The 576,716-nt window shown below is 48.5% G+C and overlaps 6 protein-coding genes and 1 long non-coding RNA gene across 12 annotated transcripts in view; 3 read left to right on the top strand and 4 right to left on the bottom strand.

Moving 5' to 3' along the window:
• LOC133342493 (forkhead box protein P1-like) overlaps window positions 1–7,793 on the top strand; it is an 84,592-nt gene extending 76,799 nt beyond the window's left edge. Inside the window, exon 13 of the mRNA XM_061551647.1 lies at window positions 2,680–7,793. Coding sequence (XP_061407631.1) covers window positions 2,680–2,830 — 151 coding nt within the window. The 3' untranslated portion in view covers window positions 2,831–7,793. The remainder of the gene's footprint in view (window positions 1–2,679) is intronic.
• Window positions 7,794–29,140: 21,347 nt separating this feature from the next.
• LOC133342573 (myoD family inhibitor-like) lies at window positions 29,141–67,834 on the top strand. 3 transcript variants are annotated; one of them, XM_061551758.1, is made up of 5 exons: window positions 29,141–29,849; window positions 38,914–39,010; window positions 44,620–44,817; window positions 53,748–54,083; window positions 58,278–60,565. In XM_061551758.1, the coding sequence occupies exons 2-5, from the start codon at window positions 38,914–38,916 to the stop codon at window positions 58,646–58,648; spliced, it is 1,002 nt and encodes a 333-aa protein (XP_061407742.1). In that variant the 5' UTR covers window positions 29,141–29,849; the 3' UTR covers window positions 58,649–60,565. The 3 variants fall into 3 exon arrangements, with proteins under 3 accessions (XP_061407742.1, XP_061407743.1, XP_061407744.1); XM_061551759.1 differs by lacking the exon at window positions 58,278–60,565 and adding an exon at window positions 63,288–67,834 and having other exon boundaries at window positions 29,159–29,849; XM_061551760.1 differs by lacking the exons at window positions 29,141–29,849; window positions 38,914–39,010 and having other exon boundaries at window positions 44,625–44,733; window positions 53,816–54,083.
• A 79,242-nt stretch (window positions 67,835–147,076) lies between these two features.
• On the bottom strand, window positions 147,077–296,530 carry LOC133342571 (protein bassoon-like). The gene is given in 15 exon segments (XM_061551757.1): window positions 147,077–153,455; window positions 153,944–154,062; window positions 176,866–177,113; window positions 179,240–179,347; window positions 183,090–183,153; window positions 214,523–214,661; window positions 215,497–215,629; window positions 218,708–218,889; window positions 220,823–223,328; window positions 224,266–230,430; window positions 230,432–230,926; window positions 231,695–232,162; window positions 284,373–285,653; window positions 288,247–289,315; window positions 296,135–296,530. Coding segments are annotated over 12 exon segments (12,807 nt in total). The 5' UTR covers window positions 296,389–296,530; the 3' UTR covers window positions 147,077–153,455; window positions 153,944–154,062; window positions 176,866–177,113; window positions 179,240–179,296.
• LOC133342572 (uncharacterized) lies at window positions 278,828–282,781 on the top strand. The gene is made up of 3 exons (XR_009755165.1): window positions 278,828–278,906; window positions 280,265–280,319; window positions 282,766–282,781. It is a non-coding gene; the product is annotated as an uncharacterized LOC133342572 (long non-coding RNA).
• A 14,389-nt stretch (window positions 296,531–310,919) lies between the features above and the next one.
• On the bottom strand, window positions 310,920–389,518 carry DNAH12 (dynein axonemal heavy chain 12). Its single transcript, XM_061551756.1, has 75 exons — window positions 389,384–389,518; window positions 389,060–389,243; window positions 387,881–387,971; window positions 387,052–387,078; window positions 385,616–385,793; window positions 384,259–384,334; window positions 383,559–383,620; window positions 382,183–382,279; window positions 381,303–381,492; window positions 380,235–380,423; window positions 379,289–379,445; window positions 378,955–379,046; window positions 377,893–378,071; window positions 376,976–377,111; window positions 376,498–376,623; window positions 375,514–375,648; window positions 374,935–375,128; window positions 374,067–374,322; window positions 373,456–373,641; window positions 372,628–372,828; window positions 371,398–371,592; window positions 370,109–370,230; window positions 368,994–369,276; window positions 367,749–367,868; window positions 366,295–366,451; window positions 365,947–366,119; window positions 365,404–365,556; window positions 364,510–364,749; window positions 363,535–363,780; window positions 362,923–363,042; window positions 361,570–361,679; window positions 360,403–360,586; window positions 359,523–359,663; window positions 357,884–357,967; window positions 356,786–356,974; window positions 356,525–356,644; window positions 355,463–355,651; window positions 354,660–354,811; window positions 353,359–353,497; window positions 352,698–352,864; window positions 351,977–352,232; window positions 350,442–350,741; window positions 349,962–350,140; window positions 347,391–347,583; window positions 346,469–346,630; window positions 345,219–345,413; window positions 344,502–344,635; window positions 344,063–344,225; window positions 342,916–342,996; window positions 341,792–341,968; window positions 340,836–340,967; window positions 340,287–340,376; window positions 338,657–338,797; window positions 337,858–338,099; window positions 337,198–337,345; window positions 336,399–336,544; window positions 335,359–335,573; window positions 334,909–335,101; window positions 333,952–334,144; window positions 333,197–333,369; window positions 332,617–332,757; window positions 332,068–332,226; window positions 331,558–331,702; window positions 330,753–330,903; window positions 329,941–330,194; window positions 327,273–327,413; window positions 326,543–326,680; window positions 326,207–326,440; window positions 325,097–325,285; window positions 324,118–324,221; window positions 322,460–322,664; window positions 321,876–322,013; window positions 321,303–321,394; window positions 317,875–317,942; window positions 310,920–311,571 (listed from the first exon to the last, which is right to left on the bottom strand). The coding sequence occupies exons 2-75, from the start codon at window positions 389,239–389,241 to the stop codon at window positions 311,381–311,383; spliced, it is 11,901 nt and encodes a 3,966-aa protein (XP_061407740.1). The 5' UTR covers window positions 389,242–389,243; window positions 389,384–389,518; the 3' UTR covers window positions 310,920–311,380.
• A 15,379-nt stretch (window positions 389,519–404,897) lies between these two features.
• LOC133342492 (uncharacterized) lies at window positions 404,898–437,731 on the bottom strand. The gene is made up of 10 exons (XM_061551646.1): window positions 437,621–437,731; window positions 437,435–437,480; window positions 425,331–425,578; window positions 424,692–424,821; window positions 416,539–416,595; window positions 415,898–416,082; window positions 414,462–414,530; window positions 413,354–413,411; window positions 411,802–411,969; window positions 404,898–410,181 (listed from the first exon to the last, which is right to left on the bottom strand). The coding sequence occupies exons 1-10, from the start codon at window positions 437,729–437,731 to the stop codon at window positions 410,066–410,068; spliced, it is 1,188 nt and encodes a 395-aa protein (XP_061407630.1). The 3' UTR covers window positions 404,898–410,065.
• Window positions 437,732–472,699: 34,968 nt separating this feature from the next.
• On the bottom strand, window positions 472,700–576,148 carry LOC133342568 (FERM domain-containing protein 4A-like). Of its 4 annotated transcripts, XM_061551754.1 has the most exons (24): window positions 576,065–576,148; window positions 551,959–552,024; window positions 544,381–544,475; window positions 540,454–540,549; window positions 532,444–532,528; window positions 524,294–524,350; window positions 519,367–519,389; window positions 509,226–509,309; window positions 505,896–505,961; window positions 504,694–504,751; window positions 503,933–504,019; window positions 489,203–489,279; window positions 482,991–483,162; window positions 482,266–482,410; window positions 481,931–482,064; window positions 481,356–481,478; window positions 480,711–480,939; window positions 480,492–480,548; window positions 479,465–479,663; window positions 477,296–477,388; window positions 475,765–476,651; window positions 474,518–474,638; window positions 473,748–473,826; window positions 472,700–472,964 (listed from the first exon to the last, which is right to left on the bottom strand). In XM_061551754.1, exons 1-23 carry the CDS (start codon window positions 576,083–576,085, stop codon window positions 473,760–473,762), a joined length of 3,042 nt encoding a protein of 1,013 aa, XP_061407738.1. In that variant the 5' UTR covers window positions 576,086–576,148; the 3' UTR covers window positions 472,700–472,964; window positions 473,748–473,759. The 4 variants fall into 4 exon arrangements, with proteins under 4 accessions (XP_061407738.1, XP_061407736.1, XP_061407737.1 ...); XM_061551752.1 differs by lacking the exon at window positions 473,748–473,826; XM_061551753.1 differs by lacking the exons at window positions 473,748–473,826; window positions 576,065–576,148 and adding an exon at window positions 552,164–552,395.
• Between the last annotated feature and the right edge of the window lie 568 nt (window positions 576,149–576,716).

The following is a 576,716-nucleotide window of genomic DNA, read 5'->3' as shown; positions in this document are numbered from 1 at the left end:
CATTGTTGTTTTAAACACCGCCTATGGGGATTGAACCCGGTGACCTGCGGATTGCAAGTCCAATGGGCTGACCATTTACATCGTGACAGAATCCCAACGCAAACACATCCTCGATCGAGACGCGTGAGCAGAGAAGTACTTGTTTGTTGCAAAACAGACCCTTGCCTGTGCATTGTTCAAATTGCCCCATACGGCACTCAGATTGACCGAGGGTAGACTTATGATAGACACAGAGTGCATACATAGGTAGATTAGAGACAGCCAGATAGATAGATTATACTGTGTACAGAAAGATAGATAAACTACTGATCGCGTGCTGCTAAGCGCTGCAGTTACTCTCCGATGACGGGCACACACTCGCGGCTCCGCGTGGATCCCTTTGCTAAATTCATGGGCGAAGACAAGATTCATAAATGTAGGGAGCGTATGGCCTGGCTTGTTTATTGATATGCGTGTTTGTGTGTGCGTATTTACGAGGGGACTGAATATTAAATGCATGCGCAGTCACACACGCGCCGATTTACATTTCGGGAAAGTGACCTCCAATATCATTGCACTTATTATTTTATATATACAGTATCAGGGTTAATATATAAACAGGAATTGTATCGAAATATATTAATCGCTTGTCATACTGTACATACAGTTGTATGTGAGGGTTATGGATGGGTGCCCTCATTTCAGATTACGGAAATAAAAATAATCAGAAGTAAGGCCTTAACGCAAAATTTGAGATGGCAACGATCAGAAAGTACATCTGAAAATGTCCTTAAACATCTCAAAATTCGAAATGTGTTTTTTATTTGAAGCTCATCACTTGTAGGCATGTGCATATGCGCGTGTGGGCATGTGTGTATGGGGGAGTGGTGGTGTCGTCTCGTGGTTATCGCACTGCGTTACGAACCTGGTGACCCGACTTCAAGTCCTGCTCACGGTCAACATCATCGATGATTTTTTTAACCAGTCAAGGGCCTCCCCTAAGTCGACTCAGCCTCAAATGAGTACCTGGTGCGGTGTGTAAACATCGCCACTAGGGAGACAAAGGCAGCCAGACGTGGCGCTGGTCACCCATTCCCTCGTGTGCCTTGCTGGCATTTATAGGTGCTCGCTAACAGCACTTGCCCCAACAGTCTGTTAAGGCCGCACAGGGGATCTTTGTCTTTTATATATGGACTCGCCTTTTGCCCGTCCAAGGACGGGTGTCTCGCAGTAAATCTGAAACTTGCAAGCGAAAAGCAGACCGCGACGTGATATTCATTGCATCAATTCGTGTGCAATTTGTAAGGGCGCGGTGACACAGACCTATTTAATGCTAAGATTATAATCCCTTGTTCATCATGACGTCCTTTTTACTTCTATGTCTCAATAGCGTTAGGGAGATCACGTGACGTGGGGGTTCTGCCTTTGTAGTGAGGGTTGTGAGTTGACGCCGAGGAGGGGGGAGGAGGCACCTCGCCCCCCCATGTGGAGTGACGTCAGCCGCTAATTATTATTAATGGCGGTGTGGGTGTCCATTTGGAGGACGTCATCTGTTAATGATTATTAATGAGGGGGGCTGTTCGATGTGGAGTGACGTCACCTGCTCATGAATATTAATGAGGGGGGAGGGTGCTCCATGTGGATTGACGTCACCTGCTCATGATTATTAATGAGGGGGGGTCCATGTGGAGGACGTAACCTGTTCATGATTATTGAGGGGGGCTGGTCGACGTGGAGTGACGTCACTTTCGCATGATTATTAGTGAGGGCTGGGGGGGTGTCCATTTGGAGACGTCACCTGCTCATGAATATTAATTAGGGGGGCTGGTCGATGTGTAGTGACGTCACGAGCGTTAAGGACAGACATTCCTGGGTGATTATAGTAGGTATGTGTCTATTCATATATATGTACAGGTGTGTACACTTTATAATGCGTATGCATTGGTAACGTTACATAGGTGATGTCTGCTAACGTCATATCTGTGACTGTACACAAAAGCAGCAGTCCACTGCCAAAAATATGTTCGCACAATTCCACATTACCACGTGGCCAAGACATTTTTACTGCAACAGTGGTATTACTAAATGTGAACGACCTTGCAAAAGCAGTGGCCACCTTTTAACTCGTCTTCAAGACACATTATTAATAGAGGCCACGTGAAATATTTTGGGCTTGCTTGTTGTGTTGGCAAATGTTTATTTTAGTCTGATAATTGTTGCCAAAAATGGAACGATATCTCCTCTACTGGTCCCCTAACAGCCCTGCTCGGGTGTGCTGGACAGATACCACGTGGTTCTATCTCTCCTCGATTCACAAACCCCACCGATTTATTCCCAGCCCGTGTTGTTTGGCTGACTGAGCAGTGCATATTTACCACGATGTATTTAATGTTCCTTCGTCTCACTCTGTCTCTCTCTCTCTGTACCTCTGTCTGTCTCCTTTGTCTCTGTCTCTCTCACGGTATCTTCCTCCATATCTCTATGACTTCCTCATCTCTCTGCCTCACGCTGTGTCTCCGTCTCTCTCTGCCTCTCCACGTGTTTCCTTCTGTTACTTTCTGCCGACGCTCTCTCCGTCTTTACATCGACTTCTTCCTCTTTCTCTTCCGTCTGGCTGGCTACCTCTCTGTCTACGCACATCTCCATCTCTCTCCGTCCCTCGCTCCCTCCGGGCCGCATGCCGCGCCCCTCCGACCACAGACATCCCTTCCACGTGAAGGAGGAGCCGCTGGAGATGGACGACAACAACGTCCCCATTTCTCTGATGGCGTCGGCCCCGCACAGCCCCGAGCTGGAGGATGACAAGGACACGGAGGAGGAGGAGCCGCTGATGAACGACGAGCTGGAGTGAGAGGGGGGCCGCCGGCGCCGACTCGGCGACGGCGCGAGGGGGCACGCGTCCACGTCCGCCGGCTCGGAGAACGGCGGACGGGCGGAAGGGCGACTCGTCGCTCGTGCGTTCTCGCCCCCCCCCCCTTCCCCAGCGACGCGATCCTCAAAAGTCCAACCGCCACCACCTCCACCGCCGCCCACGGCGCTTACTACGCAAGGTGGCGGCAGTGCTTGCTTTTCCGGACCGAAAAACGACGAGAACAACAAGAAGTCAGAATACGTGACGTATGAAAACAAGTGACAAACTGCCGTGAGCAGCGTACGCACCCTGCGCGCCGATGATGTCTTTTGTAAAGGATCGGATGGTCCCACGTGAACATTGTGAGGTGGTTTGACATCGCCGTGGTCACAACGGCGGTGGTGCAACAATGGTGGCGACGGCAGCGACGGCGTGAAGAGCATCTTCTTCTCGGTGATGCTGCATTCAAAACTCCACGAGACTGAAATCTTCCATTTTGCTTTGCGCCCCTGCGGACGGGAAGCCAGCATCGAAGACAAACGCACGAACGGAGCGGGCGTTTAACCCAACCTGAGGAGGGTTTTAATCAAAAACGACATTTGCCAGTATTAACTCGACGTGAAGTGTACATTCTGCGGCCGTCTTGTTTACGGTCCAAAGGCATCCGGCGTCATCTCCTCGTTTTAACCACGGGCTGTAGCACTTACCGGAGCGCAACTCCCTCTCGCCGTGTTGGAAGCCGTACCGGCTGGGGGCCAACCTGCCGGCCGGTTAAACCGTGCCGCCAATTTTACACGGAACTGGTCAAGCTGAAGTTGCTTCTCGAAAAGTTGACACCGACTCACGACGCACGCGTGGTGCGCGCATTGACTAAACGTGCAGTTGTAGAATACGGTTATTAACGTTATTTGTCGTTTTTACTTTTGCATTTTCTTTACAAAAAAAAACACACACACTTTCGAAAAAACTAAAAATTAATTGTCGTGTATAAATGTTTTAACGTGCCAAGTTTGCGTTGGGGTAGGTGCATTGCCCAGCTGGTGAAGTGTTGACATCCTGGCTCTGGCTTGGTGTGTGTGTGGCACACTGCCAGTGAAACGTGTGGCTTCACAATACACAGAGGAGCCACTCAAATGAATATGAGGAGGATGAGCGGTAGTGGCGACTGGGCAACTCAACTGTAACGCTACGCCGAAAAAGCCCTCTGCACAACCTGCGGTGTGTAGTCTGTCTGCATAATCCGATCTCTTAAGTACCTCTTTACCTCTGTTCACCTCCGATGTTAGAAAAATACAAAAGTCCTCATTTCTTTTGTTACCGGTGCAAACCAAAGGTTTACCGCGGCGTTCCAAAATGCTCAAAAAACAAAATGCTTTATCTTACACCGTCTACCTGCCCTGTGAGTGGCACGTCTACCAAATTGCTTCACGGACGTCTCTGTAGGATTGCAGAGAGAGAGAGAGGGGGGGAGTGAGGGGGGGGGGGCTCTTGGCCACCTTTGACACTGACCCCGCCACGACAAGACACGACAGAGAAACACGAGGATTGGTGTCCAGCGACCGCGCGTTTGCTGATGTGCTCGCCGGAGTGTGTCGCCCGCTTCTGGGACGGACGGCGCTGAGAAGAATACGCACGTCGCGTAGCAGAGCGAAACGAAACAAACACACGAGACTCGGTCTTGCGGGGATTTACCGCGCGGTGGCAAACGTCGCGTTCGAAATGTCGAAAGCGCTCAACGATCCCTCAAGCGTGTTTCTCTCTCGCCGCCTGTGCACTGCCATCGTCTTCGTCTCCTTGATCACCCTACAAGAGGGATTTGAAAACTGATTTTTTGTTTCCGTTAAAAAATATCGCAAGGTGTGAGGAATTTCACGGAGCAAGGTGGCATGATCATAAAGGAGAGAAAGATGAATTGGCAATGCTAAAATAATTTCTTGTTTTTTTTTAGCTAAGTTTGAACCCAACGGGAAAGGAGATAGAGTTAAGTGGAGGATGGTCTTATTAAATAATAATATAAATACAGGTATACATTTTGTCACTGGTATGTCAAATTAAAGCACTTGTGTTACACTCAACAGACCTCTACAGTTACTTGCTACTAATAAAATCGCTACCTGATTACCAATGCTTCCTAGAGACCAAAAAATGTATCCCAACTACAATCCCTCTAATTTTCAACAGACCTCAAGTACACTCGTTTCACTCTGTGTCATGTCGCCAGGTGCTGTCGCTTGCTCATGTTTGCGCACGTGTGGTGTTTGTGGCGGTTGGATTGGATTCGTGGTGATGCTGAGAGCTTAAAGCCTGGTTTCCTTTAGTCTAAATGTCAATCACCGATCCAAACGCGCATTTAAATATATTTAAACAACTAACGACGACATTTAACAATATTCAAGCCGTTCTCTTGAATTACAAAACAAAAAAATAACAACAGTATTTAACTCCAGAATTCTGGACACGTGATTTGTTTTCAAAAGTATGTTTTGTGATTTTTTTAAATATATACGTTCACTGTTAAATTAAATATTTTATGGTAAATATTAACGCCCCCTTTTGTGATGGTTGACCTTAAATTAAAAAGTTTCAGTAAAGTTGTTTTTGTTTAAGTCGATATATGTTTGAATTAACACTGCGCACCCCTATTTAAATGGTCTTGACTGTGGAAGTCAGTCGCTGGTAATTTATAAAATGTTGTCTTTTGAATACACTCATGTTGAATGCTTTCCACAGGCAGCATAGGACCCACATGCTTGGAAATTTGGCTTTGATTCACCTTCGGTCATTTGTGCTGTTTGCCCGTATTTTAAAGACACACCATTTGCTGTTATCCATATTTATTTCGCTCGCTCTTTTTTGCCAAGTGTAATCTCTGAGATTGCCAAAGATGGTTCGGATATACAGTACCTTCTTTAAGTAACAACCAAATAGCAAGACGCGGGCCCCTTTTAAGGAGGTGGCAAAGAAACTATTCTGTTGACCAAAATGCATTGCATCCAAAAGGCAAGCATTCCCTTCACGTCAGGCGAAGTGTAATGAACCAAAGTTTTCTCTCTGCGACCGTCGTTTAAAAAAATAGCGGTAAATGTTGACACTTAGCACCCCACCCACCCACCCGCCATCCCTGCCTCATACTACCGCGCTCAAGTCTCTGCTATGAAATCTCCGCGGCTCGAGGCACGCCGCCAGATCCGTTTCTGTTCCAATTCACGGAGCGCGTTGCGTCGACGCAGAGGCCCGCGACCTCCTTTTCAGGGCCCTGTCGAAGGCGACAAACGGACATTGCGAGCAAAAAACAAACAGACAGACGTTGAGTTCTTGAAGCGAGAGACGTTGTCGAAACCGAGAAATATACCTTTTAAAACAAACAAAAAAGCATCGATCGTGACACTAAGATGTACGCGTCGAGTTATCCGTAGCGCACGTGTGATGTTGACGGTTTAACATTTAATTTTGAGGAAACCGTTTTTGAAAAAAAATGTTTGTCTGATATCCATGCATGATGTAACATTGTGTGATTGTTGTGGATTTAAAATCGGGTTTAACGCTTTCGCCGGAAGCGGAAAACCGTGAAGATGTTTATGACGTGGGGAAGAAGAAGAAGAATTACAAAGAAGTTCATGCATTTACTGCCCTCCAAGCTCTCCGTCGACTCAGCACTAAATGAGCAAAGCTTTACAAAGGATAATACCTACTCTAGAGCATAGGGTGGCTTGTCACAGTTACAGTATTTGGGAAATTTTACGACAGAAAAAATTCTGAAGTGAATAACGTAGTGTAGTGATATTAACTCAAATGCGACCCTATATCTTTAAACAAACAACACACACACACAGGTGTTCTGTTAGCGAGTAGGCGGTAGCTTAAAGCTCGAATATAAGTCGCATATTATTGTAAATAAGGTTAATGTGTAATTATGACAACATAACACACAAGCGTGACATCTTTAGAATGCATACCTCAACTAGATTAAACCTCTTTGAAATAAAGTACAGTTTGCACTTAGCTGTAAAAATAAATTTGCATGATTTTAGCAGATACACGTTAGTTTGTATATTCTTAGCCTTTGAGGTGGATGTTTGAAAACAGTGAACACTTCACTTGTGTGTTGGTGATCTTTACGATGTGGCGTTTTGCTCAAAGCAAAAACTGTTTTCTGCTTCTTCTTTACAAAGAATTCCTTTGTAGTCTATATAATTTTGTTTTTATTTCATCGCAAGAAGTAAATGTAATATCCCTCTTACCAACCTGTTAACGACATGGTATTGAGATTATACTGAAATACATGGAAAAGATGTGTTTTGATGTACTATTATCGTTCCCGTTGGAATTGTTTTCCACTTTCGTTTTAATTATTTCTTGTTGTTATCATTGCATAGGTCGTTTTTTGTTTCGTTTGTTTGTTTTTTTACAAAATTGCTTCTTCTGTATACTGTAGTAGATATGACTTAGTAAAACGAAATGGCTTGGTATTTGTGACAATGCTTTGTATTTAACTGTCATGCTCGTAGCTGGAGAAGAAGCCCTGAATGCATCATATGTACTTTAGCTTAACATGAAATCAGCTGTACCATTTTACATTTGCTTTGAACTGAATAACACATTGAGAGCTCTTAGTTATTAATGCTTGGACACACCTTTGTCTTTACATGTGACGGTGTAATCACGTGCAGGAGGCTCTAAGGCTCCACTCACGCAGCTCTGGCGGAGTGACACACCACGTGATCCGAGCTTGCCGAGAGATGAGTCGATCCATTCCGATGTTTTTTTTTACTTTTACGGTTTATTTTCTGTGACTTAATAAAAATTCAAGATTGGACCAAAACGCCAAACGGAGTATCTGATACAGTAACGTGTAATTCGCAGCTTAAAGGTCTTATGATTTTTATTCGTTAAACTTACCTTTTTAAGTGCCAAGGATAAAAAAAAATGATAAAGTTTAAAAAAAATAAAGTGGTTGAACTTGGTTCGATATTCGGTGTGTTTCAATGCGCAGCTGGACTCACACCTCCGAGATCTGTAGAGCCGCGTTCACACGAAGCGGCCTGCTGTGAACCCACTCCCCGACTCGCTAACGCTCACGCACTTCTACAGGAGATGTGGGCAGCGATCTTCGAAGAGTTGGGAGCACCCACGCCTTGCCCCATTACACGTGACCTGTCGGATCAATAAGCTGTGGTTGTTGCCATTCAAACCGCAGGACACATTTAGCAACTTGCAACATCATCATTTCCAACCTGTGGAGGATTGCAAGTCCAGTGTGCTGACCATTACACCTCCGATTGCCACAGTTGGCTACGCACGGCGCGAAACGTGCGTACGCCGTGGCAGAATCCCACAAAAGTAATGCGAACGTGACGCCTTCTCGCACCACACGATAAGCCGCTTCGTTGAGTTATTCATTTGTGGCCAGGTCGCTTCTGAAAAATTAGTTAATACGTCAGCGGGCTTTACCTGGTAAGATAACGATAGTGTTAGTGATCTGCTTACCGTTTCCTATACGTTGCACCCCGGTCGTGTTTACGTATCGTTTGTTGTAACTTTCTGACCCACCCCTCCTGGACATCTGTGAAAACGAGCGTTATAGCTCATGGAATTCCTTCAGTATTTATAAAGAATGTGATGACGGTAGACACGCACACTTGTTGACGACGTCTCCCGCTGAGGTGTCGCGATGTCAGGGCCATGCTTTTAATTTTAAAAAGGCAAAAAACGACAGGAAATTACTAAATTAATTGCTATTAGTTTTGGATCTCAGGGCTCCACCTTTACCTTTTAGCTTGAGATATCACCATCTGACCTAAGCCTGCGTTCATCCTTGTTAAGATAATATAGGATGGATTCCCTCAACTCGCTTTAGAAAGGGGGATATCAATTCCAAAATCCGCACGGATGAACAGCCCTGCTTGCCGTGGTCATCTCGCAGCACCGCAGACTGGATCCTGCTCACGGACGTTGATCTCTGCGCGATCCACAAACCCCACCTCCAGAGCAGCGAATTCCAGGCGTGTTGCCACAACGGGTTTGTGTTCAACGCGTAGTAGGAGGCTTTCGCGACCAGTATCATCCATAATAGAGGTTTTTTGGGGTTAGATCGCGTAAGTATATACTTGTGTCGTTAAACCCGCCACCACCCGACACAGCCAATTAGTAAGGTTTGTCAAGTAAACAGAACGTGCCAATTTGTTACTAGTACAGCACACCGCTTGTGTGTTGGAGAGCAAAGTCACAACATTTACAATCTGAGCAATTACCTCCGAAAGATAGCCGGTTTCATAACCAGCTAAGGACGGCGCTGCGTCGACTGTTAGACTGAGGCAATGTGGCTTAAGATGAAGACACGCTGTGTTCGCACGCTTCGGGCGTCAGGGTGAGCGGGATAGATCGCTGCTGTGATGAAACCTTCACAGCCAACACGGGCATCGCATACTTACCGCCACTTTGTGACTGTGCGGCAATGCTTGCAAAGCTGTGATACGAAGCCAGGGCCTGGGGTAATGTCAGCGGTAGACAACAAATGAAGTCTAAGACTCAGAAATGTTCTTTTCCTAGCTGTCTGTGTTTATTAAGGAGCAGCGGTGCGTTGGTTACTGGGCCGCTTGCTGCTGAGATAATTCCCACGGCGGCAATGAACGTTTTGCTTTAAACAATTTCACGACAGTTACCTTTCGGAGGTAATTGCGAAAGCATTTTGCCAGCGTGAAATAAAATGTAACGGCCGGTGTTGGCCGAGCTTCACAAACAAATATCTGGGGTGGAAGCCACCTGGTTCCTACCTCCCTGTACTTTGACAGAATTGTACAACACGAGGAAGCATTGTTGACAACACTTGCAGGAACAACGTGAGGAATCTCTGCCCGCACGTGGCGAGATGTTAACTTCCTCGCCTGGTCTACAGGAGGTCGTGGGTTCCATCCCGACCCTGACGCCTGCTGCTGTATATTTGGAGTTTGCGTGTCTCTCTCCCCGTGATCGCGTGGATTGTATCCGGGTCCTCCGGTTTTATACTTCCACGTTTAGAAACACGCGGTCAGAGTATTTGGCTGCTATGAATGTCCACGTGATAAGCCACTTCGTTGAGCTACCATTTGTTGCCAGGTCGCTTCTGAAAAAGAGCTACACAGCTTAGTGGGCCTTACCTGGTAAAGATTTAAAAAAACAAGTGAAACACACTATCGACAAACGCGCCATCCATGCACATCCTGGCGGTGCCGGTGCGATCCGTAACAAGCATGTACTGCTGCTTCTTCTCGAGGAGCCCATTCTAAACTGTTGTGTTTCCTTCCTGCCATACGAAAGAATAAGAAGATCATTCAACGTAAAACAGTGCAAGAGCAATTGCTAATCCATCACTCGACGATTCATTCCAGCCACTCTCTCACCGGCATATCCTCGCCTCCTTATCACTCTTCTTTCGCTAATACTACGATGTTTGCTGTCCCTGTGATCTCACGCATTGATTCCTCTCGCCATGTTGAGAACTCCGTGTACAAGAATGGCTGTGGTCGCCTAATCCATACTTCGTTCAACCACCGTACAGCAGGTCAAAACACGTCCCCTTGTGGCCAAAATACCCTCGAGATGAGCTGTCTCTCGCCGAGGCCTACCTCCAGCAAGCAGCATGAGCGGGTAATTTCAGGGCTGCACCTTTACCTCCTGAAGATACAAAATAAATGTGAGGTGGCTGCGTGGCTTATGGGGCGAGTGTCACGGGCAGAGCGGTAATTCAGCACCACATGTCCTGGTTTCCAATTAGGGGTTTGCAGCCGACTGCAATTAAACTGTTCTCAAAAAACCTTAGCGAGTTGATGGTCTCATCCCAGTCATCAGTGACCACACAAAAAAAGCTATCCTGTCCACCACCGCGACATTCACGGTTTCAGAATTAACACGTTTGGGTTTTTTTTTATTCGACAAAACCCTTCGCCACAAAATAAAAAATGTGTCCTGGCGAGTGTGGATCAGCACCCTGTTCTGCAATTGACTTCAGAAGTAGCTCTCTGACGTAGTTATCCTGGAGCGATTCTCTAAGAGTTCGATGCTGTCCCTGGTTGCTGTGAAAAATAAAAATGGGAGTAATGGTCATCTCATGATGCTGCTGAAACAAATTGACTATAAATACTCACGCCACTGCTGCCGGAAGGGCCTCTACTGGAGGGAGTTCTAGACGGCCCCTCTAGAGCGGGTCTTTTGCCTACTCTTCCACACCGGTCAGACGTCTTGAAAAAAGTGCGAGTACCCCCACTTTACCCCACGACACGTGACTTTGCCGATTGCCTCACTGCGGTTGATAAGAGAGGGGGGGGGGGTAATAAACGCGCCGATCATTTCAACTGCCGGTGGAATAAGCGAAACAACTGCAATGAAAATATCCAAAAATGCACTTGCGCCAAATGAAGTCAAACCTATGAAGCTGTTTCAAGTAAATCGGGAGAAGCATTCCAAGCCAGCCTCCACAGCTGCCTTGTTTGTTTGTTTGATTTTCTAACGAGAGACATTTACAAGGATTTCCGTCGTAAAGAAATAGAAATGCAGATCAAGGAGCACATTATTGTAATAGCGAAACGTGTCAGTGGCTCATGACAGCTGGATATGCTGCAAAAGAGAAAAGTGAAAAAAGACAAGCGTGTGAGCTTCCCGAGATGGTTTCTAAGCTCTAACATTTGCAATTCCAAATTGAAGCATTCAATATAAAGGAAAATGATTCTAAAGGCAGTATTAATAGAATATTGTATGGTTGGCGGAGCGTTTTCAAGGTCATTGGCGCAGCCCCACTGATGTGTTTCAAATGGCTCATGACTTAAAGCCACTGCTGCTTATCACAAAGCCATAACGTGTTTATCCTCAAAGTGGGAATGCTGCCGTGGTATAACGGCTGGCAGACTGGACTCGCCTTGACCCCGAGGTTCGCTCCTTCAATTCAATCTCCCGGCGTGGCAGTATCTGTAACAATGGACACGTTTTTATTAAATCCCCATTCCCGTCTGTCGATCCAGCAGCTATGTATGTACGTGGAACTTATTTTGCATCGTACGTAGCCAACCGTGCTAATCGGAGGTGTGTACACCACAGAGTCAAATGGCAGGACACGCGCAGTGGGGTGAAGTGTGGTTACTCCCATCTTCTCCAAGACGTCTGGCCAGTGTGGACGAGTAGGACAAATACCTCCTGAAACTCCTTCCCCATGGGTGTCGAGGTAAAACAGCCTGGCTCACCAGCACACAACGAAGACTAATCACCATCTGTTTCCCATCTGTACGGGGATAGAGCGTTCCTACCTTGCACGCCTGGGGTATCTCCAGGTGCTCCGGGCTCCTCCCCACGTGTATCACCACTCGTCATTAAATGGCTAAACTTTTTTTTTTACATACAGGACCCGCCTGAAAAAAATACTCCTAAGACCCAGTGTCGCTTTCCTGGATAAATAAGTAAACACATTTCATTTTTATTTCATTCTCTATTGACCTTCCTCTCGTGGAAGCCCTTCTGCCTGCAGTGGCGTGAACAAGCGATTGCAGGGCCGCGCCTTTACCGTGACCACCTTTCTGCTCCGAGTAAATACGCGGCTGCAGGGAGAAGAGCCAAATTCTTTCTGTTATTGTTGATAATGTTGACGATGATGATGAGAACGGTGTGATTTGTGTTTGTTCTTCGCCGCCGAAATTATCTAATGCCTTTTGAACTACTTTACAAGCAGAATTGTAAAAGGACGTGACTTTATTTAAGATTCCGTCACCGTGGTAGAGAGCGCTCCAGTCGCGATCAGGAACTCACGAGCGCTGTTCCACATTTGGGCCGGAGGTCAACTCAGCAGCCCATCATCATCTTGATACAATAAGTACCACTTTGTGAAAAAGCCAGCTGTGTTTGTGCTGTCTAAGACTTGCCCACCCACCCAATATAACATGGCATTGACATCAATGTCCATCTCGGGGTTCACACCCCTGATATTGTTTGTAAATAATAACATTCGTAATTTACAACGTTTAAAAAAATTCAGTGCTGAATGAAGCCCCCCTCCCCACACCCCAATGCCATGTTCGCCGTGGGGGTTCTTTGACCATACTTTACCACAATGGCTCTCGTGGGTTGGCGAAGTGGGTAGAGGCCAACTCAAACATCGTGGCAGGGAATGTAACCCACCCAGGTCTACCGGGTGTCATACCGTAGTGCTCTAATAACCACGAGTGCCACTGCTCCATCCGCGGTATCTGAACCGTTCGCAGTATCTCCCAGCGATACGAAATAAACTCAACAACAACATTTTGATCGAGAATCACCATGTTTAACGAAGGCGCCCCGCTTCATACGGGAGACGATTTGTACGCGGAATACGGTAATCGGAGCGGGTCGTGGCATTCATTCATTCACTGCGCGGAGTCGGTCAGTGAATTGATGTTAAGCCCTCGGCCCTGGGTCTCGACAGAGTAACTCTGCCCTCCACTGGCTGCGTCTGCCATGCAACCGGCCTCCACGCGCCTCCACGTGCCAGTTCAATCCATTAAGCGACAACAATGCGGACGGGCTCCTCGAGGAAGCCGACGACGGAGCAATTCAACGTCGCTCTTTCCTTTCCGAGTGAGAGGATGGCTGTGGGTTTTTTTTTCGTGATTCGTTTTGGGTGTGCGCGCGTTTTCTTCTTGGTCGGCAGTTGCATTGTCAGAAATGCACGAAAGTGATTCCTGCTTTTGCAAGAGCATTGAGGCGGATCCCACCTCCTGTTTACAGACTCAGGGACAGCCGCAGGAAATTCCACGTGTCCTGTGCTCACTTCCCCACAACGCGGTGTAAATGTTATCGACGCCCTCTCCCCCCCCCCCCCCCCCCCCCGAGAGGAATCATGGGCTGAGTCAACCCCAAAACCTCGATTTGAATTGCAAACTTCCGATCGCGGGCAGCTCTCTGGCCAGGTTACGTTATATACACGTAGCCAGTTTTGCATGACGTCTCTCTTACACGTGTGCACGCGCTTGCGATGATTCATTCCTCACCGAATATATCACGAATCGCGTGTCGGCCTGAGTCGGCGGCACCTGGCGAGCAGTCGCCACAGCTACAGCGAGATGTGCACTGCCCGTGGTGCGTCGGGTGAGGACGATGTTCTCCAGGTTGCCTTAGTCCCGGATTATATTATCGTAGTAGCAAAAGAATTCACACCGCAGTGTTAATTCGTTTTTTTTTATGTTACCAGGTCAGACCCACTGAACTATATAGCGCCTTTGCAAAAGCGACCTGGTTATCGCAAATGATAGCTCAACGAAGTGGCTTATCACGCGGAAATGTATAGCAGACAAACATTCTAAACACGTGTTGATTGTAAATGTGGAGGGAATAACCAGAGGAGCCAGAGAAAAATCCACGCGACCACGGGGAGAGAGACATGAAAACTCCAAATACAGAGCAGGCATTAGGGTCGGGATCGAGCCCACGACCTCCTGTATACTAGGCGAGGTAGTTGGAATCGAACCGTGAACCTCTACAACAAGCGGGAACTGCGCCACCGCTGGGCCAGTGGCATCTCTAACACCACGGCTAGCGACAAGCCCTTAGAATTGAGATCTATTTAATAAACACACTGCAACCAATCCGGTCAAACGAGTAAACTCATGAAAAATGCAGGAAGCAATTTCCCTCCGGTTCAAAGCGCTCGTGATCACCACTCGCTCGCTTGCGCGCTCTCTCTCTCTCTTCAGCAGTGAAAAGTGAATTTGCACGTAAAAAAATGTTTAAGTCGAGATTTAAAATTCCGACCGAACACACAGATACAGAGACGCAGCTTCGCGTTCAGATTCTAAACAGCCGGTCATCATGTAATAATACTAATGTAGTACATTTATTTTGTGCGCCAGTCCGCTCGGCTCAAGAAAGTAGTGTGTCGTCGATTGACGCTAAGAAACCGCGGTAGAACGGTGCTCATGCCGCGTTACAACGGGCGCCTTGTGCGAAAAGTGTTTCTGAATAGTCGAACTACCGCGTTATTAGCGAAAACGCGTTATGTGAACTCCACGCGTTAAGCGAGGACTTAACGTCGAATGGATCCTGCTGCACTGCCCCCTAGGGCCCGCCACAGGTGCTGTTAGCAGGCACACGTTAAGGGCCGGAATGGCGCACGAAGGATTGAAGAGGGCCGCTTTTGTCTCCCAATTCCTAATATTCCTGCGTCACGCCAGGTACTCACTTGATGCTGAGTCGATCTCGGGGAGGCCCATGAATGGTTTGGACATCACTCGCCACTCGTGTTGGCATGGATTGGAATCGAAGTCACGAGGGGCCGGTGTGGCCAGAACCACGCACGGCTGCTTTTGTCTCCCCAGTGGCGATGTTTACACACCGCACCCGGTGATCCGTAGCTTTCGTATAAATTGGAATTCGATACAAAATCTGGAAAATCACCGAGAAATGTCTATTTTACCATAATTTAGAAGCATAAATTAGACTTACATTTCGTCTCAAATACTGAAGAAATGAATATAGAAACACAAAACCACTTTGTTTGCTGCGTATAATTATTTATTAGATTAACTTTCAATAAAGAAACGTCAAACTTAAAGCGAATTTGCGAAAAAAAATATTTCCGCTTGACTTGCGTGAGTGTAAAAATCCACCCGCTCATGAATATTAATGACGGGGAGGGGGGGGGGGCGGCATGTGGAGTGACGTCACGCGCGTTACACACACACAGACATTCTTGGCTCATTATAGTCATAATTAGATTACAATTTAGATTTACAAGTACATATAACTCCAGCGGCTTTCTCATACCGGAAGGTAAGCACACTTTACCCCACCGTACTCGGCTCTCCGCCCAGCTGCTCTGTACCCCTTAGCGCTGCCTCAGGGGACAGAGGCGGAGGGAGGGTCTAAGAAGCATGCCCGATGTTCTGACTGCCACGCCAGGAGATCGAGCCGGCGACCTCTGGGTTGCAAGACCAGTGTGCTCACCGTCACACCACGGCAGCGTGGTCGATACACGTTAGTGCCAGTGCCAGATTATCCGAGTAGCAAAAGTAGCTACACATGTAGTAGCTCCACATGTAGTAGCTCCACATGTAGTAGCTCCACATGTAGTAGCTACACATGTAGTAGCTCCACATGTAGTAGCTCCACATGTAGTAGCTATCCACATGTAGTAGCTACACATGTAGTAGCTACACATGTAGTAGCTATCCACATGTAGTAGCTACACATGTAGTAGCTATCCACATGTAGTAGCTACACATGTAGTAGCTCCACATGTAGTAGCTATCCACATGTAGTAGCTACACATGTAGTAGCTACACATGTAGTAGCTACACATGTAGTAGCTACTACATATAGTAGCTACACATGTAGTAGCTACGGTTCCCGCACTTTCAAGGGCCCTGCGCTAAATGCTTTCACCTACCAATTCCGATTAAGTGATTCTGCACTTGCTCTATTACTATAGTACTAGACTGCCTTCGACTTTTATGAACGACTGGGTGTTTAAGGCTAGCGATTTGTAGTATTATCTGGCTGTATAGCAAATAAAAAAATGCAATTACTTTACTATGCTAGTAAAAAATGTGTCTTTTAATATTTGTGTTTTTTATGGTCCCTTTATAACATATGCTACAGGCCCCGCACTAGCTTAATCGGGCACTGGTGAGTACTCTCACCGAATTGTCGGATGTCAAGTGGTTGCCTAAACATTTTTAATTCCAACCACGGAGGTGTTTCCCCCTTTCCCCTTGTACGTTCGACTGCACGACGACGTTGACGGCGATTTTAATCGAGCACCTCCCCGTTTCACATCTATCCACAAATATCGGCGCGTGCATCAAACGCACATCAGCGGCATCAGTTTCAGTTTTCAGTTTCAGTTTCATTTATTTGGTATAGCCCTGTGAGCCATTCGGTTCTTGAATTGGGTGCACCCGCAACAAACAAAAACATGAACAAGAAAACACCTTAAAGTGACTATGCGCACACAGATAAATCCAGAAAAAAACAGCAAAAAATCTTCCAGAAAAAGCACCGTACACCAACGCTGTGTGCAAAAATCCCAGTGGGATGCAAGTCAAATAACAACAACCAGAAGACAACTTAGATTAAGGCCATCAGTCTAACTCCGTACTACAACAAACAAACATGGCCAAACCAAAAAAACGTTTCTAAATCACCAAAATAAAGCCATAAAAGCAATGAAACAGTGATCATAGGAACTGTGATCGAAATTTAACAATAAACGACATAAACAACATGTACCACCAAAACCCTGTAGCCATAGCTGACTGCATGAGTCACTCAAAAACAGCAGGAGCATCAATGTCTCTAAACGCGCCCATAATTATCCACAAATTCAGCGTCAATGCCCCTGGGCTCACTGGCAAGGAGCGTGGCCGTTGTGCCCCTTGCCACCTGACCCAACTCTGCTGCCGTTGACACCACGTGGCCACAGGAGCACGCGCGCGTCTCTGCGCCACGTGGACCTGGACGATGATCCGTCTCTGTGGAGGAGTCGGGCGGGTAGGCGGGTGGGCTCGTCTCGACGGCGGTAGCGACACTCCCCTGCCTCCCGCGGCAGGGGCGCTGATACATTTTGCATCGACGCGTGCTGATGTCTCAATGATGTGACAAACACTCCCTCGAGTGTCAACACGGTGCCTGGCACCTGAACAGCAAGGATCTTGTGTGCAGAGTCAAACGCGTGTCACTTGTGAACGGCATCGTGTATGCATGTGTTATGAATGTATGTATGGATGTGCCTTGTTATCATGGATGTATAATATATGTGTGTGTGGAGAGAGTTGTGGGGTAGTGATTTGGGCAGCAGTGGTGCAGCGGTTAGCGCATTGCACTACGAACCCGGCGACCTGGCTTCGATTCCCGCTCACTCTAAACCGGTACTGGGTCTCCCCTAGGTCGACTCAGCCTCAAATGAGTACCTGGTGCGATGTGTAAATATCGGCACGAGGGAGACTTTTCAATCAGTGCATGAGGCAAAATTATTTTTAAAAATGATCAAAAATACTGTAACGACATTGACCGAGAAAATGGAAGAACATTTTAAGATATTCAAGGAAGTATGTATATGCATATTTTAATTACGCCGAACGACAGATGAAGACGAGGAATTAGAAAACAAACCAGACACGTCATGAACTGGTGCTGGCCACATCACGCACCTAACCCGCTCTTAATAGGTGCTCACTAACAGCCCATGTCCAAATAGTCCGTTAAATGCTCTATGGGGCATGTTTGTATTTGCCTTAAATGAATGTCATCGATTAACATCGATTCTTAAGCTCACTAGAACAGGTATCGAATTGCGTATGTAAGAATCCACATTGTTCAATGCGCGTCTGTCATTTGTAACGGAATCACATGACCCGTTGAAGCCACTAGAGGCCGCTCCATTCACCACATCCTTAAACAGAACGAAAAACACCGTTCGCAGGATTGGGCCGCGGGCCGCAGGTCACGACCATTAATCATTGAATGGCGATGAGGCTGGACATCGTGACAGCCTCAGTGGCGATGATACCCCCCCTCCCAATGGTTAAGATCATCGATATTATTTGGCTCACAAGTGACGACATCGCATTTATCCCTCGACAACGTTTAAGACCGAAATAGGGAGGATTTCTACACAAATCTGCATAGACCTGATGATGCTAGTTGTAATTATACTGGCGAAACGTCGTACTCGAATTGTAAATGTTGTGGATTAACTCTCCAACACTCCGGTGTGCTGTACTAGTAACGAATTGGCACGTTCTGTTTATGCGACAAACCTTACTAATTGGCTGTGTCGGGTGGCGGCGGGTTTAACGACACATTTATATTTTCGCGATCTAACCCAGCAACATCTATTGTGGATAATGTTGGTCGCGAAAGCCTCCTGCGTGTTCCACTCTAAACGCACTGTCCTGGATCTCCCCTGGGTCCACCCAGCCTTAAATGATTACCTGGCGCAGGTGTGCAAACACCAGCACTGGGGTGACACCGATCGTTGATTGGCTGTGATGCTGCTGGCCACACCGAATACGTGTGTATGTTGAACTTCTTTCGCACCGTACGTAGCCAACCGTGCTAATCGGAGGTGCGGGGGAAGGCCAACAAACGAAACGCAGTCTTAGTGTGCTGTGCAGTCCTCGACTTAATTTGCTCAAATCACATTCCCCAACAGTCTATTCGGATAGACGGGTCATGTGCGTACAGTCTGTGTAATGTGTACGTTAAACGTGCATGTCAACGTGTCCGTTATGTACTCATACAACAGATACGCCCACCCAATGCACTCGTGTGAAAGTTTTACTTTGAAGGGTCTGACCTACATCTCATTTAATCTGCATCACATTAGAGAGAAATATGCACACGCATTCTTTCCTCTCCACTCAACTCTATTAGGCAATCGTTCCGTACTCCTCGCTGTGTATCTTTGGGGGAGGGAGCAGGAGGGGGGGTGGATCATCTCCCACTATTTTCAAACAAGCTGCCACCATCCACTCATGACAAATGAGATCCTATCTCTCTTCATTATTAATAATCCCTTAGTAGCAACGATTGCATTGCACAGCACCGGGGCAATTTTTGTTCTATTGCAGTTGCACGCTTGCTTGCTTGCTTGCGCGCTCTGTAAAACGGTCAAATTCACAATTGCATGTGGCATGCGGCATGGCACGTGCATACGAACGCCGTGTTGCCTACCCAAGGATCTTCTTCCCATATATTACCGCGTATACATTCTTACACGTTCTTAATAGCGCAGTCTATCTTCGCATGTTATTAATATATATGCTAATGGACTAATGCAATGCCTCACCCTTCAACTTATAAATTGCAATGAATTCTCAGCATATCGGGAAAGAAGTGCCAAAAAAAAGTGATGCGAGATTACGATTTTTTTGGGGTTAGAATTAATCTCCCATACATAATTTTGAAATGTATCTGTGTGCATTGCACCATTATAATTCCTTTCGAGTTTAAACTGCAGTTAGTGTTGCATAGCCATGGGTCTCAGTTTATTTTAAATGAACCGTATAGTATTTATGCCCAAGGCATACGTTATCTGGATGATGCCTGCTATTATCGCGCCTTCTCTTAGGCTGTGCACACTGTAATTCATGTTAATAGCTTATTTCTGCTTTTTAAATATCTAATATGTATAAATTGTGAACGGGTGAGAAATTCTAATGGCGCGGTGATAAATTATGAAACGCAAAGTACTTGTAGTGAGGAAGCTGCCTATTTAATTACCATTTTATACCTAAATGCTGCTTCTCTGCCACGTTTCAACAAGTTATAGATCACATCGCAATAATATTTGTCTGATGTGCTTTACCTCAGCGAGATATATGGAAGTAACTACCTTCTGAGTACCCATTAATATTTAATACAAATTGATTAAGTCCAGTGCATTGAAGTAAAAGCCTCTGTTTGCAGATATACTAGCCAGTTGGCACAATTAATGGCAAAATAAAATGAGTTTTAAGAGGCGGCTCAATGGCTCAAGGGCTATGGTGAGACAATTACAATATTTATTTGGACTGCAGGAGGAATCCGATGAGCTATAAAGCTCTTTCACACAGATGTCCAATAGGGGCGGGTGAGCTCGGCTGACATTGCCACGGTTCTTGGGTTTGAATCGAGGCTCGTGATTAAAGCCGGATCTCACGTGTAGATCGAGCAATGTCTCCATATATGTCTCTCCATATCAAAATATATCAAGTATGTTTTTATACACGCAGTTTCATCCACTAGTGCACCAGAAATTCATGAAAGCGAGGTGGAGTCTGCAGATGAGACATCGTTTGTGGAAGCCAGTTCACGATTTGCTTGCACTGAATCAATGCTGCTGACGGACATGAAGCACAGCCAGTTGGCTATCCGGCCGATGGGGTTGTGTAAATAATAATTGTATTCATTTATTCTATGTGGAGAGACACATATTTAAAAAAGGCATTGGCTTATGTATTTTGTTATTTATATTCTCCACAACAACGCAAATGAATATCGTGTATGTTGTCACTGAGGTGAGGGGCGTTAAGAGAAATCACTGTTGTGTGAACAATGCCTATTGAAAAATGTTGGGAATGGCTCTGTAGAAACACAGTGGAAGATGAGGAGGCGATTTGGAATGGGGGGGGGGGGAAACTGGTCCTGGTAACCGTGAGAAATTGGCCCTCGTAGATACAGAGAGAGATACACGGAGATGAGACACACAGAGACACGGGGATAGACACACACAGAGACACGGGGATAGACACAGAGACAAGAGGATAGACACACACAGGGACACGGGGATAGGCATGCACAGAGACGGAGATGACACACAGGGACACGTAGATACACACAGATAAGGAGACATGCAGAGTCCCACAAAAGAAACGCTGTGTGTTTTCCTTTATTACTTTTCTTAAATGCCATATGTGGGGGCGGTGGGGGGGTGTGACCTTTCCGTGAATTTCACAAAAAATGACAATCACAAAATTGTCGCCTGACCAATGACTGCACAAACAAAATACTTTATACTCATTGGCTATTGTGGAAGAGTAGGCCAAATGCCCTCTAGAGAGTATCTATTGAGCTCTCCTTAGCCGAGGCCCTTCGGCCAGCGACGGCATGGACAAGCAACAGCAAAGCTCCAGCTCCACCTCCATGATGTTACTGTGTTAACGTGCAAGGCAACGTCTCAACGCATGACCACAACACGTCACGTCATGTTGACATTTAAGGACGTTAAGCCCTATGGGGGCCCCAATTCAAAATCTGGCACACGTGTCTTTTAATACAGAATGTTGTCGAAACACTTGCAGATTTCTTTGTTACCAAAAATAGTGCAAAATTGACATGGGGATGTCGTGTTTGTTCCATTTTTGTCAAAACGTGAAATTTGACCGCAAAAGCGGTTGCGTGGTGTCACGTGAACAGGCCCTGTCTCCAGCCCATCACAGGCCTTGTTCTCAACTCTGAAATCAGTTTAAATCGGCTTTAAATGGCCTCTTTTATACAACGGGACTTTATTGTTCGGCAATCAACGTTTTTATCCTTAATTTCATGAAGTGTTGTGGATCATTTAAAACACGACGACGCTGACATGCACAAATGCCGTGCCGCGTTCACTTGAGAGTAGCCGGCCCACCGATTACTCTCCGCAGTGCAGCGCCTTCTGAGACAACGGCTGTATCACATTAGCCGGGTGGTGGTCGGCTATGCACGTGGCAGCCCGCAATCCAGCACCGTGGATCACCGGCACAGATGTTGGCTAACTTCCTCCCCGCCGGCGTCGCGGTTGTCATCCCCTGGCTCGCCAGGAGAAGGCAATACAGCAAAACACGTTGACTCCACCTTCTCCCTCTGTGTGGGATAGAGTGTTTCCCCCTTGCATGCGTGTGTTTTCTCCAGGTGCCCTGGTTTCCGTTCACGTGTAAACACTCGTCAATTGGCTGATAACACCTTAATATATAGAGAACTGCAGAGCTTGGGCAATTATTGGCGCCTGCTCATCACTGGGGTATGGCAACCCCGACGCCCACAGGAAGAGAGTTTCACAACATGTGTGCGGTGAGCCACCAGCCCCGAGCGGCCTCCACGAGCGTGCTCCACCGCCGTCCGGCTAAATCACGCAGATGATCGCGATCTCGTCAGATCTCAGACGATAAGGAGGGTTCAGCCAGGATTGTATTGCTCAAACTATAAACTACCATAAAACGATTAACTATTTTTGTTTATTGTTACCAGGCAGGGCCCACTGAACTATACAGCTCTTTATCAGAAGCGACCTGACCACAAATGATAGCGCAACGAATTGGCTTATCATCACGTGAGGAGAACACTCAAACTACAAATATGCAGGCGTGAGAGCCGGGATCGATCCCACGACCCCCTGCATACCAGGCGATGGCGTTAACATCTCGCCACCGCGGCGCCCTCCAATGGGTGGCCACCATGTACAGAGAACAGGTGCTATTGGCACTGTGGGAAGGGTATAGAGGCAGTCCCGCATAGCCGAGCATCGGTGTGCACCCTCCCCCCCACAGCCGTTACCACCCCCGCGCTGGCTAGCGTGGTACAGGGTGGTCAAACATCTGCAGGCTGCTGGGAGGTGCTTATCCAGCAGTGGATTGACAACAGCGGACCGTACGTGTACGTTGGCCAGATATGTTGTATCTGTGGGGGGGTGGGGGGCTCCGTCGTGCCTCCTCCACTGCTGCACGGCGCGATTGGAGCACGCGGAGAGGGGGGGGATGCACACTGCGGCATCCCTGGCCGTGGCATCCGATGTGGAGAATGCAGTGCGCATGCGTGGATGTGGCACTTCTTTCGCGCCGTACGTAGCCGACCGTGCTGATCGGAGGTGCGGGGCAAGGACGAGAAGGGCAGACGAAAACGGAGTCACCATTTGTGTTGACGACTTCTTTCTGGATGTGTAAAGTCGTCCATGGACACGTTTAGATCGAGAGCTGTATTATGTAGCGCTGTTTGTGTGTATTACACTCTTGATTTGTAATATTTCGCTGTTGTGCTTCAATGTATGTCATTTTATTTTGAATCTCTATGTACCATGCTGTTTATGCATTTTCTGGGTGGAGCGGTGGTGCATTGGTGAAGGCACTACGCTAAGAACCAGGAGACCCGAGTTGGATTCCCAGCCACAGCTAACAGCAGCGATGAGGATATTGGAGCTGGTTTCTGGATCGAACCCACACTGAACCATCATGGTCAAGTATGGTCAAGCAACCCCCCTGACTGACACAGCATGTCGCGAGGCTATTATCCAGCAGTAAATTGAACATTATTATTATTACATACTTGCATGGCCCATCTACATGTATTGTGCTGACTTTATTATGTGTCCACTACCATCACGAGTCTGTATGGCTGTAGTGGGATATGTGTGTATATATTTACATGGCTAAGCATGTGTGTATGCCCTTGTACTGTAGTTATGTGTACGTTGTAGGTGTCTGTGTGTGTTTACATGTTATCTTATGTTACATTAAAGAGCGCCTAATCTCATCGCGATCTTATAACAACGTTGAAAAGCGTGACAACTGGAGCGATTTAGATAGCAGGAGCGTGCAAGGGTCGAGGAATGAGTGACCGTGATAGAGGGCACACGGGGTCACGAAAGGGCTACAGGGGAGGGACGGGACGGAGTGGAGGGGCGAGTGGGAGAGGAAGAGAATGGTCGATTGAGACGGGGCAAGGCTTTGAGAGAGGAACGGAAGGGAGGTTAAGGAGGGGGGGTGCTCAATGTACAGTGGGAAGTGCTGCGTCTATGGGCAGTGTTGAGTCTATGGGCAGTGCTGAGTCTGTAGGCAGTGTTGAGTCTATAGGCCATATTGAGTCTATGGGCGGTGTTGAGTCTATGGGCAGTGTTGAGTCTGTGGGCAGTGCTGAGTCTATGGGCAGTATTGAGTCTATGGGCAGTGCTGAGTCTATAGGCAGTGCTGAATCTATATGCCATATTGAGTCTATGGGCAGTATTGAGTCTATGGGCGGTGTTGAGTCTATGGGCAGTGTTGAGTCTATGGTGCAGTGTTGAGTCTATGGGCAGTGGTGAGTCTGTGGGCAGTGCTGAGTCAATTGTGCAGTGTTGAGTCTATGGTGCAGTGTTGAGTCTATGGGCAGTGTTGAGTCTTGGTGCAGTGTTGAGTCTATGGGCAATGTTGAGTCATTGGTGCAGTGTTGAATCTATGGGCAGTGTTGAGTCTATTGTGCAGTGTTGAGTCTATGGGCAGTGTTGAGTCTATGGGCAGTGTTGAGTCTATGGTGCAGTGTTGGGTCCATGGGCAGTGTTGAGTCTATGGTGCAGTGTTGAGTCTATGGGCAGTGTTGAGTCTATGGTGCAGTGTTGAGTCTATGGGCAGTGTTGAGTCTATGGTGCAGTGTTGGGTCCATGGGCAGTGTTGAGTCTATGGTGCAGTGTTGGGTCCATGGGCAGTGTTGAGTCTATGGTGCAGTGTTGAGTCTATGGGCAGTGTTGAGTCTATGGTGCAGTGTTGGGTCCATGGGCAGTGTTGAGTCTATGGTGCAGTGTTGGGTCCATGGGCAGTGTTGAGTCTATGGTGCAGTGTTGAGTCTATGGGCAGTGTTGAGTCTATGGTGCAGTGTTGGGTCCATGGGCAGTGTTGAGTCTATGGTGCAGTGTTGGGTCCATGGGCAGTGTTGAGTCTATGGTGCAGTGTTGAGTCTATGGGCAGTGTTGAGTCTATGGTGCAGTGTTGGGTCCATGGGCAGTGTTGAGTCTATGGTGCAGTGTTGGGTCCATGGGCAGTGTTGAGTCTATGGTGCAGTGTTGAGTCTATGGGCAGTGTTGAGTCTATGGTGCAGTGTTGGGTCCATGGGCAGTGTTGAGTCTATGGTGCAGTGTTGGGTCCATGGGCAGTGTTGAGTCTATGGTGCAGTGTTGAGTCTATGGGCAGTGTTGAGTCTATGGTGCAGTGTTGGGTCCATGGGCAGTGTTGAGTCTATGGTGCAGTGTTTGGTCCATGGGCAGTGTTGAGTCTATGGTGCAGTGTTGAGTCTATGGGCAGTGTTGAGTCTATGGTGCAGTGTTGGGTCCATGGGCAGTGTTGAGTCTATGGTGCAGTGTTGGGTCCATGGGCAGTGTTGAGTCTATGGTGCAGTGTTGAGTCTATGGGCAGTGTTGAGTCTATGGTGCAGTGTTGGGTCCATGGGCAGTGTTGAGTCTATGGTGCAGTGTTGGGTCCATGGGCAGTGTTGAGTCTATGGTGCAGTGTTGAGTCTATGGGCAGTGTTGAGTCTATGGTGCAGTGTTGGGTCCATGGGCAGTGTTGAGTCTATGGTGCAGTGTTGGGTCCATGGGCAGTGTTGAGTCTATGGTGCAGTGTTGGGTCCATGGGCAGTGTTGAGTCTATGGTGCAGTGTTGGGTCCATGGGCAGTGTTGAGTCTATGGTGCAGTGTTGGGTCCATGGGCAGTGTTGAGTCTATGGTGCAGTGTTGGGTCCATGGGCAGTGCTGCTTAATGTACGGGGGAAGTTTATTCCAGTTGTAGGGTGCAAGGAGTGAGAAAGTTCGGAAACGAGACTGTGCACACAGAGAAGGAAGGAGAGAGAGAGAGAGAGAATGAATGTATCTACTCATGCGACCATATAAGTACCGCATATACTCGTACGACAATATTCATCATGTTTAAGTAGTGACAATATATTTAAGAAATAACTGACAATTGTTACGCCGAGCAATCTCCCCTCTGCAACTTCATAAAACAGTTTGCCACCAATTTGCAGGATACGACTAACCAAATAAGACACGCTATTATCCTCCGCCATTGATAGCTAAATCAACCACGGCGTGAAACCTAATGCTCGCATTCTGAAAGCAACAGCTTGCAACGCTCGTGCGTTTTATACACCAGGGACTACACACAGAGTCAACGCGCCTCTGGAAGCTTTAACAAGCTGTTGGGTCTCATTCATTCATTCATAAAGACAGACGTTCAGGCAGTCACAGCTGTCTCCATTAAAGTAAACACGGACAGCCCTGGCAATCCGTCAATTCGCTGCATCAATCATATATGACGTGGGGTGACAAGAGACGTTCTTACCCACCGTGTTCCCCTCGGCACCCTTCACTGGCACCATTGCCTCCTCAGCCACCCTCCTTCCATTCTACTCCGAGCACCCAATCACAACAAATCTCTGAATCACACACACGCGCCCACACTTTGACCGTGCATAGCAAAATCTTCTTGAACATTTGGCCACGCTTTTCTGCAGGTAGAAGTTTGGCTTGCAAGTTATTCGTGAAATGCCGCTTATGACGGATATGATGACCGTTTTCGGATTAATTAGGCCTACGATGGTCTGAAGGAAATATCATTTCGGGTTGATCCTAAAACATGATGTTCAAGGAAGTGACATCACGTATGCGTTTTGTTCCTCCAAAAGTGCCATTAAGTGACGGTGCTTTTCGTGCCCAATTACCCGCGCACCATCCAGCCAGGCAGGAATCCAGGCAGAAAATCAGCCAGCAAAACTTTCCCCCCATAATATCGTTTAATTTAGGGCCAGTAATTACGTAACTACAAGAAGAGAAAAATCACGTTTTTTTGTTTTACAAAAACAGTGTTTAGGGCATGTTATTTACGTGTCTCCCACGCAGGCTGCAACGATTGAAGCCCCCTCGACAAAGTTGGCAAAACTCGCGTTAACGTCCTTGTGGTTTGCGGCAAAAACTACACGACCAAATTTCATAAGACATCGTGGGGGGGCCTCGTCTCCAGAGAGACAACATAGCTGCCAAATGGAATCGAGATTCGACTGTTCTCATTTACGCTATTTGTTCGGTAAAAAAACGATCGTCTTTTTGCTTAAATTGCCGACGCACCAATAACTATACTGCAACATAATGGCCGTCCAACAATCGCACTTATATAAACATGCAAATAATTTGCAGTCATTTTGTCAGTTCACTGCCAGTCATATCGTGGGGGTTGTTTGACCCTACTTCACCATGCCACTCAGTGGGGCCGGTTGGTGAAAAGGGGGCCCAAAAATGGGTCAGATATCACTCGCCACAGATGTTAACTTGTGGCCGGAAATTAATCTCATGTTGCAATGTTCATAGGGCCACCCGCATCCCGTATCGTGACAGCCACGTGTAGTCAGATTCCTCTTACAAAGCGTGCACTTACTCATGCATTACGTTTTGTGTTTAAATTTAAGAATACATTCACAAAGGAGGAATCGATGGTGTCATCCGTTTTCGGTTCATGTGAACAAAGGCGTGTCTCGACTCGTCTCAATGGGGGAGGGATGGAGGAGGAGTTAATTTGTTTACATAGGACCTTACACACATACACAGTCATTCATTGTAAGATTGCATTGTTACATCTACCGTATTACGCTGATTAATTAAAAGACGCACATTTCACCCCTCCCTGTATTTTAAAGGAGCTTTGGCGGTGCGTCTTATAATCCGGTAGCTGTACGCGTGTGTGTGTGGACCGGCACGGGTTTGTGCGTCTGATTATCCTGAGAATACGGTCTCAGTCATCGCATTACTTCTGCAGTTCTGAAAAGTAACTCTGCTCTCTCGCCGCGTGGTGCGTGTCAGTGTGTGTGTGTGTGTCAGTGTGCACGCGAGGCCACCCAGTGCGGTGTGTAAACACAAAGACGGCCGGGCGTGGGGCTGGCTACCCACCCCCTTGTGGGCCCTGCCGATTTTACTAAGCACTTGCCCCAACAGTTTGTTAAAGGCCATATTATGGGGGGTTAGGTGGGGGTCTTTGTGTGAGTCACGTGTAAGTAGGATGTGACACACATTAGGCACCTGATTTAAAAAAATCGGACTGCATCTCCCTGAGCGTAACCCTGCGATGCTGTTTCGGAAGAAAAAAAAACACCAATTATGTGGCCCCTTCACATTTTAGAAATTAAAAAAAGAGCATTGGATTAATGATCATGACCCTTCTTCTCTGCGATCACTGTGCGAGGCAGGCAGTGATGGAGCGGCCGCAACACACGGCTGCTTGCTGTGCGTTGCGAGCGTTGTGGGTTTTTTTTCGCTGGCCCGGGCTAATTGATCCCACGCGTGTGCGGATCGCAAGGCGGTGGTGGAGGGTTCATGGGTACAGTGCGCACACATTCCTGCACACAGCCGTTCAGCTCGTTGCATCACAGACGCTCTCAGTCACCGCCGACCACTTGCAGTGGTGTGTGGGGCGTAACATTAAGGGCTCGGAAGGTAGACGCATTGGTGAAAGAGGGTAAAATAAACAGTGTACCCAGCGGGTCACACACACGAGACAAAGACCCCCGTGTGGCATTAACAGACTGTTGGGGCAAGTGCTGTTAGCGAGCACCTATGGAGCCCGGCACGACACACGGCGGGGTGGGTGGCCAACACCACGCCCGGCCGCCTTTGTCTCCCCAGTGGCAATGTTTAAACACGGCGTACTAATTTTAGGCTGAGTATACCTTAGGGAGGCCCGGGACCGGTTCAGGTAATCGTCATTGGTGTTGGCCGTGAGCTGGAATTGAGTTCGTAACGCGGCATAGCGGTGACCGCTACATTACCGCCCACGTGTACACACGCCCACGTGTACACACACACGCACACGTGTACACGCCCACGTGTACACACACACGCCCACGTGTACACACACACGCCCACGTGTACACACACACATACACACGTGTACACACACACGCCCACGTGTACACACACACACACGTGTACACATGAGTTGCTCTGTCTGACTAAGCACATACGTGTACACACACATGCCCACGTGTACGCACACGTGTACACACACATACACACGTGTACACACACGCCCACGTGTACACATACACACGTGTACACACGAGTTGCTCTGCCAGACTAAGCACAAACACACACGCGTGTACACACACACGCACACGTGTACACACACACGTGTACACGCACACGCGGTGCTCCGGATGTGACGGCAGTGGCCGGGCTGGGTCTCGAGAGGGGAATGGACTGGGGCGAGCCCCGACCACGACGATGCCCCCCCCCCCCCCCCCAGACGCAGCCTCAGCGCCGTGAGTTGTGCAGTGGGGGGGCGAGAGACGCAGAGAATTCGCGAGGCTGCTGCTGCTGCTACGGCTCCCCTCCACTGCGGCTCTTCAACTCCAGTATCATCAACAACAACAGCAGCAGCAGCAGCTTGCCAACACAAAGGTCCCAACCTCTTCGTTCACAAGTGTTTTGTTAGCGAGCTCCTGTTAAGGCGAGCGGGGTCCACAAACCCCGGAGTCGGGCTGGGTGGGAGCAGCAGCATCAGCATCAGCACGCCCAGAGGAGGAGGCACACGGGGGGGGGGGGGGGGGCAGACAGGGACACGCCAGGCAGACAGGGGCGGTGAGAGAGACCAGTGGCAAGACGAGACGGAAGCGAAGCAAAGTTTAAGATCGGGAGTTGTTGTCATCGCTCTGAGTCACACAGCAAGAGGCGGTCACGGAATGAACGCGGCTCGGGTTCACGCTTGAGACGACGTCGTAGAAGTCTCGAAGCTCTGTCCGAAGTGTGACTTGGGAGAGCCCTGCCTTGATTGATGTACAGGTGAGTCGTCTCCTACCTGAAGTTTATCTACGTCGAAGTTATTTGTCGTCACTGTTGTTATTTAATGGAACGTGCTCAATGCTGCTGTGTTGCTGCGTTAAAGGTTTGGATGCTCTTCTGTTGTGCCGTGTGTGTGTCATGCCGTGTGTGTGTCATGCCGTGTGTTGTGTGTGTGTCATGCCGTGTGTGTGTGTTGTGTGTGTCATGCCGTGTGTGTGTGTTGTGTGTGTGTCATGCCGTGTGTGTTGTGTGTGTGTGTATCACGCCGTGTGTGTTGTGTGTGTCATGCCGTGTGTGTCATGCCGTGTGTGTGTGTTGTGCGTGTCATGCCATGTGCTGTGTGTGTTATGCACAGGCGAGTTACATCTTGTGTCCAGAATGCGCCAGGTTGTATGGCCAGGCTGTGTGTCGTACACCCTCCTCCACCCGACACACACACACATGTTCATACACGCTGGTGCTGACGTGACTCAACACGCCCCCCCACCCACACAACACTCCTCCCCACACAACACGCACCACCCCCCCACACACAACACGCACCACCCCCCCACACACAACACGCACCACCCCCCCACACAATACGCACCACCCCCCCACACACAACACGCACCACCCCCCCACACACAACACGCACCACCCACACACACAACACGCACCACCCCCCCACACAATACGCACCACCCCCCCACACACAACACGCACCACCCCCCCACACACAACACGCACCACCCACACACAACACGCGCACGTGTGGACCGCTGTCCCAGCGTGACCGCTGTGCCCAGCTCGTCACGCAGCTCACTCGGCAATGTGACAGCACGTGTGTGTCTGGCCGTGTCGGGTGGAGGAGGGTGGACGACACACACACACATTTCACTCCGAGACCCAGAAAAAATCTATGTAAATTATGAATCTTACATAGTATTTGTCGCTAAGAGTCTTATCGTACTTTATGTACGTGTGTGTGTGGTATTATTATTATTTGTCAATTATGTACAGCACAAGGTGGATAATGCTGCCAGTTTCTGTAAGTACATAATGGGTGTGTCATTGTAAGGGCAGTTATGTTTGCGTTTGATGTAAATGAGTGTTGTTGTTTAAGTACAGAACTGTACAAGTTCACGTGTTATATATTACATACGCTCTGATTTACGTGTTATTTTATTTATGTATATCTGCGTGTTGGGTTTCATGTTATGGTGCACCTCCGATTAGCGCGGTTGGCTGACGTACGGTGCGAAAGAGGTCCAGCACACACGTTATGGTACACTGCGTCAGAGCGGTCAACCCATGCGGATTACTCGCATTCTTGTCCAGGGAAATTGAGTTTTGAGGTCCATACGGCGTACAACTGTTTCAATAGGGCAACAACAACAACTGTTGTTTGTCTATTTGTTTGTATTTTTCCTTTGTGATGGGACGCTGGAGGATGGACGGCGTGATCAATACGGTCTAATATTTGTCTGTAATAGGGTAGAGACTGATAAGGGGTTGACAGGTTTGGTGTGTATACACAAGCACCGTGTCATAGTATTGTGTTGGTGTCTTATTCGGGGTTATTGATGAGTGTGTTGTGATCTTGTACAGGCATGCACGGGGATGTTGTCTTACAGGTGTGCTACGCGTTCGAGGAAGGCACGTCGCTTGTTGTATCCTGCGTTGGGGTCTTTTCTGCATGGTGCTGAGCATGTTGTGTGTTGAATTGGGATGCATTTTCCCATAAACTCCTCTTATCCGTGAGTTAAACTGCAGATAGTAGAGCCAATGAAGTATTGTCAAGCGGTGTCTGTAGGGGGTTGGGGTGGAGTCTCTAGCACGAGCTTATTTTGGTGTTTTCACCACGGTACGGGAGGATGTGGAGCTGAGTGGACTTGATCGGCCTCTGTGGAGGAGGCTCGTGAAGGACGCTGCTACTGGGCAGCTGGAGGCAGTCGCCCTCTAGCAACAACGGAGGACAGAAGAGCGACGCTCACAACAACGAGCGGAGCGCTGGGTGGATAAAATACAGAAGTTGGCACAGTAGGGGGCACAGCTGCTGCATCTCCCAGTCATCTCAGTCGGCCAACCCATGGCACCCGGGTCTGTCCCGAGACCTGCTGCCAGCGAGTCTTCGACACTTTACGTGGCCTCAAAGTGCACCTAGCCTGGCACAGGCGCCGTGGTGACGTCACCGCCACTTGGTGGCGAAAGGCGGGGTATTGGTATTAGGGGTGGAGTGAAAAAAGGGGACCAATCAGAAGTGAGGACCAACGCGGATTATGGGATGAGATTATGGGATGAAATTGTATCTGGGATCAAAACAATTTGTGAATAATGATCGGAGGAAACTGGAATGCTGCGATTCTGCTATCTACAGGTGAACATTCTATGCATACGGACATCCGTGTCCTGTCCCTGGGGTCGTGTGCACTGCACAGGCCGATGACATAACTAAAATAATAACAAAAACATTTTTTACACCGCTATTTTTGTCCAAAAATGTGGTCGTCTCTAACAATGTTGGCAGTGTCCAGACAGCCACAACGCACCCACGGTGGCTGCGCCCCTCCCTTGTGAGTCACCACATGTCGTCACGTGTGCGTCATCACATGTCGTCACGTGTGGCTGTGTTTTATACAGCGGCACGTGGTCATCACATGTCGTCACGTGTGGCTGTGTTTTATACAGCTGCACTGCCATTCGTTGCGCACAGTCCCGCACCGAGGTGTCCCTTGAACAGGAGTTGCATGACACACCGGTGATTGTGCACGTTGCAGAAATTGAGCTTCTAAGTTGCACGTTTGTGGATCTCGACAGCGAGTGGCATTAACGCTTGACCACTCATCAGGTTCTTCATTGTTGCTGCCCCCACAATGCAAGTGGGTAGGGATTGTTGTCCAGATCACTCCGCGTGAATGCCACCGACAGTATGCCACTGCACATGGAGATGTCTGTAACTGCATATTAAGGACATTAAACACATCTTCATAATTTTAACACGTGTCAATGACAAATCTTCAAAGACCTTTAGTATTTTTGTTATGAACTGTTATATATCATCATTTATGTGACGTGGCCCAGCAGTAGCGCATTCTCTGCTTGTCGCAGAGCTTGGCGGTTCGAGCCAACCGGCCACCCTGGTTAATACCAGGGCAGGTACAAACCATTAAATACTACGTGAAGTCCACTTCACAGTGGACGTTAAAGATCCCCTGACGTAATTCGAAACTCCGGTAAATCTCCAATAATTATCTGCGGCAATATTGGGGGTGGGGTGGAACCGTATCGCAAAACCCGCGGCACGCTGCGGGAGATCCATCATCCATTAAAAGTCACACCGCCACGGTGTGCTCGGATTAGGGGAGGGATTTGCCGACTCCATCAGCAAAAATATTGTAGCATGGGCACGGAACTAGCAGCTAAATTAATTCGCGATAAACTTGTGGATTCCGAGGTTATGCATTTTTCTGAGACCCAAATGGCATGAATCTGCCATATGGGTTTGTGTTAGGTCATAAGTTACAGGAGTTCACGGATTATAAAAGCTCAGACTATTGTAGTTCTGCTGTCGTAAGCCATTGTGTGATAGCGTCATCGTCCAAATATTGACAAATTCGAAACATTACCCACAAATTAATGAATTGGAATTACGTACAGCAATCATTGACCCCTACTGGCAGACGACGAATGCCAGTTTGCAGGCCAGGTGCCAAGTCACTTTGTACCCACAGGGACAGCTGCCACTAGGGGTGCCCTTCCACATATGAGAAATGATGCAAGTCGCTTATCTTGTGTAAAGCACTCTGCGACATCCCGATGTTTCAGGCGCTATATAATTTTTTTCATCAAATTACTTTGAGAAAACATACATGGAGGAGTTTGAGTCACCTTTTGACTGGCTGCATAGTCAAAAGGTGAAGGTGAAGTGTCTGTATATTGGTGGGAGCAATGGAGCAGCAATCTTGAGCCAGTGATGACAATTCCACATTCCCATGGTGGGGTGTTGTTGAATCTCCATGGGCCAGTGACTTGATTAGAAGATTTACCACAACGGGGTACGCATTTTATTGACCTGGACAGATAATTAACGAACTGAATGAATTCAAAACCTTGTTTGTGAGGCCAGGACTCTTAACTGCAGAGCTACCAACTAGATGAGTGTATGCTATATACTCATAATAATGAATGGAATGGAGCAGCGTCACATAGCGTGCTGCGCGATGAACATGGTGACCTGAGATCAATTTGTGACCAATGCTAATCAGAGATGAGTGATTTCTGAGCCAGTCCCACACTGATCCAATAATGGCGAGGTTTGATAAGTCAAAATAAAACAACCCATGACCAACACAACAAGGCTTTCATTGCGCAGTGGATTTTGCTAAAGGGCTGTAAATAATTTTATACTCCTATTCATTATAAAAAGTGGCAAATATTTCCTCTTGGCAAATTGGCCCCGGGAATGTGCCCAGTTTTTAATGCAGGTACAATTACTCAATTTATTGCAAGGGACTGAGGAGGGGAGGCTTTGCTATTTTATTACAACCGCTGTCACATAATGGGGCTGCTCTTGTGAACATGGTGAACGTGCGGTATTTTATGTCAACACTCGCTAAGCAGATGGGGCCACGCGGTTGATAACTCTGCACCGTAATTACGAATTACACGTTGTCAGGACGTTAGAGGGGGCGGGGGGGGCCACAGCGTAATGAGGCATCCGTATTAACGCTGCAGTCAAGAGCTGCCTTGGCCCACGGGCAAAACCAGCAGCTGCATAGAATGTAATGGATTGGGCAGCACCTGAGTGGTGCAGAGGAACACTGATGCATAATTATTAGGTGAACCACTTAATGATGGGCCCAGTCAAATCCCTGGCAATGGGTTTGAATATTGACTTGAGTTTATTATTATTATGGGTTTACATACCGATCACTATGGTGGTGTACAAAGGATGATTAAGGAATTCCATGGCCTGACTTGCAGGAGTGGTTCTAACAACACAATCTATATGTTATGTAAAAGTACGTAATTGTTTTCAAAGTTCACCGGGTCGTTTTTAAGGATAACCAACTGTATTGGTGATGAAGTTAATGTAATGTTTTGCAAGCAGTTTAAATCACTTCCCAGTGTTGGTGTGAGAGTTGAGGAATTCAGACAGCTTGAAAAATGCAGACAAATCTGATGAAAAATATTTGGAAAATGTATCCTCACTAGACATGGCTTTTCCACAGTTAATGTATGTCTTAAAGATAAACCAGTGTCTTAATTGGCATGTTAATTATTTCTGCTGGGAATGAGTGGTCTGAGGAAAATACACATCTGATGAGTAACCTAAATTATTCTGGGCAGGGGTTCGAGCCTTGGAACAATTATGAAAAGAGTGATTTAGACTACGGAGGTACAATGTAGACATAAATCCAGTTTCATCAGGACAGTCATTGATTTATATGTCAGGCATGGACTTGTTGATGATATCTCATGAAGTGGCTACACACATCGCTGCCGATTGTAGTATTTTACGGAAAATGTATTTGTATCAAAGTGCACCGAGCCTGGCACAAGCACTATGGTAACATCACCACCACTGAGTAGGAAATGTCTACTGTTGTGTCTGTGCGTGGTTTGGAAAGTAGGTCACACTCTGCACTACAATCGTGATGACGTGGGTTTAATTCCTGGCTACAATTAACAACACTCGTGCCATAAAATGTGGCATCTAAATCTGGTTGGACCCTCCCTCTGTAGGTTGACTCATTCTAACGTGAGTACCAGGTGCACTGGGGAGTTGAAGGCAGATGGGCTGACGTGGTGCCAACTGCACCACCTGCTCGTGATGTGCCGTGCCATCCTTAATAAGTGCTCGGCTGAGGCATTCCCGACTAAACAAAGAACTATATTGACTAAAAAGAGAAATTTCAAGAGACTGAAATTTAGAGTGGTGTAAATCATTACCAGCATATTATCATTACCTCATCCTAAAACCAACGTTCGTCTTTGTTTATGCAGCAGCTCAGTTTTTCCACAGTGCCTCACCGTTTGACTCGTTCTCTGGCTCAAACACTTGCACATACAGTACTTGGGATTTGTTCCCACCGTCCAAATCCTGAATTAGCACGTAACCCGCACAAGCGGTAATGCCATTTGCAGTTGTCCCTTACCTGTTATCAAAGTGCCTTCACGCTCAGACGAGCCGGCTCAATCACTGCTCAACCGTCTCCGTTCCCACCCAGTTAAACAAAATAAAGACACTTGGAAACCCCCATTGGTGCTCTTCAGGCAGTGTGGGAAATTACGTAGCCTTTGTGCACATGCCAGTCGCTTCATGAGGCAATCACGGTTGACCTCCCACAAGATGATACGCGGTTTACCACCCCTGGAGGAATGATATGCTGAGTTCACTCCCCCACCACCACAACCACAGCACCCCCCCCCCCACCCGCACCAGATGGAAATTGAACTCGAAGCATTCCGCTCGTGAGCTGAGCGCTCGTTCCACAGAACTACAGGAGAACCTCTCTTATCCGCGGAATTGTGTGCAACCAGTGTCGCCGATCCGATCATTCGCACAGTTTCCCGTGAATTTACTCCTCATCCGTGGGGGGGGGGATGTGGATAATATAAAGAATGGGGCCAAGGGCAATCGGAGATTTTGTGGACCCTTCAGCTGATTGAGGATGGAAATCACACAAAAATTCCAAGTAAGTTCCTTCCTCTAAGTAGCATCGAGTCGGTACTCATCGCCTGTATGCAGCTCTTAGCCAGTGGTGCAAATTCCACATTTCCTATGGCAGGCGGTTGACTCTTAGGAAAAGAACCGTTGACAAGTTGGTGCTCGTTTTATTGACCCCAAGAGCGTTGATGGGCCGAGTCGACCGCCAACCAGGATTTGAACTCGCCGACCTCCCGATTTGCGAGCGTTGAATATAATAATGATAACACAACCACCGTGATTATTTCGTCTGGACAGGCCTCCTTAATACGTTTCGCATCCGTTGGCCCGTTACTCGGGGCAGCTCCGAGTGGCAGCGCGCACGTTCTCAGCGTCCAGCAGACTCTGTCAGCGAAGACTTTGCCTCGGGGCTCTTTCCACTGGAGCTGTCTCAACCACTCATTACTCAGCCGGTGTGAAATGTTAACCCCTCTGAAAAGCATTTCTTCAAGGTGGATTAATTGCAAAGATATAATATAATAAGTCTTGCCCATCCACGGAGTTCAAACCGGGTCATGAAATGTAGGATTTAAAAAAAAAACCTGTCAAAAGTGTCTCCTCATGCATAGGCAAACACGTTGGGCAGTTTGCTCTCTCCATTGTGGAAAGTGTGGCCTGCAAATGTCTTGTTCGCTGCTTTAGTGGGTTCAGGGTAATAATAAATTATTATTATTATTACACAGACAAGGGCTTGTTTCGTTGCCAAAAAGGAATCCCACACATTTACGTATCTCAGACCAAGATGCATGAATATTCCACATGATTGCTTTGCAGCAGCATTTGTGCAGGAGACGTGTGAGCCGGCTTCAACTTTCTGAGTCTCATCAGCAGTGTGAGGCCTGATACACACAGGCCCGACACGGTGGGGCCCATTTTCACGCAGAGAGCTAAACTGGAGTCTTTTACTGGTAGGAACCTCCTGGTTACACCAGCCCACAGGGGATTATTGTATCCGTCGTGCAGGGAGAGGCTGGGTGGGGAGGGAGAGGCTGGGTGGGGAGGGGAGGGTGGGGAGGGGCTGGGAGGGGCTGGGTGGGGAGGGGCTGGTCACCCCGTGGTGCCCTTATTATAAAACTCAACATTTAACCTACTCACGCCGGCTTGTGCCCGCCCTCACAGTCGGCCATATTTGCGGAATACACCACGCCGCCGTTGACCCTGGCCATTGACCGAGCAACCCAACGTTCCTACCAGCTCCCTCCGCAGGAATGTGTTTTCTATCACTCATTTGTTGGGTTGCCTATTTTTATCGGCAAAACCCTTTTGCAAACAAGGTTTGGGGCCCGTTTCAAAGGATCAGGAAACGTTGGCCCAGAGAGGCAGCGAGGTGGTAGGTTTGAAAGCGATTTTAAGTTCGTTGTTGGTGAGACGGGCATGTTGATTTGTGCATTACTACCCTTGACACGCCCGTTTCACAAACACGGAGGAGGAGGCATCGTCATCGGAGCGATGATTCACCACTCGGCTACTGCCTCAACCGCCTCCAATGTAAAAGTATAGCCGTTGCTGTACACGAACATCAGCCGTCTGAAGAAGAAGAAGCCTTAACATGGCATAATAAAACTACTGGGTGTACACTTGTTTCTGTCCCGTTGCGTATGACCAACACTGCCATGTGTGGCCTCCTTTAGTGCACCTGGCCTGGCACACACAACTCCCGTGGGGACATCACTGCCGCTTTTGGAGTGGAATGGCAGCTGATACTGTTGTTGTTTGTGTTTGTGCATTCAAATTAAATGCATCTTGGATCGTGTTCTCTCCGATGCAGTAAACGATAATGGGGCCATTGACAATAGGAACGGTAACAAGCAAGGTCTCCTGCATCTAATTGCCTTTTAAATATCCCTAGAACGAGAATTGGAAAAGGTGACAAAAGCCTCCTTTGCTGTTGCGGCACCAACGTTGTGGAACGACGTGGTTCCTTCCCTCAACATCGTAAATCCTCCTCCAAAAAATACCTCGAAGCAGAAGAATAGTGCAGGATACAGCAGTCACATTTGCAAATGTGATTTGTAACTTTCATCTTTGCCTGTGTATCGTTGGTTAAATGTCATTGTGCCATTACATTGAGGGACTGCTGCTGTGTGGCGTTACCTTGGTGTGATCTGGGACTGTTTTGTTGGTTTCTGCTCCCTTGCTCAAGCTTTAACGAATCGCTCTTAGTGTTTCTTGAGTGACTTGCTTACAATGTTTTCTATGCGTACACTCCTATGGTGTGTGTTGTATTGTTTGCTGTTGCAGCTTGCTGACCCGCCCATACTGGGCATCTGTGTGACGGAGCTTCATAGCTCATCGGATTCCTCCTGCAGTCTCAATACAGATTCTGATTCTGGTGCCGCCGCCGCTGCTCCGTTCTGTTTGTTGGGTCTGTAGATGTCAGGCTCGAGAGCTTGTCCAGACACACAGCCCGGCGACTGTTCAGAGCGCGACGACCGTGAGACGCAAGAGAAGAGGCCACTTCTTCTGAATGGCGAGTACACGGCGCGATTCGCTCACTCGTTCGCTCGCTCGCTCCCTTGCCCGGGTTACTCGTCAACGTACGCACTTCTTCTGAATGGCGAGCACACGACGCGATTCGCTCACTCGCTCGCTCGCTCGCTCGCTCGCTCCCTTGCCCGGGTTACTCGTCAACGTACGCACTTCTTCTGAATGGCGAGCACACGGCGCGATTCGCTCACTCGCTGGCTCGCTCCCTTGCCCGGGTTGCTCGTCAACGTCAGCACTTCGCTCCGTCTCGTATTTCGATAGTCCACTGGACAGCAATTCGAGGCGTTTCAGAGCGCTGTACACAAACTAAACTTGACATGCATGCCCAACAGTTAGGATACAGTGTACGGAATACATGACATTTCGTTTAAGAATAACAAAGCCTTGTACCATAGGCGATGTAATGTATCGGTATTTTATTTCGTTAGAAGTTGGGATTGGTAAAGGTGCAGCCCTGCAATTGCGTGCACTGGCCACTGCTGGCTAAAGTTGAATAATTTGTCAATAATAATAGACTGCCCTTTAAAGAGCTCCCCTGCCGTGCGGATCATGGAGCAATGCTTGACTATACTTCGCTATGCTGGTCAGTGCGAGTTCATGAAGAGGGGGTTGATATCACTTGCCATCAGGAATCTGTCCCAAGTCTCCCAGTTCACAGTGGGGTAAGATAACCACTGCGCCACCACTCCCTCCTCCCAGAGGTACAAAATGTAGTATAATGTCTGACTGCCCAAAGTGTCCCTCTGGTTAATTAGCACTGTGCTGACCTTCCTCGGATACATGTGGAAATTCAACATTCCTATGGCGAGGGATATTTTGTGATAATGAGCTTCACTGATCCAAACCAAACGAACTCGCACGATCTAAAATGCAAAAACGGCAGCTCCTCCAAACTGATTTGAATTGTTATTGCAATGTGCTTTATCATTACTACCACTACTACAGTATTATTATTGTTGTTGTTGAAATTATTAGCCATTTAATTTTAGAGTCACCAGTGTCTAGCACATAAAAAAAAAGTATTTTTTGTGCCGTCGCGTTTTGTTGCCACATTGGGGTTTTCTTTCTTCACTCCTTGCCTTTTATTCTGCGCTTAACGTTTGAGTCGTGAGACGCACCACCGCCTCGCGTGCCGCGCCCGTCTCCCTCACACACAAGACGTTGGTCTCAGTGGGCCCCCAGTTTGCTTCAAGGTAACGATCGTTGGCGAATTCATTGAATCGTGGAGAGGTTCTCCCCGCGAATGGAAACACGGTTTCCGCGTGGCAGATGAGATCATGGGAAATGAATCTCGATTTTAAAATACGATTCAGATGTAATGCTGCAAATAGAAAAATGTATTTAACACTGTAATAGTATGTAATGAACCAGATAATTTATAGCTACATCAATCCTAAATTAAAAGGAAAAAGACATTTACAAACGGTGTTCCCTCAGCCGAACTGATCTTATCTTCGTATCTAGATTTATATGGTATCACAAGGTAGGCTTCAGGTCAACATTTTATTACTCGGGAGAGCCCAACTCGGGGAATCTATCGAGAATTCTAAAACTAGTGGGAGAACCACCACAAGCCGGCTTTGTTTTATTTTCCTGCGAAGCCAAAGGAAATGACGCAAAGCCAATCAACAACAGCTCTCGGGAAATGTTTATCCCAACATTGTTTTTTATCGTACTTGCCTGCAGTAAATTGAACGCTGAGCAAATGGTTGTTTCTAAAACCCACGTACTGATGCTACTTACTTGCTGCACAATGAAGCCCGCACTGGCCAGCAAGGGGAAGTATTGCCAAACAAGCCCCTTCGCTGATGTGGCATAGTCGAGAGTCGTCCATCCCACAGTGTGTTGGCTGAAAGGGGCTACACGTGATTATTATTGTTGTTGAGTGATTATTGTTTATCATAGTATCCGACTGGGTGGCTCAACTCGCAATCAGAAGGTCACGAGATGATATCCTGGTCAAGGGTCAACTCATCATCATCATCATCATCATCCATACATGGTCACTAAAATGACTACCACATTGCGATAAATTATGAAGCAATTATCCTACGGAGAAAAAACTGGCCCCCGTCATAGGAATATTGAATTTGTACCAATGCCTGAGGACTGTTACACGGAGGAGACAAGGGCGCACTCCCACGTTGACGTTATTTGTTTTGGCGAGAGATTGACTACTTAATGGTCAATTGCTGGAGTGCAGGTTGGAGCTGGTAAGTCATTAGCGATTCAGGGGTTAAGCATGCATGAAAGGCTTTGCATTGATTCCTTAATGAAGGCTTTGATGATGATGCCGGCCTCCTGTCTGTACCACTGCCAAGGCACTTCCGCAGCTAGCTTAGTGGGCTATTGATGCTCCCAAACAAGATGAGCTGTTGTCATTTGAGTGGAGTCTTACGGTTGTAAGCATTAGACTCTCAAGACGAAATCAATGTGCATTTCAACTTGCAAAAACACACGAGTTGACTGGGTGAATTGAAAGACTTTCTGAATGTTGTTGCCGAGGGATTGGACCAGCAATGCTGGGATTCTGTCTTTAAATGGGGGGGGGGGGGGTGCTTGGTTGTGGGGTGTTACCAGCCCACCTGTGGTCGAACCGGGTTCTCCTGTGTCGCGAGTCGATGATCTCAGCCCCCCCGCGCAGGAATGACGACAGACAAACACATCCCATCCACACCAGAGTTTCAAAACAAGTCAAATCGTCTTCCTGCACCAACGAGCGATGGGGCAATGTTTATTATCTGCGTTGCTGGCCTTGAGCCCAGTGGTGGAAATACCGCATACCTCTTCGTGTTCGACTGTGCCCATCATTTCCCTGGGTAGAATAAAATATGAACACCAGAAACACAAGTCCGTAGACTTACAACTAAAGTAGTGATTGTGCTTGTATAAGAAATTGCCTTACCCCGATCAGTGTAATGTAACCATGTGTTGCTTGTGTCAAAACTGAGCTTCATATGAAGCCCAGATGCTCTAAACCAGGCCAGAGTTTGCATGCTGAAACAAATGCTGCTTGATCACAGTGGTCTGAAAAGCCATAAAGCCAAAGGATTACCATAGGAATGTGGAGTGTCCACCACTGGTTCATAGTTGGCGGTGGAAATGACCGTGGCTGCATAGCTGAACATGGGGCCATTTGGACTGACGGCCTATGCCCTTCTGGTGATGTGTGGTTTGCAGCTGCTGTGTGGAGAAGGAATTTCGTAGGGTTTTAAATATTTCACCCGGCACCTGTTTTTCATTTCATTGGCTTTGAGGTTGCTGCTCGCTCAAAAAGTTAACGATTTACTTTGAAACGAAATGTATTTTCACGCAATAAAATCTTCCTTTATGAAAAATACAAGTAGAACAAAGAAAAAGCCCTCGCTTGTGAAACACAATGAGGGGTGCAGCGCCCAACGAGTTTGACACGCGAATACAAGAAGAATGAACCCAACAAGTTAAAATGCCATTCCCATTCAGACTAAAGATTTATTTGAACTTGAGGTCAGAAACCTGCCACCTGTAATGGATCATCACGGCGCTGTACATGCTTGTAAACGCTGTGCATCTTTGATTGAACAAGGCAGATGTTACCGAGGCAGGCGTCTGAGTGGCACCAGGAGTTTGGCGACACAACGAAGGGGAGAGACCTAGGGCAAGGGTCGGCAGACCAAGTAACAAGAAGTGGTTTAAAGCTTTCGTGACTGCAGGGATTCATCTTCTTGGTTGTTTCGGTAAAGTCACGTAGAAGGAAAGTAATAAAATAATAAAAATAAAACATAATAAAATAAAATAATTCTCACGACGTTTCGGCTACAACGCAAGCAGCCGTCTTCACCTGAAGACGGCTGCTTGCGTTGTAGCCGAAACGTCGTGAGCCGTCTTCACCTGAAGACGGCTGCTTGCGTTGTAGCCGAAACGTCGTGAGAATTATTTTATTTTATTATGTTTTATTTTTATTATTTTATTATTTTCCTTCTACGTGACTTTACCGAAAGAACCAAGAAAATAACAAGAAGTGGATTATTTTTTTGTCAAATTCGGTGAAAAATATTTCATAGAGCCACAATGCAACGTGAATGTGAGACGGGGTGGTCCTTAATAAATAACGTCAGAATCGGTCATTAAGGAGCTGTAGGTTGCCGACACCTGACCTAGAGCCTCTGATGGTAGGATCCTATAAGAGCGTAGTTTGTGGTTAGGTGTCAACGTTAGAGCAACTCTGAGGTCTCAGAGCAGGAACTTAGCAACGACATCAACAACATTTGCCGTGATGGCGACGTGACCTCGACTGCCTCACAGTTGGAATATCGTGAGTTGAACTTGTGGCTGGGAGTCAACTCGGCTCATCATCCCCCTGAGATCATTACATTGAGGACTACTTTTTGGTAAGTCAACAGTGCTGTAGAGAGACTGACTCACACCATAGGATTGTGAACTGTTCGTCATTGTCTCTGGATTGATTACCTGAATATTTGAGCAGGTAGCCACACTGACTTGGACGGTATACAACTTTATTCGAGATGAGTTAAATTTTCTTCTGATAATGGATTGTGAGATATCTATTTACTTTTTTGCGTTTTTTTGTATTTAAAATATAATACATTTAAATAAAATTTCATTAAATTAATTAAACATTTAATCAAATGTTTAGCATCATTCCATCACCAAAAATAATGCATTTAATGTAAACAAAGCATATATATAATTTTGCTTAACAAACTTAGGAATACATTCCCAAACTATTTATGTGCTTAAAACGTGCATATAAAAAACAACACAAAGATCCCCCATATAGCCTTCACAATAGACTGTTGGGTCAAGTTAGTGAGCACCTATGAAGACCGGCATGGCACACGAGGAGGTTATTTGGCCAGCATTACGCCTGGCCGCCTTCATCTCCCCAATTGTGACGATGTTAACACACATCGCCAGAACTGGTTTAGATTTCGCCAATTTTGTCTGTGAGCGGGAATCAAGCTCAGTTCATTGGGTTCACAGTGCAGCACGCTAACCACTGCCACACTGCTGCTCACGTATACCACAGACGCACGCACGCATATATGCTGTGAACTGTACTTGCAATTGTATTTGACATACATATATCCTTATTAGTTTAGATCTTTAACAACTAATTTGTCAACAAACATTGGCCTTAAATGGAAAATAATAGAAATTGGTAATGTTTTTGGCCCTTCTTGGTTGCACACCGTTCGTGCAATAATCACCACGTATTCGTATAAACGAAATTGTGATACAATTTCAAAGTATTTTTTCCAAGCCAACGTGTTACAGGACATTTATTTCCTTGATTATATCGATGCACGGTCGTGGGGTATTTTCAGTTCCTCCTGCAAGCGCGGTTCTTTCTGCTCCTATATCTATTTGCTTCGTTGCTGTTCTTCTATGACAGAGATATATATTTATGAAAGAGATATTTATTTATTAAAGAGATATATATTTATTTAAACGATATATATATTCTTTTTGCTTTTCTCATTTTCAGCGAGCCAGGTCACTCTTGCAAACGAGACTCGTCATCATCCGCTCACCTCGAGCACCTCGCCCGGCTCAACAGAATCAAACGTGAGCGTGATGTTTGGGTTGCAGCGGGGGACGGAGCGCGCCTGCCGTCGGAGCGAGCCGACGATGGCGCGGACGAGGCCGGCTCTCCGGGAGGGGAGAGCTCTGCGCTCGTGCGCACGCCCGGTGAGGAGCAGGGGCAGCGCGCCGCCACCGCCGCCGCCGCTGACGATGAGCGGGGAGGAGAGCGCAAGTCGGAACCCGCTCACGAGCTCAACGGAGAAGGTACAGCCACCTTGCCTCCGTCCGTGAGATCCTTCACCGCAAGCATGATGCGTGGGTAATGCGGACCTGATGATGCCAGCCAATAGGCGTCTATTTGGTGTTTGAGCATTTGAAACAACACCTGCTGTATTGGTGCCAGAAAGGGTAGAGGCTTTCTTTTTCCATCACCTTGGCTCTGTTCGCTTTGCGACGCAGCTCACCGTAGTGGTTATGCGCATGCACGGCCTCGGGAATCGAATTCGGATTGCCGGGTTCGTAGCACAAATGGACTTGCGTATGCACACACACGCGATGGCAAAGTTGCTTATGCACCACTGTTGTGTTTCAAGTGCAGAAGGTAACCTTGCAAAGGCACGCATGCACAGCAGCCTGATGCAGTGATAACAAAGTTAACAAAAGCACTGACACTGAACGCCGACTGGCTGGCGTGCGTGTGTGTGTGTGCGCCATGTCACAAAATGAATGTAGCGTGAAGGAGCAATGAGGTGGGAACAGGTTGACAAGTTGTGCAGCAAGTTTGTCCGTACAATATAGTCGCGCTTGCACAAGGGAATGTTTATTTTGATTTATTTATAAAAACATGCCACCTGTAAACTCGCTTGGGATGGAACGATTCGATTGCAAGGCCGTCCAGGGTATTCTCATCGTCGGCCCGTTCGTCACAAAGCAAGCAATGCACAATTGATTTAAGCTCACGCAGATTCTTATCTGTCTCAGTGTTCCAGAGAGTATCGTGTAGGGTACGCGTAGACCTCTTTTTCACCGCACAAGCGATCCGGGCCGTGTGGAGTCAGCCCAGCGCAGCTCGGGAGGAGCGCGAGACGCGACGCGGGCACGCCGCTGACGTCGCACGCGGTGACCGCACGCAAGTCGGTGACGCGGCGACGCTGTGGCCTCACGGAGTCCCGGCTGGCGGTCACGCACAAACACCTGCCACCGGCCCCGCTTGGGCCCACGAGGCAGATCGGGACGTCTTTGAGAGGCCGGCGTGTTGCGGTTTGGTTCTGGCTCGGTTCTACGAGTAGTACCGTGATGGCCCATGCTGACTCAGCTCAGATTTGCCAGTGGTACTATTTACTCGGCAATTTTTAGTCTTGCTTGGAAGACATCATTGTCCGTTGTGAGAATGCGTGTTGTCAGCACCAGCTTTTGTTTATATACTCCGACCTTATTTTACATTTGTAGAGCGTCTTTGCTCAAGGTGCCTGACGTATTTTAATACAGGTTAACATAATATAATGATTTAGCTGGCGTAGGCATGCAAGGGCTGAATAATGGGTGATCACGATAGAGGTAGGGGAGGGATGGAAAGAAGTTAGAGAGGCGAGGGGAGGGAAGAGGAAGAGAATGGGGAATAGAGAAGAGGTGGGACATTAAGAGAGGAACGGTTCAGGAGGGGGACTGCTTAATGTACAGGGGCAGTGGTGAGTCTATGGGCAGTGGTGAGTCTGTGGGCAGTGTTGAGTCTATGGGCAGTGTTGAGTCTATGGGCAGTGGGGAGTCTATGGGCAGTGGTGAGTCTATGGGCAGTGGTGAGTCTATGGGCAGTGTTGAGCCTATGGGCAGTGTTGAGCCTATGGGCAGTGTTGAGTCTATGGGAAGTGGTGAGTCTATGGGCAGTGGTGAGTCTATGGGCAGTGGTGAGTCTATGGGCAGTGTTGAGTCTATGGGCAGTGTTGAGTCTATGGGCAGTGTTGAGTATATGGGCAGTGTTAGTTTATGGGCAGTGCTGCTCAATGCACAGGGCAAGTTTATTCCAGTGGAGTGCTGCAAGGAGGGAGAAGGGCCGAAAAGAAGATTTGGCACAGGGAGAAAGAGGGACAGAGAAGATTGGGAATGAAGAGGAGGGGACGTGACAGGAGATGTGAGAGGCGAGTTGAGGTGGGGTGGGGCCATGGAGACATCTCCCAGAGCCACGCTCTAGGAGGGCTCTCTGCGGCGCCCCCTCGTGGAGGTCCTCCTGCCACCAGCAGTGGCATGAGCAAGACATTTCAGGGCTGCACCTTTGCCCCTTTTATCTTTTACCTTAATGGGGCAACTGATCTCTGCCATAGGAATGTGGAATTTTCACCACCGATTCAGAGCCACGAGAAAGCCCTCCCTGGGACTCATTTTAACCACGGGACGCTTTGCATTACTATGAGAGAGGACTGAGATGCGGTCCCCCTGCACGACAGGCAACCGGGGAGTGTTGTGCTGTCGGCGGTGGGACTCAGAATCCCATTTAATTTCCCAACAACGACAAGAAAAGGTCTCCACGTGCGCGGAGGGTGGTGTGAGCAGCAGGAATGTTAATCTGCGTCGGATCCACCCACCTGGACCGGCGATTCTTCATCCGTGAGACTTTGTTCCTTTGCTTTGAAATATTTTCCGATGTCAAGTCCAAACACGGGATTGAGCCAAGTTATTTTAAGTGGCCGTGTGAATTCCTGTCTCTTGTTTTTTCTCTTCGGCGAAAAGATAAATGCGTTTTCTCGTGAGATTGTTAACGCCTCAGGTGCTTTGCCTTAAAACACTCACAACATTATAATCAGTTTTCCGTTGGTGAAGTATCCCCAGCAACAGTTATGTTTTTCTCGAAATGCTATACGTCGTATTTTGTTTAGTTTTTTTCCACTTGTAACGTACTCCAGGCTATTCTTGCAAACCAGACATGCCTCGTCTGGTTATAAATGAAGTGCATCTGTTTCATATATATATGCTATCTTGCTGATCATTAGAGCTGCTGCCATTGTGTGATGGTTTAGCGCACTGGACTTGGCTGATTCAATCTCCCGGCGCGGCAGCTGAAGTAGGAAAGTTTCTTAAATCACTTCCCCTCTGCCCCTACCCCCTGACCCCCTCTGTGCACCCAGCAGCATGAATGAGCTACGCCATGATGAGTCGCGCTTGTGGTGGGTGGGGTGACGTGTGGGTACCCACCTCCTCAGAGATGTCTTGCCAGCTAGAGGGCCTGTGTAGAGCTCCCTCTCCTTGAGACCCATCCACCGGCGGTGGCGAGAGCAAGCACTTGCAGGGCTGCACCTTTACCGTCTGTGGCTGTGCTGTGACTGCAGGCTGTTGTGGTGAGGTCTCCATGGATTCGTTGCCCACTGCCCTGACTCAGGCACTATGTAAATCTGTATAAGATTAAGCCAAGCTGTTACCACTATCATTGCTTCTTCTTGCTTTTTTTAGTCAAGTCTTTTTTTTTACATCAGATTAATCACAACATGCACGTGGCCAGTCCACGCTAGGTTATTATAATGCCATTTCTTGCTGAATACTCACTCGGTGGCAACGCAGTGCGAGATTACCGGCAGCTATTTTTGCTCATCCGATTACAACATCGAATTGTTTGGCGATGCTGCCCGCTGCTGCATTGGGCAGTGGTGCACACACAAGCACGGATAACGAATAAAGGCTGAACACACACGGATAACGGATAACGAAGCGCACCTTCTCATCAGCACGGTTGGCTACGTACGGCGTGTGAACAAAGTTCACCCTCCGTACGTACAGCAACACTGTGGCCTTCAAGTGGAAAATATAATAAAATATGATAAAAGGCATCGTTTCCTACAATGGCCCCCTCTTCATAGGTGTGAAGAAGGAGCGTGTTGCTATGTGCTTTGTTATCACATTACGTCTTACACAATACTCGCCAACACATTTCGCCCTTGAAAAAGAGGCTTCTGGTCTCAATTGGCTCTCAACGGGTGTGTGCGTACAGCCCTTTTGTCAATCCACTGCTGGATGAGGGCCTCCCCACGTGGCATAGGTCATGGGGTCTGCTTTTGCTACGTAATAATATTGTAAAGCGCCTTTCATATTGATTACATCTCAAAGCACTTTACAACAAAACAACGGTTATGAGTATGGATGCAATCCAATCGAAATACGGTAACATTTTAATAATAATACTGCAAGGACATTTATGACTGCTGCACCCACAATATCGATAGAATGAAGAACCAACGAGGATAAAAGCCAACAACAATAATTCATTACATTCACAGTGTAGGTAACATCTAATCATGCGTCACCACTGGTCAATGAGGGTTTGCTATGAGCATAGACAGGGAAACATAGCATTGCATTAGTCCCGCAGCAGCCTATAACAACCCAGTTTAACATGCAGGCTTTCGCGACCAATATTTTTCATAACAAAGGTTAGATCGCGACACGTTTATACTTACGTGATCAAACCCAAAAAACTTTTATTACGTATTTACAACCCGGTTTACGCATGGTGTCCGCCCATTCATGGACTGTCCAGGCTCAATGCCCGCTTAGCTTCTGAGAATTGACGAGGTCTGACACAGCCCTCGTCATTTGGTCTCTTACCTCGTTATGGATACAACTCATTGGCGATGCGTAGAGCAGTGGTGGTGCGCAAGCGAAATCTAACAAATACAGACCCCAACACATCTCGGACTTCTTTGCCTCAGGAATGCAGAGCGGTTAAATTCCTTGGAAAATGTTTTATTGGGTCCACAAATGCATTCCGACGGTGGATTGTGCTTTGAACAAACCTTCCCACAATGCACTGTGCCGGGAACATTTAATAATTTTACCGTGAAGAATGTCCATTTATTTTTAAGGCCACAGTGTTATTGACGATTTTGTTTGAGTTTGTGTTGTTCTAAGAGTAAAGTACGGTATTGTCACTCGGGCATGTTAAGAAATCCACGGCTATGGTGTTTTCGCTGGTTGCCTGGTATCGTGGTAACGAGCTGTGAAGCCGTGTGAGCCGTAGCGCCGCGTGGGCTGGGTGGCTGCGTGGCCCTGTCTGAATTGGGTCATTTAGCAGCGCAACTGTAGCCGGCATCAAGGCTTCTCGGCCCCCCACACACACGCGCACGCAGACATCTTGTGCAACGTGGAGGAATGTGTGGGGCTGTGATGGGTCCCGGCCAGGAGTCCAATAGAGGAACGCTGTTCCCAAAGCAAGGCCCTCTTAGATTACTTTGAATAGCGCTTTGTCTTAACACAGTCGTTAACTGATAGCTTCTGCATAGCTGCCTCTCCTGTGGCTACATGTCTACTTGCCAAACCGATACACCGTACAATACCCCACCACAGTGAAGTGCAGTTTGGTTTATAGTCTCGTCTGCACGTGTCTGTAGAGGCAGGGAGCAGTGGTGCCGCAGTGAACATGCTGCGCTACGAACCCGGCGACCCGAGTTCGAATCCCGCTCGAGGCCAACACCAGTTTACAATTGTCTGAACCGGCCCGGGGCCTCCCCGAGGTGCGGTGTGTAAACATCGCGACGAGGGAGACAAAGACGGCCGCGCGTGATGTTGGCCGCCCACCCACTTGTGTGCCATGCCAGCCTTAATAGGAGCTCGCTAACCGCACTTGCCACAACAGTCTGTTCAGGCTATATCGGGAGGGTTTTTGTCAATATACAATAGTTAAAGCTCTACTGCTGGATGAAGGCTTCTCCACTTGTACGTTTGGTCGCGTGTGTTGGTCAACCATACTTCACCATGCTGGCCATCTTGGGTTTGTAAAGACAGGCGGGAGAGGGGGGAGGGGCAACACTCGTTTCAATTTTTCCCCAATGCCAATGTTAGCCATGGTCATGAATCGAGCTCAAGTTGTTTATAGTACAGCGCGTTCACTACTCGGTGTGCCAACGTGTTTGAAGATCGAATCTGGTTGCAAGTGCAGTGCGCTGCTAATTCTTAAACAGCGATGTGGCAGCGTCTCACGGCCAGTTTAACTCCGGCCAAAAATAAACACGAGTACCTGGGGCGGTAATGGAGGACAATTACATAAGAGCGCGGTGACGAGTGTGGCTGTGCATGCGTGGAGGAGCTGGCCACCCCACCGCCACCTCCAGCCCGCAACCTTGGCAGCCTTAGTTGGCGTTCAAGCAACACCAGACAGGGGATTTCTTTGTGCGACTACCTCCGTACGGACAAAGCAGCGTGCCCCGAAATCTCAACAATTGCCAAAGTGTATATTGTAAGCTAATGATTCGGAAATTTGCTCAAGAGTTATAATTTGTTTGAAAAACGTTTTGTTATGGGGCGGCTTGCTGCCTCGAATGTAGAGTGGAGAGGAATATAGAGGGAGGGAAGGATGGAGAGGTGGAAGAGGAGATAGAGGAAGAGACAAATGGAGATGGAGCGATAAATCGAGATACATTGGGACATCCAGCACAGAGAAGGCAAGAGAAAGTTGCGGAGAGACCGGGCTCGATATCAGAATAAAAGTTTTGCTGGCTGGCTGGGAGAGACGGGTGGAGGGACGATCACATCCAAAGCACGTGCGAGTTACTCGTCATAATAAAAAGCAATGGGGCGAATTTGTGCGGTGTTAGCTGTGCCAGGCTGTACCGTGGACCGTGCTGTACCAAGGTACGATGTGTCCGTGCCTGTAGAAGGACGTCTGCTATTTACTTTGATTATCCGGCATTAGGGAATGCTGGGAGCTGCACACGGCTGGAGAGTGAATCCCCTTTGCAGCGTCGACAATCCCCATTGGAGCCACGCGTCTTGTGAGGGGCTCGTCAGAGAGGGGAGGAGGCATCATTCGTGTGTGGTCTCATGGATAAGATTCCGGTTTCTTCCACCCGTTTAAAGTTAACATTGGAAGACTGATTGTATTCGTGAAAGCGGTGTGTGCATGCCTGTGTGTGTGTATTGATGGGGAGCGGTAGCGTAGCCATCAGCGCACTGCGCTATAAACCCGGCAGCCCGAATTCGATTCCTACGCACGGCCAATACCAGGTTGACGATTATCTGAACCGGTCCTGGGCCTCCCCTAGATCGACTCAAATGAGTACCTGGTGCGGTGTGTAAACATCACCACTGGGAGACAAAGGTGGCCGGGCGTAGTGTTGGCCACCCACCCCCTCGTGTGCTGTGCCGGCCTTCATAGGTGCTCGCTAACAGCACTTGCCCCAATAGTCTGGTGAAGGCTATATGGGGAATCTTTGTGTTTGTGTTCATCCATGCATGGCTGGGTTTGAGTGTGGGCATATGTAAAACGTTCCTGTGTGCGTTCACGTGCATACGTCTGCATATTTTGTGTGCGTGTGGGCCTGCGTGCAAGCATGCGTGTGGGTAGTGTGAAGGGCGGCCGTGCGGCGGTTAGCGTGCTGGCACTACGAACCCGTTGACCTGAATTTAATATCCCGCCTGTGGCACACATAAGTGGCAAATATCTGAACCGTTCGTGGACCTCCCCGAGGTCAACCGAGGCTTGAATGAGTACCTGTTGTGGTGTATAAACACCCAACATTGGAGATACAAAGGCGGACGGGCGTGATTGCTTGGAACACCACCCGCTCATGCTCGATAAGCACCACTTGCTCCAACGGTCTGTGAAATGGTCCATGGTGAATCTTTGCGTGCGTGGGTGCGGTGGTGTAGCGCTTAGCAGGCTGAGCTATGCACCTGGCGACCCGGGTTCGATTCCTGCTCACGGCCAACACCAGTGGCGATTAGCTGAACCAGTCCTGGGCCTCCCCTAGGTCGACTCAGCCTCAAATTAGTACCTGGTGCGGTGTGTAAACATCGTCACTGGGGAGACAAAGGCGGTCGGGCGTTGTGCTGGCCACCCACCCCCTTGTGTACCGTTCCAGCCTTCATAGGTGCTCGCTAACAGCACTTTCCCCAACAGTCTGTTCAGGCTACACGGGGGATCTTTGTCTTTGTTGATTGAGGTTGACGCACTGCGTGACAAACCCGGCGACCCGTCGAGTTCGATTCCCGCTCACGGTCAACATCGGTGATGATTTATCTAAATCGGTCCTTGCGGCCTATGAGACACAGAAGGTCAAACGTAGTCTAGTTTGGATAATATTGGTCTGTAAATCCAACAGGCCGATGGACTAATCACATTTGTACAGAGTTATACTTTTTTCCGCATCAATGCCACCGTCACACAGGAGCGTTCCTTTTTCTACAAGTTTAGCAACTTCCTGCAGGGCCACGGAATGGAGTCCTGCTTTTTATTGCCCTGCCTAAGAGGCTAAAACACAGACCCATGTCTCTGATACGCATGCGTGGCCGCGCTTTTCGGTGGAATGCGTGCGTCCGCAGCCGCAGCTGTGTCCGATTTTTGCATTATCTCTAATCTTAACAGATTCTTTGACGTAAATTCAAAACACGACCGCTTCCTTTAAGAGCCGTGCCAAGGAAACAGCGCCACCGCAGTAAAATATTCCATCCGTCGTTTGATTAATGTTTCCATCAAAGAGTTTGGATTGGCTCTTGAATACTTTTGTGTTGCAAGCATTCGCTGTGTAACTTCTGGAATAGACAAATGAGTCATTGGCCAGGAAAAAAAACATGAGCAAAGCCCTTCATCAATATTAGTTGGAAGTTTATTTGACACGAGCAAATACTGCAAGTTAAACATTGTTGAAGCGTGTGTGTTCATGCTGTACGGCCCGGGTTTTGGGAAGTGCGCTGTTCTTCAGAAATTTATTTGAGCTTATTTTTTTATTCGGAATTGAGCTGCTCATCTCAGTTCCTGAAGAAGCTGCCTGCACGTAGAGCGAAACGTCGGACACCGTGCCGAACAACGCTCAGTACAACTCAAAGAAAACACATGACAGGGGCTTTTTTTTACAGCAGCACAACCGCGAAATGAGCAAGTGATCGAAATTATTCTTTAACCTTGAGGGCTTCGCTCTCGTTAGGTAACAACCACTGAAAGGACCGAGTTAATCCCTGACTGGGAATTGAACTGCCGTTAAACCGCAGCAACACCCAGAAAGAGGTGCCACACGCGTACCACGTACGGTGAGTCCTAGCGAAGCGCGTGGGCTTCACGCAACGCGTTTTCGCGACTTTTAGTTTTCCTCACAGCACACTCGGCAGCCTCGTTCATCGCTGGACACTTGTGCGCGTGCGGCACCCGTGGGCCTTGCCCGAGATGACCGCTTGACTTTGGACCTGTGACAAGACGTCGATCGACTCTGTCTTGTCAGTCGCAGTCGGCGACGGAGGGGCCTTGCCGGCGAGCCTGGGGAGCGAGGAGTGCGGCGGCGGCGGTGGCGGCGACGGGACGGTGGTGACCGTTCCCCCGAGAGCGTCGGGACGGCCGAATCCGTGCGGAGGGGGGGCGCACGACGGAGCGGGGGGGAGTGAGGCGGAGGCGCCGTCCGCCCCCACGGAGGAGCGCATCGCCGGCGAGCAGCGCGGCGCCGGCCGGCCGAGTGGCCGCAAGAAGACGACGGCGATGGCGGCGGCCAACGGCAAGAAGAGGAAGCCGAGCGGCAAGAGCATCGCCTCGGCCTCGCAGATCCCGGTGGAGGCGGCTGACGGTGAGTGGGAGCTCGGCAGCGGCGGTGGTGGGGAGCGGTGGTGCAGCGGTTAGCGCGCCGAGATACGAACCGGGCGACCCGAGTTCGATTCCCGGACGCGGCCACCAACACCGGTGACGATTAATCTGAACCGTTCCTGGGCCTCGCCCTAGGTCGACTTGACCTCAACCTGGAGCGACGTGCAGTGAACATCGCCACTGGGGAGACAAATGCGGCTGGGCGTGGTGCTGGCCACCCACCCACCCCGTCGTGTTCTGTGCCGGCCTTCATAGCTGATCGCTAATGGCACTTGCCAAAAAGGTATCTTAAGGCTATCCGGGGATCTTTGCCATTGGCGGTGGTACTTGACACGCTCACGCACAATGCAAATGTTCACGCACGCGTTTTGCCGTCTGCTCGATGAGGACGTTGGTCATACGGACGCCTCGATAGGTGAATTGTTAACGTTCTTCAAGTGACCGTGATATACACAGACATACCGCAGCACTTTGCGCCAAACCTTAGCGTTGATTGGTTCATGAAGGTACACACGAATGGTGAATGAGGTTCGTAAATTCAGTGTCATGGGCGAGCGTTGGGCGTGGGTACAGGAAGAGGATTGGAGATGGGGATTTTGTGTTGAGGTGAAATTTTTAAATTAAGAATGTACACACACACAGTTTGTTGCCATCTGGGCCAGGTATGACTGTGATTAGAGCGCGTGGCTCAACATCTGAAATTAGCATGTACGTATGTGTGTTGAACTTCATTCGCACCGTACGTAGCCAACCGTGCCAATTGGGGGAGCCCATTAAGCGCCGAAAAGAGGCGCGTTTGGGCTGCCGTGATTGCGCGCGGCAAACCTTCGGTCTGACCGTGCTACGGCACCGGAGATTGAGGCTTCTCCACCCCACACGCTTGTGATGCCACGTGCAGGGATCAAGTGGTGCGGTGCCTCCGGATGTGTCACAGGAAGTGTCACAGGAAGTGACACGGTTGTGGCTGTTGCTGGGGTTGTTGGGTAGGCGCGGGTGGGGAGCGGATGGCACGCTGCAGTTTCATAACCACCATTGTTATTCACGCTGCCGTGCGAGTGAGTGAGGTACAAAAGGGCATCACCTCTGCCAGTGTTATCCTTTCCTGCGGAGCGGAGGGGAAAGGCAGACTGGTGACTCGGGGCTGGACAGTGGTTGACAATGGGGAGGTGGGGGGTGCTTTTAAAAACAATTTGAGACTCTATAATAATTAATTATAATAAGTCCTATTTGTAGCTTGTGCATAATTAGTGGAGTGAGTCCCTCACGCAAGTCACACTCTATTGTATGTGAACGGTTTATTTTAAATAACATAGCCAACACGTCTTCAGGACCCATTGTAAATATAATAAAAATGGTCATTTATAAGGCAGTAAAATCAGAGCATTGTAAATCAGACAGATTAATTATGGGACGGCAACAAAAAATCTTTATGGGGTCAATATATGTACTGATTTGTAAGAAATCATCCACGCTTTTCTGATTGTGAGACTGTCCCCAGCCGTAGAAATGTCGAATTCCCGCCACTGGCTCGCGGCCATCAAACGAACCGTGCAGAAACTGCCCGCGTGCACGTGAACGCAGTCGGAGTTTGGCTCTCTTGCTATGATCAGGTGCGAGAGCAATTTCCAGGCAAGGTATAATCATTATCGTGTCCCAGTGTCAACCATGAACATGTTAAGCCAATCAGAAGAAAACAGAGAGAAATTGCTTCGATGGGCAATTTCTATTCTCTAAACTTTTTCCTGCCCATTGTAATGTAGTTACTTTTCCCCCGTCGTAGAACAGGCAGGTTTCTTGACATTCATACCGGAACTTTATTCGTGCATGACTCTGTGACTGGTTGTGACTTTTGTCCTCTACTTGAACAACTTAAACAATAACACACACACTCACGGTCGTGCACGAATACAATTAGAATATTAATTGTAATCAAGGCCGCAGAACCTTCAATCTGAAACACAAGGACACCGTAAGTACACACACAATCGAGTGTACGTACTGTACATTGTGTACAGTATTTTCTTGCCATTGTTGAGACTTTTGGTGTCGTTGGTAGGGACCGCAATGCGATTCACAAAATCTTCCTCGGCCAAAGATTGCCACAATTGTGGGGCAAACGCTTCTCTGTTATCGGAATGCCCTGAAATCTGGCAGTTTAATTTTACGAAAGCCCGGCTTGATCACACCGAGAAAGGAACCGTTGCCAAATCAACGTATCACTTGATATGTCGCTTGTAAGAGCAACGGCGCTAAGCACGTATCGTGAAGGTGGACGTCTAAAAAAAATTGTAGTTTAATTTCATTTTCAAGTACTTTCCTTTTTACAAATGACAAGCGCGTAGTGCCACCGAAATGAATGTTTAATGCTGGTGTCAGCCTTTAAATGTATTCTTTATAAATTATTATACCCAACATATTAAAGGAATATTTTTTATTTTTACAAGTTAGATCGCAATATCTTACGTTAGCAACGAAGGAGCGGCCAGCCCTTCTTCCGCAAGTTAAATATTCTCTCGTTTTCAGATAAAAAGGAAATCGTATTCAGATAATTTCAGAAACAAACACGATGACATTTTTTTTTGTCAAGACTCCTAATACAGATACATTTCCTGTCTTTACAAAACATTATACGTATTAAATTAGCCTGTGGAGTATTGTATTCTCGAATGTATTGAGTCAAGTTCATCTTAGGATATTGAAAGCTTTCCTAGTAGATATAAAGAAAACTGACATTTTACCTCGCCTAATGGAGTTTGGAATATAATGGCACCTGCTTGAAATTACCATCGCATAGTTATTGCTACAAAAGAATATATATATACATATATAAAATAAGCTATGACATATAAGCACATTACCAGGACTTGCTCCACTTACAGATACAATGTCTCTTTCTTTTCTCCACATTGATCTCTTGCGCTCTTAAAATTGCACAAAATGAAATATATTTGACACGCTGTCATTGCCGAAATGGCTTCAGGCAACCCGGACTGGAGCCGCAGAAACTCGCGGCCGATTTTAGCGCTCGAAGCTTCCCCCCGTTGTCCTCGCGGGCTCGTGAAGTCGTGCCGGTGTTTGTCACGCCGGGCCTGAACTGCGTCCTCTCAAACTACGGGGGCCTTGTTAGTCGCCTCCTTGATCAGCTCCCCGCACTGTTGGCGTGTCGCCACCCGCCCGGTATTGCTTTACTGCGTCGGCACGGGGGTCCCACAGTTTACTCGGAGTGCTCTTGCCAATGACGCCTGAAAATCCAACGGCATTTATCTCACAAGCCCGACTCTACTGATGACGCCCGCAAGTGCAAACCCGGTCTCCAGATGGCCCATAAGGTGAAACGAAAAATATACAAATACACTTGTATGAATGCGTACGTTTGTCATTTGTTCAGTATTTATTTGTTAGCAATAATCTTGAGCCGCTTTCTCCATAATACTTGAGTCCAGTCAGAGTATTTCCGTGCTCAAAATGAGCATGGGGTGTTGGGATTTCCCCGTTCCTGTACGAGTACGTGTACAGCCCTTTTTGTGTCGAATCACTGCTGAATGAGGGGCTCCTCATGCCGTGTGGGTCTTGGGGGTTATTTGACCATACTTCACCGCATCAGTCACTGTGGGTCGACGAAGGCAGGTACTGTAGTATAAAAGTAGGAGCATAGAAGTACAGCACGACAAATGATTTTGCTGCACCGCCCTATGATGTCCGACACGTGTCTGTTGTCCTTAAGGCCTGTTTTGCACAGAACCCCAGCTGAACTTCTGAGAGGTGATGAGACCAGGGATCAGGTGCATTCTGGGTGCATTGGAGAGTTGTCATCCATAAGATGACCACTTTTGACCTTCCACCTCATCAGGTGTTACTGGACACATCACTCACAACGATTGATCCTTACGTCACGGGGCTTACGAATAAACCCAAATAATAATTTTGCACTGCGGTGGGTATAAGTCATGACACAAGACCAGACGCCTCCTTTCCATATCTGTCCATCCACGTAAACAAATGTGTCGCACATCCCATCAGCAGCATTGGTTCAAGACAATCGAATAAGCTGGCTTTCGTGGTACTAATGCGATCGCAGCCTGAACTACTAACACTTCTTCCTCTGCTCGTTTCCCCACTAACAACTCTCCACTCTCCCCTGCTGCTGCTACGCAGGCGGAGGGCACGCTCCCCCCAGAATGCTGCGTGTCCGTGCTGCTGGCTTGCCTCTTCTGCCACTGCTCGACGAACGCGCTGGCGTGCGTGACCACCGCCCTCTCACTCTGCCTCTCCGGCCTCGACCGCCTCTGCCTCCTCTGTCGCTGCGTCTGCTGCTGCTGCTGCGGCGCCGGAGCCGCCGGCGGTGGCGCCGGAGGAGCCGCGGCGGCTGCCCTCGTGCTGGAGGGGCCGCTCCTCTCGAGCGGCGTCGACGGCGCCGACGGGGCCGACGGCTCGTGCTGCGGACACCCGGAGGACGCTTCCTGCGACTCGTGCGGGGAGTCGTGCGGGGAGGTGGCGGACTGCCTGGAGATCTGCTTCGAGCTCTCCGAAATGTGTCACCACAATTAGCCGCTGTGCGCGCGCTCGCATTGCGCAACGTGGGGCCGGCACCGAGCGGGCAGGCGGGCTGGCGGTGGGGCGGTCACTGCTCGTCGTGCAGGTTCGGGCTTCGAACCCCGTCGGCCGCCCCCAGGTTAATACTGCCGGATGTGTTAACCGTGAGTATGCAAGGGGGGGGGTTAACGTTTACTTAGGAGAACGTTGTCCCAGCCCCCCGCCCCGTGGCGTTATTTCTAACAGTGCCGGAGTCACGGTACAAATTTGCGAAGTTTTACAAATTATTCGCAAAGTACTTAATCTGGTAAAACCACATAGCAACATCACCCCCTACAGTGAAACTGCTGCACTTTGTGTCTGTGAAACATTGCGCCTTCATGATAGCCCCTGCGTGGATACCAAATGTTCGGGTGATTTGATTTTCCCGGTACAGCGATGGTATGCCACCACACTTGGCCAATTTAAGCGGCGATTGTTTGAATGCATAATATATGGTATAAGGCAAAAAAAAACATTCAGTGCCGTATTTGACAAAAATATGCAATCATCGTGTATGTAACATCAATACGGTGGAAATCTGTATCACAAATCGAAATTGACGCTGGCAAAATGACCCCGTGGCGAGCACCTCCGGCCGTACGCTGCACACCCAACCCGTCCTGATGCAGCCCGCCACTCATCCTCTCTCCGATGTGTCCCTGGCGCCGTACCGCTTGGCGTTCGGCTCGATGAAATGATGATGAAACAATTCCTGGAGAGGCTCCCCAAGCGGGTGGAGCAAAACGTCGGACACCGTGCCGAACGTCACGCGGTCCGACCCGAGCGCGCGTCGGGATATTGCTCGCTCTGTTAAACCGCTTTCTCTTGTTAGCGTTTGCGTCCCTTTGTTACCGAGCCAGCAGCCGTGGGGGTGAGCTGTCAGGTTGCATTTGAAATGCCCTCTTGGCTTCCTCGCTGCCGTATCGGCAGGACTTTTGCAGAATTTTCACAAACCACCGCGCCGTTGAGTTGACTCGCGCGTTTCAAGTTCCGCGCTAAAGTCTCCCGACTGAGATCCGCGGCCGCTTTGAACGCCCGCAATGATTCATGCCTTTTCCCGTAATGAGATTTGCAACTTTTAATAACGAGTCCTCCTGCACGGGGGCGCCTGCAACCGACTCGTGTTTCGCGGCTTCACTTCCGATCGCTTTCGTGCTTTCACTGTTTTCCGTGCGTTTACTTACAAAGGAAGCATTGCCAAGCGCGGTCGCCCACCCAAACACCCACGTGGCGTCCAATTATAGAAAGGATGCTGTCGAGGCGCGTGCGTGCGCGCGTGCATGCGCGTGTGTGAGTGTGTGTGAGTTAGCCAGTGCCTATTAATGTCAGCACAGCACGTGAGGTGATGGTGTGCCTGGCACCAAAGTCAGAGTTCCCCCGTGTTGCCTTAACAGACTGTTGGAGCAAGTGCTGTTAGCGAGTAGCTCCTACGAAGGCCGGCACGGCACATGAGGGGGTGGGTGGCCAACACCACGCCCAACAGCCTTCGTGTCCCCGAGTAGTGATGTTTATTACACACCGCGCAAAGGTGCTCATTTGAGGCTGAGTCGACCTAGGGCGAGGCCCAGGACCGGTTCAGATAATCGATATTGGCCGTGAGCGGGAATCGAACTCGGGTAGCCGGGGTCGTAGCGCAGCGCGCTAGCCACTACGCCGACGCTCTCCACAAACAACACACAAACACAACACACACACACAACACACACACCACATACACAACACCACATACTCAACACACACACAAACGCAGAGAGTGAGTTTGTGTTTCTTCATCTGATGCTGCCGTCCACGGGGACTCTTCTCTGTAATTCTTCACGTGAGCGATTCCCGGCTTTGAGACGGTCCCCAAGGGATGGAGCGAGCATGTGTGTGTGCGTGTGTGTATATGTGTGTGTGTGTATGTGTATATGTGTGTGTGTATATGTGTGTGTATATGTGTGTATGTGTGTGTGTATATGTGTGTGTGTATATGTATGTGTGTATGTGTGTGTGTGGTGTGTGTATATGTGTGTGTTTTTAAATCCGTCGGTATGAACAATGAAAACTCTCCGTGAGGATGTCGCTTTGTTAAGTGTTGGGCTAGCGTCGTTACGCTGTGTGTGTGTGTGTGTCCTAAACTAAGCTGTATTTTAGCAGGTAAGGCCCACCGAGCTATGTAGCTCTTTTTCAGAAGCGACCTGGCCACAAATGATAGCTCAACGAAGTGGCTTATTATCACGTGGACATTTCTAGCAGCCAAATACTCTAAAGGCGGGTCCGTCTCTAAATGTGGAGGGAAAAAACGGAGGACCCGGAGAAAAAGTCCACACGACCACGGGGAGAGAGACACAGCAGCAGGCGTCAGGGTCGGTATCGTACCCACGACCTCCTGCATACCAGGCGAGGTAGTTAACATCTCCTAGCCACCGTGGCTGCGTGTGTGTAGAGACGCCCGCCCGGCATGTGCACGCACGACGGTGACAATGTGAACTGCGCGCCCGCAGAAGAGAAACGTCTCGCGAAAGCCGCAATGTTTTCAAATCGCAAACCGCCCTGAGACTTGACCAGAGTAAAGTGTGTTTACACTCCAATGTCGAGTCGCTTGAGTTCGTGAGCAGTGTCACATCCATACTTACTCCTGCTTCGGGGTCGGGGGGGAGGGGTGGTTGGGGGAGGAGTGGTTGGGGGAGGGGTGGTTGGGGGGGGGGTTCGGGGTGGGGGGTGGTTGGGGGGGGTGGTTGGGGGGGGTGGTTGGGGGTGGTGGTTGAGGGAGGGGTGGTTGGGGGGGGGGGTTGGGGGGGGGGTTGGGGGGGGTTGGGGGGGGGTTGGGGGTGGTGGTTGAGGGAGGGGTGGTTGAGGGAGGGGTGGTTGGGGGGGGTGGTTGGGTGGTTGGGGGGGGGGTGGTTAGGGGGGGGTGGTTGGGGGGGGTGTTTGGGGGAGGGATGGTTGGGGGGGTGATTGGGGGGGGTGGGGGGTGGTTGGGGGGGCGGTTGGGGTGGTGGTGGTTGGGGGGGTGGTTGGGGGGAGGGTTGGGGTGGTTGGGGGGGTGGTTGGGGGGGTGGTTGGGGGGGGTGGTTGGGGGGGGCTCCACCACAGGCGGTGGTCACGGCTCAACCCAACGAGTCGTTGTCGTCATCGTCTCGGGGTTGACGAGGTCGCCACCGACTCGCGCGAAGGCAACGGACCCGCCGTGCTGCTGCTGGAGAGAGACGAGGCCCCACTCCGCTGCTGGCCCAGGCCCAGCGGGTGGTGAGCGCTCGCCAACGTGACTTCACGTGGCGCCCTTCACAGTAACGGCGTCACGGAGCGCTTCGCGGGCAAACATGATCGTTACGTGATAAAAAATTGATGTGCGCGATCGTTAAAAATATACGAAGTTCACAATATAGAACGGATTATGAAATACGTCTTCGGCCAAATTTTTCAAACCGCAATCAATTCCTCGTATCAGTCGGTGTCCATCGTGCACTCCACTTGAACACTACGTCGACCCAGCACCCTGCACCATGAACACCCTACACCATGAACACCCTACACACTGCACCATGAACACCTCTGCATTCAGAAACCGGACTGAGAATCCTGATCCTCGGACTATGAACCCAGAACCTGAATTGGCAACCCAACAAACCCGGACCACAAGACCACAAACCTGGACTAGAAACCCACAATCCCACAAACATTTTGACTTTCATTTGTCGGGATGATGATGATCGATCATGGCTGTATTTTCCACCGATCCGTGCTCGCCATTTGGCCGTTGCAAGCAGAGACAACATTGTCTTTGCGTCATCACACGACGAACGCGTGCACTCCGAACACTCGCGCTGAGATCCACCCAGACGGCGCGTCAAGTCAACCGCGAGCTGCGCCACCGCCTGTAACGCTGCCACCACCAACTCCTCCATCACGATCCAAATCTCCACAGCAACCTGCACCAATATCACCACGACCATCACCACCACATTAGCCATCGCCACCATTACCGTCACTTCCAACCTTCGATTCGCAGGGTTGGCTACGTACGGTGTGGAAGAAGGAGTCAAGATACATCATTACGTACACTGCTATCACCACCATTACTATCACGTCCACTGCCATCATCATCATCACCTCCAACCACCACTACCATTGCTTCCAATCGGCATTACATTCACTGTTACCTCCACCATCATTTTCAGCACGAACATCGATGCCAACCACCATCACCATCTTGTCCACTCATCATCATTCCCGTCAACTTCACCGACATGTCTGTCCCTGTGTCTCACTGCCATCTCTGTCTGTCTCACCCTCGGTCTCACCTACTGGTCGCGTTTCTGTCTGTCCCAACCCATCTCTCGATGACACAAATTCGTGAAGCGTCTCTCACTGTCCCACTCTCTCCATCCCACTCCATCTCCACTCTCTCCATCTCACTCCATCTCCACTCCCTCGTCATCTCACTCTGCCCTCTCCCCCCCGCCCGTTTCTGTCTGTCCCAACCCATCTCTCGATGACACAAATTCGTGAAGCGTCTCTCACCGTCCCACTCTCTCCATCCCACTCCATCTCCACTCTCTCCATCTCACTCCATCTCCACTCCCTCGTCATCTCACTCTGCCCTCTCCCCACTGCCCGTCACGCCCCACAGGCTGCTGCATCAGCTGCGTGCTCGCATGCCTCTTCTGCGAGTTCCTCAGCATGTGCAACGCGCTGCTCAGCTGCGGCGAGTGCGAGGAGTGCTGCTGCTGCTGCTGCGCGCAGGCGTGCGGCGCGGACGCCTGCTGCGCCGGCGAGGACGGCCAAGCGTGCTGCTGCTGCGACTGCGAGCTGGCGGCCGCCTGCTGCGAGAACGACGAGTGCCTGGAGGTCTGCTGCGGGTTCTGCGCCGGCTGAGACACAGACATCAACCCCCCCCCCTACACCCCCGTGGACGGCGCTCACGACGGAACGAACGGAACGCGACCGCTAGCCACATCATGGCTCCATCGCTGCACCGCACCATCATCGCTGCATCATCACTCCATCATCACTCCATCTTCACATCATCTTCACTCCATCATCGCTCCATCGCTGCATCGCCCACATGGGCGCCCTTAAAATTCAGATCCAGCCGCAAAACGAAACAAACGCGTATGCCAGAGGAGATTTGTTGTCTTGCGTTGTGTCTCCCTTTAAAATCATCTCACGAAGAGCTTTCATGGGGGCTCGTGATCTCAGTGACAGCTCTGTTGGTGCAGTAGTGCCAGTGAGCTCTATTGAAAGCACGATTTCAATGAGAGCTCTATCAAGGCAGGATTCTCTATGTGCTGTGTTGAGACAATCTCAATTTAGAGCTCTTGAAACCACAATCTCAACGAGGGCTCTATTGAGGCCACAGCCTCCATTGCTCTTCGATCCGTGGGCAGGCTCACAGGTCGCACTGCCCACCTCGTCGTCGTCGTTGCGCACGAAAGGCCCCAAGTTTTCCTCCGCGGCCTCGGCCGCTGCTTCGGTCGCGAAACGTCGGACACGACGACGAACCGCACGCGGCACGGCTCGCGAGCACGGTGGGAGAGCCGTGCCGCAGCACCGCCGGTGGCGTCGCCTCCGCCGCCCGCTCGCCCTTCCTCGCACCAGACACTGGGGGACTGATGCGACGATGACTGGAAGAACCCCCGTGTCTGTCGAGGGCCCGGCCCTGGAACGCCGCTGCGCGTGCCCAGGTGTTTAACGTCGATGTTCTGCTTTCGTTTTTGACTCCGCTCGCTCGCTCGCTCGGGGGGCTGCCTTGCCACGCGCTCGCGCAGTGCCGGTGTCGTGGACGCAGGCTTGGTGGACCGTGTAGAGATGGAGACTCTGTGAGGCGTCCGTCTGCAGGGTGACGAGGTCGGGCCTGCTCGAGGCAGTGCAGCAAGTCGGTCGCTCACCCGACCTTCTGATCTCCGAGTCGCGTCCATGCGCGTGCATTATTGAGAGCTCATTTAACGTTTTATAATTTTAAGGATTACATTTTAGTTTGTACTTTGCACTCGCGATTTCTACATTAAAAAGGCGTTTTTACATAGGAAGGCCTTGCTGAGTCTTAAGACTCAATTTCAGGAGGGTCCTGCCCAGGGCTTATTTATGGCCAATTCTGCAGGACTTCTCACCCATGTATGGCTATGAGATGACCAGCAGGTGGTAGTACAGCAAGTAGGCTGATGGTCATCCTGGACTGGTTCTGAGCAGTGCTGCTGAGACTAGGGTGTTCTCAAGGTACTGTTTATTCACGGTAACGTTTTTTGGGTTAGATCGCGTAAATGTGACTGCGTCGTACACCCAACACCACCCGGCACGGCCTATCGGTAAGGTTTGTCACGTGAACAAAACGTGCCAATTGGTTACTACTTCAGCACACCACACGGCTGTGCGTTAACAAACCCACAACATCTACAAACGAGTTCGACGTTTCGCCGGTGATCACAACAACGGCATCATCAGGCGATGGCCAGAATTAATCGTGAATAATTGGCCGCGAAAGCCGACGTGTTGAAAAGGTTTTGGTTTAATTAAACACGTTGAGTCTTGATCCAAAACAAGTCCTTGTGCGGTTGAACCTCAGGACTATTTCCCAAGGCAGGCCACGCTTTGTCACGCCTGTCGGCTCTCCGTTTGGTTGGCCATGTGGGAAGGAGCCAGACCAACCGCCGGACATCCTGAGTCTACACTGATAGGGTGACCTGCTTTCTGTACTACCGCCTTACACGTGTATTCCACCAAAGATGTCTCTTTTAAATCAATATATAAATAGGTATTTTTAGGACTCGTTCCAAATGATATTGCAGCAGCAAGTTTAGAGGCTATATTAATAAATATTAGAGTTAGTGTTCCTGAATGGCAATCATCTGCATACGGAGATGTGTTTTTACATACCTAAATATCTGTGCATACCTGTACTCACCGGTAACGCCTGCCATGCTGAGTCGTTGGTGTTTTGGGTCGGGTTGCGTCAGTAGAATGTGTGTTGTACACCCCTCCTCCGCCCAACACGGCCCCAACACTGGACGACATTTTTGCAATTCTGGCAACTGCGTGATGGTACCGGCTGTAACTACCAGCGAAACGTCCGCACACAAATCGCTCAATGTGTGTGGCTCACTCTCCAACAACACATCGCGTGACAACTTTACGAATTGTCTGTGTCCCGTGGAGGAGGGTGCGCTCACTTAACACAATGCTGCTTATTCGCACCGTATGTCACAGTTGGTGACATACGGTGGGAAAGAAGTTAACCATGCAAACATACGACACAAAATGTATTACGAATCATTGTACTGGTGGAGACAGCCAAGGCGTTAATCCCACAATCCCACTCCTGGTTTGGTGTTTGCCTCTGCTGTCTCCTGAGTCCGCGTGGAAGCAGCAACCGGTGATGAAGGTGTTCACGCGCAGTGACACCCGATTACGCGGTTGAAATATTAATTTTGATCAAGGCTGCGATAACCTCAAATGTAAATATATTAATGTCCGATAAATTACCCTCATCCTTATAAACCAAGAGATGCCTTTGAATGCTGGTGCCAAATAAATAAGCATCGCTTTGTGTTGTAGGGGGAGGCAGCTTTATGAAAATGAAGCAATAACAGTTGTGTTCCATTTAAATACGAATCAGAAACAATCAACACGTGCAACGAACTTGGAACAAAAGCTGACGGTTGCACAGAGAAGCGTGGAGAGGAGATTCGCGCTTGGGATATTACGCTGAGCCTCAGACAAAAGGGACACGTGGATCGCGGAACGAACAGAAATCGTGAGACGTCACATTGGCAATCAAACGGGGCTTGGGCCAGACGCATCGCTGGGTGGGATGAGGGCCGGTGGGAGAGACTGGTGACGGAACGACAGCCAAAGGAGGGAGCGTGACCAAGGGGACGATCCCCTGCGGAGATCGGTTCACTTGGAGGATCCTTGTCCCCAGGGCCTTGTCTGGCGCCTTGTTGTTTGGCCCTGAGCAGGGCCGCTGGCGTGGCTTCGTGTTGCTGTTGCTGTGGAGGCCGGGAGATCGAAGATCGATGTTCGGTCGCCGCGTCGGAGGTATTCGTCGCGGCGTCTCGCGCGACAACGGAGCGGGGCCACGCGGAGGCCGCTGACGTCTTCCACGCCCCGCTGCGGAGATGGAGCGATGAGATGAGTTTGCGTGCAGGAGCGAGATGGGTGGTGATGATGTGGGGAGGCCTTCATCCAGCAGTGGATAGACAATGGGTGGTGGTGAATGGTTCTTAAGGTCACAAATTAGCGTGCCTAGGCAAGGGATGGTTTGAATACTGGTGCCAAATAAAAACCATTGTCTTGTGTGGTGAAGACGGTGATAGTCGAACAGTGCTAATTTCCAGAATAGTCATCGAATTGTTATACAATCATCTATTGCGTGATGAAGATAACGGTAGGAGTTTAACTTTTTATTTGTGATTTTTAATCTCTATGCAAATACAACTTTGAGTCTCGTTATTTTTCGCTTTACCAACCTGTTCATTGCCATCACAGTATACGTTTATCACTACAGACTCTGTATATGGTATATACCAAAGTATATTTTCAAGGTTACATTGATGATGTACTAGTATTATTGTTAATGTACCAATGTTAACTGTTTCAAATGTGGACCATTTTGTAAGCTACATTACTGACCAATTAGCTACATTGCAATCGTGATGGATATTTGTGCAGCTTAAACGGTTTGCGTTGTGTCATATGTGCGTTTTCTTATGCTTTTGATCGTTTATAATCTAAAGCTTCGCATTAATAACGGTGTAGTATGTTAACAGCCATATCGCTTTAAATGTGGATCAATTAAAGGCTGCAGTTAACACTACTGAGCGTACTGATGTAAAATATAGTTCAATAAATTTGAGGATGATGGCATTGCTGTGTGTGTGTGTAGAGGCTGATATCATAAATCGTTGGCTCCAACTGTGAATTTGCCATTCCAGCCGGCACATTATAGGTGTAACAAAGACAACGTGGGCTCCCTTGCCTGCTTGACACCGCGTTGTCCTATTATGTGTGGGTTTTTTTTCGCTTCTGTGCTGTTATCAAGCTCTCTGATGTGTGTGTGTGTTTGGGTTGTACACACTCTGAGCCATTGATGGACATTGCACGTTCGTATGACAGTGGCCAGACTTTCCATGGGAAAATCACTGTTGATGTCCTCCATAATAAAAGGCCTTATTTACCCTGGCAGAACTTTTGCTCCCGATGTTGATGTAGGGAAACGGTTATCATTTTTACTTTGAGGCGGTTGAGGCGGGTTATTGAGTCGGCAGTAGGCGGAGTGGTGAATCATCGCTGCTGCGACGACGACGAAGATGCCTCCTCCTTCGCGTTTGTGAATCGGGCACCAAGTTGATACGGGTTGTGGGTGACCACGGTCGTACACCGGTGATTTTAATATTCATTTGTTTTCATTTAAAGAATGGAGAGTGCGTTGAGACAAGTCCCGGACTTGCACTCGCAAACCTTCTGGTTGTACGTGACACGTGCTGAGTTTACCCCAAAGAGAGAGAAAGAGCGAGAGAGCGAAGACGCATGTGTAAACAGTTTTCAGTTGGTAAATGGCACAGAAGAACGTTGTATTATGCAGAAGCATAATCCGATCAGCGCCAGTCAACGACGACTGTGTAAACCACCTATTGTGATTTGTGGTTTGCCAAAACGGAGCCGATAACAAACAATAATCCCGTCAATTAAAACGACGTGGACTCGACGGGTTTCCGAGCAGAGGGAAATATTTAATAACAAAAAGACAGCGTGCTCGAAATGGATTTTGTTAATAAACATTGCTCGGGAATTAACTTTTTGTTGGCAGATTAGCAAAAAAACCCATGCCAAGTGTGTGTGTGTGTTTAAACGACTACACCCATGTTGCATTAGAGGATGGATTAGCCTCACGTGTGATAATTACGCATTGTGGAGACCGATTTAATTTATTCATCTAATCGTCCTCGCGGTGCATCTGGTCAGAGAATTGAGTTCTTGTGAAATCTGGCAGCTCTCCATTTAATTATAGCACGAACAACAAGCGAGCAGGCCAGTCTGTTAACGTCGCCTCAACATTGCGTTGGGCTGTTCAACACCGGCGCACTCTCTCGTACACCGGTGCCTCTACTGTTACGGAAATTCCGCAACCCTCGGCGTCGTTTCGTCGTCGCCGCAATGTTCGAGCGCGGCGTTCGTCACCTTCGCCAACTCGAACGTGCCGGCCACAGAGTGAAGTGCGAGATCGCACGCGCAGCGCTTCTGCGCATCCCACAAGCGGCTTCCTCTATTCTTCTTGGAAAAGTGGTTTGCATGGAGAATTCCAAATGTCCGTTTCTTAGAAGCCATTAGTGCCTCGTGATTTGAGTTAATAGGACGCGCCAGCCAGACTTTATCAGCGCCCATTTGTTGCCACTTATAGCACTGAGCCTTTTTTAGTCGAGCAAACCGCGTCGAGGCATCACTGATGCTTCGGGTGTTTGTGCCTGGTTGAGAGTGGCTGAGAGAATGATGTAAACTCTTAAGGACGCTCTCGAAATGTCGACAACTTATATTTCAGTCTAAAATCTTGATATAAAAAAATACAATATTGATGCTAAAACATTAGATGTTGGGCTCTCCAAGATGTAGCTGTTGCTTTTGTACCTTTTGGTTTATGAACCCTAACCTCCAAAAGTTTGTGCCTAGAGAGTTTTTCTAATAAATATCGAATTACAAATGTGACTACAATTTAATGAAAATGGGAACATTTGTATAAATTTTGGGCCCTTCAAATGTTGGGGAAAATAATGTTAACAATGACATTTTCAACCCAGCCATCGCTGTGATTATCACTAGAATTGTAGTGTCTCCACACACACACTCAACTGTGTTGTAGTCTATCGGCCTTTCGGCTTTTGCATTACCACTATTACCTAAGAGCATTCATTTAAGTGAGCGAACTCCGGAACGGTTTTCACCTTCTGGGTCCCATCAGCAGAGTCAGCTGGTTTAAACAAATCTGCTGGATCACCTGATGTCGTGGACAAGATCACTCCGTCTAAACTGTGGGACCCCGTTCGAATGGATAAAAGCCCAAAACGAAAAGCAATGAGTTTGTGGAGGGGCTTGAAGAGTGCTGAATCAAAACATGACATCAGATTTTCAAGTCCAAAAAACCCACATTTCTGTATTCAGGACCCCAACAATGTGGAGGCGAATGTGTCCGAAGCTATTATATTTAAACGTATATGTCTGTGGGTTTTAACCATGTTGAATAAATATGTAGCATCACATGTTTTGGGGTACCTTTTGGAAAAGTACGGCACGAAAGCTGGTATGTAGAGCTGTAGGCCTTGTGGAGTTTCAAGTTCCCCAACAGGAAGGACACGTATATTTAAATACATATATACGATATATATTCATCTCTATGGTCACTGAGCAATCCCAAATGTGTTGGGCTAAGAGACCATGACGAATTGGAGAACCACCTTCACTCTCCACCCGGCACAACTTGCGATGTTTCATCCACCAGATAGGCTTTTCGTTGTTTTAAGCGTCACTCAACCTTGTGTTCAGCTCCCTTCTGTCCAGCCGAACAAGAGCTGCCAGGGCATGAAATATCTGGGTTGGCCTCCCTGCTGCACACTGAGATACCACATTGAGGAGCGTTATCTGCAGTCGTGTTTATGAGATGAGTAATTTGGCTCAAATATTTAAGCAGTTTGAGGAAACACAGACCACCAGCCCATGCATTTTTGGAATGCATTTCATACAGATAAAGGCAGTTCGCCTTAGCAACCGGGGCAGTGATTGTAGAAACAAGCCACGTGTTACAAGGTTACTTATGCCACCTTGTCAACTGTTGCTTAGGGCTTGTCATAAGAATCAAAGCCACGCAATGGTAAGAATAAAACAAACGCAAGCAGCTGCTCCCAGGCCTGGCAAGGAACGTCCCACCCATTACTCTGAGAATTATCACCACTTCGATCGAGCACGGGAAGCACTCGTTCCGTCATTGTTAGCGTCGCGGTGGACGTAAGGATGCGTGTGCAGGCCCCGTTTGTCATTCCACTGCTGGATGAGGGCCCCTCCACAACCGAGTGGGCCCTGGGGGTTATTTGGCCACGCTTCACTCGTGTGCGCATTGGTGAAGGCACGGGGCATCGATGCGTGATCGTAGAAGTACAATACAACTGACTTTAGGAGTCAACGGTGCCGTTCTATTGAGCGACGTTCTTCATCGCAAGGCCCGCGGGCCCCTGATGGCCCCTGGTGGCCTTTAGTGCGGCCCCCGACACTACACACAGAGTGACAACACCCCCCATCATCATCGTCGTCGTCGTGCTGCTGTCAAACCCACAATGTTTCAAATGTGTCGCGGCCCTCACACTGATGACGTCTTATCGCGATAGTGGCCCTCTCTGAAAATAAGTGGAGAACACTGTGCTCAAGAGGGATCTTCTCCTGATGTGAACAGTTCATGCGCAGATGCTGGATTGATTGTGTATTAAGTTATTTTTATGCTTGTTTACCCAGGAAAGCATTGGGCTTTCCTGGGTAAACAAGACTCAAAACAGCGTTGTTGTCGAGAAACTACTTCAACGTGTGATCAATGCGCACTCGTGGTGGGTACTGGACTCTTTAAGAGTACGCAATAACAAATGTTCCTACACACCGATTGGCCGCCACGAGTCACATCGTTGTACACATGGATTGTTGCATCTTCGGGCCGTGCAAGCTGCCACCTCCAGCATGGGGACGGCCTTCACCCAGCAGTGGATTGATCATGGCCGATGACGCTGATAATCCCGAATTGGTACCGTATTGCACACGTGCGCGCACACTCGCACATCTCAGTAGGGCTGAACGATTAATCGATTTCAAATCGAAATCGCAATTTGAAACAATTGCGATTCGCAAATCGCAAAGGCATTGTTTTCGCAAAATCGTTTTATTTATTATTATTATATGTATTTTACTTAACAATTGTTCTATGTTTGATTGTTCTATTTCAATTAAAACATTTTAATAAATACAGGTTGGAAGCAATTCAAATCTTTTAAGTTCTCATCCTTGCATGAGCATATGTAGGTCAGTTCATATTTTGATGATATCATGTGGTAATGCTCCATCACAAGTTTTAAATCTATAACACAGTGAAAATTTAATTGAAGCTTGACTTTAAATAATGTAATCGCAAATCAGATCGCAATCGTAATCTGTCAGAAAAATCGCAATTAGATATTTTCCCCAAATCGCTCAGCCCTCCATCCCAGGCCACACGTGGCGGCAGCAGCGGCAGGGCAAGAGGACCCTCAAGACGCGGGTATCGATCACTCGCAAATCTCCCGCTACGTCCGGGGGACTTAGCGATGCCACGCAGTTGTAGAGCCTCCCGTGCTCATGCGGCTGCCATCAGCGAGCTCTCGCACCGCTGACTCGATGTGCGACGATAGATGCAGCTAATTCCTCCTAAAGCCCCCTGTGTGGCTTCTTGTCGTGGTGTTTCCCACTATTCCGCCTCCTGGCGTGGGCCCTCTGCCTCGGCACGCTGCGAGCCCGTGGCCCCGGCCGTCGACTGCGCGCCGCTGTGGCCGCGTCCCACGGCGCTCCCGGGCGCTCATTCCGCCTCTCTCGCTGCGGTCAGCGCGAAGGTGAAGGCGCAGCTCTGAGAACTCTCCCTCGTGCCGCTTGCCGGCGGAAGGGGCCTCCGCTAGAGGGCGCCATAGACAGCCCCTCTTCCACGCTGACCAGACGCCGTAGGACTGTGTATGTTGGACTTCGTTCGCACCGTACGTAGCCAACGGTGCTAATCGGAGGCGCAGGGGAAGGACAACAAAATAAGTACACGCGCGGCAGAGCGGTGTATTTGGCCAACTCTTCCACGCTTGTAAGTGCTGGGGAGTACCCCCACTTTACCCAACGCACGTGACCTGCTGATTGATCTTCTGGCATGTGCGGGTTGCTGTTCGAAGCTCTTGCCCCCGTTGTTGGGACTGCCGCGCCGGGAGATCGAACGGGCGCCCAGCTGCGACGCAAGCTCAGTGTTAGCTGGCCCCTGCACCGCTGTGGCAGCCTCCCGCACTCGGCATGCCTCCAGTGGAATCGAGCGAGAGCCATCGAGCGAGGATTCAACTTCGGTTGTGCTTCAGAGAGGCTGCCCTCCGCTGACGCTACACACAGTGCCGGATTCAGCTAGTGCGGTGCCTGTAGCATCTGTTATAAATGGGTCTTAAATGTACTAAAACACATTAAAACACAATTTTTTTATTTGCACAGTAAAGTAATTGTATTTTTTTCATTTGCTATACAGCCAGATAATACGACAAATCGCTAACCTTAAACACCCAGTCGTTCATAAAAGTTGATGGCGGTATAGTACTATAGTAATAGAGCAAGTGCAGAATCACTGAACCGGAATTGATAGCTTGAAAGCATTTAGTGCGGGGCCCGTAGCATATGTAAGCTACTGCATGTGAAGCTACTACATGTGTAGCTACTACATGTGTAGCTACTTGTGCTACTCGGATAATCGCCACACCACCGATGCAGATGAACCGGAGGTTCGTGTTTGTAATATTTGGCCAATTTTTTGTTGTTAAATATATGTCCTAACAAAGTATGTATTAACACGTGAATATAGTATTAAAAACAAATATGCGTGAGGTAAGCGTGGCGCCCGGAGAAAACCCGATCCATTTCACTTGCAAACCGCCAATTAATAGCTTTTGTCTCCATCAATTACGATTTAAATTTGATAATAATCTTGCTCACTTAGAGAACAATATAAATATTCCTCGTTTTTTGTATTTCCAGCAAGCACCGGGTTGTCTGGAACAACTGTGTTCGCAGCACAGCCAACACTGGAGACGCCTCCTCCCGTGTTAATGATGAACACCTCAGAAGGCACTGCGCGTCGCGATGTTCATGCGGACAAGACAATGCCGTAATCAAAGCTGAACATCTCAATTGCCCCCTAATTAATCCGAGTACTGATCCTAATCACCGTTGTCATAGTGCACGGCGGAGGCTGCGCGCAATAAAGTCGAACAAGCCTTCGTCCGCGCCCAGACACATGCGATGTGATGCATTCTCACGGGCAACCCTGAGTCAGTTGTGGAAATTCCACGTTCCTATGGCAGCGGTCAGTGTTTGTATAGGGGGACCAAGTCCGTTAGCAAACCACCCTCTAATCACTCAGAAGGCCATCGCAGGACTGTTATGAAAACGTGACCACATCACTTCATCAGATCCCTCCACTGGCTGCATGTCCAGTCGTAGATCTCCTCCTCCAAGATGTCTCTCAACCTCTTCAACATCCTCCATGGACGTCTCTCCCCTCCTGCCGCCCTTCCCATCTCCCTCCACAGTCTCGACTCTCGCCTCTATGGCCCTCTGCTTTCCCTCAAATGCCTCTGTCAACCACTGCTCAATGGGAGGTCTCTCCTTCTCCTCTGCTGTCCTATGGGGTCTAGAATCATCTCCATTTTGCCCAGCTGACGGTCCTAGTTGTGTTTAAGGCGACAGAAAGAAGAGGTGGCAGGTGGGGCCACTACCAGACGGAGGCTGCCGCTGTCTCCCAACCAGTGGGCCACACGGAGTCCGCACTCCTTCAACAGAGGAGGAGGAAAAGCAAAACTGCACGAAGTCTCTCCTGAGGTCCTCTCGTGGCTAGCAGACCTCGACACCGTCACCTAGCGACTGCACGTAGTGTACACACGCAAGCAAAGCATGCCACCGCTGATGGGCAGTTGACACGTAACCTTCAAGAGTCCAGAGTCTGGTTCTACACAAGGCGCCTCCCACCTGCCTCGAGATCACTCGATTGGTCGCTAACTCCTGGGTGTCACTCCGATGCCTGCTTCGGTAGCCTACGTATCGAGAACTTCTTTCACACCATACGCAGTCAACCGCGCTAATCAACGCGAATAGAACAACGCTCCTCCACCTGCCTGGTACTGAAGCTAAAAAGGTAAAGGTGCAGCCCTGCAATGCCTTGCTCACTCCACTGCTGGTAGAAGGGTCCCCGCGAGCCGAAGCTCCATACAACCCCTCTATCGAGGGTATGTTGGCCTACTCTTCCACGCTGGCCGGACGTCTTGGAAGAGGCTGCAATAGCCACGGGTGTATTCGTCAATCGACTAACTGCGGTCGTGCCCATTTAGGCTGCCGGGAGGACAGAGAGGTGGGGAGGGATTTCGTTTCAACTGCCGCACCGGGCGATCGAACTGGCCGCCTCTGGATTGCGAGATGTCCGGCGTGATAACCGCTACACCACGGCGGGGTCCCCTACCTGGTACGACAGGACGGCGAATATCGACTTCTCTGCAAAGTCGAAGTTGATGTCTGTATTTATTCTGTAGGGATAATGGGCTGATTTCAGCCCAACCAGGATTTGAGCCATCCAACTGGTGACTAAACTAAACTATATATTTGTTTAGCAGGTAAGGCCCGCTGAGCGGTACAGCTCTTTGTCAGCAGCGACCTGCCCACCATGCATAGCTCGACGAAGTGGCTCGTCACGTGGAAATGTTTATCAGCCAAATACTCGGAACGAATGTTTCTAAATGTGGATTGAAAGACCGGAGGACCCAGAGATCAAATCCACGCGACCACGGGGAGAGAGAGACACGCAAACTCCGAACATACAGGCTTCAGTGTCGGGATCGAACTCACGACGTCCTGTATACCAGGCGAGGCAGTTCACATCTCGCTTCCGTGGTGCCCAAGCACTTTTCTCCCGGTCAAGTGCAGTGAGTCGTGATGTACATCTCATAACGTGGAGCTGCAGTTTTCGCTCGGATAGTTTTGTTTGACAACGAACACGCACCATTTATTTTTCCCCTACTCCAGAAAGAAAAATGTTGTTTTCCTTACATTTATTTCACGTCTCCAGTGCAAAAGGGACATATGCTGTCTCGATTGATTCTCATTGGGTTGCTGCACATCAATCAGAGTTCATGTCAAACTGTTAGCGTTGTGCGCTAGGCGTTAGGAGACTGGGTTAAGGGCGAAAGGTGAAGGGTTAAGATCAGGGTTGGACAATTATTTGACAATTGCCCGGTGATTACCCCAACGGAAAACCCCACAAATTGGTAATTGCGGTTGCAATAAAAGTAACCAACGGTCTGTGAATTGTTCCGTCCTTAGCCCGCTACATCTAATTACCTGATAATTACCCGCGAACGATTACGTAATTAAGTGTCGCCGTTGCCAAAGTGTTTGCCGAAACGGTCGATGAGGTTGAGCCAGGAACTGAACGCCGGTATAATTATTTTCTGCACTTTTTTTCTTCCAATGTTGGCAACGTTTTTTGGAGAGCGAGAGAGAGAGAAAATGAATTCGATGTGTGTGTGTGCGTGTGTACCTCTTCCTTCCTAAGGGGGAGCGGTAGTGTAAGCGGTTAGCGTGCTGCGCTACGAACCTGGCGACCCGAGTTCGATTCCAGCTCACGGCAAACACCAGTGACGATTATCTGAACCGGTCCTGGGCCTCCCCTAGGTCGATTTAACCTCAAATGAGTACCTGGTGCGGTGTGTAAACATCGCCGCGAGGGAGACAAAGGCGGTCGGGCGTGGTGCTGGCCACCCACCCCCTCGTGTACTGTTCCGGCCTTCATAGGTGCTCGCTAACAGCACTTTCCCCTACAGTCTGTTAAGGCTATACGGGGGGATCTTTGTCTTTGTGTGCCTCTTCATCGGCTGTTTGTTTGCCAGCGTCCAGCAGCGCTCCTGGTGCCTGTGGCGGCTGGAGGCTGGCGCCGATGTCGAGGTGTTCGGCGGCAGACTGCTAACTTCTTAACGTCAGGCCACTTCACGTCAATAAAGGCATATGGGAGCTTCACATTACATCAAATATACATGAAGGCCCCAACACTTTTAATTTAAAATAACAAAACCAAAATTTCCCGTGGCAATCTAATTTAGAACGAATTAAAGCTCACGTCATAATTAAGACCAATTACGAAAATTAAGGATTACACTTCATCCTTCCAATGGTGTTTCACCACGCTCCTGTTTGCCTCTTCATTTAATGCCATCGCTTTTATCCCGATTCATCTTCAGTACTTGCCCTAGGCACAGAAGCGTGGCAATATGCTTGGGATTATACCGAGACAGAGAGATGAGCAAACAGAGCAGGGAACAGATGCCAATTAGAGACGTCGTGTTGACTGCTAAGGAAAGCGAGTGGGCTTGGGTGAAGAACGTCCAGAGAAGCGGCGACGGCTGATGGACAAGACCAGAGGGTCCACCATGAGTCAAAGATGTGACCACTGTATGTTGATGAAGCAATGAGATGAGTTCACTAGCAGGGTTGGGATGGATTGGTCCATTGTAGTCCTGGACTGTGAGGGACAGCACAATGGCGGCCTGCATCCATTGGTTCAGCAGTTGATATACAATGATGATGACGATGATACAGATGACACCTAACGCGACTATTTTCGTGTTTTCCCGCTCGAGCCGGAGTGCTCGCTGCTGCTGCTGCACTGCAAGGCGCGGCAGCAGTCAGTGCTGAGCTACGGCGGGGTGAACCTGTGCCGTGCATCGCCGCAGCTCGCTCACACCCTGCTGGTGGAAGGGCCTCCTCTAGAGGGAGCTCTAGAGGGCACGGTACTCGGCCTACTCTTCCACGTGGGAGTCGCCACGCTTGACTCCACCACACGCGACCTGCAATGTCATGCTAACAAAAAGCATTTTAAATATGTAGAATTTCTGAAAATATATATAGTTCATTGTTATCTTCTTGGTTCTTTCGGTAAGAAAGAACCAAGAAGATAACAATTAAGAAGATGAATCCCTGCAGTCACGAAAGCTTTAAATCGAAAGTTAATTGTTAATCCACTTCTGCATGAAGGAATTCCCACACTGTGTCAGTAGTGTAGGTTGTTTGACCATACTTCACCCCGCTGGTCAGTTGTGGATTGGTGAAGTATGGGGGACGGGGGGTTCAAGGATTGGTTCGGATATCACTTGCCAATGATTTTAGCTAGTACGCAGTACGGGATATAAATAATGAGGATCACATCCGTCTTTGTTTGTTTGTTGTAGTACGGAGTTAGACTGATGGCCTTAATCTAAGTTGTCTTGTGGTTGTTGTTGTATTACTTGCATTCCACTGGGATTTTTGCACACAGCGTTGGTGTGCGGTGCTTTTTCTGGATTTTTTGCCGGTTTTTTCCCTGGATTTTCGGTTTCCACTTAGTCACATAGTCACTTTAAGATGTTTTTTTGGTCATGTTTTTGTTTTTTGTTTGTTGCGGTTACACCCGATTCAATAGCCGAATGGCTCACAGGGCTATGCCTAATAAATGAACTTGAACTTGTCTGGGTAGTACAATAGCTAATGAGGATCATATCCGTCTGAGTAGTACAATAGCTAGAGCCCAACGCCTTCCAATCCTGCTTCGGGGATAACGCAGCTCATCATCCCACTTGGATGCATACAAATTGGCACCACATTTGGGGAAATCAACACCGTGCTGGTTTCTGCCATGAAACGTGGACACTTCCAACACTGACCGAGGGCCACCAAGCGCTCGTGTCAGGGTGAGGGCACGGAACGTTGTACACGGACGAGGCTTGCTCCGATGATGTCTCCTCTCCACGTCGAGTCCCGTCTGTGCCGCTTCTGTCGTCACATCGACTCTCCTGCCCACGGCATCTCTTCCATGTCGCCCAGTCGCCCTCCACTCCTTCTACCCGGTAGCACGAGGCAACGGTCATCTCCGTTCGCAGTCTGTGTTCCAGCAGCAATGCACATTCCACGTTCCTATGCCATGGTCAGACCATCCACGGGCCACCCACCATTTACTCCCGACAAAGTTGTCCTCTCTCTGAGTTTATACACACGCACGCATCATTCGTCACCAGAGAAGCTTGCCAACATTTTAGTTTGAAAAGCGATCTGCAGCTCGTGTGCTGACCCCTAGCGTAGACAGACGTAGCCCGTCCCGGTGCTCGCGCGTTCATGTATTTGTTGCTGTCCCTGTAATCAACTACTCTAATGCGTTAATGTAGCCCCATTAGAAATGCATGAGGCTGAGTGCGTAACACGTAAAGAGTGGGAATCAATGCAGAGGCAATGAAAGCACTTTATGTGTAATCCCTTTGCCGATAGGCGCATTCCCCCCTGACTGATTAAGTCAATAAAGCTGCCCCCCCCCCCACAATTTTTACGGCTCTCGACACTAAAACACCCGCAGGGTCTCGCTGCAGCTCATCCCAGCCTCCAAGAGTGTTTTGTTATCGAGCTGAGCGGGGAAACACGTTGTTCGCGTATCGATTTTGTCCATGCGGCGGGGCCGGTCGTGCCGAGCTCACGGGATGACGATTATACGAGATTCGGCGCGGGGCTGCGGGCTTTGCTGACGGGATGCGAGTGATGCCGGCGATGTGAGGATGTTGAGGTTTTCGCAGCAAAGGCGCGCGATGGAGCCGTGCGGTTTCCTGTCACGCTCCGCATCGACGCAATTGGACATCTCTGTTCCAATTCGCGCCGGTGTCTCTAGCCGCAGAGAGGACTTCTTTAAAGTTGCGTGCGCCAAGACGCACAATGTCATCGTGTCGACCGCCACCCGCGATCACGCACGTTACTCGTTATCGACAACGCCATTTGTTTTGCGGACTTCTATCGCTTCGTCTTCTCCACTGCTGGACGGAACTCGCCTAACCCGAGCCCGTGTGGTGAGGAAGTCCGATGCATCGCGACACGTGACACACACGCCAAGCATAATAACGGGCAGCAGCCCTTTGTCAATGCACTGCTGGACGAAGGCCTCCCCACCACGTGTCGTGGCAGTCGTTTGGCCATACTTCACCACGCTGATCAGTGCGCGTTGGCGAAGAGGGAAGAACCCAGAATCGGTTCAATTATATCGCTCGTCACTCATGTTCACCGTGCCTTGGGAATCGGACTCAGCATGCCGGGCTCATAACGCAGTGCCCTAACCACTCCGCCACTGCTCCCCTGAGCCAGTCAATGGTTGGATATTCCACATTCCCATGGCAGGTAGGGTCATGCCAATAGGAAAACAAATTACGATGGACTTTTCTCGCAGCAGCACACTCATTGCATCGAGCCCACGGAGATGAAGGGCTGAGACAGCCTCGGACTGGGGATTGAACTTAGTTCTTGATTGCTTGTATACATTTATATACATTTGTAGTGGTGTGCTGTAGATTGAAAACCATCACGGATCACTCAGCAGCGTTCTCATTGGCTGAGTGCGTGGGGGGGGGGACGCATGCGCGAGGAGGAGGCGCTCTAGTGGGTGGGGCCAAGGGAGAGAGTGGGCGGGCTTGTGGGGGTGGGGAGGCTCCTGGTGATTGTGACGTACAAAATGTCACGTGTAGTCATTAAAAAAACAATCCAGCCACGTGGCAGTGCGGTTGGAGGATTCTCGCATCACATATAGAAGGTTAGAAGAGGTTTCATCCCAGGGCGAGGATCAATTAAGAGCATCGTCCCTTTAGGGTCGATACATCGAGAAGAAGTTTGTGAAAAGTAAACACATGTTATCCATCAGTTAGACACCGCCATATGAATGTAGAATTTTCAAAGCTGAAAACATGCAGCAACGTGGATAGATAACCACTGGTCCCAGTGCTCATGCAGTGGAACTCGTGAATCTGTTTGCAAATTGTTTCAGTGTAGCCTAATTATTTATTGCTTTGCATTGTTTGAAACGTTGACAGATTTTAACTTACCATTAACAAACTCATTAGCCCGTTTGTTTTCAGTTCACTTAACACTTGGCATGCGTGCTCCTACGGCTACGAGTGCAAGGTAATGTGTTGTGGTGCAGCAGAGACTTAGCGTGATTAATGAACGTCCACCTCTGCTCACAGTCCGCAGGGGAAGCTATTTATTTCACTCAAGACGGACTCTTTGGCTTTACGCTCGTGTGGGTTTTGGCGTCTGAGCTATCGAACTGCTGGCGTTAAAACAACGTGCACATTTACACTCGGAGTAATTAGTGAAATAAATGTCAAATGTTAGCAAATATGTCCTCTACGAAAAGCAGACAGAAGAGTGAACCGTGACAACGCCAAGGTAACAATGAAATGCACGGATGATACAAAGCTCTCGTGTACGTTGAAATAACACCTCAATAACAAGATTGCCAAAGGCAGTATAAGTGATTTTCGGCAATCGGCAGCTGTAGGTTTGATTATGTTATGAGGTGTCACGTGCAGGGATTGGTGCAAATTTGAACACATGTAAGTCAACAGCGACAGGCGACGTCATCATCCGCATCGTCGCGGAGGAGATGAGTAGCCACACTGCCATAACTGCTCGTTCAGCACAACATTATTTCACACATAACACGAAATAAACCATTGGTCAACGGTGGTCAGGCGTGCCTGGAGAAGGCAGTAGGCTAAAATGTGGACTCCGCGTGTCCCGGTTTGCAAGTGGCAACACATTCAGCAGCCAATAGTCAGTGTCGATGTCTGCTGGCCACGAGAGGGTTCAGGAGAGAGTTTGTTTCGTTTTGCTTCCCCCCCACTTATCCTGTGTTGAAGGAGCGCAGACCACCCACAGTGGTTCTCGGCGTGGTCCATCGGGTGCGAGACGGCGGCCTTCTCGCGGTGTCTCTTACCCTCTTGTCCATAAGAGGGGTTTTTTTTGGGGGGGGGAGGGGGTTAGATCGCGTAAATATAAATGTTTCGTTCAACCCGCCGCCACCCGACACAGCCACTCCGTAAGGTTTGTCACGTAAGCAAAACATGCCGTACTCGGATTGTGAATGTTGTGGTGGGTCGACTCTCCGACACACCGGTTAGTGCTGCACTAGTAACGCACTGGCACGCTCTGGTGACGTGACAACCCTTGCTGATTAGCTGTGTCGGGTGCTGGCGGGTTAAACGAGACATTTATATTTTTACGCGACCTAAACCAACAAACCTCATGGATAATATTGGACGCGTAAGCCTCCTACTACGTGGTAGGCTGTGCTCCTCTTGTTTTCGTGTCGCCCTAAACACAACTAATGCTGTCATCTGGGCTAAATAGACGTCGTGAGGTCCAGGTACGATTGTTTGCAATGCCAGCGCGTTAGCAAATAAACACGTCAATTCCTCCTACTTCCTCGTACGGGATATCCAGTGCCTTCATCATCATCGCTGCCACCGCCACCACCGCGACCAGGCAATGAGCCACACGCACTTTGTTCACTCTCCAGGCAAGTGTGCATTTAATTGCGTGCATTCAGGAATAGAATGTGCGACTTCCTGAAGCCGCCTTGGTTCCACCATCGCTGAGCCTTGCCGAGGCACCCATGCGGGTAATTTACATCGCCTCGTGGCAATGTCAGGAGAATGGCCGGCCCCACGGGTCAACAGAGCCCTCATTAGCGGGTTGCTGGGTGGGTTGGTGACTGGGTGGGTTGGTGGGTGTGTGGCTGGGTTGGTGGGTGGCAGGGTTGGTGGGTGGCAGGGTTGGTGGGTGGCAGGGTTGGTGGGTGGCAGGGTTGGTGGGTGGGTGACTGGGTAAGAGGGTGGCTGGGTGGCAGGCCGGTGTGACTGGGTTGGTGGGTGGGTGGCCAAGTGGGTTGGTGGGTGGTTGGGTGTATTAGTGGATGGCAGGGTTGGTGGGTGGCAGGGTTGGTGGGTGGGTGGATGGATTACTGGGTGACACGGTTGCAGGCTCCCTGCCGCTTGAGACTCGTCGAGCCCCTTTGCAGCCAGGAGATTATTTAAAGTTCACAGCTGACACCTGCGCGCGGACATTCCCTTCGCGCAATTACCATGGGACTCTCGCCAAACGTGAGCGTCGCGAGGAGAGGGGGGGGGGCGGTGATGGTAGGGGGGGAATGATGGGCTCGGAGGGGGGGGGACAAGCACGAGGTCCGCGGAGCCCTAATTTAATTTCTACCTCCTCATGCGGGGGGGGGGGGGGGGGAGAGTTTCGGGTGGGGGAGGTGCGGGGTTAACGGGCCAGAGAAGTGAGTGGAGAAGAGATGGGTTGGATGTGCGAGAGGGAGAGAGGAAGAGAAAGTGAAAGAACAAAGGATGAAATGTCAGTCTATGAAAGGTTCTGCCAAATCTCATTAGGACCATCAATTTAATGATTCCGTCGTTCCGCTCAGGTTTACTGACCTGCTGCATACAGCGCGTTGGCTGTCATTAGGCTGTTCTCCTTGCGTCCACGTTGTATATATATACAGTATATATACACACACACACATATATATAGAGACGCAAGCTGACTCCGTAAGAAACAGCGCCGAGTGTATGAAAGGCATGATTGTCCAGCAGCCTCATTCATCGCATCTCGTGCCTCTGCTTGACACGCGGTTTAACCCTTTCAGTGGCAATTTTCCTAAAATGTGGATGTCACGTAAAATTATGACAAATTAAAGGTGTCCTGGACCTTTTTTTTTATATAAAAAAACGTGCCAAGTCTTTAACGCATGGACGCTTCGTGACATGCAGAGGTGTCATGAATAAAAAATAAATCTCAGGAACGGTACATCCGTATGAACTCACTTTTACGGTCCAGAGACTTTGGATAATAGCCGTTGCACAGTTAATTATGATTATCATTACAATTATGGCTGCAAGTAATTAGATACATCGTTTTTTGAGTGATTGCAATTGTGAGTGTAATTGCAGTGGGACTGCACTTTAAATTGTTGAGGTGTTTGTAATGGTGATGAGCCGTTGAGTGGTCTGTAATGGATTTCATATTCGCACGTGATCGCGTCTGGAATGATGTTGGAGAGTGGGAAACCCGTCTTTTGCAATCCAGGGTTGTTGAGGTTTTATTCCCGTTCACAGCTCTTGGAACGTTGAGAAATGTATTTGTGCTGCAAGTTACATCTTTGGCATTCATTGCGTTGCTACGATCCGCATTTCAAAGAATTGTCATTCGATCCAAGATAAATTTTCTCCATGGTTTTTGTTTACCCCCTTGCCTTACGTGTAGAACATACATAGAGAGACATGACTGGACAAATCAGTGTACACGCCCAGCCAAACTTTAAATCCACTGCTGGATGAGGGCTTCCTTTTGCCATGCGGGTCTTGGGGGTTATTTGACCATACTTCACCATATATGTTAAACTTCTTTCCCACCGTACGTAGCCAACCGCGGTAATCGGAGATGCACCTCGCACCTCATTGGAGGCTGAGTCGACCTAGGGGAGGCCCACGCCACGCAGACACGGCCGCCACCACGACCCCCAGGTGCCATGAAATCCTGGAGACGGGGGCCTGTGCGTGTTTCCTGACATCCGCGCATTGTCGCACAACCGGCTTCGTGGCGGCAGCGGAGCAGCGTTTAGCCATCGCTGGGTGTTTGTCTTGGTGAACGCCTCCCTCGGCCCCGTCGTTTCTTCACAAGCCCCCCCCCCCCCAGTAGCCAAGCGCTTCGAGAGCTCACCATCCCGGGAGGAAGTTTGCGCGCAAGCTCGTGGGGTTGGTTCCCGGTGCAGGCGACTGGGAGGGGATTTTTCGCAGGGAGTTTCTCAAGCAAGGCAGGCTGCCTGCCGTCAGCTGCGAGGGAAGATCACGCGAATGGGGTGGTGCTGCTCTTCCGCGAAAACTCAGCCATCCCTGTCTCTCTCTCTCAATTACTGATGCTGACCGCACGCGGCACCATTGAAAGGGAGATTTTAGACCAGGTGTATATTCCAATGGATTGCCACTGGTGCTCTGCGTCATGGGCACGCGTTGAAACTCAAGTACGGGGAGTGGAGTGAAACAACCATCACTGAATTAAATGTTCATTATAAAGGGCGCTTCCTCTATGCCTTATTTGTGTAATAGACCATTGTATCTCGTAATATTATATATACAGACAGAGATACAAAAAGGTTATCGACCCACCAAAATAGTCAGTTTGAGACAAGTGCTGTTATGAAGCTCTCGTTAAGATCAGAAGGACGCCGGGTTGATGTCTTGTTTCTGGCGCGAGGAGATTCCATCCTGGACGTTTGCAGTAAGAATTTGCTATTCTGCTATGGATGATTCCCATTTCAAATTCTCTATTTGTTTAATAAGAATTATAACTGAGTGTCTGCCATGGAAATATTTTGAAATAGGATGGGATTATATTATCCTTTTGTGAATCTAGCTTAATTAAGCATCACTAATCCTAGAAGGCAAGAATGGCAATTCAAACCAATTCCACGTGGGCAGAATCACCATCGAAATGCATTGCTGCTGCCTGGATTGTAGAATCTTTCTCGATTGTACCCCGATTCCGGTGAACTGGTCCGACAAAAATGGATGGCCAAAGGAGCCTAGATGGCCGAGTGGAGGCCAGTAGCAGACACGGTCCTTACCCACATAGCCAAGTGTATTGTATATACTTTTTTAAATCCACTGCTGGATGAATGAAGGTATGCCCGTGTTGTGCCGGCCATGGGAGTTGTTTAACCATACTTCACCCTGCCAGTCAGTGTGCGTCAGTTGAGGAAAGGCTTGGGACCGATTCAAAAATCACTCACCGCTGATATGAATGCAGTGCCCTAACCACTTTGCCACTACTCCACCGAAATAATAAACACTGGTATTTATATAACCACTCTAAACAGAGTGATATAATTTGAATCATAAAAAAAACATTGCCCCTATGAACATCGACAATGCTACTTTCTCAAACAACAAAATGTGTGCTGACAGAATGATGCAGCCTCACCGGCGGCGAGCCACCGTTGGCGAGCGTGCACTGAGGGTGCAGTACACGTGGCCGTGCTGCCATTCGGCGTCATGGAAAGTGGGTCCCCGAACAGCCTTGATTGACCCTGTGCCCGTTAAAGCCGCGTGTTATCGTTAAAGCGCCGTAAACACGCAGGGCAAAGCGTGGCACCTTCGTGGCCCCGACTCGAGCGGAATTGTTCCGACGGGGTAAGACGCCGACGCCTCTTAGGTGAGCTCCTGTTGTCGTTATCCTGACGGTAAGTGATTTGCATTCAGATGCTTGTGAATGAAGGGCGTCGTGGTGGGCTGTAAATGTTTGTTTTCATATGTCCACTCTCGCAAGAAGCAAATAAATCCCTTAATAGCAAGCCAGCACTGATAGAACAGAAGCAGAAAATGAAGAACACACGCTCTTCCATTAATCTAAATTGATTCTCCTACAAATGTATGTTATTCCTATAAGCTCTCAGGCTGATCAATTAATTATATAACCTTTATGTCCTATAATCTTAGACACTATAATTGTTATCATCATCAGCAGCTAATATCAATCCACTGCTGGATTAAGATCTCACCCATGGTGTTGAAATCTCTCACTATCATACCTTGTAAAGGATCCACCTAACTCACACCTGTGCACAAGCTGACTCCGTCTCCCCTATAGGGCGTGCTGGCTCTGAGCCAACTTGACTCAGCTGTGAGCTCGGTCCCCAACCACACTCACTCAGGGTTCCTGTGAGCTCGGTCCCCAGCCACACTCACTCAGGGTTCCTGTGAGCTTGGTCCCCAGCCACACTCACTCAGGGTTCCTGTGAGCTTGGTCCCCAGCCACACTCACTCAGGGTTCCTGTGAGCCTGGTCCCCAACCACACTCACTCAGGGTTCCTTGAGCTTGGTCCTCAACCACACTCACTCAGGGTTCCTGTGAGCTTGGTCCCCAGCCACACTCACTCAGGGTTCCTGTGAGCTTGGTCCCCAACCACACTCACTCAGGGTTCCTGTGAGCTTGGTCCTCAACCACACTCACTCAGGGTTCCTGTGAGCCTGGTCCCCAACCACACTCACTCAGGGTTCCTTGAGCTTGGTCCCCAACCACACTCACTCAGGGTTCCTGTGAGCCTGGTCCCCAACCACACTCACTCAGGGTTCCTTGAGCTTGGTCCCCAGCCACACTCACTCAGGGTTCCTGTGAGCTGGGCCGCGGCTTAGCCCCTGGTTCTTGGTACCACGGATGGACATTTACAGATCTTTGGCATTAACCACAAATTAAAACAAACTATTTATTTAACAAACATTTTTATTTAAAATTGTTTCGCAAACGTAAGGAGAATATGCCAAAAAACTGGGATAATTATGGCGAGAGTGTTGCGAGATACAGGATGCAATGCTTACCCATCCCTCAATCAAGCAGTGACTTAATCTCTCCCCTATCTTAGTTGAGTCTATACAAATGGATCCGCCTGCATAGTGTTTCATAAGTGTGTTATAACCTATCAAATAACAAAATATATTTAAAAAATACATATATATATATGAAAACATTATGAATATTATGTTTTGTTTACAAAATGTTTCTATACACAACGGTAACACAAAGGCGACACGTGTTTTGTGATGAGAGGCTGCATACAAACATCATCATCATTGTTGTTGCCAGTCTGTGGCGGTAACGTCGCTCCGATTTGTATCGGCATCACGTTCGTCAAAAACCTCTCGTTATGTTTCCATTAATCAATACAGCAGCACGTGCATGGCAATTTACCATGCTTCATTACGTGTCCCGAAATGAGATAATATGCGGGCTGTAATGAGATCCACAATTAATCCATTTGTCCTTAGAAACTGTGCAACACCTGTACATGCGGCAGATGGTTCATTGTAACGTCACAATCAAGCTTTTATTCCGGCAAAGTGTAACAATTACGGAGGATTAGTCAAATTATTGATATTGGAATGAGACGTGCTAGCATTAGGCAAACACAAGCTGGTGGAATTTCCGTCCCTTGGTTAATTACATCATAGTCCGCATACTGATCAGCTGTTGGTGGCTCCACGCACACGATTGCGTTGGGTATTGTTTTAGTGCGCACGCCATTTCCTGTGTTGTGATTCCACGGTGGCATACAGGTGGCTCGTGGGTTCCACCCCGACCTGGACGGCGTCTGCGTGCTCTCGCCCGATTGTGGTGGTCGCGTGGATATCTCGCCTAGTTTTGCCCCCCTCCACATTTAGAATCAACACGTGACTAGTTGAGATTATTTGGCCGCTGCTGTACATTGCTACGTGTGCCGATGAGCCACTTCCATGAGCTCTATCTCTCGCTCTCCACGTGTCTCGTTGTTTCCTCCCTCTCTGTGTCTTGTCTCCCCGGAAGAGCACTTCCGAAATAAAGCATTGACCCACTGATTTTCTCACTTATTGAAATTGTTCAGTCATCATCTCAACCATCTTTGTGGGAGAGAAGAGGTCTGGAACACAGCGCAACTTTACATCAATCATCCCCGAATGTTTGTGTTTTTTTGCTTTGCCGTATGTATGTATAGATGTTGAACGTCTTTCGCACCGTACGTAGCCAACCGTGCGAATATCTTGTTACAATCACGGCAGTAGAGAGATCGCACTGGCAGTCTACACAAGATGATGTGTCCAGCGGTGTTGGTAAAAAGGTTGACTCGCAATCAGAATGGAATAGGTTACGAACTCAATCGGTGATAGACTTGCTCCATCGGCCCTCTGGGGTGACACAATAGGTAACACTGTGTAACAATTATTTGTTGTTCCTGGGTAGTAAGTGTTATTTCCCAATTGCTTATGCCTCAAAAGTATAGGAAGTGGCTATTATTCCCCACAAACTTTGCTTTTGTGACCAGGACATTGATATTTTGAAATGTACCTATTTTCAATGAGAAAACGGGCGAATTTGTGTCTTTTCGTTCAAATAAAGTCAGAAAAAAACTACATATGAATCAAAATGAACATGTATTTATACTAAAGTAATACAAATTTACTACAAAATATTTAGACACTAAGGCGCACTACCACAGGTGGGACTGGCCACAGCGGACCGAGTTCTCTGTGGAGAGGAACAATCTCGACAAATTACTCACTTCTAAATATTTTTTTGTAATTTGTTTTATTACTTTAGTATAAATACATGATCATTTTGATTCATATGTTGTTTTTTCTGACTTTATGTGAAGGAAAACACACAAATTCGCCCGTTTTCTCATTGAAAATAGGTAAATTTCAAAATATCACTGTCCTGGTCACAAAAGCAAAGTTTGTGGGGAATAATAGCCATTTTCGACACTTTTAGGCATACGCAATTACGAAATAACACTTACTACCCAGGAACAAAAATTGTGTCACATCGTGTAATCACTTCAGTCTATAAAGTCCATCGAAGTCATCGTTATGGACAAGACTGGCCCCTGACATGAGAATGAGGAGTTCGTGCCTGTAATCCCGACAACACCATGCTTGCCTTATTGCCCCATCCGACCAATAATGACACCCGTCTATCATTTGATAACCAAAAGCATTGCATAGCAGCAGAGATACCTGCACTACGCCAAGACCGGAACATACCTCGTTCTGCCGTGCTGGCAATAATTGTGCCTCTTTGAATACCCGCATTACAGTTTTGCTTTGTATTATACAACCAATAAAAACACACACACACACTCTTCCTCTTTTAAGCACCGTGTAAGAGAAAAAAACATCGCCAGTCTTGGGTGCGCGTTAATTACCGGTTCATACAAGTGTAGCGAACACAGCAATTTGTGTGTATTGTGTCCCTGGGTAGAACAGGTGTTGGGGCAGCTGCTTTGTGTAAATGGTAGCAGATTGCCGACGGCATCCTGGAACGATTCCAGCGCCGCCGATGGTGCGGGAATGGTGACTGCCTCCCATCGCAGGCGATTGCTCGCACCAGAGGCTCCTCTGGTTATAAATTAATTAAGGCTTTCAAACTCGCCGATCAAAGCACGACGCGACGTACTTTGATTGGCCCCGCGGAAACTTGGCCACGGAATGGCCGCGCAGAGCGGCGTGCCCACGTGGGTACGCGCGCGGCTCGGAGGGGAGCGGTGGTGTCAGCGGTCAGCGCGCTGCGCTACGAACCTGACGACCCGAGTTCGATTCCTGTGCACGGCCAACAACACCAGCGACGATTATCTCGACCGGTCCTGTGCCTCCCCTACGTCGACTCAGCCTCAAATGAGTACCTGGGCTGGGTGTGGTGCTGGTCATCCACCCCCTCGTGTTCCGTTCTGGCCTTGATAGGTGCTCGCTAACAGCACTTGCCCCAACAGTCTGTTAAGGCTACACGGGGGATATTTGTCTTTGTAAACAGCTCAAGGGAGCATCGCGTATCGTGCCACGCTGACTGCTGCTTGTGCCTGTTGCCACAGCAATGAGATGACAAACGCGAGCATAACTGCGTTTGTGTGTCTCGACACATCAATCTACAAGGTCCATCATTTCGAAACACCCTGTATTCTGGTGATGATGTTGCTGCTTTGAATTGGATTCTGGTCAGTGTGAAGCCACCAAGCCCCTACCTCCCACCACTACCTACCTACTGCTGTCCATGCACTCTCAACTAAACCATTCTTTTTCGATTTAAAGCTTTCGTGACTGCAGGGATTCATCTTCTTGGTTCTTTCGGTAAAGTCACGTAGAAGGGAAATAATAAAATAATAAAAAATAAAAAATAATAAAATACAATTATATTATGTGAAATTTATTTTATTTTATTATGTCCCTTCTACGTGACTTTACCAAAAGAACCAAAAAGATAAAACATTCTTGTTTTACCAGGTAAGGCCCGCTGAGCTGTGTGGCTCTTTTTCAGAAGCAACCTGTCCACAACAACAAACTCAATAAGCGTATTTTTCAACGGCACTTATGGAGTGCTCTTCCCAACACCGTATGTGCATAGGAATAGTTAACCCTACCAACTCATCATTGCTTGGAGATTGCCCATCGCTTGCGGTGATTAAGGACAACCCTGCTTAACTTCAGAGGTCCATTGCTAAAAAAGACCGACTTTGCTACAGAACCCCAGTAAGTATCGGGGTTTGTGTTGTACACGTATGTGTGTGTGTCGTTTGATTGCTCTTATCTTTTACAGTTCAGACGCATTCGAGACAAGACTTGACAAGATTGTCTCGCAATATATGATACCCTTTATGAATTTAATATTGCATTCTTCACGATGGTGTTTTGTCACATTTGGACTTCAAACAACTAGTGCCAACAAGAGGTGATTCCTTTGAAAAGCAATCGGAGCACAGACAACAGCCCTGCACGAGCGAGCGAGCGATCCGTCACGACATCAGTCTGTGAATACGCGTCGTTGGCTGTCACAGCGCTCAGTCAGAACCTTCCAAGCAGACGAGTTACATTTTATATGCTCGAAGAAAACCAACAAATTTACCCTCATTTACCAATTATTTTGCCTTTCCCAAACGCTCAAACCAAAAGCCTGACCCAAATTTCATACCGTGTTGCAATTGTTAATTTCATTCCAAAAGCCAGTTTCTCCATTATCAAATAAGCATTGGGGAAATCTTCATCTCTGGCGAGTGTTTGCTGAATGTCACTCCGCATGCGCCATCGGCATCGTGTCATTAAAGAACCCGTTCAGATCTGTCACAGAGCAGTATGACTCAGGTCACTCTTGCAAATACGTCTATCCTGGTCTGCTCAGTTTTTTCCTGGTTAGACCAATAGACTTGAACATGTGTTGAGAATGGCCCGCAGAAGCAGATATCACAGCACTACCTCTAAAGTTGCTTCAAGTAACGTCTGGTCCACACGGCAGGGGAGCAGCACTTTCCCACCCGCTCTAAAATAAAATTAACCTTAAGTCAGTCGCCCAATTGACTTTCTAAAACGCATTGTTTTCCAACGTCATTTGTTTAAATAACGCAAATTCTGGATTCGATTTAGCTACAATTCTCCAAGCCTTAAAAAGAGGCAATTAATATATTTGGGCCCGCATCTGAATACATGTCTGTGAGCGATGGTGAGCACCTGTAAGCCAGCAACTTGGAGAGTAATATGTTAATTACTCACGAGATGGAGCATGATGGGGTCTTCCTGACTTTAAGGGCCAATGAGGTGCCTATAGGAGGTAGTTCAGCAAGTGGGTATTCCCTGGCTTGGTGGCACACCCCTATAATCTATTCCCTTGGAGACAATAGTTGGTGGATCATGGACATGTCTGTGTGGACCTTGGGGTATTATTTTCTCAGAAAAAAATTATATTTTCCCAGGTACTATTCTTCAGTTTCCTTTCCAAACGCAAGGCACTCACTAAAAAGGGGATTGGCCAAACAGCCCAACACTGGAACCTCCTGACGACCATTCAGGAGATTCAAATGAAGCTTTCCTTTAATACGTAGTAGTTGTAGTAGGCTTTCGCAACCAATGTTATCCACAATAAAGGTTTCTTGGTTTAGATCGCAGAAATATAAATGCGTCGTTAAACCCACCACCACTCGACACAGCCAATTAGTAAGGTGTGTCACGTAAACAAAAGTGCCAATTAGTTACTCGACTTCAGCACACCGGTGTGTTGGAGAGTAAAGCCATAACATTTACAATTTGAGCTCCGTGACGTTTCGCTGGTGATGACAACCAGCCTCATCAGGCCATTCACCAGAAATGGCGGCGGCGTCGGTTCGGATTGAAGCTCGAAGGCCTCCAAGGGGCCGAGGAGACGAGAGCTCGCAGGGCCCGAAACATTCTCGTTAAATTAACAGGCCATACACCTCCCCAATGAAGATAATTGTGTTCTCACGAATGCCCCGTCAACTCACAACAACAACTCACAACAGCAACAACAACCCATTATTGGAAGGAGTAATAATGAAGTCAAAGAGTTGAGAGGTTTTTTGTTTGTTCTCGCCGGTGTTGTTAGTAAGAACCAACTCCCTTAACGCACAGACCGAGTTTGTCGTTCAAATGTTGAATTCACTGAGCTCTGGCCTATAGGATTTGCATCAAAGGCGGTGTGCCAGTCCAGTGGGTGTTTTCTCAGAAGCGAGAAGCAAAGTCCCCGCTGACTTCACTTTAAGATCTCCACCAAACGCGTGCAGATGTCGGCATCGCGCGGAGCTGCCTCTGTGGTGGGATGCTCTGTAAGGTCACGCTACATTTTGTGGTAATCGCGTACGGATAAACTCCAAATTTGACTTGAAGCTTTCCTGACGTACGCTTTGGTTCTTTCGGTAAAGTCACGTAGGAAGAAAAGAAATAATAGAATACGACGTTTCTATTGCAACACAAGCAATCGTCATCAGGTACACACAGACACACAGAGAGAGAGACACACAACATAGACACACAGAGGTGTTACATTAATCGGCGTGTCTATGTTGTGTGTCTCTCTCTGTGTGTCTCTATGTTGTCTCTCTCTCTGCTTGTGTCTGACTGTGTACATGATGACGATTACTTGTGTTGCAATCGAAACGCCGTATTCTATTATTTAATTTATTTTCGTTCTACGTGACTACCGAAAGAACCAAAGATAAACTCCCAATTGTTTTATTTTATATATCGGCCAACACGGCCGAAATTCAAACGAAGCAGCATCAACCTTTCATTTGTATTTATTATTTAACAAAAACTCGACACGCTCCTCAATAATGCCGTCTTAAAGGGGAATAAAAAAAATGATGGCAGGCAGGCAACGTGTCAGGTAACGCAGAGAGATTGCGAAACACTTTGGCTCTTACATGAGTCCCTTTCAAGGCAGTGATGTTGACGCATGAGTGCTATACGTCTTTGTGTGCACCCCTGCCAACGTGATGTAATTAACAAAATATGTTTTCAGATGATCTTACCGCAACTTGAAATTCCACGACGCGATAGGCCGCGAAAGAAGGATTAGCGGAGGGTTAAGACACTGGGCATTTTTTCGCTACTCTGATTAAAAGTCAAGTAATTATGCGCCATCAAGATTAAGGCTTTAAAGAATAATTTCGAACCATATCTTCTATTCAACGTATAAGACTGGCAAGCATCCTGAGGGGAAAAAAAGTCACGTTAATGAATGATCCTAAATGAATTAACACTGTAGATATCAATTAAGGGCTGATAAACTTTACGCATATAAAGTTGAGTACGACTCACACTCGGTATTTTACTTGCATTCACAAGCCGCAGATGTTCATTAACTTCACAGTTGTATGTATGTGGACGAGCAGTTATTCTTTGGGAAGTGACACATTGTTAAAAAGTCTTTTAAATCATATATTTTTCACATTTAGTTAACCCAAAGGCTAAAAGTGTTGACGTCATCTGCCGAGAGACAGCATCACACACCACACATTTTAATATCCGAGCCCCGTAGCCAATTCTCCAAATAATAAGTGCCTTTTTCACCTTAAGAATTTTTTTTGTACTCATTAATTTTTGTTCTGCATCCGTCCATCACGATGATGAACCGTGGTCCAATCTCTACTGGGCTGTGCTTGGAAATTGCCCTCAAACTGTTGACAACGGATATCCATCATCAAGTCGATCTGGAGCAGGAGTCCCAATGGCTGGGGCAGTGGGCATCCAACCCAGAGGCCGCCGGCTCGATCTTCCGGAGCGGCCGTTGAAACGAGGGAGCGAGTTTCTTAACTGCCCCGCAACATCATCAATGGGTCACGCCACAATTAGTCGCAGGTCGCGTGCGAAGCGTTAAAGTGTGGGGTACTCCCACCTCTCCAAAGACCCGCGAGATGGACTCTCTCGAGGTCTCTCTGGTGGAGGCCAATCCGCTGCAGTGGAGTTACCAAGTAGCCCTGCACCCTGAGCTTTTACACCTTGAACAGACGGGGGTGGGGGTGGTGGACATCCTGGTGGTGAAGATAACTACCTCACAGTGATCGCAATCACAACAGGTGCGCTCCCATATGTTAGGAATGTGGCCATGTGATTGGCAACACTGAATACGAACATTTTTTAAATAAACAATAGTCTCACTATATAGTGTGCCACCAGTGTTCCAATAAAATCTGGAATTTCATCAGCATTTGTCCAAGCAAGCCTGGCTCTGCTAACGAGACGCTAATGCCCAGATGTGATGTGTAAAACACAAACAATGGCATCGTTTATGTGCAGGTTGGAAAGAAGGTGTATAGTCTGCTTCTTTATTGACTGTATTTGCTCAGCTCATATCATCTCTTGCTCTGGATTCACACTCGCGTATTGGAGCAGAGGCAGCTACCCACTTTGTCCCTTGACTCGAATACCAAGCACAGCGTTAACCTAGCACTCGTTTCACCAACACACCTCTCTGGGACACACACACACACCAACAGTCTGACCACGGGAGTTCATTCTACCAATTGAAACAGCTTTGCCCCAGAACCAACCCTCGGTTTAACAATCCTCTCCTGCGCCACTCACACGTTCCTACTACGGAGCACATAACGCATCGAGTGCCCCGTGTTTAATATCCCACTCACCCACTCACCACCCAAATATCGCCGCGAGTCTCTTGTTTAATAATCCTCCTCAAGGCTCCTATAGCACTGCGGTGCACATTACAACATCGCCGGCAGGCCGTGTGATATACCACTGCGCTTTCGCAGGCGATCACTACGGCTTGATTGCCACTAAGCTACGCGATGCTCGCGGGAGACCTACGGGCACCGGGTTCACGTGAAGACTGTTGTAAAAGTCAACAACCACGGTACGTTCATGGGGAAATCTCCATCTAGATGGCTTAAAAAAACAAAGACAAAGGTGTAGCCCTGGAGGGCCTTTCTCACGCCACTGCTGGTGGCAAAGCACTCCGTGAGAAGGACCTCCAAGAGGGCTCTTGGTCTACTTTTCCATGCGAGCCAGATGTCTTTGAAAAGGTGGGAGTACACACATTTGACCTCACCGCACGCGACCTGCCGATCGACCCGCCGCGGTTTCTGGCACTGCCGCGTGGACAGATGCCAGCAGGGATGTAACCACAGATGGGCTTCATTTTATTTGCGAGCGAATAAAAAAACTCCGTGATGAACTCTTAAAGAGGGGCAGTCGGGTCCCTTAAGGGTGACAGCACTGAACTCACTCCACTCACGTGCTGAGGTCAGATCCATTCAGCCACTGAAAGCTACAAACTCCGAGCCATAGACCATTTTACTTTGCACTGCCCCAAATATTAACGTGAAGGCACTGGGGGTGTTTACAATTCACCACGTCTAGCAGCAACCAAATGACCACACCACTTACCACTGACTCTCCAATAGTTCCTCTTTATAATGAAGCCATCATTAAACCACGTTCAGATGCATGTTACGCGCGGTATAAATTACACATTGTTTATTTTCCGTCATCAATTAATGCATACAATCTAAAATAGAATAGAACATTAAATTTGTTTTTGTCACCTAATTTGTCAAATATCCATAACTGAAAATTAAAACAAATGAAATTATTGCTTTGACTGAAATGTGATGAACGCCTCTATCAGCCGGGCATGTGGAAAAGTGCAGCGCTTGTAAGAAGTCTCTGGAACAGCAATCGGGGGTACTTCCGTGGTGTATCCTTCCACGAGCCACTCTCTATCTGGGAGGAATGCATTGCCGTTGGTGTAATGATGTCTGTAGAAAAACACTAAAATGAAACGTGTGGCTAAATAAGTCAAACTGGATAATATAGGTGGGGCGACATGCAACATGCAACCCAGCCTCGACCCTCCCTCACCACCTCCACCCTCTGCTTATTTCTGATGTCCCCCATTGACAAGCGTCGTAAGCACCACGGGCTGTGCGGGAAGCCTTCATCCAGCAGTGGATTGACAAAAAGGATGTATTTGTGATCGTCCGGTTCCAAGGCGATTGTGCGTCGACCGGGTGGGAGCTCAAGAGGCCAGGGATTCGTGTCATCTGCGAGGGTGACTCTGGGGCGTTGTTCTGCTCGTAGCGGGCAATGATTGCCACTGTGTCAAACCCAAATTGAGGAATTTGCGATGTGATTTTTGAATTTGGCTAAATTTGGACCCTCGTGTGTGTGTGTGTGCTATGACGTATTTTTAAATACTTTTCTTTAAAGGGGGCTATTTGCATCCCGTTTCAAAAACGATGTGCACATGGAGAAGTGCGCGAGACCTGTTTAGTGCACTGTAGCGACATTAGAAATGCACACAAACTGGCCGAATGCATAAATATCGCATCAGTCAATGCTCAAAACAACTTAACGTGGCACGTTCCGCACACACTGAATTATAACAATGATCGTCTCCTATGGAGGGAGCATCCCACTGATTAACGCGACAATGTATCGCCACCCATTGGCACGTCATTTGTATAGCGAATAAAATCCTCGTGAAGTAGTGGAAAATGTGTGGAGGATTTCATCGGTGTGCCCAGGGTGGCAGCAATACCCACAGTGCCTGGCGCATACTCATCAACAAGACCGCTTAGAAGGAAACGCAAATATAATCGGCGACGTTTCAGGCAATGGCCCTTCGTCATGGCTTTACTTGAAGTGAGAGCGTTGTTGGCGAGTGTGTTGAGCTGCTGATGTTGTTATTGGCTGTGCTGGTGCATCACGGCCGACGCAGCAGCATCGCCAAACAATGTTTACTCAGCGCGAAATGATCGTGAGTGGCGTTGTAGAGAATAAACATGACAAAAGATGAATGAGCAGAGACATTAACGTCTCCTTCGCCACATCTCCACTTGAAAATTTCGTTTTGTTTTTACGCAACCGATCAGCCACGCAGCCTTCTGAGAGCATTTGCTTGTGACTGATATGGTGTGAAAACATGTCATGTTATCTGTTGTTGTATGTGGCGAGACAAACATGGAATGGAGGAGCATGTGTGATCCGATTATTTATTTTAATGCTTATTTAGATTGAATTTATCAACATTAGTTCACGATTACTACCAAATTATTAGTTCATTCGATAGTTATTTAACCCCTCGTTAAATGGACTCACGAAGTGTACGCTTCTATGAGGACGAACCGTAGCGAGGGTTGTTGTTAGAAGTGTGATGGGAGCACGCTGGAGATACCACTCGATCCGTGACGCTCTTACCAAAGCAACATCGGAACTGGCTACACGTGGACAGCAGTGGAACTGCTGAACTGCTGCTGGATTATTTTTTTGCCGCCCGAGGACGACCGCTTGTGTTGCGATCGAAACGTCGTGATCTTTTATTTTATTTTTTATACCCACGTGACTTTACCGAAAGAACCAACGAGTACGTCAATTTGTTTTTTTTTGCCGTTTCAGTCCTCCCAGCTTGAGTTTAGCCCCGAGCCGCTCAGCCGTCCTACTCGGGCTCGAGTTGATGATGGGGATGATTTTTGACCGCCCTTTGCTTCATTACACGCGGTTGTGAGAACACAACTGGGGGGTTGCCAGCCCGAGCAACGTGCTCATTATCGGAATCGCTGATGACACCTTCTCACTCGCGGTAATCCCAATGCTCAGAGGACCCCTCTCTCTCTCTCGCCACAATTCACGCGCAGCCAAGCCGGGCCTGATAATGATGCAAGTCTCGAAATGCGTGCTGGGGCAATGAAAATAACACGCAAGTCAGATAGGGTCGGCAGTGTTTAACGTCAATGCATTAGTATCATCATCATCAGCAGCAGCAGCAGCTTTGGTCATGCCACGGTTGTGGCACTACACAAACAACTCCCGCACCTTGCCGATGGCTGCCCACCGACTCAGTCCAGCGCAGGGCCACGAGAGCCACGCACCCCCCACCACCGCATGTCTCGACGGTTACGCACGGGCGCTGTATATAAAAAAGAAACTCCACTGCTGGATGAAGGCTTTCCCGAGCCGCCGCCGCCGCTCACGCCCCTGCGGCGTAACGAAGCCACCCGGAGCCCGCACGCGGCCTTTTGTAATTGGTGACAAATGTTTTTGTTCGTGTTGGGTTGTACCAGTGACATAAGTAAGTTGTACAAGTGCGGCATTGGACGTATAGGTCGTGGGTTACAGCGAGCGAGTGACATGTGAACACCCACGCGCGCCGGTTCACGTGGACGCGAGATATCGGGCGAGACCGTTCACACGCGCCAGCGGCGGCGCGCAAGGCACGGCGCATCATTATTAGATGACAGTAGACGTTTAGTGGACTTTCAGATAAGACTTTCCAAGGAACACACATTTTGCTTTGAAAATAAAAACGGGCCGAGATGAAGGCACGATTCATTTGTGTACGAGACGACAGACACGACTGTGTTATTGTCCAATGAGTATCGTGGGAGCTTTGACACTTGAAGGCAGATGTGGCAGCTGTTTAACGCATGCTCTGGCTGCGGACACTACAAAGCCTATAAAATGTTGGTGGCTCGCAGATGAAATTTGCCGACGAGCAACCCACCCGGGGGTCTATTTGAACTTCAAATGCAGAACGAATAATCTTGGTGCCCCCCCTACCGCTCGCAGTCCGGGTATTGCTGAACTATCGGGCGCCCGCGCGCGTGTCAGTGTGTGTGAGTCAGTGTGTGTGAGTGTGTGAGTGAGTGAGGGTGAGTGTGTGTGTGAGTGTGTGTAAGTGAGTGAGTGTGAGTGAGTGTGTGTGAGTCAGTGTGTGTGAGTGTGAGTCAGTGTGTGTGAGTGAGTGAGTGAGTGTGAGTGAGTGTGAGTGAGTGAGTGAGAGTGAGTGTGTGTGTGAGTGAGTGATTGTGAGTGAGTGTGTGAGTGAGTGTGTGTGTGAGTGAGTGTGTGAGTGCGTGAGTGTAGGTGAGTGAGTGTGTGAGTGAGTGAGAGTGTGTGTGTGAGTGAGTGTGTGTGAGTGAGTGTGAGTGAGTGTGTGTGAGTATGTGTGAGTATGAGCATCATGTTCAAGTGATGGGAGTTAACCTCTCTGGAGAGTGTATTTGGCCTATTCTTCCATACTGGGCCAGACATGTTGGATGAGGTGGAAGTGCCCACGCTTTGCCTCACCACTCGCATGTGACCTGCCGAACAACCCGTTCACACCTGTGGGTGGACAGAGACGGAAACGGGGGGGGGGGGGGGTGGGACGGGGAGGGGGGTAATAAGCCTGCCGCGCCGCGAGGTCGGACCAGTGACTTCTGGATTGCAAGTTCCTGGGAACATCCCTGATAATGACGACGATGACGATAATGTTATGATAATGGTAATTTATGATGTACTGGGAAGCCCACCGTATTTGCTTGCTCATATCCCAGTACAAATGTGTGCCCTCCTGTGCTTGTTCTAATTATAGAGACACCTCTTTGTTACTTAAAAGTTAGAAAATAAGCAGCTACAATTGTTGACAATATAAGCAGATGTGTGTATGTTGAACTTCTTTCGCACCGTACGTAGACAACCGTGCTCGTCGGAGGGGCGTGGGAATGACAACAAGCTGAGCACAAGCAGCAGTTCTGAAGAAACGACTTTTCAACCCAGATGATTTAAGAGTGCACAGCTCCAGTGGCTCCCGAATATTGGAAGGAAGAGCGTTCCAGACGGCCGCAAAAGGGCGTCGTCTCAGTTGAACACGTAGGCTTTCGCGACCAGTATTAGTAGTCACAATAAAGGACGTCGTCTAGATGCCTTACAAATTGGTGGTTTGAAGTTGCTGGCTGGGAAAATGAAACGAGAGCTCCTTGTTGGTCTCTGCAAGTCGGGGCGATTATTTGTGGTGCATCTCCATAGCCGCGAATTCACTGCAACATTGAACATCCTCATGAAATATAAGGGCGCGAAAAGCGCTGCACGATACGGTTTAATATTTACGGATGGGGCCGCTACACATCACCTTGTCATTTTATATTCCGGTAATGTGACGCGAGCCCTCCCCGTATTTACCCAGACGTGTTTCACCGTGATGTATGAAAGGAACAGGTGGAGGACGTGATTTGACATCCAACAAAGGTATGAGTTGTGCATATTTTATAGACTCCATTGCAAATTGAGAGCATTACGATAATACGGCTGGAGCTTAGCGCTGTAATTTTGTTCTCGGTTAAGAAATAATTTGGAATGTAATGTTTCTCTGACTTTGTAAAGTGTGTGTGTGTGTGGAGTGGGTGTGAGTATGTGTGTGAATGTGTGCGTATATGGGGCGTATGTCAGTGGCGAAACGTAGACCCCCGTAATGGAACATCTTTGCCGGTTAGAAACATTTAGGCTGGCCTGCCTACGATCAATCCTGGGTTTAACCTGCAGGCTGGATTGCGTGAGGAGCTCCCACAATCCAGCCTGGACAAAGTCCCATCGGTGAGCTCCTCCGGCAGGCGTTGCCTGGGTCATGTAGCCCGCATAGCCCAGCCATCGCATGCCCAAACAGTTTTTTTTCGGCCGGATCGAGAGGGCTAAATGGGCGCGGCACAGGCTAGAGAAGAGATGGAGTGATGTGGTACAGGAGGACGTGGAGCTGAATGGACTTGTCGATGACTGGTACCAACGGTGTCAAGATCGGCCTCTGTGGAGGAGGCTCTTGAAGGACGCTACTGGGTAGTTGGAGGCAGTCGCCCTCCAACAACAACGGAGGGCGGAGGAGCGGCGCTAAAAACAACGAGCGGAGCGCCGGGTGGCTAAAGCACAGCAAGTTGGCACAGTAGGGGGCACAGGTGGTGCATCAGCCAGTCATCTCAGTCAGTCGACCCGTGGCAACTGGGTCTACCCCGTGACCTCCTGCCAGCAGGCGTTCGACACTTCACGTGGCCTCAACGTACACATAGCCTGGGCACAACCGCCGTGGTGACGTCACCGTCACTTAGTGGCGAATGGCGGTTGTTATTGTTGTGTATTGAGTGGGAGTGAGTGTGTTTGTATGTATGTATGAAGAGAGTGATTGCGCAGTGGTTAACACACTGCGTTCCGAACCCAGCCATCCGAGTTAATTTCCCACTCACAGCCAACATCGGCGACGATTATGTGAACCGGTCCTGGGCCTCCCCTAAGTCGACTCAGCCTCAAATGAGTACCTGGTGCAGTGCGTGTAATGAAGAGCACTGGGGAGACAAAGGCGCTCGAGGGGTGATGCTAACCACAACCACCCACTCGTGTGCCGTGATGACCTTCATATGTGCTGGCTAACAGCTCTTCTCCCAATAGTCTGGATGACTATTACTAGGAGGAGGGTCTTTGTCCGTGTGTGATGCTCATCACTATATAATATAATATTATCTGAATCTGGCCTGTCTCCTCGTTTGATTAAACATGCAACGTTGGGCTAACGTTGGCATTCGGGCGGAACTGCTGGACCAAAGTTCCAAGTTGACTTGGGATGTGCCAACATCAATGGGGGAGACAAAGGTGGCTGACATACGTGGTGGCAGCCATGCCACCCCACTTGTGTTCATGCTGGCCCTAACAGCTGCTTGCGAACAGCAACTTACACCGTGGTCTAATGTACAAAAATGGCTTAATGCGAGATCTTTGTCTGTGTCTGTGTGTGTGCAGGCGACTGTGTGTATGCATTAAAAATAAAATGCATGCAGTCAGAGACGCAGAGATTACCTCGTGTTTATTCCCGCTGCTGCACATTTGTCAGGATTGATGGCGTTTCCTTGGGCTGGTTATTAGCTCCGCCGTTGAAAGGGCAACAGCCACCACTTTTCGCAGCGATTTGCGTCGTAATGAATCGCATCATTACAGAGGGCAAGCGATCCCCAACAAACTCATTCCTCCTCCCTTCATTTTATTCACACACACACACAGAGAGAGAAAAACAGCTCGCCAAAACAAAGATGCGCACAGAAGTAAGAGTTCAACCGCTCTCGCTCTCCCCCTCTACCCATTTCCCCGGATAGATAATTTCTCGGTATTAACTCGGCGCTCTGCTCGCGTATTGCGTCAACATGCCATATTGGTGAGGTCTTTGGTCACCCAATCAAAGAGTTCAGAGATTGATTCCTGAACCAGAGCAGATGGAAGCTTTGATTTTTTTTCTTCATCTGTTAATGTGCAATGTCAACATTCGGCCAGTTGCGGGACGAGTCCTTCCTCACGCCTTGCGGGCGGTGAGAGATGTTTGGCCATACTTCGCCGTGCTGGTCAGTGTGGTTTGGCGCTTGGCGGTCACCCTCACCCAAGCCGCCTTAGCTTGCGAGGTCTGGCCGGGTAGGAGACATTCTGAGAGATCCGGTGACATGTGTTCGTGCCTTACTCCACTCATATTCTCAACAACGAATATAGGAGAGAACAGAAGCAGTGTGCGGTGTTTTTTGTTTACGTTCTGTACACAAAACAAATGTAGTTTAGTTTTTGACAGAATTTGGGCTCGGTTTCTTGTTACATTGAGTTTATTTTGCTTCACGTGTTGGATTCCCCCTGCCGACGTACCTGTCCATCTGCTCACCAACCTGCTCACCGAGCCACCCACCCACGTCCACAAGCTGCCTCCCCGTCTGGCGCCTCTGTGCACTCACACTACTAATGTGCTAAGCCACACAATGCTGGGTTTGAGACCTGGCCTTCGGCCACCTGTGCCGAGGTTCGTCTCTTGTCGGTCGCAAGTTTATTCGTCCAAGTCGGGTCAAATACTCCAACGTAAAACAATTCGTGACTTTCGTGTGTTTTTTTCTGCCCTCAAATCAGCTCCCAGGGGTTCAAGCAGTCGTAGCCAGTCCACCGAGCGCTGTGATGCGTTTTGGTGGATGTCAACGGGCTCTGCGGTGATCCACCACAAGGCCATGGCCAACAAGGGAGGTATCGCCACCTGAGAGTAGAGACAGACCCAATGTACTACCGCCATCTGTTGGTAGAAATTGAGTTTTGTGTTCACTCGCTTCTCAACACCGCCAGCGTGTTGAGTGGTGGCGGTCCACACCTCCCTTTCCCCAGACTCCAGCACTACTCTATACACTACCATACACTACTACACTACTATACACTACCATACACTATTACACTACTATACATTACTATACACTACTATACACTATTACACTACTATACAATACTTTACACTTCTAAACACTATTACACTACTATACAATACTTTACACTACTACACTATACACCACCATACACTATTACACTACTATACAATACACTACTACACTATACACTACTATACACTATTACACTACTATACATTAATATACACTATTACACTATACACTACTACACTATACACTACACTATACACTACTACACTATACACTACTATACACTGACTCTAGCTCTTCCTGGGTAATTCCCAGGCGTTCCCAGGCCAGCCGAGCGACGTCGTCCCACCACCAGCAGCAGCAGCAGCATTGTGGTCCTGGGCCGGCCCCGGGGTCTTCGCCCAGTGGGACGTTGCTGCTGCTGCTGCTGCCCGGTGGAGTTCCAATAGGAGTCTACCGGGGGGCATCCTTACCAGGTGCCCGAACCACCTCAACTGTAACGTATGCATTCTTAGTCACGGCTTTGTATTTGCCATCAGCCGTAAAGACAATTGTTGTGAGAGGTGATCGTTCTGATTTGTCCTGAGATCCACAACAAAAGTTTAGCGATCCAGCCGTGGCTCGCGAACCAAGCGTACCAGTGCCCCATAAACGGTCCGCACATCAGAATTCCCTACCCACTACACGCTCACTCCATCCGTGCACCGAGTAGACCGGGAGTAGTGGCCCCGAGGTGTGAAGAAGACAGGGATGATGGGAGGGGGTGAAAACGGAAGAGGGGGCCGTGGGAATAAGATGGAGACATCGGCAAGAATAATGGGCGAGAGCTGTGGATGGAGGATGCTGTAGATGAAGGAGAGAGCTGTGGATGAAGGAGAGTGCTGTGGATGAAGGAGGGAGCCGCGTGTGATGGAGAAGGTTGAGTAGAAGCACTGGAACCCTTACCTGTCTCTGCCTGTTGGTGAGGAAAGCGCTCGCCACACGTATTGACCATCATGTGCACGCTCAACATTGTGAATGAGCGCCATCTAAATGTCGAGCGACTGAGACCTACTGAATTTAAGTAACTCCAAAGCAGAGTTTTTGAGCTGCCGTCTTCAAAATTTGCTGCCAAATCTTTAAGCTGGAAATCAGTCTGGTGGAAAGCCAGCACAAACAATTGCCCAAGCTCTGCAGTTCTCTATACATTGATATGTTTTCAGCCAATTAATGAGTGTTTATAGGTATGGGAGGAAACTTGAGCATCTGGAGAAACCCCACGTATGTCACGAGACCACGTATCAACGGGGATCTCCCGGAGAGCAGTGCAGCCCGTCGTGTTAGAGAAGAGCCCACAGAAGCGGCTATCACAGAGCTAATTCTGAGGTCATTTAAAGTGGCCCCTCGTCCACAAATTAAAGGGCAGCACGTTCCTACTCACTTTGCACGTGACAGTAGAGTTTTCCGCATGACATTCAAACCAATATTTTAGTTCTCAGATTTGGAATGTAGCCAAATGAAGTGCAGAATCAATTGAATGCGATGATTTCTTTTGTACGGTTATTGGTGACTCGGCTCAGGATATACTCTCCATGAGAACCTGTTTTATTCACAGGCCTGGATTCGGACCCAGGAACTCAGCGGTGACCAGCTCAGGACTCTGACCTCTGAGCTGCCCTATTGTTTTTCACTGCTTGTTAAAATACTTCCACCACCTGGAATTTGAGATGGCTGAAACTGTCTTCATTTACGTGACCAAAGACCACATTTTCTGAGGATATCCTCTAATGTTGCTGTACATAACGTCGGTGAGAGCGTATCAACTTACCTGATTGCTCTGATTTGACTCTATCCTTGCTCTCTGCATGCAAACTCAACGTGGAAGTTCCTTGTTTGTGAATAGTTGTAATTATGACTGTAGTTGAATGTTGACTTAAAGCTTTCGTGACTGCAGGAATTAATATTCTTTGGGTCTTTCGGTAGAGTCACGTAGATAGAACAATAAAATAATACAAATGAAAATAAAGTGAATAAAAATGTATACAAATATCACGACTTTTGACAAAACGTCGTGATATACAACATCGTGATATTTTTTCTTATTTTTTATTCACTTTATTTTTATTTTTATCATTTTATTGTTCTCTCTATGTCACTTTCCCGAAAGACCCAAAGAATATGTATATGAATGGTTGTAACAATGACTGTATATGCTTGATGAATACCTTGATTTGTGAGAGCGTCGATTCAGCCATGCTAGAGTGTGATGAAGCAGGCCCATTGCCCGAAACGTCGTCTATTATATATAATTTTAAGGCCACAGTCTTATTGACGAACGTGTTTGAGTGTGTCATTGATGATTATGCTGGTGAACCATTGCCAATGCAACAGCAGCAGCATCACCAAACAATTCGTTTCATCAGAGTATAACTTTTGCTTTCATGGAAGAGACAATATTTCCACCCCACTGACTGCACGACCATCGCCAACCCAATCAACTCCTTTCCTTCAACTTATTCATGCCGTTAGCACTGCTGACACAGGTACAACTGTGTAGGGAAATACACCGTCGATGCAGGATGCTAAGAGCTCAGATTTCGAAATTGCCTACATTTGAATCTACATCACGGGGCATGTGATCATCAGCACGCGGGGATGAAGTGATGTCAAAAGTCCCAGAGATGTAGATTCAAATTGGACAAGCCTGAAAAATGCCAATGGAGATATGACAACTGCATTTTTTCTCCTGCCTAACCCGTAGCCAGCCAATTGGCACTGCGGCAAGAGCACACACGGCTCAATAACGAGAGGCTGCAAGTTCCAATCCCGGTCGTGGTTTAATGCACCCTTTCAGGAGTGACCATGGTAATGTTAATCATCCCTTAACCACCTTCTTTTACAGAGTAAACTCCCTCTTGAATGAAACACGAGATGCCCCCCTTATTGCTGTTGGTCGCCTTGATTATTCTATTGGCCCTGGATGGCTGATGGGCTTAATTGATAAATTGTTGGATTACACTTCCATTGTGAATTAAGCAGTCAACCACAATGCCACCTAGCAGGTAAATTCTGTTCCAGAGCACCTGTTAGGGCCGGAGTTGCGCATATGAGGGCGGTGTCGTCAGTACCACACCCAAGGTTATTAGCGAGCACCTATACAGCACGGCAGCACATTCACACAATGCACCGGGTATTAATTTAAGGCAAACGATAAAGACCCTCCGTATAGCCTTAACAGACTGTTGGGGTAAGTGCTGTAAGCGAGCACCTATGAAGGTCGGCACAGCACACGAGGAGGTGGGTGGCCAACTCCACACTCGGCTGCTTTTGTCTCCCGAGTGGTGACGTTTACACATCGCACCAAGCACTTATTTGAGGCTGAGTCGACCTAAGGGAAGCCCAGGACCGATTCAAATAATCGTCAGCTACGTTGGCCGTTAGCAGGAATCGAACTCGGGTCGCCTGATTCTTAGAGCAGCACGCGAACCGCTCGACTACAGCTACTTACTCTGTAAACTCCACATGCGAGCGCGGATAATACACTTGTACAAAGAGACATTCCCGGAATGTTCTGAAACAACTTTTTTGTTGTTGTCTACAAGGCGTCGGTACCCTTTTACTTGACATCTGAATGCACCGAGATCAATCTGTCCCTCCATTAAAGTCATTACGCCTGACGTAGCTCACATGTCTAATTCCAATTTGCTATTTCCTTTTTCTCGCCCCGTTTAAAACCACTTTCAGTGTGTGAAAAGGGATTTATATTTTTAAAACAGATTTACATCGTAGACATATTCCATTTAAGCAATAATGATATTTCTAAAGTTTTCAAACAAGACCCAGGTCTGGTATGAATGAACCTAAGTGCTAATCATTTTGAAATTAAAATTCAAAGGCTCTCTTGGCAATTTCTCCCTTCTATCAATATTTAACTTAAAAATAGTCCATCATCAATGATTAATGTAAAGAATGTGCCTAATATCTGTTTTGTGAAATTACAGGAAAGGTAATACATTCTAAGCTTTTCTCATTTATTGAGGCGAGATTGGCATCCATTCTTCAATGAGAAATATTCTAAGGACGTGATAACCTGGAGCAAGGTGGGAAATTTTATTCCGATAATGAAAGTCCTGAAATGCCTTTGCGTGAGAAAAATCAAACCTTCCCCTCCTTGTAACATGAATTACCATAAAGAAGAGTTGGGAGCAAAAATAATTTCACAGATATGATGACACCAAGCATAGACCTGAAATTCAAAAAGCGAATAATATAAAAAAAGGTGAAGCCGGAAAAATGAATCCTTAATTTCTTTGGAAATTCTGCGTTCATTTATTTATTTGCGTTTATTCCTTTACTTTTTAACCCATTGCATATTGAACTTGATTAGGGGACTAAATGCCCCTAAGTGTCCCCCAGTAGGTTACGCATGCCGGTTCAGTGGGCCTATTGCTATCATTGGGTATGTTTTTTTGTCATCAGGGAATTAACTTGAGCAGTCACTGGTCACCCTAAGTCTAAGACTACACACGCGGTAATTATTGCAGAAATTAATATCTCAGAGTTCAATTTTGATTTAAAGCTTTTGTGACTGCAGGAATTCATATTCTTGGTTCTTTCGGTAAAGTCACGTAGAAGGGATTTCACACCTGATAATGACTGCTTGTGTTGCAGTCGAAACGTCGTCAGAATTTTATTGTTTTATATTTTTATTATTTTATTATTTCCCTTCTACGTGACTTTACCGAACGAACCAAGAATATATATCAGAGTTCGTTAAATGCATGACTATGATCGGAGTTTTGTGAGTTTCTGTTGTCATGACATGACCTTTCACGAGATTCCCTTCCCATCCTAGCGCATGCCGCCTGTCAAAGATTTACACACAGGGAAGGTTTGTAATTTTCCTGGCGTTAAAATAAAGTAAAAAATTAAGTGTCTCCCTGCGAAATTGAATGCGGGGCATTGCTAATCTCTACTGCCAGTCCTGAGCAATAGCGATGTGGAAATTCCACATCGCTATTGCAGGAGGTCAGTATATTTTATTAGAACAACCACTTTTGACTTTCCACAGTGGTGCAAAATCTTTAGACTTTTCGTGGGACGATGGGCCTAGGTCAGTCTTTTGCGAGATTTAATTTCGCATTCTTAAGATCAAGAGATGATCATTCTAACTGTCGCACGCGACTTGGCCTGATATAATGAGCACCGTCTCACGCTCACGTTAGCAGGGAGACACGTTCAGTATTTGTCTCTCTGTGTGCACACATCAATGGTGCATTGATTAGCGCATTGCATTGCTATGAACTCTGCCACCTGAGTTCGATTCCCGGCATTGGCGAACAGCAGTGGCGAGCAATATGTGAACCGACCCTGTCCACTCCCCCTCTTACCAACAGCCCAGACCGCCTTCACCAACCCCACGACAGCAGCAGGGTGACGTCTGACCAAACAACCCCGAACCGACACGAGGTGGCAGGGCCTTCATCCCGCAAGACAAGAGTATGTATGTGTATTCATATACATACATGTGTCTACGTTTATTGGTATTTATAAATGTTTCTTTTTATCTATATCTGCTTGTGTATCATAATAATATTTCAGCCTAAATAGCCTCAACGAGTCTCTAAACATTTTAGGAGGGCCATGCATGTCGTCGCTTGGCCAATTCCTACTGAGGCCAGTCTAGGGCCACATATCCCACCGTCACTTATCCGCCCGGACCAAGTAGCTACCCACGCGCAGTGCACAAATGCTGCACTGCGTGTCACCGTTACTTTACATGTCCACACCATCACAAAATCCGACCTTTTCACACACAGAGACGCACACATCCGCCGATATCTCGGTCCCTATAAGCGCGAGTCGGATAAGGGGAACGTCGCACTCCGGTTTGGCACGCGTGAGACAAGACCGTCGACTAGCGCGTCTCTCTCTCTGCCTCTGTCTCTCTCTGCCTCGTGTCGATGTCGCAGCACCTGGCTGCCACTCTCCCGCACGTGGACACGCGGCCACACAGACACGACGCGCAGCCTCGACCGGCGTGGGTGAAAAGATGCCTCGCCCCCCCTCCCCCTTCCCTTTTTTTTCAGGCGGTCTAATTGAATTTGGCACTTTTGGGTCCGTAACAATGGAAGTTTCATCTGTCATTGGCTCCCCAGACGCGTGCCTTGTATAATGACAGCGCGGTGCACGGCTGCTTCATTTATTTTCATGTCTGGGCGATAATGACGGCCGGGCAGGTTGTGTGTTCGCGTTAACCCTTTCGCCGATCGACGCGACGAGTTGATACTTTGTGACGAGTTTATACTTTGTGACGAGTTTGAACTTTGTGACGAGTTTATACTTTGTCACTTCACGGCAGTCACCGTCAGAGCACCCCCAGTGGGGAGGAGGGTGGTAGTGGTGGTGGTGGTAGTGGTGGTAGTGGTGGTAGTGGTGGTGGTTGGTAGTGGTGGTAGTGGTGGTGGTAGTGGTGGTAATGGTGGTGGTGGTAGTGGTGGTGGTGGTAGTGGTGGTGGTAGTGGTGGTTGGTAGTGTTGGTAGTAGTGGTGGTGGTAGTGGTAGTGGTGGTAGTAGTGGTGGTAGTAGTGGTGGTAGTAGTGGTGGTGGTAGTGGTGGTAGTAGTAGTAGTAGTGGTGGTAGTGATGGTGGTAGTGGTGGTGGTGGTAGTGGTGGTGGTGGTAGTGGTGGTGGTAGTGGTGGTGGTAGTGGTGGTGGTGGAAGTGCTGATAGTGGTGGTGGAGGTAGTGGTGGTGGTAGCGGTGGTGGTAGTGATGGTGGTAGTGGTGGTGGTGGTAGTGGTGGTGTTAGTGGTGGTAGCGGTGGTAGTAGCGGTGGTGTTAGTGGTGGTAGTGGTGGTGGTGGTGGCAGTGGTCGTAGTAGTGGTGGTAGTAGTGGTGGTGGTAGTGGTGGTAGTAGTAGTAGTGGTGGTAGTGATGGTGGTAGTGGTGGTAGTGGTGGTGGTGGTGGTAGTGGTGGTGGTGGTAGTGGTGGTGGTAGTGGTGTGCTAATGGTAGTGGTGGTGGTAGTGGTGGTGGTGGTAGTGGTGGTGGTAGTGGTGGTAGTGGTAGTGGTGTAGTGGTAGTGGTGGTGTAGTGGTAGTGGTGGTGGTAGTGGTGGTAGGTGGTGGTAATGGTAGTGGTGGTGGTAGTGGTGGTGGTAGTGGTGGTGGTAGTGGTACTGGTGGTAGTGGTGGTAGTGGTGGTGGTAGTGGTGGTAGTGGTGGTGGTTGGTAGTGGTGCTAATGGTGGTGGTGGTGCTAGTGGTGGTGGTAGTGGTGGTAGTGGTGGTAGTGGTAGTTCGCCGGGCGCCAATCGACACGCACGTGCTGAGCAAGGCGCGGCTCCTCCGTCTGGACGCGTGGAAGAGGCGAGTCCCGGGGGACGGTACCGCGCCACAGCGACACGGCCGTCGCGGGAACAAGCACAACAACAGCACAACAACAACAGCACAACAACAACAGCACAACAACAGCACAACAACAACACAACAACAACAAGCACAACAACATCAAGCACCAAGCGCACGGCGCTCGGGTTGCCGGGAGCGCGCGAGCGAGCGGAGCGGGTGACCTTCCCCCAAGGTGGATCTCGCTCCGGCGCCCGGTGATGGTTCTCACTCGATGGCGCGGCGATGTCGCTGCTGCTGCTGCTGCTTGACACTGCCGCAGCGTTCCGCGCACGGGGGGGGCAGTGACAAGAAGCCTCGACATCTCCTCCTGCACGAACCCCTCTCCTCCCATACCCCCACCCATTGCCCCCCTCTTGGCATTTCAAATCAGAATATGTTGATTAAATGAAAAACAACGCTGTTTCCCCACCTCCTTATCCCGAACCAGCCCCCCCCCCCCCCCGCTGTTGATTTCGTGACTATCACTCATTGTTATCGTTGTGTGCTAATTTGTTGTTGACACATCTGGGCAGGGTTGGCTGTAAACGACAGCAAGTGCGGGAGCGTACGGGGTGGGATTCACCGCCGCGCCACCCCCCGAACCCTGCGGATGTCCGGTCGAGTGAGCCGCTGTTTGGCGCCCTCGTTTAGCACGGGGGGGGGGGGGGTCACATCTCGGGGGTGATGTAAAAGGGAGGCTGGGGGGGGGCAAGGGGGTGTGAGTCCATCTCTCGTGACGCCGCTTTCACCTCGCCGCTGGCAGAACGTCACCCCCACGGACGCCGCCTGCGTCTCGTGGCGAGTCCGTGGCGGCGTGGGGCTCCAGCGGCTACCCCTGCGGGGTCTTCTCCAAGCTCGTGCCGTGTTCAGTGGGTGCGTTGCCGCGTGCCGGTCGGTAAACGACGTCCGACGTTTCGCTCCACGTTACCAGCGGTGGGATTTCTGCAATGTTCACGGCAGGGGCCCGATCTCTCGCTCGCTCGCTCTCTTTGAACGACTTCTCACTGTGAGCGGTGCAGTCTCGCCCGGAGGAGGTGGTGGTGGTGGTGGTGGTAATTTTGCCAGCATTGTAGGGAAGATGATCATGATGATGATGCCTAAATGATACCTTATTTTACTATGAAATCGATTCAATACCTAAATATTTTTCTGCTGAAATGAGCATTTGAGCAGTGCTCGATTGGCAGCTGTGAACGACTTTGTCAACATGAACAACATCCATCGACTTCAAAGTGGTACTAATTTTAATGGCCCTTGAGAAATGATTGGCTGAATTGACCCCCGAGATTTGAACGCACATTCATGCAATCATATTGGAGAGTAAGAAAAAACGTGTAAGGCCCATTGGTGCACCTTAAACCTCCGATTACATTTCACTGCATTTGTTCACGGTGAGATTGTGGGCCACAAAGTCAGATTTTAATTAAGATAGGTGTGTACTGTTGTGCATTACTTAATTCTACCTACATTTCCTTACCTCATACATAAATAAAGTTTGGTAAAATGGGTATGGGAGCTTCAATATTTATTTAACATCTCATGTTTCTTAAGTAAGGGTATGTATTTTTTTAATGAGTTCTGCCTTTGGTCTGGCCCTTGTTGACACAGCTCTAGCACAATTATTTCCTTTATAACTTTACCCAGTAACATCAATGATGGCCACTTCATAGGAATACTTAATCATGTGCTCCACTGGCAAGGAGCCATTGTCACAACTAGAATTAATGTTTGACAAGTGGTCGGTTTGTATATAGCTGTGGGTCGGCCGAGAGCCATCTCACGTGGTGTGAGGATTTTAGGATCTTGAGAGCGTTTGACCACCCAACTCCCCAACAATACACAGGAGTTTCGATTTAAAGCTTTCGTGACTGCAGGGATTCATCTTCTTGGTTCTTTCGGTAAAGTCACGTAGAAGGGAAGTAATAAAATAATAAAACTAATAAATGTGAGAATTGTTTTATTATGTTTTATTTTTATTATTTTATTACTTCCCTTCTACGTGACTTTACCGAAAGAACCAAGAAGATGAATACACAGGAGCGCACAGCAATCACACAACAATCACATGTGTCACAACAACACCCTTTGCAAATACAGGAGGAATAACGTTTCACAGAGATTCTACTAAAGAGACGGTCCGGTTTTCTCACAGTAGCACATTCGCGGAGTGTGTGATTGTTACAGGACCACCGTCTGATCAGTTGTACACCGTCGCACATTGAACAGGGGACTTGACGACGCATCCGGGAGGACTTCTTCGCGCGAACGAGCCTCGCCCGCACAGCGGCGACTTGGATTGCGCTTCCCACGCGCGGACTCATTACCGTAGGCCCGCTCGGCTCGAACCGAGAGGTCTTGTCCAACAGACATGGACCGTCGTTGATGCCGGACTCCTTAAAGGCTAAAATAATACCTCGTCTAATTATCCTCGCTCGCTGCACTCTGAGATGTAAGTGCACTGCGGTGAGTCAACACTCCGTCTGATATCTGCTTGTTCAGCCCCTTGCTTGATGAGACTCAACTAACCTCACTATTTTTTTTATTTTACCAGCTAAGGCCCACTGAGCTATACAGCTCTCTTCCAGAAGCGACCTGGCAACAAATGTTCGCTCAATGAAGTGGCTCATCGGGTGAAAATACATATCGCAACCAAATACTGTGAACGCGTGATGTTGATTCTAAATGTGGAGGGAAAAACCGGAGGACCTGGAGAAAAATCCACGCGACCACGGGGAGAACATGAACTTTAACGGGTAAAAAAAAGATAGATAGATATTTACCCTGTCTCCTCTGAACGAAGCTTGGGCAACTTCTGACCTCTTGTGTTCCATTACCTCTCCCCACTATACATAATTCCATGGTGAATTTGCAGATTAACTTGTGTTGTTTTATGATCACAGCTCTTGGGTATGGATGTCGTGGTGTATAATGGCGAGCACGCTGGGCTCGTGACGCAGAGATCGCCGGTGCGACCTCTCAAGCGGTATCTATGGGCAGTGGGCGCAGCGAATCAGTCGGTAGATCCCTCCTCTAGTCGGATATTTGGCCATTGTGGAAGAGGAGGCCAAGTGACTCTCTAACTAGAGGGTCTCTCCAGAACTGGCTCGAGTGGAGCCCCTTCCCAAGCAGTGGGTGTGAGGAAACAATTGCAGGCCTGCAACTTTGCCGTTTTACGTGGTCGGTGTGTAGATACGTGATTTATGTATGCACATCTGTAATGTTTTTTAACTTGCTTGTCTAAAATTGTTCAGAATGAAAAAGTATGAAAGTGGAAGATTAATGCTTCACTCAACACACATTTGCATCGAGTTTGTAAAAGACATCATCTTTCAGTTCAAACTGAAAAGTGAAAAAACATAGGAATCTATTAAATTTTATAACATTGTCACTTTTTTATCACAAAATAATTTCACTGTGGTAATTTTATTTATAGAGTATTTTTTGTTTACATCTTTGGAACGACTGGCCTCGTACATGAAAACGTGTAATTGCCACCGCTTGCCAAGGGCCACCGCACAACGACAAGGACCACCAGCCCGCGACGTTTCAGCGTAGGGGCACTTTGACTCGACTAGATTCATTATTTAACCACGCGAGACCCCCATTGGGATTCTTTATTCATAAAAAAAATCTACAGAGGAATTGAAATTGCACTGAGAAAGTGAAATATAAGTTAATAAAGTTACACACCTAGCAAACGATACATCTTCATCAGCCCCTGCTATGGGCAATTGCCTGTGCTCTTAATTAAACTGGCATTTTCACCTCTTAACTCCACTTTAGTGTTGATGTGTTAGCCATTAACATTACACAAGGCTTGTTAAAATTAAGGTTTCATAAGCTGTGTGGAAAGTAAAACACAAAAAAGGATAACATTTATTTTACCATTGTTCAAATTAATAATATTTTGATATTTATCGTCAACGGCCATGATCAATCCAACGCTGGATGTGTCCGTCTCTCGCGAGCCTGCGATCTCAATTATCCCCTTCGTGGCTGCTCATGGACTGATCGGTTTTGGCATCAAAATTATAAAAATTTACATTTTTACTGAGCCTCAAATCTGAAACCAGTTGCACTGGTACATATTGGTTAAGATGTGGAATTGTAAAATACAATATGATATCTTTAATTATTTTAAATGCACAATTTTAAACAAGTAATGATTTCCACAACAATTAAACGTAGAGAAGAGATGTAAATAAAGTTAATTTGTTAAAAACTAGCAACCAACAAAGGTGAAATTCCGAGGACTGATTCGTATTCGTATTTAAATGGATTAATAAAATATATATTTTTATTACATTTTAAGGTAAATTAGTCTGCTATGCATGCATGAGTGTTCTGCTGCACATTAATTTTATTGCTTTCCCCCCCATAATACTGAGCTCGATGTTCACGAATCTGTGACCTTTTTCTCGGCATGGCAATGGAGCAGTCTTCATCTGGCGCACATTCGCTCACTTCTTAAGTACAGTCGAGCATTTCCCCACCTTTAAAGTTCTGCTCTTCATGTCTGCCCAGTAACCTCGACGTTAGCGTGACGATAATAATAATACAAATAAAACCACGCTGCCTAGAGAAGGAAATGTACCGACATTCGAGAGCATCCCAGCCTCCACGTTACCCGGAGCTCGGTGCTTGACACACGCGGTGATCTCGGCGCGATCCACCAATCCCGTGTGCACGTTGGAGAGACACATGTGCACATAAGATTAAAGGAAATGAGTAATAACGTCAAGTGGAACAGCTTTATTACTGAACGCCGTTTTATTTTGTTCGTCATTCGTTCAGCCGTCGGTTTTGTCGATCGGGACAGCCATACGAGCCGCATTGCGCGCGACGATTGTAATAGCTCACGCGAATTTCATTACATTCCTTGGGCGCATACGGATTTATTATAAATTCCAATGCTTAATTTTGAGCCTTAAATAAAGGCGCTAAATTCAGTGTTGTAATAATAATACACACAGAAACGCTTTGGTTCAAGCACCATTATGTATAAATCTATGAATGCATTCAGTAATGGGCTTATAATTAACATACTAAATCCCATAATGCATGTGCCACCACCTTTTAGGCTGGCCCAGTAATTATAGTCCAGAGTGTTAATTCTTAAACGTTTTAGCTTATGTAAAAATTATCTTGGACCGCGATGCGATGTCAACGTGTTAATTAAATGACTTCAATTTAATACCAATTTTTCCCCTTGTTGGGCTGTTTATAGTCTCATCATATGAGATGTTAATTTATTTTAAAATGAGTGAATGGTAATTAGTGTGGCGCACGGAATATGGACGATAATCGTGTGTAGACGTTTCCAGTTTGTGTTCTCATATTTTAAAGGATACGTATTTGTATATTTAAGATGTGCTTGAACCATAAGTGATAGATTACACGTTAACTCGACTGGTTATAAAGTATACATCTGAATTTATACATCTATAATTGGGGCTCTAAAGGTAGGCAAAGCTGCTGGAAAGTATAAAAGTGCTTCAGAAGCAAAAACCGTTGGAGTTGTGCTGATGCTCAAAAGTCCAAACCAATCGAAAGAGTAAAACCCCAGCGAATTGCCTTCATGATAAATATATAAAGAAAAAGAAATCAGAATATGTAGAAGCCAAATCAGGCTGAAAAATGGTTGGGAGATGAGTTCTTTGAGGTCCTATTTTTGCATTCAGATGAGACGAAATTTAATGTCTGATTTGAATAATGAGAAGCCTTGCTTGTTTAAAAAAAATTCTCGCACCTCACCAGCACAGAGGCCTTCCGGGACCTTCCAATTCATGCTTCTCTAGACCGTACGATAATTTTTCACCTGAAGCAACGTCTCATTATGACTGTCCTTGCGGTCCGCTGTAAGCATCCATTATAATGCGCTCGTGATTAGTCTCCCTGCCTTGTGAAATTTGAACCCCCCTCGCGCGGAGCGCACTGAGACCCCTTTGCGTGCCCACAGCTCCGGGTGGCCTGCAATCCCTCATCCCCTCCCAAGTTCCTGCCCACCCGCTTTTGATGCTAACCCTGATCATCCTGATAATTGTCATGGGTATCCCCTGATGGAGCCAAGCCTCAAGACACAACCGCGAGCTTCCCAATTACTCAGAAGGGGCTGCGGAGACTAAGCAGAGTGCCGTGATTTATTCTGCTAATGGCTTGAGACCGGCCACACTTTTTTCTCTTTCTCTCCCCTCTCGCCGTTAACATCCGCTAAAAAAAAGTGCGGCATCCTCAGTCAAGTGCCGCGATATTGTTGAGCAACAGTGTCGGTTAGCCACCGGGAGCAGCGGGGGGGAAATTGAGTAAAGTCAACCATGAAATTATTAATTTTGAGCTCTGCCAATAAATTAAATTCCTGGCATTTCCAGCCTTGGCGGTGGTTAACCTTCTTGCAGATGCCTATTTTAGGTGGCTTGCAAGAGCAGGTTTCATGCTAATTTGAAGCATACCAAATAAATTGCGATTATATTACTGTCAGCGCTAAAGTGCCATCGTCTTGTTCATTTGCCCTTGATGTCATATTGTCATAAGTTTACAGCATGCACTCGCACAGGCAACACCGTGTGTTGTGTGTTCTATTAAGTGAGGGCGTCAGATGGAAGATACAAGTCTGTGTCTATATCGTTGACTATTCACTACATTATAGTTGGAGGAAATGTGTACCACAGTTATACGCAAGAGTCATAAAACACCCAATTAAAATGTGTAATTATTCTTGATATAACTCAGCAAGTTTGGGTAATACAGCAACATTGCCTGCATGTGTGTAAACGTATGTATGTGTCTGTATGTCTGTATGTCTGTATGTGGGTGGAGAGTGGTGGCATAGGGACGAGCATAATGCACTATGAACCCAGCCATTCGGGTTCGATTCCTGACCACGGCAACGTCAGTGGTGATAAATATACTGAACTGGTCCTGGTGTGTTATGTAAACCTCAGCAATGAGGACAACGGGAGTCGTTTTGGCCACCCCATCACCCGTTTGAGGGCTGTCCCGGCCTTAATAGGTGCTCGCAAACAGCACTTGCCCCAACAGTCTGTGAAAGTCCCAAGAGGATGTGAAGGCTACATGGGGGATCTTTGCTTTATTTTTTTTGAGGGCCACTCACTCGCTCCACCGTGAGGCCACCTGACTGATTAATGTTTAAATGAGTTAACACGTTTACATTTTACCTCTCAAACAATAGGAGTTATTGAAGTGTAATTAATTTAAAGAGGAAATGAAATTCGAAATTGTCAAAAAATCCAATGTCGAGGAAAAACGAAATCCAAAAATGTACCCCTAATACTGTCCATCTGAATAAACATAACTCGTGAAGAGACCAGTATCGGATGAAATAATTGTAAACAAATATGCAGTGACTTCCCGTGGTACATATCACATACACTATTAATGGTATAACAATAGCTACTGAGATTAATTACAAATGTTATGGAGCTTTTTTATACCAGGGAGGAATCTGTGAGGTAATATGCGAATAAGATTTTAAAATTGCATTTTATTCTTAGAAAGTGCACGTCACCTTGGCATACCATCGTATTCCCTTCAGGAGTGACAAACGCAGTCTCTCAGCAATCATCTCTCGTCACTCAGAATTGAACATTCCACGTTTCCATGGCGGGGGCAGGTCTATACATATGATCTCTGCTGTGTTTATGAGGTGGCATGTGCGTAATGGTATATATGCTAAATATACTATAGCATACATGGTTACAAAGGTGGCGTGATGGTTATACCATGGTGACTATACTCTACAGTATTGATGAGTCCCTAATCAGCAGGAACCAGTGCACAGTGTCTGCAGACATTGATATCAAATCACATTCAGCTGGGGGCATGAGAACTGTGGATGTCATCTCGACATGCACAGCAATGCTGCAATTCAAAATTGTCAATGTACAAGACTACTTGGGACATTGCTTCAAGTGACCTTTTATTAATACACCGGGGGAGAGCGCTTTCCAATCCTGTACGTCGCATGACATCCAAACCGCAATTTTTAATTCTCAGAGTTGGAATGTATCCACGTAAAGCGAAGAACCAAGTTTAATGCGATCTGTCTTTGTTCGTTCATGAGTAACTGGCATGGGACAATCAACCCACCACACTGGATAACCCAGTTTAACCCCAGACAGCTGCCTGGATTCGAACCCAGGTTGTCAGCGGGAGCCGGCTCAGCGCCCTGACCTCTGAGCCACTCGGCCACCACTTAAAAGTGATACTTGTTTTAGTGACCCCAGAGTGGCAATTATCTCTGTTGTTTCCAGACTGAAAATACCACTTCTGATTTTGACCGCTTGCGTTGCGATCGAAACGTCGTAGTTTGTTTCTTAGAACCTATCTACGTGACTTTAACGACAGACCCAAAGAATATGAATTCCTGCAGTCACGAAAGCTTTCAGTCAAGATTTAATGTATTCCTTCCCTCGAGACAGAAAACAGCATCGCCATAAGCACGGCTTCTGACCCAGCTCGGTTTCCTAGAAGCACAACACGGCCACACAGAGAGAGAGAGAGCGAGACACATGTTGAGTCACAATGTGGCTTCTCACACAATTCCCCACGGTCACACAAGGGGCAACTCGAGTTACCAGAGCGGTGCTGTTCAACTCGCTGGATGGGACATTCGACAACAACTGTGCAAGTTCCTTACATCCAGACAACCCCTTGGCACACTGGTCCACAACAATTACCGCGTGATTAGTGCACCGTCAGTGGTGATGGCCTCCCTTGAGAACAGGGCTGGCTGTGTTGTTAGCGAGCATCGCGTCTGGATGAGGAACGCAATCATTGCCCTTTGACGTCAACATACGACGAGTCAAGCTGGCCGGTTCAACACAACGCTGCATTTGTGTTCTTGTTGCAGACAATTTGGGGAATTGTTCACAGGATTTTCGTATTCCTTAATGTCAGTTCGAACTTTAGGTTGTTAATGTGATTTGACTTTATTGAGGTCAGAGTGATATATATTTGTTTCTTCTTTGTGCCTTCAAGAAATACGTACACCACGGCGAATAAGCATTTCACCAATGTCAATAAACAGGGTAGCACATTGTTAGAGGTCACCAATGAATCCTGCCATAGGTGTGTGGACTACAATCATTATAAACAAATATTAGTCAAACTAACAATTCAATGGAGATGTCAGAATCAGAATTAGTATTTATCCTGGAGGCATCAGAAATGGTGTGCGGCATTGCAACAACATGGTTATGGAGGCATTCGTTCCACCATGGGTAGGTAAGGGCTGGTGAAGATTATTATTTTAAAGTGTACATAATTATTCTTCGATTACAATGCAATTATTTAATGAAATAAACTCAAAGACATGCTTTAAGTATTATTATTTAGTATTTCACAGGTTATGGGTGTGAAATTGTACATTACAGTCTGAGTTTAAAAAAGAAAAAGCTTTGTCTGCTATGGTTTCTGTTTTATTTTAACTTGTTCTGATCAAGCCATCACTGCAGTTTTCAACAAATAGTATCTAGATTAAATAGTAGGGTGTTCATTTACACAACACATCTGCTCAACAGTTCTGGCAACAGTAAGATTGCCTTTCAGTGCAAATTGTAGTCATTAGCGTTTAAGCAACTCCTTTGTATATAATCTGTACGTCTGGTTGGGACTTTGTTACTGGAGTTAAAATAAACATTGCCAGTTTATTAACCGGGCCACGTGACGGTGGCAATGATTCCGCTGTTTGCAGGTTCGCGTCTTAGGCCCGGCTGCCCATGTGCTTCATAATGACCAACACGAATTAAATTCTGGCTTTTAAATTGAGTTGCCTCCTTGAATTATACTGGGATGCCGAGTGCATAGAGTTGATGGCCACGTCCATGGGCAGATAGCTACAAGCAAACGACCGTACGGTGTTTGGTTTTACAGACACGGGTGGCCTTTGTTCAGGGAGCAAACACACATCGGAGACATCGAGGTCAATGAGGAACGACGGATGAGGCTGGTGATGGAATAGCAGCCAAAGGGTAGAAACCGCAACCTCGAGAACGATCGAAGAGTTGGAGCAATGAGATCCAGTTTCTGTGCAGGACTCAGATGAAATTGTGGAATCGCAGGACCGTGAAAGACGGCATCGTCGTGGGGAGGAGGCCTTCATCCAGCAGTAGATAGGCAATGGATGATGATGATGATGGTTATACAGGGTGGCCCAAACGTCATCACACATGGTTATTTCATTTATTTTGACACTGGAATTCCAACATTTTAATTGTTTATTCGTTGAATAGATGATTTTTATGTTATCATTTTTTAATCATCTATTTTCTTCTTAGTTTTAGATGACATTTAAAAATTGAAAGAAAATTTACTAAAGACTAACGAGTTCAATTAGTTTTTATGTATGCTAAATATTACACCTGTAATCTTTAAAACGTCCCACACTCATTTTGTAATAGAATTCATGCATGTATTAATGTTAATGGGAGTCAGTTTGAACATGTTAAAAATTATTAAATAACCCTATGTGATTTGTTAAAATAAATATCAGAATCCTTCATGTGTCCTAACTTCGGGCCACCCTGTACATACGTACACATGTGCCTTTGGACTGTCACACTTGGCGAGTGGTGGTGGTGAGCGCAGCTCTGAGTCTAGGTTCAATGAAGGAGTTTTTGCAGCATGCGGCGTGCTCATTAACACAGATCATTAATACATGCTCCATTGATGCAAATGACGGACGGAGTCTTGGTTTCCCTGAAACATGTCGTGCTATTGTTGAGATCTGAAAAGGGAAGATTATGTGAAAATCATTTACAGAAACATGAGGTTTAAAAACACACATCTTTGATGTCTCGTATTCTGTCACATCATAGAGTGAATGATTCAAGAGGTCCCACAGCTCCTTGTGATGTTATTATAACCCTAAGTGTAATTATTTTAATGAATGCACTGGGATTGTTTTGCTGTTGTCTCTTCGATGCATGCATGTATCTCAATGCTCTTGAGCATAATAAGCCAAACGCTTCAATGCAAGCCATTAAAATGTTACAAACATTTACAGAATAATTGAGCGGGTCGCAAATTACGAGGCCTTTCGGGAATATTTAAAATGTATTTGAGCCACCTCGACGGGAAGAACAAAACAAAATGTGAACAAGTCAGAGAAGCGATGGGGAAGGCGGCGGCGTTGGCAGTCGGAGTGGAACTCGCGAAATCTATCATCAGCAAGTGGGGTTCTTGAACATTTATACAGAGCGGGCGATAGAGTTGCATCAACTCAGCACATCATTCAACATGGGTCTATAAAATGAGGACAACGTTGTGCAATTGCGCAGCGTCTGTCGAACAGAGAGACTGACCTCCGCAGTAGCAATGTGCGAAGTGTCCACTTGCGTCGACCGCCGCCAACGCAGCAGAGCCCTCCCGCTGTGCCCGCTCGCTGATGAAGACGGCGACGTCTGAATGTTTACAGGAGTGGAGATGCTGGCCATGGTCAGCAAGCTCGACTTGCAAATCCAGAGGTGGCCTGTTCGATCTCCCCATGTGGCGCTTGGAACACTGCTGCCAGTTTGTTAAATCTCCCACCACCACCATCACCACCCACCCCCCAGTAGTGTTAACGAGTCAGCCAGAGTTAATCAAGCGGTGGAGTTAATCAAAGTGTGGTGGGGTAAAGTGTGGGCACCTCCACCTCTTACAAGACTCGCGTGGAAGAGTAGGCAAAAAGAGACTGCTAGAGCTCCCTCTAGCGCAGACTCTTCTGCCAACAGTGGCTTGTGTGAGAACTTTCAGGGCTGCACCTTAATATATATTTTTCCTTTCGTACACAAATACGAGAAAGCGTATTTTGTATTTTAAACAGGGTTAATTATTCATTTTTGGACTAATTATTGGGCATAAGCCTTTACATTTTCAAATGTAAAAAATAAAAAATAAATTGCAATATCCAAAAAAAATATTTAAAAATATCAAGAAAGTGAGACGCGATGGGGTAAACGATCAAAAATACAGTGGGGAAGACAGCGAGACAAGATAGGTCACAGACAGGCAAATAAAGAGAGACAGAGATAGCCGCGGAGAGACGGGAGGGAGGGAGAACAAGTGTGTGCGTGTGTGAGAGAGATATTTTTTTTTGTATAAATGAATAGACAGCAGCATCAGCGGCATTAATGGCATTCACAGCTGCGGCACGGATATCAGCCGCGCCGCTCGGAGGCAGCAGACAGCCGCACGTGACATCGCCGTGACCCCGTAGGTCAGCCGTGTAAACAACAACATCATCGGCTCGCGGGATGATGAACGGGTTACTGAGCACCCCCCACCCCACCATCATCATCCCCCATAGGCGAGACACCGCCAATGCACAGAGGTGTGGACTCGAGTCATGTGACTTGGACTCGAGTCAGACTCGAGTCATGAATTTGATGACTTCAGACTCGACTTGGACTTGCATAACAATGACTTTGTCCCACCTCTGAGGTGTGGACTCGAGTCATGTGACTTGGACTCGAGTCAGACTCGAGTCATGAATTTGATGACTTCAGACTCGACTTGGACTTGCATAACAATGACTTTGTCCCACCTCTGAGGTGTGGACTCGAGTCATGTGACTTGGACTCGAGTCAGACTCGAGTCATGAATTTGATGACTTCAGACTCGACTTGGACTTGCATAACAATGACTTTGTCCCACCTCTGAGGTGTGGACTCGAGTCATGTGACTTGGACTCGAGTCAGACTCGAGTCATGAATTTGATGACTTCAGACTCGACTTGGACTTGCATAACAATGACTTTGTCCCACCTCTGAGGTGTGGACTCGAGTCATGTGACTTGGACTCGAGTCAGACTCGAGTCATGAATTTGATGACTTCAGACTCGACTTGGACTTGCATAACAATGACTTTGTCCCACCTCTGAGGTGTGGACTCGAGTCATGTGACTTGGACTCGAGTCAGACTCGAGTCATGAATTTGATGACTTCAGACTCGACTTGGACTTGCATAACAATGACTTTGTCCCACCTCTGAGCTGGTGTGGACTCGAGTCATGTGACTTGGACTCGAGTCAGACTCGAGTCATGAATTTGATGACTTCAGACTCGACTTGGACTTGCATAACAATGACTTTGTCCCACCTCTGAGCTGGTGTGGACTCGAGTCATGTGACTTGGACTCGAGTCAGACTCGAGTCATGAATTTGATGACTTCAGACTCGACTTGGACTTGCATAACAATGACTTTGTCCCACCTCTGCCAATGCATGACCCAAACTATGTGGACGCTGCTGCCGCTGCTGCTGCTGCCGCTGCTGCTGCGTGTTTTGGGACCCCTTGCCTCTGTGCCACCGCTGCAACATTTGTTTGAGCGTGCTATGGACAATCGGAGTGCCCCGTTGCTCCTGAACGGCCTCTGGGGAAGGATTGTTTAGGGGCTACTGGATCTCTGGATCAGCAGCCACTCGGAGAGAGAAATCGACGCGCGTGGCGGGAATCACGCAACAGATTTTGGAAGCAAGAGACAATGAAAAATTAAATAGAGAACAAGAGCTGAAGCGTACACAACGAAGCATGCAGAGATTGCATGCTGGAATTTACACACAGAGGCAGAAAGAGGAACACATGGATCACAGGACAAACACAAATTATATATATACATATTATATTAATCGTTACAATGCTAATTAGCAATCTACAGGCAACTACGTAGGTAAAAGTGCCCATAATGTATTAAAACATATATAAAGAAATAAAACTAAATATGAAATACATTTGATAACCAAAAAACATATTTGAATGATCGAATCCATTAAAAAATATATAACAGCCGTACGAAGATTTCGCGAATGAAGTAGCATTTAAAAACAAAAAATGAGTCTCGCATGGAGAAATGCCCCCGCCAAGACTCTGCACAACAATGCCAGTGCAGTAAATCTTCCCACACACGTGGTTTGGAGATGTAAAAACATGAGCATAATGAGTCATGTAGGTCATCGGATTCCTCCAGTCTCAATACAAATTATGATCCTAAAGCCACAACTGGCAAAATAAGCCTCCACGAGAAGGAGCTCTAAAGAGCCCATCTCGAGGGTGTTTGGCCTACTCTTCCATGCTGACCGAAAGTCCTGGATGAGGTGGAGCACCCACACATTATCCCACCACACGAGGCCTGCTGCGACTTGGTGCCCCGGTCTAAATAGGCGACAACGAATAGCAAACGGCCCCTGCAGTCTAAGTGGATAATTGGAGAGGCATTCGCTTCATTGGGCACTCTGTACGCTTCTCAAAAAGTAAGATTTATTAAAGTTTTTTTTTTTTAAAGGGACCGGCTATTTATTTCATTTTTTTGCCCGGCACCAATTTAAACGGAATGCCAGGAAATAACGCGGCATTTTTCAAGTGAAAAATGATTTATTATTGTGATGCATTGCGCCGTTAATATTGAATGTGACTTCATTTATTGCACGCAATGTACTGTGTTTAGCCTTGATAGATTGCAGCGTTGTTAGCGAGCACCTGATAACGTTGGCATGACTGGTACGCGAGGAGAAGGTGGCATGGCCAACCACGTGTCTCGCCACCTTAATAGCCACGAGGCCACCTCAGTCGACGCCAACCAGGTGATTCGACCTGGGCAAGTCAGAGGACAGCTTCAGATACCACTTGCCACGGATGTTGAACACAGTCGGGACCGCAACTCTGGTGTCAAAAAGACAAAAGCAAAGATCACCCTTATAGGCATACAGACTTATGGGACAAGTGCTGTTAGCGAACAACTACACCCCTCCAGACCTGTATCCCCAGGTACTGATGTGTATACTCATTGCACCAGCCACTCGTTTGAGACGAAATTGACTCGAGAAGGCCACTGATGAGAGGCCCGGTCCAGTAGTCGGTTTTCAGCACAGTGTGCTTGCCACTCCACCAAACAAGACAAAGGCCCTCTGTGCAGCCTGTTAGCGAGCACCTATTACGTCCGGCACTGCACACGAGGGGGTGTTTGGGCAGCACCACGCCCGGCCGCCTTTGTCTCTCTAACGGCGAGTGGTATCTGAGCCAGTATGCTGGGCACTTCGCTTTCACCAACCTGTGTGGTCAACCAACGTCACCACCAACGCGGCCTTCACGCAGCAGTGGAATGACAAGGGCTCACGTGTTTGTGCGACCGAATTGTAAATGTATGAGCGTTTCGCGAACATCATTCGAGTAAAGCTATGGCGAACCCGAAATAAATGCAGGGTGCGTTCACAGAATTCCAATCGCAAGACTGACATTCTATTTTCCTAGCTTAATGACCGTTCTTCAGAGATGAAGTAATTTTAATTGGCCCATCATTATTATCGAAATAATGAGGATAACGATACGGACTAATTTTCATTATTAATTATTGAGCATACGTGTCTGGGCACATACAGTTTGTGTGTATTGGTGTGCATATCCTACATGATTAAATATATTTTCTTAGACTTATATGCAAATGTTATTTATTTAACTCTGGGAGAATACAGTATGCTGTATTATAAGTGCCAAAGTAGGATACTATTCAACAATGATAACGATAATAATAATCATCATAAGAGCAATCTCTAACGTTGGGTGTCAACTTTGCAACCAGTCTGGCATCTAGCAGATTGGGGAATTGCTGCTGCTGCTGCTGCTCCTGCTGAGCCCCAAGCTTCCGATCGCGAGAACTGTGAGGTCGGTGGACTTGGATCTCCTCTGCATCCCCAGAACGAAGCTCAAGTCCATGGGTAGCGATCTGTGGGCCTTCTCTCCCATGACACCCGCACTGTGGAACTCTCTGGGCCTTCTCACCCGTGGTTACCCGCACTGTGCAACGTTTTGCTGAAGGCTGTCAGGGAGTCTGGTTTGGTTGTGATCTTCAAGGGAATCCTCCTAAAAGCATGTCTCTCTCACCAGGCGTTTCCTATTTTAACTCAAGAGCCACCCCCGCAGTTGTCATTGATTGAAAGCACCTCGATATTTTATGAAAGGCGCTAAATACGCTGTCATTATTTGTTATACATCCAGCAGTGGATGGATCATGACTGTTGATAATGAACTTGTAAGCAGGACTCTCCTGAATAAATCTTGAGGCAAAGTAAGGGTAATATAGGCAAATAAAGAATTTTAAATTAATAATAGTACTATCATTATATATTTAGATTTGAGTAATTGTAATATTTTGGCTATAACACTTGGACAGAATGATCTGCCGACGTGAATGATATCACTGGGGCCTTGAACGTTCGTCAAACATATTTATCGTTTAATATGCCTCTATTTATTTATTATAACCATACATAAATGACTTAACAATAAAGTTGGCAAGTTATGGGGAGAACCCAGTAGCCATAATAATATAACAGTTCAATATGTATTTAATGCATTTGATAGTGAGAAGCAGAGGCATTGGAGGGGCAAGAAGGGATGAGAAATCATTATCATTTAACTTTTAGATTGCCTCTCCCCCGCTGTGCGTGCCATTGATTCATGCCCGTAAAAATAATTTAATCCCAGCCGAGAAGAGGAAAAAAACCGCCATCGCAGGCGATGAGACTCCAATAAATATCGTGTCACGATTGTTACAGCTCTTTTTTATGGAACACTGGCGGTTTATTAGAGGGTGCAAGCTAAGCGGAGAACTAATGGCGACCGTTAATGGCCTGTGTCTGTGCCTAATGAGGCTGCACAGCAATGTGAAATGAACGGTTGCATTTAGAATTCAGAAATGGCCAAGGGGGCCAGGCCTGGCGACGACGGTGACGGCTCTGGCCTCGTCCGCGTCGCGAATCCTTTGCTGCCACCTATTGCGATGTTTGAGCAACTGCAAAGGGGCGTGCCTCGTGACAAATGCCACGTTGCAAAGCAACTGAAGCAACAACGGCCGCACTTGAGGCCACGTTGTCCAAATGTCTGGACCGGGGAGTGGTTCGTGTTGGCCGTGTCAAAGAGCTCTCGCTTGCCTTTCTAATCGCACAGCTTTGTGTGAAACGCTGTGATTGTGGTCACGACAGCCGCGTTATCGACGGGTTAAGGCAACAGAAGCCTCCGAGCGAGGACGTATTTGGTTTACCGAATGCAAAAATGTTCATCCCAGAATTTTAGGTGTGGCTCTTCGGTAATTTAAAAGTTAATGCACATTGAATAATGTTCAAAGTGAATTACAATTACATTTTCACGTATACTTATTTATTATAAATTTAAATGACGTCATTCGCCTTGCTACACATTAAGGCGCCGTGGTGGTGAGATGTTAACTCCCTCGCCTGGTATGCAGGAGGTCGTGGCTTTGATCCCGACCCTGACACCTACTGTATATTTGGAGTTTGGGTGTCTCTCTCCCCGTGGTTACGTGGATTTTTCTCCGGGTTCTCCTGGTTTTTTTTTCCCTCCACATTTATAAACACGCGTTTAGAGAATGTGGGTGCTATGACTTTCCACGTGATAAGCCAACTTCGTTGAGCTGTAATTTGTGGCCAGGTCGCTTCTAAAGAAAAGCTGCGTAGCTCAGTGGGCCTCGCTGGGTGTGGTCGCACACACAGCAGCCACCACAAGCAGCCAGGCCACCAAGCGTTGTACTTCCCTTGAATCCCAAAGTGTACTTTAATCCAGGACATTGTGATTCTTACATGTCCACTGATACACGTCACGGAGGAGAGGGTGACAGCCTGCACGTGACCCACTCCGCCATCGACCCAGCCACCACTGGACATCGATCATCAACGATCTACAGCTCAACTATTACTCATGACTCGCGTACATTGTTTTAACTTGGAACGAACCACGTGTTGTGACACTCCTAATGTCGTGTGCCCCATAGATAGAAGTACAGCAAATACTTTCTGGTCTGATAATCGCACAAGTTTACGAGTGTATCCCCTTATACAGTATGTGGTTGAGCTTCTCTGGGTAATGCAGTTTGACTCCACATGTAAGACAAGGGCACTCAGCTCAGTCACTAATGACTGCACACAAAAATAATGAAATTTGGTTTTGCACTTAATTTTCGATAAATCCTAGTTCTGCGAATGCAAAATAATGAGATTGATTGGCATGTAATGAATAAGTAGCCTGTAGCAGGGTGGAGGAGATTGTGCTCTCGCCCGGTGTGGATGAGAGGTCACTTTAAGATGTGTGTCAGAAGTGGTTCTTGTGATATTTATTTCCACAGCCCAAGCTCTTTGATTGTGGTGATGTGCTACGCTGGATGGATAAAAAATATTGTTTAATGGAATTAACACATACATATAACGTTTACAAATAAACACACTTATACAATTTCATTAAGTATAAAGTAAAAGTGTCTCTCTGCTGGAACAATGACTTGTCAGTTTGACAATGATCCCCCAGGAGCCTTGAACAGACTATTGAGGCAAGGGCTGTTGGTAAGCACCTATTTAGAATGGACCATGCCTGAATAACGTTGTCTCCCCAATGCTGATGTTTTCATACTACACCAGATACTCACTTAAGGCTGAGCCGACCTAAGGGAGGCCCAAGGCCATAATTGTCAGCTGCGTGCCGAGATTCGATCTCAGGCCACCAAGTTCATAGCACTGTGTGCTAACCGCAGCGCCACCATTCCACCCATCTCCAATCGAAGCCCTGAGCCAGTGGGGAAGGGTTTCACATTTCTATAGCAGCTGTCGCGCTCTCTGCAGAACACAACACAAATAAAAAAACCCCACTGTCTCTGTTTTTCTTATTTTCTTTCTCGATTGTAGTAAAAAAAAAACGCGATTGGAGCTGCCGTGAGATGGAGACGGTTTGTAACTCGCAGAATTTGAGAGGAATGCCTCGAAAAAAATCTGACATCACAGAACTGCTTCTGAGACCTCTTGAATTCCCGATTATCCACACGTGGTGGTGTGGCTTCTCCATTGCCCTGACGTTGTTACCTGCGTGGTAAATGAGACTTGCATTGTTTGATCGCATCACAAGGTTATCGTGATTGTTTATTTTTGCTGTCCGTGATGACTGGCACGAAAACCATCAACTCAATGCACTTGAGATGCCAGAGTTTAATCACGGGAAGCTTCCCAGAATTTAAACCAGGATCTCAGCCAGTGCTGGCTCAGTGATCTGACATTACATTGCTTTTCGTAGCCACCCAAGCCAACCTCAAAGTCCAATCACTCTTGAGCCGACTTCCACACAAAAAAGAGGACATCTCTCAATCAGCCCCGGAGTGTTCATGAGCTGAGCACGGATTCGCATCGGCATGGTCTCCTTGCTAGCGGCAAATCATTTTTGCAGCTGTCGATGCTGGGCACCGAGGAAGGCGGTCGGTGTAGGAGGATGGTTCGTGAGGGCAGGCAGGCAAGGCTGTTCGTGGTGAGATCTTCATCGCAGCACAACAGAACAAACGCTCTATATGCGTATCTATCTCCATCGGCTCCATTCCTCGCCGTAGTGTATCAGGGAGTCTATTAGTTCTGACAGCTTATTCATGCTCCATCCTCATGCTGCAGCACGGGTCACCGTGAGCTTGACCTCGTTGGCTCTTCAATTGCGTTCGTTGACACCGCGGTGAGTGCGCCGTGGGTCAATGTCATGTACATCACCCCCTCCTCCCACCTCCTAATAGACCTGTCAGCACGCCCTTTTCAATTCTCCCCCAGCCAGCACGAGCATTTTCGCCGGCCAAGTTTTGCCCATGCGTCTTCAATGGATGAGAACCTTCACGGACAGTTCCCACAGATGCTGCTCATGCATCATCGTCCTTGGCAATTACCCACTTTAACCCTTCTCGTACGGACGATCTCACCGACGGGCATAAATAAAGGCGCGATGGTGATAAAAAAAAGTCGTAGTAATAATAATAATAAAATAATAACGCCGCGTCTTTCGCTGACATTCTCAAAGGTTGGGCCACGATCGGCAGCCGTGAAGGGCGGAAACGCGCGCTTGCGATGCCGAAAAAAATGTTAATGCGCAGATTTTAATAAAGATAGAACGTTCAGGGCGTGGGGGGGGGGGCGCTCGCTTCCGTGGTGGTAACGGTCGGCGCACCTCCGTATTTGCAATCCAGAGGTTCGACGGTTCGACTCCATCTCCTGGCGCGGCGGGCAAGAAGCAGCGAGTTTGCCGGGTCCGGTCCTCCCACGCGACCTTTGTTTGGACACCGCACTTAGTCGACCGCAGGTTCGCGAGCGGTGGGTTCCAGTGTCGGGTGACTCCCCCTTCTTCCAAGACGTCCGGCCAGCGTGGAAGAGTAGGCCAAGTGATCTGAACCAGTGGTTCTTCTTAACCTGAGGTGCACGCACCCCCTGGGGGTGCGAGATGTCCTTTCTGGAGGTGCGAAACACCGACAGATTTTGTTTAGAAGGTAAATCATAGAAAACACGCATCAAGCACGGCCACGTTAAGTTACAACCACTTTTTGATTTAAAACTTTCGTGACTGCAGGGATCCAAGCCTGGGGTGTGTCATTCAGACGCTGTCGATAGTCCTGTTCTTCACCTGAGGACGGCTGCTTGCGTTGTGGCCGAAACGTCGTGATAATAATTTAATTACGTAATATTTTTATTATTTTATTATTTCCATTCTACGTGACTTTACCGAAAGAACCAAGAAGATTACAATCACTTTGTTTCATCACACCTATATGTTTATTAACATGATGCATGTTTAACAATTGAGAACCAACGAGGTGCAAGATAAGAACCAGTGGCCACTGTCTCTCTCTCTCGCTCCCTCTGGTGGAGGCCCCTACGCCAGCAGTGGAGGGGAGCGAGACATTGCGGGGCTGCTCCTTTACCCCCAGGCACGCAGGGCAGTGACTTGTCATCGTGTTGTCTCAAGACGCCATCGTATGCATCACTTAAACATCAGCAGACTGCCAAGAGGCCCACTTGCGTTCTGCTGTCGCGTCTACCACAAGCCTCGTAACGACCTCTTCAGCGCGTGCTCTCACGAGCGAGGCCAAGGCTGGGGAAAATTAAGTACGCGTGTGTGTGTGTTTTTAATTCCAAAGTATCTGTCTGCAAAGTTGCGATTGAAATGCGCCGTCGACTTCGTTGCAGCAGCTTGCCGGCTCGCGAGCCCTCCTCCTCCTCCTCTCGAGATGTTTCATTTCCCCGCAGTGTTTACGGGCGCACATCCATCAGAGCGGGGGACCCCCATCCAGCACGGGTTACAAACGACCTGTGTACGTGGCAAGAGGGGAAAGCGATAATCTCCTAAATAGAGATTTGATTTATTTCAGTTAGCACTATTTTAAAACCCCACGACCGTTCAATGTCATGGAGAAAATGCGAGGCTTTGAAGGAAGCCGTAGATCACGTGACATTAGAAGCGAGCGCGCAATGCGAGTGGGCTGCGCATTGGGTTTGTGTGCGCGCATTGAGGTGTGTGGGGTGGTTTTTTTATATAGATATATAAATATAACTTGTAGATGGCGAGACTCCACATCTGTGAAGCGATCACTTCAAACTCTGGCCAGGGTTAATTCATGATGATGATCATCATCATCATCATGGTCCCATTATCATAATCAGAATCATCTTATAAACATGTTATTTTTTTTACTATCATCATAATCGGAATATTTATTGTAATCATTATTATTGCTATATCATCATTGTCATCGTCAACAGCATTGACAGGGTCATTGTTTGGCTGGGTTTGTTAAAATAAATTAACGCCACCGGTTTGAGGCTGCATCCTTTAGCGTGAAGACAGTGGTGGTGTTCGTACTATATGTACCTATCCCTGCCATATGAATGTGGAATTTCAAGCAATGGCTCGGGTCTTGATAGCAGAAATTAGCACCGACCAATGGCTTCTTTGAGCAGATGGGGCTTCGTCTCTTTGATGTTTTACATTTCCCAATACAAATCGAGACAAGTTACGCGTGCTTTTGCTGATCGCTCAAACGAAGGCCACGTGTGTGTCCAACTGCCCAGATGAGCGTGGGCTATTGCGCGTATCTTTTGGCAATCCCGAGCCAGCGGTGGAAATTCCACATTACCATGGCAAGAGTAATTCTGTCCATGAGCCGCCGACTGCTGAATCTCACGAAATGTTGACCCTTAACCCATGATGAGATTACGATTGAGACGGTGAAGTACTAAGTCTATTGGCCTCAGAGGGATTATTTGTCAAATGGCAACATTAGGAACAAATGGTTCATTATTTCCTATCATAATTTGCAATCTTTCGTGTAATCCACTGCTGGATGAAGGCGTGGGGGTTATTTGACCATACTTCCCCACGCCGGTCAGCGCGAGTTGGATAAGATTCAGATTTCACTCTTTGCATTTGGTCGGGAATCGAATTCAGGTTTGCCAGATCAATGCAGAGGCAGCGATGAGTACAGAACTTCAAGAAAACACGAAATGACTATTTTAGACCCGTAGCAACTGAATGGCGTGATTGGAGTGACATTGTATTTTCTGAGTCTTGCTCGTTTTAACTTTTATTCGTGTTTTTTATATTAATCGTTAAGTCGTTCCACAAAAGGGGAACCTCATTTCTTTTTGCTACAAAAGTCGAGACTACTGTCGATAATCCGCCTAACGAGCATTTTGCATTTTTTTGTAGGCGTAATTAAATTAAGACGCGTTTACGTCAATTGCCAAGCACTGTTTATTATGTTAATAATTATACATCGTAAAATTCGCTATTGGACGCAGCATTGGGTGTGAAATTAAGTATTACTTCATTAAATATGATACATTTACAGTTGACTCAGTCGCACTCTGCAACGTGGTTGACGATCGCTGGCCGTTGATGTCCGCGTCCCCGTATCCGTCGCTTCTGCGCGCTGACGAAGCGGTGTCTGTTGAACACGTCGGAGGCTTTCTGCGACCAATATCATCCACCATAGAAGTTTTGTTGGGGTTAGATCGGTGTCTGTCATCAGTCAGGCGTCGTGGGACACTCATCACATCTCCATTGGTGGCACTGGCCCAGCGGTGGAAGGTCCACATGTGCATGGCGAGGACCGGTCGATCTTTCCTAACGATGACCTGCCTTGGACTTCCTTACTAAAACCAACTTTAATGGGTATAGCAAGGGCCTTGTGACAGAGGCCACCATCACCCAGAATGCGTCCGAAATCTCCACATCTTGGAGCTTGGGTCATGCGGTAATGGGCGACGGCCGTGCATAACAAGGTGCTATAGGCTGCGACGGGGCGCTGTACTTCTGTGTCGTGCTCTACTTCTGTGCTCCCCCACCTCGGCGAACCGTCGCTGACCGGCGTGGTGAAGTATGGTCAAGTTACACAGGGAGCCCCTTCACCCGGCAGTGGATGGACTAAAGGACTTGAGGCACACAAACTCACTGTACCAAGTGTAATGTTTACAAAGTAGTGGACACGCGCGCATCTCTATATTGCTGCCTCCTGTTCACCCGTGTTCGAATGTAATTAATACATACGATTGTTATTAGTCATGATGACGATATTGTTGTTGTAGGTGTTGTGTATGATGACTGTTGTTGTGATCATAATAAAGGTTTTTGGGTTAGATCGCGTTTTTTATAAATGTGTCGCAACCCTCCACCACCCGACACGGCCAATCAGTAAAAAATGTGTCACGTTGACAAAAGACAAATAGTTCACTACTTTAGCCCACCGGTGTGTTAAAGATCGAGCAAATTTCCCGATGATGCTGGATGTAATTACCAGCGAAACGTCGTACTCACAAATTGTAAATGTTGTGGATTCACTCTTCAACGCACCGGTGGGCTAAAGTAGTGAACTATTTGTCTTTTGTCAACGTGACACTTATTTTTTACTGATTGGCCGTGTCGGGTGGTGGAGGGTTGCGACACATTTATAAATAACGCGATCGAACCCAAAAACCTTTATTATGAATAATTTGGTCGCGAAACCCTACGTGTTAAGCTGTTGTCGTGATGTTGACAATGCTTCTGCGATGACGAAGGTGGCATTGACAACGATGACTCCGATGAAGATGACGACGATCATTCTACTAATGATCATCATCATCCTGTAATCAGTGACCAATGTCAAGGATTTTAACTCACAACCCCACAACTGTGAGCCCTCCTGCCCCATCAACTGAGCTGTATTCAAAACGTTCTGTAAAGCAGGCGTGCGTTAAATAAAAGGGTTATCACACATAAAATGTAATGATGCCACGCACTCCTAGTTTTGACATACATCCCACTTTGCAGTGTTGCCAGCTCAGGGATTTTCTTTATAGATTTAACAGTTTTGCTTTCACATTCAGAGAAATATGGCTTTGAGAGCAAAGCAATTTTTTTTAGCTACAGTTGAGATTTAGTAGAGGCTTTGTACCCAGATAAAGAACATTCAGGAGCACTTTGTGGGAAGTCAACAGCGGTTTGCCTTGTGCTGAAACTGGTAAAAACAAAGCGATGTGAAATCTCCAGCACTGGCCCCGAGCTGCCATCAGAGATGATCTGTGCTTGACGCTACGCTTGGAGCAAGGGAGACGTCAAGACTTCAAATTAGCGCCGCTCATTCTCTCCGCTGCTTCATATTTGAGGCTCCAACTTAAGAATTGCAGATTAAGGTCTGGCAGGTAGCGAGCACTCTCCAGACATTCTTGTCGGTGAAAGCAAAAACGATGTTTGCATTTTAACTTGAGCCTCTTATTTATTGTGAAAGATCGCTGAAGCGGCAACAATTTTACACCTCATAAAGCACGTGATATATACATATATATACGCGCATATATATTGGTCAAATATGTGTGTGGGGGGTGTATGTGCAAGCTTCTACTGAACATTAACAAATGCGGGCCTCACTGGAACAACAATGACCGTTGGAAGGTTACAGAGGACAACGTGAAATGTGTTGGCTGACTTGGGCACAATGACACACTGTGTGAGAATGTGCGAAGCCAACTAACTAATATCACAGATTACGCTTCAATGTCGTCGTCCACTGCATCGGAATTGGAAGGTAAATTGACAGCCTCACGTTTAAATTTCATGATGCCTTCGGGTTCAACCACAGCTGACTTTTCTTTACGATGGCGGAATATCTCCCTGCTCTTGTTTGCTGGTGGCCCTGAGATATTAAGCGGCAATTTCACATTCTTATGGCGGGGATTAGTATCTCCACAGGAAGAAAAAAAATGCCCTCTGTCACCTCCAATAGCGCTCACTGCACAGCTTCTCTCAGCCATACCACAGCTAATGAATTGACTTACCGGCAACTCTTATTTAATAAACATCGTCTGAATCTCGTGGCTATTAACGATTTCCATGTTCCTCCTCGAGGTCAGTGTTCTTACCGTTAATGTTACCGTCTGAAGAAAAAAATGAAAATTGTATACAGCAGGAATTTCTGGAAATCCGGAGATCTCCTTCCGTGAGTCCAGAGGGGTTTCCCTTTCCTGACTTGGCAGCGCCTGCACGTTTTTTTTTCGCTTCTCACAAACTTCTCTTTCGCTGATGTCGGCACTTGCGGAGAGCGCAGCGAGCATCCTGCAGGTGCGACGCTCCTCGCCGTCAGCGGATCGCGCCGAGTGCCCACGGCCGAGGGGCTCTTGTCGACACGCAGCTGGGGGTGGGGGTCCGGGTACTCGCAGGTATCACCCAGAGAGGCTCTTGTCTGCTGGGCATCTCGTCAGCAGGCCATCGTCACCCCCCCCCCCTTCCCCACCTCCTAGCTGGCGGGAATTAACGTGGGCGTTTAATTACGACGATTAATTAGTAAATTAGAGCGTGCATATACGATGCAGAGAGGGGGTGACGGCTTCCTCAAAGATGAGACTCTGTCTTTGGAATCAAGGGGAATGATTTTGGATCGGACGTGGAAATAAAATTGGGGGCTGGGCGGTGAAGTGGAATGATGGGGGGAACAAGAAGACGAAGAATAAGAGGAGCTGCCTTCATGGTGCGGCTGCACTTGCGAGCGTGGCATTTAGGGGCGACGGACTTGCTCCAATCTTTTCCGACGACGTCTCTGTCGTCCTCACCGATCTGCGAGGCGAGCGCGACTCCGCTTGAGGGCCGCTTCAGTCTCGCCGTGAAGATCGCGCTCGCTCGCTCGCTCACTCGCTGTCGCAAGCCAATTCCTGACTCGGTGCGTTGGAAACGCGGGGCGCTCGAAAGTGACCGGATCACGATTCGCCCTGCGACTAATTGCCTGTAGAGCACAGAGACATAGTGTCATACAAGGAATAGTTTGGTGATGACATTCGGTGTTTTTTTGCGTTAAGTGTGCGGATTTTAGTAAAAAATCATCTTAATTCCTTATTCATTTAAAGCTCGCCGATTCATAATTATATCCCCGGCGGGATTATTTGCATAATACATGGGTAATAATTACTAAATATTCGTACGCGGTTAAGTTGCAGAGTTATGCTCAGAGTTGAGATGCAGAGCGCTAAACTGCGAAATTGTGAACATGTTTTAGTGGAGGGGTTTCTTTTTTATTTATTTCACATTTAAATGAAAGATAAAAAAAACACATATTTGAGGCTTACATCAAAATTTGGAGAGTTTTTTTTTGTTAAGCACGGTAAGAGAAAAATTACATCTGGCTTAATTGCATATACATTGTGGGTGAATAAACGTATTCATTTAAAGCATTAAAAGATGGGATATATTTTGAAGCACGTCACAGCATGACCTTCAGTTCTACGAAACATTTTACAGTTAATGTACTTATAAAAGCTTTGCTTCATGTTTTTTCCCCCCAAAACTTTATTTTAATTCCACCATCCATTAAAGTCGATCATTAATTCTGCACCATTAGATTTTTTAAGTTATTTTCCAAGATTGCAGGAATAAGTGCAAAACGTAACTTATTTTTCAGAGAGAAGCACATTAATTTCCTTAAAAGCTGACTTCAATTAAAAACAATGTAAGACTCTGAATTAATTAATCAATTTTCTTGGACAAAAAAAGAAAAACCCATTTGGTTATGCAGGTATCTATTCCAAAGCAGTAATCACATCTTGTTGCAATATAATTTATTTTTTGCTCTCCCTGAAGCAAATTGGAACTTTAAACTCATGTACATGGATTTTTAAAATCTAGGACAAACGTTAGCCTGGGGTAGAGAGCACTTAAGCCAAGTGATTCTCTTCACTGTTAAAGTGCATAAATAATTGCAAAAATAAATTGGACTCTCAAAATGCGCAGAGGTCCTCACCATCACAAAGCATAACTCAGAGTGAACCCGTTACTTCATGGGAGGAAAAAAGTCGTAACAGATGGCAGACACTTAGTGTGATGGGGTAAAGCTATTTTACAAATCTTAGCCTCTTTATTAAACTATAAATCAGAAATGTTTGACACTAAAAATCGCTGACTGTCATTACCCGCATTGTGAAGTGAGTGTGTGTGTGCCTGAGATAAGTGGCGCGGCGCGGTTAGCACGCTGCGCTCCGAACCCGGCACCCCAAGTTCGACTCCAGCTCACGGCCACCCACACCAGTGATGACTATCTGAAACAGTCCTGGGCCTCCGCTAGGTTGACTAAGCCTCAAATGAGTACTTAGTGCGATGTGTTAACGTCGCCACTAGGGGAGACAAAGGCAGCCGGGCGTGGTGCTGGCCACCCACCCCGTCGTGTGCTGTGCCGGCCTTCATAGGTGCTACTCGCGAACAGCACTTGCCCCAACAGTCTGTTAAGGCTACACGGGGGATCTTTGTCGTTTGCCCTAAATAAATACCTGGTGCAGTGTATGAATGTCCTGCCGGGCTGTTTAGGTGCTCGCTTACGGAACTTTCACCCGCAGACCTGCCAGCACGTTCGTGTATGTGTGTGCGAGTGCACACATAATTGAATCATTGTGCACAAGACAAAGTCAAACTTAGCATCACTGTGCATAATGCACGCGTGAACTGTAATGTGTAATCATCCTTCAAGATAGATATTGCACCAGCGCGTTGTAATCGAAAATTTGGACAAAAGTTGCCAGGCAATTAAATACCTCTCTTTGCATGTAAAGCGTGCACATCTCTTGACACGATTCATGTGAAACTAGCACATTATGAAATATTTCCAAGTTGACGCGTATTTAACCGATGAGGGTGAATTGATGAAATGTAAAAAATGAATTCAGCAAATGAAGATTTTCATTTCGGCACACCAAAACATCGCGTGCATTAAAGAGTCAGGGCAGTTTGTACAACCGATATTGATCTCTGGCATGAACTGTTTTATTTTGTGCTAACATAATTATGACAGCTAAATGTTACAACATATTAACGGAACAAAGCATGACGGTCTCAGAGCACAGAGCCATCGATTCTCACATCCTGGGTTCGAATCCCAGTTTCGGCCACCGTTGAATAGACCTACCATCTCAAGCGCAATAATAATAATACAATCTATAACGCGTGCAATGTTGCCGACCGAAGACGCAATTCTGATGCGCTGAGCCGGGCTCAGTGTCAGATCGCGTCGCGCGGTTCCAGGGAGACTCGGTGGTTAAACGTCGAGCCGAAGAGATGCGCCTCTTCGATGGTTTTTGAACGAAAAAAACAATTGATCATCGCAGATGTGAATATGGGGGGGAGGGTGGCGTTCCAAACGACCGTGTGGGCTGTGACGGAGAAACGACGAGAAGCAATGACGGCCCTCGTCCTGCGAGTTTCAAGGAGGTTCTGCGTCGTGCCACGAAGTTGCCTTACGATTCGGTGAGGTGTGTAAGGCTTCAGCGGAGGACTTGGCAGGTACCGTGGGTGAGCCGGATTTTAGAGCGCGGTAGCAGAGGCAATCGATCTTGAAGGTCGCGCTGGTCGAAATGGGCAGAAAAATGAAGGGCACGACAGATGGACAGGGAGTCAGGGCGAGGGCTGCGTGGGCCGTGGACAACTCGGGGCAACGTGATTTTGTGAGCGCTGCAGATCATTCTGGTCGCTGAGAGTGGAGCGGACGAGGACTGAGTTACAGAAGTCGAGCCGCGACCCAATGACGCTGCAGGCGAGAGCGTTTGCGATGTTGGAGGCGATGTGCGGACGCAGCGCGTTCGTGATCTCTCCCTGCAGGGTGCCCTCTGTGGATGACGCTGAGACAATGCAAGGCATCCCAGCTGACAACGCGTTGCGCCTGTCAGAGGGATTAAGGAGAGAAGATCGATGCGACGCTTGAGTGCTGAATGGGTTATCTCTGGGCACTCGAGATTCCTCTGGCATCTCAAGACAAAAAAAGTTTAGCAAATGGTTAGACATCATCTCGGGCAAGGGTCCTCCTCAAAATGAGTTTGAAGGCTTTCAACTTGGGTGCCTTCCACGAGAAATTGGATCTTCATCCTTCCGTTCGCTCACACCGTCCACGTGGCTTGCTTCCCACATGGGAAGTTGCGAGTTAAAATCCATGCAAAAAAGATTTAACTACACTTATTTGGCCAATCTTATTTGACAGACAACTATTACAGGTTATTGATAGACAGCCAGGCTTGTTTTACCATGTTTAGTTGTTTCTTCTTTTTTCACACTATTGTTATGTAGGCCAGGCCTTGTCACAAACCGTACCTCGCCATTACAAAGGCTCACCCTCTTAAGCCTCACCTTACCATATGAATAAAAAGTGTGCCGTACTTGGCCCTTCCCCCCTCTCCAACCATTATATATACGGAGTGGTAGCTCTTGCAATCTCTCATTTACTTGATACAGCTGTCGTGGCTGTGACGGTTCCACCTGAAAACGGAAGCTTGTGTTGCCTCCGAAACGTCGTGATTTGTATTTTATTTTACTTTTATTAATTTTAATGTTTTACCTACGTGACTTTACCGAAAAAACCTAGGAATATGAATCCTTGCAGTCACGAAAGCTTCAAATCTAGAATTAAAATCCAAGTCTGGTATCAATTCAAACCGTCATTGTAATGACTCCCATTCTATGGCAGCAAACAAGGGACTGTCCACTGGCTAGATTGGCCCTCACCATAGGACCCTATAAATATGAACCACGATCTCAGGGTCGTCAATGTAAATGCGTAACTGCCCCGTGGCTCTTTTAAACACGGAGACTCTTAATTAACCGAGCGAAGGGCCCTAATGAAGCATCTGTCTTCGTCTCCTGAGCAATGTCCCCTGACTGGCGTGGCTCACTCGGCGGTCGTCCGTTTCTTTTCCCCGTGGTGTCATCGCGATTAAGCACCAAGGAGGCTTAGAAGCTGCGCTCCAGGGAGGGGAGCGTCCTTCAAAAGCAGATGCCAGCATCACGATGGAAATCTCGAGCGAAGCCTAATTCTGGTGTGAGTGGGCCCACGGTAGAAGCCGCTCACCACGTGGCAAGGCCCCCGCACCACGTGCTTGGGGAGTCCGGCAGCCTCTGCAGACGTCTCGTAGCGCTGCCCCCTCCCAGGAGTGACCTTTGAAGGAAGCCCTCGCAATGAACGCTGTGGTGCACAATCCTCCCGCCAACGTTGGCGGTGAATATCCAGGACATCTCGCGGAGAGATGCTGGCCCAATGGGGAACTCATGTCCTAATTAAACACCGATTTAATTTGCATCGTTATGAAGCACTGCTGCTGAAGTGACCCAGGTGGCTCGTGGGGGCTTCTAACAGCGATGCAGAAGCCCTGGTGACATCCTGGTTTCAATTTGGGTTCAAGAATGCATAAAGGTTAGATAGCTCTTGCAAATGCTAGCTATAGAGCTCCCTCCCACTGGAGGGAACTCTAAAGCCCCATCCAGAGTGTATTTGGTCTACTCTTCTATGCTAGCCAGCCATCTTGGGGAGAAGTGGGGAGTACACGCACTTTACCCCACCAAACGTGACCTAACAATCGACTGTGATAATAAGCATCCCATAATTAAGACACGTTCCCAAGTCTTAAAGCTTTCGTGACTGCAGGAATTCATATTCTTGGGTCTTTCGGTAAAGTCACGTAGATAGGTTCAAATAACCTATCGACTGCGCCAAGTCCTCTTCAGGAAGACGACCGCTTGCTTTGCGATCGAAACGTCGTAGTTTTCTGTTTTATTTTATTTATTTTCTTTGAACCTATCTACGTGACTTTACCGAAAGACCCAAGAATACGTTCCCAAGTGTTGAGTTGACAGTCTGAACTGAACAATCATCAATGACCATGGCTGGTGACGATGCCCTAGACTCGCTCCTGGCCATGGGAATATGGTGATAAGCACCACCCCAACCCTCATTTAAACAGGACCACACTTGACGATTCTAATGAGGCAAGCTCTTCTTTAAGCAAAAACCGGGTTAAACATCAAATCCTGAGCAAACAACTCTGATGCCATCTGCTGGCCAAAAACATTAACTGTTCCAAGTCCTTCAAATACAGTGTTGTATGTATAATTGGCGAAAACGCGGTTCTTCCATTCGGGAACACTTTTCGCACAACGCGGATCCCGCCCGTTATAACGCGACACGTGCTCCCCGTGACAAGGCGGTCTAACTCGTCGTATATGTGGTGGTCCGTGAGATGTCTGGAGGTTGAGAAGGAGTCCTCCGCACACTCGAAAAGGTCGGGAACCGCTGCAACTCAAGAAATACCGGCCACGTCCATCACAGGGTGGACGAACAACCTGGGGACACAACCCCGAGGACAACGGACGGTATCTGGAAACACTGACCAGTTTGGAATTTTCGAAAGAACCCATCTCGGCCAAATGAGCTGTCTCGTTCTGGTGTGACAGCTCCCCGCTGGCTTCGCTACTGCTAATTAAATATTTGGTCGACCAACGCATGATGGGAAACGTCACAGAAGCCGGCGCGTATGCACGACATTTTTTTTTCTCCCAATAAGTTCAATCACAGGAACGCGAATCATCGCGATGCACAGTTGTATCGCGTGGCCGTGGTGCTCATGTTGTTCTCGCCTGTAGTGACACCTGGTGGAAGACAACACGCACTGCTCTGAGCCGAGATCGCTCCGAGCCGAGAAACTTGAGTCAACAAGTCGAGCGCACTCGGGTCATATAACTCATATGACTGAAGTTATCCATCATCTCAGTTGACTCAATTGAAGCAAATAGAGTATGTATATGTGTGTGGATGAGGTGACATCGCCCCAAGCACCAGCGCCGTGCCGGTGCGCTTGTGAACAGAGGCGCGCGGTTTGAGCCGGCAGGCTGCCCTGCATAATACTAATACCGGCGGATGAACCGTGACGTGCCACGCGCCGTCTGATTCACGGTGGACTTTCAAAACCGCCTGACGTCGTTCGAAACGAGGTGACCGTTGCGTGTCGATGTCACGCGGTTCAAATTGGTCAACAAAATAAATAAATAAATTCTACATTTGAAGCTTTCGTGACTGCAAGGATTCCTATTCTTAGGTTTTTTCGGTAAAGTCACGTAGGTACAAAATAAAAATTTAATTAATAAAAGTAAAATAAAGAATTAAATAAAAATCACGACGTTTCGGAGGCAACACAAGCCTCCGTCTTCAGGTGGAACCGTCACAGCACGATAGCTGTATCAAGTAAGAGAAATTCCAAGAAAACAGTCCTTGTATATATACTGGTTGAGGGTGGGAGGAGCCAAGGTAGGCCCTGGATATTATTATTGTGAGGCTGAAGCACGCTGTTAGGAATGAGGCTGAAGCACGCTGTTAGGAATGAGCCTTTGTTGTGTAGACTGGTTGAAAAAAGTTGTTCAGGTGAGGCTGATGTAAAGGTGCGTGTAAATTGGACTGAGCCTTTTGTTATGTAGAGGTGGTGAGGCTGAAACCGCTGCCAGGAATGAGTCTTTGTTGTGTAGACTGGTTGAACTGGGAGGTTCTAAGAGTTGTTTAAAGCTAGCCTATCACTGACCTCGTGGCGTGACCCCGGGGTCCCGCCACGAGGTTCACACGACGAAATGGGGCCACGTGACCCCTTGACTGCGAACCCACTGCAGACTTTGCGAAGCGCAGTGCCTCGCCACTGCCACAAGTAAATGATTGTGTCCGTCGACTTTAGTGATGCTCAGCATTGCGTGTGCCGCCCTCGTCATCAGCGTCGTCACGATCCATGGCACGGAGAGCCCCTGAGTAACCCACTGCCATCTTCGTCATTTGTTGTTTCCACTTTCCTCTGCCCTGTGCCAATATGCTCGAGTAGTTGCCACATCTCTGTGGCACCAAATGTCTTCATGTCGCCAGGGCATTCCCTGTTAGGTCTTCCCCGCTTAATAATCCATTCAATAATTAATTACCGTCATCATTCATTCGCAGGTTTACAGCCATGTGTCAACCCACTGCTGGCTGAAGGCCTCCCTATGGGGTGTCAGTTATGGGGGATCGTTTAGCCATACTTCACCACGCCTGCTATACACGAGGTCGTGGGTTCGATCCCGACCCTGACGTCCGTCTACTGTATTTAGAGTTTGCGTAGATGTTTTTTTTCTCCGGGTCCTCCAGTTTTTCCCTCCACATTTACAATCAACACGCGTTTGGCCGATTTGGCTGCTTTAAATGTCCACGTGATGATAATGTTACGTCGTAGAACTATCATTTGTGATGACCAGCTCGCTTCGGCAAAAAGAGCCACGTAGCTCACCTGCGAAAGTAAAACGTTTGGTTGAGTTTTTAGCTCGTAAAATCACTCGCCACTGATGTTAGCCGTGGCCGGGAATCGACGCCGTCGTGATGAAATGTTGCATGCACGGCACGGAGCAGCACTGCGATGAGGGTCTACACGCACGCGTCTCAAATGCAACTCTAAACTCTCCACGAGCGCGGCATTCTTGAGCAGCAGGGGGCGGAATGCGACCAGGATGCTACGACTCGCATTGCGATACAATTCCTGTCGGCTGCAGGAACCCATTTCAAACGAGTGAACGATGACATCTGACTTTCGGGAAATATTGAGGCGTTACAGAAGCGAGAGCCGTCAGCTATGTTGGAGGATAGGGGGGGGGGAATGATTGAGGTGAGGGTGATGTTGATAAAGAAGCGGTAGGTAGATATTAGGGCTTAATGATTTGGGGGAAATATCTAATTGCGATTTTTCTGACAGATATTGCGATTGCGATTTGAGATTAAATGTTATTAAGTCAATCTTCAGTTCAATAATCACTGTGTAATAGATTTAAAACATGCGATAGAGCTTTACCACGTGATACCATCAAAATGTGAACTGCTATATATTGTAATGCAAAAATGAGAACTTAAAAGGTTTGAAATGCCTACAACATGTATTTATTAAAATAGTTTTAATTGAAATAGAACAATCAAACATAGAACAGTTGTGAAGTTAAATAAATACAATTATTATAGTAATAATAAATTAAACAATTCCAATGACAAAGTAATGGCACTTTCCAAATCGCAGCCTTTGCTATTTGCTAATAGCATTGTTTCAAATTGCGATTTCGATTTGAAATCGATTCATCGTTCAGCCCGAGTAGATATCCAGACGATGGCGCTGGGTGGTTTGTCGGCTCGGCTGGAGAAGACGGTTCGAGGGAGCCCTCGAGAGAGAGAATCCGCGGGGTGAAGAAATTATTCGGAATAATTCTGAAGGCATCGCCGCACTTATCGCAACCAAATGGCCTCACTGATGTCCGCGGGCGGTCAGGGGGGGGGGGGGTCTCAGAGGGGTTGGGGATTCCCAAGGGAATATTGTCCCCGGTAGGCTGCAAAAAAAGTCTCCGGAGTGAAGAATTCAAAAGAAATTGCGGAACGACTGAAGTTGAACGGGCAGTTTAGTTGGTGATTGCTTGAGCCATGAAGAAGGGTCGTTGTCTGAAACGTCCCCTATGTTTTCCTTTAAATTCCGCAGTGTTTTTGACGATTGTGTGAAATTACAAAGTGTAACAACATCTTCAGAGTGGCGTATTCTAAAAGGCAATCATGGAGTTTATGATGGATCGCTATTCAGACCATTCATAACCCTGGAAATGCATTTAGACTTCAATTCAGCGAGACTGATATCGCTTCTTATGCAAAGCCGGGCTGGCTGTCTGCTTAAAATACAGGGTGCTTAAAACAATCTTTACACTTATATGGGACTATCGTTTTGAATGGAAAAATTACGGATAATAAAACACTGTAACACGATAAAAAGAAATGTGATGTTAATAGCTTCAAAAAGTCAAAGAATCTCCACGTGTTCGCCATCGTTGTCAACGCGTGCCTGGAATCTTCTCCAGGTGGTCTCCAGAGCCCGGAGGCAGCACATTTCTCGTGGTGTTGTTGCAAATTCTCAGAAGTGTCAACATTTCTTTGAAGCATCCCCTGTATATTTAGCGTTACTCGGTTTCATTTTGTAAGTCGGAGAAATGACTCCGGTAGACACATTTTACAAACTCCACCAAAAAACGTGTTCATTAATCATATCATACTCGTACTACTGTACTAGAAAAATTAATTGTCTAACTAAACTCGTTAGTCTTCGTAGATCCGACGATATTAATCACCAAAGATTAAAACAATATGTATAGAAACAGACAACAGGGCAAGTTCAATAAAAGTGTGTCAAAATTGTCTCCTGCCTGGATTCCTGTCCGTCTGGCTGGCGCGTGCGAATCCGTGGTAGTGACGTCGCCGCGTGCATCTGCGTTGAATGCATCAGCCGCAACCCATGTGGTTGAGCCGGGTTCGTCACGCGTACCAACACACCCACCCCACCCTCCAACCCCGAGTAGAGAGAGAGGAGGGTGGTGACCGAGGGATGTGGAGGAGGCAGGAGAGGGGGCGGGGAGAGAATGAACGGTCGCATGCGACTGGCAGGAGAGAACAGTGGTGCTTATTCTATTGACCCCCGTATAGTTCGATAGGCCGCATTGCTACTTGACAGAACATTGCGCCTGCTAATTTCTGGGCCCGAACAGCTGAGCTGAGGAATCACCTTCAAGTGTTGTTCCAGCCTCGTACAGCCGGACTCACTCCCTCCCAATCACAACTCTTGGGGCTCTGCATACCTAAAGTTGCCAGACTTTGTCCCTTGTATACATTTGAAAAACGTAACTAAGCAGTGAAAACAGATAAATGACAACTTACATTTTATTCGCATAACATTTGTTTATTTCCATAACATTTATCACAACACAGGAAATAATTAAAATTCTTTATAATGAGTCACAAATATAGCTAACATTATTTTTAGTATTGTTTTTTTTTCATTTTTACACATAATTGCAAGCCTCAGATAAATTGAATTGTAAGGGCATTGTAGTGTGATTTCTCCACATAAAATATTTAATATGCATTTAATCCAAAAAACATCAATTATGTCACTGGAGCAGATACATTTATGGATACATAAAATTACTAATATGATTCACAAAGTTAAAATGTACAGTTAAAAAATTACATACATGATGGGTTGATTCTCATGGGTTTTTCATGCTCTAATGAATACAAATCTCTTCTCAGTGACGTTTAATAACCAAAGCTGCACGTGTGAATGTGTATTTTGAGGAAATATTTTGTTTTAGCAAAGAGTTTCATGACAACACAATACACATTATTTTGGCTGTACTCACGTAATAATAATAATAATCCCACACACTGTTTTGTAACTTCATAATTCAACACAGCCGTACAAAACGACACTGACTCGCAAATGTGATGCCTACAATGCCCTTACATTAATTAACACATGCACATTCATTTCTGCACCCATTCCGTGCGCGGTCACAGGAAAATGCCGCTTTCTTCAAAGGCCGAGCTACAGAGGCAATCACAGTCAATGCTGTAAAAAGCCACTGCACCTCGCCAGCACTCCCTTCCTTCTGCTAGGCCTCTCTCAGCCGTTGCACGGTTGACAACAAACCTCATGGTCACCACCACCAATGACTTTAACGTCTTCTGCTTAGTCGCTGGTCTCAGCGAAAGCTTTTTAAAGCATTTAACAACAACGGTAAATATTCTCGCTGGAAATGCAAAGCCTTCCATGCTTTAGGCAGGACTGCAGACGCATGTACGGATTTCCCCAAACTCGACAGCACTCACGGACATTTAAGGGACATGGCGACACGTTCGAGACACAACATTGGACTCCAAAGCAATGGGGGGGGGGGGGACACAGCGGAGAAGAATCTCGTGACCTCTCCTGCACTCCAATGCATTGTGACATTCAAGGGGGGATATTTACAGGAACACCAGGCAGACAGACGCACATGCACGTGATCTTCTGTGGAATGCTCGTATTGGGGTTTTGTTGTTGTTGAGAAATATCAACTCCCACCCGTTATGTACACACACACTATCGTTATTTACACGATGTACATGGCAAGTGCGTCTTAGTAGTAGATTAACAGGTTTAACAGTCACGTCACAGCACTATTCTCCAAAGATGCTGCTACTTCATTCATATAGCAGGGCAACTGAGGGGCGTTGTGGCAACAATCTTTCGAATCGTTGCCACTCTCTTCCCTTAGAAATGTGCTTTTTTTTTAAAGAGTAATTATTTTTTTTTGGTTGGCTCCACTAATCACTTCGATGCTGCGATGTGTTCATACACCGACATTGACAACATGGTTCTGTGTAAATCAATGACACTGATTCGTGACTTCTCCACTATTTGAGCTGCACAAACGTTCGACCTTATACTTTTTCAAATCGATGCGAAGATTGAAATCACCCAACGCTGTCAGTTGAAATGTGGCTCATTGTAAAACATGTTAATGGCTGATGGGTTTCTTCAAAGTTAAGCACAACTTCTTAACGACCTACAAGCTAGCTGTGGTTTAAATGTTTATATATATATATACATTCTTGCGGGAAATACGCATTTTCTCGCATGTGACCTGAAACGTATGACCTGTGGATTGTACCGATACCATTGAACTCATAGGCTTTTGCGACCAATATCATCCATAATAGAGGTTTTGGGGTTAAATCGCGTAAATTAATAACCCAAAAACCTCTAGTATGTACAATTTAACTGTTAACGCAGAGCAGAAGTCGGAACAACACTAAGCCCGCAAGCAATTACCGTGTCGCTCAAACAGCGTGTGTTGTTTGATTGGCGGCAATGAAACAACACGTGACATTGTTGGGAGGGGAATCACAAAGAGTAGCTCATGAAATATTTCCTAAATGGAATTCCATTGCCCACGATGGCATCGGTCGTTCAACATAAACCAACACAAGAGGACGTCACAATTAAATAAGCAATCATCCCAAGCAAATAGTAAAGCCCTGATGGGCAAGACAGCATTTCTTACAATGTTCTTTCCAGGCCAGCTATTATGTGATACTATAGTAGTGACAGATTCCATGTTTCATGGGAATTTTCCCCACGAGATTGTTGCCATTGCTGTGCATAGACTGTTACGGTCCTACGTTTTGCATATTATCTGGAAGCTCTGATGGCTCACTGGCTCGATCGCTCACGGCTCCTTATGCACATTCGCAAGCTGTCATCCATCCATCACGGTTGGGAACGAGACGTTGGTAACACGAAAGGGTTAACTATTTACACCACCACCACCACCACCCCTGCGTCGATGCCCTCATCACGTGGGAGCTCCGTTGTAAGAGGCTCACCACATTCGCTGGACACGCACACATTCATAACCCCTTGCGGGAACAAATTAACACAAGCATCGGGGGATATTAACAAACGCAGGCGCATTGGATGGCTGACCATGATGCCACCATAAATAAGGCAAAATTATTTAAAACGATAAATCAAATCCGTGTTACACAACCTCGCGCATCACTGAGTATTAGCGATTCAACTGTAGCCAGAGTAGACATGTCAGATTCTTTACAAAGGCATTTTGAAAGAGAAAGTACAACGCCGCCTGGACTAATGTTGGCTTTTGCTAAGCGAATTATCATTGCCCTTTAATGTAACAATTCGCCCGAAGGGCATTGTCAAGTTGACTCATTCAAGCCCATTCATTGCCATGTAAACGGAGTTTTGCATCACTGGAACAAACTATGCACGATCATACCTTGTTCTTTTGGTCGAAACGTTTAGAATGAATGTTGATGTGTGGGCTGAATAACATTTGAAGTGTCAAACAATTCAAAACGCATGCAAAAGTACACGTGCTATATACTTAAGTGCTCAATTGAGCAAAGGGTAGTTGCTCATCTCTTGTGGGGGGGGGGGGGGGAGAAACCAGTAGGAACAACAAAAAAACAGTAGTAACAAAAAAATAAACCAGTAGGAACAACAAAAATAAACCAGTATGGACGAACAAACTCCACATTTCTGTGGGCCCTGCCACAGAAATGTGAAATGAAAACATTGGTTTAGAATGTACCAACATAGTTGAGATCTGCTGCACCACACTCTATTGAGCAAGTCGGTCAGCGAGCCTCAATTTAATTTCGTGTCATTATCCACCACGATGGGCGAGTTTCAAATGAGTGCAGGTGAAACACATTTCCGATTTGCATCTATGTATGTATGTTGCACTCCTTTCGCACCGTACGTAGCCAACCGCGCTAATCCATCGGCAGTAATGAGCCGAGTTCCTGCAAGAGTGACGCAAAGTTAACACACACACAGACGTGTCCACACATCCACACACGTCCGTAGCAAACCGTGTAATTCCTGCGCCTTGAGCCTCAATGCGATCCCTACAAATCATTTTGTTTGAGAAGCCGAGTGACAACGGCTGAAGCTCCGATTCATTTCCTTTCTAAAGTCACTTTAATTACGTACAATACATTAGTCCATTCAAGCAATGCAGTGTTTATTCTAAATGAGCATGGAGGGTTTTGTATTGAACACAAATGTACATATAAGTATATTAGTCTATTATTATACATATCAAATAACAGCCAAGAGGGTTTCAGACAAATAAATTAAATTTTAAATAAATTAGTCACGCTAAATATAACTTTACATTTTTTTATATAAAATAGTTAAGTGTTTCCTTCCTTAAGCGAGGAAGAGACTGCCCTCCCTCATTCCCATCTCCAGCCTTAGTCCGATGATGGAAATTCCATATTCCTATGTCACGGTCAGTATATCCATAGGATAACCACTGCTGAGTTAATACAAAGTGGTAGCTGTGTTTTGCAGTCATTGACCACCGAGGAGTTGATGGATCACCTTACCTTGGTGAGTCGTGTAATCAAACCGCTGTACCACCTACCCAGCTTTAAATATAAAAGAGGCACGGTATTGAGTACATCTGTGCACACCTATAATGCGTTATTCTCTTGCCTAGCTTCTTCGCCGACTTCACATGTGCGACGATGCTTCACTTACAGACTACAGGCGTAAGCGCCGTTAGTAAGTCCCTATTGTGATCGGCATGGCAAACGAAGGGATTGGTGTGTGCAGCGCTGCCCACGCCTGACCGCCTTTGTATCCCTCTGTGCAGATGTTGGCACACCACCACACCAGGTGCTCATTTTGGGCTGAGTTAAACTTGGAGAGACCTGGGCCAGTTTTCAGACACGCAATGTGCTAAATACTCCACCACTGCTTCTCATTAAGCACACGCACACACACGCGTCAATATTGCAATCAAATGTTTCATACTTTGCGTGAAAATTAAAACTAAAAAATTGGCAAAACAATATTGCACATTTAGGCATCTTCAATTGACACAATATTGAACACAAACACAAAATACACAAATCGCACCTCCATCCTCATTTCGAAATGCAAAGCGAACTGGCACGCACGGCACACGAGTAGAGTCTCCCTGCTCCAGCGAGCACTGGGCGAGGGTGGCACTAATCTCCACCAGCCGTCAACATTTCACATTCCTATGACAGAGCCACTTGCAACGTCGGACGAGATCGCGAATAACGTTCTGAAAAGCTGTGCTCATTGTACATAGCCCGGAGCGGTGATGTGCCAAGTCAACCCTGGGGCAAAGAGTCAAGCGCGCAAAATCATCATCGCAAGTCAAGTGCGATATTCCGCACCTTAATATTAATGTACATTATTACACATCAATGGAAAACCCTGCGAAGAAAGGAGCCCTCGTCGAAGCCGGATACTCGAACCCGCGACGATCTCGGATTCTTCACGCACCGCAACGACGCTTGCAAGCGAGGCCACGCAAGTCACCACACAGCGTCTCGAGACGACGGCGCACCACAGCGACCGGCGCACGCGCGGGATCTTTGCTTTGCTGTCTTGTCTCGTGTGTGCCCGTGTGAAGAGGCCCTCGCAAAGCCACAAGTGTGGCGCTGTGACTCCCCTGACACTGGCTGGCAGTCGCTGCTGCACACACAAGATAAGACAACAAGCAAAGATCCACGTATCGGCCGAGCAGACTGTTGGGGCAATTGCTGTTTGCACACACGCACGCACACATGCACACACGCATGCACACATGCGCAATGTACCATGTGGATTTGTATCTTGGCTCTGTTGAAGGATTCTTTATGTTGTTCATTGGTAGAGGTAATTGGCGGAGGAGCTGTAGCCTTTATAATGTATCGCTATGTATTTTACCCAGGAATGCCTCACTGAGTCCACAGGATGTGTCGGTGTTTGATTACGGGTCGTAGATGGAGTACCTGGAGAAGACCCACACGGCAAGTTTAAGTCAGGAACCCATTTGCTGTCCTGACATCTTCCGGCCACCTTGCACACTGCCATGTGTTGGACAGTGGGAGCACACCACGATCCATCGCTGTGTGATCCACAAATCCCACCTCCCAAAGCGTGCGCTACCTCGCCAGGCTTGATGTTAAGTAGGTGGTCATCCACTCCCGTGGGTTATAAATCTGTACATCTCACATCCCCCGTATCTGGAGGGGTAAACAGATTCTGATCAGTGGCGCTTACCCGCATTCCAGCAAAAGGCAAAGGTGCAGCCCTGCAATGCCATGACCTCGCCCCATCTCTACCACCGCCCAGAGGTGCAGTGGCGTGCGTGTTCCCTGTTCTTGCACATGCACCAGGGGCGAGAGTGCCCGCGATATACCCCACCACGCACGACTCTCCGTCACTTTACTCAGAGTGCTGGGGGTGCACAGACGCAGTGGGGGTGGGGGGGTTAAGAACCCAGCCTGGCCGGTTTCAACCACTCCCTGGACAACACCACAGCAGCATCCGTACCAGTATACAGCACCTCACCTAGCCACGCTTTCCTGGGTAAAATTGGTGTTAAGAGTAATAATTATATTATAATTGTAGATGTGCCCTTGCTCGCTATAATATTATTATAATATAACATGTAAATGATTATTATTAATATCTGCAATGTCCGCACGTGATAAGTGACCACCTTTTGTACGTATAACTTCATGAAGCAAGGTTCTGCTGCGTGATGGGCCGTTGTTGGCCTGTCGTGGGGAGTGAAGCGTAGAGCTTTGGATGAAATTGATTTGAGGCAAAAGAGGCGAGCCAGAGGGCAGAATGTAGAAAGAAAATGGATCGCGATATGTTACGTAAGGTACGCTCCAAAACGACGATAAATCATGCAGGAGATATTTTGAGATGCGTGGACGCTGAACATTGAAAATCGTACAAGTGGGGAAGAGAGGCTTGGGAAATGGCGCTGGTAAGAAGTGTGCTCTTGCTTGCGAAAGAAAGTCGAAGGCAAAACATCTTGAGATTTCGCAAGGACGAATATTGTGGACTTTTTTTAAAGTCGAGGACACGTTGCCAACGATGGGTGATGGACTAAAGAAGAATGTGAGCAGGACGCAGCACTTTGGAGAACTGAGTTTGTCAATGAACTGAGTTTGTCAATGAACTGAGTTTGTCAATGAACTGAGTTTGTCAATGAAAAGCAAAGTGCAAATGTGTTTAAATGAATAGTTGCCAATCAGTGCATATTACCTAAAATGATATATGGATCCGAAATATGGAAAATTACTAAGAAAATGGAACAAATGTTGAATTGTGCACAAAGAAAGCATGAAGAGATGTATGTTGTGAATTACACTGAGATACGTGGAGAGGAACAAACACGAATTACATGTGTTGTATGGACTGTTAAGGAATGTGGATTTGGGCAAGACGCACCACAAGAATAGATGCTGACTGATGAATGAGACTGGTCATGAAATGGGAGCCAAAAGATGTGTCACGGTGCAGATTAAGCAATTCGGTCAGTTTGTGTGCACACTAGAGATAGCTTGTGGCATTTTAGAACTGTGGCGTTATTGTGGAGATGCCTTCATCCAGCAGTAAGTAGGCCACAGCTGATGATGCAGGTTTAAAGGCTTCGTTCCATGAGATCGAGGGACAGATCCATTCCCCATGAGGTCACCAGAAGACTTGCGTATTTCAGCCATTCCACAACGTGTAATCGTGCTGCCGTCCTGCAAAAGCGATGGAATAAAACGGTGTCAACATGTTTAGTGTGAACCATGAACTTTTAAATAAAATATTGAAACAATTGAAGATATAGTTCATACAGCAGCTCCAAGCACGTGAAGAAAAAAAAGTACGTTAGCCGATTTGACTAAAATGTTTTATCAATTACCTTGGTTGTCAATTACTAGGGCCCCATAAAAAAATGGCAATCGCCCCGACATCCTGCCTCCTGAAGGTGGGAAAACCCCTACAAGCCACGCCCACCATGACTCAGATGATGATGCCGATGGCCTCACCAAGCCCTGCCCATCACCTCCAGTCCAGCGGCACACGTGGGAACAGAGGTGAGCCTTTTTCCCCACAACAATTTTTGTGGATTCGTCGAATAATCAAACTAATAATCGGTAGAGTAATCAATTACTTGATTAATCTGATAGCCCAGCTCTAGAAAATGCGTGAATATAAATAAAAAACATGCAAATGAAATCCTTACCTTTGATTGGCTGGCATGGCACCACAAGTCTGCGCGAGTGTTCACGGGCAACAGTCTGAACCCCGGTCTCACTGAACCAGTTTCGAGCGGCAAAGTGGCTCCGTGTTCTTTAAACTTTGCTGGAAACAATGAAACAGACGCACAATGGAGAATGTTTAATCGAGTCTGTGAATGACGAGAGAGAGAAACGCATCCTCCCAGAAATATAGTCCAAGCTAGAAAACCACAAGTTTAAAACAACACACGACAATGTGTGAAAAGCTCCCCTCTGTGCATTATGCAAACATAGGTCACCATGAAAATACATTTGAGCAAATGTGACCGATACAAGGGAGAGACAACTGTAGATCGGTGTCAGCCTTATTAGGACTCATCAGCACAGGGTGATCACCAATGTTTAGGGGCTCTGGGAACCATCTATTAATCATACAAATGATGCAATTCATAATGCGCACAATATATTACAGAAATAAATAATCGAGCCTCTGAGGTTTGGAGCCAAGCTCAGTGTCCCTTGGATAGAAATGTGGGGCCTTGAAGTGTCTCCTCTTATAAGTTGGTGTGGATTGAACGCTGCTGCTGCTGCTGCTGCGAATGTGCAGCGGGAGGATGTTGATGATGGTGGTGGTGGCTGCTACAGAGAAATGACGCCCGGCAGTGATGGTCCCAGTCCTTTGTGCAGACAGGAGGAGGCGTGCGAGTGGCGCTGCTGCGGAGAGTTCCACCGTGAGCTGTGGTGCCAGGAGACAGGTACTAGGGGGAAGACGGTGGTTGAACACAACAAGGACTGTCAGAGGCACAGGCAGAAGGCGATGTTGTCGCTGTCCCTGCTGGCGACGTGACGCCAGCGGAGGGAGTGTCAGGGCGTCTCGCCGGGGACGGCAGGCGCCGGAGACGATGCGGCCGAGTTGGTTTTGCGACCATTGGAGTTCCTGGAGGTCACTCGACGAAGGTCGGACAGGAAGGGAGTCGAGGCGAGATCCAACGACGCTGCCGACGAGAGTGGTGGCGACTTCAGCGGCGACGAGCGGCCACGAATGGCGCAAGGCCCTGGGGTGGTCGTCGCCAGAGTTGCTGGTGGTGCGGTCGGTGTAGCGGTCGAAGGGTGAAAGGAGGCCCAGTCCAGGGTGGCGCCGAGGAGCTCGAAGTGCTCGGAGCATCGGGACGTGGACTTGAACCCAGCCACTCGGCATTGCTGGCTCAGCGCTTGATCACAGTCGTTGCACTTTCTATGAGCCACTAAACCAGCGGTCCCCAACTTTTTTAGCACCAGGGTCCGGTTTCGTGGAAGACAATTTTTTCATGGACCGGGGGGGGGGGGGGGGCGGGGTTCATCATTGGGTATTTCCCCCTTTTCAAAGAAGCTCTCCAGCTACGTTTGTTTTTTACTCATTCTGGCTAGGGGGTTAGCAGCTTGTGGGCTCACCAACACTCTGACTGAGACAAGTGCGCAGTGCGGGAAAGAGGCGCGGATGTAAGTGGTAAATAAAACAATGGGGGCGGGCCACGCGCGGACCCACCACTCACCTTCTGCTGCTGTGCGGCCCGGCTCCTAACAGGCCATGGGCCGGTGCCGGTCCGCGGCCCGGGGGTTGGGGACCCCTGCCCTAAACCACCTCCCCATCCTAGTACGCACTTATACAAATACATCGATGCAAACCCGCCCGTTGTACATTCATCAATGCGAATTCCGTTAAGTATTTTAAAAACGGCATACATTTGGGACACGACTGCACTCTGTGATAGCTGGCGCCGAACTCTGCCACACGCCTTCTCGCGTGGCCCTTTCCTTCCGACTCCGTTCCGTCAAAACTGATGACGTACGCGCACGCATATGTCATCGCGTATGCGTGCGTCGTTCCTTGTCACGGTCAAATCCCCTCTTTGTCCTGCCCACGTTAACGTGGCACAGTATGTCCAGTTGCCGAGTGTTCTATACCCCCCATTACTAAGTGGGTGTTTTTGCAAGCGTTTGGGAAGGGTATAATACTTGCACATTAGGCGATTGCTTTAATGTAATTCAGGCGCGCCTTATCCATTATTAGAAGGAAATGCAAACAAATTATTGGCCATTTTGTGTTTCCTTATAAATATCATGATTACCATTAACATAACTCCTGAACCCGAGCTATAAATGCTTTGGTATTTGCATTTTCCTTGTACTGCTCGCTTTTTGGGGGTCTTTTGGCTAGCACTGGTGAGACAATGCCAGGAGGCTGTCTCTGGTGCACGCCAAGCGGTGGGATTTTACACAAAGTAGTATCTTTTTTATCGACCTCAGAGGGATAACAATGGGCCGAGCACTGGCTATGGTGGTGCATGCCTGGAACCCAGTTGACGCGGTGGCAGGGTTGATGGATCATGCAGAGATCATCATCAGCCATGATCTATCCACTGCTGGATAAACGCCTGCCCAAACCGTCATCACCGTGGCAGGAGGAGCGTGCCAACCAGTGACCTGCTGCCACAGTGATTGCTTATTTTGAACACGCGCTGTTTATGCTAATCATGAGCAACGTCGCGTTCCAAGCCGCCAATCCTGCACCACCACCACTGCCCCCACCTTGGCGACGTCAATGTGCGCCGTGCACCTGATCCGGGAACGCAAATTGGCCGTCTCTGGGCCGAGAGCCAAGAGTCATGGAAACGCAGCATTACTGTATCCTACCATCTGGTATGAGAGGTACTGTATTTTGTTTGGTAGATGATGTATTATTATGATGCTTGTTTGCCTACCAAAGCCTCAAACTCAAGAGTCTCAAGAGTTTTTGCAGTAGGGGGATGGAGGAGGGGTGGGGGGCGACGATTGTAACGCGTTTCCCAACAAAGTAATTTGCGGTGTCATTTAGAAAAAAAATGGCAAATTCCATCCACGACGCCGGCACGCACGCGCACAAAATGGCTACTCTTCTCCACATGACGTCACGAGATCCTTTGCTTCTGCCCATTCCCCGGCACCTCCGATTGGTAACGATTGGCTACGTACGGTGCGATAGAAGTTCAACATACAGTGCATAGTCTCCCGCGAAACATGCGGCGCATAGTTCACGATGAATGCATCCGCAGTGTTAACCAGGGCAACCGGCTGAGTCCGAGCGGCCAACCTCAGCCACAGGCGGGGAACGTTTTAATTCTCTGGGTGTCAATGCAGCACCGTGGTTTACTGGTGACACGTGTCCCACCCATCACGTGTCCCACCCATCACAACCCCCTGTGCCCTCCCCCCAGTACATTTTAGAAGTTCACGAATAAATGGCAAGTGACGTGACACGTTCTTATCTGAGATAAGTCCGTCTCAAGGAACGGCGACACACCGGTGCCACGGTGGGGAAAGGCCCCACGGTGGCGAGACGTTAACTACCTCGCCTGGTATGCAGGAAGTCGTGGGATCAATCCCAATCCTTCATGCCTGTATATTTGGAGTTTGCATGTCTCTCTCTCTCTCTCCTCGTGGTCGCATGGATTTTTCTCCGGGTCCTCCGGCTTTTCCCTCCACATTTAGAACCACGCGTTTAGATTATTTGGCTGCGATACATTTCCACACGATAAGCCACTTCGTGGGGCTATCATTTGTGGCCAGGTCACTTCTGATAAAAGAGCTATTTAGCTCAGTGGGCCTTACTTGGTAAAATACAAAATAGTTTCGTTTACAGTCATTTTATTACGGAGAAAAGATTGCAAACGGGTGGGACCGATGATAACGGCGACGCCTGCTATAATAATATACATTTATAAAGCACCACCTTACAGCCACGTCGCGGTGCAATCGACCCATCGATTGAAATCGATTCCCACGCTCACGATACGCGCGTAGAATTGTGCGAGCAGGAGTACATTTTGTGTTCGAGTGCACTGTAGCTAATTGCTTCCCGTGACCCCCTGCAGCCACTGGATTTACCAAACAAATGTTGATTCTCGAATGCAATTGCGACCACCGAATTGTAAAAACCAAAACAATTATCGAATCGTGATGAGAGCGAATCAGATGGTGAGATTTCGTCGGGCAACAACGGTTGCGCTGGGCGCGACACGAATGAGGAGGGCCGGTTACGGAGACCGCCACTGGGGAGATGTCCACGAGAGTCCAGGGAGCAAGGGGAAGCGACGACTCCCAGGGCACATTCTGTGGGTCACGTGTCGACCTTACAGCAGCCGTGGGATCTGGCGGAGGGTAGAGAGCACTGGCGAGGCGCGGTGACATCAACGGCTTTGGCCACGACGACATCTGTAAATGTTACAGAGATCCTCAGTCCGAGCCCTTGGTTAGACGTTCAGCCATTTTGTCCATCCATTGCTGGATGAGGGCCTCCCCACGCCATATGAGTCACGGGGATTATTTGACATCCACTTGCACTGGCCTCGACTGACAATCGCCACGCCACCAATAACTGCAGAACATATTTCACTAAAAATATTTTTCATGGGCCCATGGCTATTTGTCTACAAGTTTAATTACTGTGTATGTTATTTCTCACGTAATTTTGCCAGGAAGTAAAATAGGAAGAAAAAAAATCCGACTATGTTTAGCAAATCGTACGATATGATCATTATCGCGGGCCCTGTATGGTACAGTGTAGCACAGTGCCGCCACATCGTGGTGACCATGCATGGCTATGTAAAACAGATCCTTGAGGGGAAATGCGCAAAGCCCTCTGATGGCTTATTCTCTGTGCCGTCAATGGGAGATCCAAAACAAATATTAACTCTGTGCATTTGCTCAGTGCATACATTATTCGAGGGGGATGTAATTAGTGACATTTAGTTATTTATAAATAAATATCGAAAGACAGCCCTGTGCACAATTACACACACACACATCTGGTGCCACAATATTGCAATATCTGAATCATAAGGTAAAAACCGACAGGCAAACTGCATTACAGGAGGCCGAGCAAAGCCCACGAACGACAAGGCTGATCTACTCCGCCAAGTTATTGTCCTAGAGGGCAGCAGAGTCGCTGTTTATCCGCACCTATGATTCATTAGCACGGTTGAACACGTACGGTGCGAAAGAAATTGACCACAGACATTCATCGGGGTCATAACTGAATCAAACACATGAAATGTGCCCAAAGGTACAAGCATTAATTCATCATAATAATGGCCATTTTCTATCCACTGCTGGATGAAGGTCTCCCCACACCGACGCCATCTCTCATGGTCCTGCGATGGCTCGATCCATCTCTAACTCCTGCTCACGAACTCATCTCATTTGCTCCATCTGCACGGAGGTCGTTCTCTTGGGCGGATTCCCTCCTCTTGTTGCCATTCAGTTACCTGTCTTGCCCATCTGACCACCCACTGATGAAGCCCTGTCCAAGTCCGCTTATACCACCCTTTGCGACAGACAGTTTAGGGTGTCTCTGATGTGTGTTTGTTCCCCGATCCACATGCGTTTTTCCGTCTCTCCGTGTGCGATTCCACAAATGCACCTGGGCTCGTGTGTGCATCAATCACAATGCACCGCACACAAGCGTCGAACGCAGGCCTGTCCGCAGTAAATGTTAACTTAATAGTGCCCGCCGCTGGCTCGCGCGGCCAAACCGCCAGTCCCCTGCCAAGGTTGTAGTGCCAGATGTAAGCGTCAAGGTTACGCCCGGTTGGTCACAACGAACGCGCACCATTGATAGAAACACATGCAGCTTGTTAAGACGTAAACGCGCGCAGCTGTCAGGCCCCACACGCCACCGGCACGCACCACGCGGAGCTAAACAAAGGGCCACTGGGGTTGCCTCGTCGCCAGAGTTTGCGCGGACGCAATGGTTCCAGCTATGGATGTTTACAGCTCACGCAGTAGCTTCTAGAGGGGATTATCAGAGCGAACATGCCGTCCGTAATTGCGTAAATTGTTAAATACATATTGTGGGGGGGGGGGGGGGGGGGTGTTGGGTTAGCGCTCGCGAACCTGGTGGGGCTAAGTTTGATTCCGGCTCAAGGCCAACATGAGTGGTGTACATCTGAACCGGTTCAACGAAGGGGCAAAGCTGCGCCTTTACCTGGTTGAGAAATATTGTGTCACGTGATGTTCCCGAGCGGCCCCACAAGAAATTGCAATGTGGGAAATACACCTCACTCATTTAATAAGCTGCACCACCGCATTTACAATCCCACGGCAGCAGCAGCAGCAACCGCATCGGCAGCGGAGATGCAATCACCCCTTCTTCTCGCTCGGCATTAATGACCCCACTGCACACTGCGAATAAAACGTAATTTATTCGAACGTGCAACAGCTACATCAATATAAATGGTCATATCAATGGGACACTCAGCGCCGCCTGGTGTTGCAATTCTTCACACAACATTTGTGATTCCCGACTCGAGATGAAATTGTAATTCGTGACGTGGGGGAAATGGGGCCCTAGGTGTTCCCGCGGATTAAAGAATAGCAAATGAACATCGACAACACTGCACGAGATATACAGCGCGTCTCTCAGTGCAGCACAAGTAGGTTGAGCAGATGAGGGAGCACTGAGCTACACACAGACATCGTCGTCATCATCCGCTGTGATGTCTGCTGGGCTGCGAGGTGGTTAGGAAATAGCAGTACGGAAATTGGGTCCATGACGCATCCATGCAGCCTTAGTGCACCTTGAAAGTACCCTCTTCACTAATAGCACTCAATCTTGACTTAAAGCTTTCGTGACTGCAGGAATACATAGTCTATGGGTCTTTCGGTAAAGCCACGTAGATATAAAAATAAAAAAATATCGTCACCTGAAGACGATTGCTTGTGTTGCGATCGAAACGTCGTGATATTTTTTTGTATTTTTATATCTACGTGGCTTTACCAAAAGACCCATAGAATGTGATAGCACTCGTATGTCAGCTGAACGTCTTTAACACAGTACACAACCAACTGCGCCAATCGGAGGTGCTGGAGCAGCGGTGCAGTGATTAGCGCACTGCGCTCTGAACCCGACAACCCTGGGTTTGATTCCCAGCCACGGCTACCGTCAGTCGAGTGCGAGATCTAAACCGGTCCTGCGCCACCCTCTCTGCACAAACCTGCACTGACCAGCACGGAGAAATATGGTCAAACAAACCCCACGTGACCGGCGTGAGAGTGATCGGCAAGGATTTCATCCAGCGGTGGATTAACAGAGGGTCGCAACTCACTACTATGAACAAGGCTGATTCGGACAGTCTGCAACAGTTGATTGTCTCCGTACATTCGTATACCGCGGCACATTTACATTTAAACCCGCGCCCTTTATTTATTGAATGGCGAGCTATCGGGATGCATTTCACGTGCGCTTTTGCCCGTCTCTTTAAAATTACAAATCTGTGAAACGAGGCTTGCTGATAAGTGCCATTAATCGTGAACGTATGGCCCACAGAGGTTGCTATTAACGGGGCGCGGCGGCGGCTGGGGAGAGAGGGGGCTAATGCTGAAGGACGTGAAATGGGCCTCTGGAATGACAGCTTGTTAACTGCTGCACCCATCATCTGAGCCATCGCTGCACGGTCGACCCTGCAGCCTCGCAAGGACACGCGGCCGGCAACGAACTATGATCTCGCATTAGCCAAATAAGAGTACGGTGGTGGGTGGGAGGTGTCAGTGGCACGGGCGATTGGACGAAGAGACAGGCAGGGAGACAATAGGCAGGCAAGAGATATGAACGGAGAGATGGGCAGACGAGTGAACAGACGGATGTGAAGATATACGGGTAGGAAGGCAGGCAGAAAGGTGGACAGATGGATAGACAGATTGACAAGAAGACAGATGGACAGTTGGACCAATGGAGAAAGACACAATAACAGACACACATATGAACCAAGACGTACATTTGAAAACCCTGTACAGTACTGTCAGATGGAAAGATGCAAAAAGGGATAGGTAGGACGTCGACATAAACACAAAGCTTGTCACACGGATAAAGAAACCTCCATTCGGGACGCTTGCAGTGAGCAGTGCACCACACTGTGTCACACTTTGTCTGCAACTCTGTATCCACACTCGGGATACACCGTTTGCATACCTCGAAAAAAAAATCGGTTGCATGTTAAATACGATAATCCATCTCAGAGCTGAAATACGCCGATTTGTACTTAAGTTTAACTTCTTTCAGGGGAACGACAACAAATTGAACAGAAAAAGTAATTCAACAGAAACGAGTTTTTCAATATAGATGTACAAGTGCGTATCTCCAGTGTGTTTTACATATCGGAAGGAAGAGCGTTCCAGACGGCCACCTGAGCGTGCACAATACGGTGGAGCATCTTCAGATCGATGGCTCGCCAAGAGCCGCTTAGAAGATGACCGGAAATTTGACGGATTTGAGGTAAAACACAAACGGGATGTGGTCGAGTTTTTGTGCGCGCGGTCATTGGCGAGTGGCCGAACCTCTCCAGCACAGCTGGTGGCTGCCTGCCCCAGGCCCAGCGCTCAACGGAGCCAGCGCTGCGTTGGCGCCCACAGCCGAGCGGACTCACAGCCAACAGACGCCGCCGCCTTAGCGACAAACGACAACTCGCTGGCCAACTCTCGACTCTTCAACGGGTCCGTTAAATCTTCTTGGTTGATGAATCCCTGCAGTCACGAAAGCTTTCAATCGAAATTTAGGGTCCGTTAAAACTAACAACGACAATAATAAAAAGACATCAGGCGGGTGAGAAATGGCTCGGTGCAAAAGTGTCCAATTGTACGAATCGGCGGTGCACCGGTGCAGCCTGAGACACCGGTCCTCGTAGAACCGTCTCACATCTACTACAGGGGAATTGACATTCGTCTTGCGACCGATTCGACATCACGAGAAGCGATTTCGACGCGCCGCCACCGCCACGCAAGATTTTCTGAACGGAAGGTTGCGAACCGCGAGAAAGTCACTAAGTATTGCGAAAAATTTGGTAGTTTGTGTGTGTGTGTGTGTACCGAGCACCAGCGGTGTTGCACCGACGATACGTTCGTTGACGAGTGGGGTCAGAGCCGGCCCTAGACCTTTGGGGGCCCTAAGCAAAATTTGGTTGGAGGCCCCTTTGATGTATGATTTTTTTCACCCACTAGCTCGCAGTGACTCTAGGGGGCCCTCTGCTGGCCACGGGGCCCTTTGCAATTGCAAGGGTCGCTTAGTGGCTGGGCCGGCTCTGAGTGGGGTTTAGCGGTTGCTGACATCGCCGTCACGACGTGCAGATTGCACAACTGCCCGTTGCGAATTCGCACCTCTCCCTTGAACGAGCGAGCTCAAGTGAGAAGGTGACTCTCGGCTGGGGAAGGCTTGGAAGTCTCGCGGGAAGCAATTCACAACTTAATGAGGGATCGCGGCGAAATGTATCGTGGGCGACAAATGTCCAAATGTCCAGTCTTCTAAAAGCTGCGTGTTTGTAGAACTGTACGTAACGAACCAGACTAATCAGAGCTGTACATTTTGTATTAATATAATCATCATTATTATAATGATATAATCGTTTTTATATTATAGAAAAGCTATGTAATTATATAGTTTTATAATTGCATAATTATTATATAACATATACTTTTTATTTAGTGATTATTGTGTGGCAATTTGACTTTACATTAAGGCTACAATTACACTCAAGCGACTTTTTTTTTGTAGCTCATTCTTAAAACAAATCAATAGCCATGCAATCACAAACATGTGTGTGAATTTATTAAATAACGGCATTAATTTCAAGAGGGAGACACTGAACATGTTTAACTGCTGTACATATTGGCAACAGAATGCTACATTGATTGCTGTAGCCTCGGGCAACAGAAGCTGTTAATTACAATCAGGGCGATGTAACATTGCATTGAAATTAGCCACAGGCACGGCTGTGGAATTATGGTCGATCCAAGCCGTGCTTTTTTGAGAAGCAGTTCAACAAAAGGCCGCTATAGTACTTGAGAGACATTTTCCGTTCACAGCCTGGGCGAGTCTGCTGCGCGCGTGAAGCTGGAGCCCTGAGTGAGGCACGCACATTCAGAGGAGTGGGCAGTTTTCATCAATGGGTGTCTGCGTGATTCGGTGGTCTGCTGGGCGCCGCGGCGGGCGGGTGGCTGGCGTGTACAGGAGGCTCGCGGTCGCGTTGCGCTTTCTTGGCTGGACAGGAGCACGGCTGGATTTGTTGGACGGCTGGGATTTTGTGGGTAGTTAGGTGGCCGTGTTGTTACGTTAGCCACATGGCTGTGTGGCTTTGTAGCTGGGTGGTTAAGTAAATAGGTGGCTGAAGGTAAAAAGAAAAGGTGGCAAGTCTGAGTGACTGGACGACTGAGAGACTTGGCAGCTTGGTATTGCGGTAGATGGATGTCTGGCTAGTTCGGTGACTGCGTAGACTGACTGTACAGACAGCTGAGTGGCTTGGTGGCTGAGATGACTTACGTTTGAACGGCAATGTGGCTGGATGGCAGGGTGAACATAGCTTTACATGTATTGCTCGTTTATATATCTCTCTATAAAACGCCCATAAGGTAGGTAGGTATGCTGCACAGCAGTTAACAAGGCCTTCTGGACATGTTTGTAGTTGTGCTATCATGTACGTAACATTCAACACCACTTACGAAAACAGACGTGTTGTTTTCTGCACTGCATGACAAATAATACCAGCTACCCGAGTGACCTGCTAGGCTTGCTCAGATATAGTCGTCGACAATGTAACATAACAGAGATACATTCCCTCGCATGGCGTTCGTAGAATAATTACAGGTGGACAGTGAAGTGTGAGTCAGCTCGTGTGCAGGCACTTGGTGGATCACGAAATCGCGTTGACCGCTGAGGAATTGGGGTGGCCTTCATCCAGGAGTGGATTGATCGTGGCTGACAGCACATAATCCTTCTAGGGCTGTTAAAACGAGTACCACTTTGTGAAGTGTTAATAATCGTCGTCCCGCAGACAAACGGGGCTCGTTGCATAGGGCGTTGCGATTTCTGCCACTGGGTCAGCGCTGCCAATTGACCTGAAAACCACCCCATCCCACGCTCATCACTTAATCATTACCCACTTAGCCCCGGCACCACTATCCATGACCATTACTGGAGAACTCCTCGTATCCACGTTGATATTGCCCGGGGATAAATAGCTCGGGTCCTACTATCTGTGTGGGTTATCTCCTTATCTGTCGGGTAAAATATGGCGGACAACCCCTCCGAGCGCGCCATGCGACGTCCCTGCCGCCACCGTTCCGTTTTGAACATTCCCATCACGCTCCAAAAAATGCGCGGCTTCTTCCATGCAGATCTGTCCTCAGAGGTGACGGCCTTCTTGTTTAGTCGCTTTGGAAAAGGTTCACTTTGGACGCCCACAAATGATGGAGGCAATGGGAGAGATTGCGTGCGGTGATTTCCACGGGACTACTTTGGCCGTCACTTTTTAACACATTACGAATCTTCAGTCACCAACAGGCAAGGATCGAACTCAGCCTGCACGAGGACAGCGACGCAGTAACGCGCAGACCGCGCCGCTCTCTCCCACTGCCTCCGAGTCTTCTAAGACCCGAGGGCCAAGGCGTCTCCTGCCCTGTGAGCGGTGTTCTTCATTGCAAGTTCGGCGGGCCACTGGCAGCACCTGTTGGCCTTTAGCACGGACCCTGACGTGTGGCCCCGGACAATACACACACAGTGACAACACTCCCCACCACCATCATCATCGTGCTGCTGTCACAAATCCCACGGTTGTTTCAAATGTGTGGTTCCCTCACACTGATGATGTCTTATCGGCGAAAGTATCCCCCCCCCCCCCCCCTGCAAATGAGTGAAGACCACTGCCTTAGAGACACACGCGGGGTGCTGCTCGACTCTGTCAGCAGCCACGAAGCGGGCGGGGGGGGGGGGGCGTGCCAGCAGCCGGCCTCAGGAGAGAACAAGTGGCAGCGGTGAGTCACGTGGTTAGTATCTGTAATAGAGGTAAATATATAAATGTGTCGTTAAAACCCGCCACCACCCGAGACAGCCGACTAGTGAGGGTTGTCACGTAAACAAAACATGCCAAATCGTCACTAGTACAGCACACCGGTGTGTTGGAGAGCCAAGCCACAACATTTACAATCTGAGTACGACGTTTCGCCTGTAATTACAACTAGCTTCATCAGGCGACAGCCAGATTTGTGGAGAAGTCCACCTGTTTCGTTCCTTATATAGAGGCATAGATGTGATGACAACGCTTCTGCGCTCTTGCACAATGTGGTGGGGGGAGGATTAATGAGTCAACGCACATTATGCATGCGCATTATGCGAGCCTTTTGATCTTGTCCTTCCTGTCCATCGTGTATTAAAATAGCCGTACCAACGGTAATCTCTATTGATTGAAGTATGGTGGCCTGTATAGGCATGCATTTAAAGATCATATTATTTGATTATTCGCTTCTACGCAGCACTAAGGCGCTAGCTATCCGAACGGTAAAAAAAAAAATCTTTCTTTCAATTTCGATAGATTCTCTAATTAGTCTTGGCCAGTAGTAGCTAGTTTTGCACAAAACTTCAACATTATCAAAATCAATTGAGTGTCCTTGTTGGCACGCATGTTCTGCTACTGCTGACAGTTGCATTTGGGAGTATTTAATATTTATTTGATGTTCCTTTAGTCTTGTGCTGATCCATCGTCCTGTTTGCCCAACATATAATTTGCCACAAGTGCAGTGAATCCTGTATACACCTTCTGTGTGATAGCTTCGGTGACACATCTTTCGTACCAGATATTAATTTCTGTCTTTTATGTACCGTACCAAATCTGACTCGGATGTTTTGTTTCTTCCAAACATCTGGCTAGTTTATCAGTTACTCCCGCAATGTACGGCATTTTTTAACGTTATATTTACTTAGGCAGTTTCATTGCTCGTGTTATATGATTTGGTTTTGGCATTCAATGCCCTGTTGAATTGTGCATCATTGTAATCGTTCATTTGCAGCGCTTCTTTAACATGTTGAATTTCACGTATTAAACTGTCACCATCTGACACTTTCTTAGCTCGATGAATGCCGATGAAGCTGCCACACAGCCGTGCAGCGAATGTAACAACATGGCCACATAACTACCCACAAAATTCCGAGCCATCCAACAATCAGCCGTCCTTCTGTCCAGCCACAAACTCGACGAGCCGGTTGAACCTCGGATGACCAAAGTTTTGGTTCAATCCCAGGCTCTCCACAATGCCGACCAATGTTCGTTTTGAGCAACGCGGCCACCTGATGGGGGGGCGTTCGTTCAGCGGGGTCCTCGCCCCGGGGCGATTCACGGATCCCTGGTCCGGCGATCACACAGAAGAGGCGCGGGGGGTGTCGCGGGGGGTGTCGCGGGGGGGGTCGCGGGGGGGGTCGCGGGGGGTGTCGCGGGGGGTGTCGCGGGGGGTGTCGCGGGGGGTGTCGCGGGGGGTGTCGCGGGGGGTGTCGCGGGGGGTGTCGCGGGGGGTGTCGCGGGGGGTGTCGCGGGGGGTGTCGCGGGGGGTGTCGCGGGTGTGTGGACCGCGCAGACCTCGCAATCTTTGCCACCTTCGTCGCATGAGAGCCGTGCCGGATCGCCCGGCCTCTCACTTCTTGCGCGGGGAGGGCCGAGGCGGCGGCGATAAGAAGAGGTGCGAGGTTTATCAACTGTTATTTAATGAGACATTGATGTGCCTTTGAAAGAGATGACTAAAACCTTGACAGTGTAGTACTTTACAGCTCACTTCAAAGGCTGGCAGGGACAAGGGCAGGATATCTCATGAATGACTTATGACCAGATGGAGGCATATTTACACTCCTCCTGATAGCAGTATTTCTCGCACACAGAGAAACCACGCCGGGGCAAAAGCCACATTTTTGAAGAGAACACTTCAAAGATATTATGACGAAGAAGCTAAATTGAGCTGCCAGTGTGATGATCTCTTAGTCTATGGCCGCATGATGTGTTTGTTAGAAAGCGTAATCGTGTGCGTGTTATGTGCGAGTGTGTTTGGAGTTCAGTTGGCAGCATAGTTAAATATAAACTGGTTTTGAAAGTGTATTGGATTGCATTCATACGAAACATTTCAGCACTTCCAATGTGTAATTAATTTTGCTCAACGATGGAATTTTTAATATTGATAAGGGTTCAAGGATTAACTTCCGTATTTCATATTTTATTATTAGTAGTATTACACTTGTTTGCACCCAGGAAAGAAAGCCTCACCGAGTCTTACAATTCTAAATATAAAGTTGCATCACGTAATAGAGTCTTGGAAAATAAGAATATTTGTGGAAATTTCTAGAGACCATAGTTTATGCTTTATTATTAATTGGCAACAACATTTATTTCTTCATCGTGATAATGCTGGTGTAATACTAATTTTATAAAAACAATTGAATATGTTTTATTATTATTTTACATCAGATGTTAAATTATTATTTAAGAATTGCTGTTGAATTATATTTAATAATCTTAACTTAAAGCTTTACTTAATAATTCTTATTAATTCATAACTTAATAATAATTAGTAATAATAATTTGTAACGCGAACAATCCATAACAGGTCTTTTTTGGGGAGTTAGATCGCGTGAATATAAATGTGTCGTTAAACCCGCCACCACCTGACAACTAGTAAGGTGTGTCACGTAAACAGAGCATGTCAATTCGTTACTAGTACAGCACACCGGTGTGTTGGAGAGTGAATCCACAATAATTACAATGAGTACGACGTTTCCCGAGTAATTACAACCGGCATCATCAGGCGACAGCCAGATTTGTTGAGAAACCCTCCTCCTGTTTCGTTCCTTAAATAGAGGCGTAGATGTGATGACGTCACTTGAGCTCTACGTATGCGAAGTGGTGGGGGGGGGGGTTAATTAATGCATCTAAATAGCAATGGGTATCATTACCGCTTGGGTTATTCACATGGTAATCAACGTACATCATGCATGCACATTGCTCTTGTACCTCCTGTCTTTTGCGTGCAATAAAATAGCAGAACCTGTTCTTGCCTACGTACACGTAATCCCTCTTTATGTACGGTGACCTGTATAGGAATGCATTTAAACAATGACACATTTATATTTACTCGATCTAACCCAAACAAACCTACGTGATGGATGGAACTGTTCGCAAAATCTTCCTCCGCATTAAACGCGCACAATGTCCACTTGCCCGAAGGCAGCGCCCCTTAGGCGCGGAGTCCCAGCTCAGAGACCCACTCAGTAAAAGTCAAATATAAAATGTGTTTTCTTGAGAAGGGCGCTTAAAGGTCAGTAAAGAGTCAGCGCTGCGAGTGTGGAGGAGGAGGCCGCCGGCAAGCGAGAGAGAATGCAGTGGCGATCGTCGTGGTCCAAACTCCCGGTGTCACGAGCAGCTCCCGGCTCGAGCTGCGGAGGGTAAAGCCGCAGCCTCGCAATGCCTCGCTGCAGCCACTGCTGGCAGAAGAGGCCTCGGCTAGAGGGGGCTCGGGAGAACCCCCCCCCCCTAGAAATCCCCCTCCCCAGAGCCCCCCCACCCCTAAAGAGCCCCCCCCCCCCCCAAGAGGGTAATTGGCCTCCTCTTCCACGCCGGCCAGACACATTGTGACACCACGGTGGCTAGGAGATGTTAACTACCTCGCCTGGTATACAGGAGGTCGTGGGTTCGAACCCGACCCTGACACCTGCTGTGTATTTGGAGTTTGCGTGTCTCTCTCTCTCTCTCCCCATGGTCGGGTGGGTTTTTCCCTCCACATTTAGAAACAACACGCGTTCAGAGTATTTGGCTGCTATAAATTTCCACACGATGATGAGCGACTTCGTTGAGCTATCATTTGTGGCCAGGTCTTTTCTGGAAAAGAGCTATACAGCTCAGTGAGCCTTACCTGGCAAAATAAAGCATCGTCTTATAGTGCATTGGAAGAGGTGGGAGTGCCCACACTTGTCCCCACACCATACGACCTGCAGAACAACCGTGCTCTGCCAATTTTTATCGCTGGGTGGATCGAGGCTGGGGAATAATTCCACTCGTTTACCCAGGAAAACCTCAGCGAGTCTCACGACTCCGTTTCACGAGGCAACGGCTCGGGGTTTAAGAGACTTGCACTTCTTTCGCTTTCACAGCCTTGCCCAGGAGATCGAACCGGCGACCTCTGAATGTGAAGCCAAATGTGCGAACCCATCACACCACCACTGTGGCCCCTTCCCAAAAACGTGAATATCAACTGACACATTACGAGTAAGGCAAACTGATCACACACACTGAAAAACAGTCATTTGGCATTATTGCTACCTGCCTTGGGAAGTCTGTTTAATCCACAGCATCAGAAGTAATTAAGCTTGTGGATCAAAAGGCAGAATCGTAAAAACCCAATTTGTTATCTAAGTTGACACACGGTATAGTACTTGCCGCACCAGCTATGAATGTTCCGTGTGATGTAGTGAATAACATAGTTGGAAACGCGGGTATAGCACCGCTGACCAAAAACACCAAATGCACATGCCTAATTACATGATGGCTTTATGAGCGTGTGTCACATGGACACCAAAAACACTGAGTCATTCCAGATACGGATTGAACTTTCACGCCATGAATCACCGTGGAATCAAACAGAACCAGTAATGACGCCAGATTAGCCAAGTCAAATTAAAAGCAGCTTTCTTCGAAGGTTATTTTGGAATATTTCACGTAAATCTGATCCGATGTGAGTGCATGCAATTTGAAATTAAAACATTGTCGCCTAATTAAAAATGGTCATTATCGCTGCAACACAAGGTGAGAATGGGAAGATCTATAAATAAAAATAAATATATATTTAGCGTGCAAGTGTCCATCCATGATGCTCTGCTGTAGAGTGTTAAGAAATAAAGATGCAGAAACAAACACGTGGTTCATTTGGTGAGGACGTTCCCACAAAATTGTCACCGTTCCAAATTCACAAGACTTTGCTCCAGGAAATGTTGATTAAAATAACCCTCCAATACAAACCGATACACCTTCATTAAAATAACCCTCCCAACTCATTGACTGGTGGGTGGCAGCACTGGGGTAACGACCGCGCACGTGTTCACGCTTGGGCTGTATCGCATCACGTCTGACGTTTCGCTCCGCCTGCCCAGGGAGCTTCCAGCAGGTGAGGATCTTCGGTGGCGTCAGCTTGGTTCTGGGCCAAGGATCGGCAATCAAAATAACAAGAAGAGCCATTTTGTTCGAATTTGGCAAGAAGAAAAAAAAATCTCGATATTTCAAGAGCCACAATCCAGTCCTTAAAGAGCCGCATGCGTCTCTGCAGCCGCAGGATGCCGAGCCACCAATAATATCAAAGATGCCACTGTGGCCAAAGCCGTTGAAGTCACCGCGCCTCGCCAGTGCCCTCTACCCTCCGCCAGATCCCATGGCTTGTGACATGCAAGATCTGGCCCGAGGTCTGCTCTTCCCTTGCTCTCTGGACTCTCATGGACACCACCCCAATGGCTGTCTTCTGTAACCGGCCCTCCTCCATCCTGCATTCGTGACCCATCCAGCGCAACCGTTTTTTGTGCGATTAAATCTACAGCGCTCACCCGCAATGTTTCCTTCCCGACTACTGAATTGCTCATACTGTCACACCACGGATTTAGTTTTAATATCTTCCAGCCTTTCCTTTGTGTTGAGTTAAAAATACACAAATGCGTCATCCGAGCACAATATTCAAAAGCATCCAATAATCGAAACTCACCAGGCACCATGGTGAGCGTCAAATCTAACATCTACCCTCTGTTGCCATCAAGCAAAATTTCAAGCTGTTAAAATTACTAGGCGAGTGGCTCCCGTGCTGCAGTTTGGATTAATGCCACAGATGTGTGTCTTAAGTGGTCTATCCTCATGGCTGGGATAAGGCATTATGTAACTGTGATGCATGTCTGCACTCTGGGGGGTAGAGCAAAGGAGGTTATTTGAAAAATATAACGGCACAACACGTAAGCTGGAAACTAAACAGTCTTGGTAACAATAGCACGAGTGTCATAGTAAGAGATAGCAGCATATTAAAGGAATACTCCTAGGGCATAAATAATTTATTCTCGGGGCTAATTCCGGTATATTGTACGAGTACTGCATAGGTTGTCTTGCTGGTAGCGAGTGTTCGACATTTGATGTCCGACATTTCGCCCCACGTGCTGGGAGATTTTTCAGGAGCTGAACGACACGTGGTACGCGTGTCATAGTGTGTTCATGCGTATTTCTTCACAATAAAAAATATGCATAGACCGATGCTCAGAAGTCAGAGCATCTCCCTGCTCATCGTCAAACGCTGGTGGGGTAAATTCCACACTCGCATGGCGGGGGCAAGATACTGCATAAGATAGCCACTGTTGACTGCCCACTTGGCAGCGATTATTTTGATCGAATCTCTCTCCCTTCATTCGTCTCTCCGGCCTCACAAAACCAGCTCCCCCTGTTGCTTCCCACTTTGCGGTCCATGCCTTAGAGCCTTGGCTTAGCAAAATCTGAAATACTCTTCATGGGATAAAAGGTAACATGCTTTCCAATGCCTTGCTCACGCCACTGCTGACAGAAGCCCCCCCCCCCCCCCCCCCCCCACACTCGAGGGAGTGCTAAAGCCATTTAGGTGGGTGCTGGCTTGCCAGATGTCTTCTTAGAGGCGGGAGTCGCTCGCACTATGCCCCACCGCAAGCAGCCTGCCAATGGACCAAGGTGAACCCATTCGCACTGCCGCTGGGTGGGCGGAGGTGGTGGAGCGGCATGGGCTGTGGCCCATTGTTGAAGCTGCCGCACCGCGAGATAGAACTGGGGACCTCCAGATTGCTCGTCCTGTTTGCCAACCCTTAGACACCACGGCAGGCATCTCTTCTGACACACACGTACTTTCCGCAAGGCTGTCCGAGAATTTAACTCTTCTGTTCGAATTCGCTGAACGCGAATAAATGATTCATTGCCGTGCAGATGTCTCTCGTCCGCCGAAATAGCCATTAAAGGGGCTCCCATCCTGCGTGCCCCCCCCCCCCCCCCCCACCGATCCATCCATCCCCTTCCCTTCCCTCGGTCAGAAATCTCGAGATCTGCGGAGACGCGAGCGAAGGGGGGGGGGGGGGGGCGTGCGGAGCCGGCAGCAGGCGGCGCGCGTTTTAATCGCGCTGCGGCGTGCCGCGCGCTCCGGGGAGCGAGGCGGCCTGATTGTTATTCTGCACCAGGCTCACGGGCTCGCGAGCTCACGGGCCCACGATCTCACGGGCTCGCGGACTCACGAGCCCCCTGGCTCACTCCGCTCCGCTCCGCTCGTGCGGCCCGGTGAGCCGGCCCGGCCGCGAATGTCGAGTGGCGCAAACAGCGGCAGCGGCAGGCCAAGTGGACGCTTCGCATTGGCAAGCCCCCCCCCCTCCCCCCACATTCACCGCGTTAACAAAACGGTGGCGATGATTAAGAGGGTTGGTTTATTTGTCCTGGAGAGCCTCGTTGATGCCTGGAGACTTTCCTTTTAGGCAGGGTCCTGTATTGGGAGTCGGTTTATCGTGGTTTTGGGTGTGGGATGAAATCAAACATGGGAGGTTATTTTAAGCGTATATTTTGGCGCTTACCAGGCACCTTGGAAAGAGGTGGTGTTACCCACACTTTACCCCACCACACACAACCTGACCATTGATTAGCTCTGCTGCGCCGAGTTATCCTGTAGGATGGACTGGCATGCTCGCAGATCGAACCTACAACTTCTAGATTGCTATGCCAGTGTGTTGGCCCTTACAGCACGGGCACAGCAGCCCTGCAAACGTAGTAAGCGGGTCACATTTTGATTGATTCGTGCAACCAGGAACAAAAAAGTCAGCACAAAATTGGGATGAAATCATCACCAAAATCTACCGATGGCTGCTGTCCACGCATGCTTACAACAGAGCAGAGTGTGATGATGGTTCTTCTCCATTCCCCATTCTCTTCCTCATCCCTCCCCTCGCCCCTCCACTCCGTCACATCCCTCCCCAACCCTTTCACGATCCTTGAGCGTTCCCTCGATCGCGGTCACTCGTTTCTCATCACTTGTATCACGCCCCTCCGCCATCTGACTCATTCTATTCCGTCCCCGCTTGTTTTTAAACGATGTCAAGCATCTTGAGTGAAGGCGCTCTGTAAATGGATCAGATGTTCGCAATAAGCCCTGGCGTGTGCATTTGTGAGAACGGTGAGGCACGTGCTGTGTGTGATGTGAAATTATCCGATAGCTATGGGAACAGGGGCAGCAAAGTACTGACTGCAATCAAAACCAAAAGTCGGGTCCCTGGCTAGAGTCACGTTGTTGCTCTCGCTGGCAGAGTGGAACGAAGCGATACAAACAAAAAACACACACACACACCACTCGAACTTTCACGCGAGCAAATTCAGGGCACGTGAACGCATCAACCGCATCCCTTCCAGCAAAGAGACGAAGCTGTTCTGTGATGTGAATATTTTCAATGGCTCAGGTAGACCGAAGAAAAACAACAATAAAATAAGTCCAACTTTTAATGGGAAACGGGGCCAAACAACGACACAAGGATGGCACTGTAATGAGAAAAGGTGCCGTGGTGATCCTGCGGAATTGTGAACATTGATTTTAAGCGAGCTGTAAGGTCACTTCCTGCTGTGCCGGGAAAGTGTTCGTGCATTTGCTCGTCCCTTGGAGAATACTCGACTTGATTCCATGAAAACTACAAATCCGCTAAACTAATCGCTACAGAGCTTGCCAGCACTAGTGCTCAGATCTGCGTTGTTTACATTCACGACGGAATACTTTCGGAATGCAGTTTTAACTTTTAAAATTATCGTAACGTAATGCTTTGTACACGTGCCAACGAATGCACACGTGCGTTAGAATGTACCCACAGCTTTCACACATGCACCTACACTCAAAAGCTATTAGCGACTTTGCTAGTTGCTCTTAAGTCAATTTCTGTGACCCGGAGAGTAACACAGAATCTAAATCGCATTCACAGAGAAATGAGCGGAAAGGCTCGCTAACCAACAACGCACACCCTCTGGAACCAATGAAAGTCATTCTCATCGCTCGGACAAAAAAGTAAACTCGCACGGTTGGAAAGAAAATATTTGTTTTTAAATGATACCTGCGGAATTTGTTTTCATTTCAGTCGCCAACTTTTACCCGTGGCAAATTCCCTCCGTTCCGCGAGGGTTTCACGAGCGGCCAGAGCCTCGTTTGTGTATCGGCGTCCCACCCCTCCTCCCGTAGCGACCGGAGCGCGATTAACATTCACGCGGCGCCGCGTGCGAACCCAGCTCATCAGGCACGCCAAGCTCCACGCGCGCGGACGTTCCAAGCGCGCAGGACCGTACATCCTATATTTGGCAGGCTGCAGTGATTGATTTATACTTTAATTATTCAGCCATCCGTTCGTTCATCTCGTTTATGCAACCCAGTGGCTGGCGAGCGGTTCCGTGCCGTCCGGTCCGTTTGACGATTACCTCTCTGAGCGCACTCGGTGCCAGTGTCGGGACATTGGGCCGAGCTAGGCCACAGAAGTGCCTCTGCCATGTGACTAGAATTCATACTCACGACAGCAAGTTGGCCTTTTGTTTTGTACGCACATACATGCGAACAAAACACAAAGATAGAGACCCCCACCCCCTAGAGCCTTAACAGACTGTTGGGTCAAGCGCTGTTCAGCGAGCGCCCGTGAAGGGCGGAACAGCACACGAGGAAGCGGGGGGGGGGGGCACCACCGCGCCCGGCCGCCTTTGTTTAAAACGAACCAGAAGATAAAGTGGGCCATCTGGTTCGTTTTAAACAAATATTCATGGACTGCCAGTTCAGACATTAAAATCAGCAAATACGAAGGGAAATCCACCCAACATCTCCTTCTCCTGCCAGAGGCTCGTGGTGGAAGGGAGGTTATGAGAAAAGTGCTCTTGAGTCACAGCCTCTATGGCCTCCCCAGGTCTCTCATCTCCCGACTCCAGGTGATCACAAACGCTGTTCGCAAGCTTCTCACCCACACCCACAAATGAGACCACATCGCCCGAATACTCAAATCCCTCCGCTGTCTCCCAATGCAATTATAGTTCAATTTCAAGATCACACTCATCATCTTTAATAGACTCCATGGACTTGCCCCTGCCTACATTCTCTCCTCTAATCTCACTCTGCTCCCCACCCCGCACTCTCCACTCCAACAACCAAGGCTTTCTGTAGAAAATAATCACTGCCGGGTTCGGAGCGCAGCACGCTAACCGCCGTGCCACCGCTCCACCAATCGGAGTGCCAGAGAAATCCAATGTATTTATTGTAGATCATTTATTTCTCAGTGTTTAGATGAATTGTTGTTTTGAATGTACCATTTTCACTACATTTTGACTCTCATCATAGAGAAAAATATTTATCCCAAAAACAATTAAAAGGAAACGATTTCAGTGTGAGATTGGGTTTCGGCGAAACTGAGAGCAGTCAGCGCATGCACATCACAGATTCTACAATCACAGCGCCGCTCTTTCTCAAGTTGAATCAACCCACTTCACAATGTACACTTCAACAATTGTTCACGTGAATATGGAGAAAGTTGTCACCAAAAAGAAAATAAGCAATCGCACCATACTAATTTGAAAATAGGTTACTCAGAAACCTCAACGAGTAACCCAGAGTGCAATGCACGTTTCCAGTGTCGCCCTGCAAGCCCCGTGATGTTTGTAAGATCCATTCACTTACGCATCAGTCCAGAAATCCGGTCAGTAGACAGCCTGTAGGCTGATGAACTCGACCGGTAATTTATTTCATAAAGTAAAACGCACACTTGTCTATTTATTGCTGCATTTCCCACAATCCACCACGATGGCACAGAACACAATTTTGTAGAACCAAATACAGTGGCAGCAAAAGGAAGGAATATGCGGAAATGAAACGATGAAAATCGACTCGTGTTCAGGACTTTAGACGGATCGTTTCATTGCGAGACTGAGAGCGATGAAAACCGATTGTGGAGGAGCTCATTCAAAAGTGGATAGATCGTGACCGTTGATGATCACGATGACGGTAAAGGGCCGACACGTCCGCCCATCAGTCCCCGTGTTGTGGTCTGCGCTCGTGTGAGAGGCCATGGGGACGGTACCTGGCTGCAGGTGAAGTCACGTGCTGGGTTTCCACTCTTGCGTTGCTCCCAGGGTCTCCACAGGGTGAGCGAGCGTGTGAGCGAGCGTGTGAGCGAGCGTGTGTGTGAGCGTGCGTGTGAGCGAGCGTGCGTGTGAGCGAGCGTGCGTGTGAGCGAGCGTGCGTGTGAGCGAGCGTGCGTGTGAGCGAGCGTGCGTGTGAGCGTGCGTGCGTGTGCTCAGATGGCCTTGCATATGCAGCAGCTGGGTGCTGTAACCACACAGGAAGAATGAAGAGCAACTTGTTATGCACATACGCGAGTATCATCACTGGGATTGCCACCTATCCTGGTATCTAAAGGTGGTTTTGCTGCCCCGGAATATTCGTCAAATATTCTCGTGGATATGAAAGTTCGAGTTGTTTTGTCGTTTGTGTAACAAGGCGATATTTTAGTCCTCGCGCTCAGTCTGGTCTACATAGGTGGTGACTGAAATGCTCCGGTTAGGGTGCAGATGTGGAGTGTGACGTGGCCACACCGTACCATTTAACACCACTCAAGGCAATGGAATTAGAGTCCTTCCCTCTTGCGATATTGCGAGACATTATTCTTCTGCTTCCCATATGTCCCTGCTTTTTGGTACCACAGACGTGACAGCTCTTATATCACACACACGACACACACACGACACATCATAGAATAAAATCCACCTGTGTGGTGCGGGCGTTGTGGCAATCGACTCGGCAATTAAACTTGGCCCATCATCCCTCAAGGTTCAATAAAATGAAGACTAATTTGTACAAAGTGATCAGAAATGTGGAATTAACACCTGTGAGATTAAGGGCCAACAGAGAGATGGTATGTATGTCAAACTGCTTTCGCACCATACGTAGCCAACCGTGCTAATCGGAGGTGCAGGGGAAGGACAACAAACATAGAGAAAGCGCTTCGTTTGGCATCTAGAGTTGCTTGACTTTTTGTGTTAATATTATTTACGACCACGAGCATTCACTACCTAAAGGGGGCTTTTCATGACCTCGCCTTTGCTAAAACACCCAGTTCCAGTGGGCGTCACCAGTGATTTGTACACCGTGATGAACCGAGCCCCGTGGTGTTCACGGAGAGGGCTCTTGTTTACAGCAGCGTGACACCACGCTGATGGACAGCAGCGTGGTGTCACAGGTCACACACTCTGCTGACGACTCCGAAAACCAAAACTGGCCACGCGCTCGCTGCTTAAACAATCACTGCTCACGGGCATTGTCCCAAAGGCCTTTTTATCCGATTGGAAACAATTTGTTATTTTGTTTCTCTGTACCAAATGGCAGCCTCTTGCGCTGTTTGGGTTCGCAATTGAGGATGCCTTTTCATTTATCGCTTTCCGAGCAAGGTTGAATGCATTTGTGCATTAGCTCTGTCCATCTGCCTGTAACACGGCCTTACAACAAACACTCTCGTAAAGTGGGTCCAACATGAACATGGCATAAAGGTTTGTCGCTATTAGGGACTTGTCCTGTTCAAAACCGGCTACAATGATAAGTGGATTTCCCACAACACAGAACAGCAAAAAAAAATACTCTTTGAAAATATGCCAACGCATTTGGCCCTGACAGCTTCCAGTCGGCTTCTGTTCTCTAAGTACTCAGGAAGACAAACTCACTTTGCCTAAGCATTACAGAATCAACGGGGGTGCACGATTTTCCCCACCATGTACAGTTACTGGCCCCCACTCATTACTCAATATCACGAGAGCGTGTAAGGGCTCGCCCCGGTAGGCTGCCTCAATGCATTCATTTAATATTCCCTGCTGTCGCGGGACAGATGTCAAGGGGACGGATAACGGGGGGGGACATCGGCTGAGGGATTCAACGTCGCGGGAAAAGGGGGATAAGGGAGCGGAGGATGCGTTCGAGATGGGTAAGGAAGAAGGGACAAAATTGGTGAGGAGGGAGGAGGAGGACCTTCCAGGTTCGAGGAGAAACACGCAGAGAGATTAGGGAGTGGGGGATTGCGAGCGAGGGCGCTTTTTGGCCGCGTCTGCCTAGGAGAGGATGTGCGGTGGAGACTCCCTCGCCAACGTTATCGTGCGTCCAGGAGGCACCACGCACTCCTCCTTCTTGCTCAAGCGAGAGGCCTTCACTTCTGTGGCCATGAGCCAGCTGTGAGAATTCCACATTAACATGGTGGAGGCCATTTACTCCGCAGCGTGGCCGTCGTCAACTTCCCACACGGCGATGCCGGTTGTATCGACCACACAAGAGGAGGATGCTGGGCTGAGAATTTACTCCCGACTGGGATGTCACCTCGGAAGCGCACATGCTGTCTCTTACGCTCTGCTCTATGAAATAAAGTCGCGAAAAAAATTGTCAAATAATTGACAAACAAAGTGCACACTTACTGTGTGTGTTGAGACGCCAAGCTAAGGGTTGCATTTCTTCACGGGTTTTCCATTGTTTCAGGTGGTCCGAAGTAAAATAATCCACTGATATGCACATACTCTTGCATTCTGTAGAGCAAAGGACATTCAGCACACACATTCAAAAGGTGATTATCATGGACACAGGACCGATATCTACAACCGTCATTCTAACTCGTACCGCGCTGCACAGGATTCTAACTGGTAACGCGCCGCTGCACAGTATTCGGTCTCTCCCCAAGAGAGAGGCGACGACTCAGCAGGCGCAACGAACCGCAGACAAGCGGGAAGGCAGTGGCCAGGAGGTGAGACGGTGCCAACATTTGCCCGAGATCTGCGGTCCTCTATGTGTGAAGGTGTTATCGGCCTAGTAATGAGTGCTTGCATGTGGGAGGAAACCGGAGCACCCGGAGAAACCGCACGTGTGCGAAGGGGGAAACGCTCTATCCCATACAGATGGAACAGGTGAAGGCCACATGTTTGCTCCACTGCCTTCTCCTGACAAGCCAGAGTATGGCACCTCACCGCCCACGGCGAGAGAGTTTCACAACATCTGTGCGGTGATCCGCCAACCCTCGACACTGCCTCCACGGTGCTGGATTACAGGCAGCCAGCCACGTGCCTAGTCGCCACCACCGCCCGGCATTGCTATCGCTCTTTCAGCCCAGCGGAACCCTCTTGCTGAAAGCGTCTTGGGAATCAGTGACACTCTCCTTGAGAAAGCCAATTTATTGATTTCATAAAATCGGCCCTGCGGATGCTGCCGTGGCATAGCGCTGAGCACGCTGGGCCTGCGACCCAAAAGTCACCGGTTCGATCTCCCTGCGCGGGAGTTGGAGCAGCGGAGTGAGTTCCTTCACTTCCCCCCACGCCTCTGTCCAGCCAGCAGTCTGCATGGGGACGACCACGGTCAGTCGATCGTGTGTGGTGGCCAGCGTGGAAGAGTAGGCCAAATACAACTCGATAGAGTTTCTCTAAGAGCCCACTCTAGGGGGAGCCCCTTCTGTCAGCAGTGGTGCGGGCAAGAAACATGCAGGGCTGCGCCTTTGGCTTTACCTCACGGCGGGCATCTCAAGTGTGTGCTTGAGCAGTGGAATGCAGAGTCTCACTGCTATCTGCTCGGGCGCTCCCTGTGTCTGCGTAGCAACGCCGCGCGTGGAAGGGTTGGCCGTGGGGGGAATTCTTATTTGCCATTATAGAGCAGAGAGGCAGTGCCGCACACATTAATCACCATCATTCATTCTGCAGGGGCAGCACAGTGTTCGTGTTGTGGTCAAACGGAGCGTGGCGCAGCGGGCAGGGAAATGCAATGTTATATTGCCTCCCTGAAAAGCATTTCTTAAAGACAAAGAAATAAATACGGCGCAGAAGGTGACGATAAATTTCCTTCGCAGAAATAAACCGGCTGCTGATTTTGCTTCCACGACCCTAGGAGCAGTTTGCTGCGAGAAACGAATGTTCCTCGCAGCGGAGAGAGAGGAGGGCGCGCAGATGAAATGGGCAAATTAGACATCAGCAGGTACACAAATGGAAATTCAGAGGCGCGGCCGGCGATTTCTAAAATAAATATCCGACGAACGCCGCCGGGGGCACGAATGGAGCTCTTTTGAGGATATTCGTGCGGAGCAAAGCGCGTGTGTGTTAGTCTCGTGTGTGTGTGTGTGTTAGTGTCGTGTGTGCGTGTGTGCTGTGCTGATAAGAAATTCTGCCCACGCGTTGCGCGCGCGAGCGAGTGCCAGAGTATTGCCCCCCGGTGTCGTCTCCCAACATAACGGGCTCGCAAACAATTCTCCACACTTTTGAAAATAGAATGCATGCACATGTATTCAAAGACAAAAATCCCCCGTATTGCCTTAATAGACTTTCGGGGCAAGTGCTGTTAGCGAGCACCTATGAAGGGCCGGCACGGCACACGAGTAGGTGGGTGGCCAACACCACGCCCGGCCGCCTTTGTCTCCCTAGTGGCGATGTTTACGCACTGCACCAGGTACTCATTTGAAGCTGAGTCGACCTAGGGGAGGTTCAGAACCGGTTCAGATAGTCGTCACCGGTGTCGGCCGTGAGCGGGAATCGAACTCGGGTCGCCTGGCTCATAGCGCAGTGCAGTAACCGCTACACTACCGCTCCCCACATGCATACACACATACACACACATACACACACATACACACAAATACACACACATGCACACACATACTCGTTGGTTCTTTCGGTAAAGTCACATAGGTAGAAAAATACAATCAAAAATTAAAATGCTGGATTATTTTTTCCGCCTGAGGACGACCGCTTGTGTTGCGATCGATGAGTGTCAGGTGCGTGGTGAATGTCTGGTCAGTTGATGGCTGGTGAGTGTCCGGTGAATGGTGAACATCTGACGAGGGTCAGATGTCATGCGAGTGTCACATGACATCTGTAGGACGGGCTGCCCTCGAGTCTCTTACGTTATCATCCATTAGAGAATTCCGCTTGGCATGCTGAGGCTAAACTACAGTAGAGAGTTTGTTTTCTCCATAGTGCTCAAATAACGGATAACTATTGACATGCCCAAAAGTATATCAACATTCTCCAGTTGATGTTCCGATGTGACCTATTCATCATGAAATAGGTAAAGGTGCAGCCCTGCAATGCCTTGCTCATGAAACTGCTGGATATAGAGCCTCAATTACAAGGAGCCCCTGGACAGCCCCTCCAGAGGATATTTTGGACAACTCTCCTACGCTGGCCAAACAATCCTCGAAGAGGCGGGAGGACCTCACCTGCTGGACATCTGTTAAAAAGAGCTTCATAGCTCATCGGATTTCTCCAGTATGAATAACTATTCTGATTTACCCCACCACACGCAACCCGTGTGCTGATGACTGGGAATGCCACGGCAGCGGTGCCGTGGTGAGCGTGGTGCACGAGACACGCGCCGCAGTGTCCCCCTGCGGTGCCGTGGTGAGTGTGGTGCACGAGACACACACCGCAGTGTCCCCCTGCGGTGCCGTGGTGAGTGCGGTGCACGAGACACGCACCGCAGTGTCCCCCTGCGGTGCCGTGGTGAGTGCGGTGCACGAGACACGCGCCGCAGTGTCCCCCTGCGGTGCCGTGGTGAGTGCGGTGCACGAGACACACACCGCAGTGTCCCCCTGCGGTGCCGTGGTGAGTGTGGTGCACGAGACACGCGCCGCAGTGACCCCCTGCGGTGCCGTGGTGAGTGTGGTGCACGAGACACGCGCCGCAGTGTCCCCCTGCGGTGCCGTAGTGAGTGTGGTGCACGAGACACGCACCGCAGTGTCCCCCTGCGGTGCCGTGGTGAGTGCGGTGCACGAGACACGCGCCGCAGTGTCCCCCTGCGGTGCCGTGGTGAGTGTGGTGCACCGAGACACGCGCCGCAGTGTCCCCCTGCGGTGCCGTGGTGAGTGTGGTGCACGAGACACGCGCCGCAGTGTCCCCCTGCGGTGCCGTGGTGAGTGTGGTGCACGAGACACGCACCGCAGTGTCCCCCTGCGGTGCCGTGGTGAGTGCGGTGCACGAGACACGCGCCGCAGTGTCCCCCTGCGGTGCCGTGGTGAGTGTGGTGCACCGAGACACGCGCCGCAGTGTCCCCCTGCGGTGCCGTGGTGAGTGTGGTGCACGAGACACGCGCCGCAGTGTCCCCCTGCGGTGCCGTGGTGAGCGTGGTGCACGAGACACGCGCCGCAGTGTCCCCCTGCGGTGCCGTGGTGAGTGTGGTGCACGAGACACGCGCCGCAGTGTCCCCCTGCGGTGCCGTGGTGAGTGCGGTGCACGAGACACGCGCCGCAGTGTCCCCCTGCGGTGCCGTGGTGAGTGCGGTGCACGAGACACGTACCGCAGTGTTCACCTGCGATGCCATCACCACAGGGATGCAAATTTGCGGCCAAAGGCGGACACAGCTGTAGGGACAGAGACAGAGAAAACATCACAAAATGGATTAGCATAGACAGAGGTACCGGCATAACTGGCGCGGACGAAGATGTATTAGAGCTCGCAAGCATCCCAAGAAGCTGGCAAGCTTGGTGTTGTTGTGGCCGTAGCTGTGCTCAGCCACCGTTGTCTTCCCATTTCCTCAGAGCTAAGCATATGCTTATAAATAAGCGTACGTGGTCGATAGGGTTGACCCAGCATAAATAAAGATTTCACGAAATCAATTGCTTGCAGTGGAGACGGGAATGCTGGCTGCATTTAAACGTCGATCAGTTTCCCAGGATTCCGGAACGGCGACAATGTCCCTCGATGGAAGTGTGGGGTTCAAAAGGCAAAGGGAACCCAGCCCCGGCTAAGCCATCGTCCAGAGCCAGAGATCGCTTCGGAAACAGATGCAGCAATGCAATCGACGAGCAGGGCATTTAGTAACTCGGCCCTACGCTGCCGCAGCGAGCAAAGGAGACTCATCTATCCGATGACACCCAGTGGATACTGCGCGAAACTCGCAATAATTTGAGTGCGTGGAATGCAAACATGGATAGATTTAAGCGAGGTGAAGGTTTCTTCATTTTCATTAAGAGCAATGGGGTATTGTGCATCTCTATTGGCAGTCCTGAACCAGCGGTGAACATTCCACATTCTCAGAGTAGGGCCCAGGTTTTTCCACGAAATAACCACCACCCTTTTGACAAAGTGGTGGCACGATAGGCTGCAGTGATTTGAACTCCGACCCTCGGATCGAGAGTCCAAAGCCTACCGCTATCCCTTCCCATAATACGACCAGACAAGCTCAGCACTCAAGATTCAAGATCTCTTGTTTGGAGAACACTGTACTTTAATCCAGAAGCGTGCTAACGAGGATGATATAATGATATAATGATATTGTAAAAATACACAAAGCACATTACTCGCAGAAATTCGGTGCGAAAATCGATCTTTTTCACTGAAAATATTGTGAAAGAAAAATAAATAAACAAATAACCTTCAGAAACATGCACCTGCTCTATCGATACATTATTTAACATTTGCATTGACTAAAGAGCCTTGCGGTTTAAATGTCGAGCCCTTTATTTGTGGATACTGCGCTCAAAATTAAACTCCGAAACACCCCGTTCTCCAGCAAACGTCACCGCAGCAGAACGAAGAGTAAACAATGAACATTGAATGCTTGTTCCGCGACCTATGCAGTGATGCGTGGCGTTCACTGCACGGATCACACACGTCGCCTCGAATGAAACGTGCCGACAACTTGCACAGTGCCACCTTACGTCAGGGGCACATTTAATCCGGCAGCCCGGAGGTAGAGTTGGCAGATCGTTCTGAGCTCACACGCGTGATACTATACACTGAAACTATAAACTATTTTCATTTTACCAGGTAAGACCTACAGAACTGTCCAACTCTTTTTTAAAAGCGACCTGGCCACAAATGATAGCTCAACGAAGTGGCTTATCACGTGGACATTGCTCGCAGCCAAATACTCTAAACGCGTATGGCGATTCTAAATGTAGGAGGGAAAAACCAAAGGACCCGGAGAAAAATGCACACGATCACAGGGAGAACGTGCAAACTCAAAATATGCAGGTGTCCTCTCGGGATCGAACCCACGACCTCCTGTCTACCAGGCGAGGTAGTTAACATCTCGCCATCGTGGCGATACACCTGATTGAGCAGGATAGCATGCCTGCATGAGGCAGTAGAGCAAGTAAGCTGCCGAAATATTCTCTTAGAGGTGGAATGTTGTCCTCTCGCATGTGTGGCTTTTCTCCTGACACCTGGATTTTCTCCCCCATCAGCATAATTACTCAACAAGGAATTAACCAAACGACTCCATTGCGGAACCCATCAAAAAAATTGTCTTGAGAATAACACTCATGAAAAAGTGATGGAAGAAACTCTGGTGAAAGTATTAAATCTGCGATTGGAAGGTCGCAAGATCAAACCCAAAATAACGCATCGATCATCCCCCTGGGGTTGCCAACAGTGGTAGTTTTATCGATAGAGTATCGTTGCTGCAAGAGTTAGGATTCCCCCCCCCCCCACCCCGAGCCATGGTCTCCAGCTGCGTGTTTAAGCAGTGAGAAACACCAGGACTCACTTCAAAGTTATTACCGTCTTCATAATCTTAGCAACCAGAATTCAAACTAAATATATCACCCGTAAGCTGTTCCAAGAAGTGTAACTCCTTGGAATTCTCAGCAGTTGTTTTTTTTTTTCTTCTTAAATGTAATCATTTACACGAAGTTAACCCAATTGCGCCATCAGCGTCAAGGCATGAGATGAAGTATCCCATTGGATCCCTGAGACAGCAGTGCCACCATGCGTGCCGGACAGCCGCCCAGATGATGCCGACGTCACAGAGCCACCTCTGAGGTCCCGTCAAGTGGCATCTGGTTGCCCACAAGAGTGGGGGCAGCACTTGCCCACTGGCTCTGCATACGAGGGTAGCAATGTTCGTCGCACAAAAGTCGAAGCAACATTCGCATTCTCAGAGCTGGAATTTATTCAAATTAAGTGCGGAATAAAATTGTATGCGATGGATTTTAGTTTTGTTTTTGTTGCGATGCTGTCATTGGAGACCAGGCTGAGGCCATCAAGTGGCCACACTTGAGAACCCGGTTTAACGACTGGCAGCTGCCTGGGATCGAACCCGGGCTGTCAGCGGTGTCAGCCCAGGGACACTCTGACCTCTGAGCAGCGTCGTCATTCCTTGCCAATTTGTTTTACGCATATCTACACAACGCAAATCCAATTTGAAAATGCTATTGAGTGGATGTATGTGGTTTCACTTTTGCTACCCTGCAGCCTTTAAATAGTTAAAATTCATCATAATAAATGGCTTCTAATTTTGCACAGTGTTTTTTTATGTCACTTGATTAATGCATTGTCTGAAGGGTCACGTATACTTTCCAGCGGTATCTGGAATTTAAATTGATTCATAATGACCTTGGTGATAGTCAAAGCAATTCCTGCTTGCTGCCAGAGAAGAAGGGCCTGAACAATGAGTAGTTTTTTTACCCACATAATAATAATGTGAAAAAGTATCGATATATTTAAGCTACTCGTGGTATTAGATCGCGAGTGATTCATAGATTTGATAAAGTCTTCGTCGTTTTATTCCTCCTCAACCTTTGACTCAGAGACCGCCACTGGTCTTAATATACACAAGTAAACGTACAACCACGCGTCCTCAGAATTATAGGACGCTCCGTGAGGTAAGAAGCACGCCACACTGTTCTAGCATTAGGAGAATGCATTGCTTTAAAGAACCGTCTTCCAGGAGATGACTCGTATGCACCTTGATTGAAACACGTCTGCAGGGAAAAACTAACTTATTCCCCGGATTATAAACGGCGCACTTCAAACTTTTACTCTAAAATACAGGACTTATATTGGACGTGTGTGAGCGATTCACTGCACAAATCAGTGCACTCTATAAATCAAACGTATTAATGATGAGGGGAAAACAGTAAGTCATTATCTGGAGAATACAGTATATGTAAGGAGAACGGATAGAATGATTTACCCCTTGGAGAAAAATAATAATTTCAACTTATAACGTGAACAGTATTCACTCACTGTCGAAGAAAGGGAACCACTCAGAGATGTGAAGAGGATCCACAGACGAGCGGGAAGGCAGCCACGCGGTGAGCCCGTGCCAACAATTGCCCAAGTTCTGCGGCCCTCTATATATTAAGGCATGATCAGCCAATTAATGAGTGCGTACACACGGCAGGAAACTGGAGCACCCACAGAAAACGTACGCGTGTGAGGGGGAAACACTCTATCCCATACAGATAGAACAGGTGGAGTCCATAGTTTTGCTGTACCGCATTCGCCTGGCAAGCCAGGGTACACGGCTCCTCGACACCCAGGAAAAGGGAGTTTCACAACATTTGTGCGGTGATTCACCAACACTCGCCTCTACCAGTTCTTGCCTACAGGCGTGCATCGCCACCACCGCCTGGCCGATGCGAGAATTCGTCTCAAATTAAAGTGACACCCTCCAGAGCATTGCTTCTCAAACTGTTTCACTACACAGCACTCCCTTTCGAGATTGCTCAATCTTTGCAGCACAACGAACCAAAGCCCTCACTATGGGCCCGGGTGAGACGCACGCCGCTCATAGCGGCTGTCTGCTCAACTGCGCACGTGCGGCCGAGGGAGCTAAGAGGGCCGGGGGTGAGGGCTGACGGCTGTCTCCAGTGCCGTGCTGCGCACGTACAACCAATGGAGAGGTGGGAGGCTGCTGGATCGCCCACTGAACGCCACGGAGGAGAGCCCGCCTGTCCCAGCTCGCGAACAAGCGAGGTCTCGGTCCTTTATTATTCAACAAAAACACCGCGGAACCGCCGGTTGCGAAGCCCTGCTCTAGAGGGACTCGCTTGAGGTCTCTCTCTGTCTCGTGGAGGCAGTTCCGCACTCGGTGGTGCGAGCAATTGCGCGGCTGCGCCTTTACCTTTGCGTTTATGAAAACACAAGTACAATACCCAAATGTGTTCGCGATGGGTCTCCCATTCAGGACCTACCACCCGTTGCATTACCACTTTGACAGTTCGCGCCATTACCCGGACGGAGGGCTCGGGAAATCGGTGTCACTTTTCCAAGCAGAGTGGGCTGTGCACTATTGACTGATATCGACCGAACGCATCGGCGCTTGCATCTAGGACCCAGGCAAACAGGCACTTAATTAATCATTGACACAGGTGGTGGCGGCACATTCATTTTCACATTCACTCACGATCCCGAGAGCGCAGATTCAGGGCCACGGCCACATCCATCAGTGCTGCCACTTAGAAACGTGGCGCAGCCACAATCAGCCCTCTCGTTCATCACAGCAATCGCGGCGTAAATACCACTGTGTAATGTTGAGATGCACACACACACACACGAATAATGACAACGGCACGCAGAAACGACAGCGGTTGTGCACACCTGTAAAATCCAGTATTCTGGAGGCAAGCATTCGTGTATTGGATATTTGTGAGACTTGGGCTGTGAGGTGCACAGGAAATGGCACATGACAGATACTCACTCGTGGAAATAGCCACACATCCCAATCAACGGCCCTCCTGAAAACGTATCGTGTAGAGCATTGAGGTTTTCCTATTTAAATGAAATAATTATATTATTTAATTTGAACTCGTAGGACATGGAGTCTCAGCGTCATGGTCCAAGTTGGCCCCAATCTTTATATTATCTGCGATTAAACGCCGTTTTGTTTTATCCAGCGAAGAAGTGCAGGTAACAGATCCTGTTACCCGCGGATAACCCCGCGGGTAACAGAATCTGTGGCATTCATCTCACACGTCGCCGGAGATGGGGAAAGATTCTGCGTCTCAATCTCAATAATCATGGAGACTTGTATGGCATCCAGAATATTAATTAGAGCAGGTACATTTAAAATAGCCACTAAATAGCGTGTGTGGGCATGTGACACCAAGGTCACGTGATCGCACCTCCCAGGCTTGCATTGCAGCAAATGTGTGGCTTATTTATTTATTTATACGTCAAAAAACTCATCACTTTCACACCACCAGCTCATGAACGACTGCTTAAAATTAAAAAACATTTAATGTGCAATACTTATTACTCTGGATTTATGGACATTCTGACAAGCAGGGCTCGAGTTTGTATTTTAAACTATGATTATAGAGGTAGGCCTTGTTCCTGTCAGTCAATATACAGCAGTAGCAACTCTGCAGTCCAATGCAGTGGTTAGTTAGCACGCTGTGCTATGCACTCAGCGACCTGAGTTTTCCAGCCACAGCGATGTTTTTTTCCACGAAAATATCCTGCATATTAAAATGTGTGCTGGGCTATTTTTGGCATATTCATGAGAAAGGGCAGCACCTGGGTTGCCAAACTACCAGTACATATCATGGGAAGAATAATATCTCACAATACTGAGAGAGGAGAGAACCACCTTATAAATAATATATCGCCTTCTGTGGTGCCCCGGTTAATGTTCTGAGAAGACTCACAGATTTCCCAGAGGCTACCTAAAAAAGTAGGACGATCCTAGCAAAACCAGGACAGGTGGCAACCCTGAGCCACAGCCAGCAGCTGTTGATGAACGAAATCTCAACTAGTCCTGGGCCTGTCGTTCATCAACCTCCCTGCACGTGGTAGACGATGAGGGCAAGTTAACATCTCTGCAAGAGAAAATAAACATCGTGTGCAGGCCCCGTGCTTATGTAGACTCAGCGAAGCTTTTTTGAAGGCGAAGCTTTTTTGAAGGCCTTCCCCAACCCATATTGGCTCATGCCATAATCATGCACTTGTCAACACGATCTCGAGTCGCGTTACACCCCGCAACCCTCTAGCTCCCAAACGCAAAACCCCGGAGCCAACTGTTAGCACAACATCAGAGTGGTGTGAGGGGGGTGGTGGTGAGCACTGAGGGCCCAGGTTTCGTCTCGTTTGCCCAACAGGCTGCAAGGTTACAACCCTCGCCCACAAATGCATTCCAAGCCCTTGGAGGTCAAACACTGGGGGGAAACTCTGTCTGTCAAACGCTGTGGAAATGGCTTAAGTAGATCACCTTGGAAGGGAGGGTGCCTTCAAGAACCCAGCTACCACAAGGCAGTGCTATTTGTTCCAATATTTAAGCCAGACAGGGGTTTCCACACATGGGTAATGTATGTATGTAGACCTTCTTTCGCACCGTACATAGACAAATGTGGTAATTGGAGTAGCGGATATGTAATTAAAAGAAAAAAAATATGCAGCAAATAGGACAAGGATGCCATTCAACCCCACTTGAGGCATCTCTTCCGCTGCTACCACTGCGTAGGCGTTTGCGGTTAAGCCGTATCACACTCCGGTGTGTTTTAACCGAGGGAGATAGTGATCCTATCAGTTCAGTTCTGAAAAAGCTCCTGAAAGATCTTAATAACTCCTGAAATATATTGATTTGTCCTGTTAGTGTGTTCATGAAGTCGGAATATACATCTCTGGAGCTAGTTCTCTGCTGATTCCGTTGGAACCTACAAGATCGTTTTAGTTGCTAAGGGTGCCTCCACGGAAACTTGGATTCCATTGCTTTGAACAATCACTGCTTATCCAAGAGGAAGTCCTGATGCTCATCAAATCACCGGTCGCTTCGCGATTGGTGCTCTGCAGCCCCCATGTTGCATTGCGTGTCAAAGCCAGCGCTACAAACTTACGGACGGAATCAAATCAAAAGCTGTTTGCCTTATTGATGACCCAGCGATGTTGGCCTTTCATGCCTCTGTCTCACCACCATCGCTCTGTCGCTTCTATTTGCCTCTTCTACCACTGCTACTGCGATCAGTGGCTCTGTTCATGTGTCACGTCATTCCCACTTTTTATGCCTGTCGAATCGCTCCTGCTAATCTCCTCCCTTCGACTCGTTGCGTGCAATCTCCTTCGCGACGACCCGGCCGTACAAAGTACTTCGCTTCACCTTTTATATCCTGCACTGGAACTCATTACCCGCCTCTGAAACCATAACCTTTATTTACAATTGGGCAATTTGTTCAGTGTAATGTCAGTCGCATAGCGAGTGTGCCCCAGCAGTGCTGAAGGTGATAGGATCACAATCGGGACCTTCAGTCAGCAACTTTAAAATGTTAAAAACCTCAATAAGTATATTTGACTTGGGCAGATTGCAACAGCCTATGGCTCTTATTATAAGCAACAGATAACAAAAGGTGTTTGTGTTATTTTATTACTTTTAAATATGAACAATGTGCTCACATTCCAATTGCACGACTCCCGCAGACAATAATCTTGTCCTCCTGACCACCACGCTGCGTGGAGGATTTCAACGGCAAGTCACTCATCTGTTAAAATTCTGCCCGGGGTTTGATTAGGCTCCTCGATCCATCTAAGGGTCAATATGATTAGTATTTTGTAGGAAATCAACTTGAGTTGCCCTATGGATAGACTGGCCTTGGCCAGGTGAATGTGGAATTATCGACATTTGGTTCTAAGACCACCAATGGGGACACTATAAACCTTATATCTCGAGTATGGAAACAGTTTTGCTAATTTCATTTAAACCAAAGATGCCATCATGGCCGATTATTGTTCTGCTTCCCTACATCTGCCAGATCCCCACAACTGTTATGCTACCAACATTTAACGTCCAAGCTTTGTGCTCCATTGTTTACATTCTCTGTGAGGCTTTAAAGTAGTCGGTGGGAGCGGTAGTGCAGTGATTGAAGCATTGCGCTGTGATCCCGGGGACCTGAGTTCAATTCACAGCCTCGGCTAACACCAGTGGCAAGCAATCGGTAGCGGGGGTGTAAATTGTTATTAACGTCGCACAATGATATAGCCGCGTAATATAATTCACATTTTCCAACAATATTTATTGGACACTTAATATAGAATAAGTTTGGGAATAAGAGATCACCGGGCATTTTATGTCATGTATGGGAGTGGATAATTTTATGAGGTTCTATTATTAATTTCAGATTATAGGAATCCATGGTTTCAAGTCTATTCCACCTTGATCTCATCGGAGCTTTTTAAAATATAGTTTTTGTGGCAAAGGGCAATCAGAGTTCATTATAGTCCAATTCCCTATGAAGCCAAGACCATGAACCTGTCAAACAAAACGTTTTCAGAACACACACAGAACGCAAAACACACACAGAACACACAATACACAGAGAACACAGACCACACACCGAATGCAGAACACACACAGAACACGCAATACACAGAGAACACGCAATACACAGAGAACACAGAACACACACAGCAACGAGTATGTGCACAGCAAAATCCCATGAAACCATCTATCGTATGTGTTACGACTTTCAAGTCTCTGGTGCGTATATATTAAACACCAACATAACTCTGCTGAATGAAGCACCAAAACTAACATCAATTTCGTGATAAAGATCCATTTACATTGGCTAAACAAAATAGAAAAACATTGCAGTTTTTTTTTTCGACCGAGATAATAAAATTTGTATTGGATTTTCCAGTGGTGTGGGAAAGTCTTTTAAACAGCTTGCTGCAAATAACCTTAAAATGTCCAACGAATGCTGAATCAGACCAGGTTCACTCCTGGCGGGGGTATCCTCTTATTTGTATGGCCAATGTTGATGTCGAGCAACGACGTTTTACACCGAGGTGGGTGAGCCAAACCCAGGAACCTCAGAGGTTCTGGGTCCATGCCCAGACCTTGGGCATTCGGCTCCTAAGAGAAACCAAGCCACGTTAATAGGGCACAACCAGAGATGTTATACAAACTCTGAGCAATGGAAGTATTTGTGAAACAATTTAATATCCCAAAAAAATCAACATGAAAGTAATTTGGGAAGCGTGCAAAAGGAGGGTGAGACTTTGCACCTAAAATTAGGTCCCGTGCCTCTTGCTTTCTTTTTTCTTTCACAAAACTGTATTTCAAATCAAGATTAAAACTGTATTGATAATGCGTGAGGGTCCCTTGAGATACGACTTTGCTTTTTCAGAGAGTACCTGGGAATAACAAATTATACACATATATATAAATATAGCAAATTATACACATATATATAAACACCCACACACAGACTCTGCACTGTTGATATTCTACACGGGATAGTTCTCCCACAGAGCAAACCTTTGGACATTAAAAGCGCCAATATATGGACATGCTGCCTTTACTACACACGCTGCATTCACCAAGCCAACTGCAATGCAACAACTGACCCTCAACCCTAACACACAACCATAGACAAAGATCCCCCATTTATTTATATAGGCTATAAGGCTAAAGGCTTTAAGTGAGCATTTATTTATGCCAGCACCACATATCGGGGGGGCGGGAGACAAGTGTCACTAATACCATATTTTTCTTCACAGTTCTAATTTCAGGCTGAGTTGACCTAAGGGAGACCCAGAACAGTTTAATATGACATCAAGCTGGACCGTCCACTGTGATGCTCTCTAACTCAGTCAGCAAGGGCAAGGATCCTCTGGCTGTAGAAGTAACATCTGGCCTCCGATGTAGGCGGTCTGGAACACGGTTCTCTTAACACGCTGCACCAGAGCAAACGGACCCAACGCCTAACAAACCCTTCACAAATACACATGAATATACAAACTAAAGAGTAAAATCCTGCACAAAAGGCACAACAAAACCTGCGCAGACAGATATGGAAGTGACCACAGATACAGATCCTAAGAGGTTAAGGCGGCCCCTGGCTGCTGCTGCTGAAAGCTCGATCAAACCACGGTTCACAGGTTTTTAGATCAAACCATGGTTCACAGGTTTTTAGATCAAACCACGGTTCACAGGTCTTTAGATCAAACCACGGTTCACAGGTTTTTTAGATCAAACCACGGTTCACAGGTCTTTAGATCAAACCACGGTTCACATGTTTTTAGATCAAACCACGGTTCACAGGTTTTTAGATCAAACCACGGTTCACAGGTTTTTAGATCAAACCACGGTTCACAGGTATTTAGATCAAACCACGGTTCACAGGTCTTTAGATTAAACCACGGTTCTCAGGTTTTTAGAGCAAACCATGGTTCACAGGTTTTTAGATCAAACCACGGTTCGCAGGTGTTTAGATCAAACTACGGTTCACAGGTCTTTAGATCAAACCACGGTCCACAGGTCTTTAGATCAAACAACGGTTCACAGGTCTTTAGATCAAACAACGGTTCACAGGTCTTTAGATCAAACCACGGTTCTCAGGTTTTTAGATCAAACCACAGTTCACATGTCTTTAGATCAAACCACGGTTCACATGTTTTTAGATCAAACTATGGTTCACAGGTCTTTAGATCAAACCACGGTCCGCAGGTCTTCAGATAAAACCACGGTTCGCAGGTTTTTAGATCAAACCACAGTTCACAGGTCTTTAGATCAAACCACAGTTCACAGGTTTTTAGATCAAACCACAGTTCACAGGTTTTTAGATCAAACCACAGTTCACAGGTTTTTAGATCAAACCACAGTTCACAGGTTTTTAGATCAAACCACAGTTCACAGGTTTTTAGATCAAACCACGGTCCGCAGGTCTTTAGATAAAACCACGGTCCGCAGGTTTTTAGATTAAACCACGGTTCGCAGATCTTTAGATCAAACCACCCTTCTCAGGTGTTTAGATCAAACCATGGTCCGCAGGTTTTGAGATCGAATCATGGTTCGCAGGTCTTTAGATCAAACCACGGTTGGCAAGTTTTGAGATCGAATCACGAACTGCAGGTTTTTAGTCCGAGGGACTCGCGCAGGTGCCCGGAGGGGCGTAAAGGTTTCTGCGTGGGTTGGAGGGTTGGAGGGTTGGAGGGTTGGAGGGTTGGAGGGATGTTCTCCAGGACTGGACATTCCACTGTGCGTGTGTGCATGTAATACAATGCCGAATGGTAATGCTGGATTGCGTTTTGCCAAGTATACGATGCTGTCATCACAGTTGAAACACGAATGCGATATTCTTACAAGAAAGTTCTTCATTATTGAAGGAAGGGATCGTAGGGCTATGCAAAATAGGTCATGTTGCATGATGTATTATTTCAGAGGTCGGCTATGTTAAATGCTACAAATTCATGTCATGTTTATGTAAATTGACAAGAAATAAAGGCTACGGGACTGTAACCCTTTTTGTTACCCTTGTAATGGGTTCCCATCCGAAGAGTTAAGCATTTTAAACCATTCCCATTCAGCAGCAAAAACGTACACAATTCATCTACATCTCTGGCGCCCTTATCACACGCCAAATGCATCTCTCGTGTCATGCGGCCCTCAGCCGCCGTATTGTACGGGCATAAAGGGCAATCCGCGGTGACCTATCGCTGCCAACGGTTATTGTTGTTGAAAGAGAGAGGGGGAGATAGGGGGCGAGTGGTGGTGGGGGGGGGGCACCATCAGGTCGCAGGGCGGCGACGGCGGTGTCGCGTGTGGTGAAGGCAAAACGGTCCTCCCTGTGTTCTACACGCGGACAGCGGCACTCCGAGGGACGGGGCCGCGGTGCAGAATAATCTCCCCCCCCCCCTGCACCCCCCGGCTCTGCCACTATAAATCAGGTAGCGTCAAGCCCGAGAGCCTCTCTGGGTGAACGTGGTGGGGGGGGGGAGTGGGTAATGCTGCCATCCATTAAACGTGATGCCGGCCGCCACGGCTAACCTTTGGGAGAGACCGTCGCAATGGCCGTGCGTGCCGAGCGCGAAGGGTTGGCCGCGCTGTTTATTTACCGCAATCGAAATGATCGCCGCCGGAAAGCGATCCCATTAAATTAATAGCAACTCGCGCGGCGACGAGCGAGAGCGCCCACTGAGGTGCAAGTGGTAAGGGAGACAGACTGCCACGATTAGAATTTGCAAATGGGCTCTCATGTAGCCACCTACCACGACCTTCCTTCCTTCATCCCCACCAACAAAAGGTGTCGAGAGTCTGGAGATGACCTACAACATGAAATGCAAGGATCTGGGTGGTGGTATTTTTATAAAAATAAGGAACAAGTAGTAGAGGAATGAAATATGCTCTTGTTGGCACAGCTGTGTGTGAACACTCGTTTGTGCTTCCGTGAGTGGCAGTGCTGCGGTCTTCAACCATCGACGATGACCTTTGCTTTTAATTCGAGGCTCACGAATGACGATCGTGGAGTGCCGGACACGCACCACCGCTACTCGGCCACGCGAACATCAGATTTGGAAACCTGTCCAGAAGCAGTGCATTGTGGGCACAGACGTCGCCCCCCCCCCCCCCCCTTGCCCGAGGATGCCCTAAAAAATATGAGAAATCACGGCATACGCGCGGAGTTGCTTGACGTTAATCTCCAACGACTGCCGCGGGAGGAGGACTGGCGTGCCAGGCTAGTGACAGCAGCCACCGCATGCCCCGGTCCGGTGAAAAAACGAGGGGCCGGATTAATGACGCCTCACTTGCGCAGCGTCCCCGTGAATGTCGAGTGCATCGCCGGCTAAACTCCAACGCGAGGTCAACCACCCGAGGCAAAATAAGGCCGTTTTTAATTATTCTTTTTCTATACATTTAAACTTTAAGAAAGAGCTGGAGGATAGAATGACAACTAATCTCCTGGGAAAGCCAGTTAGATAAGTAAGCCTTGCTGTCAGTTGGTAAAATTAACTTGAACAGATGTCCAGCTCTATTATTCTGCATAAAAATTACACTCGGAAGTATGTGGGTGGCTCAAGAGGCTCGTAACAGCAAACCTGTCAACCCATTACCATTGCCTATCTTATTACAGACCAATTCAGACCTTATTGGTAACCCCGTGCCTTTATAAATCTCAACGCCCAGCCTATAAAGCCCTATTTAAACGGCTGTACGTATGGACCTGAAAACTTAATTTTCCTGTACAAGAATACAGGGTAAACTGTATGGGTTGACAGCTATGTAATAGCCACATGTAAGTGTCGTCGAATAGGAATACCCTATTGTTTTATTATATAACACCGAAAGATATATCAGTTTTAAGACTCGCCGTTTGGATGTGGGGTATTCCTCCACTCATTGGCCAGCTATCACATGTTCACAATATGAGTCGACCACCTTTGGTCCGAGCCGATTGGCTGCTCAGCGATATTTTTTGACCCGATTGGCGGAGAGCGACGGCGCTTGCATCCGATTGGACGGGGAGTCTAAAAGGTATAACAAACCGGGATATTTGAAAAGCTAATTGAGGGTCGATATGAGCCCCCTTATTTTGGGATGGATGTGGGATTGCTCAAGAGAGGGGAGTCGGTTGGGAACATCCGAGAAGGACCAGGAAGAGAGGATGACCGGGCCGACTCGAGGCGTGAAGTTAAATTGACATTACAAAGGAGTCTTTCCAGCACTTACTTTTGCCAACACTCCTTTACACATGTAACAACAACGAGGCAGTGCTGTTGAGGACCTAGGTTCAACATAGGGTTTTAACCACCCGTGATTCAACCGGCTTCTCACGTGCAGCGCATTGTTGGTCTCAGCGAAGTTACGAATGATTTTACAAGAAAATTTGAATTTAGTATCGTGCTTAATTGAAGATACAACTCAAGAAACACCTGGCTACATTGTTATGACTTTAAACGGGAGCCTTTTTCAAACTGCATTTACATGCTACAGTATTCGTTTGAAGGGCTTACTCGGCAGGCAAGGCACATACTTAACTGCTCACTCATTGACCATCTGAAGCACACAGAGTCGAGGTAGTGGTGGTGCTGAGATAGATCCTCGATGGATACCGTTCTAAATCCTGCCGTCTCTGCTTTCATTCTCCATAGGGGATGTCGTGACCCTGCTGTCCGCGGGAAGTAAATCAAGTAAACAGGTCATCATGGCCAATGTTCCTGATGCCACCAAACCTTGCCATTACTTGCTTCCTTCTGCCAGATTGCTCACATATGTCGTTGTCAATAACCAACCTCCAACGCCTGCTCTTAGAGTCTACCACCATTTTCTCTCAGGGGTTATGAAGAGCAAACTGCACTGCACTCTCTATAGATACTGGTAGCACGATGGGAATTCATGCGAAGACTGCAATAGTAAAACTACAAGGGTAATCTTTGTTTAATGAGACTGTGGATAAGGAACATTCATTACATGCTGTCAAAGGAACCCCTGGTCCTCTCTATGTGCTGAACACATCCGTATATACTAAATTCGGTTTAATTTGAAATGAACACACGGCTAATAATGCAAATATACAGTATGCAGTATCGTGAACAAGAAGTACTTCAAATACATTTGACTCAAGCCAAAGCTAAAGCCGTGTCCATATGTAAAACGTCCACTTAAATGTTTCACCGGCCGACTGGGCGATGTGCGGCAGAGATGGATGATGGGAGTCAGCGAGAGATGGCGCCGGTTATTGGTGCCGAGGGAATGATGAGAGATAGAGAGCGTGAGCAATGAGATCATGGGGGTGAATTGTAGAGAGAGATCGTGAAAGGATTGTGAGTTTCCAGTTGATGCAACGGATGGGTCAAAAAGGTCAAATCAAATGTCTCCCCACCTCAGACTAATGTCGCAGCTGCGCTCATTTCCATTGTGGGACCTGAATCGCTGACAATTACAACTCCACGTTTCCAAGGCAAGGAGCCAGATCTCTATAAGGGCAACAGCTGTTGAAGTCTCACAAAGCGGTGCATCATTTAGCAACCTTGGAAGGGATGATGAGGCGAGTTCGAGGCCCAGCTGAAATTTGAACTCGAAACCTCCCGCCTGGCTGCATTCGAAGCTACTTTCAGCTGCCAGTGCACAGAATATAAATACAATTTGATGTTATACCGTACGCGACGCTAAAGAATATTTTATATCACCACAACGGCCAACGCCTGATGAAATATTGATCTCAAAACTTAACGTCACCAAAGTGAACAGCGCACAAAAAATTTGGCGTACGCACAAAGACGTTCGTTTTCCCCCGAACAAACCGAGGAGGCAACGATTGAAACGTTGCAGCACGCCAACGTAGAGGTGAGAGGCGTACTGCTCATGGAAGCGCTTGCACAATGCAGGCGCTGTGCAGAGGCTTTGACGGGGAGAAACGCTACAGCGCAGGACGCCGCGGGAAAGCGCGTGCGCACGCAAGTTGAAGCACCGATCGATATGTGGATCCATTTAGGGCCGTGCATGAGGAAGGACGGTGTGGGTAGAGCACAGAAGAGGGGCAACGAATGTGGCCTGGAATGTCCTTGCCGCCATTAACGGATTCATAGTGCCGTGATCTCTTCAGCCCGTGTTCAACCTGCTTTACCACTGCATCTAAATGTAACCGTGGCCATTTCCAAAAATGTTGATGATTTATTTTGCATTCGCAACTGTCGTTATTACATATTTCGACCACAATTAGAGAGATATAAAAAAAACGAGTTGAAAAAAACAAAAAGGCCTTATCCATTGTTAACTACAAAGTATATTCATCATAACAGCTATGGGCAATCCCCTGCTGATAGGGACAGGGTTATTCGTTTGACAAGTCCCTATATTTGTTCAGCAAAATATGCATTGCTTTCAAAATTAATGGTTTCGTCGAGTTCTGCTTCGGAAGTTTGGCCAGTTGTTAGTGAGTGCTTTTTTCTTTGTACATGTGAAAGGAAACCAAATACCCTGAGAAAATATACGCATTACAAGGGATGGCAGACATTTGTACAGACAGCCCAGCATCCCACTTGCTGTGCTGCCATTTCCTGGCCACCCAATAGCCCTACAGGTCGGTCTCGCATGCAATCTTCCAATGATCCACCAACCATACCTCGATAGCGCTGGATCACACGTTCCTTCGGAGTGGGCAGGTAGGAACTTGGTTGGACAGCGCATTCGTGCACGACAAACAGACAAATCATCCATGGTGGGCATTGTGGAAGCTGTTGTTCCTACCTGTATAAGTGTAGTGTATCGTGTCGTGTATAGTGTAGTGTGCAGGTTAAACGTTGAGTTTTATAAGGGCACCACGTGGTGACCAGCCCCACCCCACCCAGCCCCACCCCCCACCCATACCCACCCTCCCCACCCAGCCCATACCCACCCTCCCCACCCAGCCCCTCCCCACCCAGCCTCTCCCCACCCTCCACCCCCAACTGAATCACCTTAAGGCTGGGAATGTTGAAAGAAACACAAGGCAAAAAGATCCGCTTTTTTCTTTTCAAGGCTTCCATTTTATGAATGGAGCCACCCTCCCCCAGTTCCATTTTGTGAATGAAACATCGCCCGTCTCCTCATTGGCTCGAGTCGCGACAGTTCCCCCCCTCCCACTACTAACTCCTCCCTCTACCAACCCCAACTCACCGCTCCCATTGGTCGGTGCCCCCGAGCCAATGGGAGGGCTCTGGTGGGGCGGGGCCATGCACGACAGACAAATAATCCCTGGTGGGCAATGTGGAACTGTTGTTTCTATCTGTAATAGACGGGTGTGATCACCATCATCATCAGCATCAAATAACCATGAGCTATGGTCAATCCACTGCTGGATAAAGGCCTCCCCCCTTTCGCCCCAAGCCGCCACACCATCTCTCTCGCGAGCCGCACACGAGCTCAAATCATCGCTCAACCTCCTCGCTGGACGTCCACTCGGACGCGTTCCATCCCTTGGCTCCCAATCTGTCAATACTCTCTGACCATCAGCCACCACTCCTCACTCGCGACGTGCTCTGCCTGAGCCCCCACTTTGCTTTCATTTAACCGTCTCCAACGATGTCTCCAGCCCGAGCGCAGTACAGGCGCGCCACAGACAAAGAACAAAAACCTGGAAGGCGTCTAGTTGAGGGTAAATATACGCTCCAAGCGTGGTCGTGTTTCATTCAGACGCTGTCTCCCCGACAGACCTGGTCTTCACCTGAGGACGGCTGCTTGCGTTGTGGCCGAAACGTCGTGAGAATTATTTTATTATGTTTTATTTTTATTATTTCATTATTTCCCTTCTACGTGACTTTACCAAAAGAACCAAGAAGATGAATCCCTGCAGTCACGAAAGCTTTAAATCGAAAGGTAACGGAAGTGTTCAGCTAAATGAGAAAATGCGAAGACACCGCATGCCTCTCCCCTTTGTCCGTGGTCTCCTCTCAAACAAATCCAGAGCCCCCGCCACCCCTAAAACTGACAAACAAACTGCCTTGGAGCAGGCGTGCAGGCTGTTTCTCATCACGGCACACCAGCCATCGTGAATGTTGCATCGACTACAAAAGCTGCACACTATAGTTGAGAACATTTTCGAAAATCGTTGTCAGCTGTAGGTCCCCCAGAGGGGCCTTGCCTCCGTGACAGCAGGGACACAAATCATTACGGGCTCGGCAATAATAATGTACACTGCTGGCGATAAGTCAACAGTGCACACTGGATGAACACGTGCACAGATGAAAACATACGTTTTAATGATGAGTTTATACACCACGACCCGCGCATGAAATTGGCAATCGACAGCGATGGGGAGGTTTAAGGAAAGGCCTGACAGGAATGATTCTTTTAAGGCTTTTTTATGTCTTCAGTTGCCCATTCTTCAAAGCCTCTACATTAACCGTATATTAAACACACTGTGGTCATTTTATGCAAGGACTGATGTGGCCATATGAATGTGGAATTTCCTAACCCGACTCAGGGCCAATCCCAGTCCTCCTTTTCATAAAGGAGGGAATGGCCTTTTATGTATTAATATTTTCATGTGATAATTGCTGTGCGAGGTAGTGCGTGCATGAGTGAGGCATTCAATAGATGGCAGCACAGCAAACAGTTCGCGTAGCCTACAAAAAGTGTATTAATTTTCGAGTGTTATTCCCTCATGTGCAGGTTTTCTCCAAACAATGTTGTGTCCTTGGACGTGCAAAAATCCTCAGAGGAATTGTGTATAAATCAGAATGCAGCACTGTACTCTCCTGATCAAGCGCCTGGAAGCCTTCCGGAGTAAAGAAATAAAATGGTTAACAGAGTGACGACACTGCACGTGAACGCGACGTGAAGTAAAGGGGACATAACACAGCGAGACGACATTACCAGAAGAGTTAAGAACTACAAGTCGACGCATCGTCTTGAGTGGTTTATTATTATGTTTAAGCAACTGAAGAAAAAACAGGACTTTAATGTCCTCTGAAGATTTAGAGATATCCAAGAGCAGCTTGCTTAAAAAAATTGATGATTCTAGAAAAACCAGGAGAGTTGGCAACAAAAATTAATCTTGCTGCCTTCTCTCTTCTCTCAGGAAGGCCCAATGGCTAAAGCATTTAATAGATTAAAATTGTCTGCTGTACATGGCTGTTAATAATGAAGATAGTGATGGTGTTCAGTGCGTGTAGTTAACACGTGTAAATAAATCAATGCTACCTTTCCAACAGTGGCTGCGTAGAGAAGGAATATCTGGCTAAGGGTGGGCTCGCTCGCTAGTTCGCGAGCTGGCTGGTTGATTAACTCGCTCACTCGCTGGCTGGCTGACCCGCTCGCTGGCTGGCTGGTTGACCCGCTCGCTGGCTGGCTGGCTGGTTGCCCCGCTCGCTGGCTGGCTGGTTGACCCGTTCGCTGGCTGGCTGGCTGGTTGCCCCGCTCGCTGGCTGGCTAGCTGGTTGCCCCGCTCGCTGGCTGGCTGGCTGGTTGCCCCGCTGGCTGGCTGGCTGGCTGGTTGCCCCGCTCGCTGGCTGGCTGGCTGGTTGACCCGCTCGCTGGCTGGCTGGCTGGCTGACCCGCTCGCTGGCTGGCTGGCTGGCTGACCCGCTCGCTGGCTGGCTGGCTGGTTGACCCGCTGGCTGGCTGGCTGGTTCGCTCACTCTCTGGCTGGCTGGTTGACCCGCTGGCTGGCTGGCTGGCTGACTCGCTTGCTGGCTATTTTTAAAACACAGCCGATGGGCTCAGAACCACCATTGCCCTCTCGGCTTCCCAAGTGGAGTTTAAACCAGTCCAGTTGTCAGGCCCCATGAGAGAAACTGGGTGATCGAATGAATTAACTTAGGGCAAACCCGGAGAGGACCTTCTGAGATCCAATATCTCGTTTGCCCAAGAGGCCCGTGTGAAGAATACATTAAAGTAAATGTTGCTATTCTGACAAATTACTGAAAATTGTAAGGAGAAAATGTTAATGTTGAATAAATGAAATTCAATAGTGGCATTCCATTTATTGTGTTTTTTAATAACTTGTGAATTAATTCATTCACTTTATATTGGGTGAGAGCCCATTAAGACAAAATTCTCTTCTGTACAGGACACCTGAGATGCAAAATGATATGGAAATATTTCACGTTGTATATAATATATTAATAATGTCAGTTATATATCCAGGATAGCCTCACCGAGTCTCCAGAAATCTTTTATTTTGCTGATAGTCAATTAGTCGCTCATGGATTGGCCAAACTCCCCCGACTGTTTTCGGGTTGTACCCCATATTGTAGCCCTTGCTCTATGCTCTACAACGAACGGCGGACCACTCTAGCAGCCACGAGGAAACCACACACAACCAAAAGCACGATGGCCAAGGGCCCCTGCAGCGTAAACATACAGCACACGGCACTTTGCGTTGTGACCCTCGTGCGCCACGTGGGTACAAGAAAGGATACAATGGCAATTTCTGCACGACGGCCTCACAATGAACGAGAATATGTATAGGAAACTAATGTGTCAGGTCGTGCGGCCGCGCGCTGGGTTTAAGCCATAATTGCCGTCTTCGCCAAATGCGCCCAAGGGGGGGAGGCACCTGAAGCCACGTCGACTGTTTGCGGAGTGTGACGGAAATACGCCCCGAAGATTTAGTTTGTTTATTTAATTGTCGAATCGCTCCGTCATGCAGAAAAATGCGTCTCTACGGGCAGGGAGAGATAAATACATCAATTGTGTGCTGGCTGTAGTATCGCGCAATTCATTTGCCGCACACCGCAACGATGCCTTCCGCTTACAGGGTACAGCACAGTACTTGTCCAGAATTTCACATCCAACGCACAAGTTACCGACTGCAGGTAAAGAGGACACACATGTTGGCGACAACACGGCGTGGCATTGCAATGCACCGCATGTGATATAGAAAGCATTTTGTATTCCGCAAACACGCAGCCACGCGTGTGAACTCGCCCGAGGGTGCGACCGCTGGAGATGGAGCGACAATATCAGATGTCACTCGGGAGCTCGATAGATTGGTGCATCATCGCGAGAGCTCGAAGGATGACTGTCACTTGGAGAGACGTTCGTCCATCAGTGGATGAGATTATCGTTGTTACTACTTCATTCGTTTGGCCGAACTTCTTCACGCCCTGGAAATGCTTCACCAAGCCGTACGGCTATCTTTGAAGAGGGTCCTGCAAGGTTTTTGCAGTCGGGGCGATGCTTGCTATGTTTATTCCAAATTTGAGGTGTAATCCACGTGGAGCTCACAGACGTATGCAAAAACACAGAGAATAGAGCACTGCGAACGCAAATAGGCGGTGTGCTTTTTGTCTAATTACAGTTGAGCACAAAGCCAACTAATTAGACTGGAGGGTCAGCGTGACGCGCTTCTTGACACGTGTTCAGTTCTCCGCTCTGCGTGTCCCGAGGACTGTCGCCGAGTCATTCAAGTGTCACTGCGCCCATTCCTGCCTTTTCAGCGGCGGCGGAGCGTGAATGTGCGAGCGCAAGCATCGCCAATTATCACCGCTCTCAACCGTTTCCAATTAATGCTTTCCGTCCATTCTGTGGAATGAGGGCACTTATCACTGCACCTGTGTGCTCCACAGAAAGGCGCCTTTCTCTCGGCCGCGATGGCACACGCAAGGGACAGGGCCCACGGTGCAACCACGCACTCCACCGCTGCTAAGGAGAGAACAAAAACACTCCAAATGGGCTCGTCGATAACGCCGTGGTGGCCTTCAAAGGAGGAGTGGGCGAGAGTATGAGCAATGGGGCCTCCGTCACAGCGCACAACGTGGAGAGGCCATGCAGACAGCAGTGGATGACGGTTGTGTCAGTAAGAGCTCTGTTTCTGTGCTATGAATCAATGTGCTACGAATGCTAGCCTTACATTTCACCAGTTATATAAGATTCATTTTAAGGCCATAGTGTTATCGATTAATGTGTTGGCTGTTTTGATTTTGTTATTTGCGCTTGTGCACCGCTGCCAATGCAGCAGCTGCAGCAGCTGCAGCAGCAGCACCACACAATTTGTTGAATGTAATGTCCAGTGAGGTGGCACTGTGGCTAGCGTGTCTGGTGCAAATGTAATGACAGGGTGACACCTGCCGGCCTGTAAGGGTAATTACGGTTATAGCTGCATTACATAATGCCTTATTATGAAGGGGCATATCTGGGGTAAAGGTCAAGGGCGGAGTCATTCGAGAAGCTCCAGGAACCAACCCGAAGGTTCTGGAATGGAGGCGTGGCCAGAGGTGGAGCTTGGCCGCACCAGGCAGATCTAAGGCTGGTTCGGGGCTGTTAGCGTAGGGTCTGGGTCCTGGCTGCCATCATCATCTTTTCGTCTTCGACCACGTGGCTGTTCTTCTGCCAAGACCAGCTGCGTCTTCGCCGCTACGCTCGTCGACCAGCCAGCGTAGCGCACGACAAAGATGGGCTGCGTGTTTAGACAGCCTGGGGTGCAGACGCGTTACGAAGTATATCGCCCTGCGTGCTCTTAATACAAGACGTGTGTCGGAAATCGCTCACTACGCAAACTTGGAAGGGTTTCGAGATTAAAACTTGGCCCCTGCTTTTAGAGGCCGCCAATGGAGATGGTCACTATAGAATGCGTTTTGGAGTGATTAAATGAGTTCACTGTGTATTTAAATATGTAAAAACGCAATTGTATTAAATATCGAAATACGTACTCATTGGAGGCTGTGTCGACCTAGGGGAGGCCCAAGACCAGTTCAAATAATCGTCCCTGGTGGTGGCTGCGAGCGGGAATCGAATTCGGGTCACTGGGTTTGTAGTGCAGCGCGCTAACCGCTACACTACACACACGTGTTAGTATATATGTATATCGTGTACAGGGCAAGTACACGATCACGTGATGCATTCTTGAGCAGACACAGTGATAACGTTATTTGCCGCTCGGGCAGCACCATTGACCATGTGAGACACGTGGTGACCTCAATCCTACAGGCTGCCAGTCTAATCTCGCACGCACGACCGCTACTGCCTTGTTCAGCAATCCCAAACACAGCAGCAGCAGCAACAAGAAAAGTCAGTGTTTATACACTGAGTATAGAGAAAATAATGCAAATCTGATATCTTTACAGCCAGGAAGCAATTGATACCCTATACAGTCAATTGTTGCACAATTGACAATAAATATTGATCATGCCCGATTGAGTGTGATACATTTTGGACACGAGTTACACTGTTCTTCTTTCACATGGAAGTGATCGAGCCAGACGTTTGAGTCTGGTGTAGTGGAGTGGTACTTCATCGCAGTGGTGATGACGACGCTACCTGCTCCATGTTTGTGAATTGGGCACTGAGTCGCTACGTGTCCCGGGGTCTGTTCTGGGGGGTGACCACGGTCACACACTGCCAGAGATGTCTACAGTGGAAGAGGAGTATGCATAATCAAGAGTGACGTCTTATTCAGGTGAGTGTGAGGTACAATAGTTAGCGTTGCTGCAAATAATTTGATATTTATCGGGCAAATAATTCAACGTAACAAAAAACGAAAGGTAAATATTAAACCTGAAAAAGTAATTTGACGCATTCAGAAACATCGGATGATGCAGAGGCAGCGGCCAAGGAAACAATGATCCCGAGGGTACGTCCACCTGGGAGATGGAGCGATGGAATCGGCCCGGGTGCTGGGTGGATTGTTACATTCCAGGTTCGAAAGAGATGTGCTGACGGCATGGGGAGGCCTTCATTTCACAGTATATTATTGACCAGATGCGTCAGAGACACACGAATCCTTCGTCATACTCAACAAGATTCTAAGGGCTTCTATTTGACCCGAGGAACTTTCTTGACTGAAGGTGCGTTCTAGAATTCTGGTCAAAATCAGTGAGGAAATGGAAGAAGATCATGATCATCATCTTTCCACCAGTCTCACGAAATCCATACTTGGCCGCCTTCATGCACTCGAAATATGTGATGCGATATGTAGGATGGCGACAATACTGCTGCAGTTCAATTGGGCAGCTGCCTATCGCAGTAACCCGGAGACCAAGTTTGACGTAAGAGATTTCGGCCATGGAAACGCGCGTGCGATTGATTGTAAGTAAATGGTCTTGTGGAGAAATAAATGTCACCCATTTTCATTTTTCAACGGGATTTTGTTGATGCCGAAATTGGGCTGCTGAAGCAATTTGGCCACGCGTGCATACAGCCAGCGCTGAGGGAATTCATGTTGCAGTCAGCCAATTATAACACTTGAGTGTCAGTGCATCTCATAAGCTGACCTGAATACCAAACACCCAGACTGCTGTCGAATTTGGAACACTCATTAAACCTGTTAATCAATACCGAAATTGAGACAAATACATGTTGTACTTTTACGCAATTTCACACTGCGTGCAATTTCAGCGATGCAATTAAGTGACTCCATTTGAATCACTTCTTCATCGGTCACTTGCTACCTGGTAACACTGCACTGCGGCTGAAGTGAGGGAGCGTTGAACTGTCACGGTGACCCGTGTCAACGGTAACTGGCTACGTCGTGAGCTATGAGTAGGGCACGATTTGGACTGTCACGGTTTTAATAGACTGTTTGATGGTCAGCGTCCGCCAGGTACCCATAACACACTCCGTGCTTATACCACAACCACGCCTAAAAGAGGTGCAATCGAAAGGCGATAAGCACCTTAAATTGTAACACTCGCGTCTATCCTTAATTGAACTGCATGTCCGTGTACAAAGTGTATCTACATACACACAGTCAAAGCTAGCAAACATCCTCATTTGGCCAGAACAGCGCTGGTTTGCGAAAGACAGTCCCTGGTACCGGGAATAATTTGTGAAAATCTGAATTTTGCCGGGATTAAAAATCTTATGGCCTGTTGTTGGATTATTTTCCAACAAGATATACGCAACTGTTACCGTATGCGTTTTGGAAGAAAGGTAAAGTTGCAGCCCTGCAATTAGTTGCTCGTGCCACTCCTAGCAACAGGCCCTCGACTAGATGGTATTCGGCCTACTTATCCACACCGGTCAGACGCCTTAGAAGAGGTCAGAAGAACCCATAGGCTTTACACCTCCACACGCGACCGGCTGACCGACTGCCTCTGGTGAAGAACCTGTTGACACCGCTGGGTGGACAGAGACGTGGGGAGTCAAGAAACTCGCAGCGTTGTTTCAACCGCCGCGCCGGAAGATCGAAACGATAACCTCCGGATCGCGAGTGCAGTGTGCCGACCGTTTACCCAGCAGCATTGTCCCTGCCATTAGAATACAAAATTAGAAATACTGACGCAGGGGCCAGAAACATAATTGAACACAGATCCTGATTCATTTGGGGGGGGGGAGATATTTCCACTTTTATCTTTGTCCACTAAATAACAGTGCTTTAGCAATGACGAATCTTTCCACCTTTGAGGTCCAGTGAATGGAAAACCAATTTACAACGATGCGGCTCCATTTTGTGACAGCGAGTGAATGCCGCGCAAAATTGCACAAATCATTTCTGCAATCCAAAAAAATAAATAACACATTACAAAGCCATAAATGGCGCAACGCGTCACACAGGATACATCAGCCTCGGCAGAAGGAGGCATTCGTGGAAACATTATTGGATGGGTTTCCAAGCCTAAATAAAAATGTCAGCGCTTCCAATCCCCGAGGGCTCTGGAGACCAGTGACCTGACAAAGTGAATACCGGGAGGTGCCTGGAGAGGCCAGGCCAGGACGTCTCGCCACGCGTCCTCCCCAAGCACGGTAATGCCCTCGCCCGTGAAGCGTGAATACTGCCGCGACGGTCTGCGGCGCAGCCCAATGGGATCGGCGTTGTTCGGAGCATCGTCCTAATCAACGTGTGCAACGCTAACATACATCGAGTCTCGCGCGAATCGAGCTGGAGTGGCAGCAGCGCCAGTGGTTCAGCCCCGCTGCGCGACGAACCCGGGCCGGTGTCCGGAGTTTGATGCCACGCCTCGGCTAGCGTCAGCGGTGGAGGATGTCTGCAGCTGCTCTTGGGTCCCCACTGCATCAGCCCATAGGGAACTCGTGCAATTAAATGTGGTCAAGCAACCCACAAGACTGACACACCACAACAAGCAGGGCTTGGTCCAGCAGTGGAACTGAGAGCAGCTGTAAAGTATTATTCGTAAAAGTAAAATTTTCATGAATTCCAGCCACTCTCAATCCACCAATGGATCGTGGCCTCCCAACGACACGTCAGTCGTGGCAATTGTTTAGACCATACTTCACCACGCTCGTCAAAAGAGGGAGGGTTCCGATGTCACTCACTCCCGGCCAGTGATCGAACTGGGGTGTTGCCGGGTTCACAACTCAGCGCGCGAGCCACCATTAAAGCATGAAGAGCCGCTTCCTATCCCAACTTCGTCGCACAGAGCTTCTCGTAGGTGCCTCGCACAAGCAGCCGTGCGCCTGATCCGCCAACCCCCCTCCCGCCTTTTAAAGGCACCTCTGCTGCAGGCGCGCGCCTTAGCGAACACGCCCCGTACGCAAGAAAAGGTGCCGGCATGCATCACATTCTAATGGTTGTTCCGCACTCATTGTGCCGTCAACATGCCAAGATGAAAGTGGAGTGTGCGTGCCGTGCGTGGAATACCGAGGGTGCGAGCGTAGTAGACTCTCGACGTCTCGCCACTTAGTGAAGGCGTCTTTTTACACGAGTATCACGGAAAGCAGATTTGCATTTTAATTATTCATTCCATAAAATCAACATTTGTATTCATAGCTAGACGCATTACAGCTCCCCGTCCAATTCCCCGATCGCTGTTGTTGGGAGCGCGCCCACTGTGTTTATTTGCACTGTTGAATATTCACACTGAACGTTATTAGCAAAGGCTGCAATTTTACAGCTACGTTTTAAATTTGGCCAAGTGGTGCAACAGTTAGAGCATTACACTTAGGTTGTATGTTGAACTTCTTTCGCACCGTACGTAGCCAACCATGCTAATCGGAGGTGCGGGGAGTTAACTTAACCCATCATCCCTCTGAGGTCAATAATATGAGCACCACTTTGCGGGAAGGCAGCAAATGCTGCAGATTACATACAGTGGATCGACTGGTTTATACCATGGGAATGTAGAATTTCAAACGCGAATTCAGAGGCTTGCACCAACTCATTACTGATTCTCCATGCAGACCCAACCCAATATTGTGGCTGCGAGTTTCATTAAAAAAATGATTTGCGGCACAATTGTATATAGCTACAATATTAGACCGCATTAAGGAATACAAGCATTCATTATGGGTTTTGGAGAATCACACAAAGCACTTGTTAAAAATGTAATTGCCACTTAAAGTAAAATGCTGAAGCTAAGCAGTGGAATAATGTACAAACTTAAAACATGGATGGCACAATCTTGTAATCATTAAAACTCTCAGGTCAAAGTCCAGCAGATCAATCAGAAATTGCAGGACATCTATGAGCAGAGGTGTCACCTTTTACAGTGGGTAGTACAGCAGCTGGCTCGATGAGTTCTGAGATGACAAGAGGATGTTCACATCATGGGACCTCCTCTGCCAGTACCAAAATATGAGAATAGGTTTTCCCCTTTTACTGGTAGGAACCTCCTGGTTACACCAGCCCACAGGGGATTATTGTGTCCGTCGTGCAGGGAGGGGCTGGGTGGGGAGGGTGGGGAGGGGCTGGTGGGGAGGGTGGGGCTGGGTGGGGGGTGGGAGGGGTAGGGCTGGGTGGGGAGGGCTGGTCACCCCGTGGTGCCCTTATAAAACTCAACGTTTAACCTACTCACGCCGGCTTGTGCCCGCCCTCACAGTCGGGCATATTTGCGGAATACACCACGCCGCCGTTGACCCTGGCCATTGACCGAGCAACCCAACGTTCCTACCAGCTCCCTCCGCAGGAATGTGTTTTCTGGCGAGGTAAATTAACATCTCACCACTATGGTGGTAGTCCACCAACATTTTCTGTGTTGTATTTTCCATCGTCACTGGACATTGATTCATTCTGACCACAAGTATCGTGGTTAATGCAGACATGATTCCTTGTAAAAAGGTTTCAGTTTGGTGTTTTAGCATCTTTACACCTGTTTTGTTGCCAGAAAAAAGGGGAAAACCTATTCTCAGGATGTTTATGATACAGGTTTTGTATGTCAGTCGGCATGCTGTTCTGCACAATAAAGCCCAAGCCAAACATCCAATGTCCAGTGGCGATGGAAAATACAACACAAAAAATGTTGGTGGACTACCACCGTAGTGGTGAGATGTTAACTACCTCGCCTAGTATACAAGAGGTCGTGGATGCAATTCTGACCCTAACGCCTGTAAATATGGAGTGTGCATGTTTCCTCGACATTTAGAATCAACATCACGCGTTTAGAGTATTTGGCTTGCGATACATTTCCACATAAGCCACTCCATTGAGCTATCGTTTGTGGCCAGGTCGCTTCAGAAAGCGAGTTTAGCGACACAGAGATGGTTCATGTCTCAGCAGCACAGAGATGGTTCATGTCTCAGCAGCACAGAGATGGTTCATGTCTCAGCAGCACACGAACACTGTCCTGGCCAAGCGCCATATTTCCAGGGCTGCTCCAGTCATTGTAGAATTGCATCCCACTCACACAAAAGACAAAGATCCCCCGTATAGCCTTAACAGACTGTTGAGGTAAGTGCTGTTCGCGATCACCTATGAAGGCGATAACGGCACACAAGGGGGTGGGTGGCCAGCACCACGCCCAGCCGCCTTTGTCTCTCCATTGGCGATATTTTTACGCACCGCACCAGGTACTAATTTGAGGCCGAGTCAACCTAGGGGTGGCCCAGGACCGGTTCAGATAATCGTCACTGGTGTTGGCCAAATCCATGCACACATACCGCAGCAGCTCGTCCACCACCACTTTTCAGAGACAGCTGAGGATCCTCCCGTTTGCCTCATCTCCCTGTCCCCCTAAAAATACCAAGATCCCAAACGTTGCCCCTACGTGAGTAGGAGGGTAGCGAGCCCAACCACCTTCCCTTTCCCTGCCCCGTGGCCACCTGGCTTTGTATCGGCCTCTTGTTTAATAAGAAAAAATATATAATCATAAAAAAGACAGTTGCAGACCGCTCATCTGTTCAAGTCGGGCGTGGTGGAGACGACACCCTGAGCCTGGCTCCGCGGAGCCTCCGGAGTTGCGACTGAAAATGCCTTGTCGTGACAAAGGGCACGTTATAAATTGTTCTGATATTATTATCGTTATAACAGCTCGAATGAAGCTGCGATGTGCCTCGATCACAAGATTAAAATTGTTCAATGACTTTCAGAACAAATATCGAAGCCTAAAAAACAAACGGCGCATAACGAAACGAGCGCGAGCCCGCATCACATCCACGAGAGAGACCCGAGAGCGAGAACGACAAGCCCCTGGACCGAGTGATGGGATTGGTTCATGGCAAAGGCTTTCATCCAGCAGTGTGTAGACAACGCCAAGCGATAACGGTGATTTAAACGTGACGCATTTTCCTCCGCTCTCATAACCAGACGTAAAACCACAGAAGTGCATCTGCACGAGAGGCGCAAAATCAGAGCCGGGACTCATCACTAATGGCCCAGGAGCCTGCTGCATTATTAACAAGCGCGCTGCAGATGGCAGCTTGTTAGAGCATTATCTCGTTACGGAGCAGGGACAAGATTGAAGATACTGGACGGGGGGGGGGGGGGTGAGACTTAAGAGCGACGCTAAGAACGTGAATTGTGAGCGCAAGTGGCAGGGTGAGGAGGAAGGATCGGGAGAATGGCAGCAGTGGCTATTTTGAGATGCTCTGTCGTGCGTAAGAAATCACGAGTGTTTGTCCCTGGGGTTCTGTGATTGCATTCGTTTCTATGCTTTGAAAAATAAATATATATTGTTTTCATGCTTGCGCGAGATGTCTGCATTTTGAAACCGGGCTCGCTACATAAATGGATATGCAATATAAAAACGACCAAGGGTGGCTTAAGATGTGCCAGGAGAGAAGGCGCTACCTACATGTATTATTTAAGATGATCTTGGGGGCACGCTTATGAAATAAAACCGCTTTTATTTTTCTAACAAAGATTCACCGTGTCCCGAGACTCTTTCCTAAAGGAATGTAGTCGATTAATGAAGATGCTGTCTGTACTGCATCAAAGAGGGCACACACTGGACTTGCAATCCAAGAGGTCGCCGGTTTGATCGATTTCCCAGTGAGGTAGTTGAAAGCAATGAGGAAAAGTCTTAAATGCTCGGAGCCCAGCAGATTGGAAGGCATGCACGAAATCCCAGCGTTAGCCATCAACACCCCGTTCTCCAAAACAATGTGAGATGTAAATTTCGATGTAAAGCTTTCGTGACTGCAGGAATTCATATTCTTGGTTCTTTCGGTAAAGTCACGTAGAAGGGAAATAATAAAATAATAAAAATAAAACATAATCAAATGAAATTCTCACGACGTTTCGGCCACAACGCAAGCAGCCGTCCTCAGGTGAAGCAACAGAGCTGTCGGAAAGACAGCGTCTTAATGAACACTGCAAAGCTTGGCAGCGTATTTTAAGCTGGGTGGGAGGAGGAGAGAGCCTTGACAAAGGAATTTACATATCAGAGGAATTTTGCATGTTGATGACATATCTGCCTTTGTCATCACTTTCTCCTGTCACACCTGACCTTGAATGTATGTTCTTAAGAGTCTCCCACCATCTGGTTTTAGGCCTTCCACCTTGGTCACCCATCTCTGGGTGCCATGTCATGCCTCATCCGTGCCACCCCACGCCTCTCGTTGTAACCAGCCCTCATCTGTGTTGCACACATTCCTCACCCACGACAACCTACTCTCCTACAAACCAGCATTACTTTTCGACCAAATGCTTTTCCAGACAAATGTTTCTTCCTCATTATATTCCAAGCTATCCGATCCGAGTTTCCTACTCTATCCCAGCATGTACTTTCCAGAATTCTCCACATGCACTGGATATCTTAGAGGTCAATGTGCAAGATATCAAATACATTGGAATTACCACAACATTCACCAACACTTCACTAAATATGAATCAACTCCTGGCTTGCTGCCTAGTGACAGAGCTTATGCATATTGTATATGTACGATTGAAATGTAAATACATCATTCATATTTCTCCTGCCAGTGGAGTGAATCATTGCCAATTATTTGTGTTGGCAGTTTCCACACCGAGAGCATGTGCATAGTTTTGAAAATTGTGGACTCGCTGTCAAACGCGACATGAAAGGAATGACAAAACGCATTCGCTGTGTACAATGTGCATACGTGCAATGTTCTAAAGCATTTCTCACCGGATGTATGATTGACTGTTGGACCCTGTTATGAATGACACTCTACCAAAAGTAATGCAATATGTGGAGTGATTGAGAATCGGATGTCAGATATGGATTCAGCACATTTAAAAAGCTCCAGATAGTAATTTCAGAAAGTCCTAAGCTACAAAACCCCCCATAATGTATGCTGGCACTCACTGCCCTACCCTCCGCCGATGTTTGCCTGGCCTCCACCATGGGAATGTGGAATTGTCTCCATTGCCTCAGGGACACCAACTCGGATGGGTGCCATCCCACGTTTTCGTTCAAGCAGGGCGACACTTTGACTCTGAAACGTCGTTGGCTCTTTCCAGTTTAGTTTTATTCATTCATCCTGTGACTGTGCTGATGCCGCTCAGACCAGCTGTCTACGAGAACATTTTAGCAAGTCCGTGGGTAGAAAGCCCTGAGCGGCGCTGGCTCCGTGCCCTGACATCGGCATCGCCCCAGCGAGACGCACCCAGGCCAGGACCTTGAACAAAGGTTACAGGCACACCGGCCCCTGCAGGCCACGAAGGCCGCCGCCACGCAGATCGCTTTGCTTTAGAACAGCGCGTATGACGCCGCCGCCGCCGTGCATCCGCTCACCGTCGCCCAGCTTGCCAGCCTGCTCCGCCGCCGCGCCCTGGGATGATCTTATTGATGTAGGCTCCGATTTCTGGATCCTTGGCGGTGCCACCGTCCTTACCCATGGCGGGCGGTGCCGCCTTGGCTCCTATACCGTTGCCTGCCCAAGCGGGCGGTGGACAAACGGAAGAGAAATACAATCAATGTGAGATTGTATTCATCGCCGACAATGCACCACTCACATTACACATCTGGCTGGGTGCTGCCTCCGCCAGGCTGCTCGATTCACAACTAGGAGGCTGCATAAGTTCAAATTCTGGTCAACGGGAGAACTCGGCCCATCGTCGCCAGCATCCGTGTGTTGCGTTGCCAAGTGCCTTTACACACACACACACACCGCTTAATTCACCGCACGTTAACTCCAACGCAGCTTCGTGTAATGCTGCAATCTTGCTATGATGTGTACACACTGCACCAGTTGAGGCTAAGTCGACCTAGGGGAGGCCCAGGACCGGTTCAAGATAATCGACACCGATATTGGCCGCGAGCGGGAATCGAGCTCGGGTCGCCGGGTTCGGGGTCGCGGAGTTCGGGGTGCAACGCGCTAACCGCTACACTGCCACTCCCCACTCACATAAAAAACGAAGACAAAGATCCCCCGTGTAGCCTTAACAGACTGTGGGGGCAAGTTATGTTAGCGAGTACCTATGAAGGCCAGCACGGTACACTAGGGGGTGGGTGGCCAGCACAACGCCCGACCGCCTTTTTCTCCCCAGTGGCGATGTTTACGCACCACACCAAGTACTCATTTGAGGCTGAGTCGACCTAGGGGAAGCCCAGGACCGGTTCATATAATCGTCACTGGTGTTGACCATGAGCGGGAATCGAACTCGTGTCGCCAGGTTCATAGCGCCGCGTGCTAACCGCCACACTACCGGCACGGCCACACACACACACACGCACACACACACGCGTATGCGAAGTCGGCGCATTACCTGTCACTGTGGTCATCTTGGGCACGGGCTGGATTATGGGCCGGTTACGGGGAGCCTCTTGATGTGGGGGCTGCATCGGCTGTGGGGCCGGGACGGGCTGAGGGGTCGGGATGGGCTGGGGGGTCACGGCCATCTGAGAACCACACGGGAGACATTCACAACGCAGGGTGGTTGTTAGTAACCTACCGTGTTAATTATTCACAAATACAATGAAAACACGGACTTGACAGTTAAATGGCAAAGTCACCAAGTATGTTATTAACACTGCCCTATTAATAATAATACATTTATGTTCCAGCCCTCTTGCGATACACTGCTAAAAATATCGTTCATCTCCCGGCCTAATTGCAGTTCAGGTAATTGTAGGAGTGTGATGTTATTGCCATTCGATAACGATGTAGCTGAGTAGCAGCTGTGGTTAGCAGTTTGCAGGTTCACATCCCGGTTACCGATTTGGGTTAGTGCAAATCATTCTTGTCACAGGTTGCATCAGTCAGTACACCAGACAGTGTCAGGGTTGACGTCGCAAATTCACTGCGTGTGCGGTCAGCAGAACGGCTCGGGGTTCTGCAGCGGAAAGAACAACTGAGTAGGACTCCTCAGCTGCCTGGCAGATGCAGCATCCATATTCCCCATTGTGCACTGTGAGCATCGCGACTGGAGAATGGCTGCTGACAAGTGCCCAGTAGCATCTTGAAGGAGCCGCGTCTACAAAGGCTAATCTTGAGGCTGCTGGCACCAGCCGTCAGCCATTCCATTCAGCCCCAAGTCCTCCTGTACCACTCCAGCCCGTCTCTTCTCTAGCCCGTCTCTTCTCTAACCTGAGCCGTGACTGTTTAAACCCCTCTATCTGCCAAACGTGAACAAGTTGGACATGCGGGGAAGAGAATGACAAGTGACACGACCCAGCCAATGCAAAATAAAGATGCACTGGAAACTAGATATCTCTAAGTGCCAACTTATTTGGCCAAGTGGGAAACATCGATGGGATAGAACATCACGAAAATAATCGGCCGATGGTGGTTTGTGGATGCCGTTGCTGGTCACAACGGTCTGCGCATCAGTCGGTCGGCAGGGCTAGAGACATGTTTTGGTCCTCTTTCTCCCAATCGTATTTTTAGCCCCGCAATCGACATCATGGCACGAGAAAAATAGAGCGATTTGAATTTCGCGCTAACGCCTGGGAATGGTTTTTATTTAGTTATTTAGTTCACCCAACTCGTGAAAAACCGAACATGCAGCGTCTCTTATGTCAACACGTTCGGGCGCACACTTTACCACACTTTACAACACACGCTGCTATGAGATTAAAGTTTGGAATAGTGTCACAGGGACAGCTGCCATATAATGGGGGGGGGGGGGTCCCCTCAGCTAAAAACTGCAATCTGAGACATTACATTACGTACATTACATTACATTCCGTTACGTATTTTATATTCACATGTAGCCAAATTAAGTAGCAAGTCAAATTGAATATGTTTTATTTATAGAGTCGTCCGATACACTCTGAGAATCGTTATTAACGCATTGCGACCCAGCTAAGTCACTCAGGGTCTTGGGGGCTTCCGGATCAGAGCTCTGACCTCCGAGCCGCCCGGCTACCCGAGGCGGACACGGCTTTAATGAATCGCCTTGCTGGCGACAATGGAGTGGGGGAACAGAGCGGCTGAGAAGCGAGATGCGGACGTGAAAGCGTGGCAGCGATCCACAGAGAAAGCACACGCCACCCACAACATTATAACTAGTTTGATTTTACAAAGCTCCTTTTGATTTTACAAAGCTCCTTTTTCAAAAGCGACCTGGCAATCATAAATGATAGCTCAACTAAGTGGCATATTATGTGGACATTTATAGCAATCACATAATCTAGACCCACGTTTCTAAATGTAGAGGTAAAAACCGGAGGACCCGGAGAACAATCCACGCGACCACAGGCAGAACATGCAAACTCTAAATATACAGCAGCAGGCATCAGGGTCGGGATCGAACCCACAACCTCCTGTATACCAGGCGAGGTAGTTAAGATCACGCTATCGTGTAAATCTAAGCTCTCCAATGGCTCCTGTTAAACTGGTCCATTATTAGTGTTCATTTGACAATTGTTGCACAGGTAATATTTGTTAATACTTAAAAGCAGCTTAATTAATTACCATTCTTGTCTTTATTGGGAGTTTCTGTCTGTTCAGAATGTCTGTAATGTCATGTAGGCCACGCTGTGTAGACTTGGGACAGAGCTTTCCAGGTCATCTCTTTTTATTCTTGCTCTGTAATATGTAATTCTGATTACAACTTCAGCTGTCATTTATTTGATGTGCCACATGACGCCAGTGCCAGGCAATGTGGCTGTGCAGCTCTTTTAAGTGTGAGCAGACAGCTGGATGGATGAAAAGGCAAAAAGCATAAACGGATAAGTGAATGGACAATCGAATGGACAGACACATCGAAAAATAGATAGATCAACAAAAAGTCCAAATGACATGCAGACAAATGGAATACAGATGAAAGGATACGGAGACAATTGTATGGGTTATTTAAATGGATCGATGAGAAAAATAAATGAAGGATGACTGATTGGACAGACTATTTAATTGGAAGACATATGAAAAGATGAAGAGCTGAGCAAGTAGATGGGTGGAGCAGCATATGGACAGATGATTGAATGAAATCATTTCTTAAAATAAAGAAATTGGACAAATTGAAGGAAAATTACATTAAAGGAAAGAGGTCAGACAGATGCAGACACAAATAAACAGTTGGACATATGAGCAAAATAAACAGACAGACTGAAAGGCAGTTGGGTGAATGTTAAGACAATTGGACAAACCGCTGAAAAAACACAAGGGCTGAGAATGAACAGAGAGCAAATGTACAGAAAGACAAAAAAACTGCTACAATGTCTACATGTGATTTGTTTCGCAATTGATTCAGCTGGAACACTGTACGGTACCTGACGGTTCGTAACGTAATCTAACGCGCCGGCAGTGACTGACAATTGAGAGCGCCGCAACCGAGGAACCAACACGTGCGTGGCACCATCACGTGACACTGCGGCATAGCAAGGCCGAGGTTAACACCCTGACCGAAGCTCCCGCTGCTCGCAAGTGCCCTTGGCAACCGGGGCGCCTCTGGTGCCTACCTTGCCCGCCGTGTCCGAGCGTTAAAACGGCCGTCACAGCTCACGGCACGAGGCGCCCCTCGCGCGACCGCTTACCTTGGCAACGCTGCTAGCGGGAGGCGCCTTTGATTCATGGCCAACTTTGATGGGTTTATCGCTCGTCTGTGGCTTAGGGAGGGCGGCCGCCACTGGCTCTTGATGGGCCACCTCCGGGGGCTTCTCGAACCAGTCCGTTTCCTCGCCCCGCAGGTGGTATGCTTCGAAAGGCAAATGCCACTCTTTAATCCAAATGCATGCAAGAACAGGTCGATTAACAACAATGCACTGCACGCGCCGCCTTCTAAGCACTACATGCACTGAGGCCCAACATTGAGAGTCATGGGATGTCTGCGGGCCTCACGCCCTCATGTATTTATCGAGATGCTCTCCCAACGCACCACGTATTTGTGCCTGGGTGGCACAGAGAGCTCCGACTCGCCGAGCTTAAGACTGGCAGAGGGGGAATGCTGCAATGTTACATCCCGGTCGGGAATCAACACGGAGCATTATTCATCAGCTTTGTGAAAAGTCAATTGTGGTCATTTTTTTTACAATACTGGTTCCCGCCATGAGTTTGGGGAGTTTCCGCCAGCTGTTTGGGGTCACCGATGGGGACGAGTGCTGCCCAAATGAGCGCCACCCTGACCACACGCACATTAGGCGGTCATTTTCCTGGCCTGGACCTCGCTGTTAGGTTGACTTGGCCTAAAATTAAAAAAATGTCATTGGGAGATTTAAAAGTGGTGAAGTGCGAGGTGTGCTCGCTCTACCAGAATTCTGTTTGTTGCTGCTGAGCATCAACAGCTGCTCGCTAGCAACCACTTTGTGTCAATGGTCCATCTCAATGGATTGGGTATTTATACATATACTTTAAGTACTCTTAAAGTTGGGAAAACTTACAACTGGCGATGGCTCAATTGTGGTCGGGAAAATATCACCCAGTAATGTTGTTCGTGAAGTAAAAAAAAATGTTGGACGAGCAGATGAAAAAACCATTAATAACAAATATCGCGCACAATCAGGGCAACATTAAGCGTGAGATCACGGCAATCATTCATCACGTATTGCGTCGACATGACAGAGCGGACAACACAATGGCAATTAAAAAAATATGGTTGTGTTCAAACATCAAAAGCTTTAGATGTTGAATTTCATAGCAATTCGTGTAATTCAACATTTTATTTTTGCTCAAACACATGGCGCCTTGCCGGCATAAATATGCCTCTCAAAGCACCAACAAAGTGTTCTAAGGCTCGCGACTTTCCCAATTTCTCAACATGAAGACGACACGAGAATACTGAGAATGTGTCTCAAATAGACAAACCCCGGCGATCCGTTGTGCCATGTAATGAGAGATTCTACCATCCAGTACACTGTGCTACAGCCTTGGAAGCTCGACTTGAGAGGTGAGAGAGACCCAGTCACAGTACAATCCCACATGTTTGACCGTCACGTCTCTGCCCTGGCCAAATAACCACCCACACCCAGTGCGATGTTTGTGCACAGTGTAATCGTCATTGTGTATAGATGTTCACTTATCCGACCTTTTCACATATTCGCCGTTGCCTTAGTCTCCTGCAGTGAATTGGATACGTGGACTTTGTGCTGTCATTGCACATTGCATCGCTGTATTAACTGTCATGCCAGCAGGCCAGACCGGCGATCTGTGGATTGCAAATCCAGCGTTCTAACCATTAAACTCTGGCAGCATCCCTGATATTATAATACAAAACATTTAAAATCACTGCGCTCGGTGCTCAGAATATATTTGAACGTATATCCTCGCTAATTTGTGCTAGACGATACTTTGTTTCAACTGCTGCATGGGAATGGTTGAATCGAACCGGCAGCCTCTGGATTGCAAGTCCAGCATCACGACCATCCCACTCGAGCAGCAATCCTATTGTTCGGTCCTTCTCCTTCGCTGGAAATAAACTTCCCCTGTACATGGTACAGTCCCCCTCCTTAACCTCCTTCCGTTCCTCTCTTAAAGCCTCACCTCTTCTCCATTCGTGATCCCCAAGTACCCCTCGATCGCTGTCACTCATTCCTCACTCCTTACAGCACAACCCTGCCATCTACATCGTTCCATTCCGTGTCGCCATTGTGTAAGCGGCTCGATGTAAATATAGACTAGATGAGGATGGGTGCCTGGAGGGAATAAAAACCCACCTTCACTGTCGGACATGGCGTGCTGCGCGTCGTCAGGCATAAAGACGGCGTCGCGCTCGTAGCCGCGCTGGGGCCGCGCCTCGGGCTTGCCGTGCCTCTGCACCTCGGGCAGCGAGTGGCTCGACCCGAACGAATCTCGCGCCACGGCAGCCGCCACCGACGGCGGGGCGTACGGCGGCCCCGCGGCGCGCGACGGCTTGCGCACCACCACCTCCTCCTCCGAGGTCTGGGCCGGCCCGCACGAGCGGCCCTTGCCCACGCCGCCCGACTTGGAGCGCGAGTGGGACGATGACACGTGAGGCGCGTCCGAGTAGCGCGACCGCGATGGCCCGCCGCCACCGACGCCCGCGCCGCCGTACGGCGCATAGGGCCCGTCGTCCGACTCGTACTTGCCACCGTAGCCCCGGTTGCCACCCTTGCACGACGGCTTGGGCCCCTGCGGGGGGGCGTACGAGGAGTACGGCTCGGCGGCGTGCGACGAGTGCTGCGAGCGGCCCTCGCCGCCGTAGTACTTGTCGGGGTCGCCGTGGCTCCTGCTGCGCGAGGAGGAGACGCCGCCGTACTTCTGCTGATCGCTGATGTTCTTCTTGAGGCCATAGGTGATGTCGTCTTGCAGCTTGCGGGCACGCGAAGACACCGAGCCCCTGGAGCCCGACGACACGCCACTGCCGCCGCCGCCGCCACCGCCACCACCGCCGTAGTAGGCGTAGTCGGCCTCCCCATCGTTGGACTCCTCGATGGGAGAAAATGTCGACATTTTCTGCTCGGCGCTCTGCTTCTTGTGTTTGCCGCGCTTGGACATGACCGCCGAGGAGAAGGATGGTGAGACCTGCTTGTGCGACGAGTTGCGGCTCGAGCCGTGCTTGTCGGAGCGCCTAGCCGACTGCTTGTAGTCGCTATCGTCGTAGCCGTAGGAGGAGGCCGTCGGGCCGTAATCGTCATTGTTCTTCGACCGTTGGTGATGATGGTGGTGGTTTTTCGTACACTTCTGCTGCTCGTAGGGATCTCCCGACAGAGGCTCCACGTCCTTGTCGTAAGAGTACAGCTGGGAGGAGATGGAAGAGGCGGCCGGAGCATCAACCGTGTGGTCGTACGGCGATGGCGACGACGACTGCTGCGGCAGCTTCTGCCGCTCAGAAGCAGCGGGGGCGGCGTCCGCCCGCCGCTTCTCATACGTGAACTTCTGACGCTCGCTCTTCACCTGCGAGGAGGTTCCTCCGTCCCGGCCACCCCCGGCGAGCAAACTGGCACCGGACGCCGAGGCCTTCGTCAGCTCGCTGATGTCATCGATCATCACGTAGTTCCTTGGGATGCTCTGCTCTAGGTCGGAGTAGAACGACTCGGCCGACACGTTGGATGCGGGGCTTCCCTTCTCGTCACCCGGAAGCCTCAGCTCGGCCTGCTCGTAGCGCCCGCCCCCTCCTCCCGCCGCGGGGTCTGCCGCGGACGACGACGAAGACGCCGCCACCGACGTCGCCAGCAGCGGCAGCCCTGGCACCACCTCGTAGTTGGTCATCAGTTTGGGCTCCAGGTCGGCCAAGTTGGTCTGCTTGGTCGGATGCTTGCCGAGCGGTGCGGCCAGCGCCTGCGCCGTGGTCACGGCCACGGCTGCCGGGTAAACCGCGGGTGCCTGAGCGGGTGGCTGGCTCTGGACGTACGCCGCCACCGGCTGCTGCTGCTGCTGTTGGTACTGCACACACGGCTGCGCCTGGTACGGCTGCGCAAACGGCTGCGGGTAGGCGTGCGGCAACGTCGAGTACCCCACGCCGCCAGCGACGACGCCCTGGTAAGCCGGCATGCCGACGCCGCTTTGCCCATAGAAGGCGGTCTGCCCGTGCATCTGCGGCGGCTGCGGCTGGTACTGCCCAACCTGCTGGTAGCTCAGCTGCTGGTAGCCCGGCTGCTGTGGGTACAGTGTCGGAGGCACGTGGGAGGTGGGCTGTTGGTACGGAATAAAAGCCGACGGCTGCGTGAAATGGGCACTCGTTAGTGTATAGCTCGAATGCTGCTGTTGTTGTTGCTGCTGCAGCTGTTGTTGAGTTGTCTTGGGTCCGTCTAGCCTCACAGAGCTGGCGGCACCACCGCCACCTACACTACAGCCGACGATGCTGCTGCTGCTGCTAATGGTGGCCTCGGCCACGACTGACTCTTCGACGATGCTCGCCCACGCGCTCGTGCTGGCAGGCGCGGCCTCCTTGCCAGGGCCATCCGGCTTGCGCAGGACACCCTGCTCCAGGTTCTTGAGCTTGGCGTCGATCTCCTTCTCCTCCTCGTCCAGCTCGGCCTGCTTCTGCCGCAGCTTCACTGACTCCTTCTCCACGAGCTCCAGCTCCTTGTTGATCTCCTTGAGCAGCTTGTCGCGTTGCATGGGCGTGATCTGGCCCGACAGGCTACGCCCCATTGAGGCCAGGAGCTGGGCAGACGTGGGGACGGCCTCCTCGGGCGGCGGGTTGGGCAGCGTCCTCTTCACCTTCCGTGCCAACGAAGGGCTCTGCTGAGTTTTGTCCTGCGAGATAACGATCGGTGATGACAGTGACGATCGTGTACATTCGGTGTTCGTGCAATTCCTAATGCGACAGGCTTGTCAAGAAGGAAGTCGGTGGTGTTTCATCTACCAACGAGTCTCATGGCCGGCCTAGTCACATCCCACCTAGAGACACCATCTGTTGTTACAAGCCTCTTCACTTCCTGGATATTTCTTTACTGTTAGGGTTAATAGGTTTGACAAGTTTTTGTCGTTTATAAATTATTTCGGTTTTCATCTCTAAACAATACTTTGCGAACTCCAAAGCAGTGAAAGGTGTACATTATTATAATTATAATAACAACCACTGCACCACTGTTCCACAACCAAGATACAATGATGATAATAATAATGGTAAATGGAAGTTAACAATATTGATTTGAAGCTTTCGTGACTGCAGGAATCCATACTCTTTGGTTCTTTCGGTAAAGTCACGTAGGTATAAAAATAATAGATCACGACGTTTCGATCGCAACACAAGTAATCGTCATCAGGTGGAACAACCACAGCAAGAAAGTAGTAAGGGAGAGGGAGAATGGGGGGGGGAAGAGGCGGGGCAGAAAGTGGACCCCGCAGCAGCACCTGGGACACTGGGTCACTGCCCTCCTCCTCCCCCCTTCTCTCTCCCCCACCTGCAGCCGACCTCTCCGGTGCTGCTGCGGGGTCCACTTTCTGCCCCGCCTCTCCCCCCCCCCCCCTTCTCTCTCCCCCCCTACTACCGAGGCCTACTATATAACCTCATGCCATGGCAGATCTCTCGCCTACTTCAGCAGTTTTTTCTTGCTGTGGTTGTCCCACCTGATGACGATTGCTTGTGTTGTGATCGAAATGTTGTAATCTATTATTTTTCTACCTACATGACTTTACCGAAAGAACCAAAGACTAAGGTAACAATACGATGATGCGGAGCATTCGATACCTGCTGGCCGGAGCTCTGGTAGGCCCCACTGCTCTCCAGCGGTTTGGTGTCGGCAGAGCAGTGGTGGACGACCACGCGGGGGGTGGCCGCAGACTGCAAGGAGGACACTGACGCGGCCACCGTCGTCGTCGCGTGCTTCTGCGGGGAGACGTGCGCCGCCCTGTGCTGCTTGTCGTAGGAGCCAAATGGCGATGGCGCCGGCTTGCTCTGTCCGATGGGGGAGACGGGCGAGTACAGCACCTTGGGAGATTTGGGCGAGGTCTGCTGGTGCCCGGACGAGTCGGGCGGCTGCTGCCCAGCTCCGTACGCGATCTCGAGCGGGGCTGGTCGCTTCCTGTAGACCGAGGACGCGGATGCCTGCTGCTGCTGCTGCGTTACTGTCGAGTATGAGCAGCCCTTCGAGTAGACACTCTGGCCTGCGGCTTGCTGCTGCTGTGCAAACGGCATGCAGGCCTCCAAGTCGGTCTGGCAGGCCAGGCTGCCGCCCTTGGTGCCACGCTCGGGCGCCGAGATGTGATGCACAATCTCTGTGCGGGACAGCGTGGGGAAGGCGACCACCGGGCACTTGGCAATATCTTCCGGCTCGGTCTGCGCGGAGCGGTGCGCGATGGTCTGCACGGCGATGCTGGACATCGACTTGGATGCGGGCCTGCACTTGTCAAGCTCCACGCAGGCGTCCCCACACCTAGCTGACCTCGGCCTCCTGCGCCGTGACGGATGGCTCCAGTCGTCGCCGCAGTTGTCCTCCTCGTCATCGGTCTGCACGCCGCAGTCGACGCTCCGGCGAGCCCTCCTCCGGCGGCCCTCGAAGCAGCGCTCCGCATCCTCTTCATCTGTCTGCACCCCGCTGTCCATCTTGGACCTCCTCACCCCCCTGAACGAGGACGGCGTGCCCACGTCCCTGTCGTCATCGTCCTCATCATAGGAGACCCTCGGCCCCGAAATGGAACTCCGCCGTCGCACCACCTTCCTGCCCCTGTAACCGCCGTCCTTGATTGGCGCGTCCGACGTTGACATGGCCATGGGGTGACGTGGGTGTTGCTGATGAGGGATTCCCTCTCCCTGGCCTCTGGCGGCCTTCTCTTTTTCGGACGTCATTGCGTGGGGAGCTCCATGCCAATAGTGGCTGCTCGCGATGCCCTGAGCTTCCATCTCCTGGACCATCTGCGGTGTCCACCTTCCGGCCGCCGGGTCATGAGCGAACGTCACAGGGCCGACCTGTCTGACCTTCTGCTCCTGCAGCTGCTGCTGAAGCTGCTGCTGTAGCTGCTGGATCTTCTCTATCTGCATCCGCTGCTGAGCCATCTGCTCCTGCTGCAGTGACATCTGCGCCTGCCGCTCCTCCTGCTGCTGCTGGAAGATGTGCTGCTTCATCTTCTGCAAGTCCTGCAGCTCCTGCTCCATGAGCCTCTTCTCCTGATCGAGGCGCTGCTTCATCTCCAAGCGGTCCCGCTCAAGCTCCTCGTGGATCCTCTTCTGCTTGAGCTTCTCGATCTCTAGGATCTCTTGCTGGATCAGCAGCTGCTGCTCCATGTGCTTCTTCTGAATCTGCTCCTGCTCCCTCCGCCGCGCTTCTTCCGCTTCCCGCAGCCGCCTCTGTTCTTCCTCGTTCCTCCTCCGTGCCTCTTCGATTTCCCGCATCCTTTGAAACTCTTGCTCCCTCTTTCTCCGCTCCTCATCCTCCACCTTCTTCCTCGCTTCTTCCTCCCTCAGCCGCCTCTCCCCCTCCTCCTCCACATTCCGCGCCACCACTTTAACCTCCTCACTCTCCTTCCACGTATTCCCCTCGTCCACCTTTGCCACTTGTGGCACCGCCGGGATCGAAGGCGCCGCGGCGTGGACGGTCATCGCCTGCTCCCCACGCTCGGACGCTGGCGGCTTCGCCTTCTCAGCCACCACAGTCAAGTTGAGGCCGGGGTCGGAGATGCCCATGTGCATCACGGGCACCACCGACGTGACGGGCTGGTGTGCCGTCACGGCCACCCCCTTGATAAGAGGGATGGGCTGCACCTGCTGCTTCGTGAAGGCCGCTGCCTGCTCGCCCACCATCTGGTACGTGTAGGATGCCACTTGCTGACCTGCCTGCGGCTTGTCTGCTGGCTGCGAGTAGCTGAGGCTGCCACTCATCGTGCTGCCCTGGTGGAACTGAGGCGGCACGGTGGCGGCCGGCTGCGGGGGCCTCATCTGCGCCACGGCGCCAGCTTTGTTGATGAGGGGCGCCGACTCCATCCTGGTGACGCTGCCCACGGGCCGCTCGGCCTGCGTGACCCTCACGGGGTACGCCAGCGGCGGCAGCACCTGTCGAGGCATCGGCATCCCCACTGGCCTCGGATATGCGGGCGCCGGGAAGCGGTTGAGCGGGTAGCGCGGGTTTAGTGGCCCCAGCGGCGCCGGCGTGAACGTGGTGGGCCTATAGTTGTCCTTGTAGGGCGACGGCATGATGGAGGATGGTTGCGTGGTGATGGGTAGTGTGGACAAGATTGGCGTCGTGATGGTCGAGTACAGCAGTCCGCCGGGCGTCCTGAACGAGCCCGAGAGGCCCAGCTGCTTACTGACCGAGTCCGAATACTGGCCATGCAGCGACTGGCCGTGCAGTGTGTATGGCAATTGTCCCAGCTGAGGTCTCGGCATCATTTGGCTCAGTTGACCGGTGAATGGCTGATTGACCTTCATGCCCATGGGCACGTTTTGCTGGGGGCGAGAGGCGAACGTGGGCATGGCGCTGGCCTGGCTCATGCCGAACTGCACAGTTTCTCTCTGGTCGCTGTATGCCGTCCACTCCTGCTGCAGGGCATTGAGCTCAGAGCACAGTTTGTTGATTTCCCTGATCGTGTCTGCGGTGGACTGCCAGGAGCCCGCATTGGCCTGCCTCACGTTGTACAGATTTCTGCCGTAGTAGTCAAACTCTGGGTCCAGCTTTGATATGTTGAGGTCAGAGTTGTAACGTCTCATGGGCCTCATGTAGTAGTCCTGCTCCTCCTGGTTCCACCGGAGGTCCGATGATGACCCATACATACTGTCGTATCTCAAGTCGCCTCCTTCGGGCTTCCGTTGCATCCCTTTTCTGGATGTCAGGTCGACCACGGATCCATTGCCATCGAACTCCGCGTTGTTCCTACTACGGTAGGAGAACATCCCTATGTCAGCGAGGTTTGTGTCCGAAAACGACGACTTCATCGGGCTCAGCACGAAGTTGGGATTCATCGGCGATGGTGGAATCTCTGGGTAGTAGTAGTGGGTTGGGTCGAACCGGTGATGGGGCGGAGGCGTAATGGGAACGCCCGGAGATGACCTCTCCTTCTTGGCCGACTTCATGAAAGGAAACTTGTAGACGACGTCGCAGCACACGGCACGCCTCTCCTCCCGGCCGCCGGTCAGGTCCACGGGGTCCGTGGCCACGTCCCTGCTCGCGAGCCTCGTCACGGCCCGGTTCACTGAATCGTCCATGGTAACGACCGTGTCGTGTGGCTTCGCACTACCACCGCCGCAGTGGTGGTGGTGGTGGCCTTCCCCGTGCGAGATGGAGCGCCGGATGCGCCGCTGTGGAGTCTGGACGGCCTCCTCCTCCTCGTCCTCCTCCTCATCGTCATCGTTGTCTGTCTGGACAGCGGTGGCAGTCATTGACTTGGGTGGTGCTCGCGTCGCGTCCACCGCGACCGAGCTGCGAGAGGGGCAGCTAGACACCAGGTCGAGCGGCTTGTGCACCGTGCCGTCGCCCGGCTGGTATGGCGGGGGCTGCGACACGGCGTTGTAAGCTCCGGAAGTGTGAGTGGCCGGGTTGAACACGGTGACTGGCTGCGGCTGATCCGAGCTGACGGCGCTCAGATTCATTACGCCCGACGAGACGACGTGCCTGATGGAGTCCTCGCTCGGGAGGGAATACCGCCTCCCTTCCCCACCGAAAGAAGTTAAATCCATCCCACCGTCGGTCATAACGTGCTTGGCGAGCATCGTGGAAGATCTCAGATCCATGACGCTGGTGCCGACGGGAGTTGTGCTCGTCTGCGCGTGTTTCATGTTGGCGCTGGGGCCAATGCCCGTCTGCGATGTTCTGTTCACCATCGAGATGCCGGCATTTTTGACAGAAGTGCCCGGTCCACAGCTGGAATGCCCTCCTTGCCTGGCGCCGCCACTACCCCTCTGACCTTGCTGCATCAGATTTCCGGATCCTGCCGCAGCACGAGAAGTCGACTCGTAAGCATCGGACGTGACGGAGCTGGATCGCTGCAGCGATGACACTCCTTGTTTCTTAGCGTCAGCTGCAAACCCGCTCTGTTTACCCTGCAGGCTCTGCTGCCTGGTGAGGCGTGCGGAGGGCGTGACTGACGCTGAAGCCTTCGTCGCCGGAACCCCTCCGGCGGTCTGCGTCGACGACGGCGCTGAGCCTTGCGCCGTTGCAGAATCCACAGATGTTTGTTTTGTCATCGCACCAGACAAGCTCTGAGAAGGCCCCACGTACGACGATGACGATGACCCCGAAGCAGACGTGGCTGCTCTGCCCGGTTGATTCATCGCCGCCGCCACGGCCGCCGGACCTGCAGCACCGTCATCATCTGTCGAGAAGTGCTGTGTGATCTGAACGGCCGGCACACTCTGGTTGTTGTAAATAATCTGTGTGGGAAAACAGATTGCTGTGTGCTCTATTTGGTGAGGCGGAGTCATCGGGGAGGACGGCTGCGTGGGGCTCGTCCCTGGAGTGAGCATCTCTTGGTGCCTCTTCATGAGCTCGTCGTAAGCAGCGTCCGCATCCAGCAGCTTCTTGTCCTGCTTAGACACCAGGGCGGTGTCCGAGTAACTCGCCGAGATGTTGCCGCTGTCAATTTCTTCTTTGCTGCGCAGCTCCAGCTTAAGCGACGTTGTGCTGTATGACCGGTTGTTCTGCTGCAGCTCCTGTAGACGCTGGGAGATCTCGTCGTATATCTCATTGGAGCTCTTGGATGGCCCCACCGACTGCCACCCGTGAGATCCCCTCTCCATGTCCTCGTCCATGCTGTAGAGCGAGTCCTGACCACTGTCGGCCAGGTCGGTCTGCTGCGACGGATCGTCGCACTGGCTGTTGTCCATGACTTGCATAAACTCCTGGTGGCCCGAATGCTGGCTCTGCAGAAGCCGGGCCTTCCTCATCATCTCCTCATAGACCTCTTCGGCGCTGCGCAGGAGCTTGTCCGATGTGTCCTCTCGTTGAAGCCTGCCAGGCTCTTTCCCGTCCTGGCCGCTCACATTGCTCAGGGACTGAGCTGTGAGCATGTTGAACTCCTGTTGCAGTTTGTAGAGCTTCTCCGTGTAAACCTCGAAGCCCTCCGGCTCGGACTCAATGCTGGGCGAGTACTCAGAGCATGAGGAGCGGTGCAGCTCCTCCATCTCAGCCGCCTGCCTCAGCTCCTCGGTAGGCGATGCATCCTCAATCGGAGAAAGGTTGCTGGGAGATGCCCTGGAGCGCCGCCTCCTCTGCGCCCTCAGCTCCTCCTTGTCGCGCTTTGACTTGCGGCCCAGGTTCTTCCGCTGCTGTAGCTCCTGCTCCCGCAGCTTCTCCTGCTCCTTGAGGAGCTCCTCCTCCTCCCGCAGCTCGTCTTCTTCCGACGAGTCTTCGATGGTCGGCAGCTGTGGGCCGTGCGAGTGGTGTTTGGGTTTCCGCTGCTTCTTCACCTCTTCGGGTTTGCGCCTGCGGCTGGGGCTGCCGTCGCTGTCCTCCTCCAGAGAGGACACAGAGGGTGACGTCCCACTGCCTGGTGTCATGCTCGAAGCCGCCGGGTAGCTCGACGAGCCGTCGCCCTGAGACCGGTCCTCCGCCGTGTCCGTCAAACTTTCCATCTCCAGCTCTGGCTCTTTGTCGAAAAACACATCATCACCGGGGCTCCCAGCTAAGCCCAAACCACCTGTATCCTGATACTGTCCAAACTTTGCTTCGTTCCCCTTCTCCGCGTCTTTCTTCTTGTATGCTTTCTCTCCACTCTCACCCGCTGACCGCCCTTTCACATCGTCATCGTCCTCCTCCTCCTCTTCCTCCTCGGACGCGGAGCCTCCCTCGTCGGCGCTCATCTCCAGAAGCTGTCTGCGGATGAAGTCCTCGTCCTCGTCCTCGGGCTGCACCGGCTCCTTACCTCGGGCCTGCTGGCCGGCCTGGCCTTTTGCTGCTCCCGTCGCCATTGTCGCTGCCGCCACCCCTCTCTGCGGACGTTGCCGTCGACGCTGCCGTCGTTGTCGCCGCCGTCGTTGTCACGAAGCCCTTGCCGTACGGCAGGGGCGATGGCGTGCTCTCGCTGCTGTCCTCCACCATGTCGTGCCGCTGGATCCTCGCCAGCTCCTCATCCAGGGAGTCCAGGCTCTCGCGGCGGCTGGCGTCCGAGTGGCTCCTCAACGTGCTGTCCATGTCCATCACGCCCTCGTCCACCTCCTTCATGTCTCGCGCGTCCTCCTCGCCCGAGCTGTACGACTCCGGCGTGATGGAGAGAGAGCGAGGCCTCTGCCGCCTGTCTCTGCCCTGCAGGCTCTGGCCCTGCCTCGTCTTGTCCTGCCCCTTGTTGTTGGCCTTTGGCTTCTGCAGGAGATTTTTGTTGTCTTTGTCCGATGTGACCGCAGACCGTTTGCCCGCCTGTTTCTTCTTATCAGCCGGCACATCTTTTACCTGGCTATCGAGCTGCTTCTGACTCGCCGCCATTCCCTGGGAGAAAAATAAAATGACAATTGATCCGTTATCAGTCACTACAAACACAAATGCAATGATACTTTACTTTTGAATTGTTCATTGTCATTTATTTTATGTTTTCGAATGATCACTCGCCAAATAAGTTGCAGGCCAATATTCAAGAGGTGTATGAACATGTACACTAGAACAGTTTGTGTAGTCAGGGTGATATTTCCAAAGCATTTAACCAAACTAAGCAACAAACCGGATGTTTATTTGCAGAGGTTACCAAGTTTGAAATGCATTATCTGCAACTGTGCATATTTCTCACTCTAAAGTTGGGTTTGAAGAAAAATGCCGTGAATATCTGCCCTCTATAACAACTTAACCTCTGCATCTTGTTTGGTGTAATCTAACTTGCTATTGTCAGTTCTGTTTGTGTGAATTTGTCTTAGTTTGGCTCTCTGAGCTGTAGGCCCTTAAAGTGAATGCTGAGAATTGTAAGAACTGAAGCCATGGCCAGGCCTATTGAGCTGTACCAAAACTCAAAACACATTACTCAATAACGCTGCCATAGAGAGGAAACATTTACAATTGTTGATGTTTCAATCAATGGCACTTCTTCATAACAAAGAGTCTCTCTATGCTTCAGATTTTTAAAAAATCCACTTTAGGGCAGTGCTATTGGTGTATTTTTGTTTATTGTGCTTACGCACCACTTGTAACACCGAATTACATTTTTGTTGTTGAATATCTGTACCAGCTGCATAACACGGCATTACTGTTTGACTCTTATCAGCTCACCAAGCCAGGCTGCTGTTGCTGTTGCTGCATGTCCATCTTCTGAGCCACAGCCAGCCCCGACTTAACATCCATCGCACCACCTCCACCTGGCTGATGATGCAAACCATCTGACAGCAGCAGAGACGATGCTGGCAGCTGTACGTTGGGTTCCACCACCGACATCCCAGATCCTGCTGCTGCTGCAGCCGATGTCACAGTTGCATATGGTCGTTCGTTTTGCTGCTGCTTCTGCTGCTGCTGCTGCAGCCCTTGGCTTTGAGCAGACGGTTGCTTGGCCGGCGACTTGAACGGAGACGAGGATGGCGATGCCGATGAGGAGGGTGGCTGTTTCTGGGGAGATGGCGGCACGGACTTGGTGGGGTGAGATGCGGGCTGCTGTTGCAGAGGGAGACCAGGGGTATCCAGATCTCCCAACTGCCCCGCCATAAGCCTCTCCGTGTTGCACGTCAGGCAGAGCCATTCCTTCTTCTGTGCGAAGGAAGGAAAAACAAGGGAGCGTTCAATGAGACCACTCACCTGTCTGTGTAACGGTCGCGAGAGAGGGGCAATGGCTCATCTCCGATGTAGAGTCAAATGTGGATATTTCCCGTTGCAATGGCAAGCACCATTATTTATCCATAGCATTAGGCAGTTGAAATAACAATTGTAATTAGTGAACCATGTTTACCTCGCCGATACACATACAGCAACTATACCAAAAGGGGTAAACAATGTGATTTGGCACTGTGCTCCTGATTAAGTGCAATGTGCGTTGCATGTGGAAAAACACATCTGAATAAACATTAACAAATATGGAACATTTTAATCTATATATTTCATTTCGAACTCACATGTGTGGGATTTTTTGATTATTAGAGAAGTGCACTGCTGTGACCAAATCACTCAGAATGCACCAGAAGAAGTAATACAGCGTAAGGATACGCAATGTTTACACAATCGCGCTTGCAGCAAAGCACCAATGACACAAACATGACGGGTCGAACCCCTCCTGATGGAGTCACGTGACACACCCGAGGTTCTCCTGCGTGAATAAACGGCATCGTGTGGCGCCTCCTGACATCACCAGTTGGCGAGTTTGATTCAACAGATGAAACCATTTGGGACCCGGGAATACCCTGGGAATGCTTCGTGATGTGGGGATTTATTTCCTCAACACCAGAGGTGTGGACTCGAGTCATGTGACTTGGACTCGAGTCAGACTCGAGTCATGAATTTGATGACTTCAGACTCGACTTGGACTTGCATAACAATGACTTTGTCCCACCTCTGAGGTGTGGACTCGAGTCATGTGACTTGGACTCGAGTCAGACTCGAGTCATGAATTTGATGACTTCAGACTCGACTTGGACTTGCATAACAATGACTTTGTCCCACCTCTGAGGTGTGGACTCGAGTCATGTGACTTGGACTCGAGTCAGACTCGAGTCATGAATTTGATGACTTCAGACTCGACTTGGACTTGCATAACAATGACTTTGTCCCACCTCTGACCAACACTACCGAGAACGACTGTTCACCTGCAAACGCCTCGCTCAGTCTCAATGCCATTTTCACGTTTGGCCATTGTATTATTATTGAGTGGGGTAGGAAATGAGAGTGCCCAGAGAAAGCCCCACAACCACAAGGAAATGTGACACTCAAGCTCCTCACGGACGAGTCAGAATCGTACTCGTTGGTCCTGTTTCATCCAGGACAGCGTGTTACTCTGTCGGTCAGATCTCCGAGTGACACGGCAAACCCTACCTCGACGTGCTTATATTATTGGCGAGTGCCAGCGCACTTGGATAACGAATGTTGATGTCACGAGTTCTGTCTTCCACATTCCCTTGCACGTAAGACTGAGAGCTCTTTCATGAATCTCGGCTGAAAATGCTGCAAGGCTTGAACTATCCAAGTCAGTGATTTAACACCCCACTGAACCATAAACTACGTGCAGGGGGGGGCGGGGATGGTGGCGTCATGTGACTGCGGAATGACCGCTACGTTGTCCACTACCTAGTTACGTTTACAAAACGAAATACATTATCCATATTATCCATAATGATGCAGGGTTACTGCTTCAGAGAGCTTATTGACTGCTGCGATTACGCAAAAAAAACAAATGTTCTGTAATAAATGTAATTATTTAAAAGGTCTGACTAATGATTGCACTAAAGTAAATGCTATGGCTTCTAAGTCGTTTCGCAATGTGCTCTGTGTGTTATCAGGCTTTCTGCCGTGGAGCGTTCTCGACAGGTATGTGTTAACACTGCTAATGTACAACTGGAATATAATTATGTGTGTAGCCAACACAATTAAATCATTACTATGTAAGTCAAGCATTTCACTGCAGGGAAATGCAGCAATGAACTACACACAGCCTGATTAAAATAATTTTTCAACAGCACTGGCTATAAAAAACATGTTGTTTTTAATACATATAACGAAACACCTCACTGGGTGGTGCTATGGTTAGAGCTCATGCTCTTTGGTTTCTTCAGTAAAGTCACGTAGATTAAATAAAATTACAATGAAAGCAAATAAATTAAATCACGACGTTTCGGAAACAACACAAGCATCCGTCATCAGGTGTGACTGCTCCAGAAAAATGACTGAAGCGTATAAAACCATGAGCGTAGAGCTCATGATTTAACAATCAGAAGGCCACAAATCCACCTATACAGTCACGTGGGCATCTCTTATCCACTCCTTGCGTGGTTCTCCGCTGCATTCCATCTGAATGGAATTTCTTCGTCCTCTATCCAGGGAATAACCCCATCGTGCAAACCTCTGCAGTATGGTGATCCTCATGGCTCTATGCTTAGTCCTCGACTCCTTGCCATGTACCCCTACTTCCTCCAGATGAAATTATTTTGAGTTTTGAGATTGGTCATCACTTCTTTGCCGACCACGCGCAGCTCGATGTGTCGCTTTCGCTCTTCCTGTGTCACCGCTGTCTCCGAGCAGATGACGTCAAGTTTTATTCAACTCAAATAACAAACAGATCTACTCGTACACGATTCCAATCACCTGCTGTTCACCGACTTTAGATATCGTCGAGCATGTGTGTAAGCTTAGCGTCCTCCTGGGCGACTCGGAGCTATCTATTTCTCACCATATTTTGATTAGCACGGTTGGCTACGTACGGTGTGAAAGAAGTTCAACATACATACATATTTCTCAGGCTTCTAAATATGCTTCCCATCACCCGCAAAAAATGTCCACGGATCCATAACGTCCTATACTATGCTCCTGAAACCTTAATTCGTGCCTTTGTAACCTCCAGATAAGATTACTACAATTTCCGACTCTCTCACTCAACGTAATCAACTCATCCAAAAGGCTGCCAAAAGGGTGCTCGCTCGTACCCATTAAATATGATGACATCAAACGTGGACAGCAGCCCATCGCCACGCTTTTAAACTGAACATCGTTCCAGCAGCAGCAGCAGCACTGAATGAGCAGCCTCCCGTCATTTCAGACGTAGCTTTGTCATTGAGTGCTGATCAAACCTTATTCTCTTTAGTAAAACAAAAACTGCTTTGTAGTTGTATCGTTCATTTTATTTCCCAGACTTCTCTGCCTCAGGAATGTAGGGCAGATAAATACATTTTATTGAAATGGTGATTGGGGCCCAGGAATGCATTGGCAGGAGTATGCCCTAAACAAACCTTCCCACAATGCAATGCGCCAGCAACATTTCACTTTTAACTTAAATTCGTTTATATTAGAATACTTTTTTTTATTATTTAAGGATGTGTCTGTTGCTCGATAGCTACTATTCGGTAATTATAAAAATGCCTATTTAAAAACTGATCAGAATTTTTTTTTTAAATGTTAATCTAATCAGGACCCCATGTTATCAAATGCAGTCTCCAAACCTAATTAACTCTAACGCTGACCTCTCTTCTCCGTGTGCTATGAACACGTTTCTGAAAGCCAGGAACCAGAATCTACAGTCAAACAAAAAGTGCAAGTCAATAACATCTAAACATCTTTCACAGTCCTTTATATTTACTCACCCTGACGCTGGATGCACCCTTGACAAATAACCCTTTCTGTAGGAATTTGAACAAAAACCCTACGGTCATCTGCCCATCACCAACAACTGCGCACATCTTTGAGTTGACAAAAACAATTTGCCAATTTTGTCAAGATGTGAACGTGGCCCATAGTAACGTGTCACCTTGTCTAGCGGCTGTAACAGCTTAGGCAATCTGAAGGTCTCTTTGAGGTGATGCTAACTCTAAGCCCCCTTCCTCACCACCGATTAATGCTCCTCTCCAGACTGCTGCTGCTGCTACTGTGATGAACAGTATGCACCTCGTCTCACCGTTCCACTCACAATACATGTGGTCGGTGAATGAAGAAACAGGTAGACTGAGTATCACTCTCACTTCAGCTGTGGAGAGCAGCACACAGTCCAGGCATTCCAGTGAACTGTGATAAGTTGCTTTGTTGTCAATACAACTTCAATCCTGATGATGATGTGACGATGCTTGGAATGCCGAATGGAGTTCACAACAAATTACAATCACCTCTTCAATAACGCGACGATGTAGACGATCCCCTGGGCTTTGAGCTTCCACCAAGCTCATGGACCACAACCCCAAGCTGAACCACATCCACGGAAAAAAATGGCAGCAGTAGGTGCAGATACTGGATGTGCGAATGGAAAATTGCACACTCTCCGGTGTGCGACCACGGTCAGCCAGAACACACCATTTAACGGCTCGATGTCCGATTCACAAATACGAAGGGAATCTCCATCATCATCATCATCGCAGTAATGCGCACCACTCAAACATCTGGCTCAACCGCCTCAATGTAAAAGTATCGCTCTCGCTCTTCTTCTAGATCAATGTCAGCCATACGAAGAAGGAGAAGTCGCGTTGTGTTGTGTGGGAGAGAGACAGAGGTAACGAGTGACAGGGAGAGATCAGAAAAGATGGAGAGAGGTGAAGCGAAATAGATTGCACATTGAAGGGGATGATGGGTGGCCGGGTGGTCGCAGTGCAGCCACTGAGCCAGTTCGTGCTGCAGCGCTCCTATAAATAGCACGACTGTTGTACAGTGGCCTTGTCGCTATAAAGGACCGGAATATGGCCTTCTGTTTTTAACGCCTGAAAAAAACGCAGCAAATCCCACACCTCCATATCATATCCATGATAGACCAACTCTCTCCCTCGATGCTCCAAGCGTCGCCACGGTGTTCATGTGTGCCACGCTCCCATTCTCTTGCCAGCTCACTGCACCCAGCTGCAAAACCGTGGACAACGTTACACCAATTGTAAGTGCTATCTTGTCAATTGTTTTTTTTTCTGTTTTCCCACGTAACGATTTCCAAAGCAAATGTTGCAACCAAAACACTTTTTTTAATGCACGAAGCTGTAGACAGTAAGTAGCTTTGCAAATCGGTCTGCCAGTAAATACCGTAGGTTTTTAACAGCTTAATCTTGTAGGTAGGGTTCTCAAGTCGGCAAATATACCCCAGCCTGACTTAAAGCTTTCGTGACTACAGAAATTCATATTCTTTGGGTCTTTCCGTAAAGTCACGTAGATAGGTTCAAAGAAATAACAAAAATAACAAAAAACTACGGCGTTTCAATCGCTACACAAGCGGTCGACATCAGGAAAATGGGGGTTAGCTTCTAAAGACAACTGCTTATAAAGGTTTGAAATGGACGTAGCTCAAATGTCAGCAGCCAATGTTAATGTAAGTGGTGGTCAGCGACTGCGGCGGTGGTGGGTTTTCCACCAATGAAAGGGCTGCCAAATAAAAAATTAGCATGTTAATGTACGATCGTCAAAAGCATCCTCCACGGCGAGCACGCCAAGGTGGCGATGTTAATGTAAGAGATTAGCATACAATCTTTATTGTATGGACGTCAGCCGATCTATCAGATAGGTCTAAAGTACAATGGCTAATTACTAATACTCATTACTAATACATATGCGAGTAAATATTTACTGAAATATTCCAATTTTAAATGTTTGCCATCCCACTAAACTCTAGCTTCCTGATCTTTCTTTCCAAATAATACATCAAAATAATGAATGTCAAACCTTAGAGGATCCCATGATCGCATTGCTATTATGATTACAAGAGGGACGGGCGATGGTTTTGTTGACAGCAGTACGGGGGAGAGGGGGATTCAGGAGCATATTTCGACCACACATCGCCCCGTGATTGAATTTATCCGTAAATGGGGAAATCACAGCTGCATCAGTCTTCTTAGAGCAAACCTGCAGCAGCTGGCTGGAACCGGCTACGCAGCTGGCAAGCACAGGACAGGAAGAGCACATTGTGTCAGCCACCGACCTATCCAACAGCCATGGAGCTCCTTTGCTCCTCGGCAACGCACGCGATCGCCGCGTCTGTGAACGCATTCAGCGGGGATTGTCAGCTGGCTTAGGGCGGTGGTGCAGTGGTTGGGTAGGGTGGTGGTGCAATGGTTGGGTAGGGTGGTGATCCAATGGTTGGGTAGGGTGGTGGTGCAATGGTTGGGTAGGGTGGTGGTGCAATGGTTGGGTAGGGTGGTGGTGCATTGATTGGATAGGGTGGTGGTGCATTGATTGGGTAGGGTGGTGGTGCATTGATTGGGTAGGGTGGTGGTGCATTGATTGGGTAGGGTGGTGGTGCAATGGTTGGGTAGGGTGGTAGTGCAGTGGTTGGATAGGGTGGTGATGCAATGGTTGGGCAGGGTGGTGGTGCAATAGTTGGGTAGCGTGGTGGTGCATTGATTGGGTAGGGTGGTGGTGCATTGATTGGGTAGGGTGGTGGTGCATTGATTGGGTAGGGTGGTGGTGCAATGATTGGGTAGGGTGGTGGTGCAATGGTTGGGTAGGGTGGTGGTGCAGTGGTTGGATAGGGTGGTGGTGCATTGATTGGGTAGGGTGGTGGTGCATTGATTGGGTAGGGTGGTGGTGCAATGATTAGGTAGGGTGGTGGTGCAATGATTGGGTACGGAGGTGTCGCAATGATTGGAGAGCGGCGTTCTGCAGTCAGAAGGGTTGCGAGCTCAAATGCCAAGTGTGGCTTGACCATCCCTCCAAAGTCAATAAAATAAAGTACGCATTTGTCCTACGAGTAGTAGACTGGCACCTGATGTGGTAATGTGTAATTATTACGACTGACTCAGGTTAACCAACGTAGGTAAGTGTTGTTTAATGCTCACGTGTGCAGAGAGACAACGTTGTACGCTATTCACATGGGTGGAATTTTGGTGCAGTGGTTCGTGCACTGCAGGACGAGTTGATTCCTGGCCAGGGCAATGATTTCGAAGCCTTTCCTGGGCACCCACCCTATTCACCAACCCACACTCACCCACAGGGAGACGTCTAGTCAAACAACCCCCAACTGTGCAGGGGGTGTCCTTCATCAAGCAGTGGATAGATCAAAGGCGGAACATTAATATCATTTTTAATCAACTACAACGGACCCAAGGCCATTGTAAATCACCCTGAGGTGAAGGTGATGGATTGGCAGTCACGGAACGTGACCGAGGGAACGTCTCCTGCAGAGATGGAGCAATGGAATCGGTGCGCGTGTGCAGCAGGCGCTGGGGTGGATTATGACCCCGCCGGATCATGAGGGATAGTGAAGGCTTGAGCATGCCTTCATCCATCAGTGGATTGAGCATGGCTGCTGACTAATGATTCATTCATGAAACCTCGATTCAAACTCAGGCCCGCTAACTGGCACTTGCCCCAACCGTCGAGTAAGGCTTTAACGGGGGAACGTCATCTTTGTCTTTAACCCTATATATCTGAAATCACCTGAAGCCTATTTAAATGCTAAACATACTGTCCTTACGTAACTACTCTCTACGCCGCACACGGGATAACGACTCTCAGTGGGTTCTCATCTGGTAAATTCAAGGGCAATGCGTTCAATTGTTGTGGGTGGGTGAGGCGGCCGTGACTGCGGTGAGCGCACGGCAGCACTGCAAACCCACGAATCGCAGTTTGATTCCGGGCCATGCAAAAGTCATACTTGAGGCTGTACTGAGCCTCCCCTAGGTTTAGCAAGCCCTAAATGGTACTGTGGGGAGGCAGTCGAGCGTGGTGTTGTTCACTAACAGCACTTGTCTCTATTGCCTCCAAGGCTACGCGGGGGATATTTGTCTTTAGCGTAAGTACAGCGGCGAGTGGTGGTGTTCACCCACTGTGCAATAATCCCAATATCTCAGGGCTGAGGCTTCCCTGAGTCAACTCAGCCTAAAATTATCAAGTGGTACGGTATGCCGACAACCGGCACATGAAATAAAAATATGGTGTGCATGGTGCCAGGCACAACACCTGTTGTGTGCCAGCCGGTGTGGCGAGCACCACGTGCACCGACAGCACGTGTCCCTCCAGGCGACACAGTGACACGTGCCTTTCTCTGCGCAGCCCTGCAATTGCTTGACCACGCCACTGCTGGACGAAGTGCCGCCATTCGGCGGAGCTCTCGAGAGAGCCTCGAGATGTCAGAGCTGGCCCACTCGTCCATGTTGGCCACACGTGACCTGCCCACCGACTCACCCTGGGGTAAACATTCATATCGCTGGGTGGATTGAGGCGGAGAGATTTAAGAAATGTGATTTGTTGTTTCAACTGGCGCATCAGGAGATTGGACCGGCGATTTCTGGATCATAATTCCAGTGTGCCACCGTTATACCATGGTAACGTTCGATCATTTGCAAATTTTCTGCATTTTAGTTTCATACGTACGGTTTATCCAGGAGGTTTGACTGATTTAAAATCAATTTCCCGTGATGAATGTTGCCAATGAACTGAAAAAAAATGGAAAAGTGTGTGGAGTTATAAATAAATAAAGGTTTTAATTAAATGGTTTGAATGATTGCAATCGTTGTCACATGTTTTCACCCCACCCAGGCATACATCAGCGTGCAGATATTTATAGATTTGCAATTCTTCTTGAATGGGCGCCTACAATGTCTAACACGGAAATTGCTAGATATTTTTTAATGAAGCTCACAATGCCACGGGTTACAAAACGCTGCGAAAACCAAATGTGCAATAACTTTGGATTAGCCATAAGCAATGCTTATCACAATTACAACAATAATAACAATACTAGCTCTTGATGTATCTACAAAAGCCTCAATTGAATGCCGATATTTTTCTCTGCATAATTCTGCTTGAAATGTTTGGGCCTATTATTTATCCAGTAGCTCTGTGTGTGGAAGGAAAACAGGGCAATGATCCACAGAGAGAGTTTAGCAACCTACTTGCTGTACTTCCCAAAACAGGCCACCCCTTAGCACTGCAAAATGGGTGTCTCACATCCCAGGGCTCTGCACGATCTACCACTGCCTTCACACCGAACCAGTCAAATATTTGAATTACATGTTGCGTTACTTTATATAATTATACATTTATTTTCGCTTTCTCCCCACGTTGTACTGAGCTTGTGCTCTCAGTGCATGAGCTTACATAGCGAGCAATGTAACATTACGTGTCAGAGAATGTTTCTGGAAAATTATGTCAGAACTAACTCTGAAAAACCTGAAACGAACTCTAATCCACATGCATTTTCCTGACTCCTTTTAAACAGAACGTCACATTTCAATCCAACTGAAAATTAGAAATTTTAAGAGCTAATTAAGAAAACAAAAATACAACTTTTATTGTTGCAGTCATTGATAACCAGGCTGAAACTATGAACTCATGACACTTGAGAACCCCATTTTATGTCGAGTGCCTCCACTCGGAAATCCAAACCCGGGACTCGAGTATTGCCGACTCAGTTGTCTGACGCAGCAATATCCTCTTGAGCCAGTCGGTCACCTACACAATTACACATTTAACTGCAAGTCACGTCCAGTGAGGGTAAAACGTTAAAGGGGCGGCAATGCAATTGCTCACTCACGCCACTGCTGGCAGAAGATCTTCCAAACAGAGCGGGAGCTCCCTGGAGGCTGTTTGACCTACGATTCCACGCTGGGCAGTCGTCTCACAAGAGGTGGAAGGACCCACATTTTATCCTCCCACACTCGGCGTGCCGATCAACGAACTGTGATTGTACCCATTTGCTACTGCTGGGTGGACAGAGACGGAGGGGGGGATTTAAGAAAAGTGTCCATCGCTTCAACTGCCGCACCAGAAGATCGAACCGGTGACTTCTGGATTGCAAGTCAAGCGTGTGCCAACCCGTCGCACCACGGCATCATCACGACCGGTATCACAATATAAATGTAAACTCACCGCTGCGATATAATTTCGTATCATAGCACTGACTTTGTTTTACTAGTTTGCCCTTGTTTGGTCCCTATAAAAGCTCATCCACTGAATCATAAACACTGTAATCCCAGAAAATTCTGCACGTTACCTTTGTGCCACGGGGTCATGGAACTAAGAGTTGGTTGAGAGATTTAGACACATAATGTGGGATGAGATGGAGAGTGGCTCTCAAGATAATAATTTATTATCTTGCCAATAAACATCGAATTCAATGTAAACTAGATAAATGTATGTCACTGTATACCTCGATAGTGATGAGTTTGCTCTTTTTTCACAAAAATATTCTAGTGACCACAGAAAACCCAGAGATATTCATCATTATTAGCTATAATCAATCCACTGCTGGATGAAGGCCTCCCTCAAGCCTCCACCATCTCTCGCGATCCTGTGATGTAAGAGAGAGACAGGTGAAGGCAGGGGCGCAGTCGACGGGTGTGCAAAACAAAGACGACGAGACGCGTGAAGAGTGGAGCCACAATCACGGGTGGCCTAACCAGACGTCAATGTGGTTATTGTAGACAGCCCTGGCTGGCACAAATGAAGGGGCAGTGCGCTAATGGCGGGTTCCGGTTTGACAGCAGAGGTCTCACTCAGAATCAGTCGAGCGGCATTATCTTTTCATCGGCTGCGTAACGCTGTGTGGAAGCTACCTGGTCTATCGCTCGGCACGAAGCTTCAAGTCTTCTCGGCCACGGTCATTCCATCCCTTCTCTACTCTTGCGAAACGTGGACCCCCCGAATGGAACATCTTCGCTGGTTAGAAACATTAGGGCTGGCCTGCTTACGATCCATCCTGGGTTTAACCAGGCTGGATTGTGTGAGGAGCTCACAAATCGTAGAATGATCTGGGCAAAGTCCCATCCGTGACCTCCACCGGCAGGCAAGGCTGTGCTGGCTGGGTCATGTAGCCCACATGCCCAGTCACCGCATGCCTAAACAGCTTTTGTTCGGCCGGATCGAGGGAGCTAAACGGGCGCAGCACGGGCTAGAGAAGAGATGGAGTGACATGGTACAGGAGGATGTGGAGCTGAGTGGACTTGCCGATGACTGGTACCAGCGGTGTCAAGATCAGCCTCTGTGGAGGAGGCTCGTGAAGGACGCTACTGGGCAGTTGGAGGCAATCGTCCTTCAACAACAACGGAGGGCGGAGGAGCGACGCTCACAACAAGGAGCGGAGCGCCGGGTGGCTAAAGCACAGCAAGTTGGCACAGTAAGGGGCACAGGTGGTGCATCAGCCAGTCATCTCAGTCAGTCGACCCGTGGCACCTGGGTCTGCCCCGTGACCTCCTGCCAGCGGGCTTTCGACACTTCACGTGGCCTCAAGGTGCACATGGCCTGGCACAAGCGTCGTGCTGATGTCACCGCCACTTAGTGGCGAATGGCGGTTATTGTTGTTGTGTATGTGTATGTTTGTAGAACTTATTTTGCGCCGTACGTAGCCAACGGTGCTAATCGGAGGTGCGGTGAAAAGACAAAAAATCTAAACATAAAACAGTTCTAAAGAAATTCGTTTTAAATCTAGATTTAAAAGTGCATAGCTCCCTAGGTAGGAACACACACACACGCCTCGGACTGAGACTCGTTTAATCGTTAGTTGTTCACGTTCATATGAAGTTGTCAAGTGGCAAGAATACATAATAAACGCCGTGGGTCAGCGACGAGAACGTGCCCGAGAGGATGACCACCGTCGTTGAGATGGAAGTGATGATGTGAGTGCACGAACATGAGTGGCGTGATGCTGATGGAGCGTGGCATTGCAGGACCGTGAGAGATGGGCGACTGGGAGGCCTTCAGCCAATACTTTATCGACAATTATGATAATAATGACCCTGATGCTTATAGCTATGGAGCGTGGAATATTTACTGGATTTAAAAAAAAGCCACATATTCTTAACTCTGACCCATGTCTCTCTGCTGCCGTGCATACAGAAGTAAAATCAGAGAGCGCAGCCGTGAGCTCTGCGTGACAGAGCAACAAGGTGGCCACAGCAACTCACGGGAGGGTCGTGATCGCTCCTTGCGCATGCGCACTCTCATCTCTCGCAGTCACAATCACAGCTGGGGAGCCCCCTCCCCCATCCCTTCACTCCCTCCGTCTGTATGTCCCTATTAAAACAAAAAACTCAGCGTAGTTGCACATGTAGCTAACACTTTTGTCTGGCACCACTTGCTCCCACAAGTTTGCATCGTCTTTTTCAATTGGCGAGTGTTCATGCCACTGTTAGGCTAAACTAGTGAGCTTACTTGTACCTAACTTGTCTGGAGCCTCTTTTGCTCTCGTATTACATTTGCACACGTTATTTTTGTATTCATGTGTGTTTTGCTTACAACAGTCAAATACCTCGTTTGTTGGTTGTGCAAATATTCCTTACGGACCCTTCACTCAAACTCTACAACGGAGATGTTGTGCGTCTTTTGCTTTTCATGCCGCTGCACTCTAGCACCACGCATCTCTCGTGCGACATGTGTGGGGGAACCCGCTAAACGGGACCATCATCCGTGGATACGAATCAACATCAACTCCGCACTCCAACTTGTCACTAGGCAAGCGCTCCTCCTCCTGTCAATCTATCCACAAGCACCACGCAGCGCGGGGGCATTCCGTCAGCACCATCGCCTCCCGGGGAGACATCTGAATGTTAATCTTTTAAACATAACGTTTCAAAGGGCAGTGCTGCTTTGCGATGTATATTCATATCGGTTTGATTTGCTTCAAAGGAATCGCCAGGGTCCTTCTGTGTGCCGGGAAAAAAAATTCCTGCATAATTCTACGCGATGTCTTCCTTTGTCAAACGTAAATGTCAATTTTTTTATATTTAAATATAAATGAAATGTGTTTGGTGTTGAGTCAATTAAATTGAGTGATTTAGCTGTTGGGCTATTTCATTACTTACAGCACTGTATGCGGGAACTCTCTGCCCACAATGAGCCCCGCTCGGAGGCGATACCCTGTGCTGTACATGGTATGTCCGCTGCACAATTAACGACACAATGATGATGAGTATGCCGGTATACATTACTGTCATATTTGTTTTTTTTGAACAGGGAAACATCGTACCACGTGATGTTTAGGAGATACCTTGCTTAGAGTCACACATATACAAAAATGCTCGATGTGCAAAGTCCTCCTCCCGAAAACACGCCTCGGACTGATGTGCGAGGAAGGACCGCGCCTGGTGACATCGCTTCAGAGAGCCGCGTAAATCGAAGCCCCCCGTGGCTCGCTTCGCGACGATGGGCTGCGCTGCCTCAGTTGGAGCACGCGGAAACACCCATTACTGACGGTCTTCCCTCGGGCGAGATCTGTGCACCAAAACCCTCCAGTATGGCGCGCTCCTGACTCCCGCCGTCTTGAGTCGATTGCCTTGGCCCAGGTCTCCCCTCCCTGACGATGCTGGCTGTGTCAAAAGCGTCTGGCACCTGCTAGAGAATGAAGGCCGATGGCTGGATGTGGCTCGCGCGCCGAGCCTGCTGCATTCGGCGCTTCACGTGAATAAAGGAGGCACGGGCGAACGGGCGAGTGGATCCTCTTCCCCGTGAGCCTTCGCGTTATCTTCCCCTTGTGCATGCGTCCGGTCATGATGTTCAGACGCGTGAGTTATGCCTCGACGGGCGGTGAAGATCCTCCACGTGAATTCGAAATTTTCAAAAGGTTGTGCTCGCATCACCAAAAGGGGATCATTTTGTTGATCATCGCGGTGTGATTTATCGCGTCCTCGTTCTGAACAAATTATGCTGGAACCTGCACGAGCGGTAATGGTCGATTATGGCCGATGATGGATGGATTTGCCGAGATGTGGAGCGATTCGCATCGGCGTGTGGCTCATCACAGACGCTAATTACTCCCGCAATATATTGCCGCGGCTATCAATTTCATTAGTGCCATACTGAATTGATTATGTCCGTGTATTTATATCGTCACCTACACAATATATATTTACTCGCATAGAGGTTATATTTTATGTGCACAATAATTAGAGTGGTATTTTGTGGCGACATCATCATCATCATCGCCAGTGCTCATCAACTCAATTGCAGGTGGCCACGTAGCCCAAAGTTCAGAGGATTGAGTCGGCGCCTCTGAGTTCCTGCGTCCACATCCGGATTCCAGCCACTTGTAACTAATGTCCTCAAGCATACAGTCAGCTGATGGTCTCAACATGCTCACACCAATAACTACTTTTAAAAAAAACATTTAGAAAATTTGGTTTTGCACTTGAAAAAATATGGCTACATTTCAGCCACATTAAAACAAATGTCAGTTCAACTGCAATGTGATGAATATTTCTGTATGTAGCGGGGCAGGTGTGAAGTTGCAGACCGCTAAAGTTGGGTAAGGGTTCTCTATGACAGATGTCAGATGCTGCTCTGTGACATCCACTCCCCCAGTAAACGCTTCTCTTAACACTGGGTGAGAATCTCTGTACTGTGAGAGTTTCTAATGGATTGCTTATCTAGTATCACAACGCTGATAGAACAGTTGGGAGAACATTGGAGAAAGCCATGTAGAGTAACCAGGAAATAAAGCGGGACAGGAAGACAAAATCAACCGATGTAGTCCTGAGCCAGGATTCAAACCCGAGTCACTGGGGTTCCAGTGGGGTGCACGAACCGCTCATAAGCACTGCCCACACACACCAAGGCGTACTACACAAAGACAATTTGGTCGATAGTAGACTTTGATCAAGACTCAAATAGGGAGTGCAATTTCCTGGCCGTGGATGTCCACGTACAGCTCCTTCAGATATCATTGCCTCATTCTCACATGTCCCTTCTGCCCTGTTCCCATTTCCGCTGGCATGACGCTTCCTTTTATGTTCATGATTAATTTATAGGTTGGGACTTGGTTGTTCCTATTTGCTGCTTATCGGTCACTCATCGGATTGCTCTTTCATTTCTGCTCCGTGGCATCTGCGCCACAAACGTACAAATAGGATCGTAGAGCCAATGCTTCGGTTGTGAGCCACAATGCAATCAATGTGTTGATTTGAAAGTGCCTCGACACAACTGTCTCAAGCTTTGTAGAACATCTTTTGGCAGAAATGTTATCATACCGCATACGTTTGTGTCAAAGGACAGCGTTAATGATGATGGAATTTTTCAGCGAAGAGATAATGCCCGTGAAGACAAAATTATTTTACTTTCATTTAAGTAAACGCTTTTTTGCTCTCAATATGGTACAATTATAGAATCACGCTCCTCTCCAAATGAATGTAGTTCTACGCAGACATTATACATACTGTACGATAATCCCGTACAAAATAACAGTATTTCACGAAATACTGTTTGCGGGGTTTGGTAACGATCGCCTAGCGGAACGGGACGAGCTAATGTTGTATTCTTGTCGACATGTCCGCTAGATGGCAGACGCATCGTGTGGCCACCGATGGCGACGTCCCAGTGAAACAACTCGGCAAGATGGAGTCCCGAGTTATGAAACGGATATAATGTGTATTTACAACCCGTGAACAAAGTCTTGGGTCTCCTGTTCAGCAACACGACCACTGGGTTGTAAATCCTGAGCAGTCTCCCCCAGGGCTTGCTTCGAGCTCCCAGACACAGATGATCATATTTCTTGCCAGAGCCCACTTATTCCATACTTTACATCTTTGTTGGCCTCTCATCCCAAATTGCTAACAAACTGCAGTATTCACCTTACAATGTCCATCCTCTGGCCCATTAATCCTGCCCCTGGATTCTGATTTATCGACCGGTCTATCGCTGCAACCCTACACCGATAACGCGAGCTTGGTCACTCAGCCTGGCTCTGTCCTCTGCCTTTTTGATTTATCACCGAGCCTGCTGCTGCTCTTAAAATGCTACTACGCCTGGTATACACCATGTGTTCAGTCCCTTCGTTTAACAATGGCACGGGGTAATTGCACAACACTGCAATGCACGTGCAGTGTACGATTCCCACAACAATGACTTGCTATGCGAGGTAAAAAAAAACATCATAGGGATATGAAAATCTGAATCCGGATTCGATCTCCCCTCTGTCAGCTCGACGTATGGATGAGCACCTGGTGCAACGTGGTCCACACCGGCCCTGCAGAAACACAGGCGGATGGATGGCCGTGCACTGTGCTCCACACACACACACGTGCTCCACACACATGCTACACACACACATGCTACACACGCACGTGCTCCACACACACTCTCCACACAACGCCCGCTATAGGCGCTCGCTAACAAAGGCGCTCACCCCGACACTCGCACGCGCGCCCACGTCCAACACAAACAATGCCGCGCCCTTAAGACTTACGGTGACGCAAATAAATAAATTGGATATAAAAGCGTTTTGATGGCTGCTCCCCACCTCTAAATTCCACGGGAGGGGGGAGTGACAGCCAGTGATACACATCGTGCAATATTTGTCCACGATCCTGCTCGCGGTTCGGCTATAATCTGCGAGCGCACGCGCATCCTGGCCTCGGCAGATTACAGCCGGCAGCCCTCGGGCTCTCGCGATGATTGGCTCGGGCTCACGCTCGCGACACGGTCGTGTTATTCGCAACGACGCAGTAACATCAACACCTCGGCTGCAATTTCATCGCTAATGCAATTCTTTCAATTTATCTGCCCCGAACCGTTACTAAATTGTCGCACTCGCGGGCGAAGATGAGTCTCATATTGACGTTGGTTCTGTAAGTGGGTGCTACGGATGGCTCATGCAGAGTTAAATGCTAATGGCCATGATTTTTGTGCCATATATGCATTGTGCACTTAAGGAAGGCAATGCATCAGATTGTCAAATATATCGAATGACTGTGTGTGCATATGTGGTGCATGGTTATGTACATTATATCTATGTACTTAATTTTTAGCCGTTGTTTCATTTTAAACTTGTACATAGAACATAAAGCCAGAACCTACCCATCCTACGGTTATGGTGAACCTTTCACTCATTTAACACGATTCTCAACTTTGAACTGAATCAATGAACAGGAAGAGAATTTTCAATGTCTAAGACCCAATAACATTACCATGGTGAACATTTTTTGGAAGGTTTTTTTTAATGTCTACGGTCATATTCCGTAGGCCCTCTTAACGTGCTACAAGAGACTGAGAGGTACAATAACGTCGGTGATGTATCAACTAGAGGGCAGGCCGTCCCATGTACGAGGGGCATCTTCCCTGTCGTTGCCACCTCTCTACCCACCACGGACCGATGTTCCCCATCAGATCCTCGCTACCAATCATGCCCACCTCTCTAGCCAACAACATCCAACGCCCACCCATCATTTCCACTGCCCGAGCCAGAATGCCCTCCCTACTCAACAGGACGAGCGCCTGTGTGCTCAGCATGTCCACCCCCACATCCACAACCCCCACCCCACTGCAACCCACTCACCACGCCGCCTCTCACTCGAATCAACTCGGCTTCAGCCCACAGTTGCCAAGTCTCGAGGCGGATAACAAAATAAGTGGCTCTAACTTGAAAAAAAACACAAACCCAAAATCCCAAGCCCTTGTCTGGAGGAATTGGCAAGAGCCGAAAGAGAAAGAGGCGGGGATCTAAGCAAGAAGAGGGTGGGGCTTAAATATGAAAAGGGTGGGGCCTAAGCAGAAAGAAGGCGGGGCCTAAGCAGAAAGAAGGCGGGGCCTAAGCAGAAAGAAGGCGGGGCCTAAGCAGAAAGAAGGCGGGGCTTCATCTGGAAAAGGGCGGGGCCTGACGAAGGGGAGGGGCCTAACGAAGACTGGAGAACCGACCTCCAATGAACGCCACAAACCCTCAACGCTCAAGCAATGACAGCAGCGACTTATGGAGAAATGCTGCCACCATGAACTTCCCTGTTGATTTACGGAAATTAAAGTAGAGAATCCAACAATCGCAGCTAAAATCATGTCGCAGACGCAATCATCAACGAGTCCCTAATTAATCCAAATGGACGAATGTACAGACATCAGAACTCCTTATTCACTTAAGTCAATAAAACATGAATATCTGCCGAAACAGCCAGACAATCATTACCTATGATAGTCCTGATTTCGCACGCCATGCCAAATACCGGCGCAGTGATTTAAGCCGCGGCCAATCGCTTGATTAGTCACGGGCTTAGTTTAATTACGGCACGCGAGGGCCTGATGTTCATAAAGGCTTTGCAGCAATTAGGTCAAGGCTTCAGAGGCATCGTTAGGCAGGGAGTTTCTTTGTGTTTCTAACAAGGGACCTCTGGGAGATTCCGCTCGCAAACACTTGAGACCCAGAGTGAGAGAGGTGTAACTAAGATCAAAGCCGGGGAAACTGTTTACCGTAACTTCAATGTCTCTACAGCTGCAATAATATTCTTGCAGGCCAAGTCAAAACGAGCAGCAATATTACAATGGTGCATGCATTGCTGTGTTTATCCGAACGTATATTGGTGTATTAATCCATTCAATCGTGAATTTATTCATGAAATCATGCATTGATCCATTCGTGCTAAACAACTCGTCCGTGCATTCCTTCATGCATTAATTATTTCATGCATTAATTGGCGCGTGCATTTGTTTATGCGTTCAACCATATTTCATGAATTAATGCAATTGTTAAACCATTCACGCAATAATGTAACCATGAATGTATGTATTATCTGATGTAATAAATCAACGTATTGAATCGTGCGTCCCGTGAATGCATTCGTTCATGTGTTCAGCTTTAGTTCATGCGCTGCTTGGAGAGGCCTGCGGGGAAAAGATCCTGCACGCTGCACGCTGCACCCCAACCCTGGCCACGGTGGCAGATGCAAATGTGATGCACAAATTCGCCGTGCAGAGCAGAGCCAGCATGCAGGTGCAGCGTATCGCCAGCGGCAGGCGTTCACGAGTGTCACCCCCCCCCCATTCCCAGCCACCCTGAGCGTGGCAGCACACGCGTGCCTCACACTCGTGACGACGGAGACAATTGACGACTTCTGGAGGGATAAAGCAGGTGGTGAGTGGGAGGGGTTAGACACGAGTGGGAGGGGTTAGACACGAGTGGGAGGGGTTAGACACGAGTGGGAGGGGTTAGACACGAGTGGGAGGGGTTAGACACGAGTGGGAGGGGTTAGACACGAGTGGGAGGGGTTAGATACGAGTGGGAGGGGTTAGACACGAGTGGGAGGGGTTAGACACGAGTGGGAGGGGTTAGACACGAGTGGAAGGGGTTAGACACGAGTGGAGGGGTTAGACACGAGTGGGAGGGGTTAGACACGAGTGGGAGGGGTTAGACACGAGTGGGAGGGGTTAGACACGAGTGGGAGGGGTTAGACACGAGTGGGAGGGGTTAGACACGAGTGGGAGGGGTTAGACACGAGTGGGAGGGGTTAGACACGAGTGGGAGGGGTTAGACACGAGTGGGAGGGGTTAGATACGAGTGGGAGCGGTTAGATACGAGTGGGAGGGGTTAGATACGAGGTCAAGAACGCCTGGATCGCGCTGCTGTCCACCATTCCAGGATCTCAGACAGATCCGGAAGAACGCTGGCGGGCAGAGTGGAGAAACGCAGACGCCCGGGGGAGGGGTGGGGGGGGGTAAATGCCTCACTTCGAGAATGGTAGAATCGGTCACGATCGCGGCTTTCCTTCGGTAAATAAAATATCAGTATTGTGTTAAGCTGTGGAGACCTTTGGTTTAAGCCCGCAATGATCCCAGCAGCTATGAGTCAGCCCGCTCACTTATAACGATGCATAAAATGCCCTAAATTGTGTCGTCCTAATTCGACATCGTAGCACGTTAATGTCTGAGCGCGTTCCCAGGGGCTCGCGAGTACTGCCAACGGGGAGAGGGCTGGGGGGGCCCCTTAAGACCCCCATTCCAAAATCAGCATCGAAGCAGCAGCCACGTCGGGAGAGATCAAATTGTCGCTTCTTTTAACGCTTCTGGCTCTTTGGTGCCTTTGCTCCCGCCGAGCCCTGTCCCATTTCGCCGCGAGTGCGACGCGCCGAGCAATAAAAGTGAAAGCGAAACGACTTTAGCCAGGCGGGGGGGGGGGGGCTTTATTGCGGTGCCTGAGCACGGGCAACTATCGATTGCAGGAGGAGGAGGAGGAAAGAGAAATGCCACTCGGGGCTTCGCGTGCGGTGCCCATCAGGCGGGTGCGCAGGCAGGGACCCTGCGCACCGGGCGAGCCGCGCGTGGCCTCCTTTCACGCCTAATTACCGATTGATTTTGCCATTGATTTAATTAAGCAAACCGCCTACACCGCCACTGCCGCACCAGCAGCGAGCCACGGATTGTGTGGGAGGAATGGGGCAGGTTGCATTTAAAGAGAATTATGTTAAAAAGGCAAAGTGGATGGGGGAGAAGACCCAACAAAACCCACCCCCCGTAGACGTTTCTTTAAATTGGCTTTTCCAGGAAAACGTTCCGAATAAAGTTTAAAGTTACAGGGCACAGAACTTCAGCCGTTTCCAACTGAATGTAAAAAATAATTGCTTTGTATATATCTTGGTGATTTGGGAATACTGGCCCCGTTTGTGTATACAATATAAAAGCTGCGGGCAGCCTGCATGGTGGAAAAGATTTATAAACACACGGCGGGGTACACTTTAATAACTTTAACGTTAGTTCTACCTTAACACACGAATAATACAATACAGTAGTCCTTAAATCATAGCTGTGTGTACTCGTGCTGGTCATATCTGTTTGTCATGCTTGTATGTGCCCACAAATACCAATTGCCCCAAAAACGTCCACGTCTCTGTACCTCCCATTGTGCAGATTATTTTGTCTGTGCATCTCTCTTTGTCTGTGCATCACCCTTTGTGAATCTCCTTTTGTGCATCTCCCGTTGTCTGTGCATCTCCATCTCACGGTTTCTAGTAAGTTCCAACAGAGAGAGATGCATGTTTTAAGCGATTCAAATACCTCTTTGTTTCAATAAACATCGAATATTTTGGTAATCAATTAAAAACATTGCTAAACAAAGACCTCCCGTGTAGCCTGCAAAAATTATCTGCAGAGGAGGTTTTTCTTTTTGTAAATTCATCGAAATTTGCGAATTTGGACCGCTATAATCAGGTCACGTAAACGGTTGACCAGACCCGAACTTTATTAACCAGTTAAAGTAGTTTACGGTTCACTAAAACCGCACCCGAAAACCAATCGGTTTGACTCCCCGGTTTAGACTGACGAGCCGACGTCCGATGAGGCCTTCAGACCAGAACTAACAGGACCAGTCTCTCTCGAACCGCACCGCTGTACATCAAACGACGATACCATGCAGCAAAGGCGACTTCGACTCGACAACGCAGGCGAACGACGCTCACACAGCGGCGAGCTGAGAGAGGTACTCACAGCAGCAGACGCGAGACCAATCCCCATGAGAACAGCAAAGAGGCCCGTTTCTGGACGAACGGCGCTATCGGTGAATGTGCCAGCACCGCCGCAAAGGGGCTCCGAGGATGACACCGACTCAGTCGGTCAGCGTCATCCCGAATTAGCCCACAAAATCCCGACGTGGCAAATTTCCCTTGCACCGGCGGAGCATTAGAAACAAATCTCACACAATCCCTCTGCAGACGCATGCATCGCCGCTGCGCCACGCAGATGCACAGGGGACAGCGATGCTCACCAACGATGGCATCGCTGCCGTGGTGTTCATGGTCAGCGCTCACCGGACTTGCAACGCAGAGGTCGCCGGTCCGATCTCCAGGCACGGCAGTTGAAGCAACGCTGCAAGTTCCCTCTTAAATACCCCCCCCCCCCCACACACACACACACACAGCCACCTCTGTCCTCGGAGGTGCGGGGCCGAGGAGCCTCTCGAGAGGCAGCAGCACTTGCGGAGTTTCCATCGTCATGTTTATGCAATACGATTGACATTGATATGCAATTGGCAGGTTGAATTGCATATTTCATTCATCGTACCGTTGCGATGTGGTCCCTCGAATATAGATTTTTGTTCATTCCGCGGGCACGATGGTCTAATCTCACGTGCACTAACACTCGAAGACAAATTGTCTAAACATCCCAAACAGGACTCTCCTCAAAATGAGTCTTGAGATTCAACGAGTCTTTCCCAGATCATCGAATTAAATTGGTGAGCGCCACATTTCTCCTATGGCGACTGCTAATGCAGTGCTTGCCCTGCAAAACAAACGTGAGCCCCCCCCCGCCCCCCCCCCCCCCGCTCATTTGATGATGATGAAGAGGAGGAGGAGATGCAAATGCCGGGAGAGGGCACGGGTCACTGAGATAGAATCAATGGGCTTCTATTTAGAGGCTTAAAAAGGGCTCTGGTGTAGCTATGCAGTGGGTCGGGTGAGGATAACGGCAGCGGGTTACACCTCGCCGCATATCACAGCATGACGGACTGATTGCTGAATTCAGCCCCGCTTGTTTAGTCTTAAAATCAATCAAATTCATCCCTAAAGTGCTATCGGTGTCATGTCACGAGACGAAGTATCCATTCAGATCTCTCCCAGAGCAGTGCAATCATACGTGTTACAGCACGGACCACGGAGGCGGATACACAGAGCTACCTTTGAGATGCCTTCAAATGACCTCTGGTCTACACGGGTAAGTGCTTTACCACCTGTTCTGCCCTATAAGAGTGAATATTTGTAATCTGCATGGCTTTCTCCCCGTGGTCACGTGGATTTTGATCCGGATCCTTCGGTTTGTCCCTCCACATTTACAAACACGCGTTTAGACTATTTGGCTGCGATACACTTTCACATGATAAGCCACTTCTTTGAGCTATCATTTGTGGCTAGGTTGCTTCCGAAAAATAGCAACATAGCCCAGTGGGCCTTACCTGGTAAACGAAAAGTAATGTTTGTCACACCAGTACAGTATTGCTACACTCAGAGTTAGACCTTATACAAATTAAGTGCTCAGCCAAATGTAATGTTTTGGGGGTTTAATTACTCAGTCATCGACGACGAGCTCGCTTCACTTGAGACGCCGGTTGGGTTGCACGCGCGGTGTGGATTCGAGCCCAGGGTCTCAGCGGTGCCAGCGCAGCACTCTGACCTCTGATCCATCATAATAATAATACGCGTCTATTCCTAGACCACTTTAAGTTGGTAGCTTCATCACAGCTTGATAGAGCTACCAGTAGGAGGCCCAAGAGGAATTGTGAGAATAGAAATAACAAAAAACATCGCGAATAGTGCCAGGAAATAGCCTGGTAAATTTTGCTATTCACGGCAGCACCTTACAAGGTGGTTGCCATACATGACTGGGCTTTGTAATTCAACGCTCCTTTGGGGGCCCTATGTCTTTCAGCACGTGGTGTAATTGCTACGCATCTTCGGAACCTGCCGTAGGCATGTAACGATTCATTGATCAATTGATTAAAATTGATTCTCACCCTTGCGGTCCATACATCAATGCCGTGCATGTAAATATTGATCCTTTTAAAATTGTACGTAAATTACTTTACAGTAGATGCAAATGTTACCGTTAGGGTATTTGGGTGAATGTGGTAGTACAGATACGGCAGCACAAAGGAAAGAGCACTAATGAGACAGTGCTCAGACCAAGTTAATTGCGACTGTGAATTGTGACACTTTATCATCACGTTGCAGGGGTGGGGAAGTGACTCATTGCATATCTCCGTCGAATGTGTGTTCGTGTAAACGTTATAATTTTATATTGTAGCGTGTATTTCATTTCGTTTTGTTTTTAGTATTGCCCAGAACACACGGTGTTTGCACATTAAGGCATCGCAGTAGAGTAACAAGAGAGAGAGAAAAGAAATCACGCATATTCACGTGTCCCGTAACGTTTCCCAACCATGCGAGTGTCCTCAATGATAACGCGACCGTCAGTCGCGCGGCGACACGACGTCACACGCAACGCGGCGTGAAAAGGATTTTACATTTAGCGCCGGGGTTTTTCTTGCCACATTTTGGGCTATCCTTTGATCAAATGGCCAGTTTTATTTATGGGGGCAAGCCTTCAATGGAAACACAAATTTGTATTCGCAATAAACATGAAATAATATTTATCCTGGAAAGCCACATTGAGTCATACGGGTTGGGGGGGGGGGGGCAACACACCCTTCACCGTACAGATAGAAACAGATGGCGATGAGTCCACTTGCTGTACTGCCTCCTCCTGGTGAGCCAGGGTATCACACCTCCTCGACGCCCACAGGAGGGATTTTCACAACATTTGTGCGGTGATCCACCAACCGTCACTGCCTCCACAGTGCTGGGTTACAGGTCACGTGCATATCCACCACTGCCCAACGAGACACATTTCAAGTGTTCAGATCACACGTATATGGGATTATCTTCTTTTCCTGAGAGTTATTATGACCCCATGTTCGAGACAAAACAGGTGACAGAAATAGAGACACAAACAGATGAACGGACAGAGATAACAAAAACGCTTTTAACATTTAGTTGGAAAGCGCTCAAAATGTAATATGTTTAAGCCAGTGCCTTCACGTTATCACAGTTGGAGCGCAAGAAAGCATTTGCATCCTAGAATTTGTTTCATATCCAAGGTCAGCTTTAAAAATACTGTACAGTATACATCTGTATTCGGGACTTCAAGTAAAAAATATAATTCCGGAAAATACAGCATACGTATAAGCAGCTCATCTAAATGGAAATCACCACACTATGAGCCTGGTCACGAGAGAGAGAGAGAGATATTGAATGTGTGCTACTGTAACCATTGCGTTGGTACAATTCAGCTTCATTTAACTCAGTGTGAGGTACAACACTCATCGTTATTCGAAACACATTCGGAATGTTACACCGTGCCGCGCACCGGTCCATTCCCGTTGGGTGTCACGGACTGTGGCTCACGATCTGAAGGCCACGAGTTCAAATCCCGGTTTGGTGGTTGACCGCGCTTGGCACAGATAGAACACAAGTACATTTTAAGCACCAATTTGTGCGAGTCGGGGTTGCGATACTTGGATACTATCGTACGATGTAGATGATAATCGTATCGTCCGTTTTGCAAAATATCGAAACTGTATATCGTCGTTATAATTGCTCGTTTTATATATATATCGTGTAATTTTTTTAGTTTACAATTTTTTGGCCAGAAAATAAACTCAAGAAACAAATGATAACTATATAGCTAACATCTGCAGCTATTGACTGCGTGGTAGGTAAATTATGATTGTTTAGGCTTGCAATGAGTGCAGTAAAAATACACTTTAAAGTAATCTATTTTAACTGGAAGTACAGCAGAGAACACAAATTCGGCAATAAAATTGAGAGACGTTTCCACACTTATTGGAGAGTGATGTCGTGATAACCCACGTATCGTGAAATATTGATATTGTATCGTGAGCAATTATAATCATGGCAACCTAAGTCGCAAATTCAACATCGGGTGTTCTCCGTTAGCTCCCACCATAGCAATGTGGAATTTCTTCCGCCGGCTTGGGGCTACAAGCCGAAGGTAAACACCGCCGCCCGTACTCAAGAGCCGGGGAAACCTCTGCGACCCACCCCCGCCACAACGTGGTGAAGGATTAGCCCGGTACAAGTGGCTTCTTTGTGTAATCAGAATTACCAAAGGTAAGTGCCAGCAAACCTACATTAGAACTCCGTTTTCAGTATTCAGTTATATGACGGTTGCATCCGCTTGCACCGTTGTACTTCATACAATAGGATGTGTTGTTGTTGTTTAAACAGGAGAAGGTTTAAAATGCCACGTCGTGTTGAAAGGACTGGCATTACGTCTTCCGTGCTTTTTCTGGTGCGGGCTGTTTGGAGGTCGTCTTTTGTGGTTGTTCTTTGCTTTTCGTAAAAATAAAGACTTTCTAGTTGTTACCAGACAATATTGACTGAGATTAACCCTTTACTGTACAATTAGTAACGTGGCTAGTGTAAAGGAGGCTGAGTGTAATTTATGATACAGATTTTTTTTTTGTTAAATCGCGTAAATATAAATGTGTCGTTAAACCCGCCACCACCCGACACAGCCAATGAGAGTAAGGTTGGTCACGGAAACAGAACGTGACAATTCGTTTACAATCCTCTCCAACACACCGGTGTGCTGTACTAGTGACGAATTGGCATGTTCTGTTTACGTGACAAACCTTACTAGTTAGCTGTGTCGGGTGGTGGAGGGTTTAACGACACGATTATATTTATAAAAATAGGTTTTACCCTGTGTGGCAATAAAACAGGCGTTAAGATGTTCAAACACCAAACTGAAACCTTTTGCAAGGAATCAAGTCTGCGTTAACCTCACACCCAGTACTTGTGGTGAATATGCAAACAAAAACATGCTGTAGTAAATTATTAATCTACACCAGAGAAGCCTTTTTTAGGACCTAGTCTCTGTTTCAGTGCCAGAAAGGGTAACACCTATTCTTATACTTTAATACTGCCAAGAAAGGTCACTTTTATATTTACGCGATCTAACCCAAAACCTGTTTTATGGATATTGGTCGCGAAAGCCTACGTGTTCAACTGTGTAGATTATTTACTAATCAGATCCGACGTCGTGTACAGCACAAACCCACAATCTTGCCGTTCAAATGGGCACACTTGTGTGTTCCATTGGCTAACAAGCTTCAACTCGTGTGATTGGCTGCCCGCTAGCGCACACGTGATTAGTCGGCCGTGAGTAAGATTGGTGGAACTGTTTGAAGGGCTCATTGCCCAGAACAATCAAAAGTATATGGAGGATCGGGTTAGAGACCCGTTGAGGGATTAGGGGATTGATTGGCTTTGGGGACATGGGATCAGTTGAGAAGGTTCGATAAGGCTGGGGGATGGGTGTTATAAGGGATAGTGTACACGATCTTGGAGCCTGCTCTGATCTGAATGCCATGCGTGCTGAGTTACTGGCTGCAATAAAATATTTGTCTAACTACACGGCCAGCTCCTTTACATCAGTAAGAAAATAGACAACGCTTCAAAAGTGGGACGAATAAAAGATTCGTCTGAGTAAAAAAAACCTGCATATCCAGCACCGCATGAGCGGAGAGCCAGGCCGTAGCCCGCTGTCTTCGCTCGCCATTATCGAGGCTCGGCGTCGTTGCACTCTGGCATCGCGGCAAGACCAATTTGTCCGTGTGTCGACGTCGTCGCACACCGACTATGTGATCCGTTGTCGTGGTTTGCACGCCGCTAGCCGCTAGCGTGCAAACCACGTGGCCGCCATTGCGCACATGGGTTAAAAGTGGCCGCCATTTTACGCGTCGACGGTGCGGTTACCATTTTGTGCACCACTTAAGGGGTGCCACTTCGTGAATGAGAAGGACTGCTTCGAGAGCGAGTTCTGTGTGCCGACTACCACGAGTAAATGTCCCCTTGTCGTGATGGACGTGGAGAGCGGAACCCGCCAACATGATTCGAACACCAATTCAAAGTGCACCATACCACGCAGAGGCGGACCCTGGCGTTCGCCAGCATTGCGAGTGAATTAGACAAACAGCGACGAAGCCAGACGACTGCGGATCCAGACACGCTGCAGCAGTTCCTCGAGGCCACCGATAGACACGAGAGGATAATGATGGATGTGGTCAACCATGTAATTCCAGGATCGATGAATTTCCAGGGGAAGTCTTCGGACAAGACATCCCTGAGTTCACTGGTGAAGAAACGTGCGCTGCCACACGGGATTGGTTGTGCGCCATTGAGACAAGCGCAAACATTCACCGGTGGATTGAAACCTTCACGCTGCAGTTGCCTCAAACGCATCTCTAGGGAGCCCGTGCACAACTGGGATCTGACGCATGCAGATACTATTGAGTCACGGTCGGATTTTGTGCACAACTTCAGATGGACCTTTCATCGGCACGTTGGTTCCTCCCGTGCCGTGTGTGCACCAAGCAATCTTTATCTCACACGTGCGAGTGGTGTGTCTGCACGTGTGTTTTATCAAACGCTGTGAGTGTATAGTTAAATTAATGGATTTTAAATTGCGTGCTCACTTCGAGTCAATGCCATAGTATGGTAATGGGAATTAGCTTTGTTTAAACTTGATTTGAGTTATGTTGCAAACCTATTAAAGTACATACAAAGTAACTGGAAAAAAGTGAAGTGGAAATGCATTTCAATCCAATGTACTATGTTGGACAGTAGAGGACAGTGCACATAGTCTGGTACAACTGCATCTTCCTGCAGTCATAAAAGCTTTTAGTCGAGATTTTCATCTGTAAAGTCACTTAAATGGCAAATGGCTGTTTTTCGAGCAGTAATGTAGTAGTTAGTATGCTGCTCTATAACCCAGCGACCTCGGTTCTTATTCTGGCCAAGCACAATACTGGGGGATGGAATTGGAACCTCTTCTGGGACTCCCCTAGGTTAGCTCATGCTAAAATTAGCTAAGATAAACTGATGTGGCGCTGGCTTCACCACCCATTTCTAGCTGATGTGATGGCCCTTGACACGTGCTCCTAACAGCGTTCACCTCCACAGGCTCGACACGCGCGCTCTCTCTCTCTTTAGGTACAGCGGAATTATCCACGTAAACATACTATTCGGTAGCACACGAGTAGCACCGCCACCATAAGCACCATTGTCCTCACTAATAGATCCGCATAATAGCCACGAGTCCCCCATTACAGCCGACCAGCACGCAGTGCCCATGAAGAAGGAGTGTGCCCCCCCCCCCCATTCCCTCTCGCACAGTGCAATGCGCATGAATAATTCATTCGGCTTAATACCACGGCCCCGTGTGATGAAGGTGAAAGTGTGGGCTACTTGGCCACGCGTTCCGTGGGGTAACGCAGCCGCCTCCGCCGTTCGTTCATCCGGCCGCACGCTCCGCAGACAAAGGATGCTTTGTTTCAGGGACTGTCACCAGCCACGACTAACATCGCTTCTACGCAGCCTGCAGCACCGTTAATATTTAATGACGTTGTAATAACTTGTAGTGCTCGTGAATTTTATTTATTATTATGGACACACACTCGTAGAGAGGGCCCCATTGTTCTGCGGTGAAAAACAAGAGACGGCTGTCACTTCCACGCTCTTCTCGCAATCATCTCCTGTACTCGGATCACTAAAAGTAATGTGCTTCTTTTTATATTCTCTACGATTTAGAGACTATTTTGGCAAAATAATTCCGTTAATAGGAGCACCAATTGAAACGTTTGAGAGATGTTAAATTAACCACGTCAGTCTGTATCCCTTACACGTCTTCGGCGTCGCTATCATAATTACGAATTGCCTTGCGAACTTTTTCCACTAATTCAAGTCAATGTTGATTTGTTACACGACAAATCTCGTGCAGCCAGTTACCCAACTAGTTTCGATGCCAACTGCCCACGGCCACGGACGACAACGGTCTCTGTTGGGGTGATTGAGAGGAACCCTCCCAGCGGTTAGCCAGGAAACTCGAGGCGTGGATTATTGGAACAGTCGTGTGATGTATACTTCAGATAATCACGTATTGAAATGCACGCGCGCGCACACACACATGTGACATGGCACACATTGTAAAGTGTGTTCTCCCAATGATCATTCCTGACAAATAATTGGCTGTGCAGTCACTGGTGACTGGGCTGAGACCACTGACTCAACTGCAATTGAGAACCCAAGTTAATCATGGGTGGCCAGAGCCAGGGTTTTTGAGCCATGCGTCTCAGTGGTGCTTGCTCAGCACTGGGACCCAGACGTTAGAATTATGAAGAAAAAAAACCTGCACATGATTGCAACATAAATGAAAAACGTCTAAATAAAATACAATTGTGCTGTGATATTCAGGAAAGCTTCATTGACTCTCATGACTCATTTCCAAAAGCCCCTGGTTGCGTTATTAGCCAATACATGGTTTGAGTACGACGATACAATCGTGTGTATTGTGGTGGAAGGGAATCAAAGTGCATGGACAAAACTCATGTATACAAAAAGATAACGCTCAAACTCTGCATAGGTATTTTTCCTAGTGTACTTGCTGTACTGCCTCTTGTAGACACCACCTCGAGACCTTTCAAATATGCTTCTCATGCATCGCAATGCTCCATCTGTGTGTGATCCACCAATCATCCTTTCTAATTGATCGATTACATATTAGCATGACCACAGCACTCAATGCATGCCTGAAGCAATACACTCTTGTGTTAAACCTATAAGGACTTTTGTTACGTGCTGTATGCATAAGCTAGTTGGCCTATTAAAACCCCTTAATGATTGCATGCAGGTGGTATCACAAAAACCATTAATAACCATTTGCGGCTTGGGGAAAAAGTCAAGTGCTTGTGCATGTGCCCAACAAAAATTATAATAAAGTCATTAACACAAACCTTGAAAGTTAATACCACCTTTAAAAATTGCCGTGACCGCGAGTGTTAGCCGTGCCAGACTACAAGTGCCTCTCATTCGGGTTATTAAAATAAATTAGGACTTTTGCCCTTCCCCTCCACTGGAGAGCCGCGCGCGTTTGCTGCAATGCGCTGCGACTTAAGTCCAAGTCCAGACAGCTCTCGCTTCTCCGCTGTGACACCGTCTAAGTGAGCACTGCAGCCGAGTGCAAAGCGTGACTCAGCCGAGCTCCACTTAATCCCCACCCACTCTCTCTGCAAGCGAGTCACGCGTTTAGGTGTGTGAATACGCAGTTTCATCCAAGTGTCTATTTTTCACTTCCACCTCCGGCAAATGAGCCACCACCGCCCATCAGCTGTTGGTACTGGAGGTGGCCTGGTGGCTCATGGATCTTGCAAAGAACTGAGCCAATATTGCCGGTTCTTTCGGTAAAGTCACGTAGAAGGGAAATAATAAAATAAAGCATAATAAAATGTTAAAAAAATTCACGACGTTTCGGCCACAACACAAGCAGCCGTCCTCATGTAAAGAAACAAAGGTGTCGGAAAGAAAGCGTCCTAATATCTTTCCGACAGCTCTGTTTCTTCACCTGAGGACGGCTGCTTGTGTTGTGGCCGAAACGTCGTGAGAATTTTTATTTTATTATGTTTTATTTTTACTTTATTATTTCCCTTCTACGTGACTTTACCGAAAGAACCAAGAAGATGAATCCCAGCAGTCACGAAAGCTTTAAATCGAAACTGAGCCAATATTGCCGAGAGCCTGAGTTCCAGTCAGGGTTTCAGATACACGTGGTTAAATTGGGTTCTCAAATGTAGCCACCAGGAATTTGATGGAAATTAATTATATTTTCCACATAATTCAGAAAATGCCAGCTCATTGGACTAAGTGATCAGTTGTATTGCGATGCAGTAAAACTTTCTTTAGAGGACATATTGACGTGATTTAGAAGTCATTTTTGTGATATCATATTCCGGGGACATTTCCGGATATAATGCGATGTTACATTGATCACTGTGAGAGTTACAAATGGACATTTCCTACATCCTGGTATAACATCCATCGTACAACTGGAATACAATTATGAATAAAATACGTACAATAAATGCTAAAGTCATATAGAGCAAAGGTAAAGGTGCAGCCCTGCAATTTCTCTCTCATGCCACCGCTGGTGAAAAACCACCACTCCACATCACACTTTTCAGGACCGATCTACCACGTTAAACGAGGAATTACTCTTCTACCCCGCTTGTCCTGCACCAGGTGGCAGATGTTGCGGCAATCACATCGCATCACAACACAAGGCTCACCCCAGTTTTATCTGCTTACGCCCGAGTGACCCAGGCTGCCCCAGGAGGAGATTACTCGGTGCTTGCCGCTGCTATCGCAGGGGAATTCCATCTCTCGGCTGCGAGGCTCCCAGAGGCAGGGCCTCTGAGTGAGGGACAGTTGATCTGACTGCACGCAGGTTTAATTTATGCAGAGGATCATCAGCCGCGTCTCGTTGGGCGTGGCTTGTAGGGGGTTTCCCACCTTCGGGGGTTAAGCTGTTTGGGGCAGTCGCCCTTTTTAAAACCGCCCGATTAAATAAAAAGCAAAAATAGCAGTCGATTGCCATTTCCAGTCGGTCTATAGACCTAATCAACGCACTGTATTGACTAATTGTCCCAGATCTACCATACATGGCACTGTCTCTCGTAGGGTGTTGTGGATATTTCCCATGATGCCTTGCACGTATTAACTTGTCACATCTGGTCATGAATGACATTTTGAAGTGTAGAGCTAATGGTTGTCTTGAACCACCCACATTTTTGGGGGGGGGGAGGGGGGGAGCATTTGATGGAGATTCTGAATGAATGGAAAGAATGCGAGCTCATTATAGACAACGCTGTAGCCTTTCAGAGTTGTAATCAGTTAAACGATTTTCATTCCTTTATCAAACAAAGAAACCTGCAGCCTTGGCTGCATTGATCACATTGGTTCTAAGCACAGGGCATTATTGAAGTATTTAAAAAATCCTCTGCTGTTTTCATTCTAGACGCACTTTAAAGTATTACAGAAAGTAATGGACAATATTAATGCAACTTGAAGCGACGTTTTGTTCCCTGCTTAGCGCGAGCACATCCGCGGAATTTTAATGCCGCCTTGCAATGAAGGCAGGAACACATTTGATACTGAAGATGATTAATGATTACGAAGATAAGGACTTAGTAAAAATGAAGACGTTGTTTCTCACTCATTACGAGCATGCACTGATGTAGTTTTCGTCAGCTGGACGTTTCACCGCTATTCTCTGAAGCCCTTAGACATCTGTTTTTTTGTGTGTGTGTATATAAATTTTCTATGAAGTTGAATCTGTCTCCTCATTATGAGGGTTTGGCTTTCTAGAAAGTTTTGCCGGAACACCAGACGGACAATGGCAAAGCAAAAATAGGGGTTAAATGTGTGGCAAGTTCATTAAGTGCAGTCAAGCGTGAAATGTAAAAAAAACGGCACTCTTTCTGTGCTCTCTGAGAACAGGGGCCTCCTCACAAAGCCCCCGACTTCCAAAATGGCAATGCATCACGGCAACTGGCATTTTAATAAAAATGAAATTGCTCAGCCTTTTGTGGACTTCAAGGGAAGCGTGAATTACGTTGAGAAAAATACAAAAAAATACAAGAAAAAGAAGGCCAGGAATGCACGGTACAATAATATGTGATGATAATAATATGTGCAATGACAAATAAATAATCATGAAGAACTGTGATATGTCCAGGCAGTGCTGTGGTTACAGCGTTCGACTGAAAAGTGGAAGGTTGTGAGGTCAGTCAGGGGAAGGCACGGACTATCATCTGTCCAGATTCCAAAAAGTGAAAAAAATCACTATCAATATCGGAGATTGTCCTATGGGAAGTTTGACCTCCATTATGAAAATGTGGAATTTCCACCTCTGCTAGAGAGCTCCCAATTGACATGAGCAACACCTCATTGCTCAGCCGAGATGCAGTGAGGTCCGAATCCAGCACAAGAGAAATGCTTTGTCATTATGATTATCTCCATTCCACGTTGAAGTGAATAGTGGCATGGGAGAGTGTTACATCTTGAAGAGGTATAACCAGGGAATGATTCTACCTCGGACTCTATGGCTGTAGCTACTTATCATGTACCTACAACATACTTCTCACTATAGCTGGAGCTACCAGTCACGTGCAGTAGCAAATCATATTCGGTGAAAAATGAAACCATGGGAATCACCGTGTGTTTGCAGAGCCCTCTTTTGTTCTTGTCGGTTACAGGGGTCGGCATCAACACGACAACCAGCAACGAAGCGTCTGGCTTTGAGTCTGGGTGAGTACAAATGCTGTGGATTTCAGGGCACAGCAGTCTCAAGTAGAAAATGTAAAAAGAGAGCGCTGTACATCTTTAAATATATTATGTACGAGAACATTAGATGGAAATTGTATAATTGCGATATCCCTAATTGATGCATCTCAGAACATCTATAATTGATTTCTGTATGCATAATTTCATTGAGGTGACATGTTTACAGGAAGGCTTTAGGGGTTATTAGGTGCTAAATTAGCTTGTCGTCTCAAGGGGCCAATACCAGCCGCGCCAGTGGCACGACAGAGAGCCTGGGTTCGACTCCAGGCAGCCCCTCCAACGACGACTGAACACAAAACCGTGATACAGTACAATGCCCCATATCCGATCGTCACTAATACAGATGTTCACAGATCTGTTCTTTTCACATACCCTGTTCTTTTCACAATGTCATGTCGAGTGCTATTTAGGATTGCTAGCGACATATACATTGTACATAGTTCTGGTTGTATATCAGCCATGTTTAAAAAAATAACTTCTCGCTTTTGTTGAAAGGCAGCCCCTAGAAACCCTCCCCCCTTCCCATTTAACTTGCTGCCTCCTATCGTGTCAGCCATTTTGTCCGGGTTGCCATTGGAAACAAAAAGATTCTCAAATCAATGGGCATTACCCAAAATAAACTGACCGACTGACCCACCGATATGGATTTTGAGGTAATTTGTTTCATTTCGGTTCCAGTTGCCGCAGAATCAACACTCCTTGCAAGGCGTGTGAAAGGTGTGGATGAGGCGCCCGCTGGAACGACTGTAGAAAGTAGTTACACGATGTTCTCTCACACGAAGCAACGTTTTAACGTTCATTGTGACACTTCTCAGTTTGCCTCGTCTTACGATGCACCGTCAGTCGAATATAATTTGGAAACAAGCCAAAAACATGTACAAGGCGTGATTACACATCGGTCCACTTCTAAACATTCATAACAGCACAGACTGTGACACTTCCTGCACGAGAAAATCCTCAGAGCATGCGACCAATTAAAAATAATTGGAGAGAAGTTGCCTAAAGCTCTGTCAATTTCCCAAAGCAAAAACCAAAATAGCCACAGCCTGGTGTGATCTTTATCCAGCGTGTCTGATGCACCTCTCCACCAATGGTTGCCCTCATGAAGTGCCTATCAGAAAAGAAGAAGCACTGTAGTGACGTGCCACATCATTTATGGAGGCAGACGGGGACCCCGCTGAGATGCATTATCCATTTACCAAAGTGAAACTCTCATAACGGCAGAAGCGTACTTACAATTATTCAATTAGTTTCAATGTTTTTTTTGTCGTGGCCCAGGAGACCAGCGCCATTAAACCAGACTTGCACGTGCAGCAATTTGATGGTCTGCACTCAGTCTCCAATTACTTTGTGGGGGGAAAAACCCCTATCAACGAATGTGATTTTGTTGCTACATTTGTCTCATCTCAGCCCCGGAGGAGAGAAGAAGCTACAGTTTACCACACAAGCAACATACAATCTTTATAGGGAATATGAAGGTGTATCCTATATTGTGGGAACAAAAATGGTCAACGAAACAAGACGTGTGGATTCCCCACAGATATTACACGCGTTTAAAAATGAGCACGTAGACTCACACCGTAATGTACACACACACCTCCCCGCGTGTCCTGTAATTCAAGCTCTGTGCAGCAAACAAACCGAGCAAACATGGCAAACAAGCTCTAGCGTTTAAAGATACGTTTCTTGAAACAATATCATTCATTAAGAAATTTTACAAACACAGATTGCTAGTCAATTGCGTTTAAGCGTCGTCAAGCAAACCGCCCTCAGCACCTGAGCATGGAGAGGCTTTCACTCAGCAGTGGATTGATAAAGGACCGTACTTGTGTGTCTGCATTATGTATCAGCACTGTAGAGACAAAGGTGGTTGGGCATGTGTTGTTCTGGTGATAAGACTTCTTTACTGGATGTGCTGGCCTTAATAGGCATTCACTCAGCTCGGGCTGAACAAGGATAGCATCATTGCTTTTGCGCACAGAGTACAAACCCACAGAGCCATTCGAACGCTTATCCCTGCTCCTCCATGGCAAGACATGTACAGGTCTGATAGGCATCTCATCCACAGTGAAAATATAACTCTGACCGCGAGTTCCTTGACAGAAAAAAAAAATTACACTGCGACTGTGACAGTCATCTTAAAATGTTACGACATGTAACATTCTAAACTTTTTTGAAAGTCACACGTCCATCTTGCAAGGGTACCGCGGGATCACAGCATTACAGACCGAGTCCCTTTCCACGTGGATGCCTTTAAGATGGCAGCAAAGCGAGGCGATGGCTCCTTCCACAAAAAAAGAGACAGCAGAACGGGGCCCAGGGAACTGTCACCGTTTCATTGCGAGCGGCTCGCACCGCTGAGATCATAATTGTCGATGAAGTACTATTTTTTGGAGGTGCAAGAAGGAACCACAGCCCAACAGGAAGGCAGCCACGTGGTGAGCCGGCGCCAAAAATTACTTGAGCTCTGCAGTCCTCTATATATGTTAAGGTGTTATCGGCCAATTAACAAGTGCTCACATGTGAAAGGAAACCTTAGCACCTACAGAATTTGGTATTTTCCAAGTCAAAATGTTTTTTTAGTATTGCTACCATGTTAAAAACACTATTTTGAAAATTATATAAACGTTGCAAATGTTGTGGGGATAGAGGGGCCTACTAAAGGCTTCTCGTGGAAAATTTTGTGATGTAATATTTCAGGGGGCATTATTTCACAAGGTAGTGGCACTAATCACTGCTTTGAGAGCTGAGAATGACAGTTTTATTTTAATTATGTAATTCCGAATTCACAATTGAAACATAATTAGGAAAATATTAAAAGATACAAAAAATAAACCCAATCACAAGGTCATGTTTTTGGTCTGCATCAAACACCAGCTATCAGGTAGAGTAGTACTGCGGTTAAAGTAGTCACTCACAATGGCAAGGTAAGCCTTTCAAATCTTAATTGTAAAATCAACTCAGCCCACAATCAACATGCTGTTTTCTATTGTATGTTCACATCTTGCTTCATGTGTCCAAGTGCTGTTGTGGTCAGGATCACTCGGCTCACAAGAATAAATTCTGGTTTCAATAAAGTATGTACCACGTTGTGAGCATCAACACTACTGGGCCCTGCCACAAGAATGTAGAATTTACACCACGAAATTCACAGCTGGAGAGACAAGCACCACCCAACACTTATCAGAACAAGGACAGCTCATGAATATAAATGTTCCGTTGTAACTACTGTACAGCTATCCACGTTTGCCCGTTGCAATTTCATTGCGATATGAATTTTATTTTGTTTGGTTAAATATAGGATGTTTCATTAATATGCCCTGGATGTCACCGACACCCACCGACATTTTGCATATCTCATATGAGAGCCTACATTGAGACAATGAGCCCCTTAAATGATAATTATGCCATGATAATGGTAACGTGCTCTGCATATTTTATCGCAAATGAGCCTTGGCATGCATGTGCGAACTGGTGGCGCATGCCAGAGCACTATAAGCATTTCATTTAGAGCTTGCAGAATCGTACATCTGGGATGTGTACAGGCAGTGTGTGTCGAGCCACTTAGGACATCCTCCTGCCAAAATAAAAGTCCCTGCAGATGAGCGGTGCAAATGGGAAAGTTAACGGAAACAAAATCATGCCAACTGCAGTGAATTATGGCTTCACGAAAATGCCTGCCCAGCTGCCTTGTGTTAAATATTTATAAATATATATTACAAACCAAAATCACATTTGTTATGTTGTCGTCAAGCTTCTAATGAGGTTAGATGAGAGTAAAAATATAATTTTAAATGCATTCTGCCATATTTATCTGTTTATAATATCACGACATATTTTAGTTTTTTATTTACTTTGGTTCTCCTTTGTGTCACCTAAATAAATTCATATCTGGCCATTGGCACCGTGTCGGGCGGGACACGATGCAGTTTCCTTTCGCAACTACCACAGTGAGCAGGACACCACTCAGTCAGACACTGGCCCCAAGAGATGACAGTAGATAAAGGCGCAGCCTTGCAATTCCTCGCTTACGCCGCTGCTGGCAGAACGGCTTCCAAGAGAGGGGGCTCTTGAGAGCCCCTCTTGAGAGCCCCTCTGGAGGGTATTTGGCCGACTTGTTGACCAGACATTTTGGAGGAGGTGGCTGAACTAACGCCGGTAAGAACGTCACAAAAAAGTTACAAGTTAAAATGTTAATCAGGAATGAGCTCAGCCCATCATTTCTCACTGTGGACGTGAAAGAAGCCATTTGTGCCAGCGATACGGTCAAAATGTTAAAAATATCACAAATTTAATTCATTGGATAAACCACAGAGAAACATCCCCGTCTAATGGCGGACTACACTCATCTGTGAAACATCATGTCCTTCGTGTTCGCCTCGTGCTATAAGAATGGCAAGACTATCAAATGTTCTTCACAACAAACTTAACTGACAGTCCCGCGAATCAGTCTATTCAACCACAAAGACCACACACACACACGCGCATGCACACTCTTCGAATTAGCCTTACTCAGAGTGAAATGTATTTCCAAAAGAGGAAATCTTCGAAGAATCTTGACCCAATACCAGACAAAAGCATGACCAACGTTGAAATGGAAAGTAGTCCGGTCATATTGGAACTAATTGACTAAAGCTGTCGCCAGGATTGGCCAGACGGGTTGACAAGACTGCCAGAAGATAAACGAGTGATGTCTACAGTGTGATGAGCTCACTTTGATATCCAGACGCAATCCAATGGATTATCTTTCATCGAAAGCATAAAAAGCGTTTTCAATGGTGTATGCAAATAACCTGAGCTAATGCAATTGTTCATATAGATTCACTCTGCAAAGTAGTTGTGCAGCTGCATTTTTTATACCAAGCATAATAGGTGCAGAGTTAAGGGTTAGAATGAGGGATCGTTAAGCCATGACCAACTACAGAATTCCAAGCAAAGCAGAATGAAATGCTGTAGACGAGCAAAACAAATCCAAGCGATGGTGACCCCATAAAATGTTTTAACAGCAGATTGAACAAAAATATTGCTCTTACATTTCTGTAACTTATTTGCCGGACGTTTAAAATGCTTATATTTGGGGCTTGACTGGAGCCTACAGAGGGCCTACGCCTTGGAAATTATGTCATGGAGTCATTACTCTTTTGGACACACCGTGCAGCAGATTGCGCTTTGGCAATTTACTGGAGAAAAAAAAATCAACTCTTGCAGGAGAATTGCAGCCTTGGAAATCATTCAAAATGGCTCACAATTGAGAGCCCTGATGGCTAAGATAAGCCAACTGAATCTCGCTCCACTAGAAAATCTCCCCGCTGCGTGTTCCGGATTTTTGCTGGAGATGCCGTCCACTTTCCACCGGGGAAAATACATAAATGGTTACCAGGTTATAAAAAAAAAAGGTCCGCTAGACTTTAGTTTAAAACGCGAAAGATGTATTTTGGTGTGTCTGCCATGGTGCGATTGTTAGCACACACTGGAGTTGCAATCCAGAGGTCCCTGGTTCCATCTCCTGGGGCGGAGAAAGTTTCTTCAATTCCCCACGCCCCATCCCCCCATTTCTCTCCACGCAGCACCACAGTTGATTGATGAGCAGGCCAGGTGTGTGTTGGAGTAGAATGTGGGTACTCCAACATCTTCAAAGACATCTGGCCAGCGAGGAAGGAGAGGCCAAATATCCTCTAGAGGGGCTCCTTCGATTAGAGGCCCTTCTGCCAGCAGTAGCTTGAGCACGTCATTTCAGGGCTGTGCCTTTGCCGTGTCGTGCATTTGAGTGTCCCATGTGAGACAGAATATAACTCATTCGTACGATGGAGAGTGTATTTCTTGTTTCACTGTTGATAGAGCTTAATATTAATTACGCACCCTTACTTTGATATACGATAATAGATTCCCCCCCCCCCCCCCCAATATTCATGCCTTAAGGGAGCTGTTATTTTAATCTCCATATGCTGGTACATTTAGCTCGCGCATGTTAAATGTCAACATACAGACTTTGTAGCGAAGTGGCGGTTGGTACACACGTGACCAGTGATCCAGCACTGCGGAGGGAGCGAGGGTCGGTGGATCACCGCACAAATGTTTGCATCAAGGTGCCATACCCTAGCTCGTCAAGAGAAGGCATGACAGCAAAGTGCAGACCAATCTGTTCCTTCTGTACGGGACAGATGATTGCCCCTCAAACTCGTGGGCTTTCTCTGGGTGCTCCTGTTCCCTCGAACATGTAAGCACTCATTCATGAGCCAATTACACCTTAATATACAGAGGACCGCAACACTTGGGCAATTGTTGGCACCGGCTCATCGCGTGGCTCCTCGTCCCGCCCCCGACTCGTTCTCTCTCTTCGAGAACACGTGACTACCACGTGGCGTTCTACGAGTTGAAATTATTATCATTATTATTAAATACATTTTTAAACATTATCCAATCAGCGCTTGCTACTCTGTTAGGATCTTCAACATATGTACGGTGCATTCGTTGCGGGGTTAATTTTGAAAAAGTTAACCACCTAATTGTTGATTACTCCAAGTTTTAGAAGTCATCAGTCGTCATCGTCAGCCATTGTCCCGCCGCTATTGGCTGAAAGTCTGTCTGCACAACACGACAGCAATGGGGGGGGGGGGGGGGGGCTTGTTGGACCATGCTTCGCTACGCCGGTCGGCACGGGTTGCTACAGGGCCAACGTATCCGTATTATGATTTCTTTATTTCACTTCTACGTGACTTTACCGAAAGAACCAGGAAGATGAATCCCTGCAGTCACGAAAGCTTTAAATCGAAATTCAAGGGACGTGCTGTGTACGCGTCAGCACTGGAGAGACAAAGACGGCACGCCACCGAGAGAGAGAGCGTGCTGTGACGCGCTGTGGCCATGCCACTCCTCCGGCCTCAATAGGCGCTCGCTAACAGCGCTTGGTCGCAACAGTCTACGTACTCTGCGTGTCCAGAGGTGGCGGTGCGATGGGGGGGGGGGGGTACCTGCGCTACCCCCACAAGTCAGTAACGAGATGATTAAATGAGCGATTCAATAAAAGGACAATCAGTCCCAGTGCCGCTCGCCACATCTTCCATATCACTTGGAACTTCACAGTTGTTATTTTTTTTTCTATCTAGTTTAACTCACTCGGGTTGAACTATCTTTGGCAGGTGCTTTAGCGACGCTATAGTTTGTCAACAAAGTGCTTATGTTCGCCGTCCTGGGGAGACAGGGTAATTTCAATGAACGTCTCGATGCGTTTACATTTCAGAGCTTGCTCGGTCTCTACGTTTTCATCCTGTTCCGTTATTGTGATATACACGATGCGTTCGTTTTGCACGTAAAGTAAAAGCCATTGCAGTTGATGAAAATAGCGCGCGACAGTAAGATGCCGTAATGACCATAATGATTGTTCACGTTTATTGTGCGAGTCCACGTGAGCCCCCGAGGGAGCCAGGCCTGGGTCATTGCACATGACAGAAGCAAATCAAATTAAAGTTCAGCAATGAAGACTTTTTATGTAAAATGTTTTTTTAACCGCATTGTCACGTGAGCGATCAAAAATATTGCACAAACACAAAATCTGAAGTGAAATAATGAATTCCGCGGCGCTTACGTCAGCTCCGGTAAATTGTTTAAGTACTGACCACAGCTACAATTACAAATTTAAGTCGCAGAAACATTCAACAGATATAAGGTGACTATTGCATATTAATATATTAACAGACAAGGATATATAAGGATATATAGTTTCACATTTAAGCTGCTGCTGTTAGCAGTAATGTTAGTGGAATGATAGTGATAATGATGCTTATATTGATGATGATAATTATGCTTATGATAGTCTGTGGTAATGCTGATTATGATGGTGATGCTGCTGATAATGCTGCCACTGATGATGATGATTATTAAATAATATGATGATGAAGATAATGACGATGAAGCCATTACATTTGTATTTGCCAATAGCGTTTAATATTGCTGGACAATATTTTAATAGAAACAGACATGATGGAGAAACACACATTTCTGCTATCACTTTGCTTGACCATGAAAAATAAGCCAGCGGCTTGGGGAGGCCTTCATCCGGTGGTGGATCGATCTTGGCCGACATTAAAACTAAAAACTGCGATCGCCATTATCCATTCAAGCGCACGGTGGCACAATCATGGGTGCTCAACCAGACATCACAGCCCTCACTTCTCTCAGCTCCATCCCATTAAAGGCCCCAGACGCCACTGCCTTAGGAAATCCATGCATCCCGGGGCAAGCTGCACGGACGAGATAACGCGGGAGAGTTCAGTAAAACCCCATTTGCAACCCTGCCTTTTCCTCCCTCCCCCCCGTCTCCCATCTTCTCAGCGCCAGCGCCAGCCCAACCGTGCAGCCCGGCGTATTCGCATGCAGATGGCATGCGCGAACGCCGGCACCTCCCGACCACGTTGAGATCAACGTTACGAGAACGAGAACAAGACAAATAAAACACACGCGTGGGGGCCTCACATGCGGGGGCCTCACGCGGGAAAGGTCAAGCCAGAGCCTACGGGCGGGAAGAGACTCGTGAATTCTTGACAAAAACGGTCAAAAATGCACCGTTGTTGGGAATGGTGGACATTGGCCCATTTTCACCAGCAGCAATAAAACAAAAATCTGACGCAATGAACGTTCCACAAAGACCTGGTCCTTATACCTCTTTCTTTTCCACCGTGCTGGGGCTGTGCCAAGCCAGCCCAGCACAGCTCAGGAAGCACCAGGTTGGTCGTTTTTCCACTGCAGATCCAGAGCTGTGTCACCGACGTCACGCGCATTGAACCTACGACAACAATTATAAAAAACCCCACCCTTGGCCCCCGAACCAGATTTAGAAGTCCTGAGAGGCCAGCAAATCACGGCCTGATTCTGGCTCGGCTCAGGAAAGAGAAGGTGCAAAAAACTACCCACCTACTTCGAGAGTCCCCAAGTGACTCAGCTCTGATGTGCCAGTGGAAAACGAGTTTCAGTGTCTTGTGTTCTCCAACGAGCACAGGGGGTAGCGCTCATCTCTGTTGACAGCCCTCAGCTGGTGGTGTCAATTCCACGTTTCCACGGTCTGGACCGGTCTCTCCATCGGACAAACATTGATGACTTCCCACCCCCCAATAGCCGCACTAATTGTGTCGACCCAGAAGAACAACACAGACTGAGCTGAGCCTCATAACCAGGTTCTGAACCGCGAACCCTTCTGATTGCGCGACAAGTTTGCCACAGTGCCACCTGGCCGGATGCACCGATGATTCCCCACTCGGGGTAAACTTTGTGCACAGTTCCCACGCTGCTTTGAGTGCATGGGATGTAAATAGAGCACAGTCGAATCCCCGCATGATTATCGGGATGGCTCAAGCTACGACGACAAACACACACGGGAAGAGTACGTTATTAAACGCCTTTCGCACTCCCATAAAGCCCAAGTATCTTCATCGTCGCGTGTGATTTCACGAGCAATACATGACACCTGTATCTTCTTTCTTATTTAATTCCCACAACACGTTATGATATAATCAGTGCTACAAGGAAATTACATAGTGTTTATTTTGCCTCTCAGGAATAACTTTAGCTCTACGATTACACATCCAATGGGGCGTAATGCTCACGATGAATAAGTAATATTAAAGGTCCTTTATTTACCTAGGAAAGCCTCGCTAAGGACATTTTCCATAGGACCTGGAGAAGAGCCACACGTGACGTTTTAAATCCGTAAAGAACCTTCTTGCACTGCTGCCTCGTTCCTGGAACCCCACTGTATCTTGCACACAAGATGATCTCTGCTTAATCCACTAACCCTACTCACAAAGCGCTGAAAGATAGGCACCACATCACTACAACTGGCAATCGACACCCACGATACTCCTCAGTGGATAAGTCTGAGCCAAAGGGGATGATTGGCCTACTCTTCCACGCCGGTCAGACATCTTGCCAGTCGACTACGCGCTGTGGTGTACCCATCACCACTATTATCATCATCATCACCATTATCATCACCACCATTATCATCACCATCATCATCACCACCACCATCATCATCACCATCATCATCATCACCACCATCATCATCACCATCACAATTATTGTACTGTGGTGTACCCATCATTATACTCATGGGTGGACAGAGGAAGTTGCCCAGACCAAATAGAATACGCGACCTCCAGCGTGCTAGCCATCACGCCATGACAGCACTGGCTACAGGACAGAGCAATCACAATGCGTAACTGTTCCTTGGAAATAGTTAAAAGTTATTCCCGTAATTAATTTATGCACGGCACCAGCTCACGCCGAGTGTCAAGCCGTTAAGACCCGGCCATTACGGGCGCTCAGAACACCGTGGCACCCTGGAATCTATTTCGCTTTGCGAGTGGCATTAGAGGTTTCAGGGCAGTAATTAGAGGCAGGCAGGGCCCTTTCCCTCGCATGTCAGGGTGGCATTGGCTGTTTTTGGTTCTGCGAGGGGCGAGGGCCCGATAAAGCGCGGGGAATGGGCAATTTGTAGCAATTACAGCCGTCAACCCCCAGCCACCACAGCCTGAAGTTGTGGTGCTTAGCAGTGAATCGTCTACGTTGCGTGCAAGAGGCTCCATTGCCGCGTCGTCTCAAAGGAGGCACCGGTGGCTCAGCGACACCAACAGCGACACGCAGAGTCGGGCCGCCACGAAGGCGGTACATGGAACGTGTTCGCGTCATCAGACTAGCACAGGCAATATTACTCGGAATGTATCCGTGTCGTTTGATTACGATGACTGTATACGTATTATATTCGCTCTTATTACATTGAAGATCTGGATTCCATGCAGCCGGCCATATTGAGGTGCCACTGCACACGGCCATGCAGACGTTGATGGCTCCAGAAGTGATCGTGGGCACAGAGGAGTGGCCAGGTCACCGCTATTCTGGCTTCCCGTGGTGAGCGTGGATGTCACAGCCCGTGGTGAGCGTGATTATATCCCATGGTAAACGTGGATGTTATATCCCATGGTAAACGGGGATGTCACAGCGCAGAGCTGCCTCACGCGGGCACAATTTACACTCCAGCTCACGAGTGCTGAGGCAGCACGAGATGCCTTTTCGTTTGTTTATTTTGTCCCGTTCGTTTGCTCCTTTGATATTTACAAAGTCACCGCGTTGAAAACAAATAGCGTCGGTGTTTGAGTACGGTGAAAATACGAATGCGTATGATCTCATGGGTCAGCGTCCGTTGAGGTCAAAGATATCCTTATGCAATGGCCTTCGACTAGGCCCTTCATCATGTGGGGTTTATACGACGAGTGCCACTTGGTTGTCCAGTGGTAAAAATTGACTGATATCATGGGAATGTGGAATTTCCTCGGCTCATGCAGGGCTGCCAGAAAACGCAGAGGTGAGAACTGCCCCATGCTCGTTTGATGGTGGAGACGCCTTCAGCTTGGCGTTGTGAACACATCACTCGGGTCACAAGGCCTCGTCATGTTCTGCACACGCCACTTCTTGTGGGAGGGCAGCCACGAGAGGGAGCTCTACAGAGTGCCCCGTGAGGGTATTTTACCGACTCTTCCATGATGGCCAGATGTCTTGGAAAAAGGTGAGAGGGCCCACACTTTACCCCACCGCATGCGACCTGCCGACCGGCTGTGGCTGTACCCACTCGTACTGCGGGGGGTGGGGTATTTAATAAACTGGCAGGCACCGTATGTTTTAATTGCCGCACCAGGAGATCGAACCGGCGACCTCTGGATTGCAAGCCCAGTGCACGCACCGTCACAACCCAGATAGTATGGATGGTACGTGCAGAGCCGTCCATAGGGGCCCGGGGCAACTTATACCCTTTGTGTTCAAACTAAATCAGACGTATTACATCTGACAACCCCCAAAGTTCGGGGCCCGGGGCAGTCGCCCAGATTCGCGGTACCCTAGGGACGGCTTTGGGTGCACACGTTGCCTGCGTTAATATTCAAAACCACCCAGCTAAGTGACGGCGTTGTCACTGCGCCTGGCTCGTGATCGCACGGCTGCAATCCTGTCAGTGGGTCAAACGCAAATCCCAGCACACCTGGGGTCAGCAAAACGAGTCCCGCTCCTGTGGGGAGAATATCGCCATCGCCGGGGATGGGAGGACTGGGCCCCGCCAGGGCCTCGCGCCGTCGCCGACGGAGATGGGCGTCGCTCCATGTGTCCTCAAGCGTGGAGACCCTTTGGCTGTGTCAATGAATGCGGCGGCGCGCTGCGCCAAACTCGGCCTCCACCGACTCGCGGACGCTGCCGAAACCCTCATCACCAATCCTCATCACAAATCCTCATCACAAATCCTCATCACAATGTGCGCTGCTCGGATCGGTGTGCGGGGCGTGGCCACGGGGGCACGCTGCAGTGGTGGGGGGGGCCTGGGGGAGAGTTTCCCTGCGATGGGCCCTCGACATCTCCTGAATACGAATGCCTTCTCAGGCCACGGTCTGGAAGCCGTGGAGCAAAGCCGACTCTCCGCTCGTAATGAGATGGTGCAGTGCACCGCGTGAGCGAGCAACATGGCTCCCCCCCCCATAACTCTTGTGTATGTCACCTCCAGGGTCTCTCGCTGTGTCCCTCTCCACGACTCTTGCTGTTTGCGTGTCTCTCCCTCTCTCTGTCTATCATGCTTCAAGTCTCTTTTTGTATTTATCTCTCAACGTGTCACCATTTTCTCTCAAGGTTTGTTATACGTCTCCATATTTTTCTCCCTGCGTCAGCTTCTGTGTCTCTTAATGTGTCCCTGTCCTTGACCCTGTCCGCCTCACCTGCGTGTCCCTATGTGTCCATTTACCTGCATGTCTCCAAGTCTCACTTTGTGTCTGTCTCCGAGTCTGTATATATCCATGTCTCTGTAAGTGTTTCATTGTTGATATCCTTCCATGTCTCTCTGTCTGTCTCTCTTCCAGCCTCTGTCGTTGTCTCTGGAAGACTGCCTCTTCTCCCTCTCTGCACACAGGGTCGCATTTAGCAAGGAGCCATCGCCAATGGCGCCTTCCTGTAATCTCGTCACTGCAATGTGGGGATGGCGGTACCACACGGAGATGGAGCGGAGGGCGTGAGACACACCCACAAAGGGAACAATGTGGTGCCCCGCCCACCTCCTACGCATTCACAAGTAGCACTAATCACATACCTGCATTTCCCATAAATATGCAAAATTCCTCTTGATATGCAAAATATTTTGTCAAGGCGCCCTTCCCCCCTTCCAACCCAGCTTAAATATACGCTCCAAGCGTGGTGGTGTTTCATTCAGACGCTGTCTCCCCGACAGAGCTGGTCTTCACCTGAGGACGGCTGCTTGCGTTGTGGCCGAAACGTCGTGAGAATTATTTTATTATGTTATATTTTTATTATTTTATTACTTCCCTTCTACGTGACTTTACCGAAAGAACCAAGAAAATGTGGTGCCTGTAAGAAGTACAGAAAATAGGTTCTGACTGCGTAGCCCTCAGCCTACCCTCCGTCAAGTGAAGGTAGAAGATCGCAGTTGTACACCACTTTGTTGAGATCAACGGGGACATTCTATGGAGGCATTGGCTTCTGCCATACGAATGTGGGACGAACACCACTAAATGATTAAGACGACCAATACAAATGGTCGCCACTCCCATGCACGTTTGAGTGTGGAGATGCTCGAGTCAAAACACACACGTGTGCGAGTGTGGGGAGCGGTGGCGCAGTAGTCAGCGCACTGCACTACAAACCCAGCAACCCGAATAGGATTCCCGCCCATGGCCAACATCGGTAACGAATACCGGTACCGGTCCTGGGCCTCCACGAGACAGACTCGGCCTTCGACGGGTACCTGGTGCGGTGTGCGAACATCGCCACTGGGGAGACGAGGGTGGTGGTGTTCAATTCCCATCTCGTGTCTACTCGCTAAAAGCACTTGCCCCAACAGTCTGTTATAGGCTATACGGGGGATCTTTGTTCTTGTAGGAGTGTTGGGTGCCACATACTCCGAGTGTGTGTGTGTAAGATACAACCTACCGCCTTTAGGAATGTACAGAGCCATGTATATTTAAATGCCATTTCTCGCCAAACATCAAGACGCCTTTCACTGCGCGCACTGAGAGCGTAAAGATAAAGCGGGGACAGCAGCAGCAGCACAATGGGCAGGGCGACATTGTAGCCACAGCTCATGGAATTATAAAAAAAAGAGGCACGGGGACCTTTGATGAGTCAATGTCAGAACACAGAGGCAGACACAAAAGACTTCCACCCCGCGCCGCCGCCGGTTCTTATCCACGCAAACGCCCTGTGGCGAGCTCCCCCGGGGCAAGCTGGTGCTGGGGGGGGGGGGGCTCCCCACGGGTCCCCCCGCCCCTCCGACCTTTAAAATGAACGCCCCTCGCTCTTGGCGTGCAGCAACAGCGCGGATTTCAAACGCAGAGCAAAGGAGCAGACCCCGCCGGAACACCGGGACGCACGCCGGCTGTCTTCGCGCGCGCGCTGCAGCTGGAAGCGAGTGTGCCCGATGCAGCGCGCCGACTCGAATGTGTTTTTGCTTCGCGTCGATCGTGTTTGTTTCGTTCCTGTTGTGGCTGCGTGGCGTCGTGGGTTGTGGGTGGTTGACGATGCGGATCTGTAACCCAGCCTAAGTGGCCTCGGAGGTGGCCTGGAGGTGGCAGTCGAGCAAATGGACCCATTGTGTGCGTGGGCATTCTCTGGGGCCTTCACTGATTTCACACACGCATGCAAAGCACCGGAACAATGTAGAATATGTTTGCGAGGGTAACGAGTCTTCAGGCTTTTCTGGATAAAGTTATCCTCCTCCATGTATTTAGAACACACTGATTTCTGACGATTTCCTTTTCTGTCTTTTCAACAGGCAATTGAATATCCGCATCTTCCAGAGAAACACAAAAGGAAGGTGGTGGACATAGGTGGGGATTCATGCATCTACCACAAGACAAAGATCCCCCGTATAGCCTGGAATAGACTGTTGGGGCAAGTGCTGTTTGCGAGCACCTACAAAGGCCGGCACGGCACAAGAACGGGGTGGGTGTCCAGCACCACGCCCGGCCGCCTTTGTTTCCCCAGTGGCGATGCTTACACATCGCACCAGGTACTCATTTGAGGCCGAGTCGACCTAGGGGAGGCCCAGGTCTAGTTCAGATAATCGTCGCTGGTGTTGACCGTGAGTTGGAATCGAACCTGGGTTGCCAGGTTCGTAGCGCAGTGCACGTTATCGCGACACCACCGCTCCCGCGCGCTCTCACACGCGGGCACGGCATCGATTCCGTGAGAGGTAAACGATTACCAAATCGCATCGCAAATTCTGTGACGCGGGGTCAAGGGAGAACGTGGAGCCACGGTGAGACTCTGGCCATCCGGACCTAACAAAGGACCACACCGCGATCGACCGACCGCTTTGTCCACTCGCCGGCGAGGACTGGACAGTCCTAGTTACGGCACCTCCAAAGGCATTCTCGCGTGCCTTGCGCGCATAGCGTGCACCGACAGTCCTTGCCATCGGGTAGAATGAGAATAAGAATTAAGGGCGTTAAGGAAATCAGTGCGATGGCTGTAAGATCTGAGGAGGCCATGCTCTATAACACAGTCTATAACGGTGTCATTTCTCCTTATTGTTTTCGAGGGGTATCTATTAATGGATCACTCTCTATAATTAACAATAAATCTAATCTCATTGATTTAAGAGCCAGGGTTTGTGGACCGTGCACACTGCACTCGATTTAAAACCTCCCATATTCCATCCCTGATCACCACACACGAGGAGCAAAAAGGCATCTTAACCTGCCCTTCTATAGTCTTCGCCAAGGGCCAACTTAGCCACAGAAGAGTATCTGGTGCGATGTGTAAACATCAGCACTGGGGAGACGAAGGTGCCGGGTTCTGACCACACCACCACCCCAACACGTGCCATCTGAACATGTTTTTGTAACGCGCGTCTCAACCCCCACTTTGTCCCGATGGTGCTGTCGGTGTCATGAGACGCGAGAATCCATTCGGAACTCTTGCACAACAATGCAATGCTTCCCGCAAAGTAGAAAAAAAAACAGCCCACGGAAGTGGATGCAACAGATCTACTTCTCAGATCCCTTTCTCACCTGCCCCGCCGTTGAGAGTAATGTCCGTCACATGATGGACAAACGTTTGAGTTTAAATCTCAGAGCTGGAATTTACCGAAATCAGCACCACATTGTATGCGATGGTTTTTGTGTTGTACCTCCATTGGTGACCAGGCTGAGACCATCCATGCTCTACAAGTGTGAAGTCGTTTTAATCACAAGCAGCTGCCTGGATTCGAACCCAGGTATCAGTCGTGCAGGACTCAGTGCTCTGATTTCTAAGACACCTGACCACCTAAATAGGTGCTTGCTAACAACATCTGCTCCTACAATCTATAGCGCTAAATGAGGGTCTTTGTGTGTGGCTGTGTCATAGCTTAGCGCAGCAATATATTAATTTTGGTTCGTGAAATAAATCACAGAACTTCACATAGGCCTCCATGAGGTGAACTCAATCAAAAAGGAGTGCCTGCTGTGATGGGGTCAACATAAGTACTGGGGATACAAAGGTGGCTGTGCAATGTGTGGTGTTGGCCACCGTACCACTTTGTTTGACGCGCTAGCCTTGATAGGTGCTCGCTGAGAAGACGGTGGAAGAGTCTGGCGTATTCGTCTGGCGAGCACTGTAAGATGTGTACTGTTCCTTGCCCAGCCCTCTCGTGATTACAGGACTATATTGCCCTGCCATAACACTGCAGAACGTTGAAATGACCTTTGTGTTTTGACGCTTTATGAAGGCGAGTTGTATCGTTTTGCAAACAGCACGGACATCGCACCCATTGGTCTGTCAATACGATTGACCGAACTTTGTTCTGAACTGCTCACTTGTCTCACCACACCGAACAAGGCAGCCCGTTATGTTGACAAATATTACATCAGTCTCGACATGACCGACAACCTTTAAGAAAAGGGCGGCATGGAAACGTTCAATAACCACATTCCAAATGAAGCATTTGGCATATCAATTGAGGTGCACATTTTGAAGAGCAGACCTTGAGTGTGTGGAGTAAATTCCACATTCCCTGTAGTCGAGGCCAGTTTGTCCACAGTACAACCGTCGTAGGCTTCACACCATGCATACCACACTGAGTAAATAGGCACCATCCAGGAAGCACCAGCTTGTGAGCTAATTGTAATGACATTTCAATCAAAGACAACTGCACACTATCTTGCAAGGGTCAATCTGATTACGCATGCACAATTGTGTAGTGAACTTGTTGTACCTGCTTTTGTTTCTACTAAAATGTATCTTGAGTCCACCCTTGCATCCTTCTAATACAATGCATCCACGTGTGTACAGGTGGAACAAGGGGACTCCACTCAGCTAACCACCCCGGATGCCGTGCAAAGGCTGACAACAGGTACAAGTGAAGACGCACCCGTCGCATCGCTGTTCTGACGGGGATTTGGTCTTGGAAGCTGCCCCTACCCCCGGTGATCCCACCCGCCCCTACCCCAGTGACCCTACCCACCCCTACGGACCCCACCTATGCCTATCCACGGCTGCAGCCCCCCTCCTCCGCCCTTCCACAACCCCACCACTCCGAAACCAGAAAGAGAATGGTCGCGTCCTCAAAAGGAAAGGTGCAAAGCCACAAGAGGAAGGGATGGGAACTAACAAGGAAGAGGTGGGGCCTAAGGAGGAAGAAAGCAGGGACTCAAGAGGTTACACTTCTCTGTTGAATTAAGGAAAGACAAGCATAGACTACAATTTGTGCCGCAGCAGGCAGCGCATACCGCTAGTGCAGCAGACGCGGCTACAGGCCAACTCGTCGTACGGTATTGTGAGTGTAAGAGTTGCAAAGTCCAAACATTTTACTCAGGTTCTGAGACGTGCTCGTGCAACGCTCTGACAGGGCCCACAGGAAATCCATCCGCAGCCACAGCCTCGGCTAATTAAATGATTCCTCCTGTCAAATGCATGGCTGCCTCTACACACGTCAAAAGCACAACTTTTTTGGAGTTAGCCCAACAACTTTATAGTTAACCACAAGTTCTACAATGACCTTTTGCCCATAACACTATCTCATAACACTATCTCATAACACTATCATCTCTCCAGCTGCAAAGACAATTTTCATCCAGAGATTTTGGCAAACGTCCCTGCCGCATGTCACAAGTTACATTTTTTACCGCGAAACTTGTTTTAGGCCACAGCGTTTGTGAATAGATGTTGCCCATAACAAGTGGCAGTGGGTTTGCAACAGACATTGATTTAATAGACCACACTGTGCCGATGAGATTCGGTGACAAGAAACCATTCCAGGGTATTTAATGTTTAAACGCTACTCGCATACATTGATACTTAATGCTCATTGATCAACAGAGTAAGTGTTGTTTCACTGGTAGCAATTAAATTCAATCCACAAAAGATTGTCCTTTGGAAAGACTACCCCCGGCCATGGGAATGTGCCATTTCCATCACTGGCGATTATTCAGAATTGTGAAGATGTCTTCCTGTTTCAGGCTTTATTGTTGAAGGTATTTGTAAAGCAACAATCTGGTCAACTCGGATTAAATATTATTGTTACTGCACTGTGAACAGGTTGATTAACAAAAAATGTTTATCAGCACTTCACATAAGATAAAAAAATATATAAATACTCGTAAAATAATAAAATTATACATACAAAGAAAATATAAATAAAACAATAAAATAATCACAAGGTGCCAGAATAAAATCTGGCGACTATTATAAGTAGTGTCAGAAGCCTTGGTTTAAAAGTAGCAACTTTATGGAAGTCAGCAATGCTTATCCCTTGGATAAACATGCTTCTGAATAGAAATGTGGAATGTCCTCGTGTTTGCTAACACAGATGACCACAGAGTCACACTCATTTGAATAAAAAACACGTTTACAATGCAACTGTTCCACAAGCCTCATTACCACGATGGCCCTCTACGCACCTCTGGCAAATGCGGGCAGGGGTTGAAGCCGCAGAGGTTGCAGACCTGCGCTCGGCACCCCGTGCAGGCGCTGTAGTTCGCCGGCTCCTGCCCGCCGACGTTGAGCTCCTCTCCGCAGAGAGGACACGTGACCTTGGGCTTGGCTGGTGCAGGGGCAGCGACCACGGCAGCAGTGGCAGCAGCGGCAGGCGTCCCCGAAACCACCGCTCCCTGCCGCCCCATCTCATCCACCCTGCCCCTCGCATCTGTATTCCGGCCTTGTAGCCGCTGCCCCGAAACATCTGGCACTGCCTGCTGCTGCTGCTGCGGTTTCTGCTGCTGCTGTTTCTGCTGCAAGTCCGACAGCTGACCCAACGCCGCAGCAGCTGCCGAGGCCGGATGAGCGCCACGCGCTTCGTCCGCCGCCACCTGCCTGGGATCCGCGGGTGTCGCGGGCCTCCGCAGCGGTGAGCCCTGCTGGCTGGGCGGCTGGGACCCCGGGCGGCTGGAGGGCTGAGAGCCCGGAGCGTTGACGGCGCCCATGATGGTGGTCGCCTGGCTGAACAGATTGGCCCCAAAGCCGAACAGCTTTCCCGCCACACCGGCTTCGGATGATGACGACGATGGTGCCGCTGATGCCGATGGTGCCGATGGTGCTGCCGTTGCCTTGGTTTCGGGTGGCTGCCTCGGATCTGTAGGATGCGGGGAGAAGGAGGATTTCCTATCCTGCTGCTGTTGATGCTGCTGCTTCTGCTGTTGATTCAACTGCTGCTGTTGTTGCTGCTGTTGTTGCTGCTGTTGCACTTGCTGAGGAGCACGGTCGTGCGGTAGTTCCCGAGCCACATCGTGGACCCCGGGGCCGGGCGGAGCGCCGAGTGGCTGCTTTCTGGGTGATGGCGCAGCCTTCAAATCCACCTGCGGCTCAACGTCGGCCCTGCTCACGGCGGGGAGCGTCGCCGGCTTATCCACAGGAGTGGCGTGCGGCTGCCGCTTTTGCTGAGCGACGCTGTGGTGCTGGGGCTGGTGTTGTGGCTGGTGCTGGGGCTGGGGTTGTGGCTGGGGCTGGTGTTGTGGCTGATGCTGGGGCTGGTGTTGTGGCTGGGGCTGGGGTTGCGGCTGGGACTGGGGTTGCGGCTGGGACTGGGGCCGGTGCTGCGCGTGTGCGTCCGTCTCGCTCGGCTGTTTGCGCGACTCGGGGACGGCGCTGGGCTGGCCCGGAGCGTGCGGCAGAGGTTCGCGGGCAGCAGTCGGCTTCGCTCCGAGAGCCCTCTGCATCTGGCAGTTGAGGCACAGCCACTCGACCTGCGCGCAGGGAGAGCGGCGACACACGCGACCGTTAACGCTGCCTACGTGTCTTCACGTGCGAACGAGCGCGGAAAGCGGTTTCCATCACCTCTGGTGACTTTGGACCAATGGTGGAAATAAGAGATTGGTGACGGAAAGATGTGGCACTATTTGAGCGTATTGGCACAAGACAGAGGAAAGTGGAAACAAATTACGAAAAGTGCAGTGGACACCTACGGGGTGATCTGCCAATGGATCGTGATGACGATCATATAAATTTGAAAAATTCAACATTCCGGTCATAATAATGTGGAATTTTCACAATCCTCTGGCAGTGGTCAGTTTCTGCACGGGATAATTCCTCATTTTATCTATCTCAGAATGATGATGGGTGCCGACACCCGGACTGGTAACCTCCAAGTGCGTGCGTCAAAGTGTTCCAACCACGGTGTCATCTGGACAAGTTGATCGAAGCACAAGGTGATGCTCATGGTAAAGCGATCATGTACCGAACGGGAAATGTACACACTACACGGGCATATTGTCTTCGTGCACAAACGAGTATTGGCCAGTGGTAATCTCCGCTGGTAGCCCTGGGTCGAACGATAGAAATTCCAAACGTCTATGGTGTGGGCGAGTCTATCCACAGCACTACTTGTTAAATTGATACAGTACAAATCGATGGAACGCTGGGAGAGCATAGCTTTCTGTACAAATGTGCATACATCGAGCCTATAAATGCATTCATGAAAACCACTTTGATGGGAGTAAACAGCGGCTGTCCTATGGGGAGACACGACCCCGCCATAGATTAGCGGTGTTTCCACCACTAGTTGATGACCTTTCAAATGTATTCATAGCCGTAAAGACACGTTAACTCTATACTCTTTATATATACAACATACATATCTGTAACCAGGCTGTTGATGGAGATGGTTTTGTATGTTTATCCTTCAGATGAATTGTTGATTGAGGCGGCATAATTGATGCAATCCTGCTCAATTTTACAAAGCAACCCCAAATGGCCATGAGGTGACACATTGCAGGGCCCTCAACTCGCAAATATGGGCGCTGTAAAAGCAGAGACTTTCATCAGCTCGTGTCTGAAGCGTGTATTATATCACCAAATAAGGGAGGGGAGAAATCGCTAAGAAACATAATTGGTCTATTATGTTCTCGGGTGTGCTGAAATTAAATTGGGTTTCCAATAAAGCGGGTGAGATAATTCTATATCTGATCAAACCATTTGGTCAGTATTTTCACCCAAAATCTGCCAAACATTGCATTCAAAATATAGCACAGCCCTGCAGACCCGCGTACATGCTATAATTTACACAATTTAAATACGAAGGTGAACTCTACATTCAGTTCAAAGTTAATTTACTTAACTAGGCGATAATCCATTGACATTCATGATCACTTTTGTATGGATGAACCGAACAATGGTAGACACGCAGATGCAGACATGGTCCTCGTTTTTTAATTCATCATCGTCGTCATCAGCCACTGTCTATCCACTGCTGCGTGAAGGCCTTTTCAAGCCATTACGTTGCCTCATGGTCCAGATTTGCTACAATCCACTTCACTCCGTGTCTGCATTCCCTCTTTTGGCTGCTATTTCATCACTAGTCTCGTCCACCGCATGTCTAGCGATGAGTGCTGCGTAGGCCCAGTTACTTTTCAAGTCAACGTGACATCCTCGACTTGTCTGTGTTCCCTGAAACTATGCATTCAATTTTCGATCTCAATTCCAAGCACGCGTCTCTCTCCGTGCTTCTTTGTTCACTTTTCAGCTTTTGTTCCATAGTCTTTGTCAGTGTCCGTTCCGTGTCATCGCTGGCAATGTGCACCAATTGAAGGTGTTCTTCTTCAGACTCAAAGGGATGCTCTTTTTAATTATTCCTTAACTTTCTAAACTCACTCCATCCTGCTCGTGTTCTCCTTTAATAGGCCTCTGTTCCATACTCGGCACGACATCGTTATATCACTAAACAGAGCGTTTGTCACATGGTATAACACTCTATATACTCGAGATTTGAAAAAGGTAATTAATTGATCAACCAAATGTAATATTTTATTCGTATTCATTGGTGGGCAGGCTGAGATCATCAACTCTCCCACTAAATCATGGTTGGCTAAAATTCAAATCCGCGATCTCAGCGGTACCAGGAGCCCTTTTTAAGCGTTTGATAAAAAAAAACTTTCCTTGCTGATACATTTAAAATGTTCTACTGACAGCGATTGCTTTTAAAAGGCAAGAGTTTTACAGTGTTCTACCCAACAACATTCCCATACCATTTGTTCGCTCAAATCGACCCAACGGAGCCTAATTTTCGTTTTAACCAATGGAGTCTGACCTTCCCCGAACCCTCTCAAGGGGAACACATGTTAGTTTCCCTGGGAGCACAAATATCCACTGAATATTTGTACCTGGGAGACCAATATTCATTTACACTGGCTCATTGCTGTGACAGTCCCTTTGTGGTTGTGTGGGTGTGTGTGTGGAGCTCTGGCATTATATCTCTCCATGTGGTTGCATGTATGTGTACCTGTGTTGCATCACACACACACGCGTATACAGCCCCATGCGTCAGCCCGCTTCCCCGTGTACCTGTGACAGGTGTGGGTTGGGATTGAATCCGCACTGCTTGCACACCGTGGCTCGGCACTCCGTGCAGCTGCTGTAGTTGGGTGGATCAGCCGAGTTCAGGTTCAGGGCCGAGGTGTTGCAAAGGGGGCACATCGTTACTTTTGGCGGGGCTGCCGAACCTCGGGTGGACGTGCCGTGGACGCTTTTAGGCCGAGACCTCTTCTCCTGGCCTTCGGCGGAGGCGGGGGCGGCGGTAGCGGCCGCCCCGACACCTCGACCCCGCTGCTCTGAACGGGTTCCTGTGGCCTCCTGCCCACGCGCCGAGCCCTGCCTTTGCACCCCAGTGGAGTCGCGATGGGATCCCCGCTTAGACCCACGTTCTGCCTCCCCTCCACCACTGCTGCCCCCGCTGTGGTGGTGATCAGATGCAGAGGATGGCTGCCTCTGCAGGTTACGGCTCCGATGAGCCCTACCTCCCTGCGCCTCCCCACCAGACACCTCCCCGGACTCCCCCTGCCTCGCACGAGAGGAGCGGCGCTCCCGGTTTTGGTGCCGACCCCGTTCGGCACCATCCCCCTGTAGGCCCTCCCCTTGTCTACTCCTGCCTGCATCTCCTTGAAATACTTCCCCTTGCCTAGATCGGCCTTGGTCTCCTTGGAAACCTTCCCCTTGGCCGACTCGACCTTGGTCACCTTGAAAGCCTTCTTGCCTAGCCCGGCCTTGGTCACCTTGAAAACCTTCTTGCCTAGCCCGGCCTTGGTCACCTTGAAAGCCTTCTTGCCTAGCCCGGCCTTGGTCACCTTGAAAGCCTTCTTGCCTAGCCCGGCCTTGGTCTCCTTGAAAACCTTCTTGCCTAGCCCGGCCTTGGTCACCTGGAAAGCCTTCTTGCCTAGCTCTGCCTTGGTCACCTTGAAAGCCTTCTTGCCTAGCCCGGCCTTGGTCACCTTGAAAGCCTTCTTGCCTAGCTCTGCCTTGGTCACCTTGAAAGCCTTCTTGCCTAGCCCGGCCTTGGTCTCCTTGAAAACCTTCTTGCCTAGCCCGCACTGGGTCTCCTTGTAAACTGTAGTCTCCTTGTGAAGCATCAGGTTTTCTGTAACACAGTAAGGAAACAAGTTTACATATATTATTGAACAACTTTGTCATTAAACACTATCTGTATGACAATGAGAATCATCACAACTTAGTATATGTAAATAATGTTGAAACTTAAGGCGAATGCACAGCAAGTAGTTGTATCAGACACTAAAAACATATCAAATGGAAAAGGTCATCATGGTAAAACAGGCATTTACAGATTAATTTGCATTTGAGCCAGTGAAATTAATGTCATAAAATCCATAAAGCAACAAACAATACATTGTCTATTTTTCTTCCTCAGCACTTTATTAATTATCTCGTCTAAGAGGACTTCATTCCGGATGGTGTCATAACAATAAATACGTCGTTATTTAACAACTTACATCTTTATTGCAACAAGATAGTGAAACAAGTCCCAGGAGACTGAATGAGGTTTTCCTGAGTAAATCAAGAAGTACAGGATTGCATTTTGGGTTGCCACCGGTCCCGGTTTTTCCAGGATCGTCGTATCCCTGAGGTAGCAGAGTTCTGGGAAATCTATTCGGCTTCCAGGCACATTAAAGTCTCGGATTTTGTCTGTTCCATAATAATATGGCACTAAAAAAAAGTATAATTGTCAAATAGTTCACATATCTTTTCAGTATTGTGAGATATCCCTATTTTATCAGTTTTTTTCTATCTCAGCCCTAACACGTCAGTGTATATGTACAATACAATAAGATGCACAACTCTCATCCATACCCCTATTATCTGTGGCAGCTGCAGGGTCCGTGAGAACTCCTATTATCCGTGGCCCTATTCTTCCTATTATCCGTGATTTTTCCCATGAGTCTTAATGGAATGGCATGGGTTATGACAGTCGTCACGTGGCATATTCATCTTATTATCCATGGGTTAATTAACGGATAGGATCCATGATATGGATCTCCTATATTGCCGGGGATACGGGGAGCACAGTACTTTTGTAAACCTATAAGCCTAATAACCTACAACCACGAGACAAAATTACAAAACTAAAATTTAAGCAACCAGTTTATAAACGGATTTGTTAGTGCTAAACTACTCTCAACGGCCACCCGACGATTGATTATATATCGATCCTGATTTCTCATAACACCAGGCCCTGTTTGTTGACCCTTACACAACTTTACATTAAACAATAATCAATCAAGCCACTCAATATGAAGCAATGCACCGGACTACTGATCACAAAAAACTCACCTGGCATAAACGATATACGCCGCACAACCATTCCCCATCATTGGATCCCATCCAAAAACCCCAATGTGTCACGCTACACAATGTATGCACTATTTCATTTAAGCACTGTATTCCACATGTACTCATTATTCACTGACGTACCATGCTGGTGGTGTAATGGTTTGCACGATGGACTTGTAATCCTGGGGTCACCAGATAATTTCCCTGGTGTGGCAGTTGAAAGAGCGGTGCAAGTTGCTTAAATTCCCCCTCGCCTCTGTCCACCCGTTTGTTTAAATGCGTAACAACCACAGTTAGTTGATTGGCAGGTCGACTATGGTGGGGTAAAGTTTGGGTACCCCCCCCCCCACCTCCTTTCCAAGACATTCGGCTAGTGTGGAAGAGGAGACCAAATACACTCTATAGGGGCTCTCTGGAGACCCTTCCGCCAGCAGTGGCATTAGCAAGTAAGTCGGGGCTGCACCTTTATCTGTTTTACCTTTACAATAAACATGTACATTTTAAGAATAGGGTTTTCCCCTTTTATCTAACAAAACAGGTGTTAAGTTGTTAAAACACCAAACTGAAACTAGCCACAATACAAAATGCAAACAAAAAACATACTCTGATAATATATGCATTGTCTTTGAAACTGATTGGTCCACACCAGAGACAGCTTTCTTTTGAGCCTCGTCTCAAACGGTGTTAGACCAGAGGACGCCAAAAGGCGTACAGCTCAAAGACAACGCACTATCAGAGTAATGAGAGCTCGGGGTGAGCATCTACATCATGGGAGCTCCTTTGCCAGTACCAAAATATGAGAATAGGTTTTTCCCCTTTTATCTGGCAACAAAACAGGTGCTAAGTTGTTAAAACACCACACTACTTGTGGTCAAAATGCAGACATGATTCTTTAACACCTGTTTTGTTGCTAGATAAAAGGGGAAACATCTATTCTCATATTTGGGTACTGACAAAAGGAGGTCCCATGATGTAAATTTTAATTAAATGAAAATTTGTGAATGACCTAAATTTCCACTGCAGTAATGCTATATATTATAAGTAGTAAAACCACACGCACTTGTGGCAACACATGCAAACATTCATGCTTTGATCAAATATGCATTGTCTTTGAAACGGATTGGCCTACACCAGAGACAGCCTCTTCATGGCCTTGTATCGTCAGTGTCAAACCAGACAACGCCAAAAGGCGGACAGTGCTGTTCGACTTTTGGCGTTCTCTGCAGATTTGATGCCTTGCAAAAAAAGTATCTATTTTGTATTATAACATCTGAACACCTGTTTTATTGCCAATACCTATTCTTATTTTTCATACTTCGATACTGGGGGGAAAAGGTCCCATAGATAATAAACCTATAAATAGATTATTCCACCACTTTGTAGAATAGCGATGCTCAATATTAATTGTAGCACGTTAGAAATGTCCCCCCCCCCCCCATAATGTATTTATTTTTGTAGCGACATTGTAAGTTGGATTTGTTTACGAAGTCCCTTATTTGCTGTCGGTTTTCTGTATTTACACGGGCGGTCAATTTTGGTTGTGGCCAGTGGGTGGCCTGATGCAGACCCGCTCGGTGTGACACGTCCATATCCTTGCGTTTTACAGCTCTTCAAGATCAACGTTTTGCTATCGATCTGGAGCCCCTCCATCTCATCATTTCCAACGTGCCAACATAACAATCCAATTATAGAAAGCATCATCATTAGCAGCAGCAGCCCTCATATTCCTCACTCCATCGCCCATCCCTCCATGGCCCTGCGATGACGTCACAATCCATCTCATCGCTGCCCGCCATGGTGTGGACCCACAGTCCTCTACTTAAACCATGTAAGATCTCCCGACAGGCAACCACCATCCCTTCACACGCCAAGCTACAAGTGGCGACCAAGAGAAGCTCTCCACTCACGCATCGGTCTGCACAGGACTCCAGACGGCCAGCAGCGTCACGTTCGCGCACGAAGAGCAATGCCGTCGACAACAGCGACAAGTTCCAGGCACCTTGTCACACCCAGCTGACATCGCATTGGCAGCATTGTTTACACATCAACCTTGCTAGTCACAGTCATCTCCATTATCAGTCCCTTCTGGTGACAGTCACTACATTATCTGTTCCTTTTAGTCATAGGTCACTACATCATCAGTCCCTTCTAGTCATTGCGTGCTGCCCTCCGTCACTCAACAAGACTGTTCGCTGTAGTCAGCCTGACGCGACGTTCGTTCCCCATTCCGATGTCTTCCCTCTCTCGACTCCTCCCGGTGCGATCCCAAGAAGCGCATCTCGCCGCCGTGCTGCTGGATGGCGGTTCTCAGCAGCTGCTTTGTTCTATATTCACATTAATTTACAGCGTCTGTATTTTTCTGATAAATGCGTGTTGGCTGGTATCATGTAATATTGTATACGATAACATTAACAAATTATTAAACATCATTATTATCATGTAATATAATGTTGCAATGATGAACAGTGGTAGCGTTGTGTGTACTGCAATTTCAATGGAAATCAGCACTATCCTGCATGACATGTTTTTATATATATACAGTAAGTGGATCAACATTTTAAATGGAGATACATGCAAGAGAAATATTGAGTACTTATTAAAAAACAAAGTTAATTAAATCCATGAAGGCAACACAGCAATGAGCCTGGGTTTCCAATCAGTGCACACTCGTGTCATGGAGAAGAGAATGCCAAATGCACTGCTATGCATGTGATGTGCAAACAGAGGAGTGATGGTGACAGTGGTGATGCCTGTCACAAGTCGTTACAATTATACAAACAGCTCGCTCACACACAGCGCACTCTCATACAGACAACGACAAAGATCCCCCATGTAACCCACGCAGGCTATTGTGTCAAGTGCTGTGAGCGAGTAGCATGGCACACACGGGGGTGGGTGGCCAGCACCACGCCCGGTCATGCAAACAGTTCACTCTCACACACACACAGGTAGCTTTCATACACACCACACATAGCTCACACACACACAGGTAGCTTTCATACACACCACACATAGCTCACACACACACACAGGTAGCTTTCATACACACCACACATAGCTCACACACACACACACAGGTAGCTTTCATACACACCACACATAGCTCACACACACACAGGTAGCTTTCATACACACCACACATAGCTCACACACACACACACAGGTAGCTTTCATACACACCACACATAGCTCACACACACACACGTATACACAGCTCTCTTTCATTTATCCAGCTATTCCTCGATCTCTCTCACACATACATACACACGCATGTAGACACACACACAGCTCTCTCATGCACACTACGTCACCTGACCTTGCATTCTCGGATATTCCTCATTCCATCACCCACCTCCTCGCATTAGTCATCCACATCTCGACCTTGCATCCTTTCTTCTAACTCATCCGCACAAGCATCATCATCCTCACCACCACCACCTTGAATTCATAATCATTCACCACCATCACCGTATTAATCACCTTGCATTATCACCGCCACCACCATCAGAATCATTACCTGACATTCGTCTTCATTCGCAGCACCACCCTGCATCACACTGGCATCGCGTGCCATTACATCGCTGCACACACGATCAACTGCAGTGCATTACATAATATCATGTATATGTGCATTATACATACACACCACCCCACGTAATGCACAAGGACATGCATAACTGGGCATTTTATAATGCAGTGGGCACATTATAAACGTCCTACATAGGTACATACACGAAGTTACATTGCATTATGCGCTTTGATACATTATGTAGCATTACATTACACATCTACTACACCAATTATCTGCCTTCAAATGTCACGTTAGGTGTGGATGGGTTGTACACACATCACTTAGTACAATATTAAGACAATAGTAACACACCCACACACGTTATTCCCTGTAAGTAGGTCAAGGAATTTGCACACCATGTCTGACAATGGACGAAAGATGCCTATGCTGCACACACAGAGAACAATCTTCACCAACCCACAATGACCAGCGTGGTGAAGTATGGCCAAATATCCCCCAATAGGGGGGGGGGGGCTATACGTGTGAATGTGGAGAGTATGCGATTGTCGCCTGCACTGTAATGGTATTGAAACGCAGATTGCTGGTTGACGATTATAAGAGGCACGTGCTCATGGATAACCCTTGTGTCAATCCACTGCTGGATGAGGGCCACACCACGCCGTGTGGGTAGGGGGAGGGAGAGTGATTTGGTCATACTTCACCACGCTGGTCAATGCGGGTTGATGGAGACGGAGGCATGAACGTGGGAGCCATAGTTCAGCACCGCGATATATATACTGTTCTGTCTCTTATAATACACGGGGCTCGTCGCCGTTGGGGGGGGGCACGAGCATGCGTGGAAATTCCACATTCCTATGGCGAGCGTCAGTCTTTCTATGGACAGGCCTCTGTTGGCTTCTCACAAAGTGGTACCTATTTTATCGACTCGGGAGAGATAACAATGCGCTGACGAGAAATTGTGAGTCGAGCTGTCAGCACGTAGCCCAGTCGCTCCCCCCAGCGTTGCCTCCCGCTCGCATTCTTCGCCGTTCATTGCATCGTTACCTGCTTTGTACACATTCGGGCACAACCACATTACGTACCTAGAGATAAAATGTCTTCTGTTTTAGGTTGCACTTCTAAAGAAATATTTTTACTCCGTGGACTCTCGTCTTCATCACGAAGGTATGAGTTTGCGTGTGTGTGTGTGCACGCAAATATATGAATGGGTGCATTTGGTGCACGTGTTACCCGGTCCAAATCTCAGGAAGACAAAGATGGGAGTATCATTCACATTACACATCTGTACGCTAAATCTACATACCGTACTATATGTAAAAAATACTTCATGTATGTTCTGTTACGTACACATACACTCGCATTCATACATACACACCCACACACAGCGCAACAGAATATTTAAATACATAATTTGCATGCCGGACCTACATATGAAGCGTCCACAGTAAACACATACATCCATACATTCCACCTTATATGCATATATTATGCAAATACATGCTTTGCATTTACATACATAAGCACGCACACAACCAGGTAGGTGAACACACATACACATATACAGGCACGAACACACACAAACACCCAGATAGACACACAAGTAGACACATGAACACATAGAGACACATCAACACGCCCATACACATAGGCGGACACACGAGTGAACACCATTGTCACAAATACAGTAAAGGTAGCAGGCAGCCACATTCATTCACACACCCATGCTCATCAACAGGCAGACACACCCATACATACATATACAGACAGTCACGTGAACACTCATCCATACACACACACATACAGGCAGACAGATGAATTAATATACACAAACACATACGGACAGGTTACACGAGCATAGGAATCCATACAAAGACCTTCCGTGTTGCCTGTTAGCCATCACCCATACAGTGACCTATACGCAACACGTACAGGTGAGCCACAGATACACAAGCAACACCCAGGCACGCGCACACAAATCCATCCGATGTGCTCGCGTGCGGGATCGACGTGTGGACCAGTGGATCACAACTGCTACAACAAGATCACACAGTGGGAGGAAGGGGGGGGGGGGCTACGTGCCGGTAGAGCGATGGGTCTCCGGGCCCAGCAGCGGACGCCCTCTGCCCGGACGAGGGGGAGGCAGAGGCCGGGGGGAAGGCGGAGGACGCGACGGAGGTTGTCGCTTGTGCTCGGCCTCCAGCAGACGGGGCACCGCCCTGCAGGAGCGGGCCAGCACCCGGCCCCGCTGCTGTTGTTGCTCCTCCCGCTGCTGCTGCTGCTGCAGCGGCTGCCCCCGGCATGGCCTCTCCCTCGCCGCTCAGCTCATTTCCCATCTTCTCCCGACGACGCAGAGGGCAGCGCTTGACTCTTCTCTCTCTCTCTTGCTTTTGCTACTCCACCATCTTTGGCTGGCGACGATGCGGATTAGTCGTGTTGCTTGCTCTCGCTCGCACCCTCTCTCTCTCTCTCCTATCCTCTCTCCTCCCCCCGTCTATCTCCCCCCCCCTCGCTCTGTTTATCTCCCTCCCTCCCCTCTCTCCAGATCTCCTCTCCTCCTCCCTCCCTCTCTCTCTCGCTCTCTTGCTCTCTCCGGCAGAGGGACGCGCGCATGCGCTTGTGGCAAGCTCACTGCTTTGCCGATATACGCGGCCGGCGCAGCAGTGTGCACTCACCGCAACTGTTGTGGCACGCAACCGTGGCACACGACTGTGTGGCACGTAACTAGGGTTGAGTGTGGATAGCAGCAACTTATAATCAGCTGCCTATATTCATTCACACGAATGCACGACATTCATGAAATTCTGTAATGCCGATTCACAAACGCAAGCCTTATATAACCCATAGCACAGTGCACGGCGATCTGCTCGAATGTGCATATAGGCAAAAAATCACGCCGGTCTTATTATTTTACAAAGACACCACAGGGCTAAAGGTGCGACAGATAAATGGGTCTGGCGTGATGATGCGACGCGTCTCGTGTTGATTGTGTCGCGAGCGCAATTCGCCGAGCTCGCGTGGTCTATGGACGATTCAGCACCACGGAGAGCGCCCACTCACGATGCGTTCAGCAGCGACCCCTCCCGACACGAAGCGAGCATTGAAGGCCTCCCCCACCCCCGGTTCAATAATGGAAGACTCCCAAACACTGTACATTGGGGCTTGGTGCATGCAGCATTGATAAAAACCCAACTCGTGAAAACAGACGCCCACCGGTGTGGTGGCCATGACAGGGTTAACCATGAATGGATTGGTTGCCAGGTGGCTCGGGATACTTTTCACGGCCATGTTAAAACCAATGTGGCAGCACTGCTAAAACCCTGGGTTACAGTTTTTGGATTCCAGCTCCCACCTCTCATTCAGCTTGGTACCAAGCGTGGCGAGTTGATGAGCGGTCTCTGCCGGGTCAACACGACTTTACCAAAACACCGTATATGTGTTTTATTAGTAGTACTATTATTTGTTTCAGCTTAACCCGGCTATAATGACTCATCGACCGTTGTCTATCCAGGAAGGAACATCAGGACACCACCACAACAACATCGACAACATCCGGGCCGGCCTGCAACTGTGACAACTAGCGGCCGAGTCTGCCTCTCGCGGTTTGGACTTCACAGTCACAGCAGCCACAGCAGCCACAGCAGACCTAATCCCCCAAGGCACAAGACATCACTGGTCTCCCGAGACTGCCATGCCGACGATTTGTCTATCCATTGCCGAGTGAAGGCCTCGCCACATTGTCACAATCCTTCACGGTCTTGCGAAGTCGCAATCCATCTGCTGCACATCACCCCGACTTCCTCACTCCATCTCGGCGGTGATCTTTCATTAAATCTCCTCTCTCGTCCATTGACCATTATCCCCGCAGACAATCCGACGACAATATAATCCTATATGTACATACTGGATGACTGCCATAGCAGTGTAACATATCTGCGCGATCCATAAACCCTTAGGTCCAAAGAACTGGATCACGTGAGTTAGGCGTGTAATCTAACATACTATCAAATGAACCGTTGAAAAATGTTACTTTAATTTTGCCTCTCAACATATCTCCATGCCTGCATCAGTATCGGAATGGCATTCGTGCGTGGCCTGTCAGCCGAGGGCTGTCTGATCGTGTGTGTGTGCGCGCGTGCACCCAAAGCTCCATTTTAAATCCAGCCCATTTAGAAAGGCACTCGTTACTAATATAGCTACAGCCAATTTAGAACCGAGTGCCTAATATAGCGGTGGTTACAGCTCTGGCTCTGGTCCAAAATGGCAGTGTAAGCATAGGTTCTCTATTTTGAGAGTATTATGCATAAAGGACGGGGTTGTGAGAAGAAAATAAACAAATATTACGGGCAGAGGTTGGTTCACAGACTTCATACATTCCTGTGGAAGAGTCGGAATGTACATCTTCGTATTAATAACGGGGTTCTGAGGTCAGAGAGATTTGCTTATACCTTGGAAGCAAATACCAAATAAGCGTCTGGCCTTTGAGTATAAGAGGGTGCTGTGAGTATAAGAGGGTGCTATTAATGTATTGGCAGGGTAGGTTACGCAGCCGGGGAGTAGAGAAAAGGACGTGGTAAAGCATCGTAGATATAACCAGGGACATGGGTGGGCGAAGGCGGGTTACTAAGATGGTGGAATTTACAGAGCTCCGGGGAAAAGGGGAATACGTGAAGCTGAGTGGTGTGGTACTATGAGAGAGGACCTTGGAGGTTGAGTGTTGGCTACAAATCTGATAGATCTGGCGAAAGAAAGTAAGAAAGCATATCAATGGCGATGTGTCGTGGCATCAACATTGGCTATGATCATCTCTTGAATTTGGATGCGAGTCAGGATGAGCCTATTCCATGAGCTGTATACACTCGCACCTTCGATTAGCACGGTTGGCTACGTACAGTGCGAAAGAAGTTCAACATACGTACTCCGATGGTTTGAGATTTAATGAAGGCATTGGCTTGTCGTTCTAGTTGTCTATGTCACATCGCCTCGGCCATAACACTTTGTACAAATTGTAAACGTGATTATTATAATTGAGGTAGGTATCACAAATCCGTTTGTACCGTGAGTGAATGATCCCCTTCGCTGTGTTCTACACAGGATGAAGGGCGGTAAACACCAAATGACCTTTACTTTAAATCTTTTGACATTTTCTTACTTACATCCCAGCTGAATTGTGACTTCAAGAGAAAACACAGAATAAATTGCGCATAATAAGGGCAGTGCGACTTCAGTCGTCACCGGGTGAGTCATGTTTGACGCCAGACTTTTAGCGGAGCCACGTGGATGGACAGATGAAAGCTGTGCCAGATATATTCATACCAAAATAAGGGTTCGTGGGATCAGAGATAATGAGGTGCACTAGACAACAAAATTGCATTAAGAGTCAACTCTGCCCATCATCGTGATCATTTGAAGTCCGCAGAAATAAGCATTGCCTGGGTAAGGCTACACACTTGTTCAGAACTCGGCAGTGGTCGTATTAAAGGGTCGACTGGGCCCTGACACATGAACGTGGAAACGTTGCCGATGGCTCAGTGCCAACACTGGAGAAGAACACTGCCCACTGTTCACTCAACGATGGAGACGTTGACGTACTGAGACGGTGCTGGGATGTGTGGCATCGCGCAAATCCCGCACACCAACGCGCGTGCCGTGTCGGCTGTCAGGCCAAGAGCTCTTGTTCGCAAGCGCCGATTGCGGCCAGCGTCGCAGACGAAGCGGTGGCGGAGTCCACGCGACGCGAGAGAGAGACGACGGCGTGTGCCGAACATTCATTTGACGCCGAACCAACAGAGGGGAATCCCAAACTAGCTTCAGGTACCGATTGCCACTACACATGCAATCGTGTCTATCTGTGAATTGCTGCAACACACACTACGTGTGTGGTTGATAGAAACACAAATGCACATTTGAACCAAATGTGCCTTGAGGAAATGTGATCTTGTTTTTGGGTTTACTGTACCTCTTTTATTTTAGCCCCACGGTAGTGGTGGCGGTGGTTATCCACGCGGCCTGCAGTCCCGCGCGAGGGTTCGTGGATCACACAACCGTCGCGAAACTCCCTCCCCGTGCGGCGTCGCTGAGCCATAACCCTGGCTCGCCACGTGAACGCGGTACAGCAAGCGGAACTCCACCTGTATGATCTGTCCGGGGTATTCCCCCTCGCACGTGTGGCGGTTTTCACCGGATGCTCCGGTTTCCTGCCGCGTGTAAACACTCATTGGCTGACAACGCCTACAGATGACCGCACAGCTTGGACGAGGGTTATTGGTGGTAGCTCCTTGTCGCTACGAGTTGTTGTCTCCGTGAGCAAGAGTGGCTACTGCAAGGTGCGTACACGTTGACATTATCATTACTTCGAGTCCATGTAGTGCCATCAGGTGAGATTACAAACGCGGCTGGATCGGTATCGTACTCACGTGCCCTGTGCATTGTGCACGGCACGTGATGGGGGGGGGGGGGCGATTGTCCCTGGAGTGGCGCGGGTGCACAGGTGGCACGGATTAGGGGGAGGGTAGCCACACACCTGTGCTGCTCAAGTCGAGTATTGTGCACACTGGTGCATCGCTTTACTAATAACTGGAGACTTTAAACAATGGAAGGCGAATCTGCTGAACACATTACAGGAGTAATTAATTATTGCATCGACTTCAGAGAGATGATGAGCTCATTTGACCCCCGACTGAGATTTCAACTCCTTGCTGGACAGCAATTGATCATGAGATGAGGGATTTTTCTGCCGACAATGGAAATCTATCAACCGATTCCAACAGCAACGCACAGCAATATGATCGATATGGGCACAAAAACCAAGGAACAGCAGCACCTTTTTAAAGCTTTCGTGACTGCAGGGATTCATCTTCTTGGTTCTTTCGGTAAAGTCACGTAGAAGGAAAATAATAAAAATAAAACATAATAAAATAATTCTCACTTTATTATGTTTTATTTTTATTATTTTATTATTTTCCTTCTACGTGACTTTACCGAAAGAACCAAGAAGATGAACAGCAGCACCGTTGATAATTGTTTATAGGAACTCCACAATGCGTCACCAAGCGATAAAAGGAACACAAATGACATTCACAGAGGCCTTCAAATGTACGTGAAGTTTCCGCTTCATGTTTCAGATGCATTCACTGCTAATATCTGGCCAGTAATATCGGGGCCCTGGGTTTGAATCCCAGCCACCCGATGATAATAAGAAACAATGTGAGTATCGTGTCTGAATCAAATCGGAAGGTCACAAGTTAAAATCCCAGTCAGCGATATAATCATCCCTCCACGGTCAATACAATGAGAACCAATTTTTGGAACAGCGTCTGTTCATTGACAATACCAGATTGTACCATAGGAAGATGGACTTTCCACCATTGGCAAAGGCTATCGGTGCTTTCGGATTTGTATCGCCTGCGGTTCAGCATTGTCTGACGTTTCGCTCGATTGTATTGGGAGCAAAACAACATTACATCGCTGAAGAAGTTCCCAACACTTTGGAGAAAAATGGGGGACAGTGGTAGCGCACGCCCTGTGACCCAGCACTGTGGATGCAGCGAGGGTTGGTGCAACACCGCACCGATGTTGCCACACTCCCTTATCGGTCGAGGTGCGTTCCCTGGCTCGCCAGAAGGCGCTTCAGCGAATGTAGATTCCACCCGTTCCGTCTGTACGGGACAGAGTGTTGCCCTCTAGCACGCGTGGGTTTTCTCTGGATGCTCCGGTTTCCTCCCACTCATGAATTGATCATTAATATCTGAATATATGTATAGGGCGGCAGAGCATGGGCAGTTGTTGGTAGCGCCGGCTCACCGCGTGGCTGCCTCCCCGCTCTTCTCTGGATATCTCTCTTCAAGAGGGAGCGAATGTTGTGCGACGCATTCCAAGTTGAAACTAATATTATTATTATTAACACGCGGTACAACATGAACACGTTTCGGAAAGCTGTACTGCACATCCCTGAAAACCTGTGCGTAAGTATAATTTACATTCATTTGAATAATTAATCATACGAAGCAATCTAGGGAGCAGAATACTCGAAAAAAAACAAGCATAGAATTACATCCTTCTAAAGTCGAGAGTAATTAGTAATCACATACTGGATTCCGTTCCAGTCTGAGTGTTTGTATGCCGTGGAGTGCATCCCACTCACTCATCTGCATTCCAACGCGCACGTGTGCACACACCAACAGAATATCAATGTGTCTGTGAATAATTCACCGCTGGACAGTGAGTGTGATACAAACTCGAGACCGACGTTCATTCAGCCAGATACAAAAGAATGACCAGGTCGGTGACATTCCATAACGCAGTCATGGAATGTCACCGACCTGGTCGTTCAAAAACAAAGAGAGCACAAAGATTCTGACCGCTCCATGGAGCGACGCGGCGGCAGTGGCAACCAACCACGTGGCTCTGCGGTAGAGCGAGCGGCGCGATATTCAGAAGGTCGTGAGTTAAAATCCCCGTCGGGCGGTTGACTCAGCCGATCATCCTTCTGCGGTCGTCAAAATTGATACCACTTTGTTGGGATTGTCCTATGCGAAAACTCATCCCCATCCATGGGATAGTGGAATTTCCACCATTGGCTCGGCGCTATTATCAGGAGAGGTTAGCACTGTCTCAATGCTCATTTTAACAGGAAATAACTTTACACGTTTTGAGTAGTCATCGCCTGACCTCGATACAGTGGGAGAAATTCCACATCTCCATGGCAAGGCCAGTCTCCCCACAGAACCACTGCCGGCTTCCCACAAAGCGGTAAACGATGTATCGACCATGGAGGAATTATGGGAGTTTTAACCAGCAACCCTTCGGTTGTAAGTTCAGCACGCGATCTGCAGTTCCACCTGGCTGGATATCTTCTCATTAACGTGGTTAAATAAATAGTGCAATTATATAATTCAACACCGAGTAATGACCATAGGTGACAAAGCATTGTCGTATGTATGTTGAACTACTTTCGCTCCCGTACGTAGCCTAACCGTGCTAGTCGGAGGTGCGGGAAAGTGTACCTCTGGCGTGGCCTACCATGCGTGGGTGTATCATCGGCCGTGTCTTGCTGGAGAGCCCAGGTGTTAGGTGATGGAGTGCTGCGAGCAGTACACATGTTCATCCGCCGAGGTCAGGGCTAGGGTCGCGGATGGCCCGAGAATAAGAATAACAAGGTTCAGAGCAGCACGGGATAGAATAGTCATGCATATGGTCCACGGATAAATGGCTGTTGTGCTGCGATTCGGAGAGCGAGAGTACAACACATACGTTGAGGCCACCACGCTCTGTTATTGGCGAATGTGTTGCGTTGTCGCCGTTGATTAATCGCGATTTGCGGTCCGCGAAGCGATTTCAATCCGCCGGCGCGCGCCGCGGACGACGAGGGCAGTCGCGAGCCACCAGTCAAAGGTCAGTCGCGGATTCTTGGGAGTCCTCTCATTTCTTCCAAGTTAAAAAAAAAATACGTGCGGCGAAGAGCCTTAGGGAAATAAATTTGAAGGCCGGATGCAGAGTAACGACTGGGCCCTAATCTTTACCAACCAGCAAGTCACGTGGCCATATAAATAATGACTTGGGTGAAGATACGATCTCAGACTTTTTACAACAGTATTATCGATTGCACTGTTTTGATCTTAAAAACTGAATACGTATATTTTATTTACACGGATAATAATTAATAGTCGATACAATCCAGAGGATGGTGCCGTGGTGTAATGGGTAGCAACACTAGACTTGCAATACAGAGGTTAAGGGATCGATTTAGGGGCGAGGCAGTTAAACAGCTCCTCCCGTCCATCGATCAGGAGATCGCGTGTGGTGGGGTACAGTGTGGGTGCCCCCACCGCATCCACGACGTCTGCCCAGCACGAAAGAGTAGGCCAAATGCTCTCCAGAGTTGCTCTCTAGACCTCCCTCTGGTGCCGCGCCTATATCATTTAAAAAGGTGGAATCATTGCTCCCTGTAGGAAATTCGTATAGCAGGATAACTTCTGGGCTTGGTGGCTCATGCTAAGATCACGATGTTGCACGAGACATCCAACGTGCTGCTGGGCTAAATAAAGGTGGGCATCAGACGACGATGCAGACTCGAATGTATATTTGAAATTTGATTCAGATTTGCTCCCACGTGTAACATTCTGCTTAAGGGAATCGCACAGACATGAAGGAGCCTTCAAAAGGAGTATCTGTGATGCAGACGAGCTGTTCTGGACGGAGTGCATTACAGATTAGTTTTATCAAATGAACGAAATTCGTCAAACATCCCATTGCAGGGTCCCGATACATAAACGTGTTGACACTCAGTAGCACTTTACTAAATGAATAAACTACGTTATTGTATTAAATTAATTATTCAAAACGTCCTATGCAGGACCCTTGTGACAAGATATTGAGACTGAATTTCCCACAGCTGAATAAAGGACCTTATTATATTCAAGGAATTGGCCACGGTTTCCGAGATACGATCCTAATGAGATTTTCCTCACGTATCAAACATGAAAGGTGTATAGCGATGCGTCGGCTTTGTGTATTTAAATCGATTGTAACGCTCAAGATACGTGCACTGAATTGCGTTCTTCATAATCGATTTTTAACTAGGCAAATGATTATGCCATTTGAGTTAAGACTCATCGAGTAAGACAGACTGTGAGTGAGGACATATGGGGCAGTACAAACAAGACAGTACGTATGGGACGAGGCAAGGCAAAGAGAGTGTTAAAGAGACTCGGCACACGCGAGAGAGTGAACTCCATACAAAATTCAAAGAGCGACGCGGTAGCTATGAGATGTTAACTCCCTCGCCTGGTCTACAGGTCGTGGGTTCGATCCCGACCCTGACGCCTGCTGTATATTTGGGGTTTGCGTCTCTCATCATCATCATCATCACGGTGGCTGAGATGTTAACTACCTCGCCTGGTCTACAGGAGGTCGTAGGTTCGATCCCGACCCTGACGCCTGCTGTATATTTGGGGTTTGCGTCTCTCTCTCCCTGTGGTCACGTGGATTTTTCTCCGGGTCCTCCGGGTTTCCCGCCCCACATTTATCAACACACGTTTAGAGTGTTTGGCTGCTATAAATATCCACGTGATAAGCCACTTCGTTGAGCTATCATTTGTGGCCAGGTCACTTCTTAAAAAAGAGCTATACAACTCAGTGGGCCTTACCTGGTAAAATTAAAGTTAAATAGTTTGTATAGACAGTACAAAGGAAACAAGAATGCTAGGAGTTGTGACCCTGCATCCTGACAATCATCGAATCACGTGCGGGGGGAGGGGGTGACCTTTGTACACCGTGTATGTTTATTTTCCTCTTTGCAGGTTGGACTACGAATTTGCCATCCATTGACCGAAACCTGCAAATTAGATCACACTTCTTTATGAAAGCCAACATTATGTGATCAAGAGTGGCTGGGGTGCACGTTCAGTGGCGTCGAGGAACATCAATTCGCAATGCATTACGCAGACCTGACGGTGCTTGTAAGGGCATTCTAATGCCAAATCAATGGGCTGCTTTGGCCAAGCCATCCGTTTGGAGTATATGCCAAACACCAAGAGCTGACTGCTAATCTCACTTCCCATACATCACGGCCAGCACCCTCAGCCGTGACACCTCAAGCACAGACTGCAGTTATTTTAAAGCATGTCCATCCAGAAATGTGAAGGATCTCTAAGAGAACAGCTCACTGCCATGCTGTATTCACTAAAAGACACTCCGTTTGCCTGTGTTACAGATGAGCGTGGGTTGAACACAGTAGTTCATAATTCCAGTAGGAAACTAAAGTTGGATTTCATAAAATGTTTCACCCCCAATTTCCCCCATGCCCTAAATAGATAGAAAAGTATTGTTCGTAAGCGCCTACTATTGATCGGGCGTGACATTCATGTTTTGAATGCACACTGAATAAGTTATAGATTTAAACCGTCTGTGCACGTGTCATTACGCATTTACCATGTGCCAATCGACACGCTGAACGCCTCTATAAATGGGATGTTCCATCTCAAGGGATTATCCAGCAAACGTATTTTTCCAAAAAATATATATATTTTATAAATAAATTAGAAATAAGGCAGACACTACACACGGTGGGGGGTGATTTGGCCAGAATCAATCCCGGCTGCTTTTGTCTCCGCATTGCTGAGATATAAATTTACCCACTAGACCAGACAGTTATTCAAGGCTGAGTTGACATAGAGGAGACACACAGACCCAACGGAGATAGGAAAGGTCACGAGTGCTGTTCTTGTGTACAGCACATATCTTCATCGCACGTAAACAGCGCATACGTAATCTTATGTGTTGTGAAGGGACATTCCCCGAAAAGTTACAAGTTATATATTTTTACTTTCAAGGCCACAGTGTTATCAACGAATGTGTTGTGTTTTATATAATGTAGCGCTATCGGTGTGTGCTTTATAATCCAATATTCGTAAATGTGTGTGTCTGTGTGGGGAACTGTGGTATTATATCCAAGCAGGTGAACATTACAGCGCTTAATTTTAGTCAGAATTGTTTTTAATAATAGCCTTTACGACCAATATTATTATTCATAATGGGTTTCTTTTGGGTTAGATCGCCGTGTAGGCATAATGTAAACTTTTAACTATAATCATCCACCCCACGTGACGGAGCCAATCAAATTAAGTTTTCACGTCTTGGGACAAATACGCAAATGTATTTGGTGTATCAGCAAAGGCGGAGGAATATTGATAATGATGCTGGTTGTAACCTCCAGAAAAACGTCTTGTATATTTTACTCGAACTTTTAAACAGTCCGAATTTTCTGAAAAACCAAAAAATAAATTGGCATATTTTCACAGGACGTGAAAACTTGATCTTATTTGCTCTGTCGGGTGGTGGAGGGTAAATAGCCTAGCCAGAGCTGTCTGGGAGACAAGCACTGGAAAATGACATATACTGGAAGAACATATCATGAATGTGACATTCTAAAGAACAACGTATTACGGTAAATCATCCAGGACAAATGTGCATAAAATTATATAGAACTATAGAGAACTGGAGAATGGTTGATATTCGTTTTACAACAGTGAGCATTGGAGAAACGTGGCGAAAGTGAATATATGGCTGGGCTGTCGAGGCAAGCTGTGACTTTAACGTTTACAATGTTTACGACCCAACGTTCTATATTGTATTTTTTAAGTGTACTGAATGCATTTCCATCCAGCAATACTTTAAATGCAAGTGCGTCAGCTCTTACACGCTGGCAGAACATAAATGCAGCAGTCAGTCGATGTATTCTTTATAAGCCAGCAGCTGACTTGGCAGCTGCTGTAACAAACCACACTATTCATTGAATGTGTCATTGTTTGTTCCGCTAAATAAATTATACACAGGAAATTTGAAAAAGTACTTTCTTCCATAAATGCTTTTTCTACTTTCAGTATTGAGATTTGTGAATTGTTGTCACGCACTGTATCTGTGCATTTCCATACCATTACCATCATATCAGTGATGAATGGAGGTACCCTATTTCTGCCTTCGGCCATACAGGCACCATGTACAAGAGCAGTCGTCTGTCCCTCGGGGCGTTGCACATACTCTTGCGTGCATACACACGATACACACACGCATGGCTGTTAGGCCACACCACTCTCAACATCAGCAGCATCAGCAATATTACCAGTGGCCACTTCGAAGGAGTAAATAATAGAAGAGACGGAGGCACAAACAATAAAGAGGTGAAGCTCGTGCTCTTCAATGGCACGCTTTGTGACGGATTTACAGAGGTGCCTCGAACACCGTGTTAAGCATTAAACATTTAAAACACGGCGCCACTGCACATCGAACCTGAGACCCAAAGGCATGCGTGCTATTCAGCTGCATTTGTGAGAGAGCAGGACAACTGGGCCATACAAGGGAGATTTCTCCGCGGGAGGAATTGTAACCATGCAGATGCATACAAAAGCCAGCCACTGAGGCCGTAGCATTCAATCATCATTGAGGCTGCAGCATGCAATGGGGTTGGCTTTCCAAAACAAGCCATGCATGCAGCCAGCTGCTGCACACACTGCACTCGAAGTGTGCAATCCAGCCAGTGAGATGTCAGCTTGTAAAATGTAGCCGTGCCTGTGCACAACTTAACATCGTCTTGGCAGTGGTGGTGTAAGATCAGATCGTTGGATAGATGTTTTACAGAATCTTGATATGCAGTTGCATTTATATGAATCCAATTCTAATCGCAATTGTAATGGAATCATACCAGAGATCACATGCCATCATAGTCTACTGGCGTGGCGGCGAATGTGGTGCATGAGTCCAACAGCGCCCAGAGTTGCCGAATTGCGCTGTGCTGCGACTGCCCGGGACAAGCTGCGCTGCACGGTGTGGACAGTGGAGCGGGGGGCCCACGGGGTTGTTGGGAGATGAGCAGGGAGTGTGCGCGTCGGGGCGCGGATTGGTCAATATTGTTGCGGGGCCTGAACGAGGGAATGTGTTTGGAAGAGACACGGGGTGCAGCTCGCGCACGTGCTAGATGCGGGGCTTGGACCCACTCGACGGCCTGAATAACGTGGCAGGGTCAGAGCCGGCAACTGCGCAAAAACGGTGCACGCATAACGCTCACGGCGCGTTCTTGGCCCTTAAATTGGGACTGAAGATGTACAGCCAACGGCTTTTTAGGCAATGGCCCTCCTTCATAGCACAATGGGCCATTGTGTTAAATGGCCAACAATCACTTGTGTGTTTTCATGTGCTGGAGTTATTGACTAATGTGTTGGGAGTATGCTTGTGCACCACTGACACGGCAGTGCCACATTTCTTTCACAAAGCTAGAGCGTGACAGGCGTAGGTGGTCGTTACAGTGGCTGCGGTCATGAATAGAGATGGAGACTCCAGTTTAGAAGTTTCAAGTCGTTATTTCGGAATGTTGAAAAGCAGAACCTTCAGCACACCCATTGTTACGCATGGTTACAGTGTTTCCTGGGTTCTGTAGTTTCACAAGCACCATGATCCTAAGCCGAGTTAGTGCTTTGCAAGTACTCGCTTACGGTCTCGTTAGATTAATGATGTACATAGGCTGTGCTCAATTTTATTTTAATTCCTTATTTTGCTCATAGATTGCATCGCTTCACTTTAAATAAAGTGCTCCTCTACTCCCACATCCTCCATATCTGACAGTTCTTGCAATAGCTGTAAATGCTGAGAGGATTTACATTGAATATCCAATGAGTAACTGCACAACATACTGTCTGGGAACTCACTTTGCAGATAAGATCGACCGACCTGAGTCCAGGTATAATATTTGTTGCCTATGATGTCATTAAATCAAGTCACCACATTATAGGCAGCCAATCAGATGTCAACGCATACAATCTTACCAATCAGGATTCAGAGTAACATCAGCAGCCAAGCAGCCTTTTACATAACAGCGAGTCAGTATCCAGCGTTGAACAAGTCCATTCTATCCAATCACGTTTAACCACGACAGCCGGCCAATCCTGGCTGCAACACATACAACCTGGCAATGAGGCACAATGCATACGTCTCACCCAATCCGGTTTGAATAATGTACAGGTCTCTAAGTTGACATGGACAGCAGCTGGACAATCAGAATTCAGGATATAAAGTTGAGCCGATCAAGATTGAACACAAATACAGCAACACAAGTTTTGAAACTGGTTGCAATGCATACACATCCTCATCTCGAAGATCAGAGGGGTATTAACTATTTCATACAATTATTAAGCAAATTATCTTATTCCGTGACATATATTTAAGAATGTGACAAATGCATGAAATACACACCAGCTAATACAAAATGTGCATTAAATAATAATAATAAATCTTCATACTAATGATGCCGGTGTTACTGATATTATTGATTACCATGCTGCTGCTACTGCTGATTAATGATGATAATGCTTTCGTTGACAATGACAACGGTACAGATATTAAAATGCACGATGATATATCGGCTGACAATTACCAGGATTGCTACCTCTGCTGATGACTATAATGACACATCTAGTTTTACTACTACTGTCAAACACTGCAGCAACTACCACCTTAGCATGAAGATACTGCTGATGCTACTGCAGTTGATTATGCTGCTGCATATGATCATGCCATCAATGATAATGCTGCTGTTACTAATGATGATGCTAATGCTGTGCTCGCCAATGATGATAATGATACTGCCCGTGCCGTTGCTGCCGACGAGGAAGCTAACAATGCTCTGGGAAGCAGAGCTGGGAGTGAGCTGGTGGGTGAGCTGCTGGGGGAGCTGGGGGTGAGCTGGTGGGGGAGCTGGTGGGGGAGCTGGGGGTGAGCTGGTGGGTGAGCTGCTGGGGGAGCTGGGGGTGAGCTGGTGGGGGAGCTGGTGGGGGAGCTGGTGGGGGAGCTGGTGGGGGAGCTGGTGGGCGAGCTGGTGGGCGAGCTGGTGGGGGAGCTGGTGGGGGAGCTGGTGGGGGAGCTGGTAGGTGAGCTGGTGGGTGAGCTGGGGGGGAGCTGGTGGGGGAGCTGGTGGGGGAGCTGGTGGGGGAGCTGGGGGTGAGCTGGTGGGTGAGCTGGGGGGGGAGCTGGGGGTGAGCTGGTGGGTGAGCTGGTGGGGGAGCTGGGGGTGAGCTGGTGGGTGAGCTGGTGGGTGAGCTGGTGGGGGAGCTGGTGGGGGAGCTGGGGGTGAGCTGGTGGGTGAGCTGGTGGGTGAGCTGGTGGGGGAGCTGGTGGGGGAGCTGTTGGGGGAGCTGGTGGGGGAGCTGGGGGTGAGCTGGTGGGTGAGCTGGGGGGGAGCTGGTGGGGGAGCTGGGGGTGAGCTGGTGGGTGAGCTGGGGGGGAGCTGGTGGGGGAGCTGGGGGTGAGCTGGGGGTGAGCTGGTGGGGGAGCTGGTGGGGGAGCTGGTGGGGGAGCTGGGGGTGAGCTGGTGGGAGAGCTGGGGGTGAGCTGGTGGGTGAGCTGGTGGGTAAGCTGGTGGGAGAGCTGGTGGGTGAGCTGGTGGGAGAGCTGGGGGTGAGCTGGGGGTGAGCTGGTGGGAGAGCTGGTGGGTGAGCTGGTGGGGGAGCTGGGGGTGAGCTGGTGGGGGAGCTGGTGGGGGAGCTGGGGGTGAGCTGGTGGGAGAGCTGGGGGTGAGCTGGTGGGTGAGCTGGTGGGTGAGCTGGTGGGTGAGCTGGTGGGTGAGCTGGTGGGGGAGCTGGTGGGAGCTGGTGGGAGCTGGTGCGAGCTGGTGGGTGAGCTGGTGGGTGAGCTGGTGGGTGAGCTGGGGGTGAGATGGTGGGTGAGCTGGTGGGTGAGCTGGTGGGGGAGCTGGGGGTGAGATGGTGGGTGAGCTGGTGGGGGAGCTGGGGGTGAGATGGTGGGTGAGCTGGTGGGTGAGCTGGTGGGGGGGCAGCTGGGCTAGCTGTCCAGCTGACAAAGCAGCGCCACGCCGCGCTTGATCCAGTGGCGCGGGTGGCGGTCGGTGAGCAAGCGCATGCCGATGACAAAGTTGGTGGAGTGCCCCGTGGTGGACAGCGTGCCTCGTCGCTCGCTCGTCTTGTACAGAGGACACACGTAGTCGTCCGCTTCCTTGGAGCTGTATTTTTTACCTGGAGCACAGCAGCACAGAGGGACAGTGGCAGAGTCAAGCGGCAGACAAAGGACTGACTGCCTGCCACAAAGGGACGCATCATTGTCACCATCATCGGCTGTGTTTAATCCTCTGTTGGAGGAAGGCCTCTCCCCACGCCGCCACTATCTCCCGCAACATCGAGATGCACCATTGCACCCAGCGCCTGCTCGTGAGCCACTTTCATCACTTCATCTGCTCATGGAACGTCCTATCTGAAGCGTCCCATTGCCTGGCTGCCACTCCATCAGTATTCTTGACAATCAGCCAACGTCCCTTCGAGTGACTTGGCCTGCCTGAGCCCACTCACTTTTATTAACAATGCCTTCCAATTGAGGTGCGAGCACACGGCCAACAGCATCAATCGGTCAATAAACAGAACAATATTACAGATACCATACGGGGAGGGGAACGCCCCGGATGCCCTTCAAATATTAAACAAGTAAACCCGTAAAAACAAAGTTTTTCACTATAAATCCTTTATATGCGTGGCGGCGAACTTAATATAAAGGATTTAAAAATATATTCGCCTGTGGAGGATGCGGGGATCGATCCCGCGACCTTTGGCATGGGAAGCGAGGGCGCTACCAACTGCGCTACTCCGCCACGGCCTGTGGAGGGGTTACGCTCTGGGCTCTTACACTCTGACGTTCAGCCAAAGCCATGAATGCGTTCTATTTGAATATATGTAAAATATTTTTTTTTTGCCTAAAAAGTGTAAAATTTTGGGAATTTTTTTTCACGAACAATAATTGTCTGGCACAACGAGTCTGTGTGGAAAATGTCAGCTCGATTGGATCACGGGAAGTGGGTTAAAAAACGACCGAAAGATTTGCACGGTCCTAAGCAAGCAAGCAAGCACGCGAACTTAATATAAAGGATTTAAAAAGGGAACGTTCCAGGACCACGTGGAATAAGCCTGGACACCGTCAAAAAACAGGAGCAGCTTTTGGAATAAAAAAAAACACTGGAGCTATTTAATAATATTGTTTGGTTCTTTCGGTAAAGTCACGTTGACAGAAAAATAATAAAATGAAAAAAAAATCACGACGTTTCAATCGCAACACAAGCAATCATCCTCAGGTGAACAAATACAGCAGGCGGACTGCTGAGGCAGGAAGAAATATAGCGAGATTTTTTTTATAATTTTATTATTTTTCTACCTACGTGACTTTACCGAAAGAACCACAGAATATGAATTCCTGCAGTCACGAAAAATTTAAGTCAAGACTATTGAATAATGTTTAGACAGAAATGGGACACTTCAGTCATGTAATGATGTGTCAATCGTTTATCAAATCAAAAAGAGAGACAAGATTAACCAATTAGTCTCCGATCATACCTACATATATAGTTAACTAAGATCAATGGGAAAATAATATATATACAATACTACCAATCAGATTCTGGAGATTAAGGGCATTATTAGTAAGACTTTTAAGACTCAATTGAGGCTGTTCTGGACAAATGAATGAATATTATTTCGTGCACGATGGCTAGGAATGGCCAGGATTGTAACGCACTACGTGAATGACAATACCATCACTCACAAAAGACAAAGATCACGCTTAAATCCTTAACAGACTGTTGGGGCAAGTGCTGTTAGCGAACACCTTTGAAGGCCGGCGCGGTATATGAGGGGGTGGGTGGCCAGCACCACACCCGACCGCCATTGTCTCCCCAGTGGCGATGTTTAACATCACATGAGGTACTCATTTGAGGCTGAGTCCACCTAGGGGAGGCCCAGCACAGGCTCAGATAATCGTCACTGGTGTTAGTGGCCGTGAGCGGAAATCGAACCCAGATCGGCGAGTTCGTAGTGCATCGCGCTAACCGCTACACTACCGCTCTCTGCATGCATACATACACACTCACACATACACTCCCACGCAAATGTACTTCCACACATACACACACATACACGTACACACATACACGTACACACATGAACCCATTTGGCTCAGCTGTGAGAGCTGCATTTAAAATATACATCCACCCTCTCTCTCATACCTCTCACGTGTTCCCATGGTCCAAACAAAATAGAAATTATAACTTAGTGCGTTACAATTCTATAAACCTATTGGTTTATTGGTTTATAGAATCAGTCATGTATTTGTTTTATTAATTATGGCTCATTAGTGAATTATATTAGAGACGCGCACAGTGCAATTTCAATTACCACGAACTAATTCCAGAGCAATTATTTGTACCACAGCTATCCCATCCTCTGTCATTGCCCACAAACAACAAACATATTCACAGTTTAAGCCAATATGAAATCACATTTTAAAAAACGCACTGCTCGTGCGACGCCCTGATTTCAAACCACATTGAAAATTCAACTCGAGTAACTCACCGCAGTGAGCCGTACAACCAAATTCACAGCTGGGCGGAAATGATAAAAAGAACATATATACATAAATAACTAATATAACCAGGACTCTCGCTATTTTAAATGCTAGGGAAACGTTTCATGAAAAATGAAAAGCCCCGACATTTCATTTTAATTGGCAATTTCAAAAATAATGTTGGCGTAGGCGGCAGTTTAACAAAAGAATAAAAAACCAAGCGTAAAGGTTACGGGTGAGCAGATGGGGAATTATGTTGTTCGGTTGCAGCTCCTTTCGACTCCAGCTATGGAACGCGTTCTGTTTATCCACGTTAAATTAGCGAGCATAATGCAGATCCTTAACCGTGCTGTGGGGATACGAGCATTAATAGCAAACGATCGCCTGCCACAGCCGCGAGAGGTCTAATGTGCTGGGGTTTTTTTTGACTGGGTATCTCAAGGAGTCTCAGCTAATGGCCTTTGCATCGCTGTGCATCTCTGTGTGGGAGAACGTTTGTTGATTCTGCGATAACGCAGAAGCTCTCTTCATCCCCGAGGTGGTCAGGGTTCTCATAATAATAATAATGGCCCGGGCCGCCAGAGCACTGAGATTCGGAAATTACAATCCAGATTGAAGCCTTTTATGATTAAAACAAATTATCAAGTAATCTGTGGGTCTTTTTAAACAACACTCGCAAGTGATTTCTTGGTTTTAGCATGCTCACTGATGACCAAAACTAGAATAATAGCTACTACATATATAAAATAGGCTTTAGCACTCATATTAAACCCGTTAGATTTTTAAGGCAACCATAAACACACTCCATAAATCCACGCAAATCTAATAACACTTGATTATATTTCTGTGCTCTCCGAATGCTTCAATTCCCACTACATCTGGGACACGTGATCTCCATGACATTCCGGAATTCCTCAGTGGAATCTGTTTTCAAGACAATATTCATGAAAAGAAGCCATGTAACCCCCCACAACACTGGGTTTAAAGTAAATCACTTATACATATCATGTATTTAGAACAAATCTTGACTTAAAGCTTTCGTGACTGCAGGAATTCATATTCTTTGGGTCTTTCGGTAAAGCCACGTAGATAAAAAAAAGGAATAAAAAATAATCACAATATCACGACGTTTCGATCGCAATACGAGCAATCGTCATCAGGTGAGAGCTGCTGAAGCAGGAAAAAATATCTGGCGGGAGCGCTGCTGAGGCAGGGAGTTATAAAGGTTTGAGATGGGTGTGGCCCAAGGGTCAGTGGGCGGAGCTAGAGATGATTTAAATGTTAATGTAAGCTCAGAGAGAGCTTGAAAAGGAACATCGCCACATGGAGGTGGAAAAGGATGGCAAGCCGCAATTCACTAACACATCTAACGGTGGCTGTGTTAGTGAATGTAACTCAGATAGTCGAAAATAACTGCTAGCATAGGTAGGTAGGAAGGGAACACACAGCCAGTTATGACCTAAACTGGTTAATAACGTCCAGTGTGATGCTTCCAAAATTCGCCTCATCAGAAACAAACAGGTCCAAGCAGCAGTTTCACGCGACCGCTTCACATGCATCATTCAGTGACACACCACTCGCTCTACAAACCCAAGGCAAGGCCACAGACCACATCAATTGGCCCCTACAGCTCCTAAGTAAAGCCAAACTTTGTAAATGGTATGCCTTCAAAAGAGCACTTCATCCAGGAAGTGATTTATCTGTTTAGAGGCAGCTCCCCCTTGTTTCTGGTTAGCAAATATAATTCATATGTATGTATGCTGAACTTCTTTCGCACTGCATGTAGCCAACAGCACTAATCGGAGGTGTGGGGGAAGGACAGCAAACTTAACACAAAAAGTTATAAGGAAATTAGTTTTCAATCTACATTTAAAATATCTAGTATGATCTTCTCCAGCCGTTCTTTCTCTTAAAATAAGGCTTTGTACTACTGTATTCGGATGTGGTCAGAGTCTCTCTACCTGCTTTTGAGTGTCACAAGCATTCGAAGGCTTCGCGAGCACACCAAGGCTTACTATTGCAGATAATATGACAACTCGCGTAACCCATCTCCTCAATATAATGTTGCATAGCATCAACACACAAAGCAAATCTTACTTTAATGGATGGGCCTGCCAGCTTCTTCATTTATGCAATGCAATTCCCATTTTAATGGAAGCCGTGAGTTAAGCAGCTGGGACGATTTGTTTTTCAAAGTTGGGTCAGCAGCTGCCGTTGCCAAACGACGGTCTGCATTACATTGGACGGTGCAGCACAATTGCAGATGCCACGTAAATCAATGTGACACTACCAATGGGCTAAAACATGTTGCAGCTGTTGGTAATGTGTGTGTTTTATTGCTAAATAATCATTGATGACATCGGCGAAACATTCCTACGCAGAACCCTCTCTTCTTGTATAAAGAGTATTAAGACTCAGTGAGGCTTTCCTGAAAGAAACAAAGGGGCATTGTATTATTTAATTATTCCTAGATCTTGTCTGCAAAATCTCAGTTTTGACCAAACAAACGATTCCACTTCTCTCGCTCCACATTCGTTTCGGCAAAGCCAACAACCCATCACGGTCAGAACAATAAAAAAACTACAGTTACATCGTGACTTTCCTTAAATAAGCTCTCAAAGTGCCTTACTAGACACGGATTCCTTCACACACCCTCAACCACCAATCATGTAAATTCACCCGAGTAGGGCATTCAACCATTGCATGAACAATCCCCACACCATCGCGATCCCTCACGGTCCTGGCAATTCAACCATCCATCTCACTGAATTATTCCATAAACAAGCCACATTCCATACACGAATGAATCCAATACCTTCAAAATTATACCGCACATGGAGTTATAAGGATGATTTATAAATGTTGACTGTGAGGCTGCCAAGTATGTGCAACGGCCCTCATCGCCATTCGAATACCGTCCCCACCACCATCCCACCGTCCCTACAGAGAATCCGATTCCCAGCCTCGCTTGACCCCACACCTCAGAGAGAACCTGGGTACTAATTACTTGGACTGTATTTCACGGACTCTCCTACACGTGTTTCAAGTTGTATTCATGAAATACAAATAATTGAATGTCACGCGAATGTGAATTTTAGTTGTACCGCCATAGCGCCCTCTAGTGACACATCACACCATGCTGGAGACCCCCCCCCCCCACCCTTGCACAACAACAATAATTATTAAATGTTATATAGCGCCATTCATTCTAACCGCATCTTATAACGCTGTACATTAATTATATATGAAAGTGGGAGCCTTGAGACTACAGTTCTGGTGACGCACAGCACATGATGGGAGCCGCTCCACGTCCGTCAATGGAGCCCAGCGACGCAGGGGAGTTTGAAAGCTACAACGGTGGCGCTCTCATACAGCCGGTAGGCAGGATCTGTGAGGCTTTTGGTCACATGAACAGATTGCAGTGCTGTGTGCCAATGGATCAATATCGCTTTAGGGATGAAAAATAAATACATCGGTTGTTCTTCATACTTTCATGACATGTGGTGTTTTAATAAGCCACAGCCTGCTGATGTAACTCAGTGAATTTGGAACAAATGCAAGGTTGCTGTATTGAATAAATAAACATTGCTGGGAAACACCGACCTGTACACAACCTCCCTAGGAAGTTGTAGTCAATGCAATTTCTTGTAATTAAATTAATCCCTTTTACGTCTATATATTTTTTTATTTACAGAATTCACAGTGCAGATCTAACCGATAGTGAAGTAAGCTTTAGCTTGTACATGTGTCAAACAGGCAATACAATGCCAATGACCACGCATAACACGTAAAAATAATTAACATCGTTGTGGAGAATATAAATAACAAAACAAATATGTCACAACAATAGCAATGCCTGTACAGTCGAGTGTTATCAAGATGATGGGAAACACAGCTGTGAGTGGTTATGGCAAAGCACGTATGCAGTCACTTACTTGGTTTGATCCAAATGACCGGCATGGCATCAAACAGCACCTTGGGGTGCTGCTCGGCCAAGATTCCCCTGCGACACACGGTGGACAGTCGGTGAGTCTGGGCAAACATATCTCAGTGCACTGATGTAAGCGTGATGGATACAAACGGCAATAGTATAACATCACTAAAACGCAAATTAACATCGCTTTCCGTAAAGATAGTTGAGTGACATCGGTAAAAGAAATCATTTTGATATAATAATAAACAACATAATAATATAATTACATGTAATAATAATTAACATAATAATCCTCCCTATAACGTGTATGTCACGAGGGGTTTTGAATATAGTTCATCACACAGGTGAGTAGGGGTTTGTGATGGAGGGGTCTAGACCAGTTCAGGTATCGCTCGGCACTCATGCTCGCCCTGGCCAGAATCAAACTCAGGTCACCAACTTCTGCCCGGCTGCCTTATAATGTTGCCTGAAACTACCAAAGACCCGATGTCATCACCATCATTTGCAAGAGCGAAGCCAATGTGTGGTGACATAATAGCTCAAAAATCACATCAGCATTTACAAATCACAAAAATTAGAAATAGTTTTGACTGAAGACATCAAGATGTCCCTTGAGATTAACATCGAGGGGGCTACTTAATCCCACTACGCTCTCTTAATCTCACTACACTCTCAACAGAACACTCTGAATTAATTAATGAAGGAGCTTTAGAAATTACAATTACATACACAGCTTATGATGTTCACTCATTTGTAAAGTACACATGTATTGAACCTGGTTCATAATGGGCAATCAATTCAGATTAAAATCTTATTCCAGTCAAGTTTTAATTTCAACCTGAAATCAATAATATTTTCCGCAGGGAATTAATGTTGAATCTCAAAGACGAACACAATGCAGATCCTTATATGGCCAACTTATTTCGGGAGCTCTTTCATGTGAGAACTCAAATGTGTAATGCCCAGTGAAAACTCACACATGCGAACAAATAAAACTAAACCAATTCAAACAGGTTGGCAACCTACTTGCTCTACTGGCTAGCTCCACAGCCCATCAGATTAGGATTCACATGTAAGATGACTGCTGCCTCATATACCGACTCTGCCTGTAAAGTGCTGTATTACAGTACAGGCAAATGCTGATATTATATTTTACAAACAAGTCCTGCATTTTTGTTACAAGCAACGTAATTATGCTACATAGCTCGTAGTATTAATCTAATTTTATATTTATAGAGCACCTTCACTCAAGGAACTTGACATACTTTAAAATAGGTGACAGAATAGAATGATTCTGATGGCAGGAGTGGAGGGGCGAGAGGAGAAAAGAGGAAGAGAATGGGCAATAGAGAAGAGGAGGGGGCTCTAAGAGAGGAATTGAAGGAGGCTAAGGAGGGGGACTGCTTCATGTACAGTGGAGCTTGATTCCAGTAGATGGGTGCAAGGAGAGAGAAGGACCAAACACGGGATTGGGCACAGGGAGAAGCAGCCACAGAGGAAGATAGAGAGAAGATTGGGAACGAAGAGCACAGGAGGTCACATTGAAGGAGATGAGGTAGGCCAAGAGATTTAAAGACTAGCGTGAGATGTTTGAAAAGACAGCGGTAGTAAACGGGAAGGCAGTGGAGTTCAAGGAGTCGTGTACTCTGTGATAACTAAACACCTTCTCCAAGGAGTCGTGTAGTCTGTGATAACTAAACACCTTCTCCAAGGAGTCGTGTACTCTGTGATAACTAAACACCTTCTCCAAGGAGTCGTGTAGTCTGTGATAACTAAACACCTTCTCCAAGGAGTCGTGTAGTCTGTGATAACTAAACACCTTCTCCAAGGAGTCGTGTAGTCTGTGATAACTAAACACCTTCTCCAAGGAGTCGTGTACTCTGTGATAACTAAACACCTTCTCCAAGGAGTCGTGTACTCTGTGATAACTAAACACCTTCTCCAAGGAGTCGTGTACTCTGTGATAACTAAACACCTTCTCCAAGGAGTCGTGTAGTCTGTGATAACTAAACACCTTCTCCAAGGAGTCGTGTACTCTGTGATAACTAAACACCTTCTCCAAGGAGTCGTGTACTCTGTGATAACTAAACACCTTCTCCAAGGAGTCGTGTAGTCTGTGATAACTAAACACCTTCTCCAAGGAGTCGTGTACTCTGTGATAACTAAACACCTTCTCCAAGGAGTCGTGTAGTCTGTGATAACTAAACACCTTCTCCAAGGAGTCGTGTAGTCTGTGATAACTAAACACCTTCTCCAAGGAGTCGTGTAGTCTGTGATAACTAAACACCTTCTCCAAGGAGTCGTGTACTCTGTGATAACTAAACACCTTCTCCAAGGAGTCGTGTACTCTGTGATAACTAAACACCTTCTCCAAGGAGTCGTGTACTCTGTGATAACTAAACACCTTCTCCAAGGAGTCGTGTAGTCTGTGATAACTAAACACCTTCTCCAAGGAGTCGTGTACTCTGTGATAACTAAACACCTTCTCCAAGGAGTCGTGTACTCTGTGATAACTAAACACCTTCTCCAAGGAGTCGTGTAGTCTGTGATAACTAAATACCTCCTCCACATGTCACTGCTTTGGGCCTTAATCCAACAGCCACAGCACCACTGCAGCTGTTATTCCACCATGGCTAGCACTTAGCACTCATATAAGAGCAGTAACACTCAAGGCGTAAGCATCCATACCATGAAACATAAGTGCGTACTCTAATATGAGCAAATGCTGTTTGCAACTCAGGTAATGGATTGAGTACATTTTTCTGGAAATGTATATTATTTAAAAAAATGGTGTCAAAATAAGAGAAGCATTAATGTAACACATGTCGAGTGATTCTATGAAGTAGATTTCAGTGTATATGGATTGTAATACCAGTTACTGTATATCCTGCATTTGCTTTTAGAGTCAATTCACAAGGCAAATCAAGATCCATCTGGCACTCCTCATCAGCCAAGCCTCGCACTGTCGTGTGAGAGAACGGTCATGAAAGATGACACATTACTAGAATTAATTCTGGGGTCACTTCAGTAGACCCCGCTAGCCCGCCACAATGACGGGCCAACACAATACCGTCAAGCTCTGTCAAAAGTATTTCATCAAATGCCAATCAGACAACAATCAAATATTGTCTTTTTTTTATTCGATCCTTCAGAGTCAGATAAAGTCAAATTAAGTCAAAGTTCACTTTATATATATGATCAGTAATTGGTCATTAAATTGAGAATTTAGTCAGAGGTGTTTGCCTAGATTTAAATCAAGGAACGCAGTGATGCCATCTCAGGTACTCTGACATAAACGTTCTAAATCCCTGTTGCCATCTGGCCCTCCTAATTTACTTGCAATGCATTTACCAACCATGCTGGTAAATTGCGTATTCAATAGGGGCACACACGACACAAGCACGAAGACCGAGGCGGCTCAGTACTGACTTGCGTCTGTCCCAGCGTGCTCCGTCCAGAAAGAGTCCATTGATGTAAACGCCATCCTCCGGGGAATCCTCACTGCTATCCTTAGCCAGGACCTGCACGAGGAACCATTCAGCACTCAGTGTGTGGGTTAGCCACAATTTAAACCAATGAACAGTAAATATATACATATATTTTGGTAGCACAAGGGCAGTTCCACAAACAAGGCAACCTCAGTCAAAATTTCAGAATAACTTTAATTGCACATATGGGATGTCATTGGGAAGCTAAGTATCTATGGTTTTAGAATATCTGAGTTATTTATGGATTTCTTGAAACAATAAACTGAATGTACCACCACCATCCCTTTGTCAACGAAAAAGTTAATTCATCAGTGTGGTTGGTTTAAAATGTCTGGCCAGGTGGAAGAGTAGGCAAAATACTCTCAGGTGGAGGCCCGTCCACCAGCAGGAGAGCGAGGAAGCAATTGCAAGGCTGCACCTTTACGTTTTTAACACGGTGTACGACCGAACATCAGGCACACACATCTTCTGCCCTCAGGGATTCTCACAGTTACGCACGTCGTCGTACAAATACCTCAAACTCGAAGCCCAGCAGGTCGATGGGGATGGTGTGCTTCCTGGCGTAGTTCTGCATGGCGCCCGTCAGAAAGGCTTGCGTGAAAAAGAACCCGGAGAGCCAGAAGACGTGGGGCTTTCCGTGGTCAAACCAATCCTGTCAGCACCCAGACAGCAACTTTGGAGGGTGGATTTGTTGTGGATCAATCAAGATGGAGCTGCTTGGTGCATATGTGTGTGAATGTGTGGTTGTTGGTGTGACAGCCATTTAGAAAACAATAAGGTTCCCACATGGGGCACCTTATGATCCACCAATCCCACTTCCAAAGTTTCTGCATTACCATTATGCATTCTTTTAACCACTTCATATATCTTAACCACAGCATCAGGCAACACAAAATCAGTTGTCTGGATTCAAACCCAGGTTCTCAGCAGTGCTGGCTCAGCAGTGACAGCCAATATGAGCCTCTCAATCCACCCGGTCACCTGAACTAGGACCACGACTTTTAGAGATGTGGGCAAACAGGGCCTTAGGTGTGGCCATAAATTTGTGTGAGCCACAAACCGTCGCCTCCAAGGTGTTGCATAGCAGCCATGCGTCACCTGCAGGAACTTGAGGCGGGCGAGGAAGTCGGTGATGTAATTGCCGAGTGGTTTGAGGCTTGGATACGATCGCTTGGCCCAGCTCTCCGGGACCTTCCCCACCATCAGGCTGCTGGTCAGCGCCTCCAGCTCCGAGCTCATGACGACCAGACCCTTGATGGCTTTCTGCAGGTTCTGCAACGTGCTGCGGATTGTCCTGATCAAGCTGGCAAGCGCACAGATGAGGGCGACGCAATGCTGGTGAAGACCTCGAATAATATACGAATATGAATGAGCAGATACATTTTTTTCCCGATTTTGCCACTAGATGGCAAACATCACTCAGCACAACTGCACATCAGAAGAGCAGTGATGTTAATTGTCATGCTCTGAAGCTGTAAAGAAAAGTAAAACCTTTTAAAGAATGAAGCCGCAGTGTGCACAACTGCTTTAGTACTATAGATCTTTACATACGGGTGAAAGGGCCATTACGTCAGTCTAGTATCTATCGGAAACATCTGAAAAATATCGATGCTAGATAAAACACTACGAGTTCTTATCTTCATTAGACCTCCTTTGCCAGTACCAAAATATAGTAATCGGGTTTTTCCCATTTTTTCTGGCAACAAAACGGAAACCTTTTTACGAGGATTCATGTCTGCATTAACCACAATACTTGCAGTCAAAATGCAAAGAAAAAAATTATCAGAGTGTTTTTTTTTGAATTTTTTGCATTTTTATTGTGGTTAATGCAGACATGTATCCTTGTAAAAAGGTTTCAGTTTTGTTGCCAGAAAAAAGGGGAAAACCCCTATTATTATTAGTTATTATCTTAATTCATAATCTGACTAAATGTATGTTGCGCGACCTTCCACCCGACGTAGCCAAACCATTGAACGTGGCGCGTGGTGTGCACAATCGGTTCAACGCACCAATTATTATTGTTGCAGCTAAACGGTAAGGTGACGAACAATTCTCACAACCGGAGTTAGCAATTTGAAACAACATTTCGCTTGAAACTGGGTCAAGCACCTTCAGCACAGAAACTAGGAAGTCAGAAACAGACAACTTATGGGTTACTGTGCGTATATTTTAGATACAAATTTAGGCTGTGTATCCCTCGCTAGATGACATACATTTGAAGCTTAATTCATGAGAAAAAGCATTTAGACTTAAGGTCTGTATTGGTTTATTGATGTCACAATGGTGACATCACTTTTAAGTCTTTTTTCTCATTAACGAAGCTTCAAACCAGAGTCTCACAGCCTGGGGGACACGATGCTTGTAACAATGCATAAACAAATGTATTAATTCTACTCATATATATATTTCGATGCGAGAATTGATTATACTATTTACGATTCATGAACATTGGATGCTAATCTAATATTGTTACATGTAGGTTAATGGAGTAAATGAAACGACACAAACGATATAGAAAAACAATTGAAACAATACAAGCAAGATGACATAAATGACAAAATAAATAATTGTTTCATTTGTTGTGAAATTCATCCCCAAATCGTGACAATGTATTGCCTCTCTGGGGTGAGGTGTGAATAATTCTATGTCTAGACATGCCTACAGGACAAGCCGAGGTAGGAGTCTACTCGACAAGGGATGTTCGTGTATTGGTTTGCGCGTTCCTTTAACAGGGGGGGTGTGGGGGGGGATGTTACTTGTTGAAGCGTTCCATTTCCTGCACCAGCACGGTGTTCATGCTCTCCTCGTAGCGCACGGGGAACTTCTGCAGGCCGGCCTCAATGTCAAAGTCCTTGGGCAGCTGTCGGTGGCAGGGAATTCGCAGGACAGGACACGTGGGAACGTTTCAGCGACAGATGAGTGCAGCTTCCTCATTGTCACTCTATTATCGTTATGGTACTGTGCATCACTTTATCGCCCTTCAGCGTGGTTGGTGTAGTTCAAGATGATTTGTTCTGTTTATTTACTATGCCTGGCACTTTTCGTACATTGTCCGTTACAATATTTTTTAAATCAACATTTAATTTGGTGACACGCCTTCAGCATTTGTTGCTATGAACCAGTCTCAGTTCCCCAACCTCCTAAACTGGATTTTTCAGGTTAGCTGTCTTGGTGTTGCCTGTAATTAAGATTTATCCTCGCCCTGGAAATGTTGAAGTGTCACTTAGATAGACAAGACTGTAATCACGTCCTGTTTGAATACGCTGAGGACAGAGACATCTTCTATGATATGAGTTTGTCTCTGAGAATAAAGTTAATTTCAAACATAATTTTTCCATTTGAGCTCCTGCATGTCCATATTTTACACTCCAATGCCCAAATATACTTCTTCTAGAAAAAACATTTCCTGACAGCAACCATATATGCATGACAATTTGAAACTAGTTTCAATCGTAACCCAAACTCTGCCTCCCACTAATGCTCATCTTCCTCTGCCTCTCTTTATCTTCACCTGCCTCCATCTGTCTTGCCATACCTCTCCCTGTCTTTCCCATCTCATCTTGTCCTTCTGTCTCCTGCTCTCTCCTTACATCCCAAGCATGCCACCGCCTCCTTTTGCCTGGTCTTCCTCCGCCTCTCTCAATCTTCACCTCCCGTCCCCTGCCTATCCTCGTTTTCCCTGCGTCTAATTGTCCTCCTCGAGCCCCTGCTGCCTCTGTCGATTTGCCCGTGTACTTTGCTGAGGATGTCTCCAGCGATGTCCTGCAGGAGGGCGTCCGTGTTGCTGGCCGAGCCACCCTTGCGCCCGCCGCCCTGCGTGAGGACGAGCGAGTCGAAGAGCGTCCGCGTCTGCTGCAGGTCCTTGGAGACGTCCACGTTCTCGTGCATCCCAAACACCTCGGGCTGCTGAGCGAATGGCAGCTTCTGCTCCGAGTGACAGCATGGGAGTAGGGGGGGGGGGAAGCATGGCGTGGGGAAGATACAGCACGGACGATTTAGAGTTTTGAGACACTGTGTTGATGAATGGAAAGCGTTGGGTTGCTCTTCAAGAGGGTATGAAAGTTTGGCAGTGGGAGGCATTGAAAGGCAGCTGAAGGTAGTTATGGAAGAGAGAGGCAAAGGGTGGCACAAGGATGTAAGGGACTAGGTGGAGAGACAGTCGAATGTAGGTGGAGACAGAGGGAAAAGATAATGAAGAAGTTAATGGATGTACAGCGGTGGGAGACAAGAGGTAAAGGGGTAATGGGAAGTAGAGAGAGGTGGTGGAGAGCACATCATGCAAGAAGAGATAGAAGGCAGAGATAAGTCTATGAAGACAAGGAAAGGCAGTGGAATGCAGTTGAATGTAGAGATAGATAGGCAAACCCAGTGCACACTACTAGAAGCAGGTAAATAAAGATAGGCAACAGTGAGGTATGGAAATTTGAGCAAAGGCAGGGAGTGGAAGCAGTAGATGGATGCAAGCATAGGCAGTGCGAGGCAATGGGAGGTAGTGGAAGGCAGAGCGAGAAAGAGATGGCAGTGGGAGAGATTGAGAGGCATTGGGAGGTGAAGGGATACAGAGGGAGGCAGTGGAAGTCAGGGGGAGTGAAGTGGGAGGAATAGCAAGAAGAGTTGGTGTGATAAACAGAGAGAGAAAACACAGCAGTGGGCAGCAAGAGAAGGCAGATATAGACAAGGATGTAGAAGAGGGAATCAATGAGAAGTGATTAAATGGAGGGGAATCAGTGTCAGATAGTAGAAGGAACATTAAGCCAGGCAGACGAATAAAATAGCAAGGAGAGTAAACAGTGGGTGGCAGAGAGACACAGGGAGAAGTGTTGAGGTTGCTACAGATGGCAACACCTTTATGAACTCAATGCAGTCTTCGTAGGTGCCCCTGGGTGGCGCGCGGTAGAGGCCGCTGGGCGAGAAGTTGTAGTGGGCGTCCTCCAGCAGTTGCGGCGAGTAGAAGTCCTGCAGGACGGTGAGCAGGCAGCGGCGGTCCCAATCGTCTGTGACGCGCCCGCCATAGTTGCACTCGCCCGTCAGGTAAGAGATGGCCTCGAAGGGCACGTGCTCGTACTCCGTCACAAAGAGCTGTGGCAAACGCAGACACATACACGAGCATGATTACACGGCCACCTCCTGCGATCGTCTTTCAAAACCCTCTTGCACCATCCGGTCAGCTCATATCCTTACCTGCAGCTGACGTATGCTGATGCGCAGGTCGGATTCGTTGAAGCCGTATGGGATGTTCCAGCCGAGGGGTCCAAACTTTCTGCGCTCCTGCACCAGCCCGTGGAAGAAGCACACGCCGAACAGCAGCTTCTGCCACACCTGCAAGGGACAGAGATCCGTGCAGCACCGTCAGTGTGTTCCCAGGAGCAGTGAGGAATCGGGTGTTGATGAGAAAATTGCAAGGGTGCAGACATATACACACACAAATTATTACCTGTTTAGCCTACAGCCTATAAGTAGTGTTAGCGAGCACCTATTAAGGCCGCCAAGGGGCGTGTGGCGAGTACCATGGCCTTTGCCTCTCCAGTACTGATGCTGTCACGCTGCCCCAGATAGTCATCTTAAGGATGAATCAGAGAGTCAAGAAAAGATTCAGATACAACCAATCACAGGTGTTATCCATGGCTAGGAATTGAACCCGAGTTGTATAATTCCTAGTACAGTGTGCTATACATTGTGCCAGTCACCACTCACACCGACACACAAACCACACAGAGACAGCAAATGGGCTTCCTTGGATAAATAGATGACGTCAATGTATGTATTCTCGGTTAGTGAACCTGCAATTAAAACCTTGGACCTCGGCATTGATGATTCAGTTGTCTGATAATAAAGCACTACCATTTATTTGGCTTAGCACCCCGTCAGCACAAGTCCCCGTAAAAGTTCATGTTGCTGTAGGTGAGCTCACGTGCTCTTTTCCAGGACAGCTGTTGAAGAAGTCAGGGTCTGAGATGGGATCGCTGAGGTACGACTGCAGCAGATTCATGCGCAATCCGGTCGGAGGCTCGTTGGTCATCTTGACCCCGTTCTGCAGGATGCTCACGGGAAACTGGACACACAGATACATTTAAATGTACGTGCACATACAAGTCAATACACGGATTACCCATTTAGCCTCATAGAGCATAGTAATACCTACTCATGGAGGCAAATCTCTTGAGTCCTGATTCTCACACAACGCAAAAGGTATGCATTTAAGGCTCAGTCAACCAAAGGGAGGCCCAGAAGAGATTCAGATAACACTCGCCAATGATAATACCAATGGCCGGTAATACAAGTCAAGTCAAGCAGTTTGTAGGAGAATGTGATAGCTACTGCGCTGCCACTCCCACAATCGCACACAAACACACGGGATTAGCCTTGTTATGCTCGCGAGAATGTCATGGTACGTGTTGGCATATGCCGTGGTGGGTTTGTCACAACTACAGAAAAATGCATACTCAGCTGCTTTCGTCTCCATAGTGCAGGTATTTCCAACTGCACTGGGCATTCATTCATTTAGATTGAGTTTCTCTCGAGGGGGGCCATGTATTGTACCAACACTGAGAGACATGTTATGTTCATGACCACATTATACAATACTGGAAAAAAGGTCTGATTCATATAGAAATGTTGGACTTCGTTCTGACACTTATTTCTGTAAGCTCAATAGGTCAATAACTCAACACAGTCATCACCATTAATGCTCCAATACGTTGCTTTCTTCTGTCAGATTCCACAACTGTCGCACAGTCGACAAGCGACTTCCAAAGTATTTGTTTACAGTAACCCATCATCTAATTATAGGCCTTCCCCATGGGTGCCAACCTCTGAGTGCCACTCCAATGCCTGTCTCAATAACTTGCCCTCCTCCATCCTGTGCAGATTCTTCACCCATCAACACCTACTCTGCCGGGGTTACATCTATGACGCTCTATTTCCACGTTCTGTTCCGAACTGCCAAGTTGCCACGTAACTCTTAGCATCCTCGACATGCACGTACACTCAAGACAAAGGTTGCACAAACGAGCTCACAATGGTTCAATGTGGTTCTGTGGCTATTGGAGCCTGAACAGAGAGCCTGTTTGATGGAATGGTCCTTAATCTCACTCATTTCCAGGTCAAGGTGCCTCAGTGCGCTGACATATCGTATTCTTTTATCAAGGGCCCACTGTGTGCTTAATTCACAAGGCACATAAATAATTAGCTGTCTTGCCACTCCTTGGGAGATGACAGGGGCAAATCGTGTGTCTTCCTATATTATTTATTCCCTTTTCAGTAGAGTCATTTCATCATTGTCATCAACAACATCAATGTCAACAGCAGCAACAATTCGGTGGAATTATATTATCCACAACCAAATAATCTATTTTTCACTGAGAAATTCCTGTGAGAACACGCTGCTCAATAATCATAACGCGCTAATGTGAAAGGCGGTTCTGTTGCATTGCACCGTGGAAAATAGCCACAATGCCATGTACACTTTCTAGTGTGCACATACACAGAGCAGCCAGACATGACCACCAGCTTAATCTAAACAAAATAAAAGTGCTATTCTTTTTGTCTTCCCATGTTAAAGTCACCATTTCAGTAGCATGTGAATTTCACCTGTATGAGGTATTGATAGTATCGCATATCCCTGCTGCCTTACCATCGCCTTGGGTGTGTTTGGCTGTTAGACATAATGGCCATCTCCATACCACGTGATTTTTAGTCACACAGGCACACTAGCAGAGCGCATTTGTAAGTAGGGCTTAAACAAATAGCACGAATACTTGTATTGTTGACATGTTCTCCTGAACCAATGTATAATTCTGAGAAGAATGTAAATCAGTTATTATTCACCTGTTGAAGTTATGTACCTAGCTATGACTTCATTAAAATCCAACATCAAAGTGTCTGCTCACTCAGATGAGCAGTGTCCGAATTTCTGATCCATGTTGGCCCTGACACAGTTGTGTCAATTCCACATTCCTACGATGAGAATCAGTCTCTGCAAAGGACAACTGTTGCTGAATAAGCAAACAGCAATACTCATTGATTGATTTGACTCCCGACCGGGATTTGAACTCACAACCTTCATACTGTGAATTTGGTACCACCCGGCCAGCAAGTGGTTCAAAATTTAGACCAAATTGTGTCCTATTCTACAGGGCCAATGTCAAAACTTCTCAACACAATTGATGTATCTACTGTGTTTCTACCAGGATGCGAAGAATTGTTTGGCAGGATAGAGTAGACAAGTTGAACGTTTACAAGAGACTGTAGCAGCAAGGGACTCTAGAAATAACCAGGCAAGCAAGGCATGTCTTCAGTCGGGCAGGTTACTGAGGCAGCCATTGGAGTGGCACCCAATGGTCAGTGACCAAGAGGAAGACCTCGAGCCAGATGGTGGTGATGCTGTTGTAAGAGTGGTCTGTGTAACGAGGGAAAGACGTCAAGCCAGGCGGTGGAATACATGTGAGGTGTTGTACCCGCAGCAGTCACGGTCGTGATAACCTCATACAATAACATTAACTTTTGATTTTCACCAGCTCGGTTATTTAATGTGCACAAGAGCAACGCTTTGGCCATGTGCACACTGTTGTGGTCGGCACCTTGTCCGACGGGTAGCTGGTGAGCCACAGCCGGAAGTCTGGATGGCAGTTGTCAGGGCTCAGATCTTCGCAGATCTTCTCAAGCGAGGGCATCCACGACACGGCCAGGTGGCAGTTCTGCAGGCACACCCACTTGCCCGTCCGCATGGCTGCTTCAATCATGCGCGCCGCCACGGGGCCCTGACCCTGGCCCAGGGAGATGGCGTTGAACTTGTCTCCCCCATAGTTGCGGTCGTTGGCAAACTTGAGCAAGCCTGTGGGTGGGTGGAGGATGGTGTGAGCCAATATATGTTAATTTAATGATTGCAATTGATTGGCCACCCAATGATTGCAAAAAAAAGTCTTCGGATTAAATTATATCTCTCAGGACTAAATATTTGTATTGCTTCAAAATATGACAAACACCCCTAAATGAATGAATTTCAAAATTGTATTGGTTCCAACTCCCTCCAAGTAATGTTACTAAATGAGGGGTACTCATCATTGGCAAAAGTCCACTCTCAGTAAAGACTCCAGTCTAATTAAGGCTCCTAAACCCTAATGTTACACCGGTAAACTGTAAGCAAAACCTTGGAGTTGTCGTTGACCCTAAGCTCTTGATATCTTCATGCATATCTCAACTCTGAAAAACCTCAAACCTATATCTGCGCAAAATCTCCCACATTCTCCATTTCCTCACTCAGCTGCCACCAGCACTCCCACAATAAATGTCCTTTTTGACGTCTTAGTCTCTCTTTTTACTGACACTGGTCTCCATGCCCAGTGGGCGTAATCACATGCTGCCCACGTGCGTGTGTGCCGGAAGCACTCACTGGCCATGGGGTCAGCGCCGGGCGAGAGCACGAAGACGAGGGGGATGGCGGCATTAGAGTCAGCGTAGCTCTTCACCAGGTCAAATGGGGGCGGCTCCACAAACTTCTTGCCCAGCTTGTCCGTCACAAAGCTCGTGATGGCCGGCACGACCTGTTGGAGGGGTCGGCGGAGATACAGCGACAAGGAAGGATAATGGCACCATTATCATTAACGCTGCCATATAACGTAAAAGTATATCGTACATGGTGTTGTGAGTAATGGTCCTTCTGCATAGCAGGGCAAGAGTGGTGAGATATCAGGTGTGTTTGGTGAGGGTGTTTGGTGAGGGTCAGGTGGGTGACTGGCAGTGATGTCAGGTGAGTATCTTGTGACAGTGTCAAGTGGTGAGTAGTGTCAGGTGTCTGGTGAGTGTTGAGAGTGGCCAACGGAGGAGGGATGGAGGATGAAGGAGGGTAGGTTAAGGAGAGAAGCATTGGAGCGACTTCCAGAGATTAGCAACCAAATAGAAAACCTAAAGTCAGATGGTGGATAACTGTCAGGAGGCACATTGGAGGATGGGTGTCAACTGTGAACGGCTTTAGGATCTAGCATAAGGAAGCAATGGAAAAGTGTGGTTGGACCAACGGCATTGGCCTTAATGACCTCTTATCCTCAATCTACTACGTGGAAGGGCTATTGCTGAAAACATTCTGTTATAAACATTGAGTGAGCTCTTCCCTAGTTATGTATGAAGGATTTGATTGATTGAATGCCAATGCAGGTGCGTGTCCACTGCAAGCGGCGGTAATGGATCAGAGAGCCTGCCTTGTCTGGGCGGAGGCACCGGATGACGATCATCTTCTGGAAGATGTTGAGCTTTGTGTCCCAAGGCTGTGGGAAGGGTGCATTGTGCGGAGTTTTGCTCTCGTATATCGCTCGCCACTGCTCCATTGCACTCTCAAAGTGCTCCCTGCAAAGAACATGGACATTATATCATCAACACCATCAACACCATCAATGGCATTTACTTTAATGTTTTACAAAACCTATTTCAAACAAATCTCAACGCACTTACTCACACAATAAAAATGCTAGTGCTGCCTCTTGCTCATGATGATGATGACGAAGCAACTGATTTTGCTACTGTTGGTGCTCTTGCAGGTGCTACTGATACTGCTGCTGCTGTGCCTGCTGCAGCAGCTGTACTTCCTCATCCAGCTGATGATCACGAAGATGATGCTTTTCATTATGATGACGATGATCTTCTTATGACAAATGCACAATGCTGAGAATAACGACGTGTATAATGCTGCTACAATCACTGCTGGTGCTGACCTGAAGCCCTGGAAGCTGGGATTGTCGCTCATGCGACATATCTCGTCCCAGCTGCGGTCCAGAAGCCAAGTGGGGTCAGGGTTGTTGCGCTTGTTCTCCAGCCCCACTCCCCCCGTGAGCAGGAAGAGGAACTCCTGCATGTCCAGCTCTTTACGAGCACTGGGGGCACAGCACTCTCCATGTCACTGGGGTGCCACGGTGGCAAGATGTTAACTACCTCGCCCGGTATACAGGAGGTTGTGGGTTCGATCCCGACCCTGACACCTGTATATTTGGGGTTTGCATCATTGATGAGATTCGTCGCGTCGACAGCTCAGCCCAAGTCCAGGCTCAGCCCTGTTTTGCCTACGTGATCGAGTGCACTCCAGGTGATTAGTCGCAGGCACTTACATACCAGCAGCCTTTGTGAACTATCATGTAGCAAACTGGCTCAGTGGTGGCAAACACACCAACTGGCAGGCTACCCATCCAACCTGAACAAAACAACGCAATCGACTGAGATCTTTCCGGTTCATTGAGACGCTCGCCCGTGGCGTGATCACGACTCACATGAGAAGATTAGCACAGAGCACGAAGGAGAAGAGCAGCTTGTCCTTCTCAAACAGCGAGCGGCACACGTTGCAGTAGAGGTTGTAGGTGAAGTGGTCGTTGAGGTATCGCAGGCGCTTGTCCAGAAGCTTGGACTTGTTGCTGAAACAGCATGGGCGGCACACACGTGGATATAAGACCTAGTTAAAAACACGTCCATGTAAACCTAGTCGTTTGAGCTACAATGAAGTCTCAATAGGTCAATCATGCCTCACCAGTTCACCAGTCGATCATTTTACACAATAATAATGTATTAGTCGTTTATAAAAAGGTCATGATTTTAAATCCCAGTCAGGGGTTGACTATAATCGCTTCATGATCAATAAAAATTTAGTATCACTTTGTGGAAAACAACTAATGTTATCATTCTCCCTTCACAATCTCGTATAACACTGCCCCAAATCAAGAAGCATATCTACTCTCATCTAATAAATATATTTATTCTGTCCCTCTGTCACCGGCTGCTTTGAATTACCGGCCTTAGGGGCTCTTCTAATGAGTCTCCGTTTATAAAAGTCACCACCAAATACAATTAGTTCACCTGTCCAGGATGGAGATGATGTAGAGGTTGGTGAACCAAGCCAGGGAGTACTGGTACATGGGGTCAATATTGGCCAGGTCAGCAATGCTGAAGAACAGGACAGCAGAGTGGCGAGCGATGGGTCTGTAGCCCTCCCGAGACTCTGCAAGCTTGAGTTCTGTCCTCTCCGCAACCTGAAGTAATGATATGTACACGCTGTTATTGCACTATACGGTTGCACGAGGAAACCTTAACACGAACCCACAGGCACCACACAAATCCATACCCTCAACACGTGCCCACAATCTCAACACTAACCCATAGCCTCATTACTTACACACAGCTCAAGCATGAACCCACAGCCTCAACACTAAACCACGGTATGTACTGTATGTACGTTGAACTTCTTTCGCACCGTAAGTAGCCATAATAGTACATAACTCCCACAACTCATCACTAACCCAAAGCTTCAACACAAGCCCACAGCAGCCTTAACATCAGCACGCAGCCATGGAGAAGTACTTTCACCTCCATCGCAAAATAAGAATCCGTTTATCCAGGCCAGAAAAACACATGTGGTAAATTTTGGTGCTCAGTACAGAGCTCATTGCATGTGAAAGAAAACCAACAGTTGCAACACCTCATCCTGTACACATAGGCCGGGATGTGAAAAGTGAGCGAGCAAATTTCACTATAGTAAGACGGCTTGAATCGACACTGTTTTGATGATGCAATATAATAGCACACGACAGTTTAAGCACAACCCTCCTCTCCACCTGCTGCTTTTTTGTGATCTCGTTGGACATGACTTTGGCCGAATCGAGGATGGTGATCGCCGACTCGTCCTCCAGGATGTTTCCCTGTGACGACTGCAGCGTCTCTAGGATCTGATCTTCGATGTCCTTCAGCTGCTTCTTGTTGGCAGCCGACTGCAGGATCAGTGCGTTCCTCTCCTCCTCCAGCTCCGGTCTACAGAGAAGACACACACACGCGCATGCGACCCCATTCACTACTGTGTGGATTGCACTCACAAGTTAGTGAGCATCTCATAAGGCTGGCATTGCCAAATAGGGTATGGTCTAGCTTCCTCTTCTTTATGGCCTTGCTCCCGCTTATCTTTCATCTCCCATTTCTCCTTGTGCTCCATCTAGACCCCTTCGCTCACAGCCTCGAGTTGCTGATCACACCAAAGACGAAAAATATGAATGCTGGCAGGCATGCTTTCTCTCTGGCAGCCCCTTCTGTGTGGAATGCACTGCCATTGCACACGCATCAGATCAGTCCCCTGTCAATTTTCAATTCACACTGTAGAACTTTCTTGTTAGCTGCTGACTATGACTGATATGTGCTGGGGTTTCGTGATGTTCAGCCTTTTATGTGCTATTTCCATGGATGATGCTGTGTGGAATAAAACTATTGTTAAAGTCTTTATTCTTTTTTGGGACTTTTTCTGATGTCAGAGTATTAAGTGGTTCCTGACGCCCTACCAGGTAAGTAACACAATTATCCACAATGATTGTTGTATAATTAGAACTATGAAAATATTTAAAGTTCGATTGTAAAAGAATCCTGTTAAAGTCAGCTGTTGACTTCATGACAACTGATAATTTATTAGCAGGAAGGAAGCAATGGTGAGGTGCAGAGGCACAAACTCATTGGTTAGATGACCTTGACTAGATAAAACACTCAGACAAATGTGTTTACTTGGCAGCGGGACACGTCCTTCTCCTCACCTCTCCTTGGCAACGACAATGCCCAGCAGCTGGTCCTCCAGGCCCTCCGGGGTGATCATGAAGTTGAGCAGCGACACCTTGGTGGCGAGCTCGGGCAGGTAGTGAGGGTTGCGCAGCTTGCTTGTCATGTAGAAGCGGAAGTCGCTTGAGTACTCGATGATGCTCTCGCCCAGGCGGATGCAGTCCACGCCGCCTGTGCATATGCACAGCCACAGGTTTTCACGTCAGCTGCTTTGCACACACCAATAAAATAGCACTTCAAAGATGGGCTTGATGGATCACCACGTCCTGTGAGACTCCGAAATTGCCACGCTGCGAGGTGACTATGAGACAGTGCAAATGGATTTCTGACTTTTGCGTGCCTCTTGACGGGCTTTCCTCTCATATTTACAGTCTATCTTCATTAACTCAAGTTTCCTCCCTCACACGAGTATCTTACAGCACCCCCACCTTGTTTGAAGGTCTGCTTGAGCAGCAGCGGTTCGAGCGAGGGGTCCAGCTCCTGTCCCACATTCTCCAGCAGCGCGGGCGTCCCGAACTGGATGCAGTTCTCCAGACTGCGCATGTAGTCGCCATCTGTGAGCTTGATGACCGTCAGCTTATTGTCACGCTCCGAGTTCTTCACCCACTTGTTTGCCTGGCCTTGGGGGTCAATCATGAGAGGCCTGGCAGGATAGAAGGGGCAAAAGTGCAATCTTCTTCTGTGGTATGGAAATAGCAACATTTACAAGGGTAGGTATCAAGTTTAGATTGCCCGTCAAAAAACATCATCGCATGCGGAATTAACTTTTGTCGTCTCACCGAGAAGTGAATACAAGGGACGACTGCTCATGATACGTTAAAATGTCTGAATTTTGCCATCGTTTCAGTGTTGATTGTCTTTAATCGCCACTTGTGCGTCAGACGTCCACATCGTCCACGGGAGGTCCTGGTGCGAATTATGATTGCCCACTGCCGCCAGGATCGTATGAAGCAACGTGGTTTGGCAGTCAAGCGGTACATTTAGAGGGTTTTGGTCTCCACATTGCTTCAAGTCTGGATATCCACAATAGCTAAATGTTGCCATCTATTTTGCAATACGTTAGTTACACGGTCATTGATAAGTACTTATACCCCATTGCTCGTTGAAGAAAGGCGATAATTTAACTTTTGAAAATTATCATTGATCAAAAATCATGATATCATAATAGTCAAATTCATTTATGTTACCATGTACATCTCATCTCAAGCATTCCAACACCCTGCTGTTGTTTTTCAGTTTAATTATCTGACCTAGAGGACCTCCCGATGCCAGCTGTCCCTGTGCAACACACGGTGACGCAGTACTGGCGTCTGTCAGTAGGAGGGCGATATTGCTCATGGTAATCCCGATTAAGTAATTTTCGTGTAATAGGAAAAAACTGGCAAATTTAAACCACAATGAGTCTTCCACGAGTTGCCAGGTGTTTACGCCTCAGGGGCTGAGTGCGATTGGAGGCAGGGGAAGGCACCAGCGTCTGGAGTTGTCAACGATGACGCCGTTGTCGATGGAGAAGTTGTCCGTGGGCAGCCCCGCAATGTTCCACGCGCGGATCTTGATGGGCTCCCCCAGTGTCTTGCTCAGTGAGAAGTCATTGGAGCATGGGATCTTCTTCTCCTGCAAGAGGTTTCACTTGTCTCATTCAAAGAAAATTCAATGTGTCCCAGGTCAACAGATATGGTGAACTCATCGCTGTTGGTGGCCCTCAGTCAGTTCTAGAAATTTCACAACTCTCTGGTGGGTGACAATCATTACGTAGGACAAACAAAGTGGTATTCACTTTGTTGACCCCTGAAGGACGAAGGGATGAGTTAAGCCCCAACCAGGAATTCAACTTAAAAACCTTTTCGGTTTGAGGCGAGTGCTGTAACCACATGGCATGCCATCCATATTCACCAGCTGCAAATTCCACTACTCATCCAGCTCAGTGATTCTGTGCTCTAGAACCAGACTCAATCATAAGTTTTGTCAGTTGAAATCCTGCTCAGGGGTCAACTCAGCCCATCATCCCTAAAGTATTATAAAATAAATAGTACCACTTTGTGGGATATTAACAGGAAAACTAGGCCCTGCTACATACATTTTAACCACTAGCTCAAGATCACCGACGAGATGAATCACCACCCATTAGGTTTTCGAATAGGAGTTTGTTTGGCTAAATAAACGACTGACTGATTGACTGATTGGTTGAATGCTTGATTGACTGAACAGTTGACTGACTGACTGAATCAACGTCCGACTAATGAGCTGACTGAGTGACGAGGCTGCACCTTGCAGATCTGGGTCCAGCGACGCGTGCAGTCTTGTCGGAAGGCGGCAGTAAAGGCCCCGAGGTAGGCGATGACCCCGGATGAGATGAGCACGTCCCCCGTGAGGTTGTCGTACGTGTTCTGTAGGTCCTCCGCCGCTTTAGACCACCTGCACAAGAGTCAGAGTCCAGCAGTCAGGCGTGGTGACACACTATGAAACCTCTTTAACACGTGCAGAGACTGAATCAAACATTAAATTAAATAGCATGAACTACATCACTGTCGAGGATGCTGCCATGATGTAATGGTGAGCGCACTGGACTACCATCCAGAAGTCACACGTTTGATCTCCACATGCGGCAGTTCAAAAAAGGGGCAAGTTTCTTAAATCCCCGCCGCACCTCTCCACCCAGCATTAAAATGGGTACACTGGATTTGATGTTTTCGGTAGGTCGCATATGGTGGGGTATGGTGTGCATACTCCTACCTCTTCCAGAAGCTGACCAGCATGACAAAGTAGGCCCAATACCCACGAATGCCAGGAGTGGCAAATGCAAGGGCAGCATCTTTAAATTGTATGTAGAGCAATAACACGGTCTCATCCAGGTCACTCATTGCTTTCTTTGTCAGCCACAGACTCCTCCATCACCACCCCCCTCCCCCATACTGTCCTCTAAGCACCTGGACTTCTCCCCGCCGAGCCCTCCTATGAGCTTCTCCGCCCGCTCCAGCTTCTTGGCGCAGAGGTCCACCTGGAACTCCAGGCGCACCTTCTCCTCCGTTTTTTCGTCGAAGGTCTTCTGCAACGCGGCAAGTCGGTCCTCCACCTCCTTGAGCTCGGCTCGCTTCCTCTCCAGCAGCGCCATCGTCTGGGCGAGCGACTGCTCGGCCTCGGCCAAACGAATTTTCTTGGGCGCCACAACCTGCGGTGGAATTATAGTTCTTGTGACTATCTTGCTACGTAAAATTAATCTTAGCTAATAAGACGTAAGGCTCAGGGCTAGCAGGCTAAGGAAGTGACGTAGCGGTGATGGGCACTCGGTGCCTGCGCTGAAACCTTCTCTCTGCATCACATTCCCTGGCCCTGCAGGAATCACTAAAGTTATGACTAACTTAACACAAGTGGATGGCAGCATCTATGGCAAAAACATTTCAAATAAACTCAAGACTTAGTCAACTTCGTTAAGATTGTAATTGTCAATACAGCGCAAAATTGCACATGATTGCATTTGAGTGACTTAAATAGCCGAGTAAAACACGTGTGTTGTGAAACTTCTTTTGTCTGCACTAAAGTGGAGGAAACCTCTGGTTAATCATGAATAACCATCGTTTTCTTCCGATGATTGAATCATTCTCATTTAGGCCATGCCCTAACGCAATATCACGAGGCTCTACTGGTCGAAAATGTTTGATTTATTTGGCTCAGGACGTGACTATGATGACAGATCAACAGATATAACTATGAAAAATAAAACTATACCTTCGCCACCCTGTCATACACCTCCATAGCCAGGATCCACTTGCAAAGGCCCTCAGCAGCAGAGGAGGCCTTAACCACCTTAGCTGGATCAAAGTCAGGGTTGGTGATGTATTCTGTACGGATCTTCTGCATGACTGCCACCTTCACACACACACACATAAAAAGATCCGCTATTCAGTCTTACAGATCAGTGCTGCACAACTGGTGTGACTGAGGAAAAGTCACAAGTGTGCCGTGGTATTCTTTAATTGATCAAAAGACACACAGACAATGAAATAAAGAAATTAACAGACAAACAAATGGATATACAGACATCAACATAAAACAATTAAATAGACATTCAAATGAACACAGTAGACATACACAGAAATCCAAATAAAACTATGAAATAGATGAACGGATGGCCATCCAAACAATTACCAATGATCCAGGCAAACACATACGTACACACACACACTGACTGACAAACACAAAACACCCCCCTCCTAGTTAACTGGCGGAGCCAGTGCTCCAGACGAGCCATTAAACCGGAGCCTCACACACCTGTGGTTTTAATTGAGTCGCGACAGAACCTGGGAAACGAGCAGTGATTGAGGGGAGAGCAACACACATGATTGTGTAAATTCCACGTTTCCATGACAACTTCAAGTATTTCCCGTAGCAGCATATCACTTGAGAAATAGATGCGCGTGTGCACAATCCACTGCTGGATGAAGGGCCCACGGTGTGTTTTGATTCAGTGTGCCGTGATAATAGAGCAAGCTTGAAAGTGTGCCGTGGAATTAAAGATGTCGAAAAGCACTGTTATATTTCAAAAGGGCGAGAATTATTTGTGAACACCTATTAACCCTGATGCATAATATGCTGGATGGTGTGGCTGTTGCCAAGCCCAACTGTTTAGGTATTCGTAGCATAAATATTAATGCACTATGTCTCGTAATCACTTCAAAGTGAGTCTACAAAAGCGAGACTCGGGGCATATTCCAAAGAGCACGTACCACTGAAGTATATGGCCAGTCGTTGAACCTAATTCCCCATTTCCACTGACACATTCCAGACGTGCCAGTAAGGGGCCATCAGAAAATATGGATAATTTTCCATTGGCTATTTTCTGAGTCAAGCCAGAGCTTAACCATGAAACTCTGGCCTCACAAGACATTTGAATCTGACTTAGGGCCAAACAGGGGTTAATACGATTAACTATGAAACAAAGGGAGAAACCATTTTGTCAGAAGTCTTTGACCTATAAAGATACCGTTCCTAGTAATGAAAATGTAGACATTCCACTTATAGCCCAGGGCGACCAATGAAGAGTGGAAAACAGTGGTCATTTTCATAAAGAGACAGGACATTTTGACTTTGATCGCCAAAACTCAACGTTCACTTTAAATTTGGTCCAAGACTTACCAAGCGCCTCCCAGCTTAACAAACGTGGGACTATGCTTGTTTTTGTACAAGGCCTTCATGGAAAGTCCACATTGCTATGGCAAGGATTACTCATTCCATGACAACCTACTACAAATGAAAGTGAGTTTCAAAAGTGGAACAAGCACTCTACACATACAACAGAGGTATATGGAATGTAAAACGCGTTACATAACTGGAACACAACATGCGATGGCAGTCTTACCGGGATGTTGTCCTTATCGTATTCCTTCAGCATACCCAGGAAGTTCATGTCTCCAAGAAGTCTTTTGCTTGGTCCCCAGAAGTCCCACACCTAAGCAACAAACATCATCACGACTACCACCACCAGTGTCCATACAATCACCATAATAGACATGATCACCACCAACAATAGCGTGAAATAGGAAGTGACAGAAAAATGTTGTATATGTCATTGGGAAGCGGAAGTCATGATGTGTGGGGTTTGCATGCAGGATAAAGGAAGGCAAGTTACCTAGACAGGCATTTTTAATACGTTTACAAAAGCAGTCCTCAGAGATTCGGTGTCTACTGAGTAATAATGAGAAGACCTAAATCAAGGTGGTAGTGAGGAGACTTTATGAGCAGACCTTGGAGCTTGGGCGTTAACTGTGCAACAACTTAGAAAGCTAGTGGAAGGCATGCAAAGCACATTGGCATCAATGTCTTTGGTCTTGATGACCTTTTGATGTTGACCATGACAATCGAGAAAATGCACGGAAACATTGGCCCCTCGGCTGGACGCCAGAGTCACCTTCTGCCCAGGGTTGCTGGGGTCGTTCACTTTCTCGGGTTTGATTTCCTTCATGACGCACACGGCCGACATCACCAACTTCACGCCGGCTGGGGGGTTCTTCATGGACTTCACGATGGTGATGTCTGACGGCTGGGATAGGAGGCAGACAGCACAGATCCATTGCACGCACTCTCATTACTAACTGGGCATCGACATGCTGCTCCAGGTTTGGTCATCATGGCAGTCATCTGGAACCTTCAGGGAGGTTCTCCTCAACATTCTCTGGCACAACGTCCTTCTACTGACATCTGCAGACGCCTTTGTCAACATGAAACACCTGTAAAACTGTCATTAGGAGTGTTAGAAAGAGGTTCCTCGGGATTGAGATATCGTATTGGCCGGTTATGATTAAGGATATGGTAAGAGTTTCCTTGTTATGGTAAAGGTAAGATTAGGGGTTGTAGTGTTATAGTAGGGGCTAAGTTTGGTGGATGATAGGTTATCCTAATGATGAAGTTTGGTTTAATTAGGTAAGGGCTAGGGTTATGATTAGAGCAAGATTTTGCTTCCGTGGGTATACAGCTGGGGTTAGGGGATATCAATGGCGATGTTTTAATATTAAAACGTCCTGAGTTTTTGGTTTGATGGCAACCGCTTGTGATGCGATCGGAACGTCATGAGTTTTTGGGTTTTAATTTTAATTGTAAAATGGTATTTTCATTTTTTTAATATTATTATTTTCTATCTACGTGACTTTACCGAAATAACCAAATAATATGAATTCCTGCAGTCACAAAAGTTTTAAGTCAAAATTTAAGGGTAGGGGTATTTCATGTTGGGCCTTTCCACTCACACCTTAAAGGTTGTATTACATATGTTGAACTTCTTTCGTACTGTACGTAGACAACCGTGCTCATTGGAGGTGCGGGTTAGGTCCTAGCACGGTGCAGAATGTGCTGTGAGCAGGGTTGCACCTTGAGAGTATTGAGGGCGGAGAGGGCGGCCTCCAGGGCAGGGATTGCCTCGGCGAGCTCGCTCTCACACTCGTCCTTCAGTGCCTGAGCCTCGGACGCCTTCACCGTTGCCACCTCCTCGTCCGCCTTTACCACGCGGCTCTTGGCTTCCACCTCAGCCGACTCCTTCTCAATGACCTGGTGTCATCACGGCGATTAAAGGTATCTCATCATCATAGTCATCAGCAGCAGCATACCACATGCACATCATATCTCCATCATCGCCATTACAGTTGGTGGCCTCTATGGTTAGAATTCGTCACAATCGAAAGGTCATAAGTTAAAAACATGATTGGGAGTTTTCCTTTAATCTGAGATAATACACGGTGTACAAGCCATATAAAAACTGCACCAATTTGTAAAACATCTTATGTGATTCAAGACTGTCTTATCTTAAATTTGATAACAAAATTGTCAAGGTGGGTCTTGTGGTTTGTGGAGAAGAGAGGATTCAAAGGACATATATTTATATGGACCTAAAATGTGTAGTCTCCCCTCAAGGGAGAAATTAACAGGAAATAAAAGTTATGCATACACACGTGGATTGTGTAATGCTTTCCAACATGTGCTTGTCTTTGGAGGTATTTAACGATAATAATGATGTTTCTTCTCCTCACTTATAAGGAGAGCTCTTGATGACCTATCACCAATATGCATGAACTACTTCAAACCAACATCCCCTTGAGATCTGTGAGACCGGAGGACTTGGATCTTCTCACTGGCCTGAGGTCAAAGCTCCGATATCAGTGGAACCGTGCATTTGCGTGCGCTGCACCAAAAATTCGGCACTCTCTGCCAAGAGACATCAGGCATTCTGATTCAGTGAAGGCTTTTAAATCTCTCCAAACGCTTATTTGTTCATTAAAAATATTTGTTTTTTTCCCCTCTATTGTTTTTTTGATGTTGATGACAACGCCGATGCCTTCACTGATTTTGAATGCTTTGAACCTTCAGGTGAAAGGCACTTTATAAATCCCAAATATTGTTATTATTAACCACTTGAATACATTTTCTGTTTTGCTCTAGGGTACGTTGTTTGCCAATATAATTATTCCTGTCCAGTTTCGAATACACATACTGCAAACCTTCATCATGCTGGCATTCTCAATCTTGGCTTTTTCCAGCTGAGGCTGCAGATCCATCAGCTCCTTCTTCATCTCAGAAACCTAATGGCAACAGGGTGGGCAAAGTCATGAGTATTAGCAACATATCCTTGTCATTAGCAGACCAGACAAGTGACATGAATGAGACATTTGCTCTGCATTGTGTATTCCCAGGTATATGAGGCAGGTTAACACAGAGCAAGCACTGATTAGACATCAAAGGCATTCAAGGTCTACGCTCGTCATCTGCTGAATTTGAAGATTTTTAAAAATATGTGGTGCACCTCTAATTTTTAATGCACACACAAGTACAGTGGTAAACTCAAGCGGACAATAGGTCATCATCGCTCATGTTCTTAAACTCACGTGGTGATCAGGTGACAGTATAGCAAGTTGGTTAATAACCTGTCAGTGTGAAATGTTGCATATCAGCCCCTAGTTTGCATGGCTTTTCTCAGCGGTATAAAATTACCATCGCTCTGGAATATTTTCTTCAAAGAAAAACCACTGCTGACGTCCTACAAAGTCTTCCTCAATGTATCGATCCCAATGGTTTGTCCTCCAATCGAGATTTAAACTCGTTATTTTCATCCTATCTTATCTAGATTTATACAGTGCCTAAATCCAAGGCGCTTTACAGCAATAATAAAAATGGTACACATGATGAAACTGGTTGAGATAAGGAGTGCGGTTTAAAAGTCATGGTGGAGTTATGGTGAAAGTTTGGAGAATAGGTGAGAGAGGTTAAGGAGGGGTTTGGTTATGGCTGGTCGTAGGCTAGGGGGGTGGGGGCAGGGAGTAGCAGCCGGGGTAGTTATTGGGGTAGGGGTGGCGATAGGGGCATTGATAGGGGTAATGCTAGAGGTGGTGATAGGGGAAGTATGTATGTATGTTAAACTTCCTTTGCACCGTACGTAGCCAACCATGCTAATCGGAGGTGTAACAGGGGTAGTGATAAGGTGAGAGAATAGCAGTAGGATGGGCTTGGGAAAAGAGATGGGTTCCTAGGGAGGAGTGGAAACTGGCTAGTGATTTAAGTGCTCTAATCACAGCACTATCTGGGTGGATAACTGCATCAGCGACCCACAAGCAGAACCCGACACTGGTGCTGTTATCGGTTGGTACTGGCCTGGGAGCCGGCAAAAGCGAGCTTGTCCAGCCCGTTCGTGTAGCGCAGCTTGGCCTTCATGACGGCATCGCGCTGCTCCGTCAGCAGCTGCCGGAAGGCGGCGATCAGCTCCAGGTAAGACGTGGGAGTCACGTAGTTGTGCCGGCCCAGCTCCTGTAGGAACCTGCACACAAAATGCAAACCAGGAGATATCAAAGCATCCTTTGCAATTGGGACTTTTGTTTTAAGGGCAAGTAACATGGAAGCCTGGTATAGAATGTGGTAAGACACGTGACCAAGCAGATGAGCTTGCTCATGCACAGGGTGCAAGAGTGCAGGTTACTGAGACAGATTCGGAGTAGTTTCAGTTTTTGATTCCACACAAATTCCCGCACCTCCAATTCGCACGCTTGGCTGAGTACGGTGCAAAAGAAGTTCAACATACATACAACGGACTTACGACTGCGACAGCTCTATAGCCGACGTGTGGAAGAACTTGCAGATCGGCACCACCTCAGTACGCTCGTGATCAGTCAGCTCCAGAGTCTGCAGGAACTTGTTGGCCACCCGTTCCAGGGCATCTTCCGGCCATGGCTGCCAGGAGACACAATGGTAAAGGTTTCATTTTGAACACAGACTGTTCCAGGAAACACAGAGCTGATGGGGTAATCCAGAGAAAACTACAATTAGTTTGGAAAAGTTCAGATGAAATTAAAGTCAACAAAGTCAAGGTAAATTATCAGTATAATACCACAGCTACTATGAGCTAGTGGTGAAAAATCCACATTTCCATGATGGACACCAGTCTCTTAATAACTTTCCATAGTCAAGATTTAACTTTCCATAGAGTGGTACTCATCTTATTAACCCTGGAGAAATAATACACTAAATTGAGCACCAATCGGAATATAAACTGAAAACCTTTTGATGGTGAGTCAAAACAATCCACCAAATGTGCCATGCAACTTGATAACATCACAGATGTTCACACTGTTTGAATTCAAGAGTCTTGTTAATCCTCACATACGGCTGTCAGTTACAATAACTACTCATGACAAAATCTGGTAATAATTCACCTTGTATATAATATACACTACATCACGTGGAGTCAAGGGACATCAACAGCCAGTCACTTGTAGCTGTAGCGACGATGGCCACGGTGCAACGTTGTCTGCACCTGGAACCAGTCAATGGTGCAGCAGTTGATGAGCGAGGGGAACTGGCGCAGGCGTGTGCGGAAGGCGTCCCCGATGGGGCTGAATGCCACCACCACGTGCAGGTTCTCTCGGCAGCGGTTCACAAAGAAGGCGAACAGGGCCAGGGGGCTGAGCTCAACATTCTTGTTGCCGGCCTGAGCCACCGGCCTCACCGCCTGTAAGACCCCCGCACAGGGAGGCCCAGCGGGGACAGTGGTAAAATCAGCAGCAGCGTTAGTGACATTGCGTGGACGAGCATTTGCCGCTTGTTGCCGGGGTTCGTGATGCAAGCCCAGCACCCTCTGTCTCAAAGTGGATGTTAAAGATCACGTGACGCTTTTCAATTAACTGTACGCTGTGTGTGCCAGCTTTCCAATTAAAATCTACCACATTTTTACAAGATGTACTGAATTTTTATTTCATTTAAAAAATTACGTACAAACATCGCCCCCTGCCTGCAGACGACACTGTACATGTCCGTGAAACATAGCACCTTCGTGATAACCGTGCGTTATAAGAATGGTGCCAATACTAGATATACTAATGACTTGCTCACCTTTTTGTTCATCTTCAAAACATGATATGAGTGTTAAAGTTGCAGTGTCTTAGTGCTAAAACTAGCATTGGGGCTGTGCTGATTTCCTTAGGTGGCCCTGAGGGAGTGGTGGCAATTCCACATTACCATGGTGGGAAGTCAGACTCTTTATAAGACAACCACTTTTGTATGATGTGTTTCATCGACTCTTGAATGGGATTTGATCTCACAACCTCCTGACATGGAGTCAAGTGTTTTACTAATTGTACCACCCAGCATTAGAGCCTCATATACCATATCCCAACGCAAGATGTGTATAAACTCTCAATTAACCTAACTCTGCCTAACTCTGCCTCTCTTTGTTGCTGGCTGCTATGCTTTATAAGCCTAGGCCCACTGATTATAATGCAATCAGAGGACCTGATTATAATCAGAGGACATAGGCATTGCAATTTACATCTCAATTTATAAATCACAATTTATATATTGCGATGTAAAACAGATAATATCAACGATCATGTGTAAACAAAGATGAAAAGTGTGGAACATGCTTGGTATAAATCCTTGAATACAGATGGAATGTAAGTGCCAATGAATACACGTGTATAAACAAAATTCGAATTGCATTGTGAATATCTCACAAAAGAAGTACCCACGATGCCACACAGGCCTTTCTGCACACGACCCGCCCCGCACCTCCATGATGTCCTGGCGCTCATCGGCTGCGAAGAGGTTGGGCACCTCGCCCGTGTTTAGGAGGTTATCGATGTCCTCCAGGAAAGACTCCTGCTTGATCTGCGTATCCGTGATGAGGAACACGGTCTTCTGTCCCTTGGCGCCGGCACTCTTCAGCAGGGCCTGGCAAAGGGGAACCCAGCAGCGTGAGTGCGTACAGAGTTGGCCAATTCATCGATCCGCGTGTCCGCTACGCCCGCAATGACCCAGCTGACGGCTTTTAAGGGTTAAAAACAAGATGGAATTTTTTTTATCGATTTAAAATTAATGAAATAAATTTTAAATCGATAAAAAAAATTTAAGCAGGTGTTCATGGGGGAGGGAAAATTTAGGAAACAAAAGTGCATCTTTACAACAATTTTTTAAAGTCCAAAGTTGCCTTCATCTGGCTGTATGAGACTTGAGTATTAAATCTGAACCTTATAAATCTATGGTTACCTTGGTCTACCAGTTAAGAATTAAGATGCAAGAATTTGTTTAACTCAGTTATCATAAGGGTGCCTTTGTTGGGTTTATGAAACTCGGGAATTAGAAAATAATCTCAATCATCTGAACGGTAACCTGCCTGGCTCTATGAGACTAAGGCAAGAGTATTAAATGTCAATAATCATTAGGGTACCTTAGTCTGGTGTTGTGAATCTCATGCATGAACACTGAACGTCTGTAATTCTAAGCGATCTTGAGTGTGGCACTACAACACTCAGGCATTAGCAATGACCTCTAACAGTCCCAAGGTTGCTTTGGTGAGACTCTATGAACCTCACGCATTACCACTGAACCTCTAAAATTCGAAGCACGCTTTAGTGTGACTCTGACTCTCAGGAAACTATCACTTTATGCGCTGGAAGCCCACGGTCTCTGCAAGCAAATAGAAGGCTGAGACCTTGACGTCCTCGCGCCACTCGGTGTGCCCGTAGCTCTTCGAGATTTCTGGCTGGAAGAGCGCCATGCCGGACATCGCCGTGGCGAGTCGTGTGAGCGACTGGCGGCCGCTCCCGCCGACCCCGACGAGCAGCGCGTGGCCCCCAGGCTGCTTGAGCACGCGGCTGATGCGCGACAGGTGCTCCAGGACATAGCTGAAGAGAGGGAGGGAAAGATCTATGTTAATAATGGTTATGATCGTTGCGTTCATATGGAGCTTACACGCCTCAGCACCTCAAAACACCTTGCATCAGACTTCGTCTCAAACACCTGAAGGACACCTCCAGTAGAAGCTCTATCCCTGTGCGATACAAATTGTCCCAGTACTGGTCCGCAAGTCGGCATTCGTCTACCAGTTGTGGCGATTGTTGTTCTGTATCACCCCAAGTGAGTAAATTTTGGCACAATGGCCTGCTCTTTTTAACTAACGTCAAATGATCTGTAACGTCCACTGTGAAGCAGACGATGCATATGTTATGGTTAATACACCAGCAGTAAGCCTCATAATACAGGTTTTTCTGGATTAGATCGCGTAAATGTATGTGTTGTTAAACCTGCCACCACCCGACACAGCCAATTAGTAAGGTTTGTCACGTAAACAGAACATGCCAATTTGTTACTAGTACAGCACACCGGTGTATTGGAGAGCCAAGCCACAACATTTACAATCTGAGTACGACGTTTGGGTGGTGGCGGATTTAACGACACATTTATAGATTTACGCGATCTAACCCAAAAAAAAACTGTATTATGGATGATATTGGTCGCAAAAGCCTAAGTGTTAAACAGAGTAAGCCTCCATTTCATCTGGGGCAAATATAGCGTACGATCCAAAGACTACTATGGGTGCTTTAGTTTAGCTCTATGAAATTGAAGCATTAACGTGGAAAATGATAAGTACTAAAATTGCCAGTGTGGCTATGAACTCTTAGAATCCTTCGTGTGTCAGTGTGACTATATGAGACCCGCTCATTAACAAAACCTCAAAGAGTATAAAGGGTTGTAATATGGTGTTTAACCTTGACAAATATAAGAAAGTCAGACTCCTCTTTTGAGACTCAGACATTTAAACTTTAAGAGTGTTAACACTGCGTGGATTTTTATAGCACTATAACGATTCACCCTTTACCCTTCTACACCCACAATTTAATGAATTGGATCTGCAGTTGTAGCAGCCCTGTCTGCCAGCAGGTCATGTAATAAGCCGGAGAAAGGGATGTGGGGCAAAGGTGATAGAGGGGGCACGTGCGGTAAAGCCGAGGAACCTTCTAGAAGGTTCTAGAAGGGGGGCGTGGCCGAAGGTAGAGCGAGGCCACGCTGGGTGGATAAAAGGGGGACCCCAAGTGAAGATTCGGGGCTTTTGGTTGGAGTGAAACCCATCGTGCTGCTAGAGTCTTCGTCACCATCTTCACCTCCACGGCGTTGTTAGTCAGGCAGCCTGTTAGCTGTCCTGACCATAATGTAGTTACTCCTTGTACCTACGGCTATAATAAATAGAGTGCCTCCTACTATTAGTGTCTCTGAGTTACTCAATACACATGCATTGTTAAATGTGTTTTATGCTAGCTGAGTGTCATTTCCATTGCTAATTAAATAAGTGATAATACTTGGCTAAAGGCCATAAAGTGGGTAATATTTTTGTGAATGTGGACTATAAGTGTATTAAATTATTGGTGTTCAATGTGATGGGTCCTCTGGCAGTATGTCTCTTTGCAAAACTAATTTTTGGAATATCACCACTTCTGAGCCAGAATGTGGTGGATAGATTATTGAAGTTCCATGGGTGGCACATCACATTAATGCATTAACTTTGAGTGAAATTAATCAGATTTTGTATCAAAATATTTACTGGAGGAGTCCGGTGAGCTGTAAAGCTATTTTTGTAAATTAATGTAGAGGTAGACTGGCGGTGCAAGTCCATTCAAAGAGAACAAGGAGGAGAGATATTTTGAACACTTCTAATTTCACGATGAGTTGGAAAATAATCTTGGAAGGGAGAATCAAAAAAAGAGTGGCAGACGACAGCCAAGATAATGTACGGAGAGAAATATCATGAATAGTCCGCAAATGACAATGAGTGAAGCTGAAATATCAGCAGAAGATATGATTCATTTCCAGGAAATTGGCAGGGCTACAACATCTGAGATTAGGCTAAGCAATCTATGATAACAATGCACTATACATATTTTGAACGTCATACTCTATATTAGCTTGGCCAATGTTTAGAAAGCACAGAAAAACTGTGACATTGCAGAGACCTGATATGGTCAAAATAAAGTATCCTTAGAAGATTAATAATCATCAGTTTGACTCTGAACCTTAACAAAATCTTAGAATGTGAATCTGGCTATATGAGAATCAATAACACTCTATATTTATGATCTTCAAACATTAAATGTTGAACATGATCATTGTTTAAGGTTGGCAAATCTGACTAAAAACCCAGAAAATTTTATGGATGTCAATCTGGTTTTCTAAGCTAACACAACCAGGTTGAAGGGACCACTTGCAGCCCTGATGGAGCGACGCTCACCCGAATATCACGAGGTTCATGCGGTTTTTGTGCGTCTGGTTGTACTCCTCCAGGCACTGCTCCACAACGCTGCTGAACTGCTGAACGGAGGGAACCTCTGCGTATAGTCGCTCTTCATCCATGAGGTCAGGGTTCATGTAGTCCCCGAACATTAGCTTGCGCATGTCCTCTTGGCAGAGCTGCATGCAGACAATTCGTCACAGGTGTGAACAATTTGTGTTGACTAAAGAGAATAATATCTGGTGCAAATTTTTTTTTACCTGTCTAATTTAAAGTATCCCACTGCTCAAATTAGCAATGAGTGATCTACAATGAAGGTCCTGGGGGATTGATATAAATTACGTTTCAATGGCACCAGCTGATCTCACCATAGGAAACTATATATGACTTTGCACAGAGTGGTACTCATATATCTTTGTCTTGTGCGAGCCTGGACATCGTGTGTGTTGCTTGCACGTGCGCACAGCTGCTCCCACTCACGGGCCGCCCCTCCTCCTTGAGGTTCTCAAAGACGGCATCGAAGCTCTCCTTGAAGTGGTCGCGCAGGAGGTCGCGGCTCAGGCCATAGAGCCAGCGGCGGTCCTGGTCATCCACCAGGCGGTCGTGGAAGACGCGGTAAACCTCGTGCACGAAGAGGCGCAGCATGGAGCGGCGGCCGTCCGCGGCCTCGCGCCGCAACAGCAGCACGCCCTGGACGACGCGCGAGAAGTCTCGCAGGTTGAACGTGTAGTGCGACTTGGTCGGCGTGGGCAGCAGGTTCTGCATCGCCTTCTTGTACACCTGCATGGGGATGAGGGTGGTGGAAGGCAAGGGGATGACGAGTACGTGATGTGGGCGAGCGGGCACGCGGACGACTGGCAGTTTAAGCGGTCGAACTAGTTAATTCTGCGGGTGTATTAGCCATAACATCATCAGGAATGCTGTATGATGTATAAAGTCATCTCGTGCATAATTAATTTATTTGTACATAACTGTAGTTGAGGCCTAGTGCCCCCAGGACTCGTTTTGCCTTGCTTGGTGTTCTGTGCTTCCCAGGCAAGGGAATCTAGGTGAGACTGGAGCAGGTCCAACTTACTCTAATCATCCATGGCGCGTAATGTTATCAGAATAGGCCACAATGCTTACGCAGTGAACTAAGTGTTTTTTCTGTGAGTTTTGGCTAACCATACTCTTATATAAGCACACAACTTTATATATCTGTGTTGAACGCTGCACTTTCTGTCGTTTTCATGCAGGGGGCACTGCAAACCTATGCGCCCCCTGCATTAACGACTGAGGCGCAGGGACAGACGTTCGATTACATTGGAATTGATCTGCAGACGGCAGTCTTCTGGCACGGCCAGCAGCTCTATGTCACCCTATCTCGATCCCGCAATCCCAAACAGGTGAAAGTCCGCATCGAACCGAACCCCCAGCAAGGCCATCTACTTAACGACGAGGGAAAATTCACACGACATGTCGTTTTCAATTAAGTCTTCCAGATGTAAAATGATATAAGCTTTTAATGAAGAAATAAAATCATCCAATTTAAAACATAATACAATTCAAAGATGTTTCATTTTAAAACTTAAAAACGGAGCATCAGGTGCTTGCGTGAATGCATCGTCCGCGTGCAATTATTTTCGCGACTTTCCTGGCCGAAGGCCATAAATGGTTGTGAGGGGCGCCAAAGGCGCCCCCGAAAAACCCCTAGTTTGATATATTTTTCCATTTTTTTTACCAGGTAAAACCAACACATTTTTATTATAAATTTTATTCCCATAACATCACCCTTACAGTGAGCATGAGCCACACTACAAAAGGAAGACACATGGACCTAACGCATTAACAAACAGATAAACAGACTCAGGGATAACAACCAAGTGAAAAGTCTGGTGAAAATGCAATAGCACTCATCTGCATTGGTCGAATAGAGTGGCTTAAATTCCACATTCCCATGGTGGGGGGCCAGTAACTCTATGAACCGAGCACCCATGGTATTACCTCCCCGCAGGGTGATACTAAAGGATCCGTACCTCCAGGGTGGCGCTGACGATCTGGTTCCCGACAGTGAAGAACTCTGGAGGGAAGTCGTTGTTGCGCAGGTAAAACGCCATGATGCTGGAGAAGATATGCACCATCGTCTCGTCGCTGAAGCTGTTGATGGTGCAGATGTTGAAGTGTCGCAGGAACCGCGCCGTCACGGCATTGCGGCCGCCGCCAGGAGGTCCCATCGCTGCCAGCAGCTGCAGGTCCTCAAGCCGGATCTTGGAAGTGTCCTTGAGGTCATACCTTGCCGCCATTCAAGGTAAGAGAGCACTCAAGATAAGACAGGATGTCAAAGGAGGAGGCTGAGTGTGTGGCTTCTTGCTGGACATCAACAGCTGCATTCATGGTAATATGAACGGAAACAATATTATCAGCAAAAGCATTGTTATCTACTTAATCATCAACATTATCAGCAGCACAATCATCAATTTTATGATTGTCATTATGATCACCAACGACAGCAGCAGCCTCGGCATTGTTAACTCGATCATTAACATGTTCATCAGCACTTGCATACATAGCAAAATCGTTATCATCATCATGGTCATCAGCAGCAACATGATAAAGCATATCACCTTTAGCAGCAAGAACATAGGAAGCACTTGCAGCTGCAAAATGTGGTATGACTCCATGACTGAAAGTTGTGCAAAACGACATGATTATAAGACAGAACTTGAGGCTCAACGTGGACAAAGTACACTCACTCACCAATTGCCGTGGTCAAAGAACTGCCGCAGCAGCTCAATGGGCGGCTGAGCCCCGAACTTCTCGAGTGCCGGCATGTTCATGTCGTCCACGAATATCACGCTGCGCTTGCCCATTGGGGGGCCAAACACGCCCTTCCTGCGCTTGTCAAGCTTCGACATGATGATGTTCTAAATGGGCAACCAAGGGGGACATGCAAAGGGCTCCGAACGTCACGCTACATGAACTTACACCGGCAAAGCACCAGCAGCATTAGCATCACTATCATCAGCAGAAAAAATATCGTCATCACCATGAATATCATCACCAGCAACAAGGGCAATGCTAGCAGCAACAACAATTGATTATTGACATCAGCTTCAACAACAGCAGGACAAACATAATAATCTTCCTACTCAGCAGCATCAAATTTAGCAGTAACAGCAGCAACAACAGCATCCTCATCACATTCAACAGCTCTTCCAACCTATGCTGGGGAAATATAGTTAAAGTACTTTTTCGGTGCTGAGGAAGTCTGTAAATTTATTCCAAAGTTGTGGCTCAAACATGTCCACAGAAATATCAAAAGCTGATTAATGTAATTCTGGTGTGCCCAGACCCTTTTCAAAATATTGAGATGTAAGAGGTGTAGTCTGCTTGTGTCAATGTACACTTGGCTTCCCACCTGCGTTTGGTTGGCACTCGTCTGAGCTGAGAAGTTGACAAAGAAAGGCAGGTACCGCTCCTTGTCCAAGTTGTTCATCAGCTTGTTCTTGATGTACACAGACTTGCCCGTGCCCGTTGGGCCCACAAAAAGCAACGGCCTGAAAACAAAAACACTTCTGCCTCAAGTGACAGCCCCATTCACCTCCTATGGTTATAGATGTGCTTGTGATTGTCAGGCACTGAACTTCGTAGAGACAGCATGGCCTCACATCGCATTGGGCATTGACCCTGAAAAAAGTTAAGTTTATTTTGTTTAGCCAGGTGAGAACTCAAGAGACGATGATAGCCTTATTTGCAAGAATTACCTGTGGAATTAATCTGCATAAAGAGGGGCGATGATTACTATTCAGAATCCCAATTAAGGAATTTGCACTGTCGTTTTTTAATTCGATCAATTTGGACCGTGACCTAACATACGATGGCCTACTCTTGACAGAAAATAAATGACACAGAAGCACTGTAGCTCCAGTGCCCTTTCTATGGGCCCCATTAATAGAAATACAGATGAACGGACAAGTTGGATGCAATACATTAAATAAAAATAAACCCATGAACTAAAGTTATTTCCTTATTTCAGATTGTACCATCGCACCACCATCCTATTCTGAAGATAATAATTCCTACAATCAAGAAAAAACACGAGTAATAGTCAACTATGACAGTTGATTTTAAATGATCACTGAACTTCTGTGCTGTCAGTTTCTCATATGAGAAAACTTTGTTGTCTATAAGGCAAGTTATGCTCTGTAAAATTTCAGAGCATAATCAAGGCAATACGCATAGCTGGGCTATGTAGCTCTAAAGATTTCTAAGAATAGTAAAAGCAGTACATAAGCCTTTACTGTGATAAGCTTTAAAAATGACATGGCCTTGAGAATTACAGTATGCGAGTGGTTTGGTTAAGCTGCCTTGCTTACATTGCACATCCACTTTAGTGTCTTTGACGATGTATTCAGAGCTATCAGGCTGGTTGGTACATTCGTTAGACAGCTCAACTCTCAATTGAAAGGTTATGCACTCATATTGCAGTGTGGGAAAAATGTACCCCATTATCTCTCTGGGGTGGCGATACTGGCCCCTGCCAAAAGGATGTGGAATTTTCACCACCGGTTCAGGACTGCCAATGCAGATGAGTACTACTCAATGTTCATTAGAGGATGGAAACACATTGTCCTGTTGATAAAACACCGCACATCGTGGCTTCAACATAGTGCAATTCATGTGGCAGTGATACTGCCTATCAAGAAGCACACATGGTACCTGGAGTGTTGAATGCAGAGGTCCATGAGGTAGGTGTAGCGCGCAGTGTCAATGGTGGGCACGATGATGTCCTGCACCTTGGTGCCTTTGTCTCCCAAGTGCGGGTTTTTGATCAGCTCGTTCCAGTGCACCCAGTGGCCACGGCCTTTCAGCTGTGAGACAATTAATCATTTAAAGGTTGTTTGGCAGTGATGTTCAAGTACAAAAACTCACAATCCCCATCAATGACAAAGCCTCCTGATTGAGTAGACTTATTTTGACTTAATAAGTGGAGATATATTACTGTAGAATTTTTTTTTATTTAATTCAGTGGAAGCTGATGCAGTCAACCAAGCACTCACAAACCACCACCTTGATAAAAACATATAGAAACCTTACAAACCATCAATAGAAGATAATGGTTGATAATTGGTTCTTTACCCTTCTATCTGGCAACAAAACTGACACCTTTTTGCAAGGAGTCATGTTTGCATAGACCGCAATACCTGCAGTCATAAATACAAACAAAAGACATAACTCTGATAATGTGCACTGTCCTTATCAGAGTTATGTCTTTTGTTTGTATTTATGACTGCAGGTATTGCGGTCTATGCAAACATGACTCCTTGCAAAAAGGTGTCAGTTTTGTTGCCAGATAGAAGGGTAAAGAACCAATTATCATATTTTTACTGGCAAATGAGGTCCCCATAGTGAAGATAATGGTTGTCATAATTTCCAACTTGTATTGCGATAATCGCCACATGGTGAAATTGAATATTGTATTGCATCGTGAAATATGACATCGCGGCAAACGTCGTCCATACCTCATACATGTAGTCGTAGACCAGGCCTCTCTCCTCCAGCGGGCACTCCCACTTGCCGACGGTGGGAGGCAGCGGGTGATCCTTGGACTTTCCCGCGAGCAACTCCCTCAGGAAGGAGTCAAACTTGACGCGACCATCAGAGTCGCACGAAGCTCCCACCGACCACACGAGCGAGAAAGCAAAGCTGGCCTGCAAGCCGCGCGCACGCGCATCTCAATGATGCAGTCCAAATAACAAACAGCTGCTGTTTTGTAGATAAGCGATTAGGCCATATGTCCCAGGATATTATATGTGTTTGAAGCTTAATTGAAGAGAATAAAATCCATTTGCATGCATGAAAATGCAACTTTCAGGTGTACTGGAATAGCGTTTTCTGGTGATGTCACTGGGGCACAATTGTGTACGTGTATTAAGCCACCAACAAGGATCTTGTAGATAGCAGCGCATCCAAGCTGGTATCAAGGAAAACATATTCCTTCTGACTCATATACACACAATATTACTACACCCCACAACTATAGAGTGAGTTGTCTACAAAATGAAGCTGCAACACTAACCCAGAGCTCAACACTAACCCAAAGTTTCAACATTAACAGCCTCTGTGACCATTTTTACCAGTATCAATATGATGAAAAAACATAGGCTTTACCCTTTCCGTCAATAATAGATGTGTTAAGGTGTTCAAACACCACATTGACAACTATTGCAAGGCATCAAGTCTGCATGAATCAAACATTCTTGTGGTAAATCATGCAAACAATCATGCTTTGATAATAACGTATGCATTGTCTTTGAAACTAATTGGCCTACATCAGGCAGCCTCCGTTATGGCCTTGTCTCACCAGTGTTAGATATAACTGCTCAACCCAAGCTATTAATGCTTAAATATTTGCATTACCTTTGTGCAGTTTGCCTTTTGGCATTCTCAATACTAACAAAGCTTCAGCACTAACCCACAGGCCTTTGAGGCAAAATACAAAAGTTACGCATTAGGGGGTATTTTTTGTATGCGCAAAGAGAGGCAGGCGTCCTTGCTGAGCCGGCACGTCTGGCGGCACGCACCATTATCCACACGCGCACGTTCTTGCTGTCCGACTCCTGACCGAGCAGGCCACACAGCAGCATCTCAAAGAGGCGCGTGAGGGACACCACCAGGTTCCCATCCGACGTCTGCACCAGCTCCTGCACAGAACAAAGTGGTTATGTTCTTCCACTTCCTCACCAAAGCCCAGACAATCTACAATCTACAGACACGATGAGTGCCTTTGTGAAAGCCTCGCTGAGTCTCAACTCTTTTTCATGAGTGTCCTGAGAGGGACACACCTTGCATTGCTTGCGGACCATTCGCAAGGAGGGCGCCACCAGCCAGGTGAAGAGCTCCTGCAGCAGGACCCTGTTGTCCTCCTGCTGCAGGGTTGGCGGAAGGGTGCCAAGCCACGACTGCACCAGCGGCTGCCAGCCCAGCTGCGACGGCTCCATGTAGATCATGCCGCACCGACTCACGGTGGCCGGCTGAGACAAACAAACATCCCGTGCAATGATTTCACCGATTACTGTGCTCTGTGTCTCATCAGGCCAGGTGGCACCGTGGTTAGAGCGTGCGGCTCAAAGTCAAAGGATCGCAAGGTTAAATCTCGGTCAGAGATCGACTCTGCACTTCAGGTCTCCAGGGTCTATAAAGTTAGCACGACTTTGTTAGAGATCAATGGTGGCTGTTCTTTGTAGGGAATAGGTCTCTGTGTGATGGGAATATAGAATTCCCACTACTGGCTTGAGGATTTATGGACTGAGTCAACACCCACTCAGAAATCAAAGGAGCTCTGTATACAGTGCCACCCAGCTAGATATAGAAACACAACTGTAATGTTAAATCTAATGCAGTATTACACAAATACATGCCCGAGCTGTAATGTAATGTGATTTTATGTCGACATAAAAATAGTGAACAAAAATGATTTTCACTTAACAGATTGGAAAAAATCAAGCTATGGTAACTAGCAAATCAAGTCTATAAATACAAATGCTTTTCTTGGCGTCTGATGGTTCGACTTTGTCAGAAATGCCACTATTGCATCTAGGACAGGTCTATGCGCGATCGAGAGTTCAGTTTGAGGGACACGGCTGTCCATTTGTAGACACGTTGCTCATCTTCATGCGGAAACGCCAGCAAATTGCGCACTTCAGTTGGCGGTTGATGTTTGAAATGGACTGCCACCCTCTAAAGAATGGTGCCACCCCTGTGGTCACCCCGTGAAACGTGGATCAAACAAATCACTCGAGACTCCGGTGTATGACAGTAAAAACAGTCGATGAGAATGCTGTCGCAAGGGGTCACACGTTTGGCGCAACAGTCCTTCGCTGACGTTGCATGATGAATGAATAAATATTATTTAATTTAAGTTGAGTGGGAAATGGACTTACGGAGGCTTGCGAGAGGTCCATGGCCTCAAAGATGAGGCTCATTGGTTGTGACATCTGAATGATCTCTCCACTCATGAGACACAGCTGCAGACACAACCACATACAATTACGTCAGTCACTGTATAAGCCTCGTGAATTGTGCATCTGTCACTGAAAGTTATGACAAATCAATGGTTTGGTGTTTGTTTACATTATAACAACTTCTGACAAGTGAAAATGTTGATAATAAGTGGAGCAGGGCAGTGTGAACCGTGGGAATATTCACAAGCATTAAACATTCCTGGTGTTATAGGCAACCTGGTGTTGTAGGCAGGTGACTATTCAGCATTTGTTTAACATGCCACAGTCTTAATGAGAAACCAAGGTGAAAGCATATGCTTGCTTAGATGCTTCTGGAAAATATTAGTCCAGAAGGCCTATATATTTATGGATCAATTGTTAGATTATTTTTATTTGGTAAAACAGACAGTTCTTTGTTATCTTATTAAACCCATGTATTCCATGTTTATTGTGGCTATGTTTGTTAAGACATCTTGCTATTTTTGTTATATATTTATTGTTTGGGTCAGATGGCATATATGGGCCTTAGCAAAAAAAAACTGTTAGCCTGATTAACTGAAATGTATTTCATTGATTTCAGCTTCTTGGGCCTCATACTGTGAATGGCTGCTCCACTGTAAGTGAGTGGCTGCCCAGGATACACCATTCCATTTGTTTAATAAGCTAAACCTTGGCGATGAAACTCAGTGAAGAAAAACAGAGAAGTGGTTGCATTTTACTGTGTAAGAATAATCTGAAAGAAAGACCCATAGTGCAACGAATACAGTATTCCATGTAGTGATCAAACAATCCCTTTCACTATGCATTTGTATAAACACATCCTGGTCATGTTATCATACATTGGGACACACTTACAAAGGAGATTGTGGAATATTTACAATGAAGGAGAAACTAATGCTATATCAACATGTGATTATTGCAGCTCATTGTCAAATGCATAATTCCAGTAAAGTATTACGTATTATGCATCATCTCCTCTTGTCAGTGTGTGAAGGTTTTTAACATCTACTTTCGTCCTGAGCTTTTTTTTTTTATTAATTACCCACAGATATCACTGGTGCATAGGCCAAAAACGTAGTGGCCACTAAATCAAGCAGCTGCAAATCTACCAGTCAAATATGGTGACGTCATAAGGAAGAAAGGCCCCATGTTGTTCAAGGTCAAATGAACACGTATGCTTTTGCAAATGACAAGCAAGATGATGTTCATGTCCATTGGAGGCCATGTGCCAATCGTGCAAATTCCACAATCACACGATTGGGGCCATTCTCTTCAAAGGATAACCGTGGTTAATGACCCACAAAGAAGTACTTATTTTATCAGACCTTGAGATATGATAGGCTAGGCCGAACCCAACCGCTACTTCAACTACCTTCTTGTTTCGATTTAAAGCTTTCGTGACTGCAGGGATTCATCTTCTTGTTTCTTTCGGTAAAGTCACGTAGAAGGGAAGTAATAAAAGACGGCTGCTTGCGTTGTAGCCGAAACGTCGTGAGAATTGTTTTATTATGTTTTATTTTTATTATTTTATTACTTCCCTTCTACGTGACTTTACCGAAAGAAACAAGAAGATGGATACCTTCTTGTTGTCGTCGAGCACCGTATTCATGCTCTCAATCCACAGCGTGTCGATGGGACCGTCAAACACCACCCACTTGCGATCCGGCGTGTCTGACGACGCAAACTCGCGGAACGTGTTGGCCACTATTCCGTCTGTCCACTGCAACGGCAAGGAGTGGAAAGTAAACGCAAACACTCCAAGTTACAGTGTTACTATGTCAAAACAAGCAGTGGGGGCATCACCCATCGCTGGTGGCAGCATTGTTAGAAATGTCCCATTCCAAAGGTTGGGGGCCAGTCTTCAGTATAAATAAATATTCTGAAATATTATGATTCTGAGTCTCTCCATCGGACAACCACTGTTCATTGTTCACAGAGTGGAACTCATGTTACCAGTCCAGAGGGGTGGCACTAATGGTGGACAGAAAACAGTGAAGAGAAACCCAAATATAGAAGGCAGTGTTGACCACATATTTGAATTGCATTGAGAGGTAGGCAATATTTGTGTAACCATTCACCCTACGACTGAAATTATTTGCACAAATAATAAACAATCAATTCTTATATACATATTTGATCGGTTATATGGTAAATCGTTGAAAGCCTATTCATAAGGGTAAGTAGACAAATCTTGACTTAAAGCTTTCGTGACTGCAGGAGTTGATATTCTTTGGGTCTTTCAGTAAAGTCACGTAGAACAATTTTTTTTACAAAAAACTACGACGTTTCAATCGCAACACAAGCAACTGGCATCAGGAGAAAAAGAGCAGGAAAGCTGCTGATGCAGGCTGTTTTAAAGGTTTGAAATGGGTGTAGCCCAAGGGTCATAAACGAAGTGAGAGGAGCGAGTGATGTTAAGGTGAGAAATTTGCATGTGGAGAGGCGGGCGCCGGCATCACCTCATGTGACACAGGGTCAAACTGGCCGAACAGCTGGCCCATGGTGATGGCCTTGGGGTTGACGGTGCGCAACTGCACACGCTCCTCGCCACCCTGGCCACGCTCGCTCATCAGCGTCAGCGTGTCCGCCAGCACCTGCAGCACCTTGGTCTTGCCGGCAAACGGCTCCCCCACCAACATGAAGCTAGGAAAAGCAGAAACATTGTCACCAGGAATTTCCATGGTAACCTTACCGCTTGCCATTGCTCGTACCAGGCATGGGTAACGAGCTGTCAATTTAACGATTAAAATTGATTCTAACTCTCACGATGTATTGAATTACTGAATGAACTTGCATTTATATTGCACTCTATATGTCAAACAACAAAGTGTTTCGGAGCGCAGAGCCCCCTGTTGTCAGCGGTCCCCAGTGCAGCGCAAGGTGACAATACCTGGCTCGGCGATGAGCATTGGTCTGCCAGCAAGGGGCAATGCTTGCTATGTGTGTAATTTGTGGGTAATTTCATGGTGTAACAAAAAAATGTATTCCTGAGTAGTATGTGTTATTTCCTAATCGCTTATGCCTCAAAAGTACAAAAAATGGCTATTATTCCCCCCAAACTTTGCTTTTGTGACCAGGATGGTGATATTTTGAAATGCACCTATTTTCAATGAGAAAACGTGTGCATTTGTCTCTTTCGTTCACATAAAGTCCTGGTCACAAAAGCAAAGTTTGTGAGGAATAATAGCCATTTTCTATACTTTTTAGGCATAAACAATTAGAAAATAACACTTAGCACCCAGGAACAAAAATAGTTTTACATAGTGAAACTTCAAGATGGACAGAAGAATGATGGCGTTGAGCTAACTCCTGATCAAAATCTGAACACATGAACTATGAAATATGAATAACACTACTCCTGAACATGTCAATATTAGTTCGTGCTTTAATGGAAACTTCTGTCCTGTGATTTCCACACGTAACGTGGGACTGTCTTTTCAGATGAGCACTGCTTAATGTACATTTAAGTAAGAACACACTTGGCTGGATTATACAAAATCTTCAATACAATTCGTAGCTCCCAACACTGCAATTGTCATTAGGTATTGCATGTCATGCACACTGCTAAAGAATGAGCATGGCTTGCTGTGTGAGTGCACATGGATCGTTACTGTGGTGTTGCTCACCCGTGCCGCACGATCATCATCTCGTAGGTCTGGATGAGTTTTTCCAGGAACACCTTGACGGGCTGCACGTTGTGCCGGCTGCAGCACTCTCTTGCAGCCTCGAGGAACAGCTGAAATCAATGAGAGCAGCAGCAGCTAGATTAGGACCCCAAGCAGTGTGGGTCGTGGGGATTATTTTACCATACTTCACCACGCTGGTAAGTGTGGTTTGGTGAAGGCAGGGAGAGCAGATTTGGGAACATTGAAATACAGTATAACAAATTATTTCAATGCACTGCTCTCAACTGCCCATAATAAAGTTTCTACCACTGTGTGGGAAATCAACAGTGGTTGTCCGATGGTGTAAATTCCTCCTCCAGTTAATTTCGTTTAACCAACTCAAGAAAACAGGACCGTGTATAATTTCCCAGAGTGACCTGCAGAAATTGCCTGTCAGTAGGGGGCGATGTTTGATACGTATCATGCCAATTGAAGAATTTGCGATGTAATTTTCGAATTTTTAAAATGTGGACCCCTGAAGCAGATAAGAGCACAATATGAATATAATTACCGATCGTAATTATCAGCACAGCCGCTGGATTCGAACCGTGAAGCCCTGCATGAAGCGGCGGGCGCGCTACCACTGAGCCACATCGCTGTCCCACCACAGGAAGGTGAAATTTACACCACTGCCTGATGACTGTAAACCCAAAGTGAGTACTTCCCCATGCTCCTTTGAACAGCAAACTCATTTGTCGTACTGTGGTTTGCGATATAACAGAATATAATTCAGACGTGACAAAGTGTCCATCTACTGGCAGTCCTGTCAACCTGTGTGTCTGGTACTGATGAAAACGCTTTTGTGTAATTTGTTCTAACATTATGGAACCATCTTCTCTTGCAAGTTATATCATGCACTGCAAATAACTGGTTTAGGTTATGCCTCAAAATATTACTTTTCATGAAGAAGTTTCAAACATAGCATGGTTCATGAGAATAATTAGCTGTCAGTGGTTGAATGATCTATTTGGGTAAAGCTATCTGACTGGCAGATGTGGAAAGGGCATGCATATTATAAGACCTTTGAGTGACTTTCATACAAATGTTTCGTCAATATAAGCTTCATTATCATTATTAATATAATGAGTGTGGGATAAAAAATATGGTGAAAATTCAATTAAAGATGTACGGTAATCGAATAGAGGTTTATTTTTATAGCATTAACAATCAAATTAGTGTGGAGTGATGTTCAACTAGAGGTAAGTGGTGGTTGTTGAACTAGAGGTAAGTGCTATCTGTCCGAGTAAAAAAAGAGACAATTTAGACGTATTAATCCTCATGGTTCTTCTGACACAAGAAATATATGTCCAATACCGTGTAGTCAGCAACTGGAAGGGTAATGCCAGGGAAGAGGTCACTCGTGATGCCATTGAAGAGTGGGATGTCGTGCGACAAGAACTTGGGCTCGTTCACATCCTTGATAGATCGCAGCAACTGCAGGACACAGCACGATAGTTTGGCTCTTGCATATGCAAATAATCGACCAGCACCCTTACAGCAGAATGTATCTTAACTGTTAACATCTGATTAAATAATGACGATCTTCCAAATGAGTAATGTGCAGGTGATTTTCCAAATTAGACATATTTGGATAATGACACCAGCACACAGTGACCTACTCTTGCAAATTAAGTCACGGGATCTGTAACTTCCATGTGAAGCAGACGGAGCATATTGTTATGGTTAATAGAGATGCAGTATTCATCAGGGCAGCCGCTGGATTTGAACCGTGAACCTCAGCAACGAGTGGCGACCACGCTGCCACTTGGCCATGTCGCCACCCTATCTAAACAATCATCTTTTAATTGCTACTTTGCAACTGATGGACATTGCTCAGATAAATGTGAAAATGTATTACTCAATTGTTTATGGTCACATCGCCCGTGAACATTCCACAAGGGCACCTTTATTCTAGCGAGCTCTCACCAGGATGTCCTCGTTCTCGTTCGGGAACTTGAGCTTGAGGTTGCCGGCCGCTATGAGCACCGCCTTGACCGCGCGCATGCCGTAGTCGTAGTGGAACTGCGAAGACAGCTGCTCTGAGCACAAGCGGTACGTCATGACGATCTTCACCGACAGCGGCTTGGCGTTGAGAAATCCGTACGAGTAGAGCGAGATCTCCGCGATCAGAGCATAGTTCGGCACCATCATGGCCACTGTGCGGAACAGCACCTGGTGGCGAGAGGGTCGCGGTGGGGATCAGCGTCTTCACCACAGCAGTGTTTTGCTAACGAAGGCTCAATACTCAAACAAAAGAATTTAGTCGGGCACGAAGGTAAAAATGTGGTATCCAACATGTTTGAGGAAAGGGACGGTGGATCCCAATGGGCTGCTAGGTGGCCAGTGCTTGTCTCTATTGGCAGCTCTGGGGCAGTTGTAGAAATTCTTCATTTCCATGGTTAGGGTCAGGCTTTCCAGAGGACAACCACTGTTGACTTTCTAGAAAGTGATATTTTAGATTTTATTGACCTCGGAGGGATCATGGGATGAGTCAACCCCAGAATGGGTATTGACTCAAAAGCTTCAAATTGTGAGTCTAGCACTATCCACATCGTGTTGTAGTCTAATTGCTAAACCTATGCGCAGCTTCCAAAGTTCAACCACTTTGTCTTCAAACGAGTGCAGTGGAGTACTGTTCAACATGGTGACCTTGAACTTAATGGTGTAAATTACATATTGATATAGTGGACACAAGTATCTACATAAGACAACCATTAAGTCAAAATCCCATTCAGTAGTCAACACAGTCCAGTATCTCTCTGTAATTTACTAATCTGTTGGACGTTGGTCGTGGTTGCGCTATGAAGATACAAGCCTTCGTAACTTGCTCAGCACCACCAGCAGGGAAGAGCTTGTCTGAGTATGAAGACATGTTGACAAATTACTTTAGAGGTCAGCTACCTTCAGGTTGTCGGGCAGCTCCGAACGGCCAGCGTAGCCTGGGTTCATGGTTATAGCCACAAAGCAGTTGGGGTTGAGCACCAGCTCCGTGCCCTCAAAGGCAAAGGTCACCATCTTGGTCTGGATGGCGCGCTGGATGCACAGAATCTGCTGCGCCACCACGGACAGCACCTCCAGCTCGATGCGGTTGAACTCGTCAAAGCAGGCCCATGCGCCTGAAGATGCCAGGCCCTTGAAGAACTGTGGTGGACAGTGATTACACACAGCGGGGCCATCCCACGTTCAATTCCGCTGCTTTAAATAGTCTATACAGACAGCACTCTAGTCAGAGCATGCAATTCACAGTGGGAATCCTGCAAACAGATAATTACCATGGATTAATTACCATGGATTATTGTCAATAATAATTTCAACTTGTAATGCACCGCACGATATTCGCTCGCTCTCAAAGAGAAGATAAAATCTCAAAGATACGAGGTACCACAGGCAAGTGGGAAAGGCAGCTAGGTGGTGAACGGTGCTAAATTCCCCCCCCCCCAAACTCTGCTAAATTCCCCCCCCCCCAAACTCTGCGGTCCTCTATACATTAAGGTGTTATTGGCCAATTAATGAATGTTTACATGTGGGAAGAAACCAGAGCATCCGGAGAAAACCCATATGTGTGAGAGGACAACCCTCTATCCCATACAGATGTAAAGCCAGGGTATGGCACCTCGATGCCCACAGGAAGAGAATTTCACAACATATGTGTGATCCACCAACCTTCACATCCACAGTGCAAGATTAAAGGTGTGCTTTACCACCGCCTGGCTATATTATTTAATGCAATAGAATAGCGTTAATTGTGTTTGGAACTGTGTATTCTTTAATCCGTCCATCGGCAGAGAGAGGCACCTTGCTCATGGCCAGGTAGTCGAGCCCATCGGAGCAGTTGAACACCACACACTGCACGGCCAGAGCCTTAGCCAAGTCCTTCGTAGTCTCCGTTTTGCCAGTGCCGGCCGGACCCTCTGGGGCTCCTCCTAGGTTCAGATAGAATGCGCCAACCTACAGGGTAACACGGCACATACACGGACACATGAACACTCACACAATCAAAAGAATGGCCACATGCTGCTACTATCAGATGTAATGTATCGTCTTTCCCATGAATGAAATTCACACTCAACAGCCCAGGACACACAGTCGATGTATGCATCTTTGGGTTACATATTCTGCTTTACATCTGACAATTTAAACACCCCATAAAATATAAACAAAAAGTGCTTTAAAACTATGTCTGGCTAGTGTGGAAAAGAAGACCAAATTAGCATCGACAGGGACTCTCTAGAGCTCCCTTTAGTTAAGGGCCTTCCAACAGCAGTGATTGTTGGGTTGCAGCTTTGTCTCATCTCATCAACCAGCTTGTGGCTGAGTGCCTGCAGTGCTTTGTCTCACCAGGGTGCGGTAGCAGCGGTCGGTGAGCGGCGTGATGACGAGGCGAGGCGAGTTCCCCAGGTATTCGTAGGCGTACTTCACGTTACAGTTGACGATGCGTACGCGCACCTGCTCACTCTCCCAGTAGTAACGCAGTTGCGCTAACCACTGAAAGTCGGTCTCATTCGACACCCCTGCGAGACAAGTGGTGTTGGGATGAAGAAAAAACAAATTAGGGCTATGTTTGCCAGAAACTAGCTAAGATCAAGCAGCAGGAAGCCATGTCAAGGTGTCGTGGCATCGGTGGAATTCACCTTGTCGACCCGTTAACCTTAACTAATTACCCACGATAGAGTAATTTATTCGCACCTTTGTCAATCATGTCTAACACGACGTCACGCGCGTGCACGTCGATCGTCACCAGGGCGCCCAGCGTGACACGCGTCTGCTTGGAGAGGTCTCCTCTCACGAGCTCCACGATGTCCTTCAGCTGATCCTGCAGCCGCTCGCTGTATCCGCGCAGGCCCTGCTCACAGAGACCGACACATGGACACCTCGTTCAGCCTCGTCGTACTATGCCCGTGCTGATATGTGAATATGAGATGTTATCCCCACTAGTGGTTCTAAGCCAGTGATGGAAATTCCACATTCCCATGGCAGAGACCATTCTCTCCAGAGGACAACTGCTATTAATACGCTTTGGGTCTTTCGGTAAAGTCACGTAGATATAAAAATTATTTTTAAAAATCACGACGTTTCAATCACAACACAAGCAATCGTCCTCAGGTAAAAAAATATATGCTATACCTGAGGACGATTAAAAAAATATATGCTATATTTTTTAAAATATGCTATCTTTTTTAATATATGCTATATTTATTTACCTAAGAACGATTTCTTGTGTTGCGATCGAAGAATCATGATTTTTTTTATTTTTTTTATATCTACGTGACTTTACCGAAAGACCCAAAGAGTAGGAATTCCTGCAGTCACGACAACTTTAAGTCAAGATTTAACTGCTATTAACTTCCATTAAAGTAGGGCATATTTTATTTATCCCAAATAGATAACGGAATATGAAATCTCACTCTTCCAATTGTGAGTGATGTCCTCTATTTACAGTGCCCCCCAAAAGGATTTAAAGTGCTGTTAGTGAGCACCATTTAACATCATACAATGTTTGGGCAAGTGCTGCTCGGAAAAATTAAAACATTTAGTTTTATAATGAAGACAGTAGAGGAAATGCTAAATGACCACCATGTAGCCTTACAAACCTTTGGGGCAAATGCTGTTCGTGAGCACCCATTATGGCCAATACTGTACCCATGAGGGCAGTGAGGCGACCATTGGGCTTTCTTGACTGTCTTTATCTCCCCAGTGTTAAGTATGACCATACCACACCAGGAATTTACTTTAGGAGAGGTTCAAACCAGGCCAGGATACAGTTGTAATTGATGCTGTGTATCTCAACCAGGAGTCGGTCTGAGTCACCAGGATTGCAACACGGTGCGCTAACCAACACACCACACATTATCAGAACTGCCTATAAAAAAAATAGCAAGTGGCTATGAGAAATATACATGCAAACCCTCTTCTCGGAAGCAGCTAGCTGACTGACTACTTAGCTACAACTTTGTGAGACATCAACAGTAGTAGACTTATGGAAATACTAGCTCCTGCCATGGAAATATAGAATTGTATCAATGTCTTGGGGCTGCCAATTACGATGAATGCTGCCCCCCTAATGCTGATTTCAGCAGGGGGACACTTTGACTTCAACTTGTCATTTTGATGATAAGCGAGATGACTTTGGTGTTAATCACCTGCGGGCCATCCTTGATGGCTTCATGCACTTCCGTTGTCCAGAACATCTGGGAGACACAGATGACCACTTGGCCTGGCCACTCACGGACCCAGTCTTTTCTTTCGGTGTTGGCGTATGCCTGTATCAGGAGTCAGGGTAATGGTAAAATTAGCACACACGATGGTAAAGACAACGGAGAAGATTGAAAGATCATTCAGAGTCACTCCTTCTTGGGCAATCATCATTAAATTCATAAACCACTTCATTCATTTCGTAAATTGGTCCATAAATGAATTATTCAGTCATCTACAACCATGCTACAGACATGTATAAACCACACAAAATGGGACTACCAGTGCCTGTATTTGGTACATGATCAGTTCGGATAGGAATTTAATCAGATGATACAAATGACAAAGCATGGATCAGAATACGACCTAATCAATATCTGGTCATGTCCTGATCAGTGTACCAGACTGTGTCTTGAATTGTCAGCATTCAGGGTGACAATTCATTGTCATGCATGTTCACCCTTAAGCAATTTCAGGAATACGACAAACCAATCACGTTAAAGTATAGTATATACACTGGAAATTATTTAATCTACATGCACAATTTTCATTTATGTATCCTGAGCATGAGGATGCATTATAATTAAAAAAAACTGTGACATCTGTGTTATTTAAATTGCCACTTCGACCTTCTGAGAATCTTTGAACCCACCACTTTGACCTTCGCAGGGCCATATAAATCAAACGGTATTCTTTCCAAATTAAGCCTAATCAGCTGTTTAATTGTTGTTACTTCGATCTCTCGTAAATCAAACTCAAACCACACAACCTTCTAGTTGAAGCAATGCATTGTTACTTGCGATGCAGCTCTTTGACTACATACGCTATGCAAAAGAAGTTCAACATACATACATACAAAGGCAAATATCCCCCCTATAACCTTAACCGACTGTTGGGGCAAGTGCTGTTAGCGAGCACCTATGAAGGCCAGTACAGTACATGAGGGGGTGGGTGGCCAGCACCACGCTTGACCACCTTTGCCTCCCCAGTGGCGATGTTTACACACCGCACCAGGTACTCATTTGAGGCTGAGTTGACCCAGGAAAGTTCCAGAACCAGTTCAGATAATCGTCACTGGTGTTGGCCGTGAGTGGGAATCGGACTCAACTCGCCGGGTTCGTAGCTTACCGCTCCCCAACATACAAACACGCGCACACAAACACGGGCATCGCTCGGCGGGCGTCGATCGTTACCGTGCGCGCGCGGACAATGACGTCACGCACGCTGCGCAGCATCACATCTTCCACCTGCAGCAGCCACTTCTCCACGGCGCCGCGCGCCTCACTGGTGGACACGCGCTCCACCAGCTCGACGCGCTCGCCCTCGCTGCTGAACATGGCGCCGATGTCCAGGTTGGGCAGGAACCCGAGGCGAGCGATGCCCTCAAAGCACTTCTTGAGGTGCGGCTGCACGCGCAGTGGGTCCTTCGTCTCCGACAGGATCTCCAGCATCTCGTCGTTTGACAAGAAGAAGAATCTGCAAGTATTAATAAACACAATTGTGTCACGTGGTGTGATGTAAACGTCACAGCAATGGGTGGCAATAGATCAGCGTTCACGTCGCGCTATGTGTCAGTGCCCGGCTCACACCAGGGAAACAAATGTTCCTCCCAGTGAACCCAATTCTCCGAACTTCTATTCGAAGAATTCCGGTATCATTGATAACAACCACCCATAGAAATATCAGTGGCTTCACATAGAAAGCCTATCAAGGAAAAGTGTGGGGTTGTTTTAACACTGTGCCATTGAGAAGCAATGTGTTTGGTACACTGTTCCAAATCTCTCGTGACCACCTCGAAAAAGTTATTCCTTTAAATCCAATTATTGGGGAAAATGTGGCAATGTCTCCATCACCAACAATGGGGAAATTCGCAAAGATGACATATATATCAGCATTTTGCCTGTTATATCAAACCACTCAATCATTTCATTTTCCTTTGAAAAGTGCATTCTCTTTTTTTCTTCTTAAAACACATGGTAATCCAGGTTCAGTGAGTATATTTTATCTCCATATTCTCTAGATTTTTTTCTAATTTGTATATATTTCATATAACACATGAACAAGACGATGTGAAACAAACATTCACTCTTGTAGCATCAGCTCTTCTATAGACTTCAATCACTAATAATAATGTCTGCGTCTGGGTGTAGAGGCCAATCATGATAGTGCAGACATAAAATCCAGTGCTCTAATGAAGAAAGAGTAGGTACATGACACGGAAATCATCATGTTACGTGATACTGTAAAACCCACTGGGGTCTGAGAGGTAGCCAGTAAATCCCAACCATGTATGTGTGTACGTGTGCACCTTGGGAAAAAGAGTCGTTTCTTCTCCAGGTAGGCATTGAGGCCCTTCATGATTTTATCCAGGAGGCCATTGCAGTTCTGCAGCTTGTCTAGGAGGCCCGTCATGGAGGTGGCAGCCAGCACCTGTAAGGAACACAAGTAAGACTCATTGAGCCACCTGGTGCTGAGAAAACTGGGTCACGTTTTCATTATGATTGCCTTGGAGGTTGAGGTGGAAATTCTACATTCCCATGGTGTGGCCAGTGTCTACTAAGGACAACCACTGCTGACTGCCCACAAAGCAATAATCACTTTATTGACTCCAGAGAGATGATGAGTTGAATTAATCTCTATTGGGGCTTGAACGTTCAGCCTTCCAATTGTGAGTGATGCACTGTATTAACAGTACCACCAAAGTGGATGTAATTGGTGTTAGTGGGTACATCCCTCAAATAGACAATAGTAATAGATGGGAAGTGATGTTAGTGAGTACTGTTTCGTGTTATAGACAGTTGGGGAAATTTAATTTACGGAAAACTAATGAGCTTCATAGTGTGGACAGTACAGGGAAGTTGCACAAAGAGCACAATCGAGCCTTACAAGTGGTCAGGACAAATATTGTTTGCGAGCATGTATTATGGCTGCAAGTATACATAACAGGGTAGTGGGATTATCGCCATGCTTACTTGACTGCCTTTACTGCCCAGTGCTAATGATGACTATACCACACCAGAATAGTGGGGTATAGTCAACATTAGGCTGCATCAATCCCTGATTTTAATTTGAACGTTCATGGAAATAAGCTCATAAAGTGATTTTTTTAATGAAAGCCTAACTGAGTCTCAAGACTTTTGCATGAGGACCTTGCATTAGAATGTGCAGCCAATGAATTTTCTAAGCATGTTTCACATGTGGAATGAATCCAGAAAACATTGGTAAAACCCACATATGTGAGGGGACAATATTCAAAATCCACATAGATGGTTAAGAATCCCCCTCACAACACAGAAAGTTGAACATTTCATAACATACAATGACCATTTAGAATATTCGTGAAAATGATGCTGGTGCCACTACTGATAATGATGTAGACGATTACAACTCAGCATCTCAGAGATGCCGTGTCAGTGTTTTGTCAACCAACCCATTAACAATATGAAAACTCACGCGGTGCAATAGCACAAACCAAAACTCACCATCTTCACAACTAACATGACCTTATAACTGATAAATACATCGTTGACGAACATTTGAGGCATCATGACAATGATGATGAATATTTCAGGCACTGGCCATATCAAGGCCCCATACCTTCGGGTCTCTGCTGCAGAACTTCATGACCTCTCTCCAGTTGCGATCGACCGTCTGGAAGAGGCGGCCTTCCTCGGGCATCTGCTGCATGATGTCCTGCGACGAGAAGATGGGCTCCAGGTAGAGCCACTGCGCCTGCACCTTGAGCCACTCGTCGAGCGTCTCCTGTATGCGGACGAGGCGCTCCTCCCACGCCTAGACGTCGACAAAGGTGAGAGGCAACTGCATCACTACGGATGTGCGTGTGCATGCACGGATTGTTGCTGTGTCATGCATATTTAAGACCTGGGTCTGTTCCGTGACCTCTTAGAAGCGAGCCTTCAACACTTAGCATGGGCTCAAAGTACATCTAGCCTGGCACAAGCGCTGTGGTGATGTCACCGGCACTTAGTTAGCGAATGGGGGCTGTTGTTATAATGCATATTTGTATTTATATGCATGTATATATACAAGGACATGTGTTTGTATGTATGAGTACTGGAAATGTATCAATATATTTAATATTTGTACGTTTGTATGTATATGTGCATGTACAGCCCTTTGTCAATCCACTGCCGAATGAGGACTTCCCCATATCGTGTGGATCATGGTGATTATTTGACCATGATTCACCACGTTGGTCAGTGCGCGTTGGTAAAGGCAGGGATCATTGATGTGGGAGCATAGACGTGCAGTACAAAGATGGATCTTTCTGCACTACCCCCTTCTGCCAACCACGTAGCCATGTAGCCTATAACAACCGGTTGTGCATAGTAGTCGCCCATGCAAGCACTATCCAGGCTCAATTGTGCTTATCTTGAGATAAGGTGCATTCTGGGTGGATTGGTCAGAGGAGGCACATTTGTCCTCATGTCCATACATTTGTAGCTTTATAGAGTAAAAGCTCGGTAAAACACAGCTCTTGACAGCACGAACTCTGATATACATCGGGTCAAGTCATGTCAGCATGATGTCTAACATTTCGCTCCCGCTCCAAGTGCAGGGAGCTGTACAACATAAAAACCCAAATACAACCCGAAAACAGATCAAAACGCTTGACAGCACAACCACGACAATCTACGCAGTAGTACTCTGAACGCAATTGACCGCTCCAACCCTTGCAAAGCCGTTTATGTAGTCCATCAAAATCCAGCCCAGCCAATAGTCATTGAGCTGTTCCCACCACCACACCAGGTGATTAAGCATTCATATATCGCTGTTCCGCTTGACTCTTTCTGTGTAGAAACTTGCCTTGATCTCCTTCTCAAAGGGCTTGATGAAGGCCGAGCCGCGCATGGTCTGTGTCTTGACGATCTGATCGTCGAGTGTGCTCTGAATCTCGTCGACCGACGAGAGGATGCAGACACCGGTCTCGCGGTACTGCAGCGTGGTGAACGTAACGCTGTCCCATATCTCCACCATTGTGTGCAGCGCCTTCTCCAGGGAGTATTCCTACCATCACACACACACATGTTCAGGTCAACAGAATTAAAATCAGCATCCCTTCTACCTCAATACTGAGAGACCGAGAGAGACATGAGGATGCACAATGGGTATGACAGAATGTCTTAAGTGTTTATGAGGTGGCCAAGTGGATCAAACTTAAGAGCCCATAATGGGCAATGCCAGTGATACTACCAAACTTTGTCATCGCTTCTTCTTGCTAGATCCTTTGAGAAACAACATCAACATCTGGCTTTAGGTATTTCCCTAATATGCCAACCCATGGGTGCCAATGAAATGCCAGATTCTATAATCTGCCCATCTTCATCATACCTTCCTCTTCCTGATTAGATCTATAACATATTATTGTCAAATTATATTTCAAACCTCTATGTTGCCTATCCTATACTGTCATAATATTCTAAGCATACTCTGCGTGCAAATATGTTCAAAGGCCATTTTTTTTTCTAGTTGTTGTGTTCAAATTTCTTACCAAGACAGTACCAGACATTAAGCTAGTCTCAAACACCCATCTTGTCACCATGAAATTGCCCCTCTAGGGGCTAATAATAGCGTATGAGACCACTGGGCGAGCACCGCTTAGGTGGCTCTGTGTGGCAACGCTGGATGCTTTACCTTGCTCGCTGCCGCGCTGATTTGCTCAAACTTGTTGAGGTAAGGGATCAGGTTCTGCTTGAGGACCTTGCGCAGGGTGGTGCCCGAATCGGGGGTGATGTCGTTTTCCACGACCTCTGACATCTGAACCCAGTGCCGTTCCCTGATGCCCGGGTTGCACAGGACAGACACCAAGGGGGTGTGTTCCTGCAAGCGTGTGTGGGCACGACAATGCACAATTACAAACATTTATTCACAATAAATAGCAACACATACATAATGCGTGTCAGTGTAACTTAGGCCAGCCAGGTGGTGCTGTTGTGACAAAGCACTCGACTCGCTATCAAAAGGCTGCAATTTATGGCCAGGGGTTGACTCGGCCCCCCTTCCCTCAATGGAGTGAGCAAACAGAGTGGTAATTTGTGAGAAATAAAAAATGGTTGTCCAGAGCTGCGCATCACCACGGTATTAGCATTCAAGAGGCCGACTGCTGGTCACGAACCACACACATCTGCAACATGCGGCAAACGCGGCACCGCTTTGCCGTGTCTCGGCTGTAGCGCTTAATAAAAGCTGCATTTGTTAACTCCAGCCTAAGCCACCAGCCTCCCCCCCCCGAGCCCCACAGGCACCTTAAACTCCTTGACATGCCCCAGCACGTTGCTGCACATCTGCACGGACGGATCGGACTGCTCCTGAGCTTCCTCGATCTCAGCCCCGGCACTGTCCCCGCGCTTTTTGCGCGGGGCGTCTCGCTGGCGCTCCTGCTCTGCCTTCTTTTGCCGCTGCTGGAAGAACTTGAGGTGCTTGTACATCTCTCGAAAGAACTCCTCCAACTCCGTGGCCATCGTCTCACCATTGAGCTCAAGGAACGAGCCGTCCATCCACCTGTGTGGGGCAATAGGCGACGACACAAGCGTGAGATGCACTTGCCAGCCCTTCTGGATGTGTTGAATGAAACCCAGAAGAGTCAAGATAAATCTCTGGATTTTGCAAATATGTATATACACAGGATGATTCGATTAGAGATACCCCACTGATTGAATAGTATGAGACGGATGGCACTTCTGTTAACAATCATCCCTTTAGGGTAGACACAATTAGTACCACTTGGCTAGAAGTCAATAATGACTGTCAAATGAGCATGGGGCATTGCTCATCCTCATGTTCAGCACAGGTAACATTCCATATTCCTATTGCAGGGACAATCCACACCATGAGAAAACCACTAGTGACCGCTCAACAGCTGGTGCTAATTATATTCACACCAGAGAGAGGATGGACTGAGTTGATCACAGAGCAGGATTTGAACGCATAACCTCCTGATTGCAAGTTCTGGGCTCTAACTGCAACACAACCAGCCATTACTTTTTGTTGAACCACAGGTGAGCACCACCACATCAAGTGTGTATTGTGTGAGCATAAATGAATGAATATAAAATACCACTGTTGTGTGTCAAATGCCAAGAATGTGCCTCATAAACCCGGCTGGCATCTCACTTTTTCTCCGCTCGCTGCCAGCGCAGGATGAGGGTAAAAAGCTTCTGGAAGGGGTCGAGCTTCGTCCTGATGGCATCCACCTCTGGGTAGGAAGTCAGCTCCCACTTGTAGAGAACCTCCTCCTTGTTAATAAATGTAATGGTGTCGTCAGCGTCCTGCAGCCGCTTGCTGATCATCCTCATGTCGCTGACATACTGCACGCATAAAAAGACAAAGATCCCCATATAGCCTAATCAGACTGATGGTGAAAGTGCTGTTAGCGAGCACCTATGAAGGCCCGCAGGGCACACGCGAGGGTGGCTGGCCAGCACCACACCCTTTGTCTCTCTAGTGGCAATGTTTACGCACTGCACCCGGTACTCATTTTAGGCTGAGTCGACCTAGGGGAGGCCCAGCACCGGTTCAGAGTGGTACTCATTTATCAACCCCCCCAAAAAAATAGGCCAATTCTATCTCGTGACCATTCTGTGAGTTGGGCGGTCCAACCGCGGCACCACGCGACCAGAGAGATGCACAGGGGGTGGCGGTGACTGCAGCTGAGCGAGCGAGCATGCGTCCAGCCCCGCTATGAACCCGAACCTGTGCAATCATGTCCAGCTCGCTGCACTCGGCAAATCCGTCGACGCGCCGTGACAGCTTGTCCAGCTCCAGCAGGAGGCGCTCCCTGCGAGCCAGCAGCTCCGACTCGCCCTTGCGTTGAGCCACCTCCATCAGCTGCACACAGTGACATTCCAACGTCAATTGGGACAGCAGTAAATTCCTTGCACCACAGAGCAACAGGAAACATTTTATATCAAAGGACAAAGTCAAAGTAAGTATCATGTGCATGTACAGCCCTATTTGCCAATCCCCTGCTGTACGAGGGCCTCCCCGCATCATGCAGGTTTTAGGGGTTATTTTATCATACTTCACCATGCTCGTTATTGCGGGTTGGTGGAGGTGGGGAGCGTAAACATGGGAGCATAGAAGTAGAGGATAGAAAAATATGTTGCTTCAGAAAACAGAGAAAACCCACACCAAGGACAGGATAACAAAGGTCCAAACAGATGAGTTATTAGCTGACTGACTATTCTGTCATGTCCTGGCCACATCACAGCCCAGCAGATGAACATTTCATAGCTCATGGTTTATGTGTGATCCACCAACCAACACCTCCCACGCACCAAATTAAAGGCATCCACGACCACACCTCGCAGTCAATACAGCAGCACTCTTTTCTCGACATCACTTTGATACTTTACATTTCGGCAGCAATAATGTAACATTGTAACTGCACAGCAGGTTCACGCACATTGGAGATCATAATTATGATAGATCCCCACCACTATAACACTAAGAATGTGCCCATGTGTGTTTTGTGCCTGTCCTCTCAGTCAGTCAACCTATGTCACCTGGGTCTGTTCCGTGACCTCCTGCCACGTGGGCTCAAAGTACACCTAGCATGGCACAAGCGCCATGGGGACATCACTGCCCCTCAGTGGCGAATGGCGGTTGTTGTTCTTGTTGTTATTTGTGTATCGCAGCCCTTCAGACAAACCGCGCTTGCTGAAGAAAATAACTTACCTCCTCATTGCGGTCAAATGCAGGGGCGATCTCACGGGGCCAACACAGCACTTGGGAGTTGAAGGCGATGTCCTCTGGTGACAGGATGTGGACATCAAGAAGGAACGACATCCGCCTGTAGCACTCCTGGACCGCACGACATTCAGATGCATACGGGGTTACTTTGCAGTAGCAGTAGAATTAGAACTGTGCACAATTAATAATTATTGAATGGTGGTGCTTTAAGGCCCATGAGGACAAAATGCCATTAACATTTGAAATAAATCATTATAACTTATTCAATATATGTTGCTGTTTGCAAACTAACCAAGATATTGACACATTCCCGTTTAAAACGGTTAAAAATCGATCACTGGGTACATCCTCAGAAAGGTTCATCTGGTCACACATTGAAAAGAACGTCACAATTTAGGATGACCGGACTATGGTAGTGTGTGGATAGTAATGCATCACTCTAAAATCGAGTGCTGCAATGCACCTGAATCTTGTTGTTGAGGACCGCAATGCCGTTGCTGCGAGCGTTGTCCACGTAGGAGCCCAGCTCAATCATCTCCTCGCTGTTCTCCGGCACTTTGAGGCAGCGCTGCCGCATTACCTCAAACTCCTGGCAAATCCTGCACAAGAGAAACCCACACACCACTTCTCAGCAAACAGTAGCGCCACCCTCGCATTCACAAATTAGGCCACTGCTGACAGGGGTTTTTCTGGGCGCATTGATGATACTTGCCTATCACTCTGATATCCATACACCATTTAACCTTTTTATATGCAGGTAAGTTTGGTTGAAAGGAAAAGTCTTTGATAAACAAGACGTTATTTCAAAATACAAGAACAAATATGTACATGCACATACAAACCACTGCCAGATGAGGGTCTCCCCATATCTTGTTGGTCATGGGGTTTATTTGACAAATACAAACTTCATACACTGGTGGGTGTGGGTTGATGAAGGCAGGAGAGTCCAGGACTGGTGGAGATATCCCTCACCACTGATATTATCCGTGACTAAAAATCGAACTAAGGTCGCTGGGTTCATCGCGTGATTTGCTAACCACTACACTCCTCCCCTTAATTACGTAAAATATATTATATAATTAATTGCATATTATATTAATATTGTATAGGGCAGCCCAGGACATACAACCTTTCATAGAAAGTATGTGTGAGTTGGCCATTCATGGCCAACACCAGTGATGATTATCTGAACCGGTCAATTTCCTCTCTCAAATGAGTACCTGGTGCGGTGTATAAACATCGCAACTTGGGAGATAAATGTGGCTGGGCATGAAGCTGACCACCCACTCCCTTATGTGCCTTCAAAGATGCTTGCTAACAGCACTTGCCCCAAAAGTGTGTTCAGGCTATACAGGAAAACTTTGTCTTTGGGGCCCATACATTGCGTTCTGGGCGCGGTGCTGGTTGAGTAGCTTATCCAGCAGCAGGTTGATGAAGCCACGCGCCTTGTCCATCAGGCCCTGCTTGAGCTCGCTGCACGCAAGCCGCACCATGGGGAAGTGCAGCACCGAGGGCAAGCCCTGTAGTTCACGCACCAGCGCCCGGAACTCTTCCACCAGCTGTGCTCACGGCAACAGAAGATTGGGTGAGGATTAGGGTACTAACTGCCTTATTGATGATCCATTCTTGTCTCCTAGTATTCAATATTCAATCTCACCATCACCATGTTGCCTCCCTTTGCCTCTTCCACCGGCACTCGTTATACTCAATGATCGACTGAGGCCAAGACCATCAAACTCTAAAAGCTTGAGTCCGTGGTTTAACTTTATGTAGCCTGGGATTCATAGCGATACTGGCCCAGTGATCTGACAATGGTGGAGCATTCGCCTGCTGTGCTACCCATCCACCACTCCACTGCATACCAACAGCACACATTTACCCATTTAAAAGAATTGCAGCTTGAATAAAAGTTGTTCTTTTTTAGTAAATATGCCCATACGTTGTGTGTTCCAGGATGTATAATATAATTTATAAACGTTGTTAATGAGAAGAAAACGCTTTAAATAGATTTTCTGCAGTGACATTAACGCAACATGTTACTCCGTCATGATAGAACTGTGGCGGCACACTTGAAAGTCACTTTATAAGTTCATTCATGAAGATTTAAACCCATGCCAGGCAGCACACAGCACACAATGCCCAGCTATGACTCTATACAATAAGAGCTATTTGGTTTTAAGGTTACACGTTGCTTTAAGGTATTGTATGGGTATGCGAGGTAGATGCCTTTTCGAAGCAGATATTATTTAACACTACATGTTTATATATCTGATATACATACATAGCAACAAGTTTCAATTAATCTGGTTACTGTACAGAGTATATTTATATTTCACTTTGTAGCTCCCACCATGCCCCTTCATAGACTTCGAAGTGGCCACCCTCAAGGGTTATGGATCCATAGACAAAAGCATACAGAACAACCGTACGGTAAACACTTACTGTTGCACATTCATCAAAGGAGCGATCCTCTGAAATAAAAGTGTGCACCCGCTCCCTGGCAGTTCCATTCACCAGCCATCCATATCGGTCAACTGTGAACCACATGAAACCATTCCCAAGCAACGATTACACTGAGACCATCAACTCACTAAAGCTGTTTTCAATCAGTAGCATTTTTTTGCAAAAATATAACGAACGGAGAACACCAAGGGGCACCTGGGCATATTTGTGAAAGAGCTGTGAATATGTGTACTTGTCTTGCGAATACATGCATGTATTTTGTGTGTTCATAACCACATGTCTAGGTTCATACAACATTTTTATGGGGTCTCACTGTAGCTCTGCAGATGTTCCTGTGGGCCCTGCATGTTCGCCTGCACTGCGTGCAGGAGTGCAGCTGAGGCACGCGTGAGCACATCCTCTGGGGTCTGCACCGTGATGGTCTCAGGGCTGCTGCTGCCGGCCAGCCAAGCATGCACCATGGGAACAGCCTGCGGAGTCAGGACCCATACATGCTCAACTGCAGCTGCATGGGACATTTACTTTATTAAGTGTAAGTATTTGATTCCCCAAATGGAGCAGTTCGCATAGTGTTTAGCACACTGCACCATGTACGCGGTGGATTAGTATTGATTTCTGGGCACATTAGTGCGAGTTATATCAGAGCCGGTCCTGAAAGCCCACCCAACACTTGACAAACCCCCAATAACCAGTATTGTGAAGTATAGACGTCATGGAATGAGGAATGTTTCATCTAGCAGATTGACAAAGGGCTGTAAATAAGAAAAGTTAAATAAATTAATGTAATCAGCTAGTGATTGGCCATGTGCTGATATTACAAGCAATTACATCAACAGAAATGAAATCAAACATCTAAAGGACTCATTAATGTAGCTATTTTGGCAGTAATTATGGCACTTTCTTGTGCAATAATGGCTGTTTTCACATAAAGTTGACCCCATTCCAAAAACTGCCATTCACGAGGAGCCGACTTTTATTTTTAAATAGCAACAGCCTGTTCTGCCAGAATTGTGGAGGTGTAATGTCATGGCCTTAAAATGTCCATCATGGTCAACACAAGAACGATCCAAACATATACACACATGGACGGCATGGCATGGGAGGGGGCATTCATCCACTGGCGTATTGAGAATTAAATTCGCACAATGTGTTACTTTTACACATTCATTATCAATGTCAATCAGTTTAGACTCAATTTCAAATCGGCAGCATTATGTGACACCAAGAGGCCATGTGAGCAAGCAAGAAGAGGAGGGCACCTGCAGCGAGCGACCGATCTGAGCCGCCACGGCGAGCACGGCCCCGCGCAGGTCCTCGCTGCTCGGGTACGACTCCATGCTCTCGTCGTCAAAGGTCAGCTGCACCCGGAAATGTGGCAGCGCTCGCCCATCGGCGAGGTCAAAGAGCCGCACGTACGCCTCGATCGTGCGCACAATCAGGTCCCTCAGCTGCACGCGTCCCATGAACGACAACAACAAAAACAGCAGGAGCAGCAGCACTGAATCGTTTAGAAATTTATCAGAATCAGAAGTGAATTTCTCAAGAAGCTCTCTTTCAAGGTTGACTCAAAACGAAAGCTCACCACCATCCTCATTGATCAATGGCTCAACCAAAAAAAAAGACAACGCTTATTTTGTGGCTGTGTACTTGTGGATATGTAGGCTGTGTGCCCTGGGCTACCCGATATCCACCTCAATCTTTATCCGTTTGGAAAAAAGACAATGATGGTCATGTTGGGTGTTCTGTCACAGCTCTCTCATAATGTCAACGCATTGATATTGCATGAATGGTTGTCTGAGGAGTTGATCAAGCAAGGTGATACTATGATTAGAGTGCTTGACTTGCAATCAGAATGTTGCAAGTTCAAATCTCGGTCAGGGGTTAACTCAGCCCACGATCCTAAGGGTCAATGAAACTAGTGCCACTTTACAGAAAGTCAACGATGGTCATGTTATGGAGAGTCTAGTCCGTGCAACAGGAATGCATACTGTCCATCAATTGCTCCTGACTACTAACAGATAATAGATGGGACCATGAGATCAGGTCATATATAAGTGCTGGATGGATTGTTGTATTGCAAGACCATGAGGGATGGTGGCAGCTTCAGGAGGCCTTCATCCAGCAGACCCTGCCTGATGATAATGATGCTTGAGAACACAATGACTTTTTAAGAGTAATTATTGTCCACCATGTCACCATTATAAATGAGATAATGGTCATGAAAAACAAAACAGAGCATATTAATTCTTATTATTCTTGGTTCCTGAGTGAATGTCCTCCCTTCATGCGGATAAACCGTGTGGCGGCGGTAGTGACAACAGGCGCACCTGGTTGGAGAGCAGCGTGGAGACGCAGCCGTGGAAGGACTCGGTGGAGTCTGCCTCCGTGCTCTTGTGCTTGTCAGAGAAGAGGCTGACGACGCGGGGAAACCACGAGTGCATGAGCTTCTCCTCGCCCTTCTCCAGTTGCAGCGTCACGTTGTTGCTAAACGTTGTCAGCTCCAGAGGCCCCATCGCCCTGCAATTGTTAGCAGGTGACACCAATGCCTTGTTATGATAAAACATCTACCATTGTTTGAGTTAATCTTATATATATATATATATCTGTCTGGCCAGGTAATGCTGTGAGCAAAGTTCTTACATATCACAGGATAGTCTTATTTTTTAGAAAGCTCCTATCTTCTGGAAGAACAATGTATTTCACAGGAAATATATTGCTCTCTAACATGTTGTGAGCATTTAATTAATCACGCAAAATTCTACCATCTTCCAAGGGTCCCGTGTAAACAAAAATGTACATTTGACATCTATATTGAGGTGTAAAATGAAAAAACGCATTTTCTGAAAACCTTGGCGGTTGACAACCTTACTCCCTGGTGGCAGAACTACACAGCCACTATTCATATCTACACACAGACATTCACACTGCCAATACTGCTGCAGAGTTACATTGTCAGCAGAGGGCATTGCGGGAAAGTCAATGATACTGTCCGATGTTGTAACAACCCTGCCTATCCCGGCTTTCACCAGGAACCCGCAACGATCAGCGTAGTAAAAACATAGTCGAATGACCCTCACGACTCACAACGCATGGGGAGGCACTCATCCAGCAGTGGATTAACTACGCCACTGTACATGTACATTGAGACATAAATAATGTGAATGCGCAAAGCGTGGGTTGAAAGTACTTTATGTATCATAGTGTTACCGGTATCCGGAGAGGTCGAGAAGCAGAGTCTGGGACAGCACCGTGTGTCCCATGTCAAGGATGCTCCTCAACGCCGAGTGCATGATATGTAAGTTTCCTAAATACAAATTGTCCTTAATACATTACCAAAGTGGTGATCTATACACATAGCCAGGGTACACACCATTAAGGGAAGCTAAACCACAAATCAAGAGTAGTAAGTCATCATGGTCAATGTTGTTCATACCACCGCACCTTGCTATCACTCAGTTTCTTTAGCCAGCTTTCATATTTTAGACATAGTCAACACCCAACTTTTAAGGTATGATTCTTAATTAGTTAATTTTGGATGAGAATGTGGAGGTTGAATGAAAATGTTTAGCTTTAACCCACCACATACTCAGCAATTATGGCAATTGATTTGCCAGAGATTAAATCCAGCATCATCAGGTGTTACTAAAATCTCAGCTCTTCTAGGTCTGATTTTAGAGTTTGACATTGGGAAAATGTTCCAGAGTTTTAGATGAATCCAAACATTAAGAAAATCAGAGCAGATAAAATGTTTTTATTAATAATACTCAACAACATCTTAATGTGCCGGTGTACAACTGGCATTTGAAAGTAATTAAATAAAAACAATAGTTTTTACTGTTGAAACTGTTAACATTTAAAATTCAGTGATATTTCCGGGGAAAAAACTTAGCACGTAAAAAAACAAGTATAATTATTGAAAACATTTTAAATCAAAATATGAAAAGAATCCAAAATTGTGGCAAAATGCAAAAGTAAACCAGAAATTGTTTTACTGGTAGGAACCTCCTGGTTACACCAGCCCACAGGGGATTATTGTGCCCGTCCGTCTGTCGTGCAGGGAGGGGCTGGGTGGGGAGGGGAGGGTGGGGTGGAGCTGGGTGGGGGTGGGAGGGGTGGGGCTGGGTGGGGAGGGGAGGGGCTGGTCACCCCGTGGTGCCCTTATAAAACTCAACGTTTAACTTACTTACGCCGGCTTGTGCCCACCCTCAGTCGGGTATATATGCGGAATACACCACGCCGCCATTGACTCTGGCCATTGACCGAGCAACCCAACGTTCCTACCAGCTCCCTCCGCAGGAATGTGTTAATTGAAAACTCATCCCTATATCCTACCATCGTCTGTCTTCATGGTTTTCCCACAGTCACAGACCTCTCGGTGTCACCCTAATGCCTGTCTGAGTAAACTGCCCTACTGTACCCTGCAGATGGGAACCATTACACCCCCCTGTACCAACTAAAGTTTGGAGATCAGCAGCTTATGGAGCGCATAACCTTAGAGGAAAGAGTTACGTTAATGAAGGTAAGCAGTGAAGAAAGCGTTCATTCGAGTTTCAGCCATACACTTATCAGGTTATCCTTATTACCTTTAATGTCCTTCCTTGCTGCTTCAAAGCTATCCCTCCAAGGGCTTGAGAAGTCCAGTCCCCTACAAAGCAGAATGCAAGGATCTGCATTAATACACTACAGATGGTAAAGAGACGCATGTAATAGCTAGCGCCATCCTACTGCAGTGCAGGAACGCACTGCATGTGTGTGTGTGCTGATAGCCTAGCCAATGATGCCCACCATCAATTGTGCCATCTACAGGCTGCACAAACATTTTGACTGTCAATTTCCCTTTCGGGCAGGATAATAATTTTGCTGGGCCGCCTTTTGACTGCCACACCCCTATCCCCAGCCACTATAAATGTATTATCAGCTGTGGGTGGGGCTTGGAATCAGCAGCCATTAACTGGAGATTATGGGAATCTGACAACTAGAAGAGTCACCCACATTATTCCATAAATGACCTTGCCCCTCCCTCACTCCTCTCTACCTCTAGTGGAGCGTTGGTGAAATGTGCATTTTGGCCAACGTGCAATGGGTGAACACATTCTGCAAAAAAAGGGCCCAAAAAATCTTACATTTCAATTATAGGAAAATATTCATGAAAAAAACTAATGAATAATTGTCCCTTGTTACGGTGAGAATTATACATTTTGGCTTTGATCATATATGAACAGGCACAAGCGGCTGTAAAGGCAAGCAGAGTAGTAAAACGTAATACGAGACGACAAACCGTACTCTGGCTCCCGAGGTGGAGGAGAAATGTCTTCGTTTTCGAGGCCCTTCACGTCAGGTTTTACCAAAATGTTTTGAACTGAAACACAGAGCACCCCAAATCACGTTGGAATAGTATATTACTGGACAACACCATGCAGGAAAAATCTAAAACACCATGCAGGAAAAATCTAAAAGGTTATCTCATGTCGAGTTGACAAGAATCCTAATAAACTAGAATTACTGTATGCAGGCTAAGACAACATCAAAATATATACACCACAAGACAGCATATTACATAGGATGCATACAATTATATGGAAAACCCCAAAGTACAAAACTACAGAATGCTGCACAGATATGTATGTATGTTGAACTTCTTTCGCACTGTACGTAGCCAATTGTGCTCATCGGAGGTGCAGGAGAAGGACAACAAACTAAACACAAAAAGCAGATATGCTGTTATAATCCAACTTACTGCCCTGCCTTCTATAAGTACCACATCGTCACTCAGTGTTTGACAGAAAATATCAAGGCTGTCTACTATGCATGGTCCTTCAACACCATCTACAATTTTATATATGGCAGGCATACATATTCATCACGAAATGTAAAAAAAGTCAAAAGTCAAAGTGGATGAGATCATAATCATCTCCGTTGATGGCCACAATCCAGTATTGGAACTACTGGTTCACTGATAATTATTTATAATACGCAGAAGGATAATAATCCAGGCTACGAGCCAACATGGTGCGAGAACACTCCATGTCCATCCATGAAGCCCTGCGCGTGGAGTGAAATTATCAAACCGCAATGGCGGCACTCCACCCTCGAGGCAAGAGTTGGCTTTTGAAAGAGGATTTATGGGGTAGTTTTTCCAGAAGCCATTTCAAAAGTCGCATTGTTGTGAATCAATGTGGTTTTGCTAGTGCAAAATGTAATTTCCCTCGCCTGCTATGCAGGAGGTAATGCCGTCTGTATATTTGAAGCGTGCGTATTCTCTCTCTCCATGGTTTCGTGGATTTCTATTCCGTTCCTCCAGTTTTTCCCTCCACATTTAGAAACGTGCGTTTAGATTATTTGGTTGCCACTATATCATTTCCCACAATGATAAGCCACTTTGTTGAGCTATCATGTGTGGCCAGGTCACCTATAAAATTCAGAGATATTAAATAATAGCTCAGTAGGCTTTAGCTGGTAAAATAAAATAGATTCGTTGAAAATAGCATCAAAAATATTTATTCAGTTGAGTCTTTATTTCACACCAAACAAAGAAGAAGAAATTTACCTAAGTTGTCTGGAAATACAGCACTGTCATATTGGCATGAGTAAGGCACTGCCAATACCCTCACCCAATTCTCTCTCATGCCCTCACTCTCACCCATGCTCTTGTGCATGCTGCTCCGGTAGGAAGCGTCGACCTCCTGCAAAAGTTCCTTGAGCAGCTCCTCTTGCCTCAGTGGAACAGGCACCAAGCACAGCATGGCCTCCTGCCAGGAAGGCGGCATGGGTGCCACTGGCCCACTCTCCACCTGTCGCTTGAGCGCTAGGTAGTTCAACTGCATTGTTTTGGAAAAGCATAAACACTCACACATCAACGATTTGCTATTCGCACGACATCAATGATGTGCAAAGCAAATCCGGATATGTACACTTTTGTCCCAGAGTCAAGAAGTTGCCACATCCCTCATATGCACGTGCATTCTCTGATATTCCAGTTCCTCCAACATGGAAAATGACCATAAAAAATATATCTAGCTAAACATCGCAATGCAGGATCCTCTTTAAAATAAGTCCTGCAACCACACCAGGCCCTCACGTCCTCTGCTAGACCCCTTAGCTGTTGCAGTTAATGCCATCCTCCAAACTCTGGACAGCTGTACAAGAAATACTAGAAAAAAAGCGAAGCCTCCTGTTTTTCAATAATGCCTCATTTTTAAATATTGAGACTAAGTCTCTATTCGGCGAATGCATTCAGACATTCAGATGACAAAAGTCAACTCTTAACACGACAATGTGACACCACATGTCGATCCTATAAGTAAAAAAAAGTAGAGACAGGAATCAAAATCAAAAGTAGATACTGAACACAAATATAATTTTACAATAAAAATGTGTGTACGTTTGGCAAAACCATTTTGCATCCTCAAACAGATGGAAATGTTCCCCCAGTCTGAATCCTGCATATTCTTGCTGCCCACCTTCAACATATTAGCACCAGACCACCTACATAACGGAATTAATATGAGCACCCACAAGAAGGGATGTCTTTATCCCAGTTAGACAGGCAGTCTCACATTATAACAATTCCACACCCTCAACTGAGCTTTACTCACATCACCTCAAGGGATGAATAGTACTGGAACAGGAAGGACTCACCAACTCATTCAGGTTGCAACATTCAGAAAAAACGTACCTGGAACTTCAAGCAAACACATCACCAGAGCATATGCAATCTGCTGCATATCAAGCAGGCCATAGAGCTAGAGGAAGGGAAATCCTGCAGCAGGAAGCTAGAAGAATCCATGTGTCCACAACTACCGGAAAGCAGAACCCAGACGTCCCGACCCAGCACAACTCTTTTCTTGTCGCAAGGTTTGGGGCGCAGATGTGGGCTTGACGCCTCTTGTGCTGGACCCTTCCAACCCCTCTATCTCCCCTTCCTCTGCTTGAGATAGGTTATGCTATTCCAAGCTATAATCTATTATAGTACTTCACGTTCTTCCTTGTTTTTTTAACACAGAAAATTGACCTAAGCCAGAGCCAACATTGTACGCATGTCTCCTCTGTGTCATCCCATGATGCCAGGATTCTCACCCTTGTTTTTTTCTGCGTGCTGTTCATCTGCAAAAGAGTCCGAAAAATATGTCAGTTTTGCAAATAAATATTGCATCCAAAATATTTAATATTTATCCTCATGGCAAAAAGTGATCTTATGCAGCATCATAAAATGTATAGAATGTGTCCACTTTTACAACATTCAGTGAAACAGCATTAGGTTAATGAAGATATTGCGATGCCATTGTAGTTGTTATGAATGTAAAAAATGCGTAGACTAATCATATTTACTTTTGTTCCAAAAGTTATAACTGAGGTACAGTATTTGGAAAAAGTTAATTATAGCGAAAAAAATGTAAAAACAAGCTTGAAACTAATTATAAATGCTTCATAAAGCATTCATCATTGTTGAAGGCCTATCTAGCCAGTGGACCATCCACCCAGGTTGGTTGCAAAATAGTTCAAGATGAAATTAATTTGAAATAAAATAAAAATAATGAAAATACCCTCATTTCGACAAGTAGAATAGCTAATTCATAGTCTCATACAGTAACTCAACAAACAGTGGCCTACAGTTATGGCTGTAGGTTTGTTTCCTGAACTCTGGGGTGTCCTGTTATCACTCTTGACTTATGCATGTTGAACTCCTTTAGCAACGAACGCAACCAACTGTGCTAATAGGAGATACAGGGGAAGGACAACAAACTAAACACAAAACGTAGTTCAAACAGAAATTAGTTTTCATTTTAGATGAATGATACTCACTACCAAGCTATACATTGACTAACTGGTAGAGCTCTGACACGTGAGAGTGATTATTCACGATGTAAGTATATGTCTTGGCTGGACTGTGGCTAGGTCTACTGACCGTAGAAGGCAGCTGTGGCTCAGGTGGAGATGGAACCCTTTGCCTGTTGTGTTCTGATGTCCCCTCATAAACCTTTAGGGCATCGGCCAACCTGTACAACACAATGCGACAATGATTTGGGATTTCCACGGTAATACAGCAATCATGCAGTGGATAGCGCATGATACTATTAACCTAGTGACCTGGGTTTAATTCCCAGCCACGTTTAACATAAATATTGGGTCATATTTAAAATAGTCATGTAAAGCTATCAAATGTACTGGTTTGGCCGAAACAGTCCCAGTTTCTGAACGTTTTTCAAAAAGGCTTGCTGATAAACACGCATAGGAAAGATGTGTTGCTAGTTCTGGTTGACTTGGCTTATCTGCAGAATGGCAATGTGTAACTAACTGGAGTGATGGTATAGCTTCCAAGGAGCATTTCGAGATGCTGCCTAGCTGAGGATAAATATGAATAAAGGTTGTGATTTGCTGCTCAAGTATTGTGTGCTGTACCATCAATAACAACACCATCACCGTCATCAATAGAAGTAGCATCATTACCACCAACATCATCACCACGACCATCATCACTGCTGTCATCATCATCATCATCATACTTGGTCCCAGTGCTGGATAAATGTCTCCCCAAATTGTTGCCATCTCTGACGATCCTGAAATGCTGCAATCCATCTCAATCGTGCACGTGATCAGATCTCGCTGCCCCACCTTGGCAGTGATCATCGTCGGTGTTTTTTGCATTTCCCAGTGCAGTACAAATGCTGCACTCATGCAGGGGAGACCAAGCCGTGCACAGCTCAAACTTCATCATAATCATCAGCATATATAATCATCATAATCGATCCATCATCAATACATTATACATCGATAATCATCCTAGTCATTAGCAATCTATCATCATCAGTACCATCAAATTCGCCATCATTAATCCACAGTGGGAGATCACAGATAAACAAGTACACATTGCATGATGAGGGAGCGTTTTCCTCGCAACCACTCTTATCTCCAAAATATCCGCTGAACAGGAGTTAAATCGGCAGCAGATGTGTCTGTTCGCCTACTTCTGGGCGTGATACATATCTTTGTATACTCGGAGCAATATATCCCGCGGATAGATTCTTGCAGAGGATGATGTAAATTGGAACCCGCAAGCAAAACGTGTGCAGGCGCCAACACCTACATAATCTGCTGCAGCAGCCGCCTCTGGCTCTCACTGCGCCGGTGATGCAGCAGCTTCCTCTGCTTGGGCGTCATCTCCCGCGATATCACAGAGTCCGGGTGGATAATTGGAGGCAAGTGAGGAAGCACAAGCGAGTCATCCTTGGAAGGCTTGGCAGCCTTCAGTTTGTTTGCCATCGCCATATCTGGAAAAACAATGCATACACCATTCAATTCGGCTCAATTCAATATATTAAATGCATTCAAAATAAAGTCTGGTCATCTGCGTGGCACTGGATAGACTTCTCAACTTACAAACTGGAGAAATGTGAGTTAAAATACTGACCCAGAGGTTGGCCGTTTTCAATGTGGATAAAATGTCTATTGCTTTGTAGAGGTCAGCAGTGGCAGTTCTATGAAGTGACAAATTCCGTGAATATAAATGTAGAGATGTCACCAGCCCTCAGGGTCTCCAACGAACAGAATCAGCACCCCATCATGGATCGTACGAGCTCAGGAGATACAACCACTTTATGTAAATCACACACACGCGTACATTACATTAATTTACATTATTTACAATACACATCCCTCATAGTCACAGCGGTATGGGATGTATAGAAAGTTGCAACATACTCATGTTAAGATGTCCCTGCTCATCCCTGAGGCAGGGGTGGAAATTCCACATTGCCATGACAGTGATGAGTCATTCCATAGAACGCATGAACAACACACAAGTGTTACAATAGCTGCTTATTACCAGCACCCCCAGCATCAACGTGAAGTGTAAACAGGTTTCAAAAGTTAGGCACATCGTGTTTTAATGTTCGCAAATTCCAATGCACTATTCAAACACTGCGAATTAACTGTAATAACAACAACAATAAAAGTGCAAGCCGCTTACCGCGCTTGTATTATTGAATCCACGGGTCTTCGTTGAAGGCAATACTTGCCTATGAAACTGTGACAACCTTTACAAATTCATAAATGCCAAGCGATGTTGTGCCATTGCGTTGGCTGCGCAGAGCGCATTGCCGGTACAACAACGCGGGTTGCCGTGGCAACGGCCGCCGTGCGTGACGCGCGTCGCCGTGACAACCCGACGGCCATCTTGCTAAGGGGGGATCCCCCGCAGTCTGAATGCCGTCACGCGCCAGCCACCCTCCCCAGCCGTGACGACGACGAGGACCGCCGCGGTGACGTCATGGCGGTAAAGTCACGTAAATAGAAAATATAAATAACTATTTAAATAATTTTTCAATAAAAAATAATACTTTGAAAATAATAAAAGAACCAAGATTATTAATTCCTGCAAACACGAAAGTTTTAAGTCGTTCATGGGTTGACTAAGATGACTGGCAGATGCACCGCCTGTGTCTCCCCCTCTGTGCCAACTCTGCGTTTTATCCACCCGGCCCTGCTCGTTGTTGTGAGCAGCGACGTTCGCAACGTCCTTGACAAAGATGGCCGCCGTGTGCGACACTCGCTCGGCCAAGCCGCCAATTGGGGGGGGGGAGGGGCTTGCTTGCCAGCCAATAATATTCGCGCGTTGTGCCCACGTGCGAATGTGGCGTTGCCCTGGCAACGGGAACGCAACTGGTGCCGTGTCGCGCACGCCACTCCACAGCACGGGACAGCGTCTGTTGTTGTTGTTGACAATATCAAAGCTGTGAAAAAATAAGAATGGGGTTTACCATTACCTGGCAATAAAACACGTGTTAAGATGTTCACACACCAAATAGAACGGGTTTTTTTGCAAATGATCAAGTCGGCGTAAACCACACGCAATGCTTGTGGTGAACGTGCAAACAGACACGCTCTGATAGTGATCATTGTCACGATGTCGTGGGTACACAGGGAGAGCAGCGAGGCTTCTTGGAGGCAACACGTTGATTTCAACAACACTTGTTAACACGAGGGGTAGCTGCCCCTTCCGCCAAGGTAACTGGGGGGGGGGGGGGGGGTCTCTCCAGGCTAACTCGCCCGAACGCGACTCGGGGGGGTGGGGAGCTGTCAAGCCGGACTACGACTCGAGTCCTGGTCTTGACCTCGGGGCTTCTTCAGGAGGACGTCTTCGTGTCTTCAGACCAGCAACAACCACCGGACCCGTTAAGGGGTCCGGCTAATATCCCCAGTCCCGGGGTCTCCCACGCCCCTAGGCGCCGCCTTCCTTCTCGACCCTTCCAGAGGCCCCTGGAACCGGTCCCGGGGTCCCCCAGTCCCCCTCTTTGGGGGCCCCGGTACCTCCAGCCACCAGCCCTCCGGGTTCATCCGGAATGCCATGGCCCCCTGTCACCCCGCGCCGCTCCCGGCGCTCTCGCCCCCTAGCCTGGGAGGGCTGCCACTGCACGTGGAGTGCACGATGCACACTGCCGTGTTGTGGGTGGTGTGAGCAGCATGTCGGGCCCGTGCTTTACACACGGGCTGGCCCAACGTGGCATGCAGTGGCATCCCCCGATGCCACTACAATTAAATGTATGCGTTGACTTTATGTAATTTATGCATAGTCTTTGAAACTAATTGGGCTACACCAGACAAAGCAGCCTTCTTCGTGGCCTTGGTCCACCAGTGGCAGACCAGAGAACGCTTAAAGGCGAAGAGTACAAGGACAATGCCACTATCAGGGCATTTATAGGTCGGTGTGAGCAGCTACAAAATGGGACCTTTTTGCCAGTATCAAAGTATGAAAAAAATCACAGGTTTTACCCTTTCTAGCAAAAAAATAAATATTGTTTTGCAGGGAATCGTGTCTGCATTAACCACGCACGGCACTTGTGAGCATGTAAACAAATGCACGCTCTGGTAATATTTACATTGTCTTTGAAACTGCTTGTTCCACACCAGAGACAGCTTTCTTTAGGGCCTTGTCTCAAACAGTCTTAGACCTGAGAACACCAAAAGGGGAACAGCACAAAGACAATGCCACTCTCAGGGCATTTATAGCTGCGGTGAGCAGCTACAACATGGGACCTTTCTTGCCAGTATCAAAGTATAATAATTGGTTTTACCCTTTCTGGCAATAAAAAGGTGTTAAGATGTTCAAACACCAAGGCCTTAAAGAAAGCTGTCTCTGGTGTGGAGCAATCAGTTTCAAAGACAATGCAAATCATGTCTGGTGAACATGCCAACAAACATTCTCTGAAAATATTTGCATTGTCTTGGAAACTGATTGTTCTACACCACGCACCCCAGAGGTGTTAACCCACACGGTTTACGCCGTATTCTTGGACAGGGAAATTGAGTTGTCACGTCCATACGGCGTACAGCCGTTTAAATACAGGCAACAAAAATAATGTTTGTCTATTTATTCGTGTTTCTTCCTTGCGATGGGACTTTTTAGGGTGAACGTTGACATTTATATTGGCACTGGGTGACCAATAAGGTCTGAATTGGTCTGTAATAAGATAGGCACTGATAAGGTATGCGCACCCCATAGGACACGAGTCAAATCGTTTGATGACACTGCATTGAGTGTGCAAAAGCACAAATAACAAAACAATATCTCAACATCTTCTTGGTTCTTTCGGTAAAGTCACGTAGAAGGGAAGTAATAAAATAATAAAAAGAAAACATTTTTATTACTATGTTTTATTTTTTTTATTTTATTATTTCCCTTCTACGTGATTTTACCGAAATAACCAAGAAGATGAATCCCTGCAGTCACGAAAGCTTTAAATCGAAAAATATCTCAACATGTTCGTCATTAACACTGCCTCTTTAAAAGTAGAAAACAAAAACCGTGGCGACGTTTCGCTGTTCTTTACAGCACGCGGGCTAAAGAGCGTGGATACGAGTTGGGAGACCGCACGCATCAATTTCATTTTCTGCTCAAATGAGCGTCCTTGCCGTGCTCATCTCCTGTGTACTACAGCCCTGCAGACGACTATTGTGGCAACCTAATTTGTCTGACACAAAGGTGTTTTATTACATTAGGCCAGCAATTCTAAAAGGGATTATTGTTTAGGCTTTGGTGAACTTCCTTGTAACGTTGAAGCCGCCCTCGAGAAACATATTGTACAACTGCAAATGTTGCAGTTTCAACTTGTTATGGCAGGCGTTACACAGTGTCCCATTGCAAAGACGTAACCGTAATCACAGCCCAGGCAGCCCATACTCCAGTTTCCATGACACGCCCTTTGACACCTTCCTTCGTTGCCTTTGTGATCAGAAAAAAAACCTCAACTCTTTTCGAACATTTTTGAGTAGCCGACATATAAAGAGTATCAATCTCATCAATTATATTATCAATCTGACATGCACATGTATCTCAACCATCGTGGTTGTTCAAACACTGATGGCGTTTTATCTTCAAATTCAGTGTTGACTGATCCACCGAGTTAGTCGTTCCTGTCTCTCTGCTGAATAGAGCAGCTTAACATTCTCATGCATGTCTAATTCTGCTTCTACAGCGGTTACCCAGTTTGTTGAGGGATAGTTGTGTGTGTACAAACCTTAGCTAGGTATTACCACAATCATGGCAGTGGAACAACATTCTCAAATATTATAAGGATTGCAGCTGATATGCAAACTGCCTCATTTTGTCGCCAATAAACACTACAATACCACATGCTGTTTATTAAAAAGGACTGTGTAGATATGCATACGGTAGTTTCTTTTGGGATTAATCGCATGGTAGTGTGGGTTGTCAGCATTTCATTCTTCAATGCTGTACAGCCTACACTGTTCTCACTCATGTGTACTATTGTATACGTAATGTTTTATTTCAGTAGGTTGCATCTAGATGTCTTGTAGTTTATGTGTATTGTTAAGTGTCAAATACTGATACACAATGTATATAAGTTACACATCACTACACCATCTCAATATAATCCCGTTTCAGGGATATAGATGTTTGTATTTGTGGTAAGAAAAGCATTTTTGAGGTGGCCGGATAAGCTGAGAGGTGAGGCCAGTGAGTTGGCACGACTCACAGGGAAAAATAAAATATAATGATGGGTTTGTTTTACTGCATCGTTCGTACAAATTGCATCTCACAATCGGCGAGGAGCCACCGACGAGCTGGGACGCGACCGGCTGGTGAGCTCGCACCAACGATTGCTCTGCTGCTCCCTGTATAGTATGTGGGTCTTTCGGTAAAGTCACGTAGATAAAAAAATATATAAATAAATCACGACGTTTCGATCGCAACACAAGCAATCGTCTTCAGGTGAAAAAATACAGCAGGCGGACTGCTGAGGCAGGAGAAATGTAGCGAGAGAGCGACTGCAGCCAGAGGTCATATCGGTTTGAGATGGATACAACCCAAGGGTAAGCGGGCGGGGCAGAGCCAGATATGCCTCGGCCATTGTGTTGCTAGAGATTAGCATGTCAATCTGTTAATGTAACCCCACGACTCCATTGTATTGCTCGAGATTAGAGATTAGCATGTCAATGTGAGACGGCTCCCGCAGCAGCGGCTGTGTTAATGAGAGACATTCAGCCTATTAAACAACGAGCACCACCGCCGTATAGAGGAAAAGGGAGCAGCAGCTGTGATAGTGAGACATTTAGCCTGTTAATGTAAAGACATTTCACGAGGTAATGTAACTCAGAGAGTCGGAAATAACTGCTAACATCGGCAGGTAGTATGGAAGCATCACAGCCAGTTATGACTTTACCTGGTTAATAACGTCCTTCCAATGATTTCTCAGTTTGTACCCATCTTCTCGGTTGAAATTGTGTCCGTGTTTATATATCTGGATGGCTTCATGAACAAATCTTTGTTGATAGCCAGTGGGTTTGCAGAGTACCTTCGTCTTGAAAAAATCAATTCCATGTGTGCCCACAGCGTTAAAACAATGATCAGCCACGGCAGAGGTATTGGTCCTTCCGTATTTCAGATCCGCCTTGTGTTCGCGAACGCGGACTGAGACATGTCGCTTAGTTTCCCCAATGTAAATACTACCGCAGACACAGCTTAGTTTGTAGACACCGGGGTATTACATGTCAGGGATCACATCCTTCACAGATGGGATCAGATCACGAATTGTATGTACTGTGTTGAATCGGACCTGGATCTTGTATTTGCTCATGATTCACACCATCTTGCCCAGAAGAATTCCCTAATCAAAACTCTACACCATCGGGCTCGTTGCATTTCCGACTATCACTACCTAGCCAGTGAACTGGAGCACGTACACCAAGCCCTCCAGATGAATGGATATTCGGATTGCACAATCCGTAAAGCTGTCACCCCAACCTTTGGGAGAGAACTACCTGAGGATCCAATCAAAACCATCACCTTGCCATACATAACAGGGGTCACCAAAAATATTTCCAAAATCAGCCAATTAGTGAGTGTCTATACATGTGGGAGGAAACCGAAGCACCCAGAGAAAACCCACGCATGTGAGGGGGAAACACTCTATCCCCTACAGAAGAGACACATTATATTAGTCCACACTTGGCTGGACTGTGATCCACTGGCAAGCCAGGGCATGGCACCCCGCCTCCACAGCACTGGATTACGGGTGTGCATAGCCACCATCGCCCAGCATGTTATGGAATGTGACACTGATTCCAATCAAAGTGTGTACATTCGGCTCTCCGCTCCGTATTTGGATGGCAGAGGTGGTGAGATACGCTGCGAGCATTGACATTAATTCTCAATCAGAGATTGCTTCTCTGTGACCCTACACAAGCATAACACTGTCCTGACGGGGATCAGGCGTACCATAGGACAACCTGTTTTGACTGCCCCTGAAACGCTACTCTTTTTTTTATCAAGCTCAACAGGGTATTGGGTGGAGTTGACACCAACCTGGAATTTAATTTACAATATTTTAACCTCTGAATAAATATGCTCTCCCACAGCACTACCTGAAGAAACACGTGACCCAACCAATGCATTGTCTTTGGCCAAACGTCACAATATAGGGCCACAGAGCTTGACCAATTGTTGCTGGGGCCCGTTTCTGGCTGCCTTCTCGCCTGTGTGGTTTCCCGGTCCCTCCGTACCAGCACAGCGCACGTTGTACATTTTTGAGATGCAATTTACATGACTGATGCTGTACATAAATAAATATATACATGCGAGTGCCATTTTTAATTACAGCACTGTACCAAATGACTGCGCCCGTGATTTCTCAACACATAGATGTTGAATTGTGCGTCACGTAATGTTAAGCTCCCAACGGATCCCCCCCCTGCATTGCAGTGAATTAGTACGTGTGCTACATGTTATTGGGAAACTTCCAAACAGTAAATGGCATCTGCATACTTGAAACCCTGCCAAAAAAAACTATGCACAGAAAATACATTTTAAAAGTTTACATGAAACAATCTTCAAATATTCATCACTTCAATCAATCAGGTCACAAATAAGTGCTATAACAGTGTCAGTGGGGTTAATGTATTTGTTTAGAGTGCTTTTCCTAACCTGTGAAAGTCTATTGAGATTCATGGTAATATAAACTTGGTGGTGTCATAGTTACATAAGGAAATGTAATAAATAATTCAAGCAAGCTAACATCAAAGGATTTCAATGTGGTATTATGTTTGCTGCATGAGTGTACACTTACACTCTGTCCATCAAAAAAGCATAGCTTGGGAAGCACACATTTTAGTTTCTCCTGGGGAAAAAAGTCCGTGCATTATTTAATAATACTGTCATGTTTAGTCTGATATAGTGTAGTTCGTGCACCTCACAATCGCTGAGAACGCACATACAAGCTGGAAGGCAGCCAGGCGGTGAGCCAGTACCAAGAATTTCCCAAGCTCTGCTGTCTTATATATATCAAGATGTTTTCAACAAATTAATTCGTTTTGATACACGTGGAAGGAAACCGGAGCATCCAGAGAATGCCTGCGCACGCGAGAGAGAAACACTCGATCCCACACAGCAGCGACAGATTGATTTCGTCTGCACTTTTCTGTACTGCCTTCTCCTGGTAAGCCAGGTTATGGCACCTCAATATACCCAGGGCCGGGAAGGAAAGTGAACACCGCCCTAAGCGTGTTTGAGGAGAGCATATTATTATTTGATGTACCATTAAGGGTATACATATAATCCGAATCAAGATATGTGCTTATACTGGAGGAATCCGATGAGCTTGAAAGTTATTTTTCACATGTCCAGTAGGGGCGGGTAAGAACGTTACAACAACAAACAGTAAAATAAAACGATAGTCCTGCAAAATACAAGAGAGATAAACAAATCACCAAAACACAAACAAATGCAACACTAAACCCTTCACATTCGACCAGGCAAAGCCCACTGCGGCATTAACTTATTTTTCAGAAGCGACCTGGCCACAAATGATAGCTCAACAATGTGGCCCATCATTTGGACACTTACAGCACCAAAATGCTCAAAATAATCTCAATGCATGCTTCATATCGAATTATCCTTTGGCATCATTCACAGGAGTAGAGATCAGTGTGTACCAATGTTTCTGCCAGCGTTATGTAATTACTCAATCTTATTTAAATTTGTCCTCACCTGGCGAAAGAACATGTTGAACCGAACATTTATATAACAAGACATTGGTGTTTCTGCAATGTGTTGCACAGTATGTTCTGTATTCTTTGTTTGTGTTTATTGAAAAATTGGCCACAAAAGCACTTGTTCTCTGTTAGGTGACGACTCATAGAACACGGCAGTGGTTCCTGACCTTTCTGTTGTCCTGTACCCCCTAACAAACCAATCAGCTGTCCATGTACCTCTAACCAGCAGGTAGGTTTTATATTTTACCAAGCCAGATATTTTTTGTCAGTTGTTTGCATTTTGCAAATCACTGAAAATAATTAACTTTAATTACATTCACGCATCATTAACATCAAATAAATGTATATTCATTTATTTTGAACTTATTTCGCACTATACACAGCCAACCAGGAAAATCGCCTGATGAAGCTGGTTGTAATCACCAACGAAACGTCGTACTAAATTTGTAAATGTTGTGAGATTACTCTCCAACACACCGGTGTGCTGAAGTAGAGTAACTAACTGTAACGTTTTGGTTACGTGACAAAATTTACTCATTGGCTGTCGGGCGGTGGCAGTTTCACAACACATTTATATTTACGCGATCTAACACAAAAACATTTATTATGGGCGCGCTAATTCATGAAATAGTTACAATTTAAGATGAACACTTTCATAAGAACCATCAACATTAAAATGGAAATTTCAGAAACTGGCTCCGGTTAGGCATGCTAATGAGCACTGACCTCGTGCTCGTTGGAGCGGATAAGAAATGTTGCCTTTATCATGCAAAGGCAATAAGAACTATGAACTGTGACAGATGCCTTTAAAAGACCAGTATTCCATTTCAATGGGCACTCAGATGCTTTTATATTTGCTAAATGAGGGGTACACGGGTATAAGTTAACCAGCCTGGGTAAGCTGAAGACCCCACTTCAGCAGAAGTGAACCAACATTTTGCTCAAACAATAACAATCAAACTGCATGTACTGTGCAAATAGCTAAGAGGAAAGATTTCCTTATAGAGGAGTGACATTTCCTTATTTTTGTTAGAGCATGTCTAGATAATCTAGATAAAGATAAAAGATCCCTCATTGAACCATATAACCTCCTGTGGAAAGTGCTGATAGTGAGCAAGTATGAAGTTGTGGTACTGGCCAGCGTAGTCCACAGCCAGCCAACTTTATCTAACGAGTATTCATGTCTATACAATACGCCAAACAATTGCAAATTACATGTTTAAGTACTAAAATATTTCCTTTAACTTCATCATAATCCATTGCTGTATGAAGGCCTGTAAGGAGCCAGATGGGGGGTGGACCAAAATGGTGAATCATTTACATCACAAATAGTTTGTTTTCACCACGTGTGTTTTCCTAGTTGAAGAATTGTACAACACTTGGGACTAGTTATCAAGACTAGTTGGGCCCATGGACTACAAGCCCCGTTGCTCTTCACCCGAGACTTTGCTCGATTCCTCCGAGCGACAGACTGTGCCCTCGGTTCCGTGGCTTTGGAGTAGGGATTGTACCAGAAATGTCTTCTTCTTCATTAGATTATGCCTTTTAACACTTTTGACATTTTACTTTAAAAACTTGGATTTCCTTTTTTAATTACGTTGTTAAATCCTTTTACTGCATTTATCCCGGTTATAGCTGAAGCCCAAGAAATTTAGACTACCATAAACTTTGAACTTGCCTCTTGCGCATGTGTTTTTAATTGCCTTGTGACCACCGAGAACCATTGCGTGGTTCTTTGTAAACCCTTTTATGCGAGATGCCCTCAACCTTCATGGAATACAAGTTTATTTGTTCTGTTGATGTTTCTTTATAGTAATTTATGAGTTTAGGGTGAGAATACATTGGAGAAAAACGAGATGTGACTGGACTCCATCGTGTGTGGATCGGTGGCTGTTTGTATATGCGCATGGACCCCTTTTCTGGAAGATTTGATCTGGCCTTTTGGGAAGTTTATGAATTTTGCGTTTTAGAGGTGATAGCCCAGACCGATGCTCACAACTTCCTGTAATACTTTTCAGATATTTCCCATTTTATTTTTCAGTGCCCATGTTTCTGATCTATTTCAAAGCGTGTGGTATTCTGCAATCCTTTGGCAAGGTTCAGACTTTGTAAATAGAAACCACGTTGGACTTTTCACTTGATTTCTCACTTAAATGGACACCAAAGTGGTAATAAATGTATCTTACCCAAGGGCTAATGGGCTATATAGCTGCCTCAACCAATATTTTTACAGTAACATGCTTTTGATTTTTAAAAATAATGTATATGATATAACCATAGATCCCTATTTACATCGGTTATGTAAATTGATACGAATAAAAAAATATAGTGCAGTGGCCAAAATATCTGTGTCTCCATATATTAATAATCTGCCTCCCAGATTCAGTTCACAATTAGTGTTGGGCACTTTTGAAGACCATAAATTCAGGTTACTCGTTTTATAGTGTTGTGTTCTCATCACTCCACTGATTTACACACAATGAGGCAAAGATGTATAGACCATAGGAGCAAGTGCTGTTCGCAAACACTTGTGATGAATGAGAAGACGTCTCAGGTTGTGTGTGGATGTGTGGCTTGCACTGTGCTTGACCACCTTTGCCGTCCCAGTGATAATGTTTATGAACCACATCTGGCACTCTGTTGAGGCTGAGTCAACCCAGAGGAGGACCTGGACACGATCAGATGGTACCACTTGTAACTGATGGGCACACCGCAAACACGCACGGATCCCCGTTCATCATCGCCTATTAATGGTGGACAAATGCATGGTCTTTGTTCGAATCCTGGCCTCCACTAAGTCGACTCGGCCTTAAATAAGTTATTGGTGCAGCGTGCAAATATGAGAACAGCAGAGACAAAGGTGGCTCGGCGTGGAGCCAATCTGCCCTTAGGAGGTGCTCACATATCTGTATGGTACACATGGGCGCATTCACAGTCATGCAAATTACAAAACACAATTTGGATATAGACGCAGAGGAAAAAAAACAGTTTTAATCTATTTTAAGAACGGGACTACTGTGACTATGACTACTGTATTCACGTCACATAAGCACTTTGTCGACAGCCATTATTTTCATGCTCAAATTTTTTTCTTTGGAAACGGAAACAGCTGCTGCTGCATTAGATGCAACCCAGCAGGTATGCTGTTTAAAGGTTAATGTCACAAAGGAATTTTTAGAAACCAGTTTTTGTTGTAGTGATCTGTAAACTGTGTATTTTGTACAGGAAATGTCTAACTTTGCATTTCTGCATAGGGTAGTGACACGGCACCGACGATCGCGTGGTCGCTGCTCATTGCAGATGTTCACGGTTCAAAATCCAGCGGCAGCCCTGATGAATACTGCGCTGTCTAATAACGATAACAGCGCTATGCGCCGTCTGCTTCACAGTGGATTAGTCACTAATGGTGGCACAAAAACACGGTCTTTGACGTATCCCCACAATAAAAAGTCGCAGTGTGTGATGAAACGCACGCTGCACCGCAATTACAGATTGAGTCTTGCTGAACTGCAGAACGCAAAGCGCCTTGTGTTGCGGGGTCGCCATCTTGCGAATGACTGAGGCTAGGGGCTGTTTGTGCGCTGGGAGAGGCATCTCGCGGTCATCATTTGAAACTCTATGCCCCGCCCTCTCTATGCCCCGCCCTCTCTATGCCCCGCCCTTTCAAGTGGTAAGAGTTTCATTCATGGGCGGTTCGTGGTTGCAGAGATATAGCGATTTCAAATCGGGTCCATCTTTTTTAAACACCCTGTAGTTATCCCGTTGAGAGGTTATGTAGCTAACCGTGGTGGTCACCACCCTAAGTCATTAACCCGTCGAGTGATTATATGGTTAACCCGTTGTATTAATAATAAACGTGTTGCCTCCAAGTTCGAGTGTGCGCCTCTATGGAACCCACTACACATTTCATTAGGTGGAACCAACTCTTTTGTTTGCCTGAACATGCAAAGCCTGAACCATGCTAAGTGCCCCACTTGCAAAAAAAAATGAGTAACATTAATTGAATTTCACTTCTACGACTCACGTACACTTTGCACATATACATGTTGGTGATTGTGAAACATTCCTTTTACCATGCTTTGTTATTCATTTTGATATCCTTGAGACCTCAATTGTTCCTGTTTAACTCATAGCGCTTAAACAGGTGGAAGCATCTCAAGGAACCTAGCATGATCCGTGCCTCCCGGCAGTGTCTCCTACTAGCCTTGGCTGATAGCGACACGTTTACACTTCTTATTAGATGTGAATTATACAGGATCATTGTATTCAAATACGATAAGAAGTACTGTTCAAGTTGCTGGTCATTTCTTCCCGTGATGTCATACAAAGTCACTGCTATATTATTTCACTACAGCATTTTCATTTTCTGACACCGGTAAAACGTGTTTGCGTGCAATCAGTCCGAGCTTGTGTTTTGAAAGTACAAGGAAGTAATGAGAGTCCCAATTTGATCGATGAATTTTCAAAAATTCAACTGACTAGTGTAGACAGATCCATCTCAGAATCCACCAATGTTTGCAAAACATGTCCACGCTGTGTTCCGTTGTTCTTTATCTCATTCCGTTGCTTGCAAGAATTTGCCTGCAGGTATTACACCATCTCGTGTTTCTTCATCTATGCAGGTTAAACCACATTTCACCTTTCAAGCACCTCGACTATGCAAATCTCTTTTGAACTCAAACGTATGTAAATTTTGTGTACTATAATGTATCTTCAAAATCACAGATATCTCCCTGCTAAAGGCAGCGTTGGTGAGCAAGTCACAGTGGCGAGATGTACATTTTCTCGCCTGGTATACAGGAGGTCGTTGGTTCGACCCCTACCCTGACGGCTGATGTATATTTGGAGTTTGCGTGTTCTCCCCGTGGTTGCGTGGATTTTTCTCCGGGTTCTCCGGTTTTTCCCTCCACATTTAGAATCGACATCACGCGTTTAGGTTATTTGGCTGACATACATTTCCACGTGATAAGCCACTTCGTTAAGCTATTATTTGTGATTGCCACGTCGCTTCTGAAAAAGAGCTATTTAGCTCTGTGTGCCTCACCTGGTAAAATAAAAAATAGTTTGGTGTAGATTTGGCGGCGCTGGTCAAACACGACAAATGCCACATTCCCATGGTAGGTGCCAGTCTCGCCATAAGACGGCCACTGTGGACTCCTCCACAAAGAGTTCTGTATTTATTTGTTCCTGACCCTGGATGAGAGATGGGTTAATCTGAAGCTAAACCAGGTTTTTGTTTTATGACCTACACATACTCATCATATATGTTGAACTTTTTTCGCACCGTACGTAGCCAACCGTGCTAATCGGAGGCGTTTCACAGTTTGATTTGTCATTGTTTTGTTGCAACATTAAAGGGCGTTTGTGCACTGTGTATACTGGATGGGAATTGACAGCCGCGTATGTTTCCGCGGCTATGCTGCGGAGCTCCGCGGTGAATTTTTGGGTTGTACCCACATGTTTGTTCAGCGAATGCCGAGAGATTCATCATTTCCTGAAAAAGCTCCCAGTACCGAGCGCGAAACATCAGACACCGCGCCGAACCACGCACGGCACACTCGATATAACACATCAGAGAGCTCCAGTCTTGTGCGAATTTAAATTATCGTTTTGAACAGAAATTGACATGTAACTATTTTTAAATTGTCCAAATATAATCATGTATATATTTTTAAAATCTACATATTTCCACGAGGATCATCAGAGAACATAACATGTACTACATATACAGGTAATGTCTAATTTACATATACATTACACTTTGTGGGTCATGGGAACCTTCTAAGCATACTTCACCACGCTGGTCAGTGCGAGGTTGATGAAGATGGGACAGCATAGATGTGGGAACATCGAAGCACAACTATGTATTTGCCACACTGCCTTCTGATGTCCTGGGGAAATTTGTGAAAATCTGACATTTCTCCAGTGGCAGGCAGCCTGGGTACGGGCCGACTGCTGTGGACTTGCACACAGTGACATTGTGTCAGCAACCCTAGAGAAAGCAGAGGCCGGAATTGGACAACGTTATCTGAACTCATCGCCAGACACAGAGGCCTAGACCTCCCGTGCAATGTGGATGGATGATAGCTATAAAAAGGCTGTCACCACCGGTAGACACCCATCGATTACACATTCAAATATGCAGGAACTAGATTTGCCGATACACTGCCAGGCTACTTCAGTATTACACCTGCATTACTGACACGTGCCAGTTTTTACACGTGAATCATGTATTTACCATTACATTGCTATCAATGACAGGAAATGATGACGGTGGTTTATGTTATCTACTGTTCTTTTACTCTGGAAAACAAGATTAAACCAACGTGCCCGATTTGCATATTATTGTACCATCAATCATTTCCTAAATTATAAATACCTCACGAGTTAAACTACCCGCATAACTATTGCCGCCCAAAAGTACACATGCAATAAAAAAAAACACGTAATGATCCTTTGCTTAACCCGGAAAGGTGCATTGCTCTGAGTCACTCGGTTAATTAAGAGAGGCAACAGCAGCAGCAGCGGTGATGATGATGAAAATATTCCTTTCTTGTGAGAATTAACACTTTTCTCATGCCGACAAAATCAGCCTTGAGACTCTCACCTGCTGTTGATGAATAAAGAATGCACCACAAGCAATGGGAGTTGAACGTGCAAGTCAATGCAGTATGCCTGTGCACAATCTACCCTGTTGCCATGCTGTTCATATTGATGTATATTTGTGCCCATTACCCAGAAAAGCCTCACTGCATCGTAAGACGTTTTTAGGGGGGCTTTATATTGTTTGGCCAATTCCATTAATATCTTCTGCAGGAAATCGGAGTACCCAAGGAAAAGCCATTATACACTGGGTTGACACTCAAACGTTAAATAACCTTCACCATCACGACCCAAATTGTAATCGGAGTATAAATGTTGTTTGATGTCCCCCGCCAGTGCTTTTGGATGTGAGACAATTTACCCCCCGCACTGGCCCTGCCACGTGTTGGGACCATGCGGGATTTTAGCAGCAAACTTTATTCTATTTTCCCAAAATGGCCGCTTCAACGCAACGTCCGCTCGCAAATTGATGCCGAACCGACGGTTCTCCATAAATTGACGTGCAGCTCCATTTTATATTTTACTTTGTCCGTTAACATATTGGTCCAATGGTCCCCCTCGCGATCCGTTTGATGTTTCTGTAACTTCAATTGTCATTGAGCCATTATCAGTCGTAGGCTAATCTGCCCAAGCCAACGTTGTGCCCTTCACGGAGTTTTCTGTTTGCAGTTGCTGAGTGTTGTTTGTTTCACTTTATTATCTTGATTTGCTTTATTATTTTGATAACCCCCAAGTCTCCCCTGCAAATGAGTCTCTTTCAGGGTCTCTTTGAATTCGCACTTAGTGTTAAACAAAATCAACTTGAAACCTGCTTTATTTTACGCATCTTTATTCAACAGGTGTAGTTTACACACAAAACGACAGTACAGCAATCACAACAGCAGTTCCTTAATCAAATTATAACACAGCGCTATGCTATCCCATACACGAAAATTATAACAATCCGTCTTCATGCAAACCATTAAACTGTTTATATAACATACAGCATATACATACAGACTTTGTATGTAGGTCTACCAGGTACATACAGCATACTGTATATGGAACATAATACACATTTTGTTTGGGTTAGATCGCGTAAATATGTCAATGTGTCGTTAAACCCGCCACCACACGACACAGCCAATTAGTAATGCTTAGTGTCATGTAAACAGAACGTGGCCAATTCGTTACTAGTACAGCATACCAGTGTGTTGAGCAAAGCCACAACATTTACAATCCGTGTACGACGTTTCGCCAGTAATTACAACTAGCTTCAGGTAGATGCGATGACGTCACTTGTGAACCCTTCTTGCGCGAAGTGGGGGGGGGGGGGGTTAATGAACGCATATAAATGACTGTGGGTATCCATTGCCGTTTGTGTTATCTATATGGTAATCAGCGTACATTATGCGTGCGTATTATGGAAGCCCATTGTTCTTGTACCTCCTGTCGATTGCGTGTACTAAAATTGTCGTACCAACGGTAATCCTCTATTTAAGTATGGTGACCTGTATAGGCATGCATTTAAACAATGTATTATTTGATGATTCGATTCCAAGCAGAACTAAGTCTGTAGCTATCTGAACGGTTACAATTATTTTTTTTATAGATTTTCTAATTAGTCTTGGCCAGTAGTAACTAGTTTTGCACAGAACTTCAACATTATCAAAATCCATTGAGGCTGGCGTGTTCTGCCACCGCCGACAGTTGCATTTTGAGAGTTTTTAATATCTATTTGGTTTTCTTTTAGTCTCGTGCTGATCATTCGTCTTGTTTGCCCAACATAGCATTTGCCACAAGTGCAATTAATCCGATACACACCTTCTGTTGATAGCTTTGGTAATACATATTTTGTAGCAGATAAAACATTTTGTATTTTATGTACCGTGCCAAATCTGACTCAGATGTTTTGTTGCTCGTGTTATTTGATTTTGTTTTGGCATTCAATGCCCTGTTGATTTGTACATCATTGTAACCGTTCAATTGCGGTGCTTCTTTAACATGTTTAATTTCACTTCTCAGACTATCACCATCTGACACTTTCTTAGCCCGATGCAAGAGCGAGCGTCTTGATGAGAGCGGATTTCTGTGCGGGGTGATGGTGTGACTGCAGTAAGATAGGCGTCAGTGTGCATTTTATTTCGGTAAACGCTGTGTGTTATTTTACCATTTCGACCGCGCCATAGTAGAATATCCAGAAATGGTAGAGTTCTGTCAGCTTCCACTTCCGTGGTGAACTGGATGGATGGTTTTTGTGAGTTGAGATGATTGAGAAATTCGTTTAGTGTATCTTTGCCATGTGGCCATACCACCAATGTGTCATCCACATATTTAAACCAAGCAGAGGGTTTTGGTGTGCTTGAAGCTATTGCTTTTGTTTCAAAATCTTCCAAGTACAAATTCGCTATCACAGGAGACAAATAAGAGCTCATTGCTGCTCCTTCCTTTTGTTTCACGAAGTCACATTTCCACAAGAAATAGGTGTTCGTTAGACAGTGTTCAGCTCATCGTGGGATATCTTTGGCTAAACCTGTGTTCGTTACCGGTGTCGGAACCCTCGTGAACAGAGAAGTCACATCAAAACTATACTAGTAACGAATTGTCATGTTCTGTTTACGTGACAAACCTTACTAATTGTCTGTGTCGAGTGGTGGCGGATTTAAAGACATATTTATATATTTACGCGATCTAACCCAAAAACCCTCTATTAAGGATGATATTGGTCGCGAAAGCCTACGTGTTAAACTGTATATGGAACATTCGCTTATACAGTACTGCATGTACGCTTGTAAATATAACGTATACATATTCATAAAGAACACAAACGATATGCGTGCAGCTGTGCATATAAATATGCACCTCCGTTTAGCACGGTTGGCCATGTAGGGTGCGAAAGAAGTTCAACATACAGATGTGTCAATGATAATGTATGTGCCACAGCTATATCAACACTGCCAAAACGCGATTGCCGCTGCTCAGACGACAGCAGAAGTCTTGTGAAAATTATATTCAGATATATTTCTGCCCAGAAGAGGTGCCCCTTGGCCGTGTCAGTTTCTAGGCCTCAGGAGTAAGACAATGAATAAGATAATCATTTTTAGTCTCATGCAATTCGACATGGAGAAAGGAAAATTTGCCATGTTAACTTATAATATTGTGTACAGTGTGATTTACAGTTAAGTTTATTTTTACTAAAAGATCAACGATGACATTTTGTTCAGGCTATTTACTCTATCCTCCAGTGTTTTAAGAGTTAAACCCAACAAAGGTTCTTGCGATGACAGTTGCTGCCCATCAATATCTAAATCGCACTCGGCATCTGAACGCCAGGTGACACTTCATGTTCAAGTTCAAGTTCATTTATTAGGTATAGCCCTGTGAGCCTTACGGCTCTTGAATCATCTACTGGCATACAACGTCATCAATTATACAGAAGTTAATATCAGTGAAGGTCTGAAATTGGGAGTGACATGGAATGGCTTATTCTTACAATAATACATATTAAGGGAAGTTTTATATCCCCCAGGTCAGTATATGGCAAGCTTTTTGGGCTTAACTTCCCATGGAAATTGTCATGGAGAAATTTAACTGAGGGCTACATACAGAGATCGTTCAATTGAATGAAACGCACAAAGGATATTTACAATTTCCCTACAAGGCAGCCACAGAGCTAATGTTAGCAATGCTCTTCAACGTAAGTGCTTTGCAAGCATTCTACATTACTCTTTGGGTTTTGAGTGTCAAGTTACAGTAGCATACCAGGAGGCATAAAACAAGACGCATTCTAGAAACTTTAAATAACAGTCACCCGTCACGTTAAAGAAAGCCATGGGAAGAGACACAAACGAATGATTCGCAATAACCATTAATTACCACAACCGCCAGAAGACGGGACTGCCACTTCATGGGTAGTGAGTATTTTGTTCACTGTCATAGTTGACGCCAAAGAGCCTCTCTTGTCCCAGTGACCGTGGAGAAGTGGCTCATCGCTGGTGGTGGCCAAGCGCAGTGGAGACAAAAAAACACTCACCCCCAAGTACACCACACTTTCACGATTTAAGTGAAGCCCATTTTTTGCAGCATTCAAGTATCTCTGCTGAGGCCATCACAATTTCTTTGTCTGTTTGTTGTCCTTCCCCCACACCTCCAATTAGCGGGGTTGGCTACGTACGGTGTGAAAGAAGTTCAACATACACACATTCGACACACTTGAAAGCTAATGATTTAATAATCTATTGTACATGTGGATGGGATGTGAACCCAGCATCTCAGCATGAGTTCTCTCAGCCGCTACGCCCTGCTGCTTTGGAAATTTCTTGAACGTAACGCACCGTGGAGAATACAATCCTGGGCTACGGTGATAATGCCGTAACAATTATTCTACCAACCAAAAAGTACAACGTACAGTCGGCGTCAAATGGACTTTGGGAACCCAGTGACTGGCAACTCCAGTTGCAACAAATGCACCACAAACTACGGCATAGGCAGTGTCGTGTATGCTCAGTGGGACGACTGGACTCTGAATGTGGGATCTCAGCAGGGATGGCTCAGTGCTCAGTGCTCTGAGTGGCACACGAGGGGGAGTCCACACACAGCGTCAACATTCACCGTGCTCCGAGCGCCTCGGAAGACGGCCACGAACGAGCAAGCGCTTCTCGTTGAGAAGATCGCCGCTGTAACCCCCCAGCGTGCGTGTGCACTCATCGTGAGCTGTGGGACGTGACATTACTCCATGTCCAACAATCACATTTTGCGTGTCTGTTTAGGATCATCTCATTCGTACTGACAGAAGTGGGTGGCTGTGAATGAGAGGAGCATTCCACAGCATTTTTGTTGTTTTTATGCTTTGATACAAAGCTTTTTCGCAATTCTCATGCCCTTTTACAGTAAGATTTTTAAAACCTTGGGCTCCGAGGGGCAAATACACAAATCCCGTAAAACAAATCCTTAAAAAATAAAGAAATTCACTCTTACCACGTAAAATCTTAATGTACGTTAAAACACAACTATTTTAGGAGTAGAACCTCTTACGCACTATTAATGTATGGTATTAACAACAACGACAACTAAATAAAAGCTAACGAAATACCACTGACATCGTGGCCCCACCCATCAAGCCGTGAAGGAACGCCGCGATTACTGCGACTCTCACGGCCGTTCTCAGCGGTAAGCTCAGCTTTGGTGTTGCGTAGGATGCGATTCACAATGCCACAGTGCTAATTGTCTCGGCCTAGAGACTACACGCTAAACGGACTGGTACAAAATGAACAGGCGAGGGTGTTCATTTAATACCAGCAGGAGCAGAGTATAATTGTTGAGGAGCGTGCTGCTCGAACTCGTGACTGGAGCCCCTTGCCCTGATCTCCCTTGCCCGACCCTCACGCTTGGCAGTGCTCTCTGCAAATAATGATTCTCCACAAGTCATCCACCCGGATACACTGTCCGGTGTGTGACGGTGCTCCCCCAGAACATACGACGACGACGACGACTCGATGTCCGAGGAAGGAGGAGGCAGAGTCACAGTGATACAACTCCGGACGCAATCGCCTGGCTCAACCACCCTCATTGCAAAAGTGCAGTTGTTGCTCTACAGCAGCATGAGCCCTACGAAGAAGTAATCCGACGTATTTACAAATTTTGTCAAAATTACAAACGAAATTCATATTTTGCCTGACATTATCGGTTACCGGGCAGTGATCGTTTCATTTATTACGCTTTAGAACCTGGTGAGATCACAGGTGGTTGAAACCCAGATGCAAACCCAGTGCTCCGAAACAGTCCTTATAAGCCCTCTCAGCCACCTCTCTACACGACATTATTTATATGACATCTCTGTATATATCTATAGACATCTCCATAACGCTGGGAAAATGAACACCGCACTAAAAATGAGAGAGTCGGGACTGTGACATTGTGAACGTGCACACACAGCCGTCGTTCGCTTTACCGTCTCGCTCAAGCGTGCCGCTCGTTAAATCCAGAAACGAAGCAGAGCTGCTCATGGTCCGTAGGGCAGCGGGCGGCGCTTCGGGGCAACGCAGCGTCTAAGCCGCTGGGCACCGTGCTGCCGACTGTGCTTAACGGCCGCTGCGTTGTTCTCTACGGACTCCTGAACTGCAATAGAGTGTTGGGGACGAATCACGATCCCATGCAATGGCAGGCAAAGGTGGATTTGCGAACACAGACAGACGTCAGATGTCCATTCACTGAGGCCACGACTCTCCGAGTTGAGGAGTGGTAACTGGCCATTAGCAAGTGATCAATCATTCACAATTGGCTTTGAGTGTTAAGTATAATTGTCTGTTACCAATTCCGTAAGGAAAAAAAAATGCTTGTGAGAATGCAACGTTTGAGTTCATTGCAATCAATATGAGTAATTGTGATTTCTCCGACCATTGCATATTCTGAGATGTTATGTATGAGTGGTGTGCAGATTAGCGGTACAGTGTAGTACATTTTCCCATACAGAGACAACAAACTACGATACATATTTTACATTGAACATATTATTTACGTTTAAAATATCTATTTTTATAATGCCCATTTTTTTTTCATTCTAAACTACAACTTAATAATAAACAACATCTCCCACAGGGAGTTACTACAACCAATGGTTGTGTGTATATACACATTGTATATATGGGTCTGTATATATGGGTCTGTATATATGGGTCTGAGGGGCTGCTTGGTTCCATGGGTCAGTGCTCTAAGAGACCCGAAGTCAACTCGTAACTCCTCGTCGTCATTGCTACCAAATTATTGGCACGAATTTGTTTCGAGATAAATCCACTTTACGTTTCTTCTCTATAAATAAAAGTAAACTCATGGAGACGAAACATAAAAAAAAAATGTGTGATATCACGGTCACACAGTGCGTGCACTCAATTAGCACATGGATTACATTTAAATGACAACGTTAGCAGCTGAAAAGTAAAATGATCTTGGCGACGTAGACGTTTGAAAAGCCATGGGTCGAGATGAAGCATGATGAGGAATCCTGGGATTGGTGTTAATGCGCCCGAAACGAATAACAAGGCAGTTCCGCATGACAGATTCTGACATTACTCCCACGAGGGCTTTATCCGTGGGAGGGGGGGGGGGGCTTTAAATATTTAAACAAAACAAGTGGGCAAATATCCCAATCTGGTACGCATGGGTGACTTTGCTATTTTCAATATTACTTCCGTGAAAGTCAAGTGAAAGTGAAGTTAAGGTCAAGTTAAGGTCAAGCTAAACAGTGGACAATAGGAAGGTGCACGACGGATACAAGAGAATGGAGTTTTGCGAGCTCCATTATTTCCCGTTGGATTGAAGTTTAGCGACCGTATAGACACTCAGACATACCAATCAAGTTTAGCGATCGTATAGACACTCAGACATAACAATCAATTCAGATTGTCCATGTGCTCTATTCAAGGTCAATAAAAACCAGGACATAATAACAATAATATCTGACAATATCAAAGAGGGGAAGAGGCTACGTGGAAATACAAATCACTGTTTAGATTGGTGGATTACCAATACCAGGATGGATTGCGTCCTCGGAACACGTACATGTTTCCTTAGACGGCTACCTCCAAACGAGGGGCGATCAGGGCAAACCCAGGACAGGTGGCAACCCTAAGAGCAGCACGTGTAACAAAGTGGCTCACGATCAGTAACTGCCCACCGGCCTCTGCCTTCTTTTCTTCTTGCGTGGTCTCTGTGCCTTTTTCTTCAATCGGGCAAACTTACTGTTGAGCTTTTTTATCTCCTTTTTGAGCTGGGACACTTCGTCCCGGCTGCCGCTACCGCTTTTGCCCAGGAGCCCCTTCTCCTCCGCACACTTCTCGCGCTCTCGTTTGCCGCCCGGAGCGGCGCTCGCGGTGGCGGCACGCGGCGCCTGTGGAGTCTCTGGCGCCTCTGCAAAGGAAGCGATAAAGAGACACGTCACGTTCACAGAGCTACAAAACAGATGCCGTTTGTGCTGCTACTGTGAAGGTTTTTTAGCGGTCGTGCCGCGCGGCTCTCCGATGCGTTTTCAGGTCGGACGGCGTGTTGTTTGGCGCGATGTCTGACGTTTCACTCCACGTGCCGGGAGCTTATTCAGTAAGCTGATTATTCTGGAACTGAAAAAGCTCCCGGCCGGTTACAGAATGGCAGGTAAAGGAGGAAACGCGCCCGAACATGAAGAGGAGATGGAACGATGACATCGGCACATTTGCAGGAACACGTTGAAATGTTGCGGCGTGAGACCATGGTGAATGGTGATGCCTGGGGGTGACGTTCTTCCAGCAATGGATGAATCGTGGCTGATGATGGTGATGGGTGGAATAGTTTACTCGTTTTTGTTTACAAGGTACATGTTCCAAGAATGTACACTTTATAACTTTTATACCAACAACAGCATTGTAAAGTAAGGCATTTGCGTCTACAAACTCTGGCCTTCACTTTATACACGCGTCTATATGGCAGTATATGGCAGTATAAAGGCATGGCTCATATGAATACTTGTTGTAAAGTATAACTGTAATGTTGGTTTTGTAAAGACAACGACATGCATTATAAGCAGACAACACCACGAACATACAAAACATCGGCAGGGCCAAAACGAGACACAAAAAAGACAACAGAATGAGCGAAGCACAGCAACAATTCATATTGATGGACATTCCACATTCAATCGGCAGGGACTTGTTTCTCTAAATCAACCACTGCTGGCTCTCTCCACAAGTCGTGGCGTACGACGATGACGGTGTGGTGGTCATTGTTCATGTAATAACAAGTCCTGTAAGTCAGGTTTTTTTGTAGACTTTGGTGGTGCTGTAATTGCAACACACCGCTCACGATCTTATACCAAGTTCAAATCCTGCTCTGGGTTCGACTTGTCTCATCATCACTCCAGGGTGAATAAAATTGGTACCACTTTTTTGGAAGGTAAACAGGCATCCTTTCGATAGGTTCGATCACTGACATTAGAATATCAAATTTATTGATGATGGTAGTGATCGCGATTGTTATAACGATTGCTACAAGTCAGGTTTCTATGGAGTAGTGACTAAAGCTTCCGTATATTTGGACGCTCACAACAGAAGGGCTTTGACACCAGCACACATTGGCAAGTTGTTGTGAACGTCGCCACAGGGACTTTAACTTCACGGAAGTATTCATAAAGTCTGAAGTCAGCAGGACTCTGACTCAAACCAATTCAGCGGCGAGACCTGCTCAGCCCCCGCCGATTGCAAGCGTCGAGATGGTAGAAACGGTGCGTAACATAATAATCGCGTGTGCTGTGTCCGTCTCTCACCGGATATTGTGAAGAGGGTCGGTTTGCTGCGAATCGCATCCACTTTCTGGGCAGCCACCTGCAGAGTTTTGGTCAAACAGCAGTGTCACAAACAAATTTCGTCACTCCAGCCTCTCACTCGCAGCTCGAGAATAGGCACAGAATAATCATCCCATCTCAACCGAAACACGTTGCAGTGTAACTGTTTGAGACATGTGTGAGCGTTAGGGTTTCTTATAGCGCTGGGAAAACTCATTGTGCAAGGAATGCTCGTTTCCCATGGGAACTTGGTTACACCACAGCAACCTGGTGACTACAGCAACAACAAGACGTGAACAAAGCAATCGTTCATCAACATCACGGTACAACCAGCACAGAGAATACGAGGATAATAGAATGCCACGTACAAAAAAACACATTCATAAAACTGCGTCTGTAAAACAGAGCAATCAAATACACGTACATGTGAAAGGGCATCTGGAGTCCAAACATGATTTAACTAAAACAGAGATAAGCAAGGTTTTGATCTCAAACATTTGGCTCTAGCCAGATATTTTGGAGGAGAGCAGTAACACCGAATGCATTTGCACCAGGTGTGGCTCACGCAACGCGTGAATCGCCATTAATCATCAGTAATCAGAGGGCAGTGGTGGCATCGCGATGATGGACCACTGGGAAACCCGACATGAAACACCCCCCGCCATGCGGGGCGGAATTTTAATTGACTCCTGCCATATGGTTGGTGATTGATGTTGGCCAAACATTTCTGATACATTCTTGAGATGTATTATCATGGGTGGCAACAACAATAAAACCAAAATCCAAAATCCAGGGGAATATCGAGATGGGATGGAAGACTGTAAGTCACTGTCTTGTTCAACTGAACAATGGGTTGGCACTCATCACGACAGCCAAGTAAGTTAAAGTTGTTTTTGTTTAACCCAGGCTTGATATCTCAAGAGACCGGGATAGAGCCTCATTTTTAAGAGTGACCTGGGGCATCAGTGTGCCAGTCGGGGGCGATGATTGCTGCTGTGTGTTTAATGCTCGTCGCTCACAGCATTTGCCCCACAAATCCATGAAGGCTATACAGGGGGTCTCTGTCTCCGTCCGGTGTACTGGTGGTTACCTGCACAGTATAATCGCCAGGCTTCAGATCTCTGAATGTGTGAGAGGCAAACTTCTCATTCACCTGTTCCTGTTGTGGAAACATAAGCATTGCAATGTTTTTTTACTGCTCGCAAATCCATAAACCACGAGCTCTGGAGGAGCAAAGTGGTGGAAATTCCACGTTCGATGATGTCGATGATGGCTATGCAAATGATGATGGCCAGAAAGGTGATGGCCACAATGTAAATCATAATAATGATATTCACAGTGATCACAATGATGAGTGTAACATGCTTATCTATGTTAGTTCTCAGAGCTGGAACATTGCCAATTTAAGTACAATTTTTTTTATATACAGTGGTTATTTTTGTACTGACCAGTCATCGGTGCCCAGGCTGAGACCCTCAATGCACCAAATTTGAGATCCTGGTGTGAGTTCGTGCTGACTTGGACCCAGCCACTGTCTCTGTGCTCTAACGTGGTCATGCCAAGCCCTCTGTGCCACATGGCCACCTCGATTTCCCAATTTCTCAAGCCATGTTCCCAAAGTTGACGTGATATGGTGATACCATGATATATTTGTACGATATATCCACGAAAATCGTAAAATCTATATTTCTCAATATCATATCGTGATTATGAATTATTTGATTCTATATTATTTCCAAAAGTTTTTTTTGACGTAACAAACACAATCACTCAAGTTGTAAACAAAACATTGCTAATGAGTGCTTTACAAAGATTTTCTGGGAGCAGTTGACAGTAACAATGGTTATGATGTCGTAACTCCGTTGAACACGTCGGAGGCTTTCGCAACCAATATCATCCATAATAGAGGGTTTTTTGGGTAGGATCGCGTAAATATATAAATGTTTTGTTAAACCTGCCACCACCCGACACAGCCAACTAGTAATGTTTGCCACGTAAACAGAAGATGCCAATTCGTTACTAGTTCAGCACACCGGCGCGTTGGAGAGTAAATCCACAATGTCTTAACTGTTGGAGCTATCGTAAATGATTACCGTAGCTTACAGCATGGGCATGATAAGCATTACCGATTGGAAAGTTAGAACGGAAAGACTTATGGCAAGCCAACGTCGAGTGAACACACGAATCGAAGAAGACAGTTGAGTAACCTCTATCTGTACTGAGCGTACTGGGATATTGAACTTCTTTCGCACCTTACGTAGCCAACCGTGCTAATCGGAAGTGACGGTTGTGGCAATGAAGTGCAGGGCGGTGCGGGGGCCGGGGCAAACCACAACTTAAAACCAATCCGGCAGCATCACATCTGACACCGCGACATCGAAGCGTGGGGCCCCCCAAAGCACAGGGCCCGGGACGCTCGCCCCGATTCACTGTAGGGAACGGCTTTGGTCGCTCATGCCCGGACGTCGCCGTTGGCGCGGGAGAGGACGAACGAGGCTGGGCGCGGCGAGCCGCCTGTGGTCTCACCCCCTGGACGGTGGCCATGGCGAAGATCCTGGGGAACCAGGCGTAGAAGTCGGGCACGTCGCTATCGGGAGGCTTGCCCAGGTACAGGTTGTACCTGCGCACCCGGTGTACGGGCGTGGCGACCCAGAACTTCACCGTCGCGGTCGAACCGTCTACGGAGGCGTTCACCTGCGCCGGTTTCCAATCTGGAACGGAGTTGGCACGGCGCACACCGTCGTCAGAGATCGGGCATCGCCACCGCCGTCGCCACAACACATCGACGTCGCAAAGCTGTGAAGCTTCGCGTCGTTCTCCTGACGAACGGATCATCGACCACGCGTCAGACAGCCCAGTCAGATCCATTTACAGATACCCAACTGATTTCTAATGTATCCTGTTACATCCTCAACGGGTGATTGAAAACGGCCGAATCAACGGGTCCATATCTTACGGAGGAGAGCTTTAAACGACTTCATGAATGTAGTGAGATGGGTGCGAGAGGTGTAGTGGATTTGAAATAAGATGTGGTTTTCTCCATAACTTGTGATTATTTGTTAGTGAGATACATTGGCTGGAGGCCCTGTTTGCCAGTGGTGTTACTGCTACCTCAGGTTGGTGCGTGCGTGCGTGCGCGAGTTACGAACGGGCAGAGTTAGTCTCACCGGGTATGCAGAAGTCCTCAAGGCTCGGGCCTTCAAGACTCAAAATCTCCTCGCAGCCTTTTGGGGAAGAGAGTGACAGGAGCATCACGTGATTACGCCCACGGCGGGCATGGAGCGCACGGCAGGTGGCTGCTGACATCATTGGGCACCAGAGTTGAGAGAGTCTCCTCCGCTGATTTGTGACTCTTCTCGAAGCACTCGGGTTGGTACCGAAGCTCGTGTTGGAATCGCCCTCTTGTGCTCCCCTCTCTCTCGATTTGGTGAATTCACGGTCAGGAAACCCTCTTGCACTCACGCCCCACGTCAACTGCGGCCACATTCGCAGCTCTGTTATTTGACAACTGTGAATTCTCGAGTCTCATTTATCCTTTCTTTGTAAAAAAATATTACCATTGCTGTTTCTTTTTTGCTGTATTACTCCGTTGCTTTGTTTGAGTTTATATATAATTGAGGGGTTCGTAGTATTGAATTCAAGTGACATCTAGTTTATGTACGACTGCGTCTATGTACGTGTGTTTAATATGTCTACCTATGCAACTTCCTCTGAAAATGTCTGCAATTGCTGACCCCAGATTAAGGGCTGGACAGAGAGGTCCACAGCTCATTGGGTTCTTCCGCCTAAATTCAAACATCTACGTCTCTATGTATCTTCATGTCACGCACAAAATACTCGGTAACGAATGATCAAAACAGGCTAAATGGGACCCTTCTCCAAAAGTGTCTCTGGACCCAGCAAGGCTTTGTGGAGCAAGCAACGCATAATCGACGCATCACGCGTTCACGGGCAGCGCCCTTCAGTGACGTTTTCTTATCCTGCAGTTTTATCGCGGCTATTTCGTATCACGGAATGCGTGGGTGGTTATACAACACGATGTGCATGTGAGCTACCCGTCGCTGGCTGGCTGGACCGTGCGGAATCAGTGTGCATCGCCACCACGGGGCGAGGGGGTGGCGTGGAGGACGCATGCAAATGTGACCCTAGGAAGGAAGGAAAGTCTCGAGCGAGGCGCGCACACGCAAATCGGTATGAGGAACTTCAAAAGGTCAACCGTGAGCTGTTAGCTCGGGGCCTGACTGAACATACAGCGACACGCCGTAAAAGCAAATAACGCGATGATTCATTTTAAACTCCGCCGCCACCGCCGCCGCTGCCGTCCCAGCGGTTCTGCGAGCTCGCCACTGGGTCGGCACTTGCACTCCCACCGGGCGGTCCTCGCACACAAGCCACGGAAAGGAGACGCCGCTTCAAAGTGATGCGCTTTGTAAGAGCCAGCACACCGTGGCAGTCCTCAGTTGCTGAATGTTAGAAGGTCACACCTCCGATGAGCAAGGTTGGCTACGTACGGTGCTAACGAAATTCAAGATAGATACACAAAAATACCTCGTTTGTTCCTTGTGCAATATTCATCAAGGGCCCTGTAGCCCTTCTCTAGAATGTCGATGTTTATTTTGCTGCTGCTGCTGTGCTCCTGCAGCGCCACAGATCTCCTGTGCAGAACTGCCGGGCAACTGGCTCGGTAGGTTCTTCCGTGTAACAAATAATTTTAACTTCAACTTATGTTATTATAAGAATCGTCAAGTTTGTTGGCAATGTGGCACAGTGTCGTGATTTCAAACTGTTGTCAGGAGTACACTGAGCCGATCACCTTCGTGGGTTCGTGAAATTAACCAGTTTATGGGACGACAACGAAGATTGTCCACGGACATGAATGTTAGTATGAGGGCATACTTTGATTTTGAACAATAATGATGATTAAATAAACTTTTATAATCATATATAATAAGCCTAAGGTTAATTAGAAAATCTTGGCGATGGTACCCCCATGTTTAACTTGTGAAAGAGACCAAAATGACATATCCCCTGGCAAAATAAATGATGCAGTTTTATTAGTTTAAAATCCATTGTACCATACCAGTGGCACAATGCAGACCGATCGTTTAATATTTCAATGTAGGAGTCACTTTGCAAACATTAATCTGATATTGGCTACGTTATTTATAGCAGATGACTAAGCAAAGTACACTCTATTCTGTACATGGACACATGTAATTTGAATATTGCCCCATCATTGAATGGCACATTGTGATGTAACATCACAGCACAGCACCCTACTAATTTGTATAAATCCGGCTGGGTGACACTGTACTGAGGATACTGCACTCACAACCAGAAGTCTACAAAGTTAAATTCCCAACAAGGGGGACAAACTCACTCCGGTATCCTTCTAGGGTCGACAATATAATCCTTCGCTCTGTCATGGGAATGTGGAATTTCCACCACTAGTTCAGGGCCATCAAAGAAGAGGAGCACCACCCCATGCTCGCTTGAGCAGGGGAGACACTGCGACTTTAACACGGTGGGAGTGGAAAATCCGTTTAAAAATATCATGGGTGAAATAAGTAATTTTTTTAATCACGTTTAATTGCTATAATCATCAGCTGTGGTATATCCACTGCTGGATAATGGCCTTCCCACATCTCTTGGGACGAGTTTGATGCCACAATCCGCATCACTCCTGCGCACGACTTGATCTCATTGGCGCTCTGTGAGCGGCGCTCATTCTCTTGTCCGTGTTTATGATGAGCAAGTCCGGGCCATGGGTGGCAAGGCGAGGTTTAAAACAATTACCGGTAGGTTTGAAAAGGTTTAAATAAAAACCTCAATATCCCGAAGAGCCAGTTAGGATGAGGTTTTGAGGTTTATTATAAAAAGACGCCATTTTGGTTTTTGCAGGAAGTCTGACAGAAGTAACGGACTGCGGAAGGCCGGAGCCCAGAAATGAGAAATCTTGGCATTACCTGAGTTACTCGCGTCATCAAACGAACCCAATTTCCACCGCGAGCAGGATCATGGATCAGGACCTGGATGAGGATTTACTCGATTCCAAAAGAATGTGATAGTGATGTCGTAATTGTGATGGAGAACATTGGAGTGGCCGACGAGGCGTCGGCGAATGCAGGGAAGGCCAGAGGACGCTCGATGGGCCAGTTTTGGCACTACTTCACCGATGATCCGGAACCGCACAAGTTGAAGAGTGCCGTCTGCAAACATTGTCGCACCAGATTCAACCATCTCAAGAAGAGTGAGCGGGCGATGAGGCACCTGAATGCATGCGCCGCTTTTCGGAGGGCAACGAATAGCACCGAGATAGATGATCGTCCCGAGTGGTATGCGTCGAACAAGAAGTGGGCGAAGCCATTGAAGAAAAGTGGCAGCTCAACTCCATCCACATTGAGCGCTTCGTCGTTGGAGCAAGGATCGATCAAAGATTACCTAATACCCAAGCTCGATAAGCAAACGAAGGAGAAGTTCGAGCAGGCCATAGCAATGCATTACTTTGTCTCGGGCACGTCGTTCCAGCGGGTCGAGGAGGGTAACCTGGTGATGGCTGTGAAGGCCCTTTGCCCAGATGCAGTGCTGCCGAACAGGAAGAGGCTGGTCGAACCATTGCTCGACAGGGCGTACATCGACATGAAGGAGAAGGTTGACACCGTCCTGGACAATAAGACCGTTTGCCTGACATCTGATGCATGGTCAAACATCAAGAATGATACGTTTGTGAACTGCATGGTCACATCGCCGTCCACAACGTTGTTTCTCGAGTCGGTGTCCATTGGAGAGCAGGGCCACAACGCTGACTGGATCGCCTCGGATCTTTAACGTGTGATGGCGTCCCATCCGAAGACTACATTCGCTGGCGTGGTCACAGACAACACATCCACCAACAAGAATGCGTGGGAACAGCTCTCGAAGGCTCACCCATCCTCCTATTTCCAAGGCTGTACGTCGCATGGTCTGCATTTGCTTGTCAAGGACATATTCTCTGCCACGAAGACGAGGAAAGCCAGCCAATCAGAACACACATACCCGATCGACTATCCTTTCGCGTACCTGCTTGAGTTCATCGTGGGGTGCAAGGACACGGTCAATTTGTTTCACAACAGTCACATTCTCAAGGCACAGCTGCAGGCTGAACAGAAGATCGCTGGCGTTCGAGCTTTGGTCTGACCGGCTCCTACACATTGGGGAACGATCAAAGGCTGTTGCGAGACGATGTTATTGTCAGTGAGGATTCTGCATTTCATTGTCGCAGCTCGCGACTTCATCAAGGGGACGGCAGCTCAGAAATCCGAGCGCATGCGAAGCAAGACCATCATTACGAGCGACGACTTCGTCTCTCTGTTTTTGAAGTCCCTTGCCATTCTCACGCCAATCGACGCATTGATTGTCGAATATATCTATCCGATTCCGTACCAGTCTCTGAAGTCTTGCCGGATTTTCACGCCCTCCCTGCTGAGTTTGCTAAACTGCACAAAGACGGTCATGCGAGCACTAAAGAGATCAACTAGCTGATCAAGTTGGCAGCAAGTCGCTTTCAGTTAATGTACGGAAAGGCCCATGGACTAGCGTATCTGTTAGATCCTCGCTTCATTGGAGAGGGCTTGAGCCCGGAGACACCGATCAATGATGAGACGGCGGTTGATGGCAACATCCTCTGCAGCCTCGGAGCACAACTTCTCAACTATGGGCCTCATACACAGCAAGCTCGGTAACAGCTTGGCGCCCAGTTCGGTGGAGAAGTTGGTCTACCTCAAGAGCAACTATGTCCGAGGGCGACGACATGGACTCGAGAGAGGAGGACTAGTACTGATCTGGGAGTATTGCGAAAAAAAAAAACATGAGGTTTATTAGGATTAATAAGGTTTATTAAGGTTTGAACCTTAAACCTCAAATTCGGATGTGAAAAAAATTGTTTTTTTCCATCCCTGGTCCTGGCTGGCAGTATCCATTGGCTGAAAACCTGTCTTCATCGGGTGGACATGGCTATGTTGATGTTTTTCTTTTGATGAAGTTCAGCTTTTTTGAATATAACATGAGGATGTGAAATAGGATCTCGTCGTGGCTTTGCGCCCAGGTGTTAAATGTCAAATGCTAAATGTCAAAGCTGCAGCTGCTTCCTGCAGTCACGAACCAAGGAGCAATACGACAGGTATGTGGTGTCACGGCGTGTGCATATTAACCCTACACGCGGTTAAGTACAAAACGAGAAAATGAAAAACAATTATTAAATAACGAACTACAACTGGAAATGGGTTACTTTGACTGCACACAAAACGTATATAATAACACGCTGTTTATATTCTTGGAACACACATTTCAACTTCAGTGTAGCATTACTTTATTTATGATTTATTGGATGTGTAATGAGAAAACGAGAGGCTGAATATAAACATGCTTTGACTAGGAAAGTGACAGATACAAGAAGCTCGGGCAGACAGCAAATTAAGTTACATAAGCAATTTGAATAATTGGATGCAACTGGGAGGAGTATCCGATGCCAATTTGTTGAATACATATGTACGCATGTTGAACTTCTTTTTCACTGTATGTAGCCAACCGTGCTAATCGGAGGTGTGGAACAGAGCTGAATGGAAACAAGACCACGATCACCGGCGTCTTTGAGAAAGGACACACGGCTCATGGAGAGAGAGAGAGGGGGGGATTATTTTTGGTAATAATGCCATTGTGTTAGTTTAGGAACACCTCACCGAGTCTCAAGACTGGCTCAGTAGGGCTCTGTTTGGGATGTTTGGAAAATGCTTGGTTAATGAGGATATTATTTGCATGTGGGAGGACTGTCCGGACAAAACGGTAAAAAAACATCCAAACATTCGTGCAGATAAAAGTCCTTTAACTGCTTGCTGTTTAAGATCCACTGCCCATCGATTAGCCCTGCAGATAGGTGATTCCCTTTGCGTGAACCACCAACCCTGCTTCCAATGCCCTGGACTACAGGCATCCGCCACCACGTCCTGACGAAATTTAATTCCACAATAGTTTGTGTGGCATTGCAATTATGACAACAAACAGAGAAGGGCGGCACTGGCAGAGGTCTCGACTGACAGCTAGCGTTGTTGTGAAGTACAATTCCTGGTCGGGTGTCTGACCGGACAGTGTCATTGATCCAGGGTTAGTAAAATGAGTACCGCTTTGTGGGAAGACAACATTGACTATCTGCGTCGGTTGTCCACTCCATGCTGCGTGTGACCCTCACCGGCATTGATTTGCATGGCTGTGGCCCTCCATCTTTTGGATTTCCAATTGCCTCTGCTCATTTATATCTCGTCGATTTAGAAACATCACGAGTAAATTGATGTATATGATGATAGCAGTCTGACATTACGATGGCTGTGTGCCCTATAAATGTATTTTCGAGTTTGCGCTCTGTTTTTCGATCACGTGATGCACAGTTTTCCCAACTCTGCCATTCCCTGGGTATTCTCAGGCGATCACCCTATGTTCATCATGGAGATGGTCGTAGCAAAATCATCAGCTCACTCGAAAATCAGGTCGTAACATCAGATCTGTTTTGTCATAGCCCCACCTTTTCCATTGGTACCTCTTCCATTAATTGTCCATTGGGGCCTGCCCAAGGATCACCGTTAAAGGGCCCCATAACTGGTTGTACTCATTTAGCATTACTTAATGCCCGTTCCATCACAAGTAAGGCGTTTGTGGTGAACAAACTTATCACAGGCCACTGCCTTTACTTCCTATGTCTGATTGAGGCCTTGACTATTTTGTACTGAACGAAGCCACTCCATCTGGTTTCTCTGATTGTGAGAATCCACATTAATCAGGAAGGGGAGGGGTGGCCTGGCTTCATTTCATGCAAATTCTGCATTTGTAAAAACTGTCCAACTGCCAACTTTTCAGTCATTTGAGCACCTCACGTAAGATTAGAGGCCAATTTGTACCCAGCTGGCATTGTTAATATTGCTCTATCACCCTCCAAGGTTAATTCATACATTCCTCTCAGAGTACTCTGAGTTCCTCCCGGTGGTGTGTGCTCGTTCAGCCTCACTATTTATCATAAAATATTTTTTAAAAACTTCGTACTTTTCATAACAACATTGCCTTGGCTAAACCCTCCTACATTACTGGTCGCATTGAAAATAGTGATAACAATCCTCGGGCCTTATTTTCCTGTATCAGCCAACTTTTGAATAAGGAACTAAATGTAATCTCCCACTCCTCTGCTGATTTCTATACTAAAATTCAACAGTTTTTTTACCATAAAAATTCCCCTATCCAGTCAAAATTCTTGCCTCCAACTCAGTTCGAGGGCACATTGTTTCCCGAGTTTCCCGCAATTTGAACTCCGGAACTCATGTCTTTATTTGCTGTTTCTCGACCTACCAGCTGTCCACTGGATCCCTTCATTTCAAGGCTGCTACGGGCCAATTCTGTTATACTGAAGCCGTTTATCCGCAGTCTTATCAACAGGTCCTTCAAAACCAGCACAGTATCTGACATTTTTAAGATGGCTGGGGTCTTGATCCCGAGCTTCCAGAAAATGTTCGCCCAATATCCAAACTTCCGTATTTGTCTAAAATTCTGGAACGAACTTTGGTCACTCGTTTACATCAGCACCTGGCCTCAAACGATGTAGTTGACCACTTTCAATCAGGGTTCAGACGTGCGCATAGCACCGAGACTGCTCTGGTAAGGGTTGTCAATGATTTACTTTTGTCAGCAGATAAAGGCGTTGTCAGCCGTATTGATCACGGGGTTCTCCTTGGGCGACTGGAAGTTTCAATGGGGATCTCTGACATAGCGTTGTTGTGGTTCCACTCTTACTTAAATAGTCGTAGGTACTACGTCACAAAGGATGGCTTTAGGTCACCAATTAGACCAGTTCTCCGTGGTGTTCCGCAGGGATCTGTGCTTGGCCCATCACTTTTAGCATCTACATGGCACCATTGGGTATTCTGCTCCAACATATTGGCTTATATTTAGATTGAAAGCTTTCGTGACTGCAGGGATTCATCTTCTTGGTTCTTTCGGTAAAGTCACGTAGAAGGGAAATAATAAAATAATAGAAATCAAACATAATAAAATACAATTATCACGACGTTTCGGCCACAACGCAAGCAGCCGTCCTCAGGTGAAGAACAGGTCTGTCGGAAAGACACTAACTGTGAGTGCGGTGGTGGAGCGTGGTGTTGTGGTGGTGGAGCGTGGTGTTGTGGTGGTGGAGCGTGGTGTTGTGGTGGTGGAGCGTGGTGTTGTGGTGGTGGAGCGTGGTGTTGTGGTGGTGGAGCGTGGTGTTGTGGTGGTGGAGCGTGGTGTTGTGGTGGTGCTCACTCACTGCGGGTGTGGTAGTGGACCGTCGTGTGGCTGTTCTGTGGGCAGTCGACGCCAGCAGGGGGTAGTGTCTGGATGGTGATGCTGTAGTTCACCCCCAGCCGCAGGTCGTGTGAGGTGAGCAGGAACTGGGTCTGTGCACCAACGCAATACCAGGGGCCATTGCAACACAGGGCTACCCGTCTAATCCATTGCCTCAGGCCTGTGCCAGTAAGCTCGTATCATTTCCCCATTGTAAGATGAAACGATAAGTCAGCTAACCGCTCGCATGATCAGCGGACACCTTGTAGCCCAGCACATTCCGGGTTGAAAAGAAATCGGCCAATAAGCCCCAACAAGCAGGGCCTTCTTGAAGACTCGGTGAGGAGGAATGCAGCTGTATTCATTATGAAATAATCAAGATAATCAAGCATCAAGATAATCAAAACATCGAAATCTTCCCCGTGCTCAAATGAGGACGAGGCTCTGTCCACCTCCCCTGGCGGCCCAGGCGCCAGCGGTGAAAATTCCGCATTTCTGTTGCAGAGTTCCATTTTGTCCACAGGACAACGGCCTCCGACTTCTCACAAAGTGGCACAAACACCGGTGGCACAGTGCGCGTGCACGTGCGTGCGAGTGAGCGCGCGTGTAGAGAAGTACGTACGTCCGGAGGCACCTTCCTGAGCAGCACCTCCCAGCAGGTCCAGCGCCCCATGTCTCCGGTGAGGCCAAGCAGCGTCACCTGGAAGCCCTTGAGGCGGTGGTGCCTGTGCGGACTGGGACTCCAACTCAGCCGCAGGGCGTCCCTGCCCAGCTGGGAGGGCCGCTCGGGGGAGACGGACACGGAGGGGTGCCCAGGCCCCCGTGGCCCCGAGCACGTGCGGTCGGGAGGCATGGGGAACGGGGTGCACCCTGGCCACGGCCACACACACGACCACGACAACAACAATTACGACGACGACGACGAGAAGTCAACGGCCAGCGCATCTCATCGCTCGAATTCGCAAGACAGCAAGCACGTGGATCGAGCAATAAACAAATATTATTTTGACTTAAAACTTCCGTGACTGCAGGAATTCATATTCTTTGGTTCTTTCGGTAAAGTTACTTTATTTTGAGTATTATTTTTCTATCTACGTGACTTTACGGAAATAACCAAAGAATATGAAATACTATTTTATTGATCCAGAACAGCCACACCGAGTCCGAAGACTAGCTTTTAGGATAGCTCCGTATTGGGATGTTTGGCCAACAGCAATGCCATTGTGGTTGTAGCCACGGCAGGAATATGAAGCACATGGAGGAAGCCCACGTAGAACAGGGGGAGAGCAACCACACTCCACACAGGATATCACACCCAGGTCCTTCTTGCTGGCAGGCACACGTGTTACCACTGCACCACCCTGTTGCATTGGCTGCTGATATCTTTGGATGGGCTTGGCTGAGACCTATCGCTGGGCCTGATGAGACGAGAAGAATGTGCTCAAGAGGATGACCCCCTTTACTGAGGTCGTCCAGTGACAGCAATCCGTGAGATGGTTGGTGCCACCACCAGACCATCGCGAGACGTAGGAAAACCTTCATCCAGCAGTGGATTGACTATGGCTGATGAGGATATATTTGAACGTAACTAATAAAGGACTTTTTCTACCAATGCATATTAGGCAATCATTTTCGTATTCGCAAAGTCAAAGTGTATCTCTGCTCAACCAAGCGTGTCTACTCAACACAGCGAGGTACGGTTATGTTGATAACAACACAAAGGCCTCCACTATCTCAACATTCTAACTACTGCAATCAGCTTTATTTGTATGCTATTAAGCAGTATCATTGCCCAACATTTTGCCTATAAATATCATTTTAATGCTTGTGCACTACTGCTAATGCAGCATCAACTTCAAATGTGTGTTATTGTTGTAAGTTTCACGTACAAGCCCAGCTAACAACCCCTCCACGGCCACCCAATGCATAACGATCCACAGTGTGGATGCTGTTCCTGCGTCCTCTGCGCCCCCCTTGTGTTCACTGAGACACACAAATCAAGCACGACTATGGAGAAAGTCGCGAACAAAAGACACCGCTGCCTGGACCTCACGCCACGCTGCTCCTCGCGATGTCCGCACACAGAGCAGAGCGCCAACACACGCGGATCGACGACCCTTCGCTCCATTCCCATAGCCCTTCTCTCCCAACAGAACACCACCCGCACTCATGTGCTGCGTTACAGTACGCACAGATGCATGGGTAGATACACAGGGAGGTGTCAAGATGGACAGAATCGGATATTGATTGTTACCTGATAACAAAACCATCATCTGCATGGTTGTGATCTATGGACGAGGACTTGTCGCTTTCCCTGTGTCGATAACGGGACACACGAGGTTATTATATTTAAGGTATTCGCGAACGTATTATACTAAATTATTAAGTGCCAAGCCTCCTCGGGCGTTTACTCCCCTCGCCAACAAACCCCCACGGTAACTTAAGACGTGCCTCGACATTCTTACGTCACGTTGCAAAAATAATTTACCATAAGTGGGTAATTATCCCTCCGACTGCCTTGTTGCTCCTCACACGTGGGGGGACAACTTGCATCTGCTTCACATTTGCCGGCTTCCTCTCCCAAGCAGAGGGTCAAAGGGCACCAGAGTCACTGCCAGCATTGTTAAACAACAAATGTTTAAGAACTGTGCCTCATTACTAAATGTACATATTACACTACATCTTAATTTGTTGACTCGTTTACAATTAGATTTTATTGTAATATTGCGTGCGACGGCTCCATGTTTGATCAGGAGCCAGATGCCTACATCGAGGTCTGCTGGCCAGGACGAGAGGGCTTCGGCAGATCGAGTTCCTGTGGCTTTGTGATTCCTCCTCCTTTGAAGGAGCGCAGACGATGGTGGTTTAAGACACTCGTCCATAGTCTGAGTTGAATGGCTACAATCGCACGACTGTGGCTTGTGACTTTAATTTTCCGTTCATGAAGGAGATGTGCGCAACGGCCTGTTGATGTTCTGATGCGGTTGATGGCTACACCAGCAGTGTCCTCGAGGAATGTCAAAGCCAGGAGATGCGACGTTTGGGTCTCGAATGAGGCGTTAATTCTGCACGTCCCTGTTGTTCCACTGTTCGCCAGCGTTGTTCAGGATCTGGGTGAGATTCTACGATGGTGACAGCATGAACCCAGAAGGGGATCGACACTTGGTTGATGGTGAGAGTGTGCGGTTGTCGTTGGCAAGATGGCAAGAAAACGGGTCAGTTTGCAAGTCTCTGAGGTTATTTGGTGGCAGAATGTTGGCCAGAACAGGGAGCCAGGGGGTGGGTGCCAGTTTCAACGTTCCGCTCCTGACACGCGTCGCGTTATGAGATTGTGCATCGAGCATTTTGTGTCCGAGAGAAGAGTGGCCGGGCAGGAAGTACGTCACCGAGTAAGAGGCTCAGATCAGGAAGGAGCTGACAAAGGGGATCAGGCTGACTTGTCTCAACAGTTGGAACGATATCATGGGAGGTCCCATGACGGGACCTCCCATGACGGGACCTCCCATGACGGGACCTCCCATGATGGGACCTCCCATAATATCGTCAGATCATGGTGTTTTGTTTGCATGTTCACCACAAGTATATGTGGTTAATGCAGACATGATTCCTTGAAAAATGATTAAGTTTGGTGTTTTAACATCTTAACACCTGTTTTATTGCCAGAAAGGATAAAACCTATTATTATAGTTGGAACGATGTCTTTAAATGGCGCGTGTTTATTAACCCACGTGCGTCTCTTGCTGTCCCTCGGTGTGTAACGCCAACCGTGCATCTCTCCACGCTGCTTGGCACACGTTTAAGCTTTTTCTCCAATTTGTTTGCGAAATGTCCACGTTTCTGATCCACGTGTCGCAGTGTGGGCGGTGCGCACCAATCCAGACATACATTCGGTATACATTCTGTATACAATCTGGATACATTTCAAAAGAGTCGGGACTCATTGAGATGCGTTGTAACAATGAAGGCCAGGGTAGAGGAGTGCCACCTTCTCCACCAGACCAAACGCGAACACATTTCTCAGTCAGCACAAGGTACTGGCAAAGCTGTGCAGCATTCTGCAATAAAGCAGAACACAATACCAGTACCAGATCTCGATACAAATCAATACCTGCCACACAGATGCCAACTGACAGACTGTCCGGGTCAAACCGACACGTGGCAACCCTGGACCAAGAACACAATATATGCAGAATTTTTTTCGGCTAATCTATCTTTCTGACCCGCCCATACTGGACATCTGTGAAAAAGAGCTTCATAGCTCATCGGATTCCTCCTGCAGTCGAAATAAAGATTCTGATTCTGATAACCGTTGCCGTGGATTTTCAGATTTTGATTTCCATCACTAGGGGGCAGCATTTGGCAGCGCCTCAATATCCACGGGTGCAGCAGGATGCAGTTGGGATGAAGCTGGGCACAAGATGCCAAAAAAAGTGGCCATGGAATGGGTACGGGCTTCACAACACACGGAGGTGTGGAGCACTGCATGTACAAAAGCGCTCAACCAAATCCAAAACCACCAGCTGCAAATAACTGCGTGTGTGGCCATTTTGTCATTTTAAACCACGAACGAAAATCAAAGAGAGAGAAAGATGTGACCATCCCAACAGTAGTAAGACAGACACAACTGTTGACCAATTTCGTTATTATTAGCATTCATCAGTAAAACCATCAATGTCTGCTGCTGCTGCCATGCCACTGGGAGCCCGATACGGAGAGGCCTTTACACGGTGGAGACCGTTTGCCTCAAAGAAAGTAATTAAAATATTAGAATAAGTTTTCCCCCTTTTATCTGGCAACAAAACAGTTGTGTTAAGTTGTGAAAACACCAAATTGACACCTTTTACAAGGAATCATGTCTGCATTAACCACAATACTTGTGGTCTAAATTCAAACAAAAAAACATACTCTGCTAATATATGCATTGTCTTTGAAACTGATTGGTCCACACCAGAGACAGCTTTCTTTTGAGCCTCGTCTCAAACGGTGTTAGACCAAGGACGCCAAAAGGCGTACAGCCCAAAGACAATGCACTATCAATGAAAGCTCGGGTGAGTTTTTTGTTTGAATTCTGACCACAAGTATTGTGGTTAATGCAGACATGATTCCTTGTAAAAGTTTTCAGTTTGGTGTTTTAACAACTTAACACGTGTTTTGTTGCCAGATAAAAGGGGGAACCCCTATTCTAATATTTTGGTACTGGCAAAGGAGGTCCCATGATATATAATTATAATCTGTCAATTATGACAACCCACCACAATGGGTAAGCTCGTACATTCGAGACGTCTATTCCAACACAGACTTCCAAGATACACAGCACAGCCCACAAGTATCACCTGTGAAGGGTCGCACGGCACACGGGGGGGTGGGCTGGCCAGCACCACGTCCAGACGATTTTGTCTCCCGAGTGGCGATGTTACAGATTGCACCAGGTACTCATTTGAGGCTGAGTCGACCTAGGGAAGACCTAGGAGCGGATCAGATAATCGTCACCGGTGTTGGCCATGGAACTGGGGTGGTCGGGTTCGTAACACAGCGTGCTAACCAATGCACCACCGCTCCACGCCACGCAGGCACCCCCTTGCATGATACATTGTGGCACAAAAAACAGCCATACTTTCACACGTACACAGAATAAACACAAACTAATATGTAAATACGTGACGTGTCGAGCAAATGGCCTTTCTTTGGTATAGTTTTGGAAATGTTCTTCAGCCGCTGGCTTCGTAGCATAATTGCGCACGCGAGATGTGCTTCGACTGTAGTCTCGTCATCTGTTATTGGCATCTGTAGGGCGAGCGAGAAGAATCGGAGCCGGATCAGTCGGTTGCACCGTTGAGATCGGAGATTTGTCCCCATGGCATCTTCGGTGCAGGCAGAATCCCAATGCCTCACTCTGGAATGAGGATTGGTTTGTCGTTGGCAGAGCGCGGAGTCGCTCTTACACCACCACCACCTCGGCTCAATTGCCGTGCGTGAGAAGGACACCCCTTGGGTGGTTGAAGCTCCTTTAACTGCCACGAGCCAAAGTCCAACAACGTAAACCGGCCGCGCAGTCCAGGACAGCTGCAGACCTTGCTGTCGGCAATCCGATCCATGCGGCATCAGCTGCCGTAACACGCTCCCCTGTTGACTTGGGCGCAAAGGGGCTCCAGCGTGACGTCACATCGTCGTCGGTGTTGATTTGGCCACGTGAACGTCAGAACGTTACCATCAGCAACCGTGATGTTGACGAAGACTGGCGATAAGCGTTGTCATCATGTCGTTGCCACCATCACGTGACCATCGCTATCACCATCACTCGTACCATCAAACCACCACCATTGTCAGTTTGTTATTTAATACAATCCTGACGACTGTCGCCATGACCACTACCGTCGTCATCATATAATCATCTTCGCTATTGCCATCACCGTTTATCATCGTCACCATCAATATATCAGTGTAGCAGCATCATCATCATCATCATCCATACGGGGTCAGTAAAAATAGTTCCATTTGTTCAAGCCGCACCACTTTATGGGATTTTACGGGTGGTGGTGGTCAATAATTGAGACTTGTCTCTGCCATTTGAACGCGAAATTTACCAAAACTCATGGTCGCTAATAAAGAAGAGTTGCCCGATGCCCTTTAGAACGTGGAGACCCTAACTTTTTGAAGTACTTTAAAAACAAAGTTCTATTATTGGTATTGAAGTTAGCGTCCTTTAACCGTGAAGCCCATAAAGTTTAGTTATCTCGTTAGACAGGGGTTGTATACGCTTCGTGCCTCTGCTCCTTCGCTTTCAAGTCAGAGTCAAGTCTACCAATACATGGGAGCTTTTTGGGTAAGATCGCGTAAATATAAATGTCGTTAAACCCGGCACCACTCGACACAGCCAAATAGGTTTGTCACGTAAACAAAACATGCCAATTCGTTACGAGTCCAGCACACCGGTGTGTTATAGAGTAAACCCGCTACCACATTTACAAAAAGTAATCTAATTGTAAATGTTGTACGTTTACTCTCCAACACACCGATGTGCTGTACTAGTAACGAGTTGGCATGTTCTATTTACGTGACAAGCCTTACTCATTGGCTGTGTCCGGTGGTAGCGGGTTTAACGACGCATTTATATTTTCGCGATGTAAACCAAAAAACCTCTACAGTATTATGGAAAAAATATCGGTCGCGAATGCCTCCTGCTACTACTTCTGCCACATGTTAAACTGTGCCAATACATTTTGCTTTGACATTGTCTAAATGTGAGCGCATCTCAAGATGCTGAATAGTTATGGGTGGACTGCGCATTGAGGGATTACTTCAGAGAGGAGTGAATCAAGGATAGACAGCAGGACACAAGGGCAAGAAAGACTACAGTACGGCAAAGGTGCAAGTTAAAAGTCTTCATTTGTTTCCTGTTTGTGTCATTTTCCACCAAGTTTAATCCCGATTGTGATATCGGCATCGTGTCACGGCCCATTCGGATCTCACCCAGAGAAGTAGCACCCTTCGTCTTAGAAGGGTGCTACGTCCCACGGAAGTGGATGTGACAAAGCCATCACCGAGATCCCTTCAAGTGTCCTCCGGTCCACACACAATTCCTAAGATGTTCGTAACCGATCGTTAAAAGCAGTTAGCCGGTTAACCGGGCATCACTTCATAACCCTGGTGATTATCCACCAACATGGGCACGCATGGCGCCCATGCCCTCACGCCGTGTGCGCGTGAATGTCTCACGCACGAACACCGCGGCATCGCCAACGCACCAGCGGTGCTTCCCACCGGCTCTCAAACTTTCGAGGTCACGCCATAATCGCGCCGCACCGATCCCAAAAGAGAGAAAATCCCAACTGCGCATTATCGACGGAGGGAGTTGAAAGGGCCCGGTAATGGGGGTTGGTGGCTGCGCACGCCCGGTCATCGGAGAGTGGAGGGCGGTGAGTTGGGGCGTCGGGGATGGACTGGCCATGGAACATCACGGACGAGAGGTCGTCTGTCCCAGCTTCCTCTCCTACAACCACGGAGATACCACAGCGGCACACCAGCTGGGACTTTGCCATGGCAGGCAGGTTGCGGAGCACTGCAGCAATAGACTGCCACTCGTGGGAAATATCAACAGTGGCTGTCCGCCAAAGAGACAGGCCGCCGCCTCTGCTCGAGGAATATTGACACTCCACCACTGACTCGGTACCGCAAATGGAGTTGAGCATAAATGCATGCTTTCTTCAAGCAGATGGTACTATAACTGAACGTCTAAAACAACGTAATAAAGACAACATTAAGAGTGCAAATACTCTCATGTCTTGCCAAGTTGAAGAGCCACAAATCCCCACTAACTGCAGGAGCAAAGCTGGTGGTTTATACATGAGGCATTGAAATGAGTGACTGAATAAGGGAAACATCTATGAGGGCAGTGCTTCTCAAGTCCCAGGTGTGCCCCGGTATTTTCGGTAATTACAACAAAGAACTTCACTCGTTCTCGCCAGCTGGAACGGACGAGCTCACCTCCGTGCCGTTCCGTGACCGATCCAGCCCCCAGCCCCCAGCCCCCAGCCCCCGCCCTCCCCTCTCCCTCGGTCACGCACACAACTGGACAGAGTGCCGCGAAGATCGAGCGGGCTGGAAAGTGGTGAGAGCCGTGCAGTGGACAGGGTCGAGAAACCGGCAGGGACCTAAAGATGAAGAACACCTCGTGAAACATAAACAACCTATAATAGAGGTTTCTTTGGGTTAGATTGCGTAAGAATAAATGTGTCGTTAAACCCGCCACCACCCGACACAACCAACTAGTAAGGTTTGTCACGTAAACAGAACGTGTCAATTCGTTACTAGTACAGCACACCGGTGTGTTGGAGAGCAAATCCACAACATTTACAATCTCAGTACGACGTTTCGCCGGTAATAACAACTAGCTTCATCATGTGGACAGCCACATCTAGGATGTGGAGGAGCCCTCGTGGAGACGTTAGACACGGACGTCATCCGGTTCTAACGGCAACAACCCCAACTTATCTGAGAGACCTCTCATCCGTCAGCAAAGTCAACGGGGGCAGTGATCCCAGGGTGGTGCGATGCGAGTTTGGCTCTCACGCAGCCCAATAGTGGGCAAAGCGAATTGCTGCCAAAAAGAAACGTTGACATCATAACAACCTAGTTCAGGAGGTATTGGAAAATAAACTCAGTTTAAAGCTACAGATGGGAATTGCCAATGAAACGTCACCAGTTGAGAAACTGACACACGGAGATCGTAATAGCGAACTCACGGTGCGAGAGAGGGGCAAGGTGCAAAGAGCAGAGCGCGAGTTATCTGAGCGCACGAATACACGGGGAGGAAGAGGAGAGACGTCAAGAGGGGTGGAAGACGAAAGCGAATATCGAACACGTCGAGCCCAGTGAATGCACGGGGCCAACTGAGAGAATTTGAGACGAGTCGCGCGATCCTGGAAGCAGCAAAAAGAGGTTGATGATTGGAAATGCAGAAATGGTCGCCCCTCGGGAGAAGAATTGAACCGTGGCACAATGGAGACAGAGTCTTAAAACAATCTCTATGTTCAAACAAAAGCATACATCCTAGGAACCGTTGTTTGGGTGAAAAGGAGAAAATTCAAGATCTCACACTTGAAGACATAACCTCAGCCCTTCTTAGCATTAAACGGGGAGAGCCCCCGGATCGCATGGGATAACTGTAGGTATCGTCAAATTATCAGAACTACTGAGACATAAGTGAAATAGCTCAATGATGGAAAGATGCCTCAATTATTCCTTTACATAAAAAGGGAGACACAACTGACTCGAAAAATCACACCCTGTCAGATACACACGTACATATATTTGTTCAAAACGATCGTTGGCAACAGAATAATACATATCTTAGAGGTCAACCAGCCATGTAAGCAAGCTGGGTTTAGGAAAGGTTTTTCTACCATTGACCAAATAGATTAACGTACTGGGCGTTGACCTCGGGGCCGGACCAGGCGGGACGACGTCGCTCAGCTGGCCTGGAAATTCCCCAGGAGGAGCTATAGTCTGTGTATAGTAGTGTATAGTGTATAGTAGTGTAGAGTGTAGTAGTGTAGAGTGTAGTGTATAGTAGTGCATAGTGTAGTGTAGTAGTGTATAGTGTAGTAGTGTATAGTAATGTACAATAGTAATGTTGTGTAGAAGTGTATAGCAATGTACAGTAGTGTATAGTGTAGTAGTGCAGGAGTCTGTGGCCAGGGAGAGGGAGGTCTCGACCGCCACAACTCAACATGCTGCCGCAGCGACCCTCACCAGGACAAGCGGACTGAGAAACGAACGAACTGTCAACAAGATTTTGGAAAGGACCGACGGATGTCAAATGTCGTTCCGAAAAGGCGTTCGGGTCGGTGGAAAATAATGCAGTCATCCACCCTCAGAAACCAAGGCCAAAACAGAAAAGATTTAGAAGTGTTAAAATCCATTGACAATGATGAATCGGCTACATTGATATTTCAAGAGGTAGCAAAATACATATCAGAAGGGATGTCAGGAAGGAAGATATTATCCCACCAAATGTATTCATCGTGACATGACAGGATATAAAGGCGGACTGGTAAGCGGATAAAATATAAACCATCCCAAGTTTGCTGATGCCGTGGTCATTGTAATGACCGATGAGAATGAATGGCAAGAAATGATTAAGCAACGCAAAGAAGGCTGCGGAGATAGCCTCGCGATACACGTCAGCAACACAAAAGTTGTCGACTTGTTTGTGCAATAAAAAACTGTAAATTATTGCTATTTTACCAGGTAAGGCCCACTGAGCTAAGCAGCTCTTTTTCAGAAGCGAGATCTGGCCATCACGAATGATAGCTCAACAAAGTGGCATTTCAAGTGGAAATTTCGAACAGCCAAATACTCTAAATTCATGTTTCTAGATGTGGAGGGGAAAACCGGAATACCCAGAGACAAATCCACGCTACCACGGGGAGAACATGCAAACTCCAAATATACAGGCGCCAGGGCCGGGATCGAACCCACGCGGCTCCTGTAGACCAGGCGGTCGCCAGCGTGGCGCCTTAAACAACTCGAGGTATCTTTTGGAGGGACACGAGGCGCGAGTGTTTGCATCTCGGGCAATGCTTGAAGGTTGGCGTGAAAGAGGCGAGCGAGGACAGGCTCGGATGCTTTCGGAAAATCGAACTTGATAACGAAAATCGAAAATGCCATTGTAATTACAGGATACAGCAGTCATCAATCTGTACTATAACCTGCTCTAACATAGATTGGAAACATGGAAAGTGACGAAGAAAATGGAAAAACGTCCACCACACTTTCAATTTCTCCATGCACATTTTTTAAAGGCAGCATTTTCAAAAACAAGAAATAGGAAACCAACTTAAATTATAGAGTTACGTGTATTTCATAGGTATCGCCGTGAGACTAAACATTCAAGAACAAATCAAACGGGCAACGAGAATCGCGACATGACGATATTTTGCAGAGCGAAGGAAGCAGTCACCGTTGACCTCACACCGCGCCGCGCTGCGCCGCGGTGACCCCAGGCGCACATGGGGACCGGAGTGAGACGTTGCTTGGCTTCACGCATTTCCGTGTCGAGGGATCAAACCCAATAATCGGTTGAGTTATGGATTACTTCAAGCGTCGGATTTCAGCCCAGCTGATAATGCAGAGCCACCGCTGTCAATGCAATTCTAAACGTAGTGGGTCCACCTAGTGGCTACAATCCATTGGCGTGCGCGCTTGAGAACGACCGCGACACGCCACTTCTCCCTGTACAGGGCGGATTTAAACCCGATGAGAACCCGGAGTCTCTATTCCACGAGTGGCCCGACTCACCAAAAATGACAGAAGCAAAACAATTAAAATAAAGTTACAGCGAAGATAAAAATCGACACAAAAGCCATTGAACATGCTGCACAAACATAAATCAGCGTCACATATTAAGTGCCTCCAGCGTATGGCAGCTCGGGCACATTATGTGAAACTGCACTGCGTGTGTTAGCACGATGAGCTATCGTTACATATCCCGCGGGAGCAGGATACACAGATGTACGTCTCACACTGGGAGGTCGCGAAGACAAGTGGGGAAAATGTTAACATGTCCCACACAGCCAGGAGAGGTCTGTCATTGTCCAGCTGAGCTCGAGGAATCGGCCGTCGTGTGCTGGGAATCCGGCAAGAGAGCTTCCGACTTCCAACTGAGAGGCTGCGAGTTCCACCCCACTTGATAGAAATTAGCACCACTTTGTGGAAGGGGAGCTACAATTATCCTGTGAAATGGACTGGCCCCCGCCATAGGAATGTGGAACATCCACAAGAGGCTCAGGGCTGCCACAGGAGTAGAGCACCACGCCACACCAGTTCGATTTTACTTCGCTATTACCTATTTTCACTATCACTCTAAACTATTAGCAGTCAGATTGACTATGTTTAACAGCAATTTCAACTGGGGGAAATGTATAATATTTCAGATGAACGCTTAATTATACAATGACCGTTAAATTAATTATTGTCGTGGTGCCGAGTTCGTACAACCCCGAAACTGCCGCATCAAGGCATGTGTGGCGCTTACTCCCCGGAGCAGAGGGGACACTTTGACTCTTGTTGAACGTGCGAACGAGTCCACGTACACGCTGCCCAACAATATACTCATCGCCGCAGCCAGCTCGCTATCGCAGGATATCTCACGCAAGAGACTGACGCACGATACATCGACACGCTGTCCACACATTCTAACAGAGGAATCACATGAGGCGGCCTTACCTTCCTCGAGGACGACGACTTTCATCCCATGGCTCCCATCCGCAATCTGCCAATGTCACAAACAACATGAACACAGCTGGGGGTGAATGACGGGCAGCGGGGGGGTGAAGCCTTTGTCGCGGTGCAGGTGGCAGCAATCACAAAGAGAGAGAGAGGCTGCATCAGTGGAGAGGCACACACACACACCGCTGATGCTGCTCCTGTTGCTGCTGCTGCTTTGTGGACACTCATTGCTGCGAGCAGCAGCAGCAGCAGCTGCAGGGATGCCCCAAACGCGCAAGCGTGCCGAGAGCGCATGGTGTGGACACGCTTCAAGGAAATGCCGAATCCTTTTATATGCGCTGCAGCGTGGGAAACTCCCCACGTGATTTGTTTATGTAATTCTCACCAAGCAGCGGAGAACGTCAAGCGGGCAGCAACAAACATCACTCATATCACAGCTGTAGCAGGTTATTATTGTAAGAGCTTGGGGGCAAAGCAGACAATGATGTTGATGATGATGGATGGGAATTCCAAAGTGCGAGGGGAAAAACAGCCAGAGAAGCGCTGTGACCGGCAGTGTGGTGAGTGAGTGGGTGATGGAGTGAGTGTGTTGTTGTGGCCAGGAGTGTGGTGAGTGTGTGGTGAGTTTGTTGTTGTGAGTGGCAATGTGGTGAGTGGGTGGGTGAGTGATGGGGTGAGTGTGTTGTTGTGAGTGGCAGTGTGGTGAGTGGGTGAGTGAGTGATGGGGTGAGTGTGTTGTTGTGAGTGGCAGTGTGGTGGGTGATGGTGTGAGTGTGTTGTTGTGACCAGCAGTGTGATGTATTGTTGTGACAGCATTGTGGTGGTGGTTGAACACCGTGTGGATGAGAGAAAACAGCGGTCTCATAGACCGAGTCCTCAATAAGGGCGAGAGGAATTAATGGAATTAATGGGCACAGCAACCCTCGTAGCAGCAGCAGCAGCAGCAGCCATACAGAGGGACAAGGGGGCGACTGGCGGCCATGGAGTGGCTGCAGCTCATCTGCCAGTGCTGGTGATTCTCACCCGACTGGCGCTCTCTGTGACATTCAATCCAGCAGCAGTGGGCAGGCGCTGGGTGCTCCAGCACCCCAGACGTTGACAGCAGCGCGATTCCAATTCGGGCAGAATTGCGCACTACGTCGAGCATCGCGTACTTGTTTAACGGCAGAAGTTGTAATTGTGAACAACAGAACTGGGGTAAAATGTCGCTCTGTCACAGAATGTGTCTCCGGATTGTTCATCGCTCGTGGAAATAAAATCCAGGTGAGGTCACAGAGGCGCTGAGACAGTGACAACGAGGATATAAATATAAACACTTTATAAAGGGCTATTTGCTGCAACTTGTCAAACAGCTGATGACGTGTGAAGGAGTTTCTTGAGCAATAACCATTCTCCGCGAGGCTGACTAACATCACCTGACACTTGTCAAGGCATATTCCGTAACGGCGTCAACTCCGCATAGAGGGTGTTGTGTGCGCGTGTGTGTGGGAGCCTTAGCGGGGAGCGGTGGCACAGCGGTTAGCGTGTTGCGCGCAACTAACCCGGCGACCCGGGTTCGATTCCCACTCACGGCCACCAGCACCGGTGACGATTATCCGCACCAGTCCTGATCCTCCCCTAGGTCGACTCAGACTCAAATGAGTACCCGGTTCGGTGTGTAAACATCGCCACTGGGGAGACAAAGGCGTTCGGGCGTGGTGCTGGTCACACACCGCCTTGTTGTACCGTGCCGGTAGCCTTCACAGGTGCTACTGTCCAACACCACTTGCCCTAAAACAGTTGGTCACGGGGGATCTTTGTCTTTGTTGCGTGCCGATCGTCGGGGTTTCCCATCACGTCACCGAACATTTCTAAACGCGCTTCATGGGCCACGCGAACCCTGCGCGACACCGCAGGCCCCTCGGGACATCGCCCTTCACCCTCGTCGGCCGCCTCGTCCATCCACAAGGGGCCGACGGCTCTCGCCCCCCCCTCCCCCCCATGATGATACGAGGAGGAGACCGGAGTGACGGGGGCGGATTCCCCCCCACTCCTCGTGCCCCCTCGTGGGCTCTGTCCGTCCTCCCAGGCGAGCCCGGCTCCTGCCTCTCGCCACGTCTCTTCCCCGTGGGCCCAACCCGACATGACGTGGCCACTGGCGGTCCCTGGGGACCTTGGGCGCAGCCCCTGACGTGTGGCCCCCGACAATACACGAAGAGTAACACCACCACCACCACCACCCTACCACCACCATCATCGTCGTCGTGCCGTGTGGCGGCCCCCACACTGACGACGTCTTATCGGCGAAAGTGGCCCCGCGCTGACAACGAGTGGAGATCGCTGCGCCACTGCGCACGCTCGCGACCTCGTGCTTGATGGCAGCTGCCGCCACGGGGAGACTCCGAGCCCTCTGGGACCTCATCTCCGAGGGCCTGCGGGCCTATTGGGCTTTAATTTCAACCTATGAAGCCACACCTAAGATACTTACCGTAAATGTAAAAGTAAAATCTAAACTGACTCCAAGTTAGAAATGAATAGAAAATAACATCAGGAATATATATATTTCTCAAAACCAACGTAATAAAGTTATAAAATATATGTAAAAACCACATTATCCGTGTATTTTCAATCTTTGTCCGGATATTTAGCCTTCTGAGGCAGAATCTTGACGGCTTTGCTGGATCTAACGCGCGCGTCCTGCCACGTGTAAAAGTGATCCTGGCGGTGACTAAACTGGCCGCAATGGAGCAGGAGCAGCAGCAGGAGCAGCAGCAGCAGGAGGAATGCACTGCTCACGCGGTGCTCGCCCTCGGCTCGTGTTGGCGGGGACTCGAGGCTGGACGGTGACATTCCTGTGCACGGGCCAGAAGCCCGACATTTCAGACAAGAAGGGTGACACGCATGGGGTGTCATCATCATCGTCATCATCACAATCCATGGGCACATCGCCCGGAGGTGTCCACTGCGCATTGCTTCGTTTGGGATCGAGTCTATATATATATATATATAAAGTATTAACAATTCTTAATGCTAGAACATGTTATAAAATAGTCCCCTAGTGCTATACATGCATATGACAATAGTGTACAGTACTGAACGTAACATTGTTACCAAAATTGACACGAATAATTGTATTTATGATTTTAGTTCTTAGCTTGGCTTGTTTCTTCCCCTGCTAAGTGGCTTGACCTTTTGAGAAAAACAACCCTCACTGATTGTCGACTACGTCGCAGGGTAGAAACATCGCTGTTCAAATTAGTTCGGAATCGTGGCGGATGAAGCATCATCAATGAAGTGTCTGTGCCGTACATCGATCCACTGTTGGCATTATATCGTCGTGACTCGAATATGTTTAACTAATTTTGTAATTAAAAAAATACTGACATTTTAAATACATAAAATCGATATTCAATTGAATATTAACGTTTCACAAATTATATGCGCTCAAAAATGGGCTTCACAAAAAAACCGGACATAGTTACAGACAAACTCACACTTGCTCTGTGACGGTATGGAGATGAGATGACGCTCGCTTCACCGTGTTTGCTCACGCTGCTCAACGACTGATTAATTATTCTGCGTTCGTTCAGCAGAAGGGTTGTGGAATTCCGGCCAAAAACATTGCACCCGAGTGGAGAGAAACGCGCCTCGGTACCCCCCACTCGAACCTCGAACTCCAGCACTGAGTGGCATTTTTCCACGCAACCGTGAAAATCGAATCATCAAACCGAATCAGTGGCACCCTGGGGTATTTGTTGCCGTTCTGATAGCGCCAAGGCTATATCTTCACAGACGAGTGTGGGTCTTCTGTGGCTTCAGAGTCGGTGCGATGCTCGCTCTGTGGTTCTTCCACCACATCGGGAAGTCCGTGAGCAATGTCCAAAGTTGACAAAACGTCGGCTGTTGACACGCCGGTGTAGCGAACAATTGACACGACCCAGTGGTTACTACACCACGACACGTGCGGTGCCCACTCGCCCCATCTTCACTCCTCCAGCTCAACCCGTACCTGCCGGATAACGGGTGGAGAGAAAATAATGTCCTCGGCTCTTTAGCCCTAAGAGCAAATATTTTCCAAAATACAGGTCCTTTTGAGTTATATCGCGTAGATTTATAAATGTGTCGTTAAACTCACCACCACCCGACAACGCCAATTAGTAAGGTTTGTCACGTAAACAGAGCATGCCAATTCGTCACGAGTACAGCACCCCGGTGTGTTGGAGAGCCAAGCCACAACATTTACAATCTGAGTACGACGTTTCGCCAGTAATTACAACTAGCTTCATCAGGCGACAGACAGATTTGTGGAGAAGTGCACCTGTTTCGTTCCTTATATATAGGCGTAGTTGACGTGCCACAGTAAATATCTGTAGGCACGTCAAACTTTAAGAGGGGAAGCGAGGCAATGGCACCTCGCTGTCTTATCTTGAGGCGGCACGGCTTCTGGCAACTTTAAAAACAGACATCAATCACCACCGCGATGCTGGGTGGTGATGGCTGTGATCCAGCACTGTGTGGAGGCAGGGATGGTTGGTGAATCGCACACACTCACATGTTGTGAAACTCCATGGGCGTCGAGGTGCAATACTCTGGCTTGCCAGGAGAAGGTGGTACAGCAAAATGCGGGATCATATCACCTGTCCCTGCTGTATGAGATCGAGTGTTTCCAGGTGCTCCGGTTTCTTCCCCACACATTATCATTAGTCGTACGTATGTTGAATTTCTTTTGCACCGTACGTATTCAACCGTGCTAATCGGTGCAACATTATTAAACAAAAAAACACAAAACTTAAATAGTATAAGAGCAGAAATCCGTTCTGTGTCTCAACGTATGGTTACAAATATATTTCGTCCTTTGGCTTGCAATTTTTTTTGCATGCAAACTTCGGGGTCTCATCAGCAAAGCCAAGGCTTTTAAACACACGCTATTGGGGTAGCAGATGTCATTGGCAATGGGACTCCATCTAAACTATGGGACTCTGTTCAATGCATAGTTTATATATTAAACTTTCGTATAGAGCATTATGGGTAAAATCACGTTGGGTCAAGGCACATAAAGACAGACCTCTGTTCCGTGTCTCAACATATAAGAGGAAGAAGTTGATCGGAATTGGCGGTACATTTGTAGCCCTGTGTCATTCTGCAGCACGTGCACATTCTGCCCTCGTATGGGACTCGTGAGCTACATCCATGGCCCTGACAGCCCAGCGGATAAACACCGAGTTCCATCACAGTGGCGGCACTAACGCGGTCGTTAACGGTGTCAGTGGAAAGCCCCACGTCTGATAGGAAACCACGCAACTGGTGTAGGCTGGGTCTCGCTCTTGCGGTTTCGCAACACACACCTCCTGCTCGCCGCTTGAGACGCCGCGAGTGTAATAGGCAGACGCGTCGATGTGGCAAGCTGGGAAATCCAGACACCGCGTGCCTGGGCAGTTGGTTGAGTCACAGAAACTCACCCCGATAGCAGCTAGAGGGTGAGGAGTCTTTAAATATTTTTGTTCCGCAGTCTCATCAAAAAAACCAGTTTGTGTGTGTCATCTATTACATGCAAGAGAACGTTTTGCCGGTATGAAGATGACGAAGACATAAAATGTATTTGCCCTTTCTGGAAATAATCCAGGAGGTGTTAAGATGCTCAAACACCAAATAGAGAGCGATTACACGGCATCAAGGCTACATTAACCACACACATGATTGTGGTGAGACGTGGAAACAAATCCAGTATTGTCTGAATCGTCATTAAAACGGATTGGCCTACACCAGAGAAAGTCTTATATGGTTAGACAAATCCATAAAAGAGACTGTGTCTGGTGTAGGCCAATCAATCATTTCCATTGCTACTGCTGATCCTGCAGAGGTGTAGGAATTTAAGAAACGTTCCCAATGTTTTTACTTCCTGGCCGGGAGGTTGAACAAATTCGATGTGCCAACAACCTGCACGCCATGGCGTCATCCGCGATCGCTTAACTCAGCAGTTCGAGGTGCATGCACCACACTCTCTACTCCTCGCAATGTGTACTCGCATCAGGACATTGTCTAAGAGGCCACCTGTGTCAATGCAGTGGGCAGCGTGAGCGGGTGGGAAGCTACTCCCCACAGTCTGAACTCTGCTGTGCGAATGTTGAAGCAGTAAACACGGCGAGCTGGGTCAGTGGTTCACACAGCCCGGGGTCAAACTCGCGTGCGCTGGGCCACTGTCACTGCTGTGCAGGGCTTAAATCCGAGCCGTCAAGAGCGGTCTCATTTTGGTCAACAAGGACCGGCAACGACAACAACAACAACAACGGTCGACGTCACGACGACGTTATGTCCGGCACTTCATTTGTCTCATTCAGTGTCCGAGAGCTGAAGTGTTTGTCGCTTGATGTCCGCTGCGGAGTGGTGCTGTGCGGCTCTCTGCCGGGCAGAGTTCGGATTGCGCCGCTGTGCAGCGTTGAGCGCGACAGCCACTCCGTCGTGCCAAACCTCAGCCCGTACGACTGACGACAAACATCAGCCCGTACCACTGACGACAAACATCAGCCCGTACCACTGACAACAAACATCACCCAGTAGCACTGACAACAAACCTCAGCCCGTACCACTGACGACAAACATCAGCCCGTACCACTGACGACAAATATCAGCCCGTACCACTGACGACAAATATCACCCAGTACCACTGACAACAAACGCGAAACTTTGGGGTTGTTTGCCTTGTGAGATAAAAAAAAAAACGCTCACTATTTGCAGGACTAAGTATAGGTGCGGGTAACGAGGCCATTCATAGAATTGCAACTCGTAAGCTTTCTCGACCAATATAATGATTTCCATGGCGCGATTATGAATCACGTTAGATTTCGTTAACAATGAAAATAATTTGGCTTTTAATCGAGCGCCCTCCTTGGCCCCAGGGCATCTACAGTGAGGGAAAAAAGTATTTGATCCCCTGCTGATTTTGTACGTTTGCCCACTGACAAAGAAATTATCAGTCTATAATTTTAATGGTAGGTTTATTTGAAAAGTGAGAGACAGAATAGCAACAACAAAATCCAGAAAAACGCATGTCAAAAATGTTATAAATTGATTGTTCGGAAAAGGATCTTTGTTTTGCTGGTATTGAATGTTAGACTCATCCTGCTATAAGCATCTGTAAATATGTTGACGATGACCTGAAGGTCAGCTTCTGAGCAGGCACTGACTTGGGCATCATCAGCATATTGGAATTAAATAACGGATGTGATTGATGTTTTCGACTTGGCTCTGAAACGGTTGATGTTGAATATGTTCCCGTCTGTCATATATGTGATATCTCTGCCTCTGGGAAATCTGTTCTCTGTCAGATGAAGCATTCCCGCCAGGAAGATGGAGAAGATAGTTGGTGCAATAACGCAGCCTTGCATCACACTGGTCCTTACTTCGATTGGCTCTGAGGTTTCACCATCCGAGAGGATGACAACCTTCATACAGTCATGCAACAGACGGAAGAAGTTAATAAATTTAGTTGGGCAGCTATATCTTAGAAGCATTCTCCATAGTGCTTCACGATTAACATAATTGAAAGCTTTAGTCAAATCAAAGAAGGCCATTGTACAATTTTCAGTTAGTTGGGAAGGTCTTCATCATTCCAGATCCTGGCAATGAGGGAGTGCAGGTGTTCTGGTAGGCGTTGTCCTCTATGTTGGTAAATCTCAGCAGGAATCTGGTCTAGCCCACTAGCTTTCTTTTTCATCTGCTTGACAGCTTTAGCCACTTCAAGCATCGTTCGTTCTCCAGCTAAATCCTCAGTGGTAGAGTGTTGTGGAATCTCACTGAATATGGAAGCGTCTACAACAGCGTTGCAGTTGAAAAGAGTGCTGAAGTGTTCCTGCCAGCGGGAGATGATTGCATTTTTATCTTTGAAGATTTCTGTCCCATCTTTAGACTGGAGTGGTGCAAGGCCCTGTTTTGATGGCCCATATAAGACTTTGTTTTTTTTTAAACATGTGGGTTATTGGAATTTCCGAGATGTTGTATTTATTCTGCTTTGTTTCTGAACCAGTTCTTCAGTTCCCGGATTTTAGTTTGTACTTCCGATTTGGCCGCCTTATATGATGTTTTTTTCTGACTAGACTGTATGTTTTGTTGCCAGGTGATGAATGCTTTCGGCTTCTTGTCAATGAGGCCTGTGATTTCCTGGTCGTTGTCATAAATCCAGTCACAGTTTTTCCTTCTTGTGTAGCCAATGGTGTTTTCACAGCTGGTTATAACTGCCATCTTCAGTTGTGTCCAGTACTCATGAATATTTCCTGAAGCCTGGTTGGTGCTGAGTCTATGAGCTAGTTATTCTTTCAGTCGGGCCTGTACTGCTGGGTCTTTTAGTCTGGTTACATTGAGCCTTTTCCTCTGTAGCTTTGGTCGGTTAATGTGTTTGTGGTTTAGTTTGAGAGTCATCACTGATAGAATTAGTCTGTGGTCAGTCCAGCAATCGGCTGCATTGATTATGACACGAGTGATGTGGACATCTGTGCTGTCAAGCTTCCTAACAATCACATAGTCCAGTAAATGCCATTTGTGTGATCGAGAGAGGCACCAGGAGGTCTTCAGGCTATTCTTCTGCCTGAATAGGGTGTTGGTGATTGTCAGGTCGTGCTCAGGGCAGGTTGTAAGAAGAAGGTCACCACTGGAGTTGGACTTTCCAACTCCCTCTTTACCAATTACACCGTTCCACATTTGATGGCCTCTCCCAACTCTAGCATTGAAGTCACCGAGGAGAATTGGCTTGTCAGTTGTTGGTGAACTCTGAAGGATTTGGTTGAGTTGGCTGTAGTAGGTGTCCTTAGTGTATTGTTCAGTCCAGTGTTGGTGCATAGGTGCTGATGATGGTTGCATTTTGGTCTTTTGCGAGTTTCAGGCGTAGGGTCATAACACGCTCATTGATACCAATTGGGAGCTCACTTGAGCTGCTGATGAGCACGTTGTCTATTGCCAACCCTACACCGTGCAGGCGTCGTTCATGCACTAGTTTACCCTTCCAAAGAAGGTGTAGCCTCCACTTAGCTCGGTCAGTTGGCCTTCATCCGCCAGACGGATTTTGCTGAGGGTGCAATATGGTTATTAAATTGTCTCAGCACTGTGCGACACAATTGCTGTTCGGTGCTCTGGACGTTGCGCGTTTGGGTTGTCTGTGAGGGTCCTGATATTCCAGGATCTAATGTTTAAGTTATATTTATTTTAGTTTCGACCGCAAACACATCCCTGCGGAGGGAGCTGGTAGGAACGTTGGGATTGCTCGGTCAATGGCCAGGGTCAACGGCGGCGTGGTGTATTCCGCAAATATGGTCGACTGTGAGGGCAGGCACAAGCCGGCTTGAGTAGGTTAAACGTTGCATTTTATAAGGGCACCACGGGGTGACCAGCCCCTCCCCATCCAGCCCCACCCCTCCCACCCCCCACCCAGCCCCACCCTCCCCACCCAGCCCCTCCCCACGCAGCCCCTGGGTATGGAGTGTGGTGGTGCAATGGCATAGTTTCCCTGGAGGGTGGCAGTGCGTGAATTAATTTACGTGCAGTGTCTGTTGCACACCAGCTACCGCACGGGGCTTAACCAGGAACCAAGCCTGGGTCCAATGGCGAGGCAGAAAACCAAGACGATTGGAAGGCTCTTCCTGAAGCATCAGACATCCAGTGGCTCCTCCGCCATATGCCGTTGGCCATCTGGACTGTAGCTCATCCACCTCACCGAGGTGGGCCGTTAGCCACTTGGTATCCACCCGGGATTCTATCAGGGTTTACTCCCTTAGCATAAATGTCTAACCAGACAGGCCTTCATGGTTACCGAAGCAGCCCAGGTGGTCGAACCACCCACCATACTTTGCCCTATCTGGCAATCCTGTACTTTACCTGTTACCACCTCCCATGACATGGACGAGTGGTTGGTTTTTGGGAGGCATATACATTACAATGGGTATCCATTAACATTTGGGTTATTCATTGGTAATCAACCTACATTATGCACGTGTAGTGTCGTGCACATCCTCTTTGTTCTCTTGCTCGAGTCTTGTGTGTGCGTGCGGGTGGCGTGCGTCGCACACACACTCAGTCAGAGACGAGGTGGTCGCAGAAGGCACCATCCTTCCTTTTTATTGTTGTTGAGTTCACACCACCACTCGGGCCCCCCCTCTCTCTGATGACCACGCTGCAGCACGACCCGTCCCAGACGCGACCCTGTCCGCGTTGCACCGACGGCGTCGACCGGGACAGCCAACCACTGTCCGGTCGCGCAATGATCGGGCGACGGCAGCGGCGACGAGGGCGGCGGCGACGACAGTGACGACGAGACGAGTCCACTCCCAGAACCGGCAGCCCGGAGCTCTCGCTCTCCGCTGCTTTTATTCTCCTCGGCGCAGCTTCGCTCTGCCCTAGCTCCTCCCTTCTCGAACCCACCAGAGGGTTCCAGGGGCCTCCCCAAGAGGTCTGCCGTGACTCTTGCCCCAGTTCCTCCGCCCTGCCAGCACACACACCGTGTACACGCTCAGCGGCGTGTACGCTAAGTGCCCACCTGCAGTTGCAGCTGCTGTACAACAGTGTGTCACTACACATGCACATTATGCATGCACATTGCTCTTGTACCTCCTGTCGTTAGCAATACCTGTTATTGTCTGCGCACGGGTAATCCTCATCAACCTGTCTAGTCATGCATTTAAACAATGTATTATTTGATGATTCGCTTCCAAGCAGCACATAACCTGTAGCTATCCAAAGGGTGACAATTATTTTTATTTCTTCCAATTTCGATAGATTTTCTAATTAGACTTAGCCAGTATTAACTAGTTTGGCACAGAACTTCAACATTATCAAAATCAATTGAGTGTCCTTGTCGGCACGCGTGTTCTGCCACTGACGACAGTTGTATTTGGGAGTATTTCATATTCCTTTGATATTCTTTTTATTGCAATTACTGGCGAAAGCTCGTACTCGGATTGTAAATGTTGTGGATTTGCTCTCCAACACACCGGTGTGGTGCTGTACTAGTAACGAATTGGCATGTTTTGTTTACGTGACAAACCTTACTAATTGGCTGTGTTGGGTGGTGGCGGGTTTAACGACACATTTATATATTTACACGATCTAACCTCAAAAACCTGTATTATGAATGATATTGATTGCGAAAGTCTACGTGTTAAACAGGCGGATGAACATCATATAAATGTATCCCATTATTGACCAAGTGAAAAATGTATACCTACGTATGAATATCATCTTGGATTCTAATAAATACACTATACAAATATATAAAATCGCGTGACAGATGCAAATCCTTGAACACAAAATATAATTGCAGTTCAAAGTGTTGCACAAGCGAGCGTGGGTCAGTGCTGATCTACAACGTGGTTTTGAAACAGTCGTGGAAATTCCACATTCCTTTGGTGGGTGGTGGGCGGGTCAGCCATTTTATCCATAGGTCAATCTCTGCTGGTCTCAACGCGAGATGTTCGCATTTAAGTGGGCCCTGATTCAGAAGGTCATCACTCAGTAGCGAACATAAAAGCCCACCCAGAAGGGCGCGACATACATACAATCACGCACCATGTTTCATCCTTTATTCAAACACAGCCCGGGAGCACCGTTTAAGTCGCAGTTTTAGCAGACACGTGCTCACCGACATGTTCAGCAGTTGCCTATCACCTGGCAATTGTTATGGCGTCACATTCGCAGCATTCTTATTTTTGCATTAAAAATGCACGTACTGCTTCTTCGGATTGTGAGGGTAAAACAACTGGTTCGGTGGCTTACGGTTGGACGCGCGTTTCACAACAACATCAACACACATTCCGTCACAGTCGTTTTTTTTGTAAAGCTCTGACCTACATTTTGATGTTTACTTGGTCTGGTGTATTTTGGTAAATACCACAAGTATCCACAGACAAAGATCCCCCGTATAGCCTTCAACACATAGGTGACCCCAGGTCATGCTTGCAAACCAAAGTCATCTTTGTCTCTTGACCTTTCTCCCGGTTGAACAAAATAACACTTGTGACTCATTAGGTTGGGAGTTATGACATGATATTTGTTACTACCATTAAACGTGGGTTTAATTATTAGCAATGGTACGCGATGGTACGCAATTATCTTAATGTTATATATTGTTGCCAGAATGGGTTAGGCATTTTCTTCATTTTTTGTATGTACGTATGTGGAACTTCTTTCGCATCGTACGAAAGAAGTGCTAATCGGAGGTGCAAAAAAGGGGTCCCCGTGGATGTGAAGGTGTGACATCGTGCCCTGATTGCTTATTTGTTTATTTATTTTCTTCATAAGCAAAGGTCTCTTCCGAGTATTCTGCCTCCTCCCAAGGTTGATGCAAATGAATGTGACTCACAAACTCCTTTCATCGCGAAGCGTGGGGCGATAAAGGTCCCAACTTCCGTGGCTGAGAGTACTGACAACCCCCGTCTGTTACAGCCGCTTGCTCTGGGGACACACACACACACACGCGGCAACGGGGAGACAACGGTTGTTTTGTAACAGTCACAGCTTTACCACTGTGCAGTAATAATAATATTACGCACAGCATTTGCATGCATGGAGTCACATGGGCATGTCAACATGGTGACCGATAGACGCTTCGTAAAGCTATGCTTCGACGAATTTTTTTTACATTTGTTAAGTATGTTCTTATTGTTACGTATCATTTGAAAACACGAGAAGAGCACACGGATCGCTGGTAAGGTCGTACTGTTACGTGCACACGCGTAACATCTACCACTGGAATGTGAAACGGATGCAAATAATACAAATATTTTTAGCTTGTAAAGGCGCCTTTCATATCGAAGTACAGAATCTCAATACGCTGCACATAAAAAAAAACGACACCACCCAAGTGTAGATACAATTCTAACTAAATGCAGTCAAGGTTAAGAATAATTCTAATCAACGACGATCATGACAATACTATAATCTAGAAAATCATTAAATGGATTGTGAATACGACAGTACTTGACCGAGATTTGCCAATAATGTTCTCAAGCAAACCAAATCAGCATCGTTGGTTAAGCAGAGACACTTTAACTCTTTGTTATGCAGTAAAACCTCTTCGAAAACGAGATCTCAACTGATCAGGAGTGGGAGATCTCACCTGATCAGGAGTGGGAGATCTCACTGATCAGGAGTAGGAGAGAGTAGGAGATCTTCCCAGGAGTGGGAGATCTCATCAGGAGTGGGAGATCTCACTGATCAGGAGTGGGAGATCTCACTGATCAGGAGTGGGAGATCTCACTGATCAGGAGTGGGAGATCTCACTGATCAAGAGTAGGAGATCTCACTGATCAGGAGTGGGAGATCTCACTGATCAGGAGTAGGAGATCTCACTGATCAGGAGTGGGAGATCTCACTGATCAAGAGTAGGAGATCTCACTGATCAGGAGTGGGAAATCTCACTGATCAGGAGTAGGAGATCTCACTGATCAGGAGTGGGAGATCTCACTGATCAGGAGTGGGAGATCTCACTGATCAGGAGTAGGAGATCTCACTGATCAGGAGTGGGAGATCTCACTGATCAGGAGTGGGAGATCTCACTGATCAGGAGTAGGAGATCTCACTGATCAGGAGTAGGAGATCTCACTGATCAGGAGTGGGAGATCTCACTGATCAGGAGTGGGAGATCTCACTGATCAGGAGTAGGAGATCTCACTGATCAGGAGTGGGAGATCTCACTGATCAGGAGTGGGAGATCTCACTGATCAGGAGTGGGAGATCTCACTGATCAGGAGTGGGAGATCTCACTGATCAGGAGTGGGAGATCTCACTGATCAGGAGTAGGAGATCTCACTGATCAGGAGTGGGAGATCTCACTGATCAGGAGTGGGAGATCTCACTGATCAGGAGTGGGAGATCTCACTGATCAGGAGTGGGAGATCTCACTGATCAGGAGTAGGAGATCTCACTGATCAGGAGTGGGAGATCTCACTGATCAGGAGTGGGAGATCTCACTGATCAGGAGTGGGAGATCTCACTGATCAGGAGTAGGAGATCTCACTGATCAGGAGTGGGAGATCTCACTGATCAGGAGTGGGAGATCTCACTGATCAGGAGTGGGAGATCTCACTGATCAGGAGTAGGAGATCTCACTGATCAGGAGTGGGAGATCTCACTGATCAGGAGTGGGAGATCTCACTGATCAGGAGTAGGAGATCTCACTGATCAGGAGTGGGAGATCTCACTGATCAGGAGTGGGAGATCTCACTGATCAGGAGTAGGAGATCTCACCTAATCTCTCACAGGAGTGGGAGATCTCACTGATCAGGAGTAGGAGATCTCACTGATCGGAGTGGAGGATCTCACTGAGCAAGGGAGTAGGAGATCTCACCTAATCTCTCACAGGAGTGGGAGATCTCACTGATCAGAGTGGGAGATCTCACTGATCAGGAGTAGGAGATATCACTGATCAGGAGTGGGAGATCTCACTGATCAGGAGTGGGAGATCTCACTGATCAGGAGTAGGAGATCTCACTAGCAGAGTGAGGAGATCTCACTGATCAGGAGTAGGAGATCTCACCTAATCTCTCACAGGAGTAGGAGATCTCACTGATCAGGAGTAGGAGATCTCACCTAATCTCTCACAGGAGTGGGAGATCTCACTGATCAGGAGTGGGAGATCTCACTGATCAGGAGTAGGAGATCTCACTGATCAGGAGTAGGAGATCTCACTGATCAGGAGTGGGAGATCTCACTGATCAGGAGTAGGAGATCTCACTGATCAGGAGTAGGAGATCTCACTGATCAGGAGTGGGAGATCTCACTGATCAGGAGTAGGAGATCTCACTGATCAGGAGTAGGAGATCTCACTGATCAGGAGTAGGAGATCTCACTGATCAGGAGTAGGAGATCTCACTGATCAGGAGTGGGAGATCTCACTGATCAGGAGTAGGAGATCTCACTGATCAGGAGTAGGAGATCTCATTGATCAGGAGTAGGAGATCTCACTGATCAGGAGTAGGAGATCTCACTGATCAGGAGTAGGAGATCTCACTGATCAGGAGTGGGAGATCTCACTGATCAGGAGTAGGAGATCTCACTGATCAGGAGTAGGAGATCTCACCTAATCTCTCACAGGAGTGGGAGATCTCACCTAATCTCTCACAGGAGTGGGAGATCTCACTGATCAGGAGTGGGAGATCTCACTGATCAGGAGTGGGAGATCTCACTGATCAGGAGTGGGAGCCTCATTCAAAACTGGCCCGTCGACTGCCTCGCACCGTCCTCGCAGCTCTGCCCTCACAGTTCAACACCTAATAGTAGTAGGAGGCTTTCGCGAACAATATCATCCATAATAGAGGTTTTTGGGGTTAGATCGCGTAAATATATGAACGTGTCGTAAAATTCCGCCACTGCCCGACACAGCCCACTAGTAAGGGTTGTCACGTAAACAGAACGTGGCCAATTCGTCACTAGTACAGCACACCCGTGTGTTAGAGAGCAAATCCACAACATTTTCAATCCGAGTACGACGTTTTGCCAGTATTTGCAATAAAAAGAACACAAAATAAATATTAAATACTCCCAAATACAGTGGCAGAACACGCGTGCCAACAAGGACACTCAATTGATTTTGATAATGCTGAAGTTATGTGCAAAACTAGCTACGACTGGCCAACACGAATTATATAATCTATCGAAATTAAGAGAAATCTAAATAAATTTTACCGTTTGGATAGCTACAGACTAAGTCTAGATTGAAAGTTTTCGTGACTGCAGGGATCCATACTCTTTGGTTCTTTCGGTAAAGTCACGTGGGTATAAACTAAAATAAATTAAATCACGACGTTTCGGGCGCAACACAAGCGTCCGTCATCAGGTGGGACAACCACAGCAAGAAACAATTGCTGAAGTGGGCAAAAGAGGGCTGCTGCAACAAGAGGCTATATAGGTAAGAGAGGGGGGGAGGAGCCAGGGAGGAGAGATAGAGAGGGGGGTTGGGGTAGGAGGAGTGTAGTGCAGCTCACCTGAGGGAATGAGGAGCGACGGAGCAAGAACAAAATGCCGGGGGGGGGGGGGGGGGGGAGAAGGAGAAAGTGAACGGGGCTGGGAGTGGGAAGCTGAGAAAAATGGAGATGCGGATATGAAGGCAACGCCACAACGCAGTCAAGGTTTTACCTGGTTAATAACATCCTTCCAATGATTGCTCAATTTGTATCCATCTTCTCGGTTGAAGTTATGTCTATGTTTATATATCTGGTTGGCTTCGTGAACAAACCTTTGATAGTAGCCCGAAGGTTTGCAGAGCACCTTGGTGTCGGTAAAAACAATATCACGAGAGCCCACAGCGTTATAGCAATGGTCAGCCACGGCGGAGGTATTGGTTCTGCCGTGCTTCAGATCTGACTTGTGCTCGCGAACACGGTCCGAAACATGTCGTTACGTTTCCCCAATGTAACACCCATGTGCAACTTAGTTTGTAGACTCCAGGATATTGCATGTCAGGAATGACATCCTTCACAGATGGGATTAGATCACGGATTTTGTGTACTGTACTGAATCGAACCTGGATCTTGTGTTTGTTTAATATTTTGGAAATCTTTTTGGTAACGCCTGCTATGTATGGTAACATGATGGTTTTGATTGGCGTCTCAGGGGGTTGTTTCTCCCTGGTTGGAGACACAGCTTTGCAAATAATGCGGTCCGAGTACCCATTCATCTTGAGGGCTTGGTGTACGCGTTCCAGACTACAAAAACCAACAATATCATTACCAGTTCGACTTCTATAATCGAACCAGTCAATCGGCTCTCCCTAAAACCTTTGCTGCCAGACCACCCAGATTATATGATCTTCCTATAAGATCCATAAAGAAGGCACTCCACTTCTGCCCATCGTGTCCACGATCAACTCACCTACAAGCTGGCCCGTTTTCTGTCTGATACCTTGCTTCCATTCACTGGCAAGACTACCTCAGCTAGTACATAACTCAGCTCACTTGGTATCTCTTATCAAGGGCATTTCACTGTACCCAGATGATTTTCTCGTCAGCTTTGATGTGGTTTCTCTGTTCACCAAGGTTCCTGTGCCTGACACCTTAGCAATAATTGAAGATTTAGTCCAACATGGACTGAATTCCTGATGTTCCTACTCTGGTTAGCCACTGCCTTACCAACACTTACTTTACCTGGAATGGTACTTTCTACAAACAAAATGCAGGTACCCCCATGGGTTCCCCCTTATCACCAGTAATAGCGAATGTTTTCATGGAGGAATTTGAAACAAATTCCATCCCGACATCCACCCCACGTCCTTCCTTGTGGAAGAAATATGTGGATGACACTTTCGTCATTTGGTCACATGGCCTGCCAGCATTGAACCAATTTCTCAACCACATTAATTCCATACACCGATCCATCAAATTCACCATGGAAGTGGAGAAGGATGGTAAGCTACCATTCCTGGATGTTATGTTTGAGAAGAGACCTGATGGCTCGTTGGGACATTCTGTCTACAGGAAAGCCACCACAATGTGGAGTGAAAATCAGAGGAGAAAAATCCACGAGACCACGGGCAGAGAGAGAGACATGCAAACTCCAAACATAGAGGCATCAGGGCCAGAATTGAACCGACGACCTCCTGTATACCAGGCGAGGTAGTTAACATCTCGCCACACGTCTGTGCAAACCGTAGTAGACGTGGGTCGCTAATGATTTATCTATTTTTTAGCTGTGATGCGCGTTGGGTTTCACAACGGCCGGTTGGTTATGATTGGTGGGCAGCAACCTTAAGCGGGGCGCTCTAAGGCTCCAGCATTAACAATGGAGCATGATTAACCACAGGCGAACTTAATCCGCCTGTTTGAGTCTCAGGCTTGAACCACTGATGCATAAGGCTCTGTGAGCGTGCCTTCGTCTGGCTCTCTGGGTGTTGACCTTTGACAATGAATCGTTGGTCAGACAAACATATGAACAGACAAACAGTCACGCAGTAAATAAGGAAGACAGGTTGTAAAAGTAAAACTGGAAAGATAATGAATAGATGTTTTGTTATATGTTGTTTATTTAACCTCTGCAAATCAAACCCAATACTTGCCATACCCTGACATGAATTTTTAAAAATGCATGACCTTTATTTTACCTTGAATAAGGATCCATCCACACTTCAGATTCCTCATTCCTGACATTCGTGGCAAAACACTCCAGGCACTACAGAGTAGAATCTTGGCCACCAAACTGGCCAAACATTTCCACTGTATTCAACTGCACTACGACTGCGTCGTGTTGAATACTGGACTCGAGCTTGTCCATGCACGTGGTCTGAGAGGTGTTGTTGACAGCACCACCACCACCATCAGTGACAGCACCCACACACGGCCTTGATCTCATCGCTCCATCCTCATGGAGGACATTTGCTACAAATGAACCACTGTACCTTGCTGATCTCGTCAAGGAACATAAACTGTCACGCGAACTCCGGTCATCCTTGCAGTGTCATTTGGCTTGCCATTGAACAAAGAGGGTCACTGCGTCGCTCACTTTTAGATGCGCTTCTGCGACCGTCTGGAACGCTCTTCCATCCAATATTATGAAGCCACTGGAGCTCTGCACTTCTACATCTTGATTGAAAACTCTTTTTCTTTGGAACTGCTTTTTGTGTTTAGTTTGTCATCCTTCCCGCCCACCTCCGGTTAGCACGGTTGACTGCGTACGGCGCCAGATAAGTTCAACATACACACATTCTGTCACGCGGGTTCTATGCTTTGGCTGCCATTCTGTCCTTAGTCTTGACCACCGGCCATCACCCCTTGTCGTGACGTGTCCTGCCCAACTAAACTTTTCCAACAAGCATGGTGAATAACCCAGCCGGTAATGGGTTTCCATTGTAATTTATGTGCACACATTAACCACCCCGCCTGGCCTCCGTACCTGAATGGCTGACAAGTGACGTCATCACATCTATCCCTCTAAGAACGATACAGGAGGACTTCTCCACAAATCTGGCTGTCGCCTCATAATGCTAGTGGTAATCACTGGCGAAACGTCGTACTCGACTTGTAAATGTTATGAGTTTACTCTCCAACACACCGGTGTGCTATATAGTAACGAATTGTTTACGTGACAAGCCTTACTAATTGGTTTGTGTCGGGTGGTGGCAGATTTAACGACACATTTAAATTTACGCTGATCTAACCCCCAAAAAAACTCTACTGTTGAAGCATGGTGCGTTTCTCTTTCTGTCTCCGAGTGTCATTCTAAGCAGGTTTGCCAATGCTGGCCTCCACTCGAGCTGAATGCTAACCCTGGTTGGTCAACGATAGCGAACATTGCCATTGATACCGAGGTACGTTACTCGAGTTATCGCCACGTGAGAAATTCTTCCGAGTGAAGACCGTCCCATCGTTCACGTGACGTAAAAGAAAATTAATGTCAAATTAGATGTTGCCGCCATCTCAAAGGGTTCAGATTGTGTAACAAATTTGGTGGCGCGTTTCTGTTCGGCCTGAATTCGCCAGGCCCTTGAAAAGGGAAATCGACCCCCGACAATTCAGATTGCAGGTCAATGTGGCGGTCAAACTAGAGCAGGCAAGCACCGCGGCAGGAGGGCAACCCCAGTTCGCACCCGAGTCCTGGGGCTCACGGAAGCCGCATCAAGTTCGCGTGGCTCCGAGCACACTTTAACGGGCTGGAAAGGGCATTAGATGCAATCCAATGGTCTGTCCGTAAACGTTTTAACCTGGCACTCTTCATAATTTTACTGTCGTTGCAAAGTTGCATCTCTAACCATACGCGACGCTCGTGGTAAATGAAACTATCGTAAACTCGCGGTGTAAATATTATTAACGCGCAACGGAGATGTCTCCAAAGTCACTGTAAAGGACCGACGCAAACAAGGTGGCTCTGTGCAATTTGAGAGCAGCTGTGTTCGTCACGACTATTTTGCATACGACTTGTAAACATGACGGCTCCACGGTACAGAGCACGTGTGGCCAGAAAAACTCTTGGCTCGTTTCAAGAAATGGGAGTCAACGCTTACCCCGCATGTATGCGACCAGTTGGAGGACCCATCAGGGTGGCGTTGGCAATTCACTGCTGCTTGGGAAGCTGTAGTTACACGGAAGGAGTTGTTGTTGTTCACTTATTTTGGATACACGCAAACACACGCACGGGCGCGTGCACATGTCACACAACCGCAATAGCAAAACAAAGTCTTCATGCATTAAAAGGTGGTTTTCAGACAGCACAAAGTGCTATTGTCACCATAAGGTCAGTCCTCACAGCATACCTGTGTGTGTCATGCACAGCAGCTATGGTTGAGCCCACGGGTGCCATCAGTTGTGGCCGCGCTGTTCTCGACAACAGCAGCACGCGAACAATGAAACCACTGGAGAACCACTCCTGTTCTCCGCGGCCCACTTAGCCCCGACCGCTACTATCAAATACGGCTCGCGGACACTCCTCTATTACACGCGGCCCTATTTAATAACCCTATTACCCGCGCGGTCATCCACGAATGTTTACTTCTCTCCACGGACAAGAGGAGTACAGAGGTGGATAACCCCGCGGAGAGAAGGGTCTGAGTCATGAGTGGCCCCGTGTCTCAGTGGACACCGGTGATCCGGTACGAAATAACTCTCAAATGTTGTCCTGTCGAGAAATCATCTTTTGTGTGCGATACTCAACACATTAGTCAATAACACTGCGTGGCCTTAAACGAAAAAATTATATATAATATGCGACGTTTCAGGCAATGGCCCTTCTTCATGGCATGTAAAAATCAAGTCCGTGTCCTCGTGATCACTTCCATCGGTGCCCCTTGTGGCTGGAGGGAAATTCTAAACTCAGCCTCGTCTCTCTGCAAGCCGCCGGACTAACTAGGGGAGAGCATCTGTGGTTACAAGGGCTGTCTGGCATATTGATGATAACAACAACAACAAGTAACATCGATCTGGGAGGTGGAAGGACGCGGTGGCAAAGAGTACTGAGATCATCAACCGAGTTCATTCCAGCCGCCAGTTTTAAACAAAATTTACTTTTTCAAATCTACAAAGTTGCCTGAAAAAAAAAACTCTTACGCAATACGTGAACACTTTCATAACAAGAAAAAAATAAAACGCGGAGCTGTGAGTCATAAAGGAAAGCAGCACAAGGGACTCTTTTTACAGGATTCACAGGCTCTCGGCGGCTCGTTTTACGTTCATGCCGAGCTCATGAACCGCGTGAGTCAATCGCTGCGGGTCGTGGTCAGGGCTGACGTCGCCCACGAAGGTGTCCCCCGTGTCGTCGCGCAGGCAGCACGGGCGCGTGAAGGGCGGTGTTTGTGCAAAACCAAAAAAGTGATCTTCGCCTTCAAGCACGGCGGTGACTTGCGCCAGAAGTGGCGGGGGGGGGGGCTGCCGCCACACGCGAAGTTTTTTGTCTTCGCGAGCCGCAAGTGGAAATTCCGCGACCCATTACAGATGGGGCACCATGCATTGAACAACCCAATTTTGGGTTTTCTAGCGAAGTGGTTTAAATCTCATGAATCCCAGAGCGGACGATCGATCCTCAAACAGGATGCTTTGAACTCGCGACGTTGCTTCATTGTGAGGCCAGCAATCGTCTCCAGTTCATATGAGGACAAATGAAAAGCTCCGGGATTGATTTTAAGGTGATTAATATTTTAAAAATGTATTTGTGCAAATTGGGGGGGGGGGGGGGGGAGCAAATGTCAGAAAATAATTTTAGGGGTCATAGGGGAAGGAAAACGAAGAGGTAGCGGGTGGTGGAGATCCCCCACGTGTGTCCCTTCAATGGACAGCCTTCATGGAGCCCCTTGGCGACTCGTCACGGGCCACACAATCCCGCGTGCAAGACGGGGGTTATTATTGGGATCTTTGGTAAAAACAAACAAAAACACATCAGCTGTTCCATAGTGCTGGCCTCATGTTTTTGTTTGTTGCGGTTGCAGCCGATTCAAGAGCCGAATAGCTCACAGGGCTATACCTAATAAATGAAACTTTAAAAAACTTGAAACTTGTATCAAGCCGCTCACTCAATCCGGCGCGCGATTAGGGAGCTGGGGGGCTCACAGGAGGTTCCAAGCGATGAAGGTTTCCGCGCACGTGATGTCTGCTGGGACCCCGTTGCTCTGCGTGCGAGACTGTAGCCACCAGGGGTATTCTGTCCCACGCAGGCCGGTGTCGCACAAGTCGACAAAGTGTCTCTCTGCTCAAACGAGCACAGGGCCCTTACACGTTCACGTTGACGTAAGCGAGCAAAGTTTGAGATTATTTTGATTCGGCAAAACGGACGGTCCCATTTAACCAGTTGCCGGGTTATTTGACAAGATCCGTGGTGCGTGAGTCGAGGTTTCACATTCCCGTAGCACAACCACGGCTGACGTTCCACAAAGTGGTTACTCATTTTGTCGACACAGGAGGAATGGTGGACAGAGCGTTGCGTTTTCCTCGACAAACGAGAGTTGAACCTGCGACCTTATGAGTTGTGAGTCAAGTGCTCCAAACATGGCAACACTGCGTCGTAACCAAGGCAAAGATCACCCGTATAGACTTCACAGACTGTTGGGGAAAGTGCTGTTAGGGAGCACCTATGAAGGCCGGAACGGCACACGAGTGGGTGGGTGGGTGGCCAGCACCACGCCCGGTCGCCTTTGTCTCCCCAGTGGCGATGTTTACACAACGCACCAGCTACTCATCTGAGTCGACCTAGGGGAGGCCCGGAACCGGTTCAGATAGTCGTCGCTGGCGTTGACCGCGAGCGGGAATCGAACCCCGGTCGCTGGGTTTGTAACGCAGCATTCTAACCGCTGCACCGCCGCTCCCCACGACGTCACACACACACACACGAGCAGGCAGCAGTCGCACGTGTAAGAGTGAATTTTCCAGGCCGGCGTTATAAATACATTGGACATTGCCCCGAGATTTCAAAGCTTTCTGCCTTGCCACGGTATCCCCCCCTCTTCATCACCCCTATCAGAGCCCAGCGCTGCGCTGTGGCAGCCGTCAGGGTCACCGTGGCCAGGTCAAACCCGGCCCATTCCAGTTTATCTCGCCTATTTGAGTCCGTAAAGTTATTTGCAGTAAGCTGCGTCACAGTTACTTAGCCTCTATCAGCAAGATGCGGTTTTCAAATGAGAATCACAATCAGGACGCTGTCGAGTTCAAGTCGCGGAAAGCGATTCGCTTTGCCTATCGCGCTGCTCCTCGGGTTGCGAATGCGCGAGTACTCGGCACTTGGTAAGTCGATTTTTACACCACCCGCCGTGCCCCCAAGCGATTGCGATTCAAGTCGCGTCTCTATCTAAAACAAATCTAAATCATTGTCTGTCTCGCGTGCCTCCTTGTGTCCCGTTAGGTTTACGCTTGGGTAGACTTCGCTGAGAATTTGCATGAGATGTAAACGATGGACTTCCAGCATGCGATACGAGTCTATATTGTGAGCGTGCCAATCAGGTGATTGTTTTGACCTGCGCTCCATCCTAAATAAGTCTCCAACCCATCCCAACCTGCTCTGCGTAACTGCATCAACAACGCTATATTAAGCCATGTCCTGTTCAGAACTTCCAAGTTTCTTGCCCTATGAATAACCTACGTGCAACTATGCTCTTCACCTGACCTGTATAACTATCTGCTCTGTTAAAGTCCAGATCTCAGACCAGAGAATGGCAGATACATTACCAAAATATACATCGTCACCCATGACGACACGTTAAAGGCTCTGTGACATCATTCTGAACTCAACCACGGAACAGCCCCTGGGGTTGTGCCTTTACAGAGATGATGCACATCCACAAACACCTTCTTGGAAACTCAAATCGTGATTCCCACCCTGGCGTTATGGGCCGACGTACAGCGATGACACACGCACGCACCACGCACATTTATGTACTGTAGAGACGGACGCTTTATGGCCAAGGCAAACAAGGTCGCAAGCTTTGAGCTCGCACCTCGCAAGGCCGTGAACAGCACGCGGCAGGGCCGATGCAGCCGACCCCGCCCGTCACCGCGCACGTTGCCGTGACGTCACACGCAACAGGTGCCCGTTTTCAGGCCGAGTCGACCTAGGCAGGTCCCACACTAGAAGCGTACAGCTGGAGGTGTTGCCAACGTTCTCCGACCCCACGCCGTGCCCCACGTTGCGCAGCCGCCACAAGTCACCTCCACCAGACGGCGATGTCACCACGTCGCCACGTCGCCAAGCGTGGCGCTCGTGCCAGGCTAGGTGCTCGTTGAAGTGACATTGAAAGTGGCAGAGACCCCCGATTGTTACTCGAGGGCAGCCGACGCCACGAGATGCCCAATCGCGTTCCTCGTGAGAGACGCTGATCCTGACGGCAGTGGTGACCGCCCGATCGGCCAGTCCGCTCAGGCTCCAGGGGGCTCCCGTGTCACGGCGTCTCGGCTCGCCGCAGGCCCGAGTTGTGTGCCCACAGCATCGCACTCATTGCACACAAAGTGCGTGCCACAAAGTAACCGCAAGACCACGCTGATCCCGTCAAGGAGCGTGAACCATCCCCACGCCAGCTCCCGTATTCCTCACAGCAGCGGCTCTTGGCTGGCCGTCGAACGAAGACGGTCACCGCATCGCGCGCTTTCGGGTGCGCTTCGGCGGTCGTCTGGAACGCTTTTCCTTCTGTAGTGACATAGAATAAGTAATGTAGCGGCACAGCGCTGACTGCTGGCAGGGTAGGGGATCTGCGGCTTACAGCAGCCCTGACGTCAGCAGGCCACGTGATACACCAGAGGGGATATCTGGGGGAAAGGTGACAGAAGGGGCACGAGGGGGAAGCCGCTGGTAGGTTCTAGAAAGGGGGCGTGCCCGGGCGGATCGAGGCCACGCCCCTGGAAGCACAAAAGGGGGCCCTGAGCGAGAGCTCAGGGCTGTCGCTTGGAGTGGGATTCTCGTCGTGCTGAAGATCGTCGCCATCGTCACTGTCGTCCTCACTCGACATTGCGCTGCTGGACGGTGGTTGGCTGTCTCGGTTCAGCGCCATCGGTGTTAGACGGCTCGCGTTGTGTGTAGGCGAGCGACTTATGCAGAGTTGTGTATAGGCGAGTGACAGAAGAGTGTGTACCAGCGGAGGGTGTGTGTTGTGCAAAGGGTGCTCGGTTAAATAAAAAAAGGTGCCTCCAACTCTTGGCGTCTCCGAGTCAGTCACTACGCTTCTAATATTATGAATCCACTGGAGCTAGGCACTTTTAAATATGTTTTATTGAAAACTAATTTATTTAGAACGTCTTTTTGTGTTTAGTTTGTTGTCCTTCGCCCGCACCTTCGATTAACACGGTTGGACATGTACGGTGCGAAAGAAGTTCAACATGCATAATCCCCCACGGATACAGTGAAACCAAGATCTGCCTGGACATGGCAACACGGGTACATTGTTGCCCGTGGCATGGCTCGGATTGCGTTGCCGCGTGAAAACCAGCGCTGCACAGGACACCGATGTTCCTTGTAAGACACCGCTGACACGCACGCTCAAGCAGGCATCTCAAGGCGACTACTGCTGCCATCTGCTGTCTCGTATGAGTTCCATCCCCGATACGGGATGGCCTGGGGCAGTGGCTCCAAGCCCGGCCTGCGCAATGCCATGGCGCAGTGTTCTGTGGAACTTGCAGATATAATTTTATTTCTTCACAAAATACAAAATTTTGTGGTTCGCCTAAAACGTTTGAGGGTTCCAATTTGCCCACAGGTGTAACTCATCGATCTTGTCGCTGATACTAGACCGCTCATTTATCTCTCTTCATAAGCGTCGTGTCCTTTCGCAAAAGAAACGTGGGCGAACGTGGCCTTCCTCCCATCCAGCTCTGCCCATGATATTTACTCAACAACTTTGCATCACACACTCATCTTTGTCCTGATCTTTGTCTTCTCCTTGTCTTGATCTTTGTCTTGCGTACGCCCTCCACACTTATAATTGGGGGGGGGGGGGCATTCATCAGCTTCCCGATTCTCCACATTGCCACCACGACTCTCGTTAGACTTACAGCTCAGCGTGGGACGTGCTGGGAGCTTCTCCAGGAACTGACATTCAAACTGAAGATGCTCCCGGCGCGTGGAGCGAAACGTCGGACATCGGCGGTGAAGCGAATCCCGATGCTGCATTAGGGAGTCGAGCGGTCACCCCGTGATGAGGAGGTCGACCCTCCACACCGCAATGTGGAATTTCGGCCAGTGGCTCGAGGCCACTGATTGGACAGTCCCGCCACGTGAATATCTCGAAACAAATTGTATGCAGCAGCTGAAGTGCAATGACATCTCAAGATGCCTTGCATGTATGTTGAACTTCTTCCGCACCGTACATAGATACTTTACAGGAGACGCTGTGACAATCCTACTTGCCCAACACAGTCGATGTGGTAACACTGCGCTGCAGCACAGGCTCGCCAATATAGCGCACGGTAGATCGTAGTAAGGCATTGCTCAACAGAGGTAGATGCCCTTTATTATGCAATGTAACATTTAACGGGTGTCATTATTGCCTCATTAATTCACGTTTAAATTTAGTAGTCCAGATTGTCCCCGCACGCTCAGGGCTGTAAATGGAAACGAGGGCCCCTCCCCTCCCCACGCCTGAGCCGTGAGGCTGCTCACCTTTGACTGCATCGCAAAGGCAAATCTCTCTCTGATCTCTCAACCAGTGGCTCCCAGTCCACTCCCGGTGCACATTGCATGGCGGCGATGCACAATGCACGACAACTCAACACGTCCCGTGTCAATAACACTGTGGCCTTCAAAGGGAAGACATGTAATCGGTGACGTTTCGGGCAATGACCCTCCTTCATAGCGCAGAGAGAGACCAGAGATCTCTCTCTCGCTGTGAGGAAATCCAACGGGTTGAGGGGCAATTTCGTGAGGCACAGAATCGAGGTATAACTCATCTAAAATCAGCGTGGACTTGTTGAGGAACGTTCAAGCGATCTGTGGGAAACAGATTTAAACGCGTGTCCAGTCAAACGGAGCACAGTCTCGCATTTTCTGCGCGCACACAGACACACAGGCACGCAGGCACACAGACACACACACAGACACACAGGCACACAGACACACAGGTACACAGACACACACAGACACATACACACAAACACACAGACACACAGGCACACACACACACAAACACACAGACACACAGGCACACAGACACACAGGCACACAGACACAGGTACACAGACACACGCACACACACAGACACACAGGCACACAGACACACAGGCACACAGGCACACAGACACACAAACACACAGACACACAGGCACACAGGCACGCGATCGCACGGCACGTGGTGCCTGACGTTCACCGCGCCCAGCGTCGAGACACCGCACGACTCCACGGGGAAGATCGCCTGCATCGCCCACGTGGCGGCCTGTCGCCAGGGGCAGCGTGTCCTCCTCGCTCGCGGAACCAGTCGAGCAAGAAACTCTCGAAACGAAGAAGCGAGGCGGACTCCTGCGTGGACGAGTTGCGAGCCGGGCTGCTCGAAAGCGCCCACGCGTCACAGCCGCGCGTCACAGATCCCTGCGTCACAGATCCCCGCGTCACAGAGCCCCGCGTCACAGATCCCCGCGTCACAGAGCTCCGCGTCACAGATCCCCGCGTCACAGAGCTCCGCGTCACAGAGCCCCGCGTCACAGATCCCCGCGTCACAGATCCCCGCGTCACAGAGCTCCGCGTCACAGATCCCCGCGTCACAGAGCCCCGCGTCACAGAGCCCCGCGTCACAGAGCTCCGCGTCACAGATCCCCACGTCACAGATCCCCGCGTCACAGAGCTCCGCGTCACAGATCCCCGCGTCACAGATCCCCGCGTCACAGATCCCCGCGTCACACAGCTCCGCGTCACAGATCCCAGCGTCACACAGCTCCGCTCTTGCGCAATGTCTCGACAGCAACCGCCGCATTCTCCAGGCCCAGGATGCTTTTGGGGGAAAACCCTGCAGGTGAGGTGGCTCTTGCCAGAGGGTTGCCAACTCATTCCTCCCTCTTGCCACTCCCAAAACACCCACTCACTCACCCACCCACCTACTCACCCACCCAACCAGCCGAGTTGCTGACTCATGACAAACCGGTCCAGGCTGTCTCAGGGTAACAAGGGACAAGGGAGGTCCTCCTTCTGTAAATCGAGGATGTGGTGTTTTTTTCTTCTTCAAGTATTATTCAGGCATACAAGGATTGCTCAAGTACCCATTGTCTGGGAGGATTGCGATTTGGTGAGAGCGACCGAATCGGTGACGTGAAGGTTGAGAGTCCAATTCACAATTGAGGGTTGATGATTCAACCTGTGCTGAATGAGCCCTTGATGGCAAGTCAACAATGGTCATCCTATGAAAAGACTGCCCCCCACCCCAACGGGAACGCCCGATTCTCACTGTATCAGAGATCACCGGTTCGACTCGATCTCCTGGCGCGGCAGTTGAAATAATAGACAGGTAAAAAGAGAAGAGTTCTGTACTGGCAAGTTGCGTGTGGTGGGATAAAGTGTGGGTACTCGGGCTCTTCCAAGACGCATGGTCAGCGAGGAAGAGTAAACCAAGTGCACTCTAGAGGGGTTCTCTCGAGAGGAGCCCTTCTGTCAGCAGTGGTGAGCGAGTAATTGCAGGGCTGCACCTTTAGCTTTTACCCGCTTCGGTCGTCTGTAAAAAAATACCTCGAGTATTTTGCATGTGGAAGATAGCTCAGCAAACTCGATGGTCACTATGGCAAGCAGGTTGTTGGCTTTTGCAAGTGGCTGCAGTAAGGAGGTCGCCATCCAGATCAATGTGCAGGTGGGGGTCTGCCCATCTCGGTCCACTGAGCTGCAACAAGCCCTGCCGACGTGCATGACCACATGGAGGCAATTTGTGACATTGACATCAGCCACAACTGGTTATAAGTTCTATTTAATTTCAAAAACACTGTAAGTTCACGGCCAGCCAAAAATAGAAACACTTTACACTGTTGTCTTTACAAGAGTTTGTGCAAATAACATGCTTATAGACAATGTTAACATTGTACTGAGCTCTCAAGCCAGAATGTGACTAAGCAAAGCAACTACAGTATTGCAAGACTAAGACTACAAATTAACAACAAAAACAACATGTACAGAACTATATTACACAGCCATTTCAATATTGTTTGTTTGGAGACATCCAGGCCTGCATTTAGGATGAGTAATAAATACTGTTTATATAACCTCGGCAAATTATGAGCCCTTTCAATTTTGAGAAAAAGTCTATAGTTATGAAGCAAGCCCAAGTAGCTGGTGTTGCATTTTTTCATCAATCACTTTGTTGATTTGAGTTGGGATTAATATCCGAAACATTTACGAGCTTGGAGTAAACGTGTTCAGAATGGGAAATGGGAGGGCTTAACCCCAGATAGTTAATTCATCATTTTGTTTCAAAAGGAGAACATTTCACAGTAAAATCTTCAGGCTCCAAAATTGTGGCCAATAAAAATGTTCCGGGAGACCTCACTCCCAGATGCTGACGTTTGCAATCGTTCGGCCACTGGCAAGCATATGTACAATATTCCTGGCCTATGATTGAGACCTACTGCGTAAGGCACTAGCATGGAGCTACAGCCCAGTGGCCAGTTGCATAAAACAATCTACGAAATTATTCTTTTTCACTAAGTTGGTGATTTCAAGTGGAAGAGAATCATTGTGGGTATCATTAGAGGAGTTAGTGATGGGAGGTGGTGGGACACGTTGAGGACACAGGAGGGCAGCCGGCTGAGACACGTTGAGGACACAGGAGGGCAGCCTGCTGAGACAGCACTGGAGCTAATCAAGGCGTAGGCCGTGCTGGAAACGCTACGAGTGGGAAACTTAGGGGTAGAGTGTCAACTTTGCAACATCTGCGGGTTGGGTTGCCACCTCTTATGAAGTAGTGTACTTACAAATCAGGACATTTCATGCAAATAAATTCTCAACACCAGAAGAGGGGACAGGTACATGTGAATGCGTCGTCATGAGCAGTGTATTATTATTATTACGCAACTGACAAAAACCAGGACTTTTAATTTCGCGGAGAGACTTGAAACACACTTTACGAGACAACGACCTGAAAAAGTGGACGATCCTGGGAAAACCGGGACAGGTGGCAACCTAGTCTGCGTGATCTGGCGATCTCGGATGGCTTCAACGGCTTTGGCCACGACGGCCTCTTAGCCAGGGCGGTCATTGAGAGCCGTCGAATGGCAAGCGACGATCACTTGTTGGTGTGATACGGTCAGCCACTGGCCCTGTGCACAAATCGTTGTGGAAACGCGACCAAGAGGCCACGAAGTGTGTCACGTGAGCCACGGACGATGTGTAATACAATTGCTGCAGTAGCGGCGTGTGTAACACAAACCCCTTTGAAATCATCGCATCACAGCACTGTTACAAAGTCTTCCATGGGCACACACTGTTGACTTTGGTTGCAGACTGCCAGTCCCCCCCCACACAGCTCTCCAACAAACCGGGGCCAGGCACACCGGGAACGCCTCGCAGCGGCTTTACGATCACGGCCACCGCGAGGAATGATGTCACTTTTAAAAAAAACTGTGAGTTCGCCCACTCCTCGCCGATGTGGTTATTTTTGCATCCCAACGCTTTTTTTTTACCAATACATCACAAAAATGGATTTCGTGTTCCATTTATAAGATAATCGGTTAATAGGCTGCTCACTGTTGCATTTGCAGTCCACAAGGGCGTGTGTGCCATGCAGTGGCTTCACGCGCCGCGGGCTGGCAATGGACGCACCAAGCCCCTTCAGCGCCGTTACTTTTTAGGATGAACTAATCGGGTCGCCCATCTGGTAACCACCTGTCAACATTTTCTCACACATTTTCATCAAAAATGTTTCATGACGGACGCCAGACAACAAGCATTTGACATTTGAGGTAGTGTCTACTTCCAGTTTGGCAAAAAAAAAAATCCTATTTATTTTCACTTCCTCGTGAAATAATTAAATTATGTAATGAACGCAAACTAATGGCGTGACAGTGAAAGCGGAAAGCCTTTCACAATTCCTCGTCGGTAAGCAGCTGTGCAAGCACGCTACGGGACACGAGCAATATCCATAATAGGTCTCTTTGTGCGTACGCGATCGAACCCAAAACACACACCACTGTTATGGACAGGGTTCCGTGAGCGAGCGGAGCTTGAGGAGGCTGCGATTTCAAACTTGAGCACCCACACAACACCGGAGGACTCCGGGAGCCGTCCCCGACGATGAGAACCGACACATTCCTGTGCGACTACGAACGCCGCGGATCAGCTGCGGCAACCTCGGAGGTACAAACGCCGGGTGGGACCTCATGGGACTCAGAATTTCTGACGACATCAGAAGCGGGGGAGAGAACCGCACGCAAATGTTTTGAGTCGCGTATTGCGCCAACTGACAACACAACGAGACTAATCTTCCAGGAAGACTGACAGATTTGTCAAGACTGCACCCCCCCGCCCCCCTAAGAGACAGGCGAGTCCCCCCGTAGCAAACACAGTACACGAGGGTATCACCAAAGCGGGTTTTTACAGTTGTGTAAAACTGGGACACTATTGGTCACCCGTGTATTTAGTTCCCTTACTTGCAAGTAATCTCAAACTACCCCAACACCGATAATGAAACCCAAGTAATGCCGTCCTTCCGAGATCACCATGGGTTTTTTTTTTACATCCAGCCCCGAATACATCCATAGGTTGAACAATGAGCGTCTCCACAGCTCGACACAAGTGGAATCTCATCATGCCACCAACAGGCCAAAGCGTCAATTCTATAAATGCCTCAAAAGTATGAAGTCTAAACCAGCCAGCACACAATGGCCTCCTTTCGTGAACAATGATGCCAAAAGGGACTCGATGTAATCCAACATGCGTCTCATTTGGTTCCCGGAGCGACAGGACGGCTGTCCCAGGGACTGACTCGTTGACGAGACACCGACTCAGCGGCGAGCACTGCGACCGCGCGCCTCCACAGCCACCCACAGCCAAGGAAACGCAGCACGGACATCGATCCATCCGCCTACGTATTATTATTATTTTACTCCACACCGAATCCACGACTGTTGCATTTTGCAGCAAAGTGTATTCATGGGATTATTCAATCCTGGAATGCCCTTGTCATATATATTTGCAATACGGTGTAAAACGGATTACACTGCAAATGTAAAATTTATTACAAAACATTACAGCCCACTGGACCATGACCAAGCCTTCTATGGTCATGTCACGTTCTGTGGGTTACTGAAACATTACTTCCGCAAAACAGCCACAGGGAAACATTAAAGAAATGTTATCTACTCCTCAAACGTAAAAACATCAAGTTCCAAGACATGCCTTCTACCCAACAAACACTGCCCCCCTCTCTCTCTCTACCATCACTCAATTCTGACAGCACGATGGGAGGTTGCCCCCCTCTCCGTTGCTTGTACAGCCCTGTTGCAAACCTCCCCTTTCTATCTGACCTTCTGATGCTTTCTGCGCTCTGAGTCCAGACCTGCACCAATCTCATCGACACTGCATGCAGTCAAATAGTTCGCTGTACGAACCCACCTATCGCCAATTGCCAATGTAGCGCAAAACCAGAGAATTCCCTGAACAAATCATGGCGCAGTGCCCGTCGTCATTGCCCCTCCCAGGCCCGGAGTGGAAAGTCCACATGTCAATGCCGGGGGGGTTCCTGGGACAATAGAAAAGCGCCGAATTCAACAAGTGGCAAGGGGATGACTCGGCCCAGCGTCCATCGCTCAGTAACAAACAAAAAACCTAGAAATCAGACCTCGGTGATGAATCTGGTGTCGTCTCCAATCAATCAGGTATCCTTTGACAAAGATAATGACACTATCAGAGGGAATTTGGATGAATATGTAAAGGTGTACGAAATAGAACTTTGCTTCGCCTATCAAATGCACCTCCTTGCTATTCACATTGCCTCCTCTCCACCACACACCCACACATTTACAAACCTTTACCATCGGATTTGCAATAATCCCTGCTTTGTCCTCTGCAAACTACATTTCCTTATCCACCTTCCCCCAACCAACACTTATGCAACTGCTTAAACCTTTTCGTGAAGAATAGAATGTAAACATGTTGGATTGACGAGAATGTAAACATGTTAGTTTACTTGTCACCACCGTTGGGACCGCCATGCGGAGGCCACAAACTCGCCACCGCTCCGCTCCAGGGAGCCGGTGGTGACGGTGGAGAGCCGAAAGCCGCGCTCCAACAACCCAGCATTTCGGTAGTGGTGGTGGTGGTGCCAGGCTCGGTGCTCTCATTTAGGAGCGGCCTCTCCTCGAGCCCCCTCGGACACCTCGGTCATTATTTATTTACTTGAGGAACAAACCGTGCACTGCTAGCGGACCCTTTGGTCGCACCTTCAACGTGACGGCAGCTGCCTTCAGGTCAGCCGATTCAGCTGTACGTCGAATCTGTGACCGACGAGAAAGCCCAGTGCAACTGAAACGCAAGTGCAGAACGACACGTAACCTGGCAACTAAGCCCAAATGCAGTTTCTCATCGGGGAGAATGTCGATTTAAATGCAACGGTGTAAATGCCACATTGTAAAATGGTAATTATTTTTGCGTGCAATGCTAATTTAAAATAAGGCCTGAAAAACATGTTTGGTGGCAACACAAGGCATTTAATTTGAGGTTTTATTTAATATTTTCAATGTATGCTAGTTTCCACAAAGTATTACTGCCAATGACATCGAAACCTATTTAAACAGTTTGAATTAACCTTTAACAGAATGCGTATTAGATGTATGCGTGTTTGTTATTACGTTCGCTGCTACGTTTCTTTTTTTCAAATGCTTTAACCCACGTGACAATCGATCGCTAACATCGCCTCTGCCCAGTGGCCGGAGTCTTAGACACCCCCCCCCCCCCTTCGCATCGCTCACTTCCCCTGTTCCGGACCTTGCCCGTGACCTTTCCTCTTCTGCTTGTGACCGACTCGCATGCCGCTCCAGGTGTCTCTCCCTGATCGTGCAATTCATCTTCCTCGCCCTTGCTGACAGAGTTAATGTTTTTTTTCCATTTTTGAAGAAAACTTTAAGCCCCTCATTTCGCTCGCCCATTGTTTGTCTGCGTTGCTACTGCTGCTGCTACTACTGCTGCTGCTGTATAGCAGCTTGAGGTGTTGCGTTCTTGGTGCCTGTGCTCAAACAGGATACACACCAACACACAAGACTCCCTGAAGATACCGATTTAATGTCGCTGTCGAGTACTGGACCACTGCAAGGAATCCCAAAGCCCTGTTGCGAGTTTAATCTACAGGTGGGCTTGTATGTAACAGTTACGTAGCCAAACCCTAACCCTTGCACCATTCGCACTGCATTGAACAAAATGAGAGCGTATTGATGAATTCCAGCTGGTCGGTGGGGTGGTTAAGAGTTCTTGACTCAGAAATGGAATGTTACAAGTTATAATCCCGTACCTGGGGTTGGCTCGGCCCATCATCTTTCCGCGGTCATTGAAACAAGTACCACTTCACGGGACGCCAACAGTGCTTGTTCGATGGACACACTGGCCCCCTGCCATAGGGATGTGGAATTTCCACCACTGGGACCGAGGGCCACCGACAAGGAACGCCGCCACCATGCTCACTCGAGCAGACTGACTTCTAACGTAAATATTTACAGGAAATAAAATAACGGGAGGGAAATTAAAGAGCAAGTGATTAAAATGTGGCGATGATCGATGTGTGCGTTTTCAAATTTCAGTTAAGTTTGGAAACCGCTTGTGCTTTTCATAACTAAGACTTCTTCTCAAGATTAAACGCAAGGGATCGTGAAGGGGCCTCGATTTGTAAAAGTAAAAAGAGTAAAAAATAATCTTAAATAAGGCAGGCAGGTGGCTGCTGGGTATGGCTTCGTGATGAGCTCAGTGTGGTCACAAACATAACATGACAAATGTTTCCATGTCAATGACACTCTCCAGTTTTTCTGCAATTTCTTTCCCCCCATTCTGGTTCTCAGCATTTAGCCGCAGAGCAAAGCTCAAATCAGCTCCTCGTCTCGACGTCAGGGAGACAGAGAGAGAGACACGCAGCTGTGCCATTGCAAACTTTTGAGATCCTTCAAGGCTCCATCTTGCCGACATCCACCGGACTTGCACCTCCTTCAGTTCAGTCGCCAAGCGAGTTGCTCGCTCCACGTCTGTGACGGATACTTCAAGGGGCGACCACTTTGTCTCAACTCAGCACAAACTTTTTCTTTGGTTTTCTCTTTCCAATTATGTTTTTTGCTGGTTTTGTGAGAGTCTGCCGAGCCTGTGGAGTCGAACCCCGGGTTTTGGTGTCTCCGACACGGCCGTCGTGGGCCCTCCTGGAACCACCACCCCAACGGCCACCCCCCTCCCTCCCTCCCTCTCGTAGTCCTTTTGAACGTTTCCTCTCGAGCCAAAAGCTCACGGCAGCTTGGAGGTGACGAACCGTTCGTGCGGCGGCCGTGGACAGGAACACCGCCGAGTTCGAAAGAGCACCAACGGCACTCGCTCCTCCCTCCACCCCCCCTCGGGGAGTCCGGGGGTCACGTGGGGTCAAACGAGCGTTCCGGAATCCATGTCGATGTGCTTCGCGTAGCCCGGCTCCGGCCTCAAGTCGGAGGATCTTTGGTACGACGACCGCTCAGGGTAGGACCTGGAAACACACAAACAGTTGATTAGTACGGTTCTAATGTATCGTTAACATTGTCTCAATTTGTTAAGATTTTCCATAGAAACATTGGATAATACCAATTCAGTGGTGGAAATTCTACATTTGTCTGGCAGGAACCAGTCTCTTCATAGGAAAACGACGATTTGCGTTTCACAAAGTGGTAAATATTTCCTCTTGTGACAATGTTATTTTTCGATGCACTGCAATAGCGCCCCCACGTGACGCTACTGGGGCATAACCGCTGTGGGCGGTGCCGCGTCACTGCGGCGCCAGGCTGGCAGCGTCCTCGACGTGTGGATACCCTCGCCACGCTCCCCTCCAACCTCGCTTCACAACTCCATTCACGTCGCGCGCAGCGAGCAGCCCCCGTACAGCCTCTACACTGATCCACAGCCACGCTGCCCGCGGTGGTTACGGCCGCAGTGGTCAACAAGAAGGCGGCCGGCGACCCGGCGACATCGTGACCCTCGGCGCTGAGTGGGAGCCGCTGCACCACAAGGCTGTGTCGACGCCGTAGTGGTGGGACTCCATCCTGTGGCAGGGTGCGAGGATTTGACGGGCTTCAACCGCCGCACCGATGCGTCACGATGCGGCGATATAGCCGCACGTCTTCCGCTAAGCGTTTTTAAGAACTCGTTTACGGCGTTGTACGGCACGTGGAGCGAAACGTCGTGCCGAGCAACGCGCGGTATGACCCGATAGCGCGTCGCGGGAGCCGCGGCGGCACGACCCCCGAGTGGCGTTCATCTTTTATCTGCTGGTTACCTGCGGGGGGCACTAAGTCAGGTTGGCATTTGGCAGGGAGGGAGAAGCAGTAACGAGAGTTGAAACGACGTACATCACTCTGCGAGGACAGGGGGGAAAGACAAGGAGGAGAGAGGGGAAAGGGAGGTCGAGGTCAGACAGAGGAGATTGGAGGTGAACAGGAGAACAGCAGCGGCACTCGAGGCAGGCAGAGAGCAGGCCTTGTCGGGGTCGGCGGATCGTCAACATCACCAAGTACTGTAAATTATCCAAACCAAGAGGATGCAAGGCGGTCAGAAGATAGCGGTACAGCAAGTAGGTTCCTAACATAAGCGTGCCTGTGTGTGTATGTTTTTGTGGGGTGCGTTAGTGTAGTGGTTAGCACACTACGCTACAAATCCGGCAACCCGAGGTCGATTCCCGCTCGCGGCCAACACCGGTGACGATTATCTCAACCGGTCCTGGGCCTCCTCCCCTAGATCGACTCAGCCTGAAATTAGTGCAAGGTGCCACGTGTATATATCGCCACTAGGGAGACAAAGGTGGTGCTGGCCGGGCTTGGTGCTGGCCACCCTCCCCCTCGTGTGCCGTGCCGGCGTTCATAGGTGGTCACGAAAAGCACTTGCCCTAACAGTCTGTGAAATTCTATGTGGGGTGTCTTAGTTTTTTTTAATATGTTGTTTAATGTTAAACACCGATGTGTCCGAGGAGATCTCAGGTCTCTGTTGCGCGGCACCAGCGACGGCGGCGAGACGACACACACGCACGCGACTAGCCCCCTGCCCCCGTACCGGACGTGCGCCGTGACCGTCGCGGACGTGGCCTCCTGCCTCCGGTCGGCAGCGTGCAGCACCGAGTCCCCGGTGCCCGGGGAGTAAACCATGGGCTCCCTTCTCCTGCCAACATCCAGGCCTGCGGCACACACACAGCACAGCCTCCTTGAAGCCCGCGCACCGGCAGGGGGACTGGCTCACGGTTCTCGGTGGCTATCTGTTAGATCATGGCGCTGCACAGCAGCTGCTATGGTACTATATGACCCCAAGGCAGCTGGTGCATAGGTTTTCACGGTTATGCCGTGGCCCTCTCGGACGCGTTTTCGGGTTGTACCACGGGAGCTGTTTGGCATGATGTCCAAACAGGTTGACTGTATACACGGCAGAGCGCGTTTGTGATGGGCGCTCTGGGCCGAGACCAACTCGCGACACTCCACAGAGTATGGCAACACAGCCCCCCCCCGCCCCCCGCCGGGAGAGATGCTGGCTCATGTCGCCGTCTTTTCCAACGTGTAACACTGGATTATTCACAGAAATCGTCACCCGCTCCCAAATTTGGCAGAACCGGAGACACGGTGAAGCTTACCTGGGTAAACAGGTGTCATGCTAATAGTGCATTTACACGAGAAATGTTACCTTGTACAGGCAAGGGTGTTAGCAATACTTTGAGATTTTTGTTCAGGAAAGCCGAGTTTTGCACGCTCTTAATCAGGAAGATCCTAATTTGGGAGGGTTTGGTCAATTCATTTTTCAAGCCATTTTTGAATGTGGGATTTCCTGGAGAAACCCCACACAGGCAAGGGGCGATCACTCGAGTGTCTGGACGCAGGTTGTCTTTGTACTCGCGATGCTGCCATCTGCTGGCCTCATGAGTAATTGAAATTGGCCATGGGACAAGAGTGGGTAATGAAGAACATCAGACAAGCGGTCTCTTTAATAACCAATATTAAAATAACATTAAAGTCCATTGACAAATGGGCATTCCAGACCAGTGACAATGGCTTAAACACAGAAAACCTGGGCCAAGTTCAACTCTTTCAGATTGTGGCCCAATAAACTAACATGGATGGGTTGCACAAAACTAAGGCAGCACTGTGCTCAAAGGCACAAATAAAGCCCCAACACCTCCTTAAAAGGGGGCACGTCTCAAAACATCATACAGAGTGCTGCATGATGTTTTTATGCCAACAGACTTCCTGCTGTTATGAGCAACAGTGACGGACGTGTCGAGGCCAGCCCGGGTCGCAGAAACCGCGTGAACGAACCGTTGCATCGGTCCACGGTCTCCCGGCTCAGCTGCAGCTTCTGGCTGACGTAGAAGCACGTGGAACCGGCGCTCACTCGCCTCCCGTGCGTCGGCTCGGCGCGCAGGCTCTGGTAGAACTGGTTGCGCGCGATCGGCCGCCTCTCGTCATACCACATCTTCAGCCTCTCCTTGGCGATCTCGCGCTCCCGCGCGCCTCCCCCTTCCACGCCGACGTCGTCGTCGTCGTCGGCCGGCACGGGCGTCCGGAGCCCGGAGACTCCCCCGGGCGCGGGCGCCGTGGCGCTCCTGCGCAGGCTGCCCTGCTGCCGCTCCCCGCCGAGCCCAGGGGGCGACGGAGCGGGCGCGGCGCGGCGAGAGCGGGGCCCCGGCGTGTGCGAGCCCCGCGGGCCCGCGCCGTGGCCGTACGAGTCGGAGGCGGCGTTCGCGGCGGAGGTGGCGGTGGTGGCGGATGACTGACGGTGGTCGCGCCCGCGCGGGTAGCGTCCCAGCGTCTGCGTGCAGCCGTCGGGCCACTCGGCCCAGCCGGCGTCCGAGCCGGAGCGGCTGGCCAACGAGCAGCGGCCGTCCGTCGCGGGCGAACTCGCCACGCCGCCGCCGCCGCCGCGGCCCAGGGGGCCCGCGCTGCCGCTGACGACGATGTCCGGGTGTGGCCGCAGCTGCGGTGACAGAGGATGGCGGTGTTGGTGGGGCTGCTGCTGCTGCTGGTGGCGAGGAGCGGGGGCTGCGGTTCCTTGGCGCCTGCCGGCCCACGCTCGTTCGCGAGGGGCCGGCCATTCGGGGGTCGCGGCGGGGTCGGAACTGCCAGTCCGGCCGACGACGGCGAGCGGCCGAGAGAGGAGCTGGTGCGAGAAGGAGCGCGAGCGCACCGGGCTCGACTCCACCGAGCTGCGGGAAAACGGGGTTGGCGATCAATACCGTGGGGCAATGTTGGCGATCAATAATAGGGGGCAATCATGAAAGGACAGAATGAGACCTTTTCCACGGGCTTTGAACACTTTTATAAAACCTACCGAGTCACCGTGTGCATTTTACACACGGTGACTCGCTTTATGTTACGTCGTGTTACTGTTGTAGACGGAGCTCTGGTGGTTCTTGTATCCACTGTTATCGAAGAGACAACAAAATACCAGACAAATCTGTTGATAACGTTCATACAAAGCACAGAATCTGAAGTGGCGCAGAGGTTCGCGCACAGAGCTACGAAGCCGGCGACCCCGGTCCAATTCCTGCCCACAGCGAACACTACTGGGCGAGTGGAAACTCGCTTGCCAATCACTACACAAAACGCCACATCTGAAGAAACTAAATTTTTTAATTAAAATTGGGCTCAACACCAGCCCTGGGAATGACAATTAACGTCCCGACTGTCGTGCCATGAGCAATTCTCTCCCTCCTGTGGCAGAGCTGGGTGGGGACAGCGTTGCCTGCACTGCGTGCAACGCCGGGTCACTTGAGCGGAGTTGCTGTGCTACGGGCTCGCGGTAGCCCGGGTTGCCCCTGGGCGTTGGCAAGCGGGCGGCGGAGGGCACCTGAGGTGAGAACTCGACCCGGACGTGCGTGGCGTGGACGCCGGCGAGGGGGCAGTGTCGCGGTCCAGCCCAGGGTCCTTCCACTCGTCCGTGCTGCAGGGAACGGGGAGGGAAACGCGAGCGATGAGCGATCTCCTGCGGCTCAAACGAGCATCGAGGCATTGGTGCTCATCTCCTGTTACAGCCCTGAGCCAAAAGAATTCCACATTCCTATTATGGCAGTATGATGTCTAACCATAGGAGCACCAGTGTTGACTTGACAACCAGGATTTGTTTCCCATAATGGCCCCTATTTAATGTTTATGATTATTTCATGTTTCCTAGAGTCACCACTGCTTCCCTGCAAGTGATTCTTCAATTTCAGGAACAAGTCACTGGAAGCCAGGTCTAGGTGGGGCAGGGGGGGAACACGTTTTTTGCCGTCTGTGCCAACCAGAGTGCCCACTGGAAACGCAGAGTTCACGAGTGGCCAGGGCATGCCGATGCCCTTCGCAGCGCCACCACGCTGGATTCCCCTCCGTCGAGTCGAACGCGGGCAATGGGTCGATGTGCGCCACGTGGAAATCCGGTCACCGGGTTCATGGCGCAGTGCGCTTTCCACTACGTAGATCCCCCGCGGAGCCTTTAGCAGGCTTTTGGGGCAAGTGCTGTTAGCGAGCACCTATTAAGGCCGGCACGGCACATGAGGGGGTGGGTGGCCAGAACCACGCCCGGCCGCCTTTGATTCGCTCGTGGTAATGTTTACACACCATACCAGGTACTCATTTGAGGCCGAGTCGACCTAGGGGAGGCCCAGGACCGGTTCAGATAATCTGGTTTGGCTAGTGAGCTAACCACTTAACTACGGCTCCCACGCTCTCTACTACGCCACTGCCCACACACACACACGTCGCTATAATAACTCAGACAGAATTGACTCCCTGAGGCTATGAATTGGCCAAGCTCCAACAACCCAGCCGGCGTGACTAATGCAGTGTGGTCAGACCAGACATGAGCACATGCCATCACACCGCATCAATAAAGAAAGGTGCCCATTCATTACAAAGAGCCTGCTCACCTGAGAGCCCATAAATCAATTTCCCTTTAAGCAGGTGATGGCCCACCGTGTGTTCCATTAACTTGCAAGCCATGATTGCTGTTTATCTGGTTTCATGTTTACATTTATGATTCCCGCTACGACAATGGCATGCGATGACCTACTCTTGTGAATAACGTCACGCGGTCTTTAACGAGCACAATGCCGGGTGGCTGCAGTAAGAATCGAATCGTCTACCCGGTGTAAAATTATTTCAGTGGAAAGCACTCAGACCTCTAGGCTACGTAACCGTTCGTATTACAAGACTCACGTGTTTGATATATAAACACGCATGGATATGAACTGTAAAGGTTTACACTCCATGCAAACACAAAGATCCCCTGTATGCATACATGCAACACACACACGCAAAGACACATTACATAGGCATGAAACGACTCCACTCTTTCTGCCAATTCACAGAATCGTCATGATCACATTCACGAATCATTTTTGTATTTGTCTTGTTTGCAATGTCATTGTTTTATCTCTCGTTTGTGCTCTCTCACCCATCCAATTGCTCTAAAGCAACATTAGCACGTAATTAGCCGACTCATTACAAGCCTACTATGTCGACTTACAGAGCGTCGGGAGGTATTGCCGTTGGCGAGCACCTATCAAAGTCAGCAAGGCCGAGCGGCGTGCGGGCAGCGGGACTCGATGTTCAGGGCAGGCGGCGAACTTCAGACAAAAGGTGACTGCCACTTTGCATAGAATGCAGACGGAGCTCTTCGTGTGGTCACTGATGTGGCTGCTGCAGCCCTTCCCAGCTCTCCTCACGGCACGGTCGCCACCCCCCAACGCCCCTCCCCGCCTTTAACAGACTGTTGAGGCAAGTGCTGTTGGCGAGCACCTATGAAAGCCGGCACGGCACACGAGGGAGTGGGTAGCCAACACCACGTCCGGCCTCCTTTGTCTCCCCAGTGGCGATGTTTACACATCGAAATCGGGTTGCCGGGTTTGTAGCGTAGCGCACTAACCGTTGCGCTACCCCTCCCCACGATATATACACACGCGCACACACACGCCTACCGCTATATACACACGCACACACGAACATCACAACACAGAGAAGCCAAGTGCGTGCTGCTCACCTGGTGTGGCTGGCCCGAGACTGCGAGCGCGCGCGCGTCGAGCTGGGCCGCGCGCCCTTGCTCCTGCGCAGCGTCAGGGTGGAGAAGGCGTAGTGCAGGATCCCATTAGGGGAGCCGTGCTGCCCCTTGCGGCCATCCTCCAGCGGGGACGGGGTGACCGCTCGCTCGGCGGGCACTGCAGATTTCACCGAAATGTCGTCTGTGGAAGAGCCACAGCGGACGGTTAAAACTACTAAAACTAAACTGTTGTTTATTTTACCAGGTAATGCCCACTGAGCGATGTAGTTATTTTTCAAAAGCGACCTGGTCACAAATGATAGCTCAACGAAGTGGCTTATCATCTGGAAATGTACAGCAGTGACGTTGATTCTAAGTGTGGAGGGAAAACCGGAGGACCCGGAGAAAAATCCACACGACCACGGGGAGAGAGAGAGACACGCAAACGCCAAATATACAGCAGGCGTCAGGTTTGGGATCGAATCCACGACCTCCTGTATACCTAGTGAGGTAGTTAACATTTCACCGCCGTGGCTCGCTCCTTCCCGACAACAACGTGAAACCGTTAGAACTGTGATCAAAGCAATTCTTCAGTTAGAGTTTGAAATGAGCAAAGTTTCTATTCCCTGCTCCCTGCTCCCGTGCCTACAGGAGAGGGAGTGTGCATCATCGTGTGTCCGTATTCCGTGGGGAAACAACTGAAGAGGAGCAACTTCACAACGTTGTTTTTAACTACAATAGTTTGGAATGTAAATAATTACAAGATTGTAGACTCATAGCCAAGCTTTCTTCTAGACCAAGATTATCACGGGAGGCCTGTTGGCTGTGCAGTCTAATGCAAAAAGATGCAGCATATTGTAACTTGTGGCTGTATAGACACATCGCTCACGAGAATGCTCACCGTGGGCTGCGATAATGGTGCAAAAATAATTAATTCTAATGCTTTACTAAGGGTCAGGAGGGCTGCAATGCGGTGCCACGGGCGCTGCGGAAGGCGCGTCGCTGGACGTAGCAACATTGGGATACTGACCGTCGGCAGCTGGAAGTCCGTCCGAGATCGAGCTTTCTTCCGACAGAATCAGGTCATCTGCAACCGAGGAGGCACGAGGAAACAACGGCAGCCGTTTCAGAGCGAAGTTCGCAAGTGCCGCACTTAAAACCCCGTGCCGAATTCTCACAATTCCCGCCCACGTTCCCAGCGCCTCGCAGGCACAGTCGGTGGATGTCGCGCGGCGGGGCGAGCGGTCACCTGGCACGATGACGGAGGCTCTCTGCGTGGGCCTCCTCCCCGCCCGCTCGCGCAGCGCGTTGATCGCCGCCTCCTGGGCCTGCAGCTTGACGGCGGCCGCCGCGTAGTCGGCCTTGCGCCGCCTGCGCGTGGCGCGCTGCAGCCCCTCCTCCTTGGCCAGCTTCAGCGCCGCCTGCACGATCCCCTCCTGGACGGAGAACTCCGTCTCCAGCCGCTCCAGCTCGCTCTCCTGCCACCCCACAGTCGTTCGCACGGTCGGTCGCGGTCACTTACACGGTCGGTCGCGGTCACTTACACGGTCGGCCGTAGCCACAGCACGGACAACCGCGGTCGTCGCACAGACAGCTTCAGTCGTTCACAAGGTCAACCAAAGTCATTCACCAGAAAGTAGCAGTCATGCATTTGACAGCCATAGCTCTTCATTCACCACACAGCCGCCTCGATTGCCCTCGCAGTAATAATTACCCATCAGCCAGTCATTCACCTGAGAGCTGCTCCCCCCACGCCGCTCCCCCCACGTCGCTCCCCCCACACGGCTCCCCCCCACGCCGCTCCCCCCACGCCGCTCCCCCCCACGCCGCTCCCCCCATGCTCCCCCCCACGCTCCCCCCACGCTCCCCCCCACGCCGCTCCCCCCACACTCACCAGGCCCTTGGGCCGGATCTTGGTCTCGTCGAGGCGGAAGGTGGCTCCGACGCGGCGCCGCACGCGTGGCAGCGTCTCCCCGCCCTGCAGGGGGAACTCCGCGGGCAGCTTCCCCGTCAGCTCCTGCGGGCGGGTGGTGGCACGCTCCGTGTGAACTGGATTGGCGAGTACCGCTCACCTGCGTTCGTGTTGATTTACCCCTGCGTGTGCGCGTATGCGTGTGCGCGTATGCGCGTGCTTGAATGGGTGCGATGTTCGGTGTGTGTGAATGCGCGCCGTTCAAGTCACACATTTTAAACATTTGTCCGCACGTCACGACGCGTTCACCACGGCGCGTGTCAATTGCAACCCCGGGCTACTCCTTGCGAATCGACGAGCCGTCCCATCGCAAGCGATTTTCCAATCAATGGCAAATCATATTGAGGGGGGCGGTGACTTTTAAGAAGCCCGGCTCCAGCTCAGCCCGGGCCTGACACGCCAGAGGGTGACCGTGGAAACGTAGAGCCTTGACGAAGGGAGGATTGGCGGGGAGGACGGTGGCGGCGTGGGACGGAAGCCGGGACAGTGGAACTCACGGCCTCGCGCAGGCAGATCTTGCGCAGCTCCTGCAGCTGCTCGTGGAGCTGCTCCTGCAGCTCGCTCTGCTTGCTGCGCAGCGACGTCAGCATCTCGCGCGCCGCCGCATCGTTCGCCTCCGTGTCCACCGAGTCTGCGGTCGCAACGGCGGGGGGAGAGGGCGAGGGAATAGTTGAAGGGGAGCGCGTGAGGGGCAAGGACAGAGCGTGAGGGGGGAGAGCGCGAGGGGGAGAGCGTGAGGGGGAGCGCGTGAAGGGGAGCGCGTGAGGGGCAAGGACAGAGCGCGAGGGGGGAGAGCGCGAGGGAGAGAGCGTGAGGGGCCGAGGGGGGAGACCTGTGGAGTAGAGGCTGCTGGAGCTGGGCCGGCTGTTCAGCAGGTTCTTGCTGCCGACGCTGGTGAGCCGAGCGGCACGCACCGAGCCGGCGTCGTCCAGGTCGGACATCATCTCCCCGAGGCTCCGAGCTGCAGCGATCTTGGCCTGGTGCGGAGCGGTGGTGGAGCGATTAGCGCGCTGCACTACGAACCTGGCGATCCGAATTCGATTTCCGCTCACGGCCAAAACGGGTGACAGTCATAATCGTCACCGGTTTATATTCGTCACCAGATAATTATCTGAACTGGTCCGGGGCCTCCCCTAGGTCGACTCAACCTCAAATGAGTACCTGACGCGGTGTGTAAACATCGCTTGGTGTAAATTTTTCCTCCCAAGGCCGCAAGCCTTAGGAGGCAGTATGGGGTAAGCAACTTGGATATTCGTAACATAAAATTGTAGGAAAACAATGGGGACAATAATAGGTTACAATGGGGTTGCACTATGCAAGGTTTAGGACAGCAGCTAACCCACAGCAGTGGTGACCTACAGCCATACAGCAACGACGATGATGATGATGATGAGACTCCTCAAGGGAGATGTCAACTGTGCGAGAAAGAATCAAGCAATGTGGCCAGCTGAGAAGATCAATGTCCCAGGCCATGACGACCTCTTTACCGTCGTAGAAGACTTAGGATTCCACAAGAGGACCGGCGTTGTGCCGTAGCGCCCCGCACGTCCGACTCACCATGCTCTGCTTCCTGTCCAGGTAGAATTGGTGCTGGCTGATGGCCATGGCCCAGATGCACTTGATCAGAGACGTCGATCCATACCACGTGTGCACCACCACGCCCGCCCCTCCTCCCCCTCCGCCTCCGACGCCGCCCGGTCCAAACGATCGACGGCTCACGACGCACTGCCTGCGGAGCGCGCGACACGGGGCCCCACGACACGCGGCTCAATCCCTGCGCCGCACCACGGGGGCGCCGCCACCGTTGGGCGGCCCGTGCCGACGGCGGCCACCGCCGCACGCCGAGGTCCGGCGAGGGCGGCCAACGGCATGGCAGCGTCCAGGGCAAAGCGGTCGACTCGCGGTCGCGAGGACCCCCGCCCCGAGACCGACCTCGGAAACTCGTCGCTCCGTCGACGAGTAGAATCCATAGGTGCCGCTTGCGGACAGTCGACGGCGATCGGAGGTCTTTGGATAAACTGGGCCTCGTCACGGGAATATCCAATTTCTACCACTGGCTCAGGACACAAAGCGGTACCTAGTTTATCGAGAGTAGAGGGATGGTGGGCTCATTCAACCGTATGTACGTATTACATTTTGGATTGTCTATATATCAATAGATATGACAAGCTAAAGATGATTTGAATGTGGCATGCCTGAAGCAAATGACCTATTTAAACAGATGCAAAAAAGTAAGAACAAGCAGACACACAAAGGCAGAATGCAAGATGCATGTTAACATTTAAAGCATTGTTGCCAAGTTTTAGACGCATTTGTGCAATAAGCTCGGTAAAACTCTCTTCTTTCATTTTCATCTCATATTTGTGCAATGTTGCTATTTTGTTGAATGTAGAAAACCATAAAGTAAGAGTTCTATAGAAGAATGCTGAAAGAGGCTGATGGATGTTAACCGTGGCCCGGACTCAAACTCAGAACATCAGGTTCACAGCGCAGTGCGGTAACCACAGTGCCACAGGTCCCCCCATAAGCACATTCAAAAGAAAAAGATCCCCCGTATAACCTTTAACAGGCTATTGGGGCAAGTGTTGTTAGCGAATAGCACCTACGCAGGCCGGCACGGCACACAATGGAGTGGGTGGCCATCACCACGCCTGGCCACCTTCGTCTCCCCAGTGGCGATGCTTTATGCACCGCATCAGCTCCTTATTTGAGGCCGAGTCCACCAAGAAGATGCCCAGGACCGGTTCAGATCACCATCACCGGTGTTGGCCGTGAGCGGGAATCGAACTCGGGGGGGTTGCCGGGTTCGTAGCACAGCATGCTAACCGCTACACTACCGCTCCCCAGACAAAAACAAACAAAGATCCCCCATATAGCCTTAACAGACTGTCTGGGCAAATGCTGTTAGCGAGCACCTATGATGCACAAACAACACTCGCACGACTGCTGGGCTACGCATCTCCAGCCGCCCACATGGTCGCACCGTGTCCCATAAACCCTCACGCGCTCACGGGGTTCACCGCGGAAACCGGCGTGCGGTGGATGAGCAGGTTCATCTGCTCGCGCACAATGGCAACGTTCCTTCGGCTCGAAGAGCGCTGACGTCCAATTGTTTGCACGCCGTGTACACAACTGGACGAAATGGTTGCGTGCAAGACTGATTCCACTGCACGCGCATCAACCCACCATCACCATCGCCATCTAGCTGTTCTCCACAATGGTCGTTGGGTGCCGGTGATGCAGGTAGTCATCTGGGCTAAATCCCCGGCCACGCACTCGCGCCGTCTGTGAACTGGGCCCGGGCCTCGCCTAGGTCGACTAACAACTGGGGCCGGGTGTAAATAAATCAAGCGCTGGGGAGACAAAGGTGGGAAGGGTGTGGTGCTAGCCACACGACCTCCCTTGCCCCAGCGGTCTATACGGCTATACGGCTATACGGCTATACGGGAGCTCTGTTTTTTACATACAGTCAGAATCTTGATTTGAAGCTTTCGTGACTGTAGGAATCCATTATCTTTGGTTCTTTCGGTAAAGTCACGTAGGTAGAAAAATAAAAGAAAAAATAATATATCATATGACATGATATATTTTATTTTTCTACCTACGTGACTTTACCGAAAGAACCAAAGAGTATCAGTCAGAATGTTAAGCAAACTGACTAACCCACCATAGCTTGAATGTTGATACAGATCATACACTTGTTGCATACAATGCACAATGTGTCGCAGTGTTTTATTGGTTTTTATTATGGATGGAACAAGCGCCCTGCGAGTCAGACGGTTCATTGTGAGCAAAGCCAGAGAGAGCGCTGACACGACTCAAATCAATGGGGTTCTAGGTAGTGAGCCGTATGTCAATATTATTGTTCCATCACTCTCAAACACATTTAAAAATACTTTGTAAATTCTGCCCGATGGCTAGACAGGGGGTTGGAATTTTTATATAGTCATCGTCTATTACGATAAACTTTTTAACGTGGATAGATTGGCCCTGCCCAAGGAATGAGGAACTTCCACCACCGGCCCTGGGCCACCAATGATGAGCAATGCACCTCGCTTGTTAACCGCAGGAGACGTTCAAGATATTTTTCAAAGGAACATTAAATGTAAAATTCTACAACTTAACTTGACGTTTTGTTTTTTAATCGGGTGAAAGGCTTCGTCTGACTGGGCGTCAATGTCAGTATTTATTTTACGGCTGAGAACTGTCCGAGGTGTATTTAACTGGGAATTGTCCGTAGAAACTCCGCAATCAAAGAGGGAATGAATGAATGTGATGTTTCCCCTGATAACGTTGGCTCGACTTCAAGGCAAAAGGCCCAATACGATAAAAAACACACAACAGCAGCTCAGCACAAACATCACGACCAAGCCGCTGTCGTAGCAGGATTTGTCCTCTCTACGGGACCTTTTTTGCCGGTATTAAGATTATAAAGAAGAAAAGGCTTTTACCCTTTCTGGCAATAATACAGGAGGTGTTAAGATGGTTAAACACCAAAGACACGCATCTAATACAAGGTCTGCATTCACCACACATTTGTGGTACAACAAGCAAACAAATATGCATTCATCATGCATGGATATTGTGTCCTTGAAACGGATGGGCCCTACACGACGCTCGGCTCAAGCGGCCGCCAGAAGGCAGCGCGCGTTTGTCCTCGCCGTGACACCGGGAGCGGGCGAATGTTGCCCCGCCGGCGCATTTTGTTTTGGGGCGGGAAGACACAACACCGCTCGCGCCTCGACAGCGCGGAGCGCAGACGCGGCAGCTCGGCCGCCGTCTCGCAGCGTGCGTTTCTGTAAATATCGCCCGGAGCCCCTCCACCTCCTCCGCCGCTACGCGCGCGGGAGGGGGGCTTCTCGGCGGGCCGCGCGGGTTGGAGGCACGCGGCTATCGGTGGGAAAATCTCCTCGCGCGCGGCCGGGCCAAGTCGCAATCGCCCATCTCTGTGAACGCGACACCCCCTCCCCCCCCGTCTATCTGCTCACCTCGTTGTCAAACGCGCCGCCGCCTTGCTGCGCTCGCCGCGAGGCACAACATCGGCATTATTTGTCGAGGGGATGACTTTTGCCCGTAAAACCGGGCCCGCTAAGTGGGTGCCGACCCGATCTCGATTTGCCTCGCTAGCTACGGCGTGCGTGCGTTGCTAAGGGTGGGCGCGCGCTGCCGCCGTGCCGTGACGGTCGGAGCGCCGGACTTGCGGTCCAGAGGTCGTCGCTTCCATCTCCCGGCGCAGCCGTCGCTGACAGAGTAATGGGCCAGCTGAAAAGGGGCTCTGCGGCTACTTTGTTTCTCTCATCACGGAAGAGTCGGGATGTAATCTCGGTACGCTGTGAACCATCTGTTTTAAAAGGTCTAGAGTTTGTTTCGCCTATTTGAAATGTTCTGCTTACGGAACATTACGGCACCTTAACAGATAATGTTTTATTTAATTTAAACTCAAAAGTGTGATTGTAACGATGTTACTATCGTTATTCCGTGCTATGAAGCTAATCGGAGCACCTCAATGCTCTGACAAGCACTGGAGCATCGCATACCCCCAATGAAAGCTAATAATGAAAATGCCACGTTCCTATGGCAGGAGCCAGCTTTTCCCTAGGATCACCACTTGCTTGTGAAATCTTCGTAAATCTCGTTAACCGTCGCTGGAGCTACGCACTTTTAAATCTAAATCGACAACTCATTTTTCTTTGAAACTGCTTTTTGTGTTGAGTAATGTCGTCCTTCTCCCACACCTACGATTAACACGGCTGGCTACGTACGGTGCGAAAGAAGTTCAACGTACATGTACATACAAGTCCATTACCATGGAGCGAAGCTTCGCGACCACAGGAAGAAGGGTGATAACGCCCCGCCGCGCTGCTGAGGAATGCCGGCCGAGTGAGCAGGGTTCACGTCGACACGGCTTATTACACTGAGCGCACGGGATTCCGTTACGTCTCGGGGCACAAAGAGCGTCGCCTCAGCCATCGGAAACGTCACAACGGCCGGACGCATAGCGCAAGCGTCTGGCGAGGAGGCTCCGCTGAGGAGGCTCCGCGAACTCAAGGAATCATTCTCGCGTTTGTTCAAGAAAAGCAAAAAGCACGAGGTGCAGTGGTGGGGCAAAGCGTGTCCATCCGTCACCCACACAGAGTCGAGACCACGTTTTTTCCATCCTATATTACGCTTCTTTATAGACCAAGCTAAATCCATTCATCACTTATGACCTCAATATAAACATCATTGCTTTATGTCTGGCATTAAGATGGTAATTACCATCAGCCAATTAATCTTTATTTACAAGTTATGGTGCCCTTTCGGTTGAGTGTCTTTTGGCCAAAGAGGTCAACTCCGGCTATGCGAGCTGCGATGCGACGCTTTTCAACACGACATAATACCTCTCGCGAATGTCATTTGCTCAGAAGATGTTAATGAGGCAGGTGACGAGTCACCTCCCCTTCACGATTGCTTTCAGATGACAATAATATGTGTTTTGTTTAATCTGTAATCTCATCCTTCTCATCAAATGCTACTGTAACCCTTTACGTTATAAACGCCACGTGTGATGAGCGCTCGCTCCTCTCTCATGCGTCCCGTTAGGTTGCATTTCTATCCAGATTTCCATCGTACATAGTTCTTGTTGTTTATTAGTAAAAATATATATTTACTGCTATCCATGTTTATAAAATGTCCCTGCTGTTGTTGTATGCAGCCCCTCCAAACCTTCCCTTCCCGCGTGACGCACCCAGACGGTCTGCCCCAGTCGCCATCAAAAGAGAACGGATTAGCACCATGGGCCTAACTCTGAATAACCGACTGATCTGCAAACCTGTAATTTTCATCATTTGTTCCTTTCCATTTAATAAGTTCCGTCCCGTGTCAGGTTTATTCTCTTCAGATGACTGGGACTATAAAACTTGTCCTGTATATTACCCCACATCCCTGAGGAGGCTCATCAATACGCTGTCAGCTGGTTTCATAAAACAAAATTTCTACTTTTAATCGTCTTCTACTATAGGTTTGCTTTGTTTACGATTTGGCTGCTTTGTGGGAACCAGTCAAGCGACATTGCGTTTAGAGCTCACGATTCTTAATCAGAAGATGACAAATTTGACATCCTAGCCAAATCATCACGCCCCCTCCCTCAAGGGGTGAATAAAATGAATACCAAACTTGGAGAAGTCAACAATAGTTGCAACATGTGACTGGCGAAATTCCACCGTGAGCTCGTGGAGAGATGATCACTGCCCTGTGGCCATTTGAGCCTGGAGCCACTTTGATTTAACCCGCCTTTAGAATTTTTGTTGTATGTTCATCACACACCACCTTGATCAATCCACTGCTGGATGAAGGCCTCCAAACAAACAGTGTCGGTTTTGCTTGGCGGTTATCTGACCAGACTTCCCCACGCTGGTCAACGCGGGTTGTGAAGCAGGGGAACACGAAGTGGTTCAGATATCACTCGCCACTGATGTCAGCCGTGCACTCATGACGCGGTGTTCGTAGCGCACCGCGCGAACCACCCCGCCACCACTCTCCCCCATTGATGTGCGTTTGCTTGGTGGAAGTTAAAACGCACACGACTCCTCCTTGCGTTCGCTCTGCTCTGTTTATACCGCTCTTAAAGAGCCCTGCGTCTACAAAATATCTCTGTCTGTACGTTACCCCAAGACACGTAGAGGACATTGTCAGCAGGGGGTCACCTGGTTTGAGGTATCACATTAGATGTTGGTGGTTTCGTGGCCCACTTATTGCTACTTGGTGTTAAGAGAGCGCTCCGAACTCACCTCCTTGTATCTTGCACTTCGATCAAAAACTTCTTGTCTCGGAAATACAGATTCTCAAGCTCCTTCCAAGGGAACACCTGCGGTAGACACAGACAGACAGGCACGCACACATTCGTGAAACAGGGAAATGCAGACGAAGGGACAAACGCACAGGGCGGAGAAAAACGGTGAGAGAGGGAGGACACACGGACAGATAAACAACGACACAGACAGACACGTACAACTGACAGACACACGATGAGAGATTGACACAGAAAGAGATATAAAATGTGGACAGGTAAAAGGGCATTTCAAACAGACAGTTGGATAGACACCCACAGGGCGAGTGATAAAGCAAACATCACCATATAACTGGCAGAGGCTGTTCACAAGCGCCTATAAAGCCTCCTCCGCATGGTACACGAGGAAGCTTGGTGCCAGCACCACGCCCAGCAGCCTTTGTCTCTCCAGCGGCGATGTTTACACACCGTACCAGGCACTCGTGTAAAGCCGAGGTGGCTGAGAGGGGCCCAGGACCCGTTTGTATGCCACCGCTTCCCCCAGAAACGCAGACACACACACTCGCGCGGCGTACACAAAGTCACGCGCCGAGAGAGACCAGACACACAGCGACAACAAAACACTGCACCTGACAAAGATACTGAAAGACTCGCATACACAGATACATTAAGGAGAAGAGAGGGAAAGACATCACATGACACCAATTATTATTATTATCAACCTGCAACCTTAAACCCATTAAGTAGGCCACAGCGCCAATGGGGGCACTCGGATTTATGTGGGGCGTTCCGCTGGTGGCCACCGGCGCAGTGGACTTTACTCCCCGACTGAGAAAGTGGCGACACGAGATCCAGCAGCAGCAGCAGCAGCGTTACTGCCGGTCAGTTGCAGGACTCCGGAACCTCAACTTCAAAGTTACTCATCTGTTAGTTAAGAGCAAAATCAAAAGACAACAACCGCCTCTAAGCCTCTGTGAGGACTGCACTCCGTCTGCCTTTGCACACTGCGACGGACGATGATTGTCACCGGACTCCCACTGTTTAAATCTATGCAGCTTAATTGAATTGTATCATAATTACTCCGTAAATAAGCAATTCTACTTTATTTATCCAGAAGAGGCTACCACTGAGCCACAAGCAGATACAAGCAGAAGGCTCTGTGAGTCTCAAAATTATATTAAATATCTAAGTCCATTGACCAACTGGCTTTCAAGTATTTGTTTACGCAAGCCAACTCAGGACCGGTTTTGACATCCTGGCTTCTTAAACAAACGCTGCTGCTGGGTTATCAGATGTTATTGTCAGAGAGCAAAGCACTTTATTGAGTGTCCACTACCTCTTTCTTATCTGGGATGTTTGACCAATTCGTTTTCAATTATAATTTTTTTTGCTTACGGGAAGAAACCGGAGCACCTGAAATAAACCAACATGCTCCCAAACCCACTTGCTCTACTGCCACCCTCGCAATACACAATCGCTGCGGTGTAATTCACCAACCCAGCCTCGGAGTCGCACACACAATGAGACCATTATCCCTCTCTTCACCCGGCTTACACCAAACCAGACTCCAATACGGGAGCACCGCGTCACCGCACCTCCCATCAGCCCTGGTGGCTCCTCGCGCGGTGCTAAAGAAGTTTGCCGTACACACAGCACACGCGTACTGGCCACAGTACTCTGAACACCCAATCACTCACAAGCAGCAGTCACTCTTGAGTTGTACACTTTGCACGAGTACGACGACGCACACGTGTCGTTTCATAGACTCTGGTGTACGAACGGGTTTCTCTTTAACAGCCTCCATTCACACGCCGCCGCGGTTGCACAACAACAGCTGATCCGGCAATAGCCCTCGTTCTGTGCAGAGGGCAGGTTTTACTGTAACACGGAACAGCCCAGCCCAACACTCATTGTCAAATCCGCTGCACAGGCAGCCACTGTACAATCGCCAGCAGCGGGGTATTGCCAACCCTTGTACCGGATTGTCTCGGGTTATTCCCGGATTGATCCAAGAGTCTCTACCGGAATTGACATCGATCTCCCGGTGGTGATATAAAGCGAACCGGGAGATTTTAATAATAGGATATTTTCAAGACGGGACATCAATGAATACAAATCCATCTTCCGGAATATCTTCAGTCAGAGTTTAAACCCCTAGGTTTCACGTTGGCCACCGTCCGGCATCATCGCGCCACGGCCGGCCGATTCAAAGAAACGTAACCAGATCACGGGACAACTTCGTGATCGTTTTCTTTGCGCGGACATTTTTTAGCCGCACGGCTACCATCAGTAGCAAGTGATAAGTGAACGTGGTCCTGGTGAACAACCCCACTCCACCCACTCGCCACCTTCACAACTCCGCACTGACCACTGTGGAGCGTACTCACACAAACCCACGTGACCGGGGAGGCCTTCATCCAGCAGTGGATTGACAAAGGGTTGTGTGAATATACGAGTTGACTCCACGATATCGGTCAATGCTGGCACTGTGCGTCATGCTTGCAGGCTCTCCAGTGGCCTCATCCGGGTGCACTGGCTGCTACGGTCGTCCTTGCTTGCTGTCCGTACGATAATTAACAACCTTTACATAATTAGTTTTAAGTAATTGTTTGTAATGCAAGTAATCCGAAAGGTAATGAAGCAGGTGCACACCGGGTGATCTGATGGCACGTTGCATACAGAGTGTTAACATGGGACCGCTGCTGCCTGCCGAGATGTCGTCTGATGCCAGCGACGAGTCGCTCCCCATCACCCCTGGTCCCCTCCTCCCTTCACTCCTCGACATTTGTTCCTGACTGGGCACAAAAACTCCGATCTGACTTGTACCTGGACCTAACCTGTCTGGTGCCTCTCTCTTGCTGCCATTAAATTTGCACTGCTTTTTTAGTATTCGTGCGTTTCGTTCACCACAGTCAAACACCTCCTCTCTTTTAGTTGTGCAATTCCCCTCGTTCTCTAAGAAGAAGCGTTTGCAAGGCGGAGAGACAAGAGGCGGAATGGAGGGGAAGGAGACAGAGGCAGCCTACAAAATAATTCTTTAACCACCAGTGATCAGCAGATAGAGTGCTGACTGTGAGACTGGGTGCAAGGGAGGGAAACTTGAGGACAGAGTCAGGGAAATGCAGCATGCAGCCAGAACGCCAACAATGCTTTCTTAACTTAATTTGATCGCATATCTGATTTGAAGCTTTCGTGACTGCAGGAATCCCATACTCTTTGGTTTTTTCGGTAAAGTCACGTAGGTAGACAAATAATAGATCACGACGTTTCGATCGCAACACAAGCAATCGTCATCAGGTGGGACAACCACAGCAAGAAAAAACTGCTGAAGTACAGCAGTTTTTTCGTGATCTATTATTTTTTACCTACGTAAGGAGGTGAGTTCAGACCGAAAGAACCAAAAAGTATTGATCGCATATGTTACACACTCGACCAAGTTAAATATTCTTGTGGTTTTTAAACCAACCCCACTCTCGCATGCAAATCACATTTACAACCAGCCCGTAACGCTCGCTCAACAGGATAATCAAGAAGCTTTGAAACCGTTTCAAGCGCTTACAGAGATAGAGAAAACAGAGAGACGAGATGGGATGAGGCTCCGGTAAAGGAAGGCGAGTTCCACCGAGACCGATATGACACGGACATTAAGGAGCGCTAGATGGATATTTACACTTTAAAAGTGAGCGGTGGACATGAGAGACATCATGTTAGAGGCGTGAGACGTGATACCACAGACGGACACAACAGACAGGGACACGGAGAGACACGGAGAAATGAATGTCCAACAATGTCACTACAACAGCTGACAAACACTGTACAACCCGAACACCCTCGCTCACCTCGCTCACCACGACGACGTCCCGGCCACGCGGTGTGGTAGCCGCCGCTGCGACACGAACCCCCAAACAAGGCTGAGACCAATCTCCGTGGCGGCTGCGAGCAGCAGCAGCGGGGCACTGGGGAACACGTCGTGGGAGCTGCACGCAGAGGCGCGCACCTGGGCCAGGTGAGCAGCCGCGGCGTGCTCGCTGCTCCCCCCGCCCACTCGGGTGACTCACCGCAGCCCCTCCCCCCCACACTGCCCCGGGCCCTGCCCTGCATCACTGCCACGCCACCCGCTGAGTCACCAGCAGCAGCAGCCAGTCTCATCGAGATCCGCAGGACACCCCCCACCACCACACCTGACCTTGATTTGTCTGTCACCTCAATTTGCGTTTGTTGAACAGACAAAGGGCCACCCCCGTGGGGTACAATTTGTATTAATTAACGAGGATTATTGGTGGCTGAGCGACATCACTGATTCCCGTGTTGGATTTTTTCTTTCTTTCGTATGGAATTTAAAAAAAAGTTTTAATTGGGAAAGCCCTTCCATGGCAAACGGGGAAACCACGTGGATATTGCATTTGTACCGCGTGCCAAAGCGCGTGTGGGCACTGATCGGCGATGTAACGAACAGCACCTTCACCCAGCCAGGTGACTCCGCAATTCCACAAATGTATGGAGACGCACAGAGACTCACATTGACTCACATGGACTCACAGAGACTCACAGGGACTCACAGAGACCCACAGGGACTCACAGAGACCCAAAGTCCAACGTACAGACACACACTCACACGCACTCATACCCAGACTCAGGCTCACATACAGACAGACACATTGACTCCAACAGACCCATCTCACGCAGAATCCCCTACTGTATAAAACAGTGGCAGTGGTAGATCGCACTTCACGCGGCAGTCACGGTCACACGACTCATCACTTCCCGCTCGGTGCGCGCGGTGCTCTAGACACACCGTTCACGTCTGTGAGGCACGGGGAAGCGCCCCCCCCCCCCCCCCGTGTTTACTGAGTGGACATCACAGGCTGACCACACATCTCGCCACTGGGTATGGAGCGCTGAGTCAGGAACATTCTGAGGTCCTCGGTTGAAATCCCAGTCAAGCCACAGTGGGTTTCATGTATAATAATACTCATTTGAGCCTTGGTACTTATGACCTCATAAACAAAGCATTAACCCGACAAGTTAATGAAGCAACGCCTTGCCCAATACACATCGCGGGGAAGCACTCCCTGGGGTCTTTGTTGAACTGATGTCGAGTTGTTTTGTTTGTGTCGTGAATAAGTCTCCCTGCTGGGAGCAGTTAGAGACAGCCCCAGCACCCTGGCTGGTGACTCACTCGGGGGGAGGGGAGCTCACGATGCTTGTGCCAGGATGCTGAGCCAGCAGTCACGGAGAAAACCACATGGGTTCGAATCCCGGTCAAGCCACGAGATTGTAAATCGTGGTCTGGCCTGGCTGTGGTGAGACTGCTGGCCACACGGTAAGAAGCTTGCGAGTTGAACGCAACTCGGGATCAACTCAGTTCCCTCGTGGCAACAAAACACAGCACGCAGGGTGAATAGTCGATGTGACATGGCAAAGTCGCCCCTCGCCGCCACGGGAATGTGACATTTCCACCATTGGCTCGGGACATACGACGAGAGAGGAGTACAGTACTATAAAACGCTTGTTTGAGCAGGCATACGCGGACCTTAATTGCATAAAACTAATTATGTAGCCTTATCCTGGCCACTTGTAACTCCACCAAACATCGCGTTAACAACCCCCGTCAACTTGCATGACTCCGAGTCTTCGTAAAGGCAAAGGGTCAGTGGTGATAGCCAACACCTTCTTTACACACTGCACTATCTTCACCGGACAGTATTCTGCATTATATCAGTGGACCCTTCTACACGGTAGATTACAAGCAACCAGATCGTCACTTGTGCAGTGTATTGGTATTTTCCGTAACAAAGTACACTGGCCCCAGACATGCAGATGCATGCACACGTGTTGCGACACACTCGCCTACCTCGTACTCGCAGACCGGGACACGTTCAGATATCACTTGCCACTGATGTTAGCCGTGTGGCTACCGTCTGCAAACGTGTCCCTTTGGCGTCAGCGTGCACAGACAGAGGAGGTTCCTCTGTCTCGCACTGCGTCATCCCCGGCCATGAACAATCCACTGCTGGATGTAAAACCATCCCACAAGCCACGAGCGTCCTCGACGGTTCTGCGATGGAAGAATCCACCCGGCACCTGGTGTGCCCGAGCCGATTCCATCGCTCCATCTCCCCGGCGGACGCCCTCTCGGGCGCGTTCCATCCCTCGTGGAGTTCGGCACTCGGCAATGAGGAGGCACAGAGAGTGAAGCGGTGCGTGGGTACACAGCTGCAGGGGATGGAGGCTCGGGTGATGTTTGTGTGGAAGACGCGGGAAGGTCATACAAAAGCCAGTCGTGCTATATCCGGGTCGTTCTAACGCTCATCTATTGCACATATTTCTACAATGAAAATGTAATAATCTGCCCATTCTGCAGACACAAAAGCGTACTGTATTTACATAGCTGCATAAACAACACCCAGCTGAGTAAAGATTTTTCCTTTGACCAATGGAGCTTGCAACTGGCGTGTTTCCAGTTATTCGGGTGCCAGGTCAACCCATGCGGAAGGTGGCAAGTTAAAAACCTGGCCATTGGTCAAAGCAGCCCATCAACCTTTCTGGAGTCCTTAAACAAGTCCCACCGCTGTTGTGTTAAACCAAGCGGGTTCGTCACATTGGCTATCGGGCGTGGGTGGGATCGTGGCATTTCCACCGACGGTTCAGGGCCACCACCACCAATGTGGCCGCGTGCCGCCCCACACCGCTCATTTGAGCAGCGAGACACTTTGACGCGACATCACGGCTCGTGCCAACACGTGGGCACGCACTCTCTGTACTCTGGCGGTCGGTGTTTGGATAAGCAAGCTTGTTGTGTGTACGCGAGCGTGGGCGGACACGAGGCCACTGGGGTGGCGTGGGGGTAGGGGACCGGGATGGGCGCTAGAGCGGCTAGAGGACAGCCGCTGAGCAACCGTCTGACTGTGTCGAGACACTGGGAGGGGTTGAGACTCGAGTCGGTGTGTCTTTGTCTGAATGTGGTGGTGCAGTGGTTATCGCACCGCACGAGGAACCCGGTGACCCGAGTTCAAGTCGTGTCCACGATCAACATCTGTGACGAATATCTAAACCGGTCCTGAGCCTCCCCATGGTCGTACCTGTTGCGGTGTGTAGTAAACATCAGCACTGCGGAGACAAAGGCGGCCCAGCGTAGTGCTGGCAACCCACCCCCTCGTGTAGCGTGTTGGCTTTCATAGGTGCTCACAAACACCACTTACCCCAACGGCCTCTTAAGGCAATATGGGAGATCTCTGTTTGAAGGTGGAGTGTCAGCGTAGCTGTTCATGCCCTGAGCTGACCCATTCACCGATGTTCGACTCCTGGCCATGCGCAAATCGCGACCGGTATCCAAATCGGTCTGGGCACCCCATAGGTTTACTCGGCCAAAAAATGTTACTTTTAAAGTGTGGCAATATCCGCATTGGGGAGACAAAGGCAGCCCTGGTGTGCATTGTGCTGGCGAGGCCACTCCCTCACTTGTGGTGCGGGTTTTAATAGGCGCTCCCTAACGGCGTTTGCCAAGAGAGCACGAATCCTTGCCTCTTGATTTGTCTCTTATCCTCAAAACAGTACAGTAGCACGTAAATGCACACCAAACACAATGCACACTGCTAGCATACTGCACATTCTTGACACACATGCAACAACACACTTCAAGATTTTACATCACTCACACGCACGCGCGCGTACGCACACACACATTTTGCATTGTGTGCCAAGACAAAGATTCTCCGTATAGCCTTAACAGACTTTTGGGGCAAGCGCCATCAGCGAGGACACGCGCACACACGCACACGTGCGATACGATGGCGCGGCGGATGACCATCTGCGTGTGACAGCGGCCGCTCCGCACAACTCTCCGCCACCGCTCCCTGGCGCCGCTCCGGGTCCCCAAGAGCACGGCGCTAAAAGCGCCCTCGCTGCCCTCGCCGGGTCTCAACGCGGAGCTGAGCTCCCTCACCACTCAGACTTGGACTTTAATTTACACGCCGGGGTTGTTGAGCCTTTGTAGCGCGTCACCTGCCGCGTGTTATTTCCTCCGCGGTAAAGTATCCGGTTGTTTACGCGAGTGTGTGCGCGCGCGTGTAGGAGCGGTAGTGTAGCGGTTAGCGCGCTGCAACTACAAAACCCGACGATCCGAATTCGATTCCCGCTCACGGCCACCAACACCAGCAACGATGATCTGAACGGGTGCTGGGGCCTCCCCGAGGGCAATTCAGCCTCAAACGAGTGCCTCGTGCCTTGTGTCAACATCCCCACTTAGGAGACAAAGGCGGCGGGGCATGGCGTTGGCCACCCCAACCCCCTTGTGTACTTCGCCGGCCTTAATAGGTGCTCGCTAACAACACTGTTAGCATATACACACACACGCACTTATGAATGATCCCCAGAATGTCAACCCACAACAGCGGGTCCACCCCCAAGCCTTGACATTGCACCGTCGCCACTGTACGTGGCCTCAACGTGCACCTAGCCTGGCACAGATAATGTGGCAACATCACCGTTCGTTCGTGCCGAATGTTTAAAAGTGTCTCTTGCAGTGTCGTGTGCTCAATTAGCGGTAGGTAGAGAACACCCACCAACTCCTGGCCACGGCACCGCACTGGTCACAAGTGGCGCTTCGCCGTTGCCCGGAGCTCCCATCGGTTTGCTCCCCAGATCTGCTGCCTGCTCGAAAACAGCGATGGGGCAGTGCTCACCCCTCTATTGTCAGCCCCGAGTCACTTGTGCATATCCCACATTCCCACGTTGGAGTCAGACTCTCGTTAGGAAACATGACTGCCTACTTCCTTCTAAAAGCTGCACTCATTTGCCCAACTCGGGGTGTGGATTTGAACTCTCGACTCAACTCTTTAGCTGCAAGTCGAAAGTTGTAACCACAACAGTGGCAGCAGCATCCAGCCAAACCCCCGGGTAAATATTTAAAATAATTCATGGGTACCCAGATAGCTAAGTCAAAAAGGTATTTGGTGTTTGCACACGCTCAACACTTGCCAATAGGTGTACGCACACAATTCCTGACTCAGCGTTCATGCTCGTGTGTGGAATGCAGCCGTAATAACGCAGCAATTGTGCACCGCCTAAGGCGAGCCACCTTCAACATAATAATTACACTCCTGCTAGTTCCACTGGTCGCAAATCACGTTCCCAATGAGCTCCCCCAGCGCAGCATCGTTGCCCACTGCACACGTCACCACCTCGGGGTGACTGCGATGGCCGAGCAGACAGCGCTCGGCCTTCTCCAGACTACACCCCACTGTGACTTCCGATCAGCAGAGTGCGTTACTCATTTGCATACCAGTTGTGGCTCCCTCAATCATTACACCAGGGTCGATAAGGTGACCACCACTTTGTGGGAAGTCAAAGAGTCGTTCCTGCCGCGCGGCTCACAGACGCGCTCTTGGCCTGTGCCGCGTGTCTCCAGCACTGTGGGTTGGTTTGACCAATGGCTGGGATTTGAACTTGGGCACCGGCGCAATGGGTTGACTTTGCACACTGACAACTGAAAACACGCCCATGGGAAGCTCCATAGCTAGCAGCTGGCTTGTAGCGTGGCGAGACTGGTCTCTGCCATGCGAATGTGGAATTTCCAACGATGGGCCATAGGTTACAGATCATGAGCAGTAGCTTGTTTTTTCCTTAAGCAGGGAGATCCTTTGATGGTGCTTTTAGTTGGAAGGAAACCCAGCTGTAAGTCACGTGTGTGTGCACAGCTTATCTGCTTCATCATTCATTTACTATTCATTTATTTATGCGCTTAGCTAACCCTCTACGCCTGGATTACACAGCACACAGCTTCTCTGGATGGCCACCCTCGCCGTTCGAGCGATTCCACTAAGTCGGGCCACGGTGATGCCACCGATCTTCATTCAGGGTTCCGAGCTAATATGAAAATAAAACGCCACGTTGCTAAGACCGGGAGCCGTGTGCACGCTTTGGACAAACGCTTCCCATATCTGAGTAGTCATTTTATCAACCTCAGAAGAGTTTAATGCCGACTCAGTTGAAATTGCAACCCAGTGAGTGTGAGAGCCCGTGCACTCTCACACAGCATCAACCAGTCGTCGCAGTCGTCTCAGTCAGTCGACCTGTGACATCTGAGTCTGCCCCGTGACCTTCTGCCAGTGGGCGTTCGACACTTCACGTGGCCTCAAGGTGCACATGGCCTGGCACAAGCGTCGTGGTGACGTCACCGCCACTTAGTGGTGAATGGCGGTTGTTGTTGTTGTCTCACATAGCGCCACAAAATGCTTAGCCTAAATACGAATCGTCTTGTTCATCAGTAATTGTTTTGTTTGTTCTCATCAGTAGGCATTAATGTTGGCCTGGCAGTTCGGGAGAGTTCATAGTGGCCATGTTTGAGGAGTGGCTGAGCTCAAAGCGGGTACCAGCACCCGTGACCGAGTGTGGAGCGAGCCGATGGTCTCAGCCCACTCCTCAAGGACCGCGTGAAAACACTGCGGGCAAGTTACATTTGGTTTGTGTTTGGATCGTTTTGTTCGGCACGGCGCCCGACGTTTCGCGCCACGTGCTGGGAGCTTCTTCAGGAACCGAGAAAGCTCCCAGTGCGGACATCGCTGCCGAACCCACAAGCAGTACGATCTGAACACGAGGGGCACAAAACGTTCGCACGCAGCGAGAAGCACAAGTGCCGTGGTGTGAATTGGGATGTATACTGAAACACTGTCCCCCCAGCTGTTGCGTATTGACACAAGGTATAGCAGGGCTCCGTGTTGTGTTTGTTCTGCCTTTGTGCCTCTGCCAGTGTGTAAACAGACACTGCTGTTTCAACTCCCAACACGCCATGAGATCACACCTTGTGTTACATCACGGCAGTGAGCTCATTCGGCTGATAACGCTGCAGTTCTGCATCCGACTCCCGGGTTCCTCCCCGTTTATAGGACATCGTTGTCGTATTTGTTTTAATTAAAAGCTGCTGACGAAGGATGTACAACATCTGTTGTGAACCTGATCGTACCCAGCCCAACGGTGATGACGGAGACTTCAGAAGAGCGTCGAATACAGCAGCAGCGGTATAGGTAAAGGGAGGCATAGAGAGTGATCGTGAAGTTGAGCTCCTGCCACTCTTGCACAGTCCACGACATCCGACCTCCCAGGCCTGTTCTGAGAGACTCGCACTGTCCGGCTGTAGCTCTTCACCTTGGTCCCTGACTGTTCATGGACTGCCACTCCAGGGTCCGTCACGGCGATCTGCCCTGCACATGAGCCCTGCCCAACCTCCTCCTCCTCTTGACCACCAGTACTGCTCAAACCAGCATGGCTCAACTTTGCTAGCAGCGTTAGAGCTAGTGGGTGGAAATTCCACATTCCTATGGTGGGAGGCAATAAGGCCTGAAGACAACAACAGTCGCCTTCCCAGAAAGTGGCGACCGTTTCATTAACGACCGAGCGATGGTGAACGATGTCCAGCGAGGGGCTGGGAGCGACTAAATCAGCGTGTGCGCAGGTGCGAGGTGGATTATAATGTCACACGCTTGTCAGAGATGGAGGTGGCTGGAGGAGGCCTTCGTCTCATAGCAGACCGATCATGGCTGATGACGATGATGGGATGATGGGACGATGGACTGATGGGATGATGGGCTGATGGGCTGATGGGACGATGGGACGATGGGACGATGGGACGATGGGACGATGGGACGATGGGCTGATGGGATAATGGGATGATGGGACGATGAGACGATGAGACGATGGGACGATGGGACGATGGGACGATGGGACGATGGGACGATGGGACGATGGGCTGATGGGACGATGGGACGATGGGACGATGGGACGATGGGACGATGGGACGATGGGACGATGGGCTGATGGGATAATGGGATGATGGGACGATGAGACGATGAGACGATGGGACGATGGGACGATGGGACGATGGGACGATGGGCTGATGGGACGATGGGACGATGGGACGATGGGACGATGGGACGATGGGACGATGGGACGATGGGCTGATGAGCTGATGGGACGATGAGACGATGGGATGCTGGGCTGATTGGATGATGGGACGATGGGATGATGGGACGATGGGATGATGGGCTATTGACCCACAATCGGGACAACTCGCAACGTTCCGGTTGTGGGTCGAGCACTCCATTTAACAAGGTCACAGTTCTTCATATAAACTTACACACAGCTATATATACTTAGGAAGCCACTGGAGCTATGCACTTTTAAAACTAGATAAGAAACTCCATTTTTTAGAACTGCCTGTTGTGTTTAGATTGTTGTCCTTCCCCCGCACCTCCGATTAGCACGGTTGGCTACGTACGGTTCGAAAGAAGTTCAACTAACATACACACAACCACATACAAAGGCCTTCCTGGTGTATGTGAAACTAACGTCGACTACAGACAGTGCTCACTCGGCACCTATCTCTCTGTTTACATCTGTCCTCCACCTTGATCTGAACGCCATCTCTCTCGCTCTCCGCCTCTCCTACTTGCACCCTCATTTATCCGTCCCGTATCTCTCAGTTTGCCTCTCTCTTTCATTCACCCCCGGCTTGCACGCTCTCCTCTCTCTACACACCCGCCTATCAGTGTCTCACTTCACCAAAGCACAGCACACACGCAGCGTCCACCCCAATGCGTCACGAGCAATGCATTGCCGTACACACTTTACCGAAGTAAACCACCGGCTATGCTGCGTAGTAATAATACATCGTTGCAGCCCTTTGTCATTGCACTGATGAATGCAGGCCTCTTTGATGCCGTGTCGGTCACGGTGGTTGTTCGACAATACTGCACCGTGCTGGTCAGTGCGGGTCCGTGAAGGTGGGGGCCCGGGAACAGTTCAAATAGCACTCGCCAGTGACGCCGTGACTGTGGCCGGGAATTGAACTCGGGTCGCCAAGTTCATCGTAGTGCAATGCTCCGATCACTGCGCTACCACTCCCCCTTTCTGTAAGCTACTCAGCGGCTGTGACGGCACAGGATTACCGCCCCTTGACGTGTCCTGCTCCATGGCTGGTATGGCTGGTATGGCTGTTGTGGTTATTCACAAGCTTCTGGGCTCTCCCATTTACAGAGGAACCGTGAGACGACCTTTGCCCCCCCCCCCATCCCCCCTTCGCCGCCCCTCCCCAAGATCTGTGACAGCCGAGTTCTTGGTAGTTCCTGGAAGCCGTCGTCTATGAGCAGGCGTGAGGCCAAGGGCCTTGAGTTGTTATGCCGCCATGTCATCTGGACACGGCAACACTGACTACACGAGTAAAAGTAACTACGCAATTATATTAACTTTCTTTGAAATCACCGCACACAGCAACACTTTCCACTACTTCTAGAATCTCATACAATTGTCGATAAGAGATTACTTAAAAAAAATATAATTCTGCTTGCAACATTCCTACATTGCAAGGTGCGCATGCTTCTGACAGCAAGTGCAGACCACGTGTCTCTCAGTGTTCTGGGTCCCACGCGGCCTGCATCTTTGCAGCGCCGCGTGTCTGCGCGTCTGCACGGGAAATCATCACTCCCGTTCTCACGCCCTATCTCCTCCATCGCCGCGTCCCTCCCCGCGCATCTCTCCCCGCCCAAGCGCAAAGAAAGCGCTGCTGCGTGTGTAGCAGCCGACGGGCATTCCTCGTGTCTGCACGACGCTCACGGCCCCCTGGCTCCCAGGCAGCTCCTATCTCTCATCTTCCACGCCCGTGCCTTCGCGTGCGCTCTGTGCATACGAGCGATGCGCATGCAGCCTATGACCGAAAGCGTCCCATCTCGTCAGATCTCAGAAGCTAAGCAGGTTTGAGCCTGTCTGGCAGGATTGAGCCTGGATGGGTGACCGGCCCAAACGACGGTCGACGCTCGAAGGCTACTGCTGCTTCAGGGCAACGTTGTCAGCAGGGGTCAATTCACCAACACCCAGTGTCGTACTGAATCACGTCCTTACTACGTCTACGCTCCCGACCTTCGGCAGCCCGCACTGACCAGCCTGGTGAAGTATGGCCAAACATATCCCATGCCCCATTCGGCGTGGTGGACTGCCCAGAGGGCTATATATTCACATTGTACATGCATGCAACCATTCGTGTACAATTGTTATGAGCGCACATGATATACGGAAGGCCTCGCGTCAAGTGGAGAACTACTGGAGGAGTGGACCGTGAAGGTCGGGTGTCGACTGAAATGTTTGCAAGATCAGGCTGAAGGAAGGAAGCGATGGCGAGGCCTGGTGGCATCAATTGCATTGCCCGCAGTAACCTATTCACCTTTACACCGACGTATGCACGTGGGTATGATGCACGTGGGTATACTGCATTAGAAACGGCCGCGTATGCTTGGCTTTTTACAGACAACGTAAAGACTTCTGATTCGGTGGAAACTGATGCTGATGTCATCCAAGATGTCACAAAACCAAGGCCATGATAAAAATGTTTGAAAATAATTACGAAACAAAATTTTGTGTTTACAAAATACAAATCAGAAGAGGATAACGGCAAGGAGGAGACACTCACAGCGAATTGTGATGATTATTTATCTCCAAAAATTGGGTTGGGGAAGTAAATGAACAATAAGAAATGGAGAACGGCATTAACCACCTCAGATTTCCCTGCATGACAACCGATGAAAGTGAACTGACAGGAAACGATGGAGGTAATGGCGGTGGCTTTGGAAGAAGGCCCTTATCGGCATGCAACCACACCGGCACATTGAACGCTCGCTATTAAAGGTCACGAACTGGACGAGTGAGCGGCCGAATTAATGCCGCACCCAACTCAACCACTCACCTGTCTGGGCTGAGCCCTGTTGCCAAAGTCGTACTGGAAGATTCCTCCGGTACAGATACCCAGCCACCAGGCAGTGCCCTGCTTGTCCTGCAACCACGCACAGGCAACATTCATTCATTCAAAATAAAGATTACCCGGATTACTGTGGTCATAGACAGGGGTTGGAGGGAGAGCTGTGCAGGCAATGAACCACTGCCCTGTAACCCCCTTGCCTCCCCCACACCCAGCGAGATACGCAGCAGTGCCCACCGAGGGTGAGGTCAGGTGGTGAAACTCTCGCTGCGAGCAGCGCACCACCTTGCGTCAGAAAAACGGACCGAGATGGTGACATCACAGAACCACTTCTGAATTCCCTTCAATCATGAAATTATCACCCAAACTGGGCACTCGGCTGAAGTGGAAACGCTCTGCGCAGAGTGTTCGTTGCACGGCGGTTAAGTGAATAATGATAATAATTTACATCTGTAAGGCGAATTTCATCCGTAGATCCCCAGATGGAACGTTTTAACGCTCATCACTGCGACTGGGCCAATGAGTGACAAGTTGAGGCGACTAGCAGGGCCTGTGGACATCGCTATTGGCGAGCGAGCGGAGGCCATCGACTCGCGACAGCATCGGGGGCGGGGGGGGGGGCTCCCAGATTAGACTCCAGAATCCGTGTTCAGCACTTGCGGCATTATCCTGCTTAGCCACCTGGTCACACTGACAACGCCATTGCAGCACAACTTGTGTCGTGCGTCTCGTACGGGCAGGACACTCACCTTCACGCCATATAAGTGCACGCCATAGCTTGGAGAGGCTTCTATTATTTTCATATAACTGCGGACCACAAACCAACATCGATTAACACACTGGGCATTCATTATTACGATGATGATTACGCAGATGCTTGTTCACCCAGGAAAGCCTCCCCGCCGAGTCTCACAACTACTTTTCAGGAGGGTCTGGCCAAGTTGTTTGCAGAATTTTCCCAATGTTTTTATTCACTGCCATGACCTCTTCCAAGACATTTGACCAGCGTGGAAGAATAGGCAAAATATCCTCAAAAGGGGCCTCCAATTGATCACTCCAGTGGAGGCCCTTCTGCCTGCAGTGGCAAAGAGTGAGCAATTGCAGGACTGCACTTTCGCCTCTAGAAATGCTCGTGCGGCTCAAAGGGGCAATGCTGTGTCTACGTCAGAGCACTGAGCCCCCGCGTGGCTGCGGTGCCAAGATACAATCTGGGAAGCCATCCACGATCGACCAACGTTAACGTCCCACAGAGGGGTACTCGGTCATCCCCCGAAAGAGGCCGGCCCTGACAGGGACGAAGGAGAGAGGATTCGAGGAATGTACGGGAGAGAGCGGGACAACGGACATCGACTGAGAGACGGGCGTAGAGCGAGCGCCGCCTTGCTGGGCGGCCCACAGTGGGTTCCGCGTGGCCACCGTGCATGCCGAGTGCGAGTCCACACGGCGGGGAGTCGCCCAACCACACGGCACTTCGCTGGGAGAGCACATCCGATTAGCACGGTTGGCTACGTACGGTGAGAAAGAAGTTTAACGTGCAAACATTCCTCACTCGCAGCTGGGAGAATGCGAGTTGCAACCTGAAAACGGGGGTTGAAACTCGGCCCATCGTCCCTGGGCGGCCAATACAGTTGCTGACAGCTCTTTTTGGGAAGTATCGAGTGCTCGTGTTAAGGGTTGACTTTCTCTCGCTGCGAAAGTGTGGAATGTCCACCGCTGGCTGGAGCATTCGCATCTGGTTAGGACGTAGACTCAGCCAATCATACTTCCAGGGTCGATAAATGTAGAAATCCTTTGTAGGAAATGGACTGCGATTTTTCTGCAGACAAGGATAGACTGGCCCCTGCCATGGGAATGTATAATCTAAAAGACAAATTGTTGAGATTTTATTTGTAAAACAAGTTTAAAAACTGCCAGTTGCAAAAAATAGCTCTTCGTATTTATGCTCACTCACTTGACGATTGCCTGTCCCCTGGAATGTCCCTGGAGCTTCTTGTAATATTCAATCACCCGGCTCTCACTGCGGGCAGAGAAAGCAAGGAACACAACGAAGAAGAATTGTCATTGTTTATACAAGCTATGTGAAGGGAAGTATTCCATTGGAAGAGTGTGCCAAAAAAATAGTGTAAACGTCTTTTATTTACCCAGGAATGCCGTAAAACATTCAAACCGATTCTATTTCTAGAAAATGTTGAGTGTTTTTTTTTACTAAATGTAAAACAATTTCTGTGCAGGGTTCCCCCACTTGAGACCAGAGTGCCCGCAGGAAGCGGCGCATTGGAGATGCGGCGTAACAAAAAAATCCACACGGACCTACTTACTGTACTGCACCACTTATGCGCTAAATCGAACAAACAAAGACTGTGTTTTAATTCCGCGTGTTCGTGGACGGATGACGCCGCTTGGTAGACACAGAAAAAGGTTCAAGAGGCACTGCAAGTAGTGGCGGCTGTGGTGACGTTTCAGGTGCACGGCCACGGCGGCCTCCAGCGAGGCGGGCGAGGGACTCTCCTCGCGAGTCGACGATGCCCGGCGTACGGAGGGGCATTTGAAACGCGTCGGCATCGGCATTATATGGGCACCACTGTGGGGAGATGTTAACTACCTCGCCTGGTATGCAGGAGGTCATGGGTTCAATCCCGACCCTGATGCCTGCTGTATATTTGGAGTTTGCGTGTCTCTCTCCCGGTGGTCACGTTAATTTTTCTACAGGTCCTCTGGTTTTTTCCTCTACATATAGAAACGTGCTTTTTTAGAGTATGTGGCTGCTATAAATTTCCACGTGATAAGCCACTTCGTTGAGCTATTATTGGTGGCCAGGTCGCTTCTGAAAAAGAGCTATACAGCTCAGTGAGCCTTACCTAGTAAAATAAAATATACATATCTCACGATGCTGGGTGGAGAACTGGCTGCTTTTCAATTTAATTTAACTTTCAGAAGCAGATTTTAACTCCCTGCGATGTTGTGGATCTTTCCGGCAATTAAAGTAAGGGAGCCCTCCATCTTTTTTAACGCTTTGCGACTAAAGTTGTAAAAGAAGTGAATCCGTTTGTTCCGCCCGTAACGAGCAAGTCCACGGTAACCCCTGCAGGGAAGGATGATCAACGACAACGACAGTTTGTAGACGTCACACACTCAGTGCCAATGTCGGCGCAGACTTCGCCACGCAGGTCGACGCTCGAGGCTTTTGCGGTGGCCACAGACAGGAGGCGTCTGCAGGCAGTGGACCACGCCTCCTGTCTGTGACCACTGCCCTGTGACCCCCGGGGCCTCCCCCCACACGCAGGGGGCTACGCAGCGGGGCCCATTGAGGACTAGGGGGCCTTGGTCTCCCGGTCCCTTTGAAGTTACACGCGCGGACAACAAAAACAAAGGTGCCCCGTATAGCCTTCACAGGCTGTTGGGGCAAGTGCTTGGCGAGTATCACCTGTGAAGGTCGGCATGGAGCATGAGGGGGTGGATGGCCAGCACCATGCCCGACCGCCTTTGTCTCCCTATTAATGATGTTTAAGACACTTCACCGGGTCCTCATTTGAGGCCGAGTCGACCCAAGTAAGGCCCAGAACCGGTTCAGACAATAGTCACTGGTCGTGGCCGTGATCGGGAATCAAACTCATGCACGGACACCCAAACACACGCACGCACACAAAAATGCACGCAAACAGAAAAATGCAAATGTGCGTGCGAGCGAGTGTGCCGGAGTAAAGATCTCGTTAACACTCCCTGACGCACATGCACTCGTGCGGCCACGCTATCTACACACACACACACAAGTTGTTGCAATAATAATTACAAAGGTCTTCCTTTTAACCTGGAACACATTGGGGCAAGTGGTGTTGGCGAGCACCCAGTGGCTGGCACGAGCACACGAGGGGGTGGTGTCACTCCCAGCCACTTGTCACCAGGTACTCGTTCAAGGCTGAGTCGACCTAGAGGAGATCCACTGCCAGTAGCACTCACGTTCTGCATGTATCACAGATCTAAAACCACTGTATCACTCTCGGTGCCAGGCTGGGTACACTTTGAGGATACAAGGAGGGTAGGGGTTTAGGCGAAGTGGGACTGACCCAAGGACTATGAGTAACAGACTGGGGTGATTGCAGACTCACCAGCTGTGGTGTATGTGTGTGTATAAATACACACACATACCACACTTTCTCTAACACATACTATAACAAGGGACCTCTGTTAAGCCTTACAGATTGTCAGACACGTGCTAACACAGACACGTGCTTGCATACTCTTAACACAGTCAAACCCCTCGACACACACACCCTGTACAACAGCTGTCATTCACCACTAAGCGGCCGTGACGTCAGTACACTTGTGCCAGGCTAGGTGCACTATGAAGCCTTCACGTGACGCATGGAAGGTTCGCTGGCAGACCCGGGTGTTATGAGTTGACTGACCGAGATGAATGGCAGATGCACCACCTGTGCGCTCCCCACTGTGCCAACACGTGCACACACTCACAAGTGACAAGTGTTCAAAAAACAGAAGCAAATTGCGTCACGCCATACGCAACGCTCGAGCGAGCACGCTGACAAAACATCCACACGTGCTCACCGCAGAGGAGGCACGCACGCACCCCTCGCACAGGCCACCTGTGCCGCGTGAGCGCAGCGACGAGCGAGTTCATCTCCCTGCTGCCGTGGCTCTGCTCGAGACACCCATGGCTGCACGCGAGCGTCACGCTCGGCAAAGTCAGGGCCAGGTCAAGGAGGGTCTCCCACGCGCGGCGAGAAATTGGTTGGCGCTCATCTCAGTCCGAACCGCGTGCAGACACGCGGCGGCGTTGTCTTCGCAAGTCCACGCGCTGCTATTGCTGCAGACCGACCGCGTGTCTCTGTTCCAATTATCACGGTTGGCTACGTATGGTGCAAAAAGAAGTTCAACACACACGGACTACCCAAACTTCTTCAGGTTGCTCATTAGCACGACAGCACACGCTCGCGATGGGATACAACGTCGCGAATAGCAACGGTCTCGCGTTCATCTTGACCGATTAGCCACCCATAGCGCATTGCGTAGGTGGGTGTTTCTATAGGCGTTCACAAGCTAAACAGGCTTGTGCCTACATGGTGCTTGGATGGGTGACCGCTATGCACACTTGGTTGCTGTTGGCTGTGGGGATACGTTATGGTCAGAAGGAGGGGAGTGCAGCAAAAGCCACCGTTGTGATGTATCGCTGTGCTCCATACGTCTCTGCCGGTACCCGCCTTCACCCAACCGCACGGGCCGGCGTGGTGAAGCATGGTCAAGTGGCCCCACCCCTCCCACGTACCAGGTGGCGATCCCGGGCTGCTGCTTGAGCACGCACACGGGGAGCGACGCGGCCACCTGGAGATGCTCCCGCGCCTCCTCCTCACTGCCGCACACAGACACGGGGAGAGAGAGACACAGAGACACAGCGTGAGAGAGACACAGAGAGAGACACAGAGCCACAGAGGGAGACACAGAGTGAGAGACACAGAGAGACACAGCGTGAGAGAGACACAGAGAGAGAGAGAGACAGAGAGAGAGACACAGAGAGAGAGAAAGAGACACAGAGTGAGACAGAGCCAGGCGAGGTAGTTAACATCTCACCACCGGGGCGCCCTGTGACCCCTTATCAACAAAACAACGTAGTGCCCTTGGAGATGACTGTACTCACAACTAAACAAGCGGGCACAACCCCTCCTTCGCATGTCTGTCCCTCCATATAAAAAGACAAAACGTATTTAGATTGGGAAAGAATGACTGTAGGCCACTTGTTTAATTCGTTACTTTTATTCTCCACAACAAAGCGAAGTGATTATTCAGTGTTGTGTATTTTATAGCTGCGTGTCAAACTAGGACCCACATCTTAAGAGTCGTTGCCTATAAAACCGGCATTGGTTCCAGAAAGCCTGACTGTGATGAGACAGTGAATGTCGAAACCGCTGGTGCTGAACCAATGCGGCTGATATCATGCACCCCGAGAAAGCCGTGCGACTGATGAGATGCGTCAACAATATATTGTTTATGTGGAGCGACAGATCGGGGAGGGAGGTTCACTCCATATGTATAATGCTCATGCAAGCCAACCTACAAATCGAATAAACAAATACACTCCCATGGACTCGCGTGGCTAATTGAATGAGACCTTAACACAGAGGCTAACAAACACCCGTTGTTGTCTTCTGGGGTAATGCAAGCAGCAGGAATTGGAGCCAATGGTGATTAAGGGAACATTGCAAACATATACTCCTAATGAGGTTAATAAGTAATGAAGGGTGTAATCAAGACACTGGCTTCAAGAATAATGAGGCTCACAGTCTTAGAGAAGCTTCTCTCAGCAGCCACTATGCACTCAGTGTCTTATTATCATTATTATGATGAGTGTAGTCAACTTCCTGAACAGCACATGCCACCAGAATGTGGAATTACCACTGCTGCACTGCTCCACGCTGGTCTGAGATGCTTTGACTCTTACTTGACTCGCTGTTATGATTAATGCAGAACATTTGGCAAGCAGACTGCGTGTAGCGATGCTGTGTATATCGTGTCCGCACCTCTGATTAGCACAACTGCCTACGTACGGTGAAAATAAGTTCAACATATAGTACATACATTAGAGTGCAGCAGGAGTGCAGCAGGGGTGCAGTGTTTGTCACGCTCATTTACAAACGACGCAACTTAGGTTCGATTTTTCCCCAAGCCGTGGATAGTTTCAGGAGCAAGTGGCATCTGAATCTGCCTCGGGTCAACTCGGCCTGAACCACGAGATTTTGGGTTCGCAAGCATCATGGGGGGCCAGCCTCCTCACGCCCCACCACAGCAGGAACTCGCCAACAGCACTTGCCCATCACCGTGTGTATGGTGAGAGGGGAGAGGGGAGGGGGGTTTTTTGTCTTGCATTTTCTGTACACCTCCGTACGTATTTATTATAACAACCAGTGGAGATTAACCACAGGCAATGGTTGACGATATTAAGAAAGGAAGCTACTAAAGTGGTGCTCGAGTTTGGTAGGAGGAGAACAAGAGTGAGATGCAACGACTGGAGGGACACAACGGTAAAGCACAGCAACAACAACACGTGATGATGTACATGTCCGGTATTTGTATATTTGTGGGGAAAAATACCCACTCTTGTGAGCTTGTCAATTGGCCAATCAGGGGCATTCACATTACTGTGGGAGATAAATACTCCACTTGCACCACCCAAGACCACACACACATTACAAGCACACACACACAGTGGAATTATAAATACAAATTCCAAAATCCTAGTCCCTGGCCAGAAAGGCAGCCCCACCTATTTTGGCTTCAGCGCCTTTATCAAGCCATCAAGGGACCTATTATGAACAATGGGACCTTTTATATTTATCTACATTTCAGACAGATAAGCCACCCAAGTGGGAGTTGGAGCCACTGTTTAATTCTTTGTTTTGGTGACTTTTCAGATAAGGGACTGCCACAGTTGTCTGCAGCTGGCCAGGCCTCTAGCCATCTGCAATTATTTCGCCTTCACGTGAATCACTCGCGCAACTTTTGTATTGCGCCCGGACTTTTCTTTGGCAGTCCACAGGGTTGGCCACCATCTGGAGGTAATTTTGCAATCAGGCTGTGTAAATCCCTCATTGTATGCAAGGCCCCACAAGGTGTTTATCGGGGAAGCCTGTAAAAGCTATTGCTGCTCCAGCCACAGTTGGACCACGACCCTTTGTAAGTCCACTGCTGGTTGAAGGCCTCCCCACGCCGTGTCGGGTCATGAAGGTTGTTGACCAGAAGGGTGTCACAGGACCGGTTCAGATGTCACCACCGACGTTCTCAAGCGGTTAAACAAAATCAACGTAGCCGTGGCCGGGAAAGGAACGCAGCAGATCACTCGGTTTCGTAGCGCACTGTGCTAACCGCTGCACCGCCCCGCTCCAGTACCCAGCAATAATTGTAGAAGCAATGTTCGCTATCGTACACCAGCCTCGCAGCACGATACTGCTCAGAGTGCTCCACTCACAATCGGAAGGCTGCGAGTTTAAATCCCGGCCGGGGAACGACTCGGCCCAGCGTCTCTTCGTGGTCGTTAAAACGAGTACTAAGTAGTGGCAAACCCACAGTGGTCTTCCCATAAAGAGAACCGTGGCGTCAATGGGAACGTGCAATCTCCATCACTGGGTCAGGGGTCACCACCGGCGCCGAGTTCCACCTCACCCAGGGTGGAATTTGTATTTAAAGGAACGACGATGATCTTGGCAGCGAGGTATCAGAGTTAATATTACACCGATTATTTCCAAATAACGATGAGAACACTTCAAATGCCGATTAGGGAACACAGACTCAACCTGGGGCACAGTTTACACTTGGAACAGAAGGGCTAGGCCTACACTCACGATTCTTAAAACAAATTAACTATTCTGTTATCGCAATGAGCAACTATGGAATGCTTTAAAAAATGCATCTTTTAAAGCAAGGCAATGCAAATCAACGCGGGCTTTCCCCATCATGGCCCTCAAGCCGAGAGCTATCCTCCGCTGCCTGCGTTGCTTGATAACGACATGAAAGCAGAGTGAAGGAGATGCTGTGGTGAGCAGACAGCCGTGGTGAGTAAACAGCTGTGGTGAGCAGACAGCCATGGTGAGTAAACAGCTGTGGTGAGTAAACACCGCCGCCGTCTCTCCCCGCACCGCGCAGGGGCCGCGAGTCAGCAACTGGACATTCCACATTCCCAGGGCGACGCCAGTCTGTTCACGCCACAGCTGTCGATGGCATCACGCACAGTTGTGCGCACAGATGCTGAACTTCTTTCGCGCCATATGTAGCCAACCGTGATGATCGCAGAGGAGATGGGTGGGCTGAGTCGACTGAACTTGCGACCTTCTTACTGCGAGTCGAGTTCTGGGAGGACTTGCTACCCTGGCAGGTACTACTAGATGTACAAGTAGTAGTATTAGAGTTGTACATCAACTATAATAATATAATAATAGTTAATGTACAATTAGTAGTATTAGAGTTGTACATCAACTATAATACTAGCTGATGTCCAAGTAGTAGTAATATAGTTGCCGTTTGGGCTGGGATAATTAACAGGGCACGATTAACGGAGCTCAAGCACTCCTCCACCCTAATCTCGGGTGCAGCCTCCCTGCTGCGTGACCTCGCTGACGTCGTGGGGTCTGAAGCATTCGCGAGGCTCAATCCCAGCAGGGTGAGCCTCATCTGCATGCCAACGAATGTCAAACAAACTGGCTAATCCGTCAACACAGGGCCTGGCTGTGACCAAGATAAACGTTGCTCGACTATCCAGCCCGCCCCAAGAAGTTGGAGTTATTGTGCATGTTTACAAACGCAGTGTGCGTGGGGAAGAGCGAGGGCAGAGTGGTTAGCGTGCCACTCATGTGATGTCAGAACCAGTCCTGGACCTCTCCTAGGTTGGCTCGACACTAAATAAGTTCTTGGTATCGAGTGGAGACATCAGCATTGGGGAGACAAAGGTGGCCGGGCGTGGTGCTGGTTTGAGCCCCGTTTTGGCATTAATCGGCACTCGCTAACTGCACTTGTTCCAACAGTCTATGTAGGCAACACGGGGGACCTGTGTCTTTGTATATGCATCCTTGTATATTTTTGTATTTCGCGTGTACGGTGTTGTGCGTGTGTCGCGCGTGCATGTGACGTCTGTGGATGGTATCTGCACACGACGACGTGTGTGTGCGTGTGGCGACTTTGTCTTCTTGTGCATGCTGTGCGCGCGTGTGAATGTGTTGCGAGTTGCAAGGTTCACGCTTCGTGTGCATGGCGAGCGCCCTGTGCCAGCCCCAGTGCTCGCAAACGGCGCTGGGCAGGGGGTCTTTGTCTTCTTGGACGCGGTGCGTTTTCCCTGTGTGCCGTGTTTTTTGCTTGCGAGTGTACACTGTGCTGCATACGTGTAGTGCAGTACATACGTGGTGGTAATCACACGCCTACACAATGACCCCCCCAGCAGCTGCCCAGGTGCAACTCCTGCCCACACTGCACCAGCAGCAGCTGCCAATGGAGTTAAATCTCGTCTCTGTCTCCCTGGGGCAACTCAGCCTGAAACAGGTAGGTAGCTGTTGGCATTGATGTGCCCGAGGCCAACAGCTGGGACGGCGTTGTGGCCCCACCACCCCTTGAGTGCCGTGCCGGCCCCGACAGGCGCTCGCCGACAGCGCCCTCCACTCGGCACTTCCAACGCGTCGCTCCCGGGTCAAGCGACGCTGCGCAAAACACAGCCCCCCCCCCATAAAAAAAACCTCCAAAGCCAGGCCCGCATATAATACGAACCTCTGTCCCACTCCTATGTTTGCAATTGCCTCTTACATTCCAGAAATATTATTGAGAGCAGCTGAAAATTCACGCTGCCCTGCAGCTGGGGGGGGGGGGGGGGGGCTGGAAAGCAAAACAGGCCCGCTGGGCACGAGCCCCCCCTCCCCCGTCTCGGCTACATTTCAAAAGCGGCGAGCGAGGGAGCGAGCGAGCGAGCGAGGGAGCGAGCGAGGGAGCGAGCGGTCCAGTTAGTTGCCGGGCCCCGCTGAGAACGGACGACTGACCCAAGTGCGGGAGGAATGTGGAATTTCCACCACCACCACGAGCTCAGGGCGCCCCACGGAGATGAAATGCCGCTGCGCCCGTGCATGATTAAGCGGGGAGACGCTTTGCCCGGACTTTGCAAGTTATTTGAAAGCTCAATCAATGCAACGACGTTTGAAATCTCTCCTTGACTTTAAGGATTTTTTTTTTCTCTCACGAGGACCCTGAGAGGTGTATAAATCATGGCTGGGTAATCGTGGCGTTTTTGCTATTTTTATATCTTTTTCTAATTCCTCATCGAGTTTCTCTTTCACGAGGGGTCCTGCCTTGAGGTGTTTTGACAAAATTGCTTTCGGCGTTTCTTTCATGTGGGAGAAAACCCCACGCCTACGAGGGGATAACTCACAAATTGGTTCCACAACCCCACCTCCTGGCCTCCTCACAGCCCAGTCGGTTTAGAGGTCACAGACACGTGTGATGATGACCCACCAACCCTTTACCTCCAAAAGCAATGGATTACAAAACGAAAAATCTCTGCGTGAATCAAAAATAAAATAAAGATTCCAACAGATCGTCTCTCTATCCAAACAATGCTCATCTGCATCGGCAGTCTCAACCAGAGCTGAAACTCCCACAATGCTATGGCTGGAGCCAGTGTCCCCAGATAGGCCGCTCGTGAAGACACGGATCAAGAGAAATGCAGAAATACGCGCAAACACACAAACACCACACGCGGAGGGCCATGTGGTGTGACCCCCCCCCCCCCCCAGTGTCGCGACTGCTGCTGGGCTTTTATTGCGACGTTAATGTGCGTCCAGAGACCCTGCTAAGGACACAACAACTACCCTCGGCTCCTAACACAACAACTTGAATGAGTTTCCCACCTGTCCCTGAGTTTACAGCAGCCCTCCGCTCCCAACGCCTCTTCAGTAACACCCATTGCACATTTGACTGCATCGTGCCCTCAGACCCGTTCTTGTTCGATAGCCAATAAACCGGCCCTCCCTGGACTTTAACAAACTGCTATGTTTGTATACACATTTAAAACCTTAACCTAATCCGTACAACTCTTTAACAAACACGTATTAATGTGCAAACGTTTACACTTCATTGGAGGTGTACTTGTTTACACTTAAGCCTTTGGGAATGAAACTTCTGAGGCATCAGCCACCTGCAAAGCCTTAGCACTTGCACAGACGTTTATATTTGGGTGGCTCAACCCCAAAGCTTAAATCATATGACTGCACCAGCAGCAATCATTTAAATAATTACAACTCTTCAAATTACATACAGTACCATTCATCGGAACATAAATAGTCTGCAAAACTTAGAAATGTCTTCCCTGAGGACATAAACATGGGGAAGTGCTCATTTCCTTTGGAAGCCCTCAAACAGTGGTGTAAATTCCACATTCCCATGGCGGGGGCCAGTCTTTCCTTCGGAAAATAAACTATTTCAATAACCACTATTTAGTCCCCACAAAGTGATACTACTTTTAGTCACCCCCAGGATGATGATGGATGATGATGTTCGTTACATTCTCACCGTGAGCCGGGTGCTGCGATGACGGTGCCAGCCCTGCCTGACTCCATAATGAGTTTTTTAGTGTGGTGTCCTTCCCTGCACCTCCGATTAGCACGGTTGGCTACGTACGGTGCAGAAGAAGTTCAACACACGCGGAACTCGACTTATACTCAAAGTCACACTTCTCTTGCCCATAATCGACACACAAATGGGAGCGAAGACCGGCCGACCAAGATTCGCGAAGCACTCAGTCGGCATTGAATGCCGATACTTCCACATGATGTTTCTGTTGTTGCACAGAGTGAACTCCTGCATTGCCGCCAAGTGGCTTGCCATTAAGATAATTGCACCGTGCAAGGCTGAGACCACATTAATTTAGCCGGCACGGTCATAGCATGCCCCGCCTAGTACACAGTTAAACCACGGCAACAGAATTACTGCAGCTGAATGTGTATAATACGATGTTCGAGCACATGGGTGCATTAACTGCCTTGAATACAAATGTATGTCAAGACGACACACAATAGCTAACTGTAGTAAAACAGTGAAGAAGTGATGCAAGTCAGAGCAAGTGCAGGAAGTTGACATATATCATACACGTGATCAGGATGAATGGTGACCTTCTGATTGACGCAGAACAGATTCGTATCAGTGCACTTCGTTCTGTACCTGGTAGCTGACAACCCAATGGGGATACATTCTTTAATGACCACGACTTACGATCCCTGCCATTGATGTCTTTCCCGTTGATTCGATCGCTTTGCGATGTTTGGGAGATTGGGTGACCTAAGGGCCCCTCTCCCCACTCGCAGCACATTACCACAGCACCACAGCACCACTGGGCCGCGGTGGCGAGATGTTAACTCCCTCGCCTGGTATGCAGGAGGTCGTTGGTTCGATCCAGACCCTGACGCCTGCTGTATATTTGGAGTTTGCATGTTCTCCCCGTGGTTGCGTAGAGTTTTCTCCAGGTCCTCCGTTTTTTCCCTCCACATTTATAAACACGCGTTTAGATGATTTGGCTGCTTCTATAAATCCCCACATATGTAAAGCCACTTTGTTGAGCTATCATTCGTGGCCAAGTCGCCTCTAAAAAAGAGCTATATAGCTGAGTGGGCTTCACCTGCTAGATATAATCGTTTCGTTTATTGACATTACCTATTCAAAGCAGCAATTGCAAAGCCTCTATTGGCAGCGGCCCTGATGTCCCGTTCATACAGTGCCCCACGTGCATCTGTTGCTGCTGCTGCTGCGCATTAAATATTTACTGAGCGTCACCGAGCGGGTTTAATGACGCAATACTCCGAGCTTACAAAACAAAACTCACAACGTACAAATTACAGGCGAGTCAAAAGTCAACGTCTCCCCCCCCACCCCTCCAATGGCACGGTAAGCCAAATTTATCGACGTAACTTTACGCTTTCGGTGAATTCGCCAGACAGAGCAAGGCACACCGTGAAACACTATTAATGCCGAATGTGTCAAAATATTTAAAGTTACGTCAAAGACGATTAAACAAGGCGATTACTGAGGCTGGATAGGGGTGGTTTTTAGTCCCACTTCTAGAACCGTCCGCAAATTGTCTTTGGCTCTTACGAGTACTGGGCATTTAAACCGACTCTTTAAAAATCAAAACTTGTATCTCTTTGCTCAAACGAGCGAGAGGTGGGAAGGGGGGGGGGGGGTGTCCATCTCTGTCAGTGGCCATGAACCAGGGGTCAAAATTCCACATTCATATGAAAGGGCCCTGTATCTCCACAGGATAAGTGCTTGTTGACTTGCCACAAAATCGATGTTCGTTTTGTCAGCCCCAAAGTGATGATGGGCTTCAGGAAACTGTGCTTACACTCGACTCTTAAACGCAGTACTTGCACAATAACTTTATGCGACGATTATTGCAGTTTTACCACGTGCTCCTGTTCTACTGCACGCCGAGTCTCCATTGTAATTATGATGGCAGCACCAAGGTCACATGTTCTTAACTGTTAGGCTGTTTTCATATTTTTTTAAAGCACTTCACGAGAAGAATGTACAATTGCATTTTTTGTTCAAAGCTGCGTTAACAAACTGGGAGGTACATCTGGACATCTTTGAGCTCCCACTGGTCACCAGCGAGGAGCTGTGTACACAGTTGTAGAACTCCCACACTCACAGCGGCTGTGGTCGCCTTGCTGCCACCCAACATTGGAAGGCGGTGGAGTAACACATCTCCCTTCCATGGTCGACAAATATCGATTACATCGCTTTAAATTATATTAAAAACAAAGAGGTGGCCGGATAGGTATACTCCTGCGATTCACGTGTCAGTGCAATTAGACAGCAATCGTGAGAGCCTGGGTTCAAATCCCATTCCAAGCTCAAAGCAGGTTCTCATGAACCGAGAGTCTGGTGGTCTAAGCCCAGTCTGAGGCATTCGTAATTCATTCCAGACCCCCAATACAAATGATGAAGCCTCATTCTTTAATCACCAAAAATTCTTATCGTGGGTCTTTGTCCAACATCCTTCAGTGGTATCCCTCACACGGCCACTTAAGAATGGGCCGTGTTGTTGATGAAATCCTGTCCACTCGCCTCTCCCTGCGACTAGGGGAACACACGGTGGGTGTGGTGGGCGCTCTCCAACGAGACAAGCCAGCTCTTCAAACTAATCTTCAGCAGCACCGGGGGCCGACGGGGGGAGGAGGGGGGCAGCGGAGGGGAATGTGACGTTCATTTTAAACAAACGTCAGACCGGCCAATTTAAACGGCGACGTTTTCCAAAACAGCGCGCGGGGCCCTCTCCGCGCACAGGCGCACGCAACTTGTCATCATTTCCCTCCGTCCGAGATACTCAACGATAGCAACAACATAGCGGCTCCTGGCCTCGAAGCATTCCCCCACCTCCACCCCCCCAACTAATGCAGCCTCGACCCATGTTGTCAGAGGATTTGGCTCGACCATCGCTATATAGCAAGTTCAATTCCCGGTTGATGTCGCCTCTCGCGACTGATAAAATTATCAGGAGCACCGCTTTTCAAAAGACACGGAAGTCTGTTCCCACGTGGATTGGTCCCCTAGCACGAAGATGTCGAATTGCCACCGCTGGCTCAGTGGAGAAGGGCACCATGGGGGCTGGCCACATCGTGGCCTTCCTCTCGCTCTCGCACTTTCGTCAACGCACCCAGCTCGTCACAGAAACGAACCGCTGTTGACACTGCCCCAGGTCATCGCAGCTCCGTGCCAGAGACGCGAGACCACACATCACCCCGGGCCACAACTCCTCCACGCTTGCGGGGCCGCCGAGAGCTCCCCGTGCAAACAAGCGGTAGCGCTGCAGTGGTGTGCGGTGGGTACACGGTCACACAGCAACACGCAGACGAGTGTTAATGGATGTCTGGTGGGGGAAATGCAAATACCTTGTGTAGTCGCCTTTAGCCTCCTGCAAAACAATAAACACAGCAAAGGGTTTTAATCATCAACATAGCAAACATGCAAACACACACGGCAAACACGCACACATACAGCAATCGCGCACGAGACAACGCGCATCAAGATCTGGGTACAGTGGCACGCCTTCAATCCCCCCCGCCCCCGAACACTGGAGGCAGGGTTGGTGGATCACGCAGAGATCAACACGTGTGCTGCATGAACTCTCGACCTGCCGAGTCGCCACAAATCCAAGACTTGAGCCCAAAACGTCCCAGGAGCTTCGAGCCGAGCGCCCCACCCACAGCACCATGCCACCAGGTAGGCATGCCACAAACTGGAGGGTCATCACAGCCGATTCTGCCGATGCCACTAGACCCGCTCGTGCCATTACTTCAATATCCACCCCTACGGCGTTCCTCCGTTTGGCTTCAGGCCCTTCCTGCCTTGGCAGCCCATCCCTGGGTGGCGGTGGCAGAGCTCTCCGCTCTCATGGACACAAGCCCCACTCATCACAACCTGCTCCTCCAATGCTTCTCTTGAGACAACACGGCTGTAGCATTACAAGCATTTACTCCAAGGAGCTGAGGCTTATATTCTAGTTTGCTTTGTTAAAGAGTCCAGCAGCACAGTGACCAATAGAGTAACAGGCATCATTCCTGTCACTCAACACTAAAAGAATCCACCCCTCTACGGGTTGCGTAGCGCATCCGGCGAAGCTCGCCCAGCCCCTGTGCTGCATCAGGCCCCACGCGAGCCAGGCACACGCGGCATCCACACCTGGCGTACGCGATACCCCCGCGTGCCGGGACGCTCCGCTGACAGCAAGCGCGCGCAGACGAAACCGTACACTTGAGCCAGATTCATAAATTAAGCAACGGCTGATGAACTATTGACGAAACGTCCTTTTGTGGGCGCCTCCTGGGTCACGCGCTCAAAGGACCCCCCCCGTTGTGAAGCGGAGTCGAGAGCGGCCCCCGCCATCGCGCACCGCAACGCCGCGTTGTTCCGCATCTCGGGGCACCCGGGGGAATTGAGCTGTCACCGCTCGGACACACGCGAGGGGTGCACCACCTCTCCTCTCCTCTCCTCGGTGAACGCAAAACTTTTGCCTGCCGGTCAAATCCCTGAACGGCAGCAGCGCCTCCGAAAGAGCCAATCGCGTTAAAGCGGTCAGCGTTGGAGCAGCACGGGGTTCGTATCTTCCTTGTTTTTTAGAAACGTGGGGTGGGTTGGCGGATCACGCAGATCTCCGTGCGCTCAAGTGATCAGGAGGTGGCAGTGCAGCAAGTGGGTTGCTGCATTGTTGTGTTTGGACCGCTTGAATGCATTCCCCCTGACAAACGTTGGTTCCCTCCGGGTGCCGTCTGTTTCCTCACAAGTGCATAACGCGCAGAGAGAAATTGGTCAAAAATCCCAAGGCGAGGCTCTTATAGCAAAGAGTGTTTGGATGAATTGAAGCTCCGCCAGACGAATAAAGGACATTACGGTAATTACAATTACAATAAGGAAACGAGCACGTGTGTGTGCGTGGTTACTATACACACACCACCCAACGGGAGAACGCTTACAAGCACATGGAGATATCGGTACGAACGCAAAGCGTGCTGTTCGAATCTGAAGCCCTCAAACAAAGGCAGAACCGAATGTGGAGCGACCCTCAAGGGGAGAATCACAAAACCCGCCTTGGAACCCTTTCAGAGTCTAATCTTGCGTCTACTAAACACACGTGCTTCACTTGCAGCATGTTTGCATTGGCCGAGACCATCAAACTTGGCAACAACAAAACACGTGCAATGTAACCGCTCTTGGCCAAACATCTCAATGCAGAAACATGTCCTGCACTTTTCCCAAAATGGGATCACACACATGGCAGCCCCTCCCATTAGCACCGTTGGCTACGTACGGTGCGAAAGAAGTTCAACGTCCATGCACGGCAACATCACCCACCCCCCTGAAGCAAAACCTTGGCAGGACCCTCCTGTAAATGAGTCCTGCGACTCAGCGAGGCGTGCGTGGGTAGACAAGTGTGTTCGTAGTAAGACGACTGATGCGTCTTGGGCAGGTGAGCAGGAGTCGAACCCAAGGTAGTTTCTCAGCGTTGCTGGCTCAGGTTGGCTCCCGCGAGCCATCTCCTGACATCGGGTATCAGTTAACAACCACTCAGAGAGCTCTAAAGTTTACCAAACCATTTCCTAGAGCTAAATACATTCCAGCCCTTACATGTGAATATTGAACAAAGGTGTGCACTGTGTCTAAATGCAGACGGAATGTTGTTAAACAGAAATGAGAGCGCACGCGCGCTCACACACACACAAACACAAGTGTACACCCCCCATTTAAACACTCAAACTCGAGCACACACGTACAACATCACACACAGAGAGAAACAAAGCTCCCCTGTCACTGCCTTACAGACTGTTGAGCTGGGTGCTGTTCGCGGGTACCTATTAAGGCTGGCATGGCGCACCATGTGGCTCGTGCGGCGTCGCACCACGGCCGATCGGTTACACACCGAACCAGGGACTCGTTTACAGCTGAGTCTACTGTAGATGGCTCGGAATCAAACCTCGGTTGCCGGCATGACACTGCAGCGATGCGTGATCCACTACACCGCCCCAAACACACAAGACAAAGACAAATATCTCCCCCTCCCATATAGCCTTTAACTGAGCGTTACGGCAAGTGCTGTTCGCGAGCACTATGAAGGCCGGCAGGAAACACCAAAGGGTGGGTGGCCAACACCCATCTGTGTCTCCCCAGCGCCGAGGTTTTCTGTACACCACACCAAATACTCATTTCAGGCCGAGTCAATCTAGTGGAGGCTCAAGACCGGTTCAGATATTCGACACTTAAGCGGGACTCGAACTCGGGTCACCGGGCTCGTAGAGCGACACGCCAACTGCTGCACTACCGCTCCTCTCACACACACACACAGATGTGTACACACACACACAATTACATACACGCTCTCCTTATGCATCAAAATCCCACTTAACCTTGCAGTCTGGTTAAGCGCAACAAAGCGAACCAAATAAACCCTGACAGTACAAACACGTTGCTGGTCTCAAGGTTTGTTTATGGAAAGCGCCCTCCAGTCAAATCTCTACCCAGAAATGCCACACTGAGCATCTATAACTCTTCATCTCCGCCAGGGTTGTTCGACCAATAGCCTTATTGAGTGTTCATGTATGGAATATAATTACACCTAATTCACGGTCACTTTCACGTTGTATCGCATGCATCATTTGACTTGTGCCCTATATATATGTATGCTAAAAGCAAGATAATATCTTTCCCACGCAAGGTGGATTTCCATCAGCTGCCAAACAACTATGCCAGCCAAGAAATAACATCAAAGGATAAGTGCCATGATAAAAAAAGGTCAACTCAGGCTTTTAGCAACAGAGAGAGTGGCTGTGTCTGCAAGAGAGGCGCAGAAGGCAGAAGCACCACTGCACACAGACAGAGGGAAACTCCCCACACAAGCCCCATGCAATAACGGTGGCTTAGACGGAGCTCAGAACATGCATTTGCCCCAACATGGGCATTGTGGGGTGAAATATAAGAATTATTAGAGGCCATTGTGGGGTTATTTAGTTTCTAAAGATCTGGGCGTTTAAACATCATGATCTTCCGTTACGCACCGATTACTCAAGGAGCAATCTCGTTTGTATCGTCATCAAAACCCACGTGATGATGATCGCCGTGGTGCTGCAGATCGTCTGGTTGACAAAGCCACAACAACCACAATGGGGTATTAAAGTAAAACGTCACAGCCCCTTGCCGCCAATCCACTGCTGGATCAAGGCCTCCCCACGTCGTGTCAGTCATGGGGGTGTTGGACTCAGGACCGGTTTCGCCACTGACGTTAGCCGTGGCCCAAAATCTAAATGCAGGTCACCGCACTAACCACCCCCAATGTTTGACATGCATATATAGTCATTGTTTTTCAGAACGGCCTTGCTTATATTTTCCCTCCCCAATTGAACCTTAAGGACTATTTCGTATGTAGAAATAAATTGGTTTAGCTGGAGAATAATCACACGCAAGGAGTAAGAGCTCAGCTCTACAGATGCGAGTCATGATCCCACTTGCTGCACTGTCATCTCCTGGCCATCTCACAGCCCAGCAGATCTGGAGGATCACAGCATGTCGACAATGATGTCCCACCCACTGCGCTGGGATTTAGCAAAATGCAACTGAGACTGCAATAAACACAAAATAGGAATCACGAAAAATGTGTCTCCATACCGAGGATGTGGTTCGCGGAGAATTACTGCAACCCTTTTGTGGTTTGGGAGTATCTGGTTAATTCCAAAAATGTTCAGTGAGACATTAATGAAACATCTCAAGCAGGACTCCCGCCTGTGAAAAGTCTCCGCTCATAAATGGATCGTCGTTATCGCTCGTATCTTATTCACCTTTGTATCCACTTGAACCAGATGGCAGTGGTTTTTTCTTTGAGCGGGGTCCCATGGTTCATATGGAGTGCTCTTGCCAATAGCGTCTGTTAAAGCCACCGGCAATTGTTTAACAAGTCTGACTCTGCTGATGAGAATTGGAAGGTTAAAACTGGTCTAGAGTTTGCCTACTTTACTCAAATGCTTCGTTAAAATAATTGTCTGGAAAACGAACAGATGGACTAACATATAATGTTTATTTATTAGTGGAGACAGAACAGAGTTAACACGCGCTTGCTTTTAGCAGATGGCACACTCATAGCGATAACAATGATTGCATTGCACTAAACATACATGAGCGGGCAGGTGTGGCGACTCCACACACAAGCCGAGCGACGCAGCGGCCAGCACCGCCGAGCACCGGCAGGCGAGGCCCCACACAGGTGAGGCCCTACACAGGTGAGGCCCCACACAGGTGCGTGTGCGCATGCACGAACGGCGCAACGCCTCTCACCTGCAGCGCGTACGCGGCCAACGCAAACGCCGTCTCGGTGTCCACTTCGACCTGGCCCTGCACGGCACGGAGGGGGACACAAGGGAGCAGCGGCAGCAGCAGCGGCAGCAGCGGCGAGAGCTGAACACCGACTTGCACAACACAGATCTCTACCCCCCCCCCCCACCAGCCCTGCCGCACGCAGAAGATGAACCCACCCAGAGGCGCCGGCCCAGGGGAGGAGCCAGGACTGTTCCATTTTCAACCGGTGGGCAGGGGAGCGGGGGGGGAGATGTTGGGGGTTGTGGAGAGTTCTTACTCACTTGGTAGAGCTCGCCTCTTGCTGACGTGCGCAACTTTGCACGCAGCGGTAGAGACCGCAGGGTAAATTAGGCTCTGCCTGGTCGCATAGGGTATGGGGCGATGCTCATCTCTGTAAGCTGCTCTCTGAGACATGGGTGGGAATTCCACATTTCCATGGCGGTGGCTAGTTTTTCCACTGGACAGCCACCGTTGAATTCCCATAAAGTGAGAGGAGTTTAATCTACTCCAGATGAACAGTCCGATTTAAACCCTGACCAGGATTTCAACTTGCATGAAAAGGTATTGCGGTGGGTCTACTCGCGAAACAATGGATTCTGCGTCCGATTTTGGTGTTCGCTTATCAGACACGGCACAGAATTGCTCATAAATATTGTGTGACATGTTTGTTAATTTAGGTCCAAAGCTGTCTGTGGCTTAATACCATCAGAACACGTGGCCACGAATGATAATTTGAGCATCACCGGCATTGTTATCAGCAGAATACCACAAAACGTGATCCTAAAACTCAAGCAAATTATTACAATTGAACGGCATCGCTTATAGCCTGTGGCGCATCGGGATCTACGGGTGAAATGCATCTTGCAAGTGTAAATTATTGTTATTATTATATTTAACTATCAGGCAGCTAAAATAAAAGAGCTGGGAATACAGGAAAGACATTGTGCATTTGTTATGAGTACCAGATGTGGGATCTGTGCAGAAGGAAGGAAGCGATGGTGGGGTGTGGTGGCAGCAACTGGCAATCTTTAAGAGTAAATCAAGAACTAATATTAAACTAGAAACTATTTTTATTTTACCAGGTAAGGCCCATTGAGCTATCTAGCTCTTTTCAGAAGCGACCTGGCCACACATCATATCCCAATGAAGTGGCTCATTGCGGAAATGTATAGCAGCCAAATATTCTAAATGCATGATCATGATTCAGAATGTGAGGGGAAAAACCGGATGACCTGGAGAAAAATCCACGCGACCACGGGGAGAACATGGAAACTTCAAATATACAGCAGCAGGCGTCAGGGTCGGGATCGAACCCACGGCCTCCTGTACAGCAGGCGAGGTAGTTAACATCTCACCACCGCAGTGGAAAACAGACATTCTGCCAAGGTGGAGCAGTTACGCGCGTGTGTGCGTGTACGTACGTGTTTGTGCGTGTGCGTACGCATGTGCGTGTACGTGCGTATACATGTGTGTGCATGCGTGTACGTGTGTGCGCATGTGTGTGCGTGTACGTGCGTGTACGTGCGTGCGCGCGTGCGCATGTGCATGTACGTGCGTGTACGTGCATGTACGTGTGTGTGTGCGTGTACGTGTGCGTGTACGTACGTGCACGTACGTGCGTGTATGTACGTGACTGCATGTTTGTAAGTGTGTGTACATGTGGGGAGCAGCAGTAAAAGTGGTTCGTGCACTGCACGACAAACCCGACCACCCGAGTTAGATTCCTGCTAACGATCAATAACAGTGGTTATCTGCACCAGACCTGGGCTTCCCCTAGGTCGACTAAGCCTTAAATAATGACGTGGTACTTCGTGTACACATCAGCACTTGGGAGAACAAAGGCGGGCCGGGCGTGTTGCTGGAAACCCACCCCCTCGTGTGCCTTCGTAAGTGCCCGCTAATAGCCATGTTGGGGGAGCTTTGTCGTTTTCGTACGTGTGAGCATGTCTGTCCGTACGCGTGCACGTGTGTGTATGCTGCACCCCGTCTGCGCGTGGATGTGCTCGCATTGTCCTTCCCCGCACTTCGGAATAGCACGATTGGCTACGTACGGTGCAAAAGAAGTTCAACACACATACATGTACGTGTGCGTCTGGGGATCCGGTGGCTGGAACGTGCTTATACCGTCGTCATAATCATCATAATCATCATCCAAGCTGTGGGGAGTCTCGACTCCAGCCAGCCACCGTAAGAGCCGAAAATGAGTTAAAGAGCAGCAGCGATTCGCAGGGCGCGCCGCTAATCCCCGCAGCTCCCTCCCTCCCTCGCCCCGGGCTCCGCGCCAACTCAATTACTGTGCGCGATGCTTTTAAGGTGGAGAGAGAAGGGTGCCCCCCCCCCCCCCGTGCTTTGCGCTCAGAACAGCGCTAATGTTGTGGCCCTTTGTTAAATGCAGCCCGCCAGTGCTCACTGTGCAGCATTGCTGCTGCTGCGGCTTTTTATATCTTTCAGTGAACAGTGCCCCCATAGTTTAGACGGAGTGCTCTCACCAATAACAACTGGTGACCCGGGTAGCAGTTGTTTAACTCGCCTTCTGACGCTGATGATGAGACCGAGACATTTCAAAACCGGTGCAGGGCCGGCTTGCTTGCTTAAACAAATGCTGATGGATAATAATGGTCTGTAAAGCCAAGAGGCTGAAGGGCTAAAATATGTTTTAGTCCTTCAGCCTTTACAAAAGTTTTTAGCCGTAACGTCCAACAGTTTGAGTGCTTGTTCCACTTAACCAGGTTGTGTGCACAGGCGTCATCATCGTCATGCTCATAATCTAATCAAGATCAATTAATCAGTCGCTCTTTGTGGGAAGCCGAGGGTGGTTATCCAGCAGAGAAACTGGCCCTCGCCATAGGAATGTGAATTGTTGCCACTCAGAGCTGGCAATGGATACGAGTATTTGTCCAATGCTCCTTTTAAACAGTAGACTTTTAAATTTTGATTCGCAAACTCCTTAGAGAAGCACAACTTCAGTCGAACTAAAAATGAACACGAGTGGACTGATGAACGCCGTCAGATCAGCATGGAGGCCGCACCGCTGAGATTCTGAGTCTGCATCTCCAGCCACTGACCACTTTGGTGAAGCCTTGACGTTTGTTCAAAATTGATACTCAGCTCAGTCGCTATTGACTGTGTTTAATGTACACATTGAGATTTTTTTTTCTATCTTTAATTAGCCAACTGTAAGAAGGGTAAAATATTTTAATTATCTTTAATTGTATAAATGTACTAGATAAGTGACATGCAGAGAATCACTCCATAGAGAGAGCAAAGAAGGAGCAGCGTCTACTGTGGAATGACAGAAGCCGATTGAATTTCGGCAGAAACCATAGCTCAGTTTCTGAAAAAGCTCCCGGCACGTGGACTCAAACGTCGGACACGGTGCCGAACGATGACACACGGCACGGCTGGACAGCGCATCGGTGATCTACGGAGCAGCAGCAGCAGCAGCAGCGCGACCACGAGGACCCATGCTGGGCCAGGAGCGGCCGCTCCAGGGTGGCCTCGCAGGGCCTCTCCCCGATGCGACGTGCGCCTCCTCTGGATTGAAAAACCTCGATCAGAAAAATAAAATTTATTTTCTAAAAGCTGCGATCAGTCTGATCACTGGGCAAAGACCAACATCTCCATATTCCTCCTGCTTTAATCTTTGGGTGCTGGAACCCAATTTATTTTATTCAAGACTCTCAGCGGTGCCAAGCCCAGTTCTTGGACACGGCCATTATGAGCTCCCCCCTACCCCCGTGCCAACCGGAAAACCTCGGAAGCACAGACCGCTCGCACAGACACCACCACCTCGCCCACACGCAAGCAAAACAGTGCTCTCCGCAGGCCGCCCGTGTTTGCTCGAGGTGCCCGTTGTTTGAGTTGGAAACGCATGAAGGCCCCCTCCAGTGGGAGGACATGCTCCCCAAGCGCTCCGCTCCAGCGTGCAGGAACGTTGGTGAAACGAGCGGGGGGAGGCACGTGCGTGCACGTGGAGCTCACCGCTGAGAAACGCCAGCCCGATGGCTCGGGGGGGGGGGGGGGAGGCAAACGTGTGACGAGAGAGGAGCCATTGCATCCACCCGGCTCTAACATCATCATCCATTGGGTTCCGGCTACCGCCTGCCAATGTCCGGCTACGAATTGCTGGTTTTCCCCAGGAAAAAGTATGGTTGCCCCGTCTTCTGGGGTGAGGAATCAAAGTGAACATGTAGGAATGGCAAGAGGAAAGGCCAATCCATTAAATGAGCCAACACCTTTAAATATTATTATGGATTTTAATATTCTTTTATTACTACGCTTGTTTACCCTGGGAAGCCCTGCCAAGTTTCATGACTCTTTTAGGAGGGTCCTGCCAAGTTTTTGAAGTAGGGAGGCGATGAATGCTAAGCTTCAACCCAGGTGAGCAAGAGACTGATCAAATTTAGTAAATTAGGACCGTCACGTTGGCACACATAGTATGCACTCTTGCACAAACCACCAGGGGAGCTCTCACGTGCACCGCGAAGCACACGGCGCGCTGTTTGTGGGTAGTGTTAACCGGGGCGTCCGCTCGGCTCGAACCGCAGACGGCAAGACGTTGTGGAATCGCTGACCGTGGTGACCTGTTGACTCCACCTCTGGGTGCCCGCAAGCCGGCGAGTGATCACAGCACGTGGCCTCGTGCGCACACGGACCGCCGCTGAGGCAGAAATGAAGACGCGAATTCCTAGCGGCCGCCAAAGCATCGCCAGGCAGCCAGTCGAGGGAGGGCGCGGCAGTGCTGCCAACGGCCCCACGTCGTGGAAGCTCGCACGAAGGTCGGGCGAGTGAGTCGGTGAGCGAGCGGGCGAGCGAGAGGTTGAGCCAGGAGGCGAATGAGTGGGTTCGCGAGCGGGCAAGCGAGTGGGCTAGCGAGCGGGCGAGTGGGTAGTTGAGCAAATGAGGGAGCGGGTGAGTGGATAAGCGAGCGGACGAGAGAACAGCAACTGGATGGGGGAGCCTGGGGTAGGCCATCCTGGGTATAAGGGTGGACGTGAGGTGAAGAAGGCTTTGTTCTCCGTGGCCCCCGCCTCCTCCTCCTCCCGGGGGAGCCGGGGCCTGAGTGAAACGAGTCTGGCTGCTGCTGCTGCTGCTGCGGCCCCAGGTGACTGTTCCGAGCGTTCGCCGGCATCTGGACAATGCATGTACGTTGAACTTCTTTCGCACCGTACGTAGCCAACCGTGCTAAATCGCACAATACTGGCCCCGCACATGCGGCACACAGCTCGCGTCCGACAAGGCAAAGCGGAAGTCAGGAGGACGAGGAGTGCGGTGGCAGTGGGACACAGGGCAGTTCCTAGACAGAATTGGACGTGCAGCAGCACCCTCGATCCCTTTGCCCAACCCCGAGGGCTCGCAGCGCCACAATGGCCGCGTTGTCTCGCCCGCCGCACCGCGGGACAAATCTCCCCTCTCTCTCCTCTTTCCCTCTCACTGCTGCACTGTGGAATTCCCTCCCATTGTCTCTCCCCCCCCGCCACCTCCTTCCGAGTTCTTATGATTTTACTCGATTCAAAAAAAGCAAAAGTGTCAATTTTAATGCAGCACCTGTATTGTTTTACTCGAATCAGAAAAAAAAAATGGACAGACGTGTCGTCACATTATAACTCTGCTTGCAGCGTGCAGTGCAATTACCGTCGCTTGGCACGTAACAGGCGCGATTACTTTTATGCGAGATTACTAATTCAGGGACGTCCACCAAAGAGATGGAGGGATGACATCGGTTCACGTGCAGGTGACGGATACATTTCCGCATCTCAGGAATCGTCGTGAGAGGTGGTGGTGGCTTTGGGAGGCCTTCCTCCAGCAGTGGATTGTTCATGGCTGATTATATTTTTTTTCTCTCATATTTTATTGTTTTACTTTTTTCAAAATGTTCAAAAATGTATCTAAGAGGGGGAAACGGAAGAGTCGGAAGCTTGGGTTTACTTACGGACAGCAGCAGCAGCAGCTAATGTGCATCGATCACTCTACTAGGGCCTCCAGCCACAGCACAATGCTGTCATGTCTTGGTCTAACTCAACCTCGTGCCTTAACCACTACCAAGTGATCAGAAGCGTAATCATTACCAAAAACTATACTGCTGTACTTCCAAAATGCCCAATACATTCTCATACTACATTACTGCTAAACAGCGAGCCGATCAGTGATCAGACAATCCGTACGCTCCACCTAGCACTGCGCGCAGCCTGGTTCACGGCACGTCGCACGCGATGCAACAGCACAATCACGCAACGACACAATGACGCGGGATGAGTTCAACGTGGGTCGCCAGCCACTGACAAAATTAGCCGAAATCAATAACTACAGACTGGCTCCAAGCATATGACCTCGTTGTTAAATGTTCAAATGTGCGTGAAGACCCGACAATGCCACGTACAGCTCTCTCTCTCTCTCTACATGTTTATAACGTTCGTGCTCACTACAGAAATTACTGAACATCACGGTGCGATTGGAACTTGAACAAATAACCTTCGGAAGGTGGAAGTAAAATGTGTCAGTCGATCTTACGACGCCTTACATGCATTACAATGTTTATGTACATGGCACTGCATAGTTAGCCCACTCAACAATCCCCATTGTGCCCATTTCAAGGGATGGGTTCTCAAAGACTGGCTTTGTGTCTCACTAGTGCACAAACCTAAAACACGATGGGCCCATTTCCACTTTTGCGTTCTGACGCCATTCCAGAGCGAAGGTATGCTACGTTCATATTCTTTTTTAATTTTGGTTTAAAATTTCCTGGACAGAATCGCAGCCTCTCGGAATGTACGCATCAAGCTCCGTTCCGCGTAATAGAATAACGCTTTCTGAGAAAACCCGAGGCAGAGATAATATTTTGGAATTATAAAAAATGTAATGCAGCTGGATGAGTGGGCCACAAGCTGGCCCAAGCCCCCGCATGCACTTGCTTATGACCGCGCTGTCAATTAAGCATCTCAACGCAATCAGTGTCCCTCATTTTACTTAAGTGGGTGTGCAACGGTGCTACGAACCCTGCAACCCGAGTTCGATTCCACAACGGCGTTTCTCCCACCTGCACCAACTTGCACTGCAATTTCACGAGAAGATATTGCTTGGCCATGAATGTAAAAAAATTTAAGGGACAAAATCATAGCCTTACTCATGACCAACACAATGTAGGGGAGTTATTTAAATGTGGCCAGGTATCCAGCCATTTTGCTTCTGCCATTCCCGTGATCTGGATCATCCTTGCAATGAGACTGCCCTGGTCTCGCTCGAGTTCTCACCTGGTTAAACTTTGTTATTTTCTTACTTCAACAGGTGACGCTGAGGTCAGAGTACACGACTCATAATCGAAAGGTCACAAGTTCAAATCCCAGCCAAAGGTCAAATCACCCCCCCATCACTCCTGCGAGTGGATAAAATGTTGACACACTTTTTAGAATATCGACTTCTGCGGTCATATCCCCCCACCCCATGGCGTGTGTCGGCCGAGACGCTCCACCCCCAGGTTGATCGACCCAGGGTGTGAGCATGGTTGGAGGAGGGCACAACGTTACACGTTAAGTTTGAGATTTTAAAACAAGGATAAGAGATGTGATGTACAATGTGAACAAGAGATATGGGTGGAACATCGAGCAAGGACATCAGAGGACAGATGGGAAAACTTAACAATGGAATGGAGGGAGCAAAAGGAAGGAAGAGGTGGGTACAAAGTGAGACGGTGGGATGCGATTCAACGATATGGAAAATCGAACTGGATGGAGGGAGACCTTTGCCCAAAAGAACAAATGAAGAGCAGCCCACGGATGTGTGCGTTTTTTCAGGACAAACCTGGGGATTCGTGTAGAGTAGTCACAAACAGCTGTAAACCGAACCAGAGAATGCATCTCTCTCGCTCATTCTCATTGCTGGCACCGAGCCAACAATGGCAGCAATTCCACACTCCCGTGGCAGGGAAAGCGATCTTGTCGCACGACAGGCAACGCCAACTTCCCACAAAGTGGCACGAATGTCACCAACCCTGGACTGGGATGTGGATCGATGACGACCACCTGTGAGACGGGCACTCTACCTATGGTGCCACGTGGCGAGATTAGAACCCGTCGGTCTCTAAGCGCCCCTTTGTCTGCACACGTACAGGTGTGAGTGCAGTCCGTCGTTACCTTGTGCACCAGCGCCTGGGCGTTGAGGTAGAAGAGCTCCACCGTGGTGGAGTCCTTGAGGAAGGCGATGTCCTCGATGTAGAATCTGCGTGCACGGAGAGGCGGCGGGGCGAGGCGCATCGTCAACGCGTGGTTCGCGTTACGACACCGCGGACAAAAAGCACAGTCTTCGAATCGGATTAAATAAATTAGACAACTTTAATACAACTGCTGGCAGAATACGGATGCAAATGCAGGTTTGTGAATCGTTGCCTCTGGCAACGCGTGGATGATGTCAGCCAGGTGCGCAGCAATGCAAGCGGTGGCAGGATGGATCCCCGACCGCGATGCACAACACACCAGCGGCAAGTCGCATCTCGACCTGGACTGGTCCTCCTCCGGGACGACTCGGCTTAAAACAACGCGACGAAGCAGTTCCCTCTACCATTCGTTGTGGCCGGTGGATTTGTTGTCCTTCCCCCACACCTACGATTAGCCACGGTTGGCTACGTACGGTGCGAAAGAAGTTCAACGTACGTATATACCGTACGTACAAGCACGGTTATCCCTGCGCCACGGGTGTGGCGATAGCAGCTCCTCCACCCCCTCTCCCCATGCCATCTCGTTGTCTGCAGTCTAAGCGAAGGCCATCTTGTGGTCTGCAGTCTAAGCGAAGGCCATCTCGCTGTCTGCAGTCTAAATGAAGGCCATCTCACTGTCTGCAGTCTAAATGAAGGCCATCTCACTGTCTGCACGTCTAAGCGAAGGCCATCTTTGTATTGGTGGTGTTGGTGGCCCCCGTCCAGGCGTCGGTGGGAAATGACCGCACCGCTTTCCTGTTTGTGGTGAGGGTGTAGCGAGCCGTGCCGCATGTGTTCAAGCCCACCCCTATCGGCTCATTAAAAAGGAAATAATATTTCTGGGGAAACATCCTGGGGAACTCGTGAGACGTAAAAGCAAATAGTGGGAGCCGATTCTTTTATTAATGACCCCCCGCCCCCACCTCAACCAAACACAATGAATACGAACTGCATTTGTAATAAAACCAAGAAATCTGTAAAAAAAAACTTTCAGGAAAAATAAACGCAGTGAAATAAAAAGCAGCAGAGGAGATTTTATGTTTTTGAATGGAAAACAATTGGGTGGTTTGGGTGGCACAAATGGCCGTGTCGGAGATACCAAACATGAATCACGGAGCAAACCGAGGCTCACACCCTCGAAGAGAGGAAACGCGAACCACAGAGCTGCTGGATTCACCACTTGTCCCGTGAGTTGTAAAGCTAAAAGCTGCGAGCGTCTCATTGTCCCCCGCACCTCCGACGAGCACGGTTGGCTACGTACGGTGCGAACGAAGTTCAACATACACACGTACGTAACGTGGAGAGGGCGTAGCAGCTGTTGTTTTACAGAAACAAATTGCTGCACGCATGGGCCGTCTATCGCGGGCTGTCTGTCGTGGGCTGTCTATCGCGGGCTGTCTGTCGTGGGCTGTCTATCGCGGGCTGTCTGTCGTGGGCTGTCTGTCGTGGGCTGTCTATCGCGGGCTGTCTGTCGTGGGCTGTCTGTCGTGGGCTGTCTGTCACGGGCTGTCTATCGCGGGCTGTCTATCGCGGGCTGTCTGTCGTGGGCTGTCTGTCGTGGGCTGTCTATCGCGGGCTGTCTGTCGTGGGCTGTCTGTCGTGGGCTGTCTGTCGCGGGCTGTCTATCGCGGGCTGTCTGTCGCGGGCTGTCTGTCGTGGGCTGTCTGTCGTGGGCTGTCTGTCGTTGGCTGTCTGTCGTTGGCTGTCTGTCGTGGGCTGTCTGTCGTGGGCTGTCTGTCGTGGGCTGTCTATCGCGGGCTGTCTGTCGTGGGCCGTCCAGCACGGTGTCCGAGCTTTGTTAACGAGAGAATGAGCAACCACGCGAGACCGAGCGGCGTGACCACCAGCCACGTGGGGACGTCAGCAGGGAAACGCACACAAGCCGCAGTGGCGCGCACGTGGTCACACGATCCAAACTATGGTGCGTCGAGTAAACAACCGTCATCTGCGCTCCTTCAACGGATGAGGAGAAGGAACAGCAAAAGTGCTCAAACTCTCTCTCCCGAAACCCTCTCGTCGTGCTCCATCGACCTCGACGATGGAAGTGAGCTCCTGAACGCTGCTGCTGCTGCCGCCGCTACCGCTGCCATCGTGCGCGCAAGGGTCGAACAGAACGGTGACACGCTGGTGGCCCTCGCCCGTGGGAATTCGGGCCCCACGCCCGGAGGAGCAGCATGGAGAGGCATTTGAAAGCCGCAATGGTGGCGTTTACTTTTTTCAGCGACAGCGTGATTAAATCGTCTCTTGTGCAGAAGCTAGATGGGACTGTTGCATCGCGAGACCATGACAGGTAGCAATGGCTTGGAGAGGCCTTTATCCAGCAGTGGATCAATCATGGCTCATAACGATGCACGTCGCCATACTGTGCTCTAGAGCCAGGAGCCAGAATTGGAGATGTGAAGTGCAAGTTTGGATTTGTATTCACGGAAGCAACTTTCCACCCCCGTGGTGTTGTGGATCAATATTGGTTTGCTAACGTCATGAAATAGCACGCGATTGTGTTTTGTTTTGTTCATTCCTTTCAACGGAGCTCTTAAGGGTTGCCTGGTCTCAACTGGGTCACCAACGACCGTACAAACCAGGGACAATGGGAGAGAATTAGCCCTTGCAGTAAATTCAGTTGTGGGCTTGCTTTATTTAGCAGACAGCCTCGTACGCTTTAAGACTCCCTCGCTCGAGAGCTACTGATACATTCATATAAAAATACTATGGGATACAATTGGCATAATTCGTAACGCAACTTTATGCGTTGGATCCAACAAGGCAGAGGCCGAGCGACTTGCTGTACTGCCAGCTCCTGGGATACCTCACAGCCCAGAGGCCCTGCTCACGCGACAAGTCTCTCCGATATCCCCAACCTTTTCCTCTGGAGCGGCGCGATACAGGCGTGTTACAGGCGTGCGCTCCGAAACCTGGGACGTGTGTATGCTGAACTTCTTTCGCACCATCCGCAGCCAACCGCGCTAAGCGGATGGTGCGTGTAAAGGGACAGGCGGAGCCGCTTGAAGTGAACCTCTCTCTCTACTCGACGCAGTTTCCTCGTGCGTCCAACAGTGGCGACACGAAGGCCACGGAGTCGCTGCGCTCGAGAACGCCAGGACGGGCTCAGCGGAGTCGGCTCAGCGACTCGGTCGTCACGATATTCCTGAAGCCACCTGGGCCCCCCCCCCCACACACACACACCGCCTCTTTAAGAGACCATTGACAAACAGTGCGGGTCGATTCCTCCCCAGTTGTCTGGGGGGGGGGGGGGAGCCTCCTCAGCAAGACGAGCCCTTCCAATAAGCAGATAACGATTGGATTTCCCTAAAGCGGGCACGCACGCTTTACGTGGTGTAATCCCTGCAAATTAGTGGAGCTGCCGCCACGTGTGCGCGAGGCCATCTGTGCGCCCGCACGCCCTGCCCGCGTAATGCGCAGAGTCAACACGCGCTCATCCACTTAGGCAGGCTCGCCGCAGCACGGAGGCTCGATAGCAGAATGTAAACAATGAACGAGTTACAATAATTGCTTTATTTTTACGCTTTTAGTTTTTCATTAATTGTTTGATGATAAATGTCGCACGGACGCAAATTTCCCATATGCTGCATCCTTAGAGACCACGGCGGCAAGTGCTGTTGGAGAGCACCCATTCGTAAACGTGCACTAAGACAAAGACCCCCCCCCCCCCTATCACATTAACAGACTCTGTGAAGGCGGGCACACGAGGGGGTGGGTGGCCAACACCACGCCCGACCTGCCTTTGCCTCCCTATTGCCAATGTTTACACACTGCACCAGCCACTCGTTGAGGATAAATCGACCGAGGTGGAGACCCAGAACCGGTTCAAATATTCACAACTGGTGTTGGTCGTCAGCAGGAGTTGAACTCTAATGGGCGGGTTCACAGCGCAATGCGTAACCACGACACTACCGTTCCCCAGAAAACACGCGTTCACACACGTACACAACACAGTGACTTCCTCATTCAGCCTCGCTGGCTTGCTGTTGGTGAGAACCTATCAAGGCCAGCAGCGCACTCGCCAGCAGGGTCGCACTCCCATCACCTAAGTCGGCTGATATGGAACACAGCGAGGCATACTGCACAGGTAACACGCCTTGCCACTGCTGGCAGAACAACCTCCACCAGAGGGAGCTCACGACAGCTGCTCCAGACGGACCCCGGTTCACCCTTTCACAATGTCCAAACGTTTCTTAAGAGGTGAGAGTACCCACACTTCACCCCACCACACACACGTCCTGCCGACTGGCTGCGTGTGCTGTATGCAACCGAGCTGTCGACGGCCGCGCCTGGAGATCGAACCGCTGGCGACCCCTGCTCTGAAGTAGGTCCAGGATGCCGGCCGCCACTCCGCATCGTGGCAGCAGCATCCCTCTCGCGGACCAGTCCAGCGATAGCGGGACGGCAGCGTACAGCAATCCGCCGATATAAACGAACGCGTGGAAATAATTACTTGATTCCTGCTCAAAAGACTGAGACGAGGTGTAAGCGCGCGGAGAGGGCCAGGATAACCACCGACCCAATCGGTCCTCGCCCCACCACCCCTCCGCCCAGACTTCTGAAAAGTGCCACTTGGAAAGGGCCCGCGAGCGTTCCCATATCGCGGCGCGGCAATTACCCGAACCTTCCCACAGCCTCCGTCGGCAGGATTTATCAAACATTCGAGGAAATTAAATCCGCTGGGAGGTGACCGTTTGTTTTGACAGGAGACGTTGCGCGGGCCAAGAAGGCATCAGCAGGGCCGTGATGAGGCTCGCGTTCCGCCCCTAAATAAGGAGAGCCCGCGTAGTTTTCTTTCCCAAGGATAATTTCTTTCGCTCAAGTTTGCATTCCGTGTTTGCCAAGCAACTATTAGGACAGGCGAAAGAGGGACTAGAAAAATAAATCTTCCCAAGCAAAAAAAACCAATAATGATCTAATACTTAAACACTTAAAGAATACAGCTTAAAAAAAGTCACGTCATTATTTGCAAACAACAAAAATACTTGTTTCAGACCAGTTTAAGTCAAACAGTCTTTTATAGCCCATGTGACCGATGCCACGCTTCCTTCCTTCTGCCAGATCGAGCGACTCTTGCACAGCGATCACCTGACCCTCCAGGTTCCCCTCCTCCTCCTGCCGTCCCATCGCCACCATGTGGGCCACAGCGCTTCCCTTTGGCCGCTGCCCTCTGGGTGCCACCGCAGCCGTCAGCGCCGTGCCGTCCTTCTCCCTCCCTGCATTTACGCCCCATTCACGGAAACTCCTCGCCGATCCCATCCACAACGCCTTTCCCCAACTTGGCATAGAAAGGAGCCAGCGTGAGCCAAACAAAGACACGTGCAAATACAAAACAATGACAAAAGAAACCAATTGCGGATTTAATTCCGATGATATTTCGATGATTTAAAACGGATACCTCCGTACTCATTATTTCAGAATGAAACAAAAGTACAGCATTAAAAGGAGACATTGAGCAATGGGCTGAGCCCACAAACGTGTTACACTTGACAACCCGGCTTCACCACGGATTGCATCACACAACAACAACGGCAGCGGCAGGAGCTGCGGCAGCGGCGGCAGCAGCAGCAGCTCCAGGCCCGGGCACGGCCACAAGGAGCCCCCTGGGGGACATGCCGACACCGCAGCCAAAGCTTTCATTGTGAAACTATTGTTGTTAAATTGACGCGCAACAATCGTACGCATTGCAGTGACGGCCGCAGGACGAGCGACAGTTACAGCTGCAGGGCGTGACAAATCCCACTTGCTGTACTGCCCCCTGCAGGCACCACTTTGGTCGCCCACTAAGTGGTCGTCTCGTGCGCGTCATTAGTGCGCTCATCACAACGTGACCCACCGACCCATGCCCAGCCTGCCAGTGTCAGGGTTAGAGGCATGCATCCCGTCTGGCTGGTTGGGTTTATGGTCAGAGCACTTTGCTTTGCCAAGAGCCTGAGTTCGAATCCCAGGCAGAGGATGATTTGACCACAAGATCATCCGAGACTGCCTTGCGGGAGGTCAACAGTGCTCATCCATTCCATATACAAGCCCCTGCCACAGCAATGTGGAATATCCATGACTGCCTCATGACATACAACAGATTTACCGTATATGCCTTATCATGATGTGCTTATTCCCCCCCCCCGTGTTTCAAAGCAAGAGTTGGAGGTGCGTCTGATAACGCAGAGAATGAACGCTGCGTTTTCCAGAAGACGTGTTTCAATCCACACCAGAATCACCCTCTCCCCCCTTTTAATGCAGCGCGTGCATAACCATATTGCGGAAGACGGCATAGCACTACCGTGTTCTCCATATTATAAATTATAAACCACTATCTTGTTTCGCAACGACGCCAAACGTTCGCGGTGCGCCTCGCTTTCCCGGGTGTCCGATGGTCCGGAGAATAAGGCAAGCGCTGGCCCAAAGGCCCGCGCTGTAGTGCAGGGAAACCACTGCCTCGCCGCTCGAAGGCGGTTGCCTCTCCGTGTGTGCAGAGGACACAGAGGTGAGCGGCAGGGATCAAGGGGCTTGGCCGTCACAGGGCTGGATGAGGCAACGGAGATTAACGACTCAGTCACGGCGAAAAGTAGCAACGGCTCACGTGCGTGGCCCTTTGAAGATTACAAGGATTATTATTACACTTCGAGTATTCGTACAATCCACTGCTGGATGCACCCCCCCCCCCCCCCGCGGTGCGTGGGTTGTGGGGGGCTATTTGACCGTACTTCACCACGCTGTCATTGCGGGTTGGGGAAGGCGGGGAGCACAGACGTGGGAGCGCAGAGTACAGTACAACAATGGGTTGTGCTGCACTGCCCTCTGCTGCCCAACCCCACGGCCCCGCTCTCCCATAACAACAACATCCCAGCACTAATTATCCAGGCTCAACCTTGCTTAGCTGGTGAGCTCTGGTGAGATCGGGCGCATCGCGGGTGAACTGGCGATAGAGGCGGCGTGCACTCGAGACGCGGACAACGTCCGGACGACACGCTCAGAGACGCCCCGCCGCCTGCCGACGGCAGCAACCCCCCCCGGCTATTCTACGACGAGGCCGCTCTATCGCAGAGGCAATGCGGACCAGCAGTGCCTCTTGTTGAGGCGTTCGCGGTTCGAGCCTCCTGGCCGCCCTGGTTAATACACAGCAGCGCATCACATTAACCGCGGGTGCGTGCCGTCTGCTTTCACGGCGGACGCTAAAGATCCCACGACGTCATTTGAAATAAAGAGGCCACGCGTTGCCGGCGTCACGGTCCGACAGCGATCGATTGCTCGCAAACGACTGAACTCGGAAGCCACGGACCATCACCGCCCCCTCCTGCCAGACTTAAGCCCACTTGGTGGCCACTTCTGGGCTTTGCCTTGTGCCACACAGAGACAGCCGCCAGCGTGGACGTACCCCTGCCGCAGCGTGCCTCGAGGTGTACCGCGTCGGACGCGCGGAACAAATATCACGTGTTGATGATGACGACGATGGCGACGTGGCCGCCGACAAGGCGGAACCCATCACGGCCACGGACACGGGTCGCCTTCAACGCTAGAGAACGCATCACACAGTGGGCATGGACGAGGCCAGCCAGTCGCCATGTGTACGTTGTGTAACCGGCCGTGCTGCCAAACATCTGCTTGTGATAATAAACTATATAGGGCAGTGCGCTCAAACATTTGGCACGGAATCAAAAGCGCTGGGAAATTGTACATGTGTATGTGCGTCAACTCTTCAACGTACGTGCACTGTATTGTTTTACAAATAGATGCACGTAAATCTATCAGTTTAGGGCAAAGCAGTCGTCCTACAGAAAGACTGATCGCCGCTCGCAGGAATGTAGAATCTCCACTGCTGGCTTAGATTCAGCCAAAAGAGGTAGCCGGCACACGCGGGGGGGGGGGGGGGGGTGCGTTTGATTTGAAAGATGCCGCTGCTTTGATTCGTCTTTTGATAACCTCCTTCACGTAGCCGAGAGCGAGATCCCACCTGACGGCGAAGGAGAGCAGGAGAGGACCCGTCGGCTGCTTGGGGAAGTCGTGGTCCAGGACCCTGCGGTCCATGTGCAGCCAGTTGTGATGGCCCCTGCCGTCACACGGACACCACCGGCAGGGAGGCAACGGTTCAACGCCTCCACCGTTCAACAAGGCGTCACGACGATGCAGCGACAGTCGGTATCGGTGACGATTTAAACTCGCAACGCGGCGCCGCATGGCGTTCGCTCGCTCGCGTGGAGAGAGAACGACGCAGAGATGCCAGGAGGAGGAGAGACCACAGGGGAGCAGGGTGCTGTGACATCTGTAGAAGCTGTGGACTCAACTGTGAGGCGGATATATGGACTCGATTGTCCTGAGACCGTCGGATCTACAGTGGTGTTAATTTACAGAATGCCTTGTGGTGCGTGCCTCAACAGGACATATAATCGACAACGATCCGTCATCCGACACAGCCATTATTAGCCCTCTGAGCCATGATCCATCCAGCCATCACAGACAGATTCACTTTTTAAAGTCCTCATAGGTTATATATATATATATTTCTATGAAAAACAATTACAAAAATATACGACAAGGGCTTTTAAGCGATAAGAGATTGCAAAAAAAACTACTTGGAGGAATGCAGAAAATGTGAAACTTGAACAATTGCCACGGTGCTGACAGCAGTGTGGGGTTGGGGTTGGCAGTGCGCGGAGGGAGGTCTGAGCCCAGCACTGGGGGCTGTTGTTGGGCAGCTCCCTGGGAAATCCTGAGCCAGCGCGCAGGTGCACGCCACTCTCCCGCCAAGCGCTTTCAAGTCCTCATCAGAGTTTTGAGAGAGTCCAAAATCCGGCGTGACAATAGCGTAACGAACGTTGAAAATCTCGATTTAGGCAAGATCATAAAAAATCATTATGATAATACAATTGCTGATATTATTTTACTACGTTGCATCGCCCAATTTCGTGCATAACGTCTCATTAATTTGAACTTACTAGTGCTACTTAGCAGACGGACAGGTTTGAGTGTTCCACTCACAACGGGAAGGATGAGAGTTCACATCTTGGGCTGATGGTCTGCTCAGTCCGTCGTACTTCTGGGGTCATTTTAATTGAGCACCGCTTTGTGGCCAAACCCAGGGTGGCGCTATCCGTAGAGAGAACCCGTTCCTGTCGTGGCAATGTGGATTTTTGTTCAATGTGGATTTTTGTTCGATGGGCACACGCTGCACACTATGATACGTCGTCATTTTACGAACGGGCACCTGCAAAGTGTTAGGCGATACAAAGCTGATGAAGTTCCCTGCCTCTGATCAGTAAACGCTGCCATCTGCAGGTCATGTGAGAGTCGGAATTCACAAATGAGTGTTTCACGGTGTCCTGCTGCTTGACGCTGTGCTCGCGACCGTGTACGTCACAGCCACAGCAGGGAGCCATGTGGCAGGTGGCCACACACCCCAAGAGACAGCCCCAGTCAGCACACACACAGTGCACACACACACACACAGTCAGTCAGCACACACACAGCACACACACAGTCAGTCAGTCCACACACAGCGCACACACACAGTCAGTCAGTCCACACACAGCGCACACACACAGTCAGTCAGCACACACACAGTGCACACACACAGTCAGTCAGCACACACACAGTCAGTCAGTACACACAACACACACACACACAGTCAGTCAGTCTACACTCAGCACACACATTCACACAGTCAGCAAAGACAACGATCGCCAGCGAAGCCTTGAACAGACTGTTGGGGCAAGTGCTGTTAGCGAGCACCTATGAAGGCTGGCACGGTACATGACGGGGTGGGTGGTCAGCACCACGCCTAGCCACTTTTGTCTCACCAATGCTAATGTTTACACACAACAGGTTCTCGTTAAAGGCTACATCGACTTAGAGGAGGCTCAGAACCAGTTCAACTATTCGTCACTGTTATTGGTCGTGAGCTGGAATCGAACTCGGGTTGCTGGGTTTGTAGCGCACTGTGCTAACCACGGCGCCACCGCTCCACACACAGTCGGCACACACACAGAGGGTCAACATATAACACACACATTTGCCACAGTCAGCACACACACACGCGCACACACACACATTCAGTCGGCAAACGCTTTGCACAAACGCCTAGAATTTGCACCTAACCGGGGCTACCTGTGGGGCCGCCGCGAGCGTTTGTGACTACGAACCACCGAGCGCAGCCTGGACGCCCCCGGCCTGCGAAGCGTGGCTGGGGCCCCGGTTGGCGCTCGGGCCCTTGTCCTACGAGGCGTTTGATCAACGCTGCTCCGCTAATTCGGAGGCAGCAACAATGGGGCTTTTGTGCGTCCCCCTGCAAACATTTTGGCGATATCAATTTACACTTGGCAAAAAAAAATTGTTCCCGCAAATCCTGAAATTATAAACGGTCGGCGCGCAGGTTAAAGCAATTCCGCAGTTTAAAAACCGAGCAAAAACAAAATATTGTTCGGACTTGAAAAAGAAAATCCATCCCATGGGGAAACGTAAACGTCGCTTCGTTAGCATGTTTTAGTGAACACTTCTGAAAAACCCCACCCCTCCCCCCCATGATTTACAGCGTTTTCCTGTACTGCAAGCTCCCTCAATGTAAACACGGAAAATGCCCATTTCAGTTTGTGTGTGTGTGTATATGTGGGGAGCGGTAGTGTAGCAGTTAGCGCGCTATGCTATTAACCTGGCGGTCGGAGTTTGATTCCCGCTCACAGCCAACACCAGCGACAATTATTTTAACCGGTCGTGGCGTGAAAACATCGCCACTGGGGAGACAAAGGCGGTCGGGCGTGGTGCGGGCCACCCACCCCCTCGTGTATATTTGTGTGTATGTATATTGGTGTCCATGTGTATTTGTGTGTATGTGTATTTGTGTGTATATTGGTGTACATGTGTGTGTATGTGTATGTATATATGTGTACATGTGTACTTGTGTGTATGTGTATTTGTGTGTATATTGGTGTACGTGTGTATTTGTGTATATGCGCACCCTTTTCCCCCCACGATGCACACGTTCGCGTAGTCTGCACAGCGTCTTGAGACCGCGGTTATATTTCAAATCCAAATTGGTTTGTGTAAAGCTCCGTAAAGCAGTGGATTTTCCAGTGACATTTACGAAGCTCAAAACCACCCACATAGCGCCGCCCCGTGGTGCCGGTGGGGTGCGACTGTGGCGTGTGAAGCGACTGCTGTCTTTGCTGCCTGCTGTCTGCTGCCTGCTATTGCACGGCACAGCTGCACCCAGCCAGGTGCCCGTGCAGCCTCAACAGCCACCGCAGCCAGACTCCCTCAATAGGCACGCTGCTACTGTCTGTGGACCCTTTCACGGTGCATTGTGGGAGCCGCTCCGTGTTGGCCTATGGAGCTTGGCGCAGAGGGAAACGTTAAACAGACTGACTGTTTCGCCTCATACACAGTGTGTGCAATCACCGCACCGCAGGTCACAACAACAGTCTCCCAATACTCTCCCACATACTCACCCACTCACTCACTCACTCCCCCATATACTCACCCATTCACTCACCTCGCCACTTAACACACTGCAGGTCACAATAACACACTCGTCCAGCCACCCGCTCACCACACTGCCAGCTACAATGCTGCTCTCGCTGCTTCTCACATCGCTCCCCATCATCGTCTCATTGCCCCAAGCTCTCATAACTCTAAACACGTGATGTCGATTCTAAACGTAGAGGGAAAAAAACGGAGGACAGGGAGAAAATCCACGCGACCACGAGAAGAGAGAGACATGCAAGCTCCAAATATACAGGCGTCAGGTTCGAGATCAAACCCACAACCTCCAGTATACCAGTCGAGATCGTTAACATCTCGCCACCGGAGGAGACCAGGGGAGCCTCCTCCTTGAACCGCACCGGCGGGCGGGGAGTGCCAGACCCGAGCGCCCTGGGGATGAACTCACGCATCGTCGAAGAAGGAGAGGCCAAAGAACTCCTTCTCCTTGAGGTTGAAGTGGGAGGCGACCAGGTCCAGCAGCTCGCGGCCCTGCAGCTTTGGCTGCAACAAACACAAAGCGCACGGCGCGCCGTCAAGACGCGCGCAGCACCGCGTTTGCCGCTCGTTGTAAGAGGCCGCGGTCCGAGCCCCCGCGGGCCAACCCCGGTTGACGTTGCAGCCGGATTGACCACGAAAGCGAGGCCGTCCACTCCTCGCTGGACGCCAAAGATCCTGTGACACGATTTGAAAAAGCGCGGGCAGGCCACGTCAATGACTGGATTAGGAAAAACCACCGCGCAACGTGACCCCCCCGCTAATGGAAAAAGAAAAGCTGCTTGCAGGCCGCACAGAGACAGCTGCCGCTGTGGATCCCCTCGGCCAGGCTGCAGCAGGGCATCGGAATGTTTGTGATGGGATGCGACAGGACAGGCTCCGAGTTGCCGAGGGATTGGGTGCCGCAAATCCTCGCAGTCCCCCTCAACCGCACTGCAATGGCCGTCGGCGCACGAGGGGCAGCTCCGGCTCACACGAGGTTACGAACTAAACTCGCGGTCGGGGATCGACTCGGCACATCGTTTCTCCAAGGTTGATGGCGCGGTGGTTGTCCAGTTGCAAGACTCCCCTCCGCCATAACAATGTTGAATTTGTACCGCTGTGCTCAAGGCCAAAATAAAAACTTGTTATGAGGGAGACGCTTTCGCCTTTGAAAATGTAATTCCTGAGGGAAACGAAGGAGGTCCCAGGTTTCTAGACATCAGATATGTTTTTATATGTTGGGGAATCCCCGTGCAGAGAACAAGGCCCCACCTTGCCACGTCAGGATTTTGTGCCTGCCATCGTTTGACACAGGCGGCCGGGTCTGTCGCTCGGCACGTTACGACTGGGTAATGCAACTCGAGGCGTAATGATTTACACCACGGAAACGTCACCAATCGTCGCAATTCAGCACCGCGCTTTTATACAAAAGTAAAATTTTGCTGTTAACAGTGTGATGAATGCAGCAGCCACTAACAGCTGCAGATACCCACATGAGCCCATTAACCGCAACATCTATTAATTACAAAAATATCTCCCATACATGCAATTCAATGCATGTATGGGGATGAGCTTAAGAATTAACTTTAATCGATGGCATGGTGCCTCGTAATACATAGCTCGAGTAGTTTCACCTCACAGCGTGTTCTCTCCTTCTCGATAAAACACGGATCTGAACCGCCGCATCTCAGCGATGTGACGTGACTATTTAGAGCCCACGGAGCCACCCAGATGCCATCAACAACACCACCCGCGAAACCAACGTTTTCAAACGTTCAAAAGCGGCTCAAGCGAAGCGTTAACCGGCCACGGCTTGGCTGCGGTGGAGCCGGCGGGGCTGCGAGCGAGGCCGAATGAATGTGGCGTCTTGTACTGCACACGGAGTCGAGACCCCCTTCACCGTACACTCGGTAACACGTACAACGTGTGTGCATTCTGGTTTTAAATATATTACTTTGCTGGCAAACGAGGTATTTTCGTTTGAGCTTAAGTGCAATTTTTTCAGCCAGTGATTTTTTTCCAGGGTTTTTGTTGTAGCGGAGGCACCGCCAGCAATGGGTCCCATTGATATGTTTATTTAAAAGCCCCGGTAAAAATCTTTGATTCACAATTGTAAGGTTGACAGTTCATATCCGAGGTCAGGGGTTAAACTCGGCCTATCATCCTTCTGGGGTCGACAAAGTAAGTTCCACTTTGTGGGAAATCAAGCATAGTTGGTCCTATAGAGAGACTAGCGCCCAACTTAGGAATAAATATTACTATTAATGTCGGGCCTTATTTAAAATGCTTAAATTTTGGGACTGTCCCCCTCTTGGAAACATTTCTAGATCCACCTCTGCACATCCTGAGCAGAGGAATCAATTAACAATCAATGAATCGATGCATCCTGACGGGCCTAGTTGCTATGCAGCACTAAGAGGGCTGCCGAGTGCAATGCCAGGCAGTTCAGTGGCCATGAACGGACCACATCGTGCCGACAGAGTTCGGGATGTCAGCGGCAACTCGGCGGCAGTCCACCGTTTCAGTCCACGATTTCCTTCACTATCAATGCTGCTGGGGGAAAAGAAAAAAAATTGGCATAGAGAGCCAATTGGATTGTTGGTGATTAAACTGGCCTTTTTTATTTATGAATGTGTTCCTCACCGCGTTCGCGAAGAGAGTGGCGCAACGGTGCTGTACCTCGCACGAAACAGCCAGGAACTCGTACTAACATCTGCTTCAAGCAAGCGCAGTCGACTCCCCATTATACGGGGAGGGGGGGGCGGTAATGGGGAGAAAGGGTCTAAAACAAAAACACTGACAATGCCACGCACACGGCAATTTATTAGGCCGCACAACACGAATCTCTTACGCGCAGACAATGAGGACAACGATGTAGAAGATCTGTTTGTATCGTTTACTAAAGTAACGGTGAACGGGTTAACGGGTTAACGGGTGGGCGGTCGCGTCGGCCACGGAGCCGCAAGCGAGGAGCGGCCGATAATCCAACCGTCGCGCGTCACCTGAGGATAGATTTGTTTTAATTTGTTAACTGTACGTGTCTAACATTGTGATGGTTCACTGCGAATGCCTAAAAAGACTTAAAGGCCAAACTTAAGGCAGTCCAAAGCAACAATGCTAGGGGAATGATCGCCAAGTCTGTCTGTTGGGAAGGGTCGTTATTTTTTTGTTTTTGATTAAAATCAAAGGGTGAACAAAGCCCCCTCCCCCCTGCGTGTTATGCCTCGTCTGTGGCTCCTTTGTTGTACTCGACATGGCCCAGGAGTGAAGCTTTCCTGATTTATGAGATGGGGTTTTTTTTCTAACAAGAGTTGGTTTTTCGCCAAATAGACCACGGATCTTTTATTTGTTTAGACAAATAGCGGCCCTTTAAACCGCCCGCCTTAAATCATGGCAGCAATGCAGGCCTCGGCCTGGCGGGAAACGGATTTTCATTGAGGAGAGCCCCAGAGATTTGAAGATTTCTGTGAACAAAAAAATGTATGCTTGGAAATTATTTGGGGACATGAAACTTGGTCTTTAATTAGCAAAAAAAAATGTGAGCGACACTGGCAAATGTTTTATATGCAAACCGATGTTCATAATGTAATATTTTTTTTTCTAGCTGTATATGCAGTGATTAGCCGACCGCACTGTGAACCCGGCAACCCGAGTTGTATTCCCGGTCACAGCTAACCAGTCATCGGTGCCCCCATCATCACCATCCTGCATTTGATCAGCGTGGTGAAGTATGGTCAACAACCCCCACGATTGAAACTGTCATGGGGAAGCCTTCGTCAAGCGGCGAATAAACAAAGGGCCACAAATGATTGTTACCGTCATGCACGTACGCAACGGATGATAATCCATCCAGATTACCGCAAGGGGAATGGGGTATTTGCACACGCAGAGTAACTTGTTTTAGATCACAAGTTGTCTCCAAGTGAGGCGTTGCTTATTCCTGTCAGTGACCATTTCTCCTGCGAGCGCAAGTTGGAAGGAAAATTTTTATTTGGAAATTGGAACTGTCGGTATTTACCCAGGAAAGTCACCCCGAGTCCCAGGACACTCTTTCAGGAGGGTCCTGCCACCACTTTGGGTATTTTTGTTACATGTGTTTGGCCAATTAATGATGATGAATTGTGTTTATTAAACGTATGGCAAGAAAACCCACTCTTCGTGCGAGAGTACAACGCTCTAAACCCCACATACGGATGGAAACGTGGCGATTAGTCCACTTGCCGTACGGCCTCCTCCTGGCCAAACATGGTATGGCACCACTTTCAGGACACCACTTTCTTGGGAAAGTCAACAGTGCTCATTGACTGCAGACTGGCCACCGTCATGGGAATGTGGAATTTCCAACACTGGCTCAGCGCTGATAACCTCATTGCTCGCTGTGGCAGGGAGAGGCGTTTAATTGGACTCCCAGGTCTCCCTTGACAAAGATCATCGCAAATTTCAATCTGCTCGCACGCATGGCTACATTAAGGGTGCTGAACTTAAACGTGCTTCATTAAAAGTGGCGTCTCATAATCCCGTGGTAATTCTGTGTTGCCCTCCCGTGTCTCAGTCGCAAAGAGCACAATAGTTTTCAATTGTAACTTCCTAAAAATGCGAATTTTTTTTAATGTCCCAACAATGATAATAACACCAGCCAGGACAATAGCAGCTGCTCACAATGTAACTCGGATAACCTGGGTCTCCTTTTTAAACCGGACTTCCCCTAGTGAATTAAAGCAAATGTGCATTAATTTGAATTGCATTAAAATTGCATCGTAATGCGCACTGTGTAAAACTATCACTGCTGCAGTTCATAAACGTGGTCGTGAACAAATAAAATGGAACGAAAAGTGTAAAGTCCTCAAAGAAGCGCGGAGAGACGCACTCTTGGGATTACGCTTAGAGAGCGAAAGAGAAAGCGTGTGGATGAGAGAGCGAACGCAGGTTGAAGGACGTAAACGGGGAAGTGGGGCTTGGGCCGGCCGTGCCACTGCCAGAAAGGGACAACAGCCGAGGGTCAAGAATAATCACGGAGTGGCAGCCAAAGAGTGGAACTCTCCCGAGAACGCGTCCACCGAGGGGAGATGGAGCGGCGAGACGAACGCTAGCGTGCCGGTGGCAGTGGGATCATTGCATCGGAGGATCGTGAAAGTTGGCCGCGGCTCGGGCCGGTCTTCATCCAGCAGCGGATTGACCACGGCCCGATGATGATGAACGGCAGGCAACCAATCCCAGCTCTCCATCGCAAAAAGAGCGCGGAAAGGGGCAGTCGCCGGGCTGCGGCACGTTATGTGTTCGCTCGGTCGCCATGGAGACGCGGATTTGAAGCACGCCGGGCCGATCATCCCGGCAAATAGCGGTGCTGTGGGGACGCCGGCTCACCGAGCGACCGTTACCCGGCACTCGGGGGGACGGGGGGGGGTAAGGGGGGTGCGCAGAGCAACTCGAAGTGTCACGCAAATCACCGCGAGCGGGCGAGCCCCAAGCAGTAGCGCCAACGCCAGGGCAACCGCCACTTTGTGAAGAGCAGGAGGAGGACGGTGACCACTTCCCTGTGAATAGGGGAAGGCTTAATGGTGAAATAAAGCTGCCAAAAACAGGCGAGGGTTGGAGTGCTTTTGGAAATCTAAAGTCACAAATGAAAGCATCGTGCAACTGCTCTAAAACCAACGGGATTGTACTCGGTGTGCGCGTGACCCCCGGTATGGAATACAAATCACGAACGCGGAGACGGACGGAGAGAGTGGAGCCAAAGCTGAGAAGTGTGCAAAGCGGCGTAAAGAGATGCGTGCTTGGGACAGACGTCGAGACGACAGGAGGCGGAACACATGGTTGAGAGGACACGTCCAAGTTCGAGTCATTGGACGCATGAACGCTGCGACCGATACAAGTTCAAGTGAACTTGAACACCGTAGCTTTCCAAAAATAACATGATAGTGCATAGCTTACCAACACATGGGGATACAACTCACTGGTTATTTATTAATATATTTAAGGGTTCCATTTTTATTTATACAAAAACCAGCTACTTTTCTATGCATTCGTTTACTTTGCAAATAAATGAGGTTTACATATGATTCTGAAAAATGTTGATAACTCTACCATATTTTTTGTACCGCCCCTGCTGCTGCTGCTGCTGCTGCTGCCACGGCGGCGGCGTAGCGGCGGCGTAGCGGTGGCGTAAGCAAGGCCGTAACCTCTACACAGAACCCCCGGGACTTCACCAACAGGCCCAGGGTGCCCCTTGCTGGCGCGAGCCACGTCGCGCCAGTTTCTGTTGCCAGCGACTCCCTCGCTGCACGTCCAGAGCCCTGCCCCGAGCAACACGCGGCCGCCCACTTCTCGTGCCTCCTCGGTAGAGGACGGCCAACGCAGACGGCGGCATCGTGAACCCGATAATCTCCCCACTCCACACGCCCAATCCACTTAGCCCCGACAAACACCCTAGTTACTGCCAAATTAACTCAACGTGGACTGTATCGGATGGAGGTTTGTTTCCTTCCCAGCGCACGAGCGAGCCCTCGCCGTGGGATTCAAGTGACGAAGAGGAGGAGGAAGAGGAAGAAGCGTCCCCTTGTGGGAACTGCTCCGAGCGTCGCGACGGAACAAGGGCTCCGTGAGACGACGCCACGGAGCGATCGCCGCAGCCGCTTCCACTGGCCTCTCTCACACAGCGCCCATTTATGTTCTGCAAAGGGCAAAGTAGATTGCGCAACCATCGGGTGACATTTATTTACGTTCGTTTTTTTTTCTTTCCCCAGCAGAGCTGGGCAAAGACTACGTGCAACAGACACAGCACGATGGGTTTTGCGCTTTGGTGAACAGGCTGAAACCATCAACTCGCTGCACTTAGAATACGATGAAAACGACAACAACAACAATAATACTACATCACCTGTCCCAGGCAGCCCTCACCGCCAGGCCAAGACTCTTCTCAAGAGGCTCCTGCACTCGGATGTTTGCCCAATTCCATCAGCGGGCACTTTGCATGCGGAAGGCTAAAAACCCGTGCGTAGGCGGAGATCACACAGGTACGCACAACCAGGTTCATCAACCCACTTGCTGTACTGCCAGTGTGTTACCACCTGCCAGGCCCAGTGGGTTTGGGGGTTTCACAGATCTGTGTTCCACCAACCCTCGCCTCCAGAGTGCTGGATTAGCCACGTGCGAGCCATCCCACAAATGACCTCCCCCTGCAAGTGGGGTCACGCACGACGGTAATTATCATTGGTCATCGCGAACACGGGCAGAATTAGCGAGGGTCATTAACTCAGCCACCCATTAACTCAGCCACCCAGGAGTCTTCCTGCTCAAACCAGCAGCGTGTGGCAGTGCTCGCACCCGATGTGAAGATAGCGTACACGTGTGTGTGTGTGTGCGCGTACAGGTCGGCTCAGTCTCAAATGAGTACCTGGTGCGGTGTGTAAACATCGCCACGAGGGAGATAAAGGCGGCCAGGGGTGGTGCTGGCCACTCACCCCCCCTCGTATGCCGTGTTGGCCTTCATCGGTGCTCGCTAACAGATACGGGGGTTCGTTGTCTGCGCACAGTGACAGATGTTTTGTACAGAGGAGAGATGAGAGAGAGAGCGACGTGGATGAGTGGAACAGGTGAGATCACGTGGGAGAGAAATGCACGAGATGTGTGATTATGTGACAGAGAAGTTCAACAGACGGTGTGAGTTCAGAGATGTTGCAGAGATGTGTAACGGATGGCGTCAAAGTGCGAGCGCAATGAGATACCGAGTGATATGAGTTTCACGAGAGGCAAGCGTGAGATCTACGAAATGTGATGTTTACGATTTGCACGCCATGATCGCGAGAGATGCGAATAAGCGGGCAAGAGATCAGAGAGGGCCACGTGTGCAAGAGAGGCGCCGGAGAAACTTGCCGGACGAGCACGGGAACAAGAGGCAACGAAATCAAGAAAGAGGCAACGAATCGCACAAACCGACAGCACTCAGCAACAAACCCCCGGCGAACGAGGGGCATGGAGCCACGGAGTCGTGCGGGTGCAGGTTCGTTACCTGGACGAGCAGCTCCAACTTGCGGGCGTCCAAGAGATGGATTTGGCAGCGCCGGCCCTCCGCCATCTGTTCGCAAGAAACACGCCACGGATTAGCGACGCCGGGGGAGCTGCCGCGATGACGGGCGAGCGAGCGAGCGTCCTCACGGGAGACGACGCACGGAGCTCCGGGCAAGCGGCCCACGGCGCAGCGCCGGGAGACCCACCATTTCCGACTCGGCGGTTGGAAGAGCGACATTTAAATCACGCTGCGAGTTCCAGGTCCCGCGTCCGCCGTCGGCGATTAGTGCGAAGGCGCCGGAAGCGTGGCCGTGCGAGGGGAGCCGCCTCGTCCCCGCGAGGTCGCGCGTTGGCTCGCGGCGGCGGCGGCGCGGGTGTCCATCGCGCCCCGCTGGGGCCACGGGCACGGAGCAGCGGACCGCGGAGCAGCTCCAGCCACGGCCGTTTAACTTTTTAGTTTTTTTCTCCCCTTCCCCTCCTCCTCCTCCCAAACACAACAGTGAGTTAAGCACCCATTGGTCTGTTCGTCCAAACACAGCTGAGACCGGCAACTGTGCCATTGGCTCGTAAGGTAGGGGGGTCGGGTGGCCGGGTGAGCGAGTGTGGGGGGTGGTGGTGGGAGGGAGGCCGAGTTGCGTTCGTGTTGAGTTTTCGGTCGTGGTGCTGGCGGTGGCGAGTCTCCGGTGCGGTGTGTAAACATCGCCACTGGGGAGACAAAGGCGGCCGGGCGTGGTGCTGGCCACCCATCCAACTCATGTGCCGTGCCGGCCTTCATAAGTGCTCGCCGACAGAATTTGCCCCAACAGCCTGTGAAGGCTACACAGGGAGATTGTCTTTGTCTGGTAGGGTGAAGCAGCAGTGCGTGCTTGGTTGGGTGTATCCGTGTGCCCGAGCGCACGCGAATGTTCCGGCGCGTGTACCACATCCCACGACGTCAGCCAGACGAGTTCAACTCCTGTCTGTGCACAGCGACACGGCAGGCGGCACGCCTCCATCTGTCCAGGGCCTCTCCTCGGGGCAAACAAAAGCCCTTCATAATAAACACGCGCAGAGCCGAGCGGGCGACGTGTAAACGTCGGCGCCGGGGAGACAAAGACGTCCAGGCAAGTGACTCTCTGGCCACGCCAGTCTCGTTCGGCGTGCCGGCTCGCAGGATGCGTCCCCCAAGGTGCGAGGGTGGAACGGGAGAGCCGTGCGCTCGTGCGCACGGCTCTAGGCGGGGACGCCCGGCGGCTGGGGAGCTCGTGCACAGGAAACCCGCGGGCGCGCACCCCGAGCAGCGGCGGCGGTGGCAGCGGCAGCAGCAGCAGCGGCAGCAGCAGTTTGCAATTAAAGTCTGGGGCTGAGCTCGCTGCGAATGCCGCCCCCCCACTACCCCCTCCCCCCGCGCTTCGCCCACAAGGCAGCCCCCAAGCCACGGGGCGGCTGCTAAAGCTGTTGTCAAACAGCACCGACACTTCGTTTATCTCCTAGACCGTTGCGGTTTGTTTTTTGAACATTATTGTGGCGTTGCGAGCACGAAAATAAAAAGGTGAACACGCACGCGTGACGTTCATTGTGCCAACAGAGCCGCACTGCCACGCTGGCAAAAAGAGGAATCAATCCCGAGGTGTTGACCGGCTTCCTTCACGACTCCACCTGACACACAAATTGAAAGTGTAGAGGGATAGAAGCATGTTCAGTCCAACTCCCCTCCCTCGTCACACTCTCTCGGCACGCTCAGTCGACACCTTTAAACTCCCAACGCTTCGTTCACGCGGAGTTGTAAATCGTGCTTTAGAGAGTGAACGCCATGCCGTTTACAACTGGGAGGTCGATTGGATTTGTTTATTTCTAGAAAGTTTTTTAAGGGTCCATCATCTTCGAGGTGGCGGCTCAGGGGACTGACAATGTCCACGCCGGAGCACCGCTGAGATCCTGGGTTAGAATGTCGCTGCCACTCCCCCGTGACGGCAGCCAGCTCTCTAGCACCGTGCGCAGACCACTGCGCCACCACTCCCCTCATATAAACATGCAAGACAAAGATCCCCCATATAGCCTTCACAGACTGTTGGGTTGGGGGCCCAGGACCAATTCAGATAATCGTCACTGCTGGCCATACATGCACGTACACACACAGGTCACACACGCAGGTCACACACGCACAGTATATGACAACACACCAACAAACACCCGTCGTCTTCGCATTGCGTGAGGATTAACGGGAGCGTGTTCTGCAGGTGGCTGACATCTAAACAAACATTACACGTGGATCTGCTTTCGTTGCGGATCTCAATGTCAACATTTCAAGCGGATAACCCACAAGCGCCTGGGAGCACGGTACCCGGAGGCTCGGCTGTACTGTCGCTGTCGGAAAACACAACCCCGAGGAGCACTGACAGCAGCGCCCTGGGTGCTCACCGATTCACGACAACACGAGGGCCACGCACGGCATTTCAGACCACGCCGTGGACTACCACGGCACCGCACATTGGCGTCGCTTCATTCCTCCTGCCAGATCCAAGTATTCTTCTTCCGTGGTTGGCACCTCACCTCCCAGGTTTGTGTCTCACGCGGTCTCGTCACAAAAATGTAACTATAAACTAAACTACTTTTATGTTACCAGGTAAGGCCCACTGAGCTATATAACTTTTTGTCAGAGGCGACCTGGCCACAAATAACACCTCAACGAAGTGGCTTATCACGTGGACATTTCTGTCAGCCAAATCCTCTAAACACCACCCTAGTCAACTCGCTCGCTTGGTGCCCGGGTGCCACTCCAATAGCAGTCTAGGTCACCCGCCATGTGGTCCCCCTATGGCAATGTTAACGAGCTGTCATTTTCTTCCATGCTCAAAATAAACAAATTTTGGCCGGTTTCTCATCTCCATCTGCGTTGAAACGCCAGTGGTGGAAATTCCACATTGCTATGGCTGGGTCCAATTCTTCACATAACCACTGCGGACTTCCCACAAAGCGGTACCCCCCCCCCCCCCACCCCGATGCTGTGGTCCAAAGCGCAAGCTCAGAAGTCCGTGCCGAGTGCCATCCCGTGCCCCGGAGGCCTCCGGCGTGGCCCCATTGTGTTACAGGCCAGCTCAGCCCTGGGCTGCCACTTAAGTCCCAACGCAGGCCACCTGTCCCCCCCCCCCATACACGCAGGCACATCTGTCGCCCACGCTGATAATCGGGAATAGAGTCCAAATGATGTGTTGACACAATTGGCCGTTTTACCACTGTACCATCAATCCCGTGAGATTATCACCGGATTAATAGGGGCGATGGGTTGTGCAAATATGTCTTGAGGTTTGTTTTAGATTTCTGATAAGAATTCAAATTGTCTCCCCCACTCAAACAAGCGCAAATCAGTGGTCAACTACCATGGCAGCCTTGGACCGGGCCATTCCACGTTCTCATGGCAGGATTTGTGCCTACATAGGATGACCACGAGTGGGTGAATTGGCACCATTGAGAAAAGCCAATTAAGTCAGACATCAACGATTTAGTTGGCTTGTTTGTAATGCCTAACTTGTACTGTCTGTCTTGTGAGTTCTATATAGTTTAGTTTGTCATTCGTTTTCCTAGAAATAGAGATACAAACACTTCTCATCTTTGTGTGAATTGTACACTTTGAAAACAACGGATTATTAAGCCGATGAGGCTATGCATGCAACATTAGTGTAACAGGAGATTTTATTCACTTTGTTGATAAATCACCAAAACAAATGCATTTGCTTCATTATTTACGATGGCGCTGCTGTGTTACACTCGACGGATCTTGCCTGTCAGTTGGGGGCATGCTGCTCTGGGATTTTACTTAATTAAGTCATTTGCGAGTATTTATTTTCAAAGTTGGACCAGAACACCGGCTGCAATGGCTTCCTATTTTCCGAATAACACCACAGGATCTTTAACATCCATTCCGCAGCAGACGGCGTGTCCTTGTCTGGTTAATACGCCTTTGGTATTAACCAGGGTGACCACCGGAAATGAACCGCTAACTTCGACAACGAGCGGCACTCGAATCCGCCAGCGCCGACTTTTTACATTTCACGCAGCAGCTGGCGAGCGACTGCAGCTGGAATCCACGCGGGCAGCTCTGGGGTGCGATCGCTCGACTCGCCGCTAACCGTGGACGTGTGCCCGGCCACGCGGCGGGCAGCCGGGCGCCGGCGAGCGGACGGGACGGCAGAACACCACGCTGGATTCACCACTTGTCCTGTGTTGTAAAGCTAAAAGCAGCGAGCGTCTCGTTGTCCTCCGCACCTCCGATTAGCACGTACGGTGCGGAAGAAGTTCGACCGACATACATAGTGGAGGGAGAGCCAGGCGACCATGCGCTGAGCTGGGAGACGGCTCCGGCTCAGACAGCCGCGCGTCTGTAAACACGCGCGGTGCAAACACACCGACTGCATGCAGCTGCCCGAGCCGGTTTGGAGAGTAAATACTCAGATCTGCCACGAGGTAGCCTATGGGCACTGGCTCTCTGCATTGGGATGAAGGGACCCCCCCTCCCTGTGTTTGTGACACGGTCGTTGAGCCAGAACCTCCAAGCCCCTGGTTTAAAGTCCTACACCCGGATCCTCTCACAAGAGGACCGGTGCCTGCGTTACGAGCTCCAGTGTTCAATCCCAGGTCACAGGTGTCCCCATCATGTAGCTGTTACCCAGAGTTAGGTCATGGGACCTGCACCTGTGATGCCCTGGGTTGAAGTCCAGTGGTGGGGTAGCTCTTCATCAAAGAGCTAACGTGATTGCAATGAACCAGAGTAAATTTCGATTTAAAGCTTTCGTGACTGCAGGGATTAATCTTCTTGGTTCTTTCGGTAAAGTCACGTAGTAGGGAAGTAATATTATTATGTTTTATTTTTATTATTTTATTACTTCCCTACTACGTGACTTTACCGAAAGATCCAAGAAGATGAACCAGAGTAAATTAGGCCATGTGTTCTTCCCCCTCCTTGTCACGCGGCGTCTTTCTCTTGAGGATGATATCCATATCACGGCACCAAGCCCGAGTCTGTGAGTTCCTGAGTCGACATCACATTATGCTTGTGTTTAGGTGATGAACCAGCACCCCTGAGTTCAAAGCCTGGGGTCTTTGTCAGGGGGACAGATAATGCCCCAATCAGTGGCCCCCTCCTCCCCTCTGCTCAGCCTCCGTCCACGGGATGCGGCCGTCACGCGCCCGACGGATCCACGCCACGCTGGAGTCGGAGTTGACTCCCAGCTTCAGTAAACGTGGCGGTGGCGCTCAACTTGGCCCGGCTGCCAGCGGCGTAACGCCGCGACGGTGTCTCCGCGCCGGAAGGGCGCCGCGCGCGCCGCCCGCAAAGCGGCACTCGATTCGCCAACACCGCAAGGGCGACGAGCCGAGTCGACGCCCGACCGCGACTTCGACTCGTAACGCGGTGGCGGACAGCCACGAGCCAGGAACCCCCCGGCTATGTCGGGACAGACTCTTCTCTTGCTGGGCAGGGTACGTGACGAAGGCGAAGAGAGATTTTGGGGGGGGGTGGCGGAGGTTTGCAACGCGCGCCGAGGCCTCTCGACGACGTCGATTTCCAGCCGTGGTGGCGACCCACCCACCCCGCGGGGGCCCACGCAGGGCTCGGCACCATTTACACATTTCCAGCTCAAAAGTCCTTCAGGCCCCGATTGCAGTGACCACCTCCACCCCCCCCCCCCCCCAGCCAGCCCAACGGCGATACCCTCCAGGGAGAGCCGCAGAAGGGCAGCGCGCCAGGCGTGAGCGCGGCGAGGAGGAGGAGGAGGGCGGCTTCGCTATAATGAGCACCTTTGTTCGCGCTTGGAAGTGGCGTGCGCGATAAACCCATGCCGCTCCCAACTCCAGGGGATTGAACTTGTTTTTTTGGCACGATGGAAATATTGCACCTTTCATTTCTGTGTTGGTTCATAGTGGGTTTATAATGAATAGTAGTCGTGGTAATAATAATAATAATATGCCATTGTATGATCCGGTCAGATAGAGCCGTGCCTTGAATGGTGGATTCGAAGGTCGAGACCTCAAACTGTAATGTTGGTGGTTTAACTTGACCCATCATTCCAGGGGGTCATAAACAAGAAGACCACTTTGTGGGTATTATAGAGTTCTTATCCTCTGGAGATATTTGATCGCTGCCATTATAAATACAAGTTAAATATCTCATATTGCCTCAAGGCTGGTAATGGCACATTGTAGAGCTGCAATAAATTTTGTAAAAATCACACGCAAATTCAATATTGTGTATTTTGTGTAACCATTGGTGACCAGGCTGACATCATCGGCTCACTGCTGAAACGCGGACTCCACAACCAGAATCTCCCAGCCTCGTCCCGCACCTCGCTTCCAATGCTGACCACGGCGCACACGCAACAACAGTGGCACTTGAATCCGGCTCGGGCGTCTTTTAGGTTGACTTAGCCTGAAACGAGCATCTTGCATAGCGATGTGGTTAACATTGGCACTGCAGGGCGCCCAGTGGCCGCCAGGTGTGCATCGTTCCGGCCGTGCCGCTCGCTCAGACACAACACGCCCGAGCAGCCGGCTCCTGGCAAGCCCTTGGCCTTGGCCAAGCGGCAGTGCCTTTTGACCCCTTGCTGCCGAATATTCGCGGTTCGGGCCCAGCACCCGCCCTGGTTAATACTGCCGGTACATTAACCAGTGCAGTGACTTCGGAAGAGCGTTGGGCTGCAAGACTGTCGCAAATGCCAGGAGTGTTCAAGATGCTTCCACTCTGGGTTCTCATTTAAGCTGCAATTACAAATGTGGCCAAACCACCAACATCTCAGCGTCATTTGCTCGACACCTGTTTTAACGCCTTAGTTTGTTGGCCTTCCCCCGCACCTCTGATTAGCACCGTTGGCTAGTTGGTGCGAAAAGAAGTTCAACATACATACATGCTCGTACATGTATGTATCATACATGGTGTGGCAGCGGTAGTGTGGCGGTTAGCACGCAGCGCTACGAACCCGTCGAATCGAGTACGATTCCCCGCTCATAGCCAACATCAGTGACGAATACATGAATACATGGGCTTCCCCGGGGTCGAAACAGCAGACACAGCCTTATACGTGTATGCATGTTGAACTTATTTCGCACCGTACCAAGCTAACCATGTTAATCGGAGGTTCGGTGTGTAAACAAAAGCCATAGGAAGTGGTCGGGCGTGGTGCTAGCAACACCCACCCCTCGTGTGCCTTGCCGGCCTTCGTCACTGCTCGTGAACAACACTTGCCCCAACAATCTGTTGAGGTTCTGGGGAGGGGGGGATCTTTGTCTTTGTATACAATTCGTATTATTATAATAGTGTGTTTATAATAAACGGTTGTGGTGTCTCACTGTGAGATAAACTACATTGTGTGCCGTGGCCTTGTGTCATCTGTGAGGCTGTGCTCAAGTGATAGTATCCAGGCACGACCACAGGAGAGAGCCGGGGTATGGGGGGGGCTGTGAGATACAGAGTGGGGAGTGGGGGGCCAGTCAGCTGCAGTGCCCGAGGAACGCACGGACTTTAATAACAGAGCTTGCAATAAAACGCACGTGCATGAGGCAGACCGTGAATTGTGCACGCAGCTAAGCGTAAATGCAGAATAAATAAAACCTTCAACCAGGAACAGGCACACAACCGATCGTAAACTCCTACACAGGCACAGTCACGGACACGCACGCACAGACACATGCACGCACACACACAGGCACACTCACGGACACGCACACGCACACGGACACGCACGCAGACACACTCACGCACACGCACGCACAGGCACACGCACAGACACACACACCACAAACACACGTATGAACACGAACGTACGCACACACTCACACAATCACACGCACGTACCCACAGAGACTGCTGACGGGCTGTTGGTGCAAGTGCTGTTAGCGAACACCTATTAAGGCTGGCATGGCACACGAGGGGATGGGTGGCCAGCATCACGTCCGGCCACCTTGTGTCCCCAATGCTCATGTTTACACACCCCAGAAGATATTCAATTAAAGCAGTCAAATTGGTGGCATCCTTCATTTCACCCAGAACCCTTTGACACTGCAAGTCTCCAGTTGAAAGGAGACCCAGGACCGGTTCAGATACCATCTGTAAATGAGGTTAACCATGGCTGGGTGTCAACCTTCTGTTGAGCCTTAAAAGGTAGTACAGCAAGTAAGCCAGGGACCCAAGGACACCAATTTCCGAGGTATCGCCTTGCCCACCTGGCTCTTCTCCAGTCACTCCAGTTTCTACTCCGATACAAATAGAAACACACTTACTAAATAGGAAATGGCTAAACATCCAAATTCAGCAGAATCATAAAAGAATCAGGGGAGGCTTTTAACGGGTAAATAAAGTACACGAGTATGAAATACTGTCGTAAAGAAACTTGTTGCCTCCGAATAAAGGAATGAATGCAATGCATTCCACTGCAGGATAGGGTGAACAACTTCACAAGTTCAGATGAGGACATCACAACAACAAAGTGGTGGCTTGAGGTGGGACACGTGCAGGGTGGAGGAGCCCAGGTCACCGAGGCGGCCGTTGGGGTGGCGCCCTCAGCGCGGTGACCGAGGGGAAGGCCTCCAGCCGCTGGTGGCGGTGGTGATGAGACTGAGAATGGTCCCTAGTGGTTGTGTGTGCGAGTTGAAAACTCCTTTCGTACTGTGCGTAGACAACCGTGCTAATCGGAGGACGCTGGGGAAGGACAACAAACTAAGCACAAAAAGCAGTTTTAAAGAAATTAGTTTTCAATCGACATTTTAAACTGCATAGCTCCAGTCACCATTGGAACGGCCGAGGCATCCAGCACAGCACTGGTATTGTGGCATCAATACGTCGCCCGTAATGACCTCCTGACCTCGGCGTAACGTTGCGAGCGTTGGCCGGGCCGACTGAGCTGCAGCCACTTGAACCAGCCCTGCCCAATGCCCAGTCGGACCGGCTCCAGGCACAGCACTGGGCCATTGTGATTCGCTTCCTGGGCCCATCGTTACGCACCACGGCTCGTGTCGATGGCAACGCTGCCGCTTCAAACCATATCAGATTAGCAGGGATGTGGGTTCACTCACTTTCACAATCAATGCAAACACAAAGAGTATTGGAGGCAAGCGCTGTTAGCGAGCTCCTGTTAATGCCGGCACAGCACACGAGGGGGTGGGTGGCCAGCATCACGCCGCCCGCCCCAGTCTTGCCAGTGCCGATGTTTACACACTGCACCGAGTACTTATCTGAACCAAGGACCGGTTCAGTTGTTCGCCACTCTTATCGGGTAGCCTAGAGTGCTAATCACTGCACCAGCACTCCCCGCACAAGCAGCACACACACACGGGTATGGACTGCTATACCCGGCCTACTTAGAACTGATAGAAATATATTTCAAAGGCAATTGTATAACGAACCCCTCTGGCTTCAGTGTATTGGGACACTGCTTTGTAAAGGCCAATGCTGCAGCGCCCGCCGCATTGCGCAAAAGCAATGATGAACACACCTGCGCATGCCATCAAGCTCTAGTGCAGCGTACATTCTGCACCGAGCCACAGTTGGCAAGAAACAGAGACATTTTGGCAAATGTCCCCCTCACTCATTCACTCCGTTATTTCAATTTACTGCTCTGTGTTGCAAAACAAAGGGCTCAGGGGTGATCGTCCAGCAAGGCGAGCGAGCGGACACGTTCACACTCGCGCCGGGGAGGACGTCAACGTTTACATCTCACGACGTCGGCATCTCGCTTGCTCCGACGAGAGTGAGGTGGCGATAATACCCGCTGGCATGTCGGAGCCAGTGGTGGAAATTCAACATTATTATGCCAGGGGCCAGCATCTCCCAGAGGAAAAACCACCATTGACCATCCCCAAAGTGGCACTCGATTCGCACGTTGACATCGGCACACACTGCTCGTGGTGGCAGCGCACTGGACCTCCGGAGGTCGCCGGTTCGATCTGCGGGCACGGCAGTTGAATCCGAGTGTTACACTTTGTAAAACGGCGTCTTGAAGCTCACCTGCTTTTAGAGGCTTCCTCCACAACTTGAGATCTATGCAAAGCACTTTGAGGCCCCGTGCTAATTGCAGAAACCCGAGGGTGTCATTATTATTATTATCATGGCCAACGATGCAAGTTTTTTAAACGCCCTCCCCCGTCTCTATCCACCCTGCAGGAGAACCGGGCACACAACCGCAGGCCGTCGTTCGGCAGGTCGCGTGCGGTGGGGTCAAGTGTGGGTACTCCACCCTCCTACAATATATCAGGCCAGCGTGGAAGAGTAGACCAAATACCCTCCCGAGAGGGGCTCCCCTAGAGCTCCCTCCAGTGGAGGTCTACCGCCAGCAGCTGCGTGAGCGAGCCATTGCAGGCTGCACCTTTACTTTTACGTGAACACGAGTACGCGTCTGTGTCTGCCTGGCTGGCTAGGCCCCCACCTGCCCTCTCTTCTTTCCTGAATCTCCCCCCCCCCCCCCAATGGTTTCACAATTCCGATCCCATTAGGAATCATATTTAATTCTCAGAATGGATTTGCGATTCCAGGTAAGGTATCATTAGAATAGGCCAGCTCCAGCGCCGACCCCGTGCTCCGATGCAGTCATTACGAGCCCTCGGAGCAACCCGCCCACATCGGAACATAACTTTCCAATTGCACTGCCTCCCACAATTATTGCTGTACATAACTGCATTTCCCTCAAATGAACCCACACATTCCAAAGTAGTGTAGGGTTTGTGGCAGATATTCAATTACTGTGGGTGCCATGAAAGTCCAAACCACGTTACGTTAATTCTAACGACTTTCTGGGAAGCCTGAAGCGGTTGTGTTATGGATGAGAACTGGACCCCCCCCCCCCCCCCCGGCCCATCATGGGATTGTGGAACTTCTCCCACTTGGCTTGTGACTGCCGCCGGAGATTAGCAGCGCCCCGTCCTCACCCGGCACACCAACTGCTCTTTCACGGTGGGCGCAACCCAAACACCGAGAGAATATGGTCGTGCTCTTAGGTTTTTTTAGGTAAAGTCACGTAGGTAAAAATAAATAATAATAAAAACATCTTTATATTATTTATTTTTACCTACGTGACTTTACCGAAACCTAAGAGTATGAATCCTTGCAGTCACGAAAGCTTCAAATCTAGGAAGAATATGGTCGCTCCGAGGCTGTGCGCCCCACACGCAGATCAAGGGCAGACACGCCGCACAGCCCCCTCGTCACATCGCTCCACTGCCAAAGCTCTGATGGGTCGCATCTTGCTTTGGCAAGTGGTCATCTTATGGCGAGCCTGGCCGACACCAAAGGAATGTGGCATTTCCAACCATTGAGTCAGATCCATGAACCATGGTAGCAAAGATAAAAGCAAAGGTCTACACCCGTGTAGCCTGAGCAGACTGTTGGGGCAAGTGCTGATCGCGAGCAGCACCTAAGAAGGCTGGCACGTGACACGAGGGGGTGGGTCGCCTTTGTCTCCCCGGTGCTGATGTGTTACACAATACACCAGGTACTAATTTAAGGCTGAGTCGACCTAAGGGAGCCCCAGACCCGGTTCAGATATTCGTCAGCAATGTTGGCCGTGAGCGGGAATCGAACTCGGCTCGCCTGTTTGTAGTGCAGCGCACTGACACTGCGCCACCGCTCCACCCACGTTGACGAGGATGAGCACCCCCCCCCCCCACGCTCGCTAGAGCAGGGCCACACTTTTGACTCCCAGCAATCCAAAGCATTATTTAACGTAACGTGTGCAACCTCGCATTGTTGGCAACTTCCCGCCAGGCCTCTCCATAACTAAAGCGAGTCGTTTAGCGAGCGCACGTCATCTATTTTTGTTTTAGCGCCGCCGCATTGTGGGCAACGTCGAGTGGAAAGATCAACACAAGGGCCTGGCCAACTCGGCAGAGGGCTGGGGGACAGAAAGCGTTCCCACCGATGGCAAGGCTTCGTGTTCACCAGCTAACGGGCACCTTTCCCCAGCGCAAAGCCAACACGGCCGAGCGAGTCCATGTGGTTAGAGCACCGGCCACCGAGTCTCTCCGCACCGAGCAAGTGGTTCAACTCCCCGCTTCAGACGCTCAATTTCTGCACGGAATTAGCAAAGCACACAGATTGCTGGAGAGCGGACAGCAAACAGCCCGTGGCATAATGAGCGTGCACACAAATGAGCCATTTGTGAAAGTGTGGTTCTGAGTGGACGGCAGGAATGCGAAGTTCCTGTGGAAGGGGTCACCATATCCAGCGCATAGGTGTCGATGACTCAAATAGAGTGTTGGAATTTCCACATTCCCATGGCAGGGGGGATGGGCAGGCTGCCAGCAATAGCTCTGCATTGATGGTCACTATGGGAACAACCTCATAGGAACCCTTCAGACGAAGAAGCGACTCGCAAGAGCAGGAGAGCATCGCTGACTGACGCACGACGTGTGGCTTCGACAAACCCAATGCGTTGTTTCATTTTGCCAGGCCAGAGGAATTCAGGAAGGCCTGGGTCGTGACCTTATAAACAGAGCTGCATCAAAGAGTGCGGCGCAGAGTGGACGGCGTTCGCCGAGGAGCGGGGCCCGGCGAGGAAGCGTCTCTCCCATCGAGCCAATCAGGGGCCGTCTATACGGCCACCCTAAAAACTTTGACATTTAATTTCCAAGACAGTTCAAGTAATTTTGGCAGCGGGGCAGGACCCTCCTGCCAAAAAGTCTCGAGACTCAGCGAGGTTTTCCTGGGTCAACAAGCGTAATGATTGGAAATAGTAATCATCATCATCGTAAATGTATTTCACAGAGTAAGGGGCATGACGTGACTGTCATTTACTTTCGCCCCGTAGGTAGACGATGCAGAAACAGCCTCTCGTTGTTCTCATCACGCCACAGCATGATGAGTCCTGCCCAGTTTCCCCAGTCGGACAACAATGCGTGGATATCTTCTAAATTTAGTATTTTGTAATGTGCGGGTAATTTTTCGAACGTGGCACATTTTGACCCAAGTTGTTCACGCCGTGCCTTCCAATAGACAACACAACTCAGCGGCTTAACAAAACACTGAAATTTACGTCATCTTTAACAATTAGCAAATTAATTATCTGCCAGTTTTGTAATTAAAAATAAATTTTCATCACAACTTGCAAACGCTTACAAAACACATTTTATGATTGTAAAATATAACTGTTTGGAAAAGCCGGACTCAAAGCGTTGCTCAAATGAGTAAAGTATACAATCGGCGGTCATCTTGCTGGTACTGAAGCAGTGGTCCGGAGCCAGTCGACCCACAGCCTGCCCGCTGCCGACTTCCCAGATAAGTTGGTACCATTTTATTGCACCTGCACCTGGAGGGACGATGATAAAACCAGAACTCACGTGAAGGATATGAACGTGCGACTTCGTGAATGACAGTTCTCGGAACCACAGAAACCACCCAGTCGCATTTCAACGGCAGCAACGACACCTGCAAGTCGGGTTCTATGTTCTAAAGTTGTTCGGCGTCGATCGACCGCTTCGCTTTCAAACTCAAACTCAGGGCGGTTTGCATCCGGCCCAGTGACCCCCGCAGTACTCCACCGGGAAAAATACGCAGAGCAACTGTACATACCAACAGGGCGGGCCACAACGTACACACTTACCACCCGGTAATTATTACCGACTGCTGCTGATGTTTAAACATCGAGTTTACATTGCGAATTTCAATCGGTAATCAGTGGCGATCCTCTGGATGTATCCGCCTCCCCCCATAGAAACGTGGAAAGTTCAACAATGGCGAGTGCCGCCCCATCACGCGTCTCAGCACGGAGACACTTGAGCTTTTTGAACGCTGTGCACTGTACATCTGTGCGTACACACACATAGCTGTGTGTAGGTGCGTGCGTGTTCACGTGTACACACGTGAAAACGTGCGTGCGTGTGTATGTGTCTACGTGTGTAATCCGGTAGAGTCCACCACTCGTAGTTGTAACATCACTGTGTGTCAAATTTGGGTCAGGATCACCCAGCCCATCACCTTTCTGGCAAAGATAAAATGTGCACCACTTTGTTGGGAGTCAACGGTAGTTTGTCCTCGAGGGAGCATTGGGCCCCCACCGTGGAAACGTGGCATTCCCAGCGCGGGCGCGGGGTCGCCGACAGACACAATCGTCGCCCCGTTGCTCGTTTTGGATTTGGATTTTTGAGATTGTGAATTGCGGCGAGCGTTCGCCTTTTGCCGTTCCCAATATTTGACGCAGCCGCCTGGCTCTGTGCCACGTAGTTTTGGCATTTCCCAAATCGCTCCCACATATTTAGTCAGGACGTAATGTTTAAACTTCACGGCCAACGGCATTTCTATGTTTTCACAAACCGCAAGTAACAGCCGCAGGCTTCCATTAACATTGTGAACAAGTTGTGGTCAAAGTGTAAATAATGTCCCTGTCGGAGCGCTTGACCCAACACTGCTAAAAGCCTTTGTTCGAATCCCAGCCTCCAACAATTAAGTTAAGCCAACAGTTCGGTAAAAAACACTCCTAGGCGAAAACGCACCGCAAGGTCAATGCTGTCTCTGAATTACAAAAAGTGTGCGGGATGTGGAATGGAAATGAGTTCTAATTTGTGCAGAATTCCGGATACTTTCAAAAGCAAAAACTAATTTAGTGGCTACATTGGCAAGAGTGCCAAGAAGAGGAAAGCTTTGAGCCACGAGTGATGAGTGCGGACGGTGCGGCGGAGGGAGGTTTCAGGTTTCAGGCCCCTGGGGAATGGCAGGAGACCTCCGACCCAGGATGGTCGAGGGGGACGTCGAGGGGAGTTGGGGCGAGAAGAGAGATGCGAGGGGCAGGTACAAGCGATTCCACGGAGGAGGTTGAAGAGGACGAGGGTAATCTTGTAGTCGGTCTGAGAGCGGATTGGGAGACAGGGAAGCGATCTGAGGTCCGAGTGACACGGCCGCTTTCTGTTACAAAACCCAACGTCAACGGCAGAGGTGGTAAAGTCTGCGGTCTTGCGCTGCTTTTAAATCCTTCCAAGCACGGATGGTGCGGACAACGATTGCTCGAGTGGAACGTCCTGTTTAACGCACCGTGATGTAATCTCGATGATGTCATTGCGATCTATACCGTTGAGATTTACAAAAGATGTTTGCAGTTGGAGGTTCGAGGGTCACCGAACTCAACCGGGACGGTTTCAGGGCAATGGTTCAAATGCAGGTTCGGCTCGCCGCAAACTGAACTGTGTGTGCTGGAATGGCTCAGCCCAGTCACCGATGACACCGGACAAAAACACTCAAGTTTACTGCGTATTTACTCAACAGGTTACTGCAGAAAGAGGCTTAAAGGCATTGCATCGATGTGAACAGAAAGGAAAGGTTGCAATGGTTGGAACTCATGTACATGATAAAGGAGGCCGGTTACTGAGACAAACATTGAAGTGGTACCCAGAGATCAGCAGCCAAGGGGAAGGCTGAAAGCAAGAGAGAGGGACACCGTGGGATCCGATTCTACGAGTCCGGTGTTGTGCGACAGCTGTGGGATCTGGCGGAAGGAAGGGATGACAGACGAGGCGTGGTGGCATCCGTAGCATTGGCCGCATGACCTCTTGACCTCGCGATGCACTGAGGAGCTGGCAGATTCAAGCTTCGAATCTGTCAGGTAACACAGATCGCAGGACAGTTTCTTGAATGAATCCAGTGTGCATTGCATCATTAAATGGGAGCATTTAAAAAAAACTTTCAATCTTGGAATTTGGCACATTCCGTGAGACAGAGTTGTAACGAGAGCTCCGATTGAGACGCAAAAAAATCACAACAGCAAATCCCCCCCCCCAACCACGGTATGCAACGATAAACACACAACGGAAGCGCAGACTTAAAATACCAGAAAGAAAATAACCTCTAAGAAAGTAGCAGCGTGGAAAAAGAATTGCGTACCAACGACCCAACGCCACTTATCAGCTCGCGGATCTACTCAACAGGTTACTGCAGAAAGAGGCTTAAAGGCATTGCATCGATGTGAACAGAAAGGAAAGGTTGCAATGGTTGGAACTCATGTACATGATAAAGGAGGCCGGTTACTGAGACAAACATTGAAGTGGTACCCAGAGATCAGCAGCCAAGGGGAAGGCTGAAAGCAAGAGAGAGGGACACCGTGGGATCCGATTCTACGAGTCCGGTGTTGTGCGACAGCTGTGGGATCTGGCGGAAGGAAGGGATGACAGACGAGGCGTGGTGGCATCCGTAGCATTGGCCGCATGACCTCTTGACCTCGCGATGCACTGAGGAGCTGGCAGATTCAAGCTTCGAATCTGTCAGGTAACACAGATCGCAGGACAGTTTCTTGAATGAATCCAGTGTGCATTGCATCATTAAATGGGAGCATTTAAAAAAAACTTTCAATCTTGGAATTTGGCACATTCCGTGAGACAGAGTTGTAACGAGAGCTCCGATTGAGACGCAAAAAAATCACAACAGCAAATCCCCCCCCCCAACCACGGTATGCAACGATAAACACACAACGGAAGCGCAGACTTAAAATACCAGAAAGAAAATAACCTCTAAGAAAGTAGCAGCGTGGAAAAAGAATTGCGTACCAACGACCCAACGCCACTTATCAGCTCGCGGATCTAACAAGCCGCTGGGACGTGACTGCATGCGTGTCTCGGGAAGCTCGCGATGATGGCCACGTCGGAGCACTGAGCGAGGACCGCTGGGATCCGAGCTTCAAATCCACGCTGCAGCCCCGCCGACTCGATGTGTCTGCGTCCACCTGGCCGCCAAGAACCGCGCAAAAACAAAAACCCCATCCTGCCTGCAAGGAGCGGTGGAGCAAGCAGATACCGGACAGACGACCTGTGCGCAATGTAAGCGTTTCCCCCAATACGTGAGGACTTACTCGCATTCAAAACAAACTAAAAAAGCAAAGATGTCCCAACGTGTCCATGCACCAGCCTCCCGAAAAACAACACGGCAGAAGCTGGATATGAGCACACCTCTTGGCGGCAAGGACAGCTGTGCTTATATCAGAAGTTGACCTTTGCCTTCCACCACCAGGAGGCAAGTTTCAAGTATATTTACTGTAACCAGGTGAGAACTCAAGAGACCAGGACAGAGACGATGATTGCTGCTGTATCAGTGGGGGAAGCTTTGAATTTGGCTAATTTGGATCCTGACACCAGCACACAAATGGCCGAAGAACGACCACTGTTTACTTCTGACAAAGTGGTACTCGCTCTATCCCACGCCAGAGAGATGATGGGTTGAGTCAATCCCGAGCCCTGAAATGAACTCGCAACCTTCCGCGAGTTGGGCATACGACCAACAGCTCCGTGGAGCTGGCTAACAATCGTCGTTACCACAGCCATACAAACGGAGCATGATCAGTAACTTGTATCTTAATTGCCATCAGGCTTGTACTTAGCAGGGTGTGTCTGGGGTAGTCGCTATAGGTCCACACCCTGCATGGGAGATTGCCTGTTAGAACAGGCTGTGCCCCAAGGAGACCGGTCCACAACACCCTGCCTCTTTGTTATTCATCGTTTGTTGAGAAAATACGACGCGTTCGCGAGCCCGCCGAAGCAGAAGAGCGGCCGCTAACAGACAGCTCCCCGTGCGAAGGAGCGACTCTCCCAAGCGCCGGAAACCGCTTCATGCCGGCACCTCCATTCCTGAGACGGCACGGATCATTACGGCTAAAATACGGCGCGGGGCTGCTGCCGCGCACGCCGCTGACAAAGCGCACACGTTTCTAGCGCGGCGCTTTCAAAAATAGCCCGAGAGAGAGAACGATCCACGGGGGCTCTCTCCGACTCACGCCCGCCAACCTCGACGAGGGGTCGCATGGCACCCGCCGCCGAGGCAGTCTGCACGGAGACGGCGGTTCGATTCCCGCTTCAGCCGCTCGGTATTCTTCAGGCATTTAGCAAGAGTGGTTGATCTATGAAGAGACTGGCCCCCACCGTCAGCATGAGGAATGTCCAGAATCACAATCGGAAAATGTATTTATACTGCAGGAATCTGATGAGCTATTAAGCTCTTTTTCAGAACGTTACAACAACAACAACAAAAACACGATAGGAGTGCAAAGTCTAGGAATGGTAAAGAAATCACCATCATTTTTTTTTATCTCACCAGGTAAAGCCCCATGAGCTATTAACTTAATTTTCAGAAGCGACCTGCCCGGCTGTGGCCGGTGGTGGCGGCACCCCCTTCGACCTTCGCTGCAAAGCTCAAAACACACAGACGCACAGACAAGTAGAGCGTACACACACGAGGCCTACATTACTCGCACTGGAAACGGGGTTTATATTCTCATTACAAAGCACGCGCTGGGAACTTCTCCCACCACACACCGCTGCCGTGTGTGAGAGCGGGAAGCGAGCCGGGATGTTTGTCTTGGCAGAGCCGAGCACCCAAACACGCGGGGGCATTCCTCCTTTTAATCGACTGCTGCTGTGGTATTTCTTACCGTGCCCGTATATATACACGTACAAATATAAAGGTCCCCCGTATAGCCTCGACTGGCTCTCGGGGCAAGTGTTGTCAGCGAGCACCTATGAAGGCTGGCACGGCACACGAGGGGGTGAGTAGAGAGCACCACGCTCGGCCGCCTTTGTCTCCCCAGTGGCGGTGTTTTACACTCCGCACCAGCTACACCAGGTACACAATGCACACACAGTAAGAGAATGGAGTTGTGCCCATCTCCGTCGATGGCATTGAACCAGGAATGGCAATTCCACATTCCCTGTGGCGACTGTCGATGTTCCGCACGTTAACGTCAACGCAGCCCTGTCCATCCACTGCTGGACAAGGGCCACCCCCGCCGCTCGCTGTGTGAATCACGGGGGGAGGAGGGGGCTATTTGACGATACTTCACCACGCTGATCAGCGAGGAAGGTGGAGTGCATAGACGTAGGAGCATGGTACTAACCAACATTTTGCTGCCCTGTCCTTTGCTACCAACAGCCCAAGCCAGCTGGAGCACCTGCTGTACACACGGAGGTCATCAATCCAAGTTCGGCGAACCAACCTCTCGCCCACTGCGCCCGCTCAGCACCCGCCCAGTGCCCGCTCAGCACCCGAGAGCTGGCGAGGGCGGGCGAGGGCTGGCGAGAGCTGGCGAGGGCGGGCACGTCCTAGACAATCTGGTCAAAGGAATTGCACAACTGTATTTGCCCTAGAGGGGATGAGCAATTTCAACCCTGACTGTGATTTACATTCGACTCCCATCATCCCTCCGGGGGTCGATAAAATAAGTACAGCTGTGTGTGCAAAATAAGCAATGGCGAGAATGAGGATTTCCCCCATTGGCTCAGGCATGCCAACAAGACTGCCTCTCAGCGCTCAGTTGAGCAGGAAATCACCGACTTGGTGCAACGCATTTCAGCGCCTGGTGCAGTGTGTTAACCTGAGCACCGGGGAGACAAAGGCAGCCTGATACAGAGCCCTACATACCTCCCCTTTTGTGTGATGTTCTGGGCTTAAGGTGCCCGCTAACGGCACTTGCCCCTAGGACTTTCATATGTTGATATGTCCCCTGCACCACGTCGACTCCAATACTGCAACGCTAACCTCTTGAGACAGTAAATCCAAGTGAAATGATATTAGCTATAAACACACACAATGCATAATGCAGCTCCAGTGAATTAAGACTCGCGGCATTTAATTTAATTTAATGTTTTAATGGCGCCAATTACAGCGGTCAAATTGAATTGGGTGCCAGCCTGCATCTCAATTGGCACTCCCTGTGCAGTGAATGAATGTCCAGACCCATTCCCCGTTAAGCGCAAATCAAAGTTGTCACATTCGTAATGCACCGCTCCGCATTCGGCCGCGGGAACGAAAGGGCCGCTTGGCATGGTTGTTAGAGCGCAAGCCGGAGAACGCACGTAGGCGTTCACAGCTCCGAGTAGACGCTCAACGTTCGGCGAGCCGATCGGTTTACGTCCGTCCGAATGTGGCACGTATTAGTCGGCTACCGACCCAGTAATCGAAGTCGTAAAAAAATATATGAAGAAGCGTTGGGTTTAACCGCGGAGACGCGGTTTCGTTTGAGATCACCGTTCGCCTGTCAAGTTGCATTTGGGTTTAATATAGAGTGCGCTGAGCTCAGGGCAAATATATACTTAAAGCAGAGTCTAGTTCGTGTGTTTAACAGCGAGAGAAGTCAAATGCCTCTCCGCACGAACGAGCGCACGTTGGGCTCCTCTCTGCGGCGGCTGCTGCCCGCGTGAACAGCCGAGCTGCAGCTCAGTCCCCAAGCGGCTCGAGGGGTCCCACACTCACGACAAAGCAGAGGTGCTGAAGACGCAGCAGCGTCTCGAGAGAAACTCAACTCGCGATATGTTCACGCTGCTGAGCCGAGCCCTGACGAATGTGCTCACAACACTTTGACTGCCAGCTATGGGGCCCGTTAGCTGTCATTGCGCAGAAAGGGTAAAGCCTTTTTTCATTCAATATCTTGATACCGGCAAAAGGGGGTCATAGCTATAACTGCTCAACCCGAGCTATTGAACGCTTTGATGTGTGCATTGTCCTGGTTCCGCTCACTTTTTATCAGCCTTTGGTCGACAGTACCGGTGAGACAATGCCATACAGCCGGTCTCTGGTACAGGCCAATCAGTTTCAAGTACAGTGCATACATTATCAAAGCATATTCATTTGCATGTGTTTTTTTACCACAATTTAGTGTGGTAATTGGTGTTTATTTTTGTGTTTGAACATCTTAACACCCGTATTTAGGCCAGAAAGGCTAAATCTTTTTTTCGAAAGCATTAAATAACACTCCAACCACAGCGCCACCCGGTGGGATAAACCAGCAAGCGACAAAATAAATCTCTAGCGCCACACAGCTTCGTGAACACCGAGCCCGCCGTGATCCCCATTCCCCCACGGACTGGGATGGGTACGTACGTATGTCCAACTTCTTTCGCACCGTACGTAACCAGCCGCGCTAATTGGAGGTGCCGGGGGCAGGCACGGCGCGTGCGTGGCCGTGCGTGGCTGCTTCCATCTCCATCTGTGCCCGTACAAAGTTAAAATCCTCGTCAAGGGTCGACTTCGCTTGTCGTCCACCGTCCGGGGTAGAGAAAAACGCGACCCAATTTGTTGGAAGTCGCCGGTGATGTCCTCAAACAAACAGGACCTCTGGTTTCGTCCCTCGAGGCTGCCAACGTAGACGCGTTCGCCCAGAGACGAGCGTGCAGTTTTGCGACCTCTTCGGCAGCCGCTCTTCTAGCGCAAGGTGGTGCGCCGCTCGCTGCAAATTCTCAACGCAAAATTTCTCCATCTCGCCACAAGACGCCGATAGCACGAATGGAATCGAGAGAGGGGGGGGAGACAATCAACAAAACAAAAATGAGGTCACATTGCCCTAACCGGGCAGAGAGCCTCCTCCAACCAGCGCTCCCTCAGCCCCCATTGCCAGCAAAGGGGCATTATGCGCAGGCACCGGCGCGGAAGGGAAGCGTCTGAAAACATCGGCTGGGCCCGGGGTCACGGCACCCGCCACCCCTCCCTCTGCACCAGCGGCTCTCACGTGCGGTGTCCCCTCTGTTCGCGGTAGCGGTGGCGGTGGCCACCGGTAAATATTTGGTCAACGAGTTTCAGGCTCAACGTCGAAGGCCGACGGAGGCGTTCACCGTTGGATTCTTCGTGAGAGGTCGTGCTTGTGCCAGGGGTCGTGTGCGTGTGCAGCTGTGCCAACCTCGCGGGGTCGCAGTCCCGGTGACTCCCTGCTCAATCGAGAAGAGGGCAAACGCTCGCCTTCATTGGCGATCCTGAGCCAGCGGTGGGAATGGCACATTCCTATAGCAGCGGCCCGTGGCCAAAATCATCGGAAATGCGCCCGATCTCATGACGTCACACAAGCTCAGCAGGTGGAGCCTGGAGACTGCCTCAATGTGGGACCGCCATTACGCAAGCCAGCTTTTCATTGGCAGCTACAGGGGTCTGCGCGACACCGTAGGCAGCAGATAGTGGAGCAAAATGAATTGCCGGCTTCCGCACTTCACTACTACACTCCACACCTTCACCAACCTGTGTTCTGCACATCTGGTATTGTGGACTGACAAAAGGGCTGCACATTTTTAGTAATGAAATGCTGAGAGCCCCGCTGCTTGGGACGTTTGGGAAATTTTCGCATTCGTGTGGAAGGGCACCAGATCACTTGGAGAAAACCCACGCCTATGAGGGGAATAAACTCACAACGTCAGAAACAGACTTGCTCTGCTGCCACCTACGGTCGAACTTGTAGAACTGTGGGTTGGGTGTCCGCACGCAATCTCTGCGCGAGCCACCAACCCTGCACCTGCGGAGCGCTGCATTTTTTAGGACGCCGCCAACTCTGAGGTGGCGGTCAACGCAGTGACGGCGTCTTCCACGCCAAATCTAACGACGCGTGGAGAGGTCAGAAATCGCCTTGCTATGGTGCCCACTATGGTCCAACTCTACTGGACATCTGTGAAAGAGAGCATTATAGCTCCAGCATCGATAAAGATTCTCATTCTGAAATCCCGGTGACGTTGACAGATTCCACAAGGGGCAACTCTGCCGAGACCACGCAGCCACCACCTCGCTCGCCACCACCATCCAACCGCAGGGAGCTTCACCCGCCCTCGAGTTACCAAATCCACGGCGCATTCAGCCACGCGGCGTGCAGTGAAGCGATGGGGTGCGGTGCTGGACCACACACCCCCTCTCGTGTGTCGTGCCGGCCTTCCTAGGTACTCGCTCACAGCTTTTGGCGCAAGTCCGTTAAGGCTACACGAAGGATCATCGTCTTCATGGTTAGACTGTCAAGAGCGGATCATGGAGGCCAAGTGTCTAACATGGAGCAAAATCAAAATTGTGGCAAAAAAAAATTAAGAGTGAGAGGTGTGGTGGCCTCACTGCCTTGGACTACGGTGGCCTTGATCTCCGTGGTGGCGGTGGTGATAATGGTGGTGATGGTGATGTTGGTGGTGTTGGTGGTGTTGGTGGTGTTGATGGCGGTGGTGGTGGTGATAATGGTGGTGGTGTTGGTGGTGGCGGTGGTGATGGTGGTGGCAGGGGAAGGGGATGAGGAGAAGAGACATTCCAGAGTCGAGTGTCAGTGACCGGGCAGACGGCCACGCGGGCTCGGGGGCAGGAAGCCACGTGCTCACGTTCCCAACGCGAGCGTCGCACGTGCCCGGTGCGTGTGCGTAGTCTCGTGGCGCCTACACGTCACAGTCGGCGCGTCTCCCTGCACGGACGAGCGCGAGAGGTGCGACCCCGTTCCACATTCCTATAGCAGGGAATGCTAACCTCAAAAGGGGTTCGCAACAAGCCGATGGTTAGGAGCACACGTGACCGGGCGCTGCACTCTCCGTAGCAGCGCAGGTGGGAGGTGGAGATGGTGTTGGTGAACAAGACTTGCTCCCAGCAGGGAGACTCTGGCTATTCTGGCTTCATGACGGCCCACACGGAGTTTGTTTACAGGCTCGCGTTGTTTTTAATAGGCACACGAAACGTGTGGCTGGATATAGCGGGCTAAGTTTACGTGGATCTGCTTAAACGGGGCAGTCGGGTGCAGCGGTCGCAGCGTTCACTTCGGAGCCACAGCTCCTATGAGACAGTCATCGGATCATCTGGACGGAGAATTACCAAAGTGTCACCTTGGACATCAGAAGAACCTTTCACATTATCTATGTTAGACTGCCATCACACGTAGGTTGGGCAAAACAAATTCACCTTGCAAAACAAGAAGCACTTAAGCAGGTGTCTCAATACAGGGCATATGAAATGTCACTGCAGTAATGAGCTTATAAATAGATATATATTATATATAGAGCCGACTTATCGCAGTAGTTGCCTAATGGAAAGACTGCCCCAATGTGGAATTTCCACCACACACTCGAGTGAGAAGCAAGACATTTGGCGGTTGATTTTCCACCCAAGCCGTCTTTACATATTTAGATTGAAAATAATTTTCTAAAAACCACAGCAACACAGAAGGCGAGCTCTCACTTCGCCTCCCAGAGCACAGCAGCAAAGTGAGGTTGGTGGTAGCCCGGTTCGTCCGGCATGGTACAGGAATGGTGGTGGCCGGCACCACGTCCGTCCGTCTGCCAGCCCACAACCGTCTACTTGGTGATGTTCATGAGCAGCAATCGAACCCGTGTATGTCCACACAAACACACGTGTACAGACACACACACGTGTGCAGACACACACACGTGTACAGACACAATACCTTGCATTTGCCCCTGCCCATTGCCCCAGGCTGGGCGTCAGCGACTTTCCAACACAGCGCCGTTGCGGTCTCTTCAGCGAGCCTCCGCGCAGTGCCGGCGGCGTCTCCTCTAAAGCTCACGGCTAAATTAACCCCTCCCCGTCGCTCGTGAGACGAGCAGGCGAGAGGGGTAGGGAGCGAGCGAGCGAGCGAGGGAGACAGTGTGTCACTCGAGAGCCCGATGGAGAATTCCACGGAGGTTTATTTTCGAGCCCCGCCGCCGTGCAAGGGCTCGCTCGGCCCGCGGGGCGCTCCGTGGGGAGCTGCAGAGCCGCCTCGTCCCACTGCCGCTGCTCGTGCGCGCGAGTGTGGGGCGCTGGCGGCGACGAGACGCGAGCGGCAGGGGATGTCCACAGCAACACGAAGCAGGGCACACGGGTTCCTTCAGCGCGTACGCAAAGCGTGCGCGTCGAAACTCAACTCGGGCGTCTCCACGCTCAATCACCACCGGCCAGTGCTCGCTTAATACCCAGTAGGAAAGCTAAGAAGTTTTAGACACTTTAACAACGCGATCAAGATCAAGAGGACGTCACGGCCAAAGCCGTTGACGTCACCAGACCTCGCTATCGCTCCCTTCCTTCTGCCAGATTCCGCAGCTGTCGCAGTTGATAGC

The sequence above is a fragment of the Lethenteron reissneri genome, chromosome 15 (assembly GCF_015708825.2).
Source record: "Lethenteron reissneri isolate LAM-NWPU_2019-01 chromosome 15, ASM1570882v1, whole genome shotgun sequence".
Classification (NCBI taxonomy): Eukaryota; Metazoa; Chordata; class Hyperoartia; order Petromyzontiformes; family Petromyzontidae; genus Lethenteron; species Lethenteron reissneri.
The sequence above is the reverse complement of the archived record's forward strand: the minus strand, read 5'-3'. Positions and strand labels throughout refer to the sequence as shown.

Excerpts from the sequence above, each read along its gene's own strand:
- LOC133342492 (XM_061551646.1), bottom strand. The coding sequence starts at position 437,731 with ATGCGCTCTCGGCACGCTTGCGCGTTTGGGGCATCCCTGCAGCTGCTG. Across the intron at positions 414,531-415,897 it reads CCATGGCCACCGTCCAGGGG|GAACAGGTGAATGAGAAGTT; the intron begins GTGAGACCACAG and ends TTTCCACAACAG. Across the intron at positions 410,182-411,801 it reads GGAGATAAAAAAGCTCAACA|TTCAGGAGTCCGTAGAGAAC; the intron begins GTAAGTTTGCCC and ends ACTCTATTGCAG.
- LOC133342568 (XM_061551752.1), bottom strand. The coding sequence starts at position 576,085 with ATGGGCAGGGGCAAATGCAAG. Across the intron at positions 519,390-524,293 it reads TGGCCGCGTACGCGCTGCAG|GAGGCTAAAGGCGACTACAC; the intron begins GTGAGAGGCGTT and ends ATTGTTTTGCAG. Across the intron at positions 482,065-482,265 it reads CAGCAGCCTCTACTCCACAG|ACTCGGTGGACACGGAGGCG; the intron begins GTCTCCCCCCTC and ends TTGCGACCGCAG.
- DNAH12 (XM_061551756.1), bottom strand. The coding sequence starts at position 389,241 with ATGGCGATGGCAAACAAACTGAAGGCTGCCAAGCCTTCCAAGGATGAC. Across the intron at positions 381,493-382,182 it reads CTCGACCTCTCCGGATACCG|GGCGATGGGGCCTCTGGAGC; the intron begins GTAACACTATGA and ends TAACAATTGCAG. Across the intron at positions 322,665-324,117 it reads GAAATGGAACGCTTCAACAA|CTTGATCAGGACAATCCGCA; the intron begins GTAACATCCCCC and ends TGCGCTTGCCAG.
- LOC133342573 (XM_061551758.1), top strand. The coding sequence starts at position 38,914 with ATGTCAGGCTCGAGAGCTTGTCCAGACACACAGCCCGGCGACTGTTCA. Across the intron at positions 44,818-53,747 it reads TCACGAGCTCAACGGAGAAG|TCGCAGTCGGCGACGGAGGG; the intron begins GTACAGCCACCT and ends CTGTCTTGTCAG. Across the intron at positions 54,084-58,277 it reads CCCGGTGGAGGCGGCTGACG|AATGCTGCGTGTCCGTGCTG; the intron begins GTGAGTGGGAGC and ends CGCTCCCCCCAG.